The 565,234-nt window shown below is 40.0% G+C and overlaps 49 protein-coding genes across 67 annotated transcripts; 30 read left to right on the plus strand and 19 right to left on the minus strand.

Annotated features, from left to right (window-relative positions):
- The first annotated feature begins 1,857 nt into the window (after positions 1–1,857).
- Positions 1,858–2,661, plus strand: LOC106636202 (speckle-type POZ protein-like). Its single transcript, XM_089588652.1, has 2 exons — positions 1,858–1,934; positions 2,013–2,661. Exons 1-2 carry the CDS (start codon positions 1,858–1,860, stop codon positions 2,659–2,661), a joined length of 726 nt encoding a protein of 241 aa, XP_089444778.1.
- An 8,476-nt stretch (positions 2,662–11,137) lies between these two features.
- LOC106636258 (trypsin-1-like) lies at positions 11,138–12,458 on the plus strand. Its single transcript, XM_014348604.2, has 5 exons — positions 11,138–11,191; positions 11,252–11,561; positions 11,655–11,961; positions 12,035–12,105; positions 12,266–12,458. The coding sequence occupies exons 1-5, from the start codon at positions 11,140–11,142 to the stop codon at positions 12,384–12,386; spliced, it is 861 nt and encodes a 286-aa protein (XP_014204090.2). The 5' UTR covers positions 11,138–11,139; the 3' UTR covers positions 12,387–12,458.
- A 3,194-nt stretch (positions 12,459–15,652) lies between these two features.
- Positions 15,653–19,162, minus strand: LOC106636204 (uncharacterized). Its single transcript, XM_014348524.2, has 6 exons — positions 19,103–19,162; positions 18,855–18,977; positions 16,450–16,512; positions 16,304–16,366; positions 15,844–15,885; positions 15,653–15,769 (listed from the first exon to the last, which is right to left on the minus strand). Exons 1-6 carry the CDS (start codon positions 19,160–19,162, stop codon positions 15,653–15,655), a joined length of 468 nt encoding a protein of 155 aa, XP_014204010.2.
- A 2,019-nt stretch (positions 19,163–21,181) lies between these two features.
- On the plus strand, positions 21,182–26,927 carry LOC106636205 (arginine kinase). The gene is made up of 5 exons (XM_014348525.2): positions 21,182–21,340; positions 21,413–21,745; positions 21,833–21,998; positions 25,750–26,051; positions 26,778–26,927. Exons 1-5 carry the CDS (start codon positions 21,182–21,184, stop codon positions 26,925–26,927), a joined length of 1,110 nt encoding a protein of 369 aa, XP_014204011.2.
- A 4,809-nt stretch (positions 26,928–31,736) lies between these two features.
- On the plus strand, positions 31,737–39,876 carry LOC106646340 (uncharacterized). The gene is made up of 14 exons (XM_089588667.1): positions 31,737–31,841; positions 32,653–32,841; positions 33,964–34,174; positions 34,305–34,419; positions 34,552–34,798; positions 34,886–35,041; positions 35,114–35,341; positions 36,641–36,784; positions 36,894–37,092; positions 37,883–37,997; positions 38,180–38,426; positions 38,652–38,807; positions 39,061–39,288; positions 39,703–39,876. Exons 1-14 carry the CDS (start codon positions 31,737–31,739, stop codon positions 39,874–39,876), a joined length of 2,514 nt encoding a protein of 837 aa, XP_089444793.1.
- Positions 39,877–42,447: 2,571 nt separating this feature from the next.
- LOC106636207 (gastric triacylglycerol lipase) lies at positions 42,448–46,334 on the plus strand. Its single transcript, XM_089588692.1, has 7 exons — positions 42,448–42,606; positions 43,136–43,334; positions 44,636–44,750; positions 44,836–45,082; positions 45,291–45,446; positions 45,568–45,795; positions 46,185–46,334. Exons 1-7 carry the CDS (start codon positions 42,448–42,450, stop codon positions 46,332–46,334), a joined length of 1,254 nt encoding a protein of 417 aa, XP_089444818.1.
- Positions 46,335–61,593: 15,259 nt separating this feature from the next.
- On the minus strand, positions 61,594–80,361 carry iav (transient receptor potential cation channel subfamily V iav). Its single transcript, XM_089588707.1, has 13 exons — positions 79,531–80,361; positions 77,355–77,580; positions 73,269–73,384; positions 72,622–72,858; positions 72,300–72,451; positions 67,952–68,168; positions 65,816–65,977; positions 65,535–65,732; positions 65,250–65,359; positions 64,629–64,858; positions 63,068–63,346; positions 62,568–62,922; positions 61,594–61,957 (listed from the first exon to the last, which is right to left on the minus strand). The coding sequence occupies exons 1-13, from the start codon at positions 80,359–80,361 to the stop codon at positions 61,741–61,743; spliced, it is 3,330 nt and encodes a 1,109-aa protein (XP_089444833.1). The 3' UTR covers positions 61,594–61,740.
- Positions 80,362–94,322: 13,961 nt separating this feature from the next.
- LOC106636210 (icarapin-like) lies at positions 94,323–134,408 on the plus strand. Its single transcript, XM_089595872.1, has 4 exons — positions 94,323–94,534; positions 124,654–124,845; positions 132,580–132,701; positions 133,549–134,408. Exons 1-4 carry the CDS (start codon positions 94,471–94,473, stop codon positions 133,879–133,881), a joined length of 711 nt encoding a protein of 236 aa, XP_089451998.1. The 5' UTR covers positions 94,323–94,470; the 3' UTR covers positions 133,882–134,408.
- A 1,721-nt stretch (positions 134,409–136,129) lies between these two features.
- Syx5 (syntaxin 5) lies at positions 136,130–138,522 on the plus strand. Its single transcript, XM_014348605.2, has 5 exons — positions 136,130–136,783; positions 137,256–137,512; positions 137,586–137,774; positions 137,852–137,973; positions 138,065–138,522. The coding sequence occupies exons 1-5, from the start codon at positions 136,390–136,392 to the stop codon at positions 138,222–138,224; spliced, it is 1,122 nt and encodes a 373-aa protein (XP_014204091.2). The 5' UTR covers positions 136,130–136,389; the 3' UTR covers positions 138,225–138,522.
- Positions 138,523–138,535: 13 nt separating this feature from the next.
- On the minus strand, positions 138,536–146,497 carry Tango1 (transport and golgi organization 1). Its single transcript, XM_089594751.1, has 16 exons — positions 145,849–146,497; positions 145,361–145,494; positions 143,539–144,979; positions 143,270–143,463; positions 143,063–143,203; positions 142,873–142,989; positions 142,713–142,790; positions 142,407–142,631; positions 142,060–142,227; positions 141,752–141,974; positions 141,523–141,661; positions 141,366–141,455; positions 141,205–141,301; positions 141,010–141,133; positions 140,107–140,703; positions 138,536–139,256 (listed from the first exon to the last, which is right to left on the minus strand). The coding sequence occupies exons 1-16, from the start codon at positions 145,997–145,999 to the stop codon at positions 139,201–139,203; spliced, it is 3,975 nt and encodes a 1,324-aa protein (XP_089450877.1). The 5' UTR covers positions 146,000–146,497; the 3' UTR covers positions 138,536–139,200.
- Positions 146,498–151,113: 4,616 nt separating this feature from the next.
- LOC106640443 (uncharacterized) lies at positions 151,114–260,848 on the minus strand. Of its 3 annotated transcripts, XM_089594309.1 has the most exons (9): positions 260,716–260,848; positions 164,618–165,022; positions 156,959–157,198; positions 156,080–156,402; positions 153,419–153,723; positions 152,714–152,897; positions 152,108–152,283; positions 151,915–152,012; positions 151,114–151,755 (listed from the first exon to the last, which is right to left on the minus strand). In XM_089594309.1, the coding sequence occupies exons 2-9, from the start codon at positions 164,814–164,816 to the stop codon at positions 151,394–151,396; spliced, it is 1,887 nt and encodes a 628-aa protein (XP_089450435.1). In that variant the 5' UTR covers positions 164,817–165,022; positions 260,716–260,848; the 3' UTR covers positions 151,114–151,393. The 3 variants fall into 3 exon arrangements, with proteins under 3 accessions (XP_089450435.1, XP_089450429.1, XP_089450423.1); XM_089594303.1 differs by having other exon boundaries at positions 151,114–152,012; XM_089594297.1 differs by having other exon boundaries at positions 151,114–152,012; positions 153,419–153,726.
- Positions 260,849–262,114: 1,266 nt separating this feature from the next.
- On the plus strand, positions 262,115–263,820 carry LOC106640401 (EARP-interacting protein homolog). Its single transcript, XM_014354430.2, has 6 exons — positions 262,115–262,263; positions 262,339–262,564; positions 262,640–262,854; positions 262,932–263,113; positions 263,209–263,502; positions 263,576–263,820. Exons 1-6 carry the CDS (start codon positions 262,222–262,224, stop codon positions 263,736–263,738), a joined length of 1,122 nt encoding a protein of 373 aa, XP_014209916.2. The 5' UTR covers positions 262,115–262,221; the 3' UTR covers positions 263,739–263,820.
- On the minus strand, positions 263,781–265,051 carry l(1)G0004 (RNA-binding protein pno1). The gene is made up of 3 exons (XM_014354431.2): positions 264,800–265,051; positions 264,466–264,555; positions 263,781–264,398 (listed from the first exon to the last, which is right to left on the minus strand). The coding sequence occupies exons 1-3, from the start codon at positions 264,878–264,880 to the stop codon at positions 263,868–263,870; spliced, it is 702 nt and encodes a 233-aa protein (XP_014209917.2). The 5' UTR covers positions 264,881–265,051; the 3' UTR covers positions 263,781–263,867.
- Positions 265,052–265,736: 685 nt separating this feature from the next.
- LOC149375984 (uncharacterized) lies at positions 265,737–268,069 on the plus strand. Of its 2 annotated transcripts, XM_089594316.1 has the most exons (3): positions 265,737–265,764; positions 265,881–265,950; positions 266,146–268,069. In XM_089594316.1, the coding sequence occupies exon 3, from the start codon at positions 266,157–266,159 to the stop codon at positions 267,918–267,920; it is 1,764 nt and encodes a 587-aa protein (XP_089450442.1). In that variant the 5' UTR covers positions 265,737–265,764; positions 265,881–265,950; positions 266,146–266,156; the 3' UTR covers positions 267,921–268,069. The 2 variants fall into 2 exon arrangements, with proteins under 2 accessions (XP_089450442.1, XP_089450448.1); XM_089594322.1 differs by lacking the exon at positions 265,737–265,764 and having other exon boundaries at positions 265,876–265,950.
- A 460-nt stretch (positions 268,070–268,529) lies between these two features.
- On the plus strand, positions 268,530–274,177 carry Pp2A-29B (Protein phosphatase PP2A regulatory subunit A). Of its 3 annotated transcripts, none has more exons than XM_014354360.2 (10): positions 268,530–268,853; positions 268,942–269,277; positions 269,921–270,112; positions 270,196–270,415; positions 270,501–270,661; positions 270,735–271,162; positions 272,202–272,396; positions 272,462–272,705; positions 272,792–273,035; positions 273,117–274,177. In XM_014354360.2, the coding sequence occupies exons 2-10, from the start codon at positions 269,194–269,196 to the stop codon at positions 273,119–273,121; spliced, it is 1,773 nt and encodes a 590-aa protein (XP_014209846.1). In that variant the 5' UTR covers positions 268,530–268,853; positions 268,942–269,193; the 3' UTR covers positions 273,122–274,177. The 3 variants fall into 3 exon arrangements, with proteins under 3 accessions (XP_014209846.1, XP_089449826.1, XP_089449827.1); XM_089593700.1 differs by having other exon boundaries at positions 268,530–268,849; XM_089593701.1 differs by having other exon boundaries at positions 268,530–268,845.
- LOC106640381 (uncharacterized) lies at positions 274,092–281,577 on the minus strand. Of its 4 annotated transcripts, none has more exons than XM_014354405.2 (10): positions 280,929–281,577; positions 278,600–278,782; positions 277,749–277,988; positions 277,425–277,664; positions 277,260–277,355; positions 276,909–277,171; positions 276,710–276,808; positions 276,359–276,629; positions 275,933–276,177; positions 274,092–275,841 (listed from the first exon to the last, which is right to left on the minus strand). In XM_014354405.2, exons 2-10 carry the CDS (start codon positions 278,741–278,743, stop codon positions 275,706–275,708), a joined length of 1,734 nt encoding a protein of 577 aa, XP_014209891.1. In that variant the 5' UTR covers positions 278,744–278,782; positions 280,929–281,577; the 3' UTR covers positions 274,092–275,705. The 4 variants fall into 4 exon arrangements, with proteins under 4 accessions (XP_014209891.1, XP_023248471.1, XP_089449836.1 ...); XM_023392703.2 differs by having other exon boundaries at positions 277,425–277,667; XM_089593710.1 differs by lacking the exon at positions 280,929–281,577 and adding an exon at positions 278,898–278,981.
- Positions 281,578–281,871: 294 nt separating this feature from the next.
- On the plus strand, positions 281,872–284,119 carry Tsen2 (tRNA splicing endonuclease subunit 2). The gene is made up of 5 exons (XM_014354321.2): positions 281,872–282,293; positions 282,387–282,576; positions 282,713–283,402; positions 283,466–283,626; positions 283,697–284,119. The coding sequence occupies exons 1-5, from the start codon at positions 282,126–282,128 to the stop codon at positions 283,886–283,888; spliced, it is 1,401 nt and encodes a 466-aa protein (XP_014209807.2). The 5' UTR covers positions 281,872–282,125; the 3' UTR covers positions 283,889–284,119.
- On the minus strand, positions 284,021–284,831 carry LOC106640420 (COX assembly mitochondrial protein homolog). Its single transcript, XM_014354457.2, has 3 exons — positions 284,673–284,831; positions 284,412–284,516; positions 284,021–284,344 (listed from the first exon to the last, which is right to left on the minus strand). The coding sequence occupies exons 1-3, from the start codon at positions 284,767–284,769 to the stop codon at positions 284,127–284,129; spliced, it is 420 nt and encodes a 139-aa protein (XP_014209943.2). The 5' UTR covers positions 284,770–284,831; the 3' UTR covers positions 284,021–284,126.
- Positions 284,832–285,370: 539 nt separating this feature from the next.
- On the plus strand, positions 285,371–288,867 carry Arpc2 (Actin-related protein 2/3 complex, subunit 2). The gene is made up of 7 exons (XM_014354428.2): positions 285,371–285,752; positions 286,613–286,706; positions 286,782–286,881; positions 286,951–287,158; positions 287,235–287,455; positions 287,530–287,731; positions 287,805–288,867. The coding sequence occupies exons 1-7, from the start codon at positions 285,679–285,681 to the stop codon at positions 287,830–287,832; spliced, it is 927 nt and encodes a 308-aa protein (XP_014209914.1). The 5' UTR covers positions 285,371–285,678; the 3' UTR covers positions 287,833–288,867.
- A 1,378-nt stretch (positions 288,868–290,245) lies between these two features.
- On the plus strand, positions 290,246–293,098 carry LOC106640396 (coiled-coil domain-containing protein 6). Its single transcript, XM_014354423.2, has 6 exons — positions 290,246–290,950; positions 291,530–292,070; positions 292,147–292,282; positions 292,341–292,468; positions 292,551–292,648; positions 292,726–293,098. Exons 1-6 carry the CDS (start codon positions 290,729–290,731, stop codon positions 292,876–292,878), a joined length of 1,278 nt encoding a protein of 425 aa, XP_014209909.1. The 5' UTR covers positions 290,246–290,728; the 3' UTR covers positions 292,879–293,098.
- Positions 293,099–296,478: 3,380 nt separating this feature from the next.
- SamDC (S-adenosylmethionine decarboxylase) lies at positions 296,479–315,485 on the plus strand. The gene is made up of 6 exons (XM_014354492.3): positions 296,479–297,412; positions 301,393–301,479; positions 311,570–311,696; positions 314,012–314,114; positions 314,627–314,925; positions 315,009–315,485. The coding sequence occupies exons 1-6, from the start codon at positions 297,192–297,194 to the stop codon at positions 315,312–315,314; spliced, it is 1,143 nt and encodes a 380-aa protein (XP_014209978.1). The 5' UTR covers positions 296,479–297,191; the 3' UTR covers positions 315,315–315,485.
- LOC106640322 (uncharacterized) lies at positions 315,321–319,023 on the plus strand. Its single transcript, XM_014354322.3, has one exon. It carries the CDS (start codon positions 315,321–315,323, stop codon positions 316,263–316,265), a length of 945 nt encoding a protein of 314 aa, XP_014209808.2. The 3' UTR covers positions 316,266–319,023.
- A 1,339-nt stretch (positions 319,024–320,362) lies between these two features.
- On the plus strand, positions 320,363–323,470 carry LOC106640323 (UDP-glucose 4-epimerase). Of its 2 annotated transcripts, XM_089590336.1 has the most exons (7): positions 320,363–320,469; positions 321,909–322,168; positions 322,241–322,354; positions 322,419–322,595; positions 322,738–322,918; positions 322,978–323,259; positions 323,333–323,470. In XM_089590336.1, exons 2-7 carry the CDS (start codon positions 321,917–321,919, stop codon positions 323,413–323,415), a joined length of 1,089 nt encoding a protein of 362 aa, XP_089446462.1. In that variant the 5' UTR covers positions 320,363–320,469; positions 321,909–321,916; the 3' UTR covers positions 323,416–323,470. The 2 variants fall into 2 exon arrangements, with proteins under 2 accessions (XP_089446462.1, XP_014209809.2); XM_014354323.2 differs by lacking the exon at positions 320,363–320,469 and having other exon boundaries at positions 321,706–322,168.
- Positions 322,740–325,276, minus strand: Mettl4 (Methyltransferase like 4). Its single transcript, XM_014354324.2, has 6 exons — positions 324,999–325,276; positions 324,268–324,907; positions 324,022–324,196; positions 323,775–323,943; positions 323,546–323,713; positions 322,740–322,813 (listed from the first exon to the last, which is right to left on the minus strand). The coding sequence occupies exons 2-6, from the start codon at positions 324,870–324,872 to the stop codon at positions 322,782–322,784; spliced, it is 1,149 nt and encodes a 382-aa protein (XP_014209810.2). The 5' UTR covers positions 324,873–324,907; positions 324,999–325,276; the 3' UTR covers positions 322,740–322,781.
- Positions 325,277–325,682: 406 nt separating this feature from the next.
- Rpt1 (26S proteasome regulatory subunit Rpt1) lies at positions 325,683–327,729 on the plus strand. The gene is made up of 6 exons (XM_014354358.2): positions 325,683–325,944; positions 326,046–326,083; positions 326,177–326,659; positions 326,738–326,902; positions 326,975–327,141; positions 327,223–327,729. The coding sequence occupies exons 1-6, from the start codon at positions 325,872–325,874 to the stop codon at positions 327,599–327,601; spliced, it is 1,305 nt and encodes a 434-aa protein (XP_014209844.2). The 5' UTR covers positions 325,683–325,871; the 3' UTR covers positions 327,602–327,729.
- A 17-nt stretch (positions 327,730–327,746) lies between these two features.
- dib (Cytochrome P450 302a1, mitochondrial) lies at positions 327,747–330,556 on the minus strand. The gene is made up of 9 exons (XM_089590308.1): positions 330,102–330,556; positions 329,855–330,036; positions 329,493–329,733; positions 329,234–329,406; positions 328,914–329,118; positions 328,663–328,834; positions 328,309–328,557; positions 327,983–328,198; positions 327,747–327,888 (listed from the first exon to the last, which is right to left on the minus strand). Exons 2-9 carry the CDS (start codon positions 329,994–329,996, stop codon positions 327,778–327,780), a joined length of 1,509 nt encoding a protein of 502 aa, XP_089446434.1. The 5' UTR covers positions 329,997–330,036; positions 330,102–330,556; the 3' UTR covers positions 327,747–327,777.
- A 1,373-nt stretch (positions 330,557–331,929) lies between these two features.
- LOC106640359 (retinol dehydrogenase 11) lies at positions 331,930–334,957 on the plus strand. The gene is made up of 7 exons (XM_014354359.2): positions 331,930–331,984; positions 332,550–332,787; positions 333,334–333,418; positions 333,773–334,077; positions 334,148–334,267; positions 334,330–334,543; positions 334,643–334,957. The coding sequence occupies exons 2-7, from the start codon at positions 332,670–332,672 to the stop codon at positions 334,797–334,799; spliced, it is 999 nt and encodes a 332-aa protein (XP_014209845.2). The 5' UTR covers positions 331,930–331,984; positions 332,550–332,669; the 3' UTR covers positions 334,800–334,957.
- Positions 334,958–346,529: 11,572 nt separating this feature from the next.
- Positions 346,530–360,282, plus strand: LOC106640379 (uncharacterized). The gene is made up of 6 exons (XM_014354402.2): positions 346,530–346,944; positions 358,622–358,887; positions 359,047–359,166; positions 359,240–359,341; positions 359,420–359,614; positions 359,696–360,282. The coding sequence occupies exons 1-6, from the start codon at positions 346,894–346,896 to the stop codon at positions 359,946–359,948; spliced, it is 987 nt and encodes a 328-aa protein (XP_014209888.2). The 5' UTR covers positions 346,530–346,893; the 3' UTR covers positions 359,949–360,282.
- Positions 360,283–362,714: 2,432 nt separating this feature from the next.
- Cpr49Ah (cuticular protein 49Ah) lies at positions 362,715–366,550 on the minus strand. The gene is made up of 4 exons (XM_014354326.3): positions 366,496–366,550; positions 363,781–364,058; positions 363,214–363,475; positions 362,715–363,116 (listed from the first exon to the last, which is right to left on the minus strand). The coding sequence occupies exons 1-4, from the start codon at positions 366,505–366,507 to the stop codon at positions 363,021–363,023; spliced, it is 648 nt and encodes a 215-aa protein (XP_014209812.2). The 5' UTR covers positions 366,508–366,550; the 3' UTR covers positions 362,715–363,020.
- Positions 366,551–369,373: 2,823 nt separating this feature from the next.
- On the minus strand, positions 369,374–371,998 carry LOC106640328 (uncharacterized). The gene is made up of 11 exons (XM_014354327.2): positions 371,976–371,998; positions 371,843–371,894; positions 371,697–371,756; positions 371,595–371,639; positions 371,371–371,520; positions 371,113–371,302; positions 370,898–371,052; positions 370,535–370,819; positions 370,260–370,449; positions 369,530–369,770; positions 369,374–369,446 (listed from the first exon to the last, which is right to left on the minus strand). Exons 1-11 carry the CDS (start codon positions 371,996–371,998, stop codon positions 369,374–369,376), a joined length of 1,464 nt encoding a protein of 487 aa, XP_014209813.2.
- Positions 371,999–372,781: 783 nt separating this feature from the next.
- Positions 372,782–378,881, minus strand: LOC106640382 (folliculin-interacting protein 1). Its single transcript, XM_089598262.1, has 13 exons — positions 378,359–378,881; positions 377,019–377,244; positions 376,848–376,937; positions 376,703–376,782; positions 376,518–376,598; positions 376,332–376,429; positions 376,061–376,250; positions 375,656–375,973; positions 375,477–375,561; positions 374,654–375,393; positions 373,939–374,430; positions 373,434–373,866; positions 372,782–373,349 (listed from the first exon to the last, which is right to left on the minus strand). Exons 1-13 carry the CDS (start codon positions 378,463–378,465, stop codon positions 373,137–373,139), a joined length of 3,153 nt encoding a protein of 1,050 aa, XP_089454388.1. The 5' UTR covers positions 378,466–378,881; the 3' UTR covers positions 372,782–373,136.
- A 471-nt stretch (positions 378,882–379,352) lies between these two features.
- LOC106640414 (dnaJ homolog subfamily B member 13) lies at positions 379,353–381,418 on the minus strand. The gene is made up of 6 exons (XM_014354447.2): positions 381,310–381,418; positions 380,767–381,015; positions 380,534–380,678; positions 380,229–380,397; positions 379,968–380,139; positions 379,353–379,884 (listed from the first exon to the last, which is right to left on the minus strand). The coding sequence occupies exons 1-6, from the start codon at positions 381,411–381,413 to the stop codon at positions 379,581–379,583; spliced, it is 1,143 nt and encodes a 380-aa protein (XP_014209933.2). The 5' UTR covers positions 381,414–381,418; the 3' UTR covers positions 379,353–379,580.
- Positions 381,419–388,072: 6,654 nt separating this feature from the next.
- On the plus strand, positions 388,073–393,524 carry LOC106640330 (uncharacterized). Its single transcript, XM_089598324.1, has 6 exons — positions 388,073–388,554; positions 390,264–390,607; positions 391,517–391,732; positions 391,812–391,938; positions 392,021–392,184; positions 392,564–393,524. The coding sequence occupies exons 1-6, from the start codon at positions 388,245–388,247 to the stop codon at positions 393,104–393,106; spliced, it is 1,704 nt and encodes a 567-aa protein (XP_089454450.1). The 5' UTR covers positions 388,073–388,244; the 3' UTR covers positions 393,107–393,524.
- Positions 393,525–399,815: 6,291 nt separating this feature from the next.
- Positions 399,816–403,512, plus strand: byn (T-domain transcriptional activator brachyenteron). Its single transcript, XM_089588730.1, has 8 exons — positions 399,816–400,018; positions 401,026–401,121; positions 401,348–401,591; positions 401,672–401,825; positions 402,028–402,213; positions 402,288–402,763; positions 402,912–403,268; positions 403,357–403,512. Exons 1-8 carry the CDS (start codon positions 399,816–399,818, stop codon positions 403,510–403,512), a joined length of 1,872 nt encoding a protein of 623 aa, XP_089444856.1.
- Positions 403,513–405,277: 1,765 nt separating this feature from the next.
- On the plus strand, positions 405,278–407,538 carry Xpac (DNA repair protein complementing XP-A cells homolog Xpac). Its single transcript, XM_014354461.2, has 4 exons — positions 405,278–405,584; positions 405,682–405,793; positions 405,866–405,990; positions 406,065–407,538. Exons 1-4 carry the CDS (start codon positions 405,442–405,444, stop codon positions 406,501–406,503), a joined length of 819 nt encoding a protein of 272 aa, XP_014209947.2. The 5' UTR covers positions 405,278–405,441; the 3' UTR covers positions 406,504–407,538.
- Hmgcr (HMG coenzyme A reductase) lies at positions 406,544–435,201 on the minus strand. Of its 5 annotated transcripts, XM_089590306.1 has the most exons (13): positions 434,504–435,201; positions 434,180–434,401; positions 419,047–419,232; positions 416,888–417,248; positions 416,663–416,777; positions 413,857–413,944; positions 413,453–413,750; positions 412,884–413,026; positions 410,899–411,532; positions 410,312–410,699; positions 409,678–410,216; positions 409,273–409,586; positions 406,544–408,158 (listed from the first exon to the last, which is right to left on the minus strand). In XM_089590306.1, exons 4-13 carry the CDS (start codon positions 417,077–417,079, stop codon positions 408,023–408,025), a joined length of 2,847 nt encoding a protein of 948 aa, XP_089446432.1. In that variant the 5' UTR covers positions 417,080–417,248; positions 419,047–419,232; positions 434,180–434,401; positions 434,504–435,201; the 3' UTR covers positions 406,544–408,022. The 5 variants fall into 5 exon arrangements, with proteins under 5 accessions (XP_089446432.1, XP_089446504.1, XP_014209946.2 ...); XM_089590378.1 differs by having other exon boundaries at positions 419,047–419,167; positions 434,180–435,201; XM_014354460.2 differs by having other exon boundaries at positions 416,663–416,774; positions 434,180–435,201.
- On the plus strand, positions 408,361–409,283 carry LOC106640426 (uncharacterized). Its single transcript, XM_014354465.3, has 2 exons — positions 408,361–408,788; positions 408,859–409,283. Exons 1-2 carry the CDS (start codon positions 408,511–408,513, stop codon positions 409,184–409,186), a joined length of 606 nt encoding a protein of 201 aa, XP_014209951.3. The 5' UTR covers positions 408,361–408,510; the 3' UTR covers positions 409,187–409,283.
- A 462-nt stretch (positions 435,202–435,663) lies between the features above and the next one.
- Positions 435,664–436,657, minus strand: LOC106640424 (BLOC-1-related complex subunit 8 homolog). The gene is made up of 2 exons (XM_014354464.2): positions 436,374–436,657; positions 435,664–436,277 (listed from the first exon to the last, which is right to left on the minus strand). The coding sequence occupies exons 1-2, from the start codon at positions 436,429–436,431 to the stop codon at positions 435,826–435,828; spliced, it is 510 nt and encodes a 169-aa protein (XP_014209950.2). The 5' UTR covers positions 436,432–436,657; the 3' UTR covers positions 435,664–435,825.
- On the plus strand, positions 436,022–438,243 carry SsRbeta (signal sequence receptor beta). 2 transcript variants are annotated; one of them, XM_014354463.2, is made up of 4 exons: positions 436,022–436,054; positions 437,319–437,469; positions 437,563–437,877; positions 437,969–438,243. In XM_014354463.2, exons 2-4 carry the CDS (start codon positions 437,320–437,322, stop codon positions 438,083–438,085), a joined length of 582 nt encoding a protein of 193 aa, XP_014209949.2. In that variant the 5' UTR covers positions 436,022–436,054; position 437,319; the 3' UTR covers positions 438,086–438,243. The 2 variants fall into 2 exon arrangements, with proteins under 2 accessions (XP_014209949.2, XP_014209948.2); XM_014354462.2 differs by lacking the exon at positions 436,022–436,054 and adding an exon at positions 436,748–436,960.
- A 10-nt stretch (positions 438,244–438,253) lies between these two features.
- Gp210 (nucleoporin 210) lies at positions 438,254–445,506 on the minus strand. Its single transcript, XM_014354466.3, has 12 exons — positions 445,236–445,506; positions 444,003–444,941; positions 443,666–443,929; positions 442,446–443,597; positions 440,817–442,359; positions 440,393–440,731; positions 439,836–440,310; positions 439,523–439,764; positions 439,291–439,440; positions 439,097–439,223; positions 438,962–439,018; positions 438,254–438,896 (listed from the first exon to the last, which is right to left on the minus strand). The coding sequence occupies exons 1-12, from the start codon at positions 445,412–445,414 to the stop codon at positions 438,715–438,717; spliced, it is 5,649 nt and encodes a 1,882-aa protein (XP_014209952.2). The 5' UTR covers positions 445,415–445,506; the 3' UTR covers positions 438,254–438,714.
- A 1,557-nt stretch (positions 445,507–447,063) lies between these two features.
- On the minus strand, positions 447,064–453,573 carry bur (GMP synthase burgundy). 2 transcript variants are annotated; one of them, XM_014354368.2, is made up of 10 exons: positions 453,452–453,573; positions 452,264–453,266; positions 451,272–451,547; positions 450,975–451,187; positions 450,486–450,895; positions 449,763–450,409; positions 449,502–449,672; positions 449,180–449,422; positions 448,890–449,078; positions 447,064–448,815 (listed from the first exon to the last, which is right to left on the minus strand). In XM_014354368.2, the coding sequence occupies exons 3-10, from the start codon at positions 451,487–451,489 to the stop codon at positions 448,714–448,716; spliced, it is 2,193 nt and encodes a 730-aa protein (XP_014209854.2). In that variant the 5' UTR covers positions 451,490–451,547; positions 452,264–453,266; positions 453,452–453,573; the 3' UTR covers positions 447,064–448,713. The 2 variants fall into 2 exon arrangements, with proteins under 2 accessions (XP_014209854.2, XP_089448621.1); XM_089592495.1 differs by having other exon boundaries at positions 451,272–451,550.
- A 1,716-nt stretch (positions 453,574–455,289) lies between these two features.
- Positions 455,290–471,148, plus strand: Cubn (Cubilin). The gene is made up of 51 exons (XM_023392713.2): positions 455,290–455,456; positions 455,586–455,715; positions 455,807–455,998; positions 456,086–456,136; positions 456,236–456,376; positions 456,451–456,554; positions 456,654–456,798; positions 456,878–457,123; positions 457,234–457,528; positions 457,600–457,931; positions 458,011–458,364; positions 458,449–458,611; positions 458,692–458,885; positions 458,999–459,530; positions 459,619–459,862; positions 459,945–460,262; positions 460,351–460,511; positions 460,599–460,937; positions 461,019–461,561; positions 461,675–462,045; positions 462,110–462,380; positions 462,453–462,692; positions 462,785–463,302; positions 463,375–463,573; positions 463,675–464,043; positions 464,111–464,319; positions 464,394–464,545; positions 464,696–464,887; positions 464,975–465,156; positions 465,231–465,455; positions 465,532–465,681; positions 465,755–465,830; positions 465,886–465,991; positions 466,076–466,235; positions 466,319–466,561; positions 466,633–466,718; positions 466,794–467,026; positions 467,107–467,307; positions 467,399–467,534; positions 467,608–467,953; positions 468,030–468,224; positions 468,327–468,489; positions 468,563–468,743; positions 468,808–469,213; positions 469,296–469,504; positions 469,583–469,660; positions 469,742–469,806; positions 469,915–470,164; positions 470,234–470,399; positions 470,486–470,727; positions 470,805–471,148. The coding sequence occupies exons 1-51, from the start codon at positions 455,383–455,385 to the stop codon at positions 470,919–470,921; spliced, it is 11,295 nt and encodes a 3,764-aa protein (XP_023248481.2). The 5' UTR covers positions 455,290–455,382; the 3' UTR covers positions 470,922–471,148.
- Positions 471,039–472,178, minus strand: LOC149375985 (uncharacterized). Its single transcript, XM_089598243.1, has 3 exons — positions 472,155–472,178; positions 471,552–471,836; positions 471,039–471,365 (listed from the first exon to the last, which is right to left on the minus strand). The coding sequence occupies exons 2-3, from the start codon at positions 471,827–471,829 to the stop codon at positions 471,179–471,181; spliced, it is 465 nt and encodes a 154-aa protein (XP_089454369.1). The 5' UTR covers positions 471,830–471,836; positions 472,155–472,178; the 3' UTR covers positions 471,039–471,178.
- Positions 472,179–473,022: 844 nt separating this feature from the next.
- Positions 473,023–475,065, plus strand: LOC106640412 (metaxin-1). Of its 3 annotated transcripts, XM_089590219.1 has the most exons (6): positions 473,023–473,192; positions 473,325–473,575; positions 473,709–473,871; positions 473,948–474,334; positions 474,630–474,690; positions 474,909–475,065. In XM_089590219.1, exons 1-6 carry the CDS (start codon positions 473,106–473,108, stop codon positions 474,920–474,922), a joined length of 963 nt encoding a protein of 320 aa, XP_089446345.1. In that variant the 5' UTR covers positions 473,023–473,105; the 3' UTR covers positions 474,923–475,065. The 3 variants fall into 3 exon arrangements, with proteins under 3 accessions (XP_089446345.1, XP_089446343.1, XP_089446348.1); XM_089590217.1 differs by lacking the exon at positions 474,630–474,690; XM_089590222.1 differs by lacking the exon at positions 474,630–474,690 and having other exon boundaries at positions 473,353–473,575.
- On the minus strand, positions 475,065–477,806 carry Vps45 (vacuolar protein sorting 45). The gene is made up of 7 exons (XM_014354421.2): positions 477,365–477,806; positions 477,022–477,220; positions 476,424–476,953; positions 476,076–476,348; positions 475,838–476,002; positions 475,518–475,747; positions 475,065–475,443 (listed from the first exon to the last, which is right to left on the minus strand). Exons 1-7 carry the CDS (start codon positions 477,455–477,457, stop codon positions 475,218–475,220), a joined length of 1,716 nt encoding a protein of 571 aa, XP_014209907.2. The 5' UTR covers positions 477,458–477,806; the 3' UTR covers positions 475,065–475,217.
- Positions 477,661–478,936, plus strand: LOC106640395 (nuclear nucleic acid-binding protein C1D). The gene is made up of 4 exons (XM_014354422.2): positions 477,661–477,917; positions 477,990–478,033; positions 478,257–478,472; positions 478,554–478,936. The coding sequence occupies exons 1-4, from the start codon at positions 477,898–477,900 to the stop codon at positions 478,763–478,765; spliced, it is 492 nt and encodes a 163-aa protein (XP_014209908.2). The 5' UTR covers positions 477,661–477,897; the 3' UTR covers positions 478,766–478,936.
- Positions 478,937–479,190: 254 nt separating this feature from the next.
- Positions 479,191–483,419, plus strand: LOC106640391 (calcium uptake protein 1 homolog, mitochondrial). Of its 2 annotated transcripts, none has more exons than XM_014354416.2 (12): positions 479,191–479,353; positions 479,553–479,817; positions 479,894–480,047; positions 480,336–480,495; positions 481,728–481,765; positions 481,861–481,975; positions 482,052–482,212; positions 482,290–482,406; positions 482,485–482,609; positions 482,687–482,814; positions 482,889–482,978; positions 483,046–483,419. In XM_014354416.2, the coding sequence occupies exons 2-12, from the start codon at positions 479,564–479,566 to the stop codon at positions 483,186–483,188; spliced, it is 1,485 nt and encodes a 494-aa protein (XP_014209902.2). In that variant the 5' UTR covers positions 479,191–479,353; positions 479,553–479,563; the 3' UTR covers positions 483,189–483,419. The 2 variants fall into 2 exon arrangements, with proteins under 2 accessions (XP_014209902.2, XP_014209901.2); XM_014354415.2 differs by lacking the exon at positions 480,336–480,495 and adding an exon at positions 481,152–481,314.
- Positions 483,420–483,822: 403 nt separating this feature from the next.
- Positions 483,823–484,289, plus strand: LOC111644086 (uncharacterized). Its single transcript, XM_023392720.2, has 3 exons — positions 483,823–483,905; positions 483,973–484,096; positions 484,181–484,289. Exons 1-3 carry the CDS (start codon positions 483,823–483,825, stop codon positions 484,244–484,246), a joined length of 273 nt encoding a protein of 90 aa, XP_023248488.2. The 3' UTR covers positions 484,247–484,289.
- A 124-nt stretch (positions 484,290–484,413) lies between these two features.
- Positions 484,414–485,309, plus strand: LOC106640332 (uncharacterized). The gene is made up of 3 exons (XM_014354332.2): positions 484,414–484,495; positions 484,628–484,812; positions 485,124–485,309. The coding sequence occupies exons 1-3, from the start codon at positions 484,414–484,416 to the stop codon at positions 485,307–485,309; spliced, it is 453 nt and encodes a 150-aa protein (XP_014209818.2).
- Positions 485,310–565,234: the final 79,925 nt, after the last annotated feature.

The following is a 565,234-nucleotide window of genomic DNA, read 5'->3' on the forward strand; positions in this document are numbered from 1 at the left end:
CCTATCTTTAACCCCCCTCGTCCCTTTCTCGGTTCTTTGACGTGAAAAACTTTTTATTTTCGTTAGAAAATCCTTTTTCCACCTCCATGCGATTATAACTGTGTGCTCGCTCGCGGGAACAAGTTTTAATTAATATAAAAGTTGAGCTCGTCAGAAATTTAATTTCCACGATAATTTTAATTCTTTTAATCGTGATGATGCAACGATACTTCTTTCCATCGCCCCCCTGTCCGGATGCGTATATAGTATATGTGTGTGGATGTGTTACATATTTAATTGTAACATTGAAAAAAAATCCTCATTTATTATGCATAAGCGCAATTGTCATGCGAAAAGATGCACCGCAGCAGAAAAAAAAATGTACCAATTTTGTGAGGATACATCGTACGCACCAAAAAAAAACACGTCCCTTCGCGAGCACAATTGACACTATATGCGCGGGTATACCTGTGTGTACCTGCTCATCATCGCCGTGGCTCTTCCGGTTAATTTGGCCGACTTCCATTGTTGCCCGTCCATTGTTTCCCTTTCTTTTCGACACCACGCAGTCTGCGCGCCCCCTGTGGACTTACATAGAGCAGAAATGATGAGAAAAAGACTGCTGTGTGTATGCGGGTCTCTCTCTCTCTCTCTTTTTGATTGGCTCCCCCTGGCTTTTTTCGGAAGTGGGCCGGGGGCGCTCTCTTGATCATTGCCTTTTTTGTCCCTTTTTTGTTTTTCATGCTTGTTCCTTCCTTCCTTCCTCTCTCTCTCTCTCTCTCTCTCTGTTTGACGTCCTTTTGTTCGCGACGCGGATGTCGTGATTAAAGTCGGATCATATCGCGCCGGCTTTACGGAAAAATATATCCGGGCTGCGCTTTACACATCAGTTGGTGATGCTTCGATGCCACTTTTTGGTGTAGTAAAGAATTTTTTTTTTTTTTTTTCGCTTTTTTACTGTATAAGTAATCATTTTTAAGTTGTACTGCTCCGCATTGTTTTCCTGTCGGCACTTTTCAAGAAAATATCGCAAGTTACCTGATTTGGGTATAAGACAAGCAAACAATTCATAATTTTTTCTTTTTCAACTACAAAATACTCTCCATGTGGTAAGGTCCATAGACATATGAGAAAAATAGACTGCTCGTTCTTATGTACAAATGTCATTTGCTCGATGCTGTACTTGCTCTATACTAAGTTTAGTATATAGTTTTATAACGAAAGACAATCTTGAATCTCGAGTCATTTGTCACCACACTCACCGCAATGGCTGATGGCGTACATGTGTTGCTTACTTTGACCGCGTGTAAAAATTTCAACTGAAGAATACAATAAGAGCAATAATACCTAATTGAATAAAAAAGTTCACTAAACACTGAGAAAACGATGCTGTCATTACTTTGTTATTCGGCCTTTGTAGGTCCTGTATTCACAACGGTACGCGGATAATTACGTGAGTTAAATAAGTTACCCAAAAAAGAGAGAGGTTAGTAACAATCATAAAAGTTAATTTTACACTTCATTACGTGGTAGTAGAGTTACATGAGTAACACTTGTTTCTATTTTTACAGATTTTACATCAAGCTCTGAAGTAAGTTAGATAAATCAATTACTCACTCTGCCAGAATGAATTCGTTGAAACAAATAGAGAACCCATTATGTTGTGGTGATACATACATTACTATGACAAAGTTTTCCTTCCGTTGGAATATACATAATATTAATCATGAGATAAATAGTAATAGCTTTCCAATAGAGTCACCAGATTTTATCGATCCGTACAACAAATGTACTTGGGGGGTCTCGTTGACCAAAGAAACACCCAATAAATATGAAAAATTGGATATACATCTTCAACTGAAAGAATATGGTATCAACATGGTAGGGAAAAAGTTTGAGTGTCATACCTGTTACATTATAAATAATGATGGGAGTCGTTCGTCGGGTTATGAACGGTACGTAAGTTATATTCAAAACTTCCGGAGCCGCGGAAATTCCTATCCAGTAAGTACGTGGAATTTTAATGTAATCAGAAAAGAAAATCCATCGATTGAAGATTTATCCGTGATAGTAATTTTAGGCATAATAAGCCGTACTCATGAAAAATCATGTACCTTAACGCCTTTAAAATGCAAACCACAATTAACAATATTGAATGATATTGAACGAGTTTTCAATCAAAAAGAGTTAACAGATGTTACTCTGGTAGTTAACGGTAAAGATTTGTATGCCCATAAAGTTATATTAGCTGCAAGGAGCCCAGTTTTTTTGGCAATGTTTAAAAATAATTCAATTGAAAAATTGCAAAATAGAGTAGAAATCACTGATTCTAATGTTGATGTAATTGAAGAAATGTTGTACTTTATGTACACTGGAAAAACTCATGAGGATGAAACTTTAGTAAGGGGTCTGCTGATTGCAGCAGATAAGTATGATATACCAGAATTGAAAGATATTTGTGTTCAGTGTTTATTTGATGAAATCAAAGTCACAAATGCGTTGGAAATTTTAATTCTTGCTGATCGATACAGTTGTCAAGAATTGAAAAAAAAAACTTGGGAGTTCATAGTTATGTACAAAGATAATATAATTAATTCAGCAGAATATACAGAACTAAAAAATTCACATCCCAATTTAATGATTGATTTATTTTTTAACATTACTACTACTGAAAAGCCTTAGTTAAACTTTATTCTTAATTCCTTTTAGATTTAATGAGAAACAAAAACTATTGAAAAAAATCGTTAAATAATATATATGTGAAAAATCCTATTCAAACTCTGATTAATCTTTAACAATTTATTATTATTAAGTATTTGATTTAATGGCTTGTTATATAATAACCTTTCAATAAAGATTTTTGTAAAAAATACTTTGTGTAGTGTTTAATTTTCTATGATTTGATTTTTTCTGACTCCGATTGGATTCATACAAATCACTTTTAGGCCTATAGAGTTCTTTTTCCAAATTCTTTAAACCACAGAGATGCGGATAAAAAAAATTACTCAGAAACACATTGGAAACTTGCAAACCAAAATATTAGATAGGTAAGCAAAGCGGTCCTATTTTAATCCTCTTGGAACAAAACTTGTCCCAAGTCCCCTTTCCCTGCGTCACCCGCGAATCTCATCCACCGATTCCTTGCAACATCTCCACATCCCAAGTACCCCTTTCAATGCACGAATGTAAACGCAGACCGAAAAAGCCCTTTTTCTTACCCGCCCACGCTCGCCGCCGCAATCACAACGGAAGAAAAACCATCTAAAATTCCACCCGTACGAAAACCAATTTCCAGCGGCGGAACGAAATGATAAGGAAAAAAAAAGAAAGAGATAAGAGAAGGAGGAGGATGAGGCGCTCGAGTGAGTACGTATAACACTTACTGTTTGTATACATGGCAAATCGCAGTTGTTTGTCTCTTCCGTGCACTTGCACGAGCGAAGGAACGAAGAAAAAGGGAAGAAAGAGAATATAGCGTTGTTGTGGAGCCTGGGGCGCGTAAGAAAAAGTGAAAAAAAAGGGGGGGACAAAGAGAGTTAGAAGAAAGAGGTGGGGACGGAGCGCGTGTCGCGGGAGAGGAGGCTTCATTTGCGCGCGAGTCCAAGGACACATGCACGCGGGAGAGTGAAAAATCGCGCTCGAAAGGGATGGGAAGTGCGTCAAAACGAGAGACGGGTGGGAGGGCGGACAATTTTCTTTCTTTTTTTTTTTCTTCGCTGCAGACAGGGAGTTTTCTCAGCTCGTGCGTATGTGTACACAAAGAGTTGCAGGGGTCGCAACTATCACGTGTATGAATAAGCGAAAAAAAAAAGAAAACAGAGCCGAGACGGGGGTTTTGTAAACGAAGGATTGTTCTCGGCGCAATTTACCTATCTGCCGCGAGTTGTGATGATTTTTTCCCTCCAATCGATTACTGAAACGTAAATAATTACAACCACCTGTCTCTAATCGTCTCCATCTTTCAACGCGATTGAAGTTGTCAGAGCAGCAACACCGTGCCGCCACAAAAGTGCAAAAAACTTTTGAACAGTAGTTGGTGTAAAGTTATTTCTATTTTAGAGTTAAGTAATCTTAGTATATGCAAGTGCGGCGCAAAAGATGACGTGATAAGAAACGCGTGCGAGGCAATAGTTTTGGAAGGGCAAAGTGTACTTGAGGGTGAGTCGCGGAGGGTACGGCGAGAGTGAAAAGTCGAGGAAAGAAAAAAGAAAGCGAACGTGCCCAGAGACCGACGACTCGAGAAAACAATTAAAACGCGTATTCGAGCGAGGACTGATTGTCTGACAAATTTTTTAAAACAACGGAGACGAGTTCACTTTAACAACACTATGCTCGGTGTAAAATTAAATTGGAAAAAAGAACGTGGATACAGAGAGATGAATTAACCTTTTTTTTTTTTTTTTTTTTTTTCGGCGTACACTACCCCTATCTGCCGTAAGGGTACATAATACACTCACCCAAAGTTTCGTAGATTTATAAAGCTCCATTGGCCCGTTCATCGTGCGTGTATTTATCGCGCGGGTAAATCGTCTGCGTTTTACTAACCTGCGAAAAGTGAGAGAGAAAGGTATGTAGTAAATCAAGCGAACAACTTGGAGTGCCTAATTTATAAGACAATAAAAGTCGATGAACACATCCCAGACTCCGTCGAATAACTCCCTCTTTTTCTTCCCCCTCGCGCCCCGAGAGAGAACTTTTGAAGAATCGCCGTTTTTCGAAAGCTCTCGACGAAGAGAAAAGAAGGAAAAAAAAAAAAAAATAGGCCATCGGATGATATTATATCCACCGTGACAGAGTATACAACAAATTCCCCTGGGACACACCTATACGTTATACTACGCGTACTACATTATATTGTCAGGGGTTGGAAAAAAAAAAAAAAAAAAAAGAGAGAGAAATGATTATCTTTCAGAGAAGAGGCTCATTACCATGGATTGCGTGCCCGCATAAATCTTCCGCTCACCAGAAAAGTTGACCTTACGAGGAAATCGCTTTCTGTCCCAAATGCATCCTAGGGATAAATGAATAAAAAAAAAAAAAAAGCTCTCCCTGGCTAATCATTTATAGTTGAGAAACAAAAGACTACAAACTTTACTCAAAAGCGAATCTCACATAACGACTAAGATCAGGATGCGCAAGGCTTATACTTTGCAGTTACACCCCCGGCGCGTCACTCGCGCTTCGAGCTTACGGGCTATTGATGAAAATTTCAAAAGTTAAATTGGATCCCCGAGACCATATGCCTTGTGGAGGAGAAGGTGGAATTTGTTGTTGTTGTTGTTGTTGTTGTTATTGTCGTTACTTTCACTTTGTTTTTTCCACTAATATCATATTGGACGTCACCTACATGAATATAATGTACTTATCGAAACACGTGAAGTCTTCCCACCAGCCAATCCGTTAAACGCACCACCGGCCGACCTTCGACCGAGCCGTATACGAAAGAGCCTGTGTGGGAAAGCGAGAAAGGAAGAAGAAAAAAAAAGAAAAAAACCAAATGAGGGTCCTTTGCGTGGGAAAAACAACAACCGTGTCCTAATACACTCGAGGGTCTCTTCCGGGGTGCCTGCAATCTCGTTCCTCTTGGCCGCAAGCACCAACAAACGAACGGGGGAAAAGAGAAAAGGAAGAGCACGGGTATGTATAGGTAAGGCATCAACCATCAACGTCTTCCCCGGAAGGCCGTGGCGCCGGCTGGCAATGCGAGTATGTATATACAAGCCGGCACTTTGGTGTATATATAAACACTTGCAAGTGTGGGCAGAGACGTGCCTCGACCGGCGCCGCTTGCCGATCGATACACCCCAGGTATACGACACTGGCGAAAATTATACGTATACACCTACAGGAGTTTACCTATATATGTACTAAGATGTAGTATAGATGTACGAGGGAAAAAGAAAGCGTCGTCCGGGAGATGGAGAGATTGAAACGAGGAGGCATCCCGCTCGCCTGGGGGCATACGTTGCGCAACAGAGGAGGGATATACATACATATGTATTGTATATACCTTTTTGCCCCGAGGACCTCGGAACAAGAGCTTCCCCACCCCGGTGTACCTAAATATGGTGGGCTTTGGTTTTTTTTTCTCCTCCACTGGTTTACATATTTAGGGACTAGCTCCGGAAAATATGTTTTCTTATCCCCGGTAATTCTCTCGTACCTATATACATAATAATATACATATACGCGCAATATTTGATGCCCCGATTTCTATTTTCGGCCTACGGCGCAAACAACACCCACACGATTGTTTTGTCGATATTTTGTTACATCCCACCTGTATGATGTATACAATATCCATATTATAAGGTCCGCGTTCGCGAAATCTGTATAATACTATACTGCCGAGTTGTACACATACGTACCTACGTGTTTTTGTTTCCTATGTACTGTTTTGCTCGTTATGCAAGCTCCGACAAATCGCGCACGAACGGGGGTGATGGATCGAGGGTTTTGCCCATGAGCACGCGTATACGGGGTATACATAAAGGGGTGTGAAAAAAAAAAAACAATAAATAAATAAAGGAAAAACACTCCATGCAGCAGTGTATTCATAACTCGAGAGCGTACAAAAATAATTGCTGAAAAAAAACAAGTGCACTGGATGTGCCGGGGAAAGAAAAGCGCAGGGATGGGGCATCGGGGAGAAATAAGACGGACAGCCGGAAATGGAGTAGTCGGAAGAACAATACTTGCGTATGTACCTGCATACATCTGTGTTGCAGTGCATGTATGAAACAGAGAGAGAGAGAGAGAGAGAAAAGAGACCGAAAGAAAGCTCGAGAACTCGAAAGAGAGAGAGAGAGAGAGACTCGCTTGAAGTGAAAGTGAAGAAAAGAAAAGAAAGAAAGAAAGGAGGCTAACAAAGGGGCTCCAGAGAGAGAGAGAGGCAGTTTTATATGTATGTATATATGCGGGGGGGGTAGGGGTGGCAAAAAGAAAAAAAGGGAGGGGGCGCGGAGGGGGAAACGAAATGAACGAGCAAAGTTTCCAAGACACGTAAATCTGATAAAATTAAGCCGGCATTCCATTTTCACTTAATCGGCTCGCGCGTTCCTATATTATATAATACGTATTCCGTGCGGAGCGTGTAACTTCCTTTTCCGCTACCCTGTCGATATCTATATATACATGGGCACCCCCCCATGCCCCCCTTTTCTTCAACCAACGATGAGTTGCGCTTCTATAACCCTCCCCGTATATACGAAATATCGAGCATTAGATTCGTGCGTGTGTGGAAGGTATCATGTACCGATATACCAAGTATGCATTATGTATGTACCCGTTTGAGCTGCGCGGGGAATTAATGTCTCGGTTCTCCCGTAAAGTACATTAAGGTATACCGTGATGATAAAGTTTGTTCAGTGCGTAACTTGAATGTCACCGCGCCCGATGATGGATGTGTATTTTGTTCCTCGATCGGAAATCGAGAAGGGAGGCGATAACGAGGAATGAAAAGAACCTGTATACACATATATATATATATATACATCCCCAACGAGGGAAAATGCCTGCTCGTCGGCCCTGCCGTTAGCGTTGGGTCACGATTTCAGGGACGCGTGGAAACTTTGAGCTCTCGCAAGCTCCCCACGGGGCTACGGACTTTCAATAAAAACAGCAGTGAGTCTTTGCACTCCACGTATTCCACTCTTTGGTTGTAGTCACCTACGCGTCCTATTGTGCGCAAGTGTAAGAAGCTCCCGCGAGTCTCTCGTAATCTCATTGCTATATGGACATGCAGCCTCTGCCCCCCACCCGTGGCGCTCCCTACTTGGGGTGTACTGCCCGGAAGGGATGGCGCGTTCTCGACCCCCTTTTGTCCAAGTGGACGCGGACAGGGAAGGGAGGGCGGAGGACGCGATCATTTATTTTCACGCCTGTCGATGTGGCTGATTGTCTGCCCGGGTTGGCCAGGGGCTGCAGAGGGATCCGTCCCTCGATTGGGGGAAGAAAAACCGCCTGCTTGTATACGCGTGGTAGTCATATACACGTAAGTAGAGGAAAATCACGTTTGTAACGTGCCGGCTGCTCGTTAGCGATGCGAGGGAGTGCGGTTGGGGTGGTTTTTCATGCCACGGTTGCTGCGCGAAAAATCGATTTTACTCTACAAATATTTTTGTTCGATGGGCTTTTTTTTTTTTAAGTAAGTGGTGACAAAGGTGTCACTGGGCGATTAAAAAGGGGCTCGACTCGATCTTCACAAGTTTCTTCTGTCGAGTGATGGATGATTTCTGCGTATGTATACGTTTGGGTTGATGTACCTATATACGTATAAACAATTCCACCGCTTATCGCCTCAATTTAATTGAAACAAAAAAAAAAAAAAAGAAAAGTTGTTTATACCGATTCGATCGATATACGTACTGTATACTGGTGCAGGTACGCTTTTGCACATTCATTATAGGAGGGATATACACAAGAGTAGAAGTTCATAGTGGATGGAAACGCAACTGACCGAAGGTATTAGCGGCTACGCCGCGCGAGCAATGACGAGCGATATTTGGACGAGTACGGCGTAGGTATTAATTATTAGAGCAACTGCGTGTGTTTTCATTCATACAAATACACGGTACGGTGATATAATAATCCTCGGAGGGAAATACCAATTATTTCAGACGGCGTTTAATGTACTCCAACCTCGTCTACTTTTAATCCTCGAATCATCGGATTATTCCTTTTTGCCATTATTCAATTTCAAATGGAATCTTTGTGGGTTTCGTATTTCATAAATATATACGTGTATCTTCACGTACAATTTATTTTAAATTAAATAGTATACACCCACATGGACCAAGCATGTCGATTTATGATTAGTAGTATACTCTATTACTTTTATAATATAGAAAATCACAACGCGCCCTTCTGACCTTTGATGGGTATAATTGTCGAGTTTTTTTTTTTTTTTTTCCCTTATCTCATAATCAATGGCTGCACCGTTATTAAGAATTTCCTTTGTTTGACGCGACCATTATGTCTTTCATAAACAGGTCGTTGCGTGGGACGTAATTACACTTGCCTTGCCTTATTAAATTTTCATTTTGGAAAGGTGAAGGCACTCTTGTTACGTCTTTTTATTAAAAAATCTCAGGTTTTCTCATTACGTGTACATATACATGTACCTTCGATCGTATACCTAAATCGTATAATATTCACCAGTGACAAATAATAGTCTTTATATGATACTTACTCGTTTATTTTTGTTTATTATTATTATATATTACTTATTTAACTTTATGTATTTATTATACTTTTACTTATATGTCTTTCAATACTATTAAGTGCGACTATCTTGTATCTTGGACCTGCGTGTCCTCTAAACTTATCTTATGTACTTAATGCTAAGGCTACTATGGACCTTTGGTCCTTAGCCTAATAAATCTACTCTACTCTACTCTACTCTACTCTGATGAAATACTTTTTTTTTCATTGGAGAGAACAATTTTGTTATTAAAATCGATTGTGCATAAGTATAGTGTAAAATAAAATATTTACATAATTTTCTTCGTCATCTTTTTTTTATCAATTTCCGCTCTTAATGGTATATTTTTAGTAATTAAAGACATTATTAAAATCCAATTAATACTCTGTCATAATATTGTTTTTTTTTCCTTATCTCCGGTCGGAAAAAGAAAATCGATAACGCAAACGTTACTTGGACGAGTGAAGCCCCTTGGCTGGTTATATCTATAAAGTGACGCATTTCTATACTACTATCTCTTATCCGGGCGTTAATAGCCTGTGAAACGTAAAAAAAATTGTTTTATAATTGATTTTTTTTTTCGTTTATCAACGAACTTGCTCTACTAACCAATATTTTTTTATCTTAATTGTCGTTATTTTGAATAAAGAAAAACGTGACTTTTACACAAATAATTATTTCTGGGTACCATTATTTTCCGAAACTACTAATATCGTATGTATAGCGATCAGAAACATGTTTACCCCATGAAGCTCTTTTTGAGCAAATCAATGATGAAAAATTCTAAAGGGGTGAACATATCAGCATGATTAAAGAAAAGATCGAAAAAGCGTAAGTAATTAACTCATGCATGGAAAATCGATTTATTTTGTAAATGTAGATTCCCCGAAACTCTCCAATTATTGGTAAATCAAGAATAGCGCTGTCGTGCATTTTTAACGCACCTCGTGCTCTACGTAATAGAGAAAATTAATTTCTGACTGATGGTACGCAATTACCAATTAATGGACAAACGTAAATATATGAAAAATTGTCTGGCTTTTGTGCTATTGTTTGTTTCCCAGTCAGAATCGATAAATGGCCCAACGAGATAAAATTTATGCATTGGCCCACTTGGTGCGTCGACTTGTTTTAAAATAAAAATAAATGCAAATTAAAAAAATCGATTGAACGACGCTTCAGGAGCCTCTCGCTTGAGCACTTTAATAACCCTCGACAAGACGCTGCAGGGAGATAACGTATACAAACTCGAGCAGATACCCTATAAGCCGAGATTGACCGGTCCCGTACCTGTAGACGTATACATACATATTTTCGTCATCGACTGTTTGTTTTCAATTAGCCACGGCATTCTCTCCTGGCTCTTACACCCCTATTTAGATTTTTACCCAACCAATGGGTGTGAACTAAGATTTGAAATTGGCAGCGGATTACGGGGAATACGTTGAATGGGTTTCGTGCTACCGACCACCTGCTCTTGAAAAAACATTGATAAAGATAATGTCGAAGATCGGCCGGATAGTAGGAGACGCATTTCCACAGACGGTAGATTAGATAGCGAGAAAGCGACAGCCGATTTCTTCCGTCAACAGAGAGTATCTCGCATTGCATCAACCGAAAGGAAAAAAAAAAAAAAATGCACTCACATTATTGTAATTGCCAATCTTTTTTTATGAAAAAAACAATGTACGAAGACGCGGCATGGTGTTGCACTTTTTTTTCCCCTCATCGTCCCATAAACGATAGTTGAAATTGCGTCTCGGATGAACCGTGACATTGTAGTTTCTGCATCGGCGGTTACGCCACGCGTCAAGTAGGCACATGCATACCCTTATCTCCGATCTTCCTATCCGATTGCGGCAAATCGTAGCAACGACATTTTTTTTTTGCGATGCGGAAGATAGCCGTTGGGTATAAATCAGCCGCGAGTGGCGATGCTGCACCTACACTCCGCAAAAATGGCTCCCTCCGCGATAGTCCTCGCTTCCCTTCTGGCGCTCGTCCAGGCCGGTAAGTCCAACATACACACGCAATGTCGTGGGTGATGGTCAATTTTCACTTTTGACGTAGGTCCCTTCGTCGGTCTGAGCATCCCTACCTTGGGCCCACGCATAACCGGAGGCCGGAACGCCATCAAGGGCGAGTTCCCGCACCAGGTGTCCCTCCAGTGGTCGGCCACCCCGACGGGCGCTCCCAAGCACTTTTGCGCGGGCACGATATTACAGCCCAACTGGATACTGACCGCCGGCCACTGCGTCCACGCGGTCCCGCCTTTTGGGAACTTTGTCGTCAAGGCCGGCAAGCACAACATCAGCGCGCACGAGCCCACCGAGCAAACGGCCCAGGTCCAGAGGAGCATCGTCCACGAGGACTACCCGGGGTAGGCTGTTACTTACTGCACATATAGCCATACTTTCCTTTGTTCTCCCTATATGTGTATATGTATAATATAACGTCGTATGTGGGTTTATAGGAACGTGGCACCGAACGACATAGCGCTGCTGAGGCTCAGGACGCCCCTGAGGGAGAACCAGTACGTGAGGAGGATAAGCCTCCCGAGGCCGGACGTCCTGCCCACGGGTAGGCTCGAGTTGTCCGGCTGGGGTTCGGTGTCCCTGACCAGCCGGCCCGTTTATCCGGACATCCTGCAGAAGGTCAACCTGACGGTCGTCGACTTGGCCACCTGTAGGCGCATGATCGAGCGCCTCACCGGCTCCGCGCCCCTGGCGAACTCGAACCTGTGCACTGGACCGCTCACCGGGGGTATATCCGCGTGCAGCGTGAGTACATCCCCCTTTTTTTTTTCTTTTTTTTTTTTCTTTTTTTTACCATACCGGGGTGAATTTTTTACAGGGTGATTCTGGCGGCCCGCTGATCAAGAATAATGGCACTCGCAAGGAAATCGTTGGAGTAGTCTCGTGGGGGTGAGTTGACGAGTCACTTTATACACGTTTTTTTTTTTTTTTTTTTTTTTTTTTTTTTGTGGAATCGCTCGTACACGCTCACCTTTAGATTTAATTTTGAAAAAAAAAAAAAAAAAAGAGAAAAAAATCGAAACTAACGTAAAAATAACGCAAATTGCAGGATCGTGCCGTGCGGGACGCGCAACGCGCCCTCGGTCTTCACGAGAGTGTCCGCCTACGTGGGCTGGATAAACAACAAAATCAATGGCAACTACGAGGCGTACCTCGACACGCTCGTTTGAAAGCGCAACCAAACGACTCTCGCCTACATGGATTTCTCGTTGCTCGTTTGTGCAAATAAATAAATAAATACACACGGTATATAAATATAATATATTATGTATATTTTGTATCTACACCCATCTTCTCCCTACCCTCCCACCGTTCCTACGTACGTGTAAAAATGTCTTGGAAACGCAAGTACGACGCGCTCGCGCGATATGCAGGTATCGATCCCCGCCAACGTATTTTTGTAATATCGTACCGCGATGACGATTGATGTGCGAGGAAAAAAGAAAAAAAAAAAAAAAAAAAAAAATTGAAAACCCTCTGGTTGTTGGAATCGGAGAAAGTAAGTACACACCGGTTAAACTCCCGAAACGTCATTGCCCTGGTTATGGTGCACAAAAGAGCGGAAGATTAAAAGACAAGGTACAGCTTGCAGCGAGTACGGTGCGTAAGCTCCGGCCACGTGGATGACTATACAGAGGAGAACGTCGATGCCTCGGAGCCAATGAACCGGCTGAAATATTAATTGGGTGCAAAGACCCGGCCACCACCGGCTATACATGTTACCTACATCCCTAGACGTACAACGCGCAGGTTGATAGACCGACTGTATACAATACACGTGACGAGTATGGGGTGACGACGCGTGACGCGGAGCTTTCTTTATACGGAGCTTTTGTTGTCTTCGCAAGCCTCTTTTCTCCTACCCAACGCGTATACGTACACACTGTATATCCAATACAGGCACTACGCACACGGCGTATATAATATACATTATTCTACATCAATAGATATATCGCCAAATCCTCGTTTAAATATAATTCGCACATACGCGCGTGTAAACGTACTATATAAGCAGTGTCGAGTTGTATACACATAATAATAACAATATATGCTTATTCATCGAAGCTATACGTATACATATGCACGTTTCACACGCGTACACATGGCCTTTTCAGCTGAGCTTTCGTTTTTCGCTTCCGTCGCTGGCACGGGCTCGCTACCCTCTTTTGTTTTTTATATCATCCAGCGTGGGTGAGGGGGTGCCAAGCTATGCATTATTCCGAAGCAAAAGCGCTGCAGCTGAATTATAATACACCGCAGGCTTTTATCCGCGCGGCTTCGGATTGCTCCGTTACGCGTCGCGACAGCCGAGATATTAGCTGACTCTGGGAATTTTCGGCGGGGATCTGCTTTGCACTTTTTACCCATCAGCCACTTTTGAAGTATACAGGCACACCCTATAGGTGTATTCGTTTAATTTTTTCGCTCCGTAAACACAGACGAGGGGGCGAAACAGTACAACCGTCATCAGCGGTATAACGTATATACACGCACAAGAGAAGGGAAACTCGTATCGGGGGAAAAACAGTCCAGATGCTTCGTGCGCCCGATCGTGCAGTATGCGGTGTATTTTTCAATGAACGTGCAAGGCTCGGAGACGCGGCTGTTCTCCGTACACATATGTAACATCGACAATGGGACAAACGCGTAAGGATATACTGCACGTGAAACGCAGCGCGGCTTTGTCAGTCCGATAACTATATATATATATGGCAGGGATGCGTATTTGTACGGAATTCATAAGAACTAGCGGAGGTTTCCTGCAAAATTCGTTTTTATTAATCCATAGAAGGTACGGCTGTACAAACTAATAATTTCAATGCTCTTACATACATTATAGGCAGGGAGTCAAGGTTCTCGGCGCTTAATTACATACATACATATCTCCAGTGTGTTGTTGCGCACAGTTTGCCGACTCGTTCAATTTGCGTTCTGCGGGCATGTATTCCCGGCTCGATACGATGACGTACACACCAGCCTCCGTTGCGCGACCACGTGTACGTGTACAACCGCGCTTATACCTTGCCTATACATATAGCTAATCCACGGGAGTAAGGTCCGCATCATCGGACCCATACGTCTCTACATAACGCGCGTGGGCACACACCCCTGCGTACACGCGGCTAATGGTTATTGTAACGAGCTTACGACCCGTCGAGATTTACGGCTCGGCCGATATTATACTATGCTCCACGGGTGGAAGAATGGCTTCGTTTTTACATAATTTTTCACTCTCGTTATGCTTTTTTCACCGCGACAAAACAGGTATAAATGCACGTTACAACAGAATTTATTATCTCGATTTCAGGGAGAGGTTGGTATATATACAACATCGGCAAGTGTGTACAACGCGCGACTCGACGCTCGAGGCCGGTTTGAAAAATTCACGCGGGTGTTTTCTTCATGGGTGTCGTGGCCTTTCTATGGTACAATCCCCTCGACTCGCCCCTCGGTGTCCTCGAGCGGCTCCTCAGGGGCTGCTCCTGTGGATCAAACGCGCGTATTTTACTACATCAAGCTCTAATAAAGTGAGAAGTAGGAAAAAAAAAAAAAAAAGAATTCGGAGGTGGATCGAAGCGTCGGGACTGTGGAAATTATTCCGGCACTCCGGTCGCACTTTCGAGGGAAACAGTACACCGAATTATCAATTACAGATGTTTTTTTTTTTGGACAAAGCTGCAGTTAATATTACATACCGAATCTGCAAAATGTACATTTACCGGGGACTCGAAAAATTTGGGTCACCCGATGAAATCACTACGAATTCAAGTTTTATCTTGAAAGGCTTGAGGGTGGTTTTTTGAGCGAGGAGAAATTTAAAAAAATCAACACTAGTCGCTCAAAAAGTGGACGGGACTGGTGGAAAATCCGAGCGAGGGTGTATGTGGACACTCATAAGCGGAGGTACAGTTTGCGTTAAAAATCTTCAAAAACCCATTAACGGAAAAGAATTTCCTCTTTTTTGAAGATTCAACTTACGAGGTAAAAATGTTCTGGGGGGAAAAAAAGAAAGAAAAAGGCAAGGGAAGCCAAGAACCGAAGGCCAGAGCAGGGAGTAAAATTCAATAACCCTCGAAACGTACTTTCAGGGGAGAATGATCTTTTATTTGCCGGCGAATGAAAAAGGAGGGGCGCACGGGAGCGATTTTCCAAGTTGTTTGAACAGACTTTACCGTGATTGCACGTTTTAGAAATCGCATGGGGGGAGGGGGAGATCGATATTTGCCTCCGTGTACACAACCTCCCTATTCCTCGGCAGCGCGCAATAAAAGGCAACGCGAGCTCCGAAAGTGCATGTATAATGGAATTGGAGATTCCTCTCCCCGAGACCGAGAATGATTTTTCCCACTTTATCTATGTGTGCGTGGTTCTAACGAAGCGCCATTTCGAGGGTGGATTTTTCGATAATCTAACCGCGGGGGTGCCATCGGGGGTTTTAAAAATCAAGAAGGACAAACAAAACGAAAGTTTCCATCACCGGTGAGCTCAGGAGCATGGACGTGCTGTTGATGCGGCTGTTGATGAACTTGACTTCCAACTGATATTTGTGGATCTGCAAACGACGTTTTACATCATGGGTATATGCGTATGCTTTAGCCGATTACCCCTCGTAAACCGCGTACTCACCTCTTTTTTCGTGTTTTTCATATACGTCTCCATTTGCTGCAGCTGAAAAAAAAATTTGGCTGATTAATCTTCAAACTAAACTTGTCAAAAGGATTGGAACAAAAGAAAAAACAAGAATTTGTTGTCTCCCTTTGGATTAATTTCATCCCCCAAATGCGACCAAGCCGAGACACAATGACCCAATACAAATTGCAACTTCAGACGCACTCCTACCCCCTTTTTCCTTCCCCCCGTATATATGTATATAAAGGGTACTTTCGTCTCATCCCCCCAATTCACGACTGCACAGGCAATTCATTTAAAATATAGCCAAGTCGGCTTTTGCTCGTACACGTAAATGATTACATTAGCGCGAGCGACTATAATTACACGCGTCCCGCTCTATACACGTATACGTTCAACATAATGTAACAATAACGTACGGAACGACAGTCGCGTTGTACGTAACGCGGGTACTTACGTGCTCCCTCACGCACGTGTAATTCGGCTCGACTTCCATCACGCTCTCCGTGCGCGGCAGCGTCTACAACAAATAAGTAATATGTTTAATTGTCGCGTTGCGACTCCCGTTGTATACATGTGTATATATATATATATATGTCTCACCTTTTTCGACTGGTCGCTGAGCTCCCAGAATTTCTTCGAGTTCCTCAAGAAGATGGACCAATTCTGCAACACACAAGCTCGAACAATCCGTATATATATTGTATATATATATATATATATATACATGGCGTGTGCCCCTTCAGTACCCGTAGTGCTCCGTCTCGTCATTTTCCCCGACAAAAGCGCAGTACGCGTGATCCGCGGCTTAAAATCCGGCCCATCGAAAAAAAAAAAAAAAAAGAAAAAAAGAAAAACAAAAATCGCTGCCCCAATTCCCGAGGCGCGTGCAATACCGCGCCAAAAAGCTCATTCCATCCCTCCTCTAGCGCTCTGGAGTTCCCAAAAAAAAAGTCGCTCAAATCCGCGCTGACACGGATGCCCGTACACACCTGTCTCGCGAGTTCACCCACATGGGTCCCCCGTGAGCGCTTTTGGGGTGCTTGCAGAGGAAAAAAAAAAAAAAAAAAAAAAAAAAAAAAAAAGACGACGGTGTACAATCAGCGAGAAAGTTGGCCGCGTGCGTAAGCCGGTCTGAGCTTGGAAAAATGGGCTCGGGCCTCGGTTCAAAAATGAAAAAACAAAAAATAGAGCGTATAGCTGCAGAAGGAACGAGCATATAGGAGTACGTCGAAATTCGGCTGTCGGTCCATAGTCCACGCGTATATGGTACACCCGAACGGGAGATAAAGGCGGGGCACGAGTGTACATATATATACCGTTCTCTTTTCAGGGGCTGGAGGAGGAAGCCGAGCTTGCAATCCAGGGGATGGATACAGGCGGCCTGTCTCTCTTTTTCGCCTCTCCGTGTACAAGCCCGTGTTGACACACATATTCACGAGAGAGAGAGAGAGAGAGAGAGAGACTGCACACACTTGCTTTCATGCCTCCGCATAAAAAGCGATATTAAAGTTTCGTCCCCCGCGGCTGGGTTTTTCTCGGTCCCCTTTGCTCGTCCTTCCTCCTCCTCCTACACCTTATTCTTCGGGGCGAGCAAGCACTCGTGTGCATTTTCTCCCCTTCCTCGTCCGTGGGATCATTTTCCCTCTTCCATTTTCACTCCCTAACCGCCCCCCTCCCCCAGTATCTCATTCGCACGTTTTATTTACATCCCTCCTCTTTTGCCTTTCCTCAATCCCAACGTCTTTTTCTCCAATTGGAGAACAAACGTATACCTCATTCCCGGGATATTTACAATCTCCTCGGATGTTATACTAATTAGTAAATAAATATATTGTCTCTAACTTGCGTGTATTTACGTTACGCGAAATGGAGTATAATATGTGCATACTATGGAATTCCTTCTAATTAGGCCAACGAAACTCGGGGCAGTTTATGCATACCACCTTGTAATATACATAATATGCGACGTTACACGCAAACACACGCCATCGAGGACGCGTAATAATATATACACCGCGGGTTCGATCGGTTGATCGCATTACTGCACGCGCGGGCTCCATCTGTATATAATACGTAAATCGTTAAGATGCTCGGAATTCCAAAGTACGCCAACGCGTGGGACACACATATATATATATATATTTGTAGGTTCGAAGGTTGATGCGAGTTTGATTCTCGCGAGACGTTGTTTTCAGGAGGTTTGATTATTATTTCTCCCCCCTTCGGCTGGGAATTCCGTGAAATCGACGCGCGAAAGATGACTTTTTGATCTCGTATCGGTAAAGGATAGGATTTATATTACTTGAGGAAAAAATAAATAATATCGTAGGGCCGTGATTCATCTGAACCTTTATTTTTACCGCGAAAGAAAAAAAGCGAGAAAAGTCCAGAGTAGTGGAAATGGAAGCACCGGGTAAAGTATAAACTTTTACTTTTTTTTTTTTTATATATCTTCTTTTTCGACACTTGAGGACATCGGTGTGCTGCGGTTGAAAATCATTTATACGTATATATACGTGCAGGGTAAGTCAGGGAGGGTGCGCGAAGCGAGTAGTGTATATATAACTGTTGGTGGTTTTCCAGAACAAAGCGTCGGTGGACAAATGGACAGCCTCGAAATGCGTCAAAGACTCGGAGAGATGGTGAGAAAGAGAGAGAAGATCGAGATACATGTGTGACGTTGGCGCGTTGAGCGACCCACTTGTGTGCTTTCTTCCTTTCAGAGACGAGAAAACGCGGGTACTCGTACACGTGTGTGTGTGTGTGAGGGGACTACTCGAAAGCTCACCCATCGGTGTCTTTAATGGATTTTCAGGGAGCTCTTCTGTACCGCCTGGCCGGTATATATACCAAGTGTGCCTTGAATTAATTACAGCGAGCCTTTGACTCGCGGATACTTTTTTTTTTTTTTTTTTTTTTTCCTTGATGAGGGGGTTTTTTCGCTCGATTTACTCTCCGAGGGTACGGATATCGGTAGGTTTTTGAAACAACGTGGGTGTACTCACGTGTACCGTGTAGGTGAAGACGAGGACGATGAGGAAGCTGGTCAGGGTGGTCATGACTCCGCAGTAGGGGCCAAAGTTGAATAGGGCCCTGAAGTACCCATCGGCTATCAAAAAGTTGTATACCTGCAATTTTTTTTTTTTTTTTTTTTTTCAGGTCGTTTGGTTCATGCGTAAATTTTGGAACCTCAATTGCGCTGTTCCAGCCAAAAAAAGGCATAGAAAAGTGAGGACTGATCTCGTGGCCTTACGAGGGTGGTCCACAGATCGGTTGGATGGGCGTATTGGCGCAGCAATCGGGTGTCGTCCATGTTTGTTATCCTTTTTCTCTAATTTGATCTATTTGTTATTGTTTTGTGTTACTGTGTAATTTAACCAATAATTTTGAACTACAAATAATCACGAAGTTGGCCGCAATACGTAACCGACGCCAAGCGCTACAAAAGTCAAAGAGAAAAAAGTTACGGCTTTGTCCGCAACAAACATCGAAAAATAGTTGACTGACCGTGTGTTCCAGTAGCGCTCTCCGACAACTTACCGACAACTTAAACATGACGCAAGATATCGTAAGACATAATTAAGTTGTCGGTAAGTTGTTGGAGAGCGTTACTGGAACACACCCTGAATTTCACACTCGATTGTCAACCCTTTTTCGACTCGCATATCACCACTTTAAATCATATTTTATCTATTAATTATTATTTTTTTTTTTTATTCTTAATCACGTGCTCACGAAATTATCTCCAAATAGCTACTTTTAAATAGCTCTGACTTTTTATTTCTTTATCCGCACTCGACGAATGTCATAAAAAAAGCGCACGTGCGCACTCAAGCGTAATAAAAAATTTAAAAAAATAATAAAAAATTCCATCTCTCATTACACATATGGACGAGCCCGCAAATTAATCAACATTGATTATTCAGACAAGAGCTCATCATCCCGTCCACGCATAAATCGAGAAACATCAATCATCAATTGCAGCGACCGCAGCCCATCAGTGGTATTTTTTTCTCGATACCACTTAATGTGTATATATATATATATATATTACGTGGATCGATTGTCGCACGCAAATAAGTCCCGCGCGGAAACGTCAATACAATTATAATTATAGAGGTATACTTGCAGGAGCTCTCGGGCGCAATAAATAATGCGAGCGGCAAAAGACTCGGCTCTCTCGCGTCCTCCCCTCCATTCGGCCCTTGGAGGCGCGCGTTGCTTGGCTCGCTTGTTTGCTCCAACGATACGCATTAGGAATTGATGGCACCGATCGAGGCTAAAGATATTGTTCTCGGCGTCTTACTCCTCGTGCCGTTTAGAGCGTAATGATGTTTCTTTTTTTCCTGGTGCACTTGAGTGCAATGAATCTTGGAATACTTACTTGGAAGGGCCATTCCCAATGAAGACTTTTGTTCGAAACACATAAATAAACCGCTTGTCTAAATAAAAATGTATTATAATTTCTTGTGGTTTGTTCTAATTATACTAAGTAATTTAATTGTGATGGGTAGAAATAGCGCTTACATTTACTTTGGTGTTTTAGGTACTTTAAAGGCATAAAAATTTAAAACAACTATTTGACCATCAATAAATCCCAGAGTACAGTATACGTCGCTCTCGTCGTTTGTATGGAAAAGATAGAGGCCTTTATGTGATTTTAATCAAAGTTCGGGATTATCTTATCGCGCTAACCAAATTAAATAAAAAAAAAAAAAAAAAAATATAATCATGTGGTTGTTGCAGCTTCTCGAAAATAAACAATGCCTCAGGAAAAATAAATAAACGGTAAAACTGTGTACATTTACGTACTTTGGCGTTACGACACGTGCGTGCGTATTTTAAGCGAGTCAATGTTTGCAAGCGTAAACTAATACGATAAGCCGCGGGTGAGCAGAAGCTTCGATTTCAAAGCACACCGACTATGGCACATCTCCCTCTTGCAATGTTTGTTACGTTCGCGCGATCAAACACTCGTCTCTAATAATACACGAGTTTTTTTTTTTTTTTTTTTTTTTTTTTTTTTTTTTTTTTTTTTTTTTTTTGTAAAATCCGAAAAAAGTTGCAGTTGACAACAAAGTTCGTAAAATTACAAGGTGTACATTTTGAAAAAAAAAAAAAAAAAAAAAAAACATGAAAAGAATACTCCTGGCTCAATGAACTCGGAAAAAAAAACAAAAGCACACCAAACAAACGCCCGACAGCTCCGATTTTCTCCTCGGCTCCACATAACCCGAAATTCCCAGCCGACGAAAGAGGTGTTAATAATTTTTCTAGCCACTTATAAAGTACCAATTGTGAAAAAAAAAAAAAAAATTTAGATAAGAGAAAAATGTGCGACAAGAGCAAATGCTGTTGCAAGAAAAAGGTCGGCCAGGTGGACCAGGCAACCCTCCAGAAGCTCCAGGCCCAGTACGACGAGTTCTCCAAAAAGGAGAGCGGCTCGCTCCTCAAGAAGCACCTCACCCGCGAGATCTTCGACAAGATCAAGGTAACGTGGTGAAAACTCAAGGCGTGCGAGAAAAAAAAAAAAAAAAAAAAAAAAACCCATCGCTACCCTCAGTCGCGCAAGACGCGCTTCAACTCGTCCCTGTTGGACGTGATCCAGTCGGGGCTGCAAAATCCGGACTCGGGCGTGGGACTGTACGCGAGCGACCCCGACGCCTACTCGGTCTTCGCCCCGCTCTTCGACCCCGTGATCGACGACTACCATGGCGGCTTCAAACCCACCGACGAGCACCCCGCCCGCGACTTTGGCGACCCCGCGAGCCTCTCGAAACTCGATCCCAACAACAAGTACATAATATCGACTCGCGTCCGCGTGGCTCGATCCCTCGAGAACTTCCCCTTCAACCCCACCATGAGCAAGGAGCACTACCTCCAGATACAGGACAAGGTATGGCAAACAGAAAAAAAAGAAATTAAATTACAACAAGCCCTATAGGTGCCGTATGACCACGTAAATGACTTGCGTCTTCAACAGCTGTGCAAGGCACTGACCTCCCTGGACGGGGAGCACAAGGGCGAGTACCACCCGCTGTGCGGCATGGACGAGTCGACCAAGAAACAATTGATCGACGACCACTATCTGTTCAAGGAGGGCGACCGTTTCCTACAGGCGGCCCGAGCTTGCGAGCACTGGCCGATAGGTGAGTAGTGCTGGACGCGCGGAAAATTGAAAAAACAACATACTCTCCCGCTCGTGTTTCCCTTTTTTTTTTTTTTATTTCTTTCGTTTGCTCCTTGGCCCGTTTGTCACGCGGTCCCTCCGGGCTCTTTGGCTCGTTGCGCAAAAGTTCCGAGACGCTTTTTCTTGAGCCTAGTTTATTGTTTTATGGCTCGACAAACAAATGTATCAAGATGCCCTGGCTAGCTTCGATTACGGGGAACAAAAAAAGAAAAAGGGAATTTGGCCGCCTTTTCCGCCAAACTCGCACGCGTGGGTATTTTTCATCGCCCGGCAACTTTTTCATCCGCCCGAACTTTTGCATCTCCAGAGATTGAAAACAATCGCCTCATCTCTCTCCCCCCCCCCCATCCTTGTGATTCTCGATCGCCGGCCCACTTCTTCTTCCGTTGTGCCGGCGGGAGAAAAGAAAAACAACAACAAGCGCACGAAAACAGCAAGAAAAGCTGTCCAAGTTTCGTTTTGGCGGCGCTTTTTCCCCTCGATGCCGGTGCGCGAAGAGAAAGATTGCTCGACGAGGGAGGGGAAGCCGCAAACTAGATTACCGGGGACTTTTGGCACTCGGGACCTTTTTTTTTTTTTTTTGGCTTTTCTTGCTCTTTTACGAGTTTATTAAGTCTCGGGGTGAAAGAGGGGGGGGGGTGGATTTTTGTCGAAACAACTTTGAGCCTCTCGGAGGGTATTTCTGCGCTTGCACGCTCGAGCAGAGAGTAATACCCGGGGGATTGAATTGGCGCTGAGATGGGCACTCGTTCTGCGAATTGGAAGTTTAATGAAGCGAGTTTATGTGGCTGGGGAGAGGCTCGGGCTGATTTTTTGAAAATATCAAGTGTTTTTCTACTTTGTCAATTAAATTGATGATTTTTGCATCGATATTATGTACGAGTTGATGGTCGATGCTATTTAAAAACTGAATGAATGAACAAAAATTCAGCATCTGCACTTGAATTTTCATGGATTTTTCATTTTCAAATAGCTGTAAATTTCGATGAAAAGCAAAACGAAAAGGAGCAACATTTTTTGATACGTGCTGCTTATTTTCAACTTTCGTCGCTGTATAACAGTCAATGTAGCTGCGATACAAGTATGGTACGTTAACCCAAAAAATCAGCTGAAACGTCCTAAATCTGAGGTATCCATGTTCATATCATACATACACTTTTTGCAATAGTAGGTAATCCTTGTTGATTAAGATTTTTTTTTCATCTCGGAAGCTTTTGTAATTCATTTCAACCTTGACGAGTACCCGCTAAATACAAACTGATACGAAGACGATGATTGGAAAGTCTTTTTTTAGTGTTTAAGCCATTTTCTGACATAATGGCTGGAATATCATAACTTTGGATTCGGTGTGTCCAATTGCTTGTATCAGCCGAGGAATACAAGTAAAAAACTATCTCCGTCGTGATATTTTCAATTGCTTCATCAGTGACGTACACGTATTTCACGTATCCTAAATTAAAGCGCTAATCGAAAAGTCTTTGTTTAAAATTGAAGTAATTTTTTCCTACCTCGAGGCGTTTTTCGTGTCATTTGTCCTTCGGGCCGAAAAATAGCCCTAGTAGCGATGCTGCTTCTGTAAAATTACTGTTCCGTGAGACTAACTGGGACATCATTGTTTGCCACGAAACATAATACAGCTTACGGAATTTAAACTAGAACAAGTTTATTTTAGGAAATGAAGAATACTTTGACATCGTTTTTTTAAGCAATGAATTTTTCGTTTGCTAAAAAATTATTTGGGAGGTGTTATTAGAAATAAATATAAATATCGAGTCAGAGACATTACCCCAATTTAAAACCATAAATAAAGAACCTCAGATTTAATAACGCAGTAACGAATGATGGGAAGAAATAAAAACAACAATAAATAAATAAAATTAAAATAAATTAAAGTTCATGGAAAAATTATTATTGATTTACTTGTACGAAATCAGTAACGTAACAATTTATTATTTAAATTTATGATTGTTGTTTTGATGTTTGACATGTTAGTCACATGCAACAGATTAATTTTTTGCATCTTTGTTTCAAACAACTGAACCTCCTCGTTCGGGAAATATATTAAAATTCTCCTCATCAGATCCCCAGACGAATGCACATATTTCTCATCTTGTCCGTCGGTACCGAGGTGGAAATGAAAATGAAAAGCCGCTAGCGAGCGGGGATAAATTATTTCTAACGAGTCGTAAAAACAAAAGAATAAATCGCCCGTACAGCACAGATATATCCTAAACCGGTGTGTTCTGTGGAGCACTTTCTTCCTCTTTTCTTTTGTCCCAAGTCGAAAGGGGTGGTAACCAAGCAAGTGTTTTTGATCAGGAAAAAAAAAAATTGCCAGAGAAAACGAAAAGAAAAAGAGGGCCGCCGATCGAAAGAAAAGCGGAGAACGAGCAACGTTAGAGCGAGCGGAAAATCGGAATTGTGCTTTTCCATTCTGGCGCAACTCGGGGGATAATTGGATTCGCGCGAGCGAGCGCGGCCATCAGCCATTCGCAAAACGCTTTACTTGTGCGTTGCTTATGAATGTGGTTTGGGTTAAAAAAAAAAAAAATTATCCGACTCTTCAGGCACGGCTGCTCCTCGGGACTGACTCGTATGTACATCTTCGCTGGAACAAAAAAATGGAGCACCACATAAAGTCACTGTTTAGACCGTGATGTACGAGGGTAGAAATGTATTTGCAGAGTCTTGGTTAATACGAGCGTTTTATTGATTCATCAAACTGAGTTTTTTCTATTATTGCTTAAACATTTCAATGTGTTTCCGTGAAAATATTTATGTATTTATCATCATACGTTAGGTGAATAGCTTCGTTTTCGTGCTTCAATCTGACGTTTTACAGTTCAGGATTAGAGAGAAAGAGAGAGAAAGTTTTAGGAATAAAAAATACAACTTTTTAGTGTGTATACATATGGGAAATTACATAAGAAAAATTTTTTTTAACGGAAATTACTTTTTCGTGTATTTTATCAAGTTTTAACTGTTGATTTAATCAACTATTTTAATGCATCACCGATTATTCGGGCAAAATACTCTGGTAAAATTAAAATTCAACGTATCATTACTTTCGTTGAAAATTGACACTTCCCCAATACAATGCTGCAATAAAATAATAATTATAAAGTTTAAATAAATTGTTGATTTTATTATTGTGATCAATTCAACAGCTCAATACCTTGATTGTTTGGTGCCAACAGCAGAGAAAAAAAAATTCTAATAAAATTCCTTGGGGTTCTCGACACACCTTTTTTTTATACTTATAAAAATCTAGTCGTTTTCATTATTATATTATGCTCAAAAAACTGCTACTGCTGAGAGAACTTCTTGACAGAACTTGAAAAGAGTTTTATTACACCATCTAGGCGTTTTTCGTAGATATTTTGACGTTTACAGGTCCCTTGATAGGAAAAACAACATTAGCCACATAATGGCTATACAACCGGAGGCTACGCTACGGTCCCTCGGGCCGCAACATAATACAGTCCTGATGGCTATTGTACGACGAAAACAATTGTTTGTCTCATTAAAATAGCATTAAAATGCGTGACAAAATATAAATGATCACACATTCGTGGGTCAAATGTTTTTCCAATTGCCTACATATATGTAACGGAGGCAACTTAGGCATTATAAAAAAAAAAAAAAAAAAAAAAAAAAAAAAAAAAAAAACAGTATCCTTGCTACCACGGAATCAAATATATATCTTTCAGGCCGCGGCATCTTCTTCAACAAGGACAAAAGCCTGCTGGCCTGGGTGAACGAGGAGGACCACCTGCGCCTCATATCCATGCAGAAAGGCGGCGATCTGGCCGCGGTTTTCCAGCGCCTGATCTCCGCCCTGTGCAAGCTCGAGCAGCACGTCAAGTTCTCGCGCAGCCGGCGCTTCGGATTCCTCACCTTCTGCCCGTCCAACCTCGGCACGACCATTCGCGCCTCCGTGCACGCCAGCTTCCCCAAGCTCGCGGCCGATCTCTCCAAGCTCGAGGAAGTCGCCGGCCGCTACAATCTTCAGGTGAGAGGACCTATGTATGCTCATTCGCTGAGGGTACGTGTGTCTCGGTGTCATCGGTATTTCGGGCTCCGAGTGCCTTGCATTCGTCATCGTACCTTCCACGTATTTTGGAAATCCATGGTGATAGCTTGATGCGAATACTTGACAATTCCACAAGCATTGTCCCGTGACAAAGATCATTATTTTACGAGTGAATTTTTTTTTTTTTTTTTTTTCATGAATACACCGAGAGGAAAAAATTATTGACATTTCAGAAAAAAATTACATTCTGCACGGTATAAATCGAATGTAAGCTGTCAATAATAAGGGAAAAGTTTTAACAGTAAACATTTCTATGCGGGAAAGTAAAATTTACTCACTGATCCTTTTAAGGTTTACTGCTCCAGCGTGGTTATTTTTACTGTTCTAAAGATAATTTTTGCTATTCAAAAACAAGAATTGTTTCCTCTTTTGCCAGCTTACATTCGATTTACCGTGCGGAATGGTAATTTTTGCTGCAATTTCTCTATGATTTTTAATATATTTTTTTTCTCTCAGTGTATTCTTATCGATTACATTGGTTTATACGCTCATGTGATTTTCATTTCAACTTGTTGGTTGATCCCATTCCAAACCTTAAACCCAAAGCGGGTCAGTGAAAAAAGGTCAATGTTTTTTTTTTTGTAATCAGTAAATCGTAATGGATTAAAAGAGGGAAATAAAATGGAATTTTTGACGGATGCACAGGTTCGAGGTACTCGAGGTGAGCACAGCGAGAGCGAAGGGGGCATCTACGACATAAGCAACAAGCGCCGGCTCGGCCTCACCGAGTTCCAAGCCATCGAGGAAATGCACAAGGGAATCGTCGAGCTGATCAAGCTCGAGGAAGGCTGCTGATTTGAAAGAGATTTGGTTTTTTCAATGTCGATCCATACCTTTTAAAAAAAATTTTTAGTGCTAAACGGCACGTGAACGAAAAAACGTTTGGCTGAAAAATAGAGAAAATAAATGGGTCAGAAGGACTACTATTAAAATCTCGAATCTTTTGAGATGCATTGACTACGTTTTTTATTCTCATTTGGTATCAAATAAGCAAATGATGACTTCAAAGTTTGTGTCGCCTAACTGTTCAAGGTCTTTACGAAAATTCAAGCACAAAACTACGAGAAACATACGTTAATTAAGACATACGTCTCACACCCACAGCTAAAGTAAACTTAACTCGCTAACGATCTTCATCGACGTTTGCTCAAAGTTCAGTATTTCCAAAGTATAAAATCTGCACGACGTCAGCAGTGGATATGGCGATGCAACTACCTACAATAGAGACACATACGAGCAAGAATTTCGACCTTCTGTACTTTTGGAAAAGAAAATTCCGTGCGCGCAAGCCTTCGAAGTTTAGTATGTATAGGATCACATATTTTATGTGCACTTGTGCAAAGAAATCGATAGAATGGCAATACACGTACCGAAAAAGGTTCGAATGGAAAAAAAATTCACATACTTGAATCGCCTTTACTTTTACTGCAGTATATAGCTCTCACGTCTATGCTCCGGTTTTCTTTTACTACGTTTTTTATTCAATGAAACTCCTCGCGCGTACACGGATACTATACGACTGTAATCCACCCAGTAGCTGCCGTAAATATTTCTCCATGGGGCCCTCTTTTTCGGTTACTACTAAAATTGTTTTCCTACTCTGGACTTTTTTTTTTTTTTTTTTTTTTCAACCTTTAAATGTTTACTGCGTCTTCGATAGGAATCTGCGCCTCCACCAACCAGGGCTAGCACAAGGGCGTGGTGTTACACCGGCGGCATGTGCCAACAGGTACCAAAACTGTTATTCAGCCCGTATGATTTGTGAATAATATATGTGGGTTGGTGGAACGTGAGGGGCCATAAATTTCCGTATTTTCATCCTTACGCTCTTGCAAATGCTTCTCGTATCTAATTAACATAGTCGACTGACATTCTCTCGGCCAACCGAGCTTATTATAAAATGAGTGATAAAAATCGATTGATATTACCGTGACTTACTTGGTTAAAATGGCCCTATGTGTTTAAACTTTTTGCAATAATGCGGTAAAGTATAAAAAACGTTATGCCTATACCGATTGATTTTATGTGGTATTATTGAGTCTGAATAATGTTATTAATAAAAAAAAAAAAAAATAAAGACTGCAATAACAACAACAACATTATAAACAAGAGTAATGTAATAAGTACAATCGAGTGTGTTCATAAGTTCGTAATGTTTTTGTTAATAATGAACAAAGAACATACAGACGTGGGCACCTTATTTTTATGTGTTTACAAAAAAATAAAAAAGGGGCTCGTCTTGGAATGTCAGTTGTATCACCTACTGTTGCAGAGGTGATTATTAGGGGACCCCTTGTGCTTTCAGAATGTGTTTATCTGTCACCCGTGGGCTCGGATTCCCGTGAGAGCCATTGCGACGGCCGAATGTCAAGTATGCCGGACAAAGTTGGTTTATTTTCCGATTTTCTTCGGCCTATAGCTGTACTGGCGGAAAAAGGTAATAAACGGCGCAAGCCGGCCCACGTACAGGTAAAAGATTCGCGCAAACGAGCCGTCAAAGTATCCTCTTGCTCCGAGTGCAATAGGTAGTTGTGGGGCACCATTTGTGCGGCTGGGAAGGTGCGGGGGAGAAATGGCAAAGAACAGGAAGTGAGGACAAAACAGTTTGAAAAACAGTCCATGTCAATAGATTCGTTCGTGGTACGGGTAAAAGGAGTACCCCCGAAGCCTCGAGGAAATACCGTGTTTGTGCGGACCTTCGAGCTTACACCCCCGAACGAATCTGTAATAAAAGGCTCCAGGAGACACGCCGGGTAAAAAGGAGAAAGCTTCGATGTCTCGATTTTAACAGTTTCGCGTGACGAAATTACCGAGGTTATATATTATACAATGTGCATTTTACTTCGAACGTTTTCCTCTCGTGGAGCATTTCAAAACGGATATTCATGAACAACGGTGCATTGGTAAACGGATAATACTCTCTGTTATCAGCTACGAACCAAAAAAAATAACGCTTTGCTCAAATTTTAATCCATAGACGTTTGTCTGTAGCCACGTGTACAGAATAAAAAATAGATCTATCATTTTTTTTCGCACTTTGCTGCATTCCAAACAATTTTTATTTTTTTGCTTGTACTTAATGGTTGCCCTTTTATTTTTTAAAAATATTTATTTGTTAATATTCTTGCTTATTTATTGCCGACTAATTGCTGCTGTTGTTTTTTGAATCTGTTTTTTATTTAATCTTTCTCAACTTTCTTCTCTTTTTTTTACTTTTTTTGTCATGTTTAATCTCCGTTTTGAGTTCTATCATTCCTGTTCATTTTCTTGACTGTTTTTTTATTTCACGAGTTATTGTTTACCATTTTCTCTAATAAAAACTTTTGATTATAATTTAAGTTACATTAGGTATCACATTGTAAACATAAGAAAAGATATAGAAGATCAACCTGAGTAATATTACGATGTTAAAAATGGATATTTTTGTGTTTTCAAAGTGATTTTCTAATCTCCGATCAAGAAAAGTTTATGTACGTAGGTATATGTATGCGTACATGTGCGCATCAATACTTTTTATTGACGATGATTGAGTGAACCATTGACAAGTGGTAAATGACGCACCTTTGACGGTGAAGAATGTCCCGGGCCGCACGTGTAGCCATGACACTCGAGGCTAAGCCGAGGGCGGCAAACATGCGGCCTGAGTAATCTTTACTATTTTTTTGGCCTACTTTGACTAATAAAAAAAAAAAAAAATTTACTCTCACTCTCGCGTAATAAAAGTGAAAGCACTAATTTAGGCTGAGGTAGACTAAAAAAATGGTTCTAGGAATAATGACTTTTAAATAAGGCATTTGAAAAAAAAAGTAAGGATAAACATGTAACCTACAGGAATGTAAATCCGTTACCGAGCTTGAACCGTTTTACCGTTGTCATGTTACAAATGTACCATACCTATATACAAATAACTTACTCCGAGCACGATTTTTTTTTTAAGTGATTTAAAAAAGTACCCTATGTTTGAGACTACCAAAACAGAAAATCTATTACATCAACTGTTATGTTTGTTGAAATAAACAAATGTGATTTCCTTAAAACTTGTTTCCTGGATTCGTCTAAAAAATTCGTATTTATGTTAGTATTTGCTTTGAGTACAAATTACATTGGAAATGGGAATACGTCAAGTTTATATTATCAAACATTTGAATTATGATTTCACATTTATGTTAAAATAAGCCTCAAATAGTTATTGTTCTATTTTAAAAGCGAGAAAAAAATGTAAATCATCAAATAATTATCAAATAGTTCATCCAAATGCAACAGAATTAATTTGTAGAGAGATTTCACGTGAGGTTGGAAAAAACTAGATTTTTCAGGATTTATAACATTATAATCTTCAAATTAATGTTTGCTTCGTGAAACGTCTGTTATCGAGTATTAATATTATCAAGTAAAATTATTATCTACGAGAGATAATTTTAATTGAAATCTCGGAGTCAGCATAAATATATAGCTTTAGTGTGCCTTTGTACTGACGAAAATAGAAATTATACGCCTAAAATTTTCGGAAGGCATAAAATAATTCATCTTGTCGTGAAACTTCTGAAAGCATGCCCACTAATGGTTTTTTTAATTTTTATACTTTAGAAATTTTTCAAAATGCCTCATTCTCATTCTGGGAATTTTATAAGCTCTTAAATTGGAAAGAACGATTGTAACAGTCGCAGACTGAGCCATAGTTATTTTTAGAACCAGTGTTTGATTTTTAAAATAAATATTTGCCTTGTTATCTTTATAGCAAAAGTAGTTGGAACAGTAAAATTTTTTATTTGAAATTTTTGGATATTAGACTTTGAATGAAAGAAACTTGGTAAATGATTATTTTACACGCACTTTGCAAATAAATTCTATATACTTGATTACTTTAAACGGATTCTAATTGATTATAATGAATATATAATATAATATATAAATGACATTCACATTTGATGTATTGAAAAATTTCAAAATTTTCAATTGTTCCAATTAAAAACTTGTATTAGTTGGGCCGTGACTACTGTAAACCAAAATACTAAAAAACTTGATTGAAACGTATAATTAATTTTCAATGTATTATACGAGTGTCAAGATCAAGGTCGCGCAATGGCACGTAAAATGTCCTTTTGCAACTAACAATGCGTAAATAAAGGAAAATAAAAATACCTAAAAACTCGACCGTACTCAAGCATTTTGACCATTGACGTGTACTCGCATGTTTATAACCCGTTTGCACGATGTGTACACCAAAACAAAGAAAAAGAGATCCAGACAAGCCGATCTTGAGATGAGCAAGCCGTAAAATATGCAGCAGGTATAATATATTTTGCTCGATGTGACGAGCCATCCGTGATGTCAGAAATGGTACAGCTGTGTGTGGATATGTCACGCGAAAAAAATTCGAACTCGGCTCTTATCGTGCAAAGGCACTCCACGTGCAACGTATTGACCGGCAGCTCAAAAACCGGCTCGGCAACTCGTCGGCCAGTTTTTAATTCGCGCACGTGCCGCTCCCCTCTTCTTATCTTTTTTTTTTTTTTTTTTCATTTGTCACACGCGGCTGTTGATTCTTGCAAGATAAAATAAAATGCACTGGCGGTGTTGGGTGTTTACGGTAATTTTATAAAAATGCAGCGCACAAAGGACAGCGTTGAGGATAAGGAAGCCCGACAAGGTCTCGATATGTATGGACTCGAGCCCTTTGCAGCGGAAAGTTTTGAAAATCAGCTATTGGTACTTGTTGGCGCGTTACCTTGAGCGAGGAGAGGTTATCCGCGTAGAGAACGAAGGCCATTCAACAAAAAAGCATGCCCTTACTTTTTGGATGACACAAGCTCGTGCCAGAGGTAGGGGAAACACTGCCCGACGCTGGCTGGATTAATGTATAAAAGTTTCGCTTTTCACTCCGAAGAGTCGAGATCGATCGACTCCGAGTAGAAAATTTCTGTTCCACGGTTGCGTAAAAATCATGATCTATCGCTTAAAATAATCACGTAAACATCTCGGCGTTAAAATGGGGTAACTTGACCTCTCGTTACGTTTATGTTGTTGTGAAAACCGTTTTTTTTTTTTTTTATTTTATTTTCGTATACGAGTTGTGAATCACTTTTTTATTCACCGTTCGCTAATGTCATTTAATTTTGATTGATCAATCGTAACTATCAAAATAAATAAAATTGTTGTTATTATTTTTTTAATCTGCATAGTAGAGAATTATAATGCATTTTTCCAAAAGTATACGCTTACCTAGACATCTTTTAATTATACTTTCTAAAAACAGCCCTAAACTTGAAGTTTTGCAGTTTCTAGATTGCCCCTCCACTAGGTGACATGCAGGGCTGCTACGTGTGAGACAGGGAATGGTTAATAGATCGTTTTAAACGTGAAAACTTTAAACGATGAGTAATGCAGAAACTTCAATACCTTAATGATGTCATTGGGTCGTATGTGTTCCTACTCATTGCAGGACTACAGTTTAAAGGGTGTTGCTCCGACAAAGCGGTAGTTTCTGTGTTTTCGCGTTTTAACTCCTGTAACATTTAAGGCTACGATCAAAAGGTTTCTGCTGGTTATCATGGATGTTATACTGTTTTTATTAGTGTTAAAAGTGCAATTGGCTTTTAGTCTCGATTTGAAAGAATTTGTACCATTTAAACACGATATTATCAGAGTTCGAAATGAAAGTCATTTGAGAGCCCTTGAGGACCTTAATCAGTATGCCGTACTTGATTTTGTGAGTAAAATTTTTATTTTTAATAAAATGCAATATACTTTGTTGAATTATATATCAGATTCCACAGAATATGTACTGTGAATGTTTAAAAAAAATTTTTTAATAAAATTATTCATTATTGAAACGGTTACGTTAATATGTATCAACATTAGTTAAGTTGTGTACCGCTATATTTATAAAAACGTATATGAAAACCTCAGTTTAAATAATAGTCTTTACAATTATTGTGTTCTCAATTTTGCTGTTACATATTTAAAAGTGAAAGTGAAAACCTGGTACTGATACACTTGACGATTCTATTCTGCTACAATAATTAAGTGTTCCAATGGATTTCAAACTTTTTAGTAAGACATAAAAAAACGGCATCGAATAATTTAAATACATTAATTATCAAAATACCAAAAATACCATACGGATAATATACTTCTCACGGTTTTTCTTTGAATTAAGAAACGTGAAAATGTCTGTCTTCATTTGCATGACGCACAATGTATATGGTAATCTCGTTTTAGTAGTTGATTTATGGCACTTACTTACTGAATTTTAAGGAATACTCATTAAAAGTCAATTTGTGAGTCAACACTTTTCAGATGGTTTTCCATCCTAGATTCACACGTGGTATTTAGCTGACCCATATCACTGATACCATTTAATTTACCTGTGTGTTCTAATAGTTGTAAATATATGAACTACAAAATTTAGGTCACTTCGCAAAATCATTTTGTTTTCCTAAAATTGAAAGTATTTGATTTATCAAAAAAATTAAAGTCTGAAGTTCCAATCAGAAAATAATTTATTAATTTTTTTTTCTGCGCGAGAAACATAAATTTTACTCTCACTTTTTAAATAATGACCAAGACATTTGTCAAAAAAAAAAAAAAAAAAAAAAAAATTGTCAATAGTAACAAAAGGTTACTTGTAAGAATGTGAGTAAAAAAAAATCATCCATTTTTTAACTGTTAATTACGTGTTACTTGTACTTCAATAGATAAAATTTTTTTAAAAATTATATTGGTGTCCACAAAGCAAACATTGGCAGTTGTAGCCGTAGCAGTAACATCTTACCGTTAGTCAGTTACGGCGGGTGGGTAGAAAAAAAAAAAAAAACAATTTTTTGTACAGATCGGACTGGTCGAGCGCCATGGGTACACGGCAGAGGAACACAAAGTGACGACAAGCGACGGGTACAACCTCGTGCTGCATCGGATTACTGGGGGCCCGTCAAGTCCACTTGCGAAGGAAGGTGGTCCGAGCAAACCCGTTGTATTCGCGCAGCACGGACTTTCCCTATCCAGCGACTCGTTTGTCTTGATTGGACCTGGCAAGGATCTCGGTAAATGCACACATTTGCTGATAAAAGTTTCTTCCATTCTATTCAATTTTTGAAATCTGCTTACTTCATAAATTAAGCAATAAAAATTTTTTTTTATCTTGATATAATTAAAATATTTCATCTTTACCAGCCTTTCTTCTTGTGGATGCTGGTTACGATGTATGGCTCGGAAACGCACGAGGCAACACTTATTCGAGATCCCATATTTCTTTGTCTCCGGAGGATAAACAATTCTGGGAATACAGGTGTGCATAATTACAAGCACAAAAATAAAACTTAATTTAGCTCGCTAATGCATCTAAAAAAATGTTCTTATAAAATAAATCCATGCATAGTATAATCTTAATTCTTTTTTTTTTTTTTTTTTTTTTTCAAAGCTACCACGAAATTGGATTGATTGATTTAAGTACGTCGATAGATTATGCTTTGATTACGTCGAAGCAGAAAAACTTGACTTTTATTGGTTACTCGATGGGAGCACCAGAATTACTCGTCCTTTTGTCAGAATCTCCAGAGTATAATCAAAAAGTAAAATTAGCTGTGCTTCTTGCGCCTATTGTCATTTGGAAGCACAAACTGCAGCCTATAATGAAAATGTACAACCATCTGCGCAAATTCATTCATGTGAGTAATTATCGTTTGCCAGTAGAAGTTAAGCATCATTTGAAAATGAAAAATGAATCTAAGTATTGACACCTCATACAATTACAGAAAATGGTTACGGAACAAAATTATTACGAGTGGCTGCCGCAATCTAGCTTTGCTGGTGAATTTGCTAAAAACCATTGCAAGAACAACATGTATCCTGAATTATCGCTGTGCAGCAATCTGCTGAGAATAGTAGCTGACATAACAACATTTAACACAGTAAATATAATGTTTTTAATATATTTATAATAATAATCATTTTTTTTTTTTAATTATGAAAGTTTTTCCCAGAGCGCCATTCCGACGATATTCGCACACTTTCCTGCCGGTATCTCATACCAGTCAGTGGAGCACTACTGGCAGAACATCGACACCAGAGAGTTTCAGGCGTATAATTATGGGACGCGCATCAATCAAAATCTGTACTTCAGCTCTAATCCACCGGTCTACGATTTGTCTCAAGTTACGGCACCTGTAGCCTTGTTTTTTGGGCATAAGGACTTTTTTGCTACCAGCAAGGTAAGAGAATACATTTTGATGTACAATGCGTATATAATTAAACTTGTTTTTTTCCAAAATGGCGCATTTATGTTTACAGGATGTGGAAATTTTACGCCAACGTTTGCCAAATGTTGTTCTATTCAAAGAAGTGCTGTATAAAAAATTTAATCACCTGGATTTTTTATGGTCTCAGTATGTAAAAACGTTATTGTACGACGACGTGATATCATTAGCAAATGAGTATAGAAATTAATTCTGTCAAGCTCGTGCTTTATCTTATTTCGAACTGAATCTCTAAATTTGTGATATTTACTTTGTGAAATTATACAAAGTTTACTGCACTGAATACTTAGTAGTATATGATATAGATAAGAAAACTATTTATAATTACTATAATATTATTATTCATACTAATGTAAACATATTCGTACCTATAGAGTGCATACAAAGATTAATTAATTTAAATTGATATTTTAACTTTCAATGACTTGTATTATGAATTTTATTTGTTCATTTTACATTGTAAACCGATTTAAATAAACACATGATGTATTCTTCACGAAAGTTATTGTTTTGAAACAGTGTTATTTAATTTTATTCACGGGGTGTCCCTAAAATATTGTACTTAGCAACTATACACTTAATTGAGTTTGGTCTCATTACACCTTTTACTTATACTTTAATGGCATATCGAAGTATATTGCGGTCGAATGTACAATTTATTCCAGAAAATTCGAAAGTTAAATAATACACGTAAAACGAGTAAAATTATTTTTTTTAAAACACAGCAAAAAAATTTAATTTTTAAAAAATATTTCTCTTATAACAACTACAAAACTTATTTTTATTATATTCTTATGTTCTTTTAAACATATTTTTAATTTATCTTTCAAGCAGTGCAGGAAAAATTTTTTTTTTACTTTTCGGAAATGCTTTGAAATAAATTTTAACTATTATAAATAAAATCGTCTGTCACTTTTACTCAAAACAGTACTTTAAAATTTGAGTAATACATAACTTAGTATAACTATTTTAATAGTATAGAAAATTCTAAGGATGAACCGACGAATTATTTAGTCTTTTAGCTCTTCTAGTGACAGCAAAACCTTTAGAAACGTTAAAAAGTAGTTGGGGGAGACTTGGAGATGTCTAATGAGGCTTGTGATTACGGCTTCCAATGAAACGATCGAGCCAATGATGATAAGCTAGACATGTGGATAATTCAGTCACGATCTGTTTGCCAAAACGAACCGCACTTCTTTGTCTTGCCTCAGTCGATCTCACTTCAACATCTGATTCAGGATGAATTTACTTCAGACACTTCTGTCCATTTTCTTCCTCCAATTCTTAGCTTTGATTCAGCTGTTCGATTGGTTGGGTTATCAGAACAAGGTTGTGGTGCACGTAAAAAGTCTCAACCATCCCTTCGACCCCGCGACTGAGTATCCGATCCTCAATTTTGTAAGTATGACAATTACTAAAATATTTTCGGCCCCACAATTACTTAACAATTGTTTGTAAATGTAAACCAACTCGTTGTCAACCTTTTGGAAATATCTATCGCCTAAAGGTAGGACTAGTCGAGGTACACGGTTACACTGCCGAGGAGCACGTCTTGGTTTCACCTGATGGTTACAAGCTGATGTTGCATCGAATCTCCGGGAGCCCCAAGTGCAAAACCACAAAACGCAAGCCTGTGGTATACCTCCAACATGGAATTATGCTATCATCGGACAGTTGGGTACTTATTGGACCAGAAAAGGATTTGGGTTAGTGTTTATTTTACATAAAATTGTTTTACTGCCAATCGTCTTGCTCATTGTTGATGTGAGTGATACTTATAAAACAATTTTTGGTTGAATTTACACTGTCAAACTAGTATGATAAAACTCCTATTACTGCGAATTATTTTTATTATTATTATCAATATTATTATTTTTTTTAACGGATTATTATTAAAATACAGAGTCCAGAGACTAGCACGTACAATTATTGTTAAAGTATGTCAATTCTTCTATAAAACCTAATTTTAAACTTTTACAAGAAGCCATGTTAATGTACACACAAAACTTAAAATAACATTGATATTTACAAAAAATATCGGTAGTTTTTGTACCTAGTGGCGCATGTCGTGGTGTGAACCCTTTTTTTCCTGTCAAGGACACATCCGACCCTCAAAAACGTCCGAGGTTGTGAACGTGGTAAGGAAAAATACATTTTCCTACCTCGGTCATTTTTGAGGGTGAAAAACTACTATTTAAGATGCTTTTAACAGTCGATTAAGGACATACAATATATAGCTTATTTAATTTTATCAAAAGCATATAAACTAGCACATGTGAGATAAAAATTACGGTAATGTATTAAATCCCCTCCCGAAAAAACTTTTTCTTAATCTAGTCTTGTCCCGAGAAATCGTGTTATCTCGAAATACTGTGGCTTATATATTTTCATTTAACATTTTAGGACGGTGAAAGATTTGTGTTTTGCGTCTTAGGGATGTAATGTACTATTTTTAGGACAGTAAAATATGTAAAAAAAATTTCAAATGTTTTTTAGCATTTCAGTTGGCTGACATCTGCAAGGATGTATGGATTGGTAATGTTCGTGGTAACACGTACTCTCAAAAGCATATTAACTTAAACATTTCAGCGAATGAATTTTGGGAATTCAGGTATTCTTGAGATACAATAATAAAATACATAAGTCCAGTGTAGATTACGAAATTTCCATTCCTAACAATGTGGTAATTTTATTGTTGCTTTGTTTCTTAAATGCTAAATTTTGAAAGTTGAACAAGTCAATGAACACAATATGATTTTAAATATTTATGTTACTTTTTTCTATTTTTAACAGTTACCACCAAATGGCAGTATATGACATTAAGACATTCGTTGATTTCATTCTTGAGAAAACTCATGTGAGAGACATAACGTACATAGGTTACTCCATGGGAACCACCTTGAGTTATGTCTTGTTATCAACGTTTCCAGAGTATAATCAAAAGTTCAATTTAGTACAAAGTTTAGCGCCTGTCGTTTACTGGAAATATCCACTACGAAAGATAGTAGCATACGTAGATTTAATTTACCAGCCACTAGTTGTAAGTAATAATCCTTTTTTCAACTTTATTACAAAGTATGAAATAGTTGACATCAATGTTGAATTTAGCTGCATTTTTTCTCAGTTTTTCGTACTGTTTTTTACTTGTAAAGTAGTATTAGCTAAAAGTTCATCCAATAATGTATTAAAACTTTTGTAGTGTATTTTGTATATTTTCAAATTTGTTTCTACGTTTATAGTCATTTTAATTTGTATGACATTATAGGCACTGTTGAGTAATTTCCAAGTAAACAACGTATTGCCACAGAGCACCATGGCCGCAGCGTTTGGAGCTAAATTTTGCAAAGACGGAGATGCTCTTCAAAACCTATGTGCTTCGTTGATTTCAACGATTGGACTAGACCCATGCCGACTGAATCGAGTAAGTATTTAGTATAAAATTTGATTTGACTTAGTAAATCATCATCAAATAATTATTGTTATTCAGTGTGATGTTTAGTAGAATTGGAAATTGACTGGTTTATTTAATTTAGTATTCAACTTTATTGATTTTTATGGATAATTTTATATTAATATCTTTGCTACAGTTTAGGACTGAACAAATCTGAGGGATTACAGTTTATTATATTTTTATGTATAATTGTGGTTACCAATCAAAATGTAAATCGTTTCAGACGGCTATACCCAACATTTTAGCACATTTTCCAGCTGGTACCTCTGCAATTACTGTCTATAGCTACAACCAAAATTACAAAATGAAAAAATTTCAAGCTTACGACTATGGTGTTAAAGATAATATGAGAAAATATGGTCAAAAAACACCTCCTGTCTACGACCTATCCAAAGTAACAGCCCCTGTTTCAATATGGTACGCCAAGAATGACGATATAGTCAACTACAAGGTATACTTGTCTTTTTTCTTAACGATTTATTATAAACTAGCAATAAATTTACCGAAATTATGAGTCTTCCTTTTCTTAGAAATTACGGAGTTTAACTGGTTGATGATTCAAAGTTTCGTTAATGAAATAAATGAATTCTTGTTTTATTTGCAAATTTTTTTTAATTTTTTTTTTTTTTTTATACATGATGCATAGGTTATCAATTCTTTAAAAAAAAAAATTCATTGTATCAATGAAATACAAATTGAGACTGAAAAATTTTACTTAAAAAATTATAAATTTAAAAATAATTGGTTTAGAAAATTTGTAGTATATCAACCATCGTTTAATTTTACTTCGTTGTGTATAAATTATAGTAATAATCACACCTTGAATAACACAATTAACGCAAAACAATCGCTTCATTTTTTTTAGGACGTACAGTACCTTAAAGGACAATTGCCAAATGTTGCTACTTACGAACAGGTGCAAAATGAAAACTTCAACCACTTTGACTTCCTCTGGTCACAAGATGCAAAAGAACTCGTTTATAATTTTATGATTATAGATATTGATCTTACGAATACGCTTTCTAGGTTTAAAATTTAAGTTATCAGTTATAAGCACTCGCAAATATATTTCTAGCAATACAATTTGTTTTTTAAATATTTATTATTAAAATTTTAATATATTTATTGTAAAAATTTGTATTGAAATAAAACATGTACTATTGAACTAAAAAAACTGAAAACGTTTTCTTTTTTAAAAATATTGCACATCCATTTTTCTACATACATTTTATTAGGGTTGAGTAAAATTTAACTTTCGTTATTGGATAATTAATTTGTTTAACTTATAGCAGTTTTAACATTAATTTAACTGAATAAGTGTTTCGTGATATATCTACGAAGAAATTTGAAACCACAGATTTCGATAATAAAAAGATGCCATAAGCTAGTTCATAATAAATAAATAAACAGGAAATCTCGCCAAGTAAGTGATTAACATGGTAAGGTTATTTTTAATACTTTTGATAAAACGTAGCTTGTAATGTTTTTGACTAACCCAAAGCATCGCTTTAAAATGCCTTTCAAAACAAGTATTTTAAGATTTATAAAATTACCGAATGTTAATTTCTCCGGTGGCAATGGATCAAAAAAAATAAAACTAAATACTTTGAATCTGTATGTACAGATATCTAATTGTTAACAACATAGATGTGATATAATAGTAGTTTTCGTGTCATAAGCACCATAACCAACGTGGCTATTTTTCGGCTATAGAGTTCTGAAAAGCAGGGCTTGAGGGGAAGACGGAAGAGTAGCCCTAAGCCCACGACTTTTGTCGTGAACACTATTTTTACTACCGATACTACCGAGGGTGCAGAAAATGTCCAAATGTTACGAAAAACGCCCTGAGGTAGGAAAAATATTTTTCTAAAATAGTAAATGTTTTAAATGATCATTGCCTTGGTTGACCAGAATAAATAAATTATTACGAGTTGCATGGCATCAAAATCCAGATAATTTCAAAACTCTATGAAAGTTTTATTCGAAAACTAGAATAAACTTCAGTAGATAAAATACAACAAAAAAATTTAGGTGACACTTGCCGAATTCCAACTGCCACAAAATTGCCCCTGGCTTATAGCTACAGGCTGTAAAATACCATTTTTTACAATAAAATAATCAAATGATAAATATTTGTTCATTAATTGCAGTAATTGTACTAAAAAATTATCTGTAGGCTGATGAAAGTCACGATGAAAATATCCAAACGACTTGTTCGTCACGTGCTTAAAATACGCATGAACAAAACAATTACAAATCGTTTATAAAAAAATATTTTCAATTTTTATCAAGTATCGGAGAAGGAATCCATGCGATAAGAAAAAAGTATTTTTTTTACTTTTTCATTGGTTGTTAAATTGCAGCATTCTAGAATAATGAAAGTGTTTAATAAATAAATGTAATGAAAATAAAATGAGATATAATGAATTATCCAAAATTTTCTGCATACCACGAAACATAATTGATACATTAAGCATGTCAAAGTATTTGTATTTCTAGAATTTGTTTCTTTGAAGTTCAAATGTGTATACTCTTTTGAAATCTAGTGCAACTTATTTCCAGAATATTTCCTGCTCTGAAGATACTTATTTTAATTTTTTTTTACTCGGAACAACATCATATCGTTTCTAATTTTTTCTTAGAACAGTCACTTTGATATCATAGAGAGTTGTGAAAAACGATAACTATTCCACGTACATAAAAAAAAAGTCTACTAATAGGCTCATATATTATATTAAAACAGTAGAATATCATAAAATTGACACATGGTGTGTTGTAGTTGTGTCGAGTACGAAATTGACAGCATGACAGTTGTTTCGTTTAATATTATAAAATTATTATTTGAACGCTAGACATTGATAAGGATAAAGTACGTTCCTTTGTCAATGAAATGGCCAAAATTTATTTTAACTTCTACTAATTAAACCTTTAAAAAAACTTTTGGAAACGTTTGCTGAAACGGATTTTTCCGTATTTGTCACCTACGTAATATGGGTTCGACAACCGTAAATATTTATACTTGCACGAAACGCCGAAAAAAGCGTTACGGAGCAAGTTCATGGCATCTCGAACTTGAAATTGGACGAAGATGGCAGAGTGAAACGGTACATGTGACCAATGAAGGGAGAGGAGGAGCCAAAGAAAACGAGAGAAGGAAAAGAAGGGGGCAAACATTCGGCTGGTGCGATGGTTTCGCACGTGCGACACACCTTTTTCCCTCGCTTGCTTGCCCGCTCTCTCCGTAAGTATCCATCTCATTCCCGCTCGCGTAATAATGAGGCTTACGAGTCATCAAGGTCTCCTGTAGCACTGCCACGTGCGGGGCGGAGTAAACAAGCACTGAAAAGTGGAGAGGATGAGCGACTCGTGGCTCCTAGTGGGGCAGAGGCTTCCAATAGGACAGGCGGACCAAGTGATGATAACTGCTCCAAAATAAAAAGTGGATGAGCCAGACAGGTGGACAACATTCAGCCCCGTGCTGCTCTTTGAAACAAGTCGTGCTCTCTGGTCGAGCACTTTGCTCAATCACTTCTCTTCGCGTGTTTAAGAGAGAGATCGTCATATTTTTATTTTTTGCCTCGCTCGACCTCATCTCGACATCGGAGTCACTATGAATTTACTCCAGATACTTTCGTCCATTTTCTTCCCCCAATTCTTAGCTTTGATTCAGCAGCTCGATTGGTTGGGTTATCAGCACAAGGGTGTGGTGCACGTAAAAAGTCTCAACCAGCCCTTCAACCCCGCGACTGAGTATCCGATCCTCAATTTTGTAAGTATTACAACTACAGACATATTTTTGGCCCCACAATTGATCAGCCATTGTTTATATACCAAGTCCAAGTGCATTGAAGAACACGTTCAAAATTTTGTTAAAAAAAATTTTTTTTTCCATAAAATGCATTGAGATAGCGTTGATGAAAGTTTTATGGTCAACCAAATCTATGATCCGTAACGTATTTCACCTGTTTCATTAAAATAAGCAATTTTTTTTAACGATTAACACACGATGGCTAGAGATATGGAAATTTTTTTATCATCGATTTAACGCATTTGTAAGCGTGTGAAGCATGTGAAAACCAAGTGTTTCCTCCCACCTGATTAAAAGAAGTTGGTTTAGTAGTGCCATTAGTTTGGTTATTCCTAAAATTTTAATCAACTCAACCGCAACTTGTTTCACTCAAAATAGCAGTTTCAACTAACACTTACTGCAAACGCGTACTTTAATATGCTATATACTTGGAGTTACATTGTAAATATCCGATAACTCATTGTGAACCTATTGAAAATATTGCCTCAAGGTGGGACTGGTCCAACAACACGGTTACACTGCCGAGGAGCACATCTTGGTTTCACCTGATGGTTACAAGCTGACCTTACATCGAATCTCCGGGAGCCCCAAATGCAAAACCACAAAACGCAAGCCTGTGGTATACCTCCAACATGGAATTATGCTATCATCGGACAGTTGGGTACTCATTGGTCCAGAAAAGGATTTAGGTAAGTTTTTTCCGCCCTTGAAATTATTTTACTGCAAATCGTGTTATCCGTAGCTCGTAAGAGTTTTGAAAAATTTCTGTATTCGAATGGACTATAGGTTATATAATTAAATTTTAATGTTAGTCCAATCAACTCTCCCACCAAAAATAAATTTTAATTCATTGATGAAAAATTATTTTATCGAGTGAGTTAAATTAAAAATGACACAAAATTTTCTGTATTTTTTAATAGTGTCAACTATAAAAACTACTAAACACACATTAACTAAGGTGTTATTAATCTTATCAAGTACACATAAACTAAAGTCGTATTATTTGGTGTTATCTCATACCGTCACGAAACGTTTTAAAGAGTGACTCTAAATTTGCCATCTCAACAATTTCACTCTACCTCGTTTTATGTAACAAAATGTCGTTCTATAAACTTTATCGAAAAAAATTTTGGGATAATCGAGATTCATGGTCCTCTCAAATGAAATTTTAGTAAAACCGAATCCTTTTCTTGTCTTAAAATCGTTGTAAGATCACTTAATTAGTCTTAACAACTAACTTATGTTTTAATTAGAAAATATAATATGTTGGTTCTTTTTCATCTTCACCTAAAAAAGCTAACAAAATTAAATTATCAATTAAAACATGAAATTTATATTACCATGTATTTGATTCAGGATTTATTTTCACGTAAAAATTCATCCTTAATAACAATTACATACTATCTAACTTACAAACACTTTTAAATAAACGTTATTTAAACTTTTGATTTCACCAATATTATGTGCAATTTTGTAAATATTTGTAGTATCTAGTATATAGAATGAATCAGTAAATTAGTAAAAAATAAAAATTCCAAATTCTATTAAACGAAATATTTTATTACGCCCACAACATCTCGAAACTTTCTAAATATCCCGGTCATCCAAAAATATTTTTAGACAAAATAGGATTTCCGTAACACCTCGTCCCAATTCTGTTCTCAAGGTTTTTCATGAGTATGATCTGATCATTCGAAGAGACCGACGGACAACTCAAAAATAAGTTTAAAGTTATTTACTTTGGCTTTGTATTAAATTTAATTACTTGTGAATTTTATGTACATACGCATATATGTATGAAAAGATGCTGATTTAAAATCTGAAGTTTGTATGGCGTAAAGCATCTTCGGAGTAATTTAAAATTATTAGACATTTATTCAAACAGTTATAGCTACCATTAGAATTAATGAAAAAGTATTGTTTACAAGAAAAAAAGTTTTTTTGTCTAGGATGGTCATGTCACGATACAAATTTTGTTTAAACTTTTTAGCGTATCAGTTGGCTGATGCTTGCAAGGATGTGTGGGTGGGGAATGTTCGTGGTAACACGTACTCTGAAAAACACGTCAACTCAAAAATGTCCGAAACTGAATTTTGGAAATTTAGGTATTGTTTAAATAACTTAGTAAAATATATACGTTAAATTTTAAATATTTAGTGAGCATAAATTATTCTTATTTATTATTTACAGTTATCACGAAATGGCGGTATACGACATCAAGACATTTGTTGATTTTATTCTTCAGACAACTGGTGAGCCAAAAATGACATACATAGGTTATTCTATGGGAACTACCTTGAGTTATGTCTTTTTGTCAACGTACCCAGAATATAACCAAAAGTTCAATTTAGTACAAAGTTTAGCGCCTGTCGTTTACTGGCAATATCCCCTACGAAAGATAGTAGCATACGTAGACTTAATTTACCAGCCACTATTTGTAAGTAATGGGTAATAGTTTAAAATTTATTTCACAAATTTAGTTTAACACGCAATTCAAATATTTAGTGTTATTTTATCAAATTCTAATGTCTTTTCATAATCAAATCGTGAAAAACCGGGTTAACCAAATATTTGAAATTTTTGTGCTTTATTAGCTGAAAATTTCCATTCACTTGAAATTTATGATGATTAATGTGACTTTACAGGCTATATTAAATACTTTCCAAGTAAACAAAGTATTGCCGCAGAGTCCCTTAGCTGCAGCGTTTGGGGCTAAATTTTGCAAAGACGGAGATGCTCTTCAAAACTTATGTACTTCGTTGATTTCTACAATTGGACTAGACCCACTCCGACTGAATCGAGTAAGCATTCAATATAAAATTTTATTTAGCTATATAAATCACAATATAAATATTATTAATTTGAAAATTAATTATATTAAAATGTTAAACTAGTTGCCAATCAAAATGTAAATCGTTTCAGACGGCTATACCCAACATTTTAGCACATTTTCCAGCTGGTACCTCTGCAATTACTGTCTATAGCTACAATCAAAATTACAAAATGAAAAAATTTCAAGCTTACGACTATGGTGTTAAAGATAATATGAGAAAATATGGTCAAAAAACACCTCCTGTCTACGACCTATCCAAAGTAACAGCCCCTGTTTCAATATGGTACGCCAAGAATGACGATATAGTCAACTACAAGGTATTACAATTTTTTTTCTCATGTCAGTAATAATATGTATACTAATTTTGGTCTAAGTTACGTAAGAATGCACTAATTTAACTTTTTGATAGTTAAATTCTTCTCAACTCATCGTATTCCTTATCAATTAATTAATTAGTTAAATTATTTATTCATTGTTACAAATGGGTTTGAAATTTTTTTTTAGAAATGTCGATTACATTTCAACATAAGAACAATTAATGTTGTAGTTTGTGTAATGTACGTAACACTGTTTTGAAGTGAAATTTTTTTTTTGGTATGATATTTTAAAAACTGGGCAACTCATTAGACTTAAGTATACCAATTATAAGTGTATTTAAATAAATAATGTGAATAAACTTAAGTGAGTTAATGAATGAATTTTTCAGGACGTCGAGTACCTCAAAACAAAGTTGCCGAACGTTGTGTCTTTCAATGAGGTGCATAACGAAAACTTCAACCACTTTGACTTTTTATGGGCCCGAGACGTGAAAGAACTTGTTTACGATTACTTGATTGCACATCCAGTACATTATTAAGTGTGTTATTAAACTTCATCGGAGATCATGGTTTACAATAATCAACATGATTATCTTTAGTACAAAAACTTGCTTATGTATTGTAAGGTCATTGTCCATATTTAAAAAAATATTTATTAAAAGAATGTAGGCATTAAAAAACATTAATTACATTCAGAGAAACCAAAGCTAAGCATCTTAAGACGTCCTATTAGTTAATTAGTTTAACAATACTGAATTAACTCGTTATTATAAAGTGTAATACAATATTGAGCAAGTATTGGATATTTGTTTTGGTGTCTACTATTGTAATTCTACAAAGTAGAAATAATCTTTTATAATATTGTATCAGTGAATACAATTGAAAAACAAGTTTTTTCCGATACATGTATAACGTGATTAGGGTTCCTTCCATACCACGTGATATTTTAAATAATTACGCAAAGTTATTTTTACGTAATAAGATGAGAAAAGTATTCATGTAAGCGTCGAAATATTGTATAACAATTTCTATTTTTTAAAGATTGTACAACTATTTTTATAAATATGTAATAAAAAATTTGTATTTCGACTAGAAAAGTCTAAAATTAATTTTTTTCTACTTCCAACTCTCCAAATACCTATTAAGGTATGATTTATAAAAATCTTTCTATAAAAAAAATAATTTATGTTATCATTGTGTAGTGTTTCTTATAATTTATAATAATCTGTAAATATACAATTTTAAAATCTAAAAGTCCGGTATTAGTTTTGAAGGGGTACTGTTTATAACTAATTTAAATCAAATTAAAACAAGAATACCTTTCAATTTTTTTGAAACATTGAATACTTTCAAACATACCGCTGCTGGACGTTGTTTCTTACAATAAGGTGTGAAACGAAAACTTGAACCACTTTGACATTTTACGGCCCCGCAACATAAAAAACCCGTTTACGATTATTTAATTGATAATCTAGTTCTAGATAAATGTATTATTAGTCGTCATTCAAAATTATTGATTAAAGGCATCACGCGATTACTTTGAGTCCTAGAATTTGTTTTTTAACTTTTTGACCACTAGTATTAAGATTTGTTAGTTCGAGTAGTGAAACTGTTAAAAAAACTAATTACGTTCTGAGAAATCAAGGTTCTGCCCTGGAGATTGTAATGGGTAAACGTCACACACTTTTTGTGGTATTTACAATTATAGGGTTGAATAGTAAGCATATTTAAGATTTTTTGGTGAATACAAGTAAAAAACAATTTTTTAAAATATCCATTTAAAATGTTTATCTTGTATAACATTTTACACTTAAAAAACAAATTTTATCATCATTTTTTGTATCAAGTAACAAATTTGAATCTTAAAAGTATGATAATTTTAATTTTTGTATTTAACACTGATTACTGTTGAATTAAAGAATATTTGAAACGTTTAACTGTCTACATTCAAAAATGTATAGCTTGATGTTAATTTGTGTAGTATTACAAAGAAATACTCCCAAAACGAGATACTCATCAGAGAATGTAACTAATACGATTTCAACAGAGAAAATAATTTTTAGATGCGATTAGGATAATGAAAAAAAAATCACGTAATAACACCCAGAGCGATGAAGAGAGGAAAAAAACAACTGGGAAAAACCTCTCACTGTTACCTGCCTTTGAAATTGTTCAATTGAATATTTTACTTAACGGACACGCGCGTTAGTATCGCTAGCTCATATCAGCTATTCACACATTGTCAAGGTCAGCAATCTCTTCAGCTGCTCAACTATCAATAAAAAAAATATTAAAAAAGTACAAGCACGTGTGAAAAATAGTAAAAAAACACACGACCAAGTGTCGATAGCGTACGAATGACAACGCACGACTGCGGAAAAAATCGCCGAGTATCGGTTAGCGCCTATAGAGTATACGATACAGTAGCTCGCCAAGTTATAACGCTTCCGCGACCCCCATCCTCCTACATAATACACAACTCCTCGAAAATCCCCGGCTGCAGCTCCGCTGACAGATTTAATCTAGCAAAAGACGCCATTTCCCGCGTCACGGCCAGGCTCAAAGAAGCCGAAGCAGAGTCTCTGGCCAAAGAGAGAGAAGATCGATCGCTTTCTAACGAGTCCCGGTGCTTCCTCTCCTCCTCCTTTTTTTTATTTTTTATTTCCTCACACTCGCCCAAGATCGTCTTTATCTCTCTTTTACTTTCTATCTGCTGCCGGTGAACGCGCGTTTTCCCGACCGACTCTGGCCTTCGTTTTTTTAATGTTTTTTTTTTTTTTTTCAGCGCGACATGGATTTTTCCAAAGCTCCCACCGCTATAAGTCGGGATTGGATTTTTTTTTTTTTATCTCGCGCAAAGGCGCCGTTAATACCTCGCGGATTTCCAAGAAACCGCGGGTCGCCGCATCACAGCGACGCCCGAGAAAATTCCCTTGAAACGTGACAAAAACGCAAAAAAATTTCAGAAAAAATTTTAATCGACACGCATCAACGACCAACATTCCCCTCGATCAGTACGACGAAGGTGCACAACAGCAGCGTCAGCAGATCCCGCGGTCTCGGTCGGAAGCGCGGGGTCACGCCTCGCGAGGACTCGCTCTCCAAATTCACTGCGGGTATGTAAGTAAGTAAATAAACGTGCACATTAGGACGAAAATTCGCGATGGATTTTGGGTGAATATACCACACGTGTAAAACTCACGGCAAAGTTCGGGGTACTGGCGACTGGTGTTCCCGCAACGCTGGCGCCGTTGGGCTTCGTTGATCGGCCCGTAATTGCAGACCAGGACCTCGACCTTACCCTGGACGCCCGAGTCGTCGTCTACGTGATAGATGGCCCGGCCGCAGCCTACGTTGGTCACCCACGGCGTCGCCAGTCCGACGACGCCCTCGCCGTCGCTGATGTTGCTGCCGCGTCGATGTATACAAACGGGACGGCATGTTTAATGGGTCTGTGCGCGCGTCGTGGCTCGAGGCTTTTGAGTTATGTCGGCGCCAAAGGGGTTACGTGTGTACGGGCGGACTTGTATTTTTGGGAAAAACCGCGACCTTACGTGGTTGTGAGCGCAATTTAATTTTGGTGAGTGTAGCTCGGCACTTTCCGATTCGGTGCTTTTATCGGGGTGCCCGCCCTTGCGATATTCAAATAGGGGCATCAACTTTGGCGTATCGTTCGAGTTCGAAGCGAAAATACGTGCGATTTCGGTGGACAGTAATGGTTAATAACGAGCTCGTATCGGAATAATATTTATTCGCTGCATTAGTTTTTCATATACCGATTAAATTGCGTAAATCAAGCCAATACGCGTAATTTCATTAGTCGGCGATATTTTCCGATTGACTTGCAATGTTATTTTTTATCTCTTTGTGGTATCAATTGTTATTGTTATTTTTTTTTTTTCATGCATAAATTTGCGTAAAAAAAATAAATAAATAAAAAAACTTTGAATTTCTCGATATTCTTTAGATATTTTCTCAAAAATGCTGGGAAAACAACAAAACTATATAGATTATAGCTATTTAAACTCTTTGAATTTTTATCATTAATAGTTATCGTTGAGAAGCTTCGCTGTACCTTCTCTGCATTTCGAGGAGATCACCGAGACCCCTAAATTGGAATTGAAAATGCCTTTTTTTTTATCAGATGCCAATTTTCCATCAACGTGGTAATGTACGAAACTGACGTTACGTAGTCAGAAAGCGTACACAGAGCGATGGGGTAAGTTACCCACCGTCAAAGTAGTAGACGAAATTCTCCGCCGAAAATCCATCTTTTTGCTCGAACGCGCAAGTATGCCCCGACACGCCTCGTTAAATCATAAATGAGACGGCTATACAGACTCTCATCCCCTCGGTAAACTTCTCCAACGTCGCCTTTGTGTGCGGGAAAACTCACGTCTCCGCTGATGCACGGATGATGGGGTGAAGAAGAAAAAAAGTCACCTGCCTTTTGATGGGAGCGATAGTCGTGCGCGCACACGCGTGACACTTAATAACGCTACTTCTATTTTGTCGCTGCGTACGAGAAATCTTTTTTTTTTTTTTTTTTTTTTTTTTTCAGAAACGCGGAAAAAGTTTCAATCATCCTTTGCTCTTTTGATCTTTCGCGTTAGAGATTTCCTGGATCTGATGAAAAGGTGATGCAAGGAGTTTTTTTCAGATTTCATTTTGGATCCGAAGACACGGAGATTAATTTTCCGAGTGTGTGACGCGCTTGGAAAAACGGAGGCCGAGGAAGGGGGGAGATCCAATCAATCTAATGGATTGGGCGCATTATACTCGCTCGACGTTAATTATACGATTTGGCCTGGAAAAGCTGCGACGAGGCACAATGTACGACCAATAGAACCAGCTTTTTGCGATGAAATCGGCAAAATTATCTTTCCACTTGAGAATATTACATCATATCGATCAGCTATAGATCTACTCTGACTCTGGAATGTGATTATTTTTTATTTTTTTATTTTTGGAAAAAGTAAGTGTTCTCTAATCCAGCCCACTTGAGCATAAAACTAGTTTTGAACTTTGGTCACCGCTGAAATTAGCGAAGCTTCGAGTGCGCCTGTACTGCCCTTTTCCCTGCAAATTACCGCCTTTGAATATTTCAAGGTACCAAAATTAAATTCACTAGAAAAAGCAATGATCTACAGTTCTCAGCTATCCTATTTTCAAGGGATGGTTCGATTGACAACAGGAATTCACTCGTACCAAGGGCGTGAGAGAAGGGAGCCACCCTATCATACAAACACCCAACCATAATCGAGAGAGTACCTATTTATACATATATACCTATACTCTCTTCCGCCAAAGGGCACCGATGTATAACTTTTTTCGTGTAATTTCTCGCAAAGGCGAAAGGTATGTTATACCTTCCCTCCTAGCCACCGGGGAAAAAAGGGGGAACGAATCAATTAGCGAGATTAAAAATACCTGATACGGCTCGCGATAACCGCAGCTTCGCCACGTATCCGATTCTCTCGCACACCTGCACCGACGAAGTGGGGGGGGGTAAGCCGTTCATTCAAACGACGAGGGGGTAAAAGACGACACGGAAGCGAAACGTAATTGAAACCCGCGCACTTGGCGCTTACATCCCTCCCCTTTTATGCATAGGAAAAGCGCGATAAGGCGATGGCCCTTACCGGTGGTACAACTGGCCGACCGGAGCTGCGGTGTCTGCCTCCTGGTACCAGCTCCTCATGTGATATTCAAGCCGGCTGATCGCCGTGTGGTTGGCCAACGCCCTCGCCTCGGCTGACGCGAACTCCGTATCCTGGAGATCCAGGGCGTTGACGTTCTGCAGCACGGCAAAGCGCCCTGTGGGACACACACGCGTGCACGTGTCACATTATACCCGGGCTCTCTTTTGTCAAGCAAATTTTTTTCTTCGACTCGCACACCAAGCGTTTCTGTTGAGTAAGTGGGTGTATGCCTTCGCGTGCATGTCGCAAAGGTATCGACACTTTGTGGGCTTATTGTACGCGTATGCTGATTCGCGCCACCGCATTTTTGCCCGAGCGAACCTTTTGACAAAGAAGCTGCGCGCCGATGCGTTCACGTTTCACGTTAACGTTTTTTTTTTTTTTTTTTTAGTGAATTGTCGTTCCGCTAAATTTAACTTGAATTCGATTCTTTGATGTTGCTGTTAAAGGTATACGTACCCACTTGGAATTGCTAGTACGATCGGATGCAACGCCGATAAACGCGTTTATAAAAAAACAAGAGCAAAAAAAAAAAACTTCCCTTTGACATCGCGAAATTGTATTTTGTATTTTTTTTTATCTAATATCGTTTCGCATAGGTCTTTTTTCTTCCATCCGATGGAGCTGTGTTGGAACGTTTGATCAACTTGGTTCGTCACTGCGATGTTGGATTGTAGAGATGTGAAATAAAATGAAAAGAATTTCCGAGCTGCACACCAGAAGGTATATACTCCCAGTGGGCTTATAAATTATTCTAATTACCAACGTCGAGCGACGGAAATTCCCCAAAAACCCATAGACGTACAGACGTATCTACCTGTGGATGGAAAAAAAAAAGAAAAAAAGATGCTAATCAAATGTACTCCATCGGCTGCGCATTTCTCGCCTCGCCTGCCCGATACAGCCAGCCTTGCGTCAGCGTACCCGCAGATGCTCCAGCATCAGGAGGTTCGTCCCCGCGAACGAACGAGAAAAGAAAGGGTCAACCTATACGTGTACAGCCACCCACCGAAACGCACGTCAATTCGACCCGGAGTGAGGGGGGCTACAGTGGCGTCAAAGGGCACGAGTGGCGATCGATAGCTCTTTTCGGCCCCGGAAAAGCCGTAGCTCGAGCTAACGAACGCTCGAAACGAGAGAAAAGCGTAGGTACCCCGCGTACACACGCCGTACCACGGGACGGAGGCAAATTAGTTTGCGGTAGAATCCGATTTTGTTAAAAGGCCGCGGGAGGGGGGGGGTCTTTCCCGGGAAAACTAACGATGGATCGGGTTCCCGAACGAGCAAACGACGAGGGTGGGGCTCATTACAGGAACGAGGTCCCTCCCCCCAATGAATGGCGTATACGGTGCACCAACTCGGCGTCGTACTTTTTTTTTTTTTTTTTTTCTTTTCACCCCACGCAGCGCGGGATACCCATACATATAGATATCGTTGACGGATGGTTTTCCCTCTCAGCCGTGGCGACGGCGGTTCGGTGAAAAATCACCGCAAGTACGTCCCGGCGTGAAACATCAGCGTAGCACTAAAGGACGGAAAACGGATCGCCCGAATTTGTAATCGCGATTATCATACCACCGGAAGAATCGGGGTAAGATGGATTAAACGGGCATTTGTGGTGCAGAGCTCGACCGTACACGAGATATACCTTAATCGCGTTACGCCGCGCGCAAATTAAAACCCCTTCGCGTTAGCGGCTACGTGTATATTATTCACAATGGGAGCGAATATGCAGTGCTGTTCTTCCGGTTGTAAACTACCGCTGCTCCGATCGGTGAATCGCGAATCCAAGCGTGGGTTGATTACGTCTACAAAATTCATCACGATACTGCAACAAGCACTTCATCAACCGTATTAGATCAATACCAGAGGTGTCTTGCACTACACGCATCTTACAGAACCAGAAATTTCATTGTATTTGCGTGTAGCAACTCAAATTGAGCCCCCCGAAACTGGACACGGGCCACAACTCATATACACGCCGAGCTCGCGTACCCAAACTGTATTTAATTCACCGTAGGCCAAGCGAACCCCGACATGTCCATTGTCGTGGTTGTCGTCATCAACAGCGCAAGCGCGACGGGATGTCTTTATCGAGGACTTGATTATACGCGGCGAGATCCCAGCCCCGGAGCCACAGTGGAAAAGCGTTAGCTTATTTTTGATAACCAGAGACGGTCCGTTTGGTAGTTGTACGCGCCGGGGGGCAAGTTTGGCGGAGCCATCGGGTAGCGATAAAATTTCGTTGTGTCCAACAAATTGGAAAAGTTTCGCTCCGGTCCACCATTGTCGCCCATCGACGCGCGAGCTACGTGATTCACGGGTGATCAGAAAGTTGGCGCCAACAAACTGTACTCGCGTCCATGGAGAGTATGAGGGATGATTTTTTTTTTTTTTTTTTTTCCCCCGAGGAAATAACTCGCATTTGCGAATTTCAGCAATGATAATTAGAGCAACTGGATAAGGGGGCGCGCGTTGGTCCGTGTAATTACAAACTATATCCTTTGATCCATCTCCCTCAGTGTACCTTTGCAATTAATTAATGCATTGTCTTGGAGTGTACCGCCAGCTGCTCGAGACCGCGAGATCAAATAACTCGAGTCTCTTAAATGTAAGCGCCAGCTGAGAGGGAGGGAGCTTTAATTGCGCCTTCGTTCGTTCGAGCAGCTCGTCCATAATACCATTGTACGGCTCTCTCTCTCTCTCTCTTGCGCCCTACATTTCAAATCCGAAAGGCGGTGCAGCTACTCGAGGCGTCGCGCGAAATAATCAAAGGGAGCTTCGTTTTGAACTCGTCACAGACTTGGTATTGGTGAAATTTCACTGGAATGATTGGGGCGTTGTGTACCATCGCCATCCGAGTGAAATTAATATTAGCCCCGATATTGGATATTGACTGGAGGATTGCAGTTGATAATCAATGGTCTCACCGACGTCTCTGCACTCGTCCCTTTCGAAAATGTTGCACTGGAGGACCCATCGGCGAGCTATCCTGGCGAGTTCGTCGTCCCAGAGCTGAAAGGTCACCGATCACGTCTCCCGTCTTTATTTGAATTCACTTACGCGTGAGATTTAATCCATACAGCTCACAACCCAAGGATGATAATTTTCAAGTATATACAAGCCGCTTTTAATTGATTTCGTGTGTGTGCGTGTGTGTATACATTTGCTGCTCGAAACCTTGATAATCCTGTATACCAAGCGGAGCGCGTTGTATCCGATTCGGTACGAAAATATTCCGACTGGGTGGGAATTCCCCGTCGACCCGCTCGAATTTGTACGGTCACGGTGCGAGGTGCACGAAAATTAATAACCGCCCGGATGAAACGAGAATCTACGTGTATCGATTTGTACCGTCGTTGAAGTGTTTCAACGTATTAACATGTAATGACGAAACGAGTAGCTAAATTGTTACATGTAAAAATATCAATTGTTGTAAAGGTTCTCTGGTCTCTACGACTTTCACGTTTGAACTGCTTTTCATTTGTTGTGAGCCAAAAAAAAAAAAAAAAAAAAAAAAAGTAAAATTGCAATTCGAAATTGATGTTCGTAGTATAAAGTTATTACTCGGATTGCCCTGATACCATAAAAGTTCATGTGGAAAAAAAAAAAAAAACAATTGTAAGTAGCTGCACACTCTCGGCAGTTGTCATTATTCTCGCCCGGAAGAACGAGCCAAAAACCCTACGACAACGGCTTTATACCCACCACTTGCATCATAACGTAAAAGGTTGACTGTCTGGCTCGGCTGTAACGACCGTCACTGGCGATGTCGGCGCGAAACAAATTATGTCTGTGCACGATCAACTCGATTTCCTCGGCGTCGAGATCCCCGTTCTCGAGACCCACACAGTTCAACCCGGGGTCGTCGTACTGGAAGAGAAAAAGGACAACACTTTGTATCCCCATACAACTAACCGTTGGGCCAAGAGTGCCATTGTTGGCCCCCCCTTTGGTACACTGCACCAGCAGCCCATAATGTATATTTGTATGGGCGAGGGTGTGTACCAAGAGCTCGTGCTGCTTCTGACTTTTGCGGGGAAAAGGAGCTTTTTGCGCGCCAAAGTGGCCAAGATTAATGCCCACCACCGGGGGCTGCAGTAAGTGTACAATACGTATAAGGTATACCTCTTTGCCGAGAGAGAGAGGGGATATTGAAAATTTTCTTTCAAAGGGTGTGGTTACAATTTCGTGTGCAACTGAGATATTTTTTATACCTTCGTAAATCATTGCGACCTGTGCTTAAAGCTATTTTTAAATTTCGGTGTGGAGGACTCATAGATAAGGGACCATTGACAAAAATTGTGATTATCCGTTCAAAATCAAGAAAACAAACAAATAAAGTGGGAAAAAAGGTGGAATTATCGATCGTCTAATGTGTGAACAAAGCTGATTCTTGATAAATTTATGTTATAGTTTCCAGGTGTACCTATTTCGTTAATTAAACAATTTAAACCATACAAAACTATTATACGTTTTTCAATAAATATCGTGTACGCACTCACGTGGTACATAAAATTAATCATACGATTAAACTTCCTCTGTACACCTAAAATTAATGCATTTGATTGATGAGAAAAAAGATGATGCATTAATTAAGATTCATTTAATAAATTACAATCACTTTCCGATGAATGATAATTAAAAGCGTATTATTAAAATAAATCATTATCGAGAGGTTCGAAACCATCGGTGCCTGGAGTTAAAAATACGATTACCATTTATGTGAATTCAAAGAAACGTACGATGTCGTATATAATATTAACTCTGTCGTATATTTTGACATACTTGGAAAAATGATTCAAATTACCAATTGCACTAGGTCGGAAAAAAAAAAAAAACCACGAGGAATAAAAAAAAAAGGAGGTTAGTTTTGTTTCGTCCCTCGAATCTCTTTTTGTACCCACGAGATACACAATACAACATACACCCACCGGATAAAGACACATGGTGTGTTTCGGGCAAATTCTGCAGTAGCGATCCGTCTCCTCGTCCGGCGGCTTTCCGTAGCTCGTGGCCGTCTTGGGCAGTGCCAGCGCGAAAAGGCAAATGACTCGCCAATCGAAGAGAAAAGCAAACGAGGAGGGCCTCGCGCGACGCCTGTACATGAGACGCAAGGGAGTCTTTGGCCAAACAAGCGCAAAACGCTTATCGGATACAACTTTTCTGAGCAAATGACGCGCAGATATTACGGGCTCTACACGTTATATGGGTTATGTGTGAACGAGTTGATCTTTCACCAATAATTTTAATGTTCCAAAATAAAATATGACGCCACGAAGCTCCGAGAATACAAGACACTGCGAGTTGTCGTCTCGGCGTATACATTCTGACATTTTTATCCAAAGGCACTGCACACACATAGAAAGTAAGTGTATAACACAACAAAATTCAAATAAATGCCACCGAAAATTTGGGGATACCTATACGTTAAATGTATGAAAAAAAAAACTTGGCTGAATGATTTTGAAGCTTTCACGTTCGGATCCCAGCCTATTTTGTTTAAACTTGTTCAAAGCACGTTATATACCGTACTTTCAGCCTCATTAGTCTATTCAACGTACACGACTCTGTGCTAGTTTGAATTTGAAAAGCTCACGTGTGGCACAGGTATGGCGCGGTGGGGGAAAAAAAAGCCCCAGTTTATATTCAACTCCCCCGTTCTTTTTGATTATCAGCTGCTTTTTAGTTTTGAGCGTGATATGGAAAATTTGCATTTCACGCGCGGGGGTATAATATGCATGTACAAACTGAATCCCGATGAATGGAAATCAGATTAACCCCCCATTGCGTCGGGGAGCTTATTTTGTCAGTGTGGCATTGTGTGTATCGTCCGATGGATGTACGTGTATGGCATAATCTGCGAATGCGTTTTAACAGCATCCTGGACTGTGAGGTGTAGGTGTGGGTGTAAGTTGCTTCGTAAACACACCCTTGCATCCCCGATTTGCGCAGAAACCGACGCATCAATATATACATATATTTTGATCGAAAGAGATATGCGCATACCGTATATCGTGGGGCCATTGTTCCATTTTCGTATTATTTTACCCGTCAAATTTGTCGTCAATGCCCCTTTTTACAAACTTTTTGATGCCCCCTTGAACGGCTAGAATGAATAATTTGTCGGGCACACGTTCAATATCAATTTCAACCGGTACACAAGTGTGGTTTCGTTGTATTGTGTGTATTCATGATCAAGCAAATTCTCCGTGAATCAACAGACATGCTGTAGCGTTATAATTAAACGGTAATAAATTATTTAATTACTTTAGATGCATATCGTACGAAATACAATATTCATGCGATTGTGCGCACTTTTTGATTAAATAACTAACGGCAACGAGACATCAAATGCACAAGGAATAATTGATGAATATGTACAATCGCGTATTTATACAAAGTTAAATCATATTATATCGATTATGTGCACAAAACGTGCAACATCAAAATGAAGCGATAAAAATGATTTTACTTTCAAAATTGATAAATCAATTTGATCCACCAAATAATACCTCTGTAGGCATTAGAGTTGAGCCTGTGCTCTTTATCCTCGAAACAAGAGATTTTAATGTATCTGTCATCAAGAGTATATCGGTGTAGAAAAAAAAAAAAAAAAAAAAAAAATCTATGATAGCAAATTAATGTCACTTGACGAACAATCGGTACAGATACACTATCCGGGCTCCCTATACGTACGAATCACCTAATTAGGTCCCATCAACAGCAGACAGAACGTAGCCCATGGTCTTTCGCCTCGTTCCTCCCCCCGATGCGGCGCGCGTGAAAGGTAAAAGGCAATATCGGCGCCATTATCGGCAATTACAACGTTCGCGCTTGCACCACACACCGTATACACCTCCAAGCCCGGGGAGCCCATGCACACAACAACGGCAACAACAACGACGATGGCGATTCATTTTTTTATCGCTCGGTGGTGTGCGCCGCTCGTCCCACCTACACACACACACATGGGCACTGCAGCGATAAGGCAAGCCGGAAATTCGCTTCGATTGGATCGTTCGCGATGATCGCCCCCTTTTAACGCCCCTGTAGCCCCTATATATATGTACGGCAGGCAACGGTGTCAAGAGGCGATGTCATTGTTTCGTCCTTCGGCGCGTTAAAAGCCAACGCCACGAAACAGCGGGAAAATTCGCGCTATACGCCTGGGTATAATCATCCCCCCCCCTATTGTATATATGTATAGGTGTATGTTCTCTCCCCCCCCCTGTTCTCCCCTTCCATTGCAGCGTGTGTGCACTGTTGTAGCCAATAATCAACGAGGTACTCTTTTGCTCGAGCGGTGACGCGGAAGACGCTTTAAACGGGCTCGTTGGGGGGATGGGGGGGCACAGCGCTCGCGTTGGGATGTGTATTTGCCCGCGTTGATGCTGCGACGCGCGCGGGCGAATTATCCTTCCTTTCGATCGTTTTCACGCTTGAATTGAACTCGAGCGCGAGATTATTGTTGTTATTGTTACCTGCTCTTGCTCGAGTATTTTTTTTCTCTGTCTCTTTCTGTCCCTCTCTCTATAGTTTCAAGCCAAACGATCAAACGAAAATAATGACTATCCGTCAAAAATTTCTTGTGTCGTTTTTATTCATGTATGTTACTATATCGAGCGCATTCCGCTCAAATTCGAGTCTGCGATAAAGCGGGAAAAGTATATTGATTGCACCAAGACTAGCTGTTATTTTTCAACCTCGCAATCAAACTTCAACAACTCTGGCAACTCAAATGACAAAGAAAGTCAAGCTTAAGCCGCTTTTAATTTCTTCTTGAGCAAACGCGTTATAACTTTGGCCCGAGTTTAATTACAACTGAAATACCTCGACTCATACACAATTTTAACCAAATTGAGTATGCGTACACACTTTCACGCACCTTATTCCAGGGTATATCAGCAGAAAGTGAAAATCTTTATTTACGGGCGATATTGCTATAAAAAATAGTCTTTGCCTCCCAACGATATGGTGTCCTCGACCAAATGGATGCACAAGTTGTGGTCACCCGGAAAACAGCGCGTTCAGTAGGTAGTTCGATGAATTTTTCATTAGGCCGCACCAAACCTTTTCATCACTGTCCGCGATAGACAGAGGTAATAAAATTCTCATCTCTCCGCTCGGAGTGGATCATGGGACGGCTTTGGAGTAGATGGGAGGGGGTGTCGGGTTATTGTAACGATCATCAAAAGTCGATTTCGTCTCGTGCACGTGGGCGCAGTGGCTTTATCCCCCCACGGCTCATGGTGTGACGTGGGACGCGCCAAGGTACTTTGGGCCATTTTTTATTCATAAACAGGGCGCGCAGGGAAGCCTCGAGGGCGCGTCAAAATGCTCCGCTTCCGCGATCGAGGGAAAAGCCCCTGTTTTATTCACCGCGACAGAATTTTTCGCTCCGAATATCGAATGGTCCTCTCTTTTGGGACGTGGTTATGTATATGTACAAACTCGCGTTGGAAATACCGAAATAAACAGAAGCAATTGTCGCGTCGCTCCTGGGAATCCATGGACGGATAATTTATTACAAAAAAAGTCGGTTATTACGACATAACACGCATCATAGGAGGAAGCGTAAATTTGTGATTTTTCGCGCGCCGTACACTCCCCGGATGTTCGCGAATCAAAAAGTCATTTCCGCCCGGGATATTTTACAACCCCTCGCTCGGCGCCCTGTATGGAAATAGAAAATTTCCCCGGAGTACATCCCTTGAAGTCGACCTACTTTGCAGTCTGTTATTTTAAAACCAACGGTGAGGCCGGAGATGTGAACAGGTACAATCGAAGGCTCGGAGTGATCAGTTGCCGGGAGAGTGTTTCAAAGATTAGACGGTGTGTTTGCGTTGACTTTTGGATGGATAGAGTATACATTCCATACAAATACATGCAACGCTGCAATCGCAAAACGTATCGTACACTCCGAACGTGCAGATATTGGCACCTAATCTTCACTGCTCACTCGATCATCAACCAAGTGTGTATACACTACAAGATCCAATATCCATCGGGGGCTCGGATGTGTAAAGGTAATATATATACAATATTGATCGGGCAGCATTATGATATTGCGCATTCCTTGGTGCCAACGTTGTTCTCGGGGTCAAAGTAACTGCGCAATTACAAATTCAATTATTTCATACTGATGCTACCTCGTGACGGATCGGTCAGCTAATTAGTTTTCCCGTTGAGAGCGAAATAAAGCTCGTCTCGTGAAAATTTTAAATTTAATTTTAAAGTTTGCCCAACACACCCTTGAAATTGTATACGCAGTATATGTATATGTGTACGTGTAAAATGAGCGCAGGACGGGTTTCGGTGTGCGACGAGTTATATATTATATGTATTTTTTAATTCCCCGCGCCACTTTGGAAAAATGCAAATTACCGGGACCATATTTACATTACTTAATTGCCCTCCAGGAGTAGCTCTTCGGGAGGAATTTTTTAAAGCGCTCGCGTGTACGAAAAAAGGTAAAATGAAAAGACATGTATCTCGACCTGTACGAGTGAGGCTGTGCACGCGTATTGGAGCTGGTAAAGGGTTGGAAAAAAAAAAAAAAAAAAAAAAAAAATAGGAACGATTACGGCGTCGGAGATAGAGACGGAAAAAGAAAGAAAAAAAGGGGTAGGTAGGTAGGTAACGTCGCTGCAGAAGAGAGAGAGAGGGAGAGCAGGGCGGAGATAGCGGTGGATGAGAAATGGCAATTTTTTTCAATAAAGCAGCCGGGCCCCCGAGATACAGCCAGCCCGGACTAACGTGATTCCGATTGCGTCGTCCGGCAAATTGTCCTTCGAAAATAATTAATGGCCCGACCAACCGGACAGGCTGAATTATTTATCTCACTCTCCCTCGTATCCTTTGATTCTGTTTATTCATTTGTTCATCCCAACTCGCCCCGTTTGTACACACTATCCCTGCGGTTACATCATACACTTGGATTTTTCGGCGTTTTCGCGCATGACGGGAATGGAATGACAAACGTTTTTTTTATTTTATTTTATTTTTTGTCGCAAGTACGTGTTTTTATTTATATTCGTGATGTATATCCTGGTAAAACATGCGAAGCAATTTGGAACATTAGTGGCGAACGGGACAATCATAAAAACCAGGAGCACAGTAGAGATGTAGAGAGTAGAACCAAAGTCCGGGTGAAAATCCCAGCGGAGAGATCCGCTGCCAGATACCGGAGTCGCGGAGTACATGGGAGGGGGGAGGGTTATTGGGTGGACGGGGGGAGGGATCAAGGGACGTCGGGGTCGGGTCGCTCATTCCAGGCGAGTATGGCGTTCATGTCTTTGATGCCGCGTGTGCTCCAAGGCTCCAGTGGATCGACGGTCCCGGAGGAACCGCTAGCCAGCGACCCCTTGTTGCCGTCGCTCGCAGTCGTGGCGCTCCCGGCCGAGACGGACGGCTTTGCTTTGCCACTTGGAATCTCGCTCGTCTCCTTCGGCGACACCCTGCAAAGGATATGCCTCGACAATGCACCTATACTACACACAATTTCCCTCCCCCTTATACCCACGGTATTGAACCACCTTTATTTCCATTCGAAAAAATATATATTGAAACTTGGATCTACCAGCGTATATAACTTTGAGTGTAATCTTTTTATCTAGTAGTAACGGACACCCATTGGTCAGACGCGATCGTATTTTTACTTTTTTTTATCTTTGATAAATATGTATTAACTGCCCATAAATCAGTATCAACAGGATCGCAAGCACGAAATGTATGAATCAAAGTTTCAGCACGTGTAAAACCAATCGAATGATCCCCCCACGATCATGCAAAACAGGATGAAAAAAAAAAAAAGGATCCACTCCAAGAGATATTATCAACATGCGTGGGAGTATGATTTATCAGAAAGTGCAAACGGGCGCACAATACATCCAGTATCCGAATGAAAAGCAAAAATGAGAGAAACTGAAAGCTCCTTTCCGGCTAAATTTTTCACCGCTCGGCTATCAAGGGAGAGCCCATTTCCCACTCGGCTGGGAACCCACCTCTACATTTATACGATAGTACAAATAGTATACGACGAAAGGAAAGGAAAAAGGAACCACCCACCGATTCGTGGCCGTCCTTGGTCTCTTGTGGCGCTTTGTTCGCTTGCTCGTGCGCTTCCCCTGTCGTTGGCACTGCTCGCCCGTTGCGCCCGTACCAACCGCGACAGCAACTCCAGCCACTGGGCCGGCCAGCGTGACCGCCCGAGTTTCCGCCAGCCGTCCCACCACTGCTGGCGGACGAGCGAGGAACCGGCAGCCGGAAGTGTCGTCGAGCGAGGAGTCGAGCAACGACGACACCGGGGGGAGCAAGGTCCACTCCGACGCTACCGCGTCAACGGACTTCCGCTCACCTGCCAACCGGCTCGTCAACGACCTCATGCGCTGCAGCCTCAACTCCGTGTCCAGCTGGCCCTCGTCTGTGGGTTTTATCAACATTTTTTTCCTTTTTTTCGACCCTATAAGCGCGCAATACGGGGCGCTGGTGGGTGGGTGTTATTCTACGGGGGTATTTTGATCAACTGGGGTGCCACGGTGGAGAAGCGAAAGAAAGAAACGACTCACTTGGAAAAATGTCGCTGTCGCTGGACTCGGTGAAGTAATGGTCCTTCGGGGGCTTGGGCTTTGGGTCGTTGGGCAGGGGTGCGAGTCCGAGGCCACCGAGGGCGAGCTTCTCAAGGTAGGCGTGCTGGTCGCCTTCGGGCTTGGCTCGAGCCTTCTCCCCGGCGATCTGGGCCGAGCGCGCCAGGCGTTGGAGCGTCTCCTCGTCGCAGGCCCTCTCGATGGCGAGCATCAGGTCCAACAGTGGATCGTCGCTCCAGCTGGGCACGCCTGCGGCTGAAACTTTTTTCCATCCCAAGGAGCTCTGTACTGTCATTTATCTCGATCGCCTCCCGTCAGAGTTTCGCTCGCCCTGCCGATACGGCCGGTCCGGAGTTGCGAGTGATTAATTTTCACGGATACATACGTATACACACAAGTGGGTAAAGTAAGGGCCAATTTTTTTTTTGCAGGATTTGATCGGCAGCCCCGGAAAGTGGGGAGAAAGCGTTATCTCAGCGATGCAACGCTGAAGAGCATTATTTGCACTGAAAATACAGCAGCAGAGGGTTACCTCCTTTGAAAGAGCTCGGCGGTGGGATGATTATTTTTCGCGTAATTTACACGATAGGAAACCAGGGGTGGGGTGTAATAGGTATATACGCGTTTAATTATCCGCTCGCTCGTACAGCGAAAGGGTAGAATCATTGACCTCGTCCCTCGCCGCGAGTGTGTATATATATATGTATAGGGTTGCTTCATTCCGCCGCGAAATCTTTCATGCGGAGAGTCAGAAGTGGGGGAAGGGGATTTCCAGGGGGAAATTTTCCTCGACGGGAGGAATATAGAGGGCGAAGGAGGAGAAAAATGTCGCGTCGCGTCGACGCCAAACTTTTCGAGGGGTAATTCGGGCCATTTTTTACGAGCTCCAAACTTGGCGATTTGGAAAAGTTCCAGATACGCGCGCCCGTGTGTGTTTGGGGGTGAACGGGGCTGATTCGCGCGGCTTTTCCGTCTTTTATGTTTATAATTAGCGAATTCAATGCGACAATGGTTTTATTTCCTTTCGAGGCTGCAATATACTTGTATGTATATTGGCGCGATAAAGAAACGTGTTTGTCGAGGGGAAAACCTGCGGGGAAAGGCTGGTTGTAAATTTCACGAAAATATGAGGGAGACGCGGGGGTGGGAACTAGAAAAGTTTCGGCAAAGTATAAATTACGTAATAAAACGTAATTTACGATATCGTTACGGCTCGTGGGAAATTTATGGTGTTTTTTCGGTCATCGAAGCGCTTCTCGTTCCTCGATGGGTATACTTCAACGTTTCATGACGATTCAAAGCTCCGCATGAGTGAGAGGAAAAAAAAACCACTTGCTCCGGCTGTAATTAAATTACTAATTATTTTGAAAAACTCGAGAGTACACGCAGAGCGGAGACGAGCCTTGTGCCCACAAGGAAATTTCATAATTAACTCCGTCGCCGTTTTACATTTAAATTCGCTTCAACCGATTCACTCTCGCGCACGTAAATGATACAGTTTTACGGAACGAAAAGAAAAAAAATTCACGCACTCGACCCTCACCTGTTTTACTTTCTTCTTTGACAGCCACAGTCGACGTTGTAATGACTGGCGGCTCAGTTTTGGCAGTACCGTCGACTGGAGCTTGTGCGGGTTGGTCAACCTGCGGTGGCACCGCCAAAGTAGCATCGCCCACGATCGGGGCATCCGCGGCAAAGGTCATCACATCGAGGGCAGCGGTGAGAGCATCCCCGAAACCAACACCAGTGGACACAGCTTGATCCAGAAGTGGACTAGGAGCACGACAAAACAAAACATCAGTGTCTCATCAACCATTGTCACAAATAGATAAAAAATGTAAAAAAAAAAATAAAAAAAAAAAAAAAATTCATCGTACGTAAGTAACAAGTACCGCGATGACTATTCACCAGCAGTGAAACGGCACAGAGCACCCCTCCCCTTGCCCCAATATTCCGTCATTAGCCCTAACGAAGAAAAGCTCTTTCCCGGCCGATCCCGCGTTAATTTAAAACAGCTTTGCAGGAAGCGGCGCAAAAATTCCGCGGCGGAAACTTCCCGGCGCGCATTTTAATGAATTTCTCGCCCCGCCCTGGCATAATTAACTTCCCCCCTCCCCCTGCCCTCGGGCGCGCGAGGAGAAAAAAAAAACGGAGGGGAACTCACCTCGTCCTGACTGGCGTGGAAAAGGACGCTCGGCCCCACATGATCAGCCGCAGCTCTTCCCCGGTCAGGCCGCGCTTCTTCAGCGCCGCGTTCGTCACCTTGCCGACTCTCTATGCAAATCGAGAAACGAGTTACATGTTATTATGATGTTTTTTTTTGTTCTTCCCATTCCATTCCGTTTATTAAACATTCATGAGTTTGCAGTCGTGCGAGTGGTAAATTATTTATCCGTGCCGGATTAAGTGGAGTTGCATTTGTTTTTAATGAAACGAAAGTAAGGCTTGCCTTCCAGTTGGCGACGGCGCCCTTGCGCTGCCTGGCCCTCGTCTTGGACTTGCTCTTGATGACCATGACGCCGCGCTGCTCCGAGGCCGGATCGTTCGGGTCGTCCCCGGGGCCGAGTTTAATGCTGTATTCCTGCAAGTAGTGGTGGGCGTCCTTCTGCGACACCGCGCGCTCCAGCGACACCACGATCTTGGCCCACTGTACGAGCGATGGCAAAAGTGTGTAAGTATATATATACATATACACATATAAATACAGGTTTTATGTGGAGTACGAGTCACCTGTTTGACCCACTCCTTTTCGCTCTGCTCGATCACGTGGGCGTAGGTGTTGCCCATCATGGCTATCAGCATGTTGAGCAGCAGGATCGGCACGAGGACCAGAAATATGGCGAATACCGTCTTGCTGAGGTTCGGGTACGTGGTGAAGCTCAGGTCCGTGTACTACACGTGTATAAATATTTCACATGGTAGGAACAACAAATTGTAAAGAAAAAATGCCGATTTCCATGACATTGTACGTTAAATACACATAGAGAGCGCGTGTCGCAGCAATCGGAGCAAGTCATATATGTGTATCGACCAAGCGTGGGTTGTAAGCGTTATGGGCCACGTCAAAAGCTCCTCGCGCCCTCGCAATTTTACATTTTCAATATCGGCACACGCGTATACGGATCTGTCGATAAGTCGCTGAGGGGCATAAAACGTGCGCAATGCCCGGTGGCGCGTGCGTGTGCAATCATTTGAAAAAAAAAAAAAAAAAAAAAATACCGCAAAAGCATGTGCACAATATACGCGTACGATATACGACGGACCCAACATCAAGTCGCTCGGAAGAGAGTGCATATGTACAACGTCGAGTGTCGGGACTCTGAAAATTAGTGCGGCAGCGGCGGGGCAAACGCACATACTTATATAGGGTGTGCGCGAGCATCTAGAAAATCTAAAGCGATAGCCCAAATACGTCAGCCGCTCGTGGTCCTCTGTGTTTGCGAATTCACAAACGCCATGCGGTGGCTGTACTTGTATATATTTACGTATACCTATACGCGGGGTATCGGTCCGATGATTTTCTCATTTACCCCGTGTGTATACCCACCACAAACACCACCGCGTCCTCCCACGGGGTGGACTTTGGCTGATTTGTAGATCTATATACGTGCACGCGTGCGTGTGTGTTTTGCAGGATTGGACAAGTACTGATTAGATCGACTCTGTGCTTATATGGGTGATGCGCTCCCGATGATGTCAAAAAAAAAAAAAAAATGCATGTGTTTTTTTATTGGAAGGAAAAAAAAAAATCATTACCCAGCCACACGGGGAGGTGATCGAAGACTGGGGCGAGAATGAACAACGGGCGGATCGAGGACTCGCGAGCTGGAAGCGCCCGGAAGGAGGAGCAGCGAACAATAACACGAGGTGAAATACGCGTGGGCCATTGTGCGTTGCTCACCGGTAGCGCCGACAATAGGGTTGCCGGATCCTGCCGATTAAAAACCAGCTGCTCGCTCCGTTATTCTTGCCCCCCCCCCCCCCTCGGTGCATCCGCGCAATTAATAATGCCCCCTTTTTTTGTTTCTTCTTCTTTTACGGACGTGGTGTGATTTTTCCGAGCGATATCGAAAAAAAAAAAAAAACAAGAAAAAAGGAGCGAGAGCGTTTATTCGAAATTGTAAAATAGTTTAGCTTCGCGCGATATTGGATACACGTATATAGATTCCGTATCCATGCTGCTGGAGTTCACACGGAAAATTACCCTTCGAGCTTTTGTTCTCGACTTTTTTTTCCATGCAGCGCTACAGGGTGGCTGAAAATTGAATAGTAAGAGAGTTTTTATCACCGACGAAAGTAAACCCGTTTTTTTTTTTTTCATATATTTTCCCACCCTCCGTTCAAACTCTGTACATCTACTATGTCAAGTGCGTTGAATTACACCCGTGGAGGAAAGTTTGAAAATTTTACACCAGACGCGAGAGAAAAATTCTTCGGCTCGGGAAACGGCCTCGCGACACATTTTATTGGCCGAGCTTAGCCTAGGGGTGGTTATAAACGCGCTTCTGTCACGCGACTTTCTCCGGCGAAAGGTGTTTTTTTTTTCTCGCAGCTTTTTCGTAAATTCAGTGACGAAGGTTTACCCAGTATTTCGATTCGGACGGCACTTTCATTTGAAGGAATGTGCCACCAACCGAGGAGCATGAAGATATTATTCCTTTGTTCTGTTCACCCGGGGTCACCGAAATGTAAAAAAAAAAAAAAAAAAAAAAATTAAGGGGAGCTCAGAGAGCTGTATAGTGCAGTGCTATTGATTATTCGCAACGAGGATGTATGGGTGAACAAGCGGTGATTATTATTATTATTATTATTATTTGAAAAAGATACGGTGCAATGTAACAGTAAGCTCGGGGGGTTAGAACTCACGCTGTAATCGCCGAGGGTTATCTGAAAGAGCGCCATCCAGGTCGAGTAGTAGGAGTGATAGAGGGTCGACTTGACGCCGGGGAAGCCCCTGTAGAGGAAGAAAAAGGTCTGGGAGAAGCCGCATAGGACGATGCTGTAGATGATGCCGAAGGTGAGCATGTCCCCCGTTATCATGCTGTAGACCATCGTGACGAAAGGACCCGTCAACCGGATCGCCCTGCATCGGTACATGTACTCATCACCTTGTTTCATTCGTTACCACCTCCCCCATCCGCTCCTATATATTTATCGCTCTCACCATCGAATAGAGTCAAGTATATACGCATCGCCTTGTATACGCCTGCGACGCCCATTAACGGCACATACTCCCTTTGCGTCGCAGAATTTACGGGGACCCGTGTGTCTCCCCCGTGGGGTGAAATTAATCGCCAGGTCTCGGCTGCGAAATTACAGGGGCGCGCGATAACTCACGTATCGAAAATTGAAAAGCCGAAAAATAACGGTCCAAACTACCTGCACGTCCGAGCGATATTTCCGAGAGGCTGGGAGGGAAAAGAAAAACCAAAGAGCCGCAGTGGCGCGCAACTCGTACCTTTTTTTTTCCCCATACGGGGAAAATCATATCGGCCATCGGGCCAGCGGCTCCCTCGAGTACATAACTCACCGCGAGGGAGAGAAGAACAACGCTGGATTTCCTTCCCCACTGTTGCCGCGGAAACGTGAGGGTGAACGCGAAAACAAACGAAAAGGAAAAACACGCGCTTTTTTTTTACCGGTAATCGGCCGCGAAAAGGCCCCGCGGAGCGAAATAATCCAAAAACCGGAACAACAGATATTATATATACGTGTCAAGTGGACGCGAGGGTCGGGCTTTTTTTTCCCACCCCCTGCGCACCTTCGAATTATACATGCACACGATTTGGCGCCGCGCGGTACTTTGTAAAGGTCGAGGGGTTTATTTTCCCTCTCAAACAGAAGCTACTCTCTCTCTCTCCGTCTTCTTTCCAAGCTCGGCGGAAAGCACCGCAACGGCGAATAACGCGCGCAGGGGCAAGACCGCTCGATAACGAGCGCCCGCGCCTCCTCTACCCCCTCTGTGTGTGTGTGTGTACCAGAAGGTACGAGTAGGAGGAGGAGCGACTTTCCAGATCGTTATAAGGGGATTTATCGACTCGCCGGGGCCGCGCGACTCTTCTTTTTCGCCCGCCGGAAGATTAACTCCTTGGCCCCGCTGCGCGACCCCGGCCTCTTTTTTCCTATACGCTCACTCTATGCATTTCGGGTCCTTTTGGGCTCTCGTGGCTCTCGGTGGTTTGAATTTTCCGCTGCTCCTTGTACATTTTTGTCTCTTCGACTCCTGAATATATATAATATATAACTTCGCCACCGGTTTCGTGCCGATTAATCCGAGTCATGCTTGCACGCTTTTCGCGTAAAAATTATCTCATACGCATAAACTCAGCGTCGCGCGGTGATTTGCTGTTATATATATATACGCTTCCGCTGGAAAAGTCAGGCGCTGCACATTTTTTTAATGCACTCACATACGTGCATGTCTCGGTTTCGTAATATGTGTATGCATACCGACGTAGATTATAATTTATGGGGTAAACTATTTCGGGGGAAAAAAAATCCAGCGAAATGCTCTTCGGAACCATAAATCACTTTGTGAAGCTCCCCCGTTGTTGAGAGCAAAAAAACTGCTGAAAGCATTACCGAATTATTTTTTCCTTGGTCTCAATGGAAAAAAAAAAAAAAAAAAAAAAAAACAAACCCATGTGCAGCTTCAAATCGATACTCCCTGCGAAATGCTCCGAAAATACGGTTGCACAGAGAGCACCGGTAAAAATCTAACGACGTACGCGGATCTCAAGCGCCAACCCCTGGGGAAGCTTATATTCTTCCAAGAGACCAAAAATTGCCCCCGTCGCGCTCGCGTGTGTGTAAGTATGTCTCTTTTGAAGAGCCGTGCCGTGTACATCTTTTTTGCCCTTTGCTCGCGGGCGCGCGATACGCGTCTACTCGTCTTTGACCGCAAAAAAAAAAAAAAAAAAAAAAAAAAAAAAAAAAAAACCCGGGTGTACACGAGAAAGGGCAAAAACCCTCTTTTTTTCTGCGCTCGACAGCTATTAGAGAAAAGAAGAAGAAGAAGAAAAAAGGGAATCGGAGAAGACGCACGCGCACACAGCTGGAAAAAAAAAAGACGCGTGCACGAGAGTATAGCGGAGGAGCGTTAAAAGCACCGAGCGGGCGCGTATCATTGTGGCCTGAGGTGTATACACACATATACATGTATGGGGGAGCATCTGGCGTATCGGTAATCCCGTGGCTCATATTCGCGTCTCCCGCTAGTCGCGCGCAAATACACCACCAGGGGGACCCCGAAATCCCGGATATTTTCACGGGGAAGGGGGCATCAACGCTGCCATTTCTCCAAAGTGAACTCCAAACTGCGTCGGAAGGGCGGCGCTGTTTTATCGTGTTCTAAAGCACGAGCTCCATACACCCGAGACTAAACGGCGTTTATACTATACGGTAACTCGATCGGTCAGGACGGCTCACTTGGCTCTGCTTCACGTGGGTGTATAATTATATGCGGTTTAGATTCGCGAACTGCTACGAGTCCACGTTGGGGTATATGATGTACACGCGTTACTTTGGCAGTATGGCCTTGGTAAGGGTAAACTGTGAATGTTAATAAAACACCTCGCCGGGTGAAGTAACGTGTATGTATACCTACTACCTACCAACCCGTTTTTCGGATTAACCCGAGACTCCTGAGGCGAAAACGAGTTTTATTAGGTAGACCCGCGTCGGAAGGTAACGAGTGCACGTAGCTCCGTACCTACATCCGAAATTACACGTCAAGGCTTGACAGCGAGGCAAACCGGGAGGGAGTCGTGCTTTATGAATGGTCCGGTAATTTCTGACGACGTGCAGCGGCGCGCGACCACCACGAGGACGGCTCTGACACACCGTGTCTCTGCGGCCGTGCACGTATACGGGGGCTATACTTTACGCTCTTGTACCCGCGTATACATACTTTACAGGTCTCGGAGTGAAATTTACATAAATCACGGGGCGGTGGGCTCGACCTTTTTCCAGAGGTTGACAAACTTTCTTCCCGCTCGAGTGGACAGTGAAAGTGAAAAAAAAAAAAAAAAAAAAGGCGAGAATCGCTCGATCATCGCGCTTGTTTAAGGTCTAGCCGAGATAATTAACAACCCGCGTGTACAAACTCGGGCGGACGCGGCTCAAATCCCCGTAGCCCCTTTTTTCCCCTCTCCACCCTCCCGCTCTTTAAGTGCCGCGGCATCTGCGTTTTTTCATACTCCTCCGCAGGATGTCAGAATATATATACGTGTCGCATAGACAAGTGGACGAGATGGACGATGATAAAAAAAAAGGGACAAACACGCGTCAGACACGCGATTTTCGCTGCTATTTGTCTCTTTTTTTTTGTTTTGCACGAGCCCGAGGAACGAAGGGGGGTGTTGTGTACCAAGTTTCGGACGCGTGTGAGGTAAAGTGTACCCGAGCGAAGGGTGTGTGTTTTTCAGACAAACTCGTCGGGGTAATGTCTCTTTAATGGCCGGTTGGAAGAAGGGCAGAGCCGCGTGTATCGGCAGCCTCGAGAGCAAAAAAGGCTTGCCAAGCTCTCTCGGGCTACTTCTGCTCAATTTATGATTACGGTGCACGGAATTTCGAGGGAGAGTCAAAATTTTCGGCGGAATTTCGACGTTAATAATATCCAACGGCAACTCCTACGGACTAATGTATATATGCATCGTCGGACAAATATATAGGGCGGAGGGCGTCAATTTTGTGCTTCGAATGGATGATAATCAATAAACCATCGGCAAAACGATTTTGTGTCGGCGTGGCGCGAAATTTCGTTGCTCGGACAAAAAAAAACAACCATTAAAATGTAACACGTCGAGCGCCCACATTCCACGTCATTCGTGCGCAATGTGCGTAGATATGATATGGCGCGTTCGCGTCAAAAACACCGAGGGTTGGTTTTATCGAAAATTCGCTTGGTTTATTTTTCACATCCGCACGTTACACCAACGTACAGACACGCGAGAGCAAAAACGTCGACTCTGCAGTTAACGGTGTAAATGGAAAAGGTAGAAAACGTATTTGTTATACGCTGTACGGATGGAGTAAAATTCAATACTTTGCAAACGATGGGTCGGCATCGTTTTCCCTCGTTAATAAGACTCGCCCACGCGTGAGGCTCCGAGATTTTTCTTTGGCTCTGTTTTTTCATACACCTTTGACTCTTTTCGATGGTGCGCACAACCGGGTGTCGAGAGGGTTTCAATAAGTATTTGACTACACTCACCCGGCAAAGAACATGAGGAGAAACCAGGAGCCCGGCACCGCAACGATGAGTATGGCGTCCTCGATGTGCCGCTCCCCGGACAGTCTGTACGGGATGCAGGCCAGTATAAGGATGTTGCTCATCAGAAAGATGAATTTGGCCGGCTCGTGGCTCTGGGAACATTTAACGGTCCATTAGTATCCGTAAAAACAGAGTGGGTGAGAATCGTGACGCGCGTCTGACCATACTCGGGCTGTTCTACTGATTGTGGCGTGAATTGTAAATACTTGTACTTGCGAAAAAAAAAAAAAAAAAAAAAAAAAGCAGCTAAGGACACGTGTACCAGTTGTTTGAGGAACGAGACGAAGCCAATGTTGACGATCTCGCCGCCGAGTTGGATGAGAATGTAGCCCAGGACGCCGAGGACAGTGATGCACTCGGCGGCGGCGCGGGCGGCCTCGCTTACCTCCTCGGGCCACCTCATGAGGGGGACGTCGGACTCGGTCGGGCGCAGGTACACCGCCACGGACAGCGACATCAGATGGAACACGAGGATGACTAGCCGCTTCATGAACTGTAGCTTTCGTCGAGACGGCCAAGGGGTGGAGGGAGCACGGAAATGCGATACGTATCGTCAAAACTCTACTATGGGACTGTCAGTTTATTGGGTATATACATATCGAGGACGTATAAGCGGGGCTTTTGTCCCAGATGATGACTGTATCGAGTTTCATTCGGATACTTTTTTTTTTTTTTTTTTGTCTCATCTGAGACTTTTTATAAATAGAAAAAAAAGACGAGATGTTTCAGAGAGGCTGATGAGACAGGCCGGAGAACAATAGCCAGAACCGCTCGGGATGAGGAGGGACGACAATGCACCACGCGCGAGTGATGGGTATAGGAAATAAAGAAAGAAACACCGCGCATACACAAGATGGGTGTTCTTTGTAGGGGGGGGGGGGGAGAATAAAAAAAAAAAAAGAGGCTTACCCGAGCGAAGGTCTTCCATTTTTCCTCGAGCAATCGCTGAATGATGCCGCCGTCCAGCATATCCAAGTGCTCCTCCTTTGTCCCGTTGAGAATGATAAACAGGGCCGAGTTCCAATCTGAAAAAGTTGCAAGAGCTGGGGGGACGGATATCCATTTGTCGGATGAAGTGCGGCTGCTGTTACGGTTGTTGCCCCCCTCCCCCCCGGCTAGTTATTATCTCCCCTTCCCGAGGACTCGCCCCCCCCCCACGTAACTCCTCGACTATGTGCAAGCGGGATGAGGAATCTCCCTCTCTCTCGAGTCGTTTAGTGCACCTCCGTAATAGCAGCAGCCCTTTTACAGGACGGCGCTGAGCTGGTTGGGGAAAAGTTGTCGAAGCGCCACTCCGACCGGCCTCTTCCGCTTCCTCGACTTTAATGGACGTTTAAGCGATTCTTACTCGCTGTAATCAACAACGCGATCCATTCTCTCCTCCGCTTCTTTTTTTTTTTTTTTTTTTTTTTTTCAACTGTATACATGTAGAGGGACCTCGCGAAAGCTTTGCAACGCAAATCGGCACATTTTTTCTTCCGTTCACTGGTTGCTTTTCATACGGATGATTTTGGGGATTAAAATCGAGATGATAAATTAAATGTACCAACAACCAATACAGCATCGAAGCTCAAACGTCGATTTGTCTCGGGCCAACTTCCACGGCGCACGGAGATTTACGTCAAGCCGCACGATTAGAGTCGCGTACGTGCACGCGCCGTAGAGATCAGAGCTCCCGTTTATCCCTAATCGTTTCGGAAGGGTGGGAGCTTCTCCCTCGGCTACACGAAAACTTTTGCACCAACGTGTGTACGATCTTCCGTATTATACGTGTGTATACCAGTGACACGGGAGTACGAGACGCGAGAGCGGAGGACTGAATCTCTCGCGCGGATTAATTAGTCGCGCCGACAACTTTATTGGGCGTTATAACGAAAGGTGAGCGGAGATCGTGTCCGCCTCTGTAAAGTTATATACGTCACGTACGAGTGTGTGGGTGTATAGAATAGCCCTGGCGAGGCCGGTGTTTAGATTTTCTTTTCGAGAGTACGAGGTGACGGACGACAGCTCGTTAGCGAAAAGATTTACGTGCACTTTTAATTAACAACTTTGCAGGGGTGTGCTCTGGTGTAATGAATTTTCGTTTGCTGTTTAATAAACGTACACTCCTCTGCTTGGCTGTTTTTTTTTCTTTTTTTTTTTCATTCTTCGCAATCATCGATGTTTAATCGTTGGCTTTGTCAAAGTGAACATCCAATTTCCGCGATAAAAGTACACAAGTTAATTACACATGGATGAATCACGGGTCAAAGGGGCCAACAATCCATGCAAACCAACGAAATTAAAAAGCTCTCCGCAGCACGTGTACCGAGAGTGGGAGGAACAAAAAAAGCGCACCAATCGAAATAGTTTGGGCTCGGAGAGGCATCGGTGCTGGTGGACGATCACGCGTACAGCGCGGAGAAAGTGATGGGCTCTTGAATAAGAAAATTGAAAAGAGAGCAAAAGCGCATTTCAATACCGCGACATCCCCGCAAATAACCGACACGTTTTTACATCCACGTCTATAGGGGGGGAGGAAAAAAAAAAAAAAGATAACGACTGCGCCGGGGCCGAAGCTGCAGAGAATTGATTTTCCAGCTCTCTCGAGGGCGCTCAAACAATCAGTCTTAATTAAAATCGAGCTGTGCCGCGAAATGAAGCGAAAACTTTACCCGAAGCTCCCCCCCCCCGTCATAGATTTCATCTTCCCAACCGTATCCTCTCGATATCCCTTGTATGCCGCTGGTGATTTTCTACTTTTCTCGATTTTCGTGTCACTCGTTTGCTCTTTTTTTCCATCTTTGCCGCATTTTTACATCTGCACTTTCTTTTTTCCTTCCACCGGGTACCCGTCCCAGGTGCTCGGGCTCACAAAGATTATCATTTCGCGACGAACTTTTCCACCCGATCCGGCGAGACGGTAAATTCAAACGCGTCCCAAACCGTGTGCCGATTGTATCTGGCCATACATCACTGGAAATAAAAGTCCATTCGACGCGCAGACAGTCCGACGCTTTGACCTGTATAGCGATGTCTTTGACGTGTGTCCTCAAAAAACGCCGAGTCACCATCGTTCACCTTCCATTTGATTGACAATTGTTTGCTCCACAAATATTACCCCCCCAACTGTTCAAAGATCCAATCGCGGTGTATTCCTCGAAATCGCAAGATCATAAAAATATCTTGTCACAAGTATACATATATATATATATATAACGTACGAATGATTCGTTTAAAATAATTGCACAAATGCGGCAAATATAAGCAAGCGACTATGTGAATTATCTCAATCTGAGTCGCCAAGATTCCTCCTCGCCCGTATCTACCATGTATACAGCTAATTGCCAAAGTTGCCCCGCGGCAGCAGTCTTTTCGTCGTCGATCCCTCGGCAGCAGCTTTAAAACCATCAGCCCCCCTCCCCCGATGTACTTTCACCCAACCCCCTTCGCTCCGTATACAGCTGCGACAAACTTGCCCGCGCGCTCCCATCCGTCTTATTCAATCTCCCGGCCTCTGTGTGCAGTGTACCCCGTTCTCTCGGCTTTGGGTCCTTTCTTTCCGCCAAAGTGACACGCGCAATGAGACGAGACGCCCCTGTGTATATATGTATAATTATATATACGACCCGACTCTCCTACACAAGGATAATGGATTTCGGGAACTTAACCCCCTACCCCCCCCCACTCGCCTGCTCTTTGCGTGTACATATATATAACAACAGTGGCAGTGCAAGCCTGATGAGGCTAATTCCGAAACTTCGTTAAACGCCCCGTAATTACGAGCGTCGTTTTGCTCTCTCCGCTACTCCCAACCCTCTCCCCCCCCACCCTCTTTCACGTTCTTACTTGTACATGTCCACACTTACCGATCCGGCCTTATTGTCCTCCATCCCCGTAGTATTATAGACCTTCCGTGACAGTGCGCTAAGCTGTCCGGACAATGGGGAGATCATATATGCGTCTACAGTTCGGTGCTCAACCCCCGTGAGTGTGCATTGGTGCGAACGATAACTACATATAATGTCGTTTACGCAAATGATTATGAAGTTTGGCTGTTTAGCAGTTCAAAATTCTTTTTTTTTTTTTTCTAATCAAATTTACGTGCAACGCACGCGAACATGACAACGCGACGAGCAAGCCGACGTTTCATGGTATAAGTATAAAAATTTAATGCGAAAACTTTGACGAGAAAACAAGATAAGCCGCCAAAGTATCAGCTTTCCCTTTATACATTCGGCATTAGGATTATATATGCACACCCGTGCTATAGCTGCATCACGTATACAAGGGGTGGTAAAGTTTTTTTTTTTTTTATCGTATTAAACAGGCAACATACACGAGTGTATAAAACAACAAACAAAAAAACACAAGCCGAGAGAAAAAAAGGAACAAGAAGAAGAGGAGGGAAGAAAAGGCTCGAGGCTACGTTGGGAATCGAACGAGCGGACTCATTAATTGCACAAATCGGGGGAAAATTATTGCAGCGGCCCGATGCAAATGCAGAGTAGGTCGGCCGATCGATGCCGCGTATACCTACTTCCACCGCGACGTGGAACTGCGCGCGAATGAGGCAGCAGAGAGAGAGAAAAGAAAAGTTTCCAAGCCAGTGCGCGCCTCCTTTTTTAATCCCCCCCCCTCACCTCCCCCCGTTCCCTTGTTCGGCTCGTAACGACGTGCACCAGAATTCCCAAAAGTTATCACGCAAGAGCGCGTACAGCATATACACGTACTTATATATATATACACACATGTGTGTGTGTATGTGCGCCATCAGTAGTTACTGCACACGTCGAGTCGGACTATGCATGGGGAAGGGACAGAGGGAATCCAATAAGACGGAGCCACGGTGCGTCCACTCTACACGCAATTAACAGCATTAGGAGTTGGTACGTGTATATATATACACCCAGAGTGCAAATGCCGGGTCGCGTGTAATCAAACGACAGCTGCAAACAGAGAGGGGAGGGAAGGGGGGGTGGTGGTGTATATATGTATGCGTGGGAGTCGACGTACTGGTCCTTCCATCTGGGAGCAGAGTGTCGAGGGCGTTGAGCGGATACGCGGAGCAGGTGATGTTGCTGTAGCGCCAGAACTCGCGTGCCGACAGCTCCAGCATCTCGCGGAACACCTCGGCTCGGCCCAACTGGCAGGCGAGGGTGAGCGGCGTCAGTCCTGCCGCGTTGGCTATGCCGTTGCGCGCCGGTAGCTTCGGGTGGCGCAACGCGTACCCAAACATGTCCTGCAATCACGTGTCATCCTTGTTACATTTTTATATATACCTTATGCCACCCATGCGTGCCATATTTTTGTTGGTGCAAAGGTTTTATTTATTTATGTTTTTTATTATTTTTTATTATTTTTATCGTACGGATATTGGGGTGAGCTTTTGCTTCGGTGATGTAAAAAAAAGAAAAACAATTTTTCGAGTGTGAGGATTATTGATTTTCCTAAACATCGTAAACTATTTACACGGATTGCTGCCCTTTTAGAGCGAACATCGATTTGAAAATGTATTCTCCGCACTGTAAATTATTGAAATGCAAGCCAACAGACTTGTAAGTACATCAGGTAAATAATACAGGCTCCACTGGTATATACGAAACTTGAGAAACTACCACCACTATTGTTACTCACATATTTATGTATATATATATGTATATGTATATGCCCATGCATAATGCACGTACAACGCTTTAACATCATCCTATAAACTCGTCCCTCTCGCGTCTCATGTGGGGTAGTATAATATATAGTTACGTATGTGTACACTAGTTTTATGCATAATGATACAAGGGTTTATCGAGAATCACTTAGTCGTCGTGAAAAATATTCCGTAATTGCAGTCTCGCCGGCGGCTTACCAGCCGGGACAAGTAGTTTTCTTCCGATCGATGAATAACAACGAGGCTACGAGAAGCTCAGACACCCACCCACACACACATACAAAACATAAGCAAGAAGAGGAGGAAAAAAAAAAAAAAAAAAAAGTGAAGGAAAAATCTCTCAAGGAGAAGCCGTTGCGAGGGCCTCGGGTGATGGTATACCCGCGGAGAGAAGGGCTAATGCAGCACCCGAGCATCATCCATATTCCTCGCGAGCTCTACTCCACCATCCTCCTCTTCGTCTTCTTAGAATACCATTTTCATGAGATGCATCCAACCGAGCGAACACGCGAAAACTTCCTCTCCGCTGGCTCTCAAAGCGCGTTATTTTTATTTACGCGTCGATGATCAAGTTGCTACCTACGTTTTACTTGCACTTACGATACGCAGGTACACGGGGTGTGTGTGTGTGCTCACGTGGACTTGTTAATTGTGTACCGAGGGATCGTCTACACCTTTGACGGGTCCACCGGAGGACGAATCAGAAGGGAACAACGTACCTTTCACCAAATCAAGAGAGCCAAGAAAGAACACGAAAAACGCGTCTGACAGAGGACCGCGTATTTTATTTCCCCGGAATAACACGAATCACAAGATACACAGAAATGGTGAGCAGGACTTGATGTTAGAAACGAGCTCCTTTAGTTTGAGGTTCAACCTCGACAACGAAAAGTTATATCTTAGCGAAGGGGAACCGAAAGGGGGGGAAAAAAATTCCAAATACTTCGTACGGCAGACCCAGAAAAATCCAAATTTTCTTTCTTAACCCACAAATGATTGTAAGTCTCAAATTTCTTGTTACCCCTAAAGTGACAGCTAAAACGAAATTCTTTGTATGTATATTATCTGTCATAGATACTGAACCATACAAGCACAGTTTATTTGAAAGTAATACAAGTACCTATGTAATCTCGCGAGCAAGCGCGGCTACCTCCACACGTATGTGTATACATGTATACATAAGAATAAGGGCCAACGATCCGCGTATCTCCCAGCTGACGAGGTACACCAGCTCGACACGAGTGCCTCGTGTTTAAGTGCGTCGTGACGTGTTTGCTGGCACACATCGAACCCTCGAGCCGACGATGATGCCGCGGCGAAACTTTTCCACTCGCGTCGTCCCATTTTAGCCGAAAGAGCGCTACATATAGTTGCACACGGATAAGCAGGCGGAGGGGGATAACCGGGATAGTGCACGCGGTCGGAACGAGCACTCGTATCTCATCGCGCTCCATCTTTCCTCGATATAGATTTCTTTTTTTCCTTAATTAAGAACAAAAGAAAAAACAAAAAAAAGGCCACGCGCACCAGCTTGTCCCCGACGACGACCATGTGGAGGATCATGTTGCCGAAGGTGTCCTGCTCGTCGGGGTGGGCCCCAGAGTCGAGCAGCAGGTTGTACACGGACTCGTTGGCGCAGCAGGCGGCCCAAGCCAGGGGGTACTCCCCGAGGTAGGCCAGGCCCTCGTAGTCCGTGTTCTTGGCCGGTCTGGCGCGCTGCTGGTCCTTGGGCAGGAAGAAACTGCCTGTCGCCCTCTGGGACACCACGGCCCCGGCCTCGACCAAGTCCTGGACGAGCTCGTTGTTCGCGTAGGCGATGGCCAGGTGGAGGGCGCTCGCACCATGGTACTCCTCGCCCTCGACGATGTCGATCGCCAGTCGGGGGAAGCACTTGAGCAGGGTCCGGGCTATCCTAGTGTGGCTCCGCGTGTCACAGATTATCAGCACGTGGAGGAGACTCTCGCCCAAGGAGCCCCGGTACTTCATCTGCCAGCAGGCCTCGTGGTCCTTCCAGGAGGCGAGGGGGTCGTGCCGCGAGAGCGACGCCTCGATGGGCACGATGACCTGGTCGAGGTCGCGGAACTTCCAGCGCAGGTACTCGGCCCGATTGATCGTCTGGCCCTTGCCGTTGGCGTACATCAGTGGGCCAAATGTCTCGCGGATCAGGCGCTCGACCTCCTGTTGGCCACCCGGCTGGCCGTTGTACGTCTCGATGAGCTTGCCCCCCTTCTTGTAGTTCGCGAACTGGTAGAGCAGGCACTGGTCCTTGTCGCTCGCCTGGCTGATCACCCGGTCGAGGATCGAGCCAGCCTTCAATTGGCTGTCTCGACCTTGACAGGAGGCGCACAGTCCGCCCATTCAGGCCGCATCGTCGACCCTCGCCGCTAACTTTCTTCCCCTTTGCTTTCGGATGACCATCCGACGTTCCCAAACGATCGCGCTTATCGTCTTCGTCGCCCTTCTCCTCCCACTCCTCCTCCTCCTCCTCCTAAGGCCGTAACTGCTAATTGTTCCGTACCCCGTCATAATCGGCCAGTCACGCGCGCGACCGTCGCTTGCACGCGCGAAACGTCACATTTTTCAAACTCGCGCTCAAAACTTTTTGGAATTAATATCAACAACGCCCACACGAGTGGTACTCGTTTTCTTTTCACAAGGGCATCGTCAACGCTATATATAGCAGTCGCATCTGCATTCGCGCGACGCGCATGCGCTTTTCAGCTCCTCTTTGGGGCTAAGCCTACACTTTTCCTATATAGGTATATACAACCCGATGGAGCTTTTGGGGCGACACCCGTTGACCAACGGTCAGTTGAGCCGATCGAGTTTAGCTTTGCGTAAAGTCCCGTCGACAAAACAGAGCTGCGCCAAGTACGTACGGTAGGCGGACTACGGTAGGCACTACGGAGCTCACGGACTCGATCCTCGGGGTTGTCAGGGGGCGAGTATTAGAGGGGCAAGCTCTCTATAGCAACCGGCAACAACGTAAACGTACGTATATATATGCGCGAATTCTAGGATGGCCGTTGGATAGAATAAATCCCCCGAGCCGCTTGCACACGCTCGCCCGACAAATGCACCGACGCAGACACGTGGAAATCCAACTTTCGACGGAGCGTGCCACTCGCGAATCGGGCGCTTCGTGTCTATAATGTACGTGACAAGATTCCACATTGTACCCTCCGCGAGCTCTGTGATAAAGGAGAAAGTTCGTGCGGCGATACGCTGAATGGCTGCGCGGGGTCTTTTATTTTTTTTGCCCCCCCTTTTTTACCCAAGTAAGTGAAGTCGGTGAAAGCCATCCACGGGGAGAGGTCGCATGATCGGCAGCCACCTACACCCGCGGTGCCCCACTTTGCGAGCCGAGAGCTTTGACCTTAGCACAGTTTGTGGGTGCCGAGGGTGGATGTAGTCCGATACACCCCCGCGATTGCCCTCGATTTCCTTTGCTTTGTTTTTGCTATCGGCTCTCATGTGTAGCTTATGGGTGTACCCATCGAGTGTTGCAGGTGACGATTGGCCCGTACGTACATAGTCGCGTGATTGATGGACGTGTTTTTGGAGCTCGGGTTCCCCTTTTTTTTTTATGCTTCACTCGACCGGAGGTATCAATCCGAGACTGGCGTGAATTTTTTTTTTTTTTTTTTTTTCACCCCATCGGAAATGAAACGTTTGATCGCTCGGAATGGCAGGTTTTTCCCGGGAAGATGAGTCGACGAGCTCTGATTTATGTGCCTTGGGGAGTTTTATGGGGATCAATGTTCCATTGGCACTCGTTAGCCTCTTGTTTTCTTGACAACAGATGCAGGGCGTTACGATTTCGTTTCCGTTCGACTGGAGGTGAAATGAAAAAAAAAAAAAAAAACAGAGGATCGGTTTCGTGTGTCCACTTGTCACCCTCCGTTACAGGTCAACATTTTTTTTTTTCAGCAATACAGCGAATACCCGTGAAAGCCCTTGTTTTTGCATACCCATTGTGACTGTTGTACAGTGAAATAAAATCCAGACGCGAAACGTACCGGTTTTTGCGTCTCACCGGAGATCAAAAAGCGCAATTTGCCGATCAACAAAATCGGCGGACAGGGACACGATTTCGTTTCCAGAAATGCCATTGAAATCGATCGCAAAGTAGAACAGCAGCTACACGCCGGGTGGGGGAGTGGCTTTAAATGAAACTCAATTTGCCCGGGGGGAGGGGGATGGCAGCTTTTATTCTATTTTTCTCTCGGTTTCTTTTTTTTTCGGACCATCCGGAGTGCGCCTGTAAACGCTGGTCGATTAAACCGTTGACGAGTGCCGTACGTTTAATGGACATTCGACCGAGGATAAAGTGACTTCTGATGTTGAAAATTTTCCAACAGACGAGAAATCACTTGCAATTTCCAGTCGTCCTCGTAACGTTTATTTGTGCAGTTTACAAAGTTACCCGATCAACAATTTTCCAATTTAATACACCGATTTCAAGTAAAAGCGACACTTTTCGCATTGCCACTGCGTCCCGACAGCTGTCGAACGAGACAAAAAGCGCTTCCAACTCATCGTCTGCACTTTACGGAACACGCTAAAATTTCCATCCGCCTAACGCAATGAAGAAAGACTCCCTGGGCCCAAATTGTTGTCAGCGAAGCGCCTTCCGCTATCGAGCACGATAACTTTGTTAAATCATCGCAAAATTGACGCCAGCAGCCAAAGTCAATTTGGAAATTTCCCCCGTGACTCTTTAACCGCTGCTCCGTGTATGTATGTAGGGACTATATGAGTATACAACGGCAGTTTATTGTCCTCGAATGTCGTCGTCGCAAGGAGCAGGTGGAAAATTGACGAGCAAGGAGTGGACGCGCCGTGCAGAGTCGATCACGCGTGCTCGGCATGAATCATTCGCAAATAGCTCCGTGCGCGAATTATTCATGAGGCGATAATGAGAAGTCGATATCGGCGAGCTTGCGCTCTGATTTCGCCATTCGGGGCTCCGCGTTTTTCTTTTCTCTCTCCAAGTATACTTAATTGTGTGGTACTAGCTCTGGCTTCGTGGACGTGACCTTTGGATTTAAGAAAGAAAGAAAATTTTGCGACGCTGTACTGTTATTGAGCTATTGTCAAACTCAATTGGCACTTATTGGAAGAAATATCATTGTGGGAGAGTGACAAATTGTTTCGATATCCATGGATTAAAAATATGGATGCGAATCAAATGACGAGAGCGGAAAATGTTATTTTTGTAAACGCTGATTACGAGAACTCTCTATATAAAGCAATAAATTGGCTTTTGTTGTAACATGATTACCGAAACCATTGCACGGCAATTTTACTTTCAATTAAAACTTTGTTTAGCAAGCTGTAATTTGTATAGTACTTACAATCTAGTGCAAAAAGGAGGTGTTGATAATGTACGACTTCCTCCAATGAAAAATTCAAACTCATCGACTATGTACCTATACGTGATGTTTCCTCTGTGAGGGATCAACAAAATGTTACCAATACGCGTAATATAGAGATAACTAGCCTCCATCGAGCCCCTCGATTCGAGCTGCTCGGCTATATATGTATATGCCTAAACAACGAGCCCAACCCTCGTTTATAGCCTTTATTTTCCCACACGCAACCTCGAGCTTGGCTCATCGTATCTCAGCAAACAATCAATAAAATCACAAACTCCGCAGCTGCTTCAACTATCGTATGTCCCATCAGTCATCGATCTCACGTATATATACATGTATATACTTACGAAAGAGCTTCGCTATACCATTTTCGTGATTATCACGCCGAGGGTGAAAAAAGGATACTTATGCCTCTCGTATACGCAACGCCCACGCGCGAGTATCAAAAAATATTTGTTCGAGCTTTCGACCCCCGCTTGGTGGAGGGTGAAAAACGCGCGTAGCCTTTCTTCCGGAGAAATCGGTTTTTTTTCCTGGAACATTTCACTCTGATTGTGGTACAGCTCACGATAAATTCGTTAATCGTTCACAAAAACATCGTGCGATGCACAAACAACTCGCGGATCGTTTGATATCATTGCAATGGACTATAAATGATTTATTTACATTTTTCGAGTTTAAACGTTAGATATTTTTTGATTTCGTGCCCACGACGTTTGCCAATCAAACACTGTGAAACGCAAAAGGGACACTTTTTGTTTTCAATTTTCGTGACACTTTGCGCTTGGCAACCCTTCACTTTTCCCCCGCGATCCCGAAAAAAAAGCAAAAAATAATTGTACCCAACAACAAACACGTAACTTTACCCGACGGATCCAAACATTTTAATTGAAGAAAAATTGAAAATGAATTTTAAAAATCAAACCCATTGAATAAACATGACAGGGCACGAAAAGTAAAAAAAAAAAAAGAAAAAAATCGGGGGCAAAGTCGCGTGCCTCCTGTTCGACAGCCAATTAAATTCATCCGAGCCATCGTCGCGGAAACGGTTCATCGATCGCACCCCCATACATATAAATCTGGCGGGCGAATCGAATACGAACCGACTCTCCGTACTATCAAGCACTGCACTTTGTCCAGCCATCGGTTGTGCTCATACGAGCGTAATAACATTAGACGTCAGCTCTCACGAGCTTCCTCTCCGTCACTCTGGCGCAGGGAAATTCAAGTGTCGCGGTGATATCGATAGGCCAATATATCGTATATACTCTCAAAGACCATTCACGTGCATAAGACGCTGGTGTACACGGGCTTTGAAAGTACGGCGTATATAGGTCCTCCCGTGAGAGGCTGCACGTGCACGGAAGGAAGTTAATTGCCGGGGAGACTCTCGCATGTAGATGGGAGGAAGCTCTTCGGAGAGGTGGCGTGCATACGTTATTAAACTCTCCCGCGCCCCCAAAAGTAAATTTGCCGACAGGTATCGAATTAACGGCCTTTTAGTCTGCGCATATATATATATACTTTTTGTCCCATTGTTTGTTCAATGTATATGTATACCAACGAAAAATGTTGCGAAGCTAACGCTTTCTCTTACCAAAGAGGTCTGATTTGCATCGAATGAAAAAGCAAACCACTGATTTGCATAAGTATTTTATTTTCTGTCGTCGGCTGAGCGTTAACTCCAGCGATGATTTGTTTATACGTAAGTGGATCGATAACACGCGACCGCATAAATCAGAATGGTATCACTTTTTTTTTTTTTTTTTTTTTCCCCGACTCTTAGGAATGCCTGCGAGAAATGGCCCTTGAAAGATTGGATGATGCTAAAATTCGATGACGCAAGTGGAATTTCTCCAGAAAAAGGGACGAAAGACGTATGTGCTGGTGAAGGATATTTTTTAGCCGGCCAATGGGAATAAAAAATCATCCGTCTGAGTGGATGGGGTATAGAAAAAGCTTTTTTTTTTTTTTTTTTTACTCTCGTAAAAATTGAAAAAAAATGGTTCCCTCAATTCTGTAAAAGCTCCAACATATAAATAAAGAAATAATTCGTTACCTCGTAAAAATCGATTTTTCAATAAGCCACGTGGCTTTCGAAGCTTTTAATATTTCATGACGTTTGCTTAATAACTTCTCACATCGGACAACTTGGGCAACTTAATCAGAGACATTTTTTTAATTGGGTTGTATATGTGTAAGCCACGCCGTGTACAAAAACTAAAATGTTAGCCATGGTAATTACCGATTAAACTTATTTCGACGGACAATCGTTTTTTTTATGAAATAGACGTCTGGACTACGTTATAAAACACCTGAGCAATATAAAAAATTAGAGGAAAAAAAAACCAAGACTCCGAGTTAAAAGTAACTTTGTTATGATCATCATCTATCAACGTGTAAACTACTCGATCGAACGAGGAGTAATCGGTTCACCGATTACACGTGTAATACTTATTCCACCGCCGCACGACAGACAATAAAAAGTAGATTGGGCGGCTATGATGGCAATCCTCCGGGCTTTTTATTGTCACGCATGTGTCAACTCTAACTCTTGGTAATAAATGATGAATGACCCAATAAATCATACTGACCGATGGATTGGCGTGATTTAACAAACCAATAAGATGATGTTCATTGTAATGGTTCATGTTTCGTAACAGTTGCAATTCTATCACGGAAATCAAGATAATTGCTTTTGTACAGTATATAATTTACCAAGGTGTATTTATGTAGATCATTGCAAACATCCATAACTATTCAGTGGTGAGTCATCGTGTTACCTTGAAATTTTTTTTCTAAAAGATCCGTACTGACATAAATTTTAACGACTTAGATTCCTTTCCTGCGATAAGTAAGTACACGTAGCAGACAGAAGCAGACGTTGTGCAAACAACATTTCTTACGCAACGATTATATTTTTAAATATAGTTTCGCGAGTACGTTATTATTGAAAATTTACCGGGTCTCGGGTACCTTGTGAGCTCGAAAAAGCTTATCAAAGTTTAAATACAGACGAGTGAGATCAGAGTTATTTCGAACTTCTTTGAGGCGAACTTTCAGCTCTAACTTTTTTTTGGTTGCCTGAAGTGCTTGTAATTCACAAGTTCGAGGTAGCCAATTACGGGCCAAGTACATCCTATTACTGTTTGGGAAAAAAAAAAACTCATTAGGTGACAAAGCGCCGTTGACATTCTTTAGGATGGTATTTTTCTCTACGTATTGGCAGTCTGTCATGAAAAAGTTAGTTTATATTAAAAAAAGTTTGAATCGACGGAAGTTGAATGTTCACCCCGAACCTGAAAATCTTTCAAAGTTCGAATGATGCGTCAGTCACTGATATTACTTTTTTCAAATGCTCTTGGGGGACTTGTTTGCTTCGTACGTCGTTTTTATTTGCACTACCACTGCATCGAGGGTTATTCTTTTTTTTTTTTTTTTCCTCTGACCGATTCAGGTGTGTAATCCAAATTGTACACGCGGATAATGGAAAATTCTCTAGTGGAAAAGCTGTGCATTTGGGCGTAGAAACAGTACTTTCACAGGTGAACTCATGCGAGTGCAAATTACTGCTGTGCATTACTGTTTTTCCAATATATTTATTGCTTACATAGTATGCTTTAGTACTTACTTCTTGAAATTCACGCTCATTGTAATTTTTATTTAAAAATATTCAAACAGCTTTTTTTTAAACAATTTTACTCCATATCTATCCTCTCTGATTTTTGGAAATTGAAAATGAAGCTAACGTGTTAAGTTTTGTAAAGTTAAATTCGCTTTTCTCAATGTTTTCACTCAAGAGGATGATTGTCCCTTACCGCTGTACCGGACGTCTTAAAAACTTTGGAAATCATCTTTTGTGTAACGACACTTGAAAACTTCATAACGTTTGTGCTGAATCATCCAATTGACAAAGGAAAATGCAATTTAGCCCGAAGCTCCTTCTGGCACGGCAGCTCAATTACTCAAAATTGCCAGAACGTCTGTTTATTGAAGTAATTCCGCGATAATGTGCCGGAATGACACCCCTGATTTGCTTACATTAACAGATTTTCGAACACTACATGTGCTAATAATTATCAGTCTAAATATTTTTTTGCATGACACATCGCTCAAAATTTTCCGCGCACTTGGATCAAAAGTACAATCTTTTTAATGATTAATGGTATACACGTGATTGGAACATATGTTTGTTTTATAAATAATTTTCCTCTCAATTACGAGCCAATGCGTCGCCGGTTAAAATCTCTTAATCATAACAACGAACACTGCAGCTCTGAAAAACGATTGTAATCGTACTCCAAAAGTGATGGGTCGATCAACGTTGGAGCAGCAGCAACGCCGAGGTGTCGACAGCCGATAAATAGCAAATAGTGCAAACGTGAGGAGGTAAAAAAAAAAAAAAAAAAAAAAAAGAAACGCCAGCGGAGAAGAAGAATAAACGAGGAGAGCTTTACGCGACGCCTACGTATATATATGCTTGACGCGCGCGGAAAACCGGAGAATCCAGTATACGCGAGAAAAACGAGAGGAGGGTCCATGTACCCGTATATATATGAGCTTTTGAAAAAGAAAGCCAGGAGTAAATACTAGCTCTTGCACACACGGATGGTGGTATCTGTAGCCGTGTATGATATAGGAGCGGAAGCGCGGAGCGACGGGAGTTATTAAAATAGCCACAAGGAAGTCGATATTGATGGGTGGTTTGGGCTATGGTAATTAATTGGCTTGCCGAGCGGTGCATGCGTAGACATGTGTAATTCGAATAACTTTTAATGAAATTTCATCGCATGTCGTGTGATGTTTATGCGCTTCGAAAATATAGACTTTTGCCGAAACGTATAGTGTTGTATCGTCGGTTCAACCGCCCTTTGTGGATATCTGAGAATTGACATTCAAGTAACGAAACATAATATGGGCAAAATACTTATTTCGTTTTGACATAGCATCGGCATAAAATTAATTCGTGATGCATGAGGGATATGCTATACCAATGTCGGGTGTTGGACGAATCTTTTTCTCTCCCAACAAAAAGGAAAGAAGTGATAAAAAAAAGGACGTGCTCAAAAAGAAAGATAGTAAATATATGTGCTCGTATGTGAAATCGTTCTCGGGGCTGTTGCACATTTTGACCACCGGTTTATCGCACATTTTTTGTTGCTCAAGCTTCAAAGGGCCATTATTAGGCAGTATACTCTGCTGTAACTGCAATGCGCGTTTTATTATAAACCTTTCTTTAATATCTGATTTTTTTTTAAATATCTTCAGTATAAAAAAAAAAATACTTTACTGCAGCATACAATAAAGCGACACTATATAGTGTAACGTTCAATTTTCATTAAAAAACGCATAAAACGTAGCATCGACTTTTTTATACGGGGGTTATTTTTTTGTTTCATCAAACGAGGAAGAAAAAAGAGGGAGAAATATAAGTTTCACTCGAGTATTATAAAACAAAGTTTGATGTCTCGGAGATATAAGCCGGTATTTATCCTTATTGAAAAATTCTATGCATACGAGAGTAACTGCTGGGATATTACACTAACCACTTTTCCAGCGATGCGTATCATCCGGTCGCTCTACACTTCAAGCACCTGTATTATATCTTCCCCCTTTCCCCCTTTTTTTTCTTTATCTCCCTATACCTTTTCCGCGTTACTATCTTCCTGTTTTTGCTTAACGGCTTTTTATCTCGCCAATTTTTTTTTTTTCCTGTTAGTACGTCCTCTTCAGTTTCTCATATTGTTTTTCGATACTACGCTTTAACGTAGGTGACTTTTTTTCTTTTTTTTTCTGGAAGTAATTATTTTTACTCGGCAACATTTTTAAAATACACCAGCTAGAAAAAATCTCTGCAGAAATCGATGCGGACAATCGAAGGTGAGGACAATTTGTTTCTCAACGGTATCATCAATAAGATTCCAAATAAAATCCACTATAATTTGTTTAAATTTTTTCGTAGAAAATTTCTATAACACCTGCAGCTTTTTTTTATTGCAGCACATTCGTTATTTTGTTTGTTTCGTGAGATAGCGCCCTACAGGTTTTTACACATAGTTTTTCCATTTTTTAATTTTTTTTATTTTCACAGCTGTTCAACCTGACTCGTCGAACGATGAAAAAAAAAAAAAAAAAAACAGACTTTAAAAAAATACCGAGTCGCTCCGCAGTCCAAAGCAGTTTGGCGCTTATCAGCTCGGCTTCCAGCAACTTCGATAAAAACACGCTCGCGCGTGACTGCCCGCTAAAAAACGACGATCGAGAGAAACACAGTCCGCGCGTACCTGCAAACGATTAGAAAAGCTAATTCTGGGAACGAAAGAAGAAAAAAGGTAATAACTCAGCCGTCGAGCGAACAATCGGGAGCATCGTCCCTTACACACCCAAAACAAACAGCAGACAGAGAGAAAGAGAGAGGAAGCGTTGCCAAATTCTCGCAGCCATTGTCGCAGCGAGCCGCCTCAAATGGCTGATTAATGTTTCGACTGCGCGGCCCCGGTCCAAATGCACTGGGGCACAAAGAGCCCCCGTGCCAAGAGCTAGGCTCCACGTGCTACTGATGGCACACTCGGGCTGATGAAAAACTTCCCCCCCGCCCCCGTCTCGGTTTATCCGACAATTTGCGTTTTCCCGACCACTGGCTCGGGAATCGAGGAAGGGGAGAAAAAATGTGCCCCGGAAATGCACCCACATCGCAAAGCTCATCCGTCACAACAAGCAGCTAAGAGCCCTTTAAAGGCGGGTTGGCTACCTCGTCGGGGCTGGCACGCAGTCCCGCGTGAAATCGCTATAATTACGAGACAATGAACACTGGGGGGGGCAGGAGAAGGACCTCGCGACGAGCTCTTCCTCACGCGTCGTTAGCTTCGCGAGCCGAAATTATACCACGTGAAACAAGGGAGGGATGCGCGTGCCCACCCCCTTTCTTCGTGTTTGCATTTTTTTTTTTTTTTTTTTTTTACAAGTGGCTTATACGTGAATTCCAGATGCTGCGCAGTTGAAGCATATGTATACGTGTGGATACAGCTAACGGTACACCAGCACTGGAATATATATTTCGAGAAGATTCTTGGCTTGTACTTTTTTTTTGCGGCGATTTAGTTGGGCAAACACACGTGCGCCGTATCGTCTCGGAAATAATATTTGAAATCAAAATAAGATGAGTTTTTTTAAACAAATGCAAACATTTGCGGTCGTAAGATAAACCGCATCTCGCGCGGATAGGTGTTATACTTATCGTGTTCCAACGAAACGATAAAGGTGATCCCGAGTGGAGAGACAATCGCGAATGTTTTTGTTGTTGCATTACTCCGACGATGGCCAACGTTTTCGGGTAAGATGAAACATCGTTTTCTCGCTAAAACGACAAAATGACGCATACGTTATGTGGACTCTTATCGCAAACAAGTTTCAGAGAGTGCACGTAACTGTACAGCTGACTCATAGTGTTGTATGTACGTGCGACGTAATGTATGCCAATCGCGTTGAAATACATATACCCCACTCATCGAACAATGATTAAAATAGCGCAAACTGCGAGGTTGTACCTCGTGATGGGTATATTCAGATCAAGGATAGAGGAGAGGTTCTTATCCTCTCGAGCACTCGTGGAATGTCAAAAAACTCGCTAAGCAGTGCCTATCCCCCGAAATTAACCAGCACAAAAGAAGCAAACGAAGCCAGACGCGCGTCCACGAAAATCCGAGCTCCGTAATCTCATTTTGCGCGAAAAAAGGCAAATTTTTTGCCCATGTTTTTCCAGCGTGATATAGAAACCCCCAGCTAAAGGAGACAGGCGCGTTATTTTAAACCGTATACAAATATTACACGTCTACTCGAAAGTTCAACGTCTCCCAACAAAGTATGAGGAAAGACTCGGGCCCAGAAGCCGTACATGGAATCGGAAACTTCGACCGCAACTCGCTGCTCCTTCTGTAGGTATATACATACACGCAGATATACCCTTACTTCGACAAAGTACGTATAGCCACGTATATGCGGCACCTAATTTGCTTAGCCAGGCAGGGTTTTGGCTGCTACGTGTATTGTATATATACAGCCATCGTATAAATAATATGCCGATGATAACTCAATAATTGCAATTTTAGTTCGGAATCGCTCTGCTAAACGATGCTATTGATTTTAAAACTCGAATTGTTTATTAAATTGCTTTTTTTTTTTTTTTTTTTTTTTTCGCAGACTATTTCAACGTTACGTTCAATTTCTAGACACCGAGATTTTGGCACAGGTATTATTCATCGGTGTTTTAAGCGCTTTACTAGTAATTTTTGTCCCTAAAATAAGTACAATACATTTTGTAAAGTATTTTTACATAGTTCATTGCAAAGTATTGGAAATAAAATTTTTTTACGACTATTTTTTGTGAACTATTTTTTTGTCTTTCCAATTTTTTTCAAGCAATGTTGTGAATATTGATTAAAAAAAAAAAAAAATCTCAACATAATTGTAATGCATTAAATTTCTAGCAAAAAAGTACAGACAGTATTCGTGCTCAAGTCTAAAATATGAAAATGACATTTTCCGTGTACCACAGTTGTGATTCCTCGTTATCAAATATATAGGTATGGATAGGATAACAAGGGTGCATGTCTTCTGGTAAAAATAAAAATGACCAAACATCGGATTCCCGTCGCTATCCATTACCTCTCGTAATAATGCGCAACACAAGTCGTGAGTACATGGTCGAGTATCTGTATATTGTTTGCGACGGTCGTCTTTGAAAACGAAGCCATATGAAATATTTTAAACCAGCAAAGCCCGTAAATGTGGGACACGTGATGCGATCTGAGCTTGTTTTGCGTGACAAGAAAACCTTAATTTTTCATCATAAATAAAAATAAAGCTGCCGCGCGAAGCGTGAACAACATACTATTACAGGTTAATCGCGTGATTCTATTAGTATACCTACTATACTTTGCCCTCCATATAATCACATTTATTCATTAAATTTTTATAGCGCACGTAAAAAAATTATTTTCGAGTCGAACGGCGTGGAAAATTTCCTATTTTATCTCGTTGCTCCGTAAATATTAATTTTCTTCAATCATATCGTTTCATACTACTACTCATAAATAAAGTCTACATCAAAAAAAGACGCTCGGATTTACAGCACTCGAAATCATAAGCAATAAAATACCTTTAACAAACACGATAGCGGTGACATTATTTTAGGCTCGTCTTCCAAAAAAATAATTCCACGGACAGGCTATATGCATATACATCTCGACGAATTTAAGTGTACGCACGCGTGACTCTCGACATTCCTCCCCAACATGCGTATACATTTTTTGTGTAACGCAAGCGCGAGGTTACGTCATTGCAAATCTATATAGTTTTCCATCCGACGAAACAGATTGGGTGCAAAGGCGCGCTTGTCTTTTTATACGTCGCAGTTCGCCGTCGTGTTAATAAAAAGTTTTGGAGCGTTAATCCGTTTGTCTTGGGTGTACACCCGCCAAAGAGTAACGAGCGTGATGATAATATACTTTTGATTGCCAAAGAGAGAGAGAGAGAGAAAAAAAAAAGAGTGCCATTGTAACGGATTTTAAACAAAGATTTCCGGGTGCTATAAACGTCGCTGCGCCCATACGAGGATAATGAAAGTCTTTACTCCCGCCGATCATGGATATTAACATTAATACTCCACGCATTTTATTGATCGTTAAATTTACAAGTGATCCCGCTTACCGGTGTTTGCTTTGAAATTGTGGTATTTTGCGCGGTACGATAAACTTACGATATCTTGGGTACGACTTTCATAATGTTTGTCGAAAGAATTTGGGATGAGATCCAAGGGTTGAGTCTTTGCTCGTAAGTTTTTTTTTTTTTTTTTTTTTTTTTTTTTTTTTTTTTTTTTTTCCAGCCAAATATGCCATATAAACGCATGGGATCACATTACGTTGGACCATACGTATGTGGCGAAGAAAAAGCCGATAACACGCTCGTGTCGCACAAACTACCTTCTCGTACTTACTGTACAAAAAACGCCCACACGCTCGTTGTCTTCTCTTCCTTCCCGGCAACAAATACATGTGTCGTTGGACTTACATAGTTTATATGGCGTAACGTATATTATACGCATCCATCGCGAATTTTCAGTTAGCAGATAATATACGTACATTAACACATATATATATTTTATATTGTATTTGATTATCCATTTGTCATGTGGTTATATGGTATTGTCAGTAAAAAAAATTTTTTATTTTAAATTAATAGTTGAGAAACGCAGTACACGCGAGGGAAAAAATAATAATAAAAAAGAAAATATCAGACGCGGAATTCTAACTATATTTGTATCTTGAACGGCTCATCACGACTAATTTGACGCACAGAAATAAAGTGTAATGTCGATGAAACAAAATTAATCCAAACTAAACAGCTGTAAGAAAAAAGTACGAACGAAGCAAAACCTCGAAATAAGTAAGGTTCTAGAAAAAAAAAAAAAAAAAAGGAGAAAAACGAGCCCAGTAACAATAAAAAAGCATTTATCTCACTAACGAAGAAAAAAATGATGAAACGTAACTATACGTCAACTCCGTGTTCCCACCACCATACCTCCTCTTTTCAGCCTCACTCCGAAATATACACATGTGTGTGTATTTATTTATACGTATAGTGTGCAAAGCGTGTATACTCAATACACGTGTATTTATTAAACCCAGAGTGTTTTTAAAGTAGAAGAGGTAAAAAAGAGAGTGAGGGGGGGGATAAAAAAACACGGGAGAGAGAGAGAGAGAGAAGTGGTGGCACACACATCAGTAGGTATACGTGCACATATAGGTAACAGAGGGAGGGACGGAAGCAACGACGGCAGTATGTTTTCCCGTTGCTATACGCCTCCCCACCCCCTTCATCGCCCCGCATACGCTTGACCTTCGCTGTCGGCCGGCACAGGCCTCTCCTGTATACCCGGCGGCCCGATTGCCGGATCATCAGTACACGCCGAGTCTTTTCACGGAGAGCAAACTTGCATCAGCTTCCCCGGGCACAGTCGCAACACAGTTTTTTTTTTTTTTTTTTTTTCTTTTTTTTCAATTGCATTGTATTTTTCGATCGAGAGTTAACCATGAAGAGTGCGGTCGGTGTCCTCTTGCTCGCGGGCGTCCTTGCGCTTGCGCAAGCTTTTCCAGGTAAGGACGGACAGTGCCGTTTTTTCTCACTTTTCATCGTTTATCTCACGAGAATCTACTCGAGGGCTTTTTTTAGTTGAGCGCCATGATCGATTACCTATGGTTGGTTAGGGCACGCATTTTACACTTTGTACTTTATTCAAATGCAAAAGGAGAAAAAGAAAAAAAAAATAACATATCGGTACCATTGCGAGAGAATAGATTTGTCCAGTACTTAGTAGTGAAAAAAGGGTAGGTAAAAACCGTTAACCTCAAGCGAAAAAGATGTAAGTTTGTTGGGAAAAAAACAAAAAGCTCGACTCATTAACACAGCCGTGTCTTTCGTTTTCTCTACGTATGGATGTACTCCGCCGCTAAAAACCGGATAAACGAGTGCGCCGCAACGAGTTCCCCTTAAAAACGTCCACCTCGCGATTTTATACATAGCAAAGTGTCAAGTTCAACGAGCCACGGTGTTTGAATACTCGTTCGAGAACAATGCGTCGATTCACTGCTCGCCCCCGAGCTTTTGATTATTTGACTTTGGCTCGCAAAGGTAAATTCCAACGGGACGTTTAATTATTTGCACACCGGAGGAGCGTAAATTCAACGGAAGTGGTTGTTTCATGTAGACTTGGAATCCCAAAAATGCAAATTATTTCTTTCGAGTCCGTGTACTTTATTTTCCTTGTCCGTAAAAATCGACGCTCCAAGTGTTCTTCGGGAGGATGCGTCTTACGAGCGGATATTTTTAAAAGCCGCGAGTCATTTGTGTTGTGAAGAAAATAAATCGTCCAAGAATCGCAGCGATGAGTCAGATTTCAGTAAATACATGCGCGGGGACACACTACTATACGACGTATACACACACAAGTGGTTATAATAATAATAATAATAATAATATGCGTGCTCGTTTTTACATAACGTACATGTATGTACGATCGGGTGATTTGTTGCAATAAATCGAGCGGACGAGATTGCCGAGTCAGAAAATATACTTGCTAAAAGGAAATGAAATAAATCATTACGGTCGCTTGAATAAAAAGTTGTTTTATATACATTTTTACTTTTATTTGGTGAAAAAACACATAAAAATAAAAATAAAAAAAAATAAACTTTGAAACCAACGAGTTGAAAAAAAAAAATATATATACGATTTTCTGTTCGTTTTTCAATTGGATGGAACTTAAGTTTACCTTTATTGACGTACGAGTAGTGTTTGTACAGGTGATAACATTTTTCCTCGCGATGCACCTGCTCTAACTCGAGTTGTACGCGTCTCGGGGTAAAAATAACCCAAACAGTATAGGTACGTGACGCAACGGAGAGACGCGTCGCAGAAAATAATGTTAATGAGAGCCATTGTGCGGTTCGATTGAGTATTCTCCGTGAGTCCTATACATACTTACTGCGCACAAAAACATGGTGCTGCTTGTCATTCTAAGCTCGCAGGGAGTGCGTCGGAGAAAGGAAACATTTAGCATTGAGAAACAATTGTTTCATCCAATACCAAACTAATCGATATTAGTCCATGGTGTTGTCTAAAAAAAAAAAAAAAAAAAAAGCCGAGGCGTGACTGTAAAAAAACAACTTCTGGAAGCATGTGGATCGAGCTAATAAATTTACGCTGTCGAGGCAAAAGTTAACGCAGTTGCTCTCAATATTTTTCTCTCGTCGAAAGCGATACGTCGCATCATTCATCTCGAAAAAATACGAGACTTTGTTCCAGTGAAGCAGCTCATAAATATAGACGCGCTAGTTTATTTTAACGAGCAAGTAAAAACACCGAGAGCTGCTATACACAATTATAAGACACTCAAGTCGGCGCATATATATACGGAAATTGTTGAAGGCGCAATTTTATTATCTACAGGCGGGAAAATGCATGTTTACGCCAGCAGTCCACAAGTATAATGCTATATTTAAAATTCGTGATTTGCTTGTCCGCTGGTGATAATTAGTGGGTGACGCTGCGTTGTGACAAGACGAGAGCGTCTTTGGTCGCCGGGAAGCATCTACTTACTTATGCGTATATATATTTCGCATGCATCGACCGCCTAATCTCTGTAATTTTAATTGGATTTTTTTTTCCCCTCTGCTTGCTGTTGTATCTTTTTTGTCCTGGGGTTAAGTTTGTTCGCTGCTGATAAAAGTCAGTTTTTCTACACCACCTAATTGAATTCCAAAAAAAAAAACCATGTAAAAATATAATAAAACATCTGAAATGCTTATCAACCCAACATTCTTGTAAGTCGCAGGAGGAGTAACGTTGGTTGTTTTTTTTCGCTCTTGGTTTACCATTGAATGTATGAAATACATCCTGGAATTGCTCGTACAAAAAATTATACAAATTCAAATATAACGACCATGTATATCTATGTACACTAAGGAAAAAAACTGTCGGCAACAATAAATTGTACACTGTTGTTATCATCGCTGCTCTCAAGTAACGTCGCTTCCACGAAAAATAGTGCGAAAACTGATACAACACAATTCTCCTGAATCGTCCATTCGATTGAGTAACAATTACACTCAAGTATATAATATGCATCACCCAACACGATTCGCGGAAACTGTGTATATAAGCATACACAGTACATCTGCACACGATATCGCATGTGTGTACATCTAGTTGCAACCACGCCGAGCAGTATAATTCAATTACTCGCGTTTGAGAGGGAATAGAAAAAAAAAGCCCCCGGTGGTCAATGGAACGAGCGTCCGTTTATTATAGCCGCGCACGCTCGCGGAAGCGATTTCTTTTTCGCGGAAGGCGTTCTGTTTTATCGCAAAGTACCTACTGCATTGCTCACACGATGAAACTTTTCCTCCTTTTCGCCCACATTCCAGGGGTCAAGCGGTGTTTGTACAGCGAGACCTATACACCACGCTTTGTTTCTTTTCGCGAAGCTTTGAAAAAAAAAAAAAAAAAAAAAAAAACGCTGCCCAGAGTACAAAAATCACACAGGGACGGCTCTTTTGTCCCCCGTAATTATAACTCCGCTCGGGCTCCGAATCAACAGTGCTCGGTCACTTGTACCCAATGTTAAACTATTCAACCATTATTACGCGCGAATAAAACTTTCCCAACGATAAAAGTACAACAAAAATTACAGGCGCCGTGTGGGGTGCGGTTTCGAGGGGGAAGCGACGAAAATTATTTTTCTATTACAAGCCCCCCCGTGTTTTATTGCGTATATGTATTTATACGGGTGCGGACGCAAAAGGGGAAAAAAAGGAGCGTCTAGGCCGCAACGTACGTAATAAATCTTGGCGGTGGTTTTGCGATTTTTCTTCCCACCGCATGGGACCATTTTCGCGAGGGAAAGCGCAAAACGGTGGCGTTAACACCCAAGCTCTTCCCCCGTACATGTAGCACCGCAAAAATTATATTTCTCCGACTCTCCGCTGATGTGCACGATCTTTCAATTTTCGCTTGTATATATATATGTACGCGCCAACGCAGCCGGAAATTAAACGCAAACTCAGCCGGTGCGTTTTAATGCTCATGTACAGCTGCGGCAATTGCCATGCAGTCGCGGTCTCTGACAGTCGTACACGGAAAAGCTTTGTTCCTACCAAAGCGACCTGTACAATACTGTTTCTCCGCGCTTTCGGGACTCTTTTTTTTTTTTTTTTTTTTTTTCCATTACGAGCCCGCATGTGTAGTTAAAATTGAGGCCACGGCCTCGGGCGACTATTGAACTCTGCATTTTCACTTAGCAGTTGCTGCTGTTTGTTTTTCACATGGATACATATAGTATACGATGTGTCTGCTATTGATCATTTTGTCGTCACTTGCATTGCTATTAGGAATGAAAGAAGGGCTTTTAGCGTTTCATCAATGCTGCGGAAGCGAGTCTTGGAAATAGATAAATCAATTCTGCAGCGATTGGGAGTGATGATTATTAGATGGCGGTAAGCCCCCCCCCCAAAAAAAAAGAAAAATTACAAAGCTTTTAAACAGCTATGAATAAAACGGGGCGATTTTATCGTTTCTCCGATTCCGGTCGATGGTTCGTTTTCCAGGTGGAAAAATCCTCTGGCACCACCTCGCAGGAATTGCGAATTCGCGTTACGTCTCGTTGATTTTCGAGCCAAAAATACATATACGTGCCACGTCAACTGTCATGTTTACGCTCGAAGCGATATACGTATCCGAGAGGTCAGGTCGGCGAAAAAAACAATGCTTACCATGCACTTGCCTTTTCTGATCGATACTTTGAGAAATTTTTCTTTCCATCCCAATGCTCATTTTTCCCTGCCTGTCCGTTGTTTTTTTTTTTTTTTTTTTTTCCTTCAGGTGCGCGTGTAGCTACGTCTATCTGTAATCTACGTCAATCACGCGTGCCTACTTTGCATCTCAAAAAGATGGGTTGACCTACTTTTCAAAATTTATGTATTGGACCCTCCTTCCGCGCCGTTTTGATATTTTCTAAACCCACGACAACCACGAAGATTAGAGGGTGTAATTCAGAGATTAAGCAACAAACGATGTATAGCTTCCATAATTTGTCACCCATTTCATATAAAGATCGAGAAATAAGTATAATGAAATAAGAAAAATCTTGAGCTATTTACTCAAATCTGGGCTTTCGCGAAGAGTGTAATTGTAAAACAAAGTCTAATAAATGTTACTTCGAAAGGGACATAATATTCTTGGTGATCAACGTGTGATTACATTTATTGATTTTTATAATCATTGACTTTGGTAAAGTTACAGTATGTTTTGGTATCACTTAATAAAATATAATTACTCGAGTATAGGTACTGGCACGTTGAACTTTAAGTATACACAACCAACGCGATGTCATTAAACTCAAAGCGCCGGGGAACCAAACCATCATCCGTCTCCCTCGATATTCCGATTCCCTGGGCTACGGAGATCGAATGAAAAAGAGCGCCCACACACGTCCACCGATCGAGAAACCCCCCCCCCGAGGAAAAAAAAAAAAAAAAAAAAAACGCGAACCCCACAGAGAAGCCATCGGTAAAAGCATCGAGCGCGTTTACTCGCTTACCGGTTACCCCCCCCCCCTCTATCGCTCCTTTTACCTTTGCAAAGGGACCCGCCCAGTGAGTACATATAACGCGGCGACGCTGATTTTCCAATCCTTTTTCCAGAAAATTTTCCGACCGATCGGCCCAAGTGCTTCCTATACGCGTACGTATATATGTATAAAGGCTCGTTCGATCTTCCCTGAGCGAGATTACGCGCGTACCAGGGGAGACGAGACTCTTTCGTTCAAAGAGACTCTCATTTCGCTCGTTTCCTTCTCGCTATATATACGTGGATTCTGGTCCACGCGGGTATACGAGACGTACACACTTTTTCCGCGACCCACAGCGGGAGTTATACAAGTTTTTAAGATTCACTCCCTATCGGAACCCCGAGAAAGACAAGGTCTCTCGTCTCGGGGGAGCGACACGTGGAAATTCGCTTTGGAAATGTACATCATTCTGCATCGATCAGGTGAACGCGCGGCACAGAGCGCACCGGGGTATCGCAAAGTAATCCCTCGTATACACACCCAAACTTCATTAACGACGCCTGCCTCGCTGCACATGTATTATATCACCGAAAAAAACAGAAGGTAAACACGTACAGATATCTAAAGAGAGAGAGCAGTTGTTGCCGGAGCCACCTTTGACCCGACAAAGTATTTCAGACCGTCGAAAGAAAACAAGGGTTGGGGGGGGGAGAGCAAAGGGAAGCGATGAAAAAGGAGATCTGCTGCGCAAGCGAGCGAGTAAACGCAATAATGACAAAGGGAGGAGAGATGGGGAAAATTAAATGGAAAGCCGCCCGAGGAGGAGGAGAACACATGGAGCCGCGAAAGGAAGAGAGGAAATCGAGGAGGGGGAGAATACGTATCCACCAGCCCCTCCGGAGCCATATTACCACCCCCTTTTCTCTGTACTTGCACGCACATATCCCATACCTATATATATATACATCGGGTGAAAGCCGCGCTAAGAGCACCCCCTTTCGTTCAATGGGGCTGCGCTTGTGCACGTATATTATACATACCTATCTATCTGATTTTTCAACCGCGAGCGCTGAGAGGATCATCCTTGTATTATCTTTTTGCTCCCGATGCGCGACGTGAATGCCCCGAGTTAATTTTCGCTGCGTCTCTCTATGGGAGAGAGCTTATATGCCTCTTACTCGAAATAATCCTGAGCTTTTTCTCCGTGACCTCTCGATCGATAATTTTTAGGATATTTTCGGACGAAACTGAAGTTAACGCGTCATTACGATATTGCGCAAACAACGACAAACTTTAACCCGCAATTTAAAAATCCATACGCGTTCGCGTAAGTGTACGATCATGCAGTGTGTAGGTGTTGAATTTCATCGTTAAGTCCCGAAAATGAGGGTGAAATTGACGCGTCTGCCGAGCACCTGAGCGCAATTTAAGCGCGCAAGCGGAGTTTATTGGGGGGGGGGTCGAAATATTTTCAACACCGTGAAACATTACACTTTGGGGAGGAAAAAAAAAAAAGAGATATTAATGGAGTATAGCTCGCGATTGCGAGTATAATTAAAAGGAAAATGGTTGCGCGTGCGTCGAAAAATATTCCGCGATGAGTCAAGTTTCAGGTGGATTGTAAAACGAGCGCTGACTCATCTAAGAGCAATTGGGCCACTTTTAACGCGAACGCGCGTGTCGATGCGTGGTGATTAGTACCTATATGCTTGCATCGTTCGAGTTGCCAACTCTTCAATAGAGCATATGTGCTCTTAATACATAATACATGAAGGTTGTCAATTTGTCGCGTCGTTAAGTTTTTCCATGTCCGAGCAATGTTTGCCCCGAACGTGTACAATTTTGTTGTGCAATTCCACTACAAGTGCTGGGAATTTCTTTCTATTTTTTTATTCGTTTTCAATAGCAGACATTCGATTTGCTCGGAATTATTTTGCGTTAAAAAAAAAAAAAAAACAACTTATTTTGATATTTGTGTTTTTAGTTTAGTGGCTCTTCGAACGAGCCCTTCCGTTAATTTGTACAAAAAAAGAATGACGAAACAATTTTTTTTTTCTTCGCGACTTTAAAAACCGTAAATCTGAGCCCCCGTAAGTATAGCGTTGGCGAGCTAAAACCCAAGTCACTCGAGTCCGCCCTGCATCAGGAAACGAACGCAGAGGAAGAATTTGATGAACCCCCCGTGGCAAATCACGAGCATAATAGACATCGTGTATTTATTTATATCCACACACAGGATGGGCGAACTTTCGCGCATTAGGGCAGCACGAGCCATCGACCCCCTTCCCCCAAGCGGCGCATCAGCGGAGCATATTATAGATCCAACACATCGGACCTCCCCCCCGGCGAAGCTATCAAAAGCTCATTCGGGTCGAAATCCCGAGGACTCGTAAGTTGCACCCACCCCACGGATACACATCAAGGAAAATTTCCTTGACCGCCTCGGAGCAAAGGGGATACATACATGAGAGAGGATTATATATTTGCGCGCGCGTTGTTTACGCGTGTGTATTGTGTAGACGTAACCCGATAAACCGCGAGCGTCAAGCTATTACTAATTTATAACGAAGCGCTTAGCATTCTCATTAGCCTATATACTCTACCTGCCGATCCGATCGCCACACTGGATACATGGCAGTAGTACCCATACATACGTAACCACTACACCAGAGGTACATGGTTATAACGTTGTGTACATCGTTGCCCTCCCCCTCCTTCTCCAGTATCCATCCACGTTGCAAGTGCCACTTGCTCTAATTGGACCAATTTCGTTTGAGGGATTAGATCGTTATCCATCCCCCCCCCCCCCCGAACCCTCTGGATGGCGTTCGTTTTGTACATCTTCGTTCCGTTCGTTTATTTATAATTTATATATATATATACCTGTACTCGTTGCTCTGGATATATGTATATACATGCCTATAGGTACTACTTGTGCCCAATTTTCAAAATTATTACGCAGCTGGAGGAGGGCCTTGTTTGGCGAGTTTCTCCGGGTACATTACATCTCTACGCTTATACGTAGAATCATGAAAAAAAAAAAAAGTACATACATGTACGCATCAAAATTTTTGTTTTATTTTTTCATAATCTGTAGGTAGGTCATTACCTAACGACAACGTCAATCAGTACTCGAGTCGTCTCCCACCCACCGCGACACGCGTGATCCAATATATTAGCATCGATCACACGTAGGGTTCGAATTATTTCGTTGGGCTATATAATGCATACCCTACACGTTACACCACATCGGACCCCCCTTTTTGCCCCCCATGTAGCATAGGTGATGCTTATTAGAGAGAAGGTTATTGTAACGCGCTCGTAAATAGTCAATTGAACCGTTATACGTTATACCTCCAGTTTATAATCTCTCTCTCTCTCTCTCTTTATGTTCGATCGGATTTAATACATACACGCTTGTATTACGTGGCCGGAGGATGTGCGAGAGAAGAGCTGCTGCGTTACACGATATATTGGGGCCATCTGAAAATTGATTTTCATCGAAAGCGTGCTCGAGGCGATTATTGTAGAAGCGGTCCTCCCCCCACCCTTTCTCTCCCTCTATCTCTATGTATGGTGATGAATCAATTGCGCAGTACATTAAGCGAATGCAGATTTGTAAATTTTTTGCAAGTCAAGAAATTGCGTATTTCATTGAAAAAAAAAAAAAAAAAATAGGGAAGAAAAAACATAGACATGTATGATAGAAAATGCAAAATGTACGAGCATCAGTTTGCTCTGGCAAAGTAGGTACAATATAAAGTAGATAGCGTGCACCCAAGCAAACACCCGGTTGGGATTTATCGAGCTTCTATTTATTGTATGTACATTGGTACTCGGACCGATAGTGCTATATGGTTGCAAGTGAACGTAATTAGTTTTCTTTGCGAGTGTGTATTTAATATATACTCGTGTTATATCCATATATGTTGCATTTACAGTGTTGACCCCGAGACTTTCAAACCAACATTCATCATGTACAGTAGTGCATACACGAGTAAATAACGAGATCGTACTTGGATGTATATACCTGCTGTGTGGATCATTAGAGCGAGATTCAATTATAACGAGGAAACGGAGACACTCCGACGTGTGTGGGTGGGCGTGGTTGACAGTGGCGCGGTTAATTATTTCCGATTTAAATCGATTCCCGATCGACGCAACGATATCTGTATCTGCGACGGCCCGTCATTCGAGACGAGATTGTCCGCTGGATGCGTCATTTAGGTTTGTGTTTGCGTTGTATTTTGTTGTTGGCCTATTTCTTTTTTCCTTTTTTTTTTACTACATTTTGGTGAAAATCAATTCCGAGAATTTTAATTTTTTATCCCATATTCATGTAGAATTAAAAAAACGATAACTTTTACACGTGTCACAACATGGTTTATTTTATTTTTATCCCGACGTTAATCAAATTAACGCCATTTTATCAGAAACCTTTTAATTTTCCATTCGACGGTTTTCACGGTGAAATAATGTCTCTGCATTCGTTTTACCTATAGTCATTTAGTGTTGCTCCCTCACTTGTATTAATAAATAAGAGAAAAACGAATAAAATAAATAATATTTAGTGCAATGAAAAATAAAGTAATGTACAACTGCTCGTGACATTTATTAATGTCCCTAAAAGTACCAGATGCGTTAGTGGCCAGTCACAAAAGGCTCATAATGAAGGGAGCCGTCGATAGCTGTTTCTCTGCTCTTGGACTTTTGTAAAGTATCCAAGCGATGATCGTAAAAACATGAGATTTGCATACATTGTCCCGAATAATCCTGATCTCTGTCGATTCAAGAAATTTTCCACCCAATGCAAATCATTGTACACAATTTGTGTAATCATTCAGAGAGTCCTCGTGATTACTGGTTCGATATTTATACGAATCGATGAAGCGGCATCGCATAAGAAACCAAGTCGTATTCGAGGGCATATTGTAATGATGCCTTCGGCTGGTGTTAACACGTTTTTAACGACGTATACACGCCACCCTCCGCAAGCCCCGACACGCCACAATATACGAAATTTCAGTATACGTCGCGTAATGACGATTTCCCGTGACACACCGCAAACGCCCACGTTGATTCGCCTCCGAACATCGCCGTGTAGCTTCACGTGCGCGGCACCGCGAGACAGACGTGTGCGTTATTTTTCCTTTATTTTCAATAAAAACCACCGCCGCGGGACATGCCATTTCCGTACGAAATAATGATACACCGGTAGCAATATTCTAGTCTCGCGTGGCTCCTGGCTCGCAAATTAGCCACCCCTTCGTCGGCGTTTCCTGATTTTTCACATTTTTCCATCCACTCTCTCCAGCGCGAGGGTATACACACAGTGTGTGTATCTGCCCCGCGTGTATGTATACACACGTGCAAGAGAATCGACGTCGAAAAATCAAGGAGCGAGTAACGATGCACGTACACGCGAGGAGGCATTTGTGTATAAAAACATCCGAGTTGTTCAATCGAAAAATAAAAAATAAAAAATATACTTTTCGATTTGGCTTTGTTACACACACTCTCGCGACAGTCGCGCGTACAATTTTTCCCAATACAACTGTACAAATGCGGCGAGCAAAGCGCGAGAGGGGGAGTTTCGCGCTAATCGGCAACAAACAAAATTATGGTAGGAGGCGAGACTGAAAATATTTATGTATGCGCTGGGTTGAAATGCGTCGGCCGCCCTTGCGCATAATTCTTCATTTTTATACAGATGAGATGCGCGTATGTTATATGCACGCAGCCGCAACCTTTTTTGTGCAGAGAGACGTGGATGCGTTTTTTTTTTTTTTTTTTTTTTTTTTCATATGAATATATATGCGTACGAGCGTAATGATTTTCGCTACCGCGGGAAAAGCGCTAGTTTTGCAAAGACCCGCTTGCACGCAACCAGTAACAAATTAGGATCCCTTTGGAAATGTATTTACTCAAAAGAGAGAGATGTTATTTTTTTATTTTAAAGGGAACCAGGTGAAATAGGTGGCTTAATTTTTACGAAAAACAATATTTTTGCACACGTAAAAAGGACGGCTACTAAAATTTCAACCAGAGAAAAAAAAAATGTAGTTAAAACACACAATGTTTCTCTACATAATGAAAATAATTATTCGTCTTGTCCAACAAGAAAGAGTGTACTTTATCACGATGTATTATTTTATCAGACGTGCAGTCTAATTTATTTATTGCACGTACGTCCAACATATTCACTTGAAAAAGTATACTTTTTTTTTTCCCCCAAAATCCACAACCATTAAAAAAAAAAAAAAAAAAAAAAAAAATTTTCCTCGATAAAACCATCAGGCCGTAGTATGAAAACTCAAGGCACTCCCGTGTTGCAGCCATGCCTTCAAACACCAATTGCCCATCACAAACTCTCAATATGGAATAGTCACTTAAATACGCCCGTGCAACCAACAGATTACTTGTAACGCGAGGAACGCACTGAAAGTATATACCTCCACAGTGTATGGCAAGGGAGTCGGCCGAGACGGTGTATATATATATATATATATATATATATATATATATATATATATATATATATATATGTGTGTAAGGAAGAGCATCAGGAAACTTGAGGAGAGACGCCGCGACGTCGTAGCCGTTTCCTTTCCTCGGCACAATGAGAGCGCCTTCTCTTAACGAGCCAAGTTGAAATCGAGTTATAACTGCAAGCGCTCGCACCCCCCGCCATCCCGCTACTTCCCTCTCACCTCGTAAAAGTCAAAAGTGCGCGTATCATCGCGAAGACGGGGGGGAGGAGGGTTATTATCATACGAAAAGCTCGCCGGTTTGCGCGCAACAGCCGATGGTAAAGCTCGGGGGGGGGGGGTGATGGATGATCGTCGTAGAGTCTCCGTCGCAAACTCTCAAACTTGGCGTCATTTTTCGAGGCTGGCGCTAATTGCCGCTTCATATACGCGTCGTATATATATATGGCTATAAGGAAGCTTTCGAGGAGTTTACGCTTGGAGTGTTGCGTGGTAATTATTATTATCATCATCTTCGTCGTTGTCGTCGTCGCTGCCGTCCCTGGGATGGTATTCAATAACAGTTAAAGAGTTTCGAGCTGAAAATTAGTGGACAGTTCGCGAAAAGTTGTTTGTATACACAGGCTCCGCTGGAATGATGATTATTCGGATGAAAGGAACAAGTTTAGATCGAGTTTGCCGATCGACAGTTTGGATCTTTGTTTTTTTTTTCCCCTCTATCTCTCCTGGAATATAGTACGTATATACTTAACATTGCTGGTGATTCATTTTTTCTTTGCGTGCCATTAAAAAATGAATGAACCTTTGGACTTTTTTTTTTGCGATGATTCGATATTTTTCCTACAATAAATGGTGCCAACATAGATACTGCATCGAGGGATTTACCAGCTTTTTATACAATTTTTATTTTATATCTGAAACAGTACCGATAATAGAAAAAGGCTGCTTTTCGTTTAAGTGTAAGAATGAGCACGTGCAATTTTCGTTCGTGAAACCAGTGTAAAAAAAAGCTGTGATGAAAAATTTCAAGAAAACCTTCCTTACCTCGTGTCAAAATACTGTACGTTCATCGATCGGCCCAAAGCTCAATCAATGACCCAATCGCGAATTAACCTCGCGCCAATCAGCAATAAGTGTCCACAGGTATATGTATAGACTTGCCGAGTATAACCGCTCGCCAACCGATAAAGTATCATAGCGGAGGATCTAAAACACCGTTGAATTGAAGGTAATAATTCACCCTTCCTAACTCAAGCTTCAAACAATAATCAAAAGCTCCGGGGGCGAGCGAATGATGGGGAAGGGGTACGCTAAGCGTTAAAAGCTCGGCCTTTCGAGCGAGTATAAATTAAGCCCACCTTATTCCGCTCAAACTTCATTGCCCCCTAGTCCCCGGAGGGGGAGCAGATAATAAATTATCGCCCTAACTCAAAATTAACGAGGCGCCCGTTCATGCAGATATCCCGACCGCGTCGATTTTTCAATTTTACCCACAGTGTAGGGGGAGGGGGCTTGTACAGCACGCGTAGACTGGACCGACCAACTTTCGGGACGCCTCTATTATGGAATCTAGTAAACCGGGCGTCGATTACGATTCAGAGCGCGAGTGCTCCTGTAGCGGCTGTTGCAGGGGGTGGGTGGTGTTGCCGGGGGCCCGCCGTGACCGCGACTCGAAGTTTATGGGGCTTCGTCCGGCTTCCCTCCAGCGGTCCCTTTGCTTTGCCGGTGTGTATAATTGGATTGCTTGGTGCCGAGGGACACGTGGAATAACTCGCTTCCGACCGATTAGGGTTCAACTGCGTGATGTAACAATATTGCACCTATACACCCACACTCGCGCTCGTCTTGGATGCATTTCTAGGTAAAAAAAAAAGCAAGACGGTGTCCTTGCGTGTTTGAAGAAAAAAAAAAAAAAAGAAAAAAGTAAATTTGACGAAGCCGATAAGACGTGTACATGAAAAGTACATTTGCGCGTATACCTATACTAAAAGTTGGACTGCAAGGTAACACATAAATTTCGATAAATAACTTGGAGTGTCCGCGTTGAGCCGGTGTACACCGGTGACCTACTTGACGCTATGGAAAATGGGAAAAAGTACGATGTACGGAAAAACTCAAAATTTTTTTTTTATTTTTTACTCTATTTTAGCTCTGTGAAATTAAGTTGTGGAAATTCATCGCGCAAAGTGTGAATTCGTTAAATATTGAATCAAATAAGGATAGATTTTTCAAAGAGCTCGAATCGATTTTTCATGGGAAATACTTTCATCCGAAAAAACTCGAAAACTGCACGCGCCGGATGAAATATGCCACCTACCTGTATAAACTTCGACAGTTGGTATTTACAAGAAGTCCTGGCAGAGTCAACAAGTGAGTTTTGAAAAATGAAATTTTCCAAAAACAAATACCATACGAAGCAAACTTTTCGAACATTTTTCTTTATTCAATTCGAAACTGAAAAAGCCGGAAAAATCCACGAACCTACATACATAGGTAGAAAAAAAAATGAATAACCCAAAACACGCCGCACGACACTCCGTAGTAAAAAAAAAAAAAAAAAAAAAAAAAAAAAAAAAAAAAAAAAAAAACGAACGGCGGATCGATCGACGCGCACTGCGCTCCATACATCAGTGGAGGAGTACCCTCCCCATCCCGCGTCATTAGCGCGCTCAATTTTCATTGTCCCGTCAGAGCCGATGCGGAACCGCAGTGCATCTCTCGATGATGCGCAGCTCATAATTATTCCATACCCGGGCCACGCGCAGCTGGAGGACAATCAAAGCCCCGACCTATATGTACGTGTTATAGGTAGTGCGTGGTATACGCGACCCTGCACGTATATATACGGGCACTAAGTATACTGCACGCACACATGCCCTGTCTGCAAGCCCGATTATCGAGAGCCGAGAGGATGGATTTGATAAACTGCCGCGAAAAATGAGGTTTGCCGGCGCGGGTGATTGATTAATTGATCGATTGATTGATTGCTTGTTTGCATGGGTGGGTTTGTTTCCAAATCGACTCTGAGTATGGCTGTGGAGTTTCATTTTTCTTTTTTTTTTTTTTTTTTCTACTAATGAGAGAATATGGGCTAGCGAGCGGTTTTCCGTACGGCGTTGAGATGATTTTTTTTTTCCCAAGGATTTGACACGCGATCGAAAGCGAAATGGATTTCGAATGGGAAAATTCAATCAAATTTTCACGCTCCGAGACCCTTCCACCCGTACCAAAAGGTATACGCCAACACCGCTATACTCCCGATTCTATAATAGAAAGATTTTTTGTTGGACGAAAAAATCTCTCGATCCAGCACTGAAATCGAAAAGCTTCGGGATAAATCCAACCGTCACTTTGTATTTCCCTTTTTTTTGTGCCTTTGTTGCAGTGCTTACGACACGGTGTCCCTTACGATAACCCATCTATACTGCACCTCGTCATATATATATATTCAAGTCCCAAAGTACGACTCGTGTGTAATCTCCTCTGCTGCATTACGCATTATTACATTGGCCAAGGTCAAAGATACCCCGTGCGCGACCCAATTCGACTGGTATACCGCAAACGGGAACCCGATCGCTCTCGGAAATTCCCGCCAACTGTAGGAAATAATGGTCTCGTTGAAAAAATCAGCGCTAAATTATTCGTGCAAAGGTATACATGTACCCGCATTTTCCGAGGACGGCTCTGTTTTATTTATCACTGGGAGATGGTGTTGCGCAAACGTGTAATTGAAAAACATGCACGATACAGCACATTAAGTATACCGTGCGATCGAGGCAGAGGACAACGATTGCTCGGCATCGATATATTTATGTATCAAGCTTATGTCACATCATAATGTCGTGCACATCGAATGAACCAAGTAAAGCGCCGATCCGATTGCTGTCCCTCTCTGATCGTCATCGGTATCTCTTTTTCTCTTCTGTTCAATGGCGCTCTTTTCCCATGTTGCACAAGTATACGCGTGGGGAGTACCTATTTTTGGGCACATGGTACAAAAATATATTTTTAAACCTGGCCGAGGTTAATGCAAATGTTTAAAGAAGGAAGGCGTAGGCGGCACTTACTTCGTTTTCTCCATTAATACTTTATAACAAAAGGCGCCAAAGATGGACGTGCTCATATTATATATTCAGAACTCGACGACTGCGATCGATGAAACTTATTTTAGTCACGAAAAAAAAAAAAAGTAATCTATGTTGTAAAATATGTATTTTTTAATGACCTTTTTGGCGCCTACGGGTGTACATACACGAAGAAATCAGATCAGACAATAGCTCTTTCCCTGTATATTATCCCCTCGATGTCTACGAAAATTAATCTAAAAAGCCCGTGCGCGCGTTATTATGCTAATCCAGGCCACGCGGGTGCATTATATGCATGTATACCTTCTATATATATTATACGTATACGATGGTACATGGTTAGTCGCGTCAACCTTCCCTCGCACACTCGGGTATATATATTATGACCGTCGTCGCCGTCCGCGTGCACGACATGAGCTAATCTGAAAGGTTGGCTCCATACAATATTATACACCGCTAATGTAGATCTCTCGCTCCTCTTATACTCCCACGTGTGTGGGCCTATACTTCATTGCCCCCCCCCCCCTACATCATACCGGACGAAAGTTAAATTACGCACTGCACGAAGGCCACGCGGGTTATCGTTACCATTACCAACGTTACGTGTTATACATCGGCCTCTTTCTTTCTTTTTTCCTCTCGAGTCCCGATGATTTACACACATTGTTATATGTACGCCAAAGAAAAGCTCCATTCAAGGTCCCCCTCTTTTTTTTTTTTTTTTTTTTTTTTTCACCAGGTACTTACACGGGTAGTCGACGTGTTCTTTCCTTCGTTTTTTTTTCGCACACCCGCGCGCACCTATACACAAGGGCTGCCAGAAGCAGCGCAACTTACTTGCGAAAGTTGCTTCTTTTTTTTTCCCCCTGCAGAGCCTCTTTTTCCCTCTGGCAGTTTGCGGAAAGTTGGAGTGCTTTTTGCCAACTTTTTTTCCCCCGCTCCCTCGCGAAGGGGGTTGGGGTCGGGGGGAGTAACGGAATCGACGACGTGCCCCGGACGGTTTAATTTAAATAATTAGGCGATAGATTTAACGCGATAGGCGAGCGCGTTTTTTGACGACTTTCGGCGTTAGTCGGGAAATTTATCGCCGTACTTTTTGCGAGGGACTTTTCTTTTTTTTTTTTTTTTTCTTCTTCTTTCGCGGCGGCTGTTTTGAATACAGAAACGCAGGGGGGGGTCACACACTTTCCGAGCGAAAGAGCTTTCGTAACTTTCCTTTTTTTTCCAAGATTTAATTATCTGATGTGTCTCGCCGCTTATCGAGCGGAGGATCGATATGGTAAATTTATATAATGGGGGATGAAAATGAATGGACTACACCTGAAATCGTGAATTACCGGTGAAGAGTAGAAACAAAATAGAAAATTGTATACCTGGTGAATCTGTGTGTTCGTGTCCTACTGGCATTGGTTTTAGCTCGCGGCAACAAACGCGACGCGAATTCAAAGAGGCGCTCTGTATGCACTATGGAACCGGACCTCGGAACTGACCACGTTCTATTTGTGCGATCGATGGCGCTCTTTTCTATCGTCAGCTGAAAATTTTACTATTGGCGCGGGTTTCCCTTGATGCTGAGTCGGCGCTTCGTGCAGTGCCGCGGAGAGGTGGAAGACAAATTTTCGGGCGAAATGTGAAAGATTGATTTCTAAGAGCTGCCGCGACAATTGCGGTTCGTTTTTTTTATTTATTTATTTATTTTTTTTTAATGAAATATTGATGAGTTGCACGATAAGGACTTAATAATTGCGTGATTGTATCAAACGGAAACGGGTTTGATAAAACGTTATTTTTATCATTGTTGACAATAAACGTGAAATAATTATGAGGCTAAAATGAAAAAAAAAAAAAAATAATGAGCACAATCAAAGTTTTTCCATTTCAATTTAAAAGTTGATATAATATGTTATCCATACTTGCAATTATTTAAATTTGTTTTCCTGCAAGGATAGACAAAAACACTGATGGTGTTTCGTATCAGGCGGTTCGAGTAAGCATCACTTTCTTATAAATCGCTAAATTATAATATTAAGCCGTTTGATCGTCAAACGAGATACTACATTAAAAGATTCTCGGGTAACAAAGATATACCATCAGATGTGTAATGTACTACAATTAATTGTAATAACGTAATTCAGCATCCCTGCACACTGCATATGAGAGTAGAATCGCAAATTTCGTATCCTCGTTTAATAGCAGTTATTAAAAGGTTTTCAATAATATATTTGTTGTTGTTGTTGTTGTTGTTTTTTCTACTTTAAAGGAAAAAGTATAATAGTCGAAGTAAGAAAAACATCGTGGAAAAATCCAGTCTTCTCCACAGCCCAGGCAGAGATGGGATGAAATTAATTGCCGAGACATCCGGAGTGTGCGGGTACAACACATATTTATAAATATCTGTGATCTCGGAAAAGCGGACGTGTAATGCACGAGGTGGCGTAACGCACGCGCGTGCGTGCACCGCTGCAATTGTGTATTATATGTATATGTTATCGATGATCGCGGTCAAGAAAGTTCGCACGATGATGGCCCTTGATGGAAGCTTCGCGTGTGCACGTTCCAACTTGGGGTGCACTTATACATGCGTTAGCAAAACTAACACAACCGAACGGACACGCGGTTCTAGTTTTACAAAAAAAAAACAAAAACAAAAGAGAATCACGTTGGTCGCTGGAGAGAGAACAACGTTATATATCTTTCATTCGCATCTAACGGGCAAAACTCGTGTTACGCGCATCGGGAAAACTTAATAAATATGAGACGGGCAGTAGTTCTCTCTCCCCTCGCGCGCTTTTTGCATCTAAACGCGATACGCATACGAGAACAGAGAGCCGCACGCTCGCACACATATATACCTGTATAATATATACAATAAAAACGGCACAATACGAACTCCTCTCGCGTCCCTCTCTAATGTTACCTTCATCCGCCCAAGTTATGTAACCAAGTATATGCGGTGTGCGTTCACCTCTAGATATATTTTCCCATTGTTTCGTTCAGCCGTCTACTCGGCCCCGCTGGCTTTTACAAGTATACAATGGTACACGCTCTCGCTGACTTTCCCCATACTTATCACTCCCGCTCAGCCTAGCCTTTTATTTATGTTTGTATTTTAAACCTTTTGTCATCCCTATGGCTTTTGTTTTACAAATTCATATGTATATAATATTTCGCATCGGAGTACTGCGAAAAATCAAATACATATATATATATATACATTTTCCATTATTTTAACTCTCGCGTGTATACATGTGTAGGTGGGTATGGGCATACTGTATATTGTACTGGTATATTTATACTCTTCACTCCGAATGTGTCAATCACGTTGAGCGTATGAACGTCGCGTACATTAATGGTCCTCTTTATGAAAGATTCACATACCAGGGAGCAAAGTTGTACGAGCGGGTATAGAAAATATTGAGCTCGCCCTAATTTTAGTTTTAAACGTACGCGAGGTGAAAAAAAAAAAAAAAAAAAAAAAAAAAAAAAAAAATGGCAATAACCTTGGTCGACCGGCAAGTAGACCGTAAAATCGTCAATCAGAGTGATTGATCGATATATTCCAACAAATGTATGGATACAAAGAGCCCACGCGATCAGTGACTTTTAAAAACCCACCCCCTGCACTGTTGCGGTACATTGCACAAAAAAAAAAACTCACACAAAGTGCCCATCAATCGCTCGCACACGTAGGGTTATACCCCGGAATCGCATGGACGAGTGCACAACAAAAAGCCAACCGGGCAAACGAGTGCCCGCATGTGTCGGAAAAATCGTACAACCTCAGTCGAGGTGCAATTAAGATGTCTGTCATCTAGAATACATTTACGAGTTACATTTATGAGGAAAAAAAAAAACAAACAATGAGCAACAAATAAACGCGTTACAGGGACAAATAACAAATATGTATACTATATCAGAGTAGTGGATTATGGAATAGGAGTAACGCGGTCTGAAACCCCGGGAACGTTCAAGTTCCTAAATCTGCGCGTATTAGGTGCTGCGGGCGTACATCATGTGTGTAGAGATATATATACATATATGTAGACGTGAACTTGCATTGCAGCCGAAGCTCGAGACAACAATGCCAACTCGCGCCCTCCTTACTTAATTCTCGGGGGAGAGGAGGAGGAGGAAAAGATCATATATATATATATATATATATACACGTATACTCTCGGGGTGCGAATATCCCCTAGCTCGACCCCCCTATATATATTATATGTATGTATATGTATACGCGTATACCACCCGCTCACACGCACAAAGGCCAATTGTAACTTGCACGTACGCGCGCCCAACCGAGGAGGTGGAGGCGATAAATTGTCACGCAGATAAGTTGCTTCCGGGTCACACCCCCTCTCCCCTTGCCTCATCCGAACTGAGCCGGCAAAGACACTGTCTCGCGCGAAACCGCACCTCTATTTTCCAGAGTGTCTCTCTTTGATATCGCGAGCGTGTATCGCATGGATGCTACTCGTGCACGGTATATACTGTGTATAATGTGGGCTCCGACGCGATCCTCCAAATAGGAAGAAGGAGACACCGAGACTGGATACGGGAAGGCCAAAAGGGGCCGACGAGATTGCGCTGAATTACAAAGGAATATCTCGCTGTTCTCTCCTAAATCGTCGCGTGCACACGCTCAGGAAGTTGCTTGGGATCTTTTTCTTTTTCTGCGTTAATGTATATACAGCTCCGGATGATTGATAAAACTGGGTAATTCAATTCTCGCGTCGTCGCGTTTTTTTTTTTTTTTTTTCGTCAGTAGAGGCTTTTTCGGATCAAAGAGTAATTGCGTTGCGGCTTGACGCGTTTCACGCGAGAAAAGGGGAAAAACCGTTTTCAATTTGCAGATGATTAGCCAAAACGAGCCAAGCCACGTAAATTGAAAGCTTTTTCCAATCTTTGAAAAACGAAAAAACCCCAACAACCCAAGCGCGGATTTCTGGCTTAATAATCTAAATGAACGAGCCATTTCTCCTATAGAAAAAAAGATAATCAACTTACGAAAGGACCGGAGAGAATTTTCAATTACATCCGCGGGCTCGGACGTCCAACACGTGACCCTTGGCAACCCGAAATTCGCACCGCCACTTACTCTCCCGGCAATTGAAATTTAATTTGATTCCGGGCTGGCGATAATGAAACGATGAAAAACGACATCTTCTCCAAACTCCAACCTGAAAAAGTTATCGATCACTATTATACATGAGGACACTTTTCCGCGCGTCGTTGTACATCATTTATTTCTTTGTATCGAAATAGTCCGATGGCCATTACGTACAAAGTGGAGAGTCGAAATAAAAGGTAGAGAGCCAGCGCCTCGAAAAGCTGAAAAAAATGTCTCCAATTCGCGTCCGCGCCAGAGAGCGGAGAAAAAGAGCCACTTCCTCGTACGGAGTGCACACTGGTGTGTGGGTTAAGGAACGGGTGGGGCCATTTTTTCGGCGCGTCGTGGTTCGCGTCATAAACATCGGGGACGTCGACGTGTCGGGACCGATCGCGAGTATTGCGCCACATTTTTACCCCCCCCCCCTCCCACTCTAATCCAGTGCTCTTCGACCTCTTTTTCCCCGATTCTCGGACGTTATACCCGCACGCGTATATACAGAGAGTAAACTTGGGGGCCAAAAAAAAAGTCTCCATTGCCCGGCAATTTATTGTAATGGCCAAACTGCACCCACTCGCTTCAAGGGTTACGTACAGCTTTTCCACGATGTTCTTTCTACATCCATCCTGTTTTCGTTATATCCCTCGATTTCTCGGGTACTGTACACCCAAAGATCGCATCGCGGCTATCCCCTTTTTCGAACGAACAATCATTCAATCTGTACTCGAATACATATGCTCCGATCGCCCGGGATGTGTAAAAAAAATAGTTTAAAAGTCCTTAACATATACGGCAGTAATACTCAATTGGCGTGAATAAACGAGCAACCCCCCCCACCCACCCCTTGCCGAGGGATCCCGTGAAAAAAGGGCGCACATCAGTCCTCGAAGATTCATTTTTCGCTACTGAAAGGAAAGGCACCTACGACCCAAAGATCGAGCGTATGTGGGTTTGGAGAGGCAGGGTGCGTATAGGAAAAAAATAAAATAAATAAATAAATACGAGTCGGTGCGGGTACGGAATTTGGAATTCGCGTCGCGCTCGGTGTTTTCGTCGCGGGGCGGCGGAACAAACGCGCGCGTAATAGGATGCGCGAGCTGACTTACAAATGAGTCTCCAGTTATACCCCTCGTTTCTGCAGACGCGCGAGTCTATATGTATATATATATATGCGTGTGTACACGTGTACATTCCGAGGAGGACGGGGTGGACCATTAGTCGCGCCCTTCGCTTTCGCGAGTGGAGGGAGAGGAAACAAATCTCGCTTAGCAATGCGCTCCTTTTTCTTTGTTTTTTTTTTTTTTTTTTTTTTTACAGTCGAATAACTCCCACACCAACTGGATCTCGCGTTGGCACGGGACGATAATAACCACGTAGGGTTGATAAATCATTTGGGGGGAGCCTCCTCATACGAATTTAATAAAAATGTAGGTGAAAGCGAGTTACGGGAACCCTCGTCACGGCCGAGCCATGCGTCTCTTGAACTGTACATGTATCAAGCGATAGGAGGTACGAAAAATGTTTTTTTTTTTTTTTTTTCCTTTCCTCCCTTCCCGACGTTTGATTTATCGCGAAACGACGCTCGTGTGTCTCGTCGCGGGACCTTTTTTTTCTTTCCTATACAGCAGCGGCCGATATTTCAATAATCTGTAAGGCTCGATGAAAAAAGTTTTCGCCCAAAGTTGCGACAGCAATTGTACATCGAGCTATGAAATTATTTGTCTTTTTTCTTGTTCGCCTCTGCGCCTCTCGCGCGAATGTACATACAAAACACGTATCTGGTTTCGCGCTCGGGTGAATCGTATGATACTCGCGACGCCTCGCTGTCACCGTCTCGTGGTATGTTTATAATAAAAAAATTCATACGCAAGGCTCTTTCGATTGAAATTAATTGTTCGATTCTCAAAATGCGTTCTCTCGGAACTTCGTGTTATATACATTATACGCATGTAATACAATACAATCGTTCCATATTGCGTACCTGCGCCATAAGATATGTACGACTCGTTCAAAATGGTATACGCTGATTATTTTGGGCGCCGTTACTTTGTTCATAAATAACGAGCTTGCGACTAGACTAATGGTCAGTCCATATATTTATACACATTTGGGTCAACGGTGGTTGTTGATGGTGATGGAAAAATATACACTGTCCTTTCGGATTATTAATAAGACGTAACGACTGAGTCCATGAAAAAAAAAAAAAAAAAAAAAAAAAAACTTCTGTTATAGAACTCCCCCAAAGTCGGGAAAAACAAATTTATCGAGGCTCGCCCTTGGGGCAATCAATTATTTTTTATCTCTTTCGTACCTACGAAAGCACAGGAAAATTTGTGAACAAAAATTAAATGAAAGAGTGACGTATTTGGGGAGGAGTATCATATTGCCACAGCTAATCGTGGCACGTGTGAAAATCAGACAGTTGTTCTAGACCATCGATTATCGTCAAAACGAGACATTTCAGTCCACAACTCCTTTCACACAGAATGGAAAAAAAAAAAAAAAAAAAAAAACCTTAACGCCTGCTTTCCAATCACTGCGAGCGTCCGATACACTTGGCTTAGCTCCCGCAAGTTCAACCAGAATTACCCGAAAGAGTTTCGGAGCCAGGTGCATATATATGTATATATATATATTGTCCATGTAGACGGAAAACAAAAAACCAAGATCCAGTTCGTGAAAAGAGTACATATAGAAACGCGAGGGTGAAAAGACGAGTGTGCAAACAACCTCGGAGTAGCGGAGGAAGAAGAAGAAGGAGAAGAACGGGCACCCCGAAGGGGGGGGGGGAGACACGAGTGGGCATGTGTATACATACGAGTCAGTCGACCGACCTAATTAACTCTAATTAAAAAGTCGCGACAGTCCCGCTCGTGTGTGTATATACGTGCAATGTACAAGTGCACACGGCAACTTGACTCTCGCGATATCGAGCGTTTTGCATTTCATATAATACAATCCACACGGGCACGTACAATATTATATGCATTTATACACACACGACCTTACCGTATATATACATGAGAGGGTGAAAGCACTCGGCGCGTAATCGGATGAGCGCGATTATATTCACTGTTTGAATTTTGTATACGCGAGGATTGGGCTAGTGGTGGAGGGTACGGGTGTATATACCTACATATACAGCGCTGGCTATACAAGGTATGATAGGATAAAGACATAGGAAGGTGGCAATAGCGCGTTTCTACTCCTAATACGCGACCCTAAATTAATCGACTCCACATTTTTTTTCTTTCTTTTTAAGCCAATAGCCGGTATTTGCTCTGTATGTATGAGCTCGTCTGGGACAGGGTACATCCTATCGCCATCGGGGAAAGCTTTAGACGAGGGACGCTTTCAAACGATAGGAATCGGACGCGACAACGAAAGGACCATTATACTCTAACGGTGACACACTTTGGGCAAACTACTCTTTTGTTTTTTGTTTTTTTTATTTCTTTTTCGTACATTTGCGAGCTAAAGTCATTCGAAGCAAGTGTAGGGGAGCGCCGTGTAATCGTCTCGATAAGAAAACAAGGCTCCGATGTTGCCATAAGAAATAAAAAAATGGCCTATTGTTCTTTACATGCTAATTGCACCGATACGCGAGCGAGTCTGAAACGATTGACCGTTCGATACTTCTCACGCAAATGACCCCGAAAAAGAGCTTCATGGATAAAGGCCTTGCACGCAAAAAGTGAGCAGTAGTGTGTAATGTATGATGGATCAGTTGCAGGAGCCGATAAAAAGGGGCGCGTGTAATAGAAATATATATTATTCCAGCTCGGGCGCGTCCTCCTCCTTATACTCCAGTGGGAAAAAAAAAAAAAAAAAAAGTCGGGAAAAGATAGAGAACGCCTTGCGAGGAATTTATGTCATAGGGCACTCTCTCTCCCTTTAGCGCGCGAAAGAGGAGTCCCCCTCGTTGCTCGGCTGCGAAAATTTATGTAATACTTCTCAGCGTCCGAAAAAGAGACTCGACGCCCCGAGCTTTTGCACAAAAGATAGGTATATATGTATATACACAAAAGGACGCGCGCGACGGTGTTGTCGATTTGGGTCACCGGCAGGGGCGTGAGAGAGGGGGAGAAAAGTGTATCACTAGCGGGCCAACAAAAAAAAAAAAAAAAAAACACCGCGGATCTCTGCCAATTTTCCGAGCGCGGGTCGAGTATTTGCATAAATAGAAATGCATCCGCCTGTATGTGTGTAGGGAGGCGATGGTGGGATATACCCTTGTGGAAACCACTACCAGCCGAGCGTGTGATTTTTCCAGCGCGATGTGTATAATATATGTGTGCTCGCTGCAACAACAGCGCATTGTATATACTGATTATGGCCTTTTTTTTTTTTTTTTTTTTTTTTCATCAGAGATGTTTTTGAGTAAACGACGGCGGGGTTTGTGCTTTTCCTCTCTCTCCGAGTGCTAACCAAACTTGATATTTAGTTATTAGCCACCGATTGATACGTTTTGTATTTCATTTAAATTCATTTAATAATCTCTTTTGTTATATTATATTAGCCAGTACTGGAATTATCATGATTGCATTTATTGGTGAATCAAATTAGCTCGTTATTTCGGCATAATTTTTACCTCGTGTTTTTATTTAATTGTGGAAAATCTGTAGATGAAAGTGTAGTGTTTGAGGTAAAAAAATTAATCGAGGCATTTATTGTTACTGACAAAGTAGAGATTGTTCTTCTAAATTTGGTGTAAGTTTATTATTTTTATAATTGAATTTGTGAAAATTTTATCGATTCCGTACAAATTCGCTATTTTTGCTGCTCAATCGGTGAAACTATATAAATGCTTATCGATCTTTCAGTGGATATTCTACCCCCACGCCAGTTAAATCTAGACTATTCTCGAGATACCTATTCACAATTTCTTACAGTAACTATTCAACGATTCCAAGTAATGCAATTTTCTTTGTTTCAATCCGTGAATAAACTCTTCAGGTCAATCCAGCTTAATAAAACCGATTAAAATACATCAATATCTGGGTGGCTTTAATTTCGGTATAATATAATAATTATATTATATATACGTACCTTTCCGATGAACGATTATTCTCTTATTTACACTCAAAGTCACTTAACTCCACCAATACAATATACGGCGCTAAAAGTCCAACTTGTAACACACAAACTTACTTGATTTTCAAGCCGTGAAAACACTAGATTTCAATTAAAAATTTACCTTTTTTTGATTTAATTTTAATAATAAATATACATTTTTACGTATAAAAGCGTTTCCGCGTTAGGAAAATTACCATTAGGGTGTACCATCTCAAAATATCAATACCATTATCATCTTGAAATTTTCAATGCTCGCATTAGCGGTAATGTACGAGTGGTATTTAATTCAAGGTAATATTTGCAATTTAAATTTCATTTACAAATATAAGCAATTTCAATTTTGATGGGCAATCGTATAGGGGATAAAATATTACGTACCCATTACCCATTCCATACTAATCCAATAATTAACATTGATGAAAAAAAAACTCTACAAACAGATTTAATTTTCATCGATCACCATGTACGATCTTGTGCTCCAAATTGCCGGGTATATATACTATCTCGTGTACATTACACCCTCGGCCCACTTCTTGATACCCGTGACGCTCCCAACGAGCTTTTACCCGCGTATTACCGAGTCCCCGAACATCAAAAATGTTTTCCATTCCCCCTGAGTCACGGAGGGGAAAAAAAGCATGTCGAGCAATTTAGTTTCCGGCCGAAAAATTCGTCAGCCCTCGAACTCATCGAATTCTCCAGCATTGAAAAAATAAAATAATCGAGTAAAGTGACGCCAATGTGACGCGGCTGTCGGAGAAGGCCGAGGGGGGGGAGGCAGTGACAAATTGGCCAGAAGTGACTCCCACGTCATGCCAGTGCGGCGCGCAGTTGACAGCGATCTGTGCAAATTGGATAATCGTTCGCTGAAGGGGGTAGTATACGGAAGGAGGAGGACGCGGGCGGCGGGTCATTGGACAATAGCTTGCGGACACACACACATGTACGCGTCACGAGAGCATAGAGTGCCAGAAACTTCGTTGCGCCAGCAGCGGAAATGCAATTATTTCACTCGTCATGGATATATATATATACATCCAACGCGAGCGTGTACATCGCGTGATACGTGTAAAAGCTTTTTCGCGCGTCACGCTGTGTATACCGCACGAAAGAAGAATCGCATACACATATATATATGTCGAGGATGATAATATGCTGGGGGGTGGTGGTGGTGGTCGAGTGGAACGCACGTGAAATTTACGCTGCCAGAGAGAGAGAGAGTAGGTATACCTATTCACATGTGTGTGTGGGCGATGGATTAATTGGATTTACACGTCAATCCGCGGAGTAGAGTGGATATATACCCACGTATACGTGTGCTGTTGTTGGCTTGCCCAAGAGGGATTACGCTCATAATGATTTTTTACCCCCTTTTCTGTATGGAGTGGCACATTACGTATACCTATAAGGTTAGCGTTTTGTTAAATCCAACCCTTTTTCCGTTTCGACGGTTTTTCGGGATTACGTGCTGATGGCGCGCTGTTCCGCTTGGAGTTTTTTTTTTTTTTTTTGTCATTTTAATTGAAAAAAATGTTCATCCCCGTGCACGTGTGTGGTGAAAGTACCGTAAATTTTGAACGAGTATGATAGAGGGCACCAAAATTTTGACGATGAAAGCGACAAAGTTGAAAAGTGTAACTGTGATGATCAGAAACCCTCCGATGAGCCAAATGCCCGATAGCCGACGAATGACATTGTCGTAATGAAGCGCCAAGTTGGGGATAATCAAAACAAATGGAAATATAAAGTTCGGAGGACGCGCGCGTGGAATACGCGATGGGCTACAATGAGCAAAGGGAAAAATAGGATTTGCCGGGCTGAATGTGTATGTGTGTGGGGGGGGGGGGAGTGGCCCTGGACCACCGCAGCGGCGCTTTCTGAATTCGCGTCAGCGTGCGGTCCGTGGATGGTTTTTTAATGAAGTCACGGTGCATTCGTTCTGCGACGGCAAAACTCGGGGATGCAACTCTTTCTTTTTTTTTTTTTTTTTCTTTTTCTCTCATCCATCCAATTATTCTTTTTTTTTTTTGTGTACATTGTTAGCAGAGCTTTGTGACCAGGTGTACGAAAAGTGTAGGATTGTTTTTTAAATTATTCCTTTCTATGAAAAATATTTTAATATTTAATGCGTCAAAAAAAAAATGCAAAACAATGGATTGTGATCGATTGTGTGGATTATTGTGAAACGGGGAAAAAAGAGGGAGGGATTGAAAGCGCTCGAAACACGTGTAGCGTATGGACATTTTATAATCAGTCGGGGGTTGTCGACCCACTCGTGCCCAGCCGAAATAATAAAGGGCTTATATAGTCCCCGAGCTCGAGCGGTCGAGATACATACATGGATACACATATGTGTGCTGTTTCTGAGCGATTTCCGCCCGTATTTTCCATTATACTTGGGCTTGTTTTTTGTCATCACTTCGCCTACGGCCTCTTTTGTCGACACAACGGAGCCGGAAATTGTTTCCAACTTGCTCTCCGGGACAATGCCCCGACGTGTATATATATACACACGCGCGCGCGTATGTGTTTTTGCCTGTTTTTTTTTTTTTTTTTTTTTTTTTTCCACCAAACGTGCACATGTATGTGCGCACCCGCTTCTTTCTCTGGACTTTTCTCTCTGTCGTTTTTTTTTTTTGTACTATTCCGGTTGTTACTCGCATATTTTTCAGGAGAGCGAGCAGTGAGATTTCCCGTCTGAAAGTTTTTTTCGAGCTCGACTGATCCCGAGATTTTTTTTTTTTTCAGGGCGACGCGACTTGTTTACTGAGCGCGCGCGGGTCTCGCCATGTAAAAAATTTTTTGGTTTTTAGCGCAAAATGATCTACATTTTTGGCAAACTTTTTTCAAGTGAAAAAGTTTGATTACAAAATAACAGCATTGCATAGTTTTATCGTTTTTTCAATTTATAAGTGGATCGATCGTTATTACTTCAGAGGGATTCAATTACGTCCTCATTAATTTCCCATACGTATACATGCGGCTATAATATGTACATGTGAGGTCAACGCGTGTATTTATTTTATATTGTTTAAATGATGTCGTTGCCTGTTTGATGATCGTCGTGTTATAATTAATTTTCACAATAACAATCATATTAACAGGGGAGGAGTCTATATGTATAGCAAAACTGAACCGTATAATTTAATCATAGATAACAGTCGCGATAACTGAGTTTTAAAAATAATAATGGGACGTTGATGAATAAAAATGACCAACCCAGTTGATGTTTATGAAAAAAGAAGCATAAAGATAAAATTAAATATAATGGATACAAAATGTCGTTTTTTTTTTTTTTTTTTTTTTTTTCATAAAATGAGTTTAAAAAAAGAAAAGTTCACCAAAGAAATTCAATTTTTCACATTTCCGATTCTCGACCTGTGTTGGAAAACATTGCATGTATTTCCCTCTATGCTTTTGCAAACAGAAAAAAAATTCCATGTTTTCACCAAACACAATAAATAATGCATTCTCGCGAGTGGTGGTAATTTTTTTTTTTTTTTCTAAAAATAACATGCAAGAAACATGCGCCAGTGAGACTCAGGTGGTATCTCGCGAAATTGCTTCCTAAAAATACTTTCCACAGCGCATCGAAACTAAACAAAAAAAAATCAATACCCGAAAAAACTTTCTGAAAATTAGTAGAAAAATAATGTAATCAATCGAACATTTCAATCGTACACCAAAATTTGCTTCATTTAAACATTGCTTCGAAGCACCAACTGCGTCGAAATTTCCTCAAAACTTGCCCACATCAGGCTAATTAACACTTGACGAACAAGAAAGTAAAATTCGAGACGTATACTTTTGACAAGCGCGTACCTAACGTATAAACGCACGAGATTTCTCAAAGGCAAAATCGATGAAGCCTCATCACCCTTTCAAAAGTGTCAAAATTCAGGGGTAAAGTTCACCTCTTTGCAAATTTTCCGGCCCCATTACGTCCATTACACCCTCGAGTGTCGCCTCGACGACGCGAACTGCTTAAAGTTTCGCGTGTATATATATATACAGATGTATATGGCTGAAAGCATCGCGACTCCCGAAAGTTGCGGGAACTTTGGCAAAAGTAATTCACCGGCATCGCGAATCAATAAATTCCAGCGGCGAAGCTCCGAATACACTCCCAAATGAATATGCAAGAGCACGGCGTAGGGTTGGTACGGGGTAGGGGGGGGGAGGGAACCCTAAAACCACTCGAGGAGAGCGGCGGTATTTCCATAACTGCGAGCGATGCGAGCCAACAACCTCCCCGCGATTTGATTTATTCAGCAAAATCTCTCGCAGGAGAGAGAGAGAGAGAGCCCACGCATTGTAGGGCGGACGTGTGAGTGGGCGCGAGCAAGCGAGTGAAATCGAGGAAAGTCAGCGTCTTGTGATTTGATTGCAGGCGGGGCTCGCGATTCCGCCGAGTCGACGGAGATCGACGCGGGGAGGGATAAGCACAAGGTGATGGTGCTACTGCCACCGGCGCGGCGAAACATTTTCGACGAGTTCGGGGACGAGGACGACAGCAGCGACGAAGAATTCTCCATGCCTGGCATGTGGAACCCCTTCCCGGACATATTCACCAAGATGCAGGGTGAGTTGCTTTAATTATTTTACTTGTTTTTTGGAATAAATATTGGATTTCAAGGGATTGGTGTGTATGAATATATATATATATATATACTTACATTGGGGATGGAAAAACAATATCTATCAGGGAGTTTTCTTTTTCCCCATCTTTTGATCGATTGATAGTTTGTTTGTTACCAAAGATAAACTACGCACTGCAGAGCAAGTGTGTACAAGGCGATGAAAAAATTCCGGAATCAGAGCTCCTCCGCGAAAATAAAAGGATTTTAGGATCGCCAGTGTCCCGTGCCATACGGCGGTGAGAATACATGAAAATTCGAGCTCTTTCCTCCCTCGTATAGGTACATAAGGTGGTTTGCTCTTATCCACGCGCGCGCGCAACACACTCGGCTAGAAGGGCCACTGGGTGGTGGCTGAGCCAAGACTCGACGTCCCGTGATGGCACTGGGGTGGAAAGAAGGGCTTGTGTGCGCCAAAGGGTTCAAAGTACGACCAATGGTTATACCTATATACACATATAGACGGGTAAATTCGTACACACGCGAGGGTGAAAAGGACGATTGCTTTCGAGACGTGCCCGGAGTAGCCGGGTTTTTACTTTTATTTTCTTATACTGGCGTGGCTGCTTTTTCTGTACTATTTTACCTGTATTGCTTTCGAGGGTCGCGCCCACGTGTTGGTACCTTACTACGCCCGATGGAGTCGGTGCGCGAAATTGGCTGCGGAGGAGGCTCCGGAACGACACGATGCTCGAGCTACCTCGGACCCCGTGCAATATTTCGACGAATTTCCTTTTTTTTTTTTTTTTCCTTCGCTTTCGGTGCAACGAGAGCTGTATTTGAAATTTTTGTGTTTTCGATTATTGAGCCAAGTTTTATTCCGTGCGGGTGTCCAACCTATTGGCCTTTCATTGGGATTTTTCACTTTGCATGAATAAAAAAATAAATAAATAACAAAACGCATGTATTTTACTAACGAGAAAGGTGCCTGGCTTCTTGGTCACCGATGCACTTCGTCACGGTCACTTCACTCGAATATACGACGCGTCAGGGAACCCTATCTCAAAAAAAGGGACCATTTAAGTCCTGGCACCTTTCTCCTCGGATAAAATATATATATATGTATTTCCCAACAAACTAATCGGAACACCCGGAAGTTCGTATCAAGACGGATTTACGTATACGGCCGTCAGAGGCATCGAAGGTGTTGCACGTCACGCACGCGTTACACCCGACACGGTGCAGGGACGGGAGAGGGGGGCGATATATCGCGACGCCGGGCATACATCTACGACAAGTCCGAGGCGCTGGTAAGTACACGGTGACGCGAGTCGGCGAATACAGTCATCGAAACGAAGATTAATACGCCAACGCCGGCGATCACTTGGAAATTAAGCACCGACGGGAATGATTTCTTTTCTTGCACCTCGGATCTAATGGAAGAGAAATGAGTTTGAGCAAACATTTTTCGCGATATCAAGTTGGATGATTTTGTAACTTGCCCTTTTTTTTCATGGCAAACTCAAACGCGCGGTTTTCTAAAGACCATACGTACGCGGAGCTTAACTTTTCGGTTGAAAAATTTTTCTCGCCGATTCAGTAACGTTTCTTTCATGGGAGCATGGAAATGAATTAACTGCCCCTCGGCGCGAGCGAGTGGGAAATTGAAAGGGCTCGTTTTCCCGTGAAAGGAAAACTTCCAAAGACGCGAAAAATGGCATTTAGCGGTGTCGCGATCGGAGCGAGGGTCTACTTGTTTGTTCGTGAAAAAAAAAAAAAAAAAATTCCGAGTATCGGAAACAAAGACTTCCCCCGTCCGATGGGAACAAAAAAAGGAAGAAAAAAACATCGAGGCCATTATCGTGCCCGGATTTCTTTTCCCCGCGCGATCTCGAAGGCCACCCCGAAAAAATGGGGCGACACCAGTTCCAGCGCCTTTAAGAGCGACATTTCGGTAATAGTCTCTTGGAGCAGTACACCGCACATATACACACACGGGGCACGACGTGTGTCGATAACCGTTTTCTCCAGGCGCCCAGCACAACTCTCGGGTGGCTGCACCTCTGGGTTCTTAAACGCGACGGATTTTTTTTTTTTTTTTTTCTTTTTTTTTGGTCCTCACCTCGCCCCGGTACTTAAGCGAGTTGCACGCGTAGACTCCATTTTTTTTTGCGTGTGTGTTGCTGGAGACAGCGAGGACCTTTTTTCGGTAGCTAAGAGGGTTGTTATCCGGAACTGTTTTGTGAGGTTTTTTCGCGATGCTTTTTTTTTTTTTTTTTTTTTTCTTGCGATAAAGTGCACGTGTATGTCGGGTAAAATAGCATAGGGGGTGATTAGGCTGATATGGATTTGGTACACCCACGAATGATTAAACGAGCAGCTAAATTCATGTCAAACGCAGGGAAAAAAAAAAAAAAAAAAAAAAAAGGAGGAGGAATGATGATAATGGTGACGTGGTGGTGGAAATATAACGTTTCAGCAAGAGTAATGTACAAGTTGGATCAGCTCAAGGGTTTTACCCCGTCGAGTTTGGTTTTCCAACTTTCTGCCCTCCTCGCTTGTATACACATATATATATGTGTACCACTTAAGAGTGGCATATTTTCTAAAAGCACTTGAAACTTTGTAATCTTTTTCTAAATGTGTGCCAGAGCGGCTCCACTTCGCGCGCCCTTCCTCTCGGAAGATAAGTACAGTTCTGCGCTCACGGGAGAGAAATTTTATTTGTCCCAAGCTTGCGAGTGCGGGGCGTATATACACGCGGTAGCCAGCTAGCGCGTAAAAAAAACAACACTTGCGCGTGACTTTTAGCTTTGGAGTAAAAAGTAAAGGCAAACAAAAGAACTTTTACCCACGCCGAGGATAAAATAAAAGAATAACCCTCAAAGTGAAGGATTTGGAAGGAAACATATGTCACGCGTGTAACTCATACGGTAAAAAGCCCGTGTGGACCCCCGGAGGGACTACATCACCCGGAATACCCTCGTCGCGGCTACGGGACCGTTCGAATAGTCCGGTATTTTTTTCTCCAGCCCGCGCCTAATGGCAGGGAAATAATGCCCTCGCCCACCGAAATAAGAGGGATAGCCCCGTACACCCGGAGAGAGACAAAGTTTTGCGATAGCCGACAGAAGGGAAGGGGTCTTCGTCGTTCCCCCGCGGACGATTGAGCACAAATACACTTGCAAACTTTTGTACGCGCTTACAGTTTGTTATATATATGTATATATACCTGCGTATGGTAACGCGGAGAAAAGGGTCACCCGGATGTAATATACGAGTTCGTTGATCCGATGGAGAGGTATCGGGCCTCCCTCTGCCAAGTGAATTTCCCCCCCCGTTAGTTTCTATGCCAACGAGGAGAGTCTGCGGGCGCGTAAGGGTATATACAGTCGATCTATAGGGCTGCGCGCAGGCGATATCGCGTTATTCTCTCATTGCGCGTGACGGGGGTGAAGTGTGTTTCGTTAGATAATAGGTACCGATTTTCATCAGGGATTTTGTACATATATGTATATATATATATATATATTTTTTTTTTCACTTCTCAGTTTGCACCTTCATCGCCACGCGCATAACTCCCTTTTTTTTCTAAAAATAAACGTCCAACCCCTTTGACGAACAAGCCGGTGTTGCGCATCAAAAAATCATTTACAAGTTTACATGTGATCGATATCAGAGGGTCGGAGAGAAGCGGGCGCGTTAGTTGAATTTGCGGGAGGGCGCAGAGTGGCTGAACAAAAAAGAGCTCCAAGCTACACAGGAAACGGGGGCAGGACCGCGGAGGCATTTAACTCGAGAGCCCGGAGCTCTTCTCTCGAATACGAAGGCCATCATTAGCCGAAGCGGGTCAGGCCGAAGGTTACGGGATCTCGAAACGCGCCTCATCGCGCGACCCCGTCACTTTCACTGCGCTTTTTATACACGTGAGTGTGCGCGTAGGTATTGTCGGTCGCGCGATGAGGCGCGTTGAATTTAACGGGGCCTCCACTTACCCCTACGGGAAAAAAAATGTTTTTTTCCCACATACAGGGGGGTCACCCCGCCCTTGACGCTTCCTCGAGCACGTGTATACATTGTGATGTACGGACGCCGAGGGAAAATGGAAGAGCCAGCACACGCGTGTATAAATATATCGCGCGTCGGAGGAGGGACAGTAGCCTCCCGCTTCGTGTCGCGTTTGTGTAAAAATATATATTAACGCACGGGGAGATTTTTTCTTTTCGCGAAAAACAGTGTTTTTCAGCTGTAACACGCTCCGCTGGCCTCTGCTGTACGATGGGGATGAATTGGTTTTTTTTTTTCTTTTTTGCCTTGAGCGCCGGCAGCGCCTCTCGTATCGCGCGAGATCTATTTATAACGCAAATGATACAAAGGGCCCGAGGAGCGGTAAAGAAGGAAAAAAAGGGCCTTTGAAAATGATGTGCGCATCCGAGCGGGAGCGAAGGGAAATTATCCGCGGAGGTAATCTGAAATAAGTTTTTTTAGAGAGACGTCAAAAACTAATGTGACGCGGGTGCTCGCAACAACTTGGAGGAAGAAAAAACGGGACGCAAAGTCGATACGCCGAAAATTCCATGTCGCCGAGCGACATATGTGTACTCTCCTGCCGCGGGCGCCGCATAAATCGCACATCCCTCAAGACGGTTGTATCTCGCGGTGGGCGCGCGAGGGAGGTGGTTGGTAATTCCGAGCTTTGCGCGAAATATCCGTCAAATTCCGCGAAATACATGTAAATCCAACCTCACCACTGACGTATGTGTATCAACGGGGGACTGTAAAAAAAAAAAAAAAAAAAAAAAAAGAGAAAGTTCCCTTCGTAGGTTGTATGTAAACGTGTAATCGAGTGTAGCACAGGAGGAGGGCATAAGGGCGTATGACGATGGATCACTCGGCGTTATAACGCCAATACAATCGGCATCGGCAATAAAACAGCGACGGTCTGGATTTATCGGTCCGCGTCCGTTTATGCGGTCCACCTATAGTCTCGCGTACACGTGTACAATACATACATACACATAGACGCCCCTCGCATAATTTATTACAGTACAGGTATATACGTATACGTACAGTAGGCGGACGCGTATCTGCCCAGCTGATGACTCTCTGGACACGGCTATTACACGCGTCATACGAGCGTGTATCGCTGTGTGTAGGAAGCACTTTGTGTGGCTTTTCGTGTATATATATATGTGTGTACTTCCGGATGTCCATCAATTATCGCTTCTAATAGTCCCTCCAATTTTATAGATAAGGGAGTGATGACGAATTATTTATTTCTTCAAAACGATGGTGGGCTCTTGAAACGTCAATTGACGAAACAGAAAAAAAAGTCTATACATAGCCTGTGCGAAAGAAAAAAGACAAAATTATCGCGCGTCATGTGAACGAAAAAAAAAAATTGGACAGAGATACATATATGTACACAGCGAAGCTGTCCCCCTTGCGTGCATGTATGCAAACACAGAGACAAATGTCAATGTACATACAAAACCCATGGGGAAGGGTATGCCGATAACGTACACGAGAATTTCAATTTTTGCGGGACAATAGCGCGGAAGCGAGTATAGATACATATATGTACCTATACCTATACACACAAAGCGGTTCTCTTCGCTAAATAATGAACAGCCGGCAGATGTGCGCGCGAGAGGAGAATAGAGGAAAAAGGGTATGACGTATACACACAGCGTCTGCAGCTTCTCTCTTTCTTCATGTGTGCGAACTGCGTATATAGACAGAGCCTTCGATCCGATTATTATTTCGAAGATAACTCTGCTCCCTCTCCCCCCCCCTCACGCATTATCATCAGACTCCTTTGATCGTGTCTCTTTTTTTTCATCGGATGATTCTTAATGTTTCGAGAGTTTGGTTCTAGCTCCTTTGCGGATGTAACTATAAACTCCGTGGTCGGTCTGTCGCGGGTGATTCGCAAAACATTTGACCAACACTTGTGACTTTATTTAAAAACACCACCAAAAATACGTATAGACCAAAGTAATCGAGAGCAACAAATCATCTTTCATAGCAAAAAAAAAAAAAAAAAAAAAAAAGATGCACAGCATAGGGAAATTACCTCATGTCTCTGCACTAGGCATTGACCGTAAGGCTATACACGTATACACCTCGCGCCGAAAGTCGTCGCATAAAGTGATCCGTCCCTTGTTCTGTACGCGCGTCATACGAGCTAGCGAGCATTGTTCTCTCCCCCAATGCATCAGCGACGCCCTTACACCCCAAATCCACTCTACTCTCATTAGCTCTCCTTTTCGCTGTGTACTTCTTCTCTTTGCCGGTGTTTTCACTTGTTTTCACTTTCCGCGCGTCGATGGGCCAGCCCTGGCTTTTCCACAACAAACATTCTCCTCCAATCAGCTTTTCCATCCGATTTACCCTTTGTTTCTTTCCCACCCGCTCTTTTGTTTTTTCCCCTCGCCCTGTTTTTTTTTTTTTTTTTTTTTTTTTTTTTACTGCCGCGCAAGTGCGCGAAGGTTACGGCTTTAAAGTGCACCGACGGAAATATATATAATACGGGAGCGCGTTTGGTTTTTATTTTTTTTTTCTTTTAAACCAACCACCCCTTCCTTGCGCCCGTGACCCTCGTCGTAACAATTTAGATGTTCGCGGCCTCTTTTCTAAATATTATCTTTCGCTCGCGTTACACGTATATACACGCGCGCTTTTCACGCATCGCGGAGTTCGGATTAGTTTAATTGGATTCGCGAATTTTGCATAAGTGAACGAATTACGCATCTAAACCTTTAAATTGAAAAGAAAACGAATACATGTATACGTAGATACAAACGGGGGTTGATTAAATGTCGGGGGGTGGCTGAATTATTCATCGGAACGAAAGTAAGTGGTACAAGGAAGAAAAAGAAGGAAAAAAAGGGGAGGGGGCGTGCCTATGTAACGTCCATATCTGATTCAACCCTCCCGGTGGTGCACTTGGATACTTCTTTTCTGCTCGTCCCCATCAGCTTCGGCAAAACGAGCCATTACATCCGAATCCAATCAATTATACTATACTTTTGTGCACTTTTTTTTTTTTTTTTTTTTTTTCAAGGGAGAGGGCACTTTCTCGAAGCCCTTTTCTCCACCCTCTCATCTCCCTTTTGTCTAATCCCTTAGACACTTTTTTATCTTGCCTTTATTGTTTTTATTCATTTCGTTTTCTTGGTTATCCAACTGCACTCGAGCACTTTGTGTCAATTGAGTTTTTGTTTTTTTTTCCTTTGAGTTTTTGTTTCACGCGCTGCTCGCTGTTCTCAAATAAAAAAACCTAGAGAGATTGAATAAAAGAGCACGAGGAGTGTTAATTTGATTTAAAAAAAAAAAAAAAAAAATGCATATTTGCGTAGTTGGCTTGTGTATTTGTATGAAAGTTAAAGTAAAAACGAACGAATAACACTGAAAGTGCTTTGGAAAATTTGTATACTTTTTTTTTCGTAATAACTAAATAACGTACGGTAGGAATAAAATGCAAACCTGATAAGAAACGTTGTATTCTCAACATCAAGTATACACCAACGCTACTTCGTGCGCTCCCCAAACAGAAAGCTTTTAAGGGTGGAGAGGGGGTGGGTGAAGCAAAGCTCCGCATCCAACATTTAAAAACAAAGAGGGAATTAAAATAAAATCCAATAGAGTATAAAAGGGTATACATATATAACCATAAGCAATATCTCGGAAATGAAATTGAAATCGCCGTTGTGCGATATGCGTTGTGTGCTTTACAGAGACCTTGAAACGAGTGAGGGCAGAGATGGCGGCGGCGCTCGCCTCCCAGCTCGAGCACGCGGGCGGACTGACGCCGTGGGGCAAAATCCCCGAGGGAGCAAACACTACGTCGACTACTAAGGTAAATATTATACGGCAAAGGAGTTTCGAGACTGCAGTACAATATATACATATACATGCCACTTGATGGCTGTGTGTGTGTAATATCGTGCCTTCAACCGCGCGGTGTCGTTGTCGGGTCGTTGTTCAAGTATACACGTATATATACCTGTACTCGCTGTTCTGACGTTAACTACTGTTGTTACTCTCCCCCTGATTCCTTATTTCTTGACTGTGTGTATTGTTGTTTCAGTTGCTAAATTGAGTTACCTCGAGTATAGATACACATACACACACCCATACCTATATCCACCTAACTACGTCGTTGGGGTCAGAGTTGCTATTATATTATTAACTTTCGGGCAATACTTTCCTTTCGGAAGCTATGTTTATGCATACTCTCGTACTATTGATTTTACTGAATATATATATATATATATTTTTTTCTTACAATCTTCCAGTGTGTAATTTCGTATTATTGAATATTGTTGCGTTTTTAAATTTCATCACGATACGACAGCCGATCTACAAGACCTTTAATAAATCGACAAGATTATTTTATTACCACAATATCGTACCCTCTTTTTTTCTTCCTTAATAAGAAGCTAAACGCATAAAACAAATATTGTAGTGACGATGACTCCACAAAAGTGAAAAATTTGAACCTGTACGATTGTTTGAAAAAAAAAATAATAAATCAAATAAAAGTTTGTGAAAGCTATGGGGACGAAAGATTGGCAGGTGTTGTATCGATTGGCATCATACTGTTACACGAGTTAGACAATACCGATCAATTCAGCAGTGAACGAACACAATCAGGCTATCGAAAAATATTTTTAAAAAAAAGTAATTGATCAATATGTTTCCAGATAATCGGTGACCACTCGGTGACAATAAACGAGACCACCTACACGGACGGCGACGAGAACGGGGGCACCATCTTCCGGGTGCGCGTGGTCGACGTCAAGCCGCTCAACGACACGACCGCGACGGACAACATCGGCAACCCGACCATCGGCAACAACGAGTCCTCGACCGAGTTGCCCACGACCAACAGCGACAGCGACGAGGACAACGACAGCAACAAGCGCGAGGAGCTGACCACCCAAGCAACTCGCAGCGTCGAGACCGTCGAGGAGCTCGACAACGAGATCAACAACAAAAACAACGCCAAGAACCAAATTGAGACGCTCAATGCTTGAATTGAAGATTTTTTTTTATTCATATAGTTTTTTTTTTTTTTTTTTGTTTTTTTTTTATCATCCAAGGTGTTGATTTTTCGGGAGGGGATATCTGTCGGAAGTTCACCCGATTGCTGCGATGAAAAGGAATTATGAGGATTGATGGAAATACATTTTTTTTAACTATGGAGTTCTTTGGGACGATATGGTGAATTTCCGGTAGATTACTACTTAATGGCAAAGGGCTCATTTCAGCCGATGCGATGAACCTTTGTGCATTACTTGAGGTTGTGATGGCTTTTTTCTCATTTTTATTTCAATTGTCTAAGCTATTTTTTTATTATTATTATTTTTTTTTTTTTTTAATACAAAGTTGAAATGAATGTGTGATGTGAGAAAATTATCCGTAAGTTTGAAACAACAGCTTTAATAAAATCACAAGAGAATGTATCAATTTTTGTAAATTTTATTAAATTTACGTATTACTTTAAAAATTAAAAAATGTAACATTTTAATTGTGTCATAAGTAAATCATTTAATTTTCGTCACATGTGTACTTTAAAATTGTAAAATTGTAATGAAACCACTTGTGGCCTTATTCTCGTATTGAATACGTGTGTTTTACATGATAGTTTGTAGAAAAATAAAAATACATATATTCAAACAAAAAAATATATATAATTTCAATATTTTATAAGTTAAGATACTCGTGACAATACCGCAATTAGTGCTTGTTATTGAGTCACGCATGTGAATACTGTTAGTGAGAGACAATAATTATCTACACTTATGGAAACATCAAATTTTAATGGTGTATATGTAACTGTACGACAATACTTTATTTTTCAATAAAACTGCTAACTTATTACCAGCTAAACCTATAACTCGATAATTTATTTGTAATAAATCTATAAATATCAATAAACATATCAGTAAATTGAGAATTGCGAACCACCATTGTCAAGGCCGTTTTTATAGTTATGAGTTATATTATGTAAGTACGAAGTAAAGAAAAAACAGTAGCATAAAATAATATCTATTGATTATTATCTAATATCTCTATTGATTTTTTTCCAAAAAAAAGTAATGAATTTTGTTAATTTTTACTAAAACTTTTTTTCTATCCACCAGGTATTTTCGTGCCGTTACTTTCTTTGAGATTTTAGTGATTTAAATTTTTCATACGGATAACAAAGCGACAATAGTAAAATCATGAGATGATGACTAATTAGCTTGTGCAACAGAAATTTATCGTACAAACACATCTTTTTTTTTTAGTCGTATATGAATCTAGTTTGCATAAGTTTCTCAAAACGCTACATTAAGATTTAACGGGCTTCGCGCGTAAAATTATAATCATAAACAAAATTAGATAAAACTATGAGGGGTTGTCCGTAGATGGGCCATAAACTCCCCCCTAAATATCAGGTGGGGTAGTTGTAAGTTCAGGTAATGCCTTATTGCCTTAAGAAAATCAAATAAATCATGAATACAATTGCACAACTGATTGTTTGTTATTGCTGGGGGAAAATTCAACAATACCATATATTCGAAATATATAAGCCAGGGTTATCGAAAAGATTAATTACATATTTTTTTCATCCATGCCACTCCGTAAACACACATAATTGTGGAACGTATCATCAAGTTCGGCATATTAAATTCTACAATTTTCAATTCTTGTGTCACTGAGCGACCCAATTCTTTGAATCAAAGAAAATTTCTTTACCCTCATTCCGTTAAATATTTTCTTATGAGTAAAAAAATATAAGTTAATTGAAAATAATATTTTATTAAATTAAAATTTTCATTTTTTTAATTACGAATTTCTCATTTAGTCGTACGAAACGTTTTTTTGGATCGACTAAATTTGTTTCAATTAAAAGAAAATATTTAACGGAATGTGATCAAGTGAAAGCTAAAATAAATTCTTAATTCGGAGAGATTTTTTCACAACATTGCGGTGCTGCCCCCCCTAATCCTTAAGAAGCGCGAAGTTTTAAATCTATTTCCTCGATTCTTATAAAAAACGAGATAATTCTTACTGATATCAATGAATTTCAAATATTTAAATAACGTCTCGAATTGAATGTATGTAAAATCGTTGTTTCATAACCAAAAAACAAAAAAATAAACAAATTATGTCCAAAAAATTTGTATTTGACTAAAAAAACACTGCTTTGCAACCTCGCTGCAAATATAAAGGTTAGGTTAAGATATCCAAGCAGAAAAAAAGAAAGGAATTCACACACGGCCTTATATATCTATGTATATACCTACGCGTGATGTGTTCGCGTGTACGCGTATACGAGTACGTTTTTTACAATTTTACCATGCGGCTGTTGCATGAGCAAGAAAGAGACAACTGTCATGTGGACGTGTCCCAGAGCAGTTGCTAGATCGCTACCGTTAACGTAAACATCGAGTGAATTGGAGGCTGCTGCTGAGCCATCCCCGTAACCCCATCAACAAACTGCCTCCAATTAGTCCGGTGGATCATCAGGAAAGCTGAGGGATGAGGATGCCGCGATGCCAGCACGTCGACGTCGTGTAGGCGAGTACCAGCCGCTAGAACCAGTAGCACCAGGTGTTTATTCAGACACTAACACCCGACGACACCCTAGGCAGGACGGCGACGAAAACAACGACAATGACAACGGCCTGAGCAACGCCACCACGAGCCGGACCATCCTACCACCGACCATGTCGTCGCGCGATCGCAGCAACGAGTTTACCAATGTCATCCGGAGCATACAGAGCAGAAACTCCCTCAGGGCCAGCCAGCCCGTGCACAGCTCGTCCACTGGGGCTGTGCCTAGGCAGCCCAAGCAACTCCAGAGCTATTCCAACTTCATGCTAGTTGCCAAAACCATTGGCAAGAACATTGCCAGCACTTATGCCAAGCTTGAAAAGCTTGCTTTGTGTAAGATCATTTGCTGTGATTTATTTTGCTTTTCTTTTCCAAGGGGGGACTAGTGCTTTCTGTGCTCTTTTTTTCTGTGTTTTATTATAGGTACTTCTTTTTTTGTTTTAAGTAAGTTACGGCATGGCTGCTTTTCCATTGTGATTGTAGTTTGCCTAGTGTATCTTGTAAAAAGTGTATGATGCTTTTCTGTTGATTTTCTTTTTCTTCAAATTTTCTTTTAACTTTATTGTATTGATCGTACAGTTTTATGGACTGCTGTGTATTTTTGATGATAAAAACTTGTATTTAAAATAGTTACAATCTTAAATAATACAGATATATTGTTACTCAAGTCCCATATGGCTTTAACGACTAGGCTCTATTTTCGTATTATTGGCCCATTTACTGCATTAAATTAAAAACTGCAGTTGTTATAATTTAATATGTTATTAATGGATATGTAATAATGTACATGTTACAATTATTTTAGTGGCCAAAAAGAAATCTATTTTTGATGACAGGCAAATGGAAATTGAAGAACTGACAACAATAATAAAAACAGACCTAAGTAGTTTAAATCAACAAATTGCCAAATTACAAGATCTAGGTAGAAAACAGCGTGAAATATTTAGCTCTCAAAAGGGTCATCATATTGCATCACATTCCTCATCTGTTGTTGTGGCCTTACAATCAAAACTTGCCAATATGTCTAATCACTTTAAAAGCGTTTTAGAAGTGCGTTCTGAGGTAAGTACTTGACACCATGATGTACAAGATAATAGTTACGATTATCATTATTTACACACACTTTTTTTTGCAGAAAATGAGGGAAGAGCAAAGTAGAAGAGAGCAGTATTCCCATGGACACGTTTCTACAATGTTACCCCCTAGTGTTTCTGGAAATCAAGGATCCTTACTACTTCAACAAGAGTCTAGTGCTTCCGTTAGTATAGATTTGGAACCAGCTATGGGACAATTGAGTTTGCAACAAGCTGTGTATGATGATACAGTAAGTTCGTGATTTATGGAGGAGTTTCCATTGCAATCTCGTTTGCATAAAAATATTACGATCTAAAAATTTTACAGGACTCTTACATGCAAGCTCGAGCTGAAACTATGCAAAATATTGAATCTACCATAGTTGAATTAGGTGGAATATTTCAACAATTGGCGTATATGGTTAAAGAGCAAGAGGAAATGGTGGAAAGGTAAATTTTCATCTCTAAATTTGTTTTGTTGTTAACAACAACAAGGCTCTAGATTATAAATAATTTTCATTATTAAATGTCTTGTTTACAGGATAGATAGTAATATTGAGGATGCGGAAGTGAATGTGAGTGCCGCGCATGCCGAAATTTTAAAGTATTTCCAATCAGTAACTAGCAATCGGTGGCTCATGATCAAGATTTTTGGGATTATAATATTTTTCTTCATATTCTTTATTGTTTTTATGGCATAAAAATCAAGAAGCTACATGTGTGTGCAAAAAGGATGAAAAAAGTCGGGATGAACGGGTGCATTTGTTCATCTTTTGTAAGAAACGTTTTTATCGACTACTAATGCACGTATGATATTGAAACTGGAATGAATGTTTTACTCGGGTGTGGTTTCGTAAGATATATTTATAATTATTCCTCGTCGCATTCCTTGACTCTTAGCACCAACGTAACTTTGTACTATACGAATTTGTATAAAATAGAATGAAGGATGTGCATCATGAAAAAATTGTATGATTCTCGATTTATTGTTATTTAAGAAAAAAGAATAGTGTTAATAATAAATTACAATTTATTTAAACTCGTTTTAAAATTATATTTAACAATTGTATTTTTTTTCTTCATATTTAAATGTATACATATGCATGTACATATATATACACACTTTTGTAAATATATAGATACAGTTTAATTGTAACATACATTCAACCATGGACAAGAAAAAATGTTTAATAATCGTTCCAACACAAATTTCATCACATTCTCTATACACTCATACAGAAATGCAACGTTGGAGAATTAATGGAACAGAGAACAGAATTCGACGGACAATTAACATATAATGCAAAGAAAGACTTTCATAACATTATTTAAACATGTAATCACAAAAAAACATTAGATATATATATTTTTTTTTAAATAGTCAAAATAATGTGAAAAAAATAATCATTACACCTCTCGTCATTTATCATCGTATGTTACAAATATTCGTGATTAAGTTCATTTATCTACCCGTATTTTTCAAGTCTACCGCAACGCAAGCGTTCCAGAGAACGCTACGCGTACATGGGACCTTGGCCAGAGCACAACTACTAGCATTGTGTCGTCTGGCGAGGCTCTTTTCGCATAGTTAAAAATATGTTTTTTGATGTGTATGTGTGTAAGTATATAAACAGTGTCTGAGCTCGAAAACGTTGGCTTTAAAAAATTGAAGTATCCCTAAACTTTTCCACCATAAGATTTGTCCAACGATTCTCCGGAAGAATGTAAGGAACCTGAGAAAACCAAAAAAGTTACATGATTAAATCTCCAAAAAATCGCAATTTACATAATCAGAGCGGTAGTGCGAGCTAGCAATTGTTAAAAGCACCAAAAAATCCATCCATTAATACACATATAAGCAAATAAATACGTGCATTACATACATCTTACACAAAAGAATGTAATTATAGTATGCACTAAAATTACCATCCAAGTAAATTCACCAATATTTCACATTATTAATGTTTTTTTTTTCTAACAAAAAATAAATAATTAAATAACGATCCAAAAAAAATGAACGTTACCAGGAAACACAATGAGCTCAAGAAAACTAATGATATAAAGATCAAAAAATTCTTATACCTTAATATTCATGATTACTAGCTAAAAACAAAACACAAAATCTGTCAACCTGACAGGTTTACTGAATCACTTATTGGGATTATTTCCCTCCATCGTGCTCCAAAATTGTCGGACTTTTGAAAAACGTTTGCGTCCTTGCAAGCACAATAGGGAACATATAGAGAAAAAAAAACAGAAAAAATAATAGAAAAAAGAGTAAAGAGGCCCATCGGCTGCTGTTGTTACGTGAAAACATGCTTCGTGAAGTTAGTGTTTTTTTTTTTTTTTTTTTTTTATTAAAAAAAGGTAAATGTGAATTGGTGCTGTATGTGTTTCAAACGTTTATGTTATGTTACAGAATGTCAATGTTGTGTGCATGTAGTACAAAAGCAAGCAAGGATCGTGCAACACCGGATTCAATGAAACATCATACTTATTAAGATCCAAAGCAGCCCAAAGAAGCCAAAAGGCAGACCAAGACGCCGCTCAACCTCCGAGCGGGGAACAAACATTGTCACGAACCTTTGTGATTGCGGGATCGCTGCTGCACGTGGAAGGCAGCTGAATTCCTCGTGCCTGGCAGTAAGTCACCCGCCCAATTGCCCATCCCGTCCTGTTGCGGCTGCTGTGACTGATGCGGATGCCGCTGATGCGTGGGGTGGAGAAATGGCGGCGGGGGCATCATGTGCGGCGGGTGATGATGGTGTAACGGGGGCGGTGGCAGAGGAACGTCACCAGCGAATGGGGGTAGCGGCGGGGGTGAGCGCAGCGTGTGGTGTGGATGCGGAAAACCATGGTGGAGCAGCGGGGGAGGCGATATCCGGGATGGCGAACCGGGTCGGCCTGAGGGCGGGGGAGAGGAGAGCCGTCCGCCTCCGAGGGGCGCCGGTCGCGAGCCTACGCCGGATTCAATGCCACCACTACCTCCCGAAGGAAAAGGAGGTGGTAAAAAATGTGGTGGCGGTGGCAGTGGCATTCCGCCGTACATGTAGGACGGCGGGGGTATCGGCCCACCGGCAAACATCAGAGGTGAGGCCGAATTCTCGCCGGGGCCACCTTGAAACAGCGGATGCACGACGCCTGACGCGTCGCCGTTTGCGGTCGCCAGATGCTGCAGGCCTGTTGGGAAAGCAAAGGGATACGAGCGTACAGTCAGCGGGAGCGCGTAATGTTTTACTTTCAAAAATTATTGGTTCTAGCTCATCTACGTAGAACTAGCTGTAAATCTGTTATAATTCCATCTATATTGGTAAATGTTATAGTTTTAAGAGTTTCAGAATGTTGGTTTTAGCATTTTAGTTCTGTTGAAGAATGTTTAAGTTATATTTTAGGTATAATATAATTGAGTGTAGTATTTCCATAAAAAATTATACAACATTGAGTTCATAATAAATTTGAATGAAATTTGTCGGTGTAAATACTTACGATGCAGTTTGTTTTCAGGATCGGTATCGTTTAAATTTTTTTCGACGAGTGTAAGTCGGTTGCGTAACTGACTCGACTCAGCCTTGACTTCTTCCAAGCGCCTTTCATGTTGTCTCGCGGCCACCTAATTACAAAATATAAAATTACTAAAATACAATTTAAAACGGTAACAACTTAATTTCATTCTTTACAAACCCAATGCTCGTGTGCTTTTGTTTCAAGAACAGCTATCTGATTTTTGTACTCCCTCTCTTGATCTAGGATCTCATGTTTCAACATTTCCACTTGTTGTCTGTAGACGAAATTACAATATAAGAAAAAAGCATGAATTACAATGTGTAACTAAAGATCCTTACTTGTAATTAAGTAATTCGTTTTGCATTGTCTGTATCCTTTCTACTGTAGACGAATGCTCACCCTGCTTTTCTAGCCAAAGTGCTTCTTCCCTGAAAATAATTGCTTATAAAATTGTACATAACTTTGATACAAAAGTACAGATACAGAAAGCAATACTTTTGCCGCTGAGCTTCTTTTTCTTCAAAGAACTTAGTCAACACCTCGAGCCGCGTCTCTGCATCTTTTTTCTCTTTTTCTGCTGCTTTGCACTGTTCACTCAGAACTGCAACTTCCTCTCTTACAAGTTTGACGTGTTCTAAAAAGTTTGAATTTATATGTATGTATTAAGATTAACTAATATTTTTGTTATTTTTCAAAAAAAAAAAAAAAAAAAAAAAAAACAAACCTTCAAGTAATTGATGTGCACCTTCCTCCTCACTTAGTTTAATCTTTAGTTCATCTCTCTCATCTTGCAGATGAGCAGCCTCAGCTTTAATGTGGGAGACTTCATACAACTTTTCGAAATCCAAATTATTTAAGTTACACTGCTCTACTACTCCAAAAAGCTCTTTGACCTCTAGTTCCTTCATTTTTAATTGTTTACATAAGTGAGACTTATCATCAGTCAACTATTTTCATGAAAAAGAAAAAAATTTATTAACGCAAATAATTTTATTTTATTTCCATTAATTCTGCTATTTTGAAAATACTTACGTATTTGACTTGAGCTTTAAGCTGTTGCAACTGATCCACCAAAGATTGCTCCAAGCCCATCTTTGAATTTGTTTCTTCATAAAGTTCTTCTGATAACTTGGCAATTTCAAATTTCTGCTGCTCAATAGTTTTTAAACTGATTTGAAGATCTCCTGTTAAGGTTTCATTCTGAAAAATAAATATAATAAATGTAAATGAATTACATTTTCCTTTGGATTTTTAACATTCATATTCATACACAACAAGATCAAACCTCAAGCTTGTGAAAGTCAAGCTGCATGCCAGATAAAGAATAAAAATTATAACTCAAGACAAACTATTTATACATGAATTAAATGATACTTTACCTCCCGAGTCTTGAGAGCAAGAGAGTTCGTCAAAGTTACGTTGACGTTTTGCTGATCGTTAAGACGATCCTGCAAGTCCTGAATGGATTGAGCTAGTGGATTATCTTCGCTTTGGGTCGCAAGAATCTCACGTAGCATGCGTTCCAACTCCAAGCCGGCCTCCGAAGCGCCTTCCAGATCCCGTTCCAGTGATGCAATCTGATCTTTCAAATCTTCTTTTTCTTTCTGCAAAAAAAATAATCGAGTTTTGTTTAAAAAGGTTTTGAATTATTTTTAATTGGATGCAAAGGTTTTTACTTTACTCACTTCGGAAGCTTCCAACTCGGACTTGATTGATAACACCATTTCATTAGATCCAAACGATTCGTCCTCAATAGAGTCCAACTGAAAGTACAAATGTCGTTTTGTGAAATAAGTTTAGATCAACCTTGAATTTAAATTTTTTCTACTCTAAAAGTTCACTTACTTTCGTTTTTGTAGACTTGAAATTATCATCCAACATGATACATTCCTTCCTTGTTATCATCAGATCTTTTTCAAGTTTGTTTATCTTGGCTATCAGACATGCATCACGTCTTTTGTTCTGTTGGAACAATCAATCATTTTTAGTATGCCTTAGTAATTTTGATGAAAAACATATTTTGACTAATACTTACTTCGATCAGGTAATAACCAAGGGAGAATAATAGGGTTGTCACAGCCGTAATGCAGACATACAAAAGACTATCCGAACTCTCAGTAATTATTCTGTCACTAGTCACTGCATTCTGTTCAGAAGTATACTGATCCTTTATTTCCTGTGACAAAAGTGTACATTTGATGATTAAAAATTTGATTAAACTACCTTTTCTTCAAACACTTACCTCATTTGAGCACTCATCAATCTTCTCACACGTCTCTGAAGATAAAAATACTTTTTCAATATCCTTTGCTGGAGCTACTTCTTCAATGCTGGCAGTAGTATCTTCCTTAGTTTGCTGGATTTCGGTACTTGAATTTATATGATTTTTACCTAAAACTATAGACTGTTCGATCTCATCTTCGACTTCTTCTGAGCCTGAAAAAAAATATTAAAATTGAATATTATTTTTTTTCCCAAAAAATGTAAATTCTAAGATAATAAATAAAAAACCTTCAGCAGCATTCAGCAAATTTCGATCGCCTGGAAATTTGCTAAAGCTCGAAGTCGGTTGTACATCAACAATACTTTCTTGACTGGAACCTGCTGATTGAGAGCCAGAAACCATGCTCTCAACAACAGAATCATTTTGAAGGTGCGTAGGTACATGACTAGTAGCATAACTTGCAACATTCACATTTTCGCCATCTGTTGCATTAACTTCAAGTATAGATTGATAAACTTTGACACTACTAGTATTTTCGATTGGCGTGCTATCGTTTATGGAATGACTTGACTGAAGAGAAGGTTCTGCAACGGGCCTGAGAGGCTCACTACCCGCTAGGACCGTTTCTTCTTCAATTTCTTGCTTTAAAGGCACTTTAGAGGTAGTAACCTCAGTTTTTACTAAATTGATACTATCTAAAATAACTTCTTGCTTATCTGTTATCGAATTTGGAAACGTAGTAGCATCGGCTTCAGTAGTAACTGAATTATTAGTAACTGACACTACTTCAACTACCTTTGGCACAGTAACATCATATTCATCAGCTGGAATTTTGGCTTCCTCTTTTACAATGTTTGTCTCGTAATCATCAACAGGACTCCCATTTTCTGATGGTAGGGGTGCTTCTATGCTGCTTTCACTAATTTCAGACTCGACTGACCTGACAGTTTCTGCATTGTTCTCAACTATTTCGTCTGCATGGACCACTGCTTCATGGGCTTCACTTTGCTCAGCACTCTGAACAGTTGCATCATTTTTACTTATTGTACTCTCATCTGTAGATGTATCTACCAGTAAGGTAGCATCACTAACAACATTTTCACTTACTTTTGGTTCTATTACCAGCTCTTCAACAGTAACATTTTCAAATTGGCCTTCTGGTAATACAGATTCCGGTAAATTTGGCTCTTCTTCAGAAATAATACTAGATTCATCAAGATTTTCAATTGTTGGTGTTTCCTCAGTTGTCTGCTCAGATATACTACTTTCAGAGGACGCAACTTCAGCACCAACGTCATTCGAAGAATCTTTGGAACCTCTTAAAATATCTGATATTGCAGAAAAAGTGGAACTTAGGATATTTGGATAGACATTCAATTGGACTTCCTCTTCTGATTTGATATGGTCTTGCAGAGTTTGAGTTGAATAGCTTGGCTGTGATGGTGTTACTTCTTTAATATCCTGGGGGATTACAGTTCCATCATAGATGGATACATAAGAAGGAGAAATCTCCTGTGGGTCTATGGTGTCTTCACTTTTGTTATATGCATCTGTTTGCACCTGAGCTTGAACATCCACAGTATTAGTATTAGACTCTTGAGTTTCATCAACAGGTCTTTCTGCAGCTTTTAAACCGTTTTCCGTAGGCACTGTAAAGTTCAAATTTCTTTTCAAGATCCTCGTTTCTCTGATGAACTTTGATGGAGCATATCCACGCTTATTTCTTATCTGAAATTATTGATTGCATTAAAAATGTGTTATTTTATTTTTAATTCTTGCATTAATAATAACAATAATAATGAAAACATTCTTGTTTCAATGATTTTAGTTATTGTGCTAATTTTAAATCAAGAATACAATTGTTCACTAATGTTAAGTAATTGTCAATAACCTTATCATTGAAATATGACATATGGTAGCACCTATTAGAAATTTCAAGATAATTGTGGCATCAAAGGGGCTCTCAATGGAACATAAATAAAGACACTCTTTTTAAGCACCCAAATAGTTACACACTTGGGATGAAAGAAAGAAAACAAAAAAATGTTTACAAGTAACACTTTCCAATTTTGAATGATGGAACAATCCATCAGATTAAACGATAATTACCTCGACACCCCACAGATCACTCCTATTTCCAGCTTGTTTACTGAAAATCTTGACATCGGCATTTGCAGGAAAACTGAGCACATCTGGATCCTTGGAATGATAAGGTATGGTAGTCTTGCCCAAGGACACAATCTCTGCAACCAAAAGCAGGGCAAAATTAACCAGCAGTCATTAAACAATTCATAAGCCTTACAGCCTTTTGAAAGGCTATAAAACATGTCACGCATATACAATACATGAGTACACACACAAACAGAACAAACAAGAACAGCCCTCAAAAAGAGAACTTGAGTAGTAGGTATAGGTAATCAGTATTGTCTGGGAGGCGCATTACAAGTAGGCTAAAGTATGGCTTCAAATAATGCGTGCGTGGAACACTAACCAGCCAACTGGCACATAGGTACTTATACTTTTGCACTACCTGCACCCTTGCACAAGGACGCTGCAGGTAGAAGAAAAAAAAGGGGGGGAGGGAAATCTACACTAACCAGAGCAGGTCTCGTCGTAACACTGTCTCAGGTTCGATATCTTGGAGTCACAGGGGTCGATGAACAGGCCCGCGATGAGGATGACGAGGACGAGCACCAACCAACCGAGCCTCCTCCTCGTCCTCGTTAACCATCCCATAATCTTCGTCATGTCGGCGTCCCGTGGCTCAAAGCTGTTACTGCTGCCGTTGTTATCGCTGTCACCTGTGCTCCGCACATCACCGCTGCATCCCCTTTTCCGCACTTAGAGCCGGTAGGCAGGCAGAAGGTCGTTGTCCCCTCCGCACACCAATAGACGTGGACTTGACTCAAATAATATTTTGCACACACAAAATTAAGGCAGGGGATGAATATGGTATTGCATAGGACTTGGGGGGAAAGGGACAATCTCTGGGGGGACAAGCACAAGAAGCTCACGACTAACGAGACTGTCACTGTCCGTCTCTCACTCTCGTTACTCGTTACTGACACATACGTATATCAACACATAACCATCTTATTAACACATACAGCTACTTGAAAGTAACTACCAAAAAGAGCGCGTGCAGCGTTGTTGTCGTCATCGATGTCATGATCACGCAGATGCAGATCACAGTACTTAGGTACACCACCAGAGATTAGTAGATTTACATACACTACTTTTACTCTTTTTTTTCCATCATCCCCTTTCTCACCCCTTAGGCTTTTCACACAAAACTGGAGCAATTTACTTTACCATACGAGTGTGTAGTGTGCGCACTGTGCGCATACATGATAACACTTGTGTCTTGGTTATCGACAACGGATGGACAGTATGGACACTGCAGCATTGTAAATGCTGACATGATGAAAAGAAAATTTGAGAGGAAATTAGAAAAACGTGGTTTCTGCTAGATGCATCCCCCAAAAAAAAACTTTTTTTTCAACAAAACTTGACATGGGATGAGCAACAGTGTGACTTCTAATAGACGGCTCTGAAAATTAAATATTTTAACGTGTTTCTCGTAAGGACAGTGAGAGTTTTATGATAAAATACACTTATTAAGGTGTTATCGAGGTCACTCCCTCCGGTCATAAATGGTAGAAAATTTGATTTTAAAAATAGCGAATCCGATTTGGCGGATCATAAGTAAAAAATCCTTTAGTTTTTCAATTTTTTAAAATTCAACTATTTTTAACGCAAAATTTTGTGTTATTTTGAAAGAAAAAATCATTTAAGTTTCTCAATCTATAAGTTATTGGGTTTGGTTATTTTTTTACTCAAAATAATGCGTCCAATCAAAAAATCACAAGGGACATACCTATAGCTCTCGACACACTTCACGCGGCCGTACTTCAGCCACTTTGCAGCCACGTGACGTAATATACTGTTTTTTCAATATTTATTTTTTGTCTTTAAACAATGTGTTTTTCAACTAGTAACTTTATGATTTTTAATCCGTAATCAAATTCTAAAAGAAATCTAAATATTAACAGAATGGCCAGTAGAATATGTAAGCATTTTTTATTATCAAACGTGAAAAAAATATGATTCTTTGTTTATATAATAATTCATGAAATTTTAATTCACGTAGGCTGGATTGCAAGATAATTACTTAGTTTTTTTAAAAGCTCGTACGATTGAAGTCTCGGTCACTTCTAGCTCAAATATTGAGTTTTTCAGTTTAAGGATGATTTTCCTCTTTAAAAAATAATGGTTAATGACAAGAAAAAACACACACTTTTAGTAACTCGTATTTATTGCACTCATCGAAGTGGTTTTCTTTTTTTTCTTTAATGATTATACAATGTACATTGATTTGATTTTACGCTGAAGAAATATAATCTTACATTATTTTTTAAGTGTTAAACATACCTTTTTTCTCTCTCTTTTTATTATTGTTGTCGTTTACTACGTATACGTACGTGACTAGATCATACAAAAAAGAAAAATTTTAGTTTCGATTCAAGTTTGGACAATATTTTTATTTCCAATTATCATATAAATGACGAATAAGTACTGGTGACAAATGTACATCAAATCGAAACACGTGAGGATATTAAATTTTGTGTTTGAATTAGTTTTTTTTCCGGTATACTCCCTGTATAAACTTTTGTAACTGTTGAATATCATCGAATACATGAAATACATTCGTATTGACTATGTAAACTGTCTTTCTTTTATTAGATGAAAATTTGATGACAATATCTTAAAAGACGAAATAGTGAAAAATGCCGTTAAACGGCTTAGCAAAGATGACCACAATACTTTAACGCAGGTGAGACGTTCATTCTTTCTATATTTATTTAATTAATCGTATTTTGTATTTTTTAATATTGCAGTGACTCTAAAATTATCTATTTTCTTCGTCATCGTAGAGTTTGTAAGATTCTATGACGATGACGAACAGTCTGAGTTTTTATAATCGTTAAAATTTAATATCTGTATCAAGTATTAGTAATTTTTAAACACATTTTTGTACATGAAATATATGGTTTTTTTTCCCCCTTTTTCTTTTAATGTACAGCTCAAGAGTAGTCGTTTCGTTAGCAAAATTTCACTTGGTCAAAATCGGTGATGTAAATTTTCAATGTAATATTTTATTTAAATGCACCTATGGAACGTTAATATAAAAATAATAGTAATTAAGTTAATCGCCAACTAAAGTGGTTATCATCATAAAATGTTTACCGTAAAAAATATTTCGTAGTGCGTTTCTTTTCAATGCGTGGATCAAAACCAAGCAGTGCTCGATTGCCCTTAAAGAGCAGTAAAAAATAATTGTACGATAGTACGAACATTACTTAGTAATTTCAATTCATGAAACAGTCGTTTCCTCTAACTTTGTGCATGTGCATATATGTTATATTGTATGGACCGGGTACGGTCGATTATACGTGGTTCATTACTGCAAATTCCTTTATTTTTTATTATCCTGCTCCGCTACAAAACTCGATAAATAGGTACTGAGAGCTAAAATCTACATGTGTGAGTATCGTAATTTTTTTTCGTTCAAATATCCTTACCGTCTACATTTTTGCTATTTATTATGCTCAAATTGCGTTATTTACATACGCTTATGGTCGCAACTCTGAAATTATGTGTTTACGGTTACAGAGTTAATTGCCAAATGTTTCATACTTTGTTTCACTTACTTTTAGGAGATAGAATAAAAATAACGAGTACACTAATTTTCGACTATTTTTTTTTTTAATTTTTTTTAAATTTTTTTTATCATGGTAGAATGGTTCAACCTCAAAATACGACTCATATAAAAATTAGTTGCGTAGTTCTGTGAAAATAATTAGTATATGTTTTTTTTTTATTTTAAACGTTTAATGGTGCAATCTTCAAAAATATGTATATTCTTATTTGATTGATCCATGGTGCGTAAAAAGTAAATTTCTTTTTATAGTAAAAGAACAATAAAAATCAAATAGTGTAACAGATACAAAACGAAAATTTAATTCAGTGGATTCCGATATGTAACAGGTAATAAATAAGTAATTTATAAAAGTTAATCACACATGATAATTCGCTGGCTAATTTTCAGAAAGAAACGAGTAAAATTGTCACCACAATAAAACGCTGTGTAATTTTCAAGCTCTAAATTATGTTTCTTTTTACTGATTACGTGACGCATATTATTCTCATCAATAATATAAAATCAAAATCAAAATTACGATATGCATCACGTAACTAAATTGATAACCCTATATATGGATCCATATGTAAGATATAAAAAGATTCGTTTGAATCTTTAAGACGATTCGTAGTATTGTACTTTTAAAATGGTCTGAGATTTGTGTTTGGTTAAAACAGGTTGATGTAATAATGTGAGCTATGTCACAAGAAAATAAATGTGTTCAATGATTGTTTGAAAATATTAAATTTATATTTGGTAAGGGCAACAAGACAACATTTGTCATTCAAACTAAACTTTGCACAAAGTGTATTTTCACACGAGTAGACGTAATAAGCTGGTGTCGTGTTTAATTTTTATACATGTAAGCAACAATCAAATGAATTTTCCAGTTTAATAGATTTCATTCATTCAGATCCTAAAAAATATATGTATCTTTAATTTTATAAAATATTATAATGTAAATCTCTACGAAAAAGGAACGATACTTGAAAAACGAATTGTTACAGTGCTTGGCAAATCAATTCCTTTAAAATTTAGTACAAACGTAAATACTTTAAATCTATGCAGCAGGTTGTCCAAAACCGTTTAACAAGCAATAAAAATTATTGTTTCATTAGCGTTTATTCTCACGATTGCAGTTCTCAAAGAGCTACAAGTAAAGGCAGCGTTTTTTTCATTAAAATCCATCAATATGCGTATATACTTAAATAAATTAACAAGTAAAATATTTTACAAAGATAAAACTAGGTTTTCTCATTGTAAAAAAAAATAGTGTTTTAACTACGCAATAACACACGGGAACAAAATTTTTCTCGCTATTATATGGGGTACATCATTTATCATTTTTTTTTTTTTTTTATTATTATTATTATGCAAACATTTCGTCTTAAACATGTTTTTTTTTTTTTTTAATTTTCTTTTCACATCATCATAACGTCTCTAGTAAAAACTAACACAGACTTTCGTCGATAAAATACTAAACATATTTAAATCAATAACAAATACAATGTACAATCCAAGAATTTAAAGCAACTCGAAAAAGAATAAGAGTAAAAATTCATTTTATATACCTTAAATTCTACTTAAAATTAAAAACAATATGTACACGTGTAAGATATTCGTGTGTAAGAGTCGTGAAGTAAAAAAAAAAAAAAAAAAAAAAGTACTGATATCTACTAATCCGCAATGTATAATAACACTACGAGGTTATAATAGTAATAATAATAATAATAAATCTCTTTTTTTCTATTTTTTCGCAAATGGCACTCAATCGCTTTCCACGCGTATACGAATTGATTTAAGGCATAATTAACAAGTGCCAGAGTGTACGCGGCTATAAAATTTTGAAGCGATTTTTACTCTGTAAAAGTAAATTATATAATTTTTTTTTTAAATAAAAAATCTGCATGAATATCCAATTAACAACATTTTCATGAAGCTTTACACGAAATAAGAGTCAATAGACGAAAGCATCTTTAATTCGACACTTGGACAATATTAAAAATTTACTCGACAACGAACAAACAGTGAGTAAGTGTGTTCGTGTGCATCCAATCAAGAGATAAATATTGCATTATAAAAGATACAGTAGTTGTTTCGATCGATTGATAAAATATTTTGGTGTTTTTAAAAATAATGAACAAGAATACAACATATATATGTATATACTTATAATCACGCCAAACAATAAAACACGTGTCGCAAATCATCGCAAATTTCCTAGATAACATTAGCAACAAATACCTAAAATATTCGTGAATTTTCATGAAAACTGTTTTGCTTAGGAGTAGATAAAATTTCAATAGACGATTAATTTAAAATTTAAAATGCAATAACCTCGATCGACTACACTCGAAACGACCTTGTATAGATATATGACACAAGGTCCGAAACACGGGCTGATGCTTGTCGATCCCGACGTATAACGAGACTCGAAAAAACTAACTGTAGCCAAACTGGACCTTGCGACACTGGCACAGCCACTTGATGATCCTCGCGTTCCTCTCGACGATACTCGGCTGCTGGTCCGAGCCGCCCCTCTGGAGGCACTCGTCGTTGGACGTCTGCCAAGGTGGGGGCTGCGCGCTGCCGGCCGGCTGTATCGTCGGCGAGCTCCCGGCGGCCCACGACGACGAGTAGAGGCCCAGCGCCGAGTCGACCGAGCTCACGCTGTCGAAGAACACCGGGGAGCTGCTCTTGGAGGAGGGCTCGGTTATGTGGTGGTGGTAATTGTCGGGATCCAGGCCCAACCTGTCGAAGAACGACTCGAGCTGGGACATGGAGCGCGGGCCCCGGGTACTGCCTCCGCGGCTCAACGAGGAGGAGCCCTGCGTGCCGTTGCCACCACGACCGGAACTCGAGCTCCCAATGCCGCTGCTGCTCGTCACGCAGCCAACGCCCGCACCACCGATCACCCCACCGACGCTGTCGCCCGCGACTCGGTTGCCGCCGCTGTTGACGCTCGGGTGGCTCGACTCGTGGCGCCAATACCGGTCGCTTATGTCAGACTTGGAGCGCAAGATCGGCCGGCCCCTGCCCTCCTTCCAGCCGTCCGAGAATCTATTGGGCAGATTTACACAAACGTGGTGATTACGCGTGCGTGGGACACAAGTTGTACACGATGAATTTGCCAGCTTATAATTTGACGCAGGTACCTCGAGTTGCAGGTGGGACTGTAGTCGGTCTGGCTGTTGCTGCTGTCGGTGTCGGGGCTGTAGTGCCTGATAATGGCAGGTGGGGTAGCGCTGTTGTAGCTCCTCCTCGAGCGGTCCCTGTCGGTCGAGTGCTGGGTCGAGGCGCCGCTGTCCCTCCGCGCGTGGCTCCAACAGTCCTGCGTAGATTTGCTTTTTAGAGTCACGTGTGTCTGGGTTATCACCAATAAATGCCGATTTAATTTAAAATCGGAGCGTGGTCTCCACTACTTTTTATCATGTATGGGTGTCGTTACATGCGTGTACATGATGTACCTGCATCCATAACATTTTAACTGAGAAAAAAAAATGATAAAAATGGCTCGTACGAAAAGTAATCACAAATCTATCCTTGTCTCTCCTCCTACCATATATACATATAACGTAATTTGGAAAAACCTTTCTCCCTCGCAAACTTCTCACCTTCCCCGTCAGCAGAGAGAGAAATCTTATCGAAACTTATATATATATATTCGGAGCGAGTACACAGATTAATGTGTAAGATTATGGTACGTCAGCGTGGAAAAGTGAAAAAAAAAAGAAAAAAACACAAGGTGTACATATATATACCTGTATCCTCGGAGGTGGTTCGCTCCTGTGGGTGCAGTGCCCGGAGGACCCGCCCGAGTCACGGGCCGTCGCCCCGTGGCTGAGCTTGCTCGAGCCCGAGGACTTTTGCGTGCGGCCGCCCGACGAGAGGACGCTGCTCGCGTCACCGCCACCCGAACCCATCGAGCGCCTTATGTGCCTCGAGCTGAAAAAGAAAAACAACAATCACCTCATCATCATCATCATTGTATATACCATTGGGTGGTTTGGGTTTCAAGTTTACGATTGAAATCTTTTGGGCCCGGTATCTCTCAGGGTGTTCTTCTCAAACCGCGCAGTGCAATAAATACACACAATGTATTTGTCAGCGCGAGAGTGGAAGCACTTGAACGAGACATTATAATATATTACAAGGGAGCGCGTAAGCCGTAGGGGCCAAGGTGGTTTTGGGTTTTATCTACCGCGATCCCGTGATTTATCCACCTGTTTGTACGGCGCGCTTCTTTTTTTTTTTTCTCTCATTGTTATCATCGTTGTCTTTCGGCACCAGTTGTCGGGCTATGGATTTTTTCCCGTTATTTCTTTTTTTTTTTTTTTTTTTCCAAGACAAGGGGGGGATATATACCTTTCCAAAGTCACCCGGAGGGTCACAGAGACATATTATAATGGATGTTGTTGCCAGGGAGTACGAAATATCTTGTCGTCGCGACGTATATATACACATACCTGCGATAGCACACAGAGTCGCGGTTGAAGCTGCGATCCGAGTAGTCGGAGCCGGTCTCGCAGTCGGGACAGCCCTGGCCGGTGGGCTGGGGTTTCCTCGCCGACGGGGACTTGGTCGAGGCCCTCGGCGACAGGGAGGCCCGCCGTCTCGTGCTGCTGTGGTGAAGATCAGGCAGGCTCTTGTGGGCGGCCGCTGCTTCGTGGCTCGGGGTCGTCGTCCCGTGACCGGCGGACGACCGGCCGCTACCCGACCTCCCGATCCGGCTGCCGAACTTGAACCGGATCTCCCCGGCCGGGCTCCCCCACTGCTTTATTTCGTTGTTTTATTAAATATTAATCACAAATACACGCCTCTCTCCCCTCTGTCACATTTATAGGTACACCTATGTGTCCGTCCATATCGCGTTGGCACAATAAGTATAAATTAATATAGATGTGCATGTAATATAATGAGTATACAAAGTTGTTGAATCCCGACAAGTGCCTGAAGTGCGGTATATAATGTATCGCAATGTAGGTACTTATTTGTGAACTCGCTCGAAGCAAAAAGCTAACAAGCGTATACGAACAAAAAGTCATGTATATATACCTATGCACTTATTCTCCATCAGGTGAATTGTATTGTGTGGAGTCGGGGACGTGCAGGTATCGGTCTAGGTCGCAGTGCGGATACAATAGGTGAAGCATATCGTATATAAAATACGTGCTCTTGTAACGCGCAGTGGCCTTGAAAAACTTTGTCTCCGCTTTAGCAATTTATATATACCTATATACAATAGATTTACACACCCAACGCGTATGCAAAGGAAAAAAAAGTTTATATAGCAATGCTCCTCCTTGTAGCGCATATGATAAGGATTAAAAGAGTGGAGAGAAAGCCCGCCGTTATATATATATTACTCGAGTCGGGAGAGTTGCAATGACGCGTTATTATTATTCCCGGTGTGTAAGCATATGAGCTTAATTTATATAGCGAGTATATACATTATACATCCCCAACATATAATAACGGCCGAGCGACGCGCTTGATTTGCTCTCGAGCACTCCTGTCGATATCATATACACATACGCGAAAAGCAAGTGCGAGTATACAGCTACTGGACAAATGGAAAGTCGGCAATTTGTGCAATGTAAAACCACCTCATCCGTAATGTACACACACGTGTATAGGTATACAGGCATACGACGACGAGTACCGAAAGTCGTTTTTTAAATAATTGAGCGCAATTACTTTTATCCGTTGACATTGATCGGGAATTAAATTTTGGTTAAAAAACAAAACCAACGATGGAAAATATTTGCCGATTCTCTCGATACCTATATATTATACTCGTGAAATCAATAATAGTCGACGCCGCACTCGAGATTCTATAATTAATTACAATTACCATGAAATTTTCTCGATATCCCCGCTATATGTATGTATAAAAATTTAATCGATGTCGCTATACATGTTAAACTTATAAGTAAAAACACCTATACTCGCATAGCGCTCCGTGCAGTGAGTTTCAGTACATTTGTACACATGACATTGCCGCGTTAACCGCACCATCAAATTGACGTGACGAAAAAACTTGCATCTGCAGCGAGTCACCGTACATATACACAGGGTATTTATGTGTACTTTTAGGCCGCACGTTTGACGCGCGCTCAACAGATTTTCATCGGCGCGCAAAAGTTGGCGACCCTCTTCCCTGACAAAGGGGTGCACGTATACATGTATAAGTACGCTCTTAAATTAATTTTCAATGCCGGTAGAAAAGATATACGTGTGTATATATATATCTGTACCGCTACCGGCCGTGGCCTCGCCAGCTATACATGTACGGAGAGACGAAGGCCGAGAGCAAACGTGTAATGTGATATGACACGCGAGAACAATATCACCTGCCGATACACGATATCGTATTACCCTCCTCCAGCCTTAGTGTCACGAATGGAGGTATATATATATAAATTATATAGAGGACCTGATGCAGAGTGCGCTCATTTGCGTCATGTACAGTGCGGCTGTTTGACTATCGTGCAGAAATGCCGGTAGCTTAGTCGCTATACATGCACAAGTATAGGAGGAGGTGTATATTTTTACACGCGCACTATATTAGAAAAGGACAAAACCACTAACAAAGAGATGGAGGTGCTTCCGTTGTATTTCACGATTCATCGCTGTTACAGGAAGAAATCGGGGGAATCCCCTACCCTGTAATCGCATGTAATAACTTATAAACTGTAAATTCGAAGATACACACAAGTGTGCATCTGAATGAAAAAAAAAAAAAAAAAAAAAAAAAAAAAAAAAAAAAGTAGCTATACTTGATTCAGCCGAACTTTGAGACGACAAAGTTGAACGACGTGGAATAACGTGATTACGTATAGGTATAGGTAAATAATGTGTACTACGCCGACCTTAATTAGCATCAAGGGATAATAATGTATATACAGTGGCTGTTTGTCCATGCAATCTCCCCCGGGACTAATTACACGCGCGTTACAACCACAATCCACATGTATACACACACACGGTTTTTCCACCACGTTAAATAATACACATGTATATGTATATCATTAATCAACGCACCGAAACGTATAGGTATATACGTATGTATATTTATATCGGTATAATATAGAGAGAGAGAGAGGAGAAAAAGAATAAGGCCTCACCGAGCGATCCTCGTCCCTGCATCCAGGTGATAAGCTACCGCCGGGCGAGTACCTCTTGTCCGAGTCGTGTAATCTGTTGGTGTGGATCGGGGTGGCGTACTCGGGCGGGGCCGGTGGCACCTCGGCGAAGAAGACGTTGCCGTCGTTGGCGGTGTCGGTGTTGAGGAGCCGGCGTAGCTTTGCCTGCAGCTGTTCCGAGCTGTTGTTGAACGCAGGGTTGTTGGCGCCTGGGCCGAGGCCCGAGGTGTTGGACGGGGCCGACGGTCCTGAAAGTGAGCGCCTCTGGGGCAGCGGGACCAGCCGTGGACTCTTTGGTGGTAGTGCTATTTTTGGACGGTTTTCGTCAATATCTCAATTCAAAGATGATTGGGGATTTGTACGAATAAACGTTGGCCAATTACGAACAATCACCCGATACGAGAGAGCAAACGAGTACGGTGTCAGGCTGATGTTTAACGGCTATCGGCCCTATTGGTGTTTCTTTTTTTTTTTTTTTTTTTTTTTTTTTTTTTTTTTTTTTTTTCACGCGTTACCATGAAACATTATACAGACGATGGAAATTGTTCATAACGATACGTTTTTTCCGATTCGAAGATCATCCTTGCATCATATTTTGACAATTCCGTTGAATCATCCAGAATCGTACCTACACATTATACACTTGAGGGTAGCTATATACGACGGGGCACATTGTGCGTCAATCGTCTTGTCTATTAATTTTTTCATCGGGACGAAAATCGAGATAGGGTCTTAGCCTGATGGTAAAAAGCATCAGCCGTATCGCATATTATTCGGATGATGGGGGAGAGAAAAAAAAAGAATCCAAAAGGGAGGAAGGAAAGGGACACCCGTATGATTATATACGAGATGTATACTCACGTCTGTCGTTGTTGTCGTGGCAGGCGGTCCAGCAGCAGGACTGTTGTTGCTGAGCAGGATTGCACGGCTGCGCCGAGCCCGGGGTCGTGCACTTGCGCAACAACCGAGGCGGAGCCGTCAGTTGGGATACCTGCAGGTGGCCGCTGTTCTTGAGCTCCTGCTTCCGGTCCAGCACGGTCTCGCTCTTCACGTAAAACGCCTTCGACTCCTGCAGCAGCTCGACCGCGCTCTTCCGCTTACCTGCAACCCCCCGACAAACGAGTTTTCTCAATTAATCGGTACCGTTTTTTCATGCTATACATATACATTGTTGAGCACGCGGTAGCTCGGTCGACTAGGGCGTGGGTTGGCGCGCGGGAGACCGTGGTTCGATTATTCCCGGCCATAGTGCGACTTTTTCGGGCAAGTACCTCTGTGATTTTTCACATGTGCTTTTTCACCACGCAATGCTCCTCGAGGAGGGTTTTAGGCGACCTTCTCGCAGCAAAAATTGCCTAATTTTTCCCCCTACCCCCCTCCCAGTAATAATTGGAGGACTCCCATCCCTTTTCCAAGTGCTAAGTGCCCATAGTAGTGCCCTTATTAAAGGGGCCGGACGTAGGGCACTATAATATAGAAAAAAAAAAATATGTACATTGTTACGTTATTGCTTATACAATTGCTTATGCATGCTGATAATGTAACAATGTGCTCCCAATCAAGAGGAAAAAAAAACAAAACAAGAGAGACCACCTCCATCCCCGTCCCCCATGTAATCAACCTCCACCCACTATATTATGCACGCATATATAAATAAATTATACCGATATGATTTATAAGTATTAATTATAATTGTTTCAGCGCAGTGTTGGTTTGTCCGAAAAGTCGCCTAAATGAGCTGTACTTTACGATTATTGAGTGACAGCCGGCATACGCGTGGTGTGCATGTCACGTCTCACTCATCGCAGACTTGTTATATAATATGCATGTATCCTATACATATAAGCTTCGGCGCACAGCATCAGCAGCAGAGCAACGGGAAACCAAGATGTAAACTGCGTGTGCACGCAACGCTCGATGGGCTCTTGGGATTTTTATAACTATTGTGTATAGGTATACAGGTACTCGAGAGAAGAAAAGAGGATGTATAATTTCTCGGCGCGCGGAAAAGAATTGCTCGGAGGATGAGCGGTGTAACATCTGTTTTGCGGCGCGGTGCGTTATCTCTATGCGCAGAGGCGCGAGATTGATCATTTTTGTTCTCTTATCCGCTGCTCGGCTGCGCGGTGTTTTCGTGTACAAGTCGTGAGTGTACCGTCTGAAAAGGTGGGCAGGCTTTTTTCCCCTACGGAGATGAGGAAGCGCGTAAATTGGATCCTGCTTTTGTCCACATTCAATAAAGATTACTTATTTTAAAAAATTGATGATTTTTTTTTTTTTTACATTTGGGCGCTTGGAACAAAAAGAAAAGATTAGCGGGGCGGTTTGGGAAATCGATTGCCGATCCTGTGTTGTATCGATGTGCCTCGAGGCGAATTTCACACCGATATATACTATTGTTATCGTTCATACCCGTGTCTTTGTTTTATTTTACGCCTCCGCACGTCGCGTGGGCTCGGTAATAAAAAAAAAAAAGTAGAAGCTCCATGTCTGGGCGCTGTGCAATATAAATATGTTCTTTTTTAGGTCGACAAAGCTCGGGACCAAAGGAAAAAAGAAAAAAAAAAAAGCCGTCGGTAGTCAAAGCACGAGCTCTTCGCTCCTCTCTTCCTTATTTATTTTTACTTTATTTTTACTCCCCATTTCCTTCGTTCGCTTCGCGCAATATGCCATATAGGTACATACACCACGTGTGCGCGTCTCCGTTCTACCGTACACGAAGTGAGAAAGCGTTTGATAGTGACGACCAGCGCATATGTACTCCGAGCGAAATTCATGCCGCAACCCTCGAGAGAAGAACGTTTTTCTTTCCCTTCCGCGTGACGTTTGGGCACACCGTGGACTTGGTTTCATCTTTTTGTATGTGTACTCACGTGTGCGTAAGCACTTGCGCGCCTTTTGACGGACGACACGAGCGCGAGGGAGTCAAACGGCGCGCCACACGTGTTCTCGATACTTTATTTTCGTTGTGGACTCGTCGGCTGTTTGTGAGATTTTCGAGGGACCCTCGGACTCTGGAGGGGAAAAGAAGCTCGAGTGCTCGCGTTCGCCCGGCAGATGTGCCTGATATGTTTATGAAAAAAATACGCCTTTGGTGATGATTCTATTTTTACTCTGTACTTTTCTTTTAGGTGACTCAATCGAAAATCTATACATTTACGATACCCCCGCGCGTCCAGCCATTGATACAGTTTGTCACCGATGTAAATCACACCTATACATGCATACATTATTTTCGTTGATTAAATATCAAAATATGGCGCAGCGTTAACTTTCTCTTTGAAATCACACGGCGAAACCCTATGGCACGCGTGAATATCATTTTATCGCGGGAATAAAAAAAATTTTTAAAAACAAGTACAATAAACATATGGTACCCGAGTATATAATCAAAGCACCGCTCGATCGAAAGTCGAAAGCCGCAATGGTACACCCACAATCGACCAGCTCTCGAGACTTTATTTTCTTATACCTCCACTTGTATACATATACGTAGCTGATATAAAACCGCAAAGTGAGAAAACGAAATGGTAAGTATAATATCGAGGGGCCAAAGACACTCGAGCGAAACAAGTAACGAAACGTTGGTTAATTGGTGGTCTGCGTGAAAAAAGAGGGCGCAAGTGCCAATGTTGTATACGTATCACGCGGGCGGAGGCGAGGGCAAATAAAAAAGGTCCAAAAACTCCACTTCCCCAGCAAAGGAGAGACAGAAAACGACCTGCATCCGGTTGATCTCTTCCTCGAGCCCCCATGCAGTTGGTGTATATGTATAACACTTGTGGAGAGTGTCGCGTGCGTCCGACGTGAAGTACCTGTACAAGTAGGTACCTATATACATACCCTTTTTTTCTAACTCAACATGCTTTCTTCTTCTTCTTCTTCTTTTGTGTTTTGCACAGGATATACAGATTTTCGCTTTCGCGTGATTTCCTGCTCGAGAATCGAGTGACGTGCCTTTTTTTTTTTTTACCACCGGCACGCGAGGTATTTTGTGTGCATCTCCTTATTCTAGAGGGCCAGCGTCGTGGGCGGCGAGTGTATATATATACGTGATTTTCAATGCGAAGAGCTATACTTTCGCTTTCTCATCTCGTTTCTCATCGTGACGGTATGCATTGCAAAATTGCAAAGTGCTCGAAACGATCGTATCTTATGATTGGCAGAAAATCTTTGATAACTGGATCATTACCGCGAGTGACTATGAGAAAATCTTTTTCCGACCGAGTGAAACAAAAAAAATCCTGTGTCTCGAGATAAAATCTTTTGTATATATACGTTAATAGTTAAAAGTAATAATTTGGGTGCTGCTTGATTTTTTTATCTCTCTCTCTCTGTTTTTTTTAACGAAACCCTAATGAAATCACGTACGCGCGATTGAAGCGTTTCGATGCGCGTAGAAATTTTTTACTCGTCAAATTAGGGTATATAAAAAGTGTATCGGGTTACTAATTAAATCGAAAGCGAGAGCCGTGAACGGATACATGTGTTGAACGCACATGTGAATACGCATGAAAAAGAAAAAAAAAATAATCCTCAAAACTCAACGCAACGTGCACGCCAGCCACGGTCCTTTTTTCTGTTCATCCCGCGCTTAACGAAGCAACGCGATCGCTTCGATCGTTTGTACATGTAGTGCAAATAGCGGGAGATGTCTTGGAAGGATTTCTTCTTTTTTTCTTCATTCAGCGGCAAAAACGTGAAACGTATACAAGTATATAATGTGTACGGGAGGGTATACATGTTGATGGTTGCTCGCAGCTGCTGTGTATTTCTTTATACTTTTCGGCGTGTGACGAAATTTGGGACGAGGGACGAGTAAAGTGTGTTTGCACTACGAGTCGGGGGAGATGAGAGCTCTCGTTATTTATTTGCGTGTCTTGAGTTTGATGTTGTTTTTACGTTGGCTCCTCTCAGCAGGGGCGTCAAACCTTTGCCTTTGGCCCTGAATATAGAAGGCTTTTGTTTCATTTTTTGTTTTTTCAAAGTAAGATTTATCCCGAGGGTTTAAGAGTAGGTAGGACGTGGTACAGTTTTTTTCAAAAATATGCACAGCACTTTCAAGAAAATTATTCATATAAAAAAAAAATTACAGTGTAATTACGATGTTACCATATACGTATAATATTGATCTGAAAAAAAACCTCTCACGCTTCGTAGCGTGACGCGTGTAATACCGTAAGGCGATTAATATACGTAATCTACCGATAACTTGGAGGGCAAACGAAGGTGCGCTACTTATTTTCGTTGTAAACAATACGCGTTTTAATTGCCCATTCGTTACGAACGACCGAATTACATTTAACGGAAAATCCTTCGCATGTGCATTAACAAGTCGACCGTTACCTCGATAATTTTTTTTTTTTTTTTCACGCCCAACATCTGTTGTTCTTCCCTCCCCTTCGTCGCTATAATTATACACTCAACGCAATCAGTTGCCCCCCTTGGATTCCCTAGTTGTGTGTACGTCGGTTATTATGCATAAAATACAACATGTGCCTACCCGCGGGAATGATAAAAAATTACCTGCTATTTCCTACAACGGAAAGGAATATATTCGTGACGCTTTGAGCGCGAAGAGAATTTGATGAAAGTGCCATTCGTTGCGATTCGCGGAGGCAGTGTGTTTTACGTGATGGAAAAAAAAAAACTTTCTGACGTCATTTAATTCATAGCGTGTCGAAATCCGCTGTCGCAAAAAAAAGGAAAATGAAATCGGCGTGACCTAATAAAAAATAAGCGAATAGGGTCGCGAAGTGAAGAAAAAAAAAAAAGTTAACATCAGCAGCCGAGGTGCACAGGTGTTGTGCATAAAAAGGGTGCTGTTACTGAAAATTCTCGCTCGAGAAAAAAAAAAAACCTGCTCCTCCCGGCCCCGAAAATCACCGCCCTGTTGCCGAAGGCAGGGAGCTTAAGTCTCTTCTTCTTATTCGCCTTCTCGACCCAGATTTTCACGAATATCTTGCCCTTTTGCAACAACTAGGTGGGCTGTACCTACACACGTTTCTCTTTTCAAACTTTCTATGTGCACCTCGGCTCTTGACAGTATGCCGATGCTTCGTACACCAAACGCCTTTTTTTTTTTTCTTCCGTGTACAATATACATACACGTACTTTTTCAAATACAATCACTCGTTTCGATGAGGCTCGTGAATGAAAAAAAAAATCCGTCTATTCTTCGACGAACGTTCTGCGACGTGTTTTCCTCTCACTAGACAATTTTCAAGTATCTCTATGCACCACCTCACGTGTCAATGGTCGTTTATTTCTACTCTATATTTTTATACTAACGAATAACTCAAACAGCTATATATACAAATCCGTAAAATTTAACGTTTTTTTTTTTTCACATACACGAACTAACGGTTTTTTGTAATTTTTAAAATTTTCTATTCACAAGATAGTAATCGACGTATGATAAATAATACTAAGGGAGTCGAGAAACAACAGGGTCACAATGGCTTTAAGATGTGATAACGGAGTGATTGGCCGTATAATATGCAGATACGCCGGTGCGTCTTTCGAGTTAGAAAAGATTGTCACGCGCCTTGGTATTTTTTCCGAGACGAGCAAAATCAGTAGCACAGCTCAGGTGATGCTTATAAGTAGGCCACTCCGAGGCTTTTGCAAAAATAATATGCACTAAGGTGTGTAAGTAAGTACCGCAGTTTTGTCATTTCGTTTTTTTTTTTTTTTTTACCTTTTATTTTTCAAAGTGCACCACTTACTTTCGTTTTTCCATGGAAACGTTTCTTGTTGTAAGAAAATGCGCCCACCTCGCTCTTGACAGAGTGAAAATTGCTTTCGACGTGCCATTCGGAGTGATTAGCATACTCATTTAGGCAGGGGTTATTTGAAAAAAAAATCTCGACGATTATGCGCGCGAGTGGTGAAAGTGACGCGTATTTATAATATATAAGCGCCCGCCTGAGTACAAGTATATATATATATACCTGGTTGACGAAATTAATGATCCTGAAATTCGGAAAGAGAGACAGGTTTTTTTACCGAATTTCTTCAAGGTGGCCACTCTCCCTCCCTCCGAGAGCGCGTTGTTGCGTAATGTATACATATATCATTATACGCCGAGTCAAAGGTATAACATATACAAGGTGTAGTGGGGGGTGGGGGGCATCGTTTAATCCGACTGAAGTGAAAATTTCGAAACGACAACGCGAAGAGACCAATACATTTTTTGCTCGAGCCACTGTTGCGTAAGTATATATTATCCTTTGAAACTTCGCAAACACGAAGTAACTGCCAATCCGAGGGTACGGTACCTGGAAAAATCATGGAAAATCTAAATACAACCGGGTAATTTTTCTTCCCCGACCTCAGCAGGGGAAAAGCTCACTTCCAGACGCGCGCACTTCAAAAGCCAGTAGGCAAGAGATATTACGTCGTCCGCGTGGGTGTATATTATTCTTACCCTTCGCTGCCAGGAGGAGGATGATGAGCAATACGGGAGGGAGGGGGGAAAGGTTTGTTTTATATATATATATAAGGAAAGAGGAGGAAGAATTACGTCCCCTCTCGCGGCGCGCGAGCGTTTCAATGGGCTCATCGCGAGGCGCGCCCGGGGAGAGAGATAGTAAAAACACACACACTCGAGCCGCGAGAGAGGGACTCCTGTCTCGGCGCAAGCTCTATTTTAACAGCTGCTTTAATTATCACTCTGTACCTATATATATATACACCTCCCGGCACTAGCTAGGCGTGTGTATACGTATACATTTCCATACTCCAGCTCGCACTCGCATCTCCTTCTATACGCACCCTCGCCCCTTACTCTGCTATCTCTCTCTCTCGCTCTCGTGGGTCTATATTTACGACTATACCCTCGCGCGCGTCGTCAACTTCATCTCTCTTAACTTGACTTGTTTTCCGAGCTTCTGCTTCGTTTCCTATTTTCTTTTCAAGCGTTTAGACGCGTATCACCCCCCCGTCCTCGGTCTCTATTTTAAGTATGATTATACGCACGGGTATCGTTTACATTTCGTCAGAGACCACGAGATACGGAAAATCACTTGAACCGAGCTAGCATAGTATAAGTCTTAGTTTTTTTTTTTTTTTTTTTACATCGCCACGAATAAATAAGCGACAATTCCCATCCATAAGTGTTTATTTTCATCCTATAGGTTTCGGGCACATTTACTACCCCCAGTGCCCTCGGACTCATAAACTACTGCCAAAAACACGTTTCCCCTTCATCGCTATTGTAGAGAAAAGCCAAGATTTTATTTTACAAGTAAGTACACCGCGGTGATAAAGAATTCCGTGTCTCTGCAGCGGTTTGAGGGGGACGAGTGAAGTACACAACCCGTGCTCGCAAGCATGATTTTATTTCCCGCGCGACTCGCAATTAACGGAGCTGTACAACGTTTTTCGTAGTGAGTAGAAAAAAAAAAAAAAAAAAAATTAATCCTATTTATTTTGTCTTCTCCAAATCATCTGATTTCTCTATCCACCCTGAACGTGCCCATCACATCAAGCAAAAAGTATTTAAAAAAAACAACTCACCAACGTGATCAGACGGATGCCTGTGATGATTGCGGACAAAGGCGGCCGGTGGCGGGGGTGTGGGGTGCTGTTGCATCTCCCAGTATCCGCGACTCTGGGCGAAACTCGGATTCGAGCCCAAGATCGGCGCGTACCTCGGCTGCTGCTGCTGCTGCGGGGAGGTTTTGTTGCACGGTAGCCTAGCCATGGCGGTCATCATTTTCACTCCGTAGGCATGTGTGTGCGTGCGTACCCTTTGTATGAATTATCCGGAGGATCGGCCCTCAATCGTCGTTACCGCAGCTCCCGGGGAGCCGCGTGGTAATTTGTTGCGTCGGCGCTTCATCATCCCCTCGGCTCGACTCGATGTGCACGGCTGCGCGACGCCTCATTGAAATTTCTTGATACACGCCGCTCTCTCTCTCTCTCTGCGAACAGACACGGGAAAGAGACTCGGTTGGTTAATCAGTTTACGGGATGAGCTATAAAACAGGATTAGATCGATCTGTCCGAGGGGGGTAAGGGCCAAATAAGGGGAGCACTGCCGTGGAGGGGTTTTTTTTTTTATGGGCGCACGCGTGACTTTCATATACCCTGCGTGCGTGTGTCTAATATCTTCGGGCGAGTGTTTGGGTTTTATGCGTCTGGCGATGACGATGCGCCAACTTTACTACTCAACGGCTGTGCGTTCATTTGTTTTCCCTGAATTAGCTGTTTGTCAATATATTATACACGTGGAAAATGAATAGCCTATTCGTAACCAGATAAAATGGATCGGTTTTATGGGTGTCTCGGAAATAAAAGTGCAAACAGCAGCTGAAAAAACCCCTTGTAATTATTATTATTATTATTATTTTTAAAATTAACGGTATATACAATGGGTCAACTCGACTCGAGAGTCCGAGGAGGGTATCCTGTATACCCGTAACGGGGGCAATTGGTCTTTTTGAGCGACTCAATGGAGTTTAATTAGCTATTCGCATGACGGTATATATTATATACGTGGGGCCTGAGTTGAGACAGCATACGTGTGTACAACGAATTCATTAATCGTGTATCCGTTCCCCACTTACGAGCGAATACATATACACATGACTATGGAGGATTTGATAAATTTTGTCTTCCATCGATCCAAGACAATGAAAAATCGATAACTCCCAATTTAGAAAGCCCGGCTGCTTTCTCCCTTTTTCTCCGCCCAATTGGTTCGGAGGAAGAAAAAGCACTTTGATTACGCGAGCACAATGAAACGACCACCTCTAATTACTTACGAAAACCTTTTTTTTTTTTTTCTTATGAATGAAGAAAAAACTTTTTCCTGCCATACCTACAGGCTTCATGCATATGTGGACGGAAAAAGAATTTTAATCGACGAATTCGTTAAAAGGAAATACGTGTACCTACACACTTCCAAAGGCATATATGCTCGGAGATAAGGAATAATTTATTCCAACTTGTATATTTACACAAATGTACAGACATGATATTATAGCGAAGATGAAGAACACGAAGAGCTTAGAAATAAATAAGCGGTACATTTTCTCGCGGCCGCTGATTGATCCCCAAAAGTGTTTCCATTATACCCGTGCCCCGCGATAAAACACACGAGAGCCCGTTCACTTGATCCGTAGACCGAAAAAAAAAAAAAAAAGAAGGTTTTGGATGGCTTTTCTTCTTTTGTGTGCATATAATATACATATATACGTATGCTCAAAGGCGCCTCGAGGAGTTTTGAAATTGGAGGCGGACGTGAATCAATATTTTATAGCATGTATATTTATGAAAGAGGGTAAGAAGAGAGAGAGGAGGGGGGGAGAAAAACGTGGCGATTTGTATACACAAGTATGGATTTTTCGGTAAGTGCAGGTTTGGTGTGCATGTCAACTAAAGAGACCAAATTAATAGCTACAAAACCCTCCGTGTATAGGTTTACAAGATTAGGCAAAAGCTGTGCTCGACTCGATAGCTAACGTCGGTGAAATAGATCAATCTGTTTATGACACATTAATTACAGGACATAATACAGCAGTACGAATGGTAGGTGTTGACATGCTTCTTAACATCCCTTTTGTTAGAGAAAGAATTTGAGCAGTACGGACAGTTGTTGAGTTTTCTGTCTTTACAATTAAAAGGCATCTTCAAAAATTTATTATCATTCAAACCAAACACAATATGTACTGTACATAAAAATCATTTACTAGAGTACACAACGAGATAAATATGACAATAAATTTCCACATATCATTTACACAATCAAATCTACAAAAGTAGTATTAAATTTTAGATTAATAATATAACTTTCAACATCAGTTACTGAAATAAACTGAAACCCACATTTTTTAATAGTTCTATTGATAAACCCAGCTTTCGCATAGAAACAGGACATTTACCTCGTATACAACATTTTATGGTATCGACTGGTGAACTAAATGGATGTATCATCAAAGATTAAAACCAAATGCCTATCCTATGATTAAAATGGATGTGATATCAAAGATTAAAACTAAATGCCTATCCGTTACCAAGGTCGTTTTTTAATACAAAGTATCCGCCTCATAAATTGTATTTGCATCATGATAAGTGACACCATATTTTAAAAATTACCAGATGGGCCAAAGACACTCGTTGGGTTTGAAACTCAAAATCGTTTACTTCCTCATAACAAGAGATCAAAAAAGCCTTTCTACTGAAGTAACCAACGCTCATTTTTTCTAAGTTTCAGTAAGCAAGTAATACACATAAGCTAAGAAATAAAAAATATCCATCATGACATCTGAAAATGAATAAATTACGAAACTCACCTCCAGGGTCTCTAACAAGAAAACTGCGTACCTAAGCTAAAATATTAGGACTTGGGTTGACAAACACTCACGTTTTATACTCTGTGGGTTACGATACTCAAAATTTATTTAAAAATTTAAAAAATACTCATGAGTTTAAAGATAAAGTAATTTCTACATTAAATTAATAAAAAAATTGTTGTAAGGCTACGTGTTCCATGGTTTAAATGGCCATGGATCAAAATCGTCCACATTTGGGAAAGCTAATGAAAGCAATTGTGATGCAAGCATAAAGCTGTATGTGGATTGTTAAATTTGTAGTACAGCCTGATAAAAATAAATAAATTAAATTAAATTTAAAAAAGAAGTGAAAATAAATAAATAAAAAGTAAAAAATAGTAGTAAAAAAATAAAACAAAAAATAAAAAAATTAGTAATAAAATAAAATAAAAAGTAAGATATAATAGTAAAAAAATAAAATCAAAAATTAAAAAAAACTGTAAAAAAATAAAGTTAAAAAAAATGAGAAAAATTGTAAAAAAAAAAATAAATTTTAAAAAAAATATCCAAAAAGTAAAACAAATTAGTAATAAAATAAAAAAAAAAAGAAGTGAAGAAAAAAAAAAAAAAAAAAAAAAATAGTAAAGAAATAAAAACATAAAATTGTAAAAAATAAAGTAATGAATATAGTAAAAAAATAAAATGATGAATAAAAAAAATAGTTAAAAAAATAAAATAAAATAAAAAAGTAAAAAATTCTAATCTGAGAGTCCTTTCACACCGCAGGTGTTAGGCCATTCCATCCATGCGAGCACGAAAGGAGGATCGAACCTCGACGCGGGTGGTTTAGCAGCCATGCAGACGAGTCGCTCAGACCGCGCGGCCAACTTTGCGCTGTTACTACATCGTCTTAGTTACGGAGTTACTATCGTCCAACAGCACATTGCATGTGTTTGTACTACTAAGTGTTCTCTATCTCTCTCACATACTTTACTGACACATGCAATACAGCTCACACGTACAACAACAAAGCCATGTATATCTTATTTACAACTTATTTAAGCAAAATCTCATGCTGAAAAAAATATCATCGTAAAGTTAAGGAGTTAGGGATTCTAATTGAGATGATCAGGCTATTAGGAAATATCTTGATATTAATAAAAAAATTATTGACTTTAGGCAACCATATTTTCCGTGTATTCTCGTAACTACGTGGACTCGCCATCCACACGGAAAGACCGAGTTCATTGAAAATCCTCTATTATACTTAGTTATGAGTTTTTCATAGCTTGGTACAGTTTTTCCCCGTACTACGTCTGTCTAAAACCTACGCTCAAGTATGTTATGTTAAATCTCCTTCTACTGCGTTAGGTATAAGTTTATATGAACACTAAGTACGGTATTATCTCATGTAAATAAATAAGTAATTGAATAATTCTACTCTCATAAAAAAATATTAGTGAGACATTGTAATTTCCAACTCACTAAAATATTTTTAACAAAGTCATCCATGATCCACTGTTAGGTTACTTTTGATATTTATAGTAACAACATTAACAATTCATCACTGCACCAGTATCCTAATTAACTGTTACTTAATTTTTTAACGCTGGTACATACATTTATTATGATAAAAATAATATTACAATGAATATGGATAATTTTTAATGTACCTACAGGAATATTAAAAATGCATACCTTAAGAAAAAAAAACTGCTCTGCGCACTATTGTACGTCGTTAACATCTACTGGACACATCTTTTTTTCATAGCTACAGTTGGTAAGGGGAAAAATCGTACCACCGTCACTAAATACTTGTACTGATATCTTAAAACTCATATACATGGCACGAAATTCAAGAGCACTTAAGGTGACACTAAAAATTCTTGTGTTAGTAAGCAACAAATATAACGTTGGTGTAGTATTTCTTACGAGCAAATAAGGTAAAAGTACGTATTATAAATACATATTTTGTTACTATTATTGTAATAGCTCTTATCTTTTAAATAATTACGCGTGGAGAAATAAAATGAGTACTATTTGACGGGGAAACTTTCGATTTAGTAAATGCTTAAAATTAGAATTTAACTAAATAATTCTATTAACTATAATTAAATAATTTTAACAATGCCTTCATGTACATAGTATGGAACACTTATTTTATCATTGTCCGGGTGTTTCATAATGAAAGTCCATATTATGAAACAATGATAAAATACGTAGTAAAATGTCAAAAAACATAAATACGCATGTAATAATAAGGTGAAAATGTTACAGAAATAAAAATAAAGTATGAAATACAAAATTAAAAAATTTTATTGCTAAAATATTGATACAACGAAGAATATCTTTGAAGAATACCCTTTGGAAAACACGAAAATTATTGTTTTTGTCATATAAAATGAGATTTAAATGTACTATTAACAAAAAGTAAAGTTGAAAAAGGAATTTTTAAACCATATCTATTTAAGGTTTCTCTTTTTTAATATTTCGTATTTTACTACTCAAGTTTTTCGTTTGCTCAGTAAGCTGTTTTTTTTCTTCTTGTAATTTTTTTTTTTCTGCTGCTTGTTCTTCTTTTTTGCTTGGTGCCACACAACCCGGGGCGCTTACTGGTCGCTTTGTTAATTAATATGATAAATAAAATAACACGAGCGATAATAACCACACAACTCGAGGCGCTCACTGGTCGCTTTATTACTTAATAAAATGAATTCAAAGACACAAGCGCCAATCACCACACAACCCGGGGCGCTGACTGGTCACTTTGTTAAACATTATATAAAATAAAATAACACAAGCGCCAATCACCACACAACTAGGGGCGCTGACTGGACACTTTTTTAATTAATATGATAAATAAAATACAACAAGCGCCAATCACCACACAACCAGGGGCGCTGACTGGACAGTTTTTTAATTAATATGATAAATAAAATAACACAAGCGCCAATGACCACACAACCTGGGGCCCTTACTGTTTGCTTTAATAATTCATATAATAAATTTTATGACACAAGCACCAATCACCACATAACCAGGAGCGATTACTGGTCCCATTATTACTTAATAAAATGAATTCAAAGACACAAGCGCCAATTACCACACAACCCGGGGCGCTTTCTGGTCACTTTGTTAATTAATATGATAAATAAAATAACACAAGTGCCAATAATTACACAACCTGGGGCACTTACGGTTCGCTTTAATAATTAATATAATAAATTTTATGATATAAGCGCCAATCACAACACAACCAGAGCATATATATATCATGACCATAATATGAAACGCATAGAAGCGGTCATTTATAGATATGGCACACACTAAAAATATGGTACACAATTTGAAACACGGTTGTAATTAACTTTACTATTCGTTTATTAAACTAAATTTCAGGAAATAAATACCTTAGAGACACTATTTTATAATAACAAATAAATTTTATCACCTTTAGCGACTTTGAAATACGAATACAACAATAACAAAAACTGCCTTGTTCCTGCCATCATCATTCGTGATTTTCGTCGATTTCGAGTGCTTTTGGTAAGGGACAGAAGGTTTGCATTATTTTTAATATTAATGTGTATGCAATGATTTTCATTTTCATTTTTCCGAAAAGTGCGTATTTTAGTTATTTTTAGGGTATTTTTATTTATCGTCATTTAGTGACTATGTACAAAAAAAGGCATATTTACATACTTGTTTTATATTATGGACAGCTTTTGCGTTTGTTTCATAATACGTACATTTACCTTATTGTAGTAGGGGATTTTCAATAATCTCGGTCTTTCCGTGCAGCCACAAGTTGGCACTGGGGGGTTTTTATGCACAAAGCCCATAGAATTAGTAACTTAGCTATGTGTAAGGAGACCAATTTCTGCCTTATCATCGCTAAATATCTACTGTCAGTTGAAAGAAGAAATGTGAAGTTTTCTCAAACATTTAAATTAATTCGTTACTAATTTGAAATTTTCAATATCAAAAAATTTGTTAGATACTCAATCTATATTTGAAAAATTTTATTGAAAAATATTTTGTCGAAGTTAAAAATCACTAACAGGAATTTTTTGGGGGTAAAAACTAGCGTAAAATAATTAAATATAAATTGAGTAATTACTAAATCTAATAATTGAAAACATTTTATTTTTTCTCTATGAAAGTTGAAGTCATCAAGTAGATAATCGTGTGACATTATTTTATGGTTTTTTATAGTCATAATAAAATTCAGCAATCACTCGTATAGTACGTATGTATATTACTATTCCTGAAAAGTTATGATATCCCCTTAAGAATAGTTTTTTACAAACCTTAAATGTTAGGTAAGTTTAATGTATTGGGTTCATATTTCGTAAGGAATTTCTGAACCTCCATACACACTGGCTATGAATAGTATTCTTCCTAATGAATGTGTAGCCTTAACAAGTTCTGAAATCAAGATATAAACACGGTTAAGTTTTTTTTGCGCAGCATACATTTTGTATGAAAAAATCTTGTTCCAAATATTTCGAGATACACATGTCTCGTTTTCGTTGTTCTTACGCCTTTTTGACCTATATTTTTTGGTACAGTTGTAGACTAGAATTGAGGAGACTTAATTAAACCAAAATACATAAATACATAAATACAAAATACATAAATACATCAGGCATACCGGCAAATATACTTACTTTTCAGTATTTAAAAATTCGAGTATGCAAATCTAAAGTTAATAGTAGCACGGTCGCCAAGGCTTCGTCTGCTTTCTCGAACTTACCTCGATATATGTACGTATGTACTATATTATGTATGTATTGATCAAAAAAACTATTTGAATGTTGTCTGAGTTTAAATTGTTGAATCCATTATTAAATAAATATTCTTATCACCTATCCCGCAAAAAATGATCCTTTAAGTCTTAGTTAAAAGTTTACCAAGACGCCAATCACTAGATAAATATCAAGTCGTACAGTTAAATACGTATAATGATATTTGCATATTCCTTTGAATTGACTAGTAAAATAGAATGACTGTCTTTCAAAAATCCGTCTTTTATAATTTTCAATTTCAAATGACTATAAGAAAGTAGTTTTTTTTAAGAAAATAAAGATTAAGTGGAATAATAAGATTCATGCGTTGATAATACTTCTTTATAAGTAACAATCGTTACAATTTTAGGTTACATACAAAATAAATTCATGTAAATATTTATCTAGTCCAAAAACATTTGTTATGAAGTCATGCACTCAGGAATTCAATAAAAAAAGATTTAGTAACGTTTATTAGACAAGTTCTTTTCTCTTAAGTTTTTATTCTTAATTTATATCAATTTGGATATTTAAAGATTACACATTAGGATTAAACAACAGTGAATACACAATGATAATCACGATACAACATTTTTCCATAGTTGATTCTTTAATCTTTGAGCATTGAGAGAAATGATTAATTAGCTTTATTGACCATTACGACTACTAGCAGTTAGAGAACGTACTTAGATGCTCTTGAAATCAGCAGCATCTTAATCGAATTAGAAAATACTAGACTATCATCTTTTCACATAGCTCTGCTAACACCCAAGGTTATTTATGAGAAGTTGCAATGGTAGTCACATAGCAAACATATTTTAAGAATGTAATCACGTGAGGTGTGCCCAGAGCAGGGTACATAATTGATGTTTATAAGTTCGGTGCTTTGGACGAAAGTTTTTGAGCACATAATACAGCAGTACGAATGGTAGGTGTTGACATGCTTCTTAACATCCCTTTTGTTGGAGAAAGAATTTGAGCAGTACGGACAGTTGTTGAGTTTTCTGTCTTTACAATTAAAAGGCATCTTCAAAAATTTATTATCATTCAAACCAAACACAATATGTACTGTACATAAAAATCATTTACTAGAGTACACAACGAGATAAATATGACAATAAATTTCCACATATCATTTACACAATCAAATCTACAAAAGTAGTATTAAATTTTAGATTAATAATATATTTTTCAACATCAGTTACTGAAATAAACTGAAACCCACATTTTTTAATAGTTCTATTGATAAACCCAGCTTTCGCATAGAAACAGGACATTGACCTCGTATACAACATTTTATGGTATCGACTGGTGAACTAAATGGATGTATCATCAAAGATTAAAACCAAATGCCTATCCTATGATTAAAATGGATGTGATATCAAAGATTAAAACTAAATGCCTATCCGTTACCAAGGTCGTTTTTTAATACAAAGTATCCGCCTCATAAATTGTATTTGCATCATGATAAGTGACACCATATTTTAAAAATTACCAGATGGGCCAAAGACACTCGTTGGGTTTGAAACTCAAAATCGTTTACTTCCTCATAACAAGAGATCAAAAAAGCCTTTCTACTGAAGTAACCAACGCTCATTTTTTCTAAGTTTCAGTAAGCAAGTAATACACATAAGCTAAGAAATAAAAAATATCCATCATGACATCTGAAAATGAATAAATTACGAAACTCACCTCCAGGGTCTCTAACAAGAAAACTGCGTACCTAAGCTAAAATATTAGGACTTGGGTTGACAAACACTCACGTTTTATACTCTGTGGGTTACGATACTCAAAATTTATTTAAAAATTTAAAAAATACTCATGAGTTTAAAGATAAAGTAATTTCTACATTAAATTAATAAAAAAATTGTTGTAAGGCTACGTGTTCCATGGTTTAAATGGCCATGGATCAAAATCGTCCACATTTGGGAAAGCTAATGAAAGCAATTGTGATGCAAGCATAAAGCTGTATGTGGATTGTTAAATTTGTAGTACAGCCTGATAAAAATAAACAAATTAAATTAAATTTAAAAAAGAAGTGAAAATAAATAAATAAAAAGTAAAAAATAGTAGTAAACAAATAAAACAAAAAATAAAAAAATTAGTAATAAAATAAAATAAAAAGTAAGATATAATAGTAAAAAAATGAAATCAAAAATTAAAAAAAAACTGTAAAAAAATAAAGTTAAAAAAAATGAGAAAAATTGTAAAAAAAAAAAATGAATTTTAAAAAAAATATCCAAAAAGTAAAACAAATTAGTAATAAAATAAAAAAAAAAAAAGAAGTGAAGAAAAAAAAAAAAAAAAAAAAAAATAGTAAAAAAATAAAAACATAAAATTGTAAAAAATAAAGTAATGAATATAGTAAAAAAATAAAATGATGAATAAAAAAAATAGTTAAAAAAATAAAATAAAATAAAAAAGTAAAAAATTCTAATCTGAGAGTCCTTTCACACCGCAGGTGTTAGGCCATTCCATCCATGCGAGCACGAAAGGAGGATCGAACCTCGACGCGGGTGGTTTAGCAGCCATGCAGACGAGTCGCTCAGACCGCGCGGCCAACTTTGCGCTGTTACTACATCGTCTTAGTTACGGAGTTACTATCGTCCAACAGCACATTGCATGTGTTTGTACTACTAAGTGTTCTCTATCTCTCTCACATACTTTACTGACACATGCAATACAGCTCACACGTACAACAACAAAGCCATGTATATCTTATTTACAACTTATTTAAGCAAAATCTCATGCTGAAAAAAATATCATCGTAAAGTTAAGGAGTTAGGGATTCTAATTGAGATGATCAGGCTATTAGGAAATATCTTGATATTAATAAAAAAATTATTGACTTTAGGCAACCATATTTTCCGTGTATTCTCGTAACTACGTGGACTCGCCATCCACACGGAAAGACCGAGTTCATTGAAAATCCTCTATTATACTTAGTTATGAGTTTTTCATAGCTTGGTACGGTTTTTCCCCGTACTACGTCTGTCTAAAACCTACGCTCAAGTATGTTATGTTAAATCTCCTTCTACTGCGTTAGGTATAAGTTTATATGAACACTAAGTACGGTATTATCTCATGTAAATAAATAAGTAATTGAATAATTCTACTCTCATAAAAAAATATTAGTGAGACATTGTAATTTCCAACTCACTAAAATATTTTTAACAAAGTCATCCATGATCCACTGTTAGGTTACTTTTGATATTTATAGTAACAACATTAACAATTCATCACTGCACCAGTATCCTAATTAACTGTTACTTAATTTTTTAACGCTGGTACATACATTTATTATGATAAAAATAATATTACAATGAATATGGATAATTTTTAATGTACCTACAGGTATATTAAAAATGCATACCTTAAGAAAAAAAAACTGCTCTGCGCACTATTGTACGTCGTTAACATCTACTGGACACATCTTTTTTTCATAGCTACAGTTGGTAAGTGAAAAAATCGTACCACCGTCACTAAATACTTGTACTGATATTTTAAAACTCATATACATGGCACGAAATTCAAGAGCACTTAAGGTGACACTAAAAATTCTTGTGTCAGTAAGCAACAAATATAACGTTGGTGTAGTATTTCTTACGAGCAAATAAGGTAAAAGTACGTATTATGAATACAAATTTTGTTACTATTATTGTAATAGCTCTTATCTTTTAAATAATTACGCGTGGAGAAATAAAATGAGTACTATTTGACGGGGAAACTTTCGATTTGGTAAATGCTTAAAATTAGAATTTAACTGAATAATTCTATTGACTATAATTTAATAATTTCAACGATGCCTTTATGTACATAGTATGGAACACTTATTTTATCATTGTCCGGGTGTTTCATAATGAAAGTCCATCATATGAAACAATGATAAAATACGTAGTAAAATGTCAAAAAACATAAATACGCATGAAATAATGAGGTGAAAATGTTACAGGAATAAAAATAAAGTGTGAAATACAAAATTAAAAAATTTTATTGCTAAAATATTGATACAACGAAGAATATCTTTAAAGATTATCCTTTGGAAAACACGAAAATTATTGTTTTCTTACTAATATATAAAGCAAAGTCGCTAAAACCGTTGTAATCGCTAACCGCGAAAACTACTGAACCGATTCTGCTGAAATTTTGCACACTGATTCATGATACTTCCTAGATGGTTTTAGTATAGTTTTTATCTTAAAAAATTCAATAACAATAGCAATAAATGAGTTCAAAGTTTTGCAAAAATACGCCAGCTTTTCACTTTAGTTCAGTAAAATCCGCTAGGTGGCGTCGACATAAAATCGAAGCTACCTGCAACATAATTAAATAAGTGTGGTTATAATAGGCCGGAGCGTATCGATAGTGGTGTAGTTGAGCTTCGGCAGCTCAACAAGCTGTTCAGAGAACCCTGGTGATACTCTTGCAGCTGGATAGCCCGGTTACGTACGACACTCTTCTCTAAGGGGGCAGGGACCTAAGTGTCCCTTCACCCTGAATCTCGACGAGTGCAATCAAAGAAAAATAAATTACTTCCAACCGATGCCGTCTCTGCCAGAATTACCAGGAGACACATCTAGCCAGAGCACAATCTGCACCAACTCTTCAGAGTGGTGTGGCAGTCCCACCTTCCCACCTGGTGTAGTTAGAGAATTCGTGGCTACAAATGTAAGCAAGGGAAAACAGCTCTGAGGGGCACGGGAAGCCACAACGGCTACCTTTTTGGTCGTCACGTTCCCCAACGCGCTTACCCACATGTTTCCGTCTAAAGATGAGCAATTGAGCAGTTGGTTATCCGGGGAACGACCCGAAGACAAGATATTCTTTGGTCAGCGGCGTACCTCCCTCCATCATAGTCTCCGTACATCGAGAAGCAAGAATCACTAACCAATCTCCCCATCTAAGATCAGTAAAACAACTGAATCTACAAATAAAAAAGGTGCTTTAGACACCAACGTCTTCGACGTTATACCGGGAGACGTTGGGAAAGAGCACTAAAACTAGCCCCAAAGCTTCGGACTTTGTAATTTTTCTCCTAATCAGTCTGGGTCTTCAACAGTAAGCCAGAGAAGATCACCCTGAGGTATCCAGGCAGTCACAATTACTGTTAACTGCAGTCAAGAAAGAGTTAACTTAAGAAGCTCACCGGTCTTTTTTAGGGCCATCAAACGTCGAACTACCTTGCCAACAAATGTATTAAAATTAACAAAGTTGACTGAAAATAGCCTTTAGGGGTCATAAAAGTCGTAAGCATACCAATAGTCGCAAAAGGGTGTATTGGAAAGAAAACCTCAAATGTATCTAATGAATACAATTTGAGGCGTCAAGAAACTGACGCAGAAAATTTATCGAGATTGAAACAGCAGCGTCAAAATCGTCAACTAAAGAGTTGATTACGTGAGAGATCAGCTTTTCATTGTACCCTCACAGCAATCTCTAAAATCTTTAAAGATCCTACTTCAGATTTTTTAATGAGTAGAAAATGTATTTGTGTTTTTGTGGCAATAAAAATGTTGGGTTTAAGGTCCAGGACTTTGTTGCTCTGGTAATAAAATTGTGAGATATGAGAAAAAACAATTTTTTTTTAATATAAATTTTTTGGGGGTTTAAAATCTTAACAGCTTTAAAAAATAGCCCTTTTCGTGAATTACACAGAAGAAACTAAATCAACAACTTCTTATAGCCATCGATTATTTTATAGCATAAATTTTCAGTATAATTATTTTTTTGAATCTTTACACCTTATTATTTGACCAAATAAACTATATGGATTCCGGAAAAATATGTTTTTAATAAAAAGATTTTTGTTCTGAGATGTATCGGGAATATGTGTAAAATTTTCTAACTAAAATTGTTTCACATTACATGTAAACACACTACGGTGTTTTATTTAGTAAGTCTCGGGCGAAGCCGAAACGGGGGGCTGCTAGTTGTCATATAAAATGAGATTTACATGTACTATTAACAAAAAGTAAAGTTGAAAAAGAAATTTTTAAACCATATCTATTTAAGGTTTCTCTTTTTTAATATTTCGTATTTTACTATTCAAGTTTTTCGTTTGCTCAGTAAGCTGTTTTTTTTCTTCTTGTAATTTTTTTTTTTCTGCTGCTTGTTTTTCTTTTTTGCTTGGTGCCACACAACCCAGGGCGCTTACTGGTCGCTGTGTTAATTAATATGATAAATAAAATAACACGAGCGATAATAACCACACAACCCGAGGCGCTCACTGGTCGCTTTATTACTTAATAAAATGAATTCAAAGACACAAGCGCCAATCACCACACAACCCGGGGCGCTGACTGGTCACTTTGTTAAACATTATAATAAATAAAATAACACAAGCGCCAATCACCACACAACCAGGGGCGCTGACTGGACACTTTTTTAAATAATATGATAAATAAAATAACACAAGCGCCAATCACCACACAACCAGGGGCGCTGACTGAACAGTTTTTTAATTAATATGATAAATAAAATAACACAAGCGCCAATGACCACACAACCTGGGGCCCTTACTGTTTGCTTTAATAATTCATATAATAAATTTTATGACACAAGCACCAATCACCACACAACCAGGAGCGATTACTGGTCCCATTATTACTTAATAAAATGAATTCAAAGACACAAGCGCCAATTACCACACAACCTGGGGCGCTTTCTGGTCACTTTGTTAATTAATATGATAAAAAAAATAACACAAGTGCAAATAATTACACAACCTGGGGCACTTACGGTTCGCTTTAATAATTAATATAATAAATTTTATGACATAAGCGCCATAACAACACAACCAGAGCATATATATACATCATGACCATAATATGAAACGCATAGAAGCGGTCATTTCAAGATATGGCACACACTAAAAATATGGTACACAATTTGAAACACGGTTGTAATTAACTTTACTATTCATTTATTGAACTAAATTTTAGGAAATAAATACTTTAGGGACACTATTTTATAATAACAAGTAAATTTTATCACCTTTAGCGACTTTAAAATACGAATACAACTATAACAAAAACTGCCTTGTTCCTGCCATCATCATTCGTGATTTTCGTCGATTTCGAGTGATTTTGGTAAGGGACAGAAGGTTTGCATTATTTTTAATATTAATGTGTATGCAATGATTTTCATTTTCATTTTTCCAAAAAGTGCGTATTTTAGTTATTTTTAGGGTATTTTTATTTAACGTAATTTAGTGACTATGTACAAAAAAAAGGCTTATTTACATACTTGTTTCATATTATGGACAGCTTTTGCGTTTGTTTCATAATACGTACATTTACCTTATTGTAGTAGGGGATTTTCAATAATCTCGGTCTTTCCGTGCAGCCACAAGTTGGCACTGGGGGGTTTTTATGCACAAAGCCCATAGAATTAGTAACTTAGCTATGTGTAAGGAGACCAATTTCTGCCTTATCATCGCTAAATATCTACTGTCAGTTGAAAGAAGAAATGTGAAGTTTTCTCAAACATTTAAATTAATTTGTTACTAATTTGAAATTTTCAATATCAAAAAATTTGTTAGATACTCAATCTATATTTGAAAAATTTTATTGAAAAATATTTTGTCGAAGTTAAAAATCACTAACAGGAATTTTTTGGGGGTAAAAACTAGCGTAAAATAATTAAATATAAATTGAGTAATTACTAAATCTAATAATTGAAAACATTTTATTTTTTCTCTATGAAAGTTGAAGTCATCAAGTAGATAATCCTGTGACATTATTTTATGGTTTTTTATAGTCATAATAAAATTCAGCAATAACTCGTCTAGTACGTATGTATATTACTATTCCTGAAAAGTTATAATATCCCCTTAAAAATAGTTTTTTACAAACCTTAAATGTTAGGTAAGTTTATATTATTGAGTTCATATTTCGTAAGGAATTTCTGAACCTTCATACACACTGGCTATGAACAGTATTCTTCCTAATGAATGTGTAGCCTTAACAAGTTCTGAAATCAAGATATAAACACGGTTAAGTTTTTTTTGCGCAGCATACATTTTGTATGAAAAAATCTTGTTCCGACTATTTCGAGATACACATGTCTCGTTTTCGTTGTTCTTACGCCTTTTTGACCTATATTTTTTGGTACAGTTGTAGACTAGAATTGAGGAGACTTAATTAAACCAAAATACATAAATACATAAATACAAAATACATAAATACATCAGGCATACCGGCAAATATACTTACTTTTCAGTATTTAAAAATTCGAGTATGCAAATCTAAAGTTAATAGTAGCACGGTTGCCAAGGCTTCGTCTGCTTTCTCGAACTTACCTCGATATATGTACGTATGTACTATATTATGTATGTATTGATCAAAAAAACTATTTGAACGTTGTCTGAGTTTAAATTGTTGAATCCATTATTAAATAAATATTCTTATCACCTATCCCGCAAAAAATGATCCTTTAAGTCTTAGTTAAAAGTTTACCAAGACGCCAATCACTAGATAAATATCAAGTCGTACAGTTAAATACCTATAATGATATTTGCATATTCCTTTGAATTGACTTGTAAAATAGAATGACTGTCTTTCAAAAATCCGTCTTTTATAATTTTCAATTTCAAATGACAATAAGAAAGTAGTTTTTTTAAAGAAAATAAAGATTAAGTGGAATAATAAGATTCATGCGTTGATAATACTTCTTTATAAGTAACAATCGTTACAATTTTAGGTTACATACAAAATAAATTCATGTAAATATTTATCTAGTCCAAAAACATTTGTTTTGAAGTCATGCACTCAGGAATTCAATAAAAAAAGATTTAGTAACGTTTATTAGACAAGTTCTTTTCTCTTAAGTTTTTATTCTTAATTTATATCAATTTGGATACTTAAAGATTACACATTAGGATTAAACAACAGTGAATACACAATGATAATCACAATACAACATTTTTCCATAGTTGATTCTTTAATCTTTGAGCATTGAGAGAAATAATTAATTAGCTTTATTGACCATTACGACTACTAGCAGTTAGAGAACGTACTTAGATGCTCTTGAAATCAGCAGCATCTTAATCGAATTAGAAAATACTAGACTATCATCTTTTCACATAGCTCTGCTAACACCCAAGGTTATTTATGAGAAGTTGCAATGGTAGTCACATAGCAAACATATTTTAAAAATGTAATCACGTGAGGTGTGCCCAGAGCAGGGTACATAATTGATGTTTATAAGTTCAGTGCTTTGGACGAGAGTTTTTGAGCACATAATACAGCAGTACGAATGGTAGGTGTTGACATGCTTCTTAACATCCATTTTGTTGGAGAAAGAATTTGAGCAGTACGGACAGTTGTTGAGTTTTCTGTCTTTACAATTAAAAGGCATCTTTAAAAATTTATTATCATTCAAACCAAACACAATATGTACTGTACATAAAAATCATTTACTAGAGAACACGACGAGATAAATATGACAATAAATTTCCACATATCATTTACACAATCAAATCTACAAAAGTAGTATTAAATTTTAGATTAATAATATATTTTTCAACATCAGTTACTGAAATAAACTGAAACCCACATTTTTTAATAGTTCTATTGATAAACCCAGCTTTCGCATAGAAACAGGACATTGACCTCGTATACAACATTTTATGGTATCGACTGGTGAACTAAATGGATGTATCATCAAAGATTAAAACCAAATGCCTATCCTATGATTTAAATGGATGTGATATCAAAGATTAAAACCAAATGCCTATCCGTTACCAAGGTCGTTTTTTAATACAAAGTATCCGCCTCATAAATTGTATTTGCATCATGATAAGTGACACCATATTTTAAAAATTACCAGATTGGCCAAAGACACTCGTTGGGTTTGAAACTCAAAATCGTTTACTTCCTCATAACAAGAGATCAAAAAAGCCTTTCTACTGAAGTAACCAACGCTCATTTTTTCTAAGTTTCAGTAAGCAAGTAATACACATAAGCTAAGAAATAAAAAATATCCATCATGACATCTGAAAATAAATAAATTACGAAACTCACCTCCAGGGTCTCTAACAAGAAAACTGCGTACCTAAGCTAAAATATTAGGACTTGGGTTGACAAACACTCACGTTTTATACTCTGTGGGTTACGATACTCAAAATTTATTTAAAAATTAAAAAAATACTCATGAGTTTAAAGATAAAGTAATTTCTACATTAAATTAATAAAAAAATTGTTGTAAGGCTACGTGTTCCATGGTTTAAATGGCCATGGGTCAAAATCGTCCACATTTGGGAAAGCTAATGAAAGCAATTGTGATGCAAGCATAAAGCTGTATGTGGATTGTTAAATTTGTAGTACAGCCTGATAAAAATAAATAAATTAAATTAAATTTAAAAAAGAAGTGAAAATAAATAAATAAAAAGTAAAAAATAGTAGTAAAAAAATAAAACAAAAAATAAAAAAATTAGTAATAAAATAAAATAAAAAGTAAGATATAATAGTAAAAAAATAAAATCAAAAATTAAAAAAAAACTGTAAAAAAATAAAGTTAAAAAAAATGAGAAAAATTGTAAAAAAAAAAAATAAATTTTAAAAAAAATATCCAAAAAGTAAAACAAATTAGTAATAAAATAAAAAAAAAAAGAAGTGAAGAAAAAAAAAAAAAAAAAAAAAAAATAGTAAAAAAATAAAAACATAAAATTGTAAAAAATAAAGTAATGAATATAGTAAAAAAATAAAATGATGAATAAAAAAAATAGTTAAAAAAATAAAATAAAATAAAAAAGTAAAAAATTCTAATCTGAGAGTCCTTTCACACCGCAGGTGTTAGGCCATTCCATCCATGCGAGCACGAAAGGAGGATCGAACCTCGACGCGGGTGGTTTAGCAGCCATGCAGACGAGTCGCTCAGACCGCGCGGCCAACTTTGCGCTGTTACTACATCGTCTTAGTTACGGAGTTACTATCGTCCAACAGCACATTGCATGTGTTTGTACTACTAAGTGTTCTCTATCTCTCTCACATACTTTACTGACACATGCAATACAGCTCACACGTACAACAACAAAGCCATGTATATCTTATTTACAACTTATTTAAGCAAAATCTCATGCTGAAAAAAATATCATCGTAAAGTTAAGGAGTTAGGGATTCTAATTGAGATGATCAGGCTATTAGGAAATATCTTGATATTAATGAAAAAATTATTGACTTTAGGCAACCATATTTTCCGTGTATTCTCGTAACTACGTGGACTCGCCATCCACACGGAAAGACCGAGTTCATTGAAAATCCTCTATTATACTTAGTTATGAGTTTTTCATAGCTTGGTACGGTTTTTCCCCGTACTACGTCTGTCTAAAACCTACGCTCAAGTATGTTATGTTAAATCTCCTTCTACTGCGTTAGGTATAAGTTTATATGAACACTAAGTACGGTATTATCTCATGTAAATAAATAAGTAATTGAATAATTCTACTCTCATAAAAAAATATTAGTGAGACATTGTAATTTCCAACTCACTAAAATATTTTTAACAAAGTCATCCATGATCCACTGTTAGGTTACTTTTGATATTTATAGTAACAACATTAACAATTCATCACTGCACCAGTATCCTAATTAACTGTTACTTAATTTTTTAACGCTGGTACATACATTTATTTTGATAAAAATAATATTACAATGAATATGGATAATTTTTAATGTACCTACAGGTATATTAAAAATGCATACCTTAAGAAAAAAAAACTGCTCTGCGCACTATTGTACGTCGTTAACATCTACTGGACACATCTTTTTTTTTCATAGCTACAGTTGGTAAGTGAAAAAATCGTACCACCGTCACTAAATACTTGTACTGATATCTTAAAACTCATATACATGGCACGAAATTCAAGAGCACTTAAGGTGACACTAAAAATTCTTGTGTTAGTAAGCAACAAATATAACGTCGGTGTAGTATTTCTTACGAGCAAATAAGGTAAAAGTACGTATTATAAACACAAATTTTGTTACTATTATTGTAATAGCTCTTATCTTTTAAATAATTACGCGTGGAGAAATAAAATGAGTACTATTTGACGGGGAAACTTTCGATTTAGTAAATGCTTAAAATTAGAATTTAACTGAATAATTCTATTGACTATAATTAAATAATTTCAACGATGCCTTTATGTACATAGTATGGAACACTTATTTTATCATTGTCCGGGTGTTTCATAATGAAAGTCCATCATATGAAACAAGGACAAAATACGTAGTAAAATGTCAAAAAACATAAATACGCATGTAATAATAAGGTGAAAATGTTACAGAAATAAAAATAAAGTGTGAAATACAAAATTAAAAAATTTTATTGCTAAAATATTGATACAACGAAGAATATCTTTAAAGAATACCCTTTGGAAAACACGAAAATTATTGTTTTTGTCATGTAAAATGAGATTTAAATGTACTATTAACAAAAAGTAAAGTTGAAAATGAAATTTTTAAACCATATCTATTTGAGGTTTCTCTTTTTTAATATTTCGTATTTTACTACTCAAGTTTTTCGTTTGCTCAGTAAGCTGTTTTTTTTCTTCTTGTAATTTTTTTTTTTCTGCTGCTTGTTCTTCTTTTTTGCTTGGTGCCACACAACCCGGGGCGCTTACTGGTCGCTTTGTTAATTAATATGATAAATAAAATAACACGAGCGATAATAACCACACAACTCGAGGCGCTCACTGGTCGCTTTATTACTTAATAAAATGAATTCAAAGACACAAGCGCCAATCACCACACAACCCGGGGCGCTGACTGGTCACTTTGTTCAACATTATAATAAATAAAATAACACAAGCGCCAATCACCACACAACTAGGGGCGCTGACTGGACACTTTTTTAATTAATATGATAAATAAAATAACACAAGCGCCAATCACCACACAACCAGGGGCGCTGACTGGTCACTTTGTTCAACATTATAATAAATAAAATAACACAAGCGCCAATCACCACACAACTAGGGGCGCTGACTGGACACTTTTTTAATTAATATGATAAATAAAATAACACAAGCGCCAATCACCACACAACCAGAGGCGCTGACTGGACAGATTTTTAATTAATATGATAAATAAAATAACTCAAGCGCCAATGACCACACAACCTGGGGCCCTTACTGTTTGCTTTAATAATTCATATAATAAATTTTATGACACAAGCACCAATCACCACACAACCAGGAGCGATTACTGGTCCCATTATTACTTAATAAAATGAATTTAAAGACACAAGCGCCAATAACCACACAACCTGGGGCGCTTTCTGGTCACTTTGTTAATTAATATGATAAATGAAATAACACAAGTGCCAATAATTACACAACCTGGGGCACTTACGGTTCGCTTTAATAATTAATATAATAAATTTTATGATATAAGCGCCAATCACAACACAACCAGAGCATATATATATCATGACCATAATATGAAACGCATAGAAGCGGTCATTTCAAGATATGGCACACACTAAAAATATGGTACACAATTTGAAACACGGTTGTAATTAACTTTACTATTCGTTTATTGAACTGAATTTCAGGAAATAAATACTTTAGGGACACTATTTTATAATAACAAATAAATTTTATCACCTTTAGCGACTTTGAAATACGAATACAACAATAACAAAAACTGCCTTGTTCCTGCCATCATCATTCGTGATTTTCGTCGATTTCGAGTGATTTTGGTAAGGGACAGAAGGTTTGCATTATTTTTAATATTAATGTGTATGCAATGATTTTCATTTTTATTTTTCCGAAAAGTGCGTATTTTAGTTATTTTTAGGGTATTTTTATTTAACGTAATTTAGTGACTATGTACAAAAATAAAGGCTTATTTACATACTTGTTTCATATTATGGACAGCTTTTGCGTTTGTTTCATAATACGTACATTTACCTTATTGTAGTAGGGGATTTTCAATAATCTCGGTCTTTCCGTGCAGCCACAAGTTGGCACTGGGGGGTTTTTATGCACAAAGCCCATAGAATTAGTAACTTAGCTATGTGTAAGGAGACCAATTTCTGCCTTATCATCGCTAAATATCTACTGTCAGTTGAAAGAAGAAATGTGAAGTTTTCTCAAACATTTAAATTAATTTGTTACTAATTTGGAATTTTCAATATCAAAAAATTTGTTAGATACTCAATCTATATTTGAAAAATTTTATTGAAAAATATTTTGTCGAAGTTAAAAATCACTAACAGGAATTTTTTGGGGGTAAAAACTAGCGTAAAATAATTAAATATAAATTGAGTAATTACTAAATCTAATAATTAAAAACATTTTATTTTTTCTCTATGAAAGTTGAAGTCATCAAGTAGATAATCCTGTGACATTATTTTATGGTTTTTTATAGTCATAATAAAATTCAGCAATAACTCGTCTAGTACGTATGTATATTACTATTCCTGAAAAGTTATAATATCCCCTTAAAAATAGTTTTTTACAAACCTTAAATGTTAGGTAAGTTTAATTTATTGAGTTCATATTTCGTAAGGAATTTCTGAACCTTCATACACACTAGCTATGAACAGTATTCTTTCTAATGAATGTATAGCCTTAACAAGTTCTGAAATCAAGATATAAACACGGTTAAGTTTTTTTTGCGCAGCATACATTTTGTATGAAAAAATCTTGTTCCGACTATTTCGAGATACACATGTCTCGTTTTCGTTGTTCTTACGCCTTTTTGACCTATATTTTTTGGTACAGTTGTAGACTAGAATTGAGGAGACTTAATTAAACCAAAATACATAAATACATAAATACAAAATACATAAATACATCAGGCATACCGGCAAATATACTTACTTTTCAGTATTTAAAAATTCGAGTATGCAAATCTAAAGTTAATAGTAGCACGGTTGCCAAGGCTTCGTCTGCTTTCTCGAACTTACCTCGATATATGTACGTATGTACTATATTATGTATGTATTGATCAAAAAAACTATTTGAACGTTGTCTGAGTTTAAATTGTTGAATCCATTATTAAATAAATATTCTTATCACCTATCCCGCAAAAAATGATCCTTTAAGTCTTAGTTAAAAGTTTACCAAGACGCCAATCACTAGATAAATATCAAGTCGTACAGTTAAATACGTATAATGATATTTGCATATTCCTTTGAATTGACTAGTAAAATAGAATGACTGTCTTTCAAAAATCCGTCTTTTATAATTTTCAATTTCAAATGACAATAAGAAAGTAGTTTTTTTAAAGAAAATAAAGATTAAGTGGAATAATAAGATTCATGCGTTGATAATACTTCTTTATAAGTAACAATCGTTACAATTTTAGGTTACATACAAAATAAATTCATGTAAATATTTATCTAGTCCAAAAACATTTGTTTTGAAGTCATGCACTCAGGAATTCAATAAAAAAAGATTTAGTAACGTTTATTAGACAAGTTCTTTTCTCTTAAGTTTTTATTCTTAATTTATATCAATTTGGATACTTAAAGATTACACATTAGGATTAAACAACAGTGAATACACAATGATAATCACAATACAACATTTTTCCATAGTTGATTCTTTAATCTTTGAGCATTGAGAGAAATAATTAATTAGCTTTATTGACCATTACGACTACTAGCAGTTAGAGAACGTACTTAGATGCTCTTGAAATCAGCAGCATCTTAATCGAATTAGAAAATACTAGACTATCATCTTTTCACATAGCTCTGCTAACACCCAAGGTTATTTATGAGAAGTTGCAATGGTAGTCACATAGCAAACATATTTTAAAAATGTAATCACGTGAGGTGTGCCCAGAGCAGGGTACATAATTGATGTTTATAAGTTCGGTGCTTTGGACGAGAGTTTTTGAGCACATAATACAGCAGTACGAATGGTAGGTGTTGACATGCTTCTTAACATCCCTTTTGTTGGAGAAAGAATTTGAGCAGTACGGACAGTTGTTGAGTTTTCTGTCTTTACAATTAAAAGGCATCTTCAAAAATTTATTATCATTCAAACCAAACACAATATGTACTGTACATAAAAATTATTTACTAGAGAACACGACGAGATAAATATGACAATAAATTTCCACATATCATTTACACAATCAAATCTACAAAAGTAGTATTAAATTTTAGATTAATAATATATTTTTCAACATCAGTTACTGAAATAAACTGAAACCCACATTTTTTAATAGTTCTATTGATAAACCCAGCTTTCGCATAGAAACAGGACATTTACCTCGTATACAACATTTTATGGTATCGACTGGTGAACTAAATGGATGTATCATCAAAGATTAAAACCAAATTTCTATCCTATGATTTAAATGGATGTGATATCAAAGATTAAAACCAAATGCCTATCCGTTACCAAGGTCGTTTTTTAATACAAAGTATCCGCCTCATAAATTGTATTTGCATCATGATAAGTGACACCATATTTTAAAAATTACCAGATTGGCCAAAGACACTCGTTGGGTTTGAAACTCAAAATCGTTTACTTCCTCATAACAAGAGATCAAAAAAGCCTTTCTACTGAAGTAACCAACGCTCATTTTTTCTAAGTTTCAGTAAGCAAGTAATACACATAAGCTAAGAAATAAAAAATATCCATCATGACATCTGAAAATGAATAAATTACGAAACTCACCTCCAGGGTCTCTAACAAGAAAACTGCGTACCTAAGCTAAAATATTAGGACTTGGGTTGACAAACACTCACGTTTTATACTCTGTGGGTTACGATACTCAAAATTTATTTAAAAATTAAAAAAATACTCATGAGTTTAAAGATAAAGTAATTTCTACATTAAATTAATAAAAAAATTGTTGTAAGGCTACGTGTTCCATGGTTTAAATGGCCATGGATCAAAATCGTCCACATTTGGGAAAGCTAATGAAAGCAATTGTGATGCAAGCATAAAGCTGTATGTGGATTGTTAAATTTGTAGTACAGCCTGATAAAAATAAATAAATTAAATTAAATTTAAAAAAGAAGTGAAAATAAATAAATAAAAAGTAAAAAATAGTAGTAAAAAAATAAAACAAAAAATAAAAAAATTAGTAATAAAATAAAATAAAAAGTAAGATATAATAGTAAAAAAATAAAATCAAAAATTAAAAAAAACTGTAAAAAAATAAAGTTAAAAAAAATGAGAAAAATTGTAAAAAAAAAAATAAATTTTAAAAAAAATATCCAAAAAGTAAAACAAATTAGTAATAAAATAAAAAAAAAAAGAAGTGAAGAAAAAAAAAAAAAAAAAAAAAAATAGTAAAAAAATAAAAACATAAAATTGTAAAAAATAAAGTAATGAATATAGTAAAAAAATAAAATGATGAATAAAAAAAATAGTTAAAAAAATAAAATAAAATAAAAAAGTAAAAAATTCTAATCTGAGAGTCCTTTCACACCGCAGGTGTTAGGCCATTCCATCCATGCGAGCACGAAAGGAGGATCGAACCTCGACGCGGGTGGTTTAGCAGCCATGCAGACGAGTCGCTCAGACCGCGCGGCCAACTTTGCGCTGTTACTACATCGTCTTAGTTACGGAGTTACTATCGTCCAACAGCACATTGCATGTATTTGTACTACTAAGTGTTCTCTATCTCTCTCACATACTTTACTGACACATGCAATACAGCTCACACGTACAACAACAAAGCCATGTATATCTTATTTACAACTTATTTAAGCAAAATCTCATGCTGAAAAAAATATCATCGTAAAGTTAAGGAGTTAGGGATTCTAATTGAGATGATCAGGCTATTAGGAAATATCTTGATATTAATGAAAAAATTATTGACTTTAGGCAACCATATTTTCCGTGTATTCTCGTAACTACGTGGACTCGCCATCCACACGGAAAGACCGAGTTCATTGAAAATCCTCTATTATACTTAGTTATGAGTTTTTCATAGCTTGGTACGGTTTTTCCCCGTACTACGACTGTCTAAAACCTACGCTCAAGTATGTTATGTTAAATCTCCTTCTACTGCGTTAGGTATAAGTTTATATGAACACTAAGTACGGTATTATCTCATGTAAATAAATAAGTAATTGAATAATTCTACTCTCATAAAAAATATTAGTGAGACATTGTAATTTCCAACTCACTAAAATATTTTTAACAAAGTCATCCATGATCCACTGTTAGGTTACTTTTGATATTTATAGTAACAACATTAACAATTCATCACTGCACCAGTATCCTAATTAACTGTTACTTAATTTTTTAACGCTGGTACATACATTTATTTTGATAAAAATAATATTACAATGAATATGGATAATTTTTAATGTACCTACAGGTATATTAAAAATGCATACCTTAAGAAAAAAAAACTGCTCTGCGCACTATTGTACGTCGTTAACATCTACTGGACACATCTTTTTTTTTCATAGCTACAGTTGGTAAGTGAAAAAATCGTACCACCGTCGCTAAATACTTGTACTGATATCTTAAAACTCATATACATGGCACGAAATTCAAGAGCACTTAAGGTGACACTAAAAATTCTTGTGTTAGTAAGCAACAAATATAACGTCGGTGTAGTATTTCTTACGAGCAAATAAGGTAAAAGTACGTATTATAAACACAAATTTTGTTACTATTATTGTAATAGCTTTTATCTTTTAAATAATTACGCGTGGAGAGATAAAATGAGTACTATTTGACGGGGAAACTTTCGATTTAGTAAATGCTTAAAGTTAGAATTTAACTGAATAATTCTATTGACTATAATTAAATAATTTCAACGATGCCTTTATGTACATAGTATGGAACACTTATTTTATCATTGTCCGGGTGTTTCATAATGAAAGTCCATCATATGAAACAATGATAAAATACGTAGTAAAATGTCAAAAAACATAAATACGCATGTAATAATAAGGTGAAAATGTTACAGAAATAAAAATAAAGTGTGAAATACAAAATTAAAAAATTTTATTGCTAAAATATTGATACAACGAAGAATATCTTTAAAGAATACCCTTTGGAAAACACGAAAATTATTGTTTTTGTCATATAAAATAGGATTTAAATGTACTATTAACAAAAAGTAAAGTTGAAAAAGAAATTTTTAAACCATATCTATTTGAGGTTTCTCTTTTTTAATATTTCGTATTTTACTACTCAAGTTTTTCGTTTGCTCAGTAAGCTGTTTTTTTTCTTCTTGTAATTTTTTTTTTTCTGCTGCTTGTTTTTCTTTTTTGCTTGGTGCCACACAACCCGGGGCGCTTACTGGTCGCTTTGTTAATTAATATGATAAATAAAATAACACGAGCGATAATAACCACACAACTCGAGGCGCTCACTGGTCGCTTTATTACTTAATAAAATGAATTCAAAGACACAAGCGCCAATCACCACACAACCCGGGGCGCTGACTGGTCACTTTGTTCAACATTATAATAAATAAAATAACACAAGCGCCAATCACCACACAACTAGGGGCGCTGACTGGACACTTTTTTAATTAATATGATAAATAAAATAACACAAGCGCCAATCACCACACAACCAGGGGCGCTGACTGGACAGATTTTTAATTAATATGATAAATAAAATAACACAAGCGCCAATAACCACACAACCTGGAGCGCTTTCTGGTCACTTTGTTAATTAATATGATAAATAAAATAACACAAGTGCCAATAATTACACAACCTGGGGCACTTACGGTTCGCTTTAATAATTAATATAATAAATTTTATGATATAAGCGCCAATCACAACACAACCAGAGCATATATATATCATGACCATAATATGAAACGCATAGAAGCGGTCATTTCAAGATATGGCACACACTAAAAATATGGTACACAATTTGAAACACGGTTGTAATTAACTTTACTATTCGTTTATTGAACTAAATTTCAGGAAATAAATACTTTAGGGACACTATTTTATAATAACAAATAAATTTTATCACCTTTAGCGACTTTGAAATACGAATACAACAATAACAAAAACTGCCTTGTTCCTGCCATCATCATTCGTGATTTTCGTCGATTTCGAGTGATTTTGGTAAGGGACAGAAGGTTTGCATTATTTTTAATATTAATGTGTATGCAATGATTTTCATTTTCATTTTTCCGAAAAGTGCGTATTTTAGTTATTTTTAGGGTATTTTTATTTAACGTAATTTAGTGACTATGTACAAAAATAAAGGCTTATTTACATACTTGTTTCATATTATGGACAGCTTTTGCGTTTGTTTCATAATACGTACATTTACCTTATTGTAGTAGGGGATTTTCAATAATCTCGGTCTTTCCGTGCAGCCACAAGTTGGCACTGGGGGGTTTTTATGCACAAAGCCCATAGAATTAGTAACTTAGCTATGTGTAAGGAGACCAATTTCTGCCTTATCATCGCTAAATATCTACTGTCAGTTGAAAGAAGAAATGTGAAGTTTTCTCAAACATTTAAATTAATTTGTTACTAATTTGGAATTTTCAATATCAAAAAATTTGTTAGATACTCAATCTATATTTGAAAAATTTTATTGAAAAATATTTTGTCGAAGTTAAAAATCACTAACAGGAATTTTTTGGGGGTAAAAACTAGCGTAAAATAATTAAATATAAATTGAGTAATTACTAAATCTAATAATTAAAAACATTTTATTTTTTCTCTATGAAAGTTGAAGTCATCAAGTAGATAATCCTGTGACATTATTTTATGGTTTTTTATAGTCATAATAAAATTCAGCAATAACTCGTCTAGTACGTATGTATATTACTATTCCTGAAAAGTTATAATATCCCCTTAAAAATAGTTTTTTACAAACCTTAAATGTTAGGTAAGTTTAATTTATTGAGTTCATATTTCGTAAGGAATTTCTGAACCTTCATACACACTGGCTATGAACAGTATTCTTTCTAATGAATGTATAGCCTTAACAAGTTCTGAAATCAAGATATAAACACGGTTAAGTTTTTTTTGCGCAGCATACATTTTGTATGAAAAAATCTTGTTCCGACTATTTCGAGATACACATGTCTCGTTTTCGTTGTTCTTACGCCTTTTTGACCTATATTTTTTGGTACAGTTGTAGACTAGAATTGAGGAGACTTAATTAAACCAAAATACATAAATACATAAATACAAAATACATAAATACATCAGGCATACCGGCAAATATACTTACTTTTCAGTATTTAAAAATTCGAGTGTGCAAATCTAAAGTTAATAGTAGCACGGTTGCCAAGGCTTCGTCTGCTTTCTCGAACTTACCTCGATATATGTACGTATGTACTATATTATGTATGTATTGATCAAAAAAACTATTTGAACGTTGTCTGAGTTTAAATTGTTGAATCCATTATAAAATAAATATTCTTATCACCTATCCCGCAAAAAATGATCCTTTAAGTCTTAGTTAAAAGTTTACCAAGACGCCAATCACTAGATAAATATCAAGTCGTACAGTTAAATACGTATAATGATATTTGCATATTCCTTTGAATTGACTAGTAAAATAGAATGACTGTCTTTCAAAAATCCGTCTTTTATAATTTTCAATTTCAAATGACAATAAGAAAGTAGTTTTTTTAAAGAAAATAAAGATTAAGTGGAATAATAAGATTCATGCGTTGATAATACTTCTTTATAAGTAACAATCGTTACAATTTTAGGTTACATACAAAATAAATTCATGTAAATATTTATCTAGTCCAAAAACATTTGTTTTGAAGTCATGCACTCAGGAATTCAATAAAAAAAGATTTAGTAACGTTTATTAGACAAGTTCTTTTCTCTTAAGTTTTTATTCTTAATTTATATCAATTTGGATACTTAAAGATTACACATTAGGATTAAACAACAGTGAATACACAATGATAATCACAATACAACATTTTTCCATAGTTGATTCTTTAATCTTTGAGCATTGAGAGAAATAATTAATTAGCTTTATTGACCATTACGACTACTAGCAGTTAGAGAACGTACTTAGATGCTCTTGAAATCAGCAGCATCTTAATCGAATTAGAAAATACTAGACTATCATCTTTTCACATAGCTCTGCTAACACCCAAGGTTATTTATGAGAAGTTGCAATGGTAGTCACATAGCAAACATATTTTAAAAATGTAATCACGTGAGGTGTGCCCAGAGCAGGGTACATAATTGATGTTTATAAGTTCGGTGCTTTGGACGAGAGTTTTTGAGCACATAATACAGCAGTACGAATGGTAGGTGTTGACATGCTTCTTAACATCCCTTTTGTTGGAGAAAGAATTTGAGCAGTACGGACAGTTGTTGAGTTTTCTGTCTTTACAATTAAAAGGCATCTTCAAAAATTTATTATCATTCAAACCAAACACAATATGTACTGTACATAAAAATCATTTACTAGAGAACACGACGAGATAAATATGACAATAAATTTCCACATATCATTTACACAATCAAATCTACAAAAGTAGTATTAAATTTTAGATTAATAATATATTTTTCAACATCAGTTACTGAAATAAACTGAAACCCACATTTTTTAATAGTTCTATTGATAAACCCAGCTTTCGCATAGAAACAGGACATTTACCTCGTATACAACATTTTATGGTATCGACTGGTGAACTAAATGGATGTATCATCAAAGATTAAAACCAAATGCCTATCCTATGATTTAAATGGATGTGATATCAAAGATTAAAACCAAATGCCTATCCGTTACCAAGGTCGTTTTTTAATACAAAGTATCCGCCTCATAAATTGTATTTGCATCATGATAAGTGACACCATATTTTAAAAATTACCAGATTGGCCAAAGACACTCGTTGGGTTTGAAACTCAAAATCGTTTACTTCCTCATAACAAGAGATCAAAAAAGCCTTTCTACTGAAGTAACCAACGCTCATTTTTTCTAAGTTTCAGTAAGCAAGTAATACACATAAGCTAAGAAATAAAAAATATCCATCATGACATCTGAAAATGAATAAATTACGAAACTCACCTCCAGGGTCTCTAACAAGAAAACTGCGTACCTAAGCTAAAATATTAGGACTTGGGTTGACAAACACTCACGTTTTATACTCTGTGGGTTACGATACTCAAAATTTATTTAAAAATTAAAAAAATACTCATGAGTTTAAAGATAAAGTAATTTCTACATTAAATTAATAAAAAAATTGTTGTAAGGCTACGTGTTCCATGGTTTAAATGGCCATGGATCAAAATCGTCCACATTTGGGAAAGCTAATGAAAGCAATTGTGATGCAAGCATAAAGCTGTATGTGGATTGTTAAATTTGTAGTACAGCCTGATAAAAATAAATAAATTAAATTAAATTTAAAAAAGAAGTGAAAATAAATAAATAAAAAGTAAAAAATAGTAGTAAAAAAATAAAACAAAAAATAAAAAAATTAGTAATAAAATAAAATAAAAAGTAAGATATAATAGTAAAAAAATAAAATCAAAAATTAAAAAAAACTGTAAAAAAATAAAGTTAAAAAAAATGAGAAAAATTGTAAAAAAAAAAATAAATTTTAAAAAAAATATCCAAAAAGTAAAACAAATTAGTAATAAAATAAAAAAAAAAAGAAGTGAAGAAAAAAAAAAAAAAAAAAAAAAATAGTAAAGAAATAAAAACATAAAATTGTAAAAAATAAAGTAATGAATATAGTAAAAAAATAAAATGATGAATAAAAAAAATAGTTAAAAAAATAAAATAAAATAAAAAAGTAAAAAATTCTAATCTGAGAGTCCTTTCACACCGCAGGTGTTAGGCCATTCCATCCATGCGAGCACGAAAGGAGGATCGAACCTCGACGCGGGTGGTTTAGCAGCCATGCAGACGAGTCGCTCAGACCGCGCGGCCAACTTTGCGCTGTTACTACATCGTCTTAGTTACGGAGTTACTATCGTCCAACAGCACATTGCATGTGTTTGTACTACTAAGTGTTCTCTATCTCTCTCACATACTTTACTGACACATGCAATACAGCTCACACGTACAACAACAAAGCCATGTATATCTTATTTACAACTTATTTAAGCAAAATCTCATGCTGAAAAAAATATCATCGTAAAGTTAAGGAGTTAGGGATTCTAATTGAGATGATCAGGCTATTAGGAAATATCTTGATATTAATGAAAAAATTATTGACTTTAGGCAACCATATTTTCCGTGTATTCTCGTAACTACGTGGACTCGCCATCCACACGGAAAGACCGAGTTCATTGAAAATCCTCTATTATACTTAGTTATGAGTTTTTCATAGCTTGGTACGGTTTTTCCCCGTACTACGTCTGTCTAAAACCTACGCTCAAGTATGTTATGTTAAATCTCCTTCTACTGCGTTAGGTATAAGTTTATATGAACACTAAGTACGGTATTATCTCATGTAAATAAATAAGTAATTGAATAATTCTACTCTCATAAAAAATATTAGTGAGACATTGTAATTTCCAACTCACTAAAATATTTTTAACAAAGTCATCCATGATCCACTGTTAGGTTACTTTTGATATTTATAGTAACAACATTAACAATTCATCACTGCACCAGTATCCTAATTAACTGTTACTTAATTTTTTAACGCTGGTACATACATTTATTTTGATAAAAATAATATTACAATGAATATGGATAATTTTTAATGTACCTACAGGTATATTAAAAATGCATACCTTAAGAAAAAAAAACTGCTCTGCGCACTATTGTACGTCGTTAACATCTACTGGACACATCTTTTTTTTTCATAGCTACAGTTGGTAAGTGAAAAAATCGTACCACCGTCGCTAAATACTTGTACTGATATCTTAAAACTCATATACATGGCACGAAATTCAAGAGCACTTAAGGTGACACTAAAAATTCTTGTGTTAGTAAGCAACAAATATAACGTCGGTGTAGTATTTCTTACGAGCAAATAAGGTAAAAGTACGTATTATAAACACAAATTTTGTTACTATTATTGTAATAGCTTTTATCTTTTAAATAATTACGCGTGGAGAGATAAAATGAGTACTATTTGACGGGGAAACTTTCGATTTAGTAAATGCTTAAAGTTAGAATTTAACTGAATAATTCTATTGACTATAATTAAATAATTTCAACGATGCCTTTATGTACATAGTATGGAACACTTATTTTATCATTGTCCGGGTGTTTCATAATGAAAGTCCATCATATGAAACAATGATAAAATACGTAGTAAAATGTCAAAAAACATAAATACGCATGTAATAATAAGGTGAAAATGTTACAGAAATAAAAATAAAGTGTGAAATACAAAATTAAAAAATTTTATTGCTAAAATATTGATACAACGAAGAATATCTTTAAAGAATACCCTTTGGAAAACACGAAAATTATTGTTTTTGTCATATAAAATAGGATTTAAATGTACTATTAACAAAAAGTAAAGTTGAAAAAGAAATTTTTAAACCATATCTATTTGAGGTTTCTCTTTTTTAATATTTCGTATTTTACTACTCAAGTTTTTCGTTTGCTCAGTAAGCTGTTTTTTTTCTTCTTGTAATTTTTTTTTTTCTGCTGCTTGTTTTTCTTTTTTGCTTGGTGCCACACAACCCGGGGCGCTTACTGGTCGCTTTGTTAATTAATATGATAAATAAAATAACACGAGCGATAATAACCACACAACTCGAGGCGCTCACTGGTCGCTTTATTACTTAATAAAATGAATTCAAAGACACAAGCGCCAATCACCACACAACCCGGGGCGCTGACTGGTCACTTTGTTCAACATTATAATAAATAAAATAACACAAGCGCCAATCACCACACAACTAGGGGCGCTGACTGGACACTTTTTTAATTAATATGATAAATAAAATAACACAAGCGCCAATCACCACACAACCAGGGGCGCTGACTGGACAGATTTTTAATTAATATGATAAATAAAATAACACAAGCGCCAATAACCACACAACCTGGAGCGCTTTCTGGTCACTTTGTTAATTAATATGATAAATAAAATAACACAAGTGCCAATAATTACACAACCTGGGGCACTTACGGTTCGCTTTAATAATTAATATAATAAATTTTATGATATAAGCGCCAATCACAACACAACCAGAGCATATATATATCATGACCATAATATGAAACGCATAGAAGCGGTCATTTCAAGATATGGCACACACTAAAAATATGGTACACAATTTGAAACACGGTTGTAATTAACTTTACTATTCGTTTATTGAACTAAATTTCAGGAAATAAATACTTTAGGGACACTATTTTATAATAACAAATAAATTTTATCACCTTTAGCGACTTTGAAATACGAATACAACAATAACAAAAACTGCCTTGTTCCTGCCATCATCATTCGTGATTTTCGTCGATTTCGAGTGATTTTGGTAAGGGACAGAAGGTTTGCATTATTTTTAATATTAATGTGTATGCAATGATTTTCATTTTCATTTTTCCGAAAAGTGCGTATTTTAGTTATTTTTAGGGTATTTTTATTTAACGTAATTTAGTGACTATGTACAAAAATAAAGGCTTATTTACATACTTGTTTCATATTATGGACAGCTTTTGCGTTTGTTTCATAATACGTACATTTACCTTATTGTAGTAGGGGATTTTCAATAATCTCGGTCTTTCCGTGCAGCCACAAGTTGGCACTGGGGGGTTTTTATGCACAAAGCCCATAGAATTAGTAACTTAGCTATGTGTAAGGAGACCAATTTCTGCCTTATCATCGCTAAATATCTACTGTCAGTTGAAAGAAGAAATGTGAAGTTTTCTCAAACATTTAAATTAATTTGTTACTAATTTGGAATTTTCAATATCAAAAAATTTGTTAGATACTCAATCTATATTTGAAAAATTTTATTGAAAAATATTTTGTCGAAGTTAAAAATCACTAACAGGAATTTTTTGGGGGTAAAAACTAGCGTAAAATAATTAAATATAAATTGAGTAATTACTAAATCTAATAATTAAAAACATTTTATTTTTTCTCTATGAAAGTTGAAGTCATCAAGTAGATAATCCTGTGACATTATTTTATGGTTTTTTATAGTCATAATAAAATTCAGCAATAACTCGTCTAGTACGTATGTATATTACTATTCCTGAAAAGTTATAATATCCCCTTAAAAATAGTTTTTTACAAACCTTAAATGTTAGGTAAGTTTAATTTATTGAGTTCATATTTCGTAAGGAATTTCTGAACCTTCATACACACTGGCTATGAACAGTATTCTTTCTAATGAATGTATAGCCTTAACAAGTTCTGAAATCAAGATATAAACACGGTTAAGTTTTTTTTGCGCAGCATACATTTTGTATGAAAAAATCTTGTTCCGACTATTTCGAGATACACATGTCTCGTTTTCGTTGTTCTTACGCCTTTTTGACCTATATTTTTTGGTACAGTTGTAGACCAGAATTGAGGAGACTTAATTAAACCAAAATACATAAATACATAAATACAAAATACATAAATACATCAGGCATACCGGCAAATATACTTACTTTTCAGTATTTAAAAATTCGAGTATGCAAATCTAAAGTTAATAGTAGCACGGTTGCCAAGGCTTCGTCTGCTTTCTCGAACTTACCTCGATATATGTACGTATGTACTATATTATGTATGTATTGATCAAAAAAACTATTTGAACGTTGTCTGAGTTTAAATTGTTGAATCCATTATAAAATAAATATTCTTATCACCTATCCCGCAAAAAATGATCCTTTAAGTCTTAGTTAAAAGTTTACCAAGACGCCAATCACTAGATAAATATCAAGTCGTACAGTTAAATACGTATAATGATATTTGCATATTCCTTTGAATTGACTAGTAAAATAGAATGACTGTCTTTCAAAAATCCGTCTTTTATAATTTTCAATTTCAAATGACAATAAGAAAGTAGTTTTTTTAAAGAAAATAAAGATTAAGTGGAATAATAAGATTCATGCGTTGATAATACTTCTTTATAAGTAACAATCGTTACAATTTTAGGTTACATACAAAATAAATTCATGTAAATATTTATCTAGTCCAAAAACATTTGTTTTGAAGTCATGCACTCAGGAATTCAATAAAAAAAGATTTAGTAACGTTTATTAGACAAGTTCTTTTCTCTTAAGTTTTTATTCTTAATTTATATCAATTTGGATACTTAAAGATTACACATTAGGATTAAACAACAGTGAATACACAATGATAATCACAATACAACATTTTTCCATAGTTGATTCTTTAATCTTTGAGCATTGAGAGAAATAATTAATTAGCTTTATTGACCATTACGACTACTAGCAGTTAGAGAACGTACTTAGATGCTCTTGAAATCAGCAGCATCTTAATCGAATTAGAAAATACTAGACTATCATCTTTTCACATAGCTCTGCTAACACCCAAGGTTATTTATGAGAAGTTGCAATGGTAGTCACATAGCAAACATATTTTAAAAATGTAATCACGTGAGGTGTGCCCAGAGCAGGGTACATAATTGATGTTTATAAGTTCGGTGCTTTGGACGAGAGTTTTTGAGCACATAATACAGCAGTACGAATGGTAGATGTTGACATGCTTCTTAACATCCCTTTTGTTGGAGAAAGAATTTGAGCAGTACGGACAGTTGTTGAGTTTTCTGTCTTTACAATTAAAAGGCATCTTCAAAAATTTATTATCATTCAAACCAAACACAATATGTACTGTACATAAAAATCATTTACTAGAGAACACGACGAGATAAATATGACAATAAATTTCCACATATCATTTACACAATCAAATCTACAAAAGTAGTATTAAATTTTAGATTAATAATATATTTTTCAACATCAGTTACTGAAATAAACTGAAACCCACATTTTTTAATAGTTCTATTGATAAACCCAGCTTTCGCATAGAAACAGGACATTTACCTCGTATACAACATTTTATGGTATCGACTGGTGAACTAAATGGATGTATCATCAAAGATTAAAACCAAATGCCTATCCTATGATTTAAATGGATGTGATATCAAAGATTAAAACCAAATGCCTATCCGTTACCAAGGTCGTTTTTTAATACAAAGTATCCGCCTCATAAATTGTATTTGCATCATGATAAGTGACACCATATTTTAAAAATTACCAGATTGGCCAAAGACACTCGTTGGGTTTGAAACTTAAAATCGTTTACTTCCTCATAACAAGAGATCAAAAAAGCCTTTCTACTGAAGTAACCAACGCTCATTTTTTCTAAGTTTCAGTAAGCAAGTAATACACATAAGCTAAGAAATAAAAAATATCCATCATGACATCTGAAAATGAATAAATTACGAAACTCACCTCCAGGGTCTCTAACAAGAAAACTGCGTACCTAAGCTAAAATATTAGGACTTGGGTTGACAAACACTCACGTTTTATACTCTGTGGGTTACGATACTCAAAATTTATTTAAAAATTAAAAAAATACTCATGAGTTTAAAGATAAAGTAATTTCTACATTAAATTAATAAAAAAATTGTTGTAAGGCTACGTGTTCCATGGTTTAAATGGCCATGGATCAAAATCGTCCACATTTGGGAAAGCTAATGAAAGCAATTGTGATGCAAGCATAAAGCTGTATGTGGATTGTTAAATTTGTAGTACAGCCTGATAAAAATAAATAAATTAAATTAAATTTAAAAAAGAAGTGAAAATAAATAAATAAAAAGTAAAAAATAGTAGTAAAAAAATAAAACAAAAAATAAAAAAATTAGTAATAAAATAAAATAAAAAGTAAGATATAATAGTAAAAAAATAAAATCAAAAATTAAAAAAAACTGTAAAAAAATAAAGTTAAAAAAAATGAGAAAAATTGTAAAAAAAAAAATAAATTTTAAAAAAAATATCCAAAAAGTAAAACAAATTAGTAATAAAATAAAAAAAAAAAGAAGTGAAGAAAAAAAAAAAAAAAAAAAAAAATAGTAAAGAAATAAAAACATAAAATTGTAAAAAATAAAGTAATGAATATAGTAAAAAAATAAAATGATGAATAAAAAAAATAGTTAAAAAAATAAAATAAAATAAAAAAGTAAAAAATTCTAATCTGAGAGTCCTTTCACACCGCAGGTGTTAGGCCATTCCATCCATGCGAGCACGAAAGGAGGATCGAACCTCGACGCGGGTGGTTTAGCAGCCATGCAGACGAGTCGCTCAGACCGCGCGGCCAACTTTGCGCTGTTACTACATCGTCTTAGTTACGGAGTTACTATCGTCCAACAGCACATTGCATGTGTTTGTACTACTAAGTGTTCTCTATCTCTCTCACATACTTTACTGACACATGCAATACAGCTCACACGTACAACAACAAAGCCATGTATATCTTATTTACAACTTATTTAAGCAAAATCTCATGCTGAAAAAAATATCATCGTAAAGTTAAGGAGTTAGGGATTCTAATTGAGATGATCAGGCTATTAGGAAATATCTTGATATTAATGAAAAAATTATTGACTTTAGGCAACCATATTTTCCGTGTATTCTCGTAACTACGTGGACTCGCCATCCACACGGAAAGACCGAGTTCATTGAAAATCCTCTATTATACTTAGTTATGAGTTTTTCATAGCTTGGTACGGTTTTTCCCCGTACTACGTCTGTCTAAAACCTACGCTCAAGTATGTTATGTTAAATCTCCTTCTACTGCGTTAGGTATAAGTTTATATGAACACTAAGTACGGTATTATCTCATGTAAATAAATAAGTAATTGAATAATTCTACTCTCATAAAAAATATTAGTGAGACATTGTAATTTCCAACTCACTAAAATATTTTTAACAAAGTCATCCATGATCCACTGTTAGGTTACTTTTGATATTTATAGTAACAACATTAACAATTCATCACTGCACCAGTATCCTAATTAACTGTTACTTAATTTTTTAACGCTGGTACATACATTTATTTTGATAAAAATAATATTACAATGAATATGGATAATTTTTAATGTACCTACAGGTATATTAAAAATGCATACCTTAAGAAAAAAAAACTGCTCTGCGCACTATTGTACGTCGTTAACATCTACTGGACACATCTTTTTTTTTCATAGCTACAGTTGGTAAGTGAAAAAATCGTACCACCGTCGCTAAATACTTGTACTGATATCTTAAAACTCATATACATGGCACGAAATTCAAGAGCACTTAAGGTGACACTAAAAATTCTTGTGTTAGTAAGCAACAAATATAACGTCGGTGTAGTATTTCTTACGAGCAAATAAGGTAAAAGTACGTATTATAAACACAAATTTTGTTACTATTATTGTAATAGCTTTTATCTTTTAAATAATTACGCGTGGAGAGATAAAATGAGTACTATTTGACGGGGAAACTTTCGATTTAGTAAATGCTTAAAGTTAGAATTTAACTGAATAATTCTATTGACTATAATTAAATAATTTCAACGATGCCTTTATGTACATAGTATGGAACACTTATTTTATCATTGTCCGGGTGTTTCATAATGAAAGTCCATCATATGAAACAATGATAAAATACGTAGTAAAATGTCAAAAAACATAAATACGCATGTAATAATAAGGTGAAAATGTTACAGAAATAAAAATAAAGTGTGAAATACAAAATTAAAAAATTTTATTGCTAAAATATTGATACAACGAAGAATATCTTTAAAGAATACCCTTTGGAAAACACGAAAATTATTGTTTTTGTCATATAAAATAGGATTTAAATGTACTATTAACAAAAAGTAAAGTTGAAAAAGAAATTTTTAAACCATATCTATTTGAGGTTTCTCTTTTTTAATATTTCGTATTTTACTACTCAAGTTTTTCGTTTGCTCAGTAAGCTGTTTTTTTTCTTCTTGTAATTTTTTTTTTTCTGCTGCTTGTTTTTCTTTTTTGCTTGGTGCCACACAACCCGGGGCGCTTACTGGTCGCTTTGTTAATTAATATGATAAATAAAATAACACGAGCGATAATAACCACACAACTCGAGGCGCTCACTGGTCGCTTTATTACTTAATAAAATGAATTCAAAGACACAAGCGCCAATCACCACACAACCCGGGGCGCTGACTGGTCACTTTGTTCAACATTATAATAAATAAAATAACACAAGCGCCAATCACCACACAACTAGGGGCGCTGACTGGACACTTTTTTAATTAATATGATAAATAAAATAACACAAGCGCCAATCACCACACAACCAGGGGCGCTGACTGGACAGATTTTTAATTAATATGATAAATAAAATAACACAAGCGCCAATAACCACACAACCTGGAGCGCTTTCTGGTCACTTTGTTAATTAATATGATAAATAAAATAACACAAGTGCCAATAATTACACAACCTGGGGCACTTACGGTTCGCTTTAATAATTAATATAATAAATTTTATGATATAAGCGCCAATCACAACACAACCAGAGCATATATATATCATGACCATAATATGAAACGCATAGAAGCGGTCATTTCAAGATATGGCACACACTAAAAATATGGTACACAATTTGAAACACGGTTGTAATTAACTTTACTATTCGTTTATTGAACTAAATTTCAGGAAATAAATACTTTAGGGACACTATTTTATAATAACAAATAAATTTTATCACCTTTAGCGACTTTGAAATACGAATACAACAATAACAAAAACTGCCTTGTTCCTGCCATCATCATTCGTGATTTTCGTCGATTTCGAGTGATTTTGGTAAGGGACAGAAGGTTTGCATTATTTTTAATATTAATGTGTATGCAATGATTTTCATTTTCATTTTTCCGAAAAGTGCGTATTTTAGTTATTTTTAGGGTATTTTTATTTAACGTAATTTAGTGACTATGTACAAAAATAAAGGCTTATTTACATACTTGTTTCATATTATGGACAGCTTTTGCGTTTGTTTCATAATACGTACATTTACCTTATTGTAGTAGGGGATTTTCAATAATCTCGGTCTTTCCGTGCAGCCACAAGTTGGCACTGGGGGGTTTTTATGCACAAAGCCCATAGAATTAGTAACTTAGCTATGTGTAAGGAGACCAATTTCTGCCTTATCATCGCTAAATATCTACTGTCAGTTGAAAGAAGAAATGTGAAGTTTTCTCAAACATTTAAATTAATTTGTTACTAATTTGGAATTTTCAATATCAAAAAATTTGTTAGATACTCAATCTATATTTGAAAAATTTTATTGAAAAATATTTTGTCGAAGTTAAAAATCACTAACAGGAATTTTTTGGGGGTAAAAACTAGCGTAAAATAATTAAATATAAATTGAGTAATTACTAAATCTAATAATTAAAAACATTTTATTTTTTCTCTATGAAAGTTGAAGTCATCAAGTAGATAATCCTGTGACATTATTTTATGGTTTTTTATAGTCATAATAAAATTCAGCAATAACTCGTCTAGTACGTATGTATATTACTATTCCTGAAAAGTTATAATATCCCCTTAAAAATAGTTTTTTACAAACCTTAAATGTTAGGTAAGTTTAATTTATTGAGTTCATATTTCGTAAGGAATTTCTGAACCTTCATACACACTGGCTATGAACAGTATTCTTTCTAATGAATGTATAGCCTTAACAAGTTCTGAAATCAAGATATAAACACGGTTAAGTTTTTTTTGCGCAGCATACATTTTGTATGAAAAAATCTTGTTCCGACTATTTCGAGATACACATGTCTCGTTTTCGTTGTTCTTACGCCTTTTTGACCTATATTTTTTGGTACAGTTGTAGACTAGAATTGAGGAGACTTAATTAAACCAAAATACATAAATACATAAATACAAAATACATAAATACATCAGGCATACCGGCAAATATACTTACTTTTCAGTATTTAAAAATTCGAGTATGCAAATCTAAAGTTAATAGTAGCACGGTTGCCAAGGCTTCGTCTGCTTTCTCGAACTTACCTCGATATATGTACGTATGTACTATATTATGTATGTATTGATCAAAAAAACTATTTGAACGTTGTCTGAGTTTAAATTGTTGAATCCATTATAAAATAAATATTCTTATCACCTATCCCGCAAAAAATGATCCTTTAAGTCTTAGTTAAAAGTTTACCAAGACGCCAATCACTAGATAAATATCAAGTCGTACAGTTAAATACGTATAATGATATTTGCATATTCCTTTGAATTGACTAGTAAAATAGAATGACTGTCTTTCAAAAATCCGTCTTTTATAATTTTCAATTTCAAATGACAATAAGAAAGTAGTTTTTTTAAAGAAAATAAAGATTAAGTGGAATAATAAGATTCATGCGTTGATAATACTTCTTTATAAGTAACAATCGTTACAATTTTAGGTTACATACAAAATAAATTCATGTAAATATTTATCTAGTCCAAAAACATTTGTTTTGAAGTCATGCACTCAGGAATTCAATAAAAAAAGATTTAGTAACGTTTATTAGACAAGTTCTTTTCTCTTAAGTTTTTATTCTTAATTTATATCAATTTGGATACTTAAAGATTACACATTAGGATTAAACAACAGTGAATACACAATGATAATCACAATACAACATTTTTCCATAGTTGATTCTTTAATCTTTGAGCATTGAGAGAAATAATTAATTAGCTTTATTGACCATTACGACTACTAGCAGTTAGAGAACGTACTTAGATGCTCTTGAAATCAGCAGCATCTTAATCGAATTAGAAAATACTAGACTATCATCTTTTCACATAGCTCTGCTAACACCCAAGGTTATTTATGAGAAGTTGCAATGGTAGTCACATAGCAAACATATTTTAAAAATGTAATCACGTGAGGTGTGCCCAGAGCAGGGTACATAATTGATGTTTATAAGTTCGGTGCTTTGGACGAGAGTTTTTGAGCACATAATACAGCAGTACGAATGGTAGATGTTGACATGCTTCTTAACATCCCTTTTGTTGGAGAAAGAATTTGAGCAGTACGGACAGTTGTTGAGTTTTCTGTCTTTACAATTAAAAGGCATCTTCAAAAATTTATTATCATTCAAACCAAACACAATATGTACTGTACATAAAAATCATTTACTAGAGAACACGACGAGATAAATATGACAATAAATTTCCACATATCATTTACACAATCAAATCTACAAAAGTAGTATTAAATTTTAGATTAATAATATATTTTTCAACATCAGTTACTGAAATAAACTGAAACCCACATTTTTTAATAGTTCTATTGATAAACCCAGCTTTCGCATAGAAACAGGACATTTACCTCGTATACAACATTTTATGGTATCGACTGGTGAACTAAATGGATGTATCATCAAAGATTAAAACCAAATGCCTATCCTATGATTTAAATGGATGTGATATCAAAGATTAAAACCAAATGCCTATCCGTTACCAAGGTCGTTTTTTAATACAAAGTATCCGCCTCATAAATTGTATTTGCATCATGATAAGTGACACCATATTTTAAAAATTACCAGATTGGCCAAAGACACTCGTTGGGTTTGAAACTTAAAATCGTTTACTTCCTCATAACAAGAGATCAAAAAAGCCTTTCTACTGAAGTAACCAACGCTCATTTTTTCTAAGTTTCAGTAAGCAAGTAATACACATAAGCTAAGAAATAAAAAATATCCATCATGACATCTGAAAATGAATAAATTACGAAACTCACCTCCAGGGTCTCTAACAAGAAAACTGCGTACCTAAGCTAAAATATTAGGACTTGGGTTGACAAACACTCACGTTTTATACTCTGTGGGTTACGATACTCAAAATTTATTTAAAAATTAAAAAAATACTCATGAGTTTAAAGATAAAGTAATTTCTACATTAAATTAATAAAAAAATTGTTGTAAGGCTACGTGTTCCATGGTTTAAATGGCCATGGATCAAAATCGTCCACATTTGGGAAAGCTAATGAAAGCAATTGTGATGCAAGCATAAAGCTGTATGTGGATTGTTAAATTTGTAGTACAGCCTGATAAAAATAAATAAATTAAATTAAATTTAAAAAAGAAGTGAAAATAAATAAATAAAAAGTAAAAAATAGTAGTAAAAAAATAAAACAAAAAATAAAAAAATTAGTAATAAAATAAAATAAAAAGTAAGATATAATAGTAAAAAAATAAAATCAAAAATTAAAAAAAACTGTAAAAAAATAAAGTTAAAAAAAATGAGAAAAATTGTAAAAAAAAAAATAAATTTTAAAAAAAATATCCAAAAAGTAAAACAAATTAGTAATAAAATAAAAAAAAAAAGAAGTGAAGAAAAAAAAAAAAAAAAAAAAAAATAGTAAAGAAATAAAAACATAAAATTGTAAAAAATAAAGTAATGAATATAGTAAAAAAATAAAATGATGAATAAAAAAAATAGTTAAAAAAATAAAATAAAATAAAAAAGTAAAAAATTCTAATCTGAGAGTCCTTTCACACCGCAGGTGTTAGGCCATTCCATCCATGCGAGCACGAAAGGAGGATCGAACCTCGACGCGGGTGGTTTAGCAGCCATGCAGACGAGTCGCTCAGACCGCGCGGCCAACTTTGCGCTGTTACTACATCGTCTTAGTTACGGAGTTACTATCGTCCAACAGCACATTGCATGTGTTTGTACTACTAAGTGTTCTCTATCTCTCTCACATACTTTACTGACACATGCAATACAGCTCACACGTACAACAACAAAGCCATGTATATCTTATTTACAACTTATTTAAGCAAAATCTCATGCTGAAAAAAATATCATCGTAAAGTTAAGGAGTTAGGGATTCTAATTGAGATGATCAGGCTATTAGGAAATATCTTGATATTAATGAAAAAATTATTGACTTTAGGCAACCATATTTTCCGTGTATTCTCGTAACTACGTGGACTCGCCATCCACACGGAAAGACCGAGTTCATTGAAAATCCTCTATTATACTTAGTTATGAGTTTTTCATAGCTTGGTACGGTTTTTCCCCGTACTACGTCTGTCTAAAACCTACGCTCAAGTATGTTATGTTAAATCTCCTTCTACTGCGTTAGGTATAAGTTTATATGAACACTAAGTACGGTATTATCTCATGTAAATAAATAAGTAATTGAATAATTCTACTCTCATAAAAAATATTAGTGAGACATTGTAATTTCCAACTCACTAAAATATTTTTAACAAAGTCATCCATGATCCACTGTTAGGTTACTTTTGATATTTATAGTAACAACATTAACAATTCATCACTGCACCAGTATCCTAATTAACTGTTACTTAATTTTTTAACGCTGGTACATACATTTATTTTGATAAAAATAATATTACAATGAATATGGATAATTTTTAATGTACCTACAGGTATATTAAAAATGCATACCTTAAGAAAAAAAAACTGCTCTGCGCACTATTGTACGTCGTTAACATCTACTGGACACATCTTTTTTTTTCATAGCTACAGTTGGTAAGTGAAAAAATCGTACCACCGTCGCTAAATACTTGTACTGATATCTTAAAACTCATATACATGGCACGAAATTCAAGAGCACTTAAGGTGACACTAAAAATTCTTGTGTTAGTAAGCAACAAATATAACGTCGGTGTAGTATTTCTTACGAGCAAATAAGGTAAAAGTACGTATTATAAACACAAATTTTGTTACTATTATTGTAATAGCTTTTATCTTTTAAATAATTACGCGTGGAGAGATAAAATGAGTACTATTTGACGGGGAAACTTTCGATTTAGTAAATGCTTAAAGTTAGAATTTAACTGAATAATTCTATTGACTATAATTAAATAATTTCAACGATGCCTTTATGTACATAGTATGGAACACTTATTTTATCATTGTCCGGGTGTTTCATAATGAAAGTCCATCATATGAAACAATGATAAAATACGTAGTAAAATGTCAAAAAACATAAATACGCATGTAATAATAAGGTGAAAATGTTACAGAAATAAAAATAAAGTGTGAAATACAAAATTAAAAAATTTTATTGCTAAAATATTGATACAACGAAGAATATCTTTAAAGAATACCCTTTGGAAAACACGAAAATTATTGTTTTTGTCATATAAAATAGGATTTAAATGTACTATTAACAAAAAGTAAAGTTGAAAAAGAAATTTTTAAACCATATCTATTTGAGGTTTCTCTTTTTTAATATTTCGTATTTTACTACTCAAGTTTTTCGTTTGCTCAGTAAGCTGTTTTTTTTCTTCTTGTAATTTTTTTTTTTCTGCTGCTTGTTTTTCTTTTTTGCTTGGTGCCACACAACCCGGGGCGCTTACTGGTCGCTTTGTTAATTAATATGATAAATAAAATAACACGAGCGATAATAACCACACAACTCGAGGCGCTCACTGGTCGCTTTATTACTTAATAAAATGAATTCAAAGACACAAGCGCCAATCACCACACAACCCGGGGCGCTGACTGGTCACTTTGTTCAACATTATAATAAATAAAATAACACAAGCGCCAATCACCACACAACTAGGGGCGCTGACTGGACACTTTTTTAATTAATATGATAAATAAAATAACACAAGCGCCAATCACCACACAACCAGGGGCGCTGACTGGACAGATTTTTAATTAATATGATAAATAAAATAACACAAGCGCCAATGACCACACAACCTGGGGCCCTTACTGTTTGCTTTAATAATTCATATAATAAATTTTATGACACAAGCACCAATCACCACACAACCAGGAGCGATTACTGGTCCCATTATTACTTAATAAAATGAATTCAAAGACACAAGCGCCAATAACCACACAACCTGGGGCGCTTTCTGGTCACTTTGTTAATTAATATGATAAATAGAATAACACAAGTGCCAATAATTACACAACCTGGGGCACTTACGGTTCGCTTTAATAATTAATATAATAAATTTTATGATATAAGCGCCAATCACAACACAACCAGAGCATATATATATCATGACCATAATATGAAACGCATAGAAGCGGTCATTTCAAGATATGGCACACACTAAAAATATGGTACACAATTTGAAACACGGTTGTAATTAACTTTACTATTCGTTTATTGAACTAAATTTCAGGAAATAAATACTTTAGGGACACTATTTTATAATAACAAATAAATTTTATCACCTTTAGCGACTTTGAAATACGAATACAACAATAACAAAAACTGCCTTGTTCCTGCCATCATCATTCGTGATTTTCGTCGATTTCGAGTGATTTTGGTAAGGGACAGAAGGTTTGCATTATTTTTAATATTAATGTGTATGCAATGATTTTCATTTTCATTTTTCCGAAAAGTGCGTATTTTAGTTATTTTTAGGGTATTTTTATTTAACGTAATTTAGTGACTATGTACAAAAATAAAGGCTTATTTACATACTTGTTTCATATTATGGACAGCTTTTGCGTTTGTTTCATAATACGTACATTTACCTTATTGTAGTAGGGGATTTTCAATAATCTCGGTCTTTCCGTGCAGCCACAAGTTGGCACTGGGGGGTTTTTATGCACAAAGCCCATAGAATTAGTAACTTAGCTATGTGTAAGGAGACCAATTTCTGCCTTATCATCGCTAAATATCTACTGTCAGTTGAAAGAAGAAATGTGAAGTTTTCTCAAACATTTAAATTAATTTGTTACTAATTTGGAATTTTCAATATCAAAAAATTTGTTAGATACTCAATCTATATTTGAAAAATTTTATTGAAAAATATTTTGTCGAAGTTAAAAATCACTAACAGGAATTTTTTGGGGGTAAAAACTAGCGTAAAATAATTAAATATAAATTGAGTAATTACTAAATCTAATAATTAAAAACATTTTATTTTTTCTCTATGAAAGTTGAAGTCATCAAGTAGATAATCCTGTGACATTATTTTATGGTTTTTTATAGTCATAATAAAATTCAGCAATAACTCGTCTAGTACGTATGTATATTACTATTCCTGAAAAGTTATAATATCCCCTTAAAAATAGTTTTTTACAAACCTTAAATGTTAGGTAAGTTTAATTTATTGAGTTCATATTTCGTAAGGAATTTCTGAACCTTCATACACACTGGCTATGAACAGTATTCTTTCTAATGAATGTATAGCCTTAACAAGTTCTGAAATCAAGATATAAACACGGTTAAGTTTTTTTTGCGCAGCATACATTTTGTATGAAAAAATCTTGTTCCGACTATTTCGAGATACACATGTCTCGTTTTCGTTGTTCTTACGCCTTTTTGACCTATATTTTTTGGTACAGTTGTAGACTAGAATTGAGGAGACTTAATTAAACCAAAATACATAAATACATAAATACAAAATACATAAATACATCAGGCATACCGGCAAATATACTTACTTTTCAGTATTTAAAAATTCGAGTATGCAAATCTAAAGTTAATAGTAGCACGGTTGCCAAGGCTTCGTCTGCTTTCTCGAACTTACCTCGATATATGTACGTATGTACTATATTATGTATGTATTGATCAAAAAAACTATTTGAACGTTGTCTGAGTTTAAATTGTTGAATCCATTATTAAATAAATATTCTTATCACCTATCCCGCAAAAAATGATCCTTTAAGTCTTAGTTAAAAGTTTACCAAGACGCCAATCACTAGATAAATATCAAGTCGTACAGTTAAATACGTATAATGATATTTGCATATTCCTTTGAATTGACTAGTAAAATAGAATGACTGTCTTTCAAAAATCCGTCTTTTATAATTTTCAATTTCAAATGACAATAAGAAAGTAGTTTTTTTAAAGAAAATAAAGATTAAGTGGAATAATAAGATTCATGCGTTGATAATACTTCTTTATAAGTAACAATCGTTACAATTTTAGGTTACATACAAAATAAATTCATGTAAATATTTATCTAGTCCAAAAACATTTGTTTTGAAGTCATGCACTCAGGAATTCAATAAAAAAAGATTTAGTAACGTTTATTAGACAAGTTCTTTTCTCTTAAAGTTTTATTCTTAATTTATATCAATTTGGATATTTAAAGATTACACATTAGGATTAAACAACAGTAAATACACAATGATAATCACGATACAACATTTTTCCATAGTTGATTCTTTAATCTTTGAGCATTGAGAGAAATAATTAATTAGCTTTATTGACCATTACGACTACTAGCAGTTAGAGAACGTACTTAGATGCTCTTGAAATCAGCAGCATCTTAATCGAATTAGAAAATACTAGACTATCATCTTTTCACATAGCTCTGCTAACACCCAAGGTTATTTATGAGAAGTTGCAATGGTAGTCACATAGCAAACATATTTTAAAAATGTAATCACGTGAGGTGTGCCCAGAGCAGGGTACATAATTGATGTTTATAAGTTCGGTGCTTTGGACGAAAGTTTTTGAGCACATAATACAGCAGTACGAATGGTAGGTGTTGACATGCTTCTTAACATCCCTTTTGTTGGAGAAAGAATTTGAGCAGTACGGACAGTTGTTGAGTTTTCTGTCTTTACAATTAAAAGGCATCTTCAAAAATTTATTATCATTCAAATCAAACACAATATGTACTGTACATAAAAATCATTTACTAGAGAACACAACGAGATAAATTTGACAATAAATTTCCACATATCATTTACACAATCAAATCTACAAAAGTAGTATTAAATTTTAGATTAATAATATATTTTTCAACATCAGTTACTGAAATAAACTGAAACACACATTTTTTAATAGTTCTATTGATAAACCCAGCTTTCGCATAGAAACAGGACATTTACCTCGTATACAACATTTTATAGTATCGACTGGTGAACTAAATAGATGTATCATCAAAGATTAAAACCAAATGCCTATCTTATGATTTAAATGGATGTGATATCAAAGATTAAAACCAAATGCCTATCCGTTACCAAGGTCGTTTTTTAATACAAAGTATCCGCCTCATAAATTGTATTTGCATCATGATAAGTGACACCATATTTTAAAAATTACCAGATGGGCCAAAGACACTCGTTGGGTTTGAAACTCAAAATCGTTTACTTCCTCATAACAAGAGATCAAAAAAGCCTTTCTACTGAAGTAACCAACGCTCATTTTTTCTAAGTTTCAGTAAGCAAGTAATACACATAAGCTAAGAAATAAAAAATATCCATCATGACATCTGAAAATGAATAAATTACGAAACTCACCTCCAGGGTCTCTAACAAGAAAACTGCGTACCTAAGCTAAAATATTAGGACTTGGGTTGACAAACACTCACGTTTTATACTCTGTGGGTTACGATACTCAAAATTTATTTAAAAATTAAAAAAATACTTATGAGTTTAAAGATAAAGTAATTTCTACATTAAATTAATAAAAAAAATTGTTGTAAGGCTACGTGTTCCATGGTTTAAATGGCCATGGATCAAAATCGTCCACATTTGGGAAAGCTAATGAAAGCAATTGTGATGCAAGCATAAAGCTGTATGTGGATTGTTAAATTTGTAGTACAGCCTGATAAAAATAAACAAATTAAATTAAATTTAAAAAAGAAGTGAAAATAAATAAATAAAAAGTAAAAAATAGTAGTAAACAAATAAAACAAAAAATAAAAAAATTAGTAATAAAATAAAATAAAAAGTAAGATATAATAGTAAAAAAATGAAATCAAAAATTAAAAAAAAACTGTAAAAAAATAAAGTTAAAAAAAATGAGAAAAATTGTAAAAAAAAAAAATGAATTTTAAAAAAAATATCCAAAAAGTAAAACAAATTAGTAATAAAATAAAAAAAAAAAGAAGTGAAGAAAAAAAAAAAAAAAAAAAAAATAGTAAAAAAATAAAAACATAAAATTGTAAAAAATAAAGTAATGAATATAGTAAAAAAATAAAATGATGAATAAAAAAAATAGTTAAAAAAATAAAATGAAATAAAAAAGTAAAAAATTCTAATCTGAGAGTCCTTTCACACCGCAGGTGTTAGGCCATTCCATCCATGCGAGCACGAAAGGAGGATCGAACCTCGACGCGGGTGGTTTAGCAGCCATGCAGACGAGTCGCTCAGACCGCGCGGCCAACTTTGCGCTGTTACTACATCGTCTTAGTTACGGAGTTACTATCGTCCAACAGCACATTGCATGTGTTTGTACTACTAAGTGTTCTCTATCTCTCTCACATACTTTACTGACACATGCAATACAGCTCACACGTACGACAACAAAGCCATGTATATCTTATTTACAACTTATTTAAGCAAAATCTCATGCTGAAAAAAATATCATCGTAAAGTTAAGGAGTTAGGGATTCTAATTGAGATGATCAGGCTATTAGGAAATATCTTGATATTAATGAAAAAATTATTGACTTTAGGCAACCATATTTTCCGTGTATTCTCGTAACTACGTGGACTCGCCATCCACACGGAAAGACCGAGTTCATTGAAAATCCTCTATTATACTTAGTTATGAGTTTTTCATAGCTTGGTACGGTTTTTCCCCGTACTACGTCTGTCTAAAACCTACGCTCAAGTATGTTATGTTAAATCTCCTTCTACTGCGTTAGGTATAAGTTTATATGAACACTAAGTACGGTATTATCTCATGTAAATAAATAAGTAATTGAATAATTCTACTCTCATAAAAAAATATTAGTGAGACATTGTAATTTCCAACTCACTAAAATATTTTTAACAAAGTCATCCATGATCCACTGTTAGGTTACTTTTGATATTTATAGTAACAACATTAACAATTCATCACTGCACCAGTATCCTAATTAACTGTTACTTAATTTTTTAACGCTGGTACATACATTTATTATGATAAAAATAATATTACAATGAATATGGATAATTTTTAATGTACCTACAGGTATATTAAAAATGCATACCTTAAGAAAAAAAAACTGCTCTGCGCACTATTGTACGTCGTTAACATCTACTGGACACATCTTTTTTTTATAGCTACAGTTGGTAAGTGAAAAAATCGTACCACCGTCACTAAATACTTGTACTGATATTTTAAAACTCATATACATGGCACGAAATTCAAGAGCACTTAAGGTGACACTAAAAATTCTTGTGTCAGTAAGCAACAAATATAACGTTGGTGTAGTATTTCTTACGAGCAAATAAGGTAAAAGTACGTACTATGAATACAAATTTTGTTACTAATATTGTAATAGCTCTTATCTTTTAAATAATTACGCGTGGAGAAATAAAATGAGTACTATTTGACGGGGAAACTTTCGATTTGGTAAATGCTTAAAATTAGAATTTAACTGAATAATTCTATTGACTATAATTTAATAATTTCAACGATGCCTTTATGTACATAGTATGGAACACTTATTTTATCATTGTCCGGGTGTTTCATAATGAAAGTCCATCATATGAAACAATGATAAAATACGTAGTAAAATGTCAAAAAACATAAATACGCATGAAATAATGAGGTGAAAATGTTACAGGAATAAAAATAAAGTGTGAAATACAAAATTAAAAAATTTTATTGCTAAAATATTGATACAACGAAGAATATCTTTAAAGATTATCCTTTGGAAAACACGAAAATTATTGTTTTCTTACTAATATATAAAGCAAAGTCGCTAAAACCGTTGTAATCGCTAACCGCGAAAACTACTGAACCGATTCTGCTGAAATTTTGCACACTGATTCATGATACTTCCTAGATGGTTTTAGTATAGTTTTTATCTTAAAAAATTCAATAACAATAGCAATAAATGAGTTCAAAGTTTTGCAAAAATACGCCAGCTTTTCACTTTAGTTCAGTAAAATCCGCTAGGTGGCGTCGACATAAAATCGAAGCTACCTGCAACATAATTAAATAAGTGTGGTTATAATAGGCCGGAGCGTATCGATAGTGGTGTAGTTGAGCTTCGGCAGCTCAACAAGCTGTTCAGAGAACCCTGGTGATACTCTTGCAGCTGGATAGCCCGGTTACGTACGACACTCTTCTCTAAGGGGGCAGGGACCTAAGTGTCCCTTCACCCTGAATCTCGACGAGTGCAATCAAAGAAAAATAAATTACTTCCAACCGATGCCGTCTCTGCCAGAATTACCAGGAGACACATCTAGCCAGAGCACAATCTGCACCAACTCTTCAGAGTGGTGTGGCAGTCCCACCTTCCCACCTGGTGTAGTTAGAGAATTCGTGGCTACAAATGTAAGCAAGGGAAAACAGCTCTGAGGGGCACGGGAAGCCACAACGGCTACCTTTTTGGTCGTCACGTTCCCCAACGCGCTTACCCACATGTTTCCGTCTAAAGATGAGCAATTGAGCAGTTGGTTATCCGGGGAACGACCCGAAGACAAGATATTCTTTGGTCAGCGGCGTACCTCCCTCCATCATAGTCTCCGTACATCGAGAAGCAAGAATCACTAACCAATCTCCCCATCTAAGATCAGTAAAACAACTGAATCTACAAATAAAAAAGGTGCTTTAGACACCAACGTCTTCGACGTTATACCGGGAGACGTTGGGAAAGAGCACTAGAACTAGCCCCAAAGCTTCGGACTTTGTAATTTTTCTCCTAATCAGTCTGGGTCTTCAACAGTAAGCCAGAGAAGATCACCCTGAGGTATCCAGGCAGTCACAATTACTGTTAACTGCAGTCAAGAAAGAGTTAACTTAAGAAGCTCACCGGTCTTTTTTAGGGCCATCAAACGTCGAACTACCTTGCCAACAAATGTATTAAAATTAACAAAGTTGACTGAAAATAGCCTTTAGGGGTCATAAAAGTCGTAAGCATACCAATAGTCGCAAAAGGGTGTATTGGAAAGAAAACCTCAAATGTATCTAATGAATACAATTTGAGGCGTCAAGAAACTGACGCAGAAAATTTATCGAGATTGAAACAGCAGCGTCAAAATCGTCAACTAAAGAGTTGATTACGTGAGAGATCAGCTTTTCATTGTACCCTCACAGCAATCTCTGAAATCTTTAAAGATCCTACTTCAGATTTTTTAATGAGTAGAAAATGTATTTGTGTTTTTGTGGCAATAAAAATGTTGGGTTTAAGGTCCAGGACTTTGTTGCTCTGGTAATAAAATTGTGAGATATGAGAAAAAACAATTTTTTTTTAATATAAATTTTTTGGGGGTTTAAAATCTTAACAGCTTTAAAAAATAGCCCTTTTCGTGAATTACACAGAAGAAACTAAATCAACAACTTCTTATAGCCATCGATTATTTTATAGCATAAATTTTCAGTATAATTATTTTTTTGAATCTTTACACCTTATTATTTGACCAAATAAACTATATGGATTCCGGAAAAATATGTTTTTAATAAGAAGATTTTTGTTCTGAGATGTATCGAGAATATGTGTAAAATTTTCTAACTAAAATTGTTTCACATTACATGTAAACACACTACGGTGTTTTATTTAGTAAGTCTCGGGCGAAGCCGAAACGGGGGGCTGCTAGTTGTCATATAAAATGAGATTTAAATGTACTATTAACAAAAATTAAAGTTGAAAAAGAAATTTTTAAACCATATCTATTTAAGGTTTCTCTTTTTTAATATTTCGTATTTTACTATTCAAGTTTTTCGTTTGCTCAGTAAGCTGTTTTTTTTCTTCTTGTAATTTTTTTTTTTTCTGCTGCTTGTTTTTCTTTTTTGCTTGGTGCCACACAACCCAGGGCGCTTACTGGTCGCTGTGTTAATTAATATGATAAATAAAATAACACGAGCGATAATAACCACACAACCCGAGGCGCTCACTGGTCGCTTTATTACTTAATAAAATGAATTCAAAGACACAAGCGCCAATCACCACACAACCCGGGGCGCTGACTGGTCACTTTGTTAAACATTATAATAAATAAAATAACACAAGCGCCAATCACCACACAACCAGGGGCGCTGACTGGACACTTTTTTAGTTAATATGATAAATAAAATAACACAAGCGCCAATCACCACACAACCAGGGGCGCTGACTGAACAGTTTTTTAATTAATATGATAAATAAAATAACACAAGCGCCAATGACCACACAACCTGGGGCCCTTACTGTTTGCTTTAATAATTCATATAATAGATTTTATGACACAAGCACCAATCACCACACAACCAGGAGCGATTACTGGTCCCATTATTACTTAATAAAATGAATTCAAAGACACAAGCGCCAATTACCACACAACCTGGGACGCTTTCTGGTCACTTTGTTAATTAATATGATAAAAAAAATAACACAAGTGCAAATAATTACACAACCTGGGGCACTTACGGTTCGCTTTAATAATTAATATAATAAATTTTATGACATAAGCGCCATAACAACACAACCAGAGCATATATATACATCATGACCATAATATGAAACGCATAGAAGCGGTCATTTCAAGATATGGCACACACTAAAAATATGGTACACAATTTGAAACACGGTTGTAATTAACTTTACTATTCATTTATTGAACTAAATTTTAGGAAATAAATACTTTAGGGACACTATTTTATAATAACAAGTAAATTTTATCACCTTTAGCGACTTTAAAATAGGAATACAACTATAACAGATACTGCCTTGTTCCTGCCATCATCATTCGTGATTTTCGTCGATTTCGAGTGATTTTGGTAAGGGACAGAAGGTTTGCATTATTTTTAATATTAATGTGTATGCAATGATTTTCATTTTCATTTTTCCGAAAAGTGCGTATTTTAGTTATTTTTAGGGTATTTTTATTTAACGTAATTTAGTGACTATGTACAAAAATAAAGGCTTATTTACATACTTGTTTCATATTATGGACAGCTTTTTCGTTTGTTTCATAATACGTACATTTACCTTATTGTAGTAGGGGATTTTCAATAATCTCGGTCTTTCCGTGCAGCCACAAGTTGGCACTGGGGGGTTTTTATGCACAAAGCCCATAGAATTAGTAACTTAACTATGTGTAAGGAGACCAATTTCTGCCTTATCATCGCTAAATATCTACTGTCAGTTGAAAGAAGAAATGTGAAGTTTTCCCAAACATTTAAATTAATTTGTTACTAATTTGAAATTTTCAATATCAAAAAATTTGTTAGATACTCAATCTATATTTGAAAAATTTTATTGAAAAATATTTTGTCGAAGTTAAAAATCACTAACAGGAATTTTTTGGGGGTAAAAACTAGCGTAAAATAATTAAATATAAATTGAGTAATTACTAAATCTAATAATTGAAAACATTTTATTTTTTCTCTATGAAAGTTGAAGTCATCAAGTAGATAATCCTGTGACATTATTTTATGGTTTTTTATAGTCATAATAAAATTCAGCAATAACTCGTCTAGTACGTATGTATATTACTATTCCTGAAAAGTTATAATATCCCCTTAAAAATAGTTTTTTACAAACCTTAAATGTTAGGTAAGTTTAATTTATTGAGTTCATATTTCGTAAGGAATTTCTGAACCTTCATACACACTGGCTATGAACAGTATTCTTTCTAATGAATGTGTAGCCTTAACAAGTTCTGAAATCAAGATATAAACACGGTTAAGTTTTTTTTGCGCAGCATACATTTTGTATGAAAAAATCTTGTTCCGACTATTTCGAGATACACATGTCTCGTTTTCGTTGTTCTTACGCCTTTTTGACCTATATTTTTTGGTACAGTTGTAGACTAGAATTGAGGAGACTTAATTAAACCAAAATACATAAATACATAAATACAAAATACATAAATACATCAGGCATACCGGCAAATATACTTACTTTTCAGTATTTAAAAATTCGAGTATGCAAATCTAAAGTTAATAGTAGCACGGTTGCCAAGGCTTCGTCTGCTTTCTCGAACTTACCTCGATATATGTACGTATGTACTATATTATGTATGTATTGATCAAAAAAACTATTTAAACGTTGTCTGAGTTTAAATTGTTGAATCCATTATTAAATAAATATTCTTATCACCTATCCCGCAAAAAATGATCCTTTAAGTCTTAGTTAAAAGTTTACCAAGACGCCAATCACTAGATAAATATCAAGTCGTACAGTTAAATACGTATAATGATATTTGCATATTCCTTTGAATTGACTAGTAAAATAGAATGACTGTCTTTCAAAAATCCGTCTTTTATAATTTTCAATTTCAAATGACAATAAGAAAGTAGTTTTTTTAAAGAAAATAAAGATTAAGTGGAATAATAAGATTCATGCGTTGATAATACTTCTTTATAAGTAACAATCGTTACAATTTTAGGTTACATACAAAATAAATTCATGTAAATATTTATCTAGTCCAAAAACATTTGTTTTGAAGTCATGCACTCAGGAATTCATTAAAAAAAGATTTAGTAACGTTTATTAGACAAGTTCTTTTCTCTTAAGTTTTTATTCTTAATTTATATCAATTTGGATATTTAAAGATTACACATTAGGATTAAACAACAGTGAATACACAATGATAATCACGATACAACATTTTTCCATAGTTGATTCTTTAATCTTCGAGCATTGAGAGAAATAATTAATTAGCTTTATTGACCATTACGACTACTAGCAGTTAGAGAACGTACTTAGATGCTCTTGAAATCAGCAGCATCTTAATCGAATTAGAAAATACTAGACTATCATCTTTTCACATAGCTCTGCTAACACCCAAGGTTATTTATGAGAAGTTGCAATGGTAGTCACATAGCAAACATATTTTAAAAATGTAATCACGTGAGGTGTGCCCAGAGCAGGGTACATAATTGATGTTTATAAGTTCGGTGCTTTGGACGAAAGTTTTTGAGCACATAATACAGCAGTACGAATGGTAGGTGTTGACATGCTTCTTAACATCCCTTTTGTTGGAGAAAGAATTTGAGCAGTACGGACAGTTGTTGAGTTTTCTGTCTTTACAATTAAAAGGCATCTTCAAAAATTTATTATCATTCAAACCAAACACAATATGTACTGTACATAAAAATCATTTACTAGAGTACACAACGAGATAAATATGACAATAAATTTCCACATATCATTTACACAATCAAATCTACAAAAGTAGTATTAAATTTTAGATTAATAATATATTTTTCAACATCAGTTACTGAAATAAACTGAAACCCACATTTTTTAATAGTTCTATTGATAAACCCAGCTTTCGCATAGAAACAGGACATTTACCTCGTATACAACATTTTATGGTATCGACTGGTGAACTAAATGGATTTATCATCAAAGATTAAAACCAAATGCCTATCCTATGATTAAAATGGATGTGATATCAAAGATTAAAACTAAATGCCTATCCGTTACCAAGGTCGTTTTTTAATACAAAGTATCCGCCTCATAAATTGTACTTGCATCATGATAAGTGACACCATATTTTAAAAATTACCAGATTGGCCAAAGACACTCGTTGGGTTTGAAACTCAAAATCGTTTACTTCCTCATAACAAGAGATCAAAAAAGCCTTTCTACTGAAGTAACCAACGCTCATTTTTTCTAAGTTTCAGTAAGCAAGTAATACACATAAGCTAAGAAATAAAAAATATCCATCATGACATCTGAAAATGAATAAATTACGAAACTCACCTTCAGGGTCTCTAACAAGAAAACTGCGTACCTAAGCTAAAATATTAGGACTTGGGTTGACAAACACTCACGTTTTATACTCTGTGGGTTACGATACTAAAAATTTATTTAAAAATTAAAAAAATACTCATGAGTTTAAAGATAAAGTAATTTCTACATTAAATTAATAAAAAAATTGTTGTAAGGCTACGTGTTCCATGGTTTAAATGGCCATGGATCAAAATCGTCCACATTTGGGAAAGCTAATGAAAGCAATTGTGATGCAAGCATAAAGCTGTATGTGGATTGTTAAATTTGTAGTACAGCCTGATAAAAATAAATAAATTAAATTAAATTTAAAAAAGAAGTGAAAATAAATAAATAAAAAGTAAAAAATAGTAGTAAAAAAATAAAACAAAAAATAAGAAAATTAGTAATAAAATAAAATAAAAAGTAAGATATAATAGTAAAAAAATGAAATCAAAAATTAAAAAAAACTGTAAAAAAATAAAGTTAAAAAAAATGAGAAAAATTGTAAAAAAAAAAAATAAATTTTTAAAAAAATATCCAAAAAGTAAAACAAATTAGTAATAAAATAAAAAATAAAAAAGTGAAGAAAAAAAAAAAAAAAAAAAAAATAGTAAAAAAATAAAAACATAAAATTGTAAAAAATAAAGTAATGAATATAGTAAAAAAATAAAATGATGAATAAAAAAAATAGTTAAAAAAATAAAATAAAATAAAAAAGTAAAAAATTCTAATCTGAGAGTCCTTTCACACCGCAGGTGTTAGGCCATTCCATCCATGCGAGCACGAAAGGAGGATCGAACCTCGACGCGGGTGGTTTAGCAGCCATGCAGACGAGTCGCTCAGACCGCGCGGCCAACTTTGCGCTGTTACTACATCGTCTTAGTTACGGAGTTACTATCGTCCAACAGCACATTGCATGTGTTTGTGCTACTAAGTGTTCTCTATCTCTCTCACATACTTTACTGACACATGCAATACAGCTCACACGTACAACAACAAAGCCATGTATATCTTATTTACAACTTATTTAAGCAAAATCTCATGCTGAAAAAAATATCATCGTAAAGTTAAGGAGTTAGGGATTCTAATTGAGATGATCAGGCTATTAGGAAATATCTTGATATTAATGAAAAAATTATTGACTTTAGGCAACCATATTTTCCGTGTATTCTCGTAACTACGTGGACTCGCCATCCACACGGAAAGACCGAGTTCATTGAAAATCCTCTATTATACTTAGTTATGAGTTTTTCATAGCTTGGTACGGTTTTTCCCCGTACTACGTCTGTCTAAAACCTACGCTCAAGTATGTTATGTTAAATCTCCTTCTACTGCGTTAGGTATAAGTTTATATGAACACTAAGTACGGTATTATCTCATGTAAATAAATAAGTAATTGAATAATTCTACTCTCATAAAAAAATATTAGTGAGACATTGTAATTTCCAACTCACTAAAATATTTTTAACAAAGTCATCCATGATCCACTGTTAGGTTACTTTTGATATTTATAGTAACAACATTAACAATTCATCACTGCACCAGTATCCTAATTAACTGTTACTTAATTTTTTAACGCTGGTACATACATTTATTATGATAAAAATAATATTACAATGAATATGGATAATTTTTAATGTACCTACAGGTATATTAAAAATGCATACCTTAAGAAAAAAAAACTGCTCTGCGCACTATTGTACGTCGTTAACATCTACTGGACACATCTTTTTTTCATAGCTACAGTTGGTAAGGGAAAAAATCGTACCACCGTCACTAAATACTTGTACTAATATCTTAAAACTCATATACACGGCACGAAATTCAAGAGCACTTAAGGTGACACTAAAAATTCTTGTGTTAGTAAGCAACAAATATAACGTCGGTGTAGTATTTCTTACGAGCAAATAAGGTAAAAGTACGTATTATAAATACAAATTTTGTTACTATTATTGTAATAGCTCTTATCTTTTAAATAATTACGCGTGGAGAAATAAAATGAGTACTATTTGACGGGGAAACTTTCGATTTAGTAAATGCTTAAAATTAGAATTTAACTGAATAATTCTATTGACTATAATTAAATAATTTCAACGATGCCTTCATGTACATAGTATGGAACACTTATTTTATCATTGTCCGGGTGTTTCATAATAAAAGTCCATCATATGAAACAATGATAAAATACGTAGTAAAATGTCAAAAAACATAAATACGCATGAAATAATGAGGTGAAAATGTTACAGGAATAAAAATAAAGTGTGAAATACAAAATTAAAAAATTTTATTGCTAAAATATTGATACAACGAAGAATATCTTTAAGGAATACCCTTTGGAAAACACGAAAATTATTGTTTTTGTCATATAAAATGAGATTTAAATGTACTATTAACAAAAAGTAAAGTTGAAAAAGAAATTTTTAAACCATATCTATTCAAGGTTTCTCTTTTTTAATATTTCGTATTTTACTATTCAAGTTTTTCATTTGCTCAGTAAGCTGTTTTTTTTCTTCTTGTAATTTTTTTTTTTCTGCTGCTTGTTCTTCTTTTTTGCTTGGTGCCACACAACCCGGGGCGCTTACTGGTCGCTTTGTTAATTAATATGATAAATAAAATAACACGAGCGATAATAACCACACAACCCGAGGCGCTCACTGGTCGCTTTATTACTGAATAAAATGAATTCAAAGACACAAGCGCCAATCACCACACAACCCGGGGCGCTGACTGGTCACTTTGTTAAACATTATAATAAATAAAATAACACAAGCGCCAATCACCACACAACCAGGGGCGCTGACTGGACACTTTTTTAATTAATATGATAAATAAAATAACACAAGCGCCAATCACCACACAACCAGGGGCGCTGACTGGACAGTTTTTTAATTAATATGATAATTAAAATAACACAAGCGCCAATGACCACACAACCTGGGGCCCTTACTGTTTGCTTTAATAATTCATATCATAAATTTTATGACACAAGCACCAATCACCACACAACCAGGAGCGATTACTGGTCCCATTATTACTTAATAAAATGAATTCAAAGACACAAGCGCCAATTACCACACAACCCGGGGCGCTTTTTGGTCACTTTGTTAATTAATATGATAAAAAAAATAACACAAGTGCCAATAATTACACAACCTGGGGTACTGACGGTTCGCTTTAATAATTAATATAATAAATTTTATGACATAAGCGCCAATCACAACACAACCAGAGCATATATATATATATTATGACCATAATATGAAACGCATAGAAGCGGTCATTTCAAGATATGGCACACACTAAAAATATGGTACACAATTTGAAACACGGTTGTAATTAACTTTACTATTCGTTTATTGAACTAAATTTTAGGAAATAAATACTTTAGGGACACTATTTTATAATAACAAATAAATTTTATCACCTTTAGCGACTTTGAAATACGAATACAACAATAAAAAAAACTGCCTTGTTCCTGCCATTATCATTCGTGATTTTCGTTGATTTCGAGTGATTTTGATAAGGGACAGAAGGTTTGCATTATTTGTAATATTAATGTGTATGCAATGATTTTCATTTTCATTTTTCCGAAAAGTGCGTATTTTAGTTATTTTTAGAGTATTTTTATTTAACGTCATTTAGTGACTATGTACAAAAAAAAGGCATATTTACATACTTGTTTCATATTATGGACAGCTTTTGCGTTTGTTTCATAATACGTACATTTACCTTATTGTAGTAGGGGATTTTCAATAATCTCGGTCTTTCCGTGCAGCCACAAGTTGGCACTGGGGGGTTTTTATGCACAAAGCCCATAGAATTAGTAACTTAGCTATGTGTAAGGAGAGCATTTTCTGCCTTATCATCGCTGAATATCTACTGTCAGTTGAAAGAAGAAATGTGAAGTTTCCTCCAACATTTAAATAAATTCGTTACTAATTTGAAATTTTCAATATCAAAAAATTTGTTAGATACTCAATCTATATTTGAAAAATTTTATTAAAAAATATTTTGTCGAAGTTAAAAATTACTAACAGGAATTTTTTTGGGGTAAAAACTAGCGTAAAATAATTAAATATAAATTGAGTAATTAGAAAATCTAATAATTGAAAACATTTTATTTTTTCTCTATGAAAGTTGAAGTCATCAAGTAGATAATCGTGTGACATTATTTTATGGTTTTTTATAGTCATAATAAAATTCAGCAATCACTCGTCTAGTACGTATGTATATTACTATTCCTGAAAAGTTATAATATCCCCTTAAAAATAGTTTTTTACAAACCTTAAATGTTAGGTAAGTTTAATGTATTGAGTTCATATTTCGTAAGGAATTTCTGAACCTTCATACACACTGGCTATGAACAGTATTCTTCCTAATGAATGTGTAGCCTTAACAAGTTCTGAAATCAAGATATAAACACGGTTAAGTTTTTTTTGCGCAGCATACATTTTGTATGAAAAAATCTTGTTCCGACTATTTCGAGATACACATGTCTCGTTTTCGTTGTTCTTACGCCTTTTTGACCTACATTTTTTGGTACAGTTGTAGACTAGAATTAAGGAGACTTAATTAAACCAAAATACATAAATACATAAATACAAAATACATAAATACATCAGGCATACCGGCAAATATACTTACTTTTCAGTATTTAAAAATTCGAGTATGCAAATCTAAAGTTAATAGTAGCACGGTCGCCAAGGCTTCGTCTGCTTTCTCAAACTTACCTCGATATATGTACGTATGTACTATATTATGTATGTATTGATCAAAAAAACTATTTGAACGTTGTCTGAGTTTAAATTGTTGAATCCATTATTAAATAAATATTTTCATCACCTATCCCGCAAAAAATGATCCTTTAAGTCTTAGTTAAAAGTTTACCAAGACGCCAATCACTAGATAAATATCAAGTCGTACAGTTAAATACGTATAATGATATTTGCATATTCCTTCGAATTGACTAGTAAAATAGAATGACTGTCTTTCAAAAATCCGTCTTTTATAATTTGCAATTTTAAATGACAATAAGAAAGTAGTTTTTTTAAAGAAAATAAAGATTAAGTTGAATAATAAGATTCATGCGTTGATAATACTTCTTTATAAGTAACAATCGTTACAATTTTAGGTTACATACAAAATAAATTCATGTAAATATTTATCTAGTCCAAAAACATTTGTTTTGAAGTCATGCACTCAGGAATTCAATAAAAAAAGATTTAGTAACGTTTATTAGACAAGTTCTTTTCTCTTAAGTTTCTATTCTTAATTTATATTAATTTGGATATTTAAAGATTACACATTAGGATTAAACAACAGTGAATACACAATGATAATCACGATACAACATTTTTCCATAGTTGATTCTTTAATCTTTGAGCATTGAGAGAAATAATTAATTAGCTTTATTGACCATTACGACTACTAGCAGTTAGAGAACGTACTTAGATGCTCTTGAAATCAGCAGCATCTTAATCGAATTAGAAAATACTAGACTATCATCTTTTCACATAGCTCTGCTAACACCCAAGGTTATTTATGAGAAGTTGCAATGGTAGTCACATAGCAAACATATTTTAAAAATGTAATCACGTGAGGTGTGCCCAGAGCAGGGTACATAATTGATGTTTATAAGTTCGGTGCTTTGGACGAAAGTTTTTGAGCACATAATACAGCAGTACGAATGGTAGGTGTTGACATGCTTCTTAACATCCCTTTTGTTGGAGAAAGAATTTGAGCAGTACGGATAGTTGTTGAGTTTTCTGTCTTTACAATTAAAAGGCATCTTCAAAAATTAAACATCATTCAAACCAAACACAATATGTACTGTACATAAAAATCATTTACTAGAGTACACAAGGAGATAAATATGACATAATAAATTTCCACATATCATTTACATTATCATTTAGTATACCGTATAGCTATTGATAACAATTGTACGAGACTTTGTGTTACTCATAAAAAAATTAGGAATAAAAACGACGATTTAAAAGTCGCGCCAAGGAGATGAACAATATGAAGCCTCGGAAGAGAGAGGGTCCTTAAGTTGAGAGTAAATTGTGTGTGCACGCGGACGAAAAAAAAGGAAAAAATAAAGTTGAGTCGCGAGTAGCTGCGGAAAGAAGCTAAACGGTATAGAGACAAAGTCGACGACGGAGGGAGCACAGCGCAGCGGTAAAGTGTATAGACAGGAGGAGAAAGAAGAAGAAGAAGAGATGGTTTGGAAAAAAAAAAAAAAAAAAAAAAAAAAGAAAAAAAGATCGAGAGAAAGAGGTCCAGCCAAACTGTATATATAAGCCGCCTGGCAACACAACGAACATGCTATATGTACCAGATCAAGCGGCACCAGAGTCCCGATGTATATGTGCTCGATAAACGGGATCCGGCCGATGTGCTGTCTATATATACACACTATACACGTACCACATAATATATATACACTGAAAAATATGTTGGTGGTATATGTACTTGCAGGTAAATCTGCGTGACTACAGAATAAATATCTATACTCTCGGAAAAAGTATATGAATACATCAGGTATTGTTCGACCATCATTCGGTCGAACTTGTACACGTATATACATATCAAATGGTGGTTATTTTCGTGATGGATATTCAAAGAGAATTTTTCAAAAGATATATTTATACAACCTACCGCAATACAGGTTACACGCAAGAGTATGCAAGACGCGTTTACCTGTTGGCGCGTCGAGGAGCATCGGACGCATTTATGAATTTAAAAACAGGAGGCTGTAATGTGTAGCACGTATTTATGCCTCTCTCTCTCTCTTTTGCACGTGGAGTTTTCCCGCGAGCTGAAAAAAAATTAATGTAAAACCCTGTGGGGGGAACTGACAAAAAAGAAAACATACGTTTGTACATTTGATTAAAATTTCGACTTTGAGCGCCATTTCAATTTCTTGCGTCTTGCATCGAGTGGGTGTATTTGTTGCAACCACTTGCGAGGGGCCCCCCTTTGGCTCGATCCACCCTCGAGTGTCCCGTGTATAGACATACGTGTGCGGAGAAGAAAAAGCAACTCGAAAGCCGAGACGCCGGCGACCCGATCGGCACGTGCGTGTAAAAGAATCATCGCGCAAGGGGTTGCCTCGAAATCTAGCGATCCGGAACCGGGGCGGGGGAGGATGTGCGATGAACACCCATATCCGTGTGCGGTAGCAAGTGTATAGGCGACGGAAATCTTCCATCGAGTTCTCGCCGAGGCTGCAAGTCTGAAGGGCCCGTGTCCCTTATATACGGCCAAGAAAAAGAAGCGGCAGCTGCCTCCCCCTCGTTTGCATGTACACACATATCGGTGTATGCATATATAGGTATACGGTATCTTTTACTTCACCATATACAATACTTACACGAGAGTGTTCGATCGGGTGATTTGCGGGTCGCCTTCTCGGAAGGGGGGGCGTGTATAATTTTCATGTAGATCAATTAATGGGATTCAAACTATTTCGCGCTGTACAACTGCATCTAATCGAATTTTTGTCCCCTGTAGCGTGAATAAAAAAAGAAAAAAAAAAAAAAAAAAAAGGAGCGTAGGGTATAGGGATTCCTATTGTCGTCATCAGTCTAATAATAAAGAACAGTGGTCGGCTGGAGAAGAGGAGGGAAAAACTTGTTTGGCGGATTCCAACAATGAAATCATCCACTAGCGCGCCTGACCTACTTTTTTCCTTCTCCTCCTCCGGTTAGGGCCTATTCTCTATCTTTTTTTTTTTTCTTCGCGCACAAACTTCAGTGAGACTTCCTTCCTTCCGAGGAGGAATGCAAATAAATGTGGGTAAGAAAAGTAGGTAGACGAGTGGGATTGAAAAGGACAGAGAGAACAATCGCCCCTCCACGAGCAAACGAAACGAATCCTCGGCTCTGATGGTTCTCAAAGTACCTACTTCCTTTTTTCCTTTTTATTTTTTTATTTAAGAAGGTATATGCTTTATTACGTCATTCATTGTAGCTGATACAACAAGCACGCAGGCGAAATTCTTGCACCGAGAGAGAGCCAATATATATGCACTGAGCGAAAAAACAGAACTAAATGTTAACATTTTTACACATAGGCGGTCACTGCCTTCGTTGACTTTTCGTCACCCCCATACCATTATACAACGTGTATGTGTATACACAATGTAGGATGACTCCATCCACCTCCCGTTTAATTAAGCAGTTCACCGAAAATTACTTCGCTATGAGACTCCATAGAGTTGATCCTTGGAAGTCACCTGATTATAACTTATATAGTTACCAACTGAGAGATGTTTATCCTTGCCTGGGTAATGGTAATAACAACGTCGAGACACTGATGTAACGACAACGGACTGTGTAATATACACGCAGACAATTACGGACGAACCGATGGCTCAATTCCGTATAAATACTATTGGAGATTTTAATCTCCCCCCCGAGGGATACATACGAGATTTGTACGGATTAGTAAGAGCCACAAGCATCGTGGAAAGGTATACAAGTGAAGTCTCAGACGTTGAAAATCTTTGCTCATATAATATATGATGGATTTTTTTTTATCGTTTGCGTATAATCTGACGATTGGAGGACTCGGTCCACATCGTCGGATAAGTTTTAACGAGGACGTCTGGGTATTACGAGTGCCCGGACGTATATAGACGAGCTGGAGACAATTGAAGATGTACGTACCTCGCGAATCATTGGGTGCTTCAAGAGGCAAATATATACCGAGAGAAATGAAGAGCCAAGATAGCCACCAGTCACAACATACTGATACATTACAACATCGTATGATTTGGTTATCAATTAACAGATGAGTGTATAAATAAATAAATTGGATAACGTCAATCGAATCGCTAAAATAAAAACAACGATCGAAAAGAAGCCAGCACAAAGCTTGAGTGTCGATAAAAGCGCGGGCACTATGTTGCTATGCTATAAGCATACGATAAGCGGTGACTAAAAAATCACGTAACAAAAGCTTAAATACACATATTTATATACTAGTATATAAAGCGTCTCGCTATAATATATAGTTACAACGAGGAACGAGAAGAAGCTTCGAGCAGACAAGGTGTGGAACAAAATCGGTAACAGCAAAGAACAAAAGGAGACGATGGCACTATGGCTCTCTGCTTCCCAGCCACGAGCTACAGTGCCAATCTATATCTTTCGCCCGTCATCGGTGGCGTTGTTCATTCAACGCTTTACTCTCGCGTGTATGCGTTTATGATTCCCAGGTGATGTGAAGATAGTTACGTTTCCTCCTCTCGCTTTCGTGCGACCTTGAAGGTTGTACGGCAGCTGCATAGCAACCGGAAGTCGAAGACGCCGTTGTGAGAAACGGAGGAGGTATAACTTGGTTATCGATTCGGTCGTCCGCGAGAGCTCACTTGGATTTTCCGGAAACTCTCTCTCTCTCTCTCCCTTTCTCCGTCTGATATAGATTGATGAGTCGGAAAGTTCAGCAGCTATACTAACCGAGAGAGACGATGGTACAAGTATAACAGTCTGCAGTATCCTTATCGAGGTACCGTCACCGCTTGTTTCCTTCTTTGCAGGCGATACATGATTTTTTGGAACAATAGTACCGATGCATGGAGTAACCAAAGGCTCGCGCTGTGATATCCAGAGCACGTAATTCTGAGAGATGTCCAATAAAAATCAAGTGGAATTTCTCGCGAGTGCCCGATAATTTGTGCAGTTATCTTTCAGAGTGACGATTTTTGGCTAACGCAGGGTATACACTTACAAAATGTATAATATGATACGTTGAGTATAGGTATTTTGCTGATACTATACATATATATGTGGTTTTGTCGATAGACGAACAAGCTACTCTGTTTTATATAGATGCGTAATATTCCAGCCAATATCGTGTGCAAAGAGCAGAAGGTGCAGTGCGGGTGTACTCCAATTTCACCGTACGATCAGGATACCTTTTTTTTAGTGCCGACAATTAACTTATTAGTCGCACTCTGGTGTAAAAATGACCGATAAGTATATCATCGTTCGGATTACAGTTAACTGTCAGTCGTTTAAATTATATACAAGAGCCGTAACGCATTCCAGTACGCAAAGGATTTACCTTTTTCAGAGAGCAAATTCGCTTCTTTTTGCTCCATTGCGCAAGAAATTTGTAAAAATCAACGTGTGCGCGTATACAGAAACACGTCGTCCTCGGTTCGTTTCGTCTCTTCGAACGGGTGAGCATAAATGCGGTACTACCCCAAGTACGGTACACTTACTAGGTAAGTTTCAGTGCCAACGAAACAAGTATATATATATAGTCCAGTCCGGTCTTTGACGTATGGGTGTTCAGGTGGGTATAGTATATATATATGATGGACTGGACTCTGATGTGTGTCCAATGCCCACCTTTGCCTCTCCTGATCATCGATTTGCACTCTCTATATATCTACGTACAGTGCACGAACACACGCACCTTCTCTCTTCTTCGCGATGTTTCCGTTATACTTCGTTGGTAAGTATATAAGTATACAAGTACAGCCTCTGACGCCGCGCATTCCCCGTATACTCGAACGGCACTTATGCTCCGATTTGCTCATCTTTCGTTTCTTTTGCAAGACATAATAGTAAAAGAAAAAGAAGAAAAACTCTCGTTGACGTTCCAATGGACGCGCGCGAGTGCGATTAGTCAGCCAATGTTGTTAGACATGTTGCATGTGTGTGTGTGTGGGAGTGTTTCGTAAAAGTTTGGCGTTAACGCGCTGCACAGCTCGTTCGTGAAGTATATTACAGATGGGTGTATGTGTACGGAGTACAGCTTTGTCATTGCGCCGATATGTGCTGGAGAGAAAAGAGAAAGAATTAAGTATATTGGGAGACTTCAAATATTATACGTTTCTTAGCTTGGAAAAGCTGACGATGCGTGACATTTCTTTCATGCATATAGCGACTGGAATATATTCTTTGTTCTCACGCGATGCACATCGTCCACTTTTTTTTTTACAAATTCCATGATGCAAATAAAATTTGAGTCACATTCTTACTCGAAGGTGTAATCACGCTGATCGGGGATATGAAACTTTGTAGGTAAACGTCAAAATTATGATTGCCGGAAGCGTTTAGTCGCTTTCGTCGGAGCGCGATGAACCTGTCACCTCGAGCCCAGGGCATTAAATTGTCGCATATAATTGGAAATTTAGGTATATCCCGAGGGAAACATAATACGGCCTCGGTGATCTTTTGACGTTGATTTCTTTGCTAATCCGACGCGATCGCGTCCTCCTCGGCATCTAAGGTGTTGCACAATATAATTACGCCGTAACGCGTGATTGATGCAGTGGCCAAGTTTAAGCGGAGGGTAAAAGAGACTTTATCCATTTCGTGTTTGGGGTGATTTAATTTTCGAGCCAACAGTTGAATGTGTGTGTATCAGTGCAGTATACCATACAAATTCTAGTAGGAAAAAGGGAAGCGCTATTTCTGGCAGAAAAAGCGCACCTGGAATTTCAATGATTATCCTTTCCTCCTTTTCTTCGGTGCGACAAACATTCTTCACGCTCGAAGAAATAAAAAAAAATGCAACTCTGGTGGCACCTCAGCGGCATGTGCATCGTAATCGTTTCGAAAAAGAGTGGCCGAAAAAAGGGCCAGCGACTCGGCCTACATTGCTTTTCCGCGTCGACAACTCGCGCGTCCACTTTGGCCGAGCTGTGCCGCTCTTGCGCGTTACAATCTGTATAATGCATTTATGTAAGCATATATACACCCGAATTCCCAACAAAAGGCCTATATATACCAGGATATAAAGAAACTATACGCACAATACGTCTCCCGCCCCGGTTCTGGTCTAATAAGTAATGGATTGTGTACGAGCCTATCTTTGGTTCACATCAAAAAGCCCATCGATTCTTTTTTTTTTTTTTTTTTTCTTTCAACCGTTCTCCCTTTTAAAATAGTAGATTACGCGAAGTATTTCGTTACACCTATACCTGTAAGGAAAGAAAAAAAGAAAACCGATGGATCGATTTATCGGCAATGCACGTAAACGAAACTATTAATAAAACCGCACCTCCCTCGATCCATACATAATAAACAACCCCGTATGGATTTTTCATTTATTTCACGCACGCCCAAGGATATACAAAAGAGAGTGCCTGACGTACGGGTATAAGCCGTAAGGTGGCAAATCCCCCCCCTGTATATATATATCGATTCACCTCTCCCGTGCAACGGCCATTATATGCGTTATTCTCACGTGCCATTATCAGCAGCCATAGCGTATATCTATATGTCATTGTACGCAGTCACCCAACACGTGGACGCAAAAACATATATATATATATATACACGTGTTTACGATTCCTCCGTCTCGTCTCGCGCATTTTCTCCTGTTATAAGTAAACCCTCTCCTCCTGTCCACACAGGTATGTATGTATGCACATCTGCGAGTAAAAATAGTGTATCCACCAACCGGTGAGTGTACGTGTGCATGGAAACCCGAGTTTTCTCGATGAAATCGAGCTTTCGCGCTGACGCACGTGAAAGCAGCCGGCAGAAAAACTGCAGCGCTGGAAAGGACAATGCAAGGTCCCTCCTCATCATCAGGTACATATACGATAGGTATACCTAACGCGTGGGACTTGAATGTACATAAAATTTGCCTCGAAACGCGCATATACATACAAACACACACTTGAATATACTGCGCACCACCGAGTGACTTTTATATATACCTACTTACTTCTGCCGCTGCTATGCTCTCCTTTTTTTTTTTCTAAACTTCAGCGTTTCTATTTCCTCTGCGAAGAAAAAAAAAAAAAAAAAGTAACACGACGCTTCTCTCTCTCTCAGCGAGGGGGTGGGAGAAAGCCGCTCATTTTATTTGCAATCGTGCAAGCATTCCATTTGAGAGCGCGTTTCTTCTTTTTCTCCGAGCTTCGGCTGCTTTTTTTTTTTTCCTCCGTCATAGTGGAAGGTGTAGGTATACAGGGAGACGAGAGATCTCTCATATCTCTCCCCTTCGCGCGAGTCTACCAGATTTTCGTGTCTATCGAGCATTGCACATAATATAAGCAATGAAATTGCATCACGGATGATCTACTGCGAGACGGAAAGAAATCTTGTGTCTACGTATATACTCGTATATGTATACTCGTGCGCGGCGGAGCTTTTGAACGGTTAATAATTTTCAAGGGCGAATCAATCCGGGCATTCGGAGCGCGAGATTTCATTTGATTGGAGCATCTAGTCAGGAGGAAACTCCATCGCGTCCTTTGAAACGACGCAAACAGTTGATGACCAAACAAATAAAAGTCACTTGTTATGACAATTTACATTGTGTGTATATAATATATTATATACACTTGGTAACGACACACAACACAGTGCACCCCGTAAAAAACACGACTCACGCGTTTTTCGTACTGGTGCAAGTTATTATTATTATTATCATTGTTTTTTTTTTTTCTCGTACACGTATAAGTATATACAAGTTTGTACGGGCTTCGGTTCTACATGTAATGTACGTAGGTACTTTGAATTCAATACACGTGTATATGGGCGAGCGCGTACGTATATATGTAAGGTAATAATAATATACAAGTGTGGGGAAGTAAGTAAGGTGGGCGCAGGTGTGCTGTATAAGGCTCGAGGTCCGGCGACGCTCGCCGCGATTAAACGAGTCACTCGCCGTTTCAATCCGATGCGTGTACGTATATATATATATATATATATATATGTGTATAAGTACTCCTGTACTTAAAATGGCCTGCGTGCCTCTCGTCGCCAAGTGTGGGGGGCACACGTTTTCCTCGGAACCCGCTTTTTGCCTTGTTTGGCTGCCTTTTTTTTTTTTCTTCCTTTTTTCCCCTATGTATATACCTATATAGTATAGTAACGCCAGTTGCGCTAATTTTGCTCGAGCCGGAGATAATTTAGACATTATTAGTCACCGAGCGCTCGTGTACACCACGTATTATTGTGCACATAAAACTGGAAGCCGAGTGCAAACAAAAAAACAGAAATACATTCGACATTTTCTCTATCTCTCGTGTCGCTTCACGAGGAAACGGTAAATCACACCTGCAGCGCGTGGGCACACATATTTATAATAGTACGATATTGTACAATCAATGGATACGATGTTAAATATATATTGTGGTATATATACACGACACATTCGTATCAACGACTTGGACACTCCACGATTGATGAAAACCGTTTATTATATGCGACGAGTGGTATATATACAGGTAATTGACGTTTTTATCGTTAGCCTCGACAATGATGATTCAATAGGTTTTCCTTTTTAAAAAATGCCACGGGACTTACGTATACGCCACACTTTATCCTTGAATCCATACATGCATACCTTTTCTCAAAAGACGGCCATAAAAATATAAAAATCACTTGCCTATGTATGTATATATATATATGTGTAGTGTAGTGTATACTTGCATTGCATACCCATGAAACAATAAAAGTAACGTTGTTTCGCGCACCCAACGTGCGGTCTGGATAATATTAGTTTTTTCCAGCAGCCCAAAGTGTCTATTGTATATACTGCAGTCAGTCTATTGTTTCTATATATAGGCACAAGCCGAGCACGTTCCCACACACATGGGCGCCCGATTCACCGCAGATTTACCTAATCAGGTTCGCTCAAATGAAATATCCAACGCGGGATTTTCACAGCCGATGCATATATATCCGATCGCCTGTATTTTAGATTACTCGATGGGGCCGGCCTGGCAATTTAATCCCTTTCCAGTCCTGATGCGTTAGTACTTATATGTACGTTACGATGGACTCGATTGTTTTGAAAGAGGCTGCTTTGCACACGTGTATGGGTATTGCACACATATAATATGTTCCAATGAAAACTGCATCGGACACTTTTTGTCGTGCAACCACCCACGCGTCATATTTCCGTGAAAGCGTCGCTTCTTCTGTCATTGGTTGTACAAAAAAATAAAATGCATATATATCTATCGTTGGAGTGGGTCAAAGTAGTTGGTGCCCGTATTAAGTATATAGGAGGATGAGCTTGTGTAAAAGAGCTTTTGACACACTGCACTCGCTAACGTGTATACTTAAGTGTACCAATATGGGTACGTGGGACAAGAAAAGAGTGCCCGCGGGGAGAAAAACCAAGGAGAGAAAGAAAACGTCACGATCCAGCTCTCGTGCAGGGTGTTTTTTCACCGCCGCGACGAGCCTAACCATTAGATTGCATCGCCATGCCTGAGATATCACGAAGACTACGATGATGCAGGGGAGGGGGGGGGGTCTCCTTTCGAAAGTGCAACTTGTTCTCCGACGCAAAGTGTAAACGCCGTCGCGTGTCTATTTTATCTCTCTCTTTTTTTTTTTTTTTTTTTTTTTTTCGTCTCCTGATGCACAGACAACGCTGCGTTACATACGAAAAATGCCCATGTCGTTGGTGCACATATAATAACACTTAAGTGTCAGCGTTTTTTTTTTTTTTTTTTTTTCCTCCTTCTTCTCCACCCTCTCGTTTTTCCTTTCGTTCGAGCATATAATATACTATATGCACATGTGCATTGCACATACTAGTTTGTATAGCACAGTGTTATTGTTACATGATTGACGCATTGTTTTCTAAGAGTATAATATGACATGCTACATTATTTGTTTTTTTTTTTTTTTTTTTTTTTTTCCTTATCGACAAGTATATATTATGCGCTCGATCGTCGCACATTGTGGGTTGGATGGCATATCCATGAGCTCTGCTTTTAAAATAGCCCTCCACCTTCCACACAAGTCGAGATTTCATCATGTACATTGGACACAAGAGGAATGAAAATATACACGCAATTAATACACGTTATCTCGATGAAATCGCTCAGTTTCCTTCCATAAGATGACGCATTTATTGAGTTATACTCGATAAAAACAACATCATCGTTATTTCCTTACACGATCAACGTATACATGATTGCATGTACCCTGCACCTGGGTATAATTTCCACTCGTTTCGGTCCATCGAGCGTGAAATAAACTCCGTGCGCGAGGCTCAAAACGCCGATACTTCCTCGTGCAACTTCCCCTTTTGTCGATAAAACCATTGCGAGCCAAAATATTACAAATATACAAGTATAAATTAATATACCAATTCTCTCATTTTTCATTGGAACCAAACGAAATATCATTGGCACCGAAATATCGCGCATGTAAAAGGGCCATTGTCTCGTTGTCTCCTCCCACCTCATCATGTACGGCTATTCAGGGCACCCGTAAAGTCGCGTTAACAAAGAGAAAAATGATGATTATTTTTTTTTTCTTCATTTTCCGGTCAGTCCTCCCTCGTACAGCCGAGTTGACCGGTATACCTAACAGGAAGTTTCTCAATAGATCTCTGCTCGCTGCGCACAAACACAAGGCAATGATGTATTCTACATCCACGCGTCAGGTATAACAATATAATGTACACACCCACGTAGCACCTGTCGAGAAATCGACGCGATTTATGTATACATACATACATACATATATTTATGTTCCGCTACGCTTCGCGAGCACACACACTTTGTATGTATAATGCGTACACTTATCCATATTACGGCCAAACCAAGTGCCATTGCTCCCACCGGTAAATATATGTATATATATATATATATATGTCTATACACAAACGTGCTCACGTACGCGTATATCCATGTGTGCGAGGGAGCACGTATATGCGCACTTGATAATAATTGCGTTTTAGCGCGTCCCAGTAGGCACAGTAAATATATGTGTATATATGTATACTCGCGAGAGAGCAAATAGAGCTAATTAGAGCCAAAGAGTTTGCATTTGGACGTACCAATACCTATACCTATACTTGTGGGGATGGCAAAGATTCGCGAGTCGCGGGCAAAGGCGTTATAGCGTGGAAGCGTGATTGTTGGCTTTGTCTTTTTTTTTTGTCTAGTCCCCTGTTTTGCGTGCTCGTTCGTTCGTTTATTGTGTATAGGGTTGTGGTGTGTTGCCGGATGCTCCGAGTGGAACAATAGTTTTTATACGTGACGTATATGTTATATACCGTACGTGTTTGCTCGTGAAAAACTACCTCCATTAGGTGTACGGCAGCATTGTGTTTTTCCACTTTTTGAGTCGAGTTGATCGTTTGATCGGTAAAATAATCATATACACACGGGGGATTATGAAACAGTGATCTTCTTCTTTCGTAACATCGCTTATATGGATTGGTGTGTGAAAAAAAAAAAAAAAAAAAAAATTCAATTTCGGAGCCGCGCGTGTATGTATATTAGACAGTTCCTTTGGTAATTCAGATGTATCTGGGCCAAACTCTCGGCCTTCAGTCGGTTTCTCTCGGAAATGCCGCTGCCGAAACTTTTTCAGCCACTACGTGCACGTGAACTCGAGCCGCCGCGACGATTCACGAAAACCTCGGCATGTAAATAAGATTACGGATTGTTGGCGACGCGGGGGAAACAAAAAAAGAACGTGGATTTTTAATGAAAATTCAAAAGTTTGGGGAATGATTGGACGAGTGCTTCGGCGGAGGCCGCACTTACGTAATCGATTCGCAGGTACACGACGAAATGGGCACACGCTCCGAAAGGCGTAGGCAGGAAACTCACCTGAAACAGAAAAGAAAGAAAAAGAATGTATAAATATGTATATATTATTTGTATGAATTTCGTTTGAAATGGAGAAATAAAAAATAAATAATCATCTTCTCCCTCTCGGGTACTATTCAAGGCGAGCATTGAATCGAGGAAACAAGGCGATCAAGTTCTCGGAGATGAAAAAAAATGCTCCCCACAGTTGTAAGCCTCCGCACTCTATACAAATTTTAGGCACGTTATCACGAGGCAACGGCCCGGATGAAACTGATGCGTGTGAACAAAAAAAAAAAAAAAAAAAAAAGAGGCTCGCAGAGAGATAAACGATCGCGTTCACGAAAGCACGTGTATATGTATATATTACGTGTCCTCCTCCTGTATATATATATGGGTTTGAAACGTGTACGGATAAAAAAGTTCATTTATGGGCGAAAGGCGCGGAGTCGCCTCACCCACGAGCTGCACTTACAAATACGTCGCGTATGCATACGTGTACGTCTCCCTGCTGCAGGACAGGGAGCTTTATTTATACGTGTACCACTAGTATGGTGTGTACGTAATGCGACCGCTGCAGCTGCAGGAGTTTAGATTAAAAAAAAAAAAAAAAAAAAAAAAAGGGAAGGTAGACGATAAGGGGGCCACGGATGTCTCCGAGGCAAGTACCGAGTGTTTGCGAAGAGTTGGTTTTTTTTTAGGTAAACAGACGCGAGGTTGGGTATAATATTGCCCAAGAGGTATGAGTAAGGTATAAACGGAAATTCGCGCGAGGACGATGATGATTTTTGGATTAATCGCCTGCGGTTATGCAGTTCTTTTTTTCTTTCAAGATGCTTGACTTGTCGCGATCGTTGGTTTCGGACCTCGAGGTCTTACGTGCGAGAGAATTTTTTTTTTTTTTTTACGAGACACGGTTATTCATTGGAGTCGCTTCGGTGTTTTTTTTTTTTTGTTGGCCAAGATTTTTTAAATGAGAAATCATTTACGCAACGAGATGAAAAAAAAAAAATGTTGCGCAACGTCGTTGTGGAAAAATTTTAACCACACGGTTTATCGTGCGATTACGCGTATCGCTGATCGACGGTGTAGGAAGAAAACAAAACGAGACAAGTTGTCCCAAAATGTACATCTTTACATCAAAACCTCGTACGTACCCATCAGATGTTACGTGGATTTTTTAAATAAAATTTGTGAGTACTCGTGGAAAAGCACGTACATAAGAGCGTTATCGTGAGAAAATAAAAAAAATCATCTCCTCGTCGCGCATTAATTCCAAGCAGAGGAGAAAAAAAAAAAGTTCGACCCACTTAGATAAAGTTCCTATACATACACACGCATCTATGTCCGTATGTATATCATTGCAGTTGTATATGCATACATAAGGAGGATATTCAAATTGTAATCATAAAATTGTGTCCATGTATCTGTATAAGCACGTAATGTGCGTGTAATTGAGCAAACATAGGCGCTTATCACCGATAACGAGAGCAAACTCTTCTCATAGCCACGAAAAAAATTGTTTCAGCCCACATTTTCGTTTTTATCTTAGAATATACACATGGAGGTGAGTTTTAGTGAGCACACGTATATTTACATGTAAAAATATATACTTTAATCTTTGACTTTAACCATCACGTTAGCCTACGTTCGGCAATGGACAGTCAAATTTCACGCAATCAAATTAAAAATCACAATAAGCGTCTCCATCAAACACACCACCAACAAAGTCGTCTAAGTGGAGGGGAATGGAAAAAAGCCCACAGTACCCCTCGACCCGAAATTATCATTACATTACATGAAGAAAAACGGTCCTGTAAGGGTATAGTGCATCGGGAAATCGAATACACTGGCGCACCGGTGGTGTGAAAGTCACTGCACATATACTTGTATACCAAAATATATAAGGTACACGTATAGGGCACTTTGCCTTTACCTCTCCATCAGAGCGCGAATATATCTTACATACATGTATATGTATAAAAGAGAGTGCGCTGAACTTGCTCGCTCGCTCGCTCGTTGTCTGAATTTCCAATACTTAGTCTCTCTTGCCAGCTTCCCACGTTTTTCGGGTAAAACCCACACTCGGAAATAACTTAAGGATATAAAAGCTCTCCTACATGTATATCTGGTGGTGGTGAAAATACACGATCCCACTAACATAATCTCACACGTACACCCCAACGCACCCGTTTAATGTTGCTGGCTGTGGTGTAATATATATTTTTTTTGAAAAGGGGTACATGATATTGTTGCTGTTGGCGCCGTCGCGGGGGTTAGGGGGGGGGATCGATTTTATCAGGAACACCCACATATACACGTATACGCCGAGGGATATAGCGAAATACATAATATATATAGACGGATAGGCTGTTGGCGTATGTCTGTCACTGCATGTTTTGTTACCTATACGTGCAAAGAGAGTCGCGTTTTCATCTCGTTTCCTGCTTTCGATAAATACTATATATATAAACCCTGCCGTGCCGGGACTCTGCGCGAGTTAATAGTTACGTTATACTGTACACGTATGTGCTCGCGTACATCACGCGTAACGTGTGTGCGGATGGGCGATGGCGTGAAAAGAGCTCTGTGTTCTATACATGTATATAGAAGCTTCGCTCTTGCTTTTCATCATCTCCTTCCGTCCCTTTATATTCGTAATTTTTTTCTTTTTTTTCCTACGGCGCCTTTGTTACTCGTACGCGCACGCAAACTTTTTTCCATGTTCCCTCTTTTTTTCGAAGCGAAAACAAAACACCCCTCCTTTCGGGTGGTTTTGGCTCCACATGCCTTTTCTCTCTCTCTCTCTTTGGTGGAGACGCTGCTGCAGGTATCAATATTAATTTCTTTGGGGTTTTTTTTTTTTTTTGCGATTTTTACATTAAAATTTACTTTAGAACAGCAGAGTAATAAATACAAGTGTTAACGAGCCTCGAGTGCAACAGTTTTCACGCCACGAAGGAAATGTATGTGATTCAAGTATAATAAAAGGGGGTCGTCGTGTACATTATGCGCGTACTAGGTTTTAAACATGATTATAATTATATAGTGCTCGTGCAATTCTTACGTATGTGTATAATACGGAACGACGTCACAATATATTTAATAAGACGAGGCGTTGCTCTGCTAACTAGTTCAAACTATATTATACGCTTTACAGTTGCAATAAGTATAGGTATACATGATATAGAGGAGGAAAAAAAAAAAGAAAAGCTTTTCCAGTTGTCCAACAACCGTGTGTATCGACAGTTTCTGGGCAAAAGGACCCAATTATAATTATGCACGTAGTGCGTATTGTATTGTGTGCCGAAACTTTGCGCAAACTTTTTGTTATTTGCCAAGCCAAAAGTAAGTATACACACGAGACTCAAACGCGACTCTTTTCCAACTTTGCCGGTGAACTGTATGTATAGGTATACCACTTTACGTCAGTTTTCCGTACTTTCGAGCACCATCGCCAATGGGTATATATATATATGTACGTAGCCACGTGGAGCTTTGTTTTCTATAGTTTTAATGAAAAGCCTCGAAACTAATTAATGTTTAAATAAGATAACGAAACGGCACACAGTCAGTGATTTAACCGCGCGCACACGCGAGTTGCCTTTTCCATTGATTCAACGATCCAACACCTATATACACTTCAAAGACTGCTGAAGAGCCTCCCTATAGCTGCCATCCACCCCTGCGTGTCCCAAATGCACCCCAAACACTCTATTTATTTTCATTTATTTTTACTATCATTTTTTAGGATTATCATTACATGTATTTATTTCAAGGGAGACGTTACACCCTACACGCGAACGGGAGTACCTCGAACAATTAACGAGTATCGAACATGTGCCAATTTATTGCCATTCACGGCCCGCAAAATTCGAATGGCCGAGAATTCGCAAAAAAAGACCTATACCTAAGACAGAGTATTAAAACTCGCACCAATCGCTGTATATGTTTATTGTTATTAAAACTATACATGTGCCAGATCCGTCATAAACCATCCATTCCTTTTCATATATTATACCGTTTGCTGTACTATTACATACATACATATACTTACTATAGAAAAACCAAGAACACTTGCTTGTAACTTGCATACCAACCAACCCTTTTAATTGATTGGTTTACTTTTTTTTCACCGTGTCTGTTGGCGCCGCGAGGGAGAGCTCCTCTTGCCATATATAGATGCCGACACCTGGGACCCTCTGCGCCCATGTATATATATATCAGAGGGGGTGCAAGCAAACAAGATGGTCACTAGCGTATAGGAAAAATTCAAGAGTATATATGTATGTATATTGCCTGCTGCAGTGGATTGTTGCTCGGGGTTTTTATGCAGATCAGTGCTGCAGAGCTCGGTGGGCTTTTAAATCAGTGACTCCTGATACGTCTTTGTTTTATTTTCGCACCGTACATACAAGAGACGAATGGCACGTGGGTTTTTTTCCTTACTTTGTTTGGCATTCGTTTGGATTATTGTTCTTGTTTTTTCTCTCTTACCTACACAAGTTCGGACCTTTGTACAAAGGATGCACTAGATAATAAAAAAAATAAAATTAATTTTACACTCGACTGTACTCTGCAGATTCTACAGTCTTTACATATATTATTGTTATGCCGTTACTCCGGAAGGTATATTCGATTTTGCTCACTTGTGCTTTGCATTTGATACCGGACGACTCAATGGTATTAATAATTTACGGAGCTGATTCCGTATAAGGTGTGTTTTAAAGCGCTCGTTGAAACGAATATCTGCAGCGGTCCGTTTTCATCATCCAAATAGACGCAAAGTAAGGATGATAATTATTATTGTCGAAATTATTACTGCGCTGAAATTATATTAATAAATCGACTTAACGAACGGGGGAGGAAATAAAATTTATCAAGTCGCATTAACGACATTATAGTACCGTGCATCCTGCACATCCCAGACAACGAGTGGGTATAGGTAGGTATACAATACCAATATAATATGTACGGGGTCTGTTTTCGAATGTCAAACTAAACAAGATGAACGCATCCATTAATCTCGACGACGTAATGTGGTCAGCGGTGTGTAGCGCGTGTGCTTCGAAACGGGGATAAATATGACTATGTATATATATAATATACAAAGGCATTGTTGTCGAGACCGATAATTCAGTCGGACTAATCTCGAGACTAACCGTGACATCGACGAAAAATCTTTTTCGAGCCACGAAAATATGTACCTCTGAATTGGTATACCTACGCTTTTTTTTTTTTTTTTTTTTTTACCACGAAGGGTCATATCGACAATCCCACGGTTTTTCTCCCAATACTCCTCTCAAAAGATGTAAATATGAATTTTTGTACACGCGTGCACACGATTTCCATTTCGATGAAAAGAAAAAAAAAACAGGATCGTTTTGCAAAAGTTGCCGACCCCCTCGATCCCTATGCATATATACCAACATACCCATCAATTGACGTCAATTGAACCAATATGTGAAGCCTATTTATGTATGCACGTGTATACATATATACATGTAACCCGCTAATACAACTGAGCTAAATATAGAACATGTGCAAAAGCTCGCGAGCGACAAAAGGAAGGTGGAGCAAGGGCATGTACTTAACATGAGCAAAGGGAGTCCAGAGACGCGAGTAAGAATTAGAGCGCCTCAATGAATTATACGCGTATATATATGCATTCGTGAAACCTCGGAAGGGTCACTTCGCACGGGGTACCAGCCATGGGGCTGGAATTAATATATATATATATATATATATATATATATATATATATATATATATATATATATATATATATATATATATATATATATATATATATATATATATATATATTACTGATTCCGCCGTAACTGACTCAGACGATGTCTCAGGCTCATACGCGCGTAATGCAGTTTTATGTATTAATGTAAAGGTGATAATTTACGTAGAAAGTAGTGTCCTTTCTGCTCCTTTAATTAAAAACAACATTCAAAGTCGTTTTGGTGGTCAAATTTACGAAAAAAGGGTCAAAATGTCCCTTCCGTCCACTGGCACTTTTCAGTTTTTTCACCTTTCGACTCTCTGTGGGCGAACATCAAGCTCGTATATCCCAAATGCGGAGGCACGTCCAAAACTTCAGGGTATTATCTACCTATCGCAACCTGTATCTAAACCAAATTCGATCATGAACAGTCCGAGAGGTCTTAATACATTTTGGCACTAAAATATCGTCAAAAGTAGTGCATCGCACTGTAGGCCTTGACAACCAGCCTCAGTGTATTGATGGCACCACGCAACGGTGGATATTTAAACTATAGTAAATAGGTAAGCAATCGACTGCGCCGTTATCAGTCTGTATTCAAAACTCTGGGTCCACCAAGCGCTCAAACTTTGGAACTGCGTGAGGATAAAAGTCTCGGACCTTTTCCATCCGCATTGGCACGTGACTTGTGGATGATAAAAAGGTACGTAGTGCAGATTGTTTTATAAAACACAATGGGCTCAAATGTTTTATGCGCGGAAAAAGCTTAATATTACACCTGCGAGCTATGAGAATACTTGAAAGTCGAAATGTCCGTTCCATCCATGTCTCTTCCGTCCACCCTAATACAAAAATAATGAATACTATACTTTAAACGGTATTTTTACACAGGTAAACTTTGAAAATGGCTGCAGTCACTCGTGGAAATTTAATGACATCAAGGCAACATAAAGTTGAACAGGCTACCATGTCTTGATTGAAATCACAAAGGGCACACAAAAAGAAAGGTTCGCTGCTTCGAACATCAAAAGAGGTAATGTAAATAAGATGATTTCAAGTTCTAAGTTAGATTGTATTTCTATCCTCTCTTCTCTAATTATGTACATATAACATGTACCGTCATTATGCCAGTCATACTTTTCGCATTGCTAGTCCTACCTCGACCCTGTATGTATACATTTCAGATCGAAACAAAAAAAAAGAGGTTAGAGTGGGACAGAGAGAGAAAGAAACGGCAACGATTGAAACTGAAAGAAGATCCCGAAGCATACAATGAGTATTGTGAAAAAGAAAGAAGAAGAAAGCAGGCGGCCAAAGAGCGATCAAATGTAAAATCAGTCAATGATTTATCCAGCAGAGCACAAAGAGCAATTCGAAAAAAGTGGCGTCTGGTGAGAAGAGTGACACGAGCAAAAAAGAAGGCACAAATCGCAGAAATTTTGTTGACATTTTCTCAGTTGTCTGTCCAGGAAGATGAAACACGTACAGTTACAGGTATACCAAGTAGTGGCGGTGCTTGTAGTAAACAAAAAGTCTCTGGTGAAAATCGAGCAAAAACAATGAAAAAGTTATGCTATAAAAATAATAGTATATTAAAAAGGAAGATCATCACTTTGTCTGCCAAGTACAAAAATCTTAGAAAAAAAGTTAAAAGAATGAATAAAAGGCTTGTTCTACCCCAAAGTAATTCACCTTTATCCCGTGTGCAAAGTTTCTTACATGATAAAACTACTACATATAAGGATATCCAAGAAAAATTAGTTAGTAGATACATAATTATTTTGTTTCACCAACTTTATACTAATTATAAACTATTTCAGGTCTTAGCTGAAAGTCTACGATTGCAGTTCAGAGAGTCATACATTTCACAAAGGGATCAGAAAGTCAAGCTGTTTCTTCGTACAGTGATTATGGGAAAAATAATGAAAAAGTATAAACTTTTGAATCGTGCAAGAAATATTGTACCCCAGTTTAGAAATATTAAGTCTATTAGTGAGCCGTTGAACACTCGAAGAAAACTGAAAAGCCACAGTAAAATTGTGCAGAAAGAAGTGCAAGATTTTTTTGTAAATAACAGTGCTACTGACCTGAGTAAAAGTAAATTTGTCCTGATTAATGGAGAAAAAGTTTCTAAACAATATTTGAATTTTAGTCTTAGTGATCTGTACTCGAAATACTGCACAGAAAAGTCTACTGCTATTAGTTTTTCTACTTTTTGTAAATATCGTCCAAAGTTTCGTTTTATGCCTACATTAGACGCTCGAGAGACATGTGCTTGTATAATTCATTTAAATTTTGCTTTATCAGTCCAAGCATTACATACTCACAATGTGATACAATACAATTCGACGTACAAAATTATACAAGCACTAGTTGGTTCGAGTAAAAATGATGATTGTTTATCTAGAATATGCAAAGATTGTTGCGATAAAAAAATTGATTTTCATCTGTCTGCAGCGAAAATAAGCAATAAGGTAACTTATTTTAAGTGGGTCAGTGTAAAAGAAACAAGGAAAAGTGCTAAATCGAATAAGAATATAGTTGTAACTATCGCTCGGAAGATTTCAATTGAGATTAATTTAAGAGGACTCATCACATTATTTAAAGATAAACTAAGTAGTATATTTATTCATGAGTTAAGAGTATTACATCAAGAAACGTCATGGAAAACATTGATTGACTCATTGTCTGAAGACGAGTGTGGTCTCCTGATTGATTTCAGTGAAAATTACTCATGCAAATATCATACAGAGGTCCAATCTGTTCACTTTGGTGCAAGTCGACAACAAATAGCATTACATACAGGAGTATTTTATCGCAAAAACACAACTCCAAGTTTTGTCACTATATCTGATTGCCTTCGCCACGACGCTCCTGCGGCTTTTGCACATTTAAAAAATGTTTTATCTACGTTTTTAAGAGAATATCCAAATATCCATACACTTCATTTTAAAAGTGATGGAGCAATTAATCAATACAAAAATAAGACTATGTTTTTCATTATTACTCAATTGCTTCCTCAACTATTTCCTCAAGTTGAGAACATCACTTACAATTTTAGCGAAACTGGTCATGGAAAAGGACCTGCCGATAGAATCGGGGGTACAGTGATACGAATAGCAGATGATAAAATTAGGTACGGTGTTGACGTTGCTAATTTCGAAAGCTTTTTTAAAATAATTAATGAAAATCTAAAATAACGTTAGAGGAAGTAAATGCTTGTAAAGCTCTACTACCAGGTAATATGTAACCTTTTACAGGCACACGGAAGATTTTCTAGTATACCTGGAATATAAATTTTTCTAACTGTATTCAATTCAATAGTTTAAGTTGTTTTGACTGTGATCTTAGCGAAAATTGTAAGCATTATCATAAAGGACTATTATGTTATGATGACATAGCTCAAGCCTCACATGAAGAGGTAAATAATAACCACCGAAAATCAGAACGATTAATAAAAAAAGCAACAGTGAGGAGAAGTGGAAGAGCTCCTGTAGCGAAAAATTTGTACAAAGATTTTCAATGGTATTAAAATGACAAGTTTTACTGTTTTAGATTAATTACTAACTAGTCATTTCTTTGTAAATAATTCATTTATTTATCAATACTTAATTAATTAGAACATCTCATAAGATATTTGATGGTACTCTACAGTGATAATATTTACCAAATAATTATTAAATACATTTATTTTCTTTTTAAACAGTCATTATTATTTTTGTGAGAGTGATCCATAAAATTGTCCTTTCTGTCCACCTCAAAAATCATAAAATGTTGAATAATTATTGATAGGAGTAACTTGTAGTTGAATCGTTCCAATAAGTTTTTTGAAACATGAACACGAGCTGTAATACGTAGAAAAAAAAATTTTTCATGCAATTATTACTTGGGTCCATATATGAAGTTATTTTGAGTCAGTTACGGCGGAATCAGTCATATATATATATATTAATTCCTCGTAATGTACCTGGTGTCCATTGAATTAAATTTCGAAATGCATTTATCACGGTAATTATCGCACTTGAGCGGGCGACCGGACAAACTTGTCGAAAATTTAATTAAATACATACATCGCGCGCACACAAACTGGGCTCTCCCTCTCTCTCTCTCTCATAAGCCGCGTGGGTGGAGATTTTCAAAAGCCCGTACCTCGTGCGCGCGTGAATTATGACTTTAATGTATATAATATGGCTCCACACGTTTCGGAGGGAGGGTCTACGCTATAGGGAATAACAAAAGACGGCTACTTAGAGCTAATATTTCATTTGGCGTTATTTTGCGCAAGGATTCATCGGGCGAGATGTACATCTTATGCATAAAAAATAATATATATATAGGTACCGACACAAATCTGCCGGTGATATGATTCGGGTCGTACTTCGATCCTATACCTCATATATAGGTATCATCGCACACATAAAAACTGTACAACAATGTTGAAGCCAAGGTGTTTCAAGAGATAATGCATAGCCGAGTGTACTTCTCTCTCGCGTGGCATTTTTTAAAACCACCCACTCCCTTTCCCCAGCCTAACTCCCGAGACCTTCACCCTCTCGCGAATGAATTTTCAACTTCCGGTGCAGGGTTACGTTAATATGTATACACCTACATGTTTAAAACCTACACCCTACCCGCAGGACTAAGGTGTAACAAATGTTTTACATTATATATTACATTATATAAATGCGCATATTATTCGTATATATATGAGTGCAGTGTGTTGTTGTACGCGCATAAAGAGGGATTTTTTGCGTATACGCAAACCCACGTGAGGTATACGTAGCCAAGGATAATAAGAACACGTGGAGAGACATCGTGTACGCAGATATATATACCCGCGCAAGGGATGAGGACGCACGCGTAGCTGTATACTGCAGATACGCGTATGTGCGTGTACGTGGCCTTGACCCCCTTTTTTTTTTTTATCTCTCCGCAGCTGGAGAAGCGCAACCCCCGGGATTACGGCTCCATAACTGCCTGTGCGCGAAACAAGAGATACAACGGACGTATATATAATTGTTTTGCGTATATCTTTTATACATCCCGGGAACGGATAGATTGGTGTTTCTCTCTCTTCTATTCGGTAGAGTGTACGCATGATTAGATTATCTAAGGGGAGGAGAAGAGAGATAATGGCTACACGGAAGGAGATTGCGGCCGCGTGTATTGTGGATGGGATTTGTCGAAACGAGTATTTGCTCTGTTGTGGTGTTCTGTCGAAGATGGTAACTTTTGTACATACATCCGAGTTACAGAAACGTGACACTTTCTTACCAACCATTTGGGAATCGGTGGTCTGTGTTTTTCCAACCCAAAGATCGATACGGTGATGAAAAACACAATCGACAGAGGGAGATGGCAGACGTTGAAACAAAAACAAAAAAAAAAAAAAAAAGTACTACTGCGCCTACATTTTTTTTCCCTTTCAAGGGTGCGATGGGGTGGATAAAATTGGCCCGCCACTGCGAAGAGCTTTCGCTTGGCGCGGGGTGTGGCGTATAGGAAAATACGTGCTCGAGGTCGCTCTGCGGCGAAAATTCGATCCTGTAAATGTACCTACCCATCACGAAATAATATTTGACACGTGTGTGTCCACTACAGAGAATTCGTTGCGGTAAGGGCACGAAGAATCGGCCGGACTGGATTTGTTTTGGCATTTTGTTTAAAAAATCGTTCCCATTTTTCTTTTTTTTTTTTTTCACAAGACATGTACAATTTTCGCATTTGAAAGAAAACAAAGAAAAAATAACAGCCATGTATACTAAATCACGCAGTAGGTAAAATTTAGTTTGTTTAATCCAAGTAAAATTAGACGCATGGGTATACGGGAGGGTAAAAAAAAAATAAAAAATAAAAATAATCCGCGCCCCAGCTTTGGATTTCACGTCGTAAAAATTCGTCCGCATCGCGGCGTGCACGCGAAGGTTGAGCAATTTATGTTTGGTTTAACAATTCGGGCGTCACGCAAAACAAAGCCCGCACTTGCCGGGATATAATCGAGGAATGATCATTCAATATATTGTTGTTTTTTTTTTACTGTGTTGTATCTCGCACGTGCGCGAGACACGAGTCAAGGATTTTCAAATTGCCACATGCCAACAATCGACAAACGCGAGGTCTCGGACTGTGTTATCTATTATATGATCTATATAGCTACGAGCTTTATTTCCTCACGCTTACAGGATCTACACTTTACGAGAAATCATTTTGGGCTACATTTATTACATGCGTGCGAAAGAATAGCTCGGAGTGGCCTTATCAGCCAAACTAACATTGTGGGCTACGCGAAATAATGAGATTAATCGTTCCTCGAACCAATTTTTAAAACAGCCATCGATCGCTATAGGTATGTACTGTTATTATTCTGCACTACTAGAGAACTATACAATGAACGACAAAATTCTCACGCATTGGTACACAACAACAACTTTGTTTTTTCTCTGTTGAAGGTACAAGTGTGTAAAAATATGTTGGACGTACGTGTCAAAAAATTGTTTGAGAGTTATAAAAATTTCGATGGCATGTATCGGTTGTATTTAAAAATTATTACGAGCCCCATGAAAGATTACGAGCCTTTCGATGACAGTGGCGGTGCAGGACTCCGACGAAGCAGTTAAAATGTTGAGGGTCTCTCGTACGTATTCCAGTGGACTAAATTACCTGCTTAACATTCTGCTTTGTCCGTTTTTTCTTTTCTATAAGTTCACTGACTGCGTCGTGAAAAGTTAACGTCATTCACATATCGTATATTTATATACACACGCGAGTGTACCAGCATTTGAAATTCAAATGTATATTTTCGGGTGCGATGCACGGAAAATTCACGGAAGCCCCCCAGTTGCGTGGGTATATGTATACTAAGTACAGCGCGATGTATATATTACTTTAATCCAATGCAATTTGAATTTCACGGGCTGTTTGTTGCGTTTTCGTTTTCAATGGCTGCACCGACACGCGTTTCGTTGAAAGTACATAAAAAAAATAACAGGGAGAAAAATATGTTTTCTCTTTTTCTCTGTAGCATGTGGACTTTTTTGCAAACAAAAATTGGATGGACAAAGTATACATCGGTAAAATGGAAATGGACATTTTTTTGTTGTCAACGTCTAAATAATAGTAATAATTTGACCCAATGTTACGTTTCAAAACTAAAAGTAAATTACAAGGTAAGCAAAAGATTTTTGTGCGAAACCATGATGTGTACACTGATTCACTGAATGAAACATTAAAAAAAAATTTATTTTAATTACATTCACCTATTTGGTTTTGTTTTTTTCTAAATCGATATTCATCAATTTATCATAGGAAATAATACCAAGAGAAATTTAAAATAAAGAGAGGCATCTAATGTGCCTCACTAATGTGAGTATGAGACATTATTTAATTTGACGCACGAATCTCGACAATCTGCTTTTTTTATGTAACTTACATAACATATAAATACTGATGCGATGGGTACATAATATAATGACTATGTACAGGGTATAATAACGATAATTATCCTGTAAACTCCCTGCGGTAACTACTCGACTATGAAAAAAATTAAGTAGACAAATCGATGAAAAAAAAAGAAAATATTCATCCGAAAGCATCGCTGTGAAAAAACTCGAGTGAAGAAAGCAACAGCTTCCACTGCAATTAGTTTAAGTCGCGCATCTTAAGGGTACGATATACCCTCTCGAAGCATATTTGGCTAATAACGCACGCACATATATTCACACACGTGGAGCAAGATGTGAAATACATTCCAGTCGCGAATATTTTCCCACTCGGCGAAACTGAGTTGACGCAATAATGGCTCCACTGTACCATGTGTTATACATACACACGAGGAATTGTCCAGAGAAAGCACGAGGGGGTAGGAGGAGGAGGAGTGATAATTTTCCGCGCTCAAATGAGCCCTCGCTTTCCACTCGCTCGTCCATTTCAATGCTGTGGTAAAGAGAGAAAAAAAAGGCGATGCAAAAGAGAAATAAGTATACGAGGTTTTGGTGTGAAAAAAAAAAATGACACTCAGACTCTATAAAGAAGCGTATACGGGTCTCACGAAAAAAAAAAAAAAAAAAAAAACCATAATGCCGCAAACGATCATTTTAGTTTAATTGACGAAGGCCACACTGCACGCGCACATCTATATAAGCTACGATACGTATTAATCGGCGGCGTTTTCGTAGTTTTCCCGAGTAATTACAATGTGATTTCTCCTCCCCCCTTTTTTTTTTTTTTTCATGACTACACGGTAACAAGTTGTGAGTTGTACATCAGAGTTGAGCTTTCACCTTCGAAGGAGGGGATCGTGCGCCTCGATGTCAGCTCTTTTCGTTGTACAATATTGTACTTAAGGTATTAGACGCGCGGGAATTCGATGGTCTCGGCGACGTTTTTTCCTCTTCTTTTTCGGCGACGCGTGGGAGTTTACGACGCGGCGCACACTTCGCCGAGAGATCTACGGGGCGACTTTCGATTTAGACTTTCCATGCCGCGCGATACCATCGAAGCGCGCACATATACAAGAAATGCATGTACCGTACAACGCCCGGCTGCTGTCAATAACGAATAGTCTTTTATCCAACGAAATTTCATACGGTATGAAGAATGGATCGCCAAGCGTGTGTTGTTGTTGTTGTTGTACATACACGTGAACGTATCAGAGGGTATAAGCGTATAACCTCGATATCGGCAAACTTCAACATCTCATCGTAGTCATTATTATTGGTGTCACGCGCTCGTTTCCCATTCGTGTATATTATTTATATTGGAGGAAAATATATACAGGGAGGGAGAGTTGCAAATAGGTAAGCGAGCATAGGTGCTTATACGACACCGTTCGCAAGACCTTTCTAATCACAGCGATCCAAAAGAAAGAGCGCAGCATCCATTGTACTTATGCGATACACTTTGCATGCGCGCGGACGCCGAACTTGAGACGAAGGAGGGAGGGAGAAAGCAAGTACTCTTTTATCATTACCCATGTCGTCGTCGGCAGCAGCAGAGCCTTCAAGATGCTGCAGCGGAGAGGAGGACGAGGAGTTGTTGCAGCATCGGCGAGCAAGAGAGAGAAAGGAGGAAGAAGAGGATGCGTGCGCGATCGAGGCTGGTGGGGCTATAGCCGTCGGAGACCACAAACACGCGACTACTCCTGTCGAGGTCAACCGTGAGAAAATCCGCGCGTCCATCTCTCTTTGACTGTTCTGTACATAAGTAGTACCCGCGACACTGACTGCACGAATTCACTATCCTTTCTGCACTTCGTAATACTTACAGAGCGAGTGAGCACATGTTTTTGTACGTATAGATGCGCGAAAGGTCTGTATACAGTAGCTGATGCTGATCGATTTCATCGTTTGAGGAAAAAAAGGGACCACAATGATTTGCTGCTGTTCGTCGTCTCGTTTAGGCGAAAAAAGAAAGTTGTAGTTTGTTTTTTTTTTTTTTTTTTTTTTTTTCATCGATGCCTCAAAACAGTAACACCATGCAATAAAAGCGTCGTAAACGCCGTTGTGGTGGATGTTGAAAAAAAAAAAAAAAAAGAAACGCGCAGTCAACGTTTGCCAGTTTTATTGCGCAAAAACTTTTCCCAAGATGAAGATATACTCACCTGATGCACCTCGCAAGTTCCGAACTTTACCATCGTCGTAAAAGAAAGAGAAAAAATCCATGATACACCGAACCGAGTGCATGAAGCGTGAATAATAATAAAAAAAAGGAAAATCTCCCTTTGCTCCTACATGTATGTATGTAGAAGAAAATTTGCGAAATCAGTTTGATCGAAGAGATAGAAATTAGTCTTGGATTACTCGTGGTGATCTCTCTATGTGTATATGATGTTGTGTGCGTATGACAAAAATAAAAAAATAAATAAATACTCCTCGAGACAAAAAGCTGGTCCCCATCAATTAACGCACCGCCATACGAACCATAACATTACACTCATTAAGCATAGCTGCAGTGTATAATATGATGTACGATGTATTTCTATACGAGCATATAAATATGCGTCACACAGTATTAAGTGTACAGAGTCTCGAATATAGGTATTGTCGAAACAGAGTCTGGGACTTGATATTATACATTATCCAGTCGGTCGCACCGTTTTATCGCTAAAAAAAAAAAACAATGTGTGCGCGCATTTTTGCACCATACACAACTCGAATGGGATGGATGTAAGGAGGAGAAAAAAAAGTGGGTAATGCGTGAGTGCCGAATAAATTAAAATGTACCGTAAACGTGCGTATTGACTTACATTTTTACCTTTAATGCACCGTTCGCGCTATACACTGTTACATATATGTACTGCAACTGCAACGTGCCCACATTATCCGTAATAATATAAATATGGGTTATAACTATATATTTATCATAACGTATATAATATAATGCCTTACGCGCGCACACACGCATACGTGCTATTAATATGTGTATGTATGTATGGACAGAGCACCTCTCTTTTATGGCGAGAAAAATTTTTTTCTCCCCGTGCAAGCAAGTACCTCAATAGGTCAATGTTAATGAGTAACCAACGGCATTATACCCCCCCCCCTCTCCCACGACTCTCCAGATTCGCCTATTCGTCGACTTTTTGTTATCCCTTCCTGTTTGTTATTGTTTAGTTTTTGCCTCTGCTTCCTTTTGTCCATGAATATACGGGCCTATATTATAATGTTAGGTGTATACGTATTCTTCAAAGGACAACTTTGCCTTTGATATATACTTTTAATACTTGTGGGTAGGGAGTAAGTATAACAATTGGAATCGACATGTGATGTGTACACGACTCGATTGTGATGATCTACTTAGCATTTGTGCGCAGCTTTTTGAGAGAAGAAAAAAGAAAGAAAATACACCAATTTTGACGGAAATTCAGAAGAGAAGAGGAGATTAAAACTTATTTTATGTAATTACCGTGAAGTTGAACAATTGTTGCAATTTTAACGAGCGATTTTCCCAATGGAGCAAAGAAAAAAACCGTACGAGTTGGACATTCCCAAAAGAAGAAGTATACGCTCTGTAACCAAAAGTAAAAAATGGATCTCCAAGTTGGCGTACGATTAATCTTCGAGCGCTTCGAAACGAGAGAGCGGAGGATGTAACAGACCGAGAGCAGCTTTTTGTCCTCAACTTCACGAAGCAGCCCTTCGTCCGCAAACCTGTATGGTTGCAGTAAAAAAGTATCTTTTTTTTTTTTTTTTCTCCCACGCACATCAGCGAAGATCCGACGTGCGCACGGAGACACAGACCCGTACGGTCGGGTCCGCAAAGCCGAGCACCGGCATTTGGAGGGAGGGACCAAAAAACACAAAAATTCGCGAATCCCGCGGACAAGTGCGGTTTACGAAGGTATTGCATGGGAACCGGATCCCCACACATTTGTGTTCGTGACGCGTGAGTATAAGGATTTACAGGAGCGAAGGCCTTTCTTACATTTCCTCTCTGTGGGTTTACAGGAGCCACCATCAGCCGATTGTTACTGTACATCTATTATATTGTTGCCACACTCGAATTTAATTTTTTTTTTCTTCAACTCTAATTTTTCTTTGCATCCAACTGCTGTACTCGATTACTACTTTTTATTTATTATTATTATTTTCCTTCCTTCCAAATCAATTAAAGGTGTTTCGCTTGAGCTCTAAAAAAAAAGGAAACAGCGTAGGAGTGGAAACCGAGAATTATATCCCAGTGGGGGAATTTATTCTGGTAATCGGGAGAAAAAAATGTGTTCCCTTCCCCTGGAAAAAAAAAAAAAAAAAAATTGTATCATCCATCAAATTGTGGGTGTAAAAAGTTGTATTCACTCGGCGATCAGTCTCAATTTTTCAATAACCGGCAAATAAACGCATTTGCTCGATACCCACTTCAATATTTTCTCGAGACATTGAAAAGCTGTGGGAAAGGAGTGGGAAACTCCTCGGGATCGAATAATAATTCAAATTTCCATGAATAAAAGATAAGTACGGATAAACCGCGATATCCGCAAAGAGAAAGGGGGAGAGAGAAAGATCACTCGGCGCGCGAAAATTTGAATTTTCATTCGTTTCCTCCGCTCCTCTCCTCTCGAACGAAATCTTTCAAATCGCGCGCTCACTTATTAAATCTTATACGAGAGACGTGCATAAACCTGTACAGTATGTTTAAATAATGAAGCTGCAGCGTAATAATTCAAACGAGTATGGATTACAAATTGTACACGCAAAAACAGGACACACACGTATACTGCGCGGGTCTCGTTTCGTTTTATTATTGCGAAAGGAATTGCGTCACGTAAAATTAATAACATTTCATGCAACCACGGCTCCTACAAATGGGCGTTTCCACTCCCCCGCGATGCGATATACAAACAGATAATTTGCATCATACAAGTATGGAATCGATCGAGTCTGTAGGAAAAAAAAGAAAAAAAAAAACTTCCAATAACACCGGACATTACCGAGCACTTGACGATCGCCGTCGGATACAAATTATCGAATTTTTTTTCGTCCCACCCCGAACCTTGCAGGGCTCATAAAGTCATTTGAAGCGAAAACTTTTTGCCCTCGTAGGTATACATGTATAGAGGAATGCCTTATACTATTGTGTAAACTTCATCGGGTGACACGAAAGTTCGCTATCCAGCTAGTGCTCTTGTCCACTCGTGTTTGTCTTTTTTCTTTGCGCGAAAACTCATTTTTCCCTCGAGATGAATCTCCATTAACTTCTCGATAAATCTAATGTATAGTAAGGGATTTTCGCAACTCAAACTCGATTGTTTTCACGCGTATATTGGTCGCGCAGACAAATCAATTCAACTTACGTACTCGGATCAGTAAAAACAGAGTAAATAAAATATGTGCATTTTAAAATAATACGTAAGATAAAACGCGGAAATGCATTATTTTGTTGCGCGTATAGGATGCAAGACAAACATTTAAAGTCTCTCGTTTTGTTATTACCTAAAAGTATCTTGGCTTCATTTTGCATTTAGAATCGCCAAGTGCTGCATTTTTTAAATTTTTACTCTTAAAAAAAAAAAAAATTCGATTGTTTTTAAAATTACAATGAGCACTTGACGTGGTCGGGCGCTGTGCGTAAATTGGTGTGTATCATACACTTGTGTGCAATTCGACTTTGAAAAGAAAAATATATAAGTATACACTTGCCGCTTGAATTTACAATGTTATGTTACACTGACCATATTAGTATTTATGTTTGTGGATTATTCCGAAATAAATCATTTGTATAGAAAGCTCAGCAGGACGTTTGGAAATTCAACCGCATGACTCTACTCGATTTCAAACAATAACCGTAAAAGGTGAAGGTCAGTCGTAAAAGTGCCAAGACGAGCCGGTGGGGTGCGATTGGGAGAAAAGAAAAGAGACCCGAAAGTATATATATTAGTTGTATTTCACGAACGGAAGAGCGCAGTAAATTTGGCGACAGTTTCGAGTGAGCCATCACATTTTCACCTGCAGTTCCCGGAAAACCCTCCACCGAGTTCTCTGACCCTCCAGAGTAGTGGTGTACATCATGCACTTTCGGCTCCTCAGCCAAAATCATCTTATTTCCCTCTGTCCGAATGTATATAGATGCCGCACCGATAAAACAAAAAAGTGACCATTGTCGGCAGCTGCACTTTCCTCTTCCTCGAAAATGGCACACATCCGCTCTCTCGCGTCTTTTACGACATGCAACCTCGCACTTGCGTGTGTCTCGTCTTCTCAAGCAAAGACTCGAAATAATGAGATAAACTAGAGGTAAAGAGAGAAAAAAAAACAAATTTTGTGTGAAATGAAACGTGATAGTAAACGTTCATGTTCTTTTATTCCTCTGCATGTTCTTGTGTATTATGGAGTACAGCTGTGTTGTTTAATTTTTTTTTTTTTTTTTTTTTTTTGAAAGAGGTGAAGAAGCGCGAGCTTCTCAATTGGGTACCTAAGTAAGATAACACCCGTACACATTTCTCCATTTTCCCGCCAGCATCGTACGGCCAAATGAAGGGTACCGCGTAAATTTTTTTTTTTTTTTTTTTCTGCATAGCATATACCTCTGATCCCTGCAGGTAATTGATATCTGCATTTATACCCGGAATACCCCACTTACAATAGAGTCTCTAATTTTCTCAATCGTCTCATTTTTGCTACGTGGGTACATTAAACGGCAGCTACAGTATGGTCGATCCCCTTCACTTGTCCTTACGCAATTTTTCCTCCACGAAAGCTCAAACTACCTTCTGAACAACCACGCAAAAGTTATATATTAATATACCTGATGGATATTACAATCGATCCCATGAAAAAGTAAATAAATAAATGCCCTGCACTTGTTTAGGTCCAAAAATACTTGAATTTTTGAGGATTTTTTCATGTCCAATATACGATACATGTTGCACAGTAGATATTAGAGTAGGACGTAATTGTATACAGGTTATAGGTTGTCGAAGAGGAAACAGCTGCATCCTCGTTTCATTCATTCGCGACAGAGCGAGGACAAGAACGAAGAATAAGGTATAACCACACACACAACGTAACATATACCGATACACATGCATGCTGCACATAACAAAACGGAGCGCGCAAGCGGAGATCAGAGCAGCGGAGAGCAGTTGCCAGGAGGAGAGTAAGTTAAGGAGAGTCCTGTCCCTCTCCCCCTTGCTCTTTTACCCTACCTGTCCGCACTCTCTCGCGCCCATACAGGTATATATTGCGCGCATATACCTATGATACTCTCGAAAACCATATCACGTACATTTTAATAATTCGCGATGTGCTGCCGTTGAACGCGAAAATATTAAAAACGGAGCACGAAGGAGCACCAATGTCGTGGATTCAAAACAAATTCATCGCGAGAGCGAGAGGACAGAGGACGTTGACGTGACTGTGAGTAGCTATGTAGGATGCGAGAGGTATATAACACAAGTCGGGTACTCACCATCACCAGAGTACTCTCGTCATCGTCGTCGGGTTGTGGAGCGATGTGCCATCTAAGTATTCAACACACATCAGGTGTTCCCTGGCTATGTACACCCCGTTAAAAACGTACACAAGAAAAACGCTTTGAACAAAAAAAAAAGAAAAAAAAAATTTTGTTCAATCAAACGATACCTGGAGGCATACCAGATGAGAAGAATTGATTATGAAAACAATTTTAAGAGTACAAAGTGACGAATACGTGTTGTGTTAAAGGTTGTTGTATACACACTCGCACGAATAAAAAACACCGAGGAGGATAATTATGCTGCTGCAACATTTGCTCCTTCCTTTTATGATTTGTTTATCTTTTTCGTCTATCACTTTTAATCCGCCAAGTGTTTTTTTTTACATACACACTTTGCCCACACGCACTCGCGTCATCCTCCGGCCTCCGGCTTGATCAACCCGGTTTTCTCTCTCTTTTTTTCTTCTTACATTTAAACTGTACGTACTTAATTATAAGTGTACCACGAGTACCCGAGTACTTATTATGTACAACAGCATCACATCAGCAGTGTGTTACCTATTTGCCATCCTCCGAAGTAACAATAACGAATGTACACACACGCTCTACCGAGATATAAATTCTTTGTACTGTAGCTCGTTTTGTTTCGTTTTTTTTTTTTGACCCCATAAGCAAGTCTCGGATGCTAACGTGTACGGATTAACAGTTTCGGAGTCGGGTCCACGAGGAGAAACGACAACGACAACGACACACGAACGACTGTTGTCCGCAGCTCTCTCGCGACCCGCGACAGGCGGTACACGGACAGACAGAGAGCACACCACAGCAAAGCAGCAGCTGCCTGTCTGTTGTCCCCTGCGACCCCTGCGTCCCACAACTCGAATCTCCGCCCCACGGACTCATACACGTGCGGCAGTCTCTCTCTCTCTCTCAAAACTCGACTGTTTATATACACGTGTGTGTGTGTGCATACACACCCGCGCTCCCTGCATCCCTGCATGTTTGCTGCTCCGAAAAGGCCAAAACGGAGCAACGCGCTGAGCGCGGTTTGTTTGGACTTGAACCTCCATCTAGCTGCCTACGAGGCAAGCTCTCGCGCGTGGCAGGAATCGTGTTTGAAATCGATCGAATTTGAACTTTTTACATCAATGTTTGCTGATGGAGTGAATACACTTGAAATATAAAAATACTCAATTTCCTCAAAAACGATAAACCTTATTAGGATGCAGGCAGCAGTCAGCGCGTCAATTTTTTTTCTGGATTATTGAATGTTTGCAGTTTCGATGTAGCTCTCTTGGGCTTGGATATCCCGATCTCTCTCTCTCTCTCTCACACCCTCGGATCGGATTCGGATTATTGGAACGAAATGAGACACGTGGCGTCCTCTTTGTATAATACTTTACCCTGTCATGTCAACAGAAATATTATTGTGGGTGTTTTTTAAGTGTTTTGACAGAGGGATTAGAGAGTGTATTTCATTGCATTTTTAAATGAGACAACATGGAAAAGGATGCTCCTGTTATTTATGGCTTGGAATTTCAGGTACTCTCATTTTCTTTTAGAGACTATATGCAGCATGACTATTATTACTTACTAAAATTTAAATTTTTTGCCAAGGCTCGAGCTCTCTCTGCACAAACTGCAGAGTTAGAAGCTGTCAGATTTCTAGTTGGAACTCAGTCGTTGAAATTTAACAACAATCAAGTACATCTCGTAGAATTGAATGAAGAAACTGGAAATTTAAAGACACAAATATTTCAGCACCCGATTGGTGAAATCTGGTCTTTGCAAGCTTCACCAACTGATGCAGATAAATTTGTAACATGCTTCAATTCGCTCACAGGTTAAAATTATACATCAAAGTCTTCTGAATAAAGTATCATACCTGACAGGATTGCTAGATTTCTATTTATTGTAGATGATAGCTTGTGTCAAATGAGAGGAGCTCTGTGGAAGATTCCCACAGCTCAAGATGTCAATGACATAGTACCTCTGCAGAAACTGGCTGATATTGACACAACGCCTTATGGAAATGATCTAAAGACCATTGCATATCACCCAGTGGATGGTGAAAAAGTGGTTTCAGTTGTTGATAATAATTTTGTTTTGTGGGACTTGAGTTTTCAACCAAAGGTAAATTTACTTCATTTATATACATAATGCACCATTATTGAAAATTTGTGAGTGTTTAATATCTAATAAAATCTTAGGTTGTTACTGTGGGAACGTTCACAAGCAAAGGTCAACCAAAATTCACAAATGGCAAATGGAATCCACACAGTTCTTGCAACCAGTTTACAACACTAAATGATAATCACGTTAGAAGCTGGGACTTTCGGAATCCAAAAGAACCGGCATGGTCAATCATGTCAGCACATTCCCAAATTATCAGGTGGCATTGAAAAAAAAAAAAAAAAAAAAAAAAAAAAAAAAAAAAAAATTATTTTCACTGAAAAAGAAAAAAAAATATAATTTCTAATTTTTCAGAGACTTAGACTTCAATACAAATCGACAATATTATTTGGCAACTTGTGGTGATGATGGCAGTATGAAATTTTGGGACATCAGAAGTCCTATTAAGCCAGTTATGTCAAGAATGGAACACTCTCACTGGGTTTGGTCAATAAGGATCAATCGATTTCATGATCAGTTGGTGCTTACATCTAGTAGCGACTCGCGTGTTATTTTATCTAGTGTCGCTTCTATTTCTTCAGAGCCATATGGCCACATAGTTTCTCTTGAAGAAGGAGCATCAATGGAAGAAACTTGTACTAAAGAAAAGTAAGTTCAACTTGTTTGAAAAAAAATTTTTTTGCAAGATGGTATCATTTAACCATTTTGAATATAATTTAAGATTAGAGGATGGAGTTCTAGCTAAATATGAGGAGCATGAAGACAGTGTTTATGCTGTTGAGTGGTCATCTGCTGATCCTTGGACATTTGCATCATTAAGTTATGATGGAAGATTAGTGTTAAACAAAGTGCCGCGAAAGTATAAATATCAAATATTATTGTGATTTTACATATATTTTTGTATGAGGTAAAAAAGTTCGACTTAATACAGATCGAGTATTTTATTAAATCTTAATAATAAACAACGTTTTGCTTATACCTAAATTGCTTATACATATTTTACTTGATACCCTTTAAAACCGTTCTGCGATTCGGCTTGCCATGTTTCTCAATTGTCCATACACCTTAGAAGGTGGACTTCCAAGAATCAAATTACAAATCGATCTCCTAGCCAGCTGAATATTCTGATAAGAGCCAAGAATATGAATTTTGGTATCAGCCAAAACAATCCTTGTTTTTGTAACATTTTCTATTGTGAATTTCGTTCTTCCACCTTTGCCAGCCAACCTGCCAACAGCTCTGGATATGTGATCACCTTTTAAAAGAGGCTTGACGTCATTGACTTCAAAAGTTTCAATGAACAGGTCATCCAAACGCAGAAGAGCCAATGCATCTTCAATCTCAAAACCCAAGAGAAATGCCTTAACAAAATCTGCTCCTTTTTGAAGATTTGAAATATCAGGAGTTTCTGGGGCTGTCCTTAATTCGACATTTCTTGTTTTGAGGTTGAAACGAATTTGCAGTTGCAAGTGCTCGACTACAGGTGTGAATATTTTCATCCAATTTTCTTTCAACGGCGTGTATCTATGACGTAGCACTGGGATCTTGAAAAAGTATGAAAAATTTAAGTTGTATCATCACAATTGGTTTTTCAACAAAAATTATACCTACCTTGCGTACTTCGTTTCCTTCAACATTCTTAGCCCTTTTTGATGAAGGTTTGGACTTGGATTTGCCTTCAATGCCATTAACAACTTCAACCTTAAAAATACAATCAACACTTAGTACAACAACAAATAATACATCTTTTAAAGACCTTAGAAAAAGGTCAAGTAAATAATTCGTATTCCTTAAAATGATACGCCAAACATTTGTTTATTATGTAAAAACGACCATGTGAGTACGAAATCTCTATTTATTTGCTTTTAAAAAAATTAATCAACAAAAATATGACGAGGTAAACTTGTATTATGTACTCTATGAACATAACCTTAGATAAACATACCTCCATCTGATTATCATCGTTGTGTTTCCTTTTGTTTGCCTTGTTTTCTGACGGAGATTCCACAATTTTTTCGCTCACCATTTTGAAGGCTTATTATTTACGTATTACGCTGTGTCTATTCGCACCAAATCCACGTAATTACGTGGATATAAGGTTAGGAATTTTAAAGAAAAACGCTACTCTTTCAAATGAAGTATGTCCACGTAAAGTGAAGTTCGCACACGTGATAATACGTAGATTATTTATGTATATATATATATGTGTTGGGGGTAGGAGCTGCGCGCGGCGTGTCGGTCGCACGTCGCACGTCGCACTGGTGGCAGTCACTGGTCGCACACGGCATTTTCGAAATTATTCTATTAAATTAACATTAGTAGTTGTATTCGGCTTAGCAATGCATAGCCTGCTAGAGATATTAGGTGCCTAATATAAATTGGTGTCGGTTTATAAGTGCAATCTAATTTTCGTCTTTAAAGATCTCTCAAGACATTTTAATGCATTTTAATGATGAAAAATGGATGTCGCTCAGAGCTGCCCAGTTAAGCACTACCGTCCCGTGTCCCTGGTACTTTACATGCTTAGAATTTTTTTTTAACTTGTTTGTTTTTTTAATCAAAATTTAATGGCTACTTTATGTTGACGAATTTCCTTTGAAAAAATATCATTCACATTATACCTATTTAAGTCCAATTTCCACAATATATCCCGAAACGAAGCGTTTCCTTATTTTCAAACCCTTATTGTACACTCAGTTGAACTCTGATCTATCCTGGACCTTATTTCGGAACTATGGCGTGAAGTGTTGTTCAATAATAGGGTCTGGGACAGAACAAAGTTCCACACTGACTGTACATACATGTGAAACGCATAAGTGCAGATGCAGAGCATTGCAGACATATGACATATCCTCAATTTTCACGCTTGGGCATATATATATCTTGGTTAGGTCTAATTTTTCTAACCAGGTAACCTTGTCTTTTTAAAAACTTCATTACTTTTTTTTTTTTTTCATAAAATACCCTACTTATTTTTGAAGTGCAAGTAAAAACATACATGTCTACTTTCTGTTGTTTACGTAAAGTGCATCTACTATCTACCTCGTTAGAGTATCAATACACAAGTACGCTGTACGCGTAACCGGTCTGTCAGAGGTAAAGTACCCATCGCACTGTATACGTAAGATTTATACTGCGTAGAAAATAGCAATAACAAAATGTAACGTTCAAAAAACGTGCAGTTGAGTACTCACTCTTCGTTTGCACGGGTCACATTTCGCCGACGACTGTATTATCATTATTGGACATGTCGATTCGAGTCTCTCCAATGTGGTTATTTATGCTTTTTAGGTTGTTAAGTCATGCCACCGATGCCAAAGAAAAAGGTGGAGAAAGGGCCACCAGGTCGGCCCAAGCATGATGTCTGGAGTCAGGGTTTTCGCCGGGTGCTAAAGCACTGCGAGACAACTCACCGCACCGTCAACGCAGCCTACTGTATCCTATGTAGTAAGGTCCTGTGCAATACTGCCTCGAAGCGTCTGACCGCCCACCGAAGGGTCTGCTCCTTCGAGAGCAACAACGAGGAAGTGAACGACACTGACTTGGATATTGGCAAGATCACCAAGATCATCACCCCGGAAAACTCGACGACCATCACGTTCATTGACATGGATGACTCGTTGAACTACAATGAAGATCAGACGGGGGAAATATCGTACTCTTTCATCATAGATGATCAGGACCTCGAGGAAGACCCAAAGCCTATTCCACCAGTTAGCGCAGATCACAAATTAGACATCGTTTTGTCCGAATTCTTCATTGGTTGCAACATACCGTTCTCTATTGCCGAATCTCCGTACTTTAAAAAGCTCTGTACTACCTTGAATTCAAAATTTAAGCCCATCACAAGTGAGAATCTTGCTGGACCTCTGCTTGACACTGTGTATTCCAAAATTTGCAAGGACACCAAAGTCGGTCCGACATCTATCTTAATGATAGATGGATGGAAGACGCAGATTGGTAATCCAAAGACCATAACTGTTATGCTCAAGACTGAGGCCAACGAAACGATTTTCATGGATAATTATGAGTTGTCAATTAATAGCAGGGACAGCATGCAAGAACTCACGGATATCACAAAGTCATGTGTAATGGAAGCTACTGATCAATTCAAAACAGAAGTGTATGCAGTCATATTAGGTAATGATTTTACCTTGAAGTTGGACAAAGATGACGACTTGTGGCAATTTCCTTGCAACTTGCAAATTTTGAGTAATGTTATAAATGATTGCGCAACTCCAAATTTTATGAATATTTTATGTAAAACTTTAAAGCACTGTAATATTACGTTTAAAGCAAGTGAACTTGAGAAAAAGCTATGTAACGAAACAAGTTGGGAGAGTATCAAGTATATGCTTCAATTTTGCAACAGCAATATTGATATGATTCAGACGGTACTATCTAGCGATAGTAATGAATATAAGATTACTAAAGATTTGAAGAATAACTTCTTTGATATGGATTTTATTCGCAAAATTGAGTACTGCAGCAATCTTATGGACTTGGTTACTGATTTAAGCACTGTGTGCCGCACACCCAAATCCAGTATTGCTGATGCAGCAGAGCAGTGGTTAAGTCTGCAGATGCCTTGCAATGAATCAGACATACTAGAAAAAATAATAGAATATCGGAACAAAGCTCTGATCATTCATGGTCTTGTTGCAAATTATTTACACCCTTCCTATAGAGGGCAAAAGCTCACTGGTGAACAGATGAACAAAGTCGAGGAGTTTTTATTGAATTTTTTGGACGCCGAGGGCTTGGAAAGTTTGCAGGCGTATGTTAATGAGGAGGGAATTTTCAAAAGTCTGAATCTAAAAGAAAACGTGACAGCCAAAACTTACTGGGGGTTCGCACGAAGAACTCATACTAAGCTGGCCAACTTGGCCCTGAAGCTGTTGGGGATACCTGCATCTATTACTTCCAATTCTTTGGAGTACTTCAATACCATGAATAATAATTATCTGAGGCCTGACAAAATGAGAAAGCTATTTGCCGTTTATTATCATCTAAAAGAGAAAGAAGGAAGGATAGTAACAGACACAGATATTGAACAAGATTGCTGAATCATAATACAAATGTTTCGTATAGAAATGTTAAGTCAATTGTAAAAATATTTGCAAGTATTTTACTTTACTTGATGCGTTTAGTATTAACTATGTAATAGTTCTACACAAAGCCATTTGTACATATTTATACGTCCATACCGATAGAATAAGCGTTAAAAAATAAAAATGACTATTTTTTTAACCATGTGCAATTTAATTACTATTTTTAACGTTAGACATTAACTTTACTTAAGTACGTAGTTAAAAAATTTCTAATCTGCATTGCAGTTTTCAGTTTTCACAAGCAAACAAATTCGAAAATCAATCGCCAGGTGGCTAATGTCGGCCATTGGTCAATTCGTCATATCGTCCGCTGAATCACCAATTCACCATCACCATTGCATTTTCACACTATAGGATTTAAAAACCTAACTTGCCTACTTTGAGAGTTTCAAATTTTTAACACAATGTAGAAAGATAGGAAGGTGAGGGCGTTGATGTTCGAGAGCCTACTTTCACAGCTTACAGAATTCACAACCTTACGTACATTCACATTGGCAATTGGCGCTTCAGTTGACGTCAAATTGATCCTCTATTTCTTTTCAAAGCTAAAAATAGAAAAGAAAAAGTACCTCCTATATCCATTAGTTGATAAGGTTAATGCGTTTACGATCAACAATCAATTCAGAGAATATGCTCTGACCATAAGATTCACGGTTTGTTGTTATTTTGCAAGAACCTCTTTTGAGCGGTGTTGGGGATTGGGGGCAGAAGAAGCACACCCACACACACACACATTAACAAAACGGTTTTGAAAATTCCTTTTCCAAATTCTCATTCTCGAACTCGAGAAAGAGGTTCAGAAGGGAGAAATTGCACTATAACCTAAAGATCAGGTGGAAGAAGGAAGTCGAGGAATCACTATTTGTATATAACATAATAGGTTGGTAGGTATGTGAAATTATTATTTTATAATTTTTACTTTGCCTCCTGCAGGTACCTACATATCTATATATTTACTTCCTATATTCATCAACAGGCAGCGGGGGCATCAAAGGCGGAGCGATACGATACAAGCTTATAGGAGTTATAGGTAAGTAGCTGACGGATCGCGCGCGCGGTGTACTTATCCTCGTACTCTCTCTCTCACACAAAAACAGTGTGTGCTAGTGCTAGGTATATTGTACCTGCTGGCCAGGACTCCGCATCCGCTAGGAAAGGAGAGCGAGAGAAAGAGAGTGTAGTGTAGAGGGTGTGAAGCGGCGCCAGGCGGAGGAGAGCCAGTAGCAAAATGGCAGCTAGCGACTCGACCACCGACGATAGCCTCTACCCCATAGCTGTGCTCATCGACGAGCTCAAGAACGAAGATGTCCAGGTGAGCATTTATGCGTCAGCTCTTGCTAGTTCCTGCAGATGTTGGAACGAGTGCATTCGTCAAGGCCGTTTTGCCGGATACGCGCGTACACTTTTATGTCCACCTGATTCCGCCCGCGCGGGTTTTGATCTTTTTTTTTTCGGTTGTTGCTGTACCTATTGCCGTGTCAGGTTCAACTAATCTAAGTTTTTATTTCAATAGAGTTTATTATATTAGTGTGTAGGTGTAGATTGACAGTGATGTGACGATCTTCTCGGGCTTAGTTGATGGTGATTGAAATCGGAGCTCCATCAAGCTACAAGCCTATTGTTGATACTAAGTATATTACACGAGCTCGGTTCATTGTTTTTAACCTTTTTTTCCATTTTTATTTCTAACAAGAAACTTCGCATCATAGGTTGGAGATTTTGTGTACCCAATAGTTTTGTTTATCATAAAAAATTAATTACCGTTGACTATAGGTGTAGGTAAACTTAATGAGTCTGTAATAATCAGCTTTTGCTGTATGTGATGAGAATCTTAAATGAGTAATTTTTTAATTTGACAATCTGCATGGAGTATTTACACCCATAATGAGCAAAATAATTAGGTTTTTCACTACTTTACTACTACTTACTACATTTCAATGGTCGTTTCGTTTCAGTTGCGGTTAAATTCTATTAAGAAACTATCCACCATTGCTTTGGCTCTTGGTGTTGAAAGAACTCGTTTGGAACTCATACCTTTCCTGACAGAGACAATTTACGATGAAGATGAGGTTCTCTTGGCTCTTGCAGAACAGCTGGGAACTTTCACACCACTTGTTGGTGGACCAGAACACGTTCACTGTTTATTAGTAAGCATTTTTTTTTCATTTCGTACATTTTATAAAGTTATTAAATCTATTGTTTTATTGTAATGTTACATTGCTCTTTTTAGCCCCCCTTAGAATCGTTGGCCACCGTGGAAGAAACTGTTGTTAGAGATAAAGCTGTAGAATCGCTTAGAAATATCGCTGGCCAGCACAGCCCAGCCGATTTGGAAGAGCATTTTGTACCATTAGTGCAACGCTTGGCATCTGGTGACTGGTTCACCTCGAGGACATCTGCCTGTGGACTGTTTAGTGTTTGTTATCCTCGTGTTAGTCAACACATCAAAGGTACTTGGGCATTCCTCGTTTGAAAATTCTTAGTTTATTTAACATTTAATCAATATCATATTAATATTGCATTAATTTTGTACAGGTGACCTGAGAAATCACTTCCGTAATTTGTGTCAAGATGACACACCTATGGTGCGTCGTTCAGCAGCTGCCAAATTAGGAGAATTCGCTAAAGTCGTGGAAAATGAATACTTAAAGTCAGACTTGATTGCCATGTTTGTAATATTGGCTCAGGATGAACAGGTAAACCCAATAAACGGCACTGACATTTCATTTTAATTAATAGACAACCAACTAAGTAAAGCTTCTTGTTTAGGACTCAGTGCGTTTGTTAGCTGTGGAAGCTTGTGTTAGCATTGCCACGCTGCTACAGCAAGAGGATGTTGAACAGTTGGTAATGCCGACTCTACGCCAGTGTGCGAACGACCAGTCGTGGCGCGTGCGCTACATGGTCGCCGACAAGTTCACCGACCTCCAAAAAGCCGTTGGCCCCGATATAACGCGCTCTGACCTCGTCCAGGCATTCCAGCTGCTGCTCAAGGATACCGAAGCCGAGGTGCGCGCTGCTGCTGCCGACAAGGTGCGCGACTTTTGCCAAAATCTCGATCCCTTCTATCAAGAATCCATCATCATGTCCAACATATTGCCCTACGTCAAGGATCTCGTTGCCGATCCCAACCAACACGTCAAATCGGCTTTGGCCAGCGTTATCATGGGCTTAAGTCCCATTCTAGGCAAAATGAAGTGAGTATTTCGTAATAGAGGTAAAAGAGCATAAATGGCTTTTTTGAAAAACTTGTGATTCACAGTTCATTGCGATCTCAATATTTTCATCAAACACAAGTAGATAGGTATACTTATATAGTTGTAGGCAAAAAGTACGACATTGATATGCAATTGATTCATTAAGAATAACTATTCTATAGACAAGTTTTTATATTTAATACGCTCTTGTAAACACATTACGCAATCGTTCGATTTATTACTGCGCATAGTTGTCGATCTATAAGATATATATCAACCCGGTGATCAAACAAGATGTGAAGTTCTAATTTTAAATTGCTTAACAATAACACTCATGTTTGTGTCTTCATACATTTCTTAAAAAAAAAAATTTAATCAAAATTCTTAATTCCACTTATTAAACTTGCCAATGCTAACAAAGGCTTAAATGCTATAGACAATGGATGATCAAAATTAGAATGGCTATATTATCACTGAGCGGTTTAATAATGTCAACACCCCACTTTTCTGTTTCCGTCTGGTCAGCTGGTTAGTCGACATTTCACCGCGAAAAAAGTTTTGTAACGCGGAAGACTTCGGGTATCTTCTAAGCGCGTGCTTTGAACTGAGCTCAGTATATCTCGATGCTCTTGGCAATGAACTAGTGCATAAGAATTGAAGTGAAAGCTATTGTCTTGTAACATAACGTAACAAGAAAAAAAGTTTTGTGAACTGTCAAAGCTGTGAAGAGTGATTTATGAACTTCATCAATTAAATATTACGTTAATTTTCCATCTATAAAAGTGGAAACAAACATTTTTCGTTATCTTAGATCCGGGCTGATCTATAGATTACGATTCAAGAAATTTATTGTCCAACACTTTTTTTTTTTTTTTTTTTTTTTTTTTTTTTTGTCATAGAAAATCTGAATCACGGGACAAATGAACTATTACCGGTCAACTAGGTACATAGTATTAATATTATGAAAACGTGACTTTATCTATTATTGTTCTTATTCATTAGATAAGATTCTATAAGACCCTATTTTAATTCCTTTTAGCACAATCGAGCACTTGTTACCATTGTTTTTATCTCAACTCAAAGACGAATGTCCTGAGGTGCGTTTAAACATAATTAGTAACTTGGACTGCGTGAATGAAGTTATTGGTATTCAGCAACTTTCGCAATCCCTCTTACCAGCCATAGTCGAGCTTGCAGAAGATACCAAATGGCGAGTGCGACTCGCCATTATTGAGTAAGTTATTGATGAAGAATAATCCAAAATGTGTCAATTTATTGATTTCCGTACATTTTTTTCAGATATATGCCTTTATTAGCAGGCCAACTAGGAGTAGAATTCTTTGATGAAAAATTAAACTCTTTGTGCATGACTTGGTTGGTTGATCACGTATTTGCCATCAGAGAAGCAGCAACATTGAATCTTAAGAAGCTGGTTGAAAAATTCGGCCCTGAATGGGCACAAAACACCGTGATTCCCAAAGTTTTGGCTATGTCCCGAGATCAAAATTATCTTCACAGAATGACATGCTTATTCTGTATTAACGTATGAATTTTGTCGTTTTTTCTTATTTATCATCAGATCTATCGCCTTATTGGAGTTATTTTGATTTTTACCATAAAAAATTCCAGGTTTTGGCTGAAGTATGTGGCCCTGACATAACGACTGATGTCATGCTGCCAACGGTCATAGCCATGGCTAACGATAACGTAGCAAATGTCAGATTTAACGTCGCGAAAACTCTTCAACGTATTGGACCGTACCTAAAGCCGAATGCAGTACAAAGCCAGGTTAAACCAGTTCTTGATAAATTAAATGCTGACGCCGATGCCGATGTAAAATATTTCGCATCAGAAGCTATCGCTGGAATTGCTGGTAATTTCTGTATATAAATTTGTCGAAACGAAAATTTTTGATTTTTGCCCTCGTTTTATTAGTTTATTTCATTATTTTCAGCTTAAATTGAAAAATGAAATCACTGAGTGCATTTATCACGTACCCAATTTTGAGAGAATTGACACTTTTTAAAACAATTGGAGTAATAAACAATTCAAACTAAAGAACTTCAATTTTTAGAATAATATACCATCACACTGTTTCCACTTGAATAAAACCATTTCCCAAAGGAAACACGTCAAATACAATATGTCGTGTAGAGAAACCGAGTACGAACAATCGAAATTGATGTAGAAACTGTAGAGTATGAACACTGCACGACTCTTTAGTTTTGTCGTATTTGTATGTCTATAATCATCAAATTATTCGATATCTGATTAAAACTCGTAACTTGTATCTCATACATACTTAAGTAATTATCTGAACGAGTAATAAAATAAAATGTAACTTTAAGATTTTAGTTACTTTAGAAAAAAATCATGTGAGATGTATGACAGCATTCTTCAAAACGAAAGTCAAAAAAAATTAAAAATTTTATTGGAAAAAGTATTTTAAGCACGTAGTTTATTTGTTTCTATGACTTTAAACAAAAAATTTTATTTTTTAAAATCAAATACTAAAATATCTAATGGTAATTCTGTTCTTGGTGCATGTATGCTTATCAATGTGGATTAACATGAAATTTTATACAAAACCATATAGAGTAGAAAATGATTAAAATAAAGTACCATCATTTTCTATACAAAAAATTTTTTTGTCTTAGTTTTTGTAAATTTATAAACAATCAATATATTCTTTGTTTTTACTAAGAATATTTCTACGTTTTAGACATCAAAAAAATCAATTATCTTTAGTGATCTCTGTAGAATGACGATAAATAAATTTTTATCGATGTAGTAAACCCAAAAATTCATAAACTACAATTTGTGTTAGCAATTTGTTGAAATATTAATCTAGAGATCGTTATAATACCCAACAATAGTAAATGATTTTGGCGAAGTCACTTGAATAACTTATTTTTTTTTTTATTAGTTTTATTTTTAAGAACTGTAATATGTACAATATTCTGTATTCTTTTAAAATAATTTTGAGTATGTGAAATACAGTAGAGATAAGAAAAACGAGGTGTCTTTATTTCCCCTTATTTCTAACATTAATTACACATTTAAGATTTTACATATTTATTCATACTTTCAATTGATATTCAATTGACTTGAAATTTATAAAGAATAAAAATTATGCTGAAAGCAGTTTTTCAATCAGTACTTGTTTGTTATTTTTTTTTTTTTTTTTATATCTTATTGTCTACTTATACATATCTTATCACGATTTTCACGTTTTCTTGGCTCTTTTGGCATACACACACGTTATCTTTGCATCACATATTCCCTTACTTAATGACATTAAATTTATTAACACATCAATTTTTTTTGAATAAAATTATACAATCACATTCTAACGTAGAACATGGTATCACAAATTATATAATCATTGTAATGATTCCATTACTTTTTATAATCATGCTTTTCAGCAACACTGTAGTTATGCTTTTGTTAGTAAACTTACTTTTATTTTTAAATAATTTTTCAACACTTAGACACCTAAATACGAAATGAATTCTAGAAAAAAAAATGTAAATTTAAAAGTTTATAGCAAGTATTAGTCGTGTATTGAATATAAAAATCCTTTTTCCACCCTCGAGTGATTTGGGGAGGCTGGTACTTCCTCGGGCGAAAAAGCAGTTTTCCGGAACTCGTTCGAAAAGTCTCCTTTACGAACCTCGTTACGTCCCTCGCCTTCGGCTCAGGCCGCAAACCTCTCGGTTCGCAAACAGAGACTTTTCAAACTCGTAGGAAAACTACTATTTTACTATTCTTTCGATTTAAATATTTTTTACTTATGTATTTTATTATTTTAGCAATCTAATGTACCTATTGTTTGATCATAAAAAGCACACCTACTCGGGATGTGAAAGTTTTATTTTTTATTGTGAAAAATTTAAAAATCTTAAAAACGGAATGTATGTACAACCATTGATGTACATATCCCTTTTATTTGTGATGATATTTGCAACAGGTTTACCTATTTGGCGATTTGATAATTAGAAACTGCTGAATTTGTTATGAAAGTTGAAAAATTGATACTTGTATGCACCTTTGAAATTTGTATTCATAATAAATACCCTCATAAACAGCTAACAAATTATGTAATGTTACAAAAAAAAAAAAAAAAAAAAAAGAAATGTATAGACTAGCAGTTTTGCATTATTTATTGACTTAGAATATCATTTATGAGCTAAAGTTTTTAAAATACCTAGCGTACAGAGTATAAAAATAGTCAAAACAGTCCATTTTGTCGTAACAGCTTAAAAATTTCATGTGAAATGAAATAACTCTTGGCAAATAAATTTTGCTGTAACTTTCAATCCCCAAGTCAAGTTAATCAATACATTTAAAAAAATGCATTTTACAAATTGTCAAACTGAATTACTCAAGCGCTCTGTACATAAGCATCTTCTCTTCTTTCAAATATAAAAATTCAGGCGCTCATTGTTATACTTCAGTCATGTGGAATCGCACTTTATGCAATTAATAATTACCTTAGCAGTATTTTATCATTATCATCTTGTCTACTATTTTTTCAGTCCTCTTATTTTGCCAAGGTGACTGAGACACTACGACTAATCGTTGAGAGCTGAGCTTCCGCGACGGTTTCTGCATTGATAATGTTCAAGGACAATATTTTGGCTTTCTGACAGGCCACTGCTATGTTTACATTTAAAAATCTGTGTAAAAAAACACAATTGTAATAATTTGTGCATTGATGTTTTGATGTAAAAAAGTTTATGATTTTGTTGGTAAAAATAAAAGACTCACTTGAAACAAATGTATATGATGATAATAGCAGCGGCTACCGCAGACATTTTCGCGTACGAATTCTCAACCAACTGAATGATTGTACAAGCAATGGCGAACGAGCCGCACATTGTTGTAACGATGCCAATTGTTTGCAGCCAGTAGCGCAGTAGTAAGTTACTCTGCCAGTCAAATCGGCTCGATTGTTCAACTTTGTAACGCGAGCCGCACACTTTACACGTTAGATTGTCAATATTTGTCGAGCTCTGTAAAATCGTTTAACGTGTAAGAAATAAAAAAAAAAAAAAAACTACCGAGATGATCGAATTCTTTGAAAAACGTATTACGCGATAAATCAGCGTTTATTGTCAATTGTAGCTGTCAGCTAAATATGATGTAACAGCAACGGATGTGAAAAGACTATTATCGATGTATGTATATACGTACCTCGACGAGCCAACGGCGCAAGCAGTCGTGATGCACCGCGGCTACGTCACCGCTGCATCGGCACGGCTGTATCAATGGACCGGCGTCCTGCCGCTCGCTATCATAACAAATCCAACAGTCGGCGCTACTGGTGGTTGAGATAGCATCAGTCAGAGGTTTTGATTCGGACTGGGTCGTTGATTTTTCTTGCAGCTCGATTTCTTTGGAGCTCTTGGCTTGGTCCCTTTTATACAAGATTCGACGAGGGTTCAGGATCCATAGCTGCTCGGGGCTGGAAAACAAATATTTCATTGTTTTTATACTTTTGTACTTAAGCTACAGTGTATTTGAGCAATTTCAATTAATACTTACTACATGCAGTTCCATAGTACACAGGGAAACCACATGATGACACCAACCTCAATTACCCGAAAGACCAGGTCGTGCCAGTTTCTACTGGACAGTGGAACTCTGAAAAAAAAAAAAAAAAAATGTTACAAGAACAAATAAGTGAATGATTCACCAAGGTAAAATGACCCTGAAAAAATGCTTTAAACAATATTCATCGTACTTTGATCTCCAAAACTCGCTCAAAGTCTTGCTAAGCAAGAAAGCAACGACCACAAAGAGCATGAAGGCTTGGGAGAGGAGACCAAGCCTCGACTGATGCAGTTGCGAAGTGTTCACCTGCTGTTTTACATTCCACGAGCACTGGAATAACTTTGCTGTTGTCGCGTCATCCTCTTCTTCCCCTGTTGCGCAAGGATCATCGGGAGTCCTTTTACTCGTTGTGATCGAAATCACTTTGCTGTCGCCTATAAAACTACCACGAACCTGCACCACGAAAAAAGAAGAAAAAAAAATTTTTCAATGCATATCTTTTAATTTTTTTTACATGTTTGTAGATGACAGGTGGCCTCACCTTAAAAAACACCTCGACTCCGTAGATGATGAAGAAGATGAGAACGATGAAGAGCAGCACAGCGTAGCAGCCGTTGAAAATTTGCGTGAACTGATTCTGTGGATCAATTAATCACATGAACGGGATTTTCGAGGGTACGAGGGTATCCGCAAAAAATGAGCTCACCTGGTCCTTTGGATCGAACATAAACGCGGTCGCGAGCTCGATCACCAAAAGGGAGTAGGTCAGGAAGTTGTAGACGACAAAGGCGAGGAACGACTTTGAGAGAAACTGTGGTTTTTCCGTGCACACGTCTCGCAGGTGGAACTTTTCGGCCCAGAAGCAAACGATACAGGAAAAGCCGCTCGTCACCAGGGGATAGTACGCGGAGTCCAAGCTTCTGGACCAGCCGGGCTTGTACGTGGTCTGCTGCGGTGAAAAAGTACATTGTACGATTTATGCGTAAATAGTATATAACGTTGAAAAAAAAGAAAAAAAAGTGAAACTCACCGCGGAAGTGAAGTAAGCAGCGCGGATGAGCGAAGCGAGAAAGACGACGAAGTAGAGGACCTTCTGGGTGGTGACGCGACAGGCACTGAGGAACGAAGGTGTCTTCATCCTCTTCCACTCGGCTATGATACACATGATCAGCTGAACGAGACAGATGAACGCCAGGATGAAGAACATGCTGGCGAAGGCTACGTAGTAGCTGAAATTTGGCGCGTGACAGCGCGACCCGTCGAACTCGATCTGCATGGGTACATGTACTTGTTATATCGTAAAACTCTCTCGGATGCCATAATCATGTTTTGTGAGACATTTTTCTCATGTTGTTACATAATTTTTTATTCACAACGCTGAATTCCTCGAGTTTGTGTATCGATTTTCAAACGCCAGTTAAAAATAATGTGATACCACGATCGCGTATATTAGACCGGTAAAGTTTTTTACGCTCTCGAGAGTAAAGCGTCGAAAGATTGAGAAATCAGAGAAGAAGGTCGATCGAGATGGTCACACGCCTCTCTCGAGAGTGTTTGTAAACGTTCTTAATTCGTGATAAACCACGTGCTTTGAATTTTTCATGACACACATTTCGGTGCAAGTGCACTCGCGAGTGGCATCAATCATCAGCGACACGATGAACGTTTGAGCGTCCGCGATAAAAACCTGGCCGATATATAGGCTCGCGGTGACTTGTGGTGGGGCAAAAAACGTTGCGTCGTACAAAATAACGGACAATAATTTTATACGACAATCGGATTTACGTGATTTTGAAAAATTTCTTCTTTGGTCTATACAAATTTCAAATGAAACGGCGCAGAGAGAGAGAGAGAAAGAGTTTGAGCATCATCGGTATATACCTCGCAGAGGCAGGTGCCGTTGTGGCACTCGCCGTGTCCGGAACAGTTTTCTTCGCCGCAACTGTCGTTCCACGACATCATCCCCAAATTAACCATCAGCAAAGAGAGCGGGTTATGCGTACTTAAAGCTATCATCTGTTCCATGGTCGACGGAGCTCCGACCGACTGCACTGATGCAGCCGCCTGAAAATAAAAAAATTTAAAATTTTCGACCTTACTTATCTGTGCTTAACTCCAAAAACAACAGTTCTTAACAGGGTTGTTGTTATATATGCTTTCTTTCTACAGTAGTGTATACATGTGTTAGTCGTGTGTTATTCACACACGAATTGATAATTTCTCGTGTCGCGACAGTTGGAGGCGGTGAAATATACGTTTTTCGTCTACGCTTGCTATCTGAAAACACTCGACTGGTGTTAGAATATCATTAGAATGTGGAAATAGTTAAATTGTCGTCTTATCGCTGCGAGGCGATAGACAAATTGGTAATGTCTCTGACTCAGGCACTGCATTTGTTATTTTTGTGAATGTGGAAATAAGTACAAAGAGAGAGAAAAAAAAAATACATTTGCCTCGCTGCGAGAAGGGAAGATTATATTTTCCGGGCGCGGTACGAGAGAAACCAATAAAAGTTACGCGTTAAACTTTGTTACTTTCGATCTGTCTCGGATTTCCACAAATGTTGAAAAATGCCTAATGGCACGGTCGAAATTAAACAATTAATATATGTATATCTGAAACGAAAAAAAGAGATTCGAAGATTAAGTATTGACAAGCTTAAAATACAAGTATTACAATTGCGTAAAGTATTTTGTTCAGATTTGTGTTTTATTATTCTGCAGTATTGAGCGAGATTGCAAAAAAAAAAATTAATTGATTAATAGATCGAAACACAAAAACATCCAGAATTTTTTAGTAATAAGATGTGCTAGTAAAATAAGGTCGGTCACTCACTTCATTCTATTGTAATGATGAATCGTAAAATTATTCTCTTGTTCACGGCAGCAAGTCACTGAACGAATAAAAAGTGCCAGTAAAAACTAGTTTGATCTTGTTAATTAAATGTACTGTTTAAATGTGCACTACGCGTATTTTTTTTTTATTCGCGAAATACAAAATTTCGATTTCAATATAAAATAACACTAAAAAAATCGTTGCAACTATTGAACGTTTACTTCTGTAACTGAAAACTAATTTCCGAAATATGTATAGTTTACTCATTATCATGAATTTTGAGTAACTTTTTTTCTAAATCACAAATATAATAAATTAGATGCATCATTAAGTTTTAATAAATTCGTGTTTCGTAAAAACGGAAGCAATCATCATATTATTTAATGTCAATTAGAAATAAAGATGTGTAATTGCACTTTTTGCAGGATCGTGAATCAATTTAATTTTAACATTATGCGTAAGCACGTGAAGCACAAATTTATGAGACTAAAAAATTTCATTTCATGATATTTTTTTTCTCCAACTGGATATAAAAAAAACGTCGCATCTCGTTTATCGAGATAGTTAAATATTTACATAGTAATCCAGCTAAGCGGGAGCACGTTTTCAAAAGTCGTGTTATCGGAACTTTTAACGTCATTGTATTTTATATTGCTCAACACATCCGCGCGTACCTCTACTTTTGTCTAGTCAGATTGGAAGTTATTTAAAAAAAATAACGTATACGAGGGAAAGACTGAAGTCTTTATTCATAAATGAAAAAAATCTGCTATATTAATTTAAATGATTAGACAGTTGTCCCACCTATATTTTTTTTTATTTTTTACTGTAAACTTCAATGAATTTTGTATATCTGTATTTTTTATTCCTTATAAATTCCGTAAAAATTATGAATCTGAACCCTTTTATTAATTTTACACTAATGAAGAACCTGGGTTTTTTTTTTCATAAAAATTTTTAATTTTAACTAGACTCCATCAGTTATCTGGGATGCAATAGATTGTTTGAGGCTAGCTCTGTGGAGTCCGAGGTGCTTAAACACCGAAATGGTAAATAAGTAGGTAGCCTAGGTACTCATTTCAATAATAGAAAAACTAGCTATACATAGATTTAGAGGTCTTAGAGGTCCTAGAGGAGCTCCTCCAAGCTAAAGCCTCGAACAAATATTATATTGAGTGCAAATTGAGTACAGCTGCACTCGCAGCACAAACAAGTAATATCGTCATAGAGTGATAATGATAAAATGTGTCTGTCTGTATGTATGTATGTAATATACGCGTTAACACAATACATATGCCCTATGTCTGCTGTATCATGATAAGTAACAGTAGCTGTTACTATTACATCATAGCCATCAACAATCAACTGTACTTACCTATCTTCCTTTTTTGTTTCGTTGTGTGTTAAACAAAACACGTATGGCATATAAGTAGCCAGTTCACGCTTCTTTATCCCCAATGTGTGACAGCTAACTTTCCAACTTTCCAGAATACTGAGATGCAAACAATATTCGTCGATGCCATAGTAATAAATTTATCGTCCTCGCTTTTGTGCAACGTCAATCACTCGTATCTAAGTGCTGTCGAAATAATACTTTATTTACATATTAAAAGATCGTCAAAGAAAGAGTTCAGCACTTTGTTGATCTGTATTTTTCTTGCTAGTGCAAGCTTTGCTCCTTTTTTTTTAACAACACTAACAGCAGTTACACACAAGGTAAGCCCTTGGGTTTAGGTACTTTTTTTTCACTCCCACACGTATTCGAGTACTAATAGAGTCTTTCCCTGACGACTCTCAACTCAACAAAAGTTACGAAATTAAATAAAAACTTGACGAATAGACGATATGTGCACTTTTGCGGAGGTGCTGTATATTTTTAATACTAAATTGGTACCTAATAAATAGCTGCATTTATTTTTAGGTACCCTACACTGGAAATAGGTAAAAACACACTGCAGACTCTTATAAAACTCGCTGTCTGTTGAGTTGAGTTGACTGACTCAGTTGACTTGACTGCAGCTGCACTGCTGTGTGCTACATTTGTGTGTATAATTTGCATTGCTGTGTCTGTGTGGAGTCTGTTATTGTGTGATTTACAATCATATACATATATACATATATATACATACATCAGTGGATAGTTGATATAGCTGGAATTTGTATTATCAATGCCTGTTAATAAATTCAGTAGAGTATTTATCCGCAGAGATCCGATCCACACATATATATGTATATACAATTCTGCTGTTTATTATGTATACCTATCTCTTTCCCACGGAACAGTAGTTTTCTGATAAGAAAATTAGGAGCGTGTTGTTTCTTGTATCCTAATCCTACCGGTACTCTCTTACCTTACCTTATCAGTTGTGAAATCAAGTTTTGCAGCAATTGCAACGATAGTTCTTGACACGACAGTGTTTGATGTTTTTTTTAGGCAGGACATGACATGTGTATGATTACTAGAAACTGTTTATTGTAAATGTATACCTAAATATATAACGAAAATCAAATGAACTGTTATGGTTTTGTGATCAAATTCATCTGCAACTAAGATATATAAAACATATTTTCAATGGAGTTGAAAGAACCAAAGGGAAAAAAACGTGCGAGGTCCGAATTGAAGTCGTCTTTGCCATTAGTTTTCGGCAGCAAGGGTGAATTAACACAGTTCCATGCTACTTTGACGTATTTGGGATCGTGCATTGCCGATCCCACAGAGATGGAAATTGTTTATAAAATGGTTAGTATCTTGAACACGATTTAGCTGAGCTACAAGTGTAACAGATCACTGTCATCTTGATAAAGTAATGTTTTTATTTTTATTATTTGTCAGGGATACTTTGGCAAAGGATCACTGTCCAAGAGTCATCCAAAATTTGGTAGGATAAACTATGGTGCTCCACCTATAATTCGTAAGAGGCAGTGGGAGCGCCGAGAAGAATGGATCAATGAAGTACAAAAGCTCAGCAAAGAGACGTTTTTCGATGATGACATTAAAAATGATAATAGCCAGTCCAGTAAAGGTATGATGAAACTTTATTTTATATTTTTGTTTTGCAAAACCAGTGCCTAACTATAGGCTTAGTTCTAAAAGTATTCATAATTTATTAGTGATCGTGAATGATAATTGAAATTGTAATTTTTAAATACTTTTTTTAGATGAAATTCAAAATGCAGAAGAAAAATCTAGTGAAATAAATGATATACAGGAAACTTTAAATAGTAGTTGTGATACTGAATCGGTGTCAGTTCCTGAAGCTGAAAGTAACAAAGTGATATTAGAAAAATTATCAAGTAATGTTGAAATCTTAAATAGTAGTAAACAAAAGAGTGAACATAATAATCAAACCAATGGACAAAACAGTCAAACAGATATGGAAATTGATGAAGTTGTTCTTGATTCTAATGAAGAAGAAGATATTTGTGAGATATCAAATGAAAGTTTTAACATAAATAGTGATTTTGATAAGGATGAATTTTTTGGCAAAAGTGAAAGCAATGATAATTATAATAAGAATAGTTCAGAGTTACAAGAAAAAGTTTTGGTTTTACCAGACAGTGACTCGGAAAATGATGATTATTTAGTAGACATTAAACCACAAGTGAAAGATGAAAAATTTCCAGTGAGAGAAACTTTGCATCTTACATTTGAAGAAACTTTTTTCTTAATGTATGGTCTAGGATGCTTAAGAGTTGTGGATTTTGATGGAAAATATCTAAGCATCAAAGAAGTGTGGAACTGTTTTTGTAAAGATCAAAAAAATTTCTTGCAAAAATATGTTACGTACCATTATTTTCGTAGCAAAGGATGGGTTGTGAAACCCGGTTTAAAATATGGCGGAGATTTCGGTAAATATTTTCAGATAAATTTTTTTCTTGAATCGAAATTATTTTATGTATTTTTTTTTTTAGTACTCTACAAAGAAGGACCACCATTTTACCATTCTTCATACATTGTAATAATTGATGTCTTGGATGCAGTCACATTTAAAAGAATTGAAAGTAAAGTAGCTAGAAATATTACATGGAATAAATTTATTGGTTTAGAAAGATTAGCTGAAGCTGTTGGAAAAGTAAGCAAATCGTATGTAGAAAATTATTCCCATCTTTTAAAAATTGCATGAAAATTATTATTCGTTCAAGGAAGTGTTATTTGCTCAAGTTTTGTGGCCAACAACAGTATCTACTGATACAGTTTCAGCTTCTCCAGATGTACTGTCTCAGTTTACAGTACGAGAAATTTTGTGGAAAAGATGGAAATTCAATCAAGATGAGTCGAGTGCTATATTGCAAGAAGCTGCTGATGAGTCTAATGAAGACGATTATTCGTCATAATATTATTTAATTATGTTTTATGCAAAGAAATTTTTGATAACTAAAAAAAGTAATATTTCACACTAATACATATACGTAAATGTATACCTGTAAACTAGTATTTATTAACAAATGTAAAATTTTTGTACATTTTTTAGTATGATAACAAAATATGCAATTCTTAGTAGTTCTCACAAATCTGTATTTATATATTTATACAACAAACTTAATAACCTACTATCTTACATGTAAAATATAATTACATATTACTTTTATAACGAGCCTGAAATTCTCGTATTTTCTTGGGTACTCCAGTTCTTCTGAATTCTGATCTATCTTTTAGATACTGTATTCTGCATTCTTCCCATAATTGCTCATCTTTGTACCAATGCTCTAAACACTTCTTGAGCTCTGAATTTTCTTTTCTGCATTTTACTACCATCATGTACTTGGAACTTTGGCAGCACTTATTAAATTCTAGAGAAAACATTTTATTAAAGAATTGAAAAAAAAAAAAGTTAAATTTGGTAACTTTAAAGAGTACCTTCTACTTCTGGTATACATTTCTCCTCTCTCGTTCTGTCCCTTACCATCTTTGCTATGAGAACGTCTTTTTCAATTTTCCTCAAATACTCATCATCTGGATCACCTGAAAGTAAAAATATTTCAATACATATTATTTTAAAATGCATGAAAAAAAATTCTAAGTAATTTGCAAAAAAAAATGTTTTAATAATTGTGTCGATTTCCATATTAAAAGTGGATCATCATATTTTTTATAACATGAATATTATTAGCCTCTTACCCAAGCCCATAGGTCCACCCTTCCAACTATAAATATTTTTCTTTTCTACATCTTTTTCATGAATCTTCTGCTCCTGCTCAGCCATCGTTGTTTTCATCGTTCCTTGGTCTGCAGTAAGGTCTCTACACGAAAATTTCACCAATGATAATCAAGTGTGCAGTGCCCCCCACCCCCCGCGATGGCTACGACAATCTTAGCTGCAACTCTCTGATCTGATTGGGTTATTGGACGATGCGCGCTTGCTGTTACTTTTGAAACATAAGTACTTACTTACGTTACATACTATTTTGCAATCGTAACTTTTGCTCTCTTTCCGAGTACTCTTGACGCTCCTGACATATCTATAAAAACATCTTTCAGAATTCTTGATAAACTGTGTTTGCTGGGAGAAATAACAAAATTGTACATATACATATACTTATACGTAAAACATCTGCTTATACAGCCCATATACAATATTATAAAAAGGGTAAGAATCTGCGAGAATCGAGAATATTCATAAAATTGAGATGAAAAATAACGAAAGACGAAAATCACATCGCGAGAGAGAGCATAAGATGTACATATATAGGTATACCTATGTGTGTGTGTATACATATAGTGCGATATGACTGGTCTAGTGGTGCTTGTGCTATATACTGCTGCATATATAATATATATATGCATCCGCAGTGTCAGTAGTGTGCGTGGCTCTGCGTTATCAATACAGTATTACAGTCTTGTTAATCGTTCAGTTTTCCCACTCGTGGGCAATGATTGCAAATCGTGGTTGATGTGTTGATCCTATGATGGCTTGCTGGTTATAGTAACGATTGATTTTCCACATCGATTTTTCGCCTAGCTTGTGTATTATGTACACAAGTTTTTTATATTAGTTCGTTCAATTGGATCGTCCTGTCAATTTTTCAAGTGTATACAACGCTTCGCTTCTACGCGAGGTCGTCCTCTTTACAGTTTACTACTTCAAAGAGTGTGTGAGGCTTAAAGCCAACCCCGTTAGCCAACTATGATTTTGCTCGAGATTAATAACAGGATAATCGAGGAGACTCTGACAAACAAAATAAAAAATGCACTAGCCGGGTGAGTCAATCATCTCTGTGTGTACGCTTCCTTTTTTCTCTCGATGATCCTTTGCCTTTTTTTGTTTGTGCGACTGTGCATTTTCTCCCACAGCAATACATTTCGAAACACTCGAGTACTCACGCTATTCTCACGAGTGTACTCTTATTTTTTTTTTTTTTTTTTTTTTTTATCAGGCGTGTTATTATTTTTTATACATAATTAGAGAGTATACGCTTACAAGTTGTGTGTACACGTTCCGGGGGGCGGTGTCTAACCTTATTCTTTGGCACAACGTGATAGTTGTATTATATATTTACACACCTACTTATACACTGACTCAATTTATCACCCAAGATAACTATGACTACGATGTGAAGCTGTTTTCAATATTTGTTCTTACATGATCTCAATGATGACTCATACAGAGCTCTCGAATTTATCTTAGTTTTTATCATTGCCTTATCAATTATGATGAAAATCGTATTAAAAGCTGTTGAAAATTCTGAACCAATTTTTTTTATTGATAATTTTTAACTGTTTGTGATAGATAATGGCTCAACTAAACATTTACAAATAGTGAACCAAAAGTTCTGGCTGGTTCTGGTTGTAGCTGAAGTACTTGCTCATTGAGAACTTTGAAGAATGACAACATTCACATTCCAGTCATACTATGCCATCCACGTCCTTGTTTTGGATTTTTTTTCTTTCTATACCTTTTTTTTTTTTTTTTTACAACTAGGTATCTTGAAAAAAAAATTTTATTCCTTCTCTTAATGACTTTTTGTGACCTAGTAATCTATTTATTAATTTATTGTTGTTTGTTTGATTTTACTTTTAACTGTTTCTAATGTATTTTTTTTTTTTTTTTTTTTTTTTAGAGGGAAACTCGAATCAACAGACATGAAGGTAGCAGACTTTGATGGCGTTTTGTTTCACATTTCTAATCTAAGCAAGGACAAATCAAAAATCAGAGTCAGTATTGTATTTTGATGGTAATTTATAAATTATGCATGTAAAAATATTGAATGTTAAAAATCAATTTTGTAGGTAAGTGCGATGCTTAAGTTTTATAAGCAACTACAAGAACATGGAGCTGATGAATTACTGAAAAGAGAATATGGATCTTATCTGGTGGAACCGGAAACAGGTATCAAATCCAAACTTTGTGTTTAATTGTAGTTTAAAACATACAATACAAAATTTTATTTCCTTACAGGTTACAGTGTTACTGTTATGATTGACCTCGAAAATTTACCTCAAGATTGGGAAGGCTTAGTGAAAAAAATTGGACTACTAAAAAGGCATTGTTTTGCTAGTATATTTGAAAAATACTTTGATCACCAAGAAAAAATAAGTGAATCACAAGAAGATACTAGTAAAAATCCACAAAAAGCCATAATTGAATACAGAGATCAAGAAATTATGTTAGTATGACTTAACGCACGAGTTCTAATGTATTTCTGTGAAACACATGTATTTTTATTTCTAATACAATTTTAGATATGTTGAAGCAAAAAGTGACCGAGTCACTGTAATATTTAGTACAATATTTAAAGATGTTGATGATATGGTGATTGGTAAAATGTTCTTGCAAGAACTGAAAGAAGGAAGGAAAGCAAGTCACACAGCACCTCAAGTATTATTTAGTCACCGTGAACCACCTCTAGAATTGCAAGATGCTGCCATAACTGTGAGCGACTGTGTTGGTTTTATAACGTTTGGTAATTGTCATTTATTTACCCAATTTATTGAATGATAAATTTTTTGTATTTTATGTTTGAATTTACTTTTATAGTTTTGTTTCCAAGACATACAAACAAAAATGCGCGTAGCAATACAATCGACCTTATCCACATGTTTAGACATTATCTACACTACCACATAAAGTGTAGTAAAGTCTACATCCACTCACGGATGCGCACCAAAACTTCTGATTTTCTCAAAGTATTAAACAGAGCTCGCTCTCAACCGAAAAATCAGGAGAAAAAGACAATTACGTAAGTATATCAAACAAGTAATATAAAATAATCAGTTAAACAAAAAATTAACTGAATCGATTATTTTTTTTAGGGGTCGAACGTTCATTCGAAAAGAATGAGCGTCTTTCGTTAGACATGGAAAACGCTAACATCATGAAAAACGAAAGAACATAACGACGATCAAAGTATTGCCTCGGGTGACATTTGCTAGAAAAATTTGTGGTTTAAAGCCATGCTTTAAGAGGAGAGCTGGTCTTGATCCCGTAGGTTTTTTAAGCATGTGAAGAGCTGGTTGCCTTCTGACGGACAGGCGTTAAATCCACATGAATTTTTAGAGCGATACAGGTTATATGAAATAATTTAAAAAAATAATAAAGATTTAAAGTCACACAGTGTGTGCTGATCCTCTCGTAAATCAACTAACCGTGGTTCATTGCAATACTTATCTAACAAATTAAATGAAAATCGATGTATAACTCGCATAAACTACGTTAAAATAGACTGTTAAGTAGGATCTCTTAAATAATGATACGACGTACAATCACAAGATTTGCAGATTTCCGTGAGTCTTAGATTGCTGTTGCGAGTGAGTGAAGGAAATCCTTATATACCCGTTACATCGTGTTGTTCCATTTTCATTAACTTTATCAGCTTAGTTTTACACCCAGCCATGCATTTATTGTTTGATAAAATTATTTTTCGACATACGTTGCAATTGTAAACTTGTTACTATGACTTTTTTTTTTTTTTTTTTTTTTCATCACAAAGTTTTGCATTTTACGACCATAGCCGAGGCTCTTCGCCTTGAGGACGCTTGTGCAGCGTATCATTGTTTATCTGACTCCCTGCTCCAAAGAGTGAAAAAGTGCACAAAGCGAGTCATTTTATAGGTCGGGGTGTAATTTTTCCATTGTTTAATTAGATGAACTAGGTAGGACATATAATTTTTTTCTTAACTTTTCGATGCTGTCGAGCAGTCGATTTAGCCTGTATCGATTGTTAAATAACAAAAAGTCACATGAATAATTGATTTTTAATTACTAAAATCAAAGGCCCACATTTTAACAGACTAATAGAAGACCGAGAAGATGCAAGTGAAAAAAAAAGAGGAGAATTTAACGATGTGTTAATAAGATACGAGTGTCGCAAGCACGTAACATAGGATAATACATTGTTTTTGTAACAAATTATTTTTACTTTTAATTTTTGCGTATTATTACATAAAATTAATTTATACGATATAATAAAAGAAAGAGATATTACCAATTTATCATGAGTCGTTCTTACCATTACTGTCCCAATTATTATTGATTTTAATAGTTAAAGTGATTCGCTACTCTTTTTCCGCTTGAGAGGGTAGATAAAACAAAAGTTTCCCGGGAGGGTTGATTAATTGCCACACCTCGTTTGTTTTTTGTGGCTCAGGGTGCCTGTACATGGGCGTCTTAATGTCTTAAGACTGTAAGCCACACCTATGGCGGGTGATTCATTCAAACTGATGTTAACTGAATACCGATATAAGTTGTTTTAAACAAGGAAATAGACACTTTATTCATCATAAAACTATGTAACCTGATTACATTATAACGTTAGAACGTTTTTTAAGGCATCAATTGAAAAGTTTCTACAATTCATGTTAATACAATAATTTTGTCAACATAACCTCTCTTTTGAACGACTCAGCGTTAACAAAATTTTTTTTAGTTTTGGTGGCTAAATATCTTTCCAATATCATAATGCAATCACGTAATATAGTTTTGTTATGAACAGGATGCCTATTATCTTGTTTAAAACAAATTATATCAATATTCAGTTAACGTCAGTTTGAATTGAATCACCCGCCATAGGTTTGGCTTACAGTCTTAAGACGCCCATGTACAGGCACCCTCAGTCGCGGCCTATGTATGTTTAAAATTGAAATTACACTATAACGTTTCATTGCATTTATTTAAGAATGTGTATACGAAAGTATATTATGTATCATGAATCATGACCGTAGATACTTACACACATTTAACTCTGATATGAAACGACTCATGTCTTTTACATTTTTTATATTTGTGGAGCAATAATTTTACCACGATAAGATTGCTCTCTCCATTCCTCGGAGTTAACATAAGAAGGTACTTGGATTTTTTAAATTAAAAGCCATCATCAATTATAATTACAATTTCAGCTCGGCTCAGCCTCCAAAATCGTGTTAATGGTTTTAGTCCGTGCAAACTCAAGTCTCCGTTACAGTACAATCTCCGAACAAATCTATTCAGTTAAAATTCATGATTAATTTTTCGCAGCATCCAGAGTATGGATTAAAAAAATTTTTTAAATTTGAAACGCACATAAAAACGGAGCTGTTTTTTATTAGATTTGTTCGCCCATGCCGTTGGTCTAGAATCGAACCATTCGAAACGGCTTGCAAGAGTTGCTACTTTGCTATAGTCGCAGAGCTCCAAGATTTTCGGAGCACACTCGGGGGAGGGTCTTGGAGCTGTTCCAAATTCCGAGCGACGGGGACGAACAAATGTACTTGAAATAAGGGAGCGAATCAAACAGCTGATTCGACGATCGTTTCACGAAGAGAGAAGATATAATCGCGTCGCCCACAGAGAAAGAAAGAAAGAAAGATATTGTGCACATGTTTGCTCAAGGGTTGCTGCGTATAATATATAAGTGATATCCGCGCTGCTCGCCTGGACCATCGACTTCTAGCAGTTCTAGCCTTCAACTGCTCCGAGACTCTCGGACCGAGATATTACCGAGCATCGGTATTAGGAGCAACAGCAGACACCCATACGCGTATACTCGTCCAGCAGCTGCGGCCTAAGCCGGCTCTCACCACGCGCTAACCCCCGAACTGAGAATCTGCCAAGCGAGACTCTTCAGACGCTCGGGATCAAGAGAGCAATCATCGTCTTCGCGAAGAGTGTAGAAGTTCCTAGCTTCTTGGTAGCTTGGAGCACGCCCTTCGACCCACCTGAGTTCTGATACGCCTCAATCACGGACGATAGAGCGAACATGGCCGACCGGGACAGCGCGTCCGAGAGCGACTCAAGCTCGATCGACGGCGGCCCGATCATGATGCCCCCGTCGCCGGTCACCCGCGAGCAGCTCCAGAAGCGCATCGAGTCCTTGCAGCAGCACAACCGCGTGCTCAAGGTCGAGCTTGAAACTTACAAGTTGCGCGTCAAGGCCCTTCAGGAGGAGAACCGCAGCCTCCGCCAGGCTTCTGTCATCATCGTGAGTCTCGCACTCCTTGGCTGGTTCAGGCTTACTTGACCCATCTTCGATTTCCACTTTTCTATTTACCACCTCCTTTCTAGACATTCCTTAACTTAACAGGTCATTTTTTCATGTTTTCTTTTCCCTACACATGAATATCTCTTTTGTCACTGTTGAGTGGTATTTGATCTTGCATCGGCACAGGGACTTTGCAGTTTTTTCCCCTTGTTTTCAAAACCCTTAAAAAAAAAAATTTGGACATTTTGATTGATTTGAGCTAATATTTTGGTCTTGTGAACTTGTATGCTTACAATTTGCACAACTTCACAAGCTTTTAAGATAGAAATGTCAAAAATTATGAGAACATGTTGCCATGACGTAAATGATACAAGTCTTTTATCTTGAGCAGATGATTATTTTTACAACTTAAGTTGAAACTTTACATTGATGTACCAGAGAATTAATATTTTTTTGCATGGTATCATCAATGTAACAAATTCAGATATATCTTAAATCTCTTGTTCAATGGGTATTTTGCGTAATTTTAACTGTTTAAAAGTTACATATATATTTGATGACCGATCGATCATATTTTAGCAAGCCAAGGCTGAGCAAGAGGAAGAGTTTATTAGCAACACATTGCTCAAAAAAATCCAAGCGCTCAAAAAAGAAAAAGAAACTCTGGCTCATCACTATGAGCAGGAGGAAGAGTGTTTGACAAACGATCTGTCAAGAAAATTAAATCAGCTGCGTCAGGAAAAGTGTCGCCTTGAACAAACTCTGGAGCAAGAACAGGAGTGTCTTGTGAATAAACTGATGAGAAAAATCGAAAAGTTGGAAGCAGAGACCTTGGCCAAACAGAGCAATTTAGAACAGCTGAGAAGAGAAAAAGTTGAACTGGAAAATACTTTGGAACAAGAGCAGGAAGCTCTGGTTAACAAGCTATGGAAAAGAATGGATAAACTAGAAGCTGAAAAGAGATCCCTCCAAATTAAGCTGGATCAGCCTGTGTCAGACCCTACCTCGCCAAGAGACCTTAACAATGGTGATACTGCTGTCAATCTCAGCACACATATTCAAAATCTGAGAAGTGAAGTTGCCAGATTGAGGCGCCACCTTTTGATATCTCAACAAGAAAGTACGTAGTTTATTTTGTATTTGCATAGTACGAAAAATCCATCGCAATATTTATACATTTTTAATTTTTTTTTTAGATTCAGAAAAAGTGCAACGGTTTGTCAATGAAGAAAAGCAAATTCGCGAGGAAAATCTTAGGTTACAGAGAAAACTTCAACTTGAAGTTGAGCGTCGCGAGGCACTTTGTAGACACTTGTCTGAATCAGAGTCAAGGTAAATATTAAAAATTTAGTGTAATATGCTATTCTTGTAAGCAAAATATTATTTACAGCTTGGAGATGGAAGAGGAACGCCATTATAATGAGTCTGTGATGTCTGGTGGTAGCATTAGGGGAAGAGCTGTTTCAAGTCCAGTACCCTATCAACCCTCGCCTAGTTGTTCTAGACCCCTCAGTCCTGGTAACGTATTATAGTGCAATATAAAATATAACACTCGTAATACTTGTATGACGGAAATAATCCTTAAGTAATATTATGATAGGTTCGTCGTCTCGAGAGAATCTAAATGTTAATCGTTGTTATGCATGCGGACAGCCCACAACAAATTTGCCATTTGCAAGCTCCTCCCCCCCTTCAGGAGTAAGTATAAAGTGGTGTATGCGATAAAAAAAAATAACATTGAATGTACACGGTCATTGCTTAAAATTAATTTTCAGGTCCATATTATAGCGCCATCCAGCAGACGTGCATCGGATAGATTTATAAAACCGGCGATTCCGCCAAATATAGTAAGCCCCGTCGTTCCATCATTAACCACCACACAGACTAATACTTCAGGTTTGTGTCCTATGGATATTTCAAAGATATAAGTAACACAAGTAAATATTATGCCAAGATATTTATATTCGACGCGTGTAAACTACTTTTCCAAGGTACTTGCTTATTTTTCAATGGCATTAAAATTCAAAATTAGTTATAATTTGGATAATTATTTTTTTTGTGTATTATTTATATTTCACTGAAATTCTTCTTTAAATTTAGAAATTATCTCGCTATATTTATCAAATAATAAATATTTGTTTCAATTAAGTATACTGAGTTTATTTACGTCAATCGTTTCCTTATTATTGTTTTCATTACTTACTATTTATTATTCTGTTCTCAAAAATTATTCAACTACTGTCGTATTTTTTCCCTAAACTATTTTTGAGTTATTCGTTAATAACATTTCGCTCATCCATTAACGTTTCCCGACAAAGCAAGTACATATTCTTTGTAACGCTTTGCATTCTTTTATGTGCTCGTGGTATTCTACAGAGCAATAAGAAGTAAAATAGCACTCGTAAGAGAAAAAAAAAACAAAGCGATACACTCACTCGAATATTTTTTCTTTGCGTTGACGATAACCCGAATTTCGCCTCAAATGTCCTATAGATCAGGAATAAAATATGTGTAACGCGTACTGTTCTTTCCGTCTTACGTTAAGCGTAGCATGTAAATGGGTTTCATAATGGTTTTATAATTGATGTTTTTTAAGTAATGTTACTTATTTTATTAATAATATCGATGTAAAATTAAGAATGTGAAAGAAATTAAAAGTATACACTGCTAGCAGAATCAATATTAATGGTAAAAATGAAGATTAATCACAGCGTCATGCATATACAGTAACATTTTATAACGAAACATTATATTGCAAAGAAAAATCTAGTTAATATAAAATTAATAACGCAGAGTATATAATTTTGTTCTCGTAAAAATGAGGAAAAAAAGCGCAAATTAATGTGTATTTAATATTCCGACTAAAAACATTCGTGATGTATGTAATAAAGCTTGAATAATAAAGTAAACTAACTTGTATTCTAGTAAGTACTAATAATAAAAACAAAAGGTAATTTTTTAATTAACATTAGTTGTAATGTAAAGAAAAAAATTTTTTTTTTCAATATCTTCGACTTAGTCAGCGATGTTAAGCTGGTGCAAAAATTACACCCCAAGCCGCTATTAAGATATACTTTGTATCTGGGCTTTACTGCACTTAAAGTAAAAAACGGATGTTACGCGAGACGTGCGAAAAACGTAACACACTCGTATGTGGCCGATGGTGGTAACTCATGCTTTATGATGACTACTCGCCTAACGAATTCGTGTGATCAAGTGGCACTCGTTACCGATAAAAACAGCCACTCGTGCGAGTAAACGTAATTGTTATGTAAGTAACTAACACTGTTCCTCAAACCTTTCATTTATTTTTTGTTAAAGTTACATCAATCGTTAAATAAGATCATAACCATCTTGCCGATCAGTCCTACATGAAAATTTCCGCGCGATTTATTTAGGCAGACATCGAAAGCAAATTTCAATATTTTTCGTTCGTGTTTTAATCGCTTATTGCTGTTAAAGTTGCACAATAACATCACGTCCTTTATTCAATTTTATCATTGATATTTTTAGTAATAAGATTTATGATGATTCGTTGCTGGCAAGGTCCTACAATCCATCTCAAATTCAAGTTGACCGATCGCTACAAATGTTCACTTTGTAATTAGATAAGCCATAAAAAGCGTAAAATAAAAAGACTGAAAAAAAAAAAAAAAAAAAAATGTGTCAGTCAAAAAGCGTGTGTCATCTTATTGTAAATTTAAGTGCGTTAAAATCAACCACATGACGCGTTAAAAAAGTATACGAATACAAGTTCGTCCGATTTAGAGAGAAATCAACAAACTTGGATCTAAGATGCTAATGTATTAATTGTTGAGCCAATTAACTGTAACGTGACTTTTTTAACGAAATACATTAATAAAATGTGTTGAGATGTGTTTCAAAAATATTTTCGTGTGATAAAAGGTATTATAAATCAATTGAAAGTTGTCTCATGTTGAAAATCATTCAAAAGAAACTAGTGGTGGTGCTTAATGTAACTATCTTTAAAGAGTTGAAAAAAAAAATTTGTCAAACTCAAAGCCTAAAGATTCTAACAAGCTGTAACAGTGTATGTGAATGTCAATAGGCAATTTTGATGATACAAGATGAGGACTTTTTAATTGTTGAAAAAAGTAGTAAAGATGAGTATGAATTGAAATAAATATTCCTTTTGAGAGTAAATATTTTTGAATAAATAGATTTCAACTTGGAAAGGTTTTTATAGAATTATATATACATATATATATTTTTTTGGTTCAGTCTTATTTAAAAGTAGTGTATAAAAAAACAATTATCACTAATTGTTAAGCATAGAATGTCTTATGATGCTCATCTTTAAAATGACGAATAATTATTATTCAGTTGATAATAACTCATTAAAAAAGTACTGTATGGTTTTGAATTGATTTATAGATACTTACTTTTAAAACGAATAAAATAAGGAGATAATAATATTTGTACTTTAGGTGGAATGTCACAGACTTGTTCAGTTTTACATGAATATTGTCAGTGTAAAATTTATCCTTATTATTGTTAATAATCAAACATTTTCCGATTGTCATGTCATGTATTTTATCCATGCTTTCACGAAATATACCATCCTTTTTTTGCTATTAAATTTTGCCTCTTAAAATATTTGTAACAAAAATTATGGAATAATTTCTACACTCCAAAGACAGAGGTGCCAAAGATATTTTGTTCCAGAATTATTTATATTCAAATTCGCCCAAGAAAGAGATAAAAAACGGAGCAGCAGCAATGAGGTACGTAGGTATAAAATAATATATTATAACGAATATGTCTCCCCGATCTTGACAATTAATCAATTTTGTTTAGTAAGTATTGCTTATAATACATTAAATGCAAATTATAGATGTAAGTACGTGGTACTACCAATAAGGGCGGTCGGTGCTTTTATTTTAGTGAAATCGAAACCACCACCGATAAAAAATGTGGTACATTAAATTTTACGGCCAACGTCCGAGTTGATCTGCGTGACATATAATTATAATTATGGGCCTCTATGTATATTATTTTCTGCAGCCCACGGACTCGAGTCCTAAAAAAAGTGCAAAGTACTGAAAAAGAGTAGAACGTATTTCATAAACACATTGGAAAAAAAAAAAAAGAAAATCTACACGATTAAATGTATTTTTATTTTTTTTTTACTGAAAAATAAGCCTATCACGTTTAACTTTTCGTCTTTACCCCCGCAAGTTCAAGATATGGCGGAGCCAATCAGCGCAGGGCAACCGAATATATTATACTGCTACCCCCCACACTTCTCTCCACCCCTTTTTTTGTTACGCGCACATCGCGGCGCCGCGCGCGCGCATATTTTAACTTCATATCTTCCTCCGTCTCTCTCTCGCGCTTCAGAGAGAGAGAGAGAGAGTATGTATCCGGAAAATAACCAAAACACACAGACGACAGTAGTGCAGACGACATCAAACTCATCGTGTGTTATATATATATATGTATCATATAGAGTGAAACAGACGAAGAATAAACCGACAAATAATAATAAAAGATATGTCATGTATGCATATATAATTATATTTATGTATATGTAAGTCATCGTGTATAATTTGACAGCTCATACGAATAATAATAATAATAATAAAAAAAAAAAAGGCAAGTACGAAAAGCAAGTGTGCAGTGGTGGCGGTCGCCCGCATCAGTCATTTTAGTCGTTAGTTCCTCCGGCTACCACACACGTATAGGTATAAAAAGCGATAAAACAACGATCCGACAGCTCACTCGTCAGTGGGCAATCGATACGTCAAAATCACTGATAACTGACAACAAGTGCACCGCGGAACGAGAGGGCTCATATCATTTTCAACGCCCTTTAATACTGGGTGCATACGTTATAGTACAAGTGTACTCAATACCAGGCAAACGTCTCACCCCCGAGCCGACCATATAGCATCGTCATATCAGCTGCAGTTTTACACGTTGCCGACTATTTGACAGGGGCCTGCATATATACATAATATCTGCACGTGTGCCCATCTCCACACGTTATCTCTCTCTCTCCCTCTCTCTCACTCGTGTACCAATTATAAGTGCTGGAGAGTGAGGGGGGGGGCTATACTGCACACACCCTCCACCTCCGCGAGTCCCCCGGCTGAGTATTATATACATCGTGTAACACGGAGCGCCGGGAGACGACGACGACGACGACGCTGCAGACGGACACTCACGCGCGCGCGAGAGGGAGAAGCACATCCCATCGGTCAGTTCGCTGCATCGGTCGATGGCTACAGGGACTGCGACGATGTTGCCACTGAGCAGCTCCGAGGTAAGGACAGCCCTGCAAGGGCCCATTGGCAGTAGCTGCAGCGCGACAGAGGACGACTGCAAGAACAACGAGCTGCAGGACGTGCAGTTCTTCGAGGGTGTGGAGAAGTTGCTGGAAATCTGGTTCACGAGCAGTGACGGCGGCGACAAGCAACGCGACCTCAGAAAAATACCCCGGTAAGCGGCACCAATCTTCATCCATCATTTATAATACACGACACTCGCTCCATATATGTTTTTTTTTCATTTTTTTTTTTTTTTTTTTTCTTTTTTTTTTTTGTGTTTCCTCGTTTGATTACATGTTCCGTCAAAGGGCTCGGGTCCTTTCTTTTTATTTTCCCAACCCGTACCAGCACTGACCTTGGCTTATTCTCTGATGATGTGCGTGCGCTCGTGATGCTCCGAAATCCCCGCGTGTGTGCGCGCGCGCGTGTGTCTGGCTGATGATTGCTCCGCTCTCGGGATTAATACTTACTCCGTAGGTACCACTTGTTTGTTTCCATCAAGTTATGTGTACCAAAACTACCCCTTTGACGCACATGTTTCAAGCGCTGTTTTTGTCGTTGTTCGTTGGCGGCTCCCCACGCGCGAGGAGTTTCACGTTTTGTGGCATGGATACGCGATTTCGGGGTTTCCCCGTTTCGATGATATATATACGTGCGTCACGCGTTGGGATCGTCTTTTGCCCTCGCGAAGGGCCGGGCACTTGTTTCCCGGAGCTGTGATCGATGAAGCGTCGGAGCTCGCTTTTTTAAAATCACCCAAAGTTTGTCACGTCGAACGTTACGGTACATTTGAAGCGTTAAAGAGCCATTTTTAGCGCTGGGGTTACCATTGCGTCTCGGAAAAACAAAAATATTGAAAACTTGCAACGCGAGAATCAAAGATCTGTGAAACAGGATGTCATCGTCACAACGAAATAACCATCTTTTACAACTTTAATGGTGCTACCAAATTATTTTCTTCATCGAATCTTGTTAAATTTTCTTGCTCGGCAAGTAGAACATTTCTCTCGAGTAAATTAACCGCTTTTCAGTCTTTTGGCACGTACGCAAAATATTTGTGTGCAAACACTAAACTCGGAGGTACTATTCATCACAATTGAGCTTGCAAGGGAAGTAACAAAGTATTTCTCAAACATTTTGTTGCCAATCTCATATTTAACAGCAGTGAAAGAAAAATATACATTCCATCAGCATTTAAGTGAATTTTTCGCATATCCAAACGTGTCCGACAAAGAAAACAGTCTTCATTTATTTGCGTCACGTCCACGTGTCAATTTTTCTGTACCTCACTTTAGCCAAACTGATCTTTCAAACTAGTTCAAATGTATACTTGGCAGCGTAATTCGACAGGGAAAATTTGATGATAAAAAAAAAAAAAAGTTATTTTTGATAAAAATGACGACACTTTCTTTCCAACTTGTTTTAATATTGCGTTATTTGAGGAAACAAGCAAATATGACTACTTTGCTTTTCCACTCAACATCAAAATTCTCAAGTGGGAAATACACCATAGGCCAACGAGGATAAAATTACGATTGAGTTTTGTGATTCATAACATGATTCACAAGTTTTGCTTTTGTATGACACATTGCGCAGCTTATTTAATGAAATTTTAAAGGATGCAAGTATTTTTTCTGCTCTACAAATGCAAAAGTCTCGAGCGATTTTCTTCCCAAACCCCGAGGTATCGTTAGCACATTGGTAAAAAGAAAAAATGGCTCGAAATCCCTTGCTTTTCCACTCTTGAGCTTTTCAAGGCTGCAGAGGTCCTGTCGACATTTACTTTTACGCCAAGTCGCTTGAAAAAAAAAAACACACGAGCAGGGGGTGATCACGCGAGCCCAGAGTGATTTTTCCTTCAACGTTCCTCGAAATTATTTTTTTTCCCCTCCCCGCGTAATAATATACATCCACCAACTTTTCTCGTCCTCTAAATGTGTAGGTATTAGTTTGCTCGCGCGCCCCAAATAGCTCCCACGAGCCGTGACGTAGGCTGTCGCAGCCGCTTAACTTCCCCGTTCGCTGACCACGCACATATATATAAGTATAATGTACAGCTATAGGTTTACGTATATACATGCATCATGATAATTGTTATGCTGCGGTGCGCGGGTCAATTCCGTTTCAGCTGATACCGGTATTGCTAATCGATTTCTTATTTATAGAATTTTGCTCTTGAACTGTACGTGGTTTCTATCAACACGTTCAGTTTTTTCGTTATGCCTCTACTTATTTAAAAAATTTGCTCGATCGTAGATAACTTTAACGATACGTCGCGCTTAAGTTAAGTGGCGAAAAATAAAAATGGCAAAAAATTTCACGCTTATCCTTACTGATCGCTATATCTTACACGCCAATAAATCATTTTCTTTGTTTTTTACACGCAGATTGTACGAATAAACGTTTATTTGTTTGCTCGTTTTATTCCCTAATGAAAAAAAGTGGTCCCACAAGCAATAAATTACACGTTGGCATTTTTCGTTACTTGTCATTTTTATCGTCTCTTTTAGTCTATGCTTATACATATACTTTTAAATCGAATCCAAGTCTGAAAGAAATAAAATTTACTGTTTAAACAACCATGAAATCGTTTAAACTATGCCAATTGATAACTCTTCAAAGATTATTGTGTAGGAGTTATTGTAAAATTTTCATGATAAAATTAATGTTAATGTTATCAAAGAAAATGTTTCAAAGTTCCGTCATCTTCAGAATTCCCGGTATTTATTGGGATATCATGACTGAACGTATTTTTATTAAAATGTATATATTTATTTATTTATAATATTTTTTTTATGAACCATAAACATAAGTGGCTCGGAGAAAAAAAAAATTCTTTCTCTTTCCTTTGAAACTCGGTGGTGAACGCGTGGAAAATTTTTTCTTCCGCTAATATCAGGTGAAAAAAGAATTTATCTATACCCAGCCCAATCGTTTGACGATAACGTGAGTTTTACGGACTAGATAGGCATTTTACAGGAGTAGTTATGCACTTGATTGTTCTGGTGAAAAATTTTACGGTGCGTTGGTGTCCGAAAAAATACCTTCATCTCCAATCGTTAATATATCATTATGTGTGTACAACGTATTAATACAATCAGTCGTGAAAAACGAAAAAAATCGGGGAATACGTTTGGTATGCCGCGGCACACAAGATAATAATACTATTTAAAGACGGGAGAACACGATAATCACATGCTGTAAAACAAACAGCCGGTAACTCTCGCCTAATGGTTTTAAAATTGCACATACCTCCGAAATTATTTTTCACCCGTATTCCTCAAATTTTACGTTATCTCTGCCAGCTTAAAACCGACGCTAACCGTTCGGACATGGCGCCAAGATATGATTATCCAGACGTTTTTTTCTTCTTTTCTTTTCTTCAACTTTTGATGCTCCCGCTTGAAAAAATAAAGAAAAGCCCGAGTATAACACGCGCTTTGTCGCAACGACGATTAATATCCCTAGCACGCGTGTATCAAGTACAACGCGATGCTCGCAAAAGTACGATTAATCGTCGAGACTCGCGATACAAAGACAAAATAATATTATACAGTACAAGCATGAACGTGCTCTCTTTCTCTTATGTCCCACACGACGCCAAAGTCTCCCTCTTATCCCTCATGTAATACCTTCGCCGTCTCTGATCGATAATTCGCAGTGTGAGCCTTTTTTTTTTCCTTTTCATTGTGCGGCGCACTTTGCCCACGTCGATTGCAGCATGAATATGTTTTTTCACTTTTCTCGGGTCACGCGACAATTTACACGAAAGGAAAAAAAAAAAAAAAAAAAAAAAAAATGGCACAAGGAGCTCATTCCGATGTCCCTCTCGTTTTACCGATCATTATAGTTTCTAATAAGTTTGCATCTTATCTCCCATGTACAATGGAGTATACACCCTCGCCGATAGAGATCTGCTTTTCTTTTTGCGGGTATCGCGCGTGATGATCGTTAATCAGCAACAGTCTATACTCGATCCAAGAAATCGATCACTAGACGTATTTTTATAAACGTACCTGTAAGTAACACCGATTACGCGGAAAAGTGCCGTCACGGGATTTCACCACTGTACGTGGTTTGTGTACACGAGCGATTTATTCACTTTCATGAAACGTATACTAATGCAAATGTTTTCTCTTGGCTTGATTGCAGACAAAAATGGGAAAATCTGCTGAAGATCGTGCGCTGTGAAATCATCAGCTTCAGTCGGAACGACACGGTCGATGCCTACGTGTTGAGGTGAGCGACAACAATCTACTTTCATCATTTTCATCAACGATCGATGCATCTAACAACAATCGCATCGTGTTACACGGCACTCTGATACATAAGGAAAAAAAAAAAGAAATATTATAACGCTTAGAGTGCCAACAGTACCCGGGTTAGCATTTCTTCGACCTTGACAATCAATAACAACCCGAGCTTATACCTTTACTACAACCTATGTACTGTAAGCTCAACTGAACTTATAGACGAAATTTCCGACTTGCATGTCTACTGTTGTGGCCTTGGCGAGCTTTTCGCAAGCATACACACACACACACACACACATGAGCATAGGTGTTTCACACGCGTACCTAGTAGGCTTCTCTTTCTCCCGGAAATGTGATCCTACGATACATTTTTAAGGTATTCCTTTCAACGTTTGAGTACATCACGTAAATCTGCGATGTTTAACCGAGTGATTTTATCATCCGAATATTATATTGTTGGTATTTCGGCGCGTTCCTCTATAATTTCTGTAATCATCTCAAAAACAAATTGTGATTAAAACACGAGTTAAATCATACTTGAAAAAAAAAAAAAAAATTTAGTTTTAAAAGTTACGACGGTGACGAGCGGCGTGTAGCTTTAAATCATGTGCAATGTAACGTCCCGATGAGCGGTAGTTGACGATAAAAATCCAGACTGTAAAAGTCACGATAAGCACGTGGATTTCCCGTGAAAGTACTTGCGCGAGTATATCGGCTTTCATTGTGATAAGTTTTTTTTTTTCTTCCCCTGTCGTACCTCGTTCCCTCGATCGATTTTTGTTTTTTTTTTTGTTTTATTTTTTCTTTTGCAGTGACGCGTGGACTTGCAAAATATTATTTTGTTTAATCACACTACAAGTGTAACTGTCATCACATTGGTGCAGTTAAAATAACAAGCGAAAGCAGTTATTGAGGAAAAAATAGCGCATCGACAAAGACACGTACTTTTCGCGCTGAGGCAGATACCGTGTACGAGTTTGTTGTATTATTTTTTGCCTCTTAACAATCGGATGATGATACATTTTTCGATTGCGCGATACTTCCAGCTGCCAACGTGGTCGCACGTGCACCCGTATCGTATAAACATGTAACATTGCAGTAATTGTGTCGCTTGGTCAGCGCAAAAAAAGTTTTTTTTCAAGGCTTGAGGCAAGAGAGGGCCTTTTCAGATTTTACTGCAGCAGGAGAGAGAGGGGAAAGAGAGATGTTCAATATCACGAAGATTTTATTGAAATTGTCAAAAATGCATGCCCAAAGAATTCGCGTTGTGCAAACCGTACAAAAAAAAGTAATCAGTGTATACGTGCACTCGGTTGTGTTCGATCAAGGGTTGCACTCAATTAGCCTCATATCTACGTGAAGATAGACTTTTTTCTTTTTTTTTTTTCTTTATCATTCACATAGTGTATTGACCTTTTATTGGAGTATACATCTATATACACTCTTCTTTATTTAACATACGGATTGCCTTAAAACACACATCTCGATTCGGTGCTGTAGTTAATTTTGTTTTCACGTACACACACCGTGTAAGTATTTCCGAGAGCTCCTTTTATCACTGTATCGTACTTCTGTTTTTCTTTTATGTAATCGCTTTCTTTTTTTTCTTGGCTTTGACGTACAAATCATTTGACAACCTTGAACCTCGTACGGTATCGCGGATTGTTTTTCGGCCTATTTGAACACATGAAAGGGCTCTTGTACGGCTCTGTGTATCGCTCAGTCAATTTGTAACAAAATTGAATATTTTAACGAGAATCTCGTTCAACCGGTGTCGTTTTGCATCGGTTAAATAGGTGGGAAAATTAAAAAAATAATTTCACAACGATTACAATACGTATATACGATTTACGAGGGTATAGCCATGATAAATTTGTTAAGGATGGGTTTCGAAAGTTTCTACGTATAGAAAAATTGTAACATTTTAATTTATAGCCGGTGACATGAATTCCCAAATAAAAGTGAAATAGCATACCCAGCCGAGGAGCAGGTATGGAGGTTGAAATTGGAAGGTACGTGTGTGTGTGGGGGGGAAGGGACAGACAGACGAGTTTGCACAGGTTTCGCATTATCTTTCTTTCGACATCGTAGCTCAAAGATCGTGCCCGTAAAACGCGCATTCCAAAGATATTTGGGACGACAAACACCGAGAAAAAAAAAAAAAAAAAAAAGATCAATCTCACACTAATGCTTTGAGTAAAAAATGTATACCATGTGCTTTCACTGCAGTAATTATTACTCCTCCCAATAATACATTTTACTATTTGGGCCGTAAATGTTACACTATTCATCGACTCGCTCTTTTATTTCATGCATATGTACAAAATGTAAACTCTTACTTAGTTTGCACACACACACACACACACACACACGCCGGGGATAGTTATTGTGTACTTATTACCACTCTACACTTGGTATACACGAATTTCTCAAACGAGAGAATACCAGGCATATTCATAGATTTAGAAGAGTATTTTTTTTTTTTTTTTTTTTAATTTCTCTAGGTAAATCAGTTTGAGTACACGAGAATTAATGTAGCGAGCTTTTCATTCGAGCCGGCCTTTATTTATTGTGCGGTAATGCAAGCCGACGCGACCGGCATTTGCATATAAGCCCGCGACTAGACTATCTATTAGAGTCACGTGCATTACAACAATGTGTAGTCGTGTATATATATACAAACAACTATATCTGTATATTATAGTTACTCAAGGGTGCGCGCACTTGAACTTGAATGGCTTTTCATATTGTAGCGGTGCTAATGCCAATGCTTTCATCGACACGCCGCGCACGTTAGTGCGCGCACGTGTGACGCAATCTGCTACCGATTCCGCGCGTATGGGCGCGCGTTTCACTCACTCGTACAAGTATATACCTGTGTAAATACATAAAAAAGGTTGATGGTTAACACCGGCGTATATGGCATTGGGTGCCAATGATATCGGACGATAAGGGTACACACCTATACTATTCAAAAAGCGAGACACGCCGTTGTTGTCGCAGATACATCGAGATATTAATTATCATGTACACTCGCGTGATTTCAGCTTAAGTTTGACGTTTTTTGTTTCGTACGAGGTTTAATTTCATTTGATTCAAGCGCCAGATCGGTGAAGCTTCGGTTTGCTCTTTTTTTTTTTTTTTTTTTTTTAATCTGAACCGGTGAGTGCCAATTACATTATCAAGTTAATGATCTTGAATGATGCAGAGTCAGTGATACTTTGAGTGCACTGTTTATCCTTGCCATCAAGATTTTTATTGTGTTCCTTACTTACTGCGTGGCTATTTTTTCATTTATCGATACCGTATACTTAACTGGAAAATCTGCGCAGTTCAAAACTTTTGCGTTTCGCGTGATGTCTCGAGAACCACTTGGAAGTTAGAAAAATGTAAAAGTTCTTAAAAGTCTCTTGCGACAGACAGTCGCGAGATAACGTGGCTTTGATCATATTAAGTAGAATTAGGTCAATTTCAAGTTTTCAAAATCTATTTTTTTTCTTTTTTTTTTTTTTTTTTTCAATCGAGGGGCTTCCTTATTAATTTGTACTCCTCAATCTCGTTTCGAGATCAATCAACCGATTATTTTTTATCTTTACAGCAGAGAGCATTCATCTTTATTTATTTAACTTTCAAATTTTAATGCTTTCGGCATGTTTTTCTTTCACACTGACAGTGCTTTTTCATTTTTTTTTTTCCGGTTTGTCTTTCCATTCCATTCGAATTAAATTAACCACGTGGTCATGCTGTTCTGACTAATTAGACAACGAATATAGATAGGCTTCAGTCACGTGACGGCCAATCTATCGAGATATGATTAAGTCACTTCTAAAGCTGTCAGCATTCGTTGGTGATACTTTTAACGAAAGATTACGATAAAAACTTGAAATAATGTAATCTAATACAATTAATAATTTTTTTTTTTTTTAAGTATAAAAAAATGTTTAATTGGCGTCCTGCCCTAATATGCTCACTTTAATATTTGATTGCCATCTACGATCAAATTAGCAAAATTTCAGGCTTTAACAACTGTATAGTCAAGGCAACTTGGCGTCATGTATTGCCAACCTACCTTTTTCCACCCCTTAGATATTTATGCATTTGCGGTGATCATTCATTAATCTCCGATGATTCTTGAAAAACAAAATTGACGTAAGATATATACATACATTTGTCGAGATATCGAGTTGATCTTGATTAAACTCGGCTATTCATCGGGTAATCTACACGTACTTCGAAAATCTCACGTGTTGAAAATGTGACCGCTGCATCAATGATTCTACCGTAAGGTCTTAAACGTTGCACTTTCTAACAGATAAAAATAACATGAAATTATTATGTAAAAGAAATCGAGATGAAAAAAAAACATAAGTTTGAGTCAGATAAGTAGTTGTGTCATGGGATTGAATGATTGGTTTTCATCGATAAACCTTTAATTATAAATTGAAAGAATCACGGTGATGATTTCCAGTTAGTATACAGGTCCTGCAGTAAAGTAACAGGTAACAGTGGGTAATAATGGGATCCGTCGACCGGCCGGAGATTCTCGAATCTTCGAAGCCCAATCGCGTGGTATATGAGGCCGTCCACCGCTGTAATATCCGAGTGGCCGGTAGTTCATGCTCGCCAGAAATAGAGTATCAGTAGTCTGCAGATTGGAGAAAAAAAAATTTCACGCCAAAGGGCATCGTATGTAATCGTGAGCTATTAGTTATCGCGTACAGTGCAGTAGATATAGGTATATAATTTATAGAACAAGTTGAAAAAAGGCGAGAGGCGTGACGTAGATTGTGCGCGTATCAGTAAAATATGTGTATACGGCCGGAGGGACTTGTCGGTTGTTAACAAATAACCCATCGTTTGGATCGTCAATTTAATTCACTTTCGCCCTCTCGTATGCTCAAGCACGGGTGGGAAGAAAAACTCACCGCCACCACCCGGTTGATGGACTCGTAAAGGTACGGATGTACATAAGTACAAAAATGTCCATGAATGCGGATGCGCTCGTACTTAGTGGAAAATCACAGGTATGATGGCGTGTTTCTCTACTCGAACGCTATCCTGCCCGATGATTTTCCACTTTTCTTTTTGCTCCTTGGCACGGAGGGGGGGGACTATTTTCCTTACATTATACCCCAATGGGTATTTATTTCGGCACCTCATCCGTAAATTTTTCTCTTTCATTTTGTTTGCTTCTTTTTACAACTGGCGACTTTCTAGTGATAAGAATCCATAGAGTTTTGTTTACTTGATTACAGGATGTTGCAAATATGCCGAGTATGGAACTTATATATATATATATATATATTCATAGGTGATGGTACACGTGTTTCGAGTTTTGTTTCCAGCTTGGTCAGCTTTGCGTCCAAATTTAATTTTTTTTTTCATTTGTTTTATTTATTCTACCCAAACGTGATTAAATATATAGAAGATCTTAGGTTGGACCACAAACTATTGATTAAGTAATCTATAATGGGTATACACAATATCGAAGACGTTTGTAAGTACAACAAAGAGATACAATTACGTGTAGCTAATATGGCAGATCAAGAAGAATGAGTTGGTTGAAAACTTTTAAAGAGTACATTTTTTATCAATTTCTTTGACCAAAATCCAGGTTGGATAAAAAATTGAACAGATAATTTTCATTTGTAATGAAAATTCGTATTTTATTAACAGATATGGGGTTCGATGTCTAATAACGGTTGTCTTTATCAATATTTCTTATAATAATCGTCATTCAGGTTATAAGGAGGTATCAGTCGATAAACTAATTTTTTTTAATCAAAACAACTGTGTATATATACCAGTGTTATTTTAAATAATCATTTATGCAGAGAGTAAAGTTCAAGGTTGAGAGAAAAAAAAAAAAAAAAAACTACTCAATTGTAAAATGTATACCAAGCACTTGTCGGCAACAAAGTTCTTGACATTCGATAACTTTGGTTAATTTTCTTAATGCCCGTGAGTTATGTCAAGATACGATTAATCGTAATTTTCGAGCGTGCGTTAATGTAAAGCTTCAAAAATTTTATATAACCGTTCAAAGCAAAATTCACACTCGATAATCATGCTTTTCTCCAAAGTCTCTTTACAATCATCGAACAAGTGTAGTCGTCTGTGCTTCTATACTTTTCTTCCGATATCGTATGTGATATGAAATTTCATAGAGCACATATCATGTACAAATTCATAACGGCTAAAATAAATCCAAGCTTTCAACTAGTCATCAGTAAGCGAGTACAGGGTACAGGTAAAAAAAACTCTAATGAAAAAGTCTCGAGGTTCATAGGTTGTCCCCCCAAAAATGCGAGGATCTTCATTTGGAATTAAAAAAATGTCTCGGGACTAATACTAAGTAATATTATTACACGGAGTGCTTGTCGGGTACAAATATGACATACGCCTGTAAGTATGGTACCTGTGACAAAAGCGCTAAAAGTACAGATGGTTGGAACGCACGTTTCACCACCGAAATAGATCTAGAGGGAGAGAACGAGAATAGTGCTGCAGTGTACAGTGCGATAAATACATCCGTATGCACATATGGATAGTATACACGTTATGTACGTACGCGTGAAAATATAGGTATTTTTCGCGCCTTGTACACTGTAAGAGCTCGGAGGGACAGAGAGAAGCCGGCACGATACGACGCCCCTGTATACGTAATTATGGTTGTAATCTCTCGTACTTTGCCGGCTTTCACGGTGTTTCGTGTGCGATGCGAGAGATTACGAAGGGATTGATTGTGTAACTTGAATAAATAAAGAAAGAGATAAGCGAGATTTTTTTCAAGTTAAAAAAAATCTTTTTTCATTTTTTTCGCTTAGAAATGCAGAGCTTAGTCGTTCGTGGTGGTGTCGAGGAATGTCAGATTTTTATCTTGTCGATTGTACTGTAACACTTATTTATAGTTTTCAAGCTCGAAAGGAAATTTTTTTTTTTTTTTTTTTTTTTTTTTCAACAACATAAGTATATTTTTGAATTTCAAAGTAAATAAAAAAAATTCAAGAGCTTTCTCGATTTACGTTTTGTTGTATGGGAGTAGGAACTTTAGTCGCAAGAATAAGTTATAGATGGACCGATGCATCTTATCGGCGCTTAGGCGTCCAGAGGCGACAATAGCCGTACTTACTGATTCCTCGGGAATACATGAATATGTTAGTTCACACATTCACGCGTATACCAAAGGTGGGCCGGTATCGTTGATGCAATTTCAAAACTATGTCTGTCAGATAAGTATTTTGGGGACTCATATCTACGTTTCGACACTTTCTACGAAGACCATCGGGCATGTAGATATACGCGTTCTGACGAATACCTGCTTCAAGAGTGATTCATACAATGTTCAAACAAAAATTAGTAGATTTATTGTTTCCACCTTTTTCATCATTATTATTATTATTTATTTTTTTTTTTACTATTACTCATCGGTTATTTGTGTTAACAAATTGCATGAAATTTATAGGCAACGCGGTTATCATATTATATTATATATAATATTATAAATAACAATAATCTGCGTCACCAAGTCAGATTTTCAAACGATTGGAGCAGTAAAGCATATATTCATAATGGAGTAAATCCTCCAGCACAAAGGAAGGTGATTACGCATGAAAAGGTGTGACGAGGCTAAATCAAATGTAACGTACAAAGATATTGTACTATGTACATGTTTGTGAACAAACATACTTTGACGAGAGGTCAGTACACTATACAATATGGAATGAAAAAAAAAAAAAAAAAAAATGCGTGGATTCAAGACGCGTGCTCGAAAGGTCAAAGTGCGCACCAGTCGATTGATTGCAACCGATAGGGATCTCTCTTTCTCCCTCTCTTGATTTTCAACTCTCAAGCTCCGCCGGACGAGTATAGCATGTTATCACCGGTGTGTGATGGCGATTCCCTCAATCATACGTCTGATAGACAGGCGTTTATTTTCAGACCTCGTAAAAGTGGGGGGGGGGGAATTCACATTGCACGTATAAATGTATTTAAACTGTACGTATATGATATATATGCAGCGAAAGATTAAAAAAAAAGGAATCTCCTATCGATCGGCGATCCGTCGCCCGGCTCTTGTTACTTTTACATGATCTTGCTCGTGACGTTTTATCGATCGCTCAGATTACTCCTTTGGTTTTTTTCTTTTCTACGCGAATATGCGCGCCGAAATCGTCGAGAGCTTGTACGACCCATCATATACATCGTATCAAGCAAAAGTGGTAACTCGAGCTGTCGACAGCGAGATCACACAAAGACAGAGTAACCGGAATACCCTGTGTAGCTCACTTCTAGGGCCGATGTGATGGCAAATATGCTCGAGTAACGGATACACTTGCTTGATAAGACTATTCTTTTTTTTTTTCTTTTTTCTTTTTCATCACGGAGCGCGAAACATTTCGACTTGGGAGCTATGTGAACTTGAAACAATAATGTCCCAGAGGTGATTGCCATCGCGTCAACAAGTTGCCTTGGGTTGTCCGAGCTTACACCTTATTTAGATAAATATGTTTTCCTTGGCCAGGGCTCGTGCGAGCACAACATAATATACTTGGAATATTCTGCAATTGTGCATGAACTTTCTCGTGTATCTATACACTGAATCTTAAATTTTTTTTTTCGCACAACGAGTAGCTTTTTCAGGCAATAAGAACTCGCTACATGTGTACAATTGTTTCACCATCGTGTACGTACAAATAGCAGATTTTATATTATTACGTTGATGAAAAAACATCATCTCAAAGGTGGATGCTATTCGCATTGAACGTAGCTGCTTTCTCGAATCGGCAAAAATTTCTACAGCTAGGGTTGACAGTTGCAGAATTAATAAACCATACCGAAGAATTCCGGATGACTCCGTAAATTGTACTACCTTTAATATTTTTCCTTTTTTTTTTATTTTGGTAACCAATTCATTCAGAGCGACTATTAGTGACAGATTTTTTTACAACATGTGGAGCAATTGCAGGAAAAAAAAATTTGGCAATTTTTTCGAGGAAAATTCAAGATCCTTACTGAATTGATTGAAAATAAAAAAAAAATAAAAAAATTAAAATTCTTATCGATACGAGTTATCGTGTAAACGGGGAGTTCGAGGTATCTGTTGCAAGAAAATGTAAAATTTGAAATCAATCACAATTTCAGTTAACAAGTTGATAAAAACAGAATTATCTTATTCAGAATGAAATGGCTAACCTGACTAATGTATAGAAGGTCAAAATTCCAAAATATCGTACAAATAGTACATATATATATATACATATATATATATACGTCTTGTTATCGATATAAGTAATTTTAGAATACAAACCTTTTGAAAATTCTGACTAAGAGTACTGGACATTAAATTTTTTTTTGTTTCTAACAATTTTTTTACTAAAAATTACGGAATTTCAACTTAAAAAAGATACCCGCATTTAAGACTTATTTTTCTTATCATGTTTGCTTCTCATTATTAGTGTAAAAAAAATAGTAAAAAAATTAGGAGATGAACGATTTTTGGGGCTCATTTCTCTTATCTTGCTCGTTATAGTTGATATTCGTAGAAAAGTGAATGATCGAACTAATGGTACTGCGCATCAGAAAAATCCTAAAACTAAAAACTCGAGTATTATTCGAAAGTTTCGAAATGTTTGGATCTACAGTAAATTGTAAAAAAAAAAAAAAATCGTTTCATTATTATTGAGAAATAATAACTTGAGGGTATTTTTAAATTTATTTCGTAAATAATGAGTTTTCCACGAAATTTTTCGATAAACGGTCCACGATTTACATGCCTTGAAGTTCATCATTAAATCGTTAACAGCCGGCGTGTGTAAATATCTGATCGCAACTATATTCAACCTCATTTGAAGCAAATCACTGACCATTAAAACGTTAATCATTCCTTGTCAATCAGCACATTATACAAATGAGAGTTTAATGCTTCGTGAGAACAATAATGCGGTAGCGTTTTTTATTGGTAAGACAATAAATAAAATGTCCATCATTTATCGCTTGTTTTTGAGCAAAGATTTAATTTTTAAGATCACGCTATTGGTAATAAATAATTGAACGTTGTATTAATTTGTTTGCAGCGAAAGCAGTATGTTTGTGTCGAAGCGCCGACTCATCCTGAAGACCTGCGGCACGACGACGCCTCTCCAGTGCCTGGAGCCTCTGTTGAACCTAGTCGAAAGTTACACCGGTTTCGACAAAGTTGAGGTATGCCATGCACCATTCCTACGTCGTATGAAAACTTTGTTTGGTTGAATTATCATCCAAAGAGACGCTGGCAAAAATATTGCTTATCGCTCGCGGTAAAAAAAAAGCTCCCAACAGCCGTACATGCACACACCGAGAGAAAAAAAAAAAAAAAAAATTATACAGCAATTCCAGCAAAAATTACAACTCCGCACAGTTAATCGGATGAAAGTTGGCAAAAAAGGGAAAAGTTATCGTTTTTAATGGTAATAATTATTGTTTTGTACTTAAAATTGTAGTTTGAATGGTAAAAATTGTGGTTAGAACAATAAAAATTACCATGCTGGAACAGCAAACCTTAAAATGATCGGTTGATACATTTTAACCATAATTTTTACTGTTAAAACAAATAATAATGTTTTATTGTTTTCTGCCAGCTTGCATACAAGTTACTGTGCGGACTGGTAATTTTTGCTGGAATTTCTCGACAATTTTCATTATTTTTTTTTTGGCACACTGGCATAAATTATTCAACGGTAGGTATATATATACACACGTATACCATAAACATCGAATGAAAATGGCACGGCAACGAGGAGAGCTTTAAAGCTCAGATTCTTCCTAATCCGTCCCTTTAAAAGAATCCGGCTTAAAGCTCATAGCATACCTACACAACAGCGTCTCGAGCGAGCTCGCGAATCGATACCACTCGGGCACCCTCCGTACAGTGCAGGTATATTACACATATACGTATACGTGTGCATGATATACGCGTTCCTTTTCTAAGGAGGCGTCCTTAACTTACGTCCAGCAATTTCTAAAAACAAAAAGCCACCATCAGCGCAAACGAGCCTGTTTGCCCGACTATTTTTAGCGCCCTTCCGCGTCGTCGTGGAAGAGGGATGGAATGTTTGCCCCCTGCAACCAAAAAAAAAACAGCCAAAAGTCGCGGATCTCCGTGATATACACTTTACCTGCATCGTGAGTGTGTGTGGACACGTGCGTCATGTTTTCCGCGTATAGAAAAGTTTTTGCGAACATTATTGTCGATCGCGATATGGGGGGGGGGGGGCGAAAAGTGCCTTTCGATGGATTTCGGCGCCTGTGAGCCAAAGGGGGTGCGTCGGGGATTGTTGACGCGAGCCCCGAGGTTGTAGCTGGATGTTGCGCAGTTGGGAGCTTTCCTCGGGAAAATTCGCGTTTCCCCGTTCCGACAAGGGGTAGGAGGCGGGGCTTGTATAAGCTATGTACAACTTGACCTAGTGCATATGGATAAATACGATACGACCTATAGGTACATGTGTACGCAGCAGGGGCTCCTCCTCTTCCCGCCCCTCGCGACGCGCGTGAGAGAAAATAAAAGGAAAACGTAAGTAAAACGAGCGTGTTTTCTTCCAACTTTGCTCTCTCTCTTTCTCTCCTTTCTTTTTTTTTCAACTTTATCGATTCTCCTAGTAATCCTGAAGACTCTCTTCGTATAATACGTTGATACGTACATAGGTGGTACTTGTTTCAGCCGGCGGGACTTTTTTTTTTTTTTTTTTTTTTTTTTGCTTCGTCTTTTTTGACATTGTTTGACGCGCTTTTGATGATTTTGTGCACTTGCAAGAATCATTCGGACCGGGTACTCTGAACAAAACACCTATAGACACGTATGTTGAGTTGTTTTTTTTTTTTTTTTTTTTTTTTTTACATTAGATATTTTTACGAGCTCAAAGTGATTAACGATCGTTTGCTCACTCTCGTTTATTCTACCGGTCGTGAGAGTTCGTATGTACACTCCGGAGGTATGAAATTGTAGATAAGTATACAAGTATGGCTCAAGCGCGACTATACGTTTGCACGAAATAATGTTATTGTCTTAGTTTATTGCTGGAAACAAACAAATTTCAATGCGACACGAGTGTTTTTTGGCTTCACAATAGATCTTTGACAACGACTCGTAAATCACGGATAATACGATGTACCCTAACTTTTTATCCAGCTGATTTGGGGAAAACAAAAATTACGCTCGCATCGACGTTTACGAAACGACACTTCCGAAAGATAGTCAATTTCCGCAAAATCTTGGGCTCATCTCCTCGCTCTGCCCCTTTGTAGTTTTTATTCTCTCCCCTTCGTACGTATACGTATAATAATAATATTTGTTTCTTGTTTTTCGTTCTTGCGCGTCAAGATGAAATTTTTACCAATAGATCACACGTGCGCGAGCTCTGATGCTTACAAAACGTTGACGAAACTATAGTCAATTAAGTGTACAAATGGTGGACACTTGTAAAATGTCATGTTATTTGACAACTAATTAATTTTTTTTTTTTTCCTTCGAACCCCTACAGGACCTGTTCTATTCGCGCAAAAACTACAAGCGACCGGAACTACAGATATCGCCGCATCAGGCCTTCGAGGACGAAGTCACGCTGCTGGACACCTTCTTCCCTGGTGAGTGTCATCACGTACGTGTGTACATTAGCATGATTTTTCGTATCGATGAAAATTCAGCGTACGTGACAAAATTGACGAGCCCCTTGTTGTAAAATGTCAAATGGCTCCGAAACATTACCTTGGTTTCGTTAATTCGTTTCACGCAATTCTAATCGTGACAGTTATCGCTGTAAATTAAAAAAAAAAAAAATCGATTCTGCCTATCTCTCTCTCTTACGCACCGGTCGAAGAATTTTCCATCGTCGCGCGCGCGTGGAAAGTGTATTTTGAGAAATGCCGTCCACACGCCGCACACGCGTGAGCTACGCAATAATCTCTCCTGTTCTTATCTCGGCTCGTTGTTACACGCTCGTGTGTATAATATACAGCGCAACGTGCATCCCCATTTTGTTACTTAATTACTACACCATATTAATTATATAAGAGTATTTTGAGGACGGAAAATTATTTTACAAAATGTTCAACACCAAAGATACGAGTAATGCCAATATTAATAATGTTACAATCAGATGGGGAGGCTTACTGTCTGGGCGCCGAGGACAACGACTGCTGGTACCTGTACACGCTGAACCGCGACAAGCCGGCCCGGCCAATCATCAACGAGGACCAGCGCGAGCCGGACCAGACCCTCGAAGTCCTTATGACGCACCTCGACCCCCAGGTCATGGCCATCTTTACTCGGGACGTGTGCTCCTCGGCGGCCGAGGCCACCCAAAAGTCCGGCATCGACAAGCTCATTCCCAGCATGACCATCGATGACTTTCTCTTTGAGCCGTGCGGCTACTCCATGAACGGGGTCGCCAAGAACGTGAGTGTATAACTTTTTTAAATGGCCGCAGTTGTTTTTCGTAAGACTAATCGTTTGTTTATTTTTAAAATTTTTTTTCTTAGGGTAGCTACATGACCATTCATATAACCCCGGAGCCGGATTTTTCGTACGTTTCCTTCGAGAGCAACATCCCGGAGTCGTCGTACGAGGAGGTGATCGAGCGCGTGCTCAAGACCTTTAAGCCGGGCAAGTTCGTGGTTACCATATTTGCGAATAAGGATTCCTTGGCGGCCGACGCGCCGCGCGAGCTCGAGCAGACCGAGGTCGGGTTCGGCTTTGAGGACGACTTTGTGCGCAACGACGTCCAGTACTGTCGCTTCAAGAATTACGATCTTACCTGCGCCTTCTACTCCAAGTTTCCGAGCTGAGGGTTCATGGACGCCTCGTCGGCGCGGGCCAGCTGTAGCGCCGACGAGGCAACACTCTTGCCCCTTTCCTTCTCCTCTCTTCCTCCCTCCCACTACCTTCAAACCTTTCCCCGTTTACTTACCACCTTCTCCCTCGTTAATAAAAACCACCACCACAACAACAACAACAACGACCACCAACATTGCAACTACAATCGCAACAGCGATAACAATAACAACAACAACAACAACAACAACAACAGTACTAATAGCAACAACAGCGTCAATCACCGGCTCTTCGGTTGTAACGGTAGCGTGAGCAGTGCACAGATTACAGGTGACAGCGCTAGCAGGGAACCGGAGCTCGCCGTCGCTACGAGCTGTCAATCACTCGGTAATCTCGGTCGTTCAACGACCAACGATGACGGCTCCACCAAGAGCTCGGATAAGGAGAACGGCGGTAGTTCTAGCAGCCGCTCGACCTCCTCGCCACAGCTGATGAGCCGCTCGAAGGTTTACCGGAGAGCCTCGCTCAAGTCTCTCACGAGTCTCAGCAGCACCACCTCGCAGCCAGCGCAGTCTAGGATCGTCAGGTTGGGCCGTGTCAAGATCGCGGACAAGCGGGGGACACCGCTCGACCATATAGCCAAGATAAGTAACACCGGCAGCAACAACAGCGCTTTCGGGGATAAAAAGGTTCCGTGTCAAGCATTCTCCCAGCCGGTGCATCGGTCGCCCGATGATGACTCTAGCCTTTGTTCCAAGAGCAAGAAGGAAAACTCGAATGGAGTATTGCAGCAGGTCGAACAGCAGCAGCTGCAAGAAGAGGAGAAGCAGCAACAACAACAGTCCAAGGGTAAGAGCTGCAGCAGCTTCTTGCCGATTCTGTCGTTGATACCGAACATGGTGATAAGCTTCCAGTACCCAAGCCCCAAGATGAAGTTCTCCTGGTGGAGGAATAAGATATCGTGAAGGCACGCCTAGAGGAGCCAAAGCTGAAGACTACCTCGTTGGGGTGGCTTCTTCCCTCTAATGAGGTACGGCTGTGACGGCTGTATTTTTGATGTTGCATTTTATTCACGGATGACGGATGATGAATTTTGTTTTTCTCACTTTTCATTTATTCGAGTCCATTACTTATGTCGAGCGAGAAACAAACGAGAACTAGAGATATGCACTGCTGTCTTGTGTTAACGTGCTGTCTCTCAGTTTTCATTAAATTCAGTACCCGAACGTTGAAAAATACAATTCCCATTATAAATGCATGAGCCTATAATGGTGTTAATAAAGCATGTAAAAAAAAAAAAAAAAAAAAAAAAAGATTGTTTAGCAAAGAAAAGTAATGAATAAAATCAACAATACGTAATGTTATTGTAGCTCCGTTAATCGTTGCTATAAAATAACCAAAATCCCAGCTTATACGTCGTCTAATCTGTGTAGAGAGAAATTATTAAAAAAAAAAAAAAAAAAAAAAAAAAAAAAAATATGTGTCTATATGTCATCTCAAATTATTGTCGTCGTCCTTTGTATGCGATAATATGTTCATTGTCTGTACTGAAAGTGTCGTCCCGATGGACGATGTATTATCTTGCATGCCAACGTAGTAGAGGATCTTACTAATTTAAATTACTTGTGTATTGAATGGCTGCAAAGACACATCGTTCGTTCAAGTATTGGCGATCGCAAGACGGTAAAACGCAGCGGTGACAACTTTACGAAGGTGCCTAAGGCAACTAAACTGCTACGTTTTCATCGTTTTATGTATCAAAAATTTTACCATTCGAAATAGCATTGTAAAAAATCATTCGTGTCGTCTTTTGTCTAAAAAATGTTTAAAAAAAATAACGTATCTCTTTTATCTTGCAATCGCCAAACATTATCTTGTACTTTCTGCAACAATATTGTAAATATCCAAATTCAAAAGTTTACACATGGAGTTCGTTAGACATCAAAAGAAGAAATTCTTTTTTTACTGCATTTGAAAATTCGAAAATTTTAAAAGATTCGATTGTATTTTATTGATTAATGTTTAGCATGAATAGTCATTAAAAAATGATGACCATTCAATTTTAAGAAGAAATAGACCTAGTAGTACATTTAATAAAACTATCTATATTAAAGAGCATTCCACAGAACTGAAAATATCTCCGGTTTGAGTAATTGTACATCTAATTGTTACAAGGAGATATATTACATTTATAGACACTATTTATAACGCTCAGTGTATGTATGTATATATAATGTATACATCTTGTACGAAATCATCTTTATTTCACATAAAGATGATGAATATCGTCGCGTAACATCAAATTTTAATGCACAAATTCATTTTTAATTCTATTCTCGTTTCATTGTTTCGATGAATGAAAATCTTTTCGTTTTAACAACGTAAGGAGATTTCTATCAATGTATCTTTTTAAAGTAAACTGTCGATACAATATAATGTTAAATACGAAAATTTGGAATATTCCTTGACAGTCAATGATTAATACTAGCAATGAAGTTAACAAAAATTTTACAAGTCACTTCAAAATTACAAAGATATGATTTAAATAAAAAATTACAGTAGAATAGATTTAATCATTTTTCCCACGTAACAACCATCAAGCAAGAAAAGAAACTATCAACCATCAGCGACTTTAGTAGCATAGCGAGATTCGACTGTGCCCATAAAACTAAACACATAAGAATACCATGTGAATCGTGTCAATCGAATTTAAGGAGGTAGGAAGTAGTAAACGTACTGTCCTATTGTACAGTTTTGATGTTTCACTGAAAAACTATATAGTATAGAATTTTTACCTGTTTGCGAAACACAAACGAAAAATTAGTATCCAAGAGGAGAAAATTTTTTAAAAACCTTCGTACAAACGAGCATTTTTTTTTTTAAATTCCAAATATTCATCTTTTTTTGAGAATGTTTATTTTTTATTTCTTGAACAATAAAAAACTTTGTGAAACACTTTATTTCTCGTCATCATTTCCCTTCTTTTATTTTTTGACGCCCAAGCCGCATGACCATTATTTATTTAATTATGAATTTTTCATCAAATGCTAAAATGGCACACCTGATGATTAATGGTGCTATTTAAGGATTATCATTCAAGGTTTACACATTTACTTGTCAAAAAACGCTTCATGAATTAAAACTAATAAAAGCAGTGTATATTATTAATATATGTGTAAAACGTGTGTTTACAAGCAGAGCTGGACAAAGGTGGGTTCCTTAAATCTTTAACATACTTGAGGGATGAAAATAAAAAAAATTCCGATTCTTTGAATTATTTAATCCCTAAGCAACGTCTTAGGACGGGCTAATAATAAAATATTGAAAATGAAAACCAAACAAAATTTTTTTATCGCACTTTGATTTTTTGTAATGTTCTTGCAAAGCACAAAGCATTGTAATAGATGAATATACTACTTATTAGCATCGTTCGAAATTTTAAATCCGAACGGTGCTGGTCTTACTACACGAGGTGTCGTATGGTGTAAGCAATTTAAAATTGACTGATTGCCAAAAAAGAGGTAATAAAAAGTCGATGTTTTTTATGAGTAAAATCTCAGCTCTGCTTAATTGTGAATTATTCGTATCTACAAAGAAAAAAAATCATATTAATTGTATCTGTTTTAGATTTAACTGTTGCATGAAAGTTGGTCTTACTTGTGTACACAATGTATCTATTTGTTAAATTAAAAAAAAAAAAAAAAAAAAAAATGATTGTAAAAATGTAGAAATTGACATCTACATTAATTATTTCAGTTCACATTCGTATAGTATATTTCAGCAGCCATTCGATAAAATGTTATTTATAGTGATACAATTTTATCATGTTACAAAATAATTTTAAAAACTGTTTAAAGGCGACTGTTAGATATGCTCTGTAACCGTAAAAATAATGTATTGTACGTACATTAAAAAAACAAAAATATCATAAGGATAAAAAATTTTACTATATTTTGGCAGGGCCAAGTAAACACGCGAGAAAAGAAGTTTGCGTAAGTAAAAAAATTTGGAATATTTCCAAATTTTATTTTCATACTTAGGCAGTAGACGCTCAATACATTAATTTATTTTCAATGGATTAAACAAAAAAAAATTATTATTTTCCTGCAGCTGAGCAAGATAAACATCTTTACAAATTCTTTTTTTCCAGGTATAAAAATCAAAAATACAAGTAAGAAAAAATTTATACACGTAAACTCGAATGAAAAGTGACACTCTCAAGATTTTGCAAAAAAAGGGAATTTCGACTAAAACGAAAAAAAAAAAATTTAGAAACAAAATATACAACATGTCAGTGATAATTAAAACACAGGTGAACGTGTTTAAAAATAAATTTTCGTAATCAATACAAATACGAAATATCATAAATGAATAAAAATGCACTCGTGTAAAAAATAACGATTTCACAACGTTATCAAACTTTCGTTGGTATTAACTGATCTACAATGTAAAATCTGCCGTCAGGGGATAAAATTAATTCGGAAAAATATACTTGTACCCATATTTGAACAGGATGATTATTTTTATACGAAAAAACACGTTGTGGATTTTCTTTGATGATTTATTCTACCGAGGAAAAAAAAAAAAATTGTACCTCACTGTATACGATGAATAAAATTTGATTATCATCTAAATGTACACACGAATCGGCATTGATCATTTACGATTCCTTCCCAACCAACCATACATTTCATGGCAAAGATAATATACATCGGATGAAAAATCGAAGGATACACTCGGCCCAAGTGAACACAAGTCCGTGTATTCATCACTGCTCTAATGTCCCTTCCAGCTTGGAGGAAAAAAAAAAAAAAAAAAAAATCTTAAATAATGAGAAGAGAAGGAGCGGAAAAAGAAAAAAATCTCCGATGGAACATTATAAGCAAGGAGAGTGGGAGCCGCGTCCTTCCCCTTTCTCTCTCCGAAGAGGAGCTAGAATCATCATCTTTTTGCTCTCTTCTCTCGTCCTCTCTCTACTCACCGGACGAGTACCAGCAGTTAGCGGCCGGAGCTCGTTGGTCTCGGACTCTTCTTTTTATCAAACCAACGAATTGTATTTGTTTTTCCTCCTCCTCCTTTTAATCCAAAACACCTGTTTCGCATCCTAATATTTTTCTTGCTTTTCATTCCAAAAGCGAGCACGTGAGCAGACCCAAACAGAAATCGAAGGTAAGTGCAGAGCTGCGCGTTAGAAAAAAAAATCGAGAATCGCTATTGGGGGAGAAAAAGGTGCTGATTTGTTTATTTATTTCTTGATAAATCTCTCCGATGTACAGCCGTGACGGTCGAGAAAGTGCGCTTACCACAAGTATTGCGGTTTGATGGGTGCGAGTGCGAATTTCGCCAAAAAAGAATTGCGCTGGCAGCCTGGAGTCTCTTTACATTTCCTCGGTATTACATGTAGCGTATGGGTATACGAGCGTATCGGAGGTGCGCGAGGAATGCAATGCTAATAGCCGTTCCCGTTACATTTGTATTTACGTGGGGTGTGCTTGCGCGTGAGTTTTTCAAGACTTGTCGTGCACACGCGATAACCCAGGCGCATCTAAGTAGGATTTCGGCTCATCAACGCGATGCCGGTTTACTTTCCAAATGAGATTTACGACATAATGATTTCTCAACTGTTTATTCAACTTTTACGCATAAACTCTACTACAATTTCAACAAAACGTTCCGTTGCGCCAGCGCTTCAATAAAAATTATACGTAAGGATAATTCGTACCATCATTTCGTAATGATTTCACAATAAATTTCATCTCTTTCGAGTCATTTTTGTTTTTTCACGGCTATCTTGGTAAAATTGAAAACTATAAGGGGAGCGCTAATATATACCGTGTCGAAGCAGCTCAAGCATTATCAATGTGAATATTAATATTACAAATCGAGGACCATTTAGAGATGACGTAGGGCTGTGTTTAAAATACGAATCGTTAAAAAAAAAAAAAAAAAAAAAATGTTAAAAACGTGACTGTTAATAAGCATACGCGAATCGCGCGGATCGATTACAAGGATCGTGCACACATTCGCGCGCAACATGTAGGATACATACTGGATGGATCGCGGTCTCTCGGCGCTGGGGATACCAAAACTCTCGCTTTGACCTCGAAATCGCACACATATACGCACACGTATTACATAAATTTCGCGGCAGGTGTTTCTGTGATGCAATACTTAATACTGCACGCTCCGACTACAGCTGACTAAGGCGCGAGAGGGACATTCGACTTTCCCCGGGGCATCCGTGCTTTCAGCTACCGAACGACCTTGAACTCACTTTTCACGGCATGATCAAAGGTGAATAGCCTTCCTCCCTTGGTAAACTTTGCGTGCGCAAGTAAATGGTACATATAGGTACACATAATCCATACGTACAACTCTTTTGCATATAAGTATACATACTCCAGCGCAGTCGATCGCGGTTGTGCGTATAAACCAAAGTTACTGTATGGGTGGAAGATCGGTGAGTGCATCGTTTCATTGGCATTGAGAGAGACGCTAGAATACTGTACTCGTAGTTTAAAGTGAATTCGATGTTTCGATGAGCAAAAGAACTCCTTCTTTAGTTAGCCAGCATTGTGCATTAAAATCGGTTGCAAATGTGTAAACAGCAAAGAAAATGCCGCCAGCAAGCACGTGGAAGACGATATTTGTGACCGGAGGTGCCGGCTACATTGGCAGTCACTGCATCATCGAGCTCCTCGAAAGCGGCTACGACGTCGTTGCGATCGACAATTTCGCCAACAGCGTGACCGAAGGCAAGGGCGAGTCGGCAGCTTTGAAACGGGTCGAGGAAATCACGGGCAAAACAGTCGAGTTTTACAACTGCGACCTCCTCGACAAGGACAAGCTCGAAATAATTTTCAACAAGGTAATCCCTGCGTTTTTTTTCTTTTCGATACTTTTTTTATAACTCGTACATGTTTCGATGTCGATTTTTCAGCGCAAAGTGGACTGCGTCATTCATTTCGCTGCCATCAAGGCCGTCGGGGAGTCCATGCAAGTTCCTCTTCATTACTACAAAAACAATATCATTGGTGCTATTAATTTACTGGAGGTAGGTATATTGGATTGCTAAAAAAGTAATCCCACGAGCATTTCTAACTTGAAACGATTTTTAGGTAATGAAAGCAGGTGGGTGCTTTCAGTTGGTGTTTAGTAGTTCTTGCACAGTCTACGGAGAGCCAGACGAACTACCAATCACAGAGAGTCATCCTACCGGCAACATAACAAATGTCTACGGCAGGACGAAATATTTTATAGAAGAAATGCTCAAGGATATATCAAGGGCTGAGAAGGTACGTTAGAGTGGATTTTGTCTTCGCAAGCGCCCTCAGGGCTCTGTGGATAGCCCCGGTGGAGATGGCGTTTATGTGTCGAAAACTACTTAAATCTTACAAAATATTCCAGGATACTTAACAAAACTTTAACTTTTATTAGAACTGGAATATTATTTCGTTGAGGTATTTTAATCCGGTTGGTGCTCATCCTAGCGGCAACATTGGTGAGGATCCAACTAAACAATTTACAAATTTAATGCCTTTCATTGCTCAAGTGGCACTTGGGCTTAAAACAGAATTGACCATCTACGGGGGAGATTATCCAACAAAAGATGGCACGGGTATGGATTCTTTGTAGAGGTGTGTTGATGAATGTATGTTTCATTATAAATGATTTCAGGAATCAGAGATTATATCCACGTAATGGACTTGGCGTCAGGACATGTTGCTGCCTTGAAAGCGCTACATAAGGAACATTCTCGGCTAAAGATATATAATCTTGGCACTGGATGTGGCGTTTCTGTACTTGAATTAGTCAAAACATTTGAAAGGGTTACAGGAACACGTGTTCCTTACGTCATTAAAGACAGACGGGAAGGTGACATAGTGTCTATGTTTGCTAACACTAGTTTGGCAGAACGAGAATTGGATTGGAAAGCAAAATACAGTGTCGAGCAAATGTGTAAGCCATTGTAATAATATTTTGATACATTTTTTCTTTGCAGACTTTTTGTTATAAAATTTGAATATTTCAGGCCGCGACTTTTGGAGGTGGCAAACTATGAATCCTACTGGGTATAGAACAACTTATAAAAATGGCAATTCCAATAATCATTAACAGGCATTTACTAGTGTTAGTATAATACCAAAAGATATTTTTAAAAAATCTTTAATTAACACTCGATTTTTATAAATAATTTGTTATTTAATAAAAAAAAAATTTTGATATTTTAATAAATCGATATTACCTTTAGAACCGGGTCCCTTGTCAACATGAGATACTTTTGTAAAATTGTATAGAGATAGATGCTGAAATTTCAAAACTTCCAAACCCCAGCTAATCCACCCAGGTAACAAATATCTGGCAAAAATTTCCAAGCACTGAGGATGCTCAGGTAGATATGATTTGAAAAGTTCTAGGAGCAATAATGACTTTATACATACTGATAAGTAGAAAAGTATTAATTAAAAATTTACCTATTAAGGGAGGCTTGTGAGAATGAATGGCACTTGGAACACTTATAATGACTTTCTTATCAGGTACATTTACGTTGACTGTAGCTGTAGATCCAATGATTAGTTGTTCATATGGTTGTTTTCCATGTGACTCATTATAGTTACATACAGGTTTTCCACTTTGAGTAATCTGAAAGTAACGATTGTATTATACCATGAATTATTTTTAAACAGGCAAATATGTTCATAGTATAATTTGTAATTGTACTTTGAGCCAATACCACTTTGCTCTAAAGATAACGTTCCAGGCTGGAAAAATATCTTCTAAAACACTTTTTATTTGACTAGCAGAATTAGTGCACCAAACTGCGACTATTCCATTTGTAGACAAAAGATCACCAATAGGGATTTCCATAAGTTCTTCGTTGTACATCATATTATAGCTGTATGAAATTTAAAAATGTATTACAACATCAAAGAAATAGTTTTATATTTCAATAAGCAAATTTATTACCTGCTTTCTCGAAACTGGGCTTTTTTCCTTCTAATCGATTTATTCCACCATGGGGGATCCAAGACAATAAAATCATACTTCCTGGACATATTTAATTTTTCACGAATATGTTTTATATCGTAGCAATAAAATTCACAATTATTAGGAAAAACGTATTTTTCACTGCGAAATTCAGCAATTATTGCTACGTCTTTTTCATTCATTCCATGATAATTAGAATTCAAATCTGATCTTTCTGTATAAAAATTTCTTGATTCTAATCTTGATTGACGATTGTCATCAGTGATGATATTTACAAATAATTTTTCATTTTTAATGTCTTTAAGAATTTTCTCGCTCATTTCTTTAACAAAATTGTTCTGCTGTAAAACATCTTCTGGCAGTACATTAAGTTTTCTCTTTTTCTTTCTTGGTTTAACTTCTTTATCAGTATTACCGTTTTCAATTTGATTTTGACGTGAGAATTGCGAGTTTATTTTAAAAAAGTTGTCTTTAAATTTTAAAGTTTCATACGAATCTTCATACTGTACATTTTCATAAATTTTATGCATGTAATCAAGGTGAGATAGAATCCAACCATCTTCTGATGAAAACAAAATACTCATTGTGTTTTAGGTGTATATTTCTAATACAAAAATGACTAAAAAATAAAGTTTTTGTTCAAACGACTATATAATTGCTGTACGAAATAAAAACTTAATAGCATTTATGAAAAAAATTATTTACGAAACCTGTTTACAAGTACTAGTTAAGTACTTATGATTTACTTTTTTTGTTGATTTCTGTCTTAAAAAAAAGACAAATAGGGTAATAATTCCGTTTGATAACTAAATAATACAAGCTACTGCATAATAAAAATTCCACTCGATCTCGTTACTTGCAGCTTAAAAACGAGAGCATAATAAATAAATAAGACAGACAAAAAACAATTTAGTGATAGACAAATTCTATTGTATGGTGTATAGAGCGGATGTCATAGAGAAGAGGTTATGTTATTGTTTATACTGCAGTGGTCAGTCGCACTCTTACTCACTTGTCGTGCATGGATAGATATCTTACGGCATCTTACCTATATAAGGTATGTTACCTTAGGTAAGATACAATTACAATAATAGTTTTTGCGCAGAAACCAGGGTATTTTAACCATTTTAATAACTTACAGCTCGTAAATCTTACAATCGTCTCGTGGTTTGCACCGTTAAAAAAGTAAAAATGAAAAATGTATGTAGTTTAACGAATAAAACTTTCGTGCGAAAATACTTGATTATTAATAGAAATATAAACAAAACAACTAGGTTGACATTTAAGATTTAAGTCATTTTTGACAAGTTTGTGTAGAAAACCATTCGCAATATCCGCAATCCGCATCCGCATCCGATGTTGAGTACCGTCAGATGGTACTGAATGTATTTAAAGTATTTCCCTTGAATCTTCATACGTATATGTTGCTCAAGTTTTTGCTTGTAATCGAAAAACATAACCTGTAATCATACAGCTCTCCTGCACAGTTTACGTCAATCTAGTCGCACGGGAGCGCGACGAAACAACTTTTTTTATTTCAGATATTAAAAGTTAAACTTTGTTAATTTTTTAATTTTATCAAAATGCCGGATCATCTTGGAGATGACATGCGGAAAGTCAAAAGTGACGAAGAGAAGGAGGAAGCAGACATAAAACGTAAGCAATTTGCACAAGTGTCACATAATTTTTTGGAGCCTTTAGCTTTTCTATCTGATTTCTAATATATTTCTTTGTAAACTATATTTTGTGATTTAAAGCTCTTGACGAGGGAGATATCGCCTTGCTGAAGACATATGTAAGTTTTGTGGCATTTGTATATGCTTCTTTGATGCTTAATACATGACAGCTTACAGTGACGCCCTTTGTTAAATGTCATTGTTTTCTTCAGGGACAAGGCCAGTACACAAAAAGCATAAAAACTGTTGAAGAAGACATTCAAACAATAATAAAGCAAGTCAATGAACTCACTGGAATTAAAGAGTCAGACACGGGCCTTGCTCCACCTGCATTATGGGATCTTGCAGCTGACAAGCAAACACTCCAAAATGAGCAGCCCCTGCAAGTGGCTCGATGCACTAAAATCATCAATGCCGACTCTGATGATCCCAAATACATCATCAATGTGAAACAGTTTGCCAAGTTCGTTGTTGATCTGGCCGACTCTGTAGCACCAACTGACATAGAAGAAGGAATGAGGGTAGGAGTCGATCGGAACAAGTATCAAATTCATATTCCACTACCTCCAAAAATTGACCCTACTGTAACTATGATGCAAGTGGAGGAAAAGCCTGATGTGACTTATAGTGATGTTGGTGGGTGCAAGGATCAAATAGAAAAACTTAGGGAGGTTGTGGAGACTCCACTGTTACATGTAAGATTAATTAACAAGATTTATTAAAAAATTTGCGTGCTATTTTGCAAATGCTTTAATTCAATGTCTATACTTTAGCCAGAAAAGTTTGTAAACTTGGGTATTGAACCACCCAAGGGTGTACTACTGTTTGGCCCACCTGGTACTGGCAAAACCTTATGTGCAAGGGCAGTAGCAAACAGAACGGATGCCTGCTTCATTCGTGTGATTGGCTCTGAATTAGTCCAAAAATATGTTGGAGAAGTAAGTTATCTCAACAATCTGCTCAAAGTTAAATATATAGTACTGTTTACTTAATTTTTTGTTATCTCGCAGGGCGCTAGAATGGTACGAGAACTATTTGAAATGGCTAGGAGTAAAAAGGCTTGTTTGATTTTCTTTGATGAAATAGACGCTATTGGTGGTGCGCGATTTGATGATGGAGCAGGTGGAGACAATGAAGTGCAAAGAACGATGCTGGAGCTTATCAATCAACTTGATGGGTAAGATAAACCAAAGTTAGCAGTTCAGCGTGTCTAACAACAAGTTTTCCATGGTATTATTTGCCTCTACTTGTTCAACAGATTTGACCCAAGAGGAAACATTAAAGTTCTCATGGCGACAAACAGGCCAGACACACTGGACCCAGCTCTCATGAGACCCGGTCGTCTGGACCGAAAAGTCGAGTTCGGTCTCCCTGATCTCGAGGGTCGCACGCACATATTCAAAATTCACGCCCGGCCCATGAGCATCGAGCGAGACATTAGATTCGAATTGTTGGCTCGACTGTGTCCAAACAGCACTGGCGCCGAGATTCACTCAGTCTGCACCGAGGCGGGTATGTTTGCGATCCGAGCGAGGCGCAAGGTTGCCACGGAAAAGGATTTCCTCGAGGCCGTTACCAAGGTCATCAAGTCATACGCCAAGTTCTCCGCCACGCCGAAATATATGGCTTACAATTAAGTCTTTTACTTTTATACGCGCGTCGGAGCTTTTGTCCATAAGCCTTTATTGAATTATTGAATTACATAAACTTTAACACAATATTACGTTTAACAGAAAAATACAAAAAACAGTTTTTCAATCATTAATACTTTATTTACTTTGCGTATGATGATTTACAACACTAGTGATAAGGTTCACGTGCGGCTGCAAAATTTCAATTTCATTGGAACATTTGGTTTATTAATGGGTGTCGAAATTATGTCAAGATCCCCGCCTTCCCAGTGGAATTTCAAATTACGACACATCTGAAAACGAAAAAAAAAAAAAAAAAAACGTTTTATCTGAAAATTCATATTATTTGAAACGTCAGCATGTAATACGGCAAGCATCGTCACCTACTCTGAGCAGTAGGGTTTGCATGCTCTGCTCCGCCAATCGTCGAGCAATGCAAGAGCGAGACCCGTGGCCAAAAGGAACCACGAGATACGGGTGAATCGAATCTTGTTTTTTGCTCCCATCTGCGTCCTTGTGCCACCGTTCGGGAATGAAACTGTTTGGATTGTCGAAATATTCCGACGACCTGCAGGAAATTTCGTTATGCGTGACGACGTATGTCTGTAACATTATTATTATTATTATTATTACTTTTTAAAATGTATACATACTTAAACGCCCAACGACTGTTACAACTATTTCGTAAATATCGGCAAAGAGCGAAAACTCACCCCCTTGGGAACATGATAGCCATTGAGAACCACATCTGTGTGCAGTATCCGTCCTACCCCTAAGGAAATCGGATTGATCCTGAATGTCTCCTTGATCACTGCTTTGGTGTAATAAGCCTCCCTCAGAGTATCCTCGGTGATTGCGTCATTCTCATTCGCAATCAACTTTGACGCCTCTACGTGGAGCTTTTCTTGTACTCGAGGATTGTTCGACAAATGATAGAGCGCGAAAGCCGAAGCGTAGGTTGTCTGAAACAAAACAGTCCCGAGTGAGATGTGTAATCAACCATTCGTCCCCGATAAACCGACGATCTATGAGATCGAAAAACGTCGAAATATGTTTTTAAAACCAACTGTGTCTATCCCAGCTAATAGCATATCGCACGCCATACCGATAACGTCCTTGTGGTCCAGAGCTGGGTTCTGCAAGTAAGTGTCCAGCAGGGACTCCTTTCCCCGCGACGCCGCGTCTCCGCCGGTGTGTCTCAATTTGCCGATTTTTTCCGAAACCATTTGTACCGCTACCCTTCGAAATTAGTGGAAAAGAAAATAAGAAATACCAAAACCGAAGTACCCAAGACAAATCAAAATAGAGATCGGCTTACTTCTCCATGCAGGACTGAGCCTCGCAGAACCGCCTGTACTTCGGCGTGTCGAAGTACCGCCAAATTTTCGGGCCGTTGTCCAGGTCATATATCACGTTGTTCGAGTCGAAAGCTGCGTCAATCAGTTTCGAGCTCAACGAACCCGGCCGCATCTCCTCCTCCGAGTAAACATCGATCTCCAAGTCGAACGCCACCGAGCAGATGTCTGCAAAAGGGGACCAAATATCATTTTTTTTTTTTTTTTTTTTTTTTTTTTTCCGTGACCAACAACAAATTGCTGATCTAAAAAAAAAAAAAAAACAAAAAAAAAAAAAACTCACTCCGCAAAAACAACCGGGACAGCAGGGGCGTGAGGTCTTGGAACTCGTTGAGCTCGCAAAGCCGCGCGAATTTGGCGGTCGCGCCATCGGCGTCCGGCAGGTACTTGACGAGCTGAGGCTTGCTGAGGGCCTTCTGGAACTCCTTGCGCAGCCTCCACCAGTCGGGGCCATTTCTGACCTCGGAAAAGCAGCAAACCCATCGATTAATTAATCGGCGCCAATTGCCGTTGACCAATTATCATCATCACCCTATACGTACGTGGGTAGGAGTCCACCGGTGTTGTAGACGCCGCGGCGATCCTCGCGGTACTTGAGCAAGGCGAGGTGGCTGCGTCTCTCGGGGTGCCAGCCGCCGTCGGCCTTGTACACCTCGGCGATGTCCTCGGGGCGGTAAACGTAGACGATCGGCTCGCCGGGCTTTATCTCCTCGCGCACTAGCGGCCCGTACTCGGCGTACTTGGCCGCCCCCATTTCGCGCAGTTTTTTCGGCTCGTACTTGCCTGTACAGTATTGATCATTATTTTTTTGTTTTTTAGTGTTGCCGTTTAAAAGAAAGTTGGGAGGATGAAAAAAAAAAACAAAAAAAACAAAAAAAAAAGTATGCTGATGTATGGTGTTCACCGATGATCGGCAGGTAGTCGAGGAGCGTGCCCAAAAAGGGAAAACCCCTGGGACCGGGTATCTCGTCAAAAGGCCGCGCTTCGGCGCCGAAGGCTTTCGACGAAAATTTACTGTTGCGCAAAACGATCGGGCAGCTCATCATCGCCGGAGAGGAGAGACAAAAAGGGGGTGGGGATGGTCGCCTGGAAGAAAGCGCGAACTGAAATTTATAAGTCATTGCGTAACGTCGTGTTGTTTTATTACGTACCTAAAGAATAATCGAAATCCACGAGTACGTGCAGGTATAGGTAAGTAATGTACGGGAGAAAGACAACTTTCATCCGTCCGGTTCTGCTTCACACTGCTGCCACGGTTCCTATGTGAGGTGTACGCACGAGCTTTGCGAGACTCGAGAAGAAAAAAGAAAAAAGAAAAAAAAGAAAGGATGGACGGATGCACCGGTGGATTATACCGGTTTTCGAGTTGACCGTAAGACAATATACATTTTCACTTGAATTTCATAGATTTAATCCTCTTGGGACACTAACGGGGTAATCCGCTGCTGCCCCCCAATGATCCTTTTGTCTTTCTCGAGTACCCCTCCACGTCTCAATGCTCTACATGCAGTGTATCCACTGTATATATTACATTATTGGTATGCGTATACGGTCGTCCCACGTGTTGTATATGTATATGTGTGTCATCACCAGTCAAAATACACGAATAAATATCTTATCTACTAGTACGCTCGTTTTTATCAACGAATGCCTCTGATTTTCTATTTGCCGCGTACGTACACTTGGCCGATAAATTTTATGCAGAGACAGACGAGCGTGCGCCGTCTTGCTGAGCTATCGAATTGAATTACGATTCCTCTCGCGGCTTCTTCTCCGCACGGCGTAGAATCTTTTTTTTTCTTCTCATTTCTTCTTCTCCTCTTTCGTTCTGATTTGCATTCCTGTGACTCTGATTTAGCTATTTTTTTTTTTTTTTTTTTTTTTTTTTTTTTTTTTTTTTTTTTTTTTTTTTTATAAAATGCAACTGGGAGAATTCGGTATGCGAAATCGGATAAAATTGCTTCCAAGATCGAGTGGATCGGTATGATAATCAAATCATAAAGTTACGTGCGTGTAATCGAAGAATGTATACACATGTGTGTGTTAAATTCAGCGATACTGTAAGCTCCACTTTGAATCGTTATTACAAGCGGAGGAGTTTGAAACGAAAATTTTGCTCCAGAAAACCTGACGTCACTCACATGCTATATACCTATATCAATATATCCCTATACGTAAAAAGATCGAGTTAAAGATGCGATAAAAAAAGTGTAGTAAGCTGTAGGAGTAAGTGTGGAAAAAAAAACTTTTTTTGGTCAACTGTACCGTAAAAACCTGTTCGGTTTCTTTGACTATTTTTTTCGTTTCTTTTTTCATTTCATTTTCCAAACTAACATAACTGGTGTAAGTACTCAAACGTGTTTTAATCGATCACACAGGCGCAATTCATAATTTCGGGCGCGTTTGCCCATCTACTATCTCCAGGTTCACCAGTGTTTCCTATCCCGTTTCCACTGATAACGGTAAATCAGGTGAAGAGCGTAAAAACATACCTTTCACCTTTCTCTACCTGAATCCATGATGTGTACTACACATGGTGTGGTGTTTGTTGTAATATAACCACGTGTTTGTCATTTTCACATTTTTTTAAGACTCGGATCGGTTTGACATAGCGATAGGTATAGGTATACATTTGGTGCTTAGCTGCGATTAGCTTTGGATCGATATCAAAGTACCCACCTATATATATATAATATTCCCAGTGGTATGTACATAGTACATAGCGTACCTTTATAGTTCACAGTTTGGAAATTAAAAAAATTTTCAACTTATCCGCTCGTTACGTTGCTGGCATTAAAGTTAAAAATATTAAAACAAATGTGTGTTACCGATCTTTGCCAGCACTACGCTTTTGTAGAGTCCACTTGAAACTCTTTCGCGCGTCTAACGGTTACCTGTACTATACCCACACAAAGGAGGTGCGCTACAGTCGGAGTGTACCATCACAGTGTCGACCTCTCTGGTCCTGAACAGTGTGCCGCTGCTAACGAAAGAAGGAGCGTTATCGAGTTGTATTGGGATCGGCAACATAGCGGTATCGTACACAAATTATTTAAAAAAAGTCGGTTTCAACAAAACGATCCGAGCAAACTCTACTGTGAGGGCTTACTGAATCAATTTTAAGAACTTTCTGCTTTGAACTTTCTCCTTCTCTCTAAAAATAATGTTTGACGTGCACGAATCGACGTTTTCTTCGGGAACGAATGAAAGCTAAAGTGCTCACGTGTGCAAGCTCTTTTGAAACATTCATTACCGTTGTCGGTTATCTGTAATATAATGTGAATACTTGTCGCTGCAGCGCCAGGCACAATTTTGCGAAAAGATCGAGAAGACCGAGTGTTCGCGCCAATGCAAACATTGAAAAAAATTCAAGCAACACCAATCGTAGGCGAGTCGGTCGCTTTGACGCGAGCACAATGTTGTTCATGGATTAACTTTTACTAAACTCGCACGCAATTCCGTTGGGCTTGATAAAAAAAAAAAAAATGATTAACTTGGTTTGCACTTGAGAGCACTCGAGTCTGGTAGAAATCCTTTTCGCGCTACTTGCGAGGTGGCCGTCAGATGACGCGACCGGTATATGTTGCCGATCCCAATAGTTGTGCGGTTGAGGATTAACGGGCGCGCGTTGGTGCACCAGAGGAGTCGCGTCGCGGTCTTTTGAATTAACATAAAGTTGTACAAGTAAGTATACGCCGAAAGAGGAAAAAAATATAGTCATGTGGCCGTTCAGCAACACCTGTCAAAGCAGAGCACGGCTCGTCGGCCGTACGGTCATTATTACCGGAGCTAACACTGGCATCGGCAAGGAGACGGCGCGGGATTTATACTGGAGAGGTGTGATGATTGTTTTTTCTTTTTTTTTTTTTTACCACTCATTTTCGATTCTTATTTTTATTTTGTACTATTTCTGATATTCGTTCGTGCATTCATTAATTTGTCTTTTTTGTTTCTCGTTCATTGCTCTCTCGTGCATGAAATTTACACAGATTTATTTCAGGTGAATTTATTTTTTTTTACAACACTGGATTCAAATAACTTCTCGGATTTCAGCTCGTTAATAAAAGTTTGTTTTAAATTCAAAAATTCGCAATTTACATATTTCAAGTGGCAATGGATGAGTTTTTTTCTCTTATTTTTTATTCAGCGCGTGAAATACTAAACGTTCATCGCTATCGCATATACAAGACAGAACGAAAGTCATTACAAAGTTGCACAACTTACATAAGCTATGGATTAATTTTCAAGATCAAGGAAAGGGTATATCGGGTGTCAGCAAGAACTATCGGTTTATTACAATCGCCCTGTATCAGCAAATAGATTTACGATCCAACGTTATACACTGTAGCAATTTATCTTGTTTTCCTGATTCAATTTGTCTAGGTGCCAGAGTCATACTGGCATGCAGGAACTTGGAAAAGGCTAAGGAAGCCGTCGAGGAGCTCAAAAATATTCCAACTTCGTCCAAGTATGTCAATTTTTCTTTTTTTTTTCTTTTCATCCTCTATTCGAAAAAAAAAAACCTTAATTTTTTCTAAAAACCACTAAAAAAAAAAATAAAAAAACGCCTAAAAGCATCATTGAGTTCTCAAGAATCCAAGGGAAACGTAAAACTCCGTAACACATGGATTATTATACTTTCTTACTCTTGATGATACGGTTGAAACGTATGATTGTTCGGCCGCGCGGGTACACGAATACAATGTCGTAATAGCAAGAGACGTGGGGTTAAAGCATGGCTTTGACATACACATCATAAACAAAACAATGACAGCGTGCAATTAACTTGAGTGAAAAAAAAAAAAAAAAAAAAAAAAAATAGCCAAGACAGAGAGGAGTTCCAAGGCATGCCGGGCGAGCTTGCGGTGTGCAAGCTAAACCTGAGCAGCTTGGCGAGCGTGCGCGAGTGCGCGAAACGGCTGTCCACGAGCGAGCCCCGGATCCACCTGCTGATCAACAACGCGGGCGTGATGGCCTGCCCGAAGGAGAAGACCGAGGACGGCTACGAGCTCCAGCTGCAGAGCAACCACCTCGGCCACTTTTTGCTTACGCTCTTGCTTCTGCCGAAAATCACGGAATCGGTGCCCGGCTGTCGCATCGTCAACGTCTCCTCAATGGCTCACGCGAGTAAGGCTACAAATGTACCATCTTTTTGCGGATTACAATCGTCATTGTTTTCCTTCTTATTCTTTTGTAGTGGGCAAGATACACTTTAACGACTTGATGCTGGATGAATCGTACAGCCCATTAAAGGCCTACCAGCAGAGCAAACTGGCCAACATTCTGTTCACGAAGGAGCTCGCCCGCAAGCTCAAAGGTGATTATTATTTTTTTTTTTCTTCTTCAAGCGTGCCATTGACCGGTGCGAATCGTCTTCAGAGGCAGGTATCGACGGGGTGAACACGTACACGTTGCACCCGGGAGTTATAGCTACGGAACTCGGCCGGCACTTGGACCGAGCTTTTTTCCCGGGGCTGAGGCTCATGATGAAACTGTGGAGGCCTTTCATCAAGACGCCCGTGCTTGGCGCCCAGACGACCATTCACTGCGCCGTCGACGACAACGCCAAGAACGAGACTGGCTTGTATTACAGGTGGGAAAGGTTTTTCCTCGTTTTTTTTTTAATCAAACAGATAATATAACGTTTGACGATTACTGTTGATACTTTTTTTTTTTTTTTTTTTTTTTGCAGAGAGTGTCGAGCCACGAGTCCGTCTATGCAAGCGATGAATATGGACGATGCGGCAAAGCTGTGGATGGAGAGCTTGAGGCTCGTTGGTCTGCCGGAAGTGGAGAAACTTGACGATTTACTGGAATCTATATCGAACAAAGTCATACCGTCCCTGTGAACTTTACCGTTTGGTGCACTGTCGTGAACTGATTTTGGCTTACCTTTTATTCATACGTATAGACTTTACTTTGCTGGTATTTTACACGTGATGTAATTATTATTGTTCTTTCATGATATTCGTTGTGGAATGTACCGTTTGAAAAATAAAATGTTTACCTCCAGGTACATTGTATGTATACACCGGGCACTTGATTACAGATTCCATCGTCATTAAAATGACTGATGGACTCATTATATAGGGTGTTTCCCGAACCATGTATGTGTATGTGTATTTTTTTTTCTACTTATTATTTTTGACGTGACACACAATGGATCGAGAAAAAAAAGATAACATCCGTTGATCGACACTTTCAAGGTTGAAAAATTGTCCTCGGATGATTTACGACTCGTCCGAGTCTGCATCAGGTGTAACGGTATTTAATCAGTATTCACAAAACAGACGATTTCGATGATTAAATTTCATTATAATACAATGTGTTGTTCGTAATCGTGTGTGTGTGTGAGACAAAAATGGAGACGATATGTATAGAGCCTTGAATCGCCAGATTCACGAGAGCATAGCAGAGAGTATACTTACGATCGTTGTCCGCGCTTTCTCTCATTAACGTGATCGAGTCGTTGGGGCTCGACGATAATGACCCGACGAGCTTCTTATTAGGACGACCGATAATGGAGCTACCTTATTGGTATTATTGTGCATCTAATTTTCGTTTATCCTTTACACAACAGCTGGTGTATCTTGTAACCCTCTACGTCCCACGCCCCATTAGATCGAACGTGGTTGGTTTAAGAAAGGATTACCCTTGCAAGACGGGCATTGTTATCTCCCAACGAGAGGTTGAGCTTTCTTTTTTTTTTTTTTTTCTTTTTTTTTTTCTTTTTTTTTTTTTTTTTTTCTACACACGTTTACCAAGGTGAAATCGAATCGGTCGTCAAAACGAGATTTTTCAGTGATTATGTAAAAGATCTGTTGGCATAAAGGGAAACTTTGAGGCCACGTGTCAGCAATGAAAACTCAATAAGAATATATACCTATCGGACAAATAAAAAAACAATTCACTTGTAGTAGATATTGACTTTTTTTCACATCAGCATCCAACGGAATTGACAATAAGTTTACTGTTTAGTGAAATTCGACAACGCCATGCATAGGATAAAATGAAATTATACATGCAGGTGGTCGATTACCTGTCGAACAGATAACAAAATACACATGATAATTTAGGGTCTCTTGAACGCTACAGCAGTGCGTACGAAAATATTTATATCATCGATAAACCGAGAAAAAGTTTTTTTACATAGTCGCTATAATTTATTTGACCTCCAAACATAAACAAATAACGACATAACAAAGTCAAAAATCGGATGCCAAGTGTCACGGAGACCGATACTGCTCGCGCATATATGTATGGATATACCGACGCGTAGAATAACTCGTAATTATTTTAAACTCGACGGGGAGCATATGCTAAGTACGTATTGTGAGAGCAAACACAAATAAAATCGAATGAGTTAATAAATTCCGACAACGGAGCTCTGTTCTTTCGAATCCATGGGCCGTTACGTACATTTTAACTGTAGTAAGTGCATACATCTTTTGTCTTGTCACGCGATACTGCATAATTCACCCCATCAGCCATTGCATTGTTTTTCTTTCGCTCATGCGGAAAGAATTTTAAACTTTGAAATACCAATTGCAGCTGTCAGCTGATATGTGTCAGTCACCATCCGATTTTTAGATCAATTGTCAAGCCCATTTATTTACAAACTAGAGGAAAATTATTTTCGGTCCAATTATTCGTGCCTCGTGTTTTTTTTTTAACTCTATTGTTGAAATTCCATTTTTTTTTTTTTTTTTTTTTTTTCAAGTAAAAATGTATGCTATGCCATCAAAAGTAACCTAGACGAGCGTACATTGGGCCTTGAGCCAATAAAGCATCGACGCGAGCATAATTTTGTGAAAACCTTTATTAAGGATTCTAAAAAAATGTAAAAAATTGTCTTAAGCTTTAATTTTGGTATGGCAATTGATTTTATGAAATTTTACCGAATTTTTCAATGAACTCAACTTTCAACAATAATTTCTGTTTGTTTCAAAAAACGCTTTTTAAAACTACTATTCCCCTTAAAAATAAAAAAAAATAAAGCAATTGGCTTCACAAAGCGTCATACTCGTTGTACATTTTTCCACGTTTCCATAAGTGCCGTGCGGAGGACAAAAATCGTCCTGTTGAAAAAAAAGATTTTTTTTCCTAGGAAATTGCTAACTCAAGTATTTTTTGTGTAATTTCACATGTACCCAGTCCATGTAGCATTGCATTGTGCAACTCACAGTAACGACTCTGTTAATGCAGTCCCAACCCTCCCTATTGTTCTGTGACTAATACATCCTTCTTCCGCTTTCTTTTTCATTATTTTTTTTTTCGATTTTGTTTTAATCTAGATTTTGGTGCGTGTCAATTGTAACAAATATCTTGTTCAAGGGCGTTATTTCACATTATTTTTCCCTAAAAAATAATTTATTCACCTATTTCACATGCACAAAAGAAAAAAAAAAAAAAAAACTCTAGACTTGTACACACTTTCTTTTCGCTAACGAGTCACTTTTATAAGGATTAATCCCGACACAAGTGCACGCAGTACTTCATAACACCCACTAAGTACGTCCATCACCGGCGTGAATTGCTGCTGTATAGGTAATAATTATTCCGGTAAGCTGCACGTATATGAGCGCACGGTACCCCACGATAATTTATCCGCGTAGCTATGTACTCTCCCCTGTATGTACCAAAGTCATATATTTTATGTACAACTTTAACTAATTATTAAGGTACTTTTGCTTGTACTTCCGAGCTCAATTTAAGTACACGTTTTATTTTGCAATGCATTGCTTTTTTTTTTTTTTTTTAATTGTGACAACCTCATGCAGCGTCCGTGGATACATATATACGCGTGGCTGTAGTCTAATCGTTGTTAATGTATGTACCCATCTGCAACGTAATGAGCGTATGTTTATGGCAGTTGAAGCGTCAACTGTGCAAAAAATATTGCGCAAGGGCTCGCCAAGCGATGCACTCGATGGTAGCATCGGTAAAAAAAGGAAAGAAAGAAAAATAAACAAGTGTGCACGCAAGATGAGATCGGCCCACGGTTTGGGCTCCTTTTTCAGTCGGCAGGTTCCAGCGCGATCTTATTGATTATTAATGTATACTCGACGTCGTACAGGTGAGATGCCTCATGTTTTCTATTACAGGTGAGATCACTCGAGGATCAGAAGCAAGGCCACGCCGATCGTCAAGCACAAACACGACCCTGAACTATTGCCGACTTTTTTATTCTCCATGCATTATTTTTATATATATATATACCTATACCATTTAGCTAGAGCCTTAAATCATCGCTGAGCTGCACCGTAACGTATCATTTACTGGACCAGTATATAGTAATTATACATACACGAGTCGGACAATTTACCACAAATTTGCAAGTTTGTGTGTCGCGCGTTACGCAATCAACGTACAAGCACCACCACAACCGTGGCGTGCAATCGAATTATCCAATCGCTCGCGCAGGTCGTGTAAGTATTTCAAGGTGAGGAATCGGCCGCAACGCAAATCCTTCCGACTCCCACGCGATTCGCGATCGAGAGGGGACGGCAAAAAAATAATCAAATTCCGCGCTCATACGTTGCGCGCCGCGGATTCCCAGTAAGTGGAAGAAGAATATATGTCACGAGTCAAACGAATTGCATGCGTTTGCCCACGTTTTGTTTGCTCAAATCTGTAGAGGACGAGTGACAAATACTTGTGTTTGGCGATCGACAAACATACCGATTTTTTAAATTCTCCCATCGTTGCGTCAATCACGTGCCACTGTATTCATAAATTCCGGCGGATGTATTATACAAACGCTCTTTGCCAATGTGATATGCATGTATATGTATGCGCGATGAGACGCTACTTCGTTAGAAAGTGGCCTTATAATTTATTACGCGCGCGCTCTCACGGTCACCTTTTAGCGAGAGAAAACAGATGTTTGCTTTTTTCGAAAAAATTCTCAGTTTTATTCGCGATTTCACAACGTTCTCTTGGTTTTTCGATTCTCGAGTGGATCGGAACAACCGAACTTCCCCAAAAGGAAGATCGGCAAGTAACCGATTTGGCTAAACTAACGCCTAGTCTGGCAGGTAACGATAGGAAACAGGAAAAAAAAGTCGATCGTCCCACTTGATTTTACAAGGCTCACCTCCGCAGTGTCGTATTACGATGCCGAGCAAGTAAAGCCGGCCAAACCTGCTCCGCCCGCGATAAGTACGCGACGACATGGGAGACAAGTTCGGCGCGAGCTACGCACTTTGTTTCGTCAACATGTTCTCTCGGATTCTTCCTGGTGCTTTTGCAAGCCGCACTTCCTACCCCCTCTCATTACCATTGGATTTTTCGTCGAGTTGATGGGAAAAAAACAACCGCGGCGATTGCACAGTGCCCGCGTACATACTCGCGTTTACTACAGCGCGTGAGAAAAACCGATCTCGAGCGGACGGGCGAGTGCTTGGATTTTTGTGCGTGCGAAATTCGGTACGAAGCGTTGGAGCTTGAAAATGAGGCGCTTAAATTTTGGACTCTTGGTGAGTGCTCTTATTTCCACACAAGTGTGGTATTTTTTACCGTATATCCGACTGCAGTTGCCCGTTTATTATACCGATCTCCGGCATATCATTTTTTTATCCAGTTCAATGTCGATTTCAGCAGCATTTTAATTTCAAATGCAAGATCATCTACTCGTGCATGTAGGCCATAGTATAAGTAGCAGTTGCCGGTTCTAAGAATGGAAGCTTATGTCATGGTATTTCCCAACTTTCTGGCGTACTGCAGCATTTTTAATTGAACCAGCTAATGATCGGTGTTGGACAAAATTGTGCGAATTGGAAAGTTGAAGAAAAAAAAAAAAAAAGGAGTTTAATGCGTAAAAGGGAGCAAAAGGTCCCGATTTCACTCGAGATCGGAAGAAGGGAGTAAAGAGAGAATCGGCAAATTAAGTGATAAACGTACACCACGAGCGAAGGAAGGGAGTTTGAGATTTTTCACGGCACATCCGACTGTCACTTCCGATCTGTTGTATACTGCACCTGACGAGCCCAATAATATATATATATATATATATATATATATATATATATATATATATATAGATATATGAGCAATAATTGTGTAGCGGCACTCGATCGCGCTCTGTACCCTACCGCCACGCGGTTTCTCTCTCTCTCTCTCTCTCTTTTCTTTCCTGTGTGTACGTGTGCTCTGCGAAAGTGAAAGCAATCGCGAGATATCTCGCGGCTGATGGGTGGAAAAAAGAAATTACAGACGACTGCCGTGTGTATGTGTGTGTGTAGTGGCGGCTTTGGCGCGCGATTCGAATCAGCGTACCTTTGTTCTTCAGCATCGCGCGGATGATAATGGTATTAGTCAATGGTTGGAATTTTCAATGAGTTCTCAGAGGTAGATCCTCATATCTCGCGAGGAGGTGTTTTGTTTGTTTTTTCTCTTCTTTTTTCTATCGTCACTGTTGAACTTTCAGTTAATTTTTTAGTCCAGCGTGTGATATCTGTATTCGTTGTAGTCTCTGTGAGAGAATTGGGGATTGGATTTACGTAATAGGATGTTTCGTGAAAAATTACACTTGGTGTGTACAAGGGGACAAGTGGTCATTAAAAATGGCACCAAGTTTCCTCCTCATCCCCTTGGATACTTTTTTTTTGACAAAGAAGATGTGAATTCAAGTTCCCATGATTTGTGTGTGTGTGTATTGTGACGTAGGTACTCTCTCCTTTTTCCCGTCATTTTCTCACCCACCTTCTCACACTTGCTTCAACGTTTACCTTCTTGTTGGGTGCAAAAACACCTCTTTCACTTTTTTTTTTTTTTTTTTCCTTTTTTACAATAGTTCTCAATCCTTTTGTCACAAACTTGGAACCGCACAACTGTACAATATATACTTTTCACTTTTTGATCTGAGACGTTCACCACGTCGTTATGAACATTTACGTGGAAAAAATTTAGGTAACAATCGGTTCTTGAATGATGGTGAAGAGCAATTGAATTGTATCTTAAAAAACATTTATGGGTGCAAGCAAGTACGTGCATTGCAATAAACACTCGTGGACCCACAAAATGTTACGTGAATCAACAAACGCGCGTATTGTTTGAATAACGAAACAAAAACATTGTATTGGGAATTATGTATACGAGATATTGCAAAAGAGCGTGAGAAAAAAGGCAAAAGTATGGCACAAAGATCCGTGTCGAACCTAAAGTAGAGCAGAGTCGTGGTTACGGCAAGGCTTTGATAAAAGTAATGTAACAATAATTACGAAGAAGAACCCCAGCATAACTATGCGCATTCCGTTTAGTATAAATAGTCAAAAAGGAAAAAAAAAAAAAAAAATTTAGTCATGTATGAAAAATGGCACTTTACGGTCGGACGTTCATCTTTTTCGAGAAGAAGCAATCCCACACTCGAGTAATCAGCACTCGCGCGCAATCAAAACGAGTCATGTCAAAAAAGTATATAGGAAAAAAATTCTCGCGTGCCCAGTTCAAATGAAATGACCTGCCCACGCGGTAATAAGGAAAAACAAGTACAACACACACACACGTGTAAGCGTAAAAAAAAAGGAAGAAAGAGTCACCGTTACGAGGTAAGAAGACAAGGTCCGAGCGAATTAAAGGACCCGCAACTGGTTGGCGCACGTTACATATGTATACGCATACGATTCGCGTTTCGCGCTCCGTTATAGCAACGTCAGCTATCCCAAACAAGAGCCACGCGAGAATATAATATACATCACACGCGCAAAAAAAAATAGGCGTACACACATATTATGATAATGTTTGCGCCGTTTGGTCGACTCCACGTGGTGGACGTTTATGTTGCCTGCGACGCGTGGGCGGCCCCCTTCAATTGATATTCCGAAGCGCGACCTCGTTGGCCAACCGGCAGGATAATAAAGCAGGCGTCCACACTCCCCGTACTACATGCTTGTACACACACATTGCGAGCAAACTCTATTAAATGGACAGCCCACACGGCCGTGCTCTCGTATTCGACTATTCGCGGGACCCCCCTCCCCCTCGCGAATCATGATCGTATATAATCACATAGGGCGATGTTGGGCGTACAACGTGTGTACGATGATATATACCTGATTTTTTTACCTATACATATATACAAGGTGCCCTCGAGAGAGGATTGCACTGAGCTTCGATCAACTTTTCATGCGGGTATATAATATACATATAATTAGGTATACACCTTGAAAATCTCCCTTCGGACCTGTCGTCGCCTCGTCCCCGTGGGGATTTATCCTTTCGCGCGAGACACGCACAATACATATACTTGGCATACATATATATTCTCGTTTTGCTGTTTTTACACGCCTCAACCGACATTTAATATACTTAGCGTGTGAACCTTCGTCGAAAGACCTGTTGCGCTGCAGGTATATAAAAAAAAAACGTAACTTGGAACATCCGAGAGAGCCACATCAACGTATGATTCGATGGAAAAAAAAAAGTGTCTCCTCGACCTCGTATCAAGGGACCATCCAGTTTTTACAGTTGCAAAATGACGAGCGTAGTATTACAGCGAGTATAGTATGAATTACGACTGCTTTTTGTAAGTAGGACAATGTAGGTACGGGTGATTTCACGGTAGCGGCGCAGCTTTCGTGTACCTGCGCGTACAATACGTGATTCACGCGTGTATCTACATACCATACGATCAGCCGGTGGGGGTGGCGCAATTTGACGCTTCGCATATACCTTGGAGGGGGGGGGGCCCAGAAGCAACGGCTGTGGACCTTTCTTTTTTATCCCGGCACTTTCTCTCTGATGGAGATGCTTACGATTAGCCGGTGACGCAATGCAGAGATCTCTCGGCCACGCGTAGATAATCAATATATTCCGGTGTTTCAACCAATTCGAGAGGACGTTTTTTTAATTATAAAAACTTCGAAAGTGCCATTTATTCGGATCTTTGGAAAATTCAAAGTGTATGCGATCGTGCCTTTGGGAAAAGGAATACCTACACATGTACGCGTATGAAAAGTTTTATAAGCGCATAAGTGTGTCATTCCGGTGATATTTTGACACGGTACTTACACGAATAAGTTACGCAAGCGGGGAGGTTTCACCTCGTGCTCTTATTTCACGAGGAACGTCGAAGCGCGGGCTCGCGCGCGTGTGGGGTCATGACTCGGACATTTTTCAACTTGCTCGCTCATGTATATATCTGCATGCATGTATTCAAGATCATTATTATTTTACTTTTTTTTTTTTTTTTTTTCCTTCCCCACGTACGCGTGTAATACATTATAGTCACAAGAAGCTTTCACCTCGCGTGGATGAAATATTAATCGTAATATATATCCCATCGGGGATATATTTATGTACTATTTACGTTTTCGCGATGATATCAATAGCGCTGCTGCTAATGGAAAATTAATACACGATTCAGGGGAACGTAACATCGACGGACAGCCGGTGCGTGGTTCCAGTTGTACATAGGTAGTGCTTTGATTTTTAAATTTGTCCGATTATATCCGATGTTCTCACGATCGGACGAGGCATAAGTTTTCCCTTCCTCGATACAGTTAGACCACCTACAAGCCGTGTCGTACTAGCCCATATTAATCATCCACGACATATTATACAATTTTTTTTTTGTGCGTGTCGTCACACGGAGCATCGTACAGCAAAAAGCTCGTGGTCTCATTGAGAATTTCGCTACTCGCCCCGTTAAAGCTCAACGTACAGCACCGATAACAATAATATATTTTGCCAAGACGTGCAGTGTAGGGCTCACCTTCGTCGCGAGCGTACATGCATACCTAATTACGTGGAGAGACACAACTCGCGTCATACGGCACACATGTTATACACTCAATCGGCAGAGGGAGGGAGGGAGGGAGAGAGATTGTGGTTTTTCCTTCAAATTTTCGACTCGTGAGAGAGTTTTCGCTTCGTTTTCCTCGGCCCAGAAGCCAATGGCGTGTATAACATATATTGTACATCAGGTAACACACACACATATCCGTATACATAATATATTAAAGCAGGCCCGCTGCCGAGAGATGAATCCGCGTCAAGGTATTCGCGGGGCTAGGCGCGCTGATTCATCTTAATCCTGAGACTCCGGTACGCTGTAGTGACAGGGGATAACATGATACATATACATAGGCATGCGAGCTGTAATGCTGCGGCTTTTCGTTGCATATACGCATATATACGTATGCGGTGTGCACTTTGCGGGTCATGGTAATGTGTAGGTGTTTCTTTCTTTTTTAAGTGGGCACGCGATTCGGAAGGTTTTGATGATTGATCGGGTTTTTTTTTTTTTTTTTTTTTTTCTTTTTTCTTCACAGAAAACATTAAAATTCGACCGGTACGCGTGCAACAAAAGGACTGTGACAACTTTAATTTCGTCGCGGATTCTTCGAAAATGCGCGCGTGAAGAGAAAATTTGAAGAAAAAAAAAAAATGCAGTATACCAGAGAGCACCGCAATCACAACTTACCGATCTACAGCGCAGCTTTGGTCTTTCCAATAACACATAAGCATATAGTTATGTTTATTTATGTATGTGTACAATGTGCGTGTGTGTATACGTGCTTTATTATTATATATATACACCTGTATATTTTATATACGAGAACAGTCGTCTCTCTCTCTCGTTTTTTTTTTCTCTGCGCCTACCTACATCCGATCTACATACGGCTTTGCTTTCGCCATCGTTGTATATAGGTAAACGATCTTTGCCGACGATAAAAACTCGAGTTTAAAAAAAGGAAAAAAAAAAGGAAAAAAAAAAAGAAAAGAAAGAAATGTCATAAAACCACGCACTCGCGCGAAGAGTTTATAAAGGAAAACTCAAGGAGTAATCGTAGTAAGTAACGATCGACATTGGATTTTATATATATATAAAAATAATAGCATCCACAAAAAAAGGATAACTAAGAGCGAAAGAGGCTCTTGATCGGCTATTAATTTCTCCGGTCCATACACATAATATATACGTGTGCGCTTGTATATATATATGTATATGCACACGTTCAAATTGGAAATGGGTGTGTGAGCGGACACACGCGTGTACGTATATACATGAGCGAGATCGAGTTACGCGCCGACGGCCTCTCGAAATCGAAAGTGTCTATATGAGCACGATCGTGCATACAAAACGAGGCAGCTATCCAATAAAAAAAAAAATATATATATATATTTTCCTTTTATTATCACTCATCGTTGCTCTCGCGCCGAATTTCCATTGCGCTTCGTACCTTACATTTGTTCGTACACTTTGGTATTTAGTACATCGAGGGCGTGGGAGTGTCGCGCTTGCGAAAGGACATTATAGGTATACCTGTTGTGTATAGGGTACATAATAGCCAATAACAATACCGATCTTGCCTCGGAACTGACCGGTAACTCGTAGTGCCGTGTATATAACGTATATAGTACATGGAAAGCACAGAAAGAGAGGAGAGCCTCCATTGTGCATACACACTTGGCGCCGTTGTTATCGTACTACTGTACCTATATACATAGGTATGTATATATATATATACATGCAATATCGGAGGGATAAATATCGGCGATGTTATTATATATACCGGTCCCGAGAGAGAGAGTTAAAGAGAGACGACAGGGAGAACGCCTTTGTTTGTGTACATGTGTTATTATAGGTGTGTATATGTATAATGCATAAATAGAGGTCCGAGATCAGTGAGCCGAGAAACTAAGTAGGTATCGCCCTTTTTTTTCTCTCTCTCCTCGTTGCAGCCGCTAAACTTTCTTCGCTCGTCAGGCTCTTGCGTCCATCGTTATACATGCAAATTATCGGCTATTTTCCTCCTCCTCTTTTAATTGGACAATAGTGATTCGTTCGAGTTTATTTTTGTACTTTGGTGCAAGCTCAGCTCGTTAGCACGGACGCGACGAGTGCACGGTTTAGCGTATCGGTTTGATTAATCCATCGCGGTGCATTGTTTATTTATTTATTTATTTATTTTTTAATCATGTTAAACGCGCTCTTCATCCAGAGGTACGTAAACTCGGCTGACGGATCGCCACGGAGAAAAAGAAACAACGGGTCAGTAGAAACAGTCGGTTTCGATCAGACACTCGCCCCGAAAAAAGGGGGATTCGGGGACTTGGACGGTCTAAGCGTACAGCTTTTGCACAAAGCGTGAAAAAAAGAAAAAAAAAAAAAAAAAAACAACAACTCACCGTCCCTCCCTCTTTTTTCCAAGTCACACGGGGAGATCGAAATTTCGTTAAAACCCAGGTTGTTTCGAAAAAGGAGAAGGAAAGTAAGAAAACTCGAGGGGGACGAACGAGGCGGGGAAGGAAAGGAGGAAAAGCCCCGCAGATATCGCGCGTTATAATGCACACACAAGTCCCTCTCCGCGGAGCGGGCAAGAGAGAGAGAGAGAGTAGAGGAAAGAAAGGAGGCGGACGGGCGTGCTGCGCTCGTGGGAGAGATAGGAGCAGCAGCTCGACGTAGGAGGCGCGGATCGGCGGGTCGTCCGGCAGTGGGCTCCGCGCGATAGCCCAGAAATGTTGGCCGCCGCCGTTACTCTCAGTCCGAGTCGTGAGGTCCGCTCGAGTGCGCGAGGGGCCCGCCAGCCCACCGATTTTCCAGCAAAGCCGCGCTGATACCTTATACATATATGTATATGTATATGCACTTATTACCGGTCGACAGCCTCCCGCGCACGTGAAAATTTCTACCGCGCGCGTTTTCACTTTTTTTTTTTTTTTTTTTTTTCCCCCGCTCGACACGGGAACGCTTCTCGGCTAAGTACTTAGTTTTGCCACGGGTATATACGTGGTTGGCGCGGTGGATTTCTTTTTTTCGTTTTCGTGTTAATTACCTACTCGACATGCCAAAGCCGACGAGCGACACCGAGCTGGTACTTGGATCGCTTTGAGGGCCCCATATACATACGCACAACCAGAGGCGCGGGACATGCTCCATTGAGTGTCGCCGGCCAATACCGAGTGCGGGCGTGTGTGAGTGTGAGGTGTCAGAGCGGCATGATGAGGCGGCGAGCCGGCACGGCCATCCTCGCCCTCGTGCTCGTCCAGGTACTAGTTTAAACACATTAAAAGTTATAATGGGGAGAGGGCAACGGCCCGAGCAACAATGGCAAAAGTATGGTGATGGTAACAACAACGGGTGGACACCTCCCCCCCTCTTTGGTCTTGGGAGGGTTGGGGATGAATTTTGCCAACATCACTGCCGCCGAAAGGGGCCGGATGATTAACGAGCGGGCCCCATTTGGCGTGTGTTCATTTCGCGTGGGGATCACCGGGGCATCGATTCATCATTGACTTCGAAGCATCTATTGGTTTTCGGAAGGGGCCGTTGTAAATCATTTTTCGCTGCTGCGGACTGTACGTAAATTCACGAGGATCCTAGTTTTTAGATGTTTTCGAGACTCGCCAAACCAATTTTTTAAGCTATATAATGACGACGTCATGGGAATCGTTTTTTTTTTTTTTTTTTTTAAATTAACCAACTGAAGAAAAATGGCCATGTTTGTTCGTCAAACGGGCTAATTATCTCCAACGATGCCACTGTTACACGATCGTTTCGAAGATTAATGAAAATTGCCCCATTTCAAACAGCACATCGTAGTAATAAACTGCCCAGAGGCTGTGGTTTGAAAAAAAAAAAAAGAAAAAAGAAAATTTCACGCTCCATCGCGTACCCCGTATGTATCATGTTATTATTAAACCTTAAGCAAAAACGAAAAAACACAAGTCCCGTGATTGCAATCGGAGCAGTGCTTGTACACCCCTTTGGCCTTGATTGCAAGATCACAAAAATAAATATCCCGAAAAAAAAGAAGGGCAAATGGGGGGGGGATGGGGTGTAAATAAAAATAAAAAACAATCGGGAGGGAAGCACTTACGCTCGACGATCAAACGCGCTCGAAGCGTTGAACATCAATTACGTATATATATACATATATATGTATCCGTCGTTCGAGAAAACGTTGACGTAATTAGCGACACACGAAGAAGAGGCGCGCAGCGAAGCTTTTGTTTTGCCCTCGGAAAATCCGTCCAAACTGGTTTTCCTCGCTCGACGCGCGGAACCGACCACCGAAGCGATAAATTTCAACTCCACGCACAAAGATCCGGCGACATTACTCCCTCTCACCCCGAGATCGGATCTACCACCACCACCTCCTCCCTTCCCCCTGTATGTGGCGCTGATTAATTTGATCGCCCGTACGGTTAATGCAGCTACGACCGGCGACTCCCTTTAATTGGAGCCCCCCATAATCTCCCAGCGCGAATCTTCCCCCGTACGTATACTTTGCACTACTCGTATTTTACTTATTCACCCCCTCCTCCCACAGTTTGCTAACAATGCCCTGTTGCGCTCCCTCCCCCAAGCGCGTACGTTTCGTTTGATTTTGTTTTTGCTCCTCGCGTGACTGGTACACTTTGAAATTTATATCTCATAGGTATAGACAAGTGATGATAATTACAGCAGCGAGTAATGCGACGCGCTTATTTGCAACCCTCCTCCGTACACGCGACCCATCAATTGTGTACATTATACGTACGAGAGGTGTATACTTTGTGTATCGCTTGGGTAAGGGTTTGTACCACATGGGCTCCGGCTGGACCATAAAAATCGCAATCGATGATTCTCCCCTTTTCTCGATCGCTACGTTTCGTATAGGTCTACTCGGGCACCTCGGATAATCCCCTCTCGCGATGGAAGAGACAAAAGAACGATGACCAAGCGATAACAAGAATATTAATTTAAATATGCAAAACGCCTCGGAGCTCGAGGAGGGACGAGCTCGGGCGAATCGTAAGCGACGAGACGTCAAATAAATATGCACGACATCTACAACTATACACCGGCATAATCCTGGTACGATGTAAAATCTGTCATCGGGATTCACCATAGTCATCTTCCGCGCAACTTTTTATTCGCTCGCTAAGATAAAAAAAAAACTTTGCTCATGATGATGGCTCTCTGTTTGAGAAGCGCACGCGCAAAAAGGGACCATTTCTATCCATTTTACCGCGTGTACCTGTACAGGTATACGCAACACATGCGGGCAGTGGGTATATGTACACCAGGGTAATTGATTTCCTTTGTCCGTCCTGCCGTGCTCCCCATACACCCCATGGCTTGTATACATTATGCACCGATGCCGTGCTCTCCTATGCCCCCTGCCGGAGCCCGGAATTTTACCGCCGGTCTCGTGCTGGGAGACTTTAACGCCGGCCCTATATACAAGACTACACACACACACACAATACACTCGTGGCTAGATCACGTACATAATATGTATATATACATAGGGACAATTAGTTTTTTCGACCATTTTTATCCGCCAAGACGAATTTACGCATCCTGGAGGCTCTCGCTCTTGGCCCTTATTTCCATGCCCATATCGTGCTGTTCAATGGCATTTATGTTGTTAAAGCAGCACTCGTGTCTTGTTTTGCCTTCTTCTTTATGTACGTTATACACGCAGGGGTTTATAGCCATTAGCGTCGCTGTTGTGATACTTTCAATTTTTCCGAAATTTTTTAATTCTTGATGCAAAAATGAAAAAAAAAAAAAAAAAAAAAAAAAACAACCCTCACTCGGGTGTAAGGATGCGTTTTATAATGAGCTCGCGCGTATGTATTATGTACCCACGTATTGTATATACAGACGTGTAATGGGGCAACGACTAGCGTAATGATGATGATAATAACAACAACGACAATAGTAATAAGAGTATTATGATTGTTGGCATGCACGTAAAAAGAGAGAGAGAGAGAGTCGGGGGCTTGACATTGACATGGTTTCGATGAGAGAGAAGAGCGAGGCAAAAAGACTCCGTCTAACGATCCTTCGCGATTCGCACAGCAGCGTATATACTTATACGCAAGGAGCACAGTGCTCGCGTGTGTTACACTCGTGTGCCTGGAATGGCAATAAGCGAGAGTGAAAACGAACAAATTACATCCTTATTCGGGTGCCACGCGAGCTTACTACAACTATACTCGGCATTGCAGTCGCTTGGAAATTTTGTTTACCTTTTTTTCTACTTTTTCACAATAAAATATCATATCGAGCATCTTGCCTTCGTAAAAATTGGCTGTTTGTTGCAATCGAGTCGAGAAAAACTTTGCGCCATTTGCAAGAAAACCGTTTGTGGAGAAAAACGTTCTGTACAACCTACGGTTCGCGCTTTGAACTGCAAACAATTCATGTATCGTACTATTTGCTCTTGATAAAAAAAAAGCTCGTAGGTACAAACGCAACCACATAATTATATGTATATCAATCTTCAAAACACACAAAGTTAGAAATCGCGTCGATTAACAGTCGGCGCGTACGTTGTATAAAAAAAATGAACGGAGCGTCATTAAAATCGGCGCACGAAACCAGGAAGAAAAAGGAATTTCGAAATTCCCCCGCGAATGAAACACACCACTCGCGTAACATACTTTATACATATATAAACGCGTGCATGATATCAAATATGCGTACACGAAAACCGCGAGTGAATATACACGATTTTTCGAAAGTTCGCTCGCGCCAGAGTCCCGGCACGTGCTCTCCTGTACATACAACACTCGTACAGCGGGAGACAAATAACTCAATGGTCCCGATTCCGGGCGGGATATCTCGTGCACGCTTTGCTGCTTCTAAATTACACCCGCGCGCGCGTGACGCGACAGCCGAATTTCGCGCACAACCGATCCATGTTCCACAGACGGCAAATCGGTGTTTCCTCGCGTGCACCGTTATCCCCTTACAATGTAATGGCCCGGACGTGCGCTGAACAATCAATACACGTCAGTCCCGTGGCCATATCCGACGCGATTCTGATGGGCACCGAGAAACCCCGAGGTGGAGGAAAAGAGATCGAATAATTTAGGTTGGCGTGTAATAGTGGATCGGCGATCGAGGCCGATTAAGTATAACGTGTGCGCACGAAGTTCCCTGCTGCACCACGCGGTGATTTCATCGACACCCGAAATCGCACCGATTCACCTCGAGTTGCACGCGCGATTGCGTTCCCTTTTTTTTCTTTTTTTTTTTTACATCCTCACACTCGTTTTGCTTTTTCCCACGCCTAATTTACGCTTTGGCGAAAAAACACTCCGAAGGCCCCACGCTTTGTAAGTATATACCTACACCGTTTTCCATTGATCGGAAACTCATTTGCGAAAGAAAAACCACGTGATGTACAAATAATTGTATGCACCTTCAGTTTTGCGAAAAAGGGAAGAAAACAGCGATGCACTTTGAAGAAGGAAAATAAAGGGTCGGACCAAAGTCGTAATTGATGTGGCGCGGTAGGTATATAATATGTATAAATATGTACATCGCGAGGAGGGTATACCCGTACACTCCGAGATAAGCCAGATAGATATACGGACGGTGGGGGAAGGACGAAAGGTTCCCATTATGGGACGGACGCATAGGGGAGAAACGCACGACGACGGGACGGGGTGGGTATATGCATAAATTGAAAAAGAAAAAAAAAAAAAAAAGAAAAGGTACATACATACACGTATATAAACGAGTATTTGCACGCGCTCAATGGATGTATAGAGGACCCGTATGGCAGTTGCGGTGGCCCGCCTACGCGGGCCTTTTACACGTATTATGCGCGCGGTGAACGTGTGCGCGCGAGCTGTAAGCAGTGCTTGGGCGCCATCAGGCTCTGACCGTAATAGGAAATGCGTGAGCGGACTCCAAAGTACACGAACGCCGGAGAAAAAGCTTCGCATATACCTTTTTTTTTTTTTTTTTTTCATCTTTTCGATAGATCTTGGGTGTATTTTGTACACACAACGTGTAATTGCTTTGCAGGCATACATATTAAATATACGTGGTTCGGGACAAAGTCATCTCGATGCGACGAAACCTTAATTGTATCGAAAATTTCTAGTTTCGCCTCGTCGCGTGCATAAAAAACCCCTCCCCCATCAAGTTTAAGCAATAACTACTTTACATTTTTTAACAACACTTTTTTCCATTCACCCAACATATAATATGATGTACGTATTCTGGGCACGATTTCTCGATAAAACTATAAATAAGTCCCGTGTTCTCGATTCCCCGCTCGAATACGTGCGTACACGGGTAAAAAGCGTATATACATATATACCTCGTTCCGAACCGATTTTTCACATAAACACCGATCACCCCCTTCTTTACGACGCTCGCTCCGCGTGCCCTTTTTCCAAATATCGATGAGGGTGTGTGTACTATACGTTGGTCGTGAATTCACGCGTAATCCAATGCAAGCGTTCATCGCTCGCGATCGCGTGCACTGCCGATCGATTATCCCACGAGCGCTCGGAATTCCAAATACCCCTTACTGCTTCGTTTTGTTTATTTGTTTATTCGTCCCTTCACCCGATCGCTTGTAAGTACCGCGAGTTTGGTCAATTTCCCTCCTCAGCGAGCACGGCAGCCGATCGATCGCTCAATCGGTGTATAATCACGCGTTTACGCGCAATTTCGATTTATAAATTACAGGCGCACGGTGGCTATACCATATCGTATGCAGTACGGTTAGGAGAATCGATGCCTCTGGTTTTATATATGGGCACGCGTGCACCGATTTATCAAAAGGGAGGCGCGTCGTCTAATTGCATGTACGCGTCCACAAAGTTACGTGTATAACCTACCTATATACAAGAATAACACTTGTAAAACAATGAAGCGATTAGTCGACGCAAGGGGAAGGAGAGAGGGTGCAATTACGTCGCTACTGCGCACACGCACGACGTAATAATATATATATATATATATATATAAATAATAGATCACAAAGGATTGTTTGGTATACATCATTGCGGGGAGTAAAATAAAAGCGCTATTAAATCCAGTCGGTATATATTATGTTCTAATCACCTTTACGGCATAATATATAGCCAATGTCACCCGCGTCGTGTTTTCATCGAAAGGTATTAATTTGAAAAGACAACCCAACACGAGGATATTATGCACACGTAGCATTTAGAGCAATGCAAACAAGGAAGCTCTGGTCATGTTTGAGTTATTAAATACTGCCGCGTCGCGTTGGTTTCACCCCGAAGTGAAAGCCAATTAAGTATGATAAGTACTCACGAGTGAGCGTCAAAAACAACCATACTACATCGGGGGGAAGTTAGTTGCACGTATAGTTAACCCGTATTATAATAGGTACACTTGGGTCTACTTATAGTTACACATGTACACAATATACGCGGTGCAAAAACATCGATCATTGACGTTGAAGCATTATTACTGTTATTATTATTTCGCCGTGCCACCGCGCGTCGGTCTGATATTCAATCGGTATAAGATCGGCTCGAGCGTGTGATTATAGGATCGTTTGCGTGACAACGAGCGAAACCGTCGAATTGGTATATAAGTACACAATATGATGATCCGGAACTCAAATATACAGTAGATAATAGATAGGGTATATGTAGGGTGCATTGCGCGAGAGAAGGAGCACACACACACCTACTCCTCGACATTCACCTTCGCAGACTCGTGCGACGGAGGAGGAAGATGAGGGAGAGACCGCAATTACGCCTGTATAATGACAAGCTAAGCTGCTCGCGCACGCCGGCAATTGTCGCTCGTTTTCATTCTTCTTCTCCTCTTTTTTCATTCCATTGTTTTTTCTTTCGTGGTGGTTATTCCTTTCCTCTTTCCCTCCTCCGTGCACAAATCTTTGTAATATATACAGTAGGCACGTGATGCTCACCTATTTCAAAATATCAAAAAACTTCTCAGGTATACATGGAGTAAAGGAGTATAGGTGTATATTTATGTAGCTATACATATACACGTACATCTTGTACCTAACACAAATATTTCAGTGTCGCGTGACACGAAGCAGCAGCCATCAGCCAAGACTGTTGTCGAGACGCTCTGTCCTGACCTTTTTTGCCGGCTCGTCTTTATACACGATGCCTATATACCGCACAGATCTTCCCTACCTGTTAATTTAATTCATGTGTTATATTAAAGTGTGTGTATATATAGTTACATCCATTTTGTATTCCACCAGCGCAGCGGGACAATGGGGCCGGTTGCTTAATCACCGCCGGCTCGCGTTCCTGCACCACACGACGGCCGCGCGGATCACATTCGCCAATTCAATTGTGCGAATTGCACGCTACTCTCGTTTTACCTTTTTTTTTCTTCTTCTTCGTCCGTGTGTATTTTACAAGGCATCACGCGTACCATTAAAATACGTGACATGGAAATTAGAGTCTGGCTCGCGCGTGACATTGTTGCTCTTAATTTGATTTCTTCCTCCCAAATGACCCTATTCGTGATCGCCTTGCACCTGCTTACGTATAACGACCACCACGCAGGTGATGTTCTCTACGAAAAATATGGGGTATTTACGCGATTGCCGATCAATTATCATTCATGGAGGGGGGAAAAGAGCTCATTTCGATCGGCCGTAAAATGCCCCCAAATGGTTTTAAACGCCCCCTCGGTAATCACGCCTTTCGCTCTGTCGTTAATTAAAACAAAAGCAGATTCCCGCATGAATAAGCCTGTACAGGCTATATCAAGAGAGATCGGTATCTTTCTCTCGAGCTCCTCCGCACAACGAGGGAGAAGACGATTTTACGTATAGCGTGTGTGAGGAAAAAAAAAAGGCGTGACCGATCGGGTTTTATTTTCCGCAGAAAGAGCGCGCGCGTAATGTACAATGTGCCACACAGGGGTACGATTGGGTGCACAAGTGAGACGTCTTTCGTTCGGAGGGTTGAGGGGGAGAGGGCGTATAGGATAACGTAATCGGATTCAATTAATATGATACGCGTGTATGAATGGAGAATTGTATATGTGTACGGGTTTGCTATCTATGCCATTTTCAATTGTTTTTCATGATTCTTGAGTACCGTAACGGAGAGTCCACACACCTCGATGAGATCGCGGAGTGTTATACGTGGTGACCTTCGTTCGATTCATTGCACTTGAAGTAGCTACGAATACTCAAGGATTCATCATTTGCCACCATCATCTAATATCCACGCGCGCGCGCAACGTGGGGCACATTGTTGCTGCTAACGTGAGAAAAAATAAAAACAAGCCGCTGTCACTTTCAACAAAGTTCCCACACGAGGCGTATAATACATTGTGCCATATGTATATAATATACGTTTTTCAGAGCGAAAAACAAAAAAAAACAAAAAACAAAAAAATGGAAGCGTAAATCAACGCGAGCTTTTGACGTTGCCAAGATTACCTCGGAGGTGAATTTGCAGATTTTTCTCGCTCCCTCCCTCTTTTGCACGCTCGTATAGGTGCAACTTTACGATTATAGCCGTAACGCGCTTCACGCGCGCAAACGCGTACAGGTATATACCATAAAGAGATGAGCTTCGGAAACTCGTTTCACCTCCCCCCGCCCCCTGACCGTGACAGTATACGCACACACCTGTAGAGAAGCAAAAAGAGGGGGGGGAAAAAAAATGAGATCACCTCGCAATCGCGGGACGAGCTTCTTCGGCGTGCTCTATAATATGTGCGTAACGTAACAGAGCACGCCATCAACAGGTGTCAGAGGAGCTACCGATGTGTATACATACATGTATATAATACCGCGTCTCGCGCTACTCCCCCGATCTTCTTCCGAGCTTGGGGCTTGGGTATTATTTTAATGCCGGTGCAGTGACACAGTTTGAGAGAGAAGAAAGAGGAGATTGCGTTCCCTTTTCTTATGGGGGAATACTCCGTGGCCGGTCGAGATATGACGAAACGCTCTCGTTACGCTGCAGCTTGGCGCGCGCCATCCCTTGACATTTCGGGCTCCCTTGTGTTTTTTTTTTTTTTTTTTTTTTTTACGGCCATCCATTGTTTGAATCGCCGGTGGATGAACATCCGTTACATCATCCGAGGATTTACGTGTACCATATCTCTCGTTTTACCTTTGAAATCAATATAGGTACAGTGTATTGTGTATCTGTACTATGTATACCCACAAACAATTTCCCCCCTCCCCCCAATGTTTTTTTTTTTTTTTTTCGTTTTGGATAACAACACCGGAGCAACAGCTGTCTTTTCAATTTTTCCGTCTTTTCGAATGGAGTGACTAAATGTGGATCAGCTGCTGCGAGGGGTCTCCTTGGCGATGATGATAAAGGCGTTGGCTTGCGCAACCGGTACGGCTCGTGACTCAATAAGGAGTGCAAAGATCGGCGTTAGGACGATTTTTTTTTTTTTTTTTTCCTTTTACCTATACCGATCGTTGGCACAATATATCTACATACAACTTTTGCGCAATCTTTGGTATAATATCGATGACGTCGATATGCGTATTTTCTTTTCGACTTCTGTTCGAGGGCTTTTCTTCGACTGTTGTACGTATTGTACACCGGTGGCATAAGTACGCGTGAAATCTATTCCATTGTGTTCCTCGAGTCCAAAGGAGAGACCATCGGGTTGCCTCACTCTTGGCCTTTTCATCGAGCCATTCGAAATTCTTTGAATGAGCGTTGTAATCAATAGAACAAGGACAGTAGTGGTTGTAGGTAGTCCTTGACGCATGACATATTAACTTTTTTTTTTTTTTTCCTATCCTTGCCCATAATAATGTTAATGAAGATTTTCGACGGCGGCTCAATAATTACGATAATAATCATCATACGACTATACTTATATGTGTCCTATTATATCCGACGTACAATGGGATATCGTCACCCTGTGCTCGTAGAGTTGACTGAACCTTGGAAGAGCCTCATCTCTTATTTGGACACTCTCGGGGATATTAAGTCATCGGCCACCGGTATAATATCTTTTAGCTTGCGGTACTCGTCTATTTGATTACTTACCTCAACACACCCATGCCTCTATATACACATATTATCTCTGGTAATTGTGGGATATATATATATTCTCGATAGGCCCGACGTGTCAATTGGTAACTGTACATCAGACACTCGTGCGTCTCAAGATACTCGCTTCCGTCAACTTTGGAGTAGCAATTTTGTTTTTCCTCTCTACCCTGTAATAAAAGAAACACACGTACATGTATTACCTTACATAGGTAAGGTGCGATTCGTTTGATAATTAGCCAATAATCATCCCCACAAAGTACAACATATAATCCTGTACAGCAACCAACGGACACGTCCTCGACACTTGACGCGCGTATATACACGCAAGTCACATATTATCCACAAAGTATGGGACCCACGCTAATTTTCCTCGACGCTATCGAAATGGCTCCAAAGTATCCGTATACGTATACGCCCACCCCCCGTTGGCTCAACAAAAGCTACCTCGTTCCTCTGACGGGAATTAATCAGCCGGTCAGTGAGAATCAGCATAACTGCCTATATACATCAATTCGCAGAATGAAAATTGCTAAACTGCAGCTCCGTTGCGCCGCGTGTATGTATACGTACGGAGGCCTCCAATCATAAATTTTCCTTTCTCTCTCTCTGTTTTGCGTTCCATTGCTTTCACACGCCGGCGTAATTATACATCAGCGTCGGCTACCCTCCCGGGAGAACAGAGGGGACATGTACAGGTATATACGCGCGAGAGGAAAGGAGGGGGGGGGGCCTCGCAAAACTATACTGGTTCGCCGCAGTAATGAAAAAAGGAATCGAAATCGTCTCGAGCTCTCTCCCACACATGACCACCCCCTTACAACCGCGTACTCGTTCGATTCATCCGTCGTCGGGTCCAGCTGCAAAGCCGCCAGCCGGTTTGCTCTCTCGACACGTAACCACCTTGTACCCGATAAGGAAACGAAACGCGGCTGCCACCTTGATGCCGAGAGTTTGTGTACGTGTGTGTTTGCGCGTCGTGACGTAATCAGGGGGGGCTACTGGAGCTGGACGCGAAAAGGAGCCAGCGTATAATATACATGTACATGCTATTGTTTGCATACATATACACCATAGCTATATATACAAATAAAGAAGTGATTGGTACATATTATGAGAGCCCTTTATTTTTCCTATTGTATTATTTCGTGCGCGAGATAGAGCGGAAAAGATCCACATGGAGGGATGAGTCGGTTGTTTTTTGCCCAACCGCGAGTTTTTGTAATCCAACGGTTGAGTAACGCGCGGCAATTGCTCTTATACGGAAAGGGGACTCCCCGTCCGTCGACGCTGTGGGTGACAAACGCGATCCGCAGTGGTCCTGTCTCGTGCTCGCGGGATTTGGGCAACCGTGCCTGCTTAATTGTTCACTTTTGTTTTCATTACTCTCTGAAATTGTTTTACTTTTATTTACCGATTTTAACAACAACCCAAATCTCCTTTTGCTCGATCGTGTCGATCAGTTGTGAAATATCTGCTCCTCGCTCGAATGCTTTGTTCATACTTGGTTTTATTTCCCATGAACGTATCCTTGTTTTGCATGAGCACTTACCTCGCAATCTGCCAAGCGCATCAAAACGCCACGAACGTTAACCGTATGATGTACTTTCCGAACGAGACCGGATGATTTATCGCCCCATAACGGACCGCGTTGCCCGTAAAATGACCATTTTTTTAAAAACCTCGTTCCTTCCGACCCTCGTTTCTACGTTGGATAAGTACGTACTAGTGTGTGTGAAAGTAGTAACGACACCCTCACGTATATTCTCACGTACATATATTATATATGCGTTATTCGTGTATAGTAGCAGAGCTGTCAGGCCTATATATGTATACGCGTGTACAACAACAACAAAAACTAGCATGAATAAATAAATCGATGAAAAAAGTATGTGTGATTAACGAGCTTTGTCGTGTCGGTGAGTCGTAGATGTCGGTGGTCCTCTGCAGCCTGACGGCGGACGAGATCGAGGCCGAGAGGAGCGGCTGGAAAACCGACCCGGAGACGCAGTACCACGTGCAGACGGACGACGGGCCGGAAAGGTACTTTCGCTTCCAGACCCTCAACGGCCAGTACCGGAAGGAAAAGAGGCTGCAGGACGGCACGGTCGTCGGGACCGAGGGCTGGCTCGATCCCCTCGGCTATCTCAGGATCAAGGACTACATCGCCGACGCCAAGGGCTTTCGGATACTCAAGTACGACCGTTACAAGTATATCTCCGTATACTCTCTTGCCCCTGCCAACCGAATCTTTCACCCCTTTTTTTTCATCCCAAATCATTCGCAACTGCACTACCACGTAGTGGTATCGATCTCTGCAAATAAAAAAAAAAAAAACATCTCCTTCGCTTGCAGATCCAAGATGATATTCGTGGGTAAGAACAGGCCGATACAGGACGCGGTGAGCCTGTCGAAGAGCGTTCCCGCCAGCGGCGGCGAACTCGCGAGACCCCACCGGCCCGCCAATCCGTTCAGGTAACATTTCGACTCACGGTATATTATACAATAGCGCCTCGATCACCAATTGCGTGTACTTTGGTTATTCCAGACGACCCGAGCTCAAAGACGTCTCGAGCAACAGCATCGAGAGCAGCAGCGCGACGCCACTGCGCCAAACCACCTACGTTCCCTCGACGCCGGCCTCCTTCCGGTACGTATACATATGAGCAAAGCAATGATGTACATTGCCTCGAGTGGATTGATAAAACGCTCCGACACGCCCCCGCAGACTGAGGCCGATCGTGGTGACGACTCCGAGGCCCATCGCCTACACCAAAGACGACCCCGTCAATAAGGCCCAAAAGTACCAGCGCGGCTCCTACCGGCCGGCCCTCCTCGTCGAGCCGCCCTACCTCGACCAGGACCAGAACCACCTGGCCAGCCAGACCACCAACCGGGTTCGCGCTGCCCCGTCGGCCTTTAGGTTTTTCCCTTATTTTTGTCCCTCCACACGTTCGTGCCATGTACGGTAAATGATGAAAAATCGGTTGGTTATGGTTTTCAGAGGCCACATGCGGTACAACGGCACCGGCTTCCAGTACTACCTGAAGAAACAGTACCACGAGGAGGAGCGTCAGGGTCCGGAGCGTAGCCTCGGCTCCTTTGGCTACGTCGATCCATTCGGCATACGCAGGGTGGTGTACTACAGGGCCGACGCCAGGGACGGGTTCGTTCATCGCAAGAACAATCGCTACGTCGGACACAACGCCAAACCTTACGATCCCCAGCCGGTGGCGGCGCGCCACAAGATCGACTGATGCTGTGTATTCATTATGATATGCACACGCGTTCACGTAGTCATTAATTTTAGGCGAGATCGGTCGAGCTGGTGGAAAAGCGATCATACGCGCGATGGGAAACAACGACGCACGCAGCAACGAGTTTCTCCTATTTATTGTAGCTATATTATGTAGTCACACGCGCACGGATATCGTTTCGTTTATCATTGTATGAAAAAAAAAAAATATAGCAGCAGAGCGTTTCCTACTTACGCGCGCGTCCAAGGAATAATGGAGCTGCTCTTCTGTGTAAAGGGTCGAGGGGGACAGGGAAAATTCGATTGTTTCGCGAGACGAGAGCTTCATATAATAATAATAATAATAATACCCACTATGTAATGAACGGTGTGCGCCGAGCGATTTTCTCCCATTATTCGCGACTGCGGTATCCCATATATGTATATTGTGTATGCGTCTACAGTTGATGAGTGGCATCTCGGGAGTATAAGAGAGCGAGGTGCGTACGAGCACGTTAAAGTCGGGGAGTTTATTTATTTTTTTTTTTTTCTTTTGTGCCTTATATGTAGGAAAAAAATAACTCTCGGAGGCTCGTAAATCCCGGCGTTTTGAGGCTGACGTGGGCGCGATTTTTATTTTGTTTTAGTTGTGCGGGTATACCTCCGTTTATCGGGATTCGAAATTTTCGCGCGGCCGCTTTCCATTGTTAACAGGCTACATATTCTTTTTTTTTTTTTTTTCTTTTACCTGCAGGTTATTAAATTTCACGGGCCCGTGTTGCATTGTGTTGCTCTATCGTGATTTCCGTGAATTTGGGCTCGCTGCCGAACAAAGCCTCTGGTTATTTTTCACAAGAGAGAGAAGGAAAAACGAGAGTGTTTCGAAAAATATGGTTGTTGTGTTTACGAGACGCGTGAAAAAAAAAAAAAAATTCGCGCACTAGTGGCGAAAGAGCGTCCATTGACAATGAGACACACGGGGGGAAAAAAAGCACAAGTATTTAGACGCGTGGGAAGCAAGTGTTTACAAAACGTAGAGACGGTCTTGCGGCCCACGTGACTCTGAACGGCGTTCCCTCCCATTCGCGGGTGTACACCTTATTTACACTGCTACTTGTACTACTACTGCAACTTTCCGCTTGTATAAGAGTGCCAAATCAAACGTAACAATTTACTATATCCACATACTGTACCCCAATTTTTTTTTCATTGCTCAATATTTAGGTTTAAAGAGTGTGTATTTTTAATTTTAAGAAAATAGACAGTTTGTGTGTTGAATGAGAACGAGAGAAATGATGTACGTGTCTCTGTAAAGACTACAAAAAGGGCAATTATAATGTATAGTATCTATAGATGCGGCAATTCGATGTCATTGATTACGTTGAAAAAAAAAAAAAAAAAAAAAAAAACAAACAAATAAAAAAAAAAAAAGACCCGCAACTCTATAGTGTACTAATGTAGTCTTACGTAGCTGTATAGTGAGAGCGCAATGTATACACGCGTAGTAAGTAGGCAATTGCTTAGCTGTTGCTTGTAACATTGATTTTGAAACGCCTAAAGCACACTTTTCGAAAAGTAGGTGATGACGACGAACAATGCAATTTCAATCGAGCGAAACGAAATTGGGAAAAAAAATTTTACACGCCAACGTTTGACGTATTATATTGCTCGTACGATCGGGATCGGTTCACTTTTATCAAATTGTACATCTACGCTTCGTATAATACCTACATACCCGCGTTAGATTTAACGATATCGCAACCGATTTTCTCTCGCGAGTCGCAACCTTAACGGCGCAATGGTCGAATAAAAAATCCTGATTGTTCCACAAAAGCCATATTAAACGGGCACACGCGCCTATTTGTGCGCGCGTGTACCGATTTATATAGATTATAGGCTGTTTTTTAAGCTTTGAAAATTTATCTCCTATTATGCTGTTAACCGATAAGAGGCCTTAAACTGTATTGTAAACATGACACCGGGAGCGAACGATTTTTCGGTAACAAACGAAAAAATAAACCAACCAATGTCGGTAAGTTTTTTCGTTCTCTACACAGTACGATGAACAAGTCTTGTCGATCATAGTGCATTTTTTTTGGTATACCTATATCTTTTTGTTCTCGTACCTTTGTCTACTAATAGATTTCGAGCTTGGTCTGGTGTTTTATTTTTAATGCACTCTGGTTGCAAGGCTTAAAAAGATTCAGAGTCACTGTTTGTAAATAGCGACAACTTATGCATTATCAACTTATATATTAACAACTTTAAAGAGAATAAAGTTTTTAAAACTATAACTTGTTTGCCATTTGATTGTATACATCCGTTTCACCCAACTCTTGATAATTTGTGGTCACAATAAAAAAAAAAAAAAAAAAACAATGTCCAAACGAGAAAATTACTAACTAGTCAACATTGACCACTTGGAATAATATTTTTTTAAAAGGATTTTCTTGTACAAACAGATTTGATTTGTCAATAAATTGGTTCGACTGATGATTACAAATCTGCGAGTCATACGGGATAAAAGGTTGCGGAGAAGGGGGGGTCAAGCGAAGAAAAACGCGTTAAGCTTTATTCAAAGAAATAATAATCCAAGTATCACTTTAATTGTAAAAAAAGTATTCGGAACATAGGCTCAACTCGTATTAGATGATCGTTTTTAGCGATTATCCGAAGGTTAAAAAAAAAAAGAAAAGAAACAAAAACAAAAAAGAGAAATGAAAAGTTTTACAAGAATATGATAAAAAAAAAAAAAAAAATTATATCAACTTACAATCTATTGGAAAAATTTGACTGGATCACTCGAAGTGTGTATGTACGTGTAGCTTTTCAGCATTTTTGTTTTGTTCCATTATTACATATAATAACCATACATGTAACTACAAGTATTTCGATCAACATTATACAACTAGCGCATATCATAATATATATGAGGTGGATAAAGAATTGGTATACGATGAAGGGATGAGGAAGGGAGTATTAACGTACTTAATTGGTGCGGGGGTGGGATGTTTGGGCGACGAGTTTCGACGATAAAAATATTTGGACGGAGCAGGGCTGGCCCACTTTGCTCGCGTAGGTTGTGGGTCCTCATTCAGGGCCGAAACTTGTCAGCGTCGCCTCGCCTGTCGATTTGCTGGTTGAGCGGCTGGTTGTTGTTTTTGAGCGCCGCTTCACGAGCGTCCGCCTCCTGAAAGCCGATCCCGAGACAAAATTGGCCATTTATTTCCAACAACAGTATAACAAGCAACAAACAAAATCAAAGTACGGACGAGCAATTGACAAACCTGCTGTTGCCGGATGCCGGCGTATATGAGATCCAGGCCCTTTTGGATCTCCGCGCTGACGGGGGGTGACGTGGGCAGGTGGTCCCCCGTCGCGTGGAAGCCGGTCTCGTCGGCCATGTAACGGATCGTGATGATCTGGCCCTCGGGACTGGTGTAAGAGTACGAGCCCTCCTGAACCAACGCCTCGGTTTGATCCTCGCCCTCACCCACGGTCTTTATGTAGCCGCTCTCCTCCGCTATGATGTTGTTGCCCGTCTCGTAGCTTAACGACAACGTGAGGTCAGCAATCATAATGTTTGTTCATCTTTTTCGCGTTGCGCAACACGGTTAATTTGCGAAAAAAAAATTTGATCGTCCCTGTCAATGGGTTAGATTCGTTGGCCCGTATAGTTTTTCGAATTTATGACCCTCTGCTTGTACGTTTTTTACACTTGTTACGCAATCGACGAGTCCACGCGCGATTTTCACCGGCAAACTCATAAGCGTCGCCTTCTGCAGCCGATATATTTAAACTCGAAAGTACAAATTAAAAATAATAATTGGGAGGAGCGTGTAGTTGCAACGTACTTAGTCCTGTATGTGCCGTCGTGTTCCTGCTGCTTGTTCCACACGAGGATCGGTATGGGAGTGGTCTTGGCGCGCCTGTCGTCAACGTGTCCAGCGGACGCGGCCGGTGCCTCCTGATACTGCGAGTTCTCGTTGCTGCTGTCGGTCTGTTGCTGGGACTTTTGCTGATGCTGTGGTAATTGGCGCGGCTGGTGGAAGCCTTGGCTTGGGTTCTGGAAGGGCCGGCCTCGATAGACGTCCTGAGCCACAGCGAGGCCCAACATCATCACAGCCAGTATCTGCGCGCGAAAGTGGCCAAAAAAGCATTGTCAAACCAACTGATCATTGTGCTTGGATGGTATTGTTTTTTTTTTGAACACGCGAAGAAAGTCGAGGCGCGCCCAATTAGGAGACGAGAGGCCGATCGCGCGTGATGAAAGACGACTCGAGCGCGAGAGAGAAAAAGGATCGGCCTACGCGCTCACACGTCACTGGTTTTATTTTGTTCGTTTCCTTTTTTACCAACGGCTATATATGCCCACGCCGTAAACGTACACGTAATATCATCCTCGAAATTTCACTTTCGCGCTCACGCACGTGCGGCTACATCTTTTTTTTTTTTTTTTTTTTCTTTCATTTTCTTTCATTTTCCATCCTCGCGTAGAAAGTACCTCGGGAACCGATGATCGCTTCGGGCCGACGGAAAAATTATCTCCTCTCCCGAATAGAGTGGCAAGGTTGCGCAGCTTCGGAATTATGAAGAAAGATACCCGCATATAAATACGTGTATCGGCAGTAACGCGCCGTTGGAGGGTATACCTATACGTGTTGCACCGAATCTGGGAGCGCCGAGAGAAAGCGGCGCTCCGCGGATGAAGGAGTTTCTACATACGTGTATGTATATATGAATGTTCATACGTGCAAAATACGCTGGTGTGGCTGCAGCTGATGGCTGTGCTCTTTGATGAAAAGAGAGTTTGCGAGTACAGCCAGAGATCGGGATCAAAGTTGCGTAACGCACCTCTGGGCCTGATAAGTATATAGATGCACACCGTATAGATTCACGCAGTTCAAGTTCCTTTCCGATTTTGTGTATATATATAATATATGTATACCAGCCTCTGCTTTCCTTTTCATTTTTTCTCAGAGATCCTTTTTCTTCATCTTCTACGCACGCAGAGTTATAGGTTTCGAGATCGCTGTCCGTTGTACCTCGTGTATTTTAAAGGTGTTTTCGGTTATTGTCATTATTGCGAGAGATTACATCACTAGCAGCTGAATTATTCCTGCGGGCGAAACGACGAGGCGCGATCGTCAGGTACATACCGATCTTTCGCGCGTCGAAAAGGAAAGCAGAGCGGGTCCCTGGGGTGGTGAAACGTGTGTGCCAGAAACGAATAAATAAACCGCGAAAGCTCGAGCTTCGGGAATGGCGTATGTAAATCAAGCGCCCGCGAGAGAGTATAATGCGGCAGAGAGACAGACGCGACGACGAGCGGTGCACGATGTGCCTCTTGAATTCCAAACTCCGCGAGGATGCATGTATAATCTCGGCTTGCGTCACCGAAATCGGGGGATTCGGGAAAAAAAAATGTGTTGGAGCGCGCTTTTTTTTTGCTCGACAAATGCGCAAATTTCTTCTCCCTCCCTCGCGAAGATACCCCCTTGTAATAAGTACCTATACGTTCTTTCGTATAATGTATATGTGCACGGAATGTATAGATACACCGTGTGTGTACAAGTACAAGCTGTTGCTCTCGGTGAAAGTGAAAAGCAAATGCTAGAGCAGGTCGTTTAACTCATGACCCGCTAGCCCATCCTCCCGCGCTCGCCCATGAGTTTATTTTTTATTTTTATGCATACATACAATCGCGGTTGTGTTATTACACACCATCATCATCATCATCATTACGTACGTGTATGCATTTACGAGCGCGAGTGAGAAAAAGTATCCCGGTTTCCCTGCCCGCCGGCTGTTTGAGCTTTTAAATTATCGCAGGACCTGTGCGCTCGTGTCTTTTTTCACCTCTCTTGCGTCACACACACGCACGTATACATAACGATCTTTACGCGTAAGCCATCATTTTTGCGTATAATTTTTTTCACCGATTATTGCCCAACTTTCAAAACGCCGGCGATGATGGATTGACCCCTTCCCGCTCTGCCGATACTATTTAACGATCAAAATCGGGTGAGCGCTACGGCTCTTGAACTTTTTTCTTTCTTTCTCCGTTAGATTCGGGGTTCGCGTCAAGTTGTTTTTTGTTATCATCTTGTCTTACGCAACTTTGGATGAATGATTAAGAATTTGTTTTTTGTTTTCTCACTCCCCGTGAGTTTTCATCGATTCAGCGAAAAAAAATTTATTTGTGTAAAATTAAGCGATCGAGCAATAAAAGGTGTCGTGCCTACAGGTCGCAGTGATCACGAGACAAGATTGCCGAACGATTGTAGCGAGCAAGGAACAAAGAAAAGACGAAAAAAAAAAATCGGGTTGCGGGTATTGTTTCGTGAGAATGACAACTGTAAAAATGATTAGAGAGGCAATGAGCAGGAGGTGACGAGAGATGGAAAAAAAAAAAAAAAAAAATGGGTATCCAGCGCAGTAGAAGAGGACAATGTGGGGGGAAAAATAAATGCTCGCGCGCGACCGCGAACGACCCTGAGAGCACGGTATACGCAGTGCGAGGAAAAAAACAATGTGCATACAAATAATGTCGCACGGGGGTTACTCACCGCAGTCTTCATAATTGTGTGTCGTGGGTGCACCTTCCTCTCTTTGGTCTCTTTTGAAAACAAAAACTCGCGGATCGGCACAGGGGTATATATATATATACGCGAAAACAGCGAGCTTACTGGTATACCTATATATATAGCGTGGGGAACGCTGGGTGTTGCTGCTGCTCTCCTCTCGATATTCTGCGTTGAGATGAGAGGAGAGAATCCCTTTATATACCTACTCTCACTTTACCCCCTACTCATCGGAGAGCCGCTTCTGCGGCTGGGACGACACCGCGCGCACCTCCATCTATCCGTGCCGATTCCTCAATTATACACTTATACGTGTATATCCATGGGCCATGAGGTCTACGGGACCTATATTGTGTACACATGGAAAATTATATATTCGCTTTGCTGCCGGCGCTCGTTGTGGGAAAGGCGATGCGTGTGCAAGTTTTTATAGCTACTACTTCTTCTTCTTCTTCTTTCTTGAGCTCTCGGGGACTTGATTCGGTATTCGTCTCCATTGATCGCTTTTGGCTCTTAATGTTCGCTGGAAAGCGCTATCACTCGCTAAAGTCTCTGGACATGGACTTTTTTTTTTTTTTTTTTTTTTTTTATCTCGGATCTTTATTGTGCAGCCTCTTGATGGCGTTACGTCGCGCTTCACGAGGATTTAATTAAACATTTCATTTCTCCGAGAGTTTTATTGTGGCAAATTACAACACTCCCCACTTTTGGTGTTTCAGTCGCAAAGAAAAGATAAAAAAATTAATTCATCCATCCAAACGATAAAGTGTCCGTGCCAGGCAGAAACCTAAAAAAAAAAAAAACAATGCGAAATTGATTTACCGCGTGCCAAGTGCCATTTTTAACGAGGAACGCAAGTGACGTTATCGAAATTCAATTTTTAAAATTGAATCGAATGTAGATTAGACACGTTGAAATTTTCGAACATTGAATTTCGAGTGGTCAAGAATCGATCACTCGGCCAAATTAAATGAGTTATTACGTTCTCAAATGCAATTGAAAAAAAGTGTCAAAAGTTATTTTCCCAAATAAAACGTCCCGTACTTTTTTATAAAACATATTTTCGTATTGTTTCGGTAAAAAAAATTAAAGAGCCAATGCGTGTAGGTGCCGTAAGTCGTTAAAAATAAAAATTTCTAAACTCTTAGCATTACACAGTGCTGACATTTTCACCTGTTTTTTGCATCTCACGGTCACGCAAACAAGTACCCAAAACGTATTTTTAGGAAAAGTACTCTAGCACCTCTTTGCTTCGACTCGAAGTAGTTCGACCGGCCGTTTTCAAAAATCCACTTCACGGAGCGTCGTGGTATAACTTAGTAAAAGGACCCACATAGCCGAGAAGTTTAACTGTTTGCTCTCTCGGAAGAAAAAGCAAAGACACACAATGTACCTGCCACGGGAGTACAGGCACACAAAAGTCAAAGCTATCCCCGAAACGGCGTATCCATGTAATCTCGGCTCGTTTCAACACCCTCGAAATCGCGCTCGCCGCCTATATGGACCGGTTGTTTGTTGGAGCCACGCGCGCCCAACTGCTCATGATACACATATATACACACACCTGAAAACACCACCTATAAGTATACGTCACGCTCTTTCTTTCCTTTCGTTCCATCTCCCTCGGCTCGACGAATAATTAATTAGACGGGGCGTTTTTAGCCCGAGGCGTCGGCGATTTCAGTACTTTTACCCGCCCGCGGTGTATATTAGCTAATGTACACTTCCTTGTACGTTTACATGGGTACACATTACATGCCAAACGCAATAATGACTCAGCATTCGGTAAACGCTCCTTCGTTTTCTTGGCTGCTGGCACATGCCAACGAGACAATAGATCCAGCAGCCACCAATGGACCCAACATAGTATATATACACGCATACCCATTTATAAATATAATACACTAGTGATGAATGCGCGCGCGGGCTGTGCTCATTACAAAAGAAAGACTTGATGTCGTCAACAAACGATCGACATTGTGCAAGCATCATCACACATTGTTGGATATATCCCCGCTTTCTTTCGCCGTAACTCGCGCGCGACCTTTTCTTCCATGAAGGCTAATCAATCTCTCTCTATTATTGGAAGGGAAAAAAAGGTTGCCAATCTCCAACATCTGAGAAAAAGCCGGCGCACAAGACGAAAGGAAAAGTGGGCGAGGCACACCCGGAGAGAATCCACATTCGCATCAGCAGTTGGCACGTTTAATTGCGGGTGCGTATACATGTAAGCCAGGCAAACGTTTGGTGATCGCGCGCGCAATCGGCTCATGGGAAGATGTTAACACCACTGCCAACTTTCACGCTGGCTTGTGTTGTATACACGCGTGCCACCTCGTACCGATTTACCGATCTCGGTTGGGGAAATTGCGCCTCCTACGCGTCCAGTTGTAAAATAAGAGATACATTTCTCGGTGTCCAATGTTAACGGAGGACGAGTGTGTATCTTTTAATAGCCAAAAAATCACGCGCCAATATGGGTACGAAGGTACAGATGCTTTTTCACAGAAAAAAAAAAAAAAAAATCAAGGAAACATTGATGTAAAGTTTGCACACATGACTCCGAAAAGGAAAAACCAATGATCTTCCCCGTCGAAATCGTCGCAAAGCCGTGATCCACAACTATGTCCATCAGCAAACTGAAACACGAAGGAAACGTGATGTTGCCTCGGGCCAAACAAAATGTGACGTGTGTGTATGTAAAAAAAGCCCCCGGCTTACAGCTGCACGGACGCGTCGTTTTTGCCTCTCGGGGACCCGCCGATGCTGCGCACACATGACAATATTCATCAATGCCCACACGTACACGTATCCTTACGAATACGCTCTAGTCGCGATAGTTTGTAACATTGTGTGTACCAGATCACGAGGACGACGGGCACTGGCAGCACAACTCCTCCGGGCAGCACGGCTCCAAAGTACCGGGTGGTATGTAGCTGTACGAAAAAAAAAAAAAAAAACCCCATCAACATCCACGCACAAGTGGAGCTACGAGCAACAAAAAAGGAGAAAAAAAAACCTCAGGCCGTAAGTGGTCGAGTCGTCGATGTGGGTCGTGGGCTTGTGATACGCCGGCTTGGCCGCCCAGGGTTTGTCGACCTTCTCCGGGGCACCGGGCTGACCGTAGCTCGTCTTCATCTCCGTGTCGAGGCTCATCGGCACGTCGGCCGGCTCGTACCGGCGAACCGGCGCAAAGTTCTTGCTCTGTATTGCGCACTCGGCGCAGTTCGGCATGAAAGACAGCCGGTTCGTCGTGCAAACTGCATGGACAAAAGAATAAAACGGAGAATTAATTACGACGCCGTAATAATCATACCATACACGGGGGGGGGGGTGTGGGGGTATGGCGCAACCAAAGCGCCACGTTTCGTGTGGCGTATACGTATGCGCGTGGATTTTAATGAAACGAGACGGACGGATTATTATTCGGGGTAGGGGGAAATTGCCTCGAAAAACGTCTCGATAATGGCACCGAGCGACGAGCGCTGTAACCGTGCGTCTGTAATGAGAGTCGCCGTCTGCGCGCGGCAGTTGCAGGTTTTGCGCAACAAACAGGCCGTGGGTATAGTATATGTTATGCTGTATGTATATCTGCTGGCGCATCTGCGGAGGCGCGCCGAGGATGGAAAATCGAGATGGCATCTCTCAGGGACGAGCGCGCGCACAATGATGTACGTATGGTTGCTGCCGCGGATCTTTCGAGTGGGGGGGGGGGAGCCACGCCAGAGTATGTTTTCTCTCCAACTGACCCTCCAGAGGAGCCCGGGAGAGCTCGAGGTTTCCAAGCGGCCTTATGCCAGGTGGAGGGATACCGTACTTCCAGGTAAAGTCGCACTTTTGCGTGGTCGCGTCCTGTATGGGACCCCGGCCCAGCAGTTGCCTCGTGCACGGGAGTATCGGCTTCTCTGGCTTCGGACACCAGTTGCCCAGGTAACTCATCTGCCACCGGAGACGGTGTACATTAATCAACACACATACATACGTATGTATATCATGTATACGATGAATGCACATTAAAGTATACTTTGTGGGTGGTGTCGCGGGACGGGGGCGCGTCGTCAAAGATCTTGTTGGCGGTCGGGTGGATGGGCAGAGGCCGGTCGCCGCCGCCGCAAAAGTAACTGAGATTGTAGGTGGTGTTGTCCTCGAAGCAACATTCGCGGTTCAGCAGGTTCTCGGCGCTGGTGTGCTTCACCGGGACGACCGGCTCGGCGCACTGGGGCCAGTAGCTCAGCTTGTACGTCGTGCCGTTCTCCACCGGCGTCGTCGGGCTCTCGTACACCGGTTTCTTCTTCCACGGGTAGTTTTCCTAAGCGCCGAAGCGTTTCGTATATAGCACAGGTATATTTACACTTGAGTGACTGTATGTAAGGGCAGTCGATATTACCTGCGTTATTGGATCGCCGCTGTAGAAGCTGAGTCGGTAGGTCGTGCAGCCGTCGAGGGGAACGTCGGATTTTTCGTAGCGTCGAATCGGCCTGAACGATTTTATCGGCTCGAGGCAGTTGGCCGGGTAGTAGCTCAGTTTGTACGTTGTGTCATCTTAATGTCGAATCTCGTTAATTTTTGTTTGTTTTTATCGATGATAATACGTTGTATTACCAGCTACGTAGCCCCGAGGTAGGCACAAGTTGCCCCGGTACTTGATCGGTTTCACGCGTTTGCCGCACTTCCACGCAAAGTCGCGCTTTTGGGTCGTCTCGTCCTGAATGGGACCCCTGCCGAACCAGTTTCTCACGCAGGGCAGGATTTTTTCTTGGGGCTTGACGCACCAGTTGCCCAAGTAACTCATCTGCAACATTTCGTTGATTTGAGGGAAAGAAAAAAAAAAACAACAACAACAACAAATCGGTCCGTTACCTTGTGCGTCGTGTCGTCGGTGAACTGGCCGTCGGCCACCGTCAAGCAGCCCGCGGGGAGTATTGGTTTTCGGACCGGCACTTGCTCCGGCCAAAATGACATTTTGTACGTTGTGTTGTCGTCGAGCGGGACGTCCAATTTATTGTAGCACTGATGATCCGTTATTTTTTGTCATTACATGGTTTTTTTTTTTTTTTTTTTTTTTTTCCCCTCCCGCTACTTACCCGGATCGGACGAAACGATTTTGGGATTTCTGGTTGAACGTATTTCTGAAAATGGCAAATAATTTAGTCTTTGGGAAGTTGATCACGCATTAGCGGACTTACGTAAGCATTGAACTGAGGGACTTTGCAGCAGCAGCAGTTGCAGCATTCATCGTGACCCAGCTGGGGAAATTAAATATGCATTTGACGCGTTTTTTTTTTTTTTTTTTTTTTTGTAAGGTGGGGAAAAAGTAGTGCGAATTCCTTACGCGTATTTTATTTCTTATGTCGATCGACGAGGGAGCCTTTTCGCGCGGATGTCTACAACGTGTTTCGATGATATAAATATGGGTACACTTGGCAAATGGTACATGTGTGTTATCGGATGTGCTGAGAACTTACGGTTCTTCGATGCAGATGTCCATTACGGCCGAGTTAATTTGGAATTACAAAAATGTAAATCGGAAAAACGGGAGTTTTAATTTACATCAATGGAAATTTTGACCACTTTGACGAGGTAATTTTTCAAACCAACCGGACGACAAAAATTTTCTCTGGCAAAGGTTAGGGGACGAAAACAAAAGCGAAAACAATCGAGTGGGGGCTTGTATACTTACGAATTTGAGTACTTTGTTTTATTTTTGACCTCGCAATTCTCCTTGATAAAAAAAAAAAGGTATTAAACATCATATTTTTTCATTTTATGTTTTTTTATCTTTATTTCTTTTTTTTTTTCATCGCACTTGGTGTAAAAGTCAAGATACATTTTTTTTTGTCTTTAATATTTATCCTCGTGAAGGGACGTTTTGATCATTTATCACAATTTAACCGTCAGTATAAACATTTTGGTCATCATAAACAAGTAAACCAACAGTTTATATTTTCATGCCCAACACTTTGATTATCGCTCGAATAATACATAACGTTATGCAATATTGAGGTTCGGCTTAGCTTTTATAGTACATCATAATAATAACACTTCGGTATCGTAACAGTGTAAAATAAGTATTCGCGTATCAAGAATTTAATAAAAGCTCCGACAAATTGATGGGAAAATTTCTAAACATAAAACAGACACCGCTCCATATGTATACTCCTTCAACCAATCTAAAGTACACCATAAATTTCTTACGCCTTGTGAGTTTTCTTAAAAAAAAAAAAAAAAAAAAAAAAAAAAAAAAAAAAAAAAAAAAAAAAAATGCCTATTACACATATCAATGCATTTCGTTATATATGCCTGTGTGTAGCTTACAACGATTAAGTGGCAGTCGGTCGAAGAAGAAAAATCGTTACTTCAAATCCCTCCCCAGCTCCTATCCTCCGTACAAATACGAGAACAGAGTATATGTATATTACACTATATTACAATAGTTGAGCAGTGTAGGCACAGCCCGGCACTCTGAATACGTCAGACGCAAAATGTTATTTTACGCAATATAGGTATGAAAATAGACCGATGCGGATGCAGAAAAAAAAAGTTTTCTATTTTCGTACTCGATTCACGTGACGTTTGCCATTCGCGTGGTGCTCTTTGGAGTTTCACGAGACAAAGTCTCAAACCGATCAAGCTAGCGTTAGGCCGAGCCTCTGGGATATCCGAGGCGTGTGCGTAGAAGCGACGGCCACCAGCAGAGGCAGATCGGCAACGTCGACGTCGAGAAAATCGGTCAAGCTGCTGACGCTCGCGTCGTCCAGATCGTCAGTCAGGAGAAAATCGGCCAGCGATCGGCTGCGCAGCCACACCTCGCGTAGCCTGCTCTCCAGAAACTTTATGCACTGCAACGATACAAGAACAAACAAACGAGGAGTCACAGTGATTTCTTCCTACGAACGAGGATCGAACGTAAAGGTGCTGCTTACTATTTCGGGCGACCGGAAGGTCCTCCACATGCAGACGAAAGCCTCGAGCATGTTCGACACGAGCCTCGACATGCCAACGGTCACGGGCGCCGTCGCGCTCGATGTATTCGACAGCAGTCCGACCTGCCAGTTGTCAAGGTCGCCGATGATACAGAGAGCCTCGGCTACCGGCTGATCGATAACGGGAAACTTGACGGAAAAGCCGAGATTCTCCCGAATCGGCAACCACCACTCCTCCTCCTCCTCCTCCTCTTTCTTCGGTCTCGGAGTCCCATCCGAGGCTCTGGACTTTGTTTTCTTAACCAGACCCTGCATCACCATGCCGTACGTGTACCCGGACTCGAGCGTCTCCACCTTCAAGCCAATCAGGCTCCTGGGAAACCCGACGCTCTCGCGCACCATCGTTTTCGCCTCGGATGCTGCCTTTTTCGTTCTGCAAGTCAAAGGTTGTATAATGTTACCTCCATCAACTCTGGAAGGAAGGAAGAAAGGAACAAGGGTGCACCTCGGCATGGGCAGCTCGACGATGCCGTTAGCCTCGAGAAGAGCCTCCAATGTGTCGGAGCGGTCGGGCTGCGTCGAGCCAGCCGTGGGTCCGTCCACCGTGGGGCCGTTGCTGTTGGAGGTGGTACAGCCCCGTAGGACCTCGGTTGCGTTGGTCGGGGTCTCGAGCAGCTTGCCGTTCTCGAAGACACGGGACGAGCCCCTCCGGCACTTGAGGCACACCCCAAAGTCGTCGTCCGCAGTCGCGGTAGGCCGCATGTTCTTCGACGACTCGGGAAAGTTCCTCTGGATGATTTTGCGCAAAATGGCCTCGGGCAGCTCGGCCGAGGTGCTCGGCATGAACGTGTACGAGCATTGGCAGCGATTCGGTGACTCGAGCCGCTCGTTAACCGACGAGGATGTAGGGGTGCAGGGCTTGTCGTCGCCCAGGGTGAACAGCACTTGGGCGTCGACGTTGGCCGTAAAGTTGGCCGCAAAGGCCACGTGCTCGTTCCTGTTGCACAAAACGCAATCCAAAGGATGGGCGAATAACGCATCCGAGCAACAACGAAAGAATAAGGAAAAAAAAAGGGGGGAAAAACAATCAAGTTACACGCATGCGATTCACCGCGAGCTCAATGGCACGTGAATAAAAATGATGGGGCTGGTGTGTTGAAATAAAAAAAATAAAAAAATAAAAAACCCGTGAAAGAGCGTAAGTAGTGATGAGCTCTTACAGCAAGGTCTTGGAGTTGGCGGGATGGTGGCTGGCTGCGAAGGAAGCCGGGGGGAACTTCTGCCGGTCGAGCCACGCCAGCTTTTCGGAGTCTAAGCAGCGCATGAGGTCTTTGGTAGCGTTAGGTTTCTGTAGCTGCTGTTTGTTAAAGTTACAAAGCTTATCGCGCTCGTCACCGTCACCGACGACTATCTTGACTTTGCTGCTCGCTTGCCTCTCCTCGCCAGTCTCCCCTTGCCCCTGCACCGGGTCCACCGTCGCAACCTCGTCCAGCCGGCAACCCATCGTACCGCTGCGCTTGAGCTTCTTCGACGAAGTCTCCTCGTAGGGCTCCTCCTCCTCCGGTAGGCCGAGTTTGGCACGCGTCGCCGCCCCGTTGGTCGTCCTCCGTGCGACAAACGCCGACCCGGTGGGAGCTTCACCGCCTGGCTTGCCGCTACTGCAAAGTTTTGGGGGTCCGTCCGAGAGGCCGTGTTTTCTGCGAAGCGCCCGCTCGAGCGTGGCTTTGGCCTCCCGGAAGTCCTCCTGCTCGGGACAGCGGGTCTCCGGGTGCTTGCCGACGACGCCGCTCCGCACAAAGTACGAGAGGAAATGCAACACCGACTCTATCAGGCTGACCTTGTCCGGCTCGCCCGCTATCACCGTGTGGGCGAGCCGCGTCGGCGTCCCCACGGCCCCGTACAGATCCGCCAGCTGGGCCCACAGGGGGTTGCAACTGTACTGTTTACCCATCTTCTCCACCTACGACAATTGTTGTTGTTGTTGTTTTTTGTTTTTGTTTTTGGACAACCGCGAGATGCGATGATAAGAAATATATAATTTACCGCCTGTCTGTCGCGACAGGGTGGCGCCGTGTGCACCCAGCCGAGGTGGTGCGTCAGAACGGCCGTGACGATCGTACTGACAAAGCTGAAACAACGCCGGGATGACTTATTGTTTCCTCACGCGAGTATACAATATTATATACAATGTAGGTATATATGCAATGAATGTTATGTCTCACAAGTTTGTGGACTTGGTGTCGTATCTCTCGAGGAGCCAGCACATGCGCTGCAAGGTACGGTGAACGTCGCCGAGCCGACACGGCTGCCGGTGCTGGTGGACCGAGTTGAGCAGGGCATCGTGCCACACGAGAAGTGACTTGGTAGTCCCGAGCTCCAGTCTCGTGATCCGGCTGAGGAGCCGAAGCGTCGAGCCGCCGGTGGCCCGGTACAGCCGGTAGACGAGGTTGCGCCTTGGGCCCTCGCCGCACGAGTACCGCAGCCGGTCCAGCATACCCTCGAGCAGCGGCGCGTGCTCCAGAAACAACGCCGTCGCTTCACTACACGGTGTAGGAGAGAGAGAGAGAGAGAGGGAATGAATAAATATTATATGGGATCGAATCGATGGGGGAGAAAGCAAGACTGACCTTTCGTGACCAGAAGGTAGGTGGACCAGGAGGACGAGGGCGAGCCGCGTCCCGTGTTTGGCCCCGTCGACCGTCGAGCCCTCCTCTGACTCGGAGCGGGCGAGCGACGTCGAGAGCGCCCTCTGCCACCGCCGGCGTAAACTCGAGAGGCTCCCGGACGACGAGCCGTTGCCGTCCAGGGACTGCGAACCTTTTGTCAACGTATATTTCGTGCTTTTGGATTGAAGTACTATATAGGTACGCATCGATACGTCAAGTGTGGATTACTCACTACCGAGACGGGGCACTTCGAGGTCCCAGCCGCCACCTACGCTCGAGCTCGTCGAGGTTTTCCGCAGCGTTGGGGTGAGCCCGGTTGCCGAGCTCGCTCTGCCGGATACTGCTTTTGTACGGGATTATTATTTATTTATCTTGTGTATTTTGTACATATATGTAAAGTCAAGCATTATAGAGTTACGGTGCGATTGGGTTACTTTGCGTTCGCAGGCTCGAGTTGGTGGTGGAGTCGAAGGTGGCCGGGGCGCCGGGTTGCCGTTGGCTGCTCGTCGTACAGAAACACACGGGATGTGTGGTTGTTAAGTGTATAGGTATGTAAATATATGTATACGCGAGAGGGGATGAGAAAAAAAAAAACAAAATCACCTCGGTCCGCAGACGCTGTGCTCCGAGGATGGAAAGACCTTGGCGCACACTACGCTGGCCGGCGAACTGACGACGTGTATCTGAAAACGAAAGCCCATCGGAGGCATTGTAGGTACAAGGTCACACATGTATTGGGATCATGTACCTTGAAGGAAGGGCCCTTGTAGGTCATCGAGACGCTGCCGAAGGTCATGGCGCAGAGCACACTGGTGTCGTCCTTTAGTTGTTTCTCGTGCTGTATATACCATGAAAACGACGAGATTCAATGCTTTGTAACTGCAATCGGGGAGAAAATCGTGAGTGAGTGAGTTTATACCTCACAGACCAAGGGGGCGGACCGTTTGTTGTTTGCACCGATGCGTTTCGTCGGGTTCCCGCGGTTGGGCGCTCCGTTGCGAGACTTTGGTCCGAGGTTGTTGGCGTTGCATTTGTCGCAGCCTTCCGTCGACATGGAGTCGAACAGTAGTTTCCGGGAGACGCGCGAGTCGCAGTCTCGGAATAGCAGTATCCTCACATGGTCCGCGCCGAATTGCAGGCGTTTTCTAGCGACAATCGGCAGAAATGACATTTTACATTGAAAATCGGTACATATCGGGTATATTGCTCTCTCTCTCTCTCTCTGATTATAGCGAAAAAGTGATCATCAAAGGGACATTTCCTTTCTATCCACATAGGATAGTATAGCTTATGCCTCCGACATTATTTACAATATTCAAGATTACACTTTTTACTATAAATATATACATGTATGGCCATCGTGGGTGGAACGGGGGATGTTTTTCAATGAACGTGAAGTTAAAATGACCATCGGTCGAAGCTTTATCTCGTATATAAAGTGCGCGCTTAGCGTCCCTGTCGTCACGTGCTCCGACAGAGATAAAATACATAATATACATATTATATTGGATGGGTATAGGTGTACGTGTAATCGAGAAGCAATAATCGTACCATAGTACTGTGAATGAAACGAACGAGCGTGCGCTAGCTCATTCATTAGTAAGAGCCGGATGGTCGGTATACATCGTTTGCTGGTGGTGGTTTTATGAATGCAATGTGCCAACGAGCGTCGGGTATCGCGAAATCATCGGCACTGCTATACATTTACCGATTTCTTTTAGATGATGGTTTCTTCTAATTTTTAATTGCAATATGTACTAGGACTTTTTTCAAACTCTTGGATTTTTTTTTTTTCTCTCAGCAAAAAGATACCCAGATAAAATTATTATATTAAAAAGGTTTTCTCGTACTTGAGAAATAATTTTTCTTCATCGTATACAGCTTCTCGCCCGCGATCAAAAGGGCAACAATAGGGTACATGTATTACACGGTTGAATCATTTTTGAATCATGAATAAAAAATTAAAAAATTGAACTCCAAGATGATTCTGTATTGAAGCATCGGTGATTAGAAACCCAACTGTTATTTGTTACTATTCATTAATAAAACGTGCCTTTGGGCGAGCAGTTTTCAAAATCAAAAGAGCTCCTTTCAAATTCTGTTCCGAGAAGATCGATACCAGGAGGGAAATTCTACTTAACTGGTACTTTGAATTGCAAAAAAAAAAAAAAAAAAAAAAAATTAATTCAACAGATGGGGAAGAAAGCCAGCAAGTATTAAATTGAAAAAGAAAAAAAAAGTATCGGTACATGTACTCACTCGTCGTGATACTCGACACGCTTATCCCGTTGGTCAAGCTCAGCTGCATCCGGAGCCTCCTGTTGCCGATTTTTACCGCTGGACCAAAACTTGGCGATAAACGCCATAATCACCGGGCATCAGTAACACACACAGGCGCACATTTGGTACAAGTCAACGCGCACCGACCCACGCGTCAAACGAATCGATGATCTCTCCGCCAGAAAAAGAATAAACAAGATCGGCAGCTAACGTAGGTATAGGTACAAGTGAGGTACACCCACTGCTATAAGCTCACAGCCTCGCAACAACTCAAGAGGAGCGAAGCGAGTGTAAAGTATAGGTAAGCGTCATCGGGCAATGGCAAACGAACCGAGCTCGCCGTTTACCCACCAACCAACTGTAAATAAAGTCACGTGCGGCCGAGTCATATGATCGCGCGATGTATATACTTACCTATACGCGCAGCTTAAAGACGGAGAGAGACTAGGTTTATTTTTTTATTTTTCTCGATTTCCCCACCTCTTTGGCCCAACGCCCACTTGGCACACGTACACACACTCTCCTATATTCGATCGGAGCACTATATGTACAGATCGGTAACTATTTCATGGATGCGATTAAACCGATACAACGCAAATGATCAATCGGCTGCGCGTTGACACAAGCCCAACGAATAGTGTCTTATATATACTCTCGAGTCGCGTCACCGCACCTCTCTTCTGATCCGCGACAGTTTGCCTGTCTGTATAACTCCGATCGGTAGCTAACGACACCTGCTCCGAGTTCCAAGCAGCAGCCGCCAGCAGTTGTCTTACTTACCCGCGACCGCTAATAAGCTCCCTCGCTGGCTGGCTTCTCCTCTCTCCCTTATTGCTTCGTCCGCGGGCCTGTCGAGCGAATGGCCTTTTTTTCCCTCTCTTTATATACGGTCAAAACCGGTTTTCTCGCGCAGAAGGTATATGTAGGTGTATACACAATAAATGACGACACATGTATACTCAATAGTCGTCTTTTCAGCTTGTCGTACAATTTGTCGTTCAACAACGGGCTTACAAAAATATAACTGGCTACACCGTGGGGGTTAACAAAATATGGCAATTAAGAATGGGTTCTATTTCGGGTTGATCGATCTTTTTCACAGTACACACGTGGTCAGACAGGGCGCACCGTCTTACCAATCCCGGCTGTTACTACTGCTACCTCCAAATGTACAAATTCGATCGGTAATTCCCGATCGCGGTTATTTAAGGCACGTCCTTTCACGGGGGGGAGAGGGCCTGCAGATCTGCGATATCTTGTTGGCCCTCATGTAAAGTTTTCCATCGAGGAGTATCCTCTGGGCGGTTGCCCGGCCGGTCTCGTCCTCCTCGGCGTCGGAGGGCATCTCGTACCGGCGATCCAGAGCCTCGCGCACCAAGAGCTTGCTCGCGGCTGGCAGATAGACGGGAAACTCGATGTCAAAGTCTATCACGAGGTCCCCACGGCTCCCCGGGTCCTCTACCAGAGGCAGACCCTCGCCCGCGACTCGCATCGCGTACTCCGGCCTGAAAGAGCCAAATGGATCGACGACTAAACGTATGTATCATGTTGGGTACGCGACGAGTGTGTGGACAGGGTATATACTCACGTGACGACCGAGGTTATCGGGACCCGGAGGACGCGGCCGTCGAGGGTGTTGATGGTGACGATGGTGCCCGTCAGCGCGTCGCTCAGGAACAGCCCGACCGTCATCCTCAGGTCCGAGCCCGTTCTGCGGAAAGTTTCGTGCGGCTCGATCTCCGTCACGAACACCACGTCGGCTGCAAAAAAATTTATTACCATGAGTATATAGGAAAAGTCCGTGCCCAATCAGGTGGTTGCACCGCGTGTCCGTATAACAATCTCTCACCGGGTATCTTCATGGGGCCCTGGTCGCCCTCCTCCGGGAAGACGATTCTCGCTCCCGACGGTATCCCCGGCATGATCGGTATGGAGAGGATTTTCTCCTCCATGGTCGTACTCGCTCCTTCGAGAACGAGGCGCTCTATCTTGACTTTTTTCACTCCCCCGTGAAACACCTGCAAGGACAAAATGGTCGTTGACACCGCGAAGAGTTTTGGAATAATCGAACCGGGAGGAAGGGAGAAAAAAAAAAAAAAAAAAAAAAACACTTTTTAAAAAGTGGAGTACAGGTATAATCGGGTGGACACTTGCCTCGTTCAGAGTTAGCGGAAGCGGCTTTATCACGTCCTCGTCCTTTTTCTTGATCCCCCGAGCTTCCGGGCAATCTCCGCGGAGCGGCGGCTTTGCCAAGTTGTCGAGCAAATCGGCGTACGGGTTCTCAGTGCCAAAGAACTCCCTGTACCGACAGATATATTTATAACCCGATACGATTTAACTCCTTGCTCCCAATTTCTTCTTGGAAATGTAGATAGTAACGTCCTCACCTGTAAGTCCTCAATGGCTCGCCGTGGAAGACGTAGGGTGGCTCGCAGCCGTCGGGCGGCCGGTCCGACCTCTTGAGCCCGGCCTCGCCGTACTGGTCGTACACGGCTCGCCTGAAAGGATCGGACAGGACATCGTAGGCCTCAGCGGTGACGGCGAACGCCCACTTTGGGTCTCCCCTCGCGCTCACCTGGTCATCTTCCGACAAGGCTTGCCGCTCCGGGTGATGGCGCAGCGCTAATCGCCGGAAACTAAAAAGAAAAAGAGAGAGATAAACAGGTGCGTATAATAATATGTATTTCGGCGCGAGTACAGCGTCTCGGTGTGCCTCGGGCGCTCAAGTTTACCGCGTACGGGTTTGAGGTCGCGTTATCGAACGTCAAACACGCGAGAACCTCCCGCGCACACGACATTTGCCCAAGGCCCCGGAGCATATGGAAAAAAACACGAGCCAACGTGGAGGAAGAAGAAAAACGGTGCGTTATATCTTGTAAAAAGCCACGGAGTGGGAAAAAAAAAAAAAAAAAAAGGATAATAATATGTACCCCCGATGGCGCTCGAGTTCCCGGTCGCGGAGAAACTCGGCGAGCCAGTAGAGCACGAACAGCAAAACAAAGACACTCGGCTGGAGAAGGTCATCCAGGAGCATGTCTCCGTGAAAGTATATAGGTACCGCAGCCTCCGGTGCACCCGCGCCTTTATTACCAAACTATACCGATCCCGAGTTGCAGGTACATGCTTGGCTCGTCGCTCGCGTGTACGAAATCGGCGAGCGAGCAAATAACAAACTGAGCGATCGTCTCCGCGTGCACGCACGAGCCGCGTGACGCAATCAATTAATCATATGCGCGCACGTACACACACGCGCGGAGGCGCGATCTTTACTCGCGAGCGCAAAAACAAACAAAAAAAAAAAAAAACCACATGCACAAAGTGTCCAATCCGCTGGAATTGGAAAAAGTGTTTTAGGAGGAGGGGGGCGGGGAATACGAGATTACGAGTTATTTATACGCCCGTCGCACGTCCTCCGGCTTGCAGTCCCGATTGAGTCCCAGAACGCCGTAGTAATCTATCCCCAGCAGGCCGCACTCTCGCGTCCGATGGCTCTCCATCCTTTTCATGTATTATTCATGCATTTTCTAGCCTCTTGAACTTTGCCAATTACAAGTTTGCCGGTAAGCATGTGTACTATATGTACACGTCCACGGGAAGAGGAAAGGTCACGGATGATGAGGTTACGAGGAAACTGTCGCGCGTCGTTTGTTCGTGCCTCGGGCACTTGTCGGGTATACCTACTAAATCAGCCTCTCTTGACGACGCACCGTCCGATCGTCTTTTGTTCCAAACAACAACGAAGACGATCGACGATCGCGGGCCGCAACAAAAGCGCTCAATAATGCATCAACCGGCATCTTAGGTGTATCATCGAAGCTCTCTCGTAAAGTGTCGTTTGCAAGGCTACAACAAAGTTACACATGGAAAAGCATCAGCGTTATCTCGTCAGTTTGGTGGACAAGGGTGAGAGTGCCGTGGCTTTAGTATACCGATCGTTGTAAAGAAAAGAAAAGAAAACAAGCACCTTGCAGTGCACCTATCGGGAAATCGGCATCGCGAGGACTCGCAGGGGCAGGTGTTCGCGGTGGCGAGCGACGGCAAGCGGCTGATCCGACTCGCGCGAAAACCCGAGGTCGGAGGGGAAAAGTGCCAGGTCGTGTTCACGGAGAGTGACGGCGGGTTGCGGATTCGCGTGGAGCCAGCCCTGGGCCCTCTGGTCGCGCTGCCGGAGATCGAGGCTCGGGAAGTAGTCGGGCGAAAGATACCCCGGCCGGCCAACGCTTTCATGCTCTTCGCCAACGAGTGGAGGAAAAAACTCGCCGGGGAGAACCCCCGCGAATCCAACAAGGACATAAGCGTCAGGCTAGTGTGACATGCATGCATTCTTTTTCCCCCATTACCCCGGCTCCTGTAGGCATCCATGTACTCGGTACGTATTTTATTCGTAAATTCAGACTCGGAGGCCTCTGGAAAACCATGCCCAAGGAGGACAAGGAAAAGTACTTTACCCTGGCGCGCGAGGTCGACGCCGAGCACAAGAGACGCTACCCAGGTTCGTAAAACAAGCCCTTTTCGTAAATCTCGGCCAATCCGGGGATACTTTTTTTTTTTCGTGACATTCGCTTGCCACCACCGTGATACCCCTCACTGTGCGCGTATAGTGATACGGTCGCGAGACGAGGGAAAAAGAAAGAGCCAGAGCGCGTGTGCGTGTACAGGTAGAACGCCTACACGTATACGAGGTAGTGGTCGATGCACGAGAGCCTCGAAATCAATACCTAGCCCCAAGCCGGGCGGGCGTGCAACGTGTGCCGCTCTCCTCCTCCACTCGGCTCTGCGGCAGAGAGAGGAGCCAGCCCGACGACAACGCGCTCATCCACCCCCCCCCCCCCGTATAACCCTATACTGTATATATGTATATATAGAAGAGCCTCCGCTTCTTCTCCTATACGTCCGCGCGCTTTTCAATACCTGATGCGATGTGCACTACATCCCTCGTTGAGTGCCCCTACATCTCGCGTTCGTTATTATTCATTGCGAGACAAGAACGGCGTCGTCGCTTATCTCCTTTTTTTCTTTTTTTTGTCCCCCCTCGCCTTATTTTGCTCTTTCCGCGGGCGTCTCGGCCGGCGGTGGGTGTGCGTTTCAATCAGACTCCCGCGTTCGTACATTATACCTCCCGCTCCGGGAGGCTTATCTCGGCCCCGAGTACCTATATACATATACATGCACAGGGGCTCTCGTTCCGGTCTCCGGTGGCTGTTTCGTCTACCTGTAGCTGTGCATGGTACAGCAGTGCCGCGGATTTCCTATAAATCGATCGAGCGAGGGGGGGGGGGCTGTACTCGTACCGACTCGATTGCGCAATCTAACGGCGATTACCCCTTATCTCCCCCACAACGATCGTCGAAAAGGGTGCTTTACTTTTTTCTCGAAAACCCTCCGCTCGATGTCATCGGAGGAAGAGAGAAGGCATTTAATAAATTTCAAGTACAATTGGCCGATGAGCGAGTGTGATACATGTATCAATTCGTGCGTGCAATCAAACGGCAGAGGAGAGAGAGATCTCTCCTAGGTTTCACTGCGCTGCGTCGTTGATCGATCGTTGGCTCTGTGTCTCTTTTCGATTTTCCTCTGCCGATCGTGTGTACGTGGTAACTGGAAATTTTTTTTTCCAAAAATCACTACGTACATCGCTGCCCTTATACAAATTTCAATCGTCTTTTGGGGTGGCGCAGTTGTGCATACACGAGGAATTCTACGAAAAATTATACTTGGGAGACTTAATTTTTTTTTTTTTTTCCGCTTATACTCATCTATACGTGGGAATTAAAGAAAGCGCGCAAAACTCGTTGGGATCCGACGTGAATTTCTTCGCCTACGCGCAAAAAATCGGGGGAGAGTGGGTACGCGCGCTTCGTTTTTCCTCGACAAACAATAAGCAAGCGGAAGAAGCCACTCCTGTGCGCAACCAACACGTTTCAATTAAATCAATACATATATGCGGCTGTGCGTAAACGTATGTGCATTACATTCTCTCTCTCTCTCGGTCGAATAATGCGACAAAGTGAGCGCCTTTTCCCCCCCATGTACTTGATAATTTAAGTACGTAGGTTTGCGGAAAATAAAATTTTGGAAAAAAAAAAAAAAAAAAACAAAGAATTAAACCCAATCCATTGTTTTTCCACTCGACGATGAGCGAAAGCGCAAAAGTACCAATTGAAATCACAAAAAAGCTCGATCGAACTGGCGTTATGTTTCGTTGGACGATGGCCCGTCAAACCGAGGGCTCGTTCTCCGTAGTCGTCGGTGGAAAATGCCAACAAGAAAACCCGACCATCATCGGGCCACAGCCTCGTACATGACATGTCCACTTGTCGAGGAGCGTGTATACGCTAGTTACGCGAGCGAGCCAGGGAATTAAGACAAATAGGTTCGTCGGGGGATCGATAGGCGCGCAGACAGACGTATTGAACCGCCGACACCCACCCCACACCTCGCTATACCTCTTTCGCTCGGCACGGCAGCGCGCAGTGGCGGCAGGCGGGCACACTGAAAGAGCGATGCTTCCCTCTCCTCCACTCCCCTATTTTTTTTTTTTTTTTTTTTTTTTTTTTTTTTTTTTTTTTTTTCCCACGGCCTCTTTTTTTCCTTTTCGCCCTCCACTTGTATACACCTCCCAGGCTATACATTTTGTACATTGGATGTTCCTCCGCACATCTGTCGACTAGAAGATACATGGTAAAAAAAAAAAAAAACTCCTCACCCGGGGAGGATCGATCGCTCCGTTCGGTCCAAACAGTTCGGGCGAATCGGTTCGAACGCGCATACCGATCTCGGTGATGACAATACCGATCGACTCACCTCGTCTTGTACCTTTTTCAAAGTACAAAGTTGTCGATTGCTCTCTCGGCTCCTTGCATCCCTGCATGGCTTATGTACCTATACGGCCAAAGGGTGCAAGGGTGGCGCCACGCCGTTCTCTCGGCTTTTCCGCGAGCCCGCGTCAGCCACGGGGAAAGGAAAGAAGAGCCGTGTGCAGTACGTATACGCGTGACGGAAAAAGAGGGAGGAGGGAGAGAGGACGAGAAGATCAATCTGCATGTCCTCGGTGGAGAGGGGGTGGCGTTGCGAGGTGAAAAAAGGAGGGGAAGTGTTGAAAATATCGAGCCGCGTGCAGTACCGGGAGACGAATAGACGAGGAAAAAGAGGAGAGGAAGAAGAAGGAGGAGGAAGCCCACCGCTGTCGTCGGCGTCGTTAAGGGAGCTGCTTGCCTTTTCCCTGAAAAGTGCCGGGGACCCGCGTACACATACATACATACGTATATCATATCATGTAGGTGTACCACAGCATGACCCAACGAAAATCTGCTCGTCCCGCGTGCGCACTTGACGGGCGCGTAACGGGGGGGATCATCGTCCTCTTGTCGCCCTCCCTTCGTTTTCCGGCTGCTCCTTTTTATTCTTTTTTTTTGGGCTCCCGATGTTTCGCCGGTCCTAGCGTTTGGCAATCACCTTGAAAGACCGCACGGTACCGAGGGATATATACATGCCTAAAAAAAAAAAAAAACCCAAGCATAAAGAAAAAAGGAATGGGCGCCACCGCGTCACTTGAACAGGGATCTCGTGGCGAAAGGAAGGAATGGCTTACACGCTCTTCCCTCCCAAAGAGCAACTCCGAGCTTGCCACCCCCCTTTCGCACTCCTTTGTATTCCTCGTGTGCATGTATGATACATGTAGTAGATACCCGCATGTAGAGTATGCCCTGTGGCGGAGAAAATGATGTTTCGAAAATCGCCGGGGCGACGCCGGCGGGTTCACCGACACGCCCGTAAAATATTCGGACGAGCCGTGCTCGGGAGGTAGGAATAGAAAGGCCAAGGCGAAACTCGAGCCGCAGCACCGGTAAAGATATCGTAGTTACGAACAATACGAACAGGAGCAAAAAAAAAAAAAAAAAAGAGAGAGGCAGTTATTATATACTCGGAGATGAAAAGAGAGATTTTGATGTATAATATATACCTATATATAATCACTTGCGACCGGGTGAAACAACGCGCTCGCTTATCATCATCGTCGTGCAATAGCTCCTACAGGGAAACTCGAGATCGTTATTCCGAGTATTGTACGAGTATACTTGCTGCACATGGATATCGTATAGTATATAGGCACACATACGTATATATGAGAATGTGTATACATTATTATCTCTTATCGTTGCTCGTAAACGGATGTGTGGAGTTATGCTCCACTCCACGTGGTGAGCTGACATTCTGTTGTTATGATGAACCTTATTACTTTTGCCGTTGAGATTGAGTAACTTGAGGACGAGCTATCGTAAGCCGTATTACTTTTCCTTTCCAGTTGGCGACACGGGGAGATTTTTTTTTCCTTTTCGTATTCCACGTTCGTCAGCGACTTTTTTTTTTTTATAAATCTTGCGATAAAAAATACCTATATGCGGCTTCTTACGAGCGCATCGGGTAACCGATGTTTCCGAGGAGAAAACACAAAGATCGGTACGTACTTGGTTACCTATACCATACATAACGTTCATCAACATCAGCGAAACGCATCCAAGGGCGCACATTATTATATGTATATAAATACGTGGGTGCTTACAAAGTACCGCTGTACCGGTAGCAGAAATTCGCGAGGAAGGTGAGCGAGCTACAGAACGACACCATCAGCAATTCGTGTGGGGTGGGGGGTGGAGCTCGAGCGAGGGCGCATAGCGGCTATCGATTGCAGTTTTCTTTATCTCGCTCTTTCAACTCGTATCAGCCTACTGGCCCACTCTGCAGCGCTCACACACCTCGTTCTCTTTTCTCCACGCCCTTGCATCGGCGCACAGAGTTTACATACATACACATATTACGTTTGTACGCAAGGATAAAGGGGGTGGGTCGGTTGCAACGATCCAGCAGAGAGAGGACGTGTGTGTCGTTCCACCTCGAATCGACTCGACCGTTTTCGCGACGCCGGTGGCCCGTACGAACCAAGGGGAATCCCCGTGCCGGCTGCCTGCAAGCTCTCCTAGTCCTTTCACGCCGTTAACTTTACAGGAGTGATTCGACCTGAATTGCATCGAATCGAAATATTACCTAATGAGCTCACAAATATATTTGCCTACACACAAGGCAGGTGAGCAGTGTCCACGTGCAACGCAAGAAGCTGAATGAGCATCATGCAGCTAAATAAGAGAAAGAGGGAGCAGGTGTGTGTATATATATATATATAATATACTTGGTTGGGCGCGTGGTAAAGAGGAGCAGCTGGCTACGGCAGCATCAGTACAGCGGGTGCCCTCGATCGGAGCAGAGTTAACCACCGGCCGTGCGCGCGCACGAGCAGAAAAGCTCAAGCGCGCGCGAGAGAGGGGACGGGGAGGAGGAAAGCTCGAAAGCTCACATGTATTAAAAGTACGGCCACAGTGGTCGTGGTGTTGCTCACTGTCCCGCGGGCTGCTCCGCGGCCGCATTGTGCCGACGACCGCCAGCCGAGTCGAGCTTTATTCGCGGACTTGTGCGCGCCGGTTGCACACAAAGTGTGCATTATAATATATACATACAGCGCTGAGTCGTGCGCGCGCGCGCGCGATACGTGTATCGTATGTGGTATGTATAACTAGCGTAGAGAGAAGTAAATAAATAGAAGCACGTTACGCGGGTGTTGTTGCCCAGCGGGTCAGTTCTACGTGTAGGTATATATATACTTGTATAATATATTATGACGGGGATGAGGTGCAGTGCTCGGGCCCGAGGGCCTACTTTGACCATTGCGGGGGGCTCGCACACGTGCGCGGCCCGTCCTGGTTGTCCATCGGTGGAGTTGACGAGTAAGCTGCGCCCGAGAGCCAGCTAAGGGAAAAGACAGACGCGGTCCTCTTGATTCCTCCTTCCCGTCTTTGCCGCCGTCCGAAGCATGGATTGCTGCAACTACATGCAACCGTCGTACTTTTACCAGCAGCCGCAGCAGCTCCATCACCACCTCTACCACCACCACCAACAACACCAACAACAGCAACAACAGCAACAACAGCAACAACAACAACAACAACAGCTGCATCATAATCACGGCTATCATCAGCCTCATCAGCAACAGTACAACAATCACCAGCATGGCACGGGCAGGCCGATGCAGCAGCCCTACTGTTACGAGGCCTACGCGCCCTACGCCAGTCCCAGGCCCTACGGTTGCGGCCTGCTCTCGCCGTCTGCCTATCATCCGACCGGTACCCAATAATACATATACATACTTACCACTATATGGGAGATCACTATACATTGATGCTCGGTTTAATAGCTTTTTTTTCTCTCTGTTTAAATCGGTCTCTTTGTTTTAATCCTCGTGAACTATTGTCGTCGAGCTCGAGAGCCCTGCTGTGCTTACTTTCTTGGGTATATGATACGTGCCCTTTTGTTACGGCGCTGTTTATCCACCTGCGGGCCGCTCGAAAGTGTACAAAGCCGCTCGTCAACTTTTGTACGTATATACCCCGCTTTTGTTTACGACGCCTCCATCGAGAGCTTTCGATTGCGGTCAGTGGCGGCAATCGAGCAACCATCTCCGCCTCTTGCTGTCAAAAGCCGTGCAAAGGAAGGGATCGAAACGAGACTCGCGCTTCACGGGAGAACATCTATAAATAAACGTATAGCGTGTTTCGGTGAAAAGGTCGCACAAGCGCAACAATTCGCCCATCGATCGGACGACTGTTCAAGTGTGCGGGGGGCACTCATATCCTTGTGCGAGCGATTATCGATTTAATTTTCAGTGCAGCCTCTCGTGGACGACCGTTAACAGACACTTCCGTGGTACTTTCATTCATGAAATGTAACCCCGGGCAAGCTCGCTCGTGTTTCAAATCACCCAAACAATATAGTTATTGACGCGGTTTTAGATCGAAATCGTTCGGGCCCCAAGAGCGTATACTTTGGACGAGACGCGTATTACTGAACGTATATATACCTACGGATAAGGTCCAGGGGTATACTTATACGATATGATAGTGTCAGAGGTTGAAAGAGCGCCTTTGTGCGGAGCGCGTAACCGACATTTCGACCATTACAATAACAATGTGCCTATCGCGCGTCCAGTGCTCTTTTTTTTTTTTTTTTTTCTTCTTTTTTTCGTGCACTCTATATTGTCACGAGAAAATCCTATTGAAAGTAACGAGTACGCTTCCATCCGCGGCTTAGCCTTGTTACCTAAACAATGAGGTTACCGGGAAAAATATTTTGTCACTCGTGTCGCACATTCTTCGACGCACCCTCATGCTTATAAAGATATACACTATATGTTATAAACTTGATTTCGAGATCGATGAAAATTGTTTCGATCGAAAGGACAATCGTTGCGGCACAAGCCACGAAATCATCAAGTTTCATACTTTTCCCTGACGATGCAGTAGCAGCAGTTATAAAATCAATACAGCTTAAATTTATAAGCCTCGGCTGCACGTGTGTATAGGTATATATACGAGCGATTCCACGCCAAAATACCTGCCTCGGAGTTTCTGGAATAGTTATACCGGTACACAGGAGTAAAAAAATATTTAAAAACAAACAACTCAGTGATGTCGTACAGTAATTTTTGTTCGGAAACGCTTTGAGCTGGTCTCTTTTTGAGAGAAGCATTTTCTCTGACAAAAAGATTTGTCAAAAAACTGTTCAAAACAAACAAAAAACTTATAAAAGCTTGAAGACAATATAGTCGCACCTCTTTTCTTATTGACTTTTGCTCGGTAATGTTTTGTGTACTGTCGTCGTCGCGTAACCCAAAAGCGCGGGCTTTTTCTCGTTCGTGCATTCGATTGATCCCCGTTTTGATAAAATAATCGAAACTAAATGAGAAAATAGATTACAAATATCAAGCAAGTTCATTTAAAATCGATCAACTGGCGTCAACGGGCTATTAACACCTGGAATATAATACATGTTGCAGATTACGTGTACAATCCTAAGGAGGCCCGGCTGCGCAAAGCAATGCGGGACCAAAGTCGCGAGCAACACCAAGTCCAAAGGCCGCATCAGCAGCAACAGTCACCGGCCGGCGGTCCGAGCAACACCAACGGCAACGGCAGTTTAACCAACAACAACAATGATAACTGCAACAACAACAACAATAACAACAGTGGCAACAGCAGTGGCAACGGTAACCCGTCGTGGTTCACCGTCTCGAGCCCGCCAGCCCCGCCGCCTCCGCCGCCCCCGTTGCCCCCCGCTGCTGCCAACGGTGTTGCCGCCAGCTCGCCGGCCACTCATCCCAAGCCCATTCTCTCGCCCAGGGTAGGTATACATGAATACACACATACGTGGGTGATATCACATACATACATACATACATACATACATATGTACACCCAACCCTAGAAGCAGCGACCAACCCAACCCTCTCGCAAATCGATACGCTTCACCCACACGCGTCTCACCCCGGGCTCTTCTCCCTCGAGTATACCACCCATAGGTTATGTACAGTGTATACGTATGGGTGCGCGCATACATGTATGTAGGTGTACACGCGACACCCGGCGTCACGCCGACACACGGTGGGTGTGTACATGTATACCCACGAAGGCCACGTGACGGCCCGATTGATTTATCTCCAGCAGCAGCCATCAGCGACGGCGAGCGCGCAAAATTCCACTGCCACCCCACCCCCTATACATGCCGAGATAAACTTCGTGTATGGGTATGGACTTTGTCGATGTATACACCGCTCCTGTGAGTGCCGTATACACATATAGCGTGCAAACGTCTACGTCGGGCTAAGCCAACCCCCACCTCCCTTGGACACGCGCGGCCTACCTACGATCGACCGTTACTACTGCGACCCTCTATTTACCTCGTTATGTATACATATATGTATGTATATACCGAGGGGTTATCGAAGACCACTGCTTTTCATTCGAGCGTGCGATCGACCATGCGTTTTCGATCATTGGAACATTTACATCGGCTGATTTTTTCTTTTTTTTTTTCCCCCCCCATGCGGTGATCGTTTTATTTCGTCATTGGTCCTTTTTTACTACTCCGCGTTGCCGTAACGATGTTTTCATTCGAACCGTACCCAGCAGGGCCACACCTGTACACACACTCACACAATGACGGACAAATCGTTAAGCTCCACGCGCACGAGTAACGGGGCGACACAATGCCTGCCCGTGTCATCATCATTCCTTGTGACAAAACACACAGGTGATGGCTGCCCATCAGCGCACCCTGGACAAGACCAAGGACGTGATAAGGAAGCAGCTGGAGTGCGGGGCCACGGATTTTTCGGGTGTGTCGGCAGCCGGTACCGTCGCCAGCTATCACCAGCACCATACCGGTGACTATCCTACGAGTCACGGGGCTCAGGACGCAGCAGCTTACGACTACTCGTCCGAAGCCCAAAAATGGCACCCCTATCAGGTCAGCATGCGTACAGGGACATCAATAGTATATATTATAGAGGCAGTGATAAAAAGTAATAAAACGTTTGCTCTTACAGAACGGAATGAGCGGCTATCACTCGCGAAGCGCGCTCATCTCGAAGATGAACAGCTTGAACAGGGGCATGCCGAGCTTAGCTTCCCACGCTACTTCGGCCTGGGGACAATTCTGCAGCGTTCCTTTTCGTGAGCACCCAACGTTTTTTTCTCTTTTTCATCGAAACAAATACAAATATTTTTTTATCACGTTTACCTTTCCTCCGTAAAGCCGCGAGCCAGAGCGCGAGCAACAGACACATGGTCTTCCTACAACAGCAGCAACACTGCAACTACCCGTCGGCCGATGTGCGGCCAAACTGCTCCTACGAGGCTAAGATGCAAGACGGCCTCACTCCACGGCTGAACCCGTCGTTTCCTCGGGAGGAGGCGCAGGTGCTTTGTTTTTTTTTCCCTCCCCCGGTCAACTCGAAAATTAAAAAAAAAAAAAAAAAAAAACCACGCGACCTCTCGAATCACCAAACATTTCAAGATCCCCCGCTTGTGTATCCGCGTGCCAAACACGATGTGGCTCTTTCGCAACATCGATCGTGGAAAAAGGCGAATGCGCGCACGGAAACGTTGTTGCGAAAAATCGTCCTCGCGGCACGCACGAGACCACTTTACTCTTTCTCTCTCTCTCTTTTTGTCTCTGCGAGCCCTATACACGCACAGGCTTTTGCGTCCCGAGTATTGATTTTCGGCGTTGTTGACGCGCGCCTCATCCGTATCCCCAACGTATGGATATAAGTCCATGCCACGTCTTGCATTCCAGGTGAAGAGCTGCGGTCCCGAGGAGCCAAACTCCCGTTCGGCAGAGTCACCGGACCACCAGCGGCCCCGGACGGCGACCGCGACGGCAAGCCCCGTGCACACGGCCAGGAGCACCAGTGGCAACTGCGCGCCGAGGCAGCCACTGCCGGGTTTCCAGCAGGCGTTCGGTTCAACGGAGATCGGCAAGTTTTCGCGCTCGGAACTTTTTGCCAGTCTCGTCGAGGCAGCGAGCAACGTGAGTAGCGGCCGGAGCAGCAGCAACAGCAGCCTGGACGACCAGTCTGCCACGCGCACGACACAACAACAACAACCACAGTCTTCTTGTGCCCCAACTTCCTCCTCCTCGTCGTTCGACAGCTGTAGCGCCAGGTCCTCGTCCCCCGAGCTCCTGGGACCCGGGACCCCGTCCCCCTGCTATGGCTACGCCCGGTTACCGGCAGGTGCTGCTGCTGCTGAGTTTGTCGGCCAGTCTAACGGCTTGGCGACCAGCTCCCTGCCCCGCTGGCACAGTCCTTACGTTGGCGCTGTAGGTAGCGAATTTTAAACCAAGAGAGGGATCGAAAAAACCTTCCTGGCTCTCCCGTGTCCGTTTCTTCCTCTCTTATTGCGGTGCTTTTCGGGTTACCTTGTTTTTTTTTTTTTTTTTTTTTTCATTTTTCGTGGATCATTGGATGATTGTTTCACGGTGTTTTTTTATCGAAATCTTCCATGTACCTAATACTCGTTGCGGTTCAACGACGTGAATTATCATCTCGGTACCAGCGGTAATAGAAATATACAGGTAACCTATATGCTTACAGTACATGAAAATTAAGTTTGATGGATCGGGTTACTCTCGCATGTCATACACAGTAATTGGTTGTGTCGTTATAAATATTGTTGGTGTACGTATATATACACCTTGCCATCCTCCTCGGTTGGTTTACACTCTTATGATTTACGTATACTTTCAAGCGTATGATATACATGTGCATGTGAATGTGCAATTCCAAGGATTAAACTTCCTGTACCGATAATACAACCCACGAATTCTGTGCCATATCGAGCGATTTCTGTGCCATCAAGTATATAAATTAAAATTAACGTGTTCGATTTAGTCTTATTTTAGATCGTACTAGAGTATTATATATACATACATATACATATATATATATATTAGATGACCCGATCAAAAATTGTCAAAATTTTATTTGTCAGAATAGTTTTGGACGTAGAGAAAATCAATGTGCTGAAATTTAGTTTGCTAATATTTAAAAATTTTTTAGAGTAAAAGAAAAAGAAAAATCATTTATTCGATTATAAATTTAAACATTTTTTTATTCAAATTTTAACGGTAAACTTGCGATTCTTCAAAGAAAATCTGTAGATGGATACTTAGTCTACGATATTGTAAATCTAAATGTTATTGCAGTCGATTGCTCACAACACGTTGGTGAGAAAAGAGCTGTTTCAACGAAAAAATTAACAAGTCGTACGTGAGAAATTCATAAACCAAAATCATCGATGTGTCTCCATACGTATTTATACAATCATTGAATCAATATTAAAAATGCCAAACAAATAACAATCAATCGTTTATAATAAAGGGGGAGTGTATGGTTTAGGACGAACAAAAATATCCACAGCCAAAAGCTCTTTTCTCAACTGCGCGCAAGTATTTGGAAGGCGGGGAAAAATTTATCAATTAATTAACTCAAAGAAAGTACGCGTGGTGAGAGATTATCGTATTTTAATAAGTGACGAATAATTTGTGAGTGCGAATTGTTATACGTGTTCCTTTTACTTTTCCGTGGACGATAACAACAACAAAAATATCGTTCGTCAAGAAAGAACGTAATAACTCAGGCATCTCGTGCGCGATAACTATAAGGGAAATGTGGATTATAAAACGAGTGCGTGCAAAAAAAGTAGTAAAGGATTAAGAAGAAAAAAAAAAAACATTTAATATTAAAAACGGTATCTTTATCTAATCGTTAACGTTTCGATTGGTTATCAAAATTGTGCCTTTCGATGGACTGGACATATTATCAAGTTAATTAACTAATGTAGTTAATTTTTAATCGAAACGTGGATGCAAGACCTCTTTGCCTTTTTACGACGAATCATCAAAATATTTACATGATAATCGTTATTTCACTTAGTTTTTTCATTTTCTTCCAAAAAAAATATTGTCTTGTATGCCACCAATACTCCAGCTCTGATAAAAATAAGTTTGACGAAAGTTTATTATAAAATTCATTGTGCGGACAATCTCTTGTTTGTCACAAAAAAAATGTCCAAACGATTGTGTCGAAATCGTTTCAAAAATGATCAAAATCACGTGGGAAAAAGTGAGGGAAAAGCACGCGATGCATTTAATCAAAATCAAAATGATGTTATAATTTTCTTTTATTAATGTAAAGTCTACGAAAATTGCTGTTAGTTGGCATGAAAAGACTTTAAATAAATTTTATGAATCTTTTTAGGTAGGATTATTTGAAGACGAACTAAATTTATCAATCAAAGACGGATCGTAGATAATAATCAAAAAAAAAAAGATAAATAAGCTAACCGAATGGACGATGAATTTAAAAAAAAAAAAAAAAAAAAAAAATTAATTAACAAAAGTCTACGTGTTAACGATTTTATGATTGTTAATAAGTTACTAATATTTATTACTAAAATAATTAAATATGTGATAAAAGATTATATTATATATACATACATAAATATTATATATATACACATAATTAAAAAAAAAAAAAATTAATTTAGTAGATTTTAGAGATTATTTATGCGTATATAAAACACATGTAAGTGTTACACGTCACGCGTATGAGGCGATTAGGAAAAAAAAAAAAAAAAAAAAAAATGCTAATAGTATAAAAAGAGAGAAAACGATAGGCGACAAAAAGGGCCAGATACAACTCGAATTCCCGAGTCTTCTAAAGGAACTCCGTCAATTGAGCATTAAGCTAATACTATACTATTGGTTTATCGTATAGTTTGTAAATAACATTTTTGTTCAATTCAGACTAAAACGATACTGTGTCATTTATTCCGTTTAGGTTGAGCGATTTGTTTATAAAACTTGCCAAAACGACGAGTGTAAGAAAAAGTGGGCATTTACAATCTTACATCGTATACGTACATGTGTATATGGATTTTTATCGAAGCAAACATTCGAATGTAACAAATATTTGAATAATTTAAGTTGTCAAAAAAAGGTGGCTAAATGAGAAATTTGATAGAGTTCCTGCGAATAACGAAACGGTCGTACAAGCACTACGATGCGTTAATATTGTAAAAAGATACCTATGTTAGATGTAAAATAGATTATGGATTGAACAAGAAAAAAAAAAGACAGATGCATGCGGTTACAAGATATAAATGTTTCACCAAAAAAAAAAAAAAAAAAAAAAAAAACAACACATGATTCACGCTAAAATGAAAGAGAGAAAAAGCGATTGTATACTTAAATACCCTGTGTATCGATAATGGGACCAAACCATTTTTTTCTCCTGTATAAACTCGCTCCACGCGCGTCTCAACAAAATTCTCCTTCCGTTTCATTACGTCCTGTGCATTTCTTATTCGATTGAATTTTCATTTTTTTCTCCCCAATGGAGTTAGTAATAGCACGCAGATGTCGAGCTAATCGTTTTAATTTTCCTTCGAGCTCCTGTCCATCTCTTTACAAATGGTGAAATTTCATCGTAGCGTGAAAAATCGGAACTCTGGTGATACTACTAGTTAAATAATACAATAAAAAAAAAAAACAAAAAAAAAAAAAGGAAAATCGGGGACTCTGATATAAAAGTCGAGTCTCACGAAATTAGGTGTGTATCTGGATTTCTCCGTTTGCCGCAAAATGTAGATGAGTCGCTCGCAATTTATCATGGTCCAGAGACTCGAAACTAAACGAATTTATATTTAGAAAATTTTTGCCAGAACCGTAACACTTTGTTCGGGTACCAAAAGACGAGAACAACAATAAGTACCCCCCGCGGAAGGTATCAAGTTGAATGTAAGATTTGTACAGCGTTTTTAACGATACTTTGAACAGCTGTAACGGTACCTATCATAATACACTTCCAACGAAAATACACTTCAAGCTAATTTCTTCTACCACAGCTCTATATAATATTAATAGCCAGGACCACGTAACTGTAGAAAAAAAAAAAAAAAAAAGGAAAAAATCTTCCCGTACATATCAACTCGACAGATGGATTGGATTGGTTTAGGAATGACTGGATCCATTCGGCCGTCCATTGCACACGCATCGACAGCAAAAATAATGGACGTAGCAAAGGGAAACAGAGCCCACATGCCAAATTTCAATAATAATCAAACAAAAATCACACCCATGTCTAAAAGAAAATCATTGCGTCGACTCATCGTGCCGTGATGATTATACATACGATATAATTATACGCTATAAGTAACACATGAATTACCGAACCAAATAAACGTTTGTACATAAACAAATGCCGAAAAACCGGCTATTTCTTTCTCATTTATATTTCTATTCCCTTTAGCCGGTCCCGAAATCCCGCGCCGAACCTCCACACCCTTTCTCCGAGCAACCCAGTAAAGAAGATACCAGACAACCCCGATCCCTGCCCTGGATCCGAGCCAGTCCTTGCCTCGGGTACTCTCCACCGCTGGTAAGCTACAAATCGGCAGCAAGTAATAATTAAAAAAAAAAAAAAAAAAAAATTCTGGCCAAACAACAGTTTTCCCGCAAGCTCTCCACCAGCGCGCTACCGCCGGCACTCGATCGCCACAGCGACTGCGACTGCACGCGACTCGCCCGGCCAAAGGACCACGGCCCAGGCGGTGCAGCCCATCAGCAAGACGAGTGCCTGGATCTCCGCGTCCTACCGCCGAGGAAAAAATTCAAGGACAACCACGACGTTGTAATATAAATCCTTCTCGCTGATATCCACGGAGGTTTTCTATACAAACTACGACCCGAATCCGGAGCTCCGTACGATGGCTCCTCGATTCCCCGTCGACGCGATGCCACAACTCACTCGGGACACTTTTACTTCGTTCCATTGTGCGCGTAATTGTATGCGCCTCGAATTTACGCTCAAAAAAAAAGAAACGAACGAGCATATACAGCTGCGGACAAGGTTGTAAAGCAAAAAAATAAAGACGTAACGTTTTACGACGGCCCACGCTGTGGATTCAGTTGTGTATAAACCGCGAGCGCGAAAGAGAGAGAACCCGAGATGGACGAGGAATGACACATAAAATGGGATTTAAAGCGTCGCTCGGTGCTTTGATCTCTCATTTCGGTGGCCGCGAACACCGCTTCCGGTTTTTCGTCGGCGAGCCTCCAATCGACAAAACTGTAATGCATGTACACTAAACGCAGTCGTATATATACACACATATATGAAGCACGAGAACGTGCAATGTGGATGTATCGCAACTGTACGACATCAAAATTGGAAATTTTTTTTTTTTTTTTTCGTAACACCGAGTCATGGGGAAAAAAAATAAATAAAAGAAAAGAAATAACGATGCAGTGTATAGACAGACACACGGGGTATGGTATAGGTATACGTGCAACAAAAGTGGTTTCGCCACCTCGCGCGTATATATATATATATTACGGGCTACCGAGGAACATCGAGGATGGAATTTTTATGGGGCTACCACGCGCTTGTTTGGGGCCGTTTTGTTGTCCGTTCCCTTTTTCACTATTGGAAGACGTGTAAATATCATACCCCTATGGGTATTCTTTTTACGTTTTTAATGGGCGATCCGCCTATAAATGCACGGGCAACCACTTGTTTGCAGAGGCTTTTTCGAGTTTTACGAGATTACTTGTCCGATCGACTCGCGCCGGTCTTTTAATCAACGAAAACGTACATTACTCGATGGGTAAGTAAGTAATACTCGGAGGACGAACAAAAAAAAAGGAGGGTGTACTTCTCGCGACCCGTGTACACATACAGTTTGAAGAATCGAAGACGCGCCCATGAACGTCTGGAACGGAGAAACGAGTCCTGCAAACAAACGCGCGCGCATACATCGCTTTGGAGCGTAAAACATTTTACGAGGCTCCATACGGAGGAGCCGCGAGCACATTGTTACAGGTGGAAGGAGCCAAGAGCCTGTGTTGATTTTTCTCATTACGCCGCGGCACGAGATCGATGCCGACTCTCTCTCTGTCCTTTCCCAAGAAGAGACGCAACAATTACCCGCTATATACACATATATATTATACTCGACTGTCTCGCGACACTTGAAAGTATTTACCTGCACGGGGGGATGATGAAGCTGCTCGTGCGGTCCACAAGCCTCCGGGTCACAGCAACCGATCGCCGAACGCACCAAAATCAACCAACTTCCGATGCCGTCGAACCAAACTCGATCCAAATCGCGACAAACACGTAACGACCGTATACTCGCGCACCTGCTCCCGAGCGTGAACAGTCAGCCCGGCTTTTTCGTAAAAATAATTATATCCGTACAGACGGTACCAGGGTATATATTATATACATGTACGTGGATGTATGCGTAACGAGGGGCGGCTCTGCACGTATATCATAGGTACGACGAGCACGACTGTAAGTATAGCCGGTGCCATGGGGGCCGAGGAGCTGCTCGTATAGGGATGGAAGAAAAGAAAAATGGAGAGAGAGAGGACCCGAGCCGATCGTAGGACGGGGCGGCTCTCGGGGTACCGATTGGCTTTCGAGCGAATGGGCCCGAGCCCAATGGGAGCGGCCGGCCAATAGGCGGCCACGGTCCGGCCGAATGACGGCCAATTAGCACCGTATCGGCGTGCAGCCGGAGGCCAGCGCTGCTCGTCGCTCACGGCTCCTGGGGCACCCGAGCCTCTCCGAGGCGCAGTCTCCGCGCAGGGTCCGCGCCTCGTTCGCCGGCTAGTGTGAAATATCGCGCCCTGGTGTTACCCCGTGCGCGACTTTTCAGCCGCTCTTTCTCTCTCCCTCTATCTCTCGGGCTCGATTCTCTTGGCTGTCCTTCTTTTTCGCGCTGTACTGTACAAGTGCGCGTTTGTGCCTATTATACCACCCGCGAAAAAAAAAAACAAAAAAAAAACAGCAGCATCGCCAACCGCTCTCAACAACGGCTCTCTTTGTGTATCGGTGTTTTTTTTTTTTCCCCCCTCCGACCGGCAAGTTGATAATTGATAAATCCACCGAGGTGCCGGAAACGACGAAACGTACCGATGCTCGGGGTGGTTGGATCGCGTCACGCATGCCGATCTTGGTCGTCGAATTGAATCGAGGAGGATGCAGAGCGTCGGCAAGGAGGAGGAGGGCGGGGAGAGTGAGGGCCGAGCGAGCAAGCAGCAACAGACCGTCGCTCATCTCGAGGATAGGGAGCGCCTCGAGGACAACGGTGGCCGAGGATTGTCGCTGGCCCTCGAGGACCGGGAGCTCTGGACGCGTTTTCAGTGCATCACCAACGAGATGATCGTCACGAAGAACGGCAGGTCCGCACCCATTGCCTCTCGTTTCATGTTACCCTCCGATCTATATTTATTTGAAGATCAAACAAATCGGTATTGCGAACACGGTTTTTCTTTTTTTTTTCCTTTTTTTTTTATTGTACGTTGGGTCACTTTGTTGTGGTTTGAAAGCAAATGAAGAGGGCGATGCGCACTGGTCAATAAATAAAAAGGCCTGAGAATTGCACCCCAAAAAGCACATCACGAGCAGGCACAATAAACGAGAACTCAAGGGGAGGGGGGGGGGCAACGATATAATATACGAGCAATAAGTAGCGGCAACAGGTCGTTCGAACTCGATAGGTATATCCATCCGTCCATTCTTTTATGCGCGTCTCTTGTAGTGCAGGGATAAAACAACAAAAAAAAAAAGAAGGGGGAAAGGATAGAAAAAAAAAAAAAGTTGGCCGCGCAATAAAGTTTTACAACACGGCGGCACGTTGAGATGTTTCCTCTGATCGTGGGACCGCGTCTACGGTGCACGCGCGCGCTCATCGGACCTTTTACCCAATGGCTACGATGTAATATATTGTATACCCACCTAGTGCATGATGAGAATCGTATCTCTCTTGGTTAAATAAACGCAGGGGTGAAACAACGGGTGGAGAGAGAGATAAGAGGAGAAAATAAAAAAAAATTAAAAAAACGTTTTTCCGACCCGGCTGCCGTCGGGCTGTAAAGTATAGTAGCCGCAGTAGGTAGCAGGTATATGTGTATGGATATAGAGATACACGAGAAAGGATAAATGATGAATCCATGCGTCGGGAGCTTATTCGAATTCCGAGCAAAATGGTGTTTACTCTGCGCCTTTCCTCGTTCGGCGGATTTTTTTTTTTTTTTTTTTTTTTTAAACACAGTCTCAAACATTTATTCTCTTTCGATATGGTTTATCAACGTTGCAAGTCGTGAAACTCAAATGCACGTCCTCACGATGGTACCTAAATTTTAATGTTATGAGCGTAATTAATGTGTTAAAATTTTGTAAAACTCAGGCGGATGTTCCCGGTGGTGAAGGTAGTAGCGCGCGGCCTGGAGCCAGCCGCCATGTATACGCTGCTGCTCGAGTTTGTGCAGATCGATCCTCACAGGTGAGACACCTTTTGAGCAATTGTTTAACAATACGTTTGTAAAAATATACATGTATATAATATACATTATGCGCGTAACAGCTCCAACATCCAAATTAGCAGCGCATAATTGTTTGAAACGTAACCACGGGCTATTTTTATCTCGTACGCGAAAGATTGCGTCACCGGCGCAAGTTCGTACACGTATGTACTATATATACCTGTGCACCGTTTAATCACCTTCCAGATGGAAATACGTAAACGGCGAATGGGTGCCGGGAGGCAAAGCTGAGGTGGCACCCCCGAATCCGATCTACATTCACCCGGAGAGCCCAAATTTCGGCGCCCACTGGATGAAGGAAGCCGTCTCCTTCGCCAAAGTCAAGCTGACAAACAAATCGAACGGCACCGGTCAAATAATGCTCAACTCGCTGCACAAGTACGAGCCACGCGTTCACCTCGTGCGCGTCGGCGCCGAGGAGCAGCGAACGGTACATGACTCTTGTTTCCTTTGTTCTTCCTGCCATCCCCGATTTTTATGCAAATTCACATACACGGTGTCTCTCGGCAGGTTCTCACGTACAGATTTCCAGAGACCCAATTTATTGCGGTGACTGCCTACCAGAACGAGGAAGTCACGGGTCTCAAGATCAAGTACAACCCCTTTGCCAAGGCTTTTCTCGACGCCAAGGAGCGCCCGGCGGACTCGCAGCCGTATCCCCAATGTAAACATTATTGTACACTTTTACACCGTTACTCTGTTCTACCTGTTGATTTTTTTTTTTTTTTTTTTTTCCTCCAAGAGATAAAAGTGCCTTCCATGCCTTCCATGCAAGAACGTGATATATAGTTACAATGAAAGCGCAATTGTAGCCATAAAATAAAGCAACATAATACATAAAATCATACCTATACTGAACTCCTAAGATAGCGGAGCCTGGTTTCTACCCCAGCCGACTATGAACTACGATTATGGGCCAGGCATCTCGATGAGCCAGAGCCAAGCTTCAATCGGCAGCGCAGGAGGCTCGCAGGGTGGTATCTCGTCGTCGAGCAGTCACAAGAATTGCCGGCCGGCTCCCTATCCCCTCAGACACAAGTACATTCAAGAAGGTATACATTACGCGAATTGTTATATTTTCCTTGAAAATAGTAATAATTATTATATATCTCACTGGTGCTTGAAGAACAACATGTGGACTCGTACGGTCCGGTGCCTCTGCTGCACTCGAGCGCCTACGTGAGCGGCTGGTCCCGGAGTCCGGAGCAACATCAGCAACCCCAGGAGCAGCTCTCGGTGGTCCAGCAGGTCGGACCGATGACTACTACTACCACCACGACGGCATCTCTGAGCCAAGAGTGGCCATCTTCGGCCTCGCCCTCGCCAACCTCGGCCTACCCGAGCCTCAACCATCACCACAACCGACTCGTGTCGAATAGCAACAACAGCAACAACTGCCCGCCCGGTAGCATATCACCGGGTCCACCTCCCCTCTACTCTGGGAGCGGTAACTCCAACGTGGCTCCGGAGTGCGTTGAGCCTCAGTCCGCGACCTGGCTCCACCCGGCGGCGACTCTCTCCGAGCAGATACAGCAGCAGCAGCAACAACAACAGTCCTACCTCAATCTCAACCTCCATCTGCACCATCAGATTTCCTACACGGTAAATCGGATCGATTTACGATACCTACACGCGGAGTTACATATAAGAGAAAAACAACATCATCAACCCATGCAATTGCAATGACAAACTATATCGAATAAGTACTTGAGAGGAGTTGATTGTTTATTATACCTTTCGTTTGTTGCAGAACGGAGCAGCCCTGCAGCAGGCGATCTACGCGCAGGAGCCGGTGATAGGCCAGCCACAGGACTACCCCGACTACCATCCTCACCATCATCATCCCGGTAACCATTCGCACGACGTGCAGCAGGCTCACCTTCAGATACAACAGCTGTCCTCGCCCCACCACCACCACCACCACCACCAACATCATCATCACCACCAACAGCAGCATCAGCATCCTTCCGAGGTGGAGGCTGCGAGTTACGACACCAAGGAACAACAGCAGACTTTGCACCACCAGCATCCCCAACTGACTGCCACCAGCTACGACGGGGACGAGGAAAGAACGGGCACTGCTGCTGCTGCTGGATCTGAGCACACGGTAATGTCAGATTAGCCCAATGGTGAATATTTTGGTTCTACGTACGGCAAGTATAGAGTTTTATGTGATGGCTCATGTGATTTGAAAGGTGCTGGTCGAGCGGCGATTCCTGAGTCCCGTCATCGAACATCATCGCCATCAGGTACAACAGCCACAATCCGAGGAGCACATCGAGGAGCAGCAGCCGCACAACTGGACACCGCTCACGCCACCACCAGCACCCTCGCAAACGACTGCACTCTGATACCACACAATAATCGCCGAATCACATGATTATTATAATTATACCGTATATTATTCATTGTTTACGATTATTCTTATTTTCAAGCTCAGCGCCACTAATTGCATTACATTTAGATAAAACTGTGATTTTTTTCATCACTTTTTAGGATCGATGCGTGTTACTTTTGTTTATTGTTTAATCGCGTATAAATATATATATATATATATATAGTGTGCGTGTGCAAAAGTACTTTGAGGAAAAGCTAGTCTTATCGCTTCACTTTTCGTCCTTCCAATGCTTTTACATAATAATATATGTCACTCCCGGCAGTGTAATACAATTATATGCACTTCATCGGAATTGTGTTTTTGTACATTTTATTGGTAAACAGAAGAAAAAAAAATTTTTGAAAGACGGTGTTAGCTTCGATGAGTTACACATGGTACGTTTTTAAATATGTGCAAATAAATTTAACATCCTTTTATCAAAAATACCGCCACTCTTGGGAATCAACAGAAAACATATTACACGTTGAAGTAGTCCGTTACGACAAATATTCATATACATTACTGAGAATTTGACAATATATCGGATGAAAAAAGAGCTAGTTTTATGGATCGTCTCCCTCGAGTATGAAGGTTTCGGAGGGAGCTTTTTTTATTGTAGTAGGAGGAGGTAGAGCGCTCGTCCCCGCGGTATTTTCTTTATTGCTGATCCAAGTAAAATCAAAGACTTGGATCGAACTACGTAACTATATATTAGAAAATCTAAGGGAAAAAAACTCTGGCACTACCTTTTAAACTTACATCCGCGACCGTTAAAGCGCCCCCGTGTTTGCATCGAAATCTATACGGAATTATCCGTAAAATTCACACTAGACATTACTTGCTTACAATCTATATATATTATAAACCAACACTTTTTTTAACCAAACGTTCAATACGAAACTGATAGATGTAACCATATTGCAATAGACAGAAAAATGTAGGCTGTTATTGAACAAAAAAAATTTTACCAAAAACTGATACACGGAGTTTACAGTAATGTATGTATACACATTCTCGATACATCAATGTACCGTACATCATTTTTGATGCGATACTAATTTATTTTATACATATATTTATATGTAAGCTCGATCAGTATATCAGTAATCATATTGTATTTTTGCGAATGACATAACAAATATATAGGCCTTTAACGATATTCCGTCCTTTTGTATATCTAATACATCTAAAATTTTATTTTTGATCAAGTATATGTATAGGTAATACTGTAAATATATTATTAGAACTATAATAAATCTTGTTGAAAAGTACAATTCAAAATTTATATCACGCTAAAATTTCTAATGATACCACGGAATGTTACCAGCTTTCCAAGCCCGGCCTCCAGTGACTTTATAACTGTAAAACACTTCTCTTATTTGTTTGTAACCTATACACACGTATGTAAATGCTTTTTATTAAACTGTACAATTTTATTTGATACAAAAGTATAAATTTGTATCACTGGTACCTATTTTAAATGATACAAATTTGAAGTAAATAACTATTGCTCGCCAGCTATTTTACACAAGTACAATATAAGTATATTTAGTTTATTCGGCATTTAATTGGGTTTGGGTTGTTCGGTTTACAATCAGCGCCATCTAGCGAGGCTGATTCCAAACTGCCCTTTTCGTTTTCTGAAAATTCCCTAGTCTAGTGCCACTAGACCGACACTAGACTAGGGAGTTTTCAGAAAACGAAAAGGGAATACTACTTTAGTTTGAAATCAGCCTCGCTTCAAACGTTGTTTACATAACAATAAAGTTTATTTTTTGCTCAAAGAATGCATTGACAACACTTGAATCTCATCAAATCGATAGTCTTATATACATATGTGAATAAACCTCTTAGTGTTATCCAAGTTTCACCGTTTAAACAATATAAAAATAGTAGATAAAGCATGTCGACGGAAAACAATAGCACGGATGGGCCCAATAAGGAGGAAGTGGATAGTGGTATTCAGGAACGTATTACAAAAAACAAAGAAAGAGCATTGCTGCTAAGAAAAGCTAAAGTTGTCACTCATCCCTATGCAAAGCAACAGTAAGCTAAAATTGTTGTTTCATTTTAGTTAATTGGCTCAGTAACATTGAATGCAACTACCATACCTTAACCCATACATTTATTGGGTTATTTTTAGGGATAAAGAGGGTGGCGTCCAAGGTAAAGCTATCAAGGTCTCTGGACAAAAAGTTATAGACAGCGGAGCTGGATTTCTCATCGAGGAAGATGGAGAACTTGAAAATGCTATGGTAAAAAACTACCGTTGTAGATTTGTACCCAAGTTTTTCTGTTGAAAAGTAATTTTACTATCTGACTTGCAGTGTAATTTAGTCGCAGAACCTGCGCCAATCATCAGCAAACTACCGGAATGTTTGGAGTGTAAAAAAGAATTCAAAGATTCATTCCTCTTCCAGAAATTTGATTATCTTGCATGTGATGAGTGCAGGTTGGATATTTTAAAACTTTCTGCTTTTAGAACAACCAATTTATTTACTAAGTATATTTTTCAACATGATCTAGAGATAACGAGGGCAAACACTCATTGATAACTAGAACAGAAGCCAAACAAGAGTACCTTTTGAAGGACTGTGACCTTGACAAGAGAGAGCCACCTTTAAAGTTCATTTTACGCAAGAATCCCCATAACATAAGGTGGGGCGAGATGAAACTTTACTTACAAATTCAAATTGAAGAAAGAGCCTTGCATGTCTGGGGTAGCGAGGAAGCGCTTTTGGAAGAGCGCGAAAAGCGAGATGTCAAACGTGAAGAAACAAAAATTAAAAAGTTCAACAAAAAAGTAAAACAGCTGAGGATGGAGGTCAGAAGTTCATTATACGATAAAACTAAAAAAGCGTCACATACACATAAATTTGGTCAGGATGTCTATAACGAAGATGATGATAATTATACGCATATTTGCCAAACGTGTGGATTTGAAGAGACTTATGAAAAAATGTAAAGGGAAATAATTTTTTGTAATTTTTTTTCAGTATCTCAGTTTTTTTTTTATTATTGTCTTTAACTTATGCCAAATACCATAAGCATGTTAAAAGAATCTCATTATATTTTTACTTTTATACTTTAATTACATGGTTGATTTGTTTTTTACATTGGATTCCTGAATTTGTTATACACAATCAATAATTTATTAATCCTAAAAAAAAATATTTCCAAGTGATTTTTTTCATTAAGACCGAAACAATAAATTTTATTGCTTCGCGTTAGACGCTCAACACGTATTTTACAGAACTTCCTTAATATTATTGACAATAGTATACAATGGATAAGTTGAAGCGCTTCAAATGATCCGTTCCTCGCGAAAATGATTTCGTTATAAAATTGTTACCATGAAAGATTTACTTACATGATCAGCTGAACAATTTTTTTAAGCCAAAATAGTGGCAAGTCTGAGAAAGTCACGATACTCGCGGCAAAAAGATCCCTTATTTTTATGGGTCACTTTATATTGTCATAGTTATTACTTAGAATAGTTTGAAACTTCAGTTACCTCTTTGAATCTATTAGAATATATTTTTTCGACTTGCACAGTTTGTATGAAATCGTAATGCATACAAACCGGCGAATACTAATCACTGAGCAATCCAAAAACCGTAAAAAGTAAAACAATTTGTCGAAAAAGTCGGGAATTGAGATACAACGTTGAAATTTTGTAAAAATACGCGTCAGATAACCGAAATATAAAAAAAGAAGATATTACAATGCATGCAACACTCCTAAGAAAGAGCTACAACGTCTTGGTAAGCATTATACCTGGTTCGTGTATGAGCAACGCTCAATTGAACGTCAGATAGATTGAATCCTTGTAATTATAAGGCTCAACCCAACCGACGCATCAAATAAAAATAAGATCCGCATGTAAAAACTTGCTCAAGGTGTTAAAACGAAAACAAAAACTTATATTACAAATAAAACTATGAAAACTTATAATCAACTAAATGACCAACAATAACACAATAAGTATGTTTTCAGTTATAGTACGTACAAGATAGTTCAATAAGTAATTTGTGTATTTTAAAGACTGCTATAGTCGCTGTACAATAACTTTCTTATTATCTAATACTTCGTCAACGGCGTTAACAAAAAATTTCTGTAGACGCACGGCAAACATCAAACTTTGGCAATTCACATTTGCTCTCGCATTAGTTTTTCAACGATTGGTATTAGCGCCATTCATTTGTATACGCACATTTTAACCTGTATAATAATAATAATGATAATAATAATAATAATAATAATGCGACTTGGACGCATTGACTTCAAAAGTAAAGAATAAAACATGTTGTACAAAATGTGGAAGACTGCTGCTCAAAAGCCAAGTACAGAGTCCATCATTGTTATTATTTTTCTCCTCGTCAAGTCCGTACCTTGAAAGTCTTGATTGATCAATTTTTCACAGTGACTGATTAAGGTCACTAATGACAATCACAAAAGAAACACAAGAAGTAGCTTAACTAACGCTACGAGCCGCTCGCGCAATTTGTACTGGCTTGAGGGATAGGAGGCAACACGCTTGGCACCGTCAAACTGAGGCCCTGCATCCTCCTTATTGGCATAGCTGACGAATTTATTTGACTGCTCACCATAGTAGATGATCTGTAACAATCATAATTTGGTTTTTTTTTATATGTGTTATCAATTACTTCAACTAATTTGATTTGAATCAAAGTTTATTTTCCTAAATGTAGTTGGCGCCGCTATCAGCGCGCTTTTTTGGAGCTTGTCATCTGCAGGTTGCATTGTTATTATTTTTTTTTTCGTCTGAACCAATCAAGACATTAAGTAAAGCATATACATTTGATGGTTGCATAGGTATTGTTAACTATCATATATTATGTATTTTTATAAGTATTCATAGATTTCTTTAAGATTCGGTCGAAAAAATGCTATAGAGGTTATTTTTGAGGTTATTTGCAAAAACAACATCGTTGAGTCAATAAAAGTGATAATGAAAAAAAAAAGTAAGGAATACTCGTCCAGTTCTGAAGATGAAGCTTGCATAGAAGCTTTAAAAGAAGCTACTGATCAAGATTTTTTCAAGAATTCGTTTTTCAGCAGTGAAAAATCTTTGGAAGACGATTCAAAGTCACAGGTAAGCAAGACTGATGGTAAAACTCAGAAAAAAGAGAAAATCAAAGTAGAGAGCTTAGAAGAATTTGAAAATCATGGACTATCGCAATCTTGCAGAGATTTCATTGCCAAAAAGTTTCGTGAAGAGCTAGAAAAGTACGTGGGAAAAAATTTATGAACTAATGAGGTATAATATGACTAACAATTACAATCTCATTTTTTTCAGGGATACAGTTTTTGTTGATAGAGGACCGGAGCTTAAAAATCCGAATAATTCAAATTCAAATGAGGAGACTGGAATCAAACTTTTTTCTTCATCTAACACAGTTCTAACAGGAATCGTGGATACAGTGGAGCCCAAAATCTTGAAAAAAAGAAAAAAAAGCAGCATTCCATTCAATGAAAAAGACAATTTAAAAAAGTGCGTAGAAGTCGCGGTAAATCCGGAAGATATTATATCGCAGAAAGAAACGAAATTTTGGACTGACAGAAAAATACGCGAGCCCTTTAAATACAAGAAACAAAAAAATGGATTGCTAACAGAAATCAAGTGACGCCTATAAAAATAAATTTGTAACATATGTATATTTTTCACACAAATCGAGCAATAAAAATAAAGAAAAAGAAAAAAACAAATCACCTGTTGTGCCTTAGATGACTCTTGACTAATTGTCCGGCCGTGAGAGCGGCCATAAGTGAAAGTTCTCCAGCAAGTACGGTCGCGCAGACTATCCTCGCGAGTTTGTTAGCGTTCTGGCCAGGCTCGAGCACGTTTGCTCCTTTGACGCCGAGCATGGCCAGACAAGCTCCCTGAGCCGGTAATCCGGTACCACCGCCTATCGTGCCGATCTCGATACTGGGCATCGTACACGACACGTACAGGTCATTGCCGTCGATACCCCACGGCTCCATCAGCGTCATGCAATTACTGCTGCCAACGTTCTGTGCTGGATCCTGAAATCGCGTGATGAAACAAGTTTGTTAACGCATGAAAAATGTATTGGAAAGACAAACGCAAATATACAAGCAGAATCCGCGTACGCACCTGTCCGGTGGCAATGTATATAGCTGTGACGATGTTTGCCGCGTGGGCGTTGAAGCCACCTATGCTACCGGCCACAGCGGAGCCGATCATGTTTTTGCTGATGTTGACGTCAACAAGGGCCTGGGTGGAAGTTTTGAGCACCGTGGAGACTATCTCGGCGGGCACGATGGCCTCACAGACGACGCTCTTGCCCCGGCCCTCGATCCAATTGACCGCCGCTGGCTTTTTATCCGTGCAAAAGTTACCGCTTAGCGAGAGTATCTCCATATCCGTGAAGACCTCTTGCACCGTGTGCAATGACTTCTCCGTGCCCTTGGACAACATGTTCATGCCCATGGCGTCGCCCGTCTTGGCCACGAAGCGGATGAACAAGTGACGGCCAGCGATTCGCACGTGGATCTTGGTGAGCCGAGCGAATCGGCTGGTCGCGTCGAAGCTGCTCTTCATTTTGTCGAAGTTGTCCGGCTGCTGCATCCAATCCATGGCTTCGCTCGCCCGGACGATATTGGGGAAGCGCACCACCGGTCCTCTGGTCATGCCTGCGTGCGATTAAAAAACAAATCGAGTAAGACTCGCGTCGAAGCGCGCAGAAAGAGGAAAGAAGAAAAAAAAAAAAAAAAAAAAAACAACTAACCGTCAGCCACTACGCGACTGGTAACACCGCAGCTCATGAGCGCTCGGCTGCCACGATTCGTCGAGGCAACGAGGCAACCCTCCGTCGTGGCCATGGGCACGTAGACGAGGTTGCCATCGAGGAGAAGCGGCCCAGCGATGCCCAGAGGCACCGGCACGTAACCCACGACGTTCTCGCAACAGGAGCCCAACACTCGGCTGTAGTCGTAATTACGGTACGGCAGATCTATTAGCTCCTCGGTGAAGTTGCCCGCGATGCCTACGATGCTCCGACGAATCCCTACGCCCCGCTCCATATCCCCAACTGCCTTTTCCAACTGGTACGGCTGAATGTACTTGTGGTTCACCAGCTGAATCACCTCGGAATCGGTGAGAACGTTGGCACCCAGCTGCCAAGGTAAATTGGTTTGTTTAATCTTTTTTTTTTTTTTTTTTTTTTTTTTTTTTCCTTCATCGCAATTCCCGAAGCGCGTTCTAATGTGTTTTTGGGTTAAAAGAGAAATCAAGAGTCGGCGCGCGCGACACTCGCATATCTGATGCACGCAAGTGCATACACATACGAAAGGAAGAAAGCTGCAGGCGACTGACCTCGGAACGGTAAATGGCGAGGCACTCCTCGAGGCTGCGCAGGCTGTCGGATCTCGAGCAGAGGGTCTCGCTGCTGGACGAGTGGGGCGAGCCGGTCAGCAGAACGTCCTCGGTCTGGACCTCCTTGTCGAGCATCTCAACGGCGGAGTCGTGGCCGACCTCGATCCAATCCTCGCCCATCGACGAGGTCAGGGGAAAGACCGCCGCCGCCGGCTGGCCGCCGATGCTCATTGTCGCGGCAAAGCGCTGGCTGAGTTTGCTGTCCATGTCGCTGATCCCGCTATCGCTGTTCTTGCTGCTGACCCCACCCCCGATATGCTCCTCTTCGTCCTCCTCGTAGTCGTCGTCGTCGGTGTTGGCAACCCGCCCGGGCAGCTTGGCCTTGCGCTCGGCCTCCTCGGCCTCCAGCCGGAGCGAGCGCTCCTCGAAAAAGATGAACTTGACCGTCAGGGCGAGCAGGAGGATCAGGATGACGATGTTCTCCGCGCTCACCGACAGCCAATTGGTCAGGTAGCCCCTCAGGTCACTCGGGGCCTCGGTTTTGTTGCGATTCGTCAGGACTATGCTCGGGCCCACCGTCGACACCGTCTGGCCTATCGCTTCCTCGGCTTCCTCATTGCGGAAGGGCCAGCGACTGTAATCAATCGATCGTCGACTCTTTAGGCTTTTCTTTACCTTCCGTCCAAACAAAGCGACAATTATTTCACAAGTCTCGCGAAAATGTCGAAACGCGTACCACCACGAATGAAAAATCAAAGAGCCGAGGAGCACGGCACCGCGAGCAGTTTGGTTCTGGAGCCGGCCGCGGCAACCCGAGTCATACGCGCCCAACGATTTCGACTCGCGCGTCATTGTTCACATTCATAAATAAACCGTCGGCGAAGAAACGACAGAGATGATGATCGGCCGATACATATTAGACGAGTTTCCACGAAGCCGTCCTCCCTTATTCTTTCGGTGTACGCTTCCTTGGAAGAAGAAAAAAAAAAAAAAAAAAAAAAATGTAGAAAATTTAAAAAAGAAAAGGAAAAAAAGAAGAAGACGTCATAGCCGTGGGTGTATATTTATAGATTCAGACTTTTCTGGTGACGAAAAGCCGTGGCGAGAGCCTACAGGACGCACAATGAACCGGTTGTCATTGACGAGCGCAACGGAGTATATACCATTGTCCCGGGTCAGATGGTGCCGATAGCGCTGTACACATTGTAAAGGTACGTACATTAAGGAGCGTCGTGCGTACAGGAATCGCTAGTGTTGTTGTTATGATACTTCTTGTTTGATTTCGTCACGACGATCGGAGGAGGACCAATGATACTTACCGATATCCAGTGACCTACTTTTTCGCGTTTCACGAGCGCGTCGTAATCAAATTAGAACGATGCGACACTCAGAAATACGAACAGAGATGCGATTAGTATATACGGTGCGCTATGGGTTACTTTATTACAATAGGTTCGATCACCTGCGTTCTATTTGTGCAATTAGGCATTACAGCTATGTACGTACAGATCTCTGGACACGTTCAAATTATGTACCTATTTGCATCGTTCATTAAGTATATGGAAAATTTTGGGAACAAATTTGATAAGTATAGGTACACTTTGAGAAGCGGACTTGTACGATGAAATCGGCAAAAATTGGTGTTTGGAATTTTTTGCCAAGATAATTTTACGAGTGGAAAATAAATATTTACCATTGCAATGTACTGTCTGAAAATTCAGAAAACAAAAGAGGCGATGTCATTTTAAAAGACTAAGGCCACTCGGGATTCGTACGCCACGGCAGGATGGAAAAAAAAAGGAGACGTGCGCCAAAGCACGTATAAGTATACTCGGTGGTAGTGATACACGTAACGCGCACACCTATAATGGACAAAGTCCGGTGTTGGCCAATCCCATAATTGGCAAGAGAGCAGAAAGAGAGAGAGTAAGCCGCACGCGCAAATCTATGTAGGCACACGTACAACCTATACAGGGGAGACTCACCTGTGCGCGTGCACGACAAAAAGACTGGCTATCATGATGAGCTTGAGCCGTTCGACGACGGGATTTGGCTTCTGATCTTCCTCGCCGCAGCTATTACCGGTGTGGCCCGTCATCAGGATCTCACTGTCACTGCTGCGCGAGAGCTGTAAACAAGCACATAGGCATGTAGATACATACGTATCACATATTGTTGGATAAGCGCATGTTCAACATAAGCGTGAATTATGATCGTTATTTCTTCCCGGTACGACGCGAACGTAACAGCCCACGCACGCACACACATGTATATAGGTGTATACACAAGACAGCTGCCGTTGGCTACAGTGTCAAGTTCGGTGAAGCTTTCACCCGGCGCTTCGCAAACTCCTTTCTTTCTCCTCGTCCGTTACGTCATGCAGGTGTTGCAGCAACAACAACAAGCACCACCACCACCAGCTGCCTAGTATATACATATATGTACACGCGCACCTTATACCACGGAGTTCCCAAACCGATGATATAGAGTTGAGTAATCGCGCTCGATTGGCGTCGTACCTATACATGCAGAGAGGAATGCGAGCGCGACTTACCCCAAGGAAGAACGAGAGACAGGCCGGATAGAAGGTCATGAAGACGATGTAGTTGACGAGAACGCCGAGACAGGCGTAGCCGCAAAGTATCTCGAGTCTGCGAACGCCCGAGAGGGAGCCGATGCCGATCAGTAGGATCTCGACGAGGGTGTCGAGGGTCATCGAGGGCCCGAGGATCGACATGCCCCGGGCTATGTTGGCCCTCACTTCATCCTGGCTTTTCGAGCTCAGCGCCAGTTGGGCCAAGGTCCGCGCCTTGTTCAAGTCTATCACCAGAAGGAAGAAGAACAGGGCATCCCTAGGTGTCATTGCACGTCAATGGGAAAAACAAAACAAAAATCATTATTATCATCATTGTTGTTTTTTATTATTTTTGAGTTGCTTGACAGAGCGTGTCCACTTACTTTAGATCGGAGATGTCGTTGCGTCCAAAGTTCAACACGTTCAGGGTGAATATGATGCTGGAAACTATGGTGCATATCCCGGCGATCCCTACAACAAAGGGTGGAAAAATTTATTTGTACGAACATAAAAATAAACGGTGCAACGTGTGATGATTTATGCTAATGAGGATTGACCAGACACAAGTGTTGATATTATTGTTGGCATAGGTGTACGAAAACTTTGACCCATAGATACATCGACATGACGAATGGGAGTGGCGATGTACGCATCGGACATAATGCAGCGTGTACGATGATAACGACAAAGTATTAATTTTCGCAAATGACGTCTTATCAGCCAAATAATTATCATCATCATCTGACATTATGTGGCCGCATAACATAACGATTGTAATACATTATGGTGCTGGAAAGATAAACGTATGTTTGCCGAGATATTAATATACTCTGAGATCGAAACGGAGGGTAACATGAACACGTCAATATTTTTCAATACGAAGGGTCATTAGCGTCGCTGAAAAAAAACAAACGAGAGTCATAAATTTCACCGTCGCGCGCTTCTATCGGCCGACAAAGTAAAAGTGGCGCTAACAACTCGATGGTATATTTTTCGAAAATGAGGAAACCCCGTTTTCTTCAGTATCGTTGTTTTTTATCCGCACCGCGTTTATCATTGTCGCTCGAAAATAATCGCAATTCAATACTTTGATTTAGAAAACGGCAAAAATGTAGATCTCCGGAAGAGAAAACGCTAACCGATTGAAAGCGAAACGTGCGGGCAATTGAAAATTTTACGCGTACAAGGAGAGAGAAAGGCGGGGTTTGTCGTGTACGCGGGACCCGAAACTCTGACAAGGGTCTACGGGTGTTGCTGACTATATGATATTATATATTTATTATGACTAACCATATCATTATAATTAAGACTTTGGATATTCCGTCGATCGAATGAGTTTCTCGGTTTCACGGTTCATCGAACCGTTAACGAAATCCTCCCGCATCGGCATCGCTTTCTCGCGCCTAAACACAATTAGACCTTTTTTTTCGATCTCCTCGGGGCTTAGTGTATATACAAAACGAACCAATCCCGAAACTCCCGATCCTGCACCCCTCCCAACTCCCCTACTCGATCTGTGAATAAACGCGTATGGAATCATGAGATTATGCGTTTAAGATTTGTCACCTCCGTAAAATTGCCCGAAAGCACCAAATGCTCTGGATGCAATTCCAATGCGTTGGGGTACATTTATACACATGTATACGCACGATTGCCGATCGTGATTGTCATTATACGATTACGTGAGCGGAGAAAGAAAAAAAAAAAAAAAAAAAAAAAAAAAAAAAAAAAAAAAAAAAAAAAAAAAAAGGAGGGGGGCAATATAATATAATAATATGTATGCGTATACGCGCAAAAAGTAACAAGCGAATCAGTCAGTCAGCCGCGGCACGATGTGTATTATATAGGTATATACACGCGTGTGTAGGGGAGCACACAGAAAGCCGGTTTCAAAGAGAGCGCGGCGTAGCGGGTATATAATTTGGTAATCGGCCAACAAGACACGGGCGCGCGCGCGCGCTCTCGCGCACCGAGAACGGCCTCGGACCAAATGCCATATCGCTTTCTATGAGAGCGGAACTTTCACTGGACACACTCTCCTCCGGGAGTAGGTACCTCATACCTGCGCGTACAATACGTCCGTGTACATGTGGAAATGGCAAGTGTAGCGATCGCTCGCGCGGGGCTTTCTTCTTTTCCGAGGCGCGTGCGCGCGAACGCGTCTGTAGGTATACTTATATACGTTATATTAACGGAGAGTGAGCGTAAATATAATAACGAGCGCGCATATGTATACCACGGGTAATTTTGCTTGCCGTTCCCCCCGCGAGTAAATAATTCGCAGAGCGCGGGGCCTTTTTGTCATTCAAGGTGAGACTCCACGCGCTCTCCGGCTTCTCTCGTGCGTGCGCGGGTGTGTACCTCTGTATGGGTACGGGCCCATATTATATTTTTCACACCTCAGCACTCACCGGTGGGTGGGGGGAAGAAGCGTAATTACATATTTTGCCTCATCCAATTTTACGTATGCATATGTCATAAAATATATAATTGAGCGCTTCTCCTCCCCCCCCCCACACCCTCATCTGTCATCGCCACACCTGTAACAATAATGTCATAAGTATACCCTCGTACTCACGGATATGACGGTTATTGCCAAATTATCTTTTAAACGTCCGTATTGCGTGTACCTACTACACCATCCTTTTTTTTTCGTTTGACGCATCTCTTTTTGTTTACAAAAGAACCCATTGTTTTACGACAGTGCGAATTAGCTTAAAAAAAAAAAAGTACACGGATAACCGCTTTTTTAGATTTTTATACAAATGATATAGATGTATATAATACAATATATTGTGTGCGAAACACGAAAATTCTAATGTGCAATAGTATAGAATATAGTTGTATAGGTTGGTACACAGCTCGAGGAAGGCCGAGTAGTCATCGTCACCGTTAAAAAGACAGTGAAATTTTCAAGGCTTTCTAAGTATTAGCCATTCATGACACCTTTTATTTCATATTTGCCGAGAGAGAGAGAGAAAATATTATACGTATACGTAAGTACGATGTGCAATGCTTGCTTGGGCGCGAGTCGTGTGTGTTTAAACGCTACTTGCAAGCACCATAAGAGAAACCGTAAATCCGCAAGAGCGCCATCAGGTATTTGAAAATTAGCGAGACAGCGCGCGGAGAAACGCCCGTAAAATGCAGCCCGTGAAGTTTTGTCGTTACGATGGGAGGTTTACTCACTCAAAATGTACTTGGAGCCCAGGTTTTGAAGGCTCCGGAACTGATGGTAGCTGAAGAGTATCGCTAGGCAACGAATCACCGTCATCAGAATCACGTCCGCGGCGTTCAGCTCCTGCTGCAATAAGAAACCAATACATATAAATAAGTAAAAATGTGTATAAACGATAAAGCAAGTATAATTAAAAAGAAAAAAAGAAGAAAAAAAAAAGAAAGAAAGGCACTCACATCGTTGGAACATCGTCCCTGCCAGCAGTGGCCGGCGCTGTCCGAAATCGGCAGACTTCCGTCTTTGAGTAGACCGGCGCTCGGTGTCTCCATGTGGTACATGCACGCGGTAAGTATGAAGGTGGTGACGATTACGTGCATCGAGTGACCGGCGCAAAACCGGCCGTGCAACTCAAACAGGCCTTCCAGCATCTTTTTTTTTTTTTTTTTTTTTTTTTTCCTCGCGAATAGTCCTTATTATCTCCTCTTCTCACGGGCCGACGCAGAGTGTGTTGCGTTCAGCTGCTGATGCCGACTGCTTTCTCTCGCTCTTTTCCCCTCTTCTTCGGACGCCCGACTGACAAATAGACTTACGAAATCTCTGCAACACACGGGCAGACGTACCCTACTTAGACCCCTTTTTTGTCGTTGTTGTTGTTGTTGTTGTTTTTACTTTATCTTTTATATACATTTGTCAATAAAGTAAGTACATATTGCAAGTCACGCTTTTTAAAAAAACTTTTCACGTATATGGGGAAAAATCTTCCCTAAATGGGTGCAATGTGCAGTTGGGGGGTAAGCGCGTCGTGTTTTGCTCTTCTGATCCGCGAACAAAGCTGTTGCCACGCACGATCAAAGAGCAGGGCGTTTTCGACAAATCTTTCCGTTTAATTTAGTTTGGGCAAAGGCGCGAAAAGCCTTTGATCGAGGCGATTTATTTTCCCGCTTGACGAACGACGGTACCCGCTCTGTTTGCCGATCTCTCGCGCGCGAAAATGAAAAATCGCTCGGACCAATAAACACCGACCGACGACTGCCTCTGCGTCTGAGAATCTGTAAACAAACGATCTCCCGATCGTGGGCGGTTTTGGCCAGCGCTTTTCTCGCGACCGCGTATACTTCCGGTTCGTTTGGGGTGGAAAGTAACAAAAGGATTTGCACAATTTTTTTTTTTTTTTTTTCGTTACATAAAAAAAAAATGCAGCACGGACAACGCATACGCCCGGAGATTGATATTTTATTGCACATTACAGTATGTATACCCGCGCGTAATGTGAACAGTAATAAGATCATTAATGGTTGGACGATTTTTCAAAGAGAAACCTCACCGTGTTATTTAAGGCCGGGTGTCTCGGTTACGAAATTCTTAAAACTAAAAAAAAAAAAACAACGCCAACACGGAGAGAGCGCCTGCATGCGCTGGACTCGCGAGGAAAAAGAAAAGGAAAAAAAGACTGCACTCCCCGATCCTCCCATATACATATACATCAAAGTTTCGACACTTTTTTCCCCTCTTACGCGTAAAAACTGTTTTATAACCGATTACGAGACGGATACTTTTTTTCTCACTCACTCTCCCGCTCTTTCTCGATGTGCGCGGTAATTTGTTTGACTTTGAATGAGCGAATATTATCCGTTTGCATGGGGCGCGACTTTATGAATGAGCCGAGAAACGGGGATAGATAGAAAGCGTGCGAGTGATGCATTGTTCTTTGGTGATTTGTGTGACAAATTGAGCTGTGCATTAAAAGTAAAACAAATATTAATAAAAAAACGCGTGTTCGCTCGTATGGAAAAAAAAAAACTCGCACATTTGTTACGCGATTATTGCGACATTTTTAATGCCATAATCAAACTAATTATTATACCGTTTACGCAAACGGTTTAACTAAAAGCAGAGAGATAACAGTAATGACGAAGGTTGAAAAAAATTAAAAAAACAACTCGCAACCGTAAACAAAAAAATTAAATGTTTTTTCATTTCATCTCAAAACACTTGCGATGTTAAATTTGATGTTGGATAATTGTTTTTTTTTTTTTTTTTTGTTTTTCTATTTTTTTTTTTGCATTGCATGGTAAATAAAATATCTCAAACCATTTGGCCGGGAGACTCGTTGTTTTATCGATCGAAAGTTAAATACGATAGAAAGTAATATGGTAACCACCCGTGGAGAAGAAAAAAGCTTTCCCTTTTTGCGAATCGCAGCGGTAAAATAAACAACTTGCCACCGACATTAGGGTCGCGGAAGAGAATTACAATGATTGATATTAGGAGAGGAGGGAAAAAGCAATTAAAATACTCTCACGCTAGGTGTATTCACTTTTTGGAAGAAAAAATAAAAAAAAAAAAAAAAAAAAAAAAAAAAAAGAAAAGAAAGGAAGAAAAAAATCGTTGGTACCTGTTACGTAAACGTAGGGCCAAAAATATCCGCCATCCGAATCGCAAGCATGAGGTTAAACAAGTGGCCGGTCAGAGGGGCGGGTTAGCGCTCTCATTTCCCCTTGCGTCAGTTGAATCGACTTTTTCGCAGTTGTGTACAGGTAGCGGCGAAGCGTACAACAGTTAACCAACAGATGAGGCGAAGCTATCGATTGTGATGCACAAAATGTAAAAAAAAATAATAATAACCGAATATTCAAAGTATCGTTTACAAGCAGCATCGGTAGCTAGCAACTTTTTTTTATAAAAATAGAAAGAAACGGAAAGAAGAGGGGGGGGGGAAGAAGCTCGGCCCAACAAAGGGGTTGATCTCGCCGCGAGCCTGCCCGAGACAGAAGAGGGAGGGCGAGGCTAGTAAAAAAGCGAGCCAAGAGAGGGCCGAGCGTTCGATTGAAGCGTCGCGTCGAGACTGATCGGAATCGGACTTTGGAGCGCCGCGACTGGACTTTCTTACCGTGTGTACCTATACACGAGAGCTGCTTGGGTGGACTCTCTCTCTCTCTCTCTCATCTCTGGCATGTGCCGCTATGCGCCTCACAACTCATATTTATACATATACATATATTTAAACGTATGTCTATACATATTTATATATATATGTGTGTGTATATATATGCACGCCGCTCGCGATATATTTGGTACAAGTACTTTATAGTTACATGCTTCGCGTAACGCGCGAAACGATGTAGGCTTCGTCGTGTGCTTCTCATATAGCTTATATATAGGAGCACCCAAAGACGCGATTGTAACTTCATTGTCAGTGGATCTGCGCTTATTGCCTCCCTACTCCCTTCCCCTCCACCCACCCGCCCTCCTTATTTTCATAATGTTCACGTGATACACATATTTCCTTTTGTTACCCACTCACGAGGATAAAAAATAAAAAAAAAAATAATAATAATAATAACAATACTAATAATAAGAAAGTACGTGCATGTGAATTCGATGATTTTCCATGTATCCTTGTGGCCTGCCCGAGGTGGTGTGTGCCATCTCTTCATCCCGTAAGCAAAATTTGTACCTATCGAGGGATCGAGGTTGTAACGAGCAGTCGTCGTATCTTAATTCTGAAAAGGGCGAAAGTCACGTTTACTTGAGAACCGTGAAAAATTTTAATCACGCGTCTTTCCAACCCTCAAGACTGTACAGAAATTTTTTTCAAACAGTGTACCAAAACGTTATGCTGCCTCGAGCAGTCCATCGTATCAGGCGAAACTCTGGTTTTTTCAGCGCTCAATTACTCTGAAATCATGCAAGTGCCATGCACGAACAAATGAGAATGACGCATTGCTATGGGCTTCCCGAAATGATACAGAGATACTCTAAATATTTTTCGAGGCAGCTATATATATATACCCTTTGAGCTTTGTGAAATGGCACCTCACCGCGAAAGAAGAACCAACGATCCGACAACTGCACCAATCAACCCTTTTTTTTCAACCAACATGCTTTTGCGCTTAGATGCAATTCACTACGTACTTTTTTGTACTTCAAGGGTAATTTTTACCTAAGGCATTTTCGCATTTGCACGCAGTGAACCCGACGTTGCCGTAGTTCTGTTTCTCTGCGTGGATTTCTTTTTTTTTTTTTCCTTGTACTACAGGCACAACAGTGCGAGAGTAAATAAGCTAGAGGACAAATTAAAAAAATTATAAAGAAAGTCTGGAAAAAAAAAGAAAAATAAGAAAACCAGAAAGAAGATTTATTTGTTGATTTTATAAATCAGTAAAACCAGTAATTGTGCATATTTATGAGTGTACGCTATCGAAAAAATTTCTCGAGCGCAATTGTTATGCATGAAACTTCAGGCCTCGAGCTTAACGTATTGTGTTTATTAAAGCTGTACTTATAATTTTCCTCAATTGAATCCTTTTCTCGACATGTATTCGTAAAATATCAAGCAGTTAATCATGACAGATTAAACAACGAGAGAAAAACAATTGTCAACACTCGTCGGTATACTAACTAAACGATATTATTAGTCAGCGGAGGAACAGATAAATAAAGGATACTCGTCGTTTCGACAAAATATAATATACGTATATAAATCAGTATAATAAGTAAAAGTAATGATAAAAGGGAAAAAAAAAGAAAAATCATTTTCTCGTAACTCTGCAGGATACAATTATCAATGGCCTTGCTCTGAAGTACCTATGTAAAATCATTGGCATTCAATCAACGGTTCTCCCTTACGGTGGTTGTTGTTGCTGCACCAGCATATATCATCATAGAGAGAACCAAAGAGTATCGTATGTATAAAAAAGTAAATGAATAATCATTGCAAGAGACGTGGAGAAGAAAAAAAAAAAAAAATGAAAGATAGAGAGAGATAAGTAAAAGAGGAGCATTCGAGCAACTTCAGTGGCGCAACTGCCGCATACTTCAATCGATACACACACATGTATACGCGCGTTACCACCAACAGGTCTTCGGGAAGGAGCTTAGTTATGTATATATATACGATAACCATAATGATAATAATGGACAGAGAGAGAGAGAGAAGGAATATTGCGCAATAATTATGCTATAGCTACATGGGTACACCCTAAATGTACATTGGCGCGTGTGACCCTCCCACTCTCTTTTTTTCCACATGTCCATCAGGTGGTGCTCCTTTTTTCTCGCTCTCCTCCCGATAGGGAATAGCCAAAGTGTATGTCGACATCTTCAGCCATATATATATACATATCCCTGGTGCGTCCATCGTCCCATATAAAACATAATAGGTGTAAGCTTACATTGTTAGTATGATGGAGTCTCTTGGAGTACATAAATATCTATAGTTACGGATGCACCATCAGAGTACCATTGACTGATCGAGTGTCGCACGTAGAGCGTTGCAGTGGAGGGGGGAGGGGAAAAAAAACGTGCATTAATCAAAATTAACATCAGGCACGCGTACATAGGTATATACCATGAGATACGGTGTCGCGCATCACTTTGAGGCGATGTACATAAGGTACGCGAGCAGCGAACGGACGCGTATGCATAGATAAGTGCATTCTTTGGTCTCTCTAATGCACAGGTATACAATATACACGTGTGTGGATTAGTATACATGCACCTGTTCGTATTATTAATAATAAAAAGAAAAGAAAAAAAAAAAAAAAAAATATGCAGGCACGCGCGCGCCTTTGCTCTTTTACTTTTCGTAATAAGTATATAGTACAACGACGCGGTGCAGGCGTCCGCCTAAGTATCGGTGCCTGTTGGTATTAGTAGGTATGGAAAAAAGTCGCTTTCCTTGCCACATTTACAGCCCACCTTCTGTAAAGTACTTAGTGTTGTTGCGCACACATCCCATTAACTAGTACATACATCTATATAAATGTATCCTAATGCTGCGATTGCGGGGCGCGTTTTGCTTCTCGTTATTGCAATACTTGATTGTTTTTAGTCTTTTATACTATGCAACACACTCTTTTATTGGAAATAATTGTGGCAAAGTATTTTTTGCGCTCTACGAAGAACGCGTGTACGTGGTCAAATAAAAGTTTTTTTTTTTTTTTTTTTTTTTTTCTTTATTTTTCGGACGGGAGGATAGCACTGGTTGGATGGTACTTGTGTAGCGAACGCTATTTTTTCTATCTAGAGTGCAGTAAACATCCAAATTAAAAAAAAGCCCGAAGTAGAAAAATTTTCTTAAATAAGACAAAACATTTTGGTCTTCGGTGTCGTTTTAACGGTAAACTTTTGAAGTTTTTTACTCTGTTTTTCATAATTATTAAGTAAGTGTGATTATCGTTTTAAGTGTTGTTTACCATTATATATCAGAGTTCCTACTGTGCTATGAAAATCGGTACTGATGTAGGGAAAAATTCCGTCATTACATTGGATTAAAAAATGTTACTTTTACATTGTTTATTTAAGAATCAAGACAGCTCCTTAAAGAGCTTGTAGGGCTTTGTATTGTCTTTTATTAGTACACAATATCAAAAAAAGTTGTGTGAATCTGATAACGCAAATGTAATTATTTTTATCAGACAAAGGGACAGTTTGTCACGTTTGTTTTGTAAACAATTTTTTATTTACTACAGTAAGCTATGTTATCAATATTGTGAAAAACAGATGCACAAGTTATATTTATTTTTCCTTTTTTCTTTCTTCATCACATTTAAATTTAGCAGTGCTCGTTTTTTCCTCAAACGATTTGAGACAACTATCGTGGAAAGTTTTATCAAACAATCAACGTGTCAACTCAGTTACATTCGACATCGATCCTTTTTAATTTTGACAAAAAAAAAAAAAAAAAAAAAAAATCAAGCATCTCGATAAATTACCAACGATTTATAACCGCTTTGTTGTTATATTGAGAACTGAATAGTCAAATCAAACGATGTATCGATTCTTATGTCATTATTGATAATTTTACAAAAAGGACGAAACAAAACCATTTTCACACAAGTTATCCTGTTGGTATACTTGGGTTGAACTTTTCCGTGTACGAGTTGCATAAATTTATTTTCAGCCCCAAAGTATTGGCTCTGCGCGTCAAGCCCGATTCGCGAAACTCCGTGGATAATGTGGATACGTAAATAATTGCCACGGCTTCGCTGTTCGGCAGGCTATTTAACACGCGTACAGTAAAATAGGCAAGAGAAAAGAAGAAAAGGAGGGAAGAAGAAAAAAAAAAAAAAAAAAAAAAAAAAAAAATCGGTTGCCGATTAAAATATTCGAGCATACATTATACCCCGCTACATGCAGACACGCACTTTAAGCAGCTTCTCTCTCGCGCTGGTTGCAAGGATAATAATTATTCTTCCATCGACGAGCTTGCATAATTAAAGTTACGAATCTCCCCGCGGGTTTTTTTCTTTTGATAACGAGATGTGGAAATATTTAACGGGCATATTTTATGCATTCGTTCGGTATTCCTGCGAGCTGGGATCGCATTACATCACTACAACACGAGGATCCGAAAGTTTCGCGTATTATAAATTTTGGGCCTCGATTAATCGTGCATTTTATAATCTCACCATGTATAGGTATATATATATATGTTTATATATCATGTAGTATATACCACACGTTTCTAAAACGTTGCATAAACCACGTGGTTTTTGCACAATCGTTCACGCGTTAATGGATAACCAATGTAGGGATCATTTGCGTAAATTGTAAAAATGTACAAAAGGCTTGAACAACAAAAGTATAAATGCTTCATCGATAAAAATCCAATAAGGAGGGTATTAAATGTCACGCAATTCGGGTACCTACTTTTGAGTGCGCGATACTCAGACGGTCTAATCAAGCGAAGGCCGAAACCATAGCGCTGGACGCGAACTTTGCACGTATAACATATACACTAGATATCGAAAGTGTTGACAAGGTCACGGTCCACGCGGCCGATTTAACGGTCGTCGTCGCACGAGCACATAGTGGTGTCATACACAATTCGAAATAACACGATAAAATATCACGACCGGCCGATTAATATATAAGTGATCGGGAACCGAGTCTTGTGTTTGCATGTATACGTATATCTAAACAGGAGATCACATGAAATAGCCAATTAAACGCGACCTTCGCTATCTTTCATTTCTCCGGTACTATGTAATATTGTACTCATACTCGATAATTATTGTCATTATTATCGATCTTTGTATCATCTTCGATTACACTTCAAGTTCACTAGGATACTTCCACGAATCAACAGCCCCGTACTTTCTTTGAATCTGTGAAAATCGCGTGTTTGTCAATTATCGTTTTGTAGATACGTGATGGAGGACAACAGATCTTCCGACTACAGTCGAGAGTCTTGGTAAAAGTTTTGCAGGTACATCTAAAGACTTTGAGTACGAATTTGTAGTTTGCAGTGCCTATACAGAATCCTGAAAGATTTTTGTGGAGCTTTGAAATCTTTATAGCAAACTATTTTTTTATTTATTTTTTTTTTTTAAGCTCGTATAACGTTTTTTAATTTAATTTAATTATTGATTTATTTGATTTCTGGATATTTTTGATGAATATAAACGGTCCCTTAAGTAAATTGAACCCTATGATTCCGTAAGTTATAGTTTTGTTTTATTGTTAAAAGGAGGATAGCGCGTGTTGAGTGTATGCGAGTACAAAGTGATGAAAAAAGCTAGTTCAAGATGTATTAACATGAAAAAAAAAAAACAAAATAAACTAGTAGGGTAAGAGAGCCTGTAGTTCTTATGTCAGGGCCCATAGTTGAAATTCATTTTACACAATGTAAAAATAATCACCAAAAAAATTATGATAAGAAAGTGATGAAACCTACGGACGAACCGACGTTTATTTTTATAGTCTGAAATATTATTAGTACAATGTTTTTTTTTTTTTTTTGGTATTTTTACGCTTTACATAACAGAGATGACTGACGACTTTTATGTCAAATTTATTTAAAATATCTGATTTAACTCTATATTTCGTTACAGACGTTGATCGAACTTAATTTTTAATACATTGTTTGTTTGTAACAAGATTAAAAATGGCATTATCGAGTATTAAAACGTTATTTACTTAATGAATGTCAGTTGAGTCTCATCTCAAAATAATATTGAAAATGCATCGTCTTGAAATAATATTGAAGAACGTTTTATCTAAAAATAAATGTAGGTACATAAAACATTATTATCTCAATTAATATTTACTATTCTATTCATTCTCACTTGGTTTTACCAAGAGATGATTTAGGGTAAGACAGTGGTTTTTCACTCATTCAAATTGATATAATATGTAATAAAATTTAACTATAGTTTAATTTGCGTTTGTTTGAGGCAATGGACGCTTAAACTTCAAACACATAAGCATCCATAACATTTTTTAAAATGCTCTAACCCCACAAAATTTGAACTAAATGATTTTAAAAATAAAATCTACAAATTTATAAAACTGCATTAAAATCTGTGCGGTGTTTTAGATACCGACAATATTGCCTATCTTATAATAAATTTTGCATCTTTCATTACGAAATGTGGACGTCTATTTATTCATACCAAAATATTTACTGTGAATGTAATTGGGGAATGAAAAAATATGTATGATTAAAAAAGTACACAGAAAGAAGCTTTTTATAATCTAAATTTTCCTCTAGATTTCCTCGACTTTTTTCCTTAACTGACAACCCATCTTTAAATTATACACATTCACGCATAATAATAACAGCACACTCTCTTGATGAATTTTACGGATTTATATGTCATACATCATCTTTTCTTGATAAAAAAATTAAGTTAACAGTGACATCAACTCTATAAAAATCCTAAGAGAAAAGAACTGGAGCTGAGTGTCACTGCAACATGTCTAGTTACGATAGTTAATTTTCTTGTAATAAATTCTAAGTTAATTTCTTTTTAATACTAAATAGTATTTATACATTAGTTAATTTTTACACAATTTTGTTTTCGAGTTAAATAAAAATCATACTTTTCTTCATACTAAAAAAAACTTTTTCTTTGGAGTCAAGTATAAATCGGAGTAACATTGTCTTCATTTATATTTGGCAATACAAAATTTGTATTCATATTTTTCAGCTACCGGAAGATGAAAAAAAAAATATGAAAAATCTAGTGTGATCACTGAACAAATTCGCTTTTCGATTATTTAAATATCTAATTTTCTTTAATACTGACATAACTCTTTATACTTTTTTTTTTTTTTTTTTTTTGATTGACAAAAAAAACGGTCTGATATACAAAGTATAAAAGTGAAAAGAATGACAAGATTTGAAATTGGTCGACTGATGGTGGAGTTTTATTGCTCCAAATGAATAATTAATTACCTGAGGGAGCCCAATCGTGGAAGTTCGAGCACGTGTCTGTTTTTTATTTACTTTTTTTTCTTCCGACAAAAAATCTGTTTTCTTAATATTCCAGGATACTCTTCGGAAATTTGACTATTTTTAGAAAAATATGTCATTATACGAAGGATTATTTTAATTTGAGTTGTACAAACTTTAACGACCAAAATAAAAAACATAATGAAAATGCAAGTGCTAAATGTTTATTTTTTTTATTTTTTATGCGGCATTAACTTCATGCGAGAACTTTTGAAACGACCACACGCACGTTTTTGGTGGCAATGAAATTCAACTATTTCTCGAAGGTAAAGAGAGCTCCGGTACGGCCGTGCGGTTTTGCAAATTTTCGCGCGCAAAAATTGCTTCCGCGCACCATTAAAGCCGCGGTGGTTTGCAGCGTATGGACTCGAATTTTCTTTTCCTCTTTCCCTGTATACCGCGCCTCTCTCTCTCGGTGTGCGTGTGGGCGCAGTGGCAATTGTTCATGCGGAGAATCGCGCGCGGTTAAGTAGTATGCGTTGTGCGTTACTCTCTTGTAATCGCAGGCATGAGTCCATCACCATACGAGTATTCAAAGAAGAGACGCCTTTTGTTATGCCGTCTGTCTTAGCATATGGGTAGGCGCTGGTTTCGCTTCAATGCGCCTCTTGTGCGCTCGCATGATGATGTGTGTGTGTGCGTGTATGCATAATAAATACACACACACGCGTGGTTTATATAAATCAAATCCTTTGTTTTAGTGAATCTTCTTTCAGCTTATATTTTCATAAAATTTCAAATCTTATGTACCAACGACACGATATTTTTTACGTTATGTTCGCTACAGTCACTGCGAACAATCGTATCACGAGGAATCAGAAATGTGCGTCAAAGTTTGGACGTGGGACGTGTTCGTTCAATCGAAATGTGCATCACTTCGTGAGTCGGAGCAATTTTTTATATAGTTCGAACAAAAAGTCTTCGTACGCGAGCCAACCGAAGAATAATATATTATACTCTTAAATCAGCTCGATACGCTTTTACCATGCACTTTCTTTCTCTCTTTCCTTTCAACTCAGACCGTAAAACTTGGACCCATTAACGAAGCTATTAGACGCCTATCTGCCCCCTAAATCCGTTCCTATGGTAGTAGAAGAGGTAATTAATTTAATCTCGTAGTTTCAAATCTTACTTTCGGATGAGAGGAAAAAAAAAAAAAAGAAGGAATAAATAAGTAGAAGAATAGCGTGGATTTGTTGTTGTATCCTCGAAAGACAATGGTATTAATTTCACCGAAAGGAAGAATGATCAAAAGAGATCCGTTAGAGCGGAGCGCAGGCGAGGCTGATGGAGAGAAGGAAAACTCTCCGCTGTATATATATATATTATATATGTATATAGGCAAGAGTGCTTGTTTATTTTACTGATGCAGCAGACTAGACTTTGGGAGAGAAAGCTACACTGAGCTATACAACTCCTATTATCATCGCGTTTGGACACGGAGGTATTAAACTTTTTTTTTTTTTTTTCCAACTCATAAGCATTTTTTTTCTTTTTTTTTTTTTACTTGAGAGGAAAGGAAAAAGTTAAAATATGCCAGTTGCTATGATTTGTTGTACAGCTGAAAAAAGTTGCACCAACGTAAAAGTTTTTTCATGAAATGCATGCTAATGTTCTACCTCTGGTAGGGCTCTGAAAAAAAAAGTGTATGGTTTTAGTATGTTATGAAGATATTTACATTTTTGTTCTCGTGAAAGGAATTTTTTGTTATCTTTTATACGTAAGTGGCGCCTGATAGCAAAACCGTAGACCATACAATCATTCAAATATTACAAATATTACGCTTCGTACGGCGTCATCGTAAGATATCCAATTTGCGTAAAGTTAGTCATAAAATACAATTATTGAATAAAAAAAAAAATTTCTTGTAACAGCTGACGATCGACAATAAAAAAAAAACTATTCACATCACAAGAGAAACACAACTGAAAAAAAAAAAAAATTGACACTATGTGGGAAATGTTAATTAACAAGACGTTATGCTGCTTTAATTCGGTATCTAAAAAACGTGCATGTATGCATAACAATAAAAATCTGTTAATCTCGGCAGAGTTATGCACATGACTATACGTGCAAACGGTACAAAAAATTGTTTGCCTCATTTGATACAATTATTCAAGATAAAGCGCTCAATTTCGTACAACGTAATACGTTACATCGATGACTCGTTCAAAGAGCCAAAAAGTTTGGTTAGCAAAGCTATAGAAGCCGTTGGCGAAAATGCAAAGCTATAAATTTAAGGTGAAAATATCGGTCACGGGTGAAAAAACAAACGCCGCCGAACCCATGTAGTTTTGCACTGGGGAATTTCCGTGCTTTTACAAATTCCACGTGGATAAACATATGTAGACGCACGTCCCCGTGAAATATCGAAAGCGTCAGAGAGCAGTTCGTGAAAAGCATACCTACGGTACTCGGGTCTACATCACACGCACAAGTGTACGCAAGTTGACGTGACATGTCGGTGAGATATTCGCACTTTTTTTTTTTTTTTTTTTTTTTTTTTTCTTAGTTACAATTGACAAAAACATGTTTTTCGGGACAACAAGGACCAATTCTACGAAGGAAAAAAAAAGAGACTTTTAGACATTAAAAAGATACATTGTTTGTATATTTGCACGCGCTGTCCCTTTCGTTTGGCACACCTGTGTGCGAGTGTTAATTACGACGTACACAAAGTAATACGGAAAGATTAAAAATAATTTGCTCCCACAAGGTTTTTCGTTCGCGTCAAAGTGGCTTTAATTTTCTTATTAGCGCGTCAAGAATCGAGATGTAATTTTTACAAAACTTGTACGCGTCCTTACATACAATTTATTTCACAACAATGCTGTCTATATATATTTGCCAAAGAGCGAGTAGTTAATTAAGGAAACTTTTTTTTTTTTTCCTAGTTCTACAAAGATACCAAATACCTGATAGTTAAAATTTAAATTGTACTTTACAAAAATTTTTGCTTATACTTTGGTGCAACAAGAAATGTTTTAATGTTTTATAAGTATTCATAAAAGTTGTTATGGACGTCATGCTAAGAATTAGATTGAACAAGGAAAATGTTTTCTCAGCCAAACTCGCAGATTATACCGTTAGCTTAGTATAAAGTTACCAATAGTCGATAATGAATAACAAAGAAATTAAAAGGTAAAATTATTGTACAAGAAAAAGAAAAGACTGAATCAAGGGTAAGATAAGAAATCTAAGAAAGTAAAATCTAATTTTTTTATTATTTTTATTTTAATATTTATTCTAACATCATTATTAAATGAGGAGACTGTTTTGATTTTTATAGTTCAGTGGCATATGACTCATGAAACTAAAAAAAAATTTTTTATTTAATTTGCCTAGTTAAAAGTTGGAAACATTTTTGTATATAGGTATTGCTGCCTTTAGTTTACTTATCCTATACGTGTCATAAGGTCGTGTGTTAGATATTTTTAAGAATCCCATTTTCTCCTTAGTTACATTATTTGTTTGTATTTTACAAATGTAATCACAAAATTGTAAATAGATGCATCATGTGTAACACTTTTTGTAAGCAGTATCGTGAAAATGCCCAATAAATTATGATGTTTTACGTTTAATCATATGTATTTTGATAACGCATGGTAATAAAACATTATTAGAGGTTCTTATACCTGTCACAACTGCATGAGCTATGTTGTATTAATTTTTTGATTCTGTGGAATTTGTTTGGACGGGTTTTTTCTCAAAAATGTGCATACACACAAAAACGCATCTCTTTGTATCAGTCCAGTCTGAAATTATTTTTATCACTTTTATAAATCGATATTTCACACGATAGCAATTAAAAGATTCATGCTCATTACAAAAAGTACATAATTCAGCGCTTTATTATACTTCATCATCGTAACGTTAATAAATTTTTTTAAGTACCCATGAGACTCCTTTAGGTAAAATGAAAGTATGTAAGAACAGTGTTAGAATCAAATTGAAAGTAATCACGATCGATTTCGCATGTAATATAATTGTGCGTATACGAATTTGCCATCTAAAAAAAAAAAAAAAAAAGAAAAAAGAAAAAAAGAAATAAAACAGCGCAGTTACGAGAGCGAATCCACTTTCACCTTCGATTCGAGTATGTTTGTGTGTGTATATTCTGTCTGCGAGATAATGTATACGGAGACGAGAGATGCGCAAGATTTATTCGCACCTGCCGGTACGAATACTTATTTACACTCTCTTAATTTATACAAGTGAGAATTGCAGCAAAGGTGTCAGTGAACGTGATTTATAATACAAAATTTTTAGTTTTCATCCAAATGGATGATACTTCATTGATTTTGACCCAACGATTACGGCTGTCCACTGAATGAAACAGTACCTTATTATAATTTATAGGTATTTATATTACCTGTACTTGTGCACTAACTCAACCTATGAACATCAATATAAAAGCAGTGGTGGTTTTACCACTTATCCAAACTAAGCGATCACTGTATAGGGATAAAGTACAACTATAAAAATTATAACCATCGTCGGACTGTAATTCTTATGTATTTTCTTATATTAAAATAAACAATAATTATAATGTAAGATTTATCCTTCGTATGGTGAAAAGCCAGATTTTCGTCTTGAAATGTTGTCACTTTACTAAAAATCGCACTCTCTTCCGATTCCCCTTCCTACAGTGCACGATTATAATTAAAAAAGATTCACTCGTGAAAGTAAACATATACAGTGGTGGCGGGGGGGGGGGAGGCAGAAGAGACTACTCGCGTGTGCGGGCAAAAACGGCGCCGCCAAGATTTATATTCCGCGGCTGCATGTACATGATTAAAGGTGTACACGGTTAAAAAGTTGCAAGACGACATTTGCGAGAGGCGTTAAAAAGATGGATCGACGTTGTTGGTAGAAAAAAATCGGCGTGAAGTGCAATAATCCTGATATAAGGTACAATGTATGCACGCATTTGTATGTAGGTATATGCCTAAGTGTTAAGTACTTAGGTATATGAACAAGTGTCTCTTTAGAGATCTAATGAGCCAAGATAGGGTACGTAACATGTATAGATACACATAATAATAATAATAATAATAATAATAATAATAATAATAATAATAATAATAATAATAATAATAATAATGATGATGATGATACAGCATGGTGTGGATGCGCACGTGTATGCATATACGTGACAAGTCAAAGATTCTTGATGGGGCGCAAACGCGAAGAAGAAGAGGTGTGCCTATGTAACAGAGCCTATGGAGGCATCGTCCAGCAGAGCGGGACACACTCGGCCCTGGCCTACATCCGTCACAACTTTCAAAGTTATGCGATTCGTTACAATCCATAGGTGTGTGTATATACATATACATAGGTATTTATATCGTATTATGTACGCGTCGTTGGTTACGTATATATATTATTAAAAGATAAATCGTGATTAGGGCAAGAGAGAGAGAGAGAGAAAGAGAGGCGACACGGCCTTCGTTTTTGATTGTCCACATCCATACGAGCATGTGTACAATACCTTTTAGTGCTCATAACTTTGCCTTGGCTGATGCATGCAGAAGAAGAGGAAAAAAAAAAAAAAAAAAAAAAAAAAACAATGATACTCAACGGAGCGCGCAAATTCCCCGTTGCGTCCACTCTCTCGGCGTCATATTAACTGTTGTTCAACATCATCAGCATCATCATCAGCGTACGTCGTCGTCATTGAAGGCGCGAGAATTTATGAATTGCTCGCACCGGAGGCTATTGCACTCCGCATACCATCCAACCATCTCACATTATGCACATAATACATATATACGTATATATGTATATACTATTATCGCGCGCGCGAGAAACATCTAATTATGGGATGACTAATTGCATTATACCGCCAAACGATAAATACGCTCTTCTGTGAGTCCTGCGCGTGTAAAACTCACGAGTGACTCTCTTTTGTGAAGTGCCTCGGACGCGTGGCGAGTTAATTTTGTTTATGGTTAGTTTCTTTTCCCATTTTCTCGTTTCGACGCCATGTACATGATGTCGAGAGATTAAGTATAGCGTAAGCATTTTATCTTAATGATGATTTTTGTTTTTTTTTTTTCTTCAAACATAATACGTATAAACATTTTGTTCTTTGGACCATCTAAAATATTATAAAAACACATTGTGAAGTCCGTACAAGAATAAATTCGAATTATTTCAGTTGGCTGTTAGGCTTAGTATTTTTGGCGTCCAATTGAGACGTTGTTGTTGGAACTTTGCATCGATTCTTTTCGAGCGAAAAGGCGCGCACGGAAATACAACGGACCGTACATATATGTAACTAATTCAACTCTAACGCTTCGAATGTGGGCATAGAACATTTTGTAAAGAACATGATGTATTATGTGCCAATACAATTTTTAACTGATGATCGTTTCAAGTTGTGGTGTCACGTCGCGTAATTTTGCGCAAATCCTTATATGCAAAACTCACTTGGCTAAAAGTGTCACACGTAAAATTTATTCAAGAGCACGGCTTATTTGATGGTTAATACAGAAATTGCCTGTTCACTTTATTCCCTGACTTTCATCGATTCCAAATTTGTAAATTGAAACAATTTTTTAATAAGGAAACAAACGATGTAATACTTTGGAGTGTTCACATCATCGGCCAAAAAAGCAAGAAATTCAAATCCACGCGCCAAAAGCTGCCGCGGTCGATCATCCCCCCGCTACACGGGGTAGGTATATGTTAGATGGAAAATCGTAAAATTAGGCCAATGACTCGTAACTTGTAAGCACACAAGCATGCTCACATGTATAATATATATATATTTTTTTTTTGGGAGAGAGAGAAAGGGAGAAAAAAAGAGAAACACGTTAGCAATCGCGAAAACAAGCCTTTATATATGTTATCTACGCGCTTATGTAAAATATTGTAAAAATCAATAAAAGCGGAAGCGAAACAGACTGCGCTTGATCTCTCTCGCGCAATATCTCCGTGTAGATATACACCAGATAACGTGTATTCATGTACCTATGCGTTTTCCCGAATCGCACTTTATTTATCGATCTCGATTGGGAAAGTTGACTATGACATAACCTTTTAAACGAGTCTATAAATCAAGTTGCCTCTTGCTCTCGCAGTGCAAGAGGAAAAAAAAAAAAAAAAAACAGTTTGACCGGGGCAGGTTGTATCTCTGCTAAATGTTGGGGTGTATGTGTGTGCGCCAGGTGGTGTAGAAAAGCCGATAGAGTAGAATTAAAAATTAAAAAATTTGCAAAAGCGGCGCTTGATACTTGAGTATTTATGTAGGTACTTAATAGACAGGTAAAAAACATAGACTTACCAAAAGAGAAAAATTGAAGAAAAAGATGCTGCTGTACGGCTGGTGTGATATGATGATGATGATAACGAGGAGGAGGATGAGGTGGATGTCTTCTGCTGTGACAGCATGCACGCCGCGCTTGTTACTGCAGAAAAGAAGGTGGCGCGTCAAGCTGATGCATCGAGCATCCCAGCAGACGCTTTGTCGTCGTCGTCAGGGATAACTTTTTTTCGCTTCGTGGGCCTATGTTGTAACATAGAAAAATAGTTACACGATACTGCTCCCGGTGAGGATTAGTTGTAACAACTGGTGCTACTACTGATACGGCCTCAATATAACTATTACAAATAATCAGCATCTGCTGCTGCAGGGGCATCGTCCAGCTTCTTGAACGCGCAGAGAGTATCGAACTTGTGGATATGCACAAAACACAAGGAGCTGTCTCTCCTCTCTCTATGAGGTTGTCTATGCTGGTGGTGCTGCAGCAGTTGGCTTGGCTGGCTAGCTTTCCCAAAAGCTGTTTTCTCTCCGCTTCGCATGCACACACACACCACACGCGCGCTTTCGAAAAAAAAAAAAAAAAACGTCACATGCTTAACGCGCTCCAACTCGGCTTTTAGTTCGGTTCCGAAGGTAAGTTTAAATACATACCATACACATATACCTCGCGCGCGCTTTCCCTCTCTTCCTCGCGGTCGTAGACGTCGTAAGTATAAGTATATAGTTACTGTGCTGTGTGCTGTTATGTTACCATGGCTTTATACCTGTACCCACTCAAACTGGAAATTTACTTTTAAGAGCAGGGGTAGCCGGGGTCGAGAGGCACTACTGTTACTTTCGCGCTCTCTGCACAGCCACGCTGGTGCTGCACTTCAACAAACTCACTTCACTGTTTAAAATGATTCACGTCTGTTGTTATCCTGTAGATGCTATAGAGACAAAGACCATCACCCTTTTCTTCTATACCTTTGCAAGCGAACACTCACTTCAGCTGTCGCTAATGTGCTATTAATTTATTATAAGTACATATTATATACGTTCATCATGTATAAAGAAGAGGCTGAACTGCAGCAGACTCAGACTAAGGGTATATTCATCTGTCTGTCTGATATCCGTCGTCTGCTAGTGCAGTTGAGAGAGTGCTCCTATATATATGATTGTTATTGTTATATGTTTTTACGACATTACGACATTAACGATATATATATCTGCACATGCGTGGATTGTGAATTGTAATTGTGATATTTGTGATGCTCGATGCTCTCGCTCATTGCTCATTGCTCATAGCTCATAGCTTTTCGAAATACCTACATTTTAGCATTTGAGAACTCCGTCCCATACTTACTAAGTACGGATGGATCTCGCCTCACGTGATTTTTTCTCATGCATAGACTATATAATAACATCATCTTTGGCTTACTTCCCCACAAAAGCTCACGACAAATAAATTAATCATTTTTAAATTTTATCATATTCAGATATTAACAAATCTTTATTTTCGACGTTAAATTTTGTTATAAAAAATCTATAGTTCATAAACAGTACGATTACTAACAAATTATTTTAAACTAAAAAAAAATAAAAACGATCACATCCACACTTTTTACAAAACAAAACAATTTATATTAACCTATGTAACTGACAAAAAAAATCACATATTAAAACACTCAATTGCTCTTTTGAGTTTCAGGGCTAGTATGCCTAGCATGACTCATGATTGATTCAACGCGATTAGCAGTTTCTCTCATCACATCAGAAAGATCATCTGGTAGAGCTGGAATGTGCGCAGACAGTCTCTTGTACATGGAATCCTTGTTACCTTCGGTCTTCTTACGGCGCTGTTTTTCATATTTTATTTGTTGCTTGTAAAATATAGCATTTTTCAAAAGTTCCAAGGTATTGTTAAAGCTGTTGGTGGCTCCTTCCATATCTTTAATTGCAGTAACAGCATACTCAACATCGTAACAACGACCCTGGAGCTGTTGCTTCAAGGCCAGCACCTCAACTCGTTTTTCCACCATGGGAGGCAAAGCTTTTCTCACATGCTCTTGCAGCCTATAAAATGCCAATGACGGCTCGTTGGCAACAATGTGTAGATTCTCCGAGATCCTTTCCGTTGCTGAAACATTACGGTTGATGATTTTATCAAACAATCATTATTTAATCGATAATGACTAAATATTATTCAGAATGACAGTGATTACTGTGTACACACCTTTTTTCACTTTTGTTTCCAACTCTTGATCAGATTGATACACTTTTGCTGTCATCATTGACAAGTATAGTAACACAAAATTTTACCTCTTTCTAAAATGTAATTATTTTCAAAAACAGCTTCAATCTCGGTAGCGCACGAATGACCATAATTATCTTAACTAATGATGTAGAAAAGTAAAACAATAATATTAACAGTCGATCTTTCGTTCTCAGAGATGATGTTTTTTAAACAGCTGACAAGGCACCTTCTGAATGCAGTCACAAATATTTCGGAGCAACCGGAGCATCAATCGATTCTCGACTCTCGAAAAAGGGCTGAATCGCAACGATCGACTTCAAATTCCATCGAGCGGTCGACTTTCGAGTCGAATAGGTTAAAAGTGTTAAAACGTGGCACACACAAACACCGGCCAATCGGTTAACATATATAGATAGCTCGATTTTGGAATTTTCAGACTTTCAGCGTTGAAATTTTAGTTGTCGAGGCTACCCGAATACTTAAAGTGCCACATGTTGTAGATTGTAAAATCAGTCCGGGGAGCTTTACCTTTCATACTCGTTCATATATTTCGTCTTTATTCTCAGGTTAGATCTTTAGCTCACCTAAGTAAAGTAGCTTCTTTTTCAATAAAAATAATCTTTTGATTGAGAATAAGTACTCAAGAGAAATATTTTTTTTTACTTACCGTCGTTTTATATTCAGAAATTCCTCTAAGATGTAACAAGTAACCATTGCTCCTTTAGTTTTAGTTAAACATACGTTTAAAAATTATCTGATTTTGATGAATTGATAAATTTTAACTGAGCTCAATATTATGCTATTACCTTGACCAGTGTTTTAAAGTCTGTTTGTTTAACAATTGAATGAAAAAATCTTTTTTTTTTAAACTTTCATTTGTTTAAGTATGGAATGCTAACCTTTTTGGTGTATACTTTGTTTCAGGATGAAGTTTTGTCAATTGTTATGCTTAGCAGCTGTAGTGCTGGGAGCAGCAGCTGCTGGAAAGGAAGTTGAGAACGATGGAGCTAGATTGCTTGTGGCCAAGCATGTTCACAACAAATTCCTAGTTGAGAATATGGATGTTATTGTTAAGGTATTTTATAGGGTTACAAATAAAAAATAAAAAAATTAATCATGTTAAATTTGCATAAATTGGCAACTTATCAATATTTTCTCAATTTCTCAGTATACTGTATACAACACTGGTGATGCAGCTGCTCTTGAAGTGGAAATCACTGATAATTCGTTTGACCCAGACAACTTTGCTCATGTTAGTGGAGAACTGAGTGCCAGAATTGATAGAGTACCACCACATACCAATGTGACCCACACTGTTGTAGTAAGGCCAAGGAAGCCAGGATATTTCAACTTCACTTCTGCTGAAGTACTGTACCGCAGAAAGGAAGATGCTCCCAGGCTACAAGTTGCTGCCAGCAGTGAACCCGGTTTAGCATTTTTCACCTCTTACAAGGAGTACGATAAGAAATTCTCTTCCCACGTGGTAAGCTTTTTTTTTTTTTTTTTTTACTATAAAGTTAAAAATTAACTTTCATGCACAACTTGTGAGATTTTCAATAAAAAATTAAATTTAGGTTGATTGGGCTGCCTTTGCTGTGATGACCCTGCCATCGCTTGCCATTCCCTTTGCCTTATGGTTTTCGAGCAAACGCAAATATGAGAAGCTGTCAAAAAACACAAAAAAACACTAAGTTGTAAAAATGTTTGAGAGAAAGCAATTCAAAAAGTGGTCTAGAGACTTTAAGCACTACTGGAAATGAACATTTATACATACAATTTTTCGTATGAGTGAGAGGAATGTAGCTGCTATATTCATCAAATTTTGTAATAAACGTTATTTATAAACTTTTATTTAGAATAATTTATTTAAAAAAGTCCTTGTTATAACAACTAGAAAGAAAAAATATGTACAAAGATACAATTTTTGAGAAAGTTTTTGGATCTTTCAGTACACTCTCGTTAATTGATTTCACACATTTAAAAAGTAACACAAACAAAGATCAGCAAATACGAACCTGTATTTATTTATTGGTAATAGCTTGAATCACTTGTAAGAAAATTATTAAAAAAATAAATTATCTTAAAATATTTCACACTGAAAGATTAAGTTGACTATCATGTTTTTTTACTTTAGTAAGTTATTGAGTCTTAGTTTAATTACACTTTATACATAGTAACAAGTATCACACGTCACAGTATAACAACGCATATTGACTTTTTTCAGTTTCAAGAACAAACTAACCACTTAAGTACCATTTTGTCATGAAAATATGTCTTATAAAAATGAAAAAGTCTTTACGTGTCACTCGAGGACAGTACTTTATAAAATGTTTCGACTTCTTCGTGAATTTGGAGTGGCGAAACCCCTCGGATCGCCATAAACTGGTTCAAAAGTAGAGAAAGGCCTCAATGGTGTTCCAGGACTACCAGGACTACCAGTGCTTGAAGCATTCATTGAAGCTGAACCAGTTGTCTTTTTCAAAGGCGGTGAACACTTTTCAGCTGGAAAATACGTTCATGAAATATATCGCAGTTTTTAAAATTTATTTAATTTTCTACCTACATACCAAATACGTTCTTGTTTTTCACGGAAACATCGATGTTTGCCATTTTATTCCTCATGACTGAAATTTAATTTTGATTGGTATTTGTAAAGATCAGTAAAAGAAAAACGTAAAAATTTTATTATAATTTTAACTTACAGTGAATGAATGACATAAAGAGTATTATAAAAGTTCCTAAGGTGTATCGATGGAAATATAAATAATCAATCCACTGAATACCCGAAATCCGAGGGAATTGATCATACTTAGGAACACGGATGAGAAGCTAAAAATATCATAATCATATTAAAAATTATGTTTAAAAAATAACAAATCTATGCACTAATACTTACTGAAATGTTTTGCTTCGTTAGTTCATTTGTGATGATAATTTTTCTACCTTGAACCTCCTCTTGATTTTGGGACAGAGTTAACTTGAATTGTGTATTAGTTTTCGTAAGAGACTGACGAGCCCCAACACTCACTTCTTCAGGAGTCTCGATCTAAAAATTATTTATATGTAAGTTGAACGTGAAAGATTTTCAAAGAAAAAAAGTAATATATTGATCAAAAGCCTTTACTTACAATTATATGTTCTAAAACGTATGAAAGACCATATACATCTAGAGTTGCAGTGGGTACGTCTTGGCCTATTGTGCTCAAAAACAAAATCTCTCTTGTAGGAATGTACATAGGGGGAAGATAAGATACTTCTATGGAAGTTCCTTCAATATCTCGGCTTAGTGCATTAACGCGCAATTTGGTTTCCAATATGCTCGATGACAAAGATGGTAAGCCCATTGGAATTATATCACAGTAGTACAAGCCTAAGGTAACATGAAAATAAAATTATTTTTGGGTCACTAGAATATTAGAAAAAAATTAATATCCAACTTACCAGTAACAATATCGAACCGCGGCTTAGCATAGAAAATGTCTTTTACTCCTACACCAGAGTGTTGCGGTGCAAATTGAATAGTGCAAATGAAAGGATAGTGACTTAATGAGAAAGATGTTTGAGTCCTGCAACCTCCTAGACCTCGAGATATAATATTATTTTCTTTTAAAGTCTCGTGTTTGCCCTTCAGTATCAGTGGTACGCTAAATATTTCTGTTCCAGTTATATTCTTTCCTTTGGAAGGAACTAAAGTTATCTTTGTTATAGGGTTGACAATAACTTCGACCTCGTCTCGAAGGTGGGTAGCAATGCTATGCTTCACACGAGCAGTTCCAGGACTACGAGCTCTACCTATGCCACTTATGGGCTCGACGTACAATATCTCTGGCGACGACGATTGCCAATATCCTGGATCTCCGTCAGAAGACAAAAGAGGCATTGAAAAGCAGACAATATCTCCCACAGCCAGAACAGCCTATAAAATTAATAATAATTAGATTGCTCTTTGTACTTTTAATTACGTTTTTAGGATTTTAAAGATTTATTTTAAAACTTACCTTAGTAGGAAAGAGAACTTCACCAATTATCATGTGTACGTAATCAAACATTCCATTCGGATATTTTTCATTGAAAACTTTAACGATAAGTTCGCCATTCTCGACAAACTTAGCATTCAACACATTTTTATCAATCTGTTTGGTAAATGTGACCAAGTCCGTACGACTAGATAAAGTCTTGAAATCAACTTCTGCAGCGTTGAATTTAGATCCTGCGCTATCATAATATTCAAGCACGTAATCCAAATCCATACTCTTGGGTAACATAGTTAACTCTTCGCCATTTCTTATTCGTATGTTTGATTTTAATGACAGCATCACGTAATGAATTGGTTTAACCTAAGGAGAATTTTTTTTTTGTGAAAGTAATTCAAAATTCTTTTAAGTAAAATAATGATAACTATGCGTTATACGTTATACTCACGTAAACTGCGATTGTGAGTGTTTGCTTGGTACTGAACGTTTCGCTGTTAGTTAGGGTTACTATACCACTCCCATAATTTTCACCAGACGTTAAGACACCATTTTTGTCAATCATAATTGACGCTAAAGCGTGTGGATCATCGACTTCTTCATTGACGGTCTGACCATTGTTCAACACCTGATAAACAGTCGATCCAAATTTATCACGATTGGTTTCAAGTTTTAACGACGAATTTGGTGCCATTATTAAAACTAAAGACGTCGAAGTTGTATCATCATTTATCAGACGCAGTTCTTCAAAAATCTCTATTTTTACGGATGAGCTAAAGCTCGGCTGAACTCGGCAGCCACCAAGAACATTACAGGGTGTTGTTGCTGTTAAAATAATAGTCGCAATTCCCGGTTTATTAGCTTTTGCCCTGAGAGTTACTTCGTTCTGATATCTGACGTTAATACCAGTTCCCTCGTACATACTGTGCAAAGTCATAATTTTTGGATCATTTGTTGTCCACGAGAAGACTAAAGGAGACTTCATTGAGCCGATAATGAGAGGCGTCAAATGATCTGGAATACCGAAAGCCCACACGGGAATCACAGCTCCGGCTTTGATTCTCAGAGTAGGAACGATTATCTTCACTCCCTCTAACAGGATGACGCGCACTTGCGCCTTATCTTGGGATAATACTACTCTGTTGTGTTTTGAGTCTTCTCCAAGCGCTTTAGCGTAAATAGTTGTCTCACCAGTGGCTTTCCCTTCAATGACTCCGCTGGCGTCAATTTCTAGCACTGTCTCGTCTTCCGTGGAAAATTCGATTTCGGCATTTTTCGGTCCACCAACCACTGAAATTTGATAAATAGTACCAACCAGGGTGGTGAGATTTTTCGGCAACAGCTGCAGAGGTGGAAACACCTGAATATTGAGAACATCGCTCCGTACTTGATTGGATCCTTGGCCACTGCTGAAAATAAGTTGCGCTTCACCCTCTTCCAGACCGTGTATGGTGTACAGAGTTCTGTCAAGTTCTGAGCCTTTGACATGAATGTAACCGTTCTCCGTCTCAGTTTTAATGTCTATCGCTCCAAGCACGGGAAGCACTATGAGATAACCGTTTGTATCGTAAAGTTGGAGCTTTGCTGTAATGAACTTGTCCTTTTCGACCTTATTTACGGTATCAACTTCAATGCTAGCCAGTTGTTGTACTTCGATCTCGACCTCAGCAGGTTTAGAATTCAGACAAAGGTCAACAACCGAAATGTCAAGAATCCCCGATTTTCTTGGAACCATGCTGATGGTTCGCGTTGGTTCAACGTAGCGTACGTCGGCTATTTCTTCGTCACTCAAAACAAGATCGTAGTAACCCGAGCCTTGGCTCACTTGGAGGTAATACTTGCTGCTAGGATCGTTGAGGATTTTTAGTTTATTAGGACTTATGACAGTATCGTTGACTAAGAAAATGTCGATGCTGGCTTCGATTATGGGAGTCGCAGTACCCCCTTTTACGTTTTGAACTGGAAATGGCGGATACTCTGGAATAATCTTGTATCTGAAAAAATGAACGGCAGTATACTCAACCATTTTCAACAATTTAAAAATATTCGTGATTTTGAGAAATATTAATAATAGACTTACTGCGAGAGTACAGTCTTCTGGTAACCAGTTACTCTAGCTTGTACGGTAAATGAATCGACGTATTTATAAGGTGTAAGCTGCTGATAATGATGTTTGGGCAACACCACATTGTATTCAAAATCGGTTTCTTCCAAACTTCCACTAGGAATTTTAATATCTGCACTAACAGAATAATCAATGGTCAAACTTGTAATATTGTCGAAACGTCGTTTATGTTCATCCTTGACGATAACGAGTAATTTTAAGGATTCTTCGCTACGAGCAACGATTCGTTCTGTGCTTATTGGGCAGTTATTGCCGTCTTTGGATTCGGGTTGCAGATAAATATATCGAGGTTTAGCACAAATGACTTTGACATGGGCAGTTGCCTCATGTGCTTTACAAAAGGGTGATATTGGTTTATTGTAAACTGTATAGGTCATGTTACTTTCACCAAGAGCCCTACACAAAACCTTATAGACTGAAATTTCTCCCTCGTGGGACGACTCCTCTTCGATAACTTCAAGTATACTATTGTCGCTAACTTGAGCATTCTTATGATAACCCTGAGCTAAACTAGACCAAGCCAGTGGTCCACCTTTGAAGATAATATTTCTTGATGATCCTACTGCTAAAAGCGTTTCTATTTTTGGATTTACCACTATAAGCGGTTCATAGGCTGATACTGTGGCATTGTCAGTCAAGTTTCTGCCATAAGTAACTGAAACTTTGGAAGTGCCGATCGACTGACTGACAATTGCAACTGTTTTACAAGCGTTGCCAACAGGTTGAACATCCAAACTCTCAATTTCAACGAAATTGCCGTCAGGGATATCAACTTCAAAAGACAAGTCTTGGCAGTCATTAAATGGAATTAGTCGAACGTTTGAGCCGTCGTGCATCTGACCAAATAAAGCAATGTGCAGGTGAATTACTTCACCGACTGCAGCCTCCATGTGATACTGCACTATCTGTAGTTTACTCGGTTCCAACACGTGAACTTTGGCTGAATCGCGATTGTGTACATTGTGAATTAACGAAACGGTAATATCCGCGGTTCCTTTCTGTAGAATTTTTAAAGCACCATTTTGAGAAACAGTGACAATTGATGGCTGACGGCTGTTCCACTGATACGAACCATCACCACCACTTGCTTTAAGAGCTACATCATATCTGAAATTAAAAAAAGGATTTTTATTTAAATCAATTATGACTGAGAATAAAGAAGAAAATTAAGTTACCTTGTTTTGACTTTAGGATCCCATGGCAAGGCCAAAATTCGCGGATGTATTGTAACTGCTGATTGAATTACGAGTTCTACTTTAGCAGAAAGCTCTGGCATATTTTTCCCCAGCAAAGTTGCTTCTACAACAGTTGTTCCAGTGGCAATGGGAACGGCAACAACGTGAGTTCCATTTTGAGTTGTGAATTTTTTTTCAAAATAGTTTTCACTTATTTTTGTTGTTACTTGAGCACCTTTGCCAACATAAAATTTGTGGTCTTTGCTGAAAGTTTTTGTACATCTTTAATAAACCATAAGAATATAAAAAATCATTACAAAAAATCGTTAAAACTTACCAGTCAAACAGTTCAATAACAATTTCATGAGTGAATCCTAAAATGAGATTTCTACTTCTATGTGGCAAGACAGCAATTTTTATGTAAGCAACATCATTGACATTGACTGTTGCAGAAGGCAGAATAGCACCATACTCTTCATGAACATTTTTATCATGCAAAAGAACTTTAGTTTTACCGTGGGTCAGAGCATGAGCACTACCCTTTAAATTATTAATTTCTAAAATTTGAGGATTTTCTGCTTCTAAATAATATTGGCTCGTTGGTAAATATATTTCTTCCAGTCGTCCTTGATGAACTTGTACTATTCGGTACTTGAAACTATCAGAGGGCATAATTGTAACATCTGATGGTATAATAATGAGATTTGCAACAACAATGAGTTCCACTTCTACAGCTTGTACATTTTTATATTCTGGGTACAAGATCTCGACAGACACCTTTGCAGTACCAGTTTTTACTCCTTCCAGTAAAATTATATTACCAGTTTTGCCAACACAATCAAGCATTTCCACGGAATGAGGAGTTTCATAGCGAGATCCCTGGAAGGTCATAAACTTCAGCACATCATTTGGTGAATCTTTGTCCAATGACTGTTGGCCTTTTTTTTCAATGTTTCCTATGCTCCATTTGAACTCAACACCAGCCAATGTTGTAAACTCATTGTCCTGCTCATCGTAAGCACGAACTTCAAAAGCTTCCGGAGCTTCCTCTATGAACAATTCTCTTGTGGTAGTAACTATGTCTAGGGAATATATGGCATCTACAATAGCATCGCATCGCAAAAAGTTTCCAGTATTCACGTCTTCTGCGAGAATAATGGCAGTTTTTCTTGAGAGTTCTCTTGTAACTGTTTGGACTATAACTTTGGTAGAACACGAGTTATCATAATCTTCATCTATGGGTATTAAGCGTACTATATCAGGTCTCGAAGTAGACCTGTGAAAATACGTAATAAACATTGAATACATTAAATGTAAAAAAAATAGACGTATAATTGACCTGGTCGATAACTTTTTAACAACATAAATAATTAGATAGAGTAATTGGAATTTTTTGGAAGAAATCTCATTAGTCTCTTAAAAGTGAGGTTAGCTCGAGTGACAATGTTAATATTATCAAATCAAAAACTTGTAACTAAGAGGAAACGAAGATTTGGTGTAATCGTCAATTTTAATTTTAAAGAAATGAAAAAAACATGATTGTTCTTTCAATAATCATTAAGAAACTAACCATCGGTAGCATCCACCCTCGGTGACTTCAAGGGTGAAATTAACAGGGAAGTCATTGAAGATCGGCAGCAAGACCCGGGGAACGTTAAGCCGATCAGCCTCCGCAGTCGGCAGCACAAAAATTGTTGCACATATTGCTGTAAAACACCATAAATTCACTGATTTCCGCGATCCCGCCATAATCGTAGCCGAAACATGTGTGATATGATTCTCTCTCGTTTTGAAAACTCTCGCGACTTGCTATGACCTGCTATGACGCTATTGACGCTTGCTTTGCTATATAGGCTTGTATAAATACACCTCAATTGTTTATACTTATAGCGCTAGAGGCAGCCCGTTGACTTTAACATAGAAAAATTGTTCAAAAATTAAAAATGATGCTGCATTTTCTAAACTATCAAGTATAATGATTTAAGTAGAACAATCAAACACTATATAGTCAACAAAAAAAAATTTAAGTAATCAGCAACCTAAATAAAATTTGGACGAAAAAAGTGTCAGCACCTTTTTATACATTAGTGTTGAATAAAATAAAAATTATTTTTAATTATAAATAAAGTGTATTTAGTACAGTATCTTAGTAGTGCACAAGTGGATGGGAATAAATTTTTTTACAAATTCCTAACGAAACAGTAGAACATACATGTTCAATTGAGTTGTAAGAATGAAATATGTCACTTATTAGCGTCAATACGATTAAAAACGAAACTTAAAAAAAAATTATTTTTCCGCCTTCGGGTGGTTTTGGGAGGCTGGTAATTCCTCGGGCCAAAAAGAAGTTTTCCGGAACTCGTTCCAAAAGTCTCCTTTACGAACCTCGTTACGTCCCTAGCCTTCGGCTCGGGCCGTAAACCTCTCGGTTCGCAAACAGAGACTTTTCAAACTCGTAGGAAAACTACTATTTGATTAAAATATAAGAAATTTCGATACAAGTCGTACAACGCTTGCAAAAGGTCTATATACAGAATTACACGAGTTAATAGAGAGCTTTGATAATTGAAAAAACAAAAATTTTCATTTTAAAAACATATATATCTTCAAGTTAACTAAATAAATTATAAACAAAGTTAAATCTTAACAAACTATTTCTTTGAAGGTGTAAGAAAAAATAAAAATTTTTACTTTGAAATGCTCACTGCATAAAACAAATAGTACCATTTAAAAAAATAAAAATCACACGTGAAAATTTTTTCAAACCTCATGTGGCGGATAATATAGTATTATATTTTGCACCATGGGTGCTAAGTACAACTTACAAGACTGTTTTTTTATTGGGTACAAATTTATATTTTGAATCCGCTAATCACTTTCCGTGGGCGCAAAGTGATTAAAAGACGCAAAGAATGATCACACCATGGCGCAAAATTTACCATCGAGTTTTGATGTATTCAAAAAGTGAATTTGATTGAAGTACAAGGTTTTTTTACTGGACGAAACACACGCTAGGTCCTATTGATGGGGTTCATTTAAATAAAATAAAAAAGTGAAACCTCATTGATTTTTTCAATTATTACGGCTTCATAGATTTTTGAAGCTGACAATACAGCTGTAGCTGATGTTGGCTCGTTATTTGTCACATAATTTGTTCCGAACGGGATGTTACTTTAGATAATTTTTGAAACGCATGAAAGTCAAAAATTATAATTCATGTAAAAAAAAAGATTCTTTTTAACGATGTAAAATGCGGTGGTATCCTGGCGAAGACAGTTTTTTTTATTTTTTTTACAAAGTAACGATATTTCTACATGAAAAGAGTGTCAGTCAACATTTTCTTTATATTCCACCTATTTTCAAGTAACATTTGAACTGTTTTTTATTTAAATATTTTAATCGTTTGATATAACAAATTATAAAATCACAAAAAAAAAATTAAGCTGCAAGCTGCAAGCACACGGCCATCCATAAGACCAACAACATTAGTAAATAAACGTATGATGCGATAAAAAGTTAATTTAAAAGTAAATAAAGGTAATCTCTCTCTATATATATAACTAATAGATGGTCATTGAAAAATTATTGCTGAAACGAGTGTCGGTCAATGATGCAACGCTCATCCTATATCGAATTAAAGATTATCGATTAAAGTTGAGGATAATCCAATTCAAATTTCATACTATATGTAAAAATTTGATTTTTTTTTTTATTATATACTGATTATATATATATCATAAGAAAACACTTTTTATTTTCTTTCTAATTTAAGAAAATTAGATTTTCTTCCTTATACAAAGTGAACCAAACATTTTTCCGTCACTTAGTACGATTTCTGTCCTAAAATATACAAGTTGCGTCCAACATAAGATTTGCTGCACAGAAAGACACTACGGCACTTTGATCTGCTGATATTTTTTGACCTTCTGATCAATTATCCCAATATATCACCGTAATTTTTATCATCGTCGTCATAATAATTATTATTGTTATAATCATAATCACCCTCATCATCATCATCATTATCATCATCATCATCAGTTATACAACAAGTGCTGTGGCCAAGTACCGTTTTAGATTTTCTATATATTACATTACTTGATAAATAAAATTTTTACAATTTGCTTAAATAAACGATGACAAAAGTGGATATATAATATATACAATAAGCAATGTTGACATGTTTGACTATTTTTCTCTGTTTCTCATTCATTCTTTCCATTAAAACCACTCAATTATTTTTCTTGCTCTCTCTTTCTCTCACACACACTCTCTCTCTTTCTCTCTCTCTCATGCACATACATTTCTGTTTTCCCTCCATCTCTTCATTTCTTAGTCGAGCTTTATCGTTAAAGATTTTTCTCTCTTTATTCAACATTCTTAGTTACTTCATTTGCACGACATCTTTTATACTCTAAAAATCGTCATTGACTGTTTTCACAATCATTCACTTGTAACTTGTAACGCATAAAGCATTTTTTTTTAACTTTACGTGAAATATTGTTAAGATAAGTTATCTGATACAACGAAAACGCTGAACCAACTTTCACCATGCTTGAAGGTAGGCAAGTTGTATAAATTTTTTTGGCTTGTTGATGTTTGATCGGCACATTATTCAATAATATTTGACTATTTAGTATTCATATATGTATTTCACATGTACATGTCGCGCTCTTTTGTAACGCATTCATGCACATACACAATATAAAAACATATTCAGTTTAGTTGTATTAATTTTTGGAGCTCTTGCGTTTAAAGTTTAACCGTGTGTTATATGTATATGTATGGTGATAATCGAGCATGGTCAGCTACTCGCACAACCAGATGCACCTGTCTTCATCTAATTACAGATGCGTGCGTTACTTGATTCATCGCAATGTGTATTGTTACTTGACTTTGAGGGCCTTAAGGTTAGTTAATTGTCGGTTATTTGTCGTTCGGCAATAGTCAATAACAAATTTCATCATTCATAACTTTGCGCCAATGCGCACGTTGTTTCAAAAGAAAAACAGAAAACATTCAATGTGAATAACATTCGACAATCTTCACTACTCCCACTCGGTTGTACCTGGTGGTTTGGACGTAAGATCGTATAAAACACGAGAAATTCCTGGTACCGTCATGATCTCGTGAACCATTTTTTTAATCACCTGCAATATTATGTAATAATAAAACAAATTGTCTCATTAAATTTTATCAAAAGAAAAATTTTTCCGATACATACGTGCATCGGCAATTCTTTTCCGGGAATGGCTGGCGTTCCAGTCATAAAGTCTCGAGAAATAAATGGCCTTAAAACTACTGATCGTTGGCAGGCAGGTATACGAGAGGCATAATCTCGATCAAAGTGAATAGGAATGAGTACTACCGGCATTTGACTTAATGTTTCCATACTACCGTTTGCTACTAATACCTAAAGAAATAGACAATTTGAAAATATTAAAAAATTAATTAGTACACAGAATTTATAATAATATTTGATTAGCTATATGATCGGCCTGATATATGTCATACCTGGTTAGCTATATGATCGGCTTGCCTTAACGTTGCTATTACATTTGGAGTGAGTTGTGTTGGGGTAACGTCCATCACAGGATGCTGAAGTTTACCTCCAAAAATATAACAAATTCTATTGACGTTGTGACAAATACGGGGAATTAATCTAGCCAAATATAACAAATCTTGCCACTCAGCTGGCTCAGGAATAGCATCATCACTAGTGAGACCAACTGCGTAACTATAACTGCGCTTATCACCCTATAAAAGGAAATTTCCAAAATTCACAAGAGTTTCCTTTAATGTACTTGCATGCATAAGAAAAAAAATGTATATTTACCTGAACACCAACAGTACGTATTGGTAAAACGTAAGCGTTAAGAGGTCGTTGACTCGATATTCTCCGTAATTCTTGACGTTCATTTTCGCTGGTGGCGCCTTCAACACGATTTAAAAGAGCGTGTTTTTTTTGTAACATTTGCTCGTACTCTGCTATTATTTTGACTAGAACCTAAAAGAAAAAAAAAAGAAAAAAATAATAATAATTATCATCAACAAAAAAAAATAAAAATAAATGTTTTGCTGATGTGTGATAATTTACTTTTGTTTCTGAAAAGTCCTTGTCCATGTATGGTTCTTCCGCACAAATAATTCGAATAGCTAATCCTGGCCCAGGGAAGGGATGTCTTTGTACCAGTGACGCCGGAAGCCCAAGATCGGCACCCAACAGTCGAACTTCGTCCTTGTGGAAATCTTTCAAGGGTTCAACTACTCGACCCTTTGCACGTAGTTCTCTTACCAATTCCGTATCATTGTGATGCGTCTTGATTGCATCAGCTTTAGAACTAGCTTCAGAACTAGCGCTTTCGATGAGATCCGGCCTCAGAGTGCCTTGGCCGAGGAATACTTCTTCTGGATTCAAGCCCATATCTGCCATGGCATCATTAGCCACTTCAACAAAAACGTCACCAATAATTTTACGCTTTTCTTCTGGGTTCGTGGTGTTACACAGCATTTTTGTGAGTTTTGGTTTTGGGAATATGGTAACATCTCGATTAGTCTTATTCACATTGACACAATATATAGGAGGATTTAGCGGATTATCTGGGTTTGAACTATTCAAATTTTCACTAGCACTTGCACCAGCTGGTACTGTCGTTGTACCATGACGGAAATTATGAGTCGCATTTATAACTCGCAATCTTATTCCAATTTGTGCAAGACTTTGTTCAACTAATGGGGTTTCACCTAATACGAAAAAAATAAGGATTTGATAAATTAATTTGTATTAAAATTTTATTAAAAAAATAAGCTCCTTTGGTACCTTTTCTCATAAATCCATTGTCAATATGAACTGCTATAACTTGATCTTTGTTTAAGGCTTTGTGAAGTAGTGCTGCACAAACTGTCGAGTCCACACCACCACTGACTAGCAACAAAACTTTGTTGTTACCAACAGTGTCCCTGATGTATTGAATGCATTGTGATTCTCTGTCTTTCAGAGTATAATTTCCAGTTAAACCAGCCACACCAAAAAGAAAATTGTGAAACATTGTTTTGCCATTGGTTGTTAAATCCACCTCTGGATGAAATTGTACACCATACAACCGTAATTGATCACACGAAATGGCTGATATTATATTTGATGATTTTGCAACAACACGAAAGTTATCTGCCACTTTATCTATGCTATCGCCATGTGTTAATAGCACCATTTGATCTTTATCCAAGCCCCTGTACATACGTAATTAGAAACACAATTAATAATGATCAAAATAGCATAACAATAAGTGATTTATTTACTGCCACTAACTTAAACAAAAGGCACTTGGGGTCTACTTCTATGGTAAATTGGCCATCTTCTCTGCCTTCCTTTCTGACAACCGATCCACCAAATTCTTTATTTATCATTTGCATACCATAGCAAATTCCTAAGACTGGAATCCCTATTCTGAAGATATCTTTGTCATATTTTGGAGCATCTACTGCATAAACAGAATTGGGACCACCAGAAATAATTATTGCCCTGAAAAATTTTAACAAATCAATACATGGTCTGTGATAAAGTTATTGGCAATATAATTAAAATGGCAAACAAGCTTAAACTTACTTGAATCCTTTCTCTTTTAGTGTAATAGCTGGTGTGTCTAGTGGCAAAATTTCACTATGAACATTCAGTTCACGTACTTTACGATCTATGACCTTTCCGTACTGAGCACCAGCATCCAGAATAGCTACCTGCTCGTCTGTTCCTACTAAATTCATGACAACATCAGTAGTTCCATTATTTCTTTCTGGATAGTGGTGTGGACCATCAATCTGAGCCATTTTACACAGCAATGACAATACTGTACGCTTTGCAGATGCAATCTGTTGAGCTAAAACACTACTAGACGTTCAAGAATTATATGACTGAAAGAGAATAAGATGGAAAGGAGCCTTATATACGTTATTATCTAAATTGCTTATATTCTATGCAGGGGACATCAGATGCATTGCAACACATGCACCAAGCAAGGGTTATCATATGACTTGAGCTGATACTCTTTGCGTAAGAGTATCGAATTTCTTGTTTTCTTCAGCCTTATCATGTGTACACTTGCAAGTTGCATAAAACACCCTTGGGACGTTTTCAGAGCATCCACTCAAATTCACAAGTTTGATGAGCGAATCGATAAGCAAGTATTACAAGTATACAAGTTATTATGGTTGAAAGATCGCACGAGCCAACAATACAGGAAAGTAATTATGACATACTTTTAAATGAGGGAATTTTGAGATCTCGTCTGTAATACAACACCGGTCACACAAGAGCAGTTCGGAACCAAGACGCTTATTTATATATTATAAAAAAAAAAAAACAAACGAGGTTTCAGTCAACAACAACTCAAGAGTCCAACCAGGAAAACGTGGGGGTGTGCGTACACTGGAGTACAGAGAGACTCGGTGTACAGGTTATGTAAATTAACAGATGAGAGAGGATGGAATATGCGTGAATGAAAGAAACATCGGCGAAGGCCAAGGAAGCTAACTATCAATTAACAGCGGGGCAAGCACGTAGGTGCGCCGCTCGATAAATAGACATGCGGCATGGCTCCTTACCCCAGAAAACAACTCTTCAAAGGTTATTCGCCGTATCCAGAAGAAGCAGCAGCAACAGCAATTTCGATAATCTTGACTTTTTTTCGCACCCACATCCAAGAGTAGCGCGTACTTAGGTCTCTCTGTATAGCACGCCCCTATACCCCTTCGGCGGAGCCTCCAAAATCAGCAAGTACATACACTCACACTCAACGGCGGCGAGCGTTCTCTCTGCAATTATACCTATTTGGAGCAGCAGAGCGCAGCGCAGAGAGAAAGTTTATAGAGGGGCACGGCCGGCTTTTCCCATGCTTTTTTCCACCTTCAATCCCAACGACCGGCTGATCCTTATGGAAATTCAAGGAACTCCTCAAGGTTTTAAGCCAGTGCAGCTATCTGGCCGGTGCAGCAGTGTGCATATGGTCAGTGTGGTACTTATATGTGTACACAAGCAGAAGAGCAAACGCACGAAACAAAAAAAAAAAAAAAAAAAAAAAAGGGCAAACAGGGGGTGGCCAAGAGGTAAGTATTAAGACAGAAGAGCGTAACAATTAAAATGAGGTGCTTCAGGATGCGGTTTGCTTTGCAGATGCATGTGCGGAGGATCGATGATGAGGAGATAAATACAAGAGAGAGGAGTTGCAGAATACCAGTCGTGTATATATATACGCGCTATCGAAATAACGAGATTAAAGTGCGTATAGATAGGGCCTATACGAGTACTAGGTGGTATTTGGATGACGAGGGAATGGAGTTTAGTATAGGAGGAAAGAGAACAGGGGAACAACCCCGACTCCACTCCCGTCCTCACGTCGCTGACGACGTCGGCGATCAGCGTATAAGAGTAGACTGCCTGACAAGCACATCACAGTAGAGGTACTTATGAGGTACACTAGCTATCTATTTCTCGACGATGACGGTACATGGGGATACTATGGATGTGACGTTGACGACTATTGGCGAAGAAACCCTTTTGTTGATACTTGCTTATATGAGGCCAGTGCAGGGAAACGACGATGAAACGCTATAGATACATATATATGTATGTACACAGTGGATCACGAGCATTTATCCCGACGACGACGAACCGCAGCAGAGCAAGGGCGCACACACAATTGCACGATAAAGAAAGAGAGACAGAGAGAAAATAATAATAATACAAATAGCTAGAAGTATCATTCAGCCCAATAAGTGCAAATATATACCTACCCGAGGGCTATATAACAGACTTTCACAGGAAAATGTTAGTGGGCTGCTGCTGCGATATGCGTGACCCGTACACCCCCGCAGATTGAATTATTAATGTATATGTATATATTATTATTAAGCGAGTTAGCGGCTCCAAAAACCGCAAGTCGCTACTGGTACGCACACTGCCCCCCCCCACACTCTCGACTCAAGATAGTAAGTATATTGGGTGGCCGTTGCGGCCATTCGTTCGCGAAAGTTGCAACAGTGCGCTGCTGATGCTTGCAGCTTGTGTGATATTCGCTTGTTGCATTTGCTAGCAAAAGAGCTCTTTTCGAATCAACGTATAAACAATGTAAAGTATACGTATGTTATATGCTTACTTACCTGCTTTTATACAAGCTGGATATGAAAAAAAAAAACTATGTGAAAACGATGACTTCGAAACGAGAATGCAAAGCTTTTTATTTTTTGTTAGCTCATGGCATTCCTACGTATAACTTAATTGCTATACGTGTAATAATTTTATCTAGGAATGATCCTGAAATATAGGTGCATGAGGCGTAATATGATCTTTCAACAATTTAACTGCATCGAATTGGACACCTGCTCCAATTTGTTACAATTGTTTGCTTTTAAAATAAATTATTATATTATTTTTGTCAAACTCGTTTAAGTTTCGTCGTTGTACAAGCATAAAAGGACTGGAGAGAAAAAACGATTATTGAGTGATATGAAAAAGGAATGATTGGAGGCCTTCCTCCCTCACTTGCGCGGTGTGAACACTGTGAACTATATCGGTACGCCATCATATGGATAAGCAGAATACACGTTCTGTTTGTACGAGCGACAAGTTCACATGATTTTTAGTTTATCGGTGGAAAAAGTTTACCAAATTTATATACATGGCTAAATTTACGAAAAAAGTACCTTTTGCAGATAAGGCAAGACTGATACGTTTTATCACCAGAGCAAATATTTCATTACTACACACAATCAATTTTCCATACGGAAAAGTTGTATAAAACTACAAACAATTTTTGTGTAAAATATTTGGTCCTAAAATTTTATATTCTACATTAGTACTTGTATATTATGATGAATAAATTAATAAAGTGATTTTTTGTTTAACAAAAACAACATTTTTTTTATAACCCTAAGTACGAATTCGCATATTTTGCAGGAAGAAACTTTGATAATTTTTCCTATTGAAAACATCAGAAAATTCCACCAAAGCATCGTTAAATTGTTAACACATCAGTTTAGCAATTTTATACAAAAAGAATGCAATATAAAGCACTGCATAAGTTTTAAATACCTTTTCGCGAAACTCAGCCCGGTTGGGGAAAACATGTTTAATCACCCTGGGAAATACGTCACCTCAGTTGAACATGTTATTTTGTTTTTTTGTAAAAAAAAAGTCTTTTCAATGTACAGGAAAACGTTTCAACTAGAAGTGGAAAAGAATCGGAGGAAAAGTAATTTTTTTATTTTTACCATGTATCCAACAAAAGATTTTGCTCTACGTGGATACATCAATAAATCACGTTGTTTACGCAATAATGAGATCTCAATCTTGTACTTGAACGATGAAGAACTGAATCAATTACGCGAGGCTCGTTAATTCGTGTATACAAGTGCATCAGTCGAATCAGTGGTATTGGAAAATTTTCAACTTTACCGTTTCGTAAAGACTCGCTCAGTGCGTTCGGTGGTTCATATCGTCACATTGTAACCCAATACTGGGCGGGTACATCTCGATTACGCGTGTGAAAACGCCCACCCCAAACTGGTAGTATTAACAAGTGATATTGTCGAGTCTTGGATTCAGTTTGGATCAGGTTCTTGCACCATTAAAACCCTTATACGTAATTTTCAAATTCGAATACTATGGTTTACCCGTTGAATTGATCTGCAACGGCGCGTTGAAATTTTATTTTTCCCGCAACAAAATGCTAGCGATAAATCGGTCGTGGCTACTTATTTTTTTACTGCTCAAGTTTTGCGTTGGCTGGTTGGATGAAAGGTCCGCTCTTTCTCTTTCTCTTTTTTTTTTTTTTTTTTTTTTTTTCATAATTAAAATGTAAATTATTAATAAAAAAAAGGTGTGGCGTACCAAACGTTTTTTAAAATAATTATTTTCAAATTCATTCAGACCAACGCTTGAATCGATCAACGGGAACTTGTTTATATCAAGTGCCAAGGATAAAAACATAACTTTGAAGACACTAGGAGTTGGAAACGTTAACATAAACGATATAAATTTGTTACATGCGGTGTGGGCGGTAAGTTTGGAATGTCGTTGTATTTGTAAAAAAAAAAAAAAAAAAGCAGCAATAATGAGCTCAAATAATCCATCTGGTATAAAACAATTAGGCCCAAAATGCTTCATCTTTGGTGGAGAGATGGAAATCGGGTATACTCGGTGACGTTGAATCTACTCTCCAACGACTGTCACACGTAATCGAAGGACCAAATGGATTGTTGAGAAAAATAAATGCCATTGAATATGCGAGCGACACGCCGCTCAATTCTTCAAACGTGATGAAACCCACGTCTGAAACCGAGGTAGAAAATACGTGGATTTTCATGTAACTATACCAATATAAATAATGTATCGATGTTTTTAATTATTGGTATTTCATTTTTTCAAAGTCCGGAGCTAGTTCGGTAACTACCGCCAAAGTTAGGGCACTAAGCAGTAGGGTAAGAAAAAGTGTCCTTGTACAATTAATATTATTCCTGATTTACATGTGCATTTTATATAAATTTATGAAATGAAACAAAATTAATTCAAATCAACAGTTACGCAGATTAGAAATCAAAGTCCGCTCGATTACTGTGATCCTCCGAACAAACGAATGCGCGAGCGATCCCTGCCAAAATGGCGGAACTTGCATCGATAGTTACGACTCGTTTCAATGCCACTGTCCACCCGAGTGGGAGGTAAATTTTCTACATCAAAATCGAATGAAAATCACCTAGTATAGGTAAAAAAAAGTGATTATTGAATTTCTCAGGGCACATTGTGCTCGATCGACGTGAACGAATGCGAGCGGTACGCGGGAAGACCATCTGGGTGTCAGAATGGAGCTACTTGTACGAATCTTCCGGGCAGTTTCAGGTGGATGATTTTCATAGTTTAGAGGAAAAAACAAAGAATTTCCTTTTTTTTTTTTCAAGAAGGCAATGGAAAGCTAACAAGATCCTTACGATGTTTCAGTTGCGCCTGTTCGCCAGGATGGCACGGGTTCCACTGTGCTACTCAAAAATCGGTATGCGACGAGTCGAGCAACAGCGAGCTCTGCGGTCACGGGGTTTGCGTGAAAACCAGCTCGCCCCTCGGATACACTTGCATATGCGAACCGGTAAATGCACGAAGAAATTTTTTTTTTTCCCTTCTTCCAACTGTGCCCTTTCATGAATCGAACGGCACTGAACCGACAGGGCTGGGACCACTTGGCCGACAGCGATCCATCGTGCCGCAAAGACGTGGACGAGTGTACGGGTTCGCGGTACCCGTGTTCCGTCAATCCACTCGTTACCTGTCACAACGTGCCCGGGACCTTTTACTGTGGCACCTGCCCTGCCGGATACACCGGGGATGGATTCAAGTGTCAGGATATCGACGAGTGCTTGGTCAATAACGGTGGCTGCAGCACCACACCCTTGGTCGAGTGTATCAATACTTTGGTTCGTTATTTTGCAACACGTTCTAGACATAACGAAACTTTTATAACGGTATGATCGGTAAATGAGAGACATTTGGGCAAGTATTGATTGACGATATGCTCAACCGCAAGGGCTCGAGAAAATGCGCAATGTGTCCAAGTGGCTATCAAGGGGACGGCGTCACGTGTTTCTACACAGGCAGCTGCTCGAACAACAACGGCGGCTGCCACAATTTGGCCACTTGTCGCGAGGGACCAAATTCGGAAGTCTTGTGCCTGTGCCCGTCCGGCTACCAGGGCAATGGCAAGGGTCCTCAGGGCTGTCGAGTCGCCGAAAACGCGTGCAAAAGTAGTCCCTGCGCGCATGGCTCCTGCACGCCCGAAGGGAACAACGACTTCACCTGCACTTGCCACCCTGGATATGCAGGTACTTTTGTGGACAAAAAAAAAAAAAGGATTAAAAAACATCGTGCGTTTGATTATCATCAACGTTTGCAGGAGCAATGTGCGACAGGCCTGTCAACCCCTGCAGTCCGAACCCGTGCAGAAACAACGGCACGTGCAGCCAATTGTCCGGAAAACCGGTATGCGAGTGCACCTCCAGTTACACCGGTCCAACGTGCGAGACGCCAAAGCAAAGCTGCGGAGGATGGTATTTCACCTCCAGTGGGTATATAGAGTACCCTGCCAATAAAAACAAATACGACCACGGAATAAGCTGTGCTTGGGTCATCATGACGAACAGCACGAAAGTCTTGAATGTCACTTTCACGAGATTCAGTTTGGAGGATACACACGGGGGCGAGGAGTGCAAGCACGATTACGTACAGGTGACCATCTTCTTCTTTCATTTGATTTATTAGTATTATACACATTGGTCAAGTCAACATTAAAATCTCCGCGTGACAGATACACGATGGCAAATCAGCCGGGAGTTTACTTATCGGGAGGTACTGCGGGAATAAATTGCCCAACAATGGCACCATCATAACGACGCATAACGCGATTTACATTTGGTTCCGTTCGGACAAATCTGTCAATTCGGATGGATTTGGTTTTCGATGGAGAACAGTAGAACCATTCTGCGGGGGATACGTAGACGCAGAATACGGCTCGATCACGTCTCCGGGTTTCCCAGGGAAATATCCCCTTGGCCGGGATTGTTACTGGAACGTACACGCTCAGCCGGGGAAACGGATCACCTTCCACTTCATAAGCTTGGCCCTCGAGGAACACCCGACCTGTGACTACGACTACGTTGAAGTGAGAATTTGGTTCTAATAGTGTTTTACCTTGACCGGCGAATTGCAATGTTTATAAATTCTCTTATAAATGCTCATGTTCAAGATCAATGAAACCAACTACATGGGTGATCGTCGTATAGGAATTTTTTGCAATCGCAATTCACCACCGCCATTGACGACAACAGGATCTGAAGCCGTTGTACACTTTCACTCGGACACTACTAAAACTGATAACGGTTTTCATCTGGCATATTTAACAGTGGCAGGTAGGGGATTTCTAAAATCCCGATGTACTTTTTTTTAATTACTTATGGCGAATTGATATCGTGCGTTTGGTCATTCGAAGGCTCTCCCGACTGTGGTGGAGTTTACACGGCTGAAAGAGGTGAAATAGTATCTCCAGGATACGCCTCGGGAAGTTACTCGTCAAACATGATCTGCGATTGGGAGATACGGTTACCAGAAGGCAGTCACGTTCGTATAAATTGGGTGAACTTTGAAGTGGAGCGTTCACGAAATTGCATGTTCGATTCGGTACAGGTAAGAAGGCTCAAGTTCGTTTTTTTTCCTTTACGAGCACAACGTAAAATTCTTTGTTTAATGTATATTGAAAAGAAAAAAAAAAATCAACAATAAAAAAATAACTTGCGTAGGTATACGAAGGACCAAACAAGGATTCTCCGCTAATTGGAAGATACTGCGGATCAGCCTTACCACCGTCATTATCAGTGAAGTCGAATCGAGTACTGCTTAGATTTGAAAGTGACGCAAACCTTGAAGAAAAAGGATTCATTCTCAAATACGAGGTCGACTGTGGTGGTATATTTACCGAATCTTCGGGGATACTCGAGTCGCCGTTTTACCCCAATTATTACCCAGGATCAAAGGAATGCGTTTATTTAATTTCTCAACCACCTGGTAAAGCTGTGGCATTGACATTTGAGTTCATGGACATTGAGGAAGGATCTTTATTCAGCAATCTGACCGAGTGTTATTTTGACCGGCTTGAAATTCGAGATGGGGATACAGAAAATTCAACTTTGATAACGACCCTCTGCGGTACAATGCACAACGTCCCAACCGATCCCATTTATTCCACGTACAACTTCATGTTCATTAAATTTTTCACTGATGCCAGTATCCACAATCGAGGATTCAGAGCAAACTATACGACTATTGATCGCGGTATGGATATAAATTCAATACATTTTATTGTTATTACTCTTATATTCATATGCAAAATTGGTATTCACATTCGTTTTTATTAATTTAGAGTGCGGCGGTATTGTTAAACAAGGCCCGGGTTCATTAAATATACCAGGACACGTGGAACGTTCGAATAAATGGAAAAATAATTTGGATTGCTTGTGGACTATTCGGGCGCCTTCTAACAATGCAATTCAATTAACATGGATTTCTCTTCCTTCCAAAACATCAAGCATAACTGACGAATGCACTCGAGAATACATTGAATTGGTGGAAGACTATGGATCTACTGAAGCTAAATCATTAGGAAAGTACGTTAGAAGCTACAAAATAATGTAAAATTGTTTATTAGTCGCATGGAATAAGTTTCTTACTAAATCATATTTTTCGAAGATATTGTCCAAAAAAAGTACCGCCACAGATCATGTCAACCCAAGGAAACGACTTAACGTTGCATTATCACTTTTTCGTCGACTCTGACGTATCGTATCAAGTTTCTTATGTTTTTGTCGACGACACTCACAACTGCGGAGGCCACTACTTTACACCAACAGGATACATACGCTCGCCGAACTATCCAGATAAATATCCCAAAAATAAAGAGTGCATTTGGGTTATAGAAGCTGAAAGCAAATACTTGGTGACTCTTAAATTCAACAGTTTTCAGCTCGAAAATGTTTCTAATTGTGCATACGATTATTTAGAAATAAGGTATGAATTTTACCAACTGATTTCCCGCTCATACCTACTTTTGACATTATACTCATCGATATATTATAACTGTGTGTTGTTATTTTAGAAGCGGTTCTCGAGACAATTCTCCGTTGTTGGGGAAATTTTGCGGTGATAGAATAGAAGACGAAATAACAAGTATGACCAATCAGATGTACATAAGATTTGTCTCGGATGCTTCGTTGCAGAAAAAAGGATTTGAAATTCAATGGAATAGCGTAAAAACTGGTACATTTGTTATTAGATTAACCATACGTTAATTTGTAATTAATTTAAGTGTTCTAATGAACTCGTGTGTAATATTCGTGATTCTAGGATGCGGGGGAAATCTACATACTTCCAGTGGATCGATCATATCGCCCAATTACCCTCAAAACTACTACCACCGAGCAGCATGCACTTGGAATATTCGAGTTTCAGCCGGCAGTGTTATTCGAATTACTTTTACAGACTTTGATATTGAGGATCACATGAGATGTGCATTCGATTACCTTGAAATTTCCGACATTGTCAATGGATATTCGCAAAATACCCATCGATATTGTGGCTCCAACAGCCCTGCATTGATCGAGTCAAATAGTAATCAAATGAAATTATTATTCCGAAGCGACGTATTGACCAATGCTCGTGGGTTTCATTTAAGATACACAACAGGTTAATTCACCAATCATTCGATTAATAATGCGCAATTTGTCTTTTTTTTTTTAACTTTCTAAACACTGTTATACTTTGCAGATTGTCACAACAAGGTCTCTGGTTACCAAGGAGTCATAGAGTCGCCAAACTTTCCACAAAATTATGAAAACTTGAGCAACTGCACCTGGATAATTTCAGCACCTGCTGGGAACACAGTCAACATCACATTTTCCCACTTTCATGTGCAAGCGAGCCTCGATGGAAACTGCAAAAAGGATTACGTCAAAATACAAGAGGGAGACGACAATCAACCAAATACGGAAATTATCACAAAATGCGGACACGAAGAAGACGTATTACCTTTAAAAATATCATCATCCCAACGTCAAGTTTTCGTGACGTTTATGTCGGATCGCTTCGTAACGGCTAGCGGATTTAGATTGGAGTGGTACGTCGACGGCTGTAGCAAGCACTTGACAAAGCCGTATGGGCAATTTACATCTCCCGGTTACCCGGACAGCAACAAATTAAAAACTGCCTACGTAGAGTGTCAATGGTTAATTGAAGTCGATTATGACAAAAGTATAGAAATTACTTTTCCGAAAATTGATAATCGACGTTCCCACGATTGTTTCTCGGGAGGTAGTGTTTTTTGATCATCTCTTTTCACGCATGAGTTGCAGTGCATGTTTTTATTGTTGTGTTTTTTTTTTTTTCTTTTTATGCATACATACATACAATTATTATTTATGTAGATAACAACGGTTCCATTGAAATTTTCAACGGACAAAGTGAAAATGCTCCTCAATTATCGCACAGCTTATGTTACTCCGAATCACCTGTGACCTTAACCAGCACTGGCAACCAAATGCTCATCAAGTATGCGTCTGAAACGAATTACGCCAGCCACGGATTTTCCGCTATTTACAAATCTGTACCCATTCAGTGCGGTGGCAAATTCACCGGACAATCGGGTGTCATTCACTCAGCCAAATATCCTAAAAACTATCCTCCCAATCAGAATTGCGAATGGCTGATAACTGTTGATCCAAATCATGTCGTGAATTTGACTTTTGTCGATTTAGATCTTGAGAAAAGCAGAAACTGTTCGGATGATTACATCAAGGTATTTAATTATTATCTTTTGGTCATAAAAATTAATTAATAAAATACTACTTGATTACGATAAGGTTTTCGATGGTAATTCAACGGCAGCAATAGTATTGGGAACACACTGTCTCAACACCGAGGGCTTGCCCTACTATGTTTCCAGTGGAAATCAGATACTTGTAAAAATGAGAACAGACGCATTGGTCTCGGCAAAAGGTTTTATGGCTCATTATAACCGAACTTGTGGCGCTCGTATCGTAGTGGATGGATCCGGTATTATACGTTCTTCGCCAACTCTACACACAATGGAATCTTTGAATTGTAGTTGGATAATTGCAGCCGCAGATCCGAGTATTTGATTATAAAACTTTATGCCACTTTTATTCTTGATGAATTGAAAGTTAAAAAATATTTTTGCTTCAGGTGACAAAGTGACTTTGACTTTCACTCACATTGACTTGGACTCTCAGGATTGCTCGTCAAACCACATTGAGATTTATGAAGGCGCAGGGATCGAGGGACCGATGTTGGGTCAAATTTGTGATAACAAGATTCCAAAACCTTTCTACAGTACTGGCGATACGCTCACTATACATTTGACAACTCTTTACGGACACATTGTTGGCGATAAGTTTGACGCAATTTATTCTTCATTATCTACAGGTACATACAAACATCACATGAATGTATTAAAAAAAGCAAAACTGACACTATGTGTAGCATCATTTTCATCTTACCTTAACGATTGTATACAGCCTGTGGAGGAAAATACACGGCTGAAAAAGGCATAATAGCTTCCCCCAACTACCCGTTGAGTTACCCAAGTGCAGCAGATTGCATTTGGAATATTCGGAATTCGCCTGGAAACCGGATTACCTTGACATTCGAGAGTTTTGAATTGCAGGAGAGCGAAAATTGCGACATCGATTATTTAGAAATCCGTGAAAACAATGGCATTGGAAAGCTAAGAGGTGTTTTTTGTGGCAAAAATATACAAAGCATAACTTCGTCGCAGCCACTGTGGATCAGATTTAAAAGTGCATCAAACACCGTGGGTAATCCGAAAGGTTTTACGGCTGAGTATAGTTTACTATTTGGAAATGAGCTTACGGGAGATGATGGCGAAATAGCATCGCCCATGTATCCGATGCCTTATCGTAAAACTGAATCCTTCTCATGGAGGGTGACAACTGAGTTCAACTATGTGATAAGATTAGAATTTTTGGATTTCCATTTCGATCACTACGAAGATTATTGTTATTCCTCATTAAAAGTAATATCGTTTCATTTTTCAATTCATGCGTTAAATTGTAAATAAAAGATACTTTAACAACGGTATTCGTAGATTTATGACGGATTCGACGACGAAGCTCCGCTGCTAAAGGAACTGTGCGGAATCTCTATTCCAAGCGACACAATAACATCTTCAAGTAACATTATTTTTATCGAAATGGAAAATGGATTTGATCATGTTGGCAATTGGTTTCGTTTGAAATGGCTGAAAATTCCTCGGGGATCGTACATGGGTGAAATAGAAGAAATAAGTGAGTTGAGGTGTTTGGACATCTCAGACGCAATAGTTATTTTTCATAATCATGTGGTGAATTAAATAACCGTAATGCATTATTGGATTGTTGATTTGTAGAATCGAATAGCAGCGAAATAATCATCTTAACTGCACAAAATTCAACGTATTCATTCACATCGCCTGGATTTCCAAACGGTTATGAAGATAATCTTCGTTTTTTCTGGACATTTGTATCACCAGTAGGAACGCATTTAGTCTTGAGATTTGAAACAATGGACATTGAAGAATCTGATAACTGCGTGGCTGATTATGTAGCAATTAACAAAGGGTACCAAAAATCTGTCGAATCTGAAGAAAGTCTTTTGTTTAAAGTGTGCTTATCCAACTCAACGAATGCTGATTACGTTGGCACAAATGTTATGACTGTTGAATTTTCTGCGGATGCTTATAGAAACAAAACTGGCTTTTCAGCCACTGTTTCGTCGGGTAAGGTCAAACATGAATATATTTTCCAATGATAGGTACACCAGTATGTATTTAATTCTTTATATAGAGTGCGGCGGAACTATTGAAGAATCGAGTGGTATAATTCAACTCAATAGTAGCTTACACTCTTCACGACCTCGACCATTCATATACTTTTGCGAATGGGTTGTTAAGGTTAAACCAGGAAGAAGAATAAGAGTGAACGTGATAGAAAATCGCATCGAAACTAACCAACCAAAAACCAATGACAATTCTTGTAGAGCTAGTTATCTTATGGTACGTAAACTTTGGTACAAGGATAGTTATTAATTGATTCTTTTAAGTACACCAACATAAGTTGCTCATTCCAGTTGAAAAATGGTGAATCATCCAACTCTCCTTTGTTGGGCATTGGAAAGTACTGCGATGGTGTAAAACCACCCGTGCAAAATACAACCAGCAACTATCTTTATGTAAAATTATCAGTTGTTTTCGCAACTGTTCATTTTAAATTGAAGTTTAGGTAATGACAACTTTATGTCTTCGCAGTAAATAACTCTTCTTAAAAAATTCTTATTTATGTTCGGCTATACATATAAAATTATATGCTTATTAATTTTTCCACATTAAAAGTGATAAGAATTCAAATAATTGTTTTGTTTGACGCTATTAGAGAAATAGGTAATGACTGTGGGGGTAGATTTGAGTTATCTTCCAAGAACGATAATCAACAACAGATAACTTCCCCGAATTATCCGAATATTCCTGCACCTCATACAGAGTGCGTGTGGACGTTTATGAGTATAGATACACATCGATTGTCTATTCATTTTACAGATAGATTTGACCTTGCATTTAGCGAAGAGTAAGATTGTACAATTTTTTTTATTATTATTAAGTATATGAAAATCTCGAGCTCTTTCTTATACAAACAATTTTTAACAAATAATAGTTGTGAGAAAGAATACGTAGAAGTTAGGGATGGTGGAACAGATGACTCACCTTTAATGGGAAGATATTGCAAAACCACACCACCCAGCAGCTTATCAACTAAAGGAAATATTTTGTATGTGCGTTACTTTACTGACTTTGCAGAGCCACGAAACGGTTTCAAAGCGCTTATAACAAATGGCGGTAAACATTTGAATCATTTACGCTAAGTATTGAGCAATAAAGTGAATAATTATGATATTAAAATCATCATTTAGATGTGTGTGGAGGTATCGAGAGAAAACCTCGGGGTGGAGTTATAACTTCACCAAATTATCCTGAAACCTATAACACAAAATCGCACTTGTGTAGTTGGTGGATAATTGGATCTTTCAACCGGGGCATTAAGATTCAGTTTGAAGATTTTCTGCTTCCAAGTTCACTGAATTGCTCGGAAACTGATCACGTCACGATTTTGGAAAAACTTCCGGGACATTTCAACAGTAATCATCGATTGTTTTTTTTTTCTTTTTTTAAAATCACATCGTTTAGTCGACCAAGCTCAATAATTGTTTTCAGACACCGAGGTTGGTACTTATTGTGGTAGAAGAAAACCAGCTCCAATCGAAGTTTTAACGAGCGAAGCTGTAATTATATTTCAAAGTACATTTGAAAGCAGACGTTTTTTTAGCAGAGGATTTCGTCTTAATTATACTTTTCACATTGATGGTAAATATATATCACAGTTTAAGTATAAACTTGAAACGTAATGGAAAATGACATTTTATGTTCATTTGAATAGGTTGTGGAGGTAACTTGGAAGGAATGAGCGGAATAATTGAAACTAATGGCTATCCCAGAATTTCTACTAGTTATAAGTGAGTACTTGACTATACTCAGATTATTATAGGGATTACAATTTTGTATTTGAAGGTATTGCCAGTGGAAGATTACGGTACCGATTGGTTTACGTGTAGCAGTTGACATAGAAGACTTAGACATTGGCAATAGTTTATATGCAATGGGCAGTCACGTTTCGGTAGTATTAAAACTATCTTGCAATCATCTTTTCAAATACCAGATTATGTCATTAATTTTATCATTTTTACTTTTTAAACAACAGTTTCATCATGATCTCGGGTCGCTCTCAACAATTGTTACACTAACAGACTCATCACAAACGAAAAGAATCGAAAGTTCTGCTAATTACATGAGCATATATTATGTATCGGTCGGAGGTCATCGAGGGATGAAAGCAAGATTCACTGCGCTGTCACCGGCTGGTAATTATCGCGAATAAACACGCTTATTAACAATTACGAAATCGCTCGGGTAAACAATTTTTTTCTTGTGTATAATTTAATAGCCTGTGGTGGAGAGACTAGAGCTTTGTCTGGTACTTTGACGAATCCCCAAAAAGCACCGTTCAACGAGTCTACGTACTTTTGTAAATGGATTTTATTACCTCCGGACGAGTTGAACACTAGAACTTTAATACAGACAGAAAACCATATATCATTGACGCTGGCTATGACGATATCTGGCATTATAAGCAGAGGAAAAGCAACAATAAATTGCCAATATTATTTGGGCCATGTTCTCATAACAGGTAGAAAAAAATTGTAAATAAATTCATACGATGAACAAATAAACGTGAAATTAAATACAACATTATTGCAGGTGAGGAGATTTTAGCTAAAATATGCGGAAATATCACGGGAAATCCTTTAGTGGTGACTAGTCCTTACAGAATGATTACTGTTCAGGTGAGATGATTTTTCAAATCGCTGTATTTTAATTGCGGAGATCACCAAAATAAGGTAACATTTTGTTACTTTTAGGCAATAAATGCAACTTATCAGTCAATGAAAGTTAATTTCGTCATAAATTACAAATGGTACCCATGTGGTGGTATTTTAACTGGACCAAAGCATACGATACATCCCCCGAAAAATACATCTTATCCGGTGTATTGCTCCTGGAAAGTTAAATACTCGGATACGGATGAAACAATATTAGTGGCATTCGAAAAAATGAATCTTGGTCCCTGTGACAAGTCTTACATTCGTATAAAGTAAATTTTCAAGTTTTCCACTGACTCTCAGTTCGTGAAAAAAAAAAAAAAAAAAATTATACACCCATTACTGTTTGAAGGGGTAAAACATTTAGATCGCCGTCTTTGGGCCAATTTTGTGGAAACGTCAAGCCGCAGAGTGTAGTAACTCCGACAAGCGAAATAACGATAGAATACTATGCCGAGGAAAGCAGCGCGGACTTTGAAATTCAATTGAGCCCGTCTAGACACGCTTGCGGAGGAATAGTCAAAGGCAAGAAAAGCGACATAAGATCCCCCGGGTAAGTGAAGAAGCATTTTTACACGATGAGCAATGAAACTTGTACACATTTGTATCCGTATTAAGTAAAATTGATCGTTTTTGTTGAAAAGTTTTCCGCAAAGCTATCCCAACAACACAGAATGCATTTGGGAGATAATGGCCAAAAATGGCTACCACGTTGGTCTAACCTTCGTCGAAAGATTTAATCTCGAAACGAGCAAGGATTGTCAAAACGACTACGTAGAGGTATATACGCATACGAGTAAAAACAGGCTCAATTTGTAATAAGTAAAAAATTGTACATTGATTTACCATTTAGGTGTACGCGTGGCAGGAGGTCGCGCACAACAATACCGATGAATCCAATCATTGGAAAAGTTTGGGAAAAGTTTGCGGGCGCACACCCCCGGAGGAGCCCTTCAACAGCACTAACAACAGAATGAGGGTAAAGTTCGTGTCAAATGAGAAGATCGAGGGCGAAGGATTCAAGGCCGTTTGGTACCCCAACTGCGGAGGTGTTTACGAAGTTACGCGGGACGTGAAATACATCGAGTCACCGAACTTTCAAGCGTCTTATCCATCAAACACTTTGTGCAACTACACTCTCGTATCATCGGGTGATCAAGCGGATATAGTCGTTGATTTCACCAACTTCTTGATAGAAGGTCAAGCAAGTTTTTACTTCTTACCCCTCGCTGTGTGCAACATATAAAAACAATTCTTTTTTTTTTCTTTTTTCAGGAAATGGAGTATCCTGCATTTACGACAACTTGACGATCAATACCTTTTACAATGGAGACTGGCTACGCGATTCAAGCGTATGGTGTGGTTCAAATTCACCGGGGAGAAAAATATCGGCGGGCAAAATGGAGATCATATTCAAAACGGACAGCTCGATTAATCGCGAGGGCTTCAAGTTCAAGTATCAATTGAACGGTACGAGTACAATTATGATTCAATACTTTTCACTCCAAAGTATAATTCAAGTATACTATGGTAAAAAAAATGGGCGCGAGTGTATCGTGCGATTGATTTCAGATTGCGGCGGTAATATAACAAAGCCGAGATTAATAAGTCCCATGATACTCTCGGACCCCGATTCTTACGTCTTCATGAGCTGCGTTTGGCTGGTGCAAGCTCCCCCCAAAAAGAGCGTGCTCTTGCGCTTCGAGAAACTAAACATCACGCAAGCTTCCCGAGAGTACGTGTATTGTTGCTCGCTCGAGTGAAAAAAAAAAAAAAATATTTCATAAAAACACTGCTTTGTCTTCCAGTTGCCTGTCAAACTCCATTCGCATATACGAAGGCAATAGTTCGAACTTGGACAAGCAAAAGGCCACGTTTTGCGGGGACTTGAGTAAAAACTTGCCGGTCGTTCAGTCGCTGGGCAACGAGATGACCATCACCTTCTACTACAGTTCGTACAGCGCGACCGAGGGCTCTCTGAGCATTGCCGTGAGCACACTTTAATTGATTGACCGGTGGGCCGATGATAATTTTTGATTCGTTGGGCATTCAGGTGCTCTTCGTCAACGGCCCGGAAGAGGGTTGCGGGGGAAACGTGAACGTGACCTCCGGCAAGGAGACAAAGTTCAGGAGCCAACTCGGGGAGTATTACGAGCCGTTCCAGGACTGCCACTGGCTGATAACCGCGCCCTCGGGCTACACCATCGAGTTCACCATGGACGTGTTCGACCTGAGGAACACCACGTTCAACGACACGATGGTCGAACGGCACGATCGTTGCAACGGCGATTACATCGAGGTGAGGGACGGTGGGCCCTACGCGCCGTTGATCGGACGCTTCTGCGGCCCGTGGAATCCCTCGCCGTTCAGGAGCTTCGGCAATCTGCTTTGGATCAGATTTGTCACCGACGGCACAAACGAGGGCCGCGGGATCCGGGGATCCTTCAAACTCGTCACATGTTACTATCCCACCCAATGATCGTTGTTCGCGCACCACCTCGTTTGAATTGTCGCCTGGTTAACTTTGCAACGATTTTTTAGCGCCCTGTGGAGTATCCGATTTGGAGCTGGGAAGTGAGGCCAAAGTTCTGCAATCGCCCAATTACCCGGAGGGCTACGCGTCGGACATTACCTGCAGGTGGGTGATACGCGGCCAGGAGAGGGACATCGTCAGAGTGGCGTTCAAGGATTTTCAGTTGACGGATTCGGAGAAATGCGAGAGCGAGTACTTGCAGATTGCCGATTTGAACGTAAGTTGGAGGCATAATTGTGTATGAGGAAACTGTTGTTTATGGGTGGTTAAACTTTTTTTCCCCCTCCCCCCGTAGAATCGAAACGTTATAACCGAAGGTTTTGGCGAGCAATTCATCATCGAGGGGTCCCCGAAACGTACCCACGTTTCTGAAGTAAGAGTATTCACCTGTTTTTTAAAATTTTTTGCTTTTACTCAATGTATGTTGTTTTGTGTTCATTGTTTTTAATTTCAGGACAGTCACATGCCTCATACTTTTTATAAATACTGCGGTAGTGGAATACCACACGATTATCACAGGTATTAATACCAAAGAGTATGAAAAAAAAAAAAAAAAAAAAAAAAAATGAATTTTCAATACAGCTTGTGGGATCGACGGATTTTAATTCTGTTTTTTTCTCAATTCAGTAACTACCGGAGCGTAGAAATAATTTTCAAAGGATCTTCACGTGGCCTGGTTGATAACAAGCGCTTTAAAATAGAATACAGCAAGGCTAACTGTTCTCACAATTTTACTTCCCTTCAGGGGAGAATCGTTCACCAAGATGTAAGAGATTGTTGGTTCACGGTCGAAGTGCCACAGAATTATACAATCAGCCTCTACTTCAATCAGATGTTTATACCTGCAAGCTCTGATTGCTCTACGAGTAATCTGCAGGTAAACGTATTGTCGTACTGATAAAATTAGAATTGATGTAGTGTTAATGAGAACATCATGATTGTTTAGATATGGGATGGAGTATTCAATAGTCCTTCTAGTGAAACTTTTTGCAATTACCAAATCCCAAGTCCAATTTTCAGTACGGGCAATCGTTTAAGTTTTCATTCTTTTTCCAAAAGGGAAGGATTTATTAGTAACAGTTATGACATAACGTACACAGCTACCAATAGCGGTAAGAATTCATTTTCGTTGTTTCAAGTGTACCATAATGAAAGAATGTTTAATTTTTTTTTTTTCCTTTATGCCAATACGCATCAGGAAGAGGATGTGGTGGAAAGCTTTACAATTATGGGGGAGTCTTCACGTCTCCACTTTATCCAAATCCTTATCGAAACAGGAGCCAATGCACTTGGGATGTCAGTGTTCCCAAAGGACTTAATGTACATTTGCACTTTGACGTTTTTGACATTGGACTTAAGAGTATGTGTGACACGGAATATTTATCTATTACTGAAATTGGAGGCAGCGGGGAAGAAACGTCATTGTTTTTTTGTGGATCAGTAAGCTAATGAAATTTCACAGACTTTGGCAAAGAAACATGGGGTTGAATGTTTATTTTGTTAATTTTTGTTTCTAGGATGTACCAGCTGATTTTGAATCTCAAAGTAATAGAGTTTTGGTTACTTATGTGACCAGTGTGAATAATGGCGGTACTGGATGGGTTATAAAGTTTTCTGCGTTCCCACAGAGATAAATTAAAAATGAACATATAATATAAAAATTATGAATCGGTTCATGCAGAAGGATAAAAATAACCTTTATTTATACTAAATTTTTAATAAAAAAATTTTTACACTTAAATATACTTTTGTATTCATTTGACTCAAAATGAGAAAATATCGAAATACGTTTAACGAGAATATTGCATTGCAATATACAAAAGCTTTTTTTTCCACATGCCATTTTAAAATAACTTTTAGTAGTGATGTTAATTTTAACTATATTTGTATTTTAATACTTCATAAACTCTTTGGGTAAGAAATGTACTATTTTTCCTTCACCCATATAAGTTTCTTGTACATATTTCAACACTTTTTCTCTAAGTTTTGCTGCTTCTAATTCAACAGTGTCCAATCGGTTCAAAATCATTAGACAATTTTGACAAATGAAATCATGATCAGACACAACAACGAGATATCTGAAAACATATCATAGACTGTATTCTACTTATGCACAAGACTCAATATACAATGATTTCAATTAAAAATCTGTTGTAAAATTGTTTAATCTTTAGAATATGTAGTATGAGAAATGAAAATGTTTTCCAAACTATCAACCACAAACTTTTAATAAATATTAATATCTCTTAAATTATTTATCATACCTGTTACCCAGAACTTCTCCAAGTTTAGCAGCAATAGGAATTTTGGTAGCGTTTGTCTTGGCTTCCTTTATACAAATACATTTATTATTTGTTAAATCGGCTTCACAAACAAAACATTTCTCGTCACTAGTAAGATCTACAAAATCTGACACTTCCAGATTTTCAGCAGCATGTCGACCAACATAAGTTAAGTGCGTTGAGGTTGTTTTATTATTTTCAATTTTTACTTTCAATTCTCTTGGAGCATACTCCAACTTACTGAGAAAAATTGAATCCATCACTTTGCTGAAAAAACAGTTAATAATTATTTTCAGTACACAATTATCAGGGCGATAACTATGCTAATTGAGACTGTAGTTTTGTGTGTACAAAGTGTGTTTATTTTTAATGTTTTAGCCTTCAAACATTTTTATTTTACTACAATTACCCAAGCTCTGTCGAGTGTGTAACACACCACAACTTTGGATGAATGTTAAATAACACGTTCAACTGTCAAAAACTGCACTGAACCCAAAACTGAATTCACAAAATCTGTTAATAGAGTTGAGAAAGTTATTAAATAGGTACTTTTTATAAGTAATCAAAGCCGTTACAATCACCTACAGTGGATGGAAAAGAAGCTGTTCTATTACTTACTCTTGTGTATGCAAGTTTTAACTCGCTCCCACTCGGTCCCACTGTTTATTAACCTACTACGCTACTAAGTACTAGGTAAAGTAAAACACCGAAAAACGCCGCAGTGAGATATAATTGCAGCAACAGTGGCCGGAACCCGGAATATGTGTACACCGCACTCACTGTGGCATGGCACGACACCGGCAACACGATAGCTAGTGATGAGCATTGGCTCAAAATTTTTTTCAACCTACTTAATAAGTATATGATTTCAAATTAACTGGGAGTTAGTAGTATCGTGACCGTCTTTCTGCCATTGTAAATTGTAAGTCTGTAAAACAATTACTTTGAACTTTGAGAGTATTGAGACTATTGAGACCATATTTCTATCGAGACTATTGAGAGTCATTAATTCTTCTTGTATAAGGTAATAACTTGAATTATATAATTGTATTATGTAGGTACAGCGAAGAGGTTCAATTATGATTTTACGTAGCACAAAGCAAACGCTGTCATTTTACAGTTGACAGTTGACACTATGATTGACACTGACAGATTGACTCCGAGTCAATTCCCCGCGAAAACGGCGAAAATTTTTAAAATCCAGCATTTTTCTTTTTCCGTGTGGGAGATTGTGTATATACGCAAAATATTACGAAACGATAGTTGATTTACAAAAAAGCTACTATTAACTTGAAGCCATGAATCACCCACGCGTAGGATACTGTTTAAATAAAGCTTTGAACTTAAAATAATTTTGAAAAATGGTTGTTAAAAAAAAGTTTTGTTTGAATTTACGCGCTTTCATACACGTGTTTCTAAATTTTTTTTGCTGTATATATGTTGTGTAGAAAGATGTTCGCGTTGATCGCGCGTCAACGAAGTTTAAATAAAAAATTTATGTTTCTGTGGTTATCTGTCGAGTGAAAAACCGTGAAAATGACATTTAGCGATAATTTCCAACTCGATGTATGGAAGGGGGACTGGGGCCTACCTTCCGTGGACATCAATTGTTTAAAAGCTTTGGTGAGTTACATATCTCTAGGTTAGGTGCTCTGTTATTGATTTACGATTTTTATGTGAATTAATTAATTTTCTACGAATGGTCATTAACAAAGCTTTACAGTGCTCATGGCCTATTTTTTTTGGCTCTTTCAGACCTACGCTAAATTTAGTAATGTTCCAGTTATCGTCAGAGAAACAAGTAATCCATTTAGATCAGCGAACGGACAGTTGCCTGTACTTAGATGTAAAGCTGGTTCGTTTTGTACAGTAGACAAAATTTTCGATGTATTTCATCAACACAAGTACACTCCAGACAATGGCACAACAAAACTGCAAACCGCAGAAACTGCCGCCTATCAAACGATGCTTGAGGAATGTTTATATCCAGCTCTTCAATACGAATGGTAAGTACATCCATGTTTTCGTTATTTTATTTATTTACTTCTTACGTATTTTAAGTACAGTTTTCATTATTACAATTATTTGGATGATAAACAGTTAAAAAATTGAGCAGTAAAACAATAAATTTGTCCGTAGGTGGGTAGATGAACAAAATTTAAATCAGATCATAAGACAATGGTACTGCAAAGCACTACCGTTTCCGTTAAATTTTTATTATCCTGGTAAATATGAAAAATACGCAAAATTCATGGTAGAAGCATTATATCCAAATTTAGATGATAAAGTTGCTGAAACGTTTGTAAGTGTTTTGCGCTTAAGTAGACTGTTGGATGTATTTTTTTTTTTAAGTGCGATAAAAATTTTTTCTTTCCTAGATATATTCCAAATCTCAAAAGTGTATCACTACGTTATCCACGAGACTTGGCGAATCAGATTACTTTTTTGGCTCAACTCCTTCTATGTTTGATGCCCTAGTGTTTGCTTATTTAGCACCCATTTTAAAAATACCACTACCAAGTTGCAGGTTGCAAATATATTTGAAAAACTGCAATAATCTTGTAAAGTTTGTTAATCGAATATTACAAAAATACTTTGAAGATGATTTTCAAGAATATGAAAAATTAAAGATCAAAGAAGAGGAACGAAAAGCAAAAACGAGCACAGATCTTGAGTTTCCTAACAAAACAAGAAATCAGATTTTTGCTGGAATATTTGCTATGGTTGCTATGCTTGGTTACGCATTTTCAACAGGAATTGTACAGGTACCACCTTTTTCATTTAATTGTAAAATTTTTTCCTCTCTTTTATTTGGCTGGATTAGTCTTATCTAAAGTAACTAACAATATTTTACTGTTTTAAATTAATTATTACTTACAAAATGTGATTATCTAAAAAAATGGTTTGCTTAGTACAATCATAAGCCTAAGGTTTAAAAGATTTAAAGTACTTGCAATATTCTTCTGATAATCAAATAATCGTCCGATTAGAAGACCCTTTCTTTATTATTAATGAAATCAGAATTAGTTTATTTCTTAAAACAGTAGTTTATAATTATAGGTAATAATCTTTTTAATAAAAAGAAGAAAATTTCTTAGGCTTCAAAAGGGAACTATAAAACGTAAGTATTAAATAGGTTTGGTGTTTCCAATCTTCTTGATTATCCATAATGAAATACAAATGCCTACATAAATGTGTGCAATCCTTGACTTACTTATTAATAAAAAAATACTTGAATCATTTTTCTAAACTAACTTGACACGAAAAATTTTTTTAGTAAATTTTAATATAAATGCGTAATTTAATCTAAAGTTACTGTATAAATTTTATTTGTTGCAGGTAGTGGAGGATGACTTCGGTCCACGTGGTTCAATGGGATTTGATGAAGAAGAAGACGACGACGACGACGACGACTAACCGCATTTGTTTTAAAGCACAACTTTTGTTTTATGTTGAAATTATATTTTTAATTTAAAATAAAAATATGTTCATAAATTATGTTGTGTAACTTGTTTAAACATTTATAGTAGCTTTAAATTGTGTTTGAAAGAGTAATTTTTATGTACATATATGATTTTAATGATTGCACAGTGTTAAAACAATTCTTCCTTAGAAGATATACACGAAAAGCAATAAATAATTTTTTATTTAATCTCGATCGCGTTCAATTCGTTCTCTAACACTTCTGGACCTATACCTTGATACAACGCCGACCATTGCAGATTGAATTTCTTCACAAAAGCTTTCAAAGTTATGGACAGTCGTGCCACCCAAAATTATTCTAGTTCCAGGATTTTGTTTGTTTAAATTATAAACCGCTAGACTTTCTTCATAAGTCGCACCACCTATCATAAAAACTATGATATCTTGAGGCCTGTAAGAATACTTGATTAATATAATTCTGTATGACTTTGGAGCGTCGAATATTATATGTAGTGAAAATGTTACTTTTTAGTCAATACTGTGTTCCCAAGGTATGGGAAAGTTTGAAGGTTCAATTTCCCTTTGATAAGATCTTCTACAGTTTCTGACAGCAAGGGTGTATGTTGAGTGTAAATATTGTCAATGCCATTCAGCCCTTTAAACAATTTTTTTGTCATCTTTGCCACAGCTTCACGATCAAATAAATTTATTTGTTTCGTGGAGATATCACTGTAATCCAAAATACTATGAGCAAGCTGAAATTAAAGCAAAATTTTTTATTCTTTTTTTTACGCAGCAGTTTGATTCAATTGAATTATTTGTACAACGGAAACAGGTATTGATACCTTTGTATATTTGTCGGAAACATTTCTTTTCTTTAGCATTGAACATAGCCCAGCAATGTCATTGTTAGTGTGCTTAGCATAATGTAGAGCATACAACATAACTAAACGAGTTGCATCAATGTCACGAACTCGACTGTCATTAATAAGTTTCTTAATTTTTTGTAGCTGAAAAAAAGCCATAAATACATGTATTTAAATGTATACTCATGATCTTATGGGAACAGGATACATAATTTACTTGGCTAGAATGTTCGCTTTGACAACAAAGTTCTTGTTCTAGTTCAGACACTTCTAACAGAGCATGATTTCCAACAAGATTAGAAAGTTCACCCACAACTGTCACATGTTTTGCCACTGTGCCAGACATTTTCTTAAAAAGAGGGTAAGTCTCAACAAAGTTCTTCATATCAGCAATGCTTTCTACTTTTTGATGTTTCTTGGCTTTCTTTTGGAACTCTTCCATCAAATCTTTAATAACTTGACCGATTTCTCCAAAGTTAAGATACAAATTCTATGAATACAAAGTCAATCCTACAATTATTCATCTCAAGGTAATGAAATTATACATTATTTCCCTTACACTTACATTGGCATAAAATTCATCATGTTGTGCACTAAGCACAACTTCCTTTAACTCCTTGGATATACCTTTGACCTGAGATAAGTCCACTCTATTATTATTAATTGTCATTAATTCATGAACCATTGCCTGATAAGTCCATTGGTTCAATAGAGGAGTGACTGGGTCGTCTCGTCTATCCAGTATTAGTAAAATTGGATTTGATTCTTGTCTAAATTCGAAAGAGTTAGATTCTTTCGTCAAAACGTAACGAATTTTTTCAGCCAAATGCTTGCTCATGTCAGAATTGTTTTGGTAACGAATAAGAGGGCATTTTTTCAGTGACAATAAAACAGCTGTTATTCCTTGCACAGTTCTTTGTAAACTCGCAGGTTCCCAATGGAGTCCCTTGGAGCATGTGTTAATACCAAGTGAAAATAAATGCGGACTGATTGCCAAGTAATCAGCATAGAATTCATGAACTTCACGAACAACTTCTTGTTCATCATTCTCAGCTAATGATTTAATATCTGTTTTTGGTATAATGTTACTGAAATCTGAAAAAAAAGAGAAAGTACTTACACAAGAGAAATCGCAGTGTGAGATAAGATTAGTTGATGCTTACAGATGTAGTAAACCCCGTATTTTGGATATCTAAGTTCGTTACACAAAAGTTGAACATTTTCTTCAGTGGGCCTGACAAAAACAATGCACTTCAAGTGTTTTAAACCTTCACTGCGCACCGCAGCATCTATTCGGTCAAATAAATACACTTCTTTCATTAATATTTCTGATTGACTGTAGACTAAACTAATAATGCTGGTCTGTAAAGTTAAATAATCGTACACGTTAGAGGAATGTTTAGAATATATTTGAAGTGTGTAACAGTATTATCATAATACCGATTAAGGAAATAAATAATAATAATTTACAAGAGTAACATTGAATGAGTTTAATCAGTCAAGTACCGTTTGTTTATCCATCAAAAGGACTTTCATGCCTGGACCACTCTCCTCCGTCATCTTCTCGATATAATATTTTATTGCGGTAATGACGTTCATTTTGTTTAATTGTTAATGGCACTGACTTTGCCATCAATTTTCGATAAATTGAATGGATGCAAAAAGCACACTATCTAACAATCATGACAGAAAAGTCAAGTACATGTCAACTGCAGAATTCTCTTAGGCTCTGTCATCGTGGCTCGCAAAGTCGCAATAAAAAAATAATAATATAAGTATGGACTATATGTACCACTAATAACCAACAACCATAGAAAATCCGATCTTCACAAAACGCCCACGCCCAGTGAATTAATCGTATATCGTTTACAGTGTCAATCTAAACGTCAGAGAGCACTCAGCACACATATCAGTCATAAATACATTTTTTATCTTGTTAGGTTATGGTTTTGTATATATACATATATCTGGACTGTTGACGTAAATAACACACCTCGCTCGCCTGGTTGGAAGGTTTGGCAATACATTTTTCTAATTCGATGGCAGATAAATTATCTCGGTATGTATTGACTTTAAGCAATTTTTTTAAGTTTTATATTTTAATGCAATAATGCACATAATTTTTTTAAAGGGAGACACCAATGGCTAATGATAATAATTCATCTGGAGAAAAAGGTACAAACATCACTGATAAGTAGTTGTTTACTTAAAAAATTTCAATTTTGATAATTGAATTATTGTAACAAAATACAAGCTAGACTATACTTTTATACATATTTCATTCGCTTCCAAATATATATTGCAACGAGTAATTCAAGAATTGGGATAACCTGCAAATGCCGTTTGTGCAGTAACAACAACCATTGATATTGATTTGTTGTACTTATTTGTGTTTTAGATATGGAGTTAGATTTTCAAGAATTATCAAGTGACCAAGACATTGTTTCTCGTATGACCAAATTCAATGAAGCTGTCAATGCAATAGAAGAGGCTTTTAAGTTTTCAGAAGATCCAGAATTGTACGAAAAACTTACAAATGAACAGAAAATTAAATACAATCATCTCTTGTCATTCAGTCTCAATGGTTTATATTGGATGTACTTGAAAGCAGAAGGTATTTAAATCTTTATATAACAATATGCACTAGGATAGTTATGAAAATTCATGAATAAATTTAAGTATCAACATTACTCAGGTATTGATCCCAGCAATCATCAAATCAAAGCAGAGAATGAGCGTTTAAAGCAGAGTATGGCTAGAGCCAAGCAAATTCACGATAGAAACACAATCATGCCCAGATTAAACGTGGAAGCTACTAAAAGATTTATTAGAAGTGGATTGTGGACACCAGTGCAAAATCAAAATGAAGTTGAAGTAGTAAACTCGGGCGAAAATTGGGATAAATGATATGACATCTACATTTTCTTTCTTTTATTTTTTCGTCATGGACTGTGTTTGCTGAATTATTAAATCGGAAATTAGAGTTTATCGTATGATAGCTTTCATCATTGTCGTAACCATGTATTATACTTATTTTTATAACATGCGATACAAATATATTTTGTAATAAACTCGGAATACTGCATTTCATTTCAATTTCTTTTTCATAACTTCAATTGCACAAAAACCTCTATAACACAATTTTACCGTAGAATTAATTAAATTTCATGCGAAGAAATCAAGAAGCTCTTTCTACTTTCTAAGAATAGTATTTTATTTTTGCAATATTTTGTAATATATGGAAGCTTATGTGCGCAGTTCTCTCGCCGAGGCGCTGGCGAACATATATATACGCACACACGCCCAGATGGCACACACACATATATAACCAAAATACAGAGAGCCAAAGAAGCAGACAGAACGACAGAAGTCGGTCATCCGTGTTTTTTGTCAAACAAAATAAAAGTAAAAAAAACAAAAATTTAGGGTAGCTTGTTATAGTAGTCAAATCGGTATTACATTTATCTCATGTGAACGTTTCAAATCAACAAAGTTGTGAGTATACATTTTTTATGACTAGATCATTGCTTTAGTTTAACGAAGTATTCATTATTAAAAAATGCCTAAGGTTATGACATCAATTTTTAATTTAGATAAACGACGATATGTATTACTTACAATACTGTACTTTTTATCTGTTTTTGTGCTAAAGGAATAGATAGCTAAATAATTAACAATTATCATTTGACTGCAGGTATTGACAAGATGTCCCTTGGCAGGTGTGCTTGCATCTTGTTCAACAAGCAAATTTTCAATACTGCTAAGCTTGCAGCCACTGGTAGCCTTCAATTTAAAAGCAACAACAATCAGATCTGTTTTTATCAAGTGCCACATGAACAGCAGCAGAGGAGAGGCTTCAGAGATTTTGGGCATAAAAAAGGTCCTGTTAAAAAATATACTCAATTATATGCCTCAGCAATAACTTTGATGTTTGTTGGATGCACCATAAACTGGAATACGTGAGTAAAAAATTTTTTGCCCTACAACGTAAATGTAGATTACTCAATGTTTAACTTTTGTATCAAACAATTTTAGTGTTAAAGGATTCTTTTTCCCGACCATTGAAGCTGCTTCGAAAATCCAGAAAAGCAAAGATGAAGAGGAAAATAAAAGTGTAGAAGAGATGGAGGAAGAAGGGCACAAAAAAAAGAAGAGCAAGAAAGATAAAGTTGGATTTCGAGACAGAAAGGTTATATAGTGCATGTTGTGTACTTCTTTACATTATTTTATTGTTTGCGCTTAGTATAATTATTAAATGAGTCTCATGTCTTATTTTTGGTGACGAAAAAGAAAAAAGTAAAATGCAAATGTGTAAAGTTTTGATAGTGAACATTTTTAAATGTTTAATAAAATTCTTCATGCTTAAATTCATGAAATTGATATAATAATATTAATAATACATTTGTTGAGCAACAAGTCTCAGTGCAATGTTGGCAACAATAGTCTTAACGATAGCTATTTTGGAGCATTCTTGCAGATAATAGAGTATGAAAATCGGATGCGTGCATACTCAACTCCAGATAAAATTTTTCGTTATTTCGCTACAGTAAAACTGATTAGTCAGGATATGACAGAGACATACATGACACCTGATGATTTTTTAAGAGCTATAACCCCAGGCATGAAACAGCCGGATGGTAAAGTTTGTTTACCATTATCAATTTTTGTGCCTAATCAAATACTGTTCTGTAAATAATCTGGATCAATTGTGCTACTATTGACAATAATGGTGATCATTGGGGAAACTATTTTTTACTCAATTCTATTGGTGTCTCTACTACAAATTAAATATTAACTTGTATCTCTTTTCAAACTAATAGAACAAGAGAATACTACACTGAAATTTATGAATGCGTGGCTAGAGTGCTTTTTTTTATCTAGAAGTTTACTTGACTAATTTGACTCTATTAAAAAAATTCATTGTTACATTTTTTATCGTAATTAATCACTTTGAATTTGTTGTTTGTTTATCAATTTTGTACTGCAGTGAAAAAAAAAAATTTCAGAATAGTTTTCTGTAACCATAAATATTCTTGTCATTTAACTAGCTTTTGCATCATGTGCTTTTCATTAGTGTCATCAGTAAAATAACCAACTAACGCTTAAATATCATGTCTTACTCAATTGACGAGTTTACTACATGAAACGTGAAACTTGACTGATAAAAAAATAAAAATTTCTTACTAAACCATGTTTAGCTTTTGAGCTTGAGTTTTTTTTTTTTTTTTTTTTTTTTTTTTTTTTTTCAAACTATGATGAAAATAATATAACATAAACACATGTTAATACACAGATAGTGGAATATGAGAACCGCATAAGGCAATTTTCAACACCTGACAAAGTATTTCGTTATTTTGCGACGCTTGAAATGATATATCCTAACGGTTCGCACGAGGTGTTGATGACGCCAGATGATTTTTTAAGATCACTGACACCCGGCGTCTTGCAACCAGAGGGTAATTTTTTCGAGACTTGACTCTGTATAGTCATTTTTGGTGGTGATTTTTTTTTTTTATTAAATTTCTGTTTTCAGTATAGTTATATGTTTTCAAGGTGTCCCATTATGAAAACAACTTGATTTTTTTTATTATGTATCGTTCTTCAGTATACATATTTTTTTTCAGTTTTCCACTACGGAATTTCGACTGTGCATGCCTATACTCTATCGTTTATTAACCAATTTGTTTGCGTATTATTCTTCGAGTCTATTTATTAACGCTTTGGGATGCAAAATACTGTGCTCTGCATGTATTAAAAAAACACTCATATCTTACTTTTGTCCATTTTTAATTTTCAATACATGTGCTTTCACTTATATAGTCGTTCAACAATCAAAGTTCAAATATTTATCACTAAAATGTTGTTTTAGGTTTAGGATTGGATAAATATAAACGATACGATCCCAAGGTAAAAACGTTATTTTTGAATTATTTGCGCTTGCATAAAAAGTGATGAATAAATTGACAAAAAAAAAAAAAAAAAAAAAAATGTGTCTCAATCAGAGCGTTCAAACGAAATTGGAGTTGGCATTGAACGAGGACAGTATCTTCTATAAACTTGGAAGCTATGGGCTGATAACTTTTTCCGACTACATATTTTTGCTCACCGTTTTGTCAAGTACGTTTCGCTTGACCATTCCGAAAAAATGTACCGCCACGTCTGCTTAAAATGTTTACCCAACACTTTATTTTAGCATCTCGGCGTCATTTCGAGATAGCCTTCCGAATGTTCGACGTGAATGGCGACGGAGATGTGGATTACGAAGAGTTCAACAAGGTTTCGAATCTGATTCGTCAACAGTGCAGTATAGGAAACCGTCACAGAGATCACGCGAATACCGGGAATACCTTCAAGGTGATGCATGCAAATATCGTCTGGATCCATCAAGTTTTTCAGTTGAATAACAAAGTTTTCCTAATTAAATGTTCCAGGGTGTGAACTCGGCGCTAATGACGTATTTTTTTGGAGTGGATTTGAAACAAAAATTGAAAATTGAAAAATTTCTAGACTTTCAGCAGGAATTGCAGCGAGAAATTCTGAGCCTCGAGGTAAGCAATTACAAATAAAAAAAAAAACATTACTTTTGCTGTTTATGACAATGATTATCTCTCTTGTGGCGTCGACAGTTCGAACGAAAGGAACCCAATGAAAGTGGTTTCATAAAAGAAGTCGCATTTACTGAATTGCTCTTGGCCTATGCTGGTATTTCAGAAAAGAAGAAAGAGCGTATCATTAAGAGAGTCAAGAAATCGTACGTGTCATCAGATTAATTTATACCTCGAGAACGTTAAAATCTTGAGTTACAAAGAAATACCTTAAATATTTTAGGTTCAAAGATAGTTCCCAGGGCATACACAAAGAAGATTATCTGAAGTTCTTTCACTTTTTGAGCAACATAAACGATGTCGATACCGCGTTGACTTTTTACCACATTGCAGGGGCCTCAATAGATCCCGGTAAAATAGCTTTTTGATTCGAATTTCACTAAAGGACAAAATGTTTATTCCTGTGTAACTCGATATTTTCACAGCTACGCTGAAACACGTCGCAAAAACTGTATCCCACGTAGATTTGTCGGATCACGTAATTAAAGTTGTTTACACCATCTTTGATGAGAATAGTACGTAAATAAACAAAGGGTACAAGCTCTTTTGAAAACAATGTCTTTAAACAATTTCGTTTTGCAGTGGATGGACAGCTGAGTAATCGCGAGTTTGTTGCCGTCATGAAAAACCGAGCTCTCAGAGGCTTAGAAAAACCAAAGGACACCGGCTTCGTCAAACTTTTCCAGTCTATTCTCAAATGCGCTAGAAATCAGTATGCCACTTAAATTAGCTAGTCTTCCTATCGACGCTCAAATTATTGTATTTGTTCCAACAGCTGCTTTGTGATACATTATTTATGTTACTTTACTCTGTAATATACCGCAAGTACTCAGATTAATCAAATATGTCGTAAGTAAAGTAATTTTTGTAAATTAGGCATTACCGTAAAGAATCATCTCTTTTGTTGTGAATTAAAACATATATACATAAAATAAAGAGACTTTTAACTTGAAAAATGAGCGCGTCACTAATTCTCAACACAATTCCCTCTGGAATGAAAGGAGGTCACGAACTTTTTTTATCATCACTTTCACATAAGAATAGCCAACGAAGCGTGGCTTTGACAGAAAAAAAAAATCTATATCATATTGGCTTTAGACGTTTTCATCCATTTCGCTTGGATTAGTCTTGCACTTTCCTCAAACACAGAAACATGTCGTATCGCTGTGGTGTCATGGTCAACAAGTATTTTGTCGTTTATTTTGTTTTCGTGCATTTAATTTGTTTTGTTGTTGGTGCCGTGATGAAATTGAAAAATGAAAATGTAAATAATCGAGGTAAAAAAAAAAATTAAATGACAAATAATTTATATTGTTTACGCGAATGAATAATTTTTAACCATATTGAACTCGAGGTGACATGAAAATCGTCGCAGGCGACCGTGTTCCAGAATTTTCAAGGAAAGATCTGATGGAAATAATTCAGAGAAGCCAATTTTTCCAGTGAGTGTCCAAAATACATTATTCTCGCGAGATAGTATCAAATATATTTATCCAAACGAAATTTCAGAGATATTTTTTTCGAACAACCTGATCCCACGACAATTGAATTTGGCCACGTGTGCGAGAATCCCAACGAGTGGGAGCAGCGTTTCGAAAAAAGGGACTTGAAGAAAAATCATTACCAAGGAAAGGTAAATATATATCCTATCTCTTACGTTTGATAAACGATTCTTAATTGTTAAAAGTTACCTTTTCTCTCTATTTCTGACATCTAGATGAGGTGGGGCAATAAAAACGGCGATTACGGAGAGCACTACTGGGATCTGGGTCATGCAGGATGAAAAAAAAGAAATATACCGTATACATGCGCGTATATACTCAAACCGATCGCGTTTTGTTTGGATCTCCCGTTTTTAGTGCAAATTATTTAGTTCCGATTTTTCTTACTTTGTCAATAAAAATTCCGTATTTTTCGTACTTTATTCCAAATTAAAAGTTTATAGCCAAAATGCCCGACGACAGCGGTAATTGCGAACAATACCTTCGGGGTACGAAAATCGGCAAGGATTTGGAAAAGCGCATGAAAACTGGTAAGGTTATTGGAAAAAAAAAAAAAAATATATATATATATATATATATATATATATATATATCTCATTTGCAATTGTACAAAAGTTGACTTCCAAGTTGTTGTACCTACATGATCGTTTCAACGGGATCAGGTAAAATTGGCGAGGATCGCGTGAAGAATTTCGAGATAAAAGAGACGAAAAAACTACAGTGCATCGACGAGGCCCACACGAAATTGTACGACCTGACGATCAAAGAGGCCGACCGCTACGCTTACAAATTCAACAAGTTTCTCGAAAACGGAACGCCACCCGCTTGCCCGAAGCTGAAACAAAGAGTAACATTCATTGTATTTTTTATGTGAAAATCGGTTGATCGTAACTTTGAGAAAAAATGCAATTGTCGCGCATAGTAACGAACAGCAGCCGTAATTACTTGAAATCGAATCAACCAGAATCAATTTAAACCAACTCCTTCGCTACGCTCCGCCTTGGCTTTAATTGCGTCGTTCAATTAAGCAAACGCGTTTAAGTATCGAGAGAATTGCAGAACAGCGCAAATTGACGTTGAACCGGCAAGCCAATAAAACACAACTTTGCGGCCAGAAAGACGCAAAATAAGTGAAAAATAAATAAAAATTCCGTGCAGGTGGTCGCGTGCCTGATAAATAACAGTGACGACACGCTCAAGTGTAGCGAAGACGTAGCGGCTTTCGCCAACTGCGTGGACGACATGATGCTGGCCTACGCCCATCACAACGACGTATGTTCGAGCACCGCAAGCTCCAAGAAACTCTCCTACACCGAAAAGTTCGAGCAATCAAAGTGCCCGTGAACCCCTCGTTTCACCCGTGAGTCGTACCTCACATATGACGCACCTATTTAACAATTATCAATTTGAATAAATCTTTTTTTTTTTTTTTTTTTTTTTTTTTTTTTTTTTTTTTCACGCAAAACCAAGTTCTCGTTGTGAAAAATCACCAACTCCGGTCGTATAACATCAGCTGAGCACGGGACGCGCAGTCAATCAGCTTGTCAGCTCGGAAGGTCGATACGTCGCGCCTTCGATCACTCTCTTTCCTCCTCCAATAATCCGTGCACGCGCTCTGCTCCCTTGCATTTATGACGTCGTATTAAAGTTACAACTCGAGCGCGCGTCTACTCCTTGATGGATGGGGGACCGCTCGTTCCGTCAGTAGAGCCGAGTAATAATTCTCGATGGGGCAGTACCAACCTATGGCAGCCCTGTCCTTTTGGTTCTATTTTTTTTTCCCCCCCCCCCTTTTTTTGTATATATAACCGTTGGACGAGACACGCGGGTGGGTGGGACGAAACGAGAGCACCGAGAGCAAAACCAATAAAAGCCCGAGAATTATTGCCCGGGTGTGCGGCTAATATGTCGCTACCTCGGCGACAATAACCGTTTATTCGTATTTCATCGCGCCGCAGTTGTTCGACGAGCGTGTGCGTACGTTGCCGTGTGCTGCATGCATACATATATAATATCAATAAAAGGAGCGAGAGAGCGCCCTGGCGTGCTTTGTCACCCAGGCGCGTCTGCCGATTTTTTTAAATTGGCCAAAGCTCGAAGAGAGAGAGCCGCGATGCGTGTAACCCCGTTTCACTGCCTTCGTGACAGAGAGAAATTTATCGCTTCGATACGGCTCGCATCTATTTGATTGTTTTTTTTTTTTTTTTTTTTTTTTCAGACCAGAGAAAGTCTTCCTTCGATACCGATCATACGACGGTTTTTTTTTTTTTTTTTTTTTTTTCTACACTTAAATTGATCAAAACAAGCCCAACGGCACATTTGTCATCGAAATAGTTGGCCTTCTCACGTGACGTAGACGCTTTTTGGCAAGTATTACATATTTTGCAATATTACGTATACGTAAACACACGTTTTCATACCCGATCCCCATCATCTACCGCATAGAGAGAGCGTGGGTTGTCAAACTTGTCACTTATAGGGGTAGGTTGGTATTTAATAGTGCTTCATTTGCTCTCGCTCGCGTATAGATAGCTGTCCCCGACAAACCGGATCATATATACAGAGAGACGGTAGATGATGGGGGGGGGGACACCTCGCCCCCTTGCATCGACTTTGCATTAAGTGCACATTATTATGATATTCACCTACACGTACACATACATATATACATATGTACGCTTGTATACACCGGGGGTAGGGTAGACATGGAGCGTGCAGGCATCGCAACAACGCTAAAAGCACCCCCCCCCTCCCTCGTGCACGTCTGGCGCTCGAGCTGAGAGGGTAGGTGGTAGATTGCCTCACACAACTCCTTCGATGCTCGCAAATGTACGTGTACTTACACCACGTAAGGAGGAGGAGGAGGAGGAGTAGCGCACTTGTATGTTATACATCGTGGTGGAATCATGCATTCATGGGTGTATGATCATGTGTACATACGCGGTATATACGTATGCCAAACGAAAAGGAATTATCTTCATCAACTCGGAATAAAAATGGTTCTCATCCACCCTTGAACTGTACAAGTTGAATATAGTTACTGCCGATTTTTAACGATACTAAAACCGTATATGGTGAAAAATACTTTTCTCTAATAATGACTTGACATCCGCCTGGGAAAATAGGTGCATCGTACCAGCGAATCACGGCATAGCGATGATACGCACACACACACACGCGCGCGCACACTCACTTGGTGGAAAATCAAATTCGAAACGCGGCCCCGCGTAGTTTTAGTAAACACACCGTTGCATTATTGAGCTTTAAGTTAAGCGCCGCCGGTGCACTCGACGGAAGGGTAAGTTTAGTTGTCGACTTTTCTGCATCGCGCGCTCGAGTTCTCTATCTGCTTTCCGTAAAGGTACACTTCAAAAGCTCGGCTTTGCGATAAATATTCCAACGGCGCGCGTTCGATCGCCCCCTCATTCCCACGAGTTTGCAAACAAGGTGATTTTAGGGTTTATAAACCATCGAAGAAGAAAAAACAAGAACAAAAGAGAGATTTGGTAAGAAAAAAAAAAAAAAAAAAAAAAGTTTGACATTACGAGCTTTTCCCCTTTATTTTGAACGAGCGACCATGTTGTAGCTGTTTATGTTTTTCTTTTAACTTTACGGTTGACGCGGAATGAGAATTCGAGTCGTGCGCACACGAAATGGGCCAACGGCGTCACCTCTGTATACACGTATACCGGCTACACACACCCAGAGATCCCAAGCTGTATAAAGTCCTGCAACGGAGCGACGGACGCTGAATAACCGAAGAGAGACAAAAGGAACGCAGCTTTCGCGCCAATTTACTTGCAAGCTTTCGTCCCTCGGTCGCCCGGCATGAATGTTTCATGCGATTATTTACGAGGGGCGAGCTGAGAAAACGCTTGACCGGCGCTTTTTACGCTCGGAATTAACAGCCGACTCGTGAGCAGGTACACCCACACCTATAAGTTGTTTTTTTTTGCACCCCGTAAACGTTGCGTAGACGCCCTCGAGAGAGAAGGGAGCTTTCGATAAAACATACACATACAGTTGACTCAGATATCGGTAATTACGATTCGTTTGTTTATCACGAGTTTAAATTCAAACTTGAATGTTATTTATGACTCGATGGGAGTCGAAGAAAAAGGTGAAATTCCCGATACACGTAATTTCGTTTCGCTCCTGACTTTTAAACTTCATTGGTCGGTCGATCGACGTCGAAAGTTCGCCGCTGCGTGCAACTTGACTCATTTTTCCAACTCTATTACAATTTTGCTTGCCAGGCTGATTTCGAAAATTCGATCGAATCCCGATTCTTGATCAAGTTTAATCGAGTTTCCCCGTACTTTTGCTGCGAGAAAAAAAAACAAAAAAAACAAAAAAAACAAAAATCGATCGTTAAAACGCTTTTGTTCGAAATGAGTGGATGAGGCCCATCACGAAAGTACAAGGGAGACCAACCGGTGGGTGTTACGTAATACGCGGTACACAACGACAAAAAAACTCGGGCAAATGTTAGAATGGATACCTGTACACTTTGAGACCCTTGTGCCGGTAACAATTCGACAAATTGTCCCTACGTGTACAACTGAACCAATGAACGTCGGATGCCAGAGTTAATTGTATTTCATCCCCACAACTGTCAAACAATGATTGAAACCTTTCATTTAATCAAATATCTGTATTTTTACTATCACGAACGTGCTCTTAGAGGATCAAAGAATTAACTCGATAGGAAATTCGAAAAGAATTTCATGCACACAAGGTCCACCCAATATCCTGCAAGCAACGTTTGAAGGTAGCGCGTGGAGGGGGGTGGGGTGTGGATATTAACTATTCGCCCACGACTGGTATTTACCGAATTTGGCCAATTGGTGTTTGCGCACCTGCCATCACTGCGATGGTACAGCTGTTACTGCAGTTGGTTCGGCTTCTTCGAGATGCGGTCGTTCAAAGGTACATTTGTGGGATGTCGATGGGTTTGGCTCGCAAACTTGGAAAAGTACAAGGGGGAGTGAGGGAGTATCCAGTTCCACGTTTGAGTTTGCCTGATTGGTATAAACTAACGAGGTATACACACGTCCGACGTTTCAAAGTTTCGTCCATGCGATGCATGTGTACACGCGCGGACAAACAAGCATACACCCAGTTATACGTATGTGTTGACCATTTGACGGCACGCAACGTACGGTACACTCGTGCTGCCATCCGATTTTCAAGATGAACTTATTTATCCTTGCCAACGATTCAAAACAAATAACCCGCCAGCAAGGAGAGGTATCCCAAGGATGACACACATACAATACGTTTATATGTATAAATGTATATGAGACTCGATCACACACCAAAGTCGACAACTTTTTTGGCGGCACTCCAAATGAAAGAGTTTTCGCGCGTCTCCATAAATTGGAAAACGCTCCCTGCGCGCACATACACACATTGTACAGGCTTATATTGCCCGGTGGGTCGAAAACTGCGTCTTAGATAGCATGTTTATGCGATACTTTGGCGGTAGGAATATAAATATGTGTGTATGTATACTTTAATGCTCCTTGCGTGGGCGTGTACATATGCTTGACGAGAGAGACTCGTTGTTGCTGCACACCATCTCCTCACTTTTATCACATGTATACTGTACACGCCTCCTCTGTAATGTGCTCCTATCCCTATATGCACAAATAACTCGGGTCGTTTGCCGTTCCGATACATATCTCCCCGATGTATGGGACATCAGCAGCAGATGCTACTTTGTTTATTGTCGGCTTTGAAAGTTACAGCCTATACGTACTTATACCAGGTATCTCTATCTCTATTTTTTGCAGATGCATCGAGTATGCCTTGTGAATTTTCAGAAAATAAATTCACAAATAGCTGCACTGATCGATACATAGGGAATGATTTTTTGTTCTTAAAAAATTTTCCTCATTCGCTGTAAATGACGCCTCGATAGGATGCATATATACCTACGTTGGACTTTGAAATTCGAACAGTTGACATTGGCCAACTCGGGGACAAATAACGAGACATAATTGAAACACACGGTGCAAAATCCAAGCCGTTTAAATGGTTCGACATCTGCAGTACCATGCAGTGTTAATATTGGCCCCGAGTACACTCTTGATTATCAAAACAAATGATAATACCCATGCACACGCGCTATTTATGTACCGGTGCATCGCGTAACGACAAAATTATTGCATCCCTCGCTGTACAAACTAAGTTGGCTCTACTGTTAATTTGTATATATACATGGATAAGTCGATTATACATGTATCAATACTAATCGGTGAGGTTATTGATATGATCTAGCTTGGCTCGCCCAACTTTTGTACGAAACACTATAGCTGGTAATAAATCAAACCTTAACAATATATATACGATTTTGTCGTTTAATATACGTAATACTTGTACAATTTTAATTTCGCGCATGTTTACGAGCGGCAAACATCATTGTGCTCTCGAAATAATAATGCGACTCGGGTAAACTACGTGTATATGTACACGCGAGAGAGATACACCCGCAGTTTCGTGCAACGAAAAATAGAAAATCGATAAAGTCTCGTTTGTGCACACAGAGAGAGAGAGAGATGCACACATTTTTTTTTTTCGAAAATTTGTGTATTCACATCGTTCTCCCCCAACTCGACGATACGTATGTGAGTACCGCGACAAACAGAGCACTCCGATTTCCATAAGTGTATTCCTAGACACACATTCGAAAAACGTTTAGCGGTTTTTTTTTTTTTTTTTTTTTTTTTTTTGAGCTAAAAAGTCCACCTAGAAAAAATTCACTTGACGATTCAGAGATGAGCCTCTCGTATACGATTTTATCTTTATCACATAAAATCTGGCGAAGCGGTGAAACGACAAGTCCTCGATAGCCCAAAGACACGGCAAAAGATGGAGAGAGAAAAAAAAAAAAAAGGGGAAATGAAAGATAGTAACTATATGCGCACAAGAGACGCGCAAGCCATTTGTGTAATATCCATTTTGTTTGCCAAAGGCTCGCGAGTTTCAAGAGAAATCGGTTGCGCCTCGGGGAGCTGGTCCAGAGATCGATGGATCGAGAGGGAAGGGTATATATACGCATTACGGGAGGAACAATCGTTTCCTCCATCGCTCCTTCATCATCGAACGAGGACGGGTAATGCACATGCACACGCGTGTATGCGCATTCGAGGAAGGAGAGCCGCCCACGGCGTGAGGTATATACATGTACATTGGAGTATGATCGTTTCCGATGCGTCACAAGTTTTTCCTCCACTATACTTATAACTCGTGTGCACAGATGATGGGTATTACGGGACACGTTCGCGTCGTCTTGGCTTCGCTTGTACATATATAGGGTGTATACGCTCTCTCTCGCACATTTGCGTATACGCGGATCCAATCGACCTTTCGAACTATCGTTCAAGTTTAAGCGTTAGCTGTGCATATACGTGTCACGGGAGTGAGAGAATTTATATATATATGTATTTATTGTACGTGTTTGTGCAATATGTGTCAATATTGTACACACATACGTATCCATTGGAATTTGAAAGTTCGAAAAGGGATCTTCAAGTGTATGGGTATACGTATGTGCAGGTCTGATTTCTAAATTAAGTACCATTTTATGGCTTTTGGCACGTAAATCGGTAGCTATATTGAGCGCAACGAGGTACAGGAGGTGTACGCAGTCGGTCAGTGGCGGTGCCAAAAAATATAAGAACGACCACTCCGCGTGGATTTTCCACGTAATTAAACGTGCACTCGTACACAAAAGCGTATACAGAAGGAAAATAGGCTCTAGATTTACCATGCAAAGGGAAATCAGAACATCGTGGAATTTTGACAAACTTTTAATTTTTTTTTAAGCAACAAAAAAAAAAAAAAAAAAATGGGTCAATTGAAGCTTTTGCTATACTTACTAACGTTTATTTAAGAGGAGGAGCTTCAATTTCGAAATTACACAAAAGTGTATGGCAAAGAGAGAGAAAGTATATCTATCCATGTACCTACACGTATATGTATATATAACTCTGGAGAATCATAACGTAACTCGAGCGGGAATTTAAGTGCCCGGGGTTTCATAAGCTTCACTATACAGGGGTTTGGGGGGGGGGGAAAGAGAGAAAAGAATGTCAGGAGGTGGAGGGAGGAAGGAGAAAGGGATGGTTCTATTCGGGGTAGTGGATTTTGAAGTTCAAACTTACAGCCAATTTCACTTGGTTTTATTACAGTCCCGAGTAACGCGGGGGCGACGCCGTAAAGTTTCTTTTGTATCTCCGGAACCAAACTTTTTTCCTATACTCCGTTTTTACTTGCCACGCGCCGCAGACTACTTTTCCATGTATGAATGTCACTGGTGAATTTAATGTCACTTGACTCGGTTGTCGAGAATCACGTTGTGTTCTCTTTAAATATGCATTACTAGACCTCGATACGCTTCATCATTATTTCTTAAAATTACTGCTACAACTTTTTTTTCCATTCTTACAATACCGTCATATCAGATGAAAAATATTTTTCCCAGGAAAACTATCTTTGGGGGGGAAACAAAAGTTAGAAGAGTTTTAATTGTTAATTCGAAAACTTTGAATTAAACTTTATTTTTTTGAAAGTATTTTGACCTTTTCTTATTTTGTGGGAAAGCTGTCGTTTCTACGCACTGTGCTGTAAATATATACATTGCAATAAGAAGAAGAAAAAAAATGCAGCAAAAACACATAATGTCCGTTAAACCGCGTTGAAGATCTCCGAAGTAATAACGGCCAAAGTAATTATATACGCCTTTGGAAATCTAAAGTGAGCTCGACAATCGCGAAAAGGCAAAAACAAAGTAAGTGCACGTACCTATACGTGTCACGAGCCGTCATAAGCCCAACTTTCCTCGGCTCTCAATTTAACGTACAGGGCTCGGGTAAATTGTGCCGCTCCGCGTATACGACACGCACACGCGCGTCTTGAGTTTTGTCCCATATCGCCCCCGGCGTCATTCTTCTCCTCCTCCTCCGATCGATATATTAGCTCGGAATTATTCGAGCTCGTCTCTGGGGAGCGCCTCTTGGTACGCCCCGAGTCTGCCCCGGAGATTTTACGCTCTACTCCACTCTCACTTGTCTCGCGGGGAATAATGTATACACATCCGACGCTTGGCTAACAGCGCCTTCTTGCTATGGCTTTATTCCCTGTACCTATCGTTTTTTCACCCTCGGCTGTAGGGGTTATTGGGAGGAGAATGCCCCCACGTATACGAGAGCCGATAAGAGACGGATATTGGGGCTCGATGAAGAGAGAAAAACAAAGCTGCTCCTGCTTTCAACTCGTTCTTTCGTGCTCGAGAATCTGTTGCGGGGCACCATGGATCATCGGTACACCCCAAAAACGCTTAACTGCTAGGATACAAAAAGGTGTTTATATTTTGATAAAAAAAAAAAAAAAATAAAAATAGGGATGCGTGTGTACGTTTATATCAACTAGTTACCTTTACGGTGGGTTAACACGTCACCGATTGACCTATAAAATTAGCTTGATTATTTGTCACATGAGCCGAGTAGGTTTCGAGCCACTTGCCAATGGGATCGAAAGACGAGTTTGTCTCTGGCACGGCGCTGTAAACCGGCCAACCGATTTGACAGACAGAACACGGTTGCACTCGTGCTTTTGCTTTGCATTTGGGTACTCGGTTGCACAGCCGATCCCACGAGCATAGGTACGTTCGCATGATTCAGCTGCGTGAAATTTCACCTCCGGTTTAATGCGCCCCAGGTCCGAGTCCAGAATGGCCACTAAAGGTAAAATGATGGTCTCATCGTGAAAAGTCGTTTTAATTTGCGCCTCCTCGTTTCCTTATCGAGCTCAATTTGCATCGGCTGGTATACGACCCCCCCCCCTCGCCCATCTCGCTAATCGTTCCCCCGGCTCATACCACTCGAGAGAATTTAGTATACTCGGGCAATTATTATTAAGTATATCGTCTCTGTGCGCAAACAAAAAAGACGACCCTCCACTGGCGCGCTCGCCAAGTGCAGGGCAATAAAGTGCGTCCCGGTGGTAATTACCTTTCCTTGGGCGCGGGAAAAGAAAGATAAAGCGAAGCATGGGATTAAAAACAATTGAGCCACGAATCATTAAAGGTATCCATTTCCACTGTACCTACTTTGTGCCTTTTTTTTTTTTTTTATACCTTTGAGTGGCACGAGGTGGAGTCGAGAAAAGTGTGAAGCGATTACATCGAGTGTACCATGTCGAAGAGTGTAAACAAAAAAGGTGCGTAAGTAATTGATAAAACAAAGGCCTTTTTTTTTTTTTTTTTTTTTTAACAAATCGTGCACGCGAGTGGATCAATCGAGCGTTGGAACAGAAAAGAGGAACAAGTAACCGATCGATTGCGAATCGACGTTAACGAAGGAGGTTGTATTGTTTTTGCGAATCTCTCCCATCAGGGAGACGCGCCGAATAAGCTCATGCAAATGTTAGACACTGGATTGCCAATTGCGCGAGCTATACATATTTGGCACGTGGTCCCGAAGCCCGTGCGGGCTCGTATATAATATACGCTCGATGTCCACTATGCCCCGTGACGGGTGCCACATATGGAGCGCAATTACAGTGACGTATGAGGTGAAACGAAGCGCCTTCGCACGTATAGAGGAAATTAGTGTCGTCGCGTACTTGTACGTGTACAAACTGACTCCGGGGATAAGTATACGTGAAAGGAATGAAAAAAAGCGCCGAGTGCTCTATACGCGGGAGGTGATGAAGAAGAGAGAGATAGCCATCGTATGCCTCGTGCGCAACGTGTGTGCTCGTGTAGGTACTTGCGGCAAGTGGAAAAGGTCACGCTTTAGTCGGACATCCCCCGACCGGCTGTGAAGAGCTCGTCGCTCGATTATAAGATGACTATCGCTCGCGTGGACTTTGATTCAAGCGCCCCGGAGATGATATCTTCTCCCTTAGGCCCGAGCAAAGTAGGAGACCGAGACGGAGCCAAGCTCGTTTGGCGTTTTGAAATTGCGCCGCGGGTGTGATTACGAGCACGTGTGTATTAAAACTATCAACATTTTTTTCGGAGAAAAACCTAAAAGGTGATTATTGTCGGTGCTACTTGCAGCCGTTGAACGACTTTTTTTTTTTGGGTTTGGGACACACACGCACTTGGACTGTGCGCCGAAAGTTAATTACCCCCCACTGGCTCGATCAAATGTCGCGGCACACGTGTGCATGGTATACAATATTAACCCATGAATTGTTACTGTTGTGCAATTTGACGTTTCGTCGAGATGAGCGTCGTTTTTTGCCAGATAAAATTGCGCAAGGGAGATTACGAGGGGCGCGTTATTATTTTCCAACTCCCCCGATACGCGCGTGTCCCGCCCGTGGTGTATGGTTGTACAAGTCCGCAGACTTTTATTTTCTTGTTTCCCTTATACTGTATCCCAAGACTCTTCCGCTTTAAAGTCGAAGAAAGAAAAGTTTACGAGAGAGAAACGTTGACGAGAGCACACGCAAGTATAAATATTTAACCACTCGACATGACACACACATATATATATATATATATATATATACGTAAACATGTCGAGTCCACGAAAATTACGCTACCACGTAGTTTGACTCGGGGTACACCAACGCGAAAGTACGCCTCAAGGCTCAACCTATAGTTTTGGGTGCGCCTCCCGTGCTCGAGCTGCTTTTGATAAGTGCAAGTTACACATAAACACGTATAGATACGCGTGTACGTTGGAGCTTAGCCGTGAGATGGTACAAAGATAAACGGCTCGTGTGTAATCAATCATGCGAGCTCCGATAAGCGTTCAAGTATCCCCGAAGCTCTCGTCCCGTATACGTTGCATACACGACGAGCGGGGAAAAAATGAAAGAACAAACTCTCGACGAATTGCAAAAACGGGCAGTGTTGCGCGTTTACAGCCTTTTACAGCTATACTGATGGGTTGAAGGGATTTTTTTCTCTCTCGAAATTGTTGCACTCGATGGTTCGATCGTTGTTTCGGTACAGCACTCTTTCGGTATCAGGGGCAAAAACGTACAAAACGCACGAGTACCCCCATCATCAGAGTAAGCGAATAACACACGCTCAACGGCTCGGCGATAAGGACACGTAGCGAGAGAGTAGCGCCTGCACAATGCGCGCTTGGAAGAATAAGAGGGTGGAAGGGTACTCCACTGCAGTAGGTCATGATATTCGAATGGGCACGAGGAGAGCTTTTTTTCATAACCCCGTGGATGCGGGAGCTCAAAAAAAGGGGGAGGGAGTCGAAGGGGCCGTGTAATACGCGAACAACGGCGGTGCGTCTCATCGGTCGTACCATTAATATTTAACATCGAGGGGAGCCAAGGAATTTTAGAAAACGCTCTCCGTTGCCATACGGCAATGAGTACGCAGGTTACGTATACACCCAGGTTTGCGTATATGTTGTACGGGCGAGCTCGTTAATTTGTTCGGCACTGCTGTTATTGGGGAATAACCGATTTTCCCAATTTGATTCCTCCAGCCGTAAACATCCCCAAAAACATTGCGAGGTATGGCTATTCCTGGCTCTCCTCGCAAAATGGCCCCCCCTCGAAAGCGATTACAAGCTCGCACGTTGGGTCAAAAAATTAATCATCCCCCGTCGCAAACGTCCATTACATCCGCACGCGGCCATGCCCTCCCAAAAACGTCCCATTATATACCGATGATAAATCAATCCCCTCGATAATACCCAGCTTTTATCAGCTCGTGTCGCCCTACCCTATTTTCGACCGCATGGAAACGTCATTACACGCGCACATAATAATTATACACTACGTGTTGTATATACTTATGATATATATACACCAATCCCACCGATGTTGCACGTACCGACGCCTCGATCATCCGATCGGTTACACGACGCGTGCTCTATTATAGAATAACCTACGAGGACCAGCCGAAATTGTTTCAGTCACATGTGACTTGGCGCTCTCCCTCTCTCACCCGAAACCGACTCTCCTATACAACTTTCTTCGACTCTACATTAGATGGCACGCCAATTTTGCGCAGTTACCTATTACATTGTGTAGTAGTACATCAAGGGTTAATTTTGCGGTTCAGTGTTTTGCGCGCCTTGGTTGGTCGCCCGTACCATATATACCAAGTGAATCAACGTTTTGCTCGATTAATCGTACCTGCGCTCTTACCGGGTAAATATGCCTCATTTCGGTACTGCTACACCCCCCCAAACGGGGGGCCACCGGTAGACGAGGCGCCGCAGGTAATTGACCGGAAGCTCGAACACGTGCACCGAATACCTACTTGTCACTCGGCCTCCACTGGCCAGCTGTTGTCCATTTTTACTTTCAAAACTTGTTTTTCCTTTCGAGATTTCGAGATTTTCGGCAGAAGGGGGTATATGTACGTGCAAGGGCGTGTTATCCCCTGTCTTTCTGGCAGGCCGTGGGTTTTGCTCGCTCGTTCCAATAAAAGCTTGCCTGGCAGTCGGCCAGTTGCGAAACATGTGGCCGTGGGAATGGAAATTTTCGAAAGTGATTTTCGGGCCCCTGCGCCACATCTTGGACAATATTTTGTGATTTTTTTTCCCCCCCCCAACCCTTTTATTTTCGTTGGTACAAAGTAGCTTTTGTCCCGCGTATCGATTAGTTGCTCGTGCCCAAGCTACTTAGTGGCGAGCGATTGATGAGTAAACGCAAAAAAAACAGAGAGAGAGAAAAAAAAACGGTAAAAACGAGCCCGAAAGTCGAAAAAAAGTGCAGCCAGTACAAAACGGTAGGATTACCGAGTGGAAAAATGAGAGGATACACGAGCCTTCCTCTCCGACCACCGCGGTCCAACGAGTGAAAATGGAACAAAAGGGAAAAACGAGCGCTCGAGGGGCCGGGAAGGGCTGCAACGAGAGTTGGAAAAAGAAAGGAGAAGGAGGAAGGAAGAATTCAAGAGAGATAAAGAACGGACATGCCCTCCCTCCCCTCGATGCATCGGAAAGAGCTTCGTTCCGTAATAGCTCACAAGAGGGTTGAGTGACGCGCTCGGCGACGCTGCGTTTTTCCAGCGAGAGGTCCCCCCCTCCCCTTGGCCACGCAACGGTAATGCTTACACGAGCTACAATTGCTCGAGATTTGATTTCTCCCTATTGGTTTTTCCCGACTCGAGTGGGTCCGGCGCGCTGCTTTGAAAATAAATTGCGAATCGCCACGAACGGGCTTTCCCCTCCGGAGACCGGACCCCCATCGCGTCGCATTAGCAATTAATTAATTGATCTCGAGTGCCCACCCACTGCCCCTCCACTCTATGGGTCCACCAAACCGACTTGCTTGAAAGGGGCCCCCCCCCTCTCTCTCTCTCTCTGTTTTTTTTTCTCAAATTTCCCGCGCAGGATGGTCTTTTTTTGGTTCACCCTTCTTGTTAGCTTGCCCGTCGGCGTCTCTCTGGCTTCTAATTGGGTGAGAACTTCCCGTGAGAGCACACACGGTTAAAACAAAAAGGGCAGGAAGAAAAACAAGTACCCTCGTGAGCACCTACGTGTACGGCTGTCGAAGAAGTTTTTACACGGCGCGTGAAAAACTTTGACGTCGATCTCTCCTCCGGCACCCTCCCCCCCCCCCACACACGTACTGATTGAGCCATCAATGATGCACTCCTTCGGGTTAGTTGCTTCTTCCCTCCCAGGAGTGCAGGTGTCTCGACGAGTTTCGACATGGGTCGTTCGAAAGCATAGAAAACCGCAGTGGTCCATATCACGATGAGCATGTAATGGCGGAATCAATAGTTTTTACGATGTTTGCTGTACAAGCCGAGACGATTTGACGCGCAGCTCGATGGTCGTGTCCGTTGGCTTACGCGCGGTATTTTAAATCCTAGCCAGTCTCGTTCGTATATGCAATTTGAAAATATTTGATTTACAATAGCACGAGAAGCAATTAGGGAGACTTGCGGGGAAAGACAAGATTTTACCTCCTTGTACTCCTTCTCGAGCAGTTTTAATCAAATTCCCGGGCTTTTCGCAAGTTTTCCCCGGGGGGGCCTCTGTATGTGTATATACCGTTGGCTCCGGCTACACAAAGCTGAACTTGGTTCGTACCTAACGCTTATTTAATTAATTCCTTTCCCAAAGCTCGGAGAAAATCTTACCCTCCTCTTCCCCCCCTTTTTTTTCTTAATTTTTAACTTTCCCAGCCGCCAACGTTCGCGTACCAACTTATCGCGAACGGAATTTCTGCTTAATTGACAAAAGCACCCCCTCGGAGCGATTCAGAACAATCCCCCCTCCCCCCCATATACCTCCCCTCCAATTGTGCTTTCATTAGTCGAGAAATGTTTGTTCCTCGTCCGCGTGCATACCTCGATATTTGATTTCGTCCTTTATTCTTTCATTTTTCCCGAGCGCGAGAAAATTCCTCATCGGGAAAATGTGTAGTTGTATACCGGGCAGGCGAGGACCCGATTGATTCGTACGGGGTTAAATTTTAAATTCAAAGCATTTTTCCACTCCGTCAAAAGAATCCCATCTACCCCCTCCCTCTTTCGCTAATAATCCTTCCGTTTTTACACACGTATAGCCAACGAGTGCGTTCGTGCTCTTGTATATGTATGGCCCAAGCCACACTGTATGTATATGTATATATATATATACACGTACGTGCAAATCGAAATTGTTTGTTTTCTAGTCACTGGCGCAACTCGACTGTATCGCCTTGTAACAAAAAGCCAAGCAAAACTCGCACGGCACGACACGGCCATCAAAGGTGTGCGTATACAACCGTCCGAACACTCGTGCACGAGTTTATTACCCAATGTCCCGCCAAGGGGATTTACCAATTCATGCACGGGAGGGATGTTGCACACCGCCTAATCGGATAAAGCTAGTTAATGTAGCTTGGTTTTCACGCACATATTATACGCTGTACACGTGTGTATTAGGTATCGCAAGAACTCTCTTTCCAAGATGCGTTCGAGAGAGGATGGCTGAAGTGTAGGGTGTGGGGGGGGGGGTAACCTGCATAAATACATAAATACACGTATTGCTCATGCATGCCCGATGCATACGTTGCGACACCCATGATACACATGCATAAATGCAAACCTTATCTCCCTCTCCTGAGCGCGCCGGACTCAAAAGCGACTTCTGTACTCTTTCGCAGAGGCCATTTGATAGCCGAAGGTGGCCCGGAAAACCACCGACGCGAGGAATCTCCTCCACGAGGGGGTCGGTGGTGGCCGACCACAGACGGACCTCGGAAAGTGGACCCTTCATCGTTATGCTCGTTCTCGACACCCATGTATACGTATATATACCACATTCGCTGTGGTTTGGCTTTTATCGCTGCGGGGGGGGATTAGGTGAGCCCTAGGGTGAGGTACTCGTGACGGCCAATGAATTTGGATGCGATTTTCCGCAAGACTCCCGTGGTCCTTGGGGAGGGGTATAGGGTGAGGATCCTCGTTACCCTAAATTTGCGGCCATTTGTCATTCGACTTGTGATACACTTTGGGGGTATATACCCATACCCGATTACATTACACGTGCATTAAGTTTGTGCGATGTACCTACGAGACCGAGACCAAACGAAGCGAGACTTTGGCAGGACTATTGAAAGTCTCGAAGGAAACTTTTTTAAAGTCTAGAAAATTTCTAAAATCATTTTTGATATTTTCGCGTTAGGGTTGAAAAGAGACGAGACTTTTGGACAAGTTTCGAGACCGAGATCCAAAAATTCCGCAAAGAGACGAGTATGTGCGTGTGGGGGTGTACTAGAGTTTCATGCTTTGATGGAAACATTGTTATTTTTTGAGTTGGAGTTTGTACTCGAGAGGCTTTTTTCATCTTTTCAATTCTTAAGGGGCACAAAAAGAAAGAAACAACGAAGACTCAGGAATAGAAACGTATTACGAGGGGAATAATCCCCATTTTCATTTTCCAGAAAACAAGCGCGGCAATGATTTCGTTATACTCCAGCAGAGTCATTACCTCGAAATATCCAAGACACCGGAGAGGTTTTTTTCTTTTTGTCTCTTCTTATAACCGGTGCGGGGAGCAGCTACGGCAGATATAAATCCGTGACGTCTCGCTCATCCCATTGTAATAAATTGGACGCACCGAGGTAGAAACGTAGCCCCAAAGATCAGTCGTTTCGCGGAAAACAAAGACAAAATTTGCACCTACTGCTCCTCTAATTTTTTTGATTTGCCTCGAGCGCTGCACCACGCAAGGTCTTTTACGATGCAGAGACAACAAAAAAGCGCCCTCAAAGTTTTATACTGCCCTTACCAAGGGTGTACCGCTATACGATCGAGAAATTTCAAGTCCCAAGTTCAGGACGATAGTTGTGCTTCTTTCGAGTGTTATCGACAGGATCCCCAACTCTAATTAAGAAGAGGCTCTGGGAGTCAGCCAAAGTCGAGCACAGCGCGAAAATGGTTGAATTGTTCTGAAATTCCGTTGAAATCGCACTGCGATATCTTGACGTTGAATCACGGTAGTTGACCCTTTGAATTAGTTTTGAATAATTCCCAACGCAGGAACAAAACTCGGAGGCCTTTGTGATCGCGCAGATGCGTCTTAAGGTAACATTTGTTGGTGGGAATAACGCGCGAAGAAAAAAAAATTTGGACTCATGGGCCCTTGCTTGCGACATCTTCGTTTGTATGATTTATTTTTACTCGTGAGTCATATTGCACAAAGATACAAATCAAATGGTGAACTTTGCCACGACGACACAGCCTACCATAGGATGAGAAGGTATATACGCTGCAGGAGAGTCGTTATGATGATTTAAACTTTGATTCGACGCGACGAAGAAAAAAAAAAAATCAAAAGCAAAATGGTAGTCCGATAGCCAAGCGCGCAAAGTTTATCTTCTGGCGGCGGCTCCTGGCACGGAGAGATCTCCTGGCAGAGGACCCAAGGAGGGGCAGCAAATCCTCACGAGACGTTGCACTTTAGTGCCGTCGCTGCTTAGGTGGTTTTTTTTTTTTTTTTTTCCTTCTTCCGACAAACCAAGAGCCATTGCGATACGTATGTACATTCGGATGGTAATTGTTGTAAATTTCAAGTGCTCCGGTTGACGCGAAAGGGGACTTTGAGGAGACTGCTGCAGCCGGTCCGAGACTACGTGCCAGCACTTTATTGGCTCACCTTTCGCGTGACGCCGGATATTCTCGAATTTACCGCACAAGCGGAGACAACGAGAGTACAGGACAATTAGGCAGGAGCAAAGGTTCATATACCCCATACACGCCAGTCATGCGTGAACACTGTTCCGCTTAGTGGGTACCAGTCAAGTGGATGGAGCGAACTCATTACCGCGAACTGTCCCCTATATACCCTGGAACTCGGTCAAAGTGCCCTTTTATTCGTTTGCGCTCTCCGGAAAAAAAAAAGTTTCGATCATCGTAAAATCGTCCTTGCCGTTGAATGACCTTTTCCTGAAAAACCAACCCAACCCAGTGGCATACCCCTACTTCGAAAACCAAGGGAGAGAGAGAGAGAGGGGGTCCCCAAAGTTTGGAGTCACCTGTTGAGCCTCATCCCCCTCGTTACCTATTCCCTCCCGCCGCCTCTTTTCCCAAACGCTCGACTCATCGCGGGAATTCTTAATTCGCCGTTCAATATTCTTCCCGGACTCGCGAGCACACGTACGTACCGAATGGAGCAATCCATACAACAATGAAGTTGGGGAGGCACGAGTCAGCGGGAGAGAGAGGGAAGTATACGCCGCAGACATCGCTTGGAATTCCGATCACCGGCGGAGAAAGGACGGAGGGAAGAAGAGAGGACTAAGCGCCGATACGTTCGGGGAAATCGATTTGGGGTTTCTCGCGCAGGTGTACGTACGCATATGTGTACCCCAAAAATACCGCAGCACATCGCGAGTGAGGAGGCGTATACAGTGCCTCGATCTATGCGCTCGCGTCACAGGATATGGAAAATAATCCCGAGGAGCGGTCTTTCTTCAAAATTCAGTCATTGTCCCCCCCCCCCCCTAAAACTGCAGCTCTTCCCTCGAGTGTTCGCCGCTTGAATGCAAAACGGAAAATGCAACTCTCCCTCCCCCCCCTTTTTTTTTTTACCCATCCCCCCATACGTGCGCGAGCTCATACAGTGCACCTGAAAGTTTCCGCTTGTTTGACGCGGCGGCGCCGGGGACGTTGCTTCAACTTTTATTTACTCCCCTTCTCTCTCTCTCGTTACTCGTACGTGCACCTATACTTACTGTCTTACGCGACTCGGCTGTTACTACTACCACCAAAGTAGTACTGCGCTTTTTACGGAAATCCCTCCTATATATAGCTATTTACCGTCAGAAGTTGACGTGCACCGAGCTACATATATTTCCGAGGGTGCTGTTGTTGTTTTTTTTTTCTTCCCCCCCCCCCACCCCAAGTCATTCTGATCATCATCGTTATACGCACGAAGCAGAGTTGTTGCCATTACAGCCACGAAGGCTGTACGAACTTTTGCAGATGTTCAATTTAATTGGCGATTCAAAGTTTTGCCCCCCTCGCTGGGATTCATTACTGCCGCGCCTTGCTGTACACTCGGAGAAAAGTCATTAAATCTCCGAGCAGGTGCCCTCGCTGTGTGTTTGATGTACGAAATGCCTGTAAGTATGTGTATTATAGTATACCCGAGACTCTCGGTGGAAGCGTTAATGGACAACTCCGGGAGTTGAGCTGGAAAAATTTGGAAATGCCTCCCAACTTTGCTGCGGGGGGTTGAGTGCACTCTCTCTCTCGATTAGTGGAGCGACGTCCAAGACTCTCTCTCTCTCTCTGTGGGTGGGTGGGAAATTCATTGTAAGGACAAAGGTTGCTTGACGTCGGCCCCTCTCACCCCACTTGCGAAAGTTTGAACGAGATTTCGTTACTTGGCGGAGTGACGCCTCGGCAAAAATGTTTCGCGGATGATCGAAGCGCGATACATCGCAAGGGAGGAATACGCGTGCGAGCGTCGAAAATACGGCAAATTTCGGAGTATGGGCCACCGCAGTGAGCGGTCGATTGGGTATTTGCGGGGGAGGATCGAGGACCACGAGAGAGAGATTTAGTGCTCTTTATATGCAAATTCGCGGTTTGCGCGTTAGATGATAATCGATGCGTTTATCGAATCGATCGTAAAGCGAACGAGGGGACATGGGAGTAAAGTATGTTGCTTTGGAGTCGCGCTCGCGGGCTGGATAGTGCCAATTAATATTCGATCAAGCTTCAATGCGACAGACAGTAATCGACAAAGATTGCGTTTTTGCGTTCAATTATTAGGTATATATATAATTATTCAACGACTTGACTACTGATTGAGTTTTAAAAGAAATTACTCCCGCGAGGACTATATATTGCGGGTAATTATACAACTATAATTTTAACGACATACCTGGAAAAGGTATACCCGCTGGCCGTTATTAATTAATTTTGAAACTTTTTTTTTATTTCCACTCTTTGGATTGGATAATATTTCAGGTGATTTGTATGGAAGAAAAAAAAAAAAAAATATTTTTAACCAACTTTTTTTCCTTACTCCAGGAAATCTCATATTTGCAAGGGAAATAGTTTTAATTAGAGAACATTCAATGAAAATCTCGTACTTAACCAAGCAAATAAAATAAATTTTTAATTAGAGTAATTAAGATGATTCGTTAATAATAACGTTTAATGACAATACTCTTAATTTCAATGAACTTCCGAAACAAATTTAATCGAACGATGTTAATTTTGAATTCGAAAGACTGACCAACGGTGCCATTTTTAATTGAAATCATACTCGTTTAGACTCGGTGTATTTAAATAAGGGTAACGATGTTTAACGCAAGAAACGCCGGGAAGCGGAAATCAATGCTCCGAGAATGAATTATAAATCGTACAAGTCACGGTAGCGTTACTTGGATTTTATCGGCAAAACGAGATTGACTATCGACTTTCTGCGGATTGAATTTTCTTTTTTTAGCTAAAAGGGGAGACAGAAAGTGCTGGGAAAACTCGCGGTTTCACGCAGACGACACTTTCTCGATCCACACGAGGGATCGCCATCAGGGGGGAAAAAAAAGAAGAAGAAGAAGCAGGTTTTCTCGGCCGATCACCTTACGTTTTCGGTCAGATACCCTGAAAAATGAGCTCGATATGTCGGAGGGAGAAAACTTCTGTTCCTTTCGCCCCACCCCCTGTTTTTTCTGCCCAAGCTTTTCTCGGCACTAACCCACTTACTTAGTTTTGCACTAGCTCGATTGACGCTACATGTTTACGGTCAAGCTTTCCTTTGATATTCAAGTATGACAGATGAACGTTGCATCGCAAGCTCGTGGGATCGGTATTCAATAAAGATCGCGCGCTCCCTTGCAAAGTTACGATATCGCAGTTTGAGTCGGTAATAAAACTGCTCGGGTGCAGTCAGCGGTACAATTAACAGCTTCTCGGGACCAAAATATTTTCTGCCCTCGAGATCTAGGGGTGGTACGTGGGGGGTGCGATGGTGGAAGGAAGGTACGTCTACACGCTCGGGCAGTTCAGCATACGTGTGTTTACGGAGCTTTCGAGGAGTACTTATAGTTAATGGGGGGGAGGGGGGGATCCTTGGCAACTGCGAGGTATAGGTGCACCGAAGCTTCATAAAGCAGCTCGTATCTAGATTACGTTGAGTTACGACTCGAAAGTACGGGCTATTAACTCGCACCTTATCGCGCTCTCCCCTACACTGCTCCTTATACTGCCTTCTCCTCTCTTCCTCCTGCGCTTCTCTTGTTTCACTCTAGATTTTGGGCTCTGCCGTTGAAAAAATGTTTTTGCATAATTTTTTTATCCAAGACCCCCCACCTTGTTGATCATTTTTATTTTTACAAAGTAGAAACTATTATTATTTGTGTTCTGTAAATGAGAAAATGTTTTTGAATTTTTGACAAAGACTTGAGAATGCAGTAAAAGGTTCCCATTTGAAGAAGCCATCGTCTTTTTTTGTATCAGCGGTGGAAGGCAAAGTTTTATTTTTTAAAAGTTTTTAATATCTAAATACATTTTTTTAAAAACAGCTTCAATTTCGGCTAACACAGTCTATTTTCTACGCAAGATTCAAGTTCTTATCTTCCGTTTGTTGCCATTTTTTAAGTTTTTCGCTAAAAGTTTGAAAGCTCTTCTATTTAATTGAATTGAATTTTTCTTCTATTTTTTTATTAGTTTGTGTACTTTTTGCTCCTAACTAGAGAGTGAGCCGAGGTTTTCCTCCTCATAGGGAATTTTTTAATACTACATGAGTTTATGCATTTTCGTGTTTTCTTTAGAAATTAATGGTACACTCACTGAAACTTCCTCTTGAATAGCTTTTTCTTAAACATTTTTTAGGATTGGCCTGTAGAAAATTAGATATTTTACACATAAATTTTTTTTTACTGACATTCTGGCCACACTCTAATCAATGCTGTTCCTAAAAGTTGTAATATAATTGTCTTTGCAATTTTTATTCCGAAAAAGTTTGGAAATTTTACAATTATCAATACTTTTACACAAAAAATTTATGCTGCAAATAACTTTACTTACTCTTTGACGTTTTTACAGTTTCATTAAACTGAAAAGCGGATTTGTTAACGAAAATGATGGACATATAATTAATACTTCAATAATTTTGAATTAAAAATTTTTCAATTCCATTCGATCTCGTTACATCATTTTTTAACTGTAATTTTTTACATTTCATTTAAAAAAATTATTTTATTTACATATTGTTAAAGTATATTCGAAAATAAAATTATTCCGATAAGAGTACCAACATATGCGTAAACACGAAACAAATAATTTTTCATACATCTCATGTATCTGATTTTCAATAACTTTTAACATTATTTTAACAACAATCATAGAGTCAGTCCAAGAATTAAGTTGATTAATTTCACACACGCATACATAATCTTTGTCTCTAAAATATTTATAAGACACACCAACGTATTGGCTACGCGTGAAAAAATGAGGGTAGTAACAAGAAAGAAAGTAAGAAAAAAAACATTTTCACGATCTAGAATGAAAGAAAAAAAAAGAAAGAAAAAAGAAAAAAAAAAAAACGAGAAAGGATGTGAAAAGGCGAACGTCTACCTTGTTCTAATGCAATGGGAAAAGTTTGGATGTCAGAAGCGCGTTGTAATTTTAACCAGAGCTAAAGTTTCGTTAACGTGCCGTGTTTGAGTATACTTTACAAAAAAGAAAAAAAAAAAAAAAACATCAATCCGGGCTTGAAACTTTTTTTTATTAAAAAATTTTCTTTTTCATCCTTTCGACGTAGGTACGCATCGATCGGTCCCAAGGATCGGAAAGTTGTCCAACAACAGCAAATTGCCCAATAAATCACGCACCGTGCGAATTGCCGGTCGATTCTCTGGAAAAATTCGAGCACACTGATGAAACGTCATTCAATCGTATCATATATATAATATATAATATAACCCGTATTACCACTGATTTATGTAAATGGTGTATTTTTTACCCGAGAAACCCGCTAGAACGAATGGACTTTAATATTCGAACCAAATGATGACCTACAGGTCCGAATTAATAATACCGATTGCAGTAAAATTCGATTGAACGGACTGTCTGCAGATGTATATAGGTTTTTAGTACCTACTCGTATTTTGGATTCAACACAACATTATCCGATGCCTTTGCGTATACAGAGCACCAAAGCCGAGCGGCGTCATCCGGCCAATGTCTAAAGATAATTCCACAAATTATTCACGAGAACGGGGTCGATCGGGCAGGGGGTATCCTTATCTCGGATGATCCGAGCCTGCGAGGGAAGGGCAAAATCTCGAATCTGCAACGAGCCAACGATCCCGACGAATCAATTATCGCAGCCCGTACAACAAAACGGGCCAAGAGTCAAAGTATCTCCGATCTCTTGATGTTGCGTGTCTTGCCCCACTGAACTGGAGTACCCTGTACATAGGTACACCTACACCCCGCAAGTCGGAGTAGTCACGCGAGGCCAACTGCACCAGGTCTCTCGCAACGTCAATATCAGTCTTCAAGTTGTACGTGCACCTGTACTCTGTCACGCATGTATATGTTATATGTGACATGTAGGAGCTGGACTGTAACACACACACACCGTATCATCGAAATGACGACTGCACCCATCAGGTATATATATATAATCCGCGTGTATATATATATGTATGTATATGTGTACGCTCTCGTGAGGGGGCCCAATTGTATCGCTTTGACTAATGCGACGCGTGGCTCGCCGATTATTAATCACTGCGAGAGCTGCGGTGTCCCGGACGCGCTTGTCCTGCGCGCGAGAGAGAGAGAGCCTTTGTTTCGCGCACCGTTGCGAATTTACGACTATATACAATATACCGAGCGATACACCGTGCAACATAGCAATATACACACAGCTTTTAGGTAGTAGCCGTGTAATTTTTCATGAGGATGAAAAATGAACGACCCTATACTTGGATCGGGTGATTATACTTTTTGTAATTAATGCTCTCCTCGTACCCCCTAATCGTCCGTGCCCATTGTTACACGGGAAAATATAAACGGTTGTTGGATGGAATAAAGTAGCAATAATGCACTTGCTTTCGTGTAAACGGCACACAATAATAAATTAGTTTTTGGCCCGAGTTTAGAGAAAGACCTATGCACCTCCACGTGGAAAGCGCACCGATTATTGTACAAGAGAAAAAAAACAATCGAACCACACGAGGTGGTCGTGTACGCCTGTAACCCGATTGTTCTCAAAATGTTAAAATCCATCGGATAAAGACGCGCCGTGAAAAATAAAAAAAACAGCCGAAGCAATGACGCCGTGGAGTAAAGGACGCGCTTCGTGAAAACTGCCGAAAGAGGGTGAGAGAAGGTGGAGTAGGGCTGGTGGCATTGAGTAAAGAGAGCCCGGAGGGGCTCGCTCGTGCATCACACCCCTCCACGTTGCTCAGGGGGTGGGTGGGAACATTTGCATAGCTTACGCCGGCAACCTCCCTGCTGGTGATGCAGTATTCCAACCACGAGTGCCTCTCGCGATGCATATACACACACACACGTACACTGCTGTTGCTGGATCTGAGGGTGCAGAGCGGCTCAAAGGGGGGGGGGTGCTTAACGTCCGCCCCTTCCTCTGACTCTCCCCGATAATATGGGGTAAGTAAAGGATCTCGTCCTTCCTTCTTTCCTCTTCTCTGCCACGAGGGAGGAGCAGACCTCGCGCGGAGGGAAACTTTGAGCTCCCACTGATTCGACGGAGCTCGATTACTCGTGCGCGCACACGTTTTCTTGATTTGCGTCTTTACCTTCTTTATTTTCATCTCTCTCTCTCTCTCTCTTTCTCTTGTCTTTTTCTATCTCTGGAAAAAAAGACAAAGGGGAAGGGGGGCGAAAAACTTGCGGGCCATTCAATTTCAAACGATTTATGGCAAAAAGGGGACGCCGAGCTCCCTCGAAAAATCGTCAAGCTGGCGCGTTTCCGAAGGGCCCTCTCCCGCCACTCGAGCTCCACATAAATATATCACTCGCCGCGAGGGTGTATGTATATATATTAGCGCGTATCGACAGATCGAGCACCGCGGCCTCGATCTTAAAAGTCTTGTACGAGACGTGTGCACCGATATACAGTGACGTCGGGAGTCCTTTGAGGGATGAAGGGGGAGGTGCTCTTGAAAGCCCATTATCGGCTGGCGCGTCCCTTTCCACCTTTGGCCTAAAATTTCCGGAATAATTGCTCGTGATTTTCAACCTCCCCCACCCCCCCTCCGTGTAACCGTACGAGGGGGATAAAGAAAGTACTGGGCCCTCTCCTTGCCCTACGTTGAAATAAACGATTAATTTTTGGTATACAAAAGTTTACACCTTCTTCTTGAAAAAAAAAAAAAAAAACAAGAGTTGATTTTTCATCGAGTTACTTTTGAGTTATGAGACCACATTGAATCGCATGGAAACAAATCTCTCGCGCAATATCCATGAAATGAAGGGAGGGGAAAAAAAAAAAACAGAAAAGTGCATCACTTATACCCATAACATGTAGCAATACGTACCATGCGACGGTCGCGCTTCACTCCCCGTAAACACACATACGCGCCGGGGCCAACGAGTCCATTTCCATTAATTTTCGTTTCTTATGCATTAAAATAAATGACCGCGCGTGTAACATGTATAATATATACATGCAACCTTACACACGTGTGTAGCGCGTGTATATAATATATATAGGCATATCGCACCGTTTGTACCTCCGCGACACACCGAGTCCTGCCTTTTCATCAGAATGGATTATAATCCTGTGTGCATGCGCACACGGAATGATGACCTGCCCAGTTGGATATCACACGCTAGCAACAATACCCCTTTAACGAACAAAGTGACGATCTCGGCCGAGTGAATAACCGTGTGAGGGTTTACGACTCATGGAGGATCACCCCCCCCCCCCCCTCTACACCTTTTGTGCGAAGGTAAGGAACGAGTAGGACAAAAGAAGGTTCGTTACGTACACACATCATTAATAAAAAGCTGAAAATCGTGACGCGCTTGCACGAAAATTCGCATGCCAGCCACACGCGGATGAGTTTTCGGAATGAAAGGCACCAAATGTTATAACTGCTGCAAAACATGACGGCTGTCCAAAATTCACAGGCATTGTATCATTGGCTCGGTGTTTGCCTCTTTTCTTTTTTCTTTTTTTTTTTTCTTCTCTCATTGGTATTCAGTGCGTCGACTCTGGTTGTCTGGCGCGCGCCGACTTTATTCCAGCAATCCTCCCGTGTACGTGTAGGCCCCGCGTACGCCTTGCAAGATGAAGTAGATACACGTGTGCGCGTAGATGTGAGTAATGCATAAACCAAATCCCCGTGTCGTGTTTTTTTTCTTTTTCCTTTTTTTCCCCTCCCCGATGGCGCGATGCTGAAATTTATGACCGACAGTCATTACACGCGAATCCAGTCGAGCCTCTCCGCAGGGGAACACACACGTACGTGAGAGGGCGCGTATATTAAACTGCCCTTGGAGCGTAGAAAAAAACAATGGTCGGTGGGGAGATTCTCTGGCGCATAATCGAAAAACGAGCACCGGCCGTATGCGTGTAAGTAAAAGCCCTCCTCCCTATGTATATCGGGACGATGCGATGTGAGGCGCTCTTGTATGAAAAGTCCATTAGACGTCAGTATCACGCGAAGACTGCGGTCTAGTGGCGGAGTTTGCAATTTTGCGCGCGAGGGAGCATCTCGCGTATTTTTTTTCCCACTCTCACCCCTATGCCCACCTCTTATTCCCCCCCCCCCCAAGTGCTTCTCGTAACCCGCTCCGTCCCTTGTTCTTATCTTTTTTTGCCCCTACGCTATTGGGGATCCCTTTTTTTTTCTTACTGTTTCATCTTTTTCAATAATGGTCAAATTGTTTTTTAATCGGTTGATCCAGAATTAATGAAAAAAAAAAAAAAAAAAAACAATAAATCGCGTTGAAGACACTAGATTGAGTCCTTGTGCGTAAAATTTCCAAGGGTCGATTTATCCCCGGCAGCTACTACATAGTGCCAAACGTGTAATTTTTTTTTGGGGGAGAAATATGCAACCAGTCGCTGACTTAAATGATGGAGAAATATAGCGTGTGGTGGGAGATGAGTTTTTTTGCACGCATTTAACCACAAATGTTTTCCACTTACCCGAGTTTGTGATTGATCGCTTTTCCTCGGTATGCTAGCTCAAAAAATTGCGAATGCGTGTGTGTACACGCGTACCTGGGCAAGGGTTCAATGAAACTTTCAGTGCGGCGCGCGAAAAGAGGCATTGGTTTTTGATCGGTTTAATTTGAAAATTTTTTCCTCCCTCCTCGTGGTACGCGAGCTGTATAGGATGTTCTAGATGACCATACCGGACAAATGAAAAATGATGTATTACCACGATTTTTACGCCAATTTCGTATGACCACCGGGTGATTCCTTGGAGAAAGGCAACGCTGGTATTCTCCGTTTCCCGCAAAAAGTTGATCGATCACATCAGTATCACTAATATTCGCGATTACATGAAAAACTCGCCAGTAAAAGACACAAGAAAAAATATGCCCAGATTGTGTACAAAATTGATTCTTTACGGTCGGTAGAGGATCAGCATCTCATTAGATTAGCAGCTTAAGCTGATTTTTGCGTACTAAAAGCTCCACCAAATCCTCACCAAACACCATACGTATACCTATACGTGCCTAAGGGTGACACGATTGACTGACACCAGCCGCATTTCCGTGTAAAATACACCCTACACACCAGCCCGAGGGTGCTACAAGATTTTCCTGCCTCCCTCGCCCCCTTTTTTTTTTTTGTTTCCATCAGCAAGATCTTGAGAGAAACATCAGCTTGCACCAATAACCAATACATGTGTATAGTATACAACACGAGGTATGCAGGGAATATTGACTTTCTTTTGGAAAATTGAATTCTCCATGGGTTACGTGCATCAAACTCAGACGAGATCCTCATGCTGCGTCTTCTCGGCGTGAAAATTTGTATGCACAGGCAGACGTGTACGCGTAGTGTGCTTGATGTGCTTTTTTTTTTTTCAAGATCGGTAATGCCGATTTTTTAAATCTCTCGCAAGGATGTAGCGTTCAGTACAGGCATTTACTTGCTTTTAGATCCCAAACCCTCTAAAATTTTTTCAATAACAAGAATCATAAAAACGACAAGGATACACATGTATACCACCATATACATCGGTACACGGTACAGGACCAGTATTCAGCATTTCTCTGTTTTATCACAGCAGCTAAAAGAGCAGAGCGGCTTGATACATTTTCGTGAATATATTTTCATGAATTTGCATACGGAGTACGGGCACGGAGAGTATATAAACCGAAAAATCGGCGCACAGCAAACAAACACCACCTCGTACCAACGTCGATCGGCACGATGTATAAGCGTCCAAGTATAAAACGCACCCGATATAGTAGGAAGCCGGGCACGCGTGCATCGCGCATAAAACATTTACGCGTCACGTCGCAAAATCAAACCAAGGATAAGGCAAAGGAGGAGCCACCAAAATTGAGAGAGAGAAACGTCTCGCTTTCAATATACCCCCACCCCTTCTGTCGGTGGCAGCAGTGATCGGTCTTGGTGGCGTGTAATATCGGTAATAGCGTCACCGGGTGAAAGGAGTTGCTCTTGGGGGGTTGCGGGAAATTGCACGGTTGGGGTCGCGGCCACCGCAACAGTTCGGGGGGGGCCAAATGGAAAGGGGGATGAGGAGTACACAGCTATCTGCGTGTATATTTATCCGAGCAGTCTCTCCTCGTCACCGACGTCGACTTTGGCATTGCCATCACCGGCTGTCGAGCACTCGACGGCGACTACGACCACGTCCAGATCTCATGCGGGGGATATACGATATCGTCTCTTTGACTCTTTGCCCGTGGGTGTATAAATATATACGTGTGCTTTTGCGGTGGAGCTTTGACGATGGCGAATCGAATCTCCGGTGTTGCTGCTTCTGCGGTGAGTGGGCCCACAGGTATAGGCAATTTCGATGAAACTGTTCCACTTTCTCTCTCTCTCTCTACGCCGCGCTTCTAATGGCCATTTGAATGCCGAAAGGGTGGTTGAGCGGGTAAATATGTACATGTATACACGCGACAAATTGGCCTTTTTCGAGGAATGACAAACAACTGGGCGCCGTCACCAGTTTTTAGATGCTGTTTTAGTCTGTTCCTATGCGGAGCTGTCGATTTCACTGTATTTTTTCATTAAATGCAGCAAAAATCGAGAGCCGTTACCTTTTCCACAGAGAGTACAAATGGACGTTTTTCGTGACCCTCGTACATACATGCGAAAGAAACATATTAACTACCACGTAACCACGTAAGCGATCTCTTGAAAACCAGATTGTAATCGCTTGGTATGTATTTCGGGCGAGAAAAGATTACTCGCGTAAAGAGAGAAAAAAAGGGGTTATTTTGGATAAAAAACCGTGAAGCTTCCTTGTGAACCAATTACTTCCTGGATAGAAAGAGCCCCCCGTTCTTCATCGCGACGAGTAAGCAAAACAGTGTATCCATAGTGTCAGAGTAACGAGTTTGTACGGACATCAGGCTTGGTAAGTTACAGGCACCTCCTTGGGCAGCCCGAGACCAGCGTAAGAGGATCGCGAGAGAAAAGGGTGAGCCATCAAGGAAGCGGAGGAATGGGGTATTGCGTATCGTGTGTGCGCGCGTGCATATATATATATATATATATAAACCACTCTCTGGCACACGCTCGCTTTTGCACCCATCACCGACGCGCCGCGCACGGAACCGCGTCCGTCCGGCGCGCTGGTGCCGCTATACAATCCGTATATATATATATGATGGGTACACCACGATGGTCCTCCCGCTTCGTCGTACCAGCGCAGCGGCCTCAGTCACGCCGCGCCCCTCGCGATGAGCGCGCAACCCCGACGCGAGCCCTCGCGCTGCTCCTCCGCCATCCATGGATCAATCGCACGCGTGATAAACTCCGGCCAAAGTTGAATTTTTTAATTTCATTCCTTTTTTTTTTTTTTTTCTTTCCCACTCATTAATTGTTCTCATCCGATTTGGTACGAGTGGGGTTTTACTTTGGTTTACCGGTGAGTGACTTTTCGTTAGTGTTGGGATAAAGAAACGGGTCGCTCATGTATACATTTATACCCGTGGACTCTGGAGGGATACACGAACATAAAGGAGCGATGCTCGGAGTGCCGTTTCGCGGGAAATGGAAAAACATCACCTCCGCACCCGATGGCTGTGAAATAAAGTGTTGGGCGATTTCGTCCCAAGTGCGATTGGATTCGAGCGAAACACGTGAAGCCGAGATGCGGGCGATGGAGACTTTTTTGCCCTACGAGGGGAGACGAGGGTGAGGCAAGGAGATCGGAAGCTAATTAACAGGTAGGCCGTGCACGCGTGTTATTATTCCTTTTTTTTTTTTTTTCTTGGGAGATACCGTGGTAAATTAGACGCGGGGGGCCAATCTTTGATTAAATTTATACACGCGAGACTTTGGAGTGGAAAAAAAAAAGAAGAGGATTTCGAGGGGAAAAAGATGTACATGTCCTTCGAGTAAGTGACGAGTCGCGAAGAGGACGAATCGAGCCAAGTTCAAATGGTGCGGGGTGAGGTGCTTTTGAAAAGCAGGACGATCGTTCCATGTGCGCGTTGTGGAGGAAAAAAAAGTTGCAGACCTCGCGGACGGGGATTCGTAAGGTCTCCCCCGAGCGCGTGGCAAAGTTTCTTTCGACGTCTCGTTCGGCTCAAATCGAGCGGAAAACATATAATCGTTGTCATCGCCCCCTTTCTTCGGTCCGGGGTGATTTGAAGGACGATTACGTGACGCGATCGGACAAGTTGGGAGGGGTACGTGGCTTCATGACCGATTCCCATGGTATAAGTAAACGCTCGCGCCTCTTGCCGAGGAAAACTTTGGGAATATAGCTCGAAGGCCGTCTGCGTATAAGCTGTCTCGCGGGCGATTGGGGGGATTATCACTTATCCGGCTACACCCTCGAGGTCAAAAAGTAATTTTAATTCGTTTTTTCTCCGCCGACAGTTGGGATTTTATATTGTAGGGTCCTCCTCCCCATTCCCATTCTATTTGTCATGATTTTGTAACCGTTGAAATTCCACGTTTAACGTGTACCGAGCGTTACAATTACGAGTAGCTAATTATAAGCCGTGGGATGGCTGATTTGAAATTAATTGTCAATTCCTTTCCCCCCAACGGCCAGATGTAATTAAATATTTATTTGATTGACCGCGATTCCACAGAGTCGCAAATTGTTTCCTCCAATTTGGGCGTAAAGTGTGCCGACAAATTACAGACGACGTCACATTATCCATCATTTCCACGCTCTCCATTAATTGAAGCAATTACGTTGTTTGATCGCGTAGGGAAGAATTTCGTAAACACTGGATTGTTCCAAGAGTGTAAAGAGAATCAACGGGGGATGGAGTTCCACCGTGGCGGAAATAGGGTTCGATGGCTCGTCGATCAAAGACCCGATGGTCGATTTGCACGCAAAGTGAGGGTAGTTTGGGCTCGTTCTCGATAATGGACCCGGAAAATCTTACCGAGGACCACATGGGTGGGAGACAAAACGTTTCTTTGACATTTCCTGCTGCTGGAGGGTCGAGGGGGTGGATGATCGATAGGCGCCCAGTGGCGCTTGTTTCACTCGATGTTTAACCGATTGCTCAAATTACCTGTACACTCCTTGTGTTGTTTGACGACAGGTGTTGAAAAAAAAACAAAAAAAAAAATACTTGGGTGAGATTGATGTTGCTTCCACGGGTGATTTTTTGTTTGTTTTACAGAGATCAAAGGAATGGTGTCACCTTAGGGCCATATTAATCTTTCCCAAGTATATACATATTTTTATTTTTTTTATTTCCATGCAGAATCTGTTGCTTTAGCGAGTTGTTTTACCAAAGAGTAATTGAAGCTCCAAAGCGTTGGTTTTGGGGTTTTTTTCCCCTACGGGCGTGCACACGAGGGTCCTCGCGATATTCGTTTCCTCCGACCACGCGGCTGCGGAATGAATATGCAATGCGCAATCAACTAATGCGTCCATCATCATGTACCGGGTTATCGTTATGTTTTAACGTTATACGTACACCACCGCTCGCTCTCTGGACTGACGATTTCCCAATCAAGTGCGCGCGATAATTTATCACCCAAGTTGCGGATCGCTCGTCAGGAGTAAGTGTGTACAAGCGATTCCGTGAAAAAAAAAAAATCCTCCCACATGTGGGTTATGAAAACGTTTTTGCTCCCACCTATTGAATAAAACCCTGATTTTGTTGAATTGATAATCAAATAACAGACGTGACGCTAAAAAAATATTCGGATGAAAAAATTGTTTTTGGGGCTTACTCTTAAAATCTTGTATATTGTGTAAAAAAAAAAAAAAAAAAAAAAAAAAAAATTAACGTTTATAAAAAAACTACATAAGACCAGGACCTTGTTATTTCCATTTATCCGTAGATTCGGTCATACCCATTCACGTGGATCCACATTCCATGAATTAATAATCCCATCAGCACAGCCAATGATGCTCACCGGTGGGATTATGTACAGTCACTTGTTCGCTCTGCTGTACGGCCCCAATGATACCGAGCCACTCGTTACAGCTTTTTAAAAATGCAGGTAATCAAAGGGAGAGAAAAAGCACATTATTTTAGCATACGTGCGAACGCGATTCGCGATTAAAGCGTATTAAAAGAGAGCTAGAGGGAAACGAAAATCCAGAGCTTCGAGCTGATGTAATGGAGTGCTAAATCGCACGCAAGTGGATTAACTCGCGACAAAAATTTCAACCAACGACGCTGGAGCACTTACGAGTAGGCGCGCGAGTATGTGTGTATGAAACTGAAACGGAATAAAAGAATGTCAGACTCGCGCGCGTCGAAACAAACTCAACTTTGGGCGGAAGCGAAATTTAATGCCCTTGGGTACGCGATGGCTTTCAATTTGATGGTACATATAAATAACGCGCCTTATTTTCTTCGCGACACGAAACGCGATAGTTGTATCGGCGCGGGGGACGAAGAAAACTGACGAGAAGTTTTGTAAGGAAAAAAAGAAAAAAAAAAAAAATACGCACGACTCGTTCGTTACTACGATTAATGGACCAGAGAGAAGCTTACCGGAGGAAGACTCGCGAGCGATTGGGGAAACATTTTTGTCCCTAGTTTCCGCAAACTTTTCCAACAACCGTCGTCATGCGCTGAAAAAACCCATGAAACAAAAAAGTCGCACGCGCATTCACGCCCAACAAGTTACGCGCAGTTTTGCTACAGTAATTTCAGCGCTAAACAATGGGGACGAGTGAAAAAAAAAGAAGGAAAAAAAAAAAAGTTTCTTCCTCATAGAGGAGCGCTCCTTGAGCGTGTATATCAGGTACAACGGAGCAGCATATCCCCGCGAGCCTTGCGCAATCGAGTTCACGTAAGTTGTTCCGTCACGTTTAGCGCCGAGATTTGCGTAAACGTTGTCATTTGGGCGGTGCAAAAGTAAAAGTGCAACAAAACAAATACCTACAACCTTGAACAACACCGCCGAAGTATCTGATAATTAGTTCCCTTACGCAGCTTCGTTTCGCCTAAGCGCACTGCGTGTACGAGTACAGACGCGTAAAGCCATACGGGAGGGAAGGGCATGAAATATTTACGGCACGCCAACGTCGTCTATATAGTGTACGGGAGCAGCATCAGTTGCAAGCAGAATTAATGATCAGATATCCTGACTTTAGACGGAAGGGGTTGAAAAAAAAGGGGAGCGACGAGAGCCTTTCTCGTCTCCTGTCGTGTTATGTGACGTGGGCACGTCGGCAGTCGAGGTATACAGGCCGCAACGAGGTGTAACTCCGTTACAAACGGAAAAGCTAATTAGTCGTTAAAAGCTGGGCACACAATTACACCCTCTCTGCTACGTAGAAACACCCGCGCGCCGACATTAGCAAGCAACGAAGTTACTTTATTATAACATCAACGTATAATATCCTATCTTAAGCTCAAAACTTTTGTCGATAGCTCTCCTAAAGTCTCTCCTTCCCCCGAAGCTTCTCTCGCAAGCGGATTGATCATCGTGAGTTTCTCATTGTGGACACACCAGTCGCGCGAGTCGACGATAATTAACTCGGCCGTGCAAATTTGTTCGCTAAATTAAGATACCTCGCTCCTCCGCCATCCAGCCGCTTTTACCCTCTCCCCCGATCACCCGGTAGAGGATCTACTCTCTATCCGGAGAATAAATTCAGGTGCTCGCGCGGTGGTGAGCAAAACAAAAAAAATTCGAGGGCATAGCCCAGAGTCATTCACCGAGAAATATGCACGAGTCGCACGATGCATGTTACATACACGGTTATCTCGTGCAAAAGGCGGAGGGGGTTCGAGTTCATTTAAAGCTCTCCCTTGGTCTGTATATATACATCCCATACAGTACCCGACCCGCGTGATACACAGGGCGTTTATCTTTTGGCGAGCCTGCCCTACATCCAGACACACGTATACGAGAACAACGCGTGCATGCATGCGCTTTTGCACGGCGTCGTCGCGATTTCTTGGCCAACCATAAATAACGGCCGGTTGGCTTGCTGCATCGGCGGGTTTGAGCTTGCGCCCCTCGACTGCTGCACCTGCGATGTATCTTGCTCTTTTTCCCCTTTTCTTCCTCTCTGTTTCGAGGCTCCGAAAAAATGGTTCATTGTTTTTTTTTGTTTCAATTGCTTCCCGGCACTTGATATCACGGGGGTTGATCGGAGGGGATTTGCGGATTGAAGGGGTTCCTTTTCGCGGGCACCACGTGCCACGGAACTGACGGCGAAGTTTGTTTAGAATTCGCCGAAAGTTCGGCCAAAGTCAACGAGAATCCGTGCGCCAAAAACTTTGGCATATTTCGCCTAAAGTTTGGCCTTTGCGAGTGGCATCAAGCGTACGAAATATGGGAACAAAAAAAAACCCTCGTTGTAAGTACAAGGGAACCCCGAGGGTCCGTTGACACAGAAATTTGCCGTGAAAAATAGCGAGAGCGAAAATAACAGAGCGCGAGCAGTCAAAGAAAGTGCTGGTTCTCGGGATAACGTAAATGGAAGAGAGACAAGGAGCTGGTGGGAGTATGGGCGACGAGGTGTTCCTATAAACGCCCTCGAAAAAACCCTCGCGAACCAGCTCCGTGCGTCCGCCGTGCAATCGCGTTAAAATTATCACGCGCACGTATACGGAGGGGAGAAGAGAAAACATCCGGCTTTGAGATGAAATCGCAGCCAACGCCGCGCACACGGTGGAACCTCCGACGAAGGCGTCCCGCGTCGCTAATTACTTGCTCTGAAATGGAATCATGAAAAAAAGAACCTCCAAGCCCTCGCAGAGGAAAAAGGTGTGGGTGGGTAGCCGAGCTCGTTACCAAACTCCCCGCGCTTCATTGGCACAGGTAACTCGAAGTTAATCAAAGGAAAATCCCTTCGGCAAACGCAGCTCGGCGCAAAGGAAAAAAAAAAAAAAAAAAAAGTTGTTGAGACACGCGCCACCCCGAATCGGATTCATTTCACACGACGCGAGTCCTCCCCCGCGGGACGCAGTCTCCGCGTCCAATGCATACCGGATCGAGGACAGACAGCCATCCCTTCCTTGATAAATCAAAGGCGGTCGAAAGAGATACCGGGAGGAGGACACACCACTCCATCCGAATTAGGGGATTTCGACCGATCCTCCTCTCTCTCGGAGCGATTGTAAGCACACCTCCTCCCCCGTGGCTAGAGTTATGCACGCTCGCTTTTTGTTCTCCCGCCACGCCGAGGAAATGGTAATTTTTCGAGGCTCTTGTTCGCGGTGATATCCGCGAATAAATTTTCCGGGGCAAATCGTACGAATGCCGGCACGATCGTTTCATCGGGTTTGATGACGACAACCGCAGGGAGCTTTTGCGAAAATTCACCGCGTGTTCGGAGACAGCCGAGACCGGGATGCGTGTCGAATGCTTTCCCGAAAAAACAAGGAGGCGAGGTACACCCGCCATCCTACAGCCGAGCGAGCGCAGTGGAGTATGAATAATAAATTCGGTTCCCCGTGTGGTGTAGAGAGTATACGGACTCCGTCGGAGGGGGTGCGACGTCAAAGGGAGGGATATATGCTATTACGCGCTCGAGGAATCGATTGGCCCTCTAATTTATACACGTGTAATCCATACGCGCGGGACCATCAGACGTTTGATCTCAGGCGCAAAGTTTCGATGGGTCCGGAACCAAAAAAAAAAAAAAGAAAAAACATACTCGCTCTTTAAACTTTTCATAAGCTGAGCGTCATCATCACAAATCGATAAAATTTCCCCGGTACGAATTACAGTCTCGCTCCCCCGAACATGCTGGCAGCAAAATGAAGGTTTCAGACCCATAAAGCACCTCGTTCCTCCGTAACATTCCATAAATGTATGCTAATACGCGTCTTGGACGCTTTCTCTCTCTCTATTTCTACATTCGGTTTCTTGGAGCGCGCATCTGCAGACGCGTACAGGTATACACGCGCCTCTTTTCTCCCGCCGAGTAAATAAACCGCATTGAATTCGTACGGGGGCATACGCAAAGGCTCGCTGAATACGAAAGAGCGTGGGAATCGAATAACGGAATGCAGGAGAGGTAGACTTTCAGCTGGAAATATGATGGCTTCGGTAAGTCGCGGGAGAGCTTCCGATATCACGACGACCCCTCGTGGTACCTGTACGCGCGTGGATCCTTGAGGGCACACGCGAAAATCTCGAAAGACGCGACTGAATGTTTTATACCTATACCTCCGTACACGTATGTGTCTGTATATAGGTAGGATGTACGGGTGACTCGTGGGGATTCCCTCTTTTCTGGAATTCCTTTGCACAGAGTGAGACATGGAAATGAGCAATAAACAGATTACTGCTGATACGAGCTCAGGTGGGCTTGCATGTACGACCAAGTTTGGGTAATGCCGTCGTTATTTTCTCTGTGTACAGTAATTCAATTAAATTCGTTCAAAGTGCACGGAAAAACAAAGAAATTTAATAGAGCCGTCCAAATGTTCGTACCCTCGACAGGGTTTTTTTATTCAATTTGCACTTGCAGGAGTCACGTAATGCGATTAATTTTTACTTTTTTTTTTGTTTCGTTTCTATAAGTAAACGGGAAAACGCCATACTGTGCGAGTATTTCATTTCAAAGTGCAATTATTTTGCGCTCGAGGATTTTCCAATATTTTGTTTGAACGAAGCAACAAGACGATTACAGTATGGAATTAAAATTAAAATAAACCGTTTTGTGATTCATCAAATACCGCCCCACGTTCCTCCAAAAGCTTCTTTTTTTTCCGCCAAACGCGGGGGCCTCAGTTGAGACGCGTTTGACGTAATGAGCTCTTCCGGGGGGGTCGCTTCTTTTCTTTTTTGCGAATACTTAATTCCTGTCCGAAACTTTTATAAAATATCGCACACTTTGTTTTTCAACTTCACTCCTGGCGGGCTTGCTCAAAAATTCCTTTTGACCTCGGAGATAAAACTCTTCAGTTTCTACAAATTTTTGAAAAATAGCCTCCAAGTATATTAACGAGCAATGATGGCCAGTAATTTCACAACGCTGCGAATTTTCGAACGTCGATACTTTTCATCCACCACGGTGATGTACATTACCTGGTATCTTTTACTTTGTTTTTCATCAGCCCAAAAACGAAGGAGCACCGGTTCGAGATGAAAAAGCCTCCATGAAATTACTTTTGGACGTTAAGCTACTTACGCGGTTTAAAATTTTCCCGGCAATGCATCCTAATGTCGAGCAGAGGGCCCTTCTCCGCGTAACGAGTCCCCCTTATCGCGTCAGCGAGGCGCGAAGTTGCATTAGCAGAGTTGCAGAGGGGAAAAAAAAAAATCGGGTCAACCGGACAACGGCACAGGGACAAGAAAGGGATCACACTCGAGCCCCTGGGGGGTCGCTCGTCAGATTTTTCTCGGACACCAGCTGAGCTCACGATAAGGGGTGCCCTTTCGTGTAATATACCGAGGGATGTATTTTTAATAGCGCGATCTTGGGTGTAATCGCGGGAAAAATCGTTACCGTTACCGGTAGACTGAAAATGAAAACGCCTGGTTCTTAGCCTTGGTGAATTATGCACGCGCTCGATTCGTTCGATACCGTATAGGTATTATCTCGCGACTTTTGCAAACATCTCGGCTCAACGGAACTATACATATCGGGGCGTAACAGATGAGAGGAACGCAGTGACACGTGCAGGAAGAAAAAAAGGGACCCTGTTTGCATTTTTAATGGAATTGAAATTGTCGAGTAAGAGAAAGGGAGGAAAAGTCGCTTCCTTTCTCGACGAATAAGCGGCGGAGGAAAAAGATATACAGATGAGTCAAAGGGGAAAAAAGTAACAGTAATATTCGACGGGAAGAAGAAAGGAAAAGGTATAGGAGCTCGCTTCGCTGCAGGGACATTTATATTCAAATTAGGAGGTATGGTTTCTTGGCGAGTCCGGGATTCGGCTGTGTATTCTTTATACATCCATCCGCTGCGGACGTTTCCTTTCTTCGATCGCCGAGCTGGACCGCATGGACACCTACGTCCGATCCATAGAGATGTCGGTTCTCGTTGTGAAATTTTCTTCGCGTCACGTGCAAGGGGATTGCTTTTTTTTCAGGTGCGTTAGCTGCGGTGCGATAAATTAAATTGACAGCTTCGGTAATGGTCGTGTGTACCGTAGACACGTGATAAATATTTCACCCTCCGCTCCCGCTCGTGACGTATTGTTTTGTCTCTGCGTGTGTTTTATGCGAGGCGTTTCATTGATTCGTAAATAAATACAAGAAAGGGTGGCTGGAAATGTATCTCTCGCTTGCCTTTGTGCTGCCGGCTCGCCTGAAATGTTTTCCTCGTTACTCTAATGGGGCGATAAATTCATCAAGACATCGCATGAAACGAGATAATCCACGCTGTACTCTTCTTCTTTTTTTTCCATCTTGATTAACCGGAGTTTTTTCGTTTTATTCAAGGATTCACCCTGTAGTGCCGGAGAAGCTCCTAAAAACGGTTAAAGACTTGAAAAAGCGTATGAGACTCGGCCGATTTTGAAGCATACCCATCATGGTCCATCGGTGTTGGCATCTCGAAAAATGTACCTACGCCACAAACGTCGCTCCGATAGGGCGGTAAAGACAAAACAGTCCTCTGTCCGAGGCAAAGAAAAAGATTCAGATCCAAAAGTACACTGGTATATCCTCCGGGGGACGCTCGGTTGCGCTCGTGGTGTACAATCTTTACGAGGATAACGCAGTCTCTTCGAAACATTGTTTCCAACAAGTGGAAAACATCCCTCTACCGATAACGGGAGGACGTAACTTTCTTTTTTTTTTTTCCATACCTTTATCTTACTTTCATATACCACGTGCTCGTGAGATTTATTTAAATAAATCGGCAACTTTGAAGCCGTGTTTCGATAGCAAACTGCGTCCATCAGGTATTTGGGCGACTTTTCTCAAAGGAAACGGACCAAAACGAAGGTTGCCTTACACGAGGAGCCAGTGAAATGTGCCAGGAAAAGAAACAAATGGGAGTCTCGGGAGTCAAGAAGGCGAGGGGGGTGGAGTTTCATATCGCGAGAAATGAAGTTTCACGAGACATGACGAGTGTAGGCACTGCAGGGGATGACTCGATGGTCTCGAAGAAGAAGACTGCGGCACATATAGAAGGACTCGCTGATGCGCATTCAAACGCTGGCGTTCCTCCAGTTTGGATAAAACTTGATATTTTCGCTCAACGAGGCTTGTTTTACGCCCAACTTGTCCTACTTTTTCCCCTAATTGCCCCCTACAGGATCTTGTGAGTGTACATGTGGCGCACATGCGTATACCGCCTCTTCTTTTCATTAGGTACGTACACCGCACGTCCCACAGCTGTTATGCCTCCCCCCCCCTAATCCCCTTCCAAGTGGCGCGAGTCTTAATTCACGGACCGCGGCGCAATGCGGGAATCGAGAGCTCCCTCCCTCCTCCCGTTGGCATTCGAGGATCCCGGGAAAGTGGGTTTTTTGCTCTTACTGTCGGCAAAGAAACGATAAAAACGTTTACCGGAGCAGCCAACGGCCGGGGTTACATTAGATTTGCGTGCCGTGATTTTTGCGGGGACGTGGAAAAGGAGCGTTCAAAACGAAACGGCCATCGGATAAGGCTCGTCTCTTTTTACTCCGCGTCTCCGTGAGAAATTTTCCTCCGCATAGACACGCGCGATCCACCGATCTTTATTTCCCCTGTGGACACGCGTGTATACCGACGCCGCGCTCGGATTTACATATCTGCCAGGGGCAGCGGCGCTTCTCGTGCCCTTATTCCGAATTTTCTCGGCTCCTCTGACGCCGACACGTATTTTTGAGTAACTCGGAATTTCGCGGCTTCGGGGTGGCGCGGGCGTTTGGGAGGTTCGATCGAAAGACCTATACTCTCCAGCAAACGGGACACGTGGCTCTCCGGAAGTACAGGCGGGTCTTTGTCCCCTCAACCCCTTTAACTTTGCATGCGCACCCTCTTTTCTTTCCCCTCGATGTAGCCCCCGCCAGAGACTCGATGATACTATACGCCTATATTTTCGACGCGACAAGACGTCGTCTCGAGTGGGCCGTGCGCTGTGCCAATCATATGTGTACAAAAGCGGTCGAAAGAGCCGAGGGGAGAGAAAGGGGGCCAATGCTGGCACTTGTGAAGGGCTTGGCTGAGGCAACTGTGGGCGTGCAGGTGTTGGCTTTATTGTTCAACCGCGGGGTGGGTGGGGATCGCGCCAAGATAACAAATACTCGTATTTTTCTTTCGGATCGGTAGACGTGCAAAACGTGTGCATGTTTGGCCAAGCTCTTGCTCTTGTTCGGATACGCTGGCAGGGATTACGTTTGATGACAGGGAGGGTTCAGTCTTTGAGATTTGAGACATTTAAGGAAGAAAAATTATTACTTTCATCGTGTTTTTTCACGCAACATAAATAACATTGCTTGAAACGTAGGGAATTTGCATCGTAGCAAACTCAGGAAATTTAATTTTCCTCCTTTCGGGCGGAAAGTGAGGGCCGAAAGTACTTTCAGTGCCTATTTCACGGGCGGAAAGTGGAACCTCCCGCCCTAGGGCGGAAAGTACATTCCTGCCCTAGGGCGGAAAGTACATTCCCGCCCGCAAATAAGAAAAATTAGTAAATTTTGTAGTTGGTGCTGTACATTATCAATATGTTATATGCGACATCTATCAAATATCTTTCTTTATACATCTTCAAAACAAGACTTGATTATTTTATGAAATTCTATTATAAGTATATTTTGTGTATAATTTCTTAAGAAAAAATATAATATTACAATAAGGGAGTATTATATCTCTGATTGCCATTTTTTGATACTCATACTCTCATTCCACCAAGTTTTTTTTTTTTCGGGAGATTAGATTAATTTAATTTATTTTTTTTTTTTTGGGAAATGGTTGTAAATTTTTTTTAATCGAACGATCAATTGATTTTTTGGACGAGGGGGGGGGCTTTGCCCCCCCTACCCCCCACCGGGGGCTCCGCCCCCTGGACCCCCGCCGGGGGCTTTGCCCCCTGGTCCCCCACCAGGGGCTGCCGCCCCTGGACCCCGCACAACCTTTGATGCGAACTTTCGTTTATTAACAATTAACTCTTACTTATTTTAAAAAATTCCCTACCTTACCGACTACTTTTTTAGACTTATTATTTTATAAAAATAAAATCATACTCAATTTTAAATAATTGATGCAAAATACGAGTTACCGTTCTTCTTCATGACATCTCTGATATAAGTGTATAAATTGTTCATTACAAATTATTAATTTTATATATGTTCAAAATAATTTATAAATGCATAAAATTGTAAAAATTCTCATCATTTATCTAGAAAAATAAGCTTTGTGTACATTAGATAGACATTGAATAAATATTTTTCATTTTTAATCCTGTAGTTAAATTTCTATTGAAGTGATCATTAACCAGACAAAATACGTTCTCACTTTGCGCCCTTAAGGAGAAAAATAGGATACGCGACTCGGGCGGAGGCCTTCCCGCCCTTGAGCGCACTTTCCGCCCTTCGAGTACTTTCGGCCCAAGGGCGGAAAGAATATTCCCGCCCTGCGGGCGGGAATCATCTTTCCGCCCTTGGGCCGAAAGTACTCGGCGGGCGGAAAGTGCGCCCGCGGGCGGGAAGAAGCACTTTCCGCCCTAGTGGCGTAATATACTATTATCTGCCGTGTTAACGGTATAACTACAATGGAGGAATATTTTTCAAAAAAGTTTTAATCACGATCAGTTGTTTACCTACACTTTTGCTAATTACTTAAAAAAAAAAAAAAAAAAATCTAAATGTGGGATTTTCATAAGCTGCTGTACGCCAAAAATTGAAATTTAGTTAATTACATTTATTTAGGTAGTTTGACTCTACTACTCGTGCTATATGCAAAGTAATTGTACGAAAATTCATACAATGATCTCGATAAGATTATTCATCACGTGGACGTGATTTGAGCAAACTTTCTTCCATTGCCGACGAAAAACGCGTCAGGTTGTACGTTTCCCAAACTTTCAGCTAACGTCGAAAAGAAGGTGACGAAGAAGAGTAAAAAAAAAATGAAGCTGTGGCTGAAAAAAAAAAAAAAAGAAAAAAAATGCGCACGAAGGGGTATTAGAAGGCTTTCAGTGGCTCCCTGTCTTACGCCTCAGCGTGGCTATTCATTTTTCACGAACGACGCTGGCGCTGCACTATCCACTTTTACTCGTATACGTGGGCAATACACGGTATAGGTACTCATGAGCCGACTTTGCCTGCTGCCACTACCTCGGCATCTTTTGCAAGTCCCTATTGTTTTTTCCTTTTTCAATGACTGCGTGGTTTTAATGAATAGACACCAGCGCTGACATTTTCATCCCAAAGTGTTATCCTCGAAAGAATATGCCGGTATGTGAGCAACGTTTGTCGAGGAATTTTATTTAACGAGCTATTAAAAATGTTTTTTTTACGAGGTCGTCGGAGAAAAATGTTTTAAGAGGGCGATAAAAGTAGTGGAGGAAACGATGATTACACTGTCGCCAATTTTTTACGGGGCTACCGTTATCTCTCCCCCCCTTTTTTTGTGCCGTACGTTTAAAGGAGATCATGTATAAAATTTTTTTGCGTTAAAAATAAACAAAAACAACGCACATACCTGATCCGACAAAACGAAGCGATACCATGACACCCATCGCTTATTTCGCTAGAGTATACGTATATAGGACCAAAAGCTGATAAAAAAATATACACGTATACGTAAATTGCGCGGACCAACAGGACGGGAAGCAGAGAAATACCTTCGTATCTTCCGGGCGGAAGCGACAAAACTAGCCACGTGCGGTGGACAAATCTAAATCATAGTCCGGCCAAAAACGGGGAAGAATTGAAGATGAACGGGAGAGACAGCCCAGCTCCGAGGTACGGTGCAGCGTATACGTATATGGAACGGGGGGATAGAGCGGAGCTAGGCAACTCGGATGCCACTGGGGGTGTAAAAAATGAGACGCCATTTCGCGGCTGCCGAGGGCAGCAATTCGAGCCGCCCCCGCGTCGTCCATCTCCTCCCCCCCCCCAACTCTTTGGACCCGAAAGGCCAGCTAGTCCCGAGAATCATAGAGGTACACGCGTAATAAAAGCCAGCGGGGGCCGGTCCAATCTGTTTAAAATGCGGTCGGGGTAGCTAAGCCAGATTTTGCCGGATCGCGCGCGCACGTGTTTCCATCCCCACAGTTTCTCTCGACGTTGCGAGTTTACGGTACATATACATACATCGGAGGAGATCCGAGGATTATTTCGTTTTGGCGTTTTCTCCCGCTTTTTTCTTCTCTCCTCTCGAGAGAGTCTTTTTACTTTTTTTTTCTTTTTTTTTTTTTTTTTTTCACTACGCGTGATTTTGATTTTAATTTTTACAGCGGGGGTTGGGGGGTTGCATGAAATATACCTTTTACGATACCGCTGCGGTGTTTTTTCCGCCTCATTTGTTATTTCCAGCTGGTTAGCTCAATTTGCACGACTCCTGGCTGTGTTACTTCCCCGATGTGCGCTTCAAACGGGATCGAACCGCGCAACTTCGAGTTACAAGCAAAGTATAATACGGTGCACGTACTTCGCGAATAAACCGAGCTTAATGAACGCATTCAATCGCGAAATATTATTCGCAATTGTTTTTGAATGGATGAAAAATTAATTGGTGTGTGACTGTTTCATTTTTTAACACCAAATGCTAGTGGCACGGTTGGTTGATTGAGTATGCAGTTAAAGTTAAAATCTGTACTTATAACCCGAGGGAAAAACAATTGTCCTAGTCTTAAAAGTTTATTACGAAAAAAAAGAAAAATTCCCAAGCTAACGTGTAGCTACCATTAGAGGGCCATTTTAAAGACAGTTTAAAGCCCCCACGTAGCAGTTATAGTTGCGCAACCTGCGGGGGGCCATGTAAGAGGCGCGATAACGCGGCCCAATACGACCCGGCCAACCTACTTAAATCTCGAGTTTCTCTCCGGAGCCACATAATGCACACGCGTATGTACATGCATACATGTATAAGCTCGGCGTGCAGTTTGTAAGCGAATCCCCACTCCTCGTTTCTCGGTTTCTGGTTGCTGATGCCGCTCCACTGTTTCTGTTATCTCGCTACTCTGGGGCGACAGTACACACGGTATATGTATACGCGTATATATCATATATACACTCGGCTTCGTCGCATCCGGCTGTGCAGCAAAGCCGAGGTTCTCTCTGCGTGCATCCTCTTTTGCAAGCCCTGATAAGTCCACGACCACTTGACGGGCTAATCCGCGCGAGCTCACGGCCTCCTCTGTCTTTTCCGATTCGACCGATACGAGTTACGATTTTATTTGTTTTTCCCCTCTTTTTTTTTTTTCTTTGCGGATCGCATGAAAATTTCTACTTTTTCGATAATTCAAGGTGAGTGACAAGCAGATAAGTGGCGGACCGGGACGAACGGGTGAACGATGTTGCAAGCCAACGATACGTTGGACGATTTGTTTTTTTGTTTTTTTTGTTTTTTTTTTTTTTTTATCGAATTTTAATAGCAGCTTATAGACGTGACAAGCAGCTGCTTGTAAGTATAAAATGCGCGGTAAAAGCGAGGATTTTACCGGTGAAGAAGCTTCGTGGCTTCTTTTCTTGAGAGCTATAATTTTGAACATCAAGGAATACTTTATTGATAGTAAAGCTTTTTTTTTCTTTTTATGTGTTCTCAGCCGTAAAATTAGCGCCATCATCTGCATAAGAATGTTGGTGATATTAAACAAATGTTGTTCTGCCGTAACGCATTGTACAGTTAAGTTAATGTTGCCACTCTTGGTCGGACTATAGAAAGCATCAATAGACTTTGTTGCTTTGTAACTAGTGTCTTTTTTCACCAAAGTGCAGAAATTTGTTGATGATTTGTGCTAGAAAGGTCACAAGTTTTTACGTTTCCCCGTTCAAATTAATGGGGGTGATATCGTACACGCCAGTCATCAGACGGGGTCAGGTATACTACTGTTACCTGTTTCCATTGCTTAATTTTTTCAGGATATTTCATAAATAGCGTGAAGATGTTAATTGGCTTTAAATTTAAATACATGCATAATTATGTGGAGTTTGTACAACGAGTAGTGAGAGTAAACTTGTGGTCAGACCTACGTACTGCTTCCTCCATCAATTATATAGCCGACAGAGAGGAAATTTCGTGGGAAGAGATCTTAGTTAAGAATTCAGATGTATCGATAACGGTACGGATTTCGCTCAATGGGTAGTGCGAGTAAACGTGTGGTCAGACATTTGTATACTGTCTCATCTATCGATCATAGTGTCTTTAATACATTGGGGAAATTTTGCTGGATAAAGCGTAGCAATATTGATTGGCTATAAATTTATACTGGCTGAAAGCATGTAATTTTCACCACAAGTAGTGCAAATAAACATGTGGTCAGGCACACGCAATGTTTTTTCCGCTGCTCGTAGTTTTCAATTAAAGTGTCATCAATACCACGGGTCGAATAGTAATTGTTTACAAATGCAGATACATCGATAGTTGTATCAAGTTCGCGCAGTGAGTAGTGCGAATGAACGTATGGTCAGACGCGTGTACTCTTTCGTCTATTGATCATATTCTTCAAAGAAAATTTCATTTAATGTAAAGTTTAAGTACTTAAAATTGAGGTACATTTGCAATCATACGAAGTTTAATCAACGGGTAAAATGGTATAAATAAACGTGTGGTCAGACGTGGATACCGTCTTGTCCGTCTATTATAGTTTTTACATTAGAAAAATTTTTCTGGTTACAGTGTAGTAGTGCTGATTGGCTGTAAAATCAGACACACTGATAGTAGTATGGATTTTTCGCCACGAATAGTGAGAGTAAACGTGTAGTCAGGCACGTATAATATTTTTTAACGATGCGTGTAGTTTTCAAAGAAAGCTTCGTGGATAGTGCGTACCGAATGCTAATTTTCTCTAAATTCAAATATATCGATATGGAATTGTATGAAATTTTCGAAATAAGTGGTAAGGATAAACGTGTGGTCAGACACGTGCACAATATTTAAAGAAAATTTCATCGTTAGTGTAAAGTCTTTAAATTGAGATACATCAGCGACTTTAAGGTGACGGCTTAAAGTAATATGTAGTGTAAGTAAACGTGTATTTAGACGAAGGTACTGTTTCTTTCGCTGGTCATACTTTTTCGAGAAAGTCTCGCGGGTAGTGATGAAATCTAAGCGTAATCATTGCCAAAGAGTGTAAGCGTGGCCTGTTGGGAGCGATAAGTGCAGTTATTGAAAAAAAAAAAAAAAAAAAAGAAACTGCTTTCCTACCTCTTTACCCCTTTTCTCGCGTAATGCCCAGATTGTGTTTCGTTATTTAGTTTTATAGGACAATAAGGCTGTTTTAGTGGCTACTAGAAAGATAAGACTAAAGTGCGAGGACGGTTTTTATAAAAAAGAAAAATTTTACCTGCAACTAAGAAGATTCTGGTCTTTTGTTTGTAAGTACTTGAGTGCTGAATTGTGGTTGGTCATTTTATTTTTGGGTGATTGTAATCCACTAGGTGTAAAACATTGAATATTTACAGGATGGTAATATAAATTTTACGTTTTTTGGTTGAAATTGTCGGAAAATTGAGAAAGCGCGTTTTACGAGGATTTCAAAAAGATATAAAACGTCATTTTTTGCGCAGCGATTCCTTTAAAAGGTGCAGTAAAAACTTTTCATGTGCTCCTGCATACAACGGTTTCGCGTGAGAATTATACATCATCATATTTCACACTTTTCACTTACCCTTTTCCTTACTTTTTTTTTTTGCTCAAAAAAGAAGAAAAACTTCTTTGGTACAGCAGCGCAAGCAGCAGTAGTTGTAGTAGTGCCGTATTGGTGATTTGAAAATGGATGTTTTAAAATCAGTGTACCAGCTCTTCCTTATCTCCATTTGTTCTTAGGATAAGATAAACAATTTAATCTTAGAGTATAGTGAGCTTTTTTCTCTTGCTCCGTTGATTTTTTTATTCACACAAATGCTTATTAATCAGCACGTTAACGCACATTACATTTTTTTATCAGAAAGTGTGCGTATATGTACTCGTGTTTTACGATGTTTGTATAATTTTGTAATTGGATGCACACCAACACTTGTAAATTTAACAAATTAACAACATTCATTTAAGAAAAATCCTATCTTAAAGTTTTGATGGCCTTAAAGTGGAGCCTCTAATAGGATTGGCTATTAGCTGATCAGGTGATTAATTTAGCGAGAGACTTAAAAAATTGATTAAAAAAAATTAATAAATAGTAATTTCAATTAACAAAAATTATTAAAAACTAAAATACGTTTTAAAGTACCTGGTCATTGAAATTTTACCTTAAAAATCACAAAAGTAAAAATGTTACAGTTTGTAGGGGGGTTGGCGGGGAGCCCCTAGTATAAATAAAATATGCATTGCTAGAGCACTATATGCTTTTAACAAATTTTGTAATGAAAATATTGACGACAACATAAAAGTATTCGATTTAATGATTCGTTGGCGCAAAGACTCTATAGATTGTCATATTTTTACTGTAACCATAAACTTTTCATAGTAGTGGATAACACCTTGTGTATTTACAATGTATGATATAAAATATCACCTCTTTAAGGCCCCCCAAGTAGCAGCGGTGAATGTGAAATAACATTAGTACATTGTCACCACCAGATACATCGTGTTCAAATAATTTGACGAATAAGCGCAGATAAAGCCATGCATATAAATGACGTAATAATCACGCGATGTTTTTTTTTTATTTTCATCACGCACATTACCTACACCACGAGATTTCAGATTCCAACATTAATACCAAAGTGCGTATACGTGTGTATACGGTGTTGATAAAATAAATACGATTTCATCGAAAGGTGTACACGAAAAGAGGGTTTCCATCCCTTTTTCGCGCACGTATGTACATAAACGTATTACGCATCATTCTCCCTGTCACGCAAAAGAAGAGGAGACGAGACATTGGATAATATCACGTGACGCGAAGCGCGACGTTTCTCCCGACCATATACGTCACGCGAGACGTGCAGCATCGTCGAAGGGATCGAAAGCCTCGAACAATATCGGAAACACTGACACGAGATGTATTATACCCTACTACTATTACCTTGTTTGATCCGAGTCTACGGGCCCATATCTCATAGAGTCAATCGCACACACAATTCGGCATTTGCGCACGGGAGACTTGGTTTGTCTTACATTCCGAGCGAAGGCACGTCACCGACTGAGTTGAGCATCAACAACTTGTGATTGCGTTTAACGCTATTTTTCATTATTTTCGAACGAGACTCGTTAGATCATGTGTCAAACTGTGCGTTTCCGACACTTATTATTTTATAAGGGATAACCTTTGCGTGTAAATTTTTTTTTTTTTTTCTACCTGGTTGGTTACTATGTGAGATACTTCTGAAACAGGGATATGGTTTTGCTCATTTGTATAATCGTGTGAAAAATAATATACCGCTGGAGATAGTGAGGACACGGTGCAGGTTGTAAAATAATATTGCGGTACTTGGTTGTACCTTGCCTTTGCAATTGCACTTTTTAGCAAGAGTTTTTTTTTTTTTATCATCAAGCGAAAATCCCAACGGCGCCCTTGTGCAAGAAATCTTGTGATGATTTATGCAACTTTTGTAATTGGATAATCAGTGTAAAACAAACTTTAGCACCGTTGGCCAGATGATATAAAAACGTTCTCATTAGTTGGACGACTTGAGTTTTTGCCACGGCACAATTAAGGGATTTTGATTAACCCGTACAACGAGTATCATCACTTTCACTCGGGGAGAACTTTACCTTTGTTTGCATTCTAATTAAGTCGCGTAACAAGCCCACGATGCCATAACGAGCACGAAATAGTTCACCGAAAAAACAAAAAACCCAAGCTGGATGATGCGCGCTTCCGCGCAAAAAAAGGCAAATGTCGTGGGGCAAAAAGTTGAGGGGATCTCATTAAGCATCGAGTTGCAACGGGGGATGCAAAAATTGTGCCAAGGCTCGATAATTCCTCGAGTGAAATTGTATCATTTTCCCAGGACCGAGAAAGAGGATTCTTTCGGCTGCAAAGTACCCGGCATTTCGTGGAATGGCCATTTTTATGAGCCGCAATTACTCTTCCGCTCGACGTTTTCCGTCTGACCGACGTCGCGACGCTGGTTAACCTATTTGCGCTGATGTTATCCGACTTTGGGGGGCTGGGAACAGAGCACGTAATGCATTTGTTACAGGACGGAGCCGTCCGCGCACTTTGGCCGCAAATTTTACGACGCTCCCTTGATTTTTGCTCGACAACTCTGCAGCTTACAGGACACTTTTTACCTCGGAAAAGTCTCGGGTTACTCTGGAACGCCTTTTTTGTTTATTCTATAAGTTCTGGTTGCTTGATAGTCACTGCAACCCAAACACCGATTGTAGTTTGAAAAAAAAAAAAATAAAAAAAACCTTGTCAATAACCATTCGCTTGGTCGTGCACAAAAGACACGGCATTCATTGCATTTGTTTAATTCGATCAACGAATATCCGCTTCGGCTTTTAAGGTGAAACATAGTTTTTCCCTTTTTTCCCGAAAATAATTGTATTACGAAATTTTTTTTTTTTTTTTTTTCAAATTCCATTAAAGTCCCGTGGAAGGTTGGAGCGAAAACAAAAAAAGCTCGGCCGAAACAAGATAGCCAAAAGCGCTAAAACAACGACGGCTGCAACAGCAGCAGCGGAGCAACAAAAACAGTGCAGAAAAAAAAAAAAAAAAAAAAAAAAAAAACCGACAGTCCAAAAACATCAGCAAACCCCCGAGAGTCTAATATTCGAACCACGCGTCCACTGCGACAATCCAGCGAGAAGAGGGAAAAAAGAAAAAAAAATAAAATAAAATAAAATAAATAGAGAAGAGATTCTTTTTTCTCCTCTCAACGTGTACACACACGCACACCACCTGCCCTCGTCTCTCTTTCCGTATGCAGTTGTCCTTAGCTCTGACCCAAAAAGCTCCCCGGGAGAGCGACGGACATCACAGCATAACCACGTACGTCGCACACACACATACGACTCCCCCGTAGCCGCGAGACCGCGGAAAATTAAGTTTGCAATATTAATGCGGACGAGCGTGCGTTTGTGGGGAGCGCCGTAGCCGGGAATGCGGAATCTTCATGCGGCGGCCACGTATGGCCGTTTGCACTGATAACATTCCACCCCTTGGTTTCACGAACGCGGGGGGTAAGGGATGCGCGCGCGACAGGGAAACGCCATTTGGATGTAAAAAAGAAACAGCGGACTCGTATCTATTCGCGTTAGCGTTAATTTTTCGAGGATTATATTCCGTCCAAGCGCGTCACGTACTCCGTTGTTTCTGCTTCCGCAGTGGAGAGATTGTTTTCGATTGCGCGGCCGAGAATATGGTGAGCGCACACGCTTGGGTGTGCGTTGCGCGTACCACGTGTACAGCAGAGTTGGCCGGAAGCTCGGAAAACTCGCAGGAGGTGCACGTGCGACATACGAACAGCGACCGGTCGAGGGGCATTACACGCTTCGCGCCTCGATAGGCGTTAATTGCGTTAATAGAAATCGCCGGGGTAAATTAAGCGACCGTGTCACGTCTGCCCGCGTTGTCATCCCCCATAAAATGGCCTAGGGTACACGCACGGACACGTATCTATTAATCGTTGATTCAACTATATTTTAAAACTGAAAAATAAGTAACGTTCGATGTTGGCTTAATTGCGTGCAGTGCGAACTGTTGAAAATCTTTCATGCAAAATGGCCAAACGGTAGGGAGAAAAGCAAGAAAGATGCACGGTGTACGCGCGTGGTTGACGGGTGTAAGACATAAAGTCAACAAACAACGAAACTCGAGAACCGGCCTTGTTTTCTTTGAAAATATACCACGTCGCATTTCCATAAAGGGCAGTAGGTGAAACTACGCTTGTGTTATCCGTTGCCTCTTTAATTTATACGGCGCGCATCAAAGGAGCTGGCAGCTATAAAAACTATATACGTGAAATCCAGTGACGCGCATCACGCGAGGAGAGAAAAGTAGAGTCCTCGCGGGAGGGGTGTGTAATTCCTGGCGTCGCATACCCCGCGGTTCCGTCGCGGAAACGGTCCCTTCCGAGGATAGCAAACGCCCGGCGGGGCGTAGTTTCAATTTAGATGGGGTACCCCGGGCCAGCGACAGCGCGCGCCTGATGTATGCACTCGCGCAAATTTGACGCGCTAATTACGCTCGACTGGGCCATCGCGTGTGCAACACCGGGGGAAAACTCGCGACGCGCATGTATGCGCTTGTGGGTAGGCGCGGAGTTTGGATACGACGTTTAGTTCGTTTAACGCTTCGCGTGTTTCGACGATTGGCGCGTCGAATATTTTTTCAAGGAAATCAACTATGCGCCGCTCTGGGCAAATTCCATTTCGTTCGGGTGATCGATACGCGAGAGGGAATAGCCAATTTGTGTTTTGATGGGATTTTTCTTTTCACTTGTTGTTTGCTTAATACTACGTGTCTTGCGAACGAGAGAGGATAAAAAAAGGATTTTCAACTCGTAAATTCGCGTGAAAATACATTTTTTTTTACTTTTTCTCGTTACAGGTGAGGAGAATGAGGAGTAGTCTTCGTTGTGTACGTACAAAAAAATCATCCAGCCACCTGCGTAACTTGGTATTTAATTTTACGTTAAAACGCCTCGACGATGAAAATTTCACTATAAAAAAGGAGGGGAAGGGAAAAAGATAGTTTCCATTACGATTCACGAGGCGCATAGTTGGGCTCGTTATTGGATATTAAACGGGCCACATCGGTATAAGCCGATGAAATTCATATAACATCTCTTTATTAAATTTTTTTTTTCCTCCCCCCCCCCGCACCCATCCGCGGTACAGCAATTATTATTTTCCTGTGCAGTCCCGAGGGGGTAAATTTCACGGTGTATATAATAGCGGCCAAAGTGGGGTAGAGCTTATGAAGGAGGAAGCCGCGGCTGGCAGCGTTTATTAACTCGAGTATTTACGTATTTTTCGATCAACGTGCAAGCAACGAACAGAGTATCGATCGTACACCACATTGTGCTGCGGAGGAAGGGGGTGAGGCTTAATCCGCAAACGAACGATCGTCGAGGGAAGGTACACCGAGATCAGGTCTTGCGACGCGAGTTGGATTTTGTATTCTCCTTTCTCACGCTTGCTTTTATTTTTCCATTCAAGTACGGCCGAGCTTGAGCGGGTTTTGATTCTTTCGGCGAGCCTGAGTACCTATTATCCATCGACTGTATGCTCGGGATATTGCGCTACAAGTGAAACGCCTGGGGTAAAATGCCGAGTGGGGCGTGGCAGCAGTACCGTTGATTTTGATACATTTGCTCCTTTTCTAGTCCATACCTTTCATTGTCGTCGGAAAACCTTCATTTTGGTCGTCGTGTTGTTTACTCGAATAATTACTTTTCTTGATGATACTTGATGAGATTGTAAAAAAAAAAAAAAAAAAAAAGACTATACCTATTTTGTAAGGTACTATAAATTGGATGAATCCAGCTAGAATGGCGTTGTACTCGTAAAATCAGGATTCACATTAATTTACCCAATCGTCGTAGTGGACTTTAACGCTTCAACGGAACGTTTACTTTAGCCGATCTAATTAGAGAATTAAATTTTAAATTCGCAAAATCAGCTCGAATCCGATTAAAAACATGAATAATTATTTGCAAAAAGCTCAGCCATCCGAAAGTAATTTAATCTCCTCGAATAATCCCCCCTCCCAAAAAAAAAGAAAAAAAATTAGATCCACATATTATATATACCAAAGAAATGAAGTGCAGAGAAACAAAAGGAGCGCGTAAAGTACAACGAGTGCAGGGGGGATTAAAGTGTACGCGGGTGACGAAAGAAAAGTTTGCAAATTGCGCCTGGCGAACACAGGGAGGGGACGCGCGTAAAAACTGCCGCGTGTATTCACAAACGCCAAGAATAGCCGGTAAAGCGCCCGAGTTGTGTACAAAACAAAACCTTTGGTTCATCCCGCGCAAACGTGGGATCGGCTCTGTTCCTCGGCTCTTGGGGATTCGACGACGATTTAGCTGTTTTCTTTCCCCCAACGAAATAAGCGCGTACCGAAGCTCACTCGCACGTCGGTCTTTTTTTATTTTTTTATTTTCATCACGCAGAGCTTCGCAAACGATTTTCACGCGGCACAAATTAATTTCCCACCAAAACCCATGCACCTACGTAAATTTAGGACAATCACCTCGAGGGTTTTCCAAAACACAGCGTGTGGTTTCGTTGGGGCGAAAATGCGAAAACACGAAGAAGAATAAGCAAGTCGAGTTGGCAGGCAAGATTTCGAAGTAAGAGTGGGGGAGGGGGGTGAGAGTAATTATCCGTTACGCGCAAGCCCCGGGTGTTAATGAGGCGGAAAACGAAGCAAACCTTACACTTACGCGCACGCTCGCGCGCCGAGCCAGGAAATGCATTTGCCAAATTATCCGCGACGCGTACATACACGTAAGTATATAGTGCACCCAAGGAGGGGAGGCGCGAAACTCCATTAAATTTCATATACACCATATATAATAGGTACACACTAGCCAAGTAAAGGTACGGGGCACGGTCGGGCGTTTTAGTCGTAAAACGACGTTTAATGCAGCGAAGCTTTTTCGGCAAGCCGAGCTGTGTACGGCGACACTGCGTTACCGCGGAGTGCACTAGTTGGATTTGCGCTTCTCTCCCACATTACCTTGTACATATACGTATGCGCGCAACTTCCGAACTAGTAATTCGGACGCTTGTGCTCCCCCGGAGTTTTTGAACGCCACTCCGCGGATGGACGTACGTGGAGGGAGAAGGGGGAAAAAAAAGGGAGGAAACTCCAGGGCCGGGGTTTTGTATACCCCTCGTACAGGACGAGCGAACAATCCGGTATCGTCGTACAATGCTGGGTGTATTCGTATATATCTTAATGCACGCCGGCGTCGCGGATCCGTAAATCCACGCTGGGAATAATCGCCGCGGAAAATTTACTATTTAAGCGCACGCGAATAATCGGGTTGTATACCTACACACCGAAACGCAACACGGGCAAGGGGTACAAAGAGGACGAAACGACATGTACGTACGCGGGAGGTATTCTTTTGTCGCGTAAGTTATGGCCCGGCGTGTTCAATGGAATCGTGAATTACGGTGTCTTTTTGTTAAGTACCCCCCCCCACACTCGCGCATATTCACCCTCGAACGAATTAGTTGTTTCACTTTCGAAGGTCTGGTCTGCTATTAATGTTGCATGTGTACGTACCTATGTAGCAGTCGATGCTCTCGGCGAGGTGTACACGAGGGGAAGAAAAAATAAAGAGGCGTAGAGAGATATCGAGCAAATAAAAATGCTCGGACAAGCGTGTGTGGACGCCACTCGTGCGAGCCTCCCCTCCTCGTGCTCCCAAGATTTCGGTCATTGAGCTTCACACGTGCCGCTATAAGTTGATCTATATGTAATACCTATACGGTTCCTGCTGCGTTGAATATTCACGAGGCCCCGGCATCGCGAGTGTATATTTTCCGGATTTTTTTTTTGTTTTTTGTTTTTTTTTCTTTTTTGCTGCCCCGCAAGTTTCTCTTCCTTGTTTACACAGTAGCCGCGGATATATTGATGCTGACCACGTTTTTTTCCACCATTCATTTGGCGATGTTTTTTTTTCATACGTCAAATTAATATAGTATAAGGGACTACAAGCAGTGATGAAAAAAAGATGATTCACCTCGCGATGGAGCTTGCAAGCACGGTACAAGCAAGTGTACACTCAGTTGTATTTACGATGGTTTGCCATATCCTCTGCTAAATTTCTTGTGCAACGTTTGGACTGTACACGTGCACGATATTGATAACCCTTTGATGGGGGCGAACATGAATTTCAGTCGACCCCCAAGCGTGTGCAGCCTCCAAGGTGTACGGTGCAGTCATCAAAGCGACAGGGGCCTCTGTATATACACACGGACGGACCATTGCACGCGAGAATCGAGCCACGCGTAATAGCTCGATAATTACAGGCATGGATGGCTCCGCAAGCACTAAACCTCGACAAGAGGGTGGGGGGGATAAAGCGCGTGAACACACGTGTCTAGACCTCAGCCCGGTGTTGGCGATACACTCAAACTTTGTCGTCGCGACGGAAGCAAGAGAGAGTCGCGATTCCCTCCCTCCCTCTCCGCCTCAAATGGAAAATCGATGTCCCAGTTTCGTTTGCCGTGGCTTTCCCGACGCACATCCTTCGTCACAATTACCAGACCTACTTTTTCTTCTTTTTTTGCCCTCTCTTCTTGTCAGTTTCCGCTGCCGGGTACGCTCTTTTGCGAAAAGCTCGGCTCGACGATCTGTGTCGGTTGATCCGCGGAGAAGACGGTGTGCGTATATACGTATTAAATAAGCAAACCGCGTGTGTGATCTCGTGCACGTCCCCCCTACGATCAAGTCGCCGTTACTCGGCAAATTCTGGAACAAATCATCAAGCTTGCCCCGTCACGCGAGAGCCACGAAAAACCTCGTATGTTTGACGAGCAGAAAAAAAAAAAAAAAAAAAATAACGATGACAGTGCTGTTATTTTATACCCCCTCCGCCCGGCATAGGTAAAAGCCGTCATTTGCGCTTCGCGCAATCATAGCTCCAGCGGCCATTGTGTTTCCACGAGCGCAGTTTGGGCAAATCCCGACGGCATCACTGCGTGCTGATGTGCACTTTGGCTCTATAGTGTTGAAGAAGCCGAGAGCGACGAGGGCCGAGGCGGGGCAGGGGAGGCACATGCAGCTTTCAAACCGTCAAAAAAAAGGCATGCAACGACGTGGTGCGGGAAAAAATAAGGGCGACGCGGGCAAAACATTTGCGTTTATTGACCAGTTTGTATCGAATCGCGTTGATGGTAAAATGGGCCAGGGAGCCTTTGCGAGCTTGCGAAGAGAGAACGTTTTTAGTGATTCGAAGAACCGTTGGGAAACTCAAAATAATCACGAAAATGCTGATAGAGTTGTTGCCGCTCGAGATTTACTGGCTGTTGTTCACAAGAGTTAAATTGAATTCGCTTTGGGGTACAAAGTGATGGCTGGGGAGGAATTTCCCGCCCACCGAAGTAAGAGAAAGGCACGTTTGGAAGTTGGACTTTGACAGGGGGGGGGGCACCCGATTATACACATATATGTATAAATCTGCCACGTGATTAAATTAACTGACGACGATAGTATCATCGATGAATCGGCCGGAGGTAAAAGTGCCCAACTCCGATCGAGGAACTTTTGGAGCGCGGAGGGCAAGAAAAAGCCCGGGTGTAGCTCGGTTGGATCGACGCTTTGACACTTTGCGGCAAAAGTAATTAAAGTGCATAAGCAGCGCGCGCGGGACTCGCGAGGAAGATAATTTCGCTCGGAAAACAAGATTTACCGCATCGGCATTTGAAATTAATTTCGGTATAGGCCGCCAGCTCGTCAATTTACAGAGTCGGCCGAGGGGATGAGGGAAGAAAAAGGCCGCATCGGAGTACAATTACCGGTGTTACTTATGATTACAAGGAAACAAAAAAAAAAAAAAAAAAAAAAAAACAAACAGGTACATTTTGTTGCGACAACGTAGGTATATATATACATACAGGTGGCCTGCGCCGCGTATGAGTCAAACGAGAGTCGCACGCGCAAACTATTCCTCCGCTAATCGCATTAACGGGCTCACGATGCTCGATCCGCCGAGGCGTAATATTCCCCCACGAAGCGGGAGAACCGGTGCGTCAAAGCCAGAATTCGCGGTGAACGACTGCACGGCTCTATAAAATCGCTCGGCGTACACGCATATGTACACACGCGCAGCCTCACCCGATGACGATTAACGAGAGGGAAAACATGTACCGCGCCACCAACAATCCCCCACCCCCCGCTCGCTCGCCTAGTTAGCATGCAAATGAGAGCGTCCTCGTAATGCTGCACGCCCTCTGCGCCCATACACTTTTGTATTACCATGCACAACCGTTGCTCACTCTAGTGCGTTTCCGCGTCTCCTTTTGTGTGCCGTTACGGTCCGTAAACGCTGGGACTGCGATTTTACTGCGCCCTCTTGGTTAATATACACACCACGTGGACTTTTCTCTCTTTCCCTCGCGTATGTGTGCTCGTGTTCTGAATTAACAAAAATAACATAACGGAGGAGTTTTCCGGGCTCTCTCGGTTTCCCCATGTAAACCACCCCAAACGAGCCTTTTCGTGTCCCTCGGCTTAATTACCGTAGCTGTCGATTGATCACCAGCTCCGTATTGCGAATCGGAGGGAACGGCGCCTCGAGCGCTGTCCCGTAATACACCTCGGCGGCCGAATTCACGCAAACACTCGCGCCCGCAATCGGACGGGTACGGAGCTCGTACGTGTATATACATACCCTTCCATGCGTACGGCAATTAACGCGCACCTATGCCCCTACACCGCTAGAAATAGAGAGACAGGCGAGGGAGCGTTGGTTATTAGTCGCTGGGAATGTAACCGCGTGCCACGCGCGTGCAGCTCCCATTAGCCAGCCTCCCCCTTTGTTACCTGTACAATACATATTATACATATACGACGGGCTGTCGATGGATTGCCCTTCTTGCCAACCATCGGACACTTGTTTCAGCCCCTCGATTTCTATGCCTCCTTGTTATATAGGATGGCCCTCCGTAATTGGACCATAGAGTGACATTGGTTACATTTTCTCATTACGCGCTACCGGGAGAAATCTAATAGTTATTTTATTTTTTTTTTTTTTTTCGTTTCAACGTACAAAGCTCTGGTATTGGTTTTCGTCGTCTCCGGCTATTTTGGCATCTCCGCAAGTAAATCGAGCCGGAGAAAGTGCGCAATGCACACACCAGCGACAGTTGCAAATCTTCACGCTTGGGTATACGCGCGCACACGGATAATCGAGCCCTCGGAAGCAACAGCTTCTCTTTCCTCGGCGGATTATCCCCCACCACCTTCCCCATGTCAACATTTACCCTCGCGTACACACCATATATATATTTCGCTCCGCGGCACTAGCACCCAATGCCTGCAAGTGGGTTGTACACGTGTAGACATGCATTCGCTTCGTTGCACGGCATTAGGCAAATTAATCATGCACATCGCGCGTTAAGAGTATGTGCTCAGCCGTCGTAAAGTCACGAGATATGGGCCTCGTCTTGGCGATTTCCAACAAGGACATCTATACAATACACTGTCCGCTGTTTCAGCACTTGGATGCCGATACATATAGGTACATATACATATACAGGTATATGTGTGAAAGCTATCCCCGGCTTGGTAAAGGGGAGGAGTTTTGCGAGTACAGTGGCAATAAAAATAAGCGTGTATACGTGTAGGGACGAGGTGCGCTGTTGACTTTAAAATTTTATTCGGCTCGTGCAGCGCTCACTTTCTTCCCTCTGAAATTGCCATGTTTATCGATTATTATTGTCGTTGCAAAAGGTTTTCCCCCCTCGACGAGTCTAATCGAAACTCCAGGCAGACGTCCCCCCGTTTCATGTATTTCACGGTGTATCTCCGTTTCAAAGAAATGCTTTTTCATCTTGCGATTTTTTATACGATCGCGTAGGAGTATGTGTATTTATGTGCATTCGGTCTTAAATTTCAAATATACATTTTCCTCGCGTGTTGTATGCAGTTGCGTAGTGCCACTGCGACTGTACAACTATTGCGCGATGCGGGTGTATTCTCGGATGGCCGTTCGGGAGATAAAATTTTACCGTCACGGCAGCGCGCTCTTGTTTCCCCCCCTTGGCCTCATCGAAGAAATCGGCGTGCGAGCGTCGAGAGAATGGCACATAGGGGGTTGTTTCGCGCGTGCGGATATTAGGGCGCGATTGGGACCCACTCGAGTTTTCGCTCGTACTTGCAGCTACAAAGGGCTGGATTTTTTCCCCCCTCCCCCTCCTCCGTCGTTTGGTTTGATTTTCCGATGGCACGGCTGTGCTTTCGATCGCTCCCGTTGCCTTTACCGATCCAAACGGATGCCGCTCGACTGTTGGTGTTTATTTTCCCCTTCGAATGTGTCCCTAAATTATGAAAACAGGCTGTACTCGGTTGTCGCGCAAACACACGTTACTGAAGGTACAAGCTGAGACTCGAAAAATAACCGCGTGCGTCCTCTTCATCGGAACGTGTTCCGTTCAAAAGAGGAGAAACACAACATTCCACGGCCACACAGCTGCGTGTGCACACGAAGACTGGGAAATAGGAAGGAAATTCAATTCTGGTATTAATGGGGGTAAAAAGATGCGCGCTTGCAAAGCTCTTGGCTCCCCGGATGACGAATGTACCCCGAGCACGTGCAGTCAGCTGACTAGGCATCGATTGTTTGGGCTTGTGTGTATACGTACCAATCCGTGGCGGGTGAGGGTGGTTGGAAAAAGGTAGAGATCGGGAATAAAAGGCGCTCCACTCCCTCCCAAGTGGGAGGGGGGGGGGGCTATAGGGATGTGTTATCCAACGCGCAGGGGTGAAAGGGGGGAAACACGCGTGGCCGCGAGCCAACCGAGTCGCGCATCGGCTGATGCAAAGTCGATGTATATCGGTGTTGATGCGCAACGCTCTTGGGGGGACTTGTATAGAAAGACGAAAGGTGACACGCGGAAAGAAAAATGGGACGCGCTCTACCTTCGCGTATACGTTCTGGTGCACGTGAATTCTTTTTTTTTTCTCTCTCTCTTCCGTCGTGTGGTGTACACGGTGCAATTTTTCCACTCTGATGAAAGGAGGAAATTATTACTTCTCAACGCCATCGAGAATCGCGCGGCTCTGCCGCTGCGGGGCTTGACGACTTTATCAAGCGATACGTTTTTATACTCGTCCCGGGTTTTTATCACTTGTTTTATTTTTACATTTCCCTTTGAAGGTATCAAAAGCATCGATTCCGGGAAAAATATCACCGAGGTGTGTATACAAATAAATATTCCGCTTTTTTTTCCCTCCTATACATTTTTATGGACACGTGTACGGAGATAGGGGCGAGAATTTATCGCGGGCGGGGGTGACATTAGAAGATGACCCAGACCAGATAGGACAAATGCACCGAGAAACTCGAATGCTCGAGTCTCTTTGGAGGTGTTGGGGGAGTTTTGTCCAATTTTCACGTGTGGCTGTAAAACGACAACGAGTCCTTCCATGAGGTTGTTTTAATTGGGAAACTCGAATAAATGTATAAACAAAACAACGAATGTGAACGTCACTCGTTGATTACATGGTTTTTGACGATGCCGTTTTGATTATACGCGTGCATTGATATTGTTGCTTCAGACATTTGTTTGTTTGTACAAAGGGCACCGAATAATGTTAAACAAACGGGCACTCCGATGAAATTGGACGATCGGTAAATTCGGGAAAATTTCTCGGTAATTATAACCAAACAGGCGTATCTTCTGGTGGAAAAAAAGAAAAAGTGGGGGAAAACATAAAACACCCGATATGATCGCGTTTTACCGAGAGAGAAAAGCGTCGAGTTGAGCTGCGGGGGAAAAAGAAAATGAAAGAGCGAAAGAGGCGCGTCGGGCTCAAAAGAAAAGCGACGATTGCTATCGCTGAAGCTACAAAAAAAAAAAAAAAAAAAAAAAGCGCGTGTGATACGTTAGCTCGGGGCGGTGTTGTGGCGATGCTCCTTTTTGAAAAGTCGACTAGCAGTGGGGTGCAGGGTGAGAAACGTTTCTTCAACTTTCTTCCGCTCTTTTGTGCGACGTCCCTTGTTTTACCCCGTTGGTTTGCGATTTTCAACCTTTTCTTCTTTTTGCAGAGGAATTTCAAAAACTCCCACTGCCACTTAATCAGCAAACGAGTCCTTTCGAGTATTGTTTTCCGGTATCTCTTACGCTTTGGCGACTCCCTTGTTTGTTCATAGCTTGGAATAAACACAGATTTTCATGAGTAAAGATCAAAAAAAAAAAAAAAAAAAAAAAAAGAAAGAAAAAAAAAGAAAAAAATCTCACGCGATAATGCAACTTTAAATTGCCCAGATCGGCTCCGCGCCAATAACGAACGAAATTACTTTTATATCCCTCGGGGAATGAGCCGTAGTTCATCTCCCTGGGCTGCCCATCGCGCGGGAGGACGCTTAAGCCCACTGACCTACACTAGAGCCCGCCAAAGTAAAAGCACGCCCAAGCGTCCGCGAGACTATTCCAACTTTGGGCGAATTAGCCCCCTCGCATCGGTTAAATTACCCAAATCTCGCGGCCCACTGTACCCAAACAGCCACTCCCCTCCCCCTACGTCCGACTCTTTTCAGCATATATACATGGTTGCCCTCATATCCGCAGTCGATGCGAGTCGTTTGTCAAGATTAGATACTCCGAGCGTCAGGGAAACTTCGATGGATCGCAGGTAGTATTCTCTAATTGCTCCGCCGTGGCTCTCTCGGTTTTTCATTATTAATAAGGGGGTTCTCGCGTGCCAGACGAAACTTCCATGAATGGTTAATCGAATGGCCCGGTATATACGTACATACACGTGCCCCGGGATGATGGAATTCGGTATTACGCCCATGAGCGAGCACCACCTGGGCTCCGCGATTCTAGGGGTGGGTGCTTGGCTGGAAAATAAAATGATACACGAGCTGGCAGATCATAAATCAAGGAGTCCCCGATAAACTCGCTCGGTGAAAGTGAGGGAGTAAAGCCGTGTAAAAAGTCACAGGTAGTATTTCCTCGTTTCTCTATACCAACTGTATTATAATATGTATGTACATAGTGAGGGCGAGAAAAAAAAGGTGTCGGTGCGCCCGATGATTTTCGTATCCTTTCTCCCTTCGAATAATGGATTACCAATAAGTAGCAGCAGAATTTGCAGGGGAAAATTAAAAAAAAAAAAAAAAAAAAAAACAAGGAAGGAAAAATAAGACCTGGCCAACGGAATATCGAGTGGGCGCTCATTTGGCTGCTCAAGAGGCCGTTACGCTCAATTGACAACAATTACGGCCGGTCTGGCTTAATGGCCGGGAGGTTGGTATACTCGAGGTCGAACGCGGTGCGCACCAACATGCCTCGATATAGAAGCGCGGCGGGGTAATGGAGGATCGGGGAAAAAAGCCGAGTGCAGCACGAAGATTATCCGAGCTTTTTTTTTTTTTTTTGCCGCAGCTTCTGGTCGGGCCTTTTTTCTTTTCGTGGAAACGCGCTGCGTGCCCGACATTGGTGGTGGCGTTTAATTAAAAATATCCAAACTCCCGCGAGACTTTGTATTTTGTTTCAGAGGATTTTATACTTCACCCGCACAGTGGACTAACACTAATCACCGCTTGCAGGGAGAAGCTGCTTTTTAGTAAAAATAAAATAAAAAAAAAAAAAAAAAAAAACGTGCTTCGTGCTTTTCTCACGATGACAAAAGCCGCGAATGTAGATACAGTGCAGCTTTTCAACGGCAACCATCGATCCTTGGAAATTCATGTTCCTAGCGCCCGAAGCTTACATAGCACACCCATTTTCGGCCAAGTTGGCGAGTAACCTCAGTTAAGCTCGCGGGGGCCATCGGCGACGCCAAATATCCCTGATGCAAGTTCGCAGAGGCCACCTACCGTCGTACACGTATATATCGGTAAGTCCCTCCCAAATTAAGCTCTACGGCTCTTGCAAGCTCCGAACTACACCATACCTGTGTATAACGGTTCGGCAAGTAACTTGAGATTTTGCCAAGACATTCGACGACAACTTCCGACTGCGCAGGTCATGCATGTAAAGTTCATGCGAGCCGAGTTGCGGGAGAACTTTCGATCCTCTCGTGTACACGGGAGGTAAGGGCGGCTGAACTTGCACGGCTTGATTGGGGTATTATTTAGCCATCCGGTGCCTTTCTTCATTTTAAAGCGGCTTATTGTCCGTACAAGACAAAAAAAAAAAATAAAAAAAAAAAAAAAAAAGAGCGGCTGATGCGCAAGAGCTTTCAAACAGCGCTTCGAGGAGTTTTTACGAGTATCCGAGCGTCGGTTGCACGCGGGAAACGATCTCGAAATTTATGTTCGATATCTCCCCGGAAAGCTCCGTGTGCGCCTTTTTTTATTGCTTTTTGCTGGATGTAAACTTTGGTGGTGCGGAAAAAATGAGGAATCGAAGAAAGTACTTTTGTGGACGCGCCAAGAGTAGCTATTTTTCGCGCTTTTGTTTTCCCGTGATCCGCAAAGAGGAGCGAAAAATTTACAAAGTTCGGACCGCAGTGGGTTCGTCTCGCCTCATCGATCGCGACTCTAATTGGGTTAGTCGAATGATGGAGAGATGGGGTAACTGAGTGTTTCGCGAATACTTTGTGGCGGTTTTCAAAGGTCATGCAATAGCGGGGTAATTCCACAAGTACAAAAGTTACGATTGCCGAGGGTAAAGTTTTTATTGGCCACGACTGCTCTCGTATTTTCGTTGGAGCGGAAAGTGCAGCCACGCATATAAGTACTACTTTGTTGGCTAAACGAATTTCGCCGGTATACATTAGTGCTATGGTTCGAGTATATTTTACACATCACATGTGTAACGAACTTTGTGTATTTCCATGTAATAAAGTTTTCTAATTAACTCTGATGATTTAACTTCGATTGAACTGAAATTTGATAGATATTACTTTTACTTAAAAATGTCGGTTTTAGCTCGCATATTTAGAGAAGCTTCATTAAAGGGAATTATAGAGAATATTCCCACCTGAACAAATACAAAGTCAATGCGATTTCTAATTTTAAAGAGGATAATAATAGTGAAAAGGACTTTTTTTGTTTTCATCGGTAAGAGTTTATAATCCAGCACTACTACAAACTTTTTATTGAATAATTTCTTAAATATCGTTTATAATTATTAACTTACCATGTTAATTCAATCGCCATACAGATGCACTCGTATTTTAAATTCCGTCATATGCATTGTAGTTGGTACCTATTGTTAATTTTTTCTTACAATGCACCAGCAAAGGTTTTGTCACAAACTCAGCTACTCGTATTATTACTATTATCAGCTCAGCTTATAATCGATTTAACGCGAAATTCCCGATCAATTTTTCCAACCCCATCTGCTCTCATTTCCTTCAAGAAGAAAGGAAAAAAAAAAAAAAAAAAAAAAAAAAAAAGGTTTTCTCTCGTGTGCACAAAGCACGCGGCACTGATGCCAAATCAGCATGCCAAAGCAATCAAAAGGTAGCTCTGTTTTCCGCATGTCTGACTGCGGAATGTCCAAATAACAAAGAACCGAGAGAAAAGCCTCAGACTGGCCATCTATATTCCATATCTCTTATACAACATCAAGCTGAAGATGATGCATAAGTTAATTCAGCCCCTCCTTCTTGTCCTCGTTTTTGAGACCCGAAGAGAGATTCAAATTTCTCCTTGCCTCCTTCGTAGTGGCAGATGATCGATCGCGAGAATCTCTCAAAAGTCAAGAGAAAACGAGCGCGAGGAGGTAGAAAAAAAAAAAAAAAAAAACCGAGCGAAGACGAGCGGGAAGACGTAACTTTATTTTGAGGCTGAAAAAGAGATAAGCTGGCGAGGGACCATGGGAAAGGGAGGTCCAGCTGGCACGTAGTCAGCAGTCGTAGGTACGCCGTCTGTTAAAGGTTCTTTTTTTTTTTTTTTTTTTTTTTTTTTTTTTTTTTTTTTTTTTCTTCTACTGGACCGTGTGAGCACAGACGCTGTAAAAGTCAGGTACCTGCAGCTGAGACTCTTCCCCCCCCCCTCGCAAGAGCTACCCTCTTACGTGTACACTCACATCCAGCTCGCTCGATTAGCTGTTCGTCTTGCATCACTCCGAGAAGAAGGAGATTGGCTTTTGATTAAACTTGTCCTGTTAGCGTTGCAACCGATGTCTGACCAAAGGCTGACTTGTACTACTTACTTTGACGATTGAAGGCGCGAGGGGCTGATTGTCGCGCTGGCGTGTAAATCTTTCCTCGATACTGCGACAGTAATCAATGAGCTCGCGTGACGATAAGTGCATCAGGGTCTGTGGGATTAAAATGATGTTGGCGGGGAGAAGCAGCCACTCAATTCAGAAGTGGATGCACGTCGCAAGTCCTCGCAAGTTAGCGGGGGAGCATTGAATTACCAGAGTTCTGCGTAAAGTGCGTCGTTCCTCCTGAGCCCAAGAGGTGAGTGGATGCCCAACTTCAAACTCGGCACATTGTTCGTCTATACCCCTTGCGCAGTATAGTGTATATATATATAACAACTCCGCGAATCTTCAATTTCGAGGATGGTAATCACCCCATCCTTTGTCATCCAAACAAATACGTATAAATGAACTGTCGCTCTGGAAAGTGAGACTTTTCCCTAATTGTATTTTCAATTACCGTTGTTGAAGCGCCGCCTTTGTTTCGGAGGATTAGTCGCCTTTTCTCACTATCCAAGGTATTCCCAACCAATTTCGCATTATCTAGCTCCACGTGTTATCTCCAGTCTTTCGAAATGAAAAAAAAACCGGAAAGTAAAATTTGCTCAAGTCACCTTCGTGCCACGCGAAAAAAAGCTGTCTATCGCACTGCGCTTCACCGCGAGGGAAAACGAAGACGAAAAAGGAGGGCCCGTGAGAGGCCGAAACCCGAGAAGCCCGGCGCGTCAGCGCGATATTAATTATCACGGCTGTTTGGACGGGGCACCGCGGCGTACGTAACCCAGCACGTTTCCTCTTTACCGCAAGCAAACAGCAACAGGGGCAAGAGGAAAAAAAGCTCGTTTCAAGCGTCGTCCCACTTTTTCTCCCGTACACCCCTCGGGGCCCGGGAGAAGCTTAGACACGGGGTGAAAAAAAAAAAATTACGGCCTTATTGACTCTTCAATCATACGGGCGGGCCCTGCCAGACACTCGCCTTTCATGTACCGCGCTTTCTTTCCCGCCACTGGAAAAAAAAAAAAAAACACCTCGTTTTCACGCTAGCGTAGGTGTTTTTCGGTGGATAACATTTTCACGCACCCCCTCCACGCTAATTGGCCGAGAAATTAATGTCCCCCCCCCGAGATGGTTTTCCGTGAGTTTGTATCAGCCCCGAACCCAGCCGCGGACAAAATTAATTTCTCGGGCGCACGCGGACGCCTGTGTTTTGGATTAACAGCTCCGCGGTGCACTGCGAGCCGCAACCAGTATACCCCGTGCACAGCATCGGCGCAATTTTCTCGTAGAAAAGACCACACGGCAGCTACATAGAGCAGAGAAAGGGAGGTCCGGCAGGTATCTAATGCGCCTAGCGAGCCCTCCTTCCCGCTAATTGCCGCGCTTCGTCCCAAAACACATGCCACGTACTTTGCTCTAATCACGGCTCTATGTCTTAACCACCCAACTTTCTCTCCCGGCTACCTACACACGAAAACACACACGTGGCTTGGCCATCTCCCATTCCATATACACCGGGAGTGCCTGTATGCAGTGGCAGAGAGATTCCCGTATTTTTCCTAGCTGGATAAACAAAGCAGCGCGATGCTCTGTTGTCCTGTTTGTTGTTTGGGGGGACGATTATTATTCCGATGCTCGATAAACGAAGTATAATCAAGCCTCGCGTGTATGTACATACTGTACCGGGAGTCAACTAAACACATTCGCGTATAGACCGGAGAGTAAGCATATAGCGGGTTATCCGAGGGCGAGCGGAGGCTGTCGGGGTCGGTGCTATTGCAAAATCGAGGCGTGTCGATGTAAATGACGCGGAGTATGGCTGGAATAGCGCCCTTCGCCTCCTCCCTGCGCTCTAATTTCCCATGCAATAAAAGCCGGCCGGCTTGGCTGGGGCCCCCACGAACCATCGGCGTTTCCCCGTTTGCTTCTGGCGTGTGCGTGTATTAAATTACGCGCTCGGGCTCCTGTTTACCTCGGATTATAAATCCCCGTGGCCTCGTTACGCGGCAGATTATTGCTGCCCCCGTCTGCTCGAGTCCATCGCCTTGGCTTGGTGTGTTTCACCGCCGTCGCTGCTGAATTTTAAGTATGACACCGCGTCGCGTAATTTAATGCCTCGAGTCTCAAAAGTTCGGGCCCGAGGAGAAATTTCCGATGCCCCGCTCGTACCCACGCGTTTGAATATTCATGTGCTCGGTGGGTTGTGTATATCTGCAGGGGTGGGAAATAGAGTCGAGGAAACTTGTTTTTTTTTCTTTTTTTTTTGGCACCGAGCTTTTCTGTATATGTGCGCGTGTCTCCACTAAGGCTGATTGAATTTTTCTAGGGTGAGTAACGAGTTTTTAATGACTCGAACAATCACCACGGTTCAAACACGAGAGTGTCCTCGCTCGGTGTAAAACCGTACCTTGCGTGGGCTAGCTTTGGAAAAATTAGTTCTGATTTCTAAGTTTTTTTTTTTTTTTTCTCCAGAAGAGTTATTTCAAGGGAATGGCGTGGAGTTTGATTAGATAGGGGGCCGAGGAGTTATACGGGCGTCTCTGCGTGCGCGCGGCAAAGTGATCGCGCCGCGTGGCCGAGTACGACAAAGGGGCAGAAAAACAGTGCAGGTATAAGTCGGCTTAACCGCACCGGAAGTAAACATGTTTGTGTATCTCGTTAGAGAGATCTCGGCGCAGTCGGGCCTTGGCAAACGAGAAAGTCGAGCGAGGCAGATAGCCGGGCAATTTATTTCCCCCCCCCCTCCCTGCCACTACTTCCTGAGATATAGCGCTTTAGGGTTACGCTAGATCGTGTCGCGTTTGTTGCTGCTGTTGTTAGGCTTATTCTCGAGCAACTTTGCCTATTATCGATAAATTAGCTTCTTTTTTTGCTTTCTTGCTTTGTTGAAACTCGTCAACATGTTATAAGCCCATTTACGCATGTACGTTGACAAGTTTCTCCCCAGCTTATGTAGTAATTTTCTACCAGGGTGTCTTTGGTTTCTCATTGGAATTGCAGGTATAAATATTCAAGCTGATGAGGAAAAACATTCATTTTTTCTTCAACTTTTGATAATATTTTGGTTGTATTCGTGGGTTGTTGCTGCATTGACAGAAATACATTTTTTTTTTTTTTTTTTTTTTTGTGGTTTGGAAAATATTTATTTTAGTTCAAATTCACGCAACTTGTATGGAGAATCGATAAACACATCCCTTAGTAGGTGTATGAATGAATGAATGAATGTATAAATAAACGTGACCCCAATGTGTCCCACAAATGTAAAATTAATACACGTACTTGTTTTAATGTCTAAATTCAACAAATAATATCTCACGTTATTCTTATTTAATTATTATATAATTATTGCTTTAACTTTCTTTAATTAAAACTCGTTTCATATATTTGCCTATTCACGTAATCAGTCGTCATTCATTAATTAAAACAAAGAAAATCTATATCATCCGTTTTAAAAAAAAATTTTTTAAAAGCATTAATACCTCGGTGATTACAGAATTTGCAAATTTCACGTGGAACGAGTTGGAAATATGGAAAATTAAAATTCCTATCTACTTCGATGAATTAAAAAAAAAAAAAAAAAAGAGAGATTGAAGAGGTAGGTGGATAAAATCCGAAATGAAAAGCCAAGTAAACTGCGACGCTTCAATCTAGTCACGCGAGAATTCTCAATTCCAGCACGGCGGCAGTGCTCGCTTTCACGCCCCGGTACATCATCCCAGTGCTTCACCCCCTACACGTACATCTATACGATGTAGCTTTTTTTTTTCTCTCTCTCTATTCCCTTTTCCTATAAAGATCACGCAGCCAATAAGACAGCAGCACCAGAATCAGCTCTATGGAAGCGAGAAGATGACGCTGCAGCGGTAGGGGGCAAATAAAAAAAAGGGTATCTTTTTATTAGAACCAGCGCCGATACGTATCATGGTGGCGACGCTTGTTTTTTCTCGCACAACCGCGCGCGAAATTACTCGGCGGAGTAATCGAAAATCCGCTTGCTGCTTTTGCCGCCGGCCTCGAGCGACGCGGTGCACCCCTGGCTCACTTCCAAATCGCTTTCTGCTCACAGCTTCGATAAATCTCGGCGAGCGACCGGACAGTCCTGACGACGGGACAAACCCCTCCAAAGCTATACTGCTCTGATTCGTGCGTGCGTTCATTTCTATGTCCACACTATGGAAATTGATTAGTGAAGGAGGGAAAGGGACGGCCTGGTCGCTGAGATGGTGCGTTGAAAGGGGATTAAACATTTTTCTTGATTTTGTTCTCGTACATAGATGGACTTTGATCGAATTTTTTCTAAACAACAAGTGTGATGGATGTGCGCTGATAATTAATATTTCATTCGATGCGATGTATCTTCGTCAAGGCCAATTTACTAGAGCAGTAGGTGGTCGGCATTCGATTACGGAGATTTATGGCTGACCGTAATTGCCTTGTTCCACTAGAAAAGTCAATTAAATAGTATTAGAAGAGCTAGTGAATCATATTGATACATAAAAATTGATATGATGGATTAACGAATTTTAATCATCATGTAAGAGTGCCATTGAGTTGGTAACTGATTTTGTCGCTGGATGTTTGACTAAAATTTATTTTAACTACTTAAAAAATTGGGTAATGACGTACACATGAAAATAATAAATTATGAATATTCTTACATCGTTGATAGTCATTTAAAGTATACTAAACAAACTAGACTAACATAAAAGTATGTCGGTGATTCTAAAAATTTATGGTCGATTGTAATTGACTTATACTACTTGAGGAGTTGAACAATCATTTTTATGAATATAATAAACATACGTTTTATGATATTATTACCTATAGTTTATCCTACATTAAATAAATGGGGTTGTTAAAAGTTTTTCATTGATTTTTCATATTCGTGGCTGACTGTAATTATCTTTGTACTACTTGAAATTTCAGTTGTTATGGACATAAAATATTACAAAAAAAGATGACGGAATTATTTTTACCATGAATTATTAAATTTTATTTTACATTTGAAAATATGACTTGCGTGGGAAATTGATTTCAGAGTTTTACGTTTGACCATATTTGATTTATACTACTTAAATATTAGTATTTACATTTCCTTAAAGAAATCGAGTAATTTTAAACGTATGAGAATCAAAATGAATAAATTTATACTGTTATTTACTAAATTTTATTTTGTGAATGAAAGTGTTCCTGTAAGATCAGCTAATGAAATCTCAATATTTGCGTCTGACCATAATTGACTTGTACTATTGAAAAGATGTCTTACTTTTGGATATGTTAATCAGGTACGTTCGAACATAACCGTATTAGACTTTTGAAGAATTTTGATTATGGCACGTAGTATCTGAAGCAGCTCTCTGAGTAAGAACTTTTTTTTTTTTTCCCGCCACGAACGACGAGAATCTTATCTAAACTTTGTAGCTGACTCTCGACTTTCTTTCTCTTGCGGTTGGACGTCTTACCTATATACGGGGGCAACCCAAGACAAACTTGGAGTCTCCTCGAGAAAAGATGGATTTATACATTGATGTGGTGAATAAAAATTTATCAAGCGACTCGTTGAGGCCACAGCGAATGAAGAAGCAAGGCAAAGATGCCCAAAGGGGGCAAAAGAAAAACGAGGAGTGAGAGAAAGGGGGGGAGGGGGAGGGGGAGGGTTGGTGGTGTATAAAGTGGGCAAGCTATAAGTGACGGGGAAGAAGTTCAAAAGTCTCTTTATCCCCCCTCCTCGGAGCTAACCCCCTCCCCTCTAGCTCTTTCCAGCGAGTTGCTGCAGTGGCTGCACGCCCGACCGAGGGCAAAAACGTTTGACTACCTCGAGAGAAAAGCCCCTCGAGCCTCTTTCTTATCCTCGGCAGCATTGGCTCGTGACCCCTTTGCGTTGCAATAGTTTGCCTGGTTTTTCCCGAGCCTAAGATAAATAGTTACCAAAGATCATAGGCTTCTACTCTGTATTACGTAAGCAAGCAATTACTCGGTCAATTTGAGTAATTACTTCATGGCCAGAGTATTTTGGTATTTCTTTTACACTTGGGATGATAATGCAATTGTCAAATTTTTTTTTTTTTTTTTTTTTTTTTTTTTTCACGTAGGAAGAAAAAGAGAAAAATTAGAGTAAACGAGGGATAAATCTGTCGGACGATTTGATTCACCAATCTCTTCACGGTCAGGAAGATAAAGTGCTCTTCTTGGGCTCCATCCACCCTATCCCCCCCCCCCCTCCGACAACCAGAATAGCTGTGTGAATTGCGAAGGATAATGTTCATTGTCCTCGATAATTCGTTTCACCAATTGCATTTTCCGACACCAAAAGCAGGGGGTATGAAGCGACTCCTTCTAGTAAAACTCGGATTGATGAAATAACCCTGAGAATTTTTTTTCTCCCTCTATTTTTTTTTCTCTCTTCAATTCTGTAATGCAAATTCATGCGACAGTTTTTCTCAGTGAGGGGCTCAAGCCTCGACTGCTCTCATAAATAAAGCAGACGCGGAATGGATTTACCGAGCTGTTAGCAAACAGAGAAAAACAGTACAATAAAACATGACGAAGGGACTGAGACGAGATTTGGGAGGAAGGGCTTCATTTGTTTCTTCAAACTACGTGGCCCCAAACTTTCTCCTTCAAGAGACGACAGAGGAAAGTACTTGAGGAAGTAATGGGACACTCGTGGACGCTGTCAATGGACAAGGGAGCCGGTCACGGCTGAGGATAACCCAATTAAGCTGCGTCAGAGTGCGAAAACGCGTCGTACGGCTGCGAGGTTAATCATTGGTACTTTTGAGGCTGCATGCCTTATTTGATGAAGCAAATGTGCTTGCGTATTTTTTTTTTTTTTTTTTTTTCAAGGGACGACCGTGGCTCGAATGCTTGTAAAAGCTTTCTTATACTTTATTTCCCCATTGTAATATTTTACCTCGTTCTCGTAGCTTGGATTTTGTGTGGTTTTTACTGCTATTCATTCGCAGTCGAGGAAGTCCACGGCTTTTACAAGGGTTTACCTTTTGTCATAGTGCGGATTGCAGGAAAATTTTCATACGCACTGGCTTGCGGGATTTTTCGTTGAAGCTATTGTATTTAATAGATAAGTGAACTTAACTTATGTTTAAAATAGTATACGAAATTTATTTGGATCACTGACTGTGATTTGAGCATCCCTTGAAAATCATCCCAGATGAGGTATTTTGGCTCCTCGGTTTTCCGGAGCGAATTAAAAATTAGACAAACGATAACAAATGAATGCAAATTAATACCCTTCGCATCTAGAAAAGGAGAAAAAAACTCCTGCCTGCCTGGAAAGAAAAAAAAAAAAAAAAAAAAAAAAAACCCCCCACCAATCAGTTACCGTCCTCCCGCGTGTAAAAGTCTTGAAAATTAGGAGCGGAGAGCGCTTTATTTCCATCTTTTTCCGCGCAGCGTTCACGCAGCGAACGACTTACGTTGCACATTAATCACGCAGATGAGGAGGAGTCGTAGCCAGCGGAAAAGGCGGCATTGGTGCTGCAGCGCTCGTTAACGCAGGGGCCGACTTAATCAAGGACACGTCTCTCGCGCTCCATCGGCTCCTTCCCCGGATATATACAGCCGCAATTAACGCGCTGCAGCCGCCCGGGGGTGCAAGGAGTCGGTGAAAATCGATCGGAAAGAAGCGCGCGTGACGGGCGAATTCAGAGAGGCGTCCGAGATGCCGGGGAATAAGAGGGAAAGTCTCGCTCAAGTCAGCCTTTGAAATTCGTCGGGCACCAGCCTCGCCGCGGGGCTATTAATACCTTATATACAGGGGGACCCCGGGAGGGACGGCCGATGCAAATGAGGATGCAAACGAGCAGCAGTTGCGCAATTAGGAGCAATTTTCCAGCAGAGGCGGCAGATAGTGGCCGACGACTACCGGTACGAGTTGCAAAAGAACCCGTTACTCCTTATCTACCTCTTCTTCTTATTTTTTTCCACTTTTTCTCCTTTGGGAAGAGGAAGACTCCGATTCATTCGCGAAAAGAAGACGCGGCCATTTGCGCTGGCGGTCGTTCCCTTTGGAAAAAGCCTCCAACTGGGCTGAAAGGGGTACCGGACGAGTCAGCGAATTGACGCCACTCTGACACCGTAAATAAGGCTGGTCCGGTTTTAAACGACCTGCTGCCGGCAGATTGGGTATTTTGGGGGCAATGGCGTCTTTGCAGCATACTTACAGTTTAAAGTACAAAAAATGTAATCTAAAAATTTTCAGTAGATTCACGAGTTTCAGTGTTTGGACAGATACGAAGACATACTTTTGGCTAGTGGCACTATCAGATTTTAGTCAAAGTTTTTTTTTTTTTTTTTTTTTTTTTTTTTTTTTTTTTTTTTTTGAAAAAATATTTAGAACAACTCTGCAGCCGTCCAGCATTTGTAAAGCTGCTTAACGCCCACACACGAATGATCGTGTATCCATCAAGTTTTGCTCCAACCATTTAGCCAATTGTGACGACACTCGTCATCTTTAGTAAGAGATAAACTTATGTTTCTCCATCGAGTTAACGATGGAAGTTTTAACGCTCTTGTACTTTTATTTTCGCACAGGATAAACTTATAAATATTTCATCAGCCGCAAGTCCCGTTGCAAAAGTTTTATCGCAAAGCGCAAATACTCGAACCTTTTAAATCTGTACACGTGCCTTTAGCAGCTCGTAAAAAATATCGTCGTTCCAGTCGTAAGGTGCACGCGCGCAATATTCCACTCGGCATTGTAATACACAAGTTACTGCTCCAAAGTTAGGGTGGGAGGCAGCTTATCGCGACCCATTCATCGCGCCTCTCTTGCTCTAAATTATTCCGGGCAATCTGTATCTCGGCGCATAACTTGTTTCCCCCGAGGATTATCCCTACCTCCCCGTTTCGCGTACACACGCCTCATAAAAAGGCAATAATAATAATAATCTGGGACACGGTTTTCTGGGCCATCATCAAAAAGTGTAAACATCTTTAAAAGCCACGTTGTTCAGAAATGACGATCTATTACCTCGCAAAGCGCTTGGAAATTGCACCGATGGGGGCAAGGGTCGTTAGATAGGAATCCGCAAGGCGATGAGTTATCGGTGACACGCCGCGTGCATCCACCATCCGCAGCAACTACCAAGCTACCACTATCCTTTCCCCCCTCCCCTAGTCGTAAATACTTGAGGAAAGTTTCGTCGAACGGCTCCGTGGAAACAGCAGCAACAGCCGAGGACGCCCGTAAGTATTCATGGTGGGGAGCGTTTTAAAAAGTTTTCGAGGAGCGGCACGTCGATTATGCGTTCGCTATTGGCGTGCTTCGCTCGTACACGCGAGAGCTTGCGGGGCTTTGGGTGTAAGTATGTGCGGAGGAATGGCTCTTGCCGGGTAATTGACATACTTTATTTTATTTTTTTTTTTTCAATGGCTTTTCCACGACTTTCGGAGAAGCTAGCCCAGTTTTTCTCCGAAAAGTCGAGATATTACACGCGAATGATGACCGATCGAATGCACCGCCCCGGCCAGTAGTGCGATCCGTTTTACGTCAGACGCGCCAACGGAACTTTTTCGTCTGTCCGACGGGTGTACACGAAAATGTACTTGGAGTGAGCTTTTCAGCTGTCCGGGAGGATACTTGGAATACCTTCGCGTAACCGGGCTTACTTATTTATTTAGCAAACGTGGGAAGAAAAATTCTCAGCCCATATAGCGTACGCGTGCGCGTGTGTATTCGCGAATACTCGGGGTTGTTCAAATACAGAAGCACAAAGAGATGCTCGTGCCACTGGTGACTGCAGCAATTTTTATTTCCTCGCATTTTCATAATATTCGTCGTGTCCTCATCGTGTCACCATCGCGCTCCAGCAGCCACCTTGTTTTCCTTTTCTCCGAACTCTTGTTTTTTTTAAATTTATTTATTTTTTTTCTTCCCAAGTTGGAGCTTTGTACCGAAAATTCTCCAGCCTTTGACTCCTGGCGCATCCGGTCTCTTCTCTCGGTCTGTTCCCGATTTTCCCTTCGTTTTCGCGACACGCAGCCTCTACATCAAAAGGTGCGGATTTCCCACCTCCTTCCCGGAGCCTAGCTCGTGTTACCTTGCAATCTTACTTGCTGCTCGGGTGCGGGTATTTCGGGGCGGAGGAAAATATGTGGGTTAGACTCGTCAATCGGAACCCACTTCCTCTGCTCCGGCTGCTGGCTCACTTCCAGAAAGCGTCCCTTTCTTTATTTTCCCTCCCCCTCCGCCCTTGCCTTTTTCCTTGTACGTTTCGCTTCCTTTTCTGATACTTTTCTCCTTTGAAAGAGACGCTGGGAGAAGAAAAGAAAAAAAAAGAAAAAAAATTAAGGTTGTATTTGCGAAACGCAACGCTGAATGGAAAATTACGGGTCGCCGGAAACACCGACGACTCTCTGCTGGCGTTTGCTTTGTGCCGAGATATGGATTGCCGATTTAAATCTCAAACCAATTGGAATCGAGCTCAAAGAGACTTGGCTTTTTCCCCCTTCCACGCTGCACTAATATCAGCTAGGACTGCCAGGGATATAGTACGTGCCTCGAGGGTCCATCGAATTTATACACATCTGTACATCCATGTTTGCTGTGCCGAATACAACATTTGTCTTTACCACTGCAGCAATGGTTACCAAGTGAGGATTGATTTTTCATGGAAACGATACTCTGCACCAAAAGTACCTTCGAAGAATAGTCGCAGGTGGTGGGACGAGAGAGACATCTTATCCCTACTCATCTGCACAATAGAGGGGGGAGGCGCAGTTTAGCGAGGCCGTCATTAGGGCACTTGGTCCCTCGCACAACTTTTGTTCCCAACCGAGATAAAAGTCGTCTACGCTTCCAAGTACGGCTAGGTAAGGGGAGTGGAGGGTGCCGCCGAGATGCTGATCCGGGTCTCGCTTTCCTCTCTTTTCCAGCTTGATAATCGGAACCCACTTCCTGCACGGCTCCCCTGGCAGAGCTCCAAGAGCGCTTTTTACCCTCCGCCGATTTTTTCGCCGCCCCTCTCGCGCGAGAGACTCTCTTTTCTCTTTCGCTCTCTCGCTGCGTACGCCTTTCGTGTTTTTTTTTTTTTTTCGCAAAGTTGACGCAGTCCCGCGTCCCCCTTTTTTCCCTCGCTTTGGATAAAACCGAGCGCAGTCGGGAGAATTATAATACTTTGGTATGCGGCGATCGCGCTCCGCCACGTGGGACGACGCGCTAATAATTTTTTGGCTCGCGGTAGAGCGAGAAGCTCCTTTCGAGCACTACTTTTGCGGAGATGTTTCGTCGTTTGGCCGATGCTTTGGTTCGTCCTTTTCTTTCAGTTTTTGGTGACGGTTTTGCACATCTCGATTGAAAATGTTACGAGGTATTTAGCGATCCCAAAATTAATAACGCATAGTTTTATGGAGACAGTTAACTCTAAAGACTTGTATATTTAAAATTGAGAAAAAAACGATAATGTAATGATAAATCTTTCACAAAAAGCGCCGGGGATAATACGACTAAGTATGGTCCTTTTATTTTCAGAATCTAGGCGATGAAGCGTCCTATAGTTGCTTGGGAACTCCAAGCCTACAGTGCAGAGAATTTTTCCCCTCACGATTCCAAGCCAAACATTCGTGGCTGCAACGCGTGTGCGTGAAAAACTTTCGTCACCTCATCGCGAGGGAGTACCGCCAGCACCTCGAGCCCAAAGGCTGAATGTATTTTTCCGGTTACCTTATTTGCTCGAGGATTTCCGATGAATGTAAGCTGAAGTTTGCTCGATTTCCACGGCAGCCCTTGCCGCGAGATCGGTATTGTACACGCGGCCAGAAAACGCCGGGATTTTCAAACGAGCTTTCCCGCGGCTGAGCGACGGAGCAAGAGGAGTTGGAAATCAAACTGCAGTCGAACGTGTGAAAAGATTTCGCGCTCAAGAGGCAGGCGCAGGTGGAGGCGCCGACGTCGGCCACTTTCGAAACTCGGCATCTCTGCAGCAGAGTATAGAGCCTCTAGTATACCGCGCGTTCGCGCGTTCCCATTCACAGTCCGCTCGGCGTTTGTAAACTTCCTCTCTCTCTTTTCCTCCCCGAGTTTACGGCTTTGCATTCGTCCTGATCTCGCGTGTACAGGTATACCGACTGCCAAGACCTGCCGACAATTTTTTAATGCTCCCTTTTTTTTTTTTTCGCTGGAGCACTTTCTGCACAACTTTTTTAAAATTTGTATTCATAGCCCTGCTTTTGTGCCTCCTTATTACAATGGGCCTCGTTCAAGCCTACACGAGTTTTTTTTCATTCGTTGTTGCACGAGTTTTCAAGTGCACGCGTGGCGTTTCACTGGTAAAAACTAATCCACGCATGATGCCAACGTAGTAAAAAATGTTGATTAATCATACATATTTGTTTTTTTTTTCCCTCGAACAAAAGGGGTACTTTCACGGTGCGTCATGTCGGATATTTTGCGCAGGATCATGTCCAGTTTGCCCCGGGGGCTCGTACATTTTTAAAACTCCATAGAGCTGTGTAGGCAACGCGAAAAAACGGCAACTCATCGTCGAGGCAACTAAAGTCGTGCCGACTCGAAGGGACAATGACCAGCATCAAAAAGGAAGCCGTTGTATATGTACGTGCCGTACTGGCGCTTTGTCCAAAATTACCGAGCAAGCAAATTTTATACGTCTGGCAAGCGTCTCTGACAAAAGTGGCAAATTAACTTTTGTAGAAGCCGTGCGCGTCAAGTTTCGATTTGTTTTTTTTTTTTTTTTTCATTTTCCGAAAACAAAATTTCCAACGGCCGTCGAAGACGTGATTTTGGAAACGTGATTCGTATCGGGTTTCGATTTCCCATTGTTTTCGGAATGTCGCTTCGGAAACGAGGTTCGAGCACTCGAAAAACCGAAACTAGAAGCCCAGCTAGACGATAAAATAATTTATGGCACGAATTTGCTTGTTTTATTCAGCCCGCAGGCACGGGCAGTGGGAGCGAGCCGAAACATCATAAAAGACCAAAATCTCGTTCCGACGTGCCTGCAGGTATTGCCATCGTCTCCCGCGCGAAATAGACTGCGCCCGGTAAGAAAGAAAAAAAAAAAATAAAATAAAAAAAAAAAAAAAGACCGAGCGATCGAGTGAAAAGAGTTGCCAAACCGGAGAACGAGAAAGAGGCGAAACGCCAGCAACAGCTACGAGGCGGAATATTTTATTGGGCCGAGGTGCAAATAAATGCGCTCGGAACTCCATTCCCCCCACACCCCTGGCCGTGTCCCTCGATATTCACACCCCCCCCCCCCCCCGCAGTTACGAAGTCCAATCGCGGAATCGTGCGTATCGTGCCCCAGAGAGTCGGGATGTGTGTTGTTCCGCGCTGTCGGAGAAAACTCGCTACGAGCTCGCCGAACCGATGACCCACTCCGAGGGAAAACTTTGATATCGAGCGCAGTTTACGGCTCGATAGGTGTGTATTTATTCGTGAACGCGCAGAGAGGGACAGGGAAAGGAATTCGCATCGCGGACGTGTATTCGCTCTGGTACGCGTCGGAGCAGTTCTTGGGACTTGAATCCAAGGGTTCGTATGTACCTTTGCCCGTCCCCCTCGTTTTCGATGTGCCCGAAAGCGCGCATCGACTCTTTCATGGGAATTCCTTCTTTGATCCGCATTTTTTCGGATTCCAACGAAGGCTCCCTTTTGACCGGGCCAAATTTTAACTGCGCTCTAACGAGAACTAGCTACATGACTTTTGAAGTTAACCCACCGCTTTGTTGCTCGCGATGGATGGTCTCGTTATATATTCCCCCCCCCCCCTAGACAAATTGGCGAAATCGTCAAAAAAAATTCAAATACGTGGGCGGGCACTGTATACAAAAAAAAAAAAAAAAAAAAAAAACAGAGCTCGTCCATAGGTACTATGAAATTGGATGAGCTCGTAACGATGCACTTACGGTCTATCGGCTGCTCTGCTACGCCAAGTGACTGCGACAACTATTCGTCCATCACCTGTGACCATACACCTCTCCCCTCTCGAGCAATTCGGATGTAACACTCTTTTTTGTCATCGTAAAGCTCACACGGGATAAAATTTAAGCCCCATCCACCTTCAGTTTTTTTTTAACGCTACATTCTAACTTTACATTGTATTTCAAACCAAGAGTGACGAGACAAAATCGATCGCCAGCTAACGCCAATTGTTTCGGAGTGCGGTAATTTACGAGCTGCTTGCTTTAATCTGGACCAGCTGCACTTTGGACAATGGCCGCGGAATGGCTCTGTTTGCCTCTCGTTTAACACGTACCAAAAATATATAAATGTATATGCGTCATCGGCGACGAAAAGAGCAAAGGACTCGCGAGAGAGTTATATCCGAAATTTTGCATTGAATATCAACGCTATGCTCGGCCATACAGTCGAATCGATGAAAAACGCCAAGTGCCGGACGAGGGAGGGGGGATTTGTAAGCTGGTATCGTGCACGACCACCACTGCCGGAGCGTCCTGCTAATTGGTTCTATGAATGGACGTAGCTCCTCTGCTTTTTCAAAAGCCAAAAAGTCCCTTTGTTACATCATCACCTGCACGGGTTGTTAAAACTAGGTACGCAATACAGAGAAAAAAAAAAAAAATCACTTACACCCCCGATATTTTCAAACGTATACATATTAAAATAACGAGTAATGGTGTATAATTGGGCCCACGCGCCAATGTATCATATATTTCTCTGTGCGCTGGGCGCAAGCACACGCTCAGGGGGGGGGTCGTAAAAAGCTTTTTAATTATGAAAATGAGCAATTCCGGGTGCACTCGTACACGCGCGCTGACCCAACCAAACGGAAATGCACGCAGGTATCGTCGAGCAAAAGTAACAATTAAAACACACCGCATTGGCACTATAGTGTTGGGCACGAGAGTCCGAGCCAGCGTGTATACTCGAGCGAGCAGGTAAAACACGCGTGCCCTGACCGAGGAACGGGGAAAGCTAATCAGTCTTGGCGAGCCACCGGCACTGCTGCCTCGTAAATCCTGTCTCCTTGGGAAGGGGGAAGATTCGTGGGCGCGCCAAATGAGTTAAGCACTCGCCAAGTCTCGAAATGATAAATTCATCAAGCCGAGGGACCGAGTGGCGGAAGTTGGGCTGCACTCCGATTTCCCGACTCCTGCTACTGTCTCTCTCTGTTACTCAGGCGCGGTGTCTCCTGACCAAAACTTTGTCCGCTTCCATGCACGAATCAGTTGCACACGTGACTCGATCCGATGGCGTAGAGCTTTGGGATTCGAAAAAACCTGTGGGTAGGTATAAAACCTTAATTTGGAATAATCGAGCAAATATGCTCGCAGGGTGAAGATATCTCCGCACAGCCCCATGGACCCGCGATACAATCAAAGTTTGACAGAGCACGTAATAGCAAGTTAGAGCTGCGCCAACCGCAGTAGGAGAGAGCAAATGCACGTAATAACGGCGCAGCGGGGGAGGGGGCGGTTGGTGTACAGCGAGCCCACGCAGTCCATGAATTACGTCGG

Source organism: Copidosoma floridanum, unplaced genomic scaffold (genome assembly GCF_036245765.1).
Source record: "Copidosoma floridanum isolate Cflo_tuat_1 unplaced genomic scaffold, Cflo_Japanese_pri ptg000001l, whole genome shotgun sequence".
NCBI classification, from domain to species: domain Eukaryota; kingdom Metazoa; phylum Arthropoda; class Insecta; order Hymenoptera; family Encyrtidae; genus Copidosoma; species Copidosoma floridanum.

What these genes read in the sequence shown, in the direction of transcription:
- LOC106636202 (XM_089588652.1), top strand. Translation starts at nt 1,858, where the DNA reads ATGGTAGGGAAAAAGTTTGAGTGTCATACCTGTTACATTATAAATAAT. An exon ending in CGTTCGTCGGGTTATGAACG is followed by an intron (nt 1,935 to 2,012) that starts GTACGTAAGTTA and finishes TAATGTAATCAG; the next exon opens with AAAAGAAAATCCATCGATTG.
- LOC106636258 (XM_014348604.2), top strand. Translation starts at nt 11,140, where the DNA reads ATGGCTCCCTCCGCGATAGTCCTCGCTTCCCTTCTGGCGCTCGTCCAG. An exon ending in TCTGGCGCTCGTCCAGGCCG is followed by an intron (nt 11,192 to 11,251) that starts GTAAGTCCAACA and finishes CTTTTGACGTAG; the next exon opens with GTCCCTTCGTCGGTCTGAGC. An exon ending in GTCCACGAGGACTACCCGGG is followed by an intron (nt 11,562 to 11,654) that starts GTAGGCTGTTAC and finishes GTGGGTTTATAG; the next exon opens with GAACGTGGCACCGAACGACA.
- LOC106636204 (XM_014348524.2), bottom strand. Translation starts at nt 19,162, where the DNA reads ATGGACGACACCCGATTGCTGCGCCAATACGCCCATCCAACCGATCTG. An exon ending in CCGATCTGTGGACCACCCTC is followed by an intron (nt 18,978 to 19,102) that starts GTAAGGCCACGA and finishes AAAAAATTGCAG; the next exon opens with GTATACAACTTTTTGATAGC. An exon ending in TCTTCACCTACACGGTACAC is followed by an intron (nt 16,513 to 18,854) that starts GTGAGTACACCC and finishes TGTGTGTTGCAG; the next exon opens with AATTGGTCCATCTTCTTGAG.
- LOC106636205 (XM_014348525.2), top strand. Translation starts at nt 21,182, where the DNA reads ATGTGCGACAAGAGCAAATGCTGTTGCAAGAAAAAGGTCGGCCAGGTG. An exon ending in AGATCTTCGACAAGATCAAG is followed by an intron (nt 21,341 to 21,412) that starts GTAACGTGGTGA and finishes CGCTACCCTCAG; the next exon opens with TCGCGCAAGACGCGCTTCAA. An exon ending in CCGGCCGCTACAATCTTCAG is followed by an intron (nt 26,052 to 26,777) that starts GTGAGAGGACCT and finishes ACGGATGCACAG; the next exon opens with GTTCGAGGTACTCGAGGTGA.
- LOC106646340 (XM_089588667.1), top strand. Translation starts at nt 31,737, where the DNA reads ATGCAGCGCACAAAGGACAGCGTTGAGGATAAGGAAGCCCGACAAGGT. An exon ending in AAACAATTCTGGGAATACAG is followed by an intron (nt 34,420 to 34,551) that starts GTGTGCATAATT and finishes TTTTTTTCAAAG; the next exon opens with CTACCACGAAATTGGATTGA. An exon ending in ACTTTTTTGCTACCAGCAAG is followed by an intron (nt 35,342 to 36,640) that starts GTAAGAGAATAC and finishes AATTTACTTCAG; the next exon opens with ACACTTCTGTCCATTTTCTT.
- LOC106636207 (XM_089588692.1), top strand. Translation starts at nt 42,448, where the DNA reads ATGAATTTACTCCAGATACTTTCGTCCATTTTCTTCCCCCAATTCTTA. An exon ending in ACCCACTCCGACTGAATCGA is followed by an intron (nt 45,447 to 45,567) that starts GTAAGCATTCAA and finishes AAATCGTTTCAG; the next exon opens with ACGGCTATACCCAACATTTT. An exon ending in ACGATATAGTCAACTACAAG is followed by an intron (nt 45,796 to 46,184) that starts GTATTACAATTT and finishes TGAATTTTTCAG; the next exon opens with GACGTCGAGTACCTCAAAAC.
- iav (XM_089588707.1), bottom strand. Translation starts at nt 80,361, where the DNA reads ATGGGCGGACTGTGCGCCTCCTGTCAAGGTCGAGACAGCCAATTGAAG. An exon ending in GCTCCCAGATGGAAGGACCA is followed by an intron (nt 73,385 to 77,354) that starts GTACGTCGACTC and finishes CAACTTTTTCAG; the next exon opens with ATTGGAACTCGGCCCTGTTT. An exon ending in AATGGAAGACCTTCGCTCGG is followed by an intron (nt 72,859 to 73,268) that starts GTAAGCCTCTTT and finishes TCTCGACGAAAG; the next exon opens with CTACAGTTCATGAAGCGGCT.
- LOC106636210 (XM_089595872.1), top strand. Translation starts at nt 94,471, where the DNA reads ATGAAGAGTGCGGTCGGTGTCCTCTTGCTCGCGGGCGTCCTTGCGCTT. An exon ending in GCTTGCGCAAGCTTTTCCAG is followed by an intron (nt 94,535 to 124,653) that starts GTAAGGACGGAC and finishes ATTTGATTGCAG; the next exon opens with GCGGGGCTCGCGATTCCGCC. An exon ending in ACACTACGTCGACTACTAAG is followed by an intron (nt 132,702 to 133,548) that starts GTAAATATTATA and finishes ATATGTTTCCAG; the next exon opens with ATAATCGGTGACCACTCGGT.
- Syx5 (XM_014348605.2), top strand. Translation starts at nt 136,390, where the DNA reads ATGCCAGCACGTCGACGTCGTGTAGGCGAGTACCAGCCGCTAGAACCA. An exon ending in AAGCTGTGTATGATGATACA is followed by an intron (nt 137,775 to 137,851) that starts GTAAGTTCGTGA and finishes AAAATTTTACAG; the next exon opens with GACTCTTACATGCAAGCTCG. An exon ending in CAAGAGGAAATGGTGGAAAG is followed by an intron (nt 137,974 to 138,064) that starts GTAAATTTTCAT and finishes TCTTGTTTACAG; the next exon opens with GATAGATAGTAATATTGAGG.
- Tango1 (XM_089594751.1), bottom strand. Translation starts at nt 145,999, where the DNA reads ATGACGAAGATTATGGGATGGTTAACGAGGACGAGGAGGAGGCTCGGT. An exon ending in TTGATGAGTGCTCAAATGAG is followed by an intron (nt 143,204 to 143,269) that starts GTAAGTGTTTGA and finishes CTTTTGTCACAG; the next exon opens with GAAATAAAGGATCAGTATAC. An exon ending in CAAAAGCACACGAGCATTGG is followed by an intron (nt 141,134 to 141,204) that starts GTTTGTAAAGAA and finishes TTTTGTAATTAG; the next exon opens with GTGGCCGCGAGACAACATGA.
- LOC106640443 (XM_089594297.1), bottom strand. Translation starts at nt 164,816, where the DNA reads ATGATGACCGCCATGGCTAGGCTACCGTGCAACAAAACCTCCCCGCAG. An exon ending in GCAGGGACGAGGATCGCTCG is followed by an intron (nt 153,727 to 156,079) that starts GTGAGGCCTTAT and finishes AACGAAATAAAG; the next exon opens with CAGTGGGGGAGCCCGGCCGG. An exon ending in AGTCCCACCTGCAACTCGAG is followed by an intron (nt 152,013 to 152,107) that starts GTACCTGCGTCA and finishes TCTGCCCAATAG; the next exon opens with ATTCTCGGACGGCTGGAAGG.
- LOC106640401 (XM_014354430.2), top strand. Translation starts at nt 262,222, where the DNA reads ATGGAAAAGGATGCTCCTGTTATTTATGGCTTGGAATTTCAG. An exon ending in TTTATGGCTTGGAATTTCAG is followed by an intron (nt 262,264 to 262,338) that starts GTACTCTCATTT and finishes TTTTTTGCCAAG; the next exon opens with GCTCGAGCTCTCTCTGCACA. An exon ending in GAAACTTGTACTAAAGAAAA is followed by an intron (nt 263,503 to 263,575) that starts GTAAGTTCAACT and finishes ATATAATTTAAG; the next exon opens with ATTAGAGGATGGAGTTCTAG.
- LOC149375984 (XM_089594316.1), top strand. Translation starts at nt 266,157, where the DNA reads ATGCCACCGATGCCAAAGAAAAAGGTGGAGAAAGGGCCACCAGGTCGG.
- Pp2A-29B (XM_014354360.2), top strand. Translation starts at nt 269,194, where the DNA reads ATGGCAGCTAGCGACTCGACCACCGACGATAGCCTCTACCCCATAGCT. An exon ending in CCCATTCTAGGCAAAATGAA is followed by an intron (nt 271,163 to 272,201) that starts GTGAGTATTTCG and finishes AATTCCTTTTAG; the next exon opens with CACAATCGAGCACTTGTTAC. An exon ending in CATGCTTATTCTGTATTAAC is followed by an intron (nt 272,706 to 272,791) that starts GTATGAATTTTG and finishes AAAAAATTCCAG; the next exon opens with GTTTTGGCTGAAGTATGTGG.
- LOC106640381 (XM_023392703.2), bottom strand. Translation starts at nt 278,743, where the DNA reads ATGGAACAGATGATAGCTTTAAGTACGCATAACCCGCTCTCTTTGCTG. An exon ending in TGTTCGATCCAAAGGACCAG is followed by an intron (nt 277,356 to 277,424) that starts GTGAGCTCATTT and finishes ATTGATCCACAG; the next exon opens with AATCAGTTCACGCAAATTTT. An exon ending in AGCGAGTTTTGGAGATCAAA is followed by an intron (nt 276,809 to 276,908) that starts GTACGATGAATA and finishes TTTTTTTTTCAG; the next exon opens with AGTTCCACTGTCCAGTAGAA.
- Tsen2 (XM_014354321.2), top strand. Translation starts at nt 282,126, where the DNA reads ATGGAGTTGAAAGAACCAAAGGGAAAAAAACGTGCGAGGTCCGAATTG. An exon ending in TGGAAATTGTTTATAAAATG is followed by an intron (nt 282,294 to 282,386) that starts GTTAGTATCTTG and finishes ATTATTTGTCAG; the next exon opens with GGATACTTTGGCAAAGGATC. An exon ending in TAATAGCCAGTCCAGTAAAG is followed by an intron (nt 282,577 to 282,712) that starts GTATGATGAAAC and finishes TACTTTTTTTAG; the next exon opens with ATGAAATTCAAAATGCAGAA.
- LOC106640420 (XM_014354457.2), bottom strand. Translation starts at nt 284,769, where the DNA reads ATGAAAACAACGATGGCTGAGCAGGAGCAGAAGATTCATGAAAAAGAT. An exon ending in GGGTGGACCTATGGGCTTGG is followed by an intron (nt 284,517 to 284,672) that starts GTAAGAGGCTAA and finishes TTTTACTTTCAG; the next exon opens with GTGATCCAGATGATGAGTAT. An exon ending in ATGTATACCAGAAGTAGAAG is followed by an intron (nt 284,345 to 284,411) that starts GTACTCTTTAAA and finishes TGTTTTCTCTAG; the next exon opens with AATTTAATAAGTGCTGCCAA.
- Arpc2 (XM_014354428.2), top strand. Translation starts at nt 285,679, where the DNA reads ATGATTTTGCTCGAGATTAATAACAGGATAATCGAGGAGACTCTGACA. An exon ending in ATAAAAAATGCACTAGCCGG is followed by an intron (nt 285,753 to 286,612) that starts GTGAGTCAATCA and finishes TTTTTTTTTTAG; the next exon opens with AGGGAAACTCGAATCAACAG. An exon ending in TACAGAGATCAAGAAATTAT is followed by an intron (nt 287,159 to 287,234) that starts GTTAGTATGACT and finishes ATACAATTTTAG; the next exon opens with ATATGTTGAAGCAAAAAGTG.
- LOC106640396 (XM_014354423.2), top strand. Translation starts at nt 290,729, where the DNA reads ATGGCCGACCGGGACAGCGCGTCCGAGAGCGACTCAAGCTCGATCGAC. An exon ending in TTTGATATCTCAACAAGAAA is followed by an intron (nt 292,071 to 292,146) that starts GTACGTAGTTTA and finishes TTTTTTTTTTAG; the next exon opens with ATTCAGAAAAAGTGCAACGG. An exon ending in TTGTCTGAATCAGAGTCAAG is followed by an intron (nt 292,283 to 292,340) that starts GTAAATATTAAA and finishes TATTATTTACAG; the next exon opens with CTTGGAGATGGAAGAGGAAC.
- SamDC (XM_014354492.3), top strand. Translation starts at nt 297,192, where the DNA reads ATGGCTACAGGGACTGCGACGATGTTGCCACTGAGCAGCTCCGAGGTA. An exon ending in GACCTCAGAAAAATACCCCG is followed by an intron (nt 297,413 to 301,392) that starts GTAAGCGGCACC and finishes GCTTGATTGCAG; the next exon opens with ACAAAAATGGGAAAATCTGC. An exon ending in GTCGATGCCTACGTGTTGAG is followed by an intron (nt 301,480 to 311,569) that starts GTGAGCGACAAC and finishes ATTTGTTTGCAG; the next exon opens with CGAAAGCAGTATGTTTGTGT.
- LOC106640322 (XM_014354322.3), top strand. Translation starts at nt 315,321, where the DNA reads ATGGACGCCTCGTCGGCGCGGGCCAGCTGTAGCGCCGACGAGGCAACA.
- LOC106640323 (XM_089590336.1), top strand. Translation starts at nt 321,917, where the DNA reads ATGCCGCCAGCAAGCACGTGGAAGACGATATTTGTGACCGGAGGTGCC. An exon ending in GTGCTATTAATTTACTGGAG is followed by an intron (nt 322,355 to 322,418) that starts GTAGGTATATTG and finishes AACGATTTTTAG; the next exon opens with GTAATGAAAGCAGGTGGGTG. An exon ending in ATATATCAAGGGCTGAGAAG is followed by an intron (nt 322,596 to 322,737) that starts GTACGTTAGAGT and finishes AACTTTTATTAG; the next exon opens with AACTGGAATATTATTTCGTT.
- Mettl4 (XM_014354324.2), bottom strand. Translation starts at nt 324,872, where the DNA reads ATGAGTATTTTGTTTTCATCAGAAGATGGTTGGATTCTATCTCACCTT. An exon ending in CAAAGTGGTATTGGCTCAAA is followed by an intron (nt 323,944 to 324,021) that starts GTACAATTACAA and finishes CGTTACTTTCAG; the next exon opens with ATTACTCAAAGTGGAAAACC. An exon ending in CAAGGGACCCGGTTCTAAAG is followed by an intron (nt 322,814 to 323,545) that starts GTAATATCGATT and finishes TAAATTGTTTAG; the next exon opens with TTGGATCCTCACCAATGTTG.
- Rpt1 (XM_014354358.2), top strand. Translation starts at nt 325,872, where the DNA reads ATGCCGGATCATCTTGGAGATGACATGCGGAAAGTCAAAAGTGACGAA. An exon ending in TCGCCTTGCTGAAGACATAT is followed by an intron (nt 326,084 to 326,176) that starts GTAAGTTTTGTG and finishes TGTTTTCTTCAG; the next exon opens with GGACAAGGCCAGTACACAAA. An exon ending in CTTATCAATCAACTTGATGG is followed by an intron (nt 327,142 to 327,222) that starts GTAAGATAAACC and finishes CTTGTTCAACAG; the next exon opens with ATTTGACCCAAGAGGAAACA.
- dib (XM_089590308.1), bottom strand. Translation starts at nt 329,996, where the DNA reads ATGATGAGCTGCCCGATCGTTTTGCGCAACAGTAAATTTTCGTCGAAA. An exon ending in ACCGGTGGACTCCTACCCAC is followed by an intron (nt 329,407 to 329,492) that starts GTACGTATAGGG and finishes TTCCGAGGTCAG; the next exon opens with AAATGGCCCCGACTGGTGGA. An exon ending in GTCCCGGTTGTTTTTGCGGA is followed by an intron (nt 329,119 to 329,233) that starts GTGAGTTTTTTT and finishes CCCCTTTTGCAG; the next exon opens with ACATCTGCTCGGTGGCGTTC.
- LOC106640359 (XM_014354359.2), top strand. Translation starts at nt 332,670, where the DNA reads ATGTGGCCGTTCAGCAACACCTGTCAAAGCAGAGCACGGCTCGTCGGC. An exon ending in AATATTCCAACTTCGTCCAA is followed by an intron (nt 333,419 to 333,772) that starts GTATGTCAATTT and finishes AAAAAAAAATAG; the next exon opens with CCAAGACAGAGAGGAGTTCC. An exon ending in GCTCGCCCGCAAGCTCAAAG is followed by an intron (nt 334,268 to 334,329) that starts GTGATTATTATT and finishes AATCGTCTTCAG; the next exon opens with AGGCAGGTATCGACGGGGTG.
- LOC106640379 (XM_014354402.2), top strand. Translation starts at nt 346,894, where the DNA reads ATGATGAGGCGGCGAGCCGGCACGGCCATCCTCGCCCTCGTGCTCGTC. An exon ending in CGGCCCGCCAATCCGTTCAG is followed by an intron (nt 359,167 to 359,239) that starts GTAACATTTCGA and finishes TGGTTATTCCAG; the next exon opens with ACGACCCGAGCTCAAAGACG. An exon ending in TCGACGCCGGCCTCCTTCCG is followed by an intron (nt 359,342 to 359,419) that starts GTACGTATACAT and finishes ACGCCCCCGCAG; the next exon opens with ACTGAGGCCGATCGTGGTGA.
- Cpr49Ah (XM_014354326.3), bottom strand. An exon ending in GACGGCACATACAGGACTAA is followed by an intron (nt 363,476 to 363,780) that starts GTACGTTGCAAC and finishes GTTGTCGTTAAG; the next exon opens with CTACGAGACGGGCAACAACA. An exon ending in CCGGCATCCGGCAACAGCAG is followed by an intron (nt 363,117 to 363,213) that starts GTTTGTCAATTG and finishes ATCGGCTTTCAG; the next exon opens with GAGGCGGACGCTCGTGAAGC.
- LOC106640328 (XM_014354327.2), bottom strand. Translation starts at nt 371,998, where the DNA reads ATGGACATCTGCATCGAAGAACC. An exon ending in AATCGTTTCGTCCGATCCGG is followed by an intron (nt 371,521 to 371,594) that starts GTAAGTAGCGGG and finishes ACGGATCATCAG; the next exon opens with TGCTACAATAAATTGGACGT. An exon ending in ACCTCGGGGCTACGTAGCTG is followed by an intron (nt 371,053 to 371,112) that starts GTAATACAACGT and finishes TTCGACATTAAG; the next exon opens with ATGACACAACGTACAAACTG.
- LOC106640382 (XM_089598262.1), bottom strand. Translation starts at nt 378,465, where the DNA reads ATGGCGTTTATCGCCAAGTTTTGGTCCAGCGGTAAAAATCGGCAACAG. An exon ending in CTACCTTCTGGTCACGAAAG is followed by an intron (nt 375,974 to 376,060) that starts GTCAGTCTTGCT and finishes TACACCGTGTAG; the next exon opens with TGAAGCGACGGCGTTGTTTC. An exon ending in GTCGAGCTGCCCATGCCGAG is followed by an intron (nt 373,867 to 373,938) that starts GTGCACCCTTGT and finishes TTTGACTTGCAG; the next exon opens with AACGAAAAAGGCAGCATCCG.
- LOC106640414 (XM_014354447.2), bottom strand. Translation starts at nt 381,413, where the DNA reads ATGCTCCTGGATGACCTTCTCCAGCCGAGTGTCTTTGTTTTGCTGTTC. An exon ending in GAACTCGAGCGCCATCGGGG is followed by an intron (nt 381,016 to 381,309) that starts GTACATATTATT and finishes TTTTCTTTTTAG; the next exon opens with TTTCCGGCGATTAGCGCTGC. An exon ending in GGGCCCCATGAAGATACCCG is followed by an intron (nt 380,140 to 380,228) that starts GTGAGAGATTGT and finishes ATTTTTTTGCAG; the next exon opens with CCGACGTGGTGTTCGTGACG.
- LOC106640330 (XM_089598324.1), top strand. Translation starts at nt 388,245, where the DNA reads ATGGATTGCTGCAACTACATGCAACCGTCGTACTTTTACCAGCAGCCG. An exon ending in GTCTGCCTATCATCCGACCG is followed by an intron (nt 388,555 to 390,263) that starts GTACCCAATAAT and finishes TACATGTTGCAG; the next exon opens with ATTACGTGTACAATCCTAAG. An exon ending in AAAAATGGCACCCCTATCAG is followed by an intron (nt 391,733 to 391,811) that starts GTCAGCATGCGT and finishes TTGCTCTTACAG; the next exon opens with AACGGAATGAGCGGCTATCA.
- byn (XM_089588730.1), top strand. Translation starts at nt 399,816, where the DNA reads ATGCAGAGCGTCGGCAAGGAGGAGGAGGGCGGGGAGAGTGAGGGCCGA. An exon ending in ATCGTCACGAAGAACGGCAG is followed by an intron (nt 400,019 to 401,025) that starts GTCCGCACCCAT and finishes TGTAAAACTCAG; the next exon opens with GCGGATGTTCCCGGTGGTGA. An exon ending in ACACAAGTACATTCAAGAAG is followed by an intron (nt 402,214 to 402,287) that starts GTATACATTACG and finishes TGGTGCTTGAAG; the next exon opens with AACAACATGTGGACTCGTAC.
- Xpac (XM_014354461.2), top strand. Translation starts at nt 405,442, where the DNA reads ATGTCGACGGAAAACAATAGCACGGATGGGCCCAATAAGGAGGAAGTG. An exon ending in GAGAACTTGAAAATGCTATG is followed by an intron (nt 405,794 to 405,865) that starts GTAAAAAACTAC and finishes TCTGACTTGCAG; the next exon opens with TGTAATTTAGTCGCAGAACC. An exon ending in CTTGCATGTGATGAGTGCAG is followed by an intron (nt 405,991 to 406,064) that starts GTTGGATATTTT and finishes AACATGATCTAG; the next exon opens with AGATAACGAGGGCAAACACT.
- LOC106640426 (XM_014354465.3), top strand. Translation starts at nt 408,511, where the DNA reads ATGAAAAAAAAAAGTAAGGAATACTCGTCCAGTTCTGAAGATGAAGCT. An exon ending in TTTCGTGAAGAGCTAGAAAA is followed by an intron (nt 408,789 to 408,858) that starts GTACGTGGGAAA and finishes CATTTTTTTCAG; the next exon opens with GGATACAGTTTTTGTTGATA.
- Hmgcr (XM_089590306.1), bottom strand. Translation starts at nt 417,079, where the DNA reads ATGCTGGAAGGCCTGTTTGAGTTGCACGGCCGGTTTTGCGCCGGTCAC. An exon ending in CAGTCGCGTAGTGGCTGACG is followed by an intron (nt 410,217 to 410,311) that starts GTTAGTTGTTTT and finishes AATCGCACGCAG; the next exon opens with GCATGACCAGAGGACCGGTG. An exon ending in TATACATTGCCACCGGACAG is followed by an intron (nt 409,587 to 409,677) that starts GTGCGTACGCGG and finishes ACGCGATTTCAG; the next exon opens with GATCCAGCACAGAACGTTGG.
- LOC106640424 (XM_014354464.2), bottom strand. Translation starts at nt 436,431, where the DNA reads ATGATGACAGCAAAAGTGTATCAATCTGATCAAGAGTTGGAAACAAAA. An exon ending in GGAAACAAAAGTGAAAAAAG is followed by an intron (nt 436,278 to 436,373) that starts GTGTGTACACAG and finishes GTAATGTTTCAG; the next exon opens with CAACGGAAAGGATCTCGGAG.
- SsRbeta (XM_014354463.2), top strand. Translation starts at nt 437,320, where the DNA reads ATGAAGTTTTGTCAATTGTTATGCTTAGCAGCTGTAGTGCTGGGAGCA. An exon ending in ATATGGATGTTATTGTTAAG is followed by an intron (nt 437,470 to 437,562) that starts GTATTTTATAGG and finishes TCAATTTCTCAG; the next exon opens with TATACTGTATACAACACTGG. An exon ending in AGAAATTCTCTTCCCACGTG is followed by an intron (nt 437,878 to 437,968) that starts GTAAGCTTTTTT and finishes AATTAAATTTAG; the next exon opens with GTTGATTGGGCTGCCTTTGC.
- Gp210 (XM_014354466.3), bottom strand. Translation starts at nt 445,414, where the DNA reads ATGGCGGGATCGCGGAAATCAGTGAATTTATGGTGTTTTACAGCAATA. An exon ending in GAGGGTGGATGCTACCGATG is followed by an intron (nt 444,942 to 445,235) that starts GTTAGTTTCTTA and finishes GTATTTTCACAG; the next exon opens with GTCTACTTCGAGACCTGATA. An exon ending in GCGGTTCGATATTGTTACTG is followed by an intron (nt 439,765 to 439,835) that starts GTAAGTTGGATA and finishes ATGTTACCTTAG; the next exon opens with GCTTGTACTACTGTGATATA.
- bur (XM_014354368.2), bottom strand. Translation starts at nt 451,489, where the DNA reads ATGGCTCAGATTGATGGTCCACACCACTATCCAGAAAGAAATAATGGA. An exon ending in CAATGGATTTATGAGAAAAG is followed by an intron (nt 450,410 to 450,485) that starts GTACCAAAGGAG and finishes TTTTCGTATTAG; the next exon opens with GTGAAACCCCATTAGTTGAA. An exon ending in GAAAAGAATTGCCGATGCAC is followed by an intron (nt 448,816 to 448,889) that starts GTATGTATCGGA and finishes ATAATATTGCAG; the next exon opens with GTGATTAAAAAAATGGTTCA.
- Cubn (XM_023392713.2), top strand. Translation starts at nt 455,383, where the DNA reads ATGCTAGCGATAAATCGGTCGTGGCTACTTATTTTTTTACTGCTCAAG. An exon ending in GTGACTACGACTACGTTGAA is followed by an intron (nt 458,365 to 458,448) that starts GTGAGAATTTGG and finishes CTCATGTTCAAG; the next exon opens with ATCAATGAAACCAACTACAT. An exon ending in TTATTCTTCATTATCTACAG is followed by an intron (nt 462,693 to 462,784) that starts GTACATACAAAC and finishes GATTGTATACAG; the next exon opens with CCTGTGGAGGAAAATACACG.
- LOC149375985 (XM_089598243.1), bottom strand. Translation starts at nt 471,829, where the DNA reads ATGGATTCAATTTTTCTCAGTAAGTTGGAGTATGCTCCAAGAGAATTG. An exon ending in GGAGAAGTTCTGGGTAACAG is followed by an intron (nt 471,366 to 471,551) that starts GTATGATAAATA and finishes ATATGTTTTCAG; the next exon opens with ATATCTCGTTGTTGTGTCTG.
- LOC106640412 (XM_089590217.1), top strand. Translation starts at nt 473,106, where the DNA reads ATGACATTTAGCGATAATTTCCAACTCGATGTATGGAAGGGGGACTGG. An exon ending in TCAATTGTTTAAAAGCTTTG is followed by an intron (nt 473,193 to 473,324) that starts GTGAGTTACATA and finishes TGGCTCTTTCAG; the next exon opens with ACCTACGCTAAATTTAGTAA. An exon ending in TTTCAACAGGAATTGTACAG is followed by an intron (nt 474,335 to 474,908) that starts GTACCACCTTTT and finishes TATTTGTTGCAG; the next exon opens with GTAGTGGAGGATGACTTCGG.
- Vps45 (XM_014354421.2), bottom strand. Translation starts at nt 477,457, where the DNA reads ATGAACGTCATTACCGCAATAAAATATTATATCGAGAAGATGACGGAG. An exon ending in TTTCCGACAAATATACAAAG is followed by an intron (nt 475,748 to 475,837) that starts GTATCAATACCT and finishes CTTTAATTTCAG; the next exon opens with CTTGCTCATAGTATTTTGGA. An exon ending in AACACAGTATTGACTAAAAA is followed by an intron (nt 475,444 to 475,517) that starts GTAACATTTTCA and finishes GTATTCTTACAG; the next exon opens with GCCTCAAGATATCATAGTTT.
- LOC106640395 (XM_014354422.2), top strand. Translation starts at nt 477,898, where the DNA reads ATGGCAGATAAATTATCTCG. An exon ending in ATGGCAGATAAATTATCTCG is followed by an intron (nt 477,918 to 477,989) that starts GTATGTATTGAC and finishes ATTTTTTTAAAG; the next exon opens with GGAGACACCAATGGCTAATG. An exon ending in TAATTCATCTGGAGAAAAAG is followed by an intron (nt 478,034 to 478,256) that starts GTACAAACATCA and finishes TTTGTGTTTTAG; the next exon opens with ATATGGAGTTAGATTTTCAA.
- LOC106640391 (XM_014354415.2), top strand. Translation starts at nt 479,564, where the DNA reads ATGTCCCTTGGCAGGTGTGCTTGCATCTTGTTCAACAAGCAAATTTTC. An exon ending in ATACCGGGAATACCTTCAAG is followed by an intron (nt 482,213 to 482,289) that starts GTGATGCATGCA and finishes TAAATGTTCCAG; the next exon opens with GGTGTGAACTCGGCGCTAAT. An exon ending in CACCATCTTTGATGAGAATA is followed by an intron (nt 482,979 to 483,045) that starts GTACGTAAATAA and finishes TTCGTTTTGCAG; the next exon opens with TGGATGGACAGCTGAGTAAT.
- LOC111644086 (XM_023392720.2), top strand. Translation starts at nt 483,823, where the DNA reads ATGAAAATCGTCGCAGGCGACCGTGTTCCAGAATTTTCAAGGAAAGAT. An exon ending in CAGAGAAGCCAATTTTTCCA is followed by an intron (nt 483,906 to 483,972) that starts GTGAGTGTCCAA and finishes ACGAAATTTCAG; the next exon opens with AGATATTTTTTTCGAACAAC. An exon ending in AAAATCATTACCAAGGAAAG is followed by an intron (nt 484,097 to 484,180) that starts GTAAATATATAT and finishes TCTGACATCTAG; the next exon opens with ATGAGGTGGGGCAATAAAAA.
- LOC106640332 (XM_014354332.2), top strand. Translation starts at nt 484,414, where the DNA reads ATGCCCGACGACAGCGGTAATTGCGAACAATACCTTCGGGGTACGAAA. An exon ending in GGAAAAGCGCATGAAAACTG is followed by an intron (nt 484,496 to 484,627) that starts GTAAGGTTATTG and finishes CAACGGGATCAG; the next exon opens with GTAAAATTGGCGAGGATCGC. An exon ending in GCCCGAAGCTGAAACAAAGA is followed by an intron (nt 484,813 to 485,123) that starts GTAACATTCATT and finishes AATTCCGTGCAG; the next exon opens with GTGGTCGCGTGCCTGATAAA.